The 576,716-nt window shown below is 43.4% G+C and overlaps 5 protein-coding genes across 8 annotated transcripts; 2 read left to right on the plus strand and 3 right to left on the minus strand.

The window, feature by feature from the left end:
• The first annotated feature begins 46,356 nt into the window (after positions 1-46,356).
• LOC121278154 (methyltransferase-like protein 24) lies at positions 46,357-153,136 on the plus strand. 2 transcript variants are annotated; one of them, XM_041188270.1, is made up of 4 exons: positions 46,357-46,428; positions 87,545-87,773; positions 132,697-132,825; positions 152,646-153,136. In XM_041188270.1, exons 2-4 carry the CDS (start codon positions 87,579-87,581, stop codon positions 152,892-152,894), a joined length of 573 nt encoding a protein of 190 aa, XP_041044204.1. In that variant the 5' UTR covers positions 46,357-46,428; positions 87,545-87,578; the 3' UTR covers positions 152,895-153,136. The 2 variants fall into 2 exon arrangements, with proteins under 2 accessions (XP_041044204.1, XP_041044205.1); XM_041188271.1 differs by lacking the exon at positions 152,646-153,136 and having other exon boundaries at positions 132,697-133,214.
• cdc40 (cell division cycle 40 homolog (S. cerevisiae)) lies at positions 146,570-293,659 on the minus strand. Its single transcript, XM_041188268.1, has 15 exons — positions 293,247-293,659; positions 289,882-289,968; positions 275,870-275,999; positions 249,428-249,517; positions 239,103-239,242; positions 237,106-237,202; positions 234,111-234,250; positions 227,590-227,664; positions 225,570-225,615; positions 222,502-222,603; positions 209,327-209,442; positions 200,524-200,657; positions 159,975-160,051; positions 152,276-152,420; positions 146,570-148,279 (listed from the first exon to the last, which is right to left on the minus strand). Exons 1-15 carry the CDS (start codon positions 293,433-293,435, stop codon positions 148,102-148,104), a joined length of 1,746 nt encoding a protein of 581 aa, XP_041044202.1. The 5' UTR covers positions 293,436-293,659; the 3' UTR covers positions 146,570-148,101.
• A 261-nt stretch (positions 293,660-293,920) lies between these two features.
• On the plus strand, positions 293,921-435,378 carry wasf1 (WASP family member 1). Of its 3 annotated transcripts, none has more exons than XM_041188939.1 (10): positions 293,921-294,267; positions 343,033-343,185; positions 377,888-378,048; positions 380,826-380,960; positions 383,370-383,523; positions 421,366-421,480; positions 422,082-422,251; positions 422,949-423,140; positions 428,811-429,439; positions 434,418-435,378. In XM_041188939.1, the coding sequence occupies exons 3-10, from the start codon at positions 377,916-377,918 to the stop codon at positions 434,573-434,575; spliced, it is 1,686 nt and encodes a 561-aa protein (XP_041044873.1). In that variant the 5' UTR covers positions 293,921-294,267; positions 343,033-343,185; positions 377,888-377,915; the 3' UTR covers positions 434,576-435,378. The 3 variants fall into 3 exon arrangements, with proteins under 3 accessions (XP_041044873.1, XP_041044874.1, XP_041044875.1); XM_041188940.1 differs by having other exon boundaries at positions 293,921-294,252; XM_041188941.1 differs by lacking the exon at positions 343,033-343,185 and having other exon boundaries at positions 293,921-294,252.
• Positions 435,379-474,114: 38,736 nt separating this feature from the next.
• On the minus strand, positions 474,115-475,110 carry LOC121277703 (involucrin-like). The gene has a single exon (XM_041187339.1). The coding sequence runs from the start codon at positions 475,108-475,110 to the stop codon at positions 474,115-474,117; it is 996 nt and encodes a 331-aa protein (XP_041043273.1).
• Positions 475,111-503,098: 27,988 nt separating this feature from the next.
• LOC121277704 (G-protein coupled receptor 12-like) lies at positions 503,099-533,739 on the minus strand. The gene is made up of 3 exons (XM_041187340.1): positions 533,468-533,739; positions 532,332-532,473; positions 503,099-504,103 (listed from the first exon to the last, which is right to left on the minus strand). Exons 1-3 carry the CDS (start codon positions 533,737-533,739, stop codon positions 503,099-503,101), a joined length of 1,419 nt encoding a protein of 472 aa, XP_041043274.1.
• Between the last annotated feature and the right edge of the window lie 42,977 nt (positions 533,740-576,716).

Below are 576,716 nucleotides of genomic sequence, written 5' to 3' on the forward strand. Positions count from 1 at the left end.
CTGGCCTGCCATCCTTTAATTGCTTAATTGACAGGTCGGCGGGCATGCAGCTGATTTTGCTGCGCTCCCGCCTTCCTGAAAATTTAAATGGGGCGGGATGACGTCGGGAGTTCCGCCTGACGTCATCCCGCATCATTTTACGTGTCAGTGAGCTGGGGCGGGGCCCGCTCGCCAATGGTAAAATCCTGCCCCTTATCTGTATGGAGTCATACTCCTTATGTGTATGAGGTCATGCTCTTTATGTGTATGAGGTCATGCGCTTTATGTGTATGAGGTCACACACCTTATATGTATGAGGTCATGCTCCTTATGTGTATGAGGTCATGCTCCTTATATGTATGAGGTCATGCTCCTTATGTGTATGAGGTCATGCTCTTTATGTGTATGAGGTCACACACCTTATATGTATGAGGTCATGCTCCTTATGTGTATGAGGTCATGCTCCTTATATGTATGAGGTCATACTCCTTATGTGTATGAGGTCATGCTCCTTATATTTATGAGGTCATGCTCCTTATGTGTATGAGGTCATACTCCTTATGTGTATGAGGTCATGCTCCTTATGTGTATGAGGTCATGCTCCTTATGTGTATGAGGTCATACTCCTTATGTGTATGAGGTCATATTCCTTATGTGTATGAGGTCATGCTCCTTATGTGTATGAGGTCATGCTCCTTATGTGTATGATGTCGTGATCTTTATGTGTATGAGGTCACACACATATGTATGAGATCATGCTCCTTATGTGTATGAGGTCATGCTCCTTATGTGTATGAGGTCATGCTCTTTATGTGTATGAGGTCATGCTCCTTATATGTAGGAGGCCATGCTCCTTATGTGTATGAGGTCGTGATCTTTATGTGTATGAGGTCACACACCTTATATGTATGAGATCATACTCCTTATGTGTATGAGGTCATGCTCCTTATGTGTAAGGTCATGCTCCTTATGTGTATGAGGTCATGCTCTTTATGTGTATGAGGTCATGCTCCTTATGTGTATGAGGTCATGCTCCTTACGTGTATGGGGGGATGGAGTTTTGCAGTATTTGATTTATGGAGACTTCGCTTTTGTGTAATTGTGTATTGCTGAGACATGTATCTCTACAACTTCCCAACCTCAACCCTTTCCCCCAGTCTTTCCTTAATTCCAAAAGAACATGAGAAATAGATGTAGGAGTAGACCATTCAGTCCCTTGAGCATGCTCTGCCTTTCAATAAGATCATGTTGATCTGCTGGTGGTCTCAACTCCACTTTCCTGTCTGTCCCCCATAACCCTTGATCCCTTGCAGATCAAAATCTATCTAAGTCAGCCTTGAGTATATGCAATGACCCAGGCTCCACTGCTCTGTGGGGAAGAGAATTCCACAGACTAATGACCCCCTGAAAGAAAACATGTCTCCTTAACTCAGTCTTAAATGGAGGACCCTTCATTTTTAAACTGTGTGCCTTTGTCCTAGACTTCCCCACAAGGGGAAACATCCTCTCAGCATCCATCTTTAACAAGTCCCCTCAGGATCTTATATGTTTTAATCAGATCACCTGTCATTCTTCTAAACTCCACTGGGTGTGAGTTGAACAGTTGGGCCTATTGAACCTGTTCAACCCTTCCCAGACTGGGCTCCATGCAGTCCTCGAGATCTGTCGCGAAAGAGAAACTCACTGTGGTAATCTGAGGGGTAATACACCTTTAAGAGATGTGAGCATATTGGCCATGTGTCTGTAAGACCCAATAGCTGTGTGGCACATGCTATCATGTTAATGTTAGTCTAGTGTAGGGCCTGGCTGGAGAAGTGCATATCATGTTAGTGCTCTGTTGTCTGCGTAAATAAATAGCATGTGATTCATTTCATATTGGTCTCTGCATCTGCAGTATATTGTAATCAACTCGCCTGCCAACAGATAAATGTGCAACCGGTTCGCAAACAAAGCCACCCCATAGTAGAACATAACAACTGGTGATGAGGCAAAACACGACCAGTTGACGACACCAAGGAAAGCTGCGAAAACTCAACTGTGGTGAATCAGCCGTGCCTTGCAGGCCAATTGTAAATACAGCCCTCACCATAGTCGTCGAAGTTATCTCCCTCCAGAATGCCACAATTTGGCCGCCTCGAACCATTTGATCAGACCACTGATGACTGGTCACATTATATTGAACACCTTGTGTTTTCTTTTTGGCCAATGACACATCAGGGGAGGAGAAGAGGCGAGCGATCCTCTTATCGACATGTGGCAGTAAAACATACGGCCTAATTCGTAGTCTAACAGAACCCAACGCCCCAGATTCCAAGAGCTTTGATGAGTTGGTGAAACTAGTGAAAGGCCACTTTCAACCAAAACCCTTGGTAACAACGCAGCATTTTAAATTCAATTCAAGGTGTCGCGCCCCTGGAGAGACAGTCGCTTGCTATGTAGCAACCTTAAAAAAACTGGCAGAGCACTGTGAGTTCAGGATATCAATTAACAACATGTTAACAGACCAATTAGTGTGTGGGATTAATGAAGATGCCATTCAAAAAAGGTTCAGAAACAAAGTTAGACTTCAGCAAGATGCTGGAGTTGGCGCTTGCAATGGAGAGCACAGTCAGGGACTCAGAAGAAATGAAGGGAGCACAAAATGATGCTGCTCTTCACATCAGGAGGGAGGCACTGGCTAGAAATGGCGCGGAAGTGCAGGGCTCCATGGAAAGGGAGGAAACAGCCGCCATTAACAGACCAGCAAAAAGCAATGGCTTAACTGATAAAAACTATGTTAATGATAGCGGGATTGGAACCAGACAGCCTGCAAATGACAATTTAAAAGAACCAAGTGTTTCTACAGCCATTGCAATGGGCACATTGTGCAATACTGTAAAGAGAGACTGAGGCAAAATTTCGAACAAAAAGGCAGAAGTCGTGAAATTCATACAATGGAGGAACTAGAAGAAACAGAGTCAGATATTTACCCACTACACAACTTAAAAATGGGTAAAACAGAGCCCATCTACGTGATAGTGAAAGTCAACGAGAAACCCATCTGAATGGAGGTGGATAGAGGGACATCCACAACAGTGATAGGAGAACACATGTTTAAGAATGGAGGAGGCCACCCACTAAAGCTGGAAGACTCAGATGCCAGACGAAAGACATACCTGATGAAGACATACGAGTAAAAGGTATATGCAAGGTTCCAGAACAATATGGAAGCCAGTCTGCTAACCTGTCCCTGATAGTGATAGCTGGGGAGGGTTCAACTCTGCTGGGTCGGAACTGGCTTAAGGAAATAAAGTTGGAGTGGGCTTAGATTTTTCAACTCCGAATGAAAGATCTGTAAGAATTATTACAGAAATATGCCTCTGTGTTCAGGGAAGAGCTCGGGAAGATTTAGGGGCTGCAAGCTAAAATCCACATGGATCCTGGAGCAACCCCCAGATATTTGAAGGCGAGGCCAGTCCCCTATGCATTATGAGAAAAAGTGGATATTGAATTGGACAAGCTGGAAAGGTTGGGAGTCTTACAACCTGTACAATTTTCCGATTGGGCAACATCCATAGTTCCAGTACTAAAGCCTGACCAGAGTGTGTGAATATGCAGGGACTACAAGTTGACCGTTAACAAAGTGGCCAGACTAGACAGGCATCCTATACCGAAATTGATGAATTGTACTCCAAGCTGGCAGGGGGAACCTCATATACAAAACTCGACATGCGTCACACTTACCAGCAAGTTGAGCTAGAAAAAGCCTCTCGGGATTTTGTGACTATCAACACAGGCAGGGTTATGCCAGTATGCCAGGTTACCCTTCGGAGTCTCATTGGCTAGTGCCATTTTTCAACGGACTATGGAAAATTTTCTCCAAGTTCTACCCCATGTTGTTGTATTGGTCTCCGTGCCTGCAGTATATTGTAATCGACTCACCTGCCGATAGATGAGTGTGCAATGGGTTCACGAGCAAAGCGACCCCATAGTGGAACATAACACTCACTGACTACAGAAAGAGAGCTGGGAGCACTCCCCAGATGACAGGAAGGGGTTAAGTCACTGAGAGTGGTTGGTGGTGGGGGAGAATGAAGGGTGTGTCCAATATCGGGAAGGGGTTGACAGCTCAGCCTAGGGGGCGGGCTGGGAGCTGGTTTGGGGCTGGGTCGAGGATGTGCCTGGGACTGGAGATGCGGGGGGTGGGGGAGTGGGGAACAAAAGTATGTGTCCCTGGCTCTCACTCATTGATCTGGCAGTCTGTGCCCACTCACTAGTGCAAGTGAGAGAGTCCCGGCTGGAGCCGGGCATAGAAAGCCCCCCTGACAATAACTGATCACATTCTGCTTCTCACTGAGAGTAGAAAGGAGAGTTGGTGCCAGCCATGTCCCGGAGGAGGCTGCTGCCCCCGGGCTCTGCTACTCCTCGCTGCCGCTGGCTGCTGCCCTTCTGCCTCTCCTCCCTTGTCCTCCTGCTGCTGGTGGCGGTGCTGCCCGGCTTTCGGGGCTCCCGGTCCCCCGGCTCGGGGCTCAGGAGCCGGGATCCAGAGGAGCAGGCGGCCGGGGAGCCGAGCTCCGCTGCCAGCAGGAGGCGAGTGACTTATGTCAGGAGTTTGAAACGGGACAGTCCGACAGCCCGGAGCCAGAGTGTGGAGAGGCGGGTAGGGGATTGCTGTCACAGCCCCTTCCTTCAGGGCAGACGGAAGGTGAGTGAGCTTGGAACTGCTGGATAAAGATGGTGGGGGTCACAGTGCAAACGTTACACCCATACAGAGGGGTTTGTGGATGCACAGCGACAGGCAGCAAGCAACAGTCTAACTCAGGAGGCTAAAGCAACCTTGAGATGGGGGAGACCCCTCTTACAGGAATCTGCCCCCTTCGAGTTCTTACAAACTGTATTCAACCTCCAATTTAAACCTGCTGCCCAGGCACCTTTCTTGGGCTTAACCCTTTGCATTTAGATTTTTTTTTAAGTTAAGGTTATTACGGAATATCATATCAAGGTGGGAAAACGAAGTTATCATTGTATAGCAACACAGAGGCTCAAAAGGGCTGAATGACCTCCTCTTGTCCTACTTTGAGGTCAGCGGGCAGCGGAACACCCCTTCGGCTGTATTTTTGGCTGCAGAAGAACGGGGATACGGAGTAAGGGGGTGGGGTTTGCACAGAGATTAGATGGGTGCCAGTGTGCCTTGTGCCTTTACGGTGTGCCGTTATATTAGAGTTCACTTTCCAAACTTTTAAAATTAAAGTTTAAAAAACGTAAGCTTATAACTGTTTAAAAAAACACACAGTGAGCAAAGTTCAGTGTAAATTATACTTGTGTACACTTAAACTGTCCCTCCCCTTGACCAGGGGAACCTTTATAACTGAGTACTGAGCATTTGCAGTGTTGTGAGAACAGACACTTGATCACACATTCCATGTTGGGATCTATGTGTTACTAACTGGTTAAGATTGGAGGAGGGGCAGTGGTGTAGTGGTAATATCAATAGGCTAGTAATGTAGAAGCCCAGGCTAATGTTGGGGCAAGAGTTCAAATCCCACCAGTAGCAGCTGTATTAATCTAGAAGGAAAAAACGAGTATCAGTCATGGTGACAATATCTATCTGGTTCACTAATGTCTGTTGGGAAAGGAAATTTGCTGTTGCTGGTCTGGCCTACATGTGACTCCACACCTATGGTTGACTCTTACACTACCCTCTGCAATGGTGTGGCAAGCCACTCAACTTCAAGGGCAATTAGGGATGGGTAACAAATGCTGATCTTGCCAGTGACCACGCTTACCTTTCTATATATGCTTTGTGCACTCTCACTTAGCCATGCAATTCCAAGTGTTTGCATAGACAGTGTTATAGATTACATTGTCCACAAGACAACAGCCTAATTTCCCCTCTGTTCACATGCACATGGAAAGGTTTGCTAATTGGTTAGGATGCCTCTTTAAATACAAATGCTTTCTTGGCACCTGATGTGGACAAAGGTTCAAAATTCAAATGAACTGAAATGAGAAAGCAAGTAATGAGATCTCTGAATGAGGCATTCTGAATTTCCCTGTGTACAGAAGACAAGAAATGCACCTGCCAATACTGCCACTAGGTTGGCTAGAACCACTGGTATGATTAATGTAGACTTATGTGTCAAGCCTATTTCATTACTGAGTAAGTCACCGGAGCATTAAACTATAGCAATGAGTGGAGATAGCCAAGGTGGTGTGGAATGTTAAGTTATGTAAGTCAGTGTTAGAAAATTGAAGCAAGCCAGAAAATTCTAAATCCTGTGCATATATATTGGCATTTCGTCAGCCTGGATATGTCCACTCTCCACTATAAACTGAATGGTTAAGAGAGCAGGCTTCTCATTAACAGTGTTCCAGATTGATGGTAGTAATATCTTATTTTTGGAGAAAAAGAATAATTTTCTATGGGTACTGCAAGGAAAAAGTGAAAGCTGGTTGCTCCAGGGATGTCGGGAACACCGTATCATTATTAACTCTTGCACTGCTTTGGGCATTTTAAAGTTGGAAGATTCAATGAAGCAGCATGCATGGACCTTCCATGGGGATGAGCCCAAGCTCCACAAAACAGGCAATTTGCAATGGGCAAATGGTGAGGGTGTGGATGACGGGTCTCCATATCAGCTGTAGCTATCAAAATAGTATTGCTCTTCAGTAAAATCTACCAAACTTTCATTGTCCCGTACTTTCTTCTCATGTGTTTTCACTGTACACTGAAGCCTGTTTCTCAATACATGGTTTCTGTTGTCACAGCATACCTCATACCAGTATTGTCCAATACATCACCCACTAGACACATGTGGCTGATTGGGAATCCAGATGTGGCAAATTCAGTTTCTGGTTAGTAAATAAAAAATGAGTAACAGACTCTATTGTTGGGCATGTGATCTCAATACTCATTTGCACAATCTTTTCATGTGGATTTTAACCATTTTGTGCATTTGTTGGTAAAATGACCAGACAAAAATTCGTGTGCAAGTAATTTTTTATTTATTGTGAGGGCTTTACTTTTTTGATTATTAATTTGTGGTAGGTTTTTGTTAAGGGAATTATTTACATTTTCCTGTATTCTGAGTGTATGTAAGATATTTTCTAGTAAAATTAGTGCATCTGACTAAAACCTATAGCCACACCTATGGCTTGTCAATGATTTCTATTGGACACCACTGCTTTATACTTAATCTTAGTAAGTGTATAAAGCCTGTGGATTATTAGTTACCTCCTAAGAGCAGTGAAAAGTAACACATATGGAAATATATAAAGAAAAGTTTCTTTAATTTCTGCCTCTTTACAACCTCTTGATTTTAAAATAACAGGGCTGAATAACATGCAGGCATATCATTTTATTTTGGAATCGGTTTGTACTACAGTACCTTGTAAAATCAGAAATGGCATTTCCTAGAAAGATCTAACTTAGTCAAAGCATTTCTGAAAAAAAGACATACAGTCAAAGCTTTTCATCTTGCATTCAGCAGGACAGATGCAAGAATACCAAATCTCAAAAGGAACAACAATTTCTACTGCATGGGAGAAGAGTGCTGATTGGTTGGCAAGTAGACTCTGATTGGTAGAGATGTTGCCATGGAGATTGCATCAGGGGGCAGTTAGCTGCCACACTTTTGTTTCAATTCAAATTAGACAAGCTGACTCTGGCCGAGGCATTGCCATGGGGAATGAACTGGGGAATGGTTGTCTCCCAAGCTTTTGTTTAGTTGAGAAAGGCACAAAGCATGGACATTTTCTTTTTGTTTGTCCTGTGTTTGAGTGTAAGTAGTTTCTAGCACGCTTAAGTGAGCCACACTATGAGCCCTACTGATAATCTTAAATTGGTTGTTAGTGTAATTCTTAGCACAATCAGGATTGTTTAGTAAGTGCTGTCCAATTATAGAATCATGTCTAATGTTGGATACTATGTTTTGAGTTTTGCATGCACAGGCTGGTTGAGTATGGTTAATACTTTGCCTGTTGTGAACAGCCAAAGGGACATCAGTTGTTGGGATGTATGGCCTACATACCTGGCATCACACCAGTCAAAGCACTATATACCCATCAATGCACTATGTAAGCGTAACCGGTGACAGGAATTATTGCTATTTCCCTGCTTGTTATGCATGTTAAAATGCCTTGCAATATGATATCTATCATTGGCAGGTGGTTCAGTAACCAGAGGACAGAATTGTAAGGTAATTGGGAAAAAAAAACCCAGCAGGGAGTTAAGGAGTAGTTTTTTTTTTAATGCAGCGAGACATTATGACCTAGAATACACTGTTTGAAAGGCAGGTGGAAACATATTCAGGGGTAGCTTTCAAAAGAGCATTAGATACTTTCTTGAAAAGCAAACATTTACAGGGCAATGGGGAAAGAGCAGAAAAGTGGGACTGATTGGATAGATCTTTGAAAAGCTGGCACAGGTATGATGTGCCGAATGGCCTCCTACAGTATTGTAAGGTTCTTGTGCTCTATGATGCCTGATACTGCACTGCAGCATTAAATTGTTTTTTAAGCTGTGTTTCATGACAGCTCCTTGGAAACATCTGGTCAACAATTTAAAAAAATAATTTTTCTTGGTTTGGTAAGATTGAAGTTGCACTTGTTCCCAATTTTCTTACTCAGAGCTAGGAGTTGTAAGATGAGTTTACACTATAGCTGCAGTGTCACCGTGAAATAGTTTAGCTTCACCCTGATGCTGCAGTTACAATGTAAGTACACTCTGAATCTGGTGACAGGCCAGGAAACCTGTGGGAAAAGAATGGATTTTTTTTAAAATTAACCGGATATTTCTAAGGAGCTGTTTTGCAATTATCTTTCTAACTACTTCATACAACAATGCAGCATTGGCTATCAAACATGAAGCAGGGATGAGAATTTGAAACTCATTTCAGATAGTGCACTCCCTCAGGCAGACAAAGGAGACATTCATCCTGCGATGAATCGAGGAACCATGGGTGTTTCCATGGCACTGATCGCAGTTGGTTAGAGGGTAGGCCATTTTATAAGTGCCATTTTATAAACCATTACGCCATGTAATACAATTGCCAGGAATTTCCTCAGGAATTGTCCTGCTCTGTTGCTGTAACTTCAGCAGAAGCCCTATTTACACTTGCGGTTTCTATGAAATTTCCACCAGTAGAGCAGGAGAGGCCCCAATATATATTTTATTTGTTCATGGGACATTGGCTTGCGCTGGCAAGCCAGCATTTATTGCTCATCCATAATTGCCCTTTGGAAGGTAGTGGTGACCCACCTTATTGGGCTGTTAAAGTGTAGCTACATATAACTTACTGTATTCCTTTTAGGCCACTACCTTGCTGGGTCTTTTTTTTTTGCAAAAATATACTTTATTTATAAATCTTCAAAAACATTTCGAACCATTTCAATATCACCATTACAAAAATACAATCAGGTTCAACTTTTACAACATGAATCACAAGGTGTATCAGCACAGACAATGAATATTACAGTCATCGGCAGACATTCATTTTAAGCTGTACAGCCTGAGGGGGTCTTTACAGTTCCCAGCCCCTCAGTGCGCTGTGGTAGAAAGGTCTTAGGCAGCGACCCTTCCCCATTGCACCTTTGTGGCGACTGCCCCAAGCTTAACTGTGTCCCTCAGCACGTAGTCCTGGACCTTGGAATGTGCCAGTCTGCAACACTCGGTCGGGGACAACTCTTTGCGCTGGAAAACCAACAAGTTTTGGGCAGACCAAAGAGCGTCTTTCACCGAGTTGATGATCCTCCAGCTGCAGTTGATGTTTGTTTCGGTGTGTGTGCCTGGGAACAGCCCGTAGAGCACAGAGTCCTCTGTCACAGAACTGCTCGGGTTGAACCTCGACAGAAACCACTGCATCTCTCTCCAGACCTTCTTCGCAAAGACACAATCTACAAGGAGGTGAACAACGGTCTCTTCCCCACCACAGCCACCTCGAGGGCAACGTGCAGATGGGTGTGACTCCTGGCATGTAGGAAGGATCTTACAGGGAGGGCCTTTCTCACCACCAGCCAAGCTACATCTTGGTGCTTGTTGGAAAGTTCTGGCGATGAGGCATTCTGCCAAATGACTTTGTCAGTCTGCTCAGGGAACCATCCCACAGGATCCACCCTCTCCTTTTCCCTCAGGGCCTTTAAGACGTTACGTGCCGACCACTGCCTAATGGACTTGTGGTCAAAGCTGTTTCTCTGCATAAATTTTCCCACGAGGGACAGGTGGTACGGCACAGTCCAACTACTTGGAGCGTTCCGCGGCATCGTGGCCAGACCCATCCTTCGTAACACTGGGGACAGGTAGAACCTCAGCATGTAGTGACACTTGGTGTTTGCATACTGAGGGTCTACGCACCGCTTGATGCAGCCGCACACAAAGGTGGCCATCAGTATGAGGGCAATGTTGGGCACGTTTTTCCCCCCTTTATCTAGAGGCTTGTACATCGTGTCCCTGTGGACACTATCCATTTTCAACCACCAGATAAAGTGGAAGATGGCTCGGGTGATCGCCACCACACAGGATTGTGGAATGGGCCAGACCTGCGCCATGTACAGCAACAGCGAGAGTGCCTCACACCTGATGACCAGGTTCTTACCCGCAATGGAGAGGGAGCGTCGCTCCCACATGCCCAGTTTCCTTTTCACCATAGACACTCGCTCGTTCCAGTTTCTAAAGCTTGCCCTGGTCCCTCCGAACCATATCCCCAGCACCTTCAGGCCGTCAGCCCTGATGGTGAAGGGGACAAAGGATCGGTCAACCCAGTTCCCAAAGAACATGGCCTCGCTCTTCCCACGATTTACCTTGGCTCCCGAGGCCAGTTCAAACTGGTCGCAGATGTGGATCAGTCTGCGCACCGACAGCGGATCCGAGCAGAAGACGGCAACATCGTCCATGTACAGGGAGGCTTTGACCTGAGTGCCTCCACTGCCTGGGATCGTCACTCCTCTTATGCCCGGATCCTTCCTGATGGACTGAGCAAAGGGTTCTATGCAACACACAAACAGGACAGGGGAGAGAGGGGGAGAGAGGGCAGCCCTGCCTGACTCCAGATTTAATAGGAAAGCTATCTGATTCCCACCCATTGATAGAGACTGCACTACTGATGCTAGTGTAGAGCAGTTGGATCCAATTGCGAATTCCCTCCCCAAACCCCATTTTGGAGAGCACATCCACCATGTAGGTGTGCGATATTCTGTCAAAGGCCTTCTCCTAATCCAGGCTGATGAGGCAGGTATCCACAACCCTGTCCTGTACATAGGCAATCGTATCCCTGAGCAGCACGAGGCTGTCAGAGATCTTCCTGCCTGGCACAGTGCAGGTCTGGTCAGGGTGAATCACCAATTCCAGAGCGGATTTGACCCGATTGGCGATGACCTTGGACAGAATCTTATAGTCCACATTCAACAGTGAAATGGGTCGCCAATTTCTAATTTCCTCCCTTTTCCCCTTGTGCTTGTAGATGAGGGTGATAATGCCTTTCCTCATGGATTCTGACATACTGCCGGCCAGGAGCATACTCTCGTACACTTCTAGCAGGTCCGGGCCGATCCAGTCCCACAGAGCCGAATACAACTCTGCCGGCAAGCCGTCGCTTCCGGGAGTCTTACTCTTCTCGAAGGACTCAAGGGCCTCAGTCAGTTCGTCAGGAGTTAGCGCTTTGTCCAGACTCTCCCGTGTACTGTCGTCTAAGACCTCCGTGATAGAGGACAGGAAGGACTGGGTGGCCATGCTGTCTGTGGGCTTCACGTCATACAATCCGGCATAAAAGGATTTGCTGATCCTCAAAATGTCGGACTGTGATGACTTTACTGAGCCATCTTCTTCCTTCAGGCTGCTGATCACAGGGCTCTCTCTGTGTACCTTTTGAAAGAAGAAACGTGAGCATGTCTTGTCCTGCTCCACGGAGCAGACTCTGGAACGGAAGATGATCTTGGAGGCCTCCGAGGCAAAGAGCAAGGCTTGCTGGCTCTTCACCTCTTGGAGTTCCTCCTTGACATCGATCCCCATCGACTGCAGCCGGAGCAGATTCTGCATGTTTTTCTGGAGTCGGGACATTTCCCTCTGTTCCTTTCTAGCTTTCTGGTTGCCTTTGAGGATGAGAAACCTCTTGATGTTTCCCTTGATCGCTTCCCACCAGGGTGTCAGTGACTCAAAGTGGGGTTTCATGGTTCTCCAACCTTTGTAATCCCGCTTGAGCTCCTCAATGTTCTCTGGGGTCAGCAGTTGCACGTTTAGCTTCCATGCCCCCCTGCCAACCCTCTGGTCTTCCTCTAAGTGACAGTCAGCCAGTAGGAGGCAGTGGTCAGAGAAGAACACAGGCTTGATGTCGGTGGATCTGACTGCGAATGCACGGGACACAAACAGGAAATCTATCCTGGAACAGACGGACCCGTCAGGCCGCGACCAGGTGTATCTACGCTGCGCTCCATCTGCAGGGTTGCTGAAGACATCGTGCAGCTTGGCATCCTTTACTGTTTCCATCAGGGATCAGAACGTAGCGTCCAATCTGCTGTCGGCCCTGCCGGATCGTCCAGCCGCATCGATGATGCAGTTGAAGTCACCGCCCAGAATGACCAGCCTGGAGGTTGCCAGCAACAGTGGGAGCTGCTGAAAAACCACCAGCCGCTCAGCCCCTTGTGACGAGGTGTACATGTTAATTAGCCGGAGTGGAGCATTCTTGTACATCACGTCTGCTACGAGGAGGCGCCTGCCCACCACCTCCTTAACCTGGGAGACGGTGAAGCTGCCTCCCCGCAGCAGAATACCCAGGCTGGAGGAACGAGAGTTGTTTCCTCCCGACCAGATCGACGCCCCGTGGGACCACCATCGTGACCATTGACTGTAGGAGCTGAGGTGCGGTAACGCACACTCCTGCAGAAACAACAGGTCAGCTTTGACCTTGGCAAGGTAATCCAAGGTTGCAACACATCGCGTGGTAGATTTAATGTTACGCACATTTATGGATACAATCTTTACACCCATTTTAAAGTAGTTAGTCGCTTACCAAACCTGTTGTCTCTGAGAGTGCCAGACCTTTGGTCTGCTCCTTCATGCCCGTAGTGTGCTCAAATTGCTTCACTTTGGATGAGCTGAGGAAAGCGTCCTGAACCTCCCCATTGGAGATGTTCTGCTCGGGTGGCATCTGGGGGACCGTGCAGAGAGCGGGGTTTGAAATGTTCTCTGTTGGAGAATCTTCTCCAATCCTCTCCCCCTCTGGGGCGTTGCTGCTCCTGGCTTCCCGGAGCTGGGGTGCGCTGAGCGCCTCACTGCTCCCAGATTCCTGGGGTTGTGGTGCACTGGCCTCTTCGGGTTGTGGGCAAAGTTGGGGTGCGCTGGTCTCTTCATTGTCTCCAATGTTCTGGAGCTCAGGTATCTCATCCTCCAACTCCCTAGCGTTTTGCCGCTTCTTCTGTTGGCGCCGCCCTGGCACTTCTTCGTCCGAATAGCTGCTGCTCTTGTTATCCGTGTCGGATAGGAGACGCCTCTTGCCTCTTGTCTGCGAAGTGGCTTGGTTCCTTCTTAGCCCCTTCTTCCTTTTGGCTCTCTTCACCAGCTGCCACTCCCCCTGCTGCTTTCCCACTGCTGCCTCCTCCTCCTCCATTGATTCGCTCTCCTGAGGAGTGGGAGGTTCAGGGGGCAGTGCTGTTGATTGGCCGTCTGTTGCCCCAATCTTTTCCTCCACCTTATCTCTCTCTGTGTCCTCCTTTGTCCCGTTGTTCTCCCTGGGGGCCTTGGTGGTTGGAGTGACACGAGGCATTTCTTCTGCTTCCTCCTCGTTGGCTTTGGCTGCCTGTGCATAAGTACGGCAACGTTTGGGGCAGGTCTTGTAGAAGTGACTTGTCTCGCCACACAGGTTGCAGCACTTAGCCTGTCTACAGTCTTTTGTCTAGTGCCCTTCCTGTTTGCAGTTCTTGCAGAGGACGGCGCTGCAGTTGGCCGCCACATGACCAGACTTGCCGCATGAGCGACAAAGTTTGGGTTGCCCAGCGTAGACCAGATAGCCACAGTTTCCCCCGATAGCGAATCTGGAAGGGGGGTGGAAGATGGCTCCCTTACCATTGGTCTTGAGCGTTACCTTAACCTGGCGTTTACATGTCCAGATCCCCAAATCATCTCTAACCTCAGTGCAGCTCCCAACCTTATCGAAGTACCTGGTAAGGAAGGTGAGCATGTCAGCGACAGGGACGAAGGGGTTGTACAGATGCACTGTCGCAACCCGTTCTCGTTCCAACGGCAGAGCAAAGAGCGGCTCCACCATCAGGATCTTCAGTTCTGGCAGGTCTTTCTTCTCCTCAAACACCTTCAGGAGTTTGACGCAAGCTGCCACTTGCTTGAAAGTCACATTAAAAAATCCAGCGCTGGGGAAATCCTGTAGGCAGTAGATCTCCGCAGCCTCGAAACCACACAGCTTGAATAGGATCCTCTTGGTGAAGAAGGTCCTATCCATTCCTGTTCCTTGCTCGCTGCCCTTTACCATGACTCGGATGGTGTTAGGGACCCCATAGTGAGAAGTTCGACTGGTTATAGCCATTGCTCTTTCCCTGGCAGAAACGCGATGAAGGTCTCTCCCCTGCCAGGTAAGTATCTACCTTGCTGGGTCATTTAGAGCTTAATTGTTCTTAGGCAGATCCTAATGTCAATAAGAGGTCAGAATGGACCTCTTCACATACATTATCATACATATTATCATAAATATGCCCTGTGGTGAGAATTATGTTGGGACTGACTGGCTTTCTTTTTTAATTAGTGGGGGATTTGAAGAGTCGGCAAGATGAGGATTGAGCAAAAACACAATAAGACACACAACTCACGGGGGTTGGGCATGTTTACAAGATTGAGTATCAAGTACACCAGGGCTGAAGCAGAGACCTGGATTTCCATTTGTCACATTTTCCTTGCCTGTTTGCCGTGCCCACCATCAGCCTGCCCTGCCCCTTCCCCCCCACCCCCCATTCATCTGGGTGGGCTTCCAGCAGTATTTTTGTTCTTTGTGGGGGTGGGTGGGGAACCTCCAATTCTGGGGAGGAAAATGTGGTGGTGGAGTACTCAGCGCAGAACCTGCACCAACGCATGGGGCAACTGGTAATGGGCACAGAGGGACCCCGAAGTGTGGCAGACTGGAGATTATTACATGTCTCTGAATTAAAAGCTGGTCGTTGGAGAGAATAGGAATGGAAGAGGTGACCAGATGGATATCCTCTCCTCCATTCCTGGCTTCCTCACTGCAGTGGCAACAGAGGAAAATCAGCCCTATTTACATCCAGCAATGGAAATTCAGCTAACCTCAGTGGTCATGGGGAGGAATTGTTGGTGGTTGATTTGAGAAGATGGCAGCTGGCCACCTGCATTATTATCCTTCCTGTGTCTCTCTGCATGGACATCGACCTAGGGGCCGGGGGAGAGCTGAGTTCACAGGGCACCAACAGCAGCCGTGGGGAGAAGCAGGCAGCAAAGGTGACCTCAGGATCACTTGGTGCAGACAGCTGCAGGCCCCAGGTTGTCGGATAGAGCATCCAAAAGAGGAGAACAGAGCCTTCTGAGAGCGGGCAGGCTAGACCAGCAGGAACACCACAAACTGGACATGGATGGCAGATGTAGGCCATGGGAGGGACCAGAGAGAAGAGAAGCCAGAAGGGGAGATCAGAGGCTGTGGTAAGCCCTAGGGATAATGGTCAGTGGCAGAGGGAAGAATATGGATGATGGCTGCAGGTCATGGCAGGAGGCATAGAGGAGGCTGAGGGCAGAGAGAATAAGCTAGAGGGAACAAGAGCTCATGGGAGTGAGAGAGGCACGGCAATACTGGGCCTGGTGGTGAGCAAAGAGGAGTTGGAAGAAGAATGCAGTCTAACAGGTTCTTGTGGGGAACATTGTGCTATTTTGCAAGGTGCAGATGGAGCTGAGGAGAGGCAGATCTGACAGGGGATGGGGTCACCTGATGATGCCATACTTATTAGTGAAGTTGTCATTAAGGCACCATTTATGGCAACCTGGGGAGGAAGACAATTGTACCAACTGAGTACTGACCTTTGACACTGAAATTGACTTTGAAAATGTTGCTATTGGAGGCTTTAATGCAGTTTCCACAATATTTTTAAATTATATATGGGCAATAGGTTAGATAGAAGGATCTGGATAGCCATGCTGATTCTTTTTAAAGGCTGATATTCTTTTATTATCATTGTGGGTGTTAGAAGGGGTTGTTCATGGTCTGCATTTACGGACTACTGAAGGCAAGGCTGTTGGTAAACCCTATCTTTGATTTGACATAACACTAACTATAAACAATAAGGACTCAGCACAAGGCTCTACATAGAACTATCTCTCACCAGGCTCTATTGTCATGTGATCTTACATCACTAATGATGTAGACTGTATATTTACATATTTCACTCTTTATCCTACATTTCCCCCTGAAGCCTCTGCCTTCATCCCATTCCCAGACATTTCCATGGCCTGGTTGGGAATAAGGATACCATCAGAAGTTCTTTTTGCTTTTGACGATGATTATAGTTTTTGGTCTGATTTTCACAATACTCACCCTTTTTATTGTCCACATTGTATCAGAGTTCAAGAATTTCATTGCCCATTTTATGATGAAGTTGCAGCAGTTCATCAGTCTTGGTTTTTAATTCAACATTTACCAACTGTTCCGATTCATCCTTTTCCTGTTCAAGGCATTTTTCACGATATCTAATGGAGACTTTTGTCTTTGAAGTTCATCAAGTTTTAATTGAAGATAGGTCTTTGTTGAATTTGCTTCTACAAGTTTATCATTTAGACGTTTCATGTCGTTATTCAAGTGTTTTACTTCCTGTGACTGACACTCCGGTGTTCTCATTGGTTTACATTTTTCATTAACAAACTCACCTCTTGTGCGTGAAAGTTGGTTCCCTCCATTTATCAGTTTTTCCTTAGCAGAGGCTAATTCCTCATGTAATCTTTGATGTTTGGGTGTTTCTGGTACTAATTTTTCTTGGCCCTGGGCGAGTTGTTTTCCTTGCTCATGTTTTCCCAGTTTCTTCACTTGCTGTTCATTGGAAATCTCCTGCCCAGTCTTCTCCAGGTTTTCATACAGTTCTATTAGACTTTGGTGCCCCCACTTCAGGGTACTGGTTTCAGTCTTTTGACCTGCAAATAGTTTTGGGAATTCTGTCCTGATTTCTGTTGACTTTTCTGGGCTTTTTAATTCCTCACCTTTGTCGAGTTGTAGTTCTGTGCAAGCTTTCCAACTTAACAGTGAACATTCTTGGTTATGGATCACATACAAAGTTCCTCCCACTGTGTAGTGGAGTTTAGCAGTTAACTGTCCCTTGACCTTCAGCCGACTGCCTCCTCGACTATGGAGTGTTATGGTCATTGGCTGGAGGAATTCTTGCTTCAGCCACTGTTGTGTGTCTGAAAGAATTGAAACTCCTGCTCCAGTGTCTAATTTGAAGTTTTTTTGTGTCTGCTGACCATACTGTCCGTGTTCCTGTAGTCCCCATTTGATCCGGTGATTTACTCCGAGAATGGCACTGCATTATTTTGTTCTTCAACTTTTTGGATCGTACCTGGTTTTAGTTGTTTCCTTTAATTTTGGTAGTAATAGCTTTTTTCTGTGACATTCCAATTTGAAATGGCCTATCTTCTTTCAGTAATGGCACTCTGCATTTATGGCGGGGCATTCTACACACCCATGCAACCTTTTCCCACCACAATGAGAACACTGAATAATGGCGGCTGCCATCTTCGCTTTTTCCTTGTTTTGGCTTAGGTGGGGCATTATTTCTATGTGCCACAAAGTATCAGCCATTTCTCTCCACAAGATTTCTTTCTTGCATGGAAAAAAAAATGTTATTTAGCTTTCTTCCTTCTGCCGGCCTTACTATCTGCAGATCCTTTGATAGGGTCAAATCTTCCTTTGACTGCAAAAAAATCAGATAAAGTCCATGCTAAGACTCCAACTATGAGATCATGAATTAATTCATTTTTCAGGGTTCCATGGGCAGAATTTTGCCCTAGGTGGGCAGGCGGGCCCCACCGGCTCAGCGGCAAGCAGGCAGCCAAACTCCACTGCCGAAGCGGGCCCTGCCGCCATTTTAAGTGGGCGGGCCAATTAAGGCCCACCCAGCGGCCTGCCTGATGGGAAGCGCTATGCGCTTCCTGTGTGGGGAGGCGGGGGAGGGATTCCCCAACTGTCAAAGTGTGCTCTTTTGTGCATGCATGCACATGAAAGAGCACACTGCTCCCTGAGAGTAAGTGCCGTCTCAGGGAGAGAACTGAAAGGTTTACAAACTTGAAAAATAGAAAAATTTAAAAATTGTTAACGTGTACCCCTCATGTGACAATGTCACACGAGATGGGGACATGTTAATAAATATGACATAAAATTTATTAATTATTTTTAAAGTGGACATGAAACCTCATCCCGCCAGTGGATGAGGTTTCATGTTTTTTCTATTGCCCACTGGGACTCTTGGCCTGCCAACCAGCCTTAAGGTTGGACGGGCAGGCCCTTTAACTACCTTAATTATCCTGTCAATGGCCTTAATTGGCCATTGACAGGTCAGCGGGCGGACAGCTGATTTCGCTGTCTGCCCACCTTCCTCAATGTTTAAATGGACTGGGATAATGTCGGGGGTTCCTCCTGACGTCATCCCGTGTCATTTTCCCGTCAGTGAGCAGGCTCGGCCCCCAAATCAACGACGGGAAATTTCAGGCCCATATCAGCCATTCTCAGCCAATCCTCATAAATCATTAATGAAGGAATCTTTGCTCTCTCCCGGTCCTCGGCTGTGCTTATTGAATTTTGCTTGCTCAATAGCAATAGGTGCTTCTTTGAAGCATAAGAAGTTTTTATAACTTCTTTATAAGTTGCTGCATCTTTGTTTATGCCCTGTATGACCATTTTTATTAGGTTTTTTCTTTATTTAAATTCACTCCTGAAAAATTGCCAAGCAAGGAAGAAAGAGGACCACAGGATTGGATACGTAAATGTCGGTTTTGCAGCGAACCATCAGTAGATTACATTTACACCTTATAGTGGTTTGAGCAGAAAATCCCAAGGTTTTTTATTGAGATGGTGTCTTCTGTTCTGGCAGTCAGTCAGTAAGTTCAGCTGCACTCTGCCAAGCTGTGAGCAGAGCAACATGAATGAGATACTGTCCTTCTAGGTGGTGGAGGTCATGGACTTGGAAAATGCTGACAAAGAAGCCTTGGTGAGTTGCCACAGTGCATCCTGTAGCTGGTCCACACTTGCTGCCGCTGTGCATCGGTGGTGGAAGGAATGGAAGTTGAAGGTGTTGGAAGGGGTACCAATCAAGTGGGCTGCTTTGTCCTGGATGGTGTTGAGTTTCTTGAGTGTTGTTGGAGCTGCACTCATCCAGACAAGTGGGGAGTTTTCCATCACACTCCTGACTTTTGCCTTTAGATGGTGGACAGGCTTTGGGGAGTCAGGAGGTGAGTTACTCACCACAGGACTCCCAGCCTCTGACATGCCCTGTAGACACAGTATTTATATGGCTAGTCCAGTTCAGGTTCTGGTCAATGGTAGCCCCCAGGATTTTGATGGTGGGAGATTCAGCAATGGTAATTCCATTGAACGTCAAGGGGAGATTCTTTCTTTAGATTTTTTCTTGTTGGATATGGTCACTACCTGGCAAGTGTGTGGCATGAACGTTACTTGCTACTTATCGGCATAAGCCTGAATGTTGTCCAGTGTTTTTGCTTGAGGGTTTCACTTGCGAATTCTTCAGGGTACTGTACCATGAGTGATGAGTCACGTGGGGAACACCAGATTTCACATGCTCACTCCAGGCATCTGATGTGTGAAGTGTGCAAGATGGAAGCACTGAATGAGCAGGCACTTGGAGGATATGAAATGTTTTAAATGATATCTTTGCACAGGTTTCATTAGAAGAGCAGCAGCTAATGTGAAAAATCTTTAAGATAAATCTAAGAAAGAGAACATTATCCTGGATTATTCCTTCAGCAACATTCTTTATATTGATGTATATTTTAATTAACATCTAATTCAACACAAGCCATAGTAAATCATGTTAAATCATCCCAGCTGGTATTGGGTCTTGGAATGTGTACATATTCTGGAATTAATCAGACTTCAATAATCTACACAGAAGACCAAAACGATAATGCAAATACTTCCATCCAAGCTGTGCTGTCAGGAATTTATTTTTGGCTGGTATATATGGGACAAACGGTAATTCTAAGTGCAGCTGCCTATTACATTTTATCCTGATAAGTGAAACCTCCTCTTCTTGAAATATGAATTCAGTTTACTTTGTCTTTATTGCCTCAATGGCTTCTTCCATTGACACCAACAAGAGAAAGCAAGATTTGCATTTATAAATTTCTTTTCATGGCCGCTGGACATCTCAGAGTGCTTTGTAGCAACATGGAGTTGTTTTCTGCAGCATAGCCACTGTTATAAGAAACACGGCAACCAATTTGCATGTGGTGTGACATTGGTCTCTGGACCAGGGCACCAGGGATAACTCCCCTGCTCTCCTTCAAAACAGCGACATGGGATCTTTTTATATCCACTTTGGTAGGAAAAACAGAAATGCAGAGTATTTTTTTAAATGGTGAGAGAATTGGAATTGTTGATGCCCAAAGGGTGTCCTTGTTCATGAGTCACTGAAAGCAAACATGCAGAAGCAATTAGGAAAGCAGATGTAATGTTGGCCTTTGTTGCAAGAGAATTTGAGTATGGAAGTAAAGGTGTCTTGTTTCCATTATGTAGAGCCTTTGTGAGACCACACCTGGAGTATTGTGTACAGTTTTAGTCTCCATGCCTAAGGAAGAGTATACTTGTCATGGAGGGTGTGCAACGAATGTTCAGTCTGATTCCTGGGATGGTGGGTTTGTCCTATGAGGAGAGATTGAAGAGATTGGGCCTCTATTGTCTAGAATTTGGAAGAAAGAGAGGTGATCTAATCGAAGTGTTCAACATTCTTACAGAGCTGGACAGCATAGATACAGAGGATGTTTCCGCTGGTTGGGGGATCTAGAACTAGGGGACACAGTCTCAGAATAGGCTATTTAGAACTGAGATGAGGAGGAATTTCTTCACTCAGAGGGTCATTAATCTTTGGAACCCTCTACCCCCAAGGGCTGTGGCGATTCAGTCATTGAATATATTCAAGACAGAGATCGATAGATTTCAAGATAATAAAGACATCAAGGGATATGGGGATGATGCCGGAAAATGACATTGAGGCAGAAGATCAGCCATGATCTTATTAAATAGTGGAGCAGGCTTAAGCCTACTCTTGTCCAATTTACAGCATCCACCTCGGCAGGCAAACAGGGCCTCAGTTTAACATCTCTTCTGAAATTACAGCCTCTCTAACAGGGCAGCACTCCCTCATCACTGCCCTGGAGTATCAGCCTTGATATTTGTGCTTAAACCCTCAGGTGGGACTTGAACCTGGAACCTTGTGGCTCAGAGGTAAGCATGCTGCTAACTAAGCCACAGCAGACACTGGGGCCAGTGTTTCAGGATAACCTGGTGACAATGCATGATGGATACATTACCCACGACTTTATATAAATAAGGGTATCACATTTTGCTGGACTGTAATCCATTATGAGGGCACAAACATAGTGAATGTTCGTCTGATCCCAATTTCAACATTAAATCCATGAGTGTGGCACCACATTCCGGCTGCTCACCTTGTGGGTAAGCTGCAGCCATGCCATGTTTCACCTGTAGGCTTGCTCCTCTTGTCAGAAGGGGAAGAGTATCTCACGGTTTAGGTTTTGAAAATGCAATGCTGTACTGACTAACTGACTTGCCATTGTCATGTGACTCTGCCTTGAGGCAGACATCTTAAGATCAGTTCAGTAAAAGCTCTCATCGAGTAAACGATGAAGTACAGCTGACCTTAAACATTCAACATGGTGTACAGAAGTGAAGAAAAAATAGATCTGTGAACCCTGAAAAAGGAGCAGAGAAGATACTGAGAACCCCGGAACGCAGAAAGGTTTAAATCTACAAAAAAGCTGCTGAAAGGACAAAAGAAACGCAGACAAAGGCTGCAAGTAAATTCCTGATTGAGTAAAAATGGCTGCAGTAAATTTTCTAATCCTACCCCCAATCCATTGGAAAATGCTGCATGGCAAAACTGGCAATTTTCCCACTCACAATGGCAAAGCTATGAGATTGCAACAGACTTAGTGAACAAACCTGAACCAGTAAGAGTAGCCACACTGTTAACACTGCTGGGGAAGAACTGCTACAAAGTGTATAACACTCTAAGTCTAACAGATGAGAAAAGAAAAGAGATGACAGCAATTTTGAAAGTCTTGAGTGCACATTTTGAACTTGAGTGAATGTTACATATGAATGTTATGTATCCAATACTAGAGTTCAGGGTGAAAACGAGACCATTGAATGATACATCATGGTAGCGACGCAGCCAACAGAATTGTGTGAATTCGGACAGCTGAAAGATTGTCTGATTAAAGGTAGATTGGCCTTGGGCATGAGAGACCTCTCAGTGAGAGCCAGTCTACTGAAAGATGAGAAACTGATGCAAAAGAAAGTGACAAACGTGTGACAAAATGTTGTGAAACATCAGCTAGAGCATATGTATAGCAGAGCAGACCAGGAGATACATTATGCTGAGAGACAGTCCAAGCCGAAAGAGCTGAGCAATCACAGACAAAGAGCAGGATGAAAATACTGCAGAGGACAGCATGCATTGTAAAAGAAGGATTGCCCAGCATGGGGAAAGCAGTGTTTTAACTGCAAGAAGCAACATCATCTCGCACACAAGTGCTTGGCCAGAAAAAAGCAAAACAAGCCTATTCAGATGGCCACTGCAGAGATTTTAGTAGATGAACCTGATGAAGAACTATACACATACAACAGGTTGGTTTAGTCAAGTCCATAGGTGACAAATGGCTTGTGACTGTTACAATGCTGACCCCAGAAGGAGAGTATCATTGAATAAGAAATGTCATATAGACTCTGGTGCTTCATCAAACATAATGACCTTCAGAGAACTTTGCGAAGTGTCTCAACATGGTGATCTGAAAGTGAAGCCCTCGAAAGTAAGATTGAGGCTAGATGATGACACAGGACTCCTACTGAGGGGACAAATTAGTCTGACAGCCCAGTGCAATGCCAAGAAGAAAGATCTGGAGTTCCAGATCATAGTTGGGATGCAACAACCACTCACCTCAGCTGGAACAAGCCTAATGCTTGGGCTGTAACCCTGAATGTGCCAAGAGAGAAAGGGCAACAAAAGACTCCAGAGTGAGGGACACAGAAGACCCCAGAAAGAGGGAGCAATATTCAAGTGAACCACAAAGTGGTTGCCGACCACGTCAGTGTAATGAAATGCATGAGCCGAAGGTAAATGAAGCAGTTCTACAGGAAAAAAAATCCTGTCCAGAGACCAATGTCACACCACATGCAAACTACTCTTCCAATAGCAAAATGACTACTGAAACCAGAAGTAGTAACAGGCGTGAGTGAAAGGTTTAAGGTGAAATGACAGCCAAATGTCATTTTGACCAGACTGCCAAACCATTGCCAGAGCAAAGCATTGGAGAACCAGTCAGGGTGCAAACCTTCAATGTCTCAACAGGAGTCAGCTCACATGGAAACTTGGGACATGCATTGAGAAATTGTCACCTCGATCGTATGCAGTGGAAGTGAACAACCAAATATACCGGTGCAACCATAGGCACATCTGAACATCTAGTGAAGCTGTTCCTTCACAGCAATCGGATGTTCAGGAAGATGGGATCTCACCAGCTGTACTGACTACAGAAGTAACATCAATCCCAGAGGACAATGAGTCCCCAACAACACCAGTGGAACACCAACAGTCACCAAGGCTATGGGAACAACACTCACCAAACAAAGAACATCACCCAGATGAACAGCCAATGTCAAAGTGCATGAGTGCCATTAAGAGACCCGCATAGTTTAAAGACTATGTGTGCAATGCATGTGCAGAGACTGTCTAGTAAAACAGACAGTTGTTAATGCAGGAGAGCAGGGGTATACAGTATGTAACTTGGGCAACTCAGTCCACAGAATTGTGCATGCAAATGTGTCTTCTCTTCACTGAACAAAAAAAGGGGGTGTTCTATCTTGAAAGGGGGGATGTTTGTATTTTTTTAATATGTGAAAGGGGATGTTTGTGTTTTGAAAATGCAATGGTGTACTGACTAACTGGCTTGCCATAATCATGTGACTCTGCCATGAGGCACTCTGCCTCTGGAGGCAGACATCCTAAGAACAGTTCAATAAAAGCTCTCACTGAGTACACACAGAAGTACAGCTGTGCTTAAATATGCAACACTCACTGTGAGGTCTTAGAGTCCCGGGCATCACCTCCAGGGAGGCAGCATTAGGAGGAGGTGCAGCTTTTGAATGTCTGGACTCCATTTTACCAGTTACTTCTGTCGTGCTCCTAGCTCCATCAAGCTACATGTTTGGAGTGTCCCTTTAAATCATTACCCATGATAATTGGTTTGGAAGCCCAGAATCAATATGGTAATCCATTGGATGGGTTAAAAATCTGCTGACAGACATGCTGCACTTACCTCAGGGCTTCTTACACATTACCGGAAATTGCCCCCATCCCCACCCACCCCCGCCCCCACTGTAATACACCTTTAAAGGATAGCAGCATGCCATCACTTTAAGGGAAGTGTGTTGTGTAATCCAGCCTCAGCTTCACTTCTGCCTAGAGCACAGCAGGCTCACAGCTCTGATGCCCTCACACTTTCTCTCCAGTTATGTATGTTCACATGTGCCTGTTCTCAATATGTTAACCCACACGAGTTCGCGCAATCCGTTCGGAGTGATTTAGATCATTATAACGCACACAACATGCTGTGCAGCAGTGGTTCCTTCTAAACGCTGTAGTGCTGGCAGCAAGATTAAATACAGGTACAACATGGTGAACAAGATTACATTGTGCTACATGGCATAAGATGATCCTCAACTTTCTGGTCAGACCACAGCAGAGTGACAGCATTGGAAAATGTTGAAATTGCAGCATAGTGACTGCACAGAAAAGATTCGAAGACAGTGTTGGGATAGTGCTCGAGTAAACGGCTGGAAAGTAGAAGGATCCCTCGTGGTGAGATTGCAGTGCGTAGCCTGTTAGTCCAGTGAATGGGACAGTGCGTCGAGAGGACTAGCACCAGGTTAGCTCGGTGGGGAAAGGCGAGTGACCGGATATGGGCTGGATCTAAAGGTCACAATTATAACGGGCGGAGCTTCAGAAAAGCATGAGAAAACAGCTACAGCATTGCTCATCTCAGGTACTATAGGAGAAAGAAGGTCAAAGGGATATTGTCAAAATTCCCCAGACCAAATTAGGATGCAGCTGACCCACTATCCGAATTCAAAATTTGAAACAGAGTTATGGTTTCTTGATTCAGATAAGCAGGGCAAAAAAACTTACCTAGCAATTGGGAATGAAGGCCTACGGAAGCTGAATACATCAGGATTAACAACAAAAGAGCTAAAGAATCCCCAAAAGGTATGGACCCCATTGGAAGACCAGCTCAGTATCAGGTTAAACTTCCGTTTTTCATCGAGTTTATGACATTTTGACAACAGTCTACAGAATCCGTTGACCACTTCGTCAGCAGATGCAGAGAAAAGGGTACGTACTCTGATTTTTCAAAGCAGAACTAGCAATCAGAATTGTTGAGTAGGTGATTGTACCTACTCCATAGAAGCATTCCAGAAAGATCTGCCAGACAAGGCCAAAACGTATAGCATTGAAGAGCTACCCAAGGACGGACTTAAGTATGAAGCGATCCTTGTAGGTCAATGAATCTTACATGTCCTAAGCACAATCCCAATTGTTGACGCACTTTCTAAAACATCCAAACCTAGCCATGTGAAAGGTGTGTGGCCTTCTGCATGCACCAAGGAAATACCCAGCTTTCCATCAATTCTACAAGGCATGTGGCAGAAAGCAGTGCACTAGAGCAAAGGTTGATGCAGCTACATACAGCCATGAACTGATCCAAACAGACCATATACAATGGGTACCTTCAAGCACTAAGCATCCAGTATCCTGTCAGAAACATATACGTAAGGGGCAGAATCTTCTGTTCGGTGTGCGGGGGCCCATCCCCGAACACTGACAAGTAAAATGGCACGCGGTGACATCAGGTGTGCGTTCCGATGTCACCAGGTGTCATTCTGATCTTTCGATCAGTGGGCACACACTACAGTCGGCTGCGCGCCTGCTGAACTGTCTGAGGCCTGTTCGGGTCATTAATAAACTAATTAAGCAATTTGACAGGGCTGCCCGTCCGACCTTAATGTTGGCGGGCAGGCGAAGTACCCAGGTGGCCTTAGCATTTTTCATGAAATCTCATCCACGGGTGAGATGAGGTTTCATGAAGGATTTATTAAATTAATAAATATTTTTTAAATATTTGATAAACTTGCCCCAGCTCATGTGATGCTGTCACATGAGGGAATGTATGTAAATGATTTTTACCTTTTTTATTTTGAATTTTGAAACTGAATTTAATCTCCCTGAGGCAGCTCAGCGCCTTGGGGGGTTTCTGCGCTCTTTCACGCAGGCCCCAACTCTCCCTTCTCACCCCACCCGCACAGGTAGTGCTGAGCACTACCAGGCATGAGTCACGCTGGGCGGACCTTAATTGGTCCACCCACATAAAATGGCGGTGCGCAGCCAATTGCAGGCAGCGATCAGCTCCGAGCCCGCTCCTGATTGGCCCGCCCGATGGGGAGAAAATGCTCCCCAAGGTGATTAACAAACCAGAACTTGACAATGATTTGCATGACGAGATGAAGAGCGGGGAACACATGATTCACACCATCAATCTCATGGAAAACAAAGATGCCATCACTTACGCATGGGCATTGATCAGATGAGAAGACTCGCAAGAGAGACAGGTATGAACAATGACATTGAAGTTGTTGCCAAGAGGTGCAAGGCATGTCAAGAGCATATGGCAAGTCAGCACAAAGAACTGTTGATTCTACCCATCCTTGTTCCAAACTTGCATCCGACCTCTTTCATTTCTATGGCACTGACTTCATCATCATCGCTGACTACTTCACCAAGTACCCCATTAGTCGACACTTGCACAATACATCAGGCATAACTACCGCACAGATTCTAAGTGCTATTCTCAGTATATTTGGTGTGCCTAGAGAAATCATTATGGATAATGGTCTGCAATTCATTGGTAAGCCATTTGAGGATATGTGTGGGAAGTGGAATATTGAACTACTTTTTCTCCTCACTATCCTAGATCTAACAGTCTAGCTGAATGAATGATTTGCACAGTGAAATCCTTAATTCTCAAATGTAGACAGACCAACAAGATCTACACAATGCAATGTTACATCTGAGAGCAATACCTTTAAGTACAACTATTCCATCACCGGCAGAGCTCATGTTTGGCAGACCAGTGCGTACCAATTTACTTACTCCTATCTACTCTACTCTCTCAGAAACTAGAGAGCAACCTTTAAAAATGCAAGAGAAGATGACCAATGTGCACAATACGAGTGTGGGTACAGAATTGCCAAGTTTACAGTTGGGACAATAGGTTCGCATCCAGGATCCCATAGTACGTGGCAAACAATCGAGGTGACAAGGAATTGTTCAGTACCAAGGTCCTATGAAGTCATTACACACAAAGGCACAATGCTGAGGTAAAACTGAGGACAAATCAGATATATTCCAGCTCCTTAACCACCATACAGTCCTATTGCATCTATGACAAGATCTCAAATGCAACCGGGAACAGCATCCAGGAATGACAATCCCATGGACCACTGTGATCCTCCTAATTTCGTTAAAGTCTGCCAACTTGGATATATAACTCTCCCTTCCTTGGTCCAAGTCATTTATAAATATGGTGTAAAGTTCAGATCCTAGAACTGATCCCTAGGTAAATACTGCTTGTCACATCCCACCAACCTGAGGATATCGCATTTATCCCACTCTCCTCCCATGCAACAAAATCCTAACCTTAACCCTAATTACAAAACCTTGTGTGGAACCTTACTGAAATCCATACAGACAACAATCGATAGTCACTCCTTTGTCTACCTTAAAGCCACTAACCTCCTCTGATTCTACACGTGTAAAAATACTTGTGCCAAATCTCATATTTAGCATCAACCAAATGAGAATTTTAAAGAAAAATTAGATTACATGTTTTTAGCAAGGAGGGGATTTCAACTGGCATCTGTGTGGCACTGAGGTGGTGCAGCATAGTTCAAGATGGCAGGGAGAATATGACTTACTTGGATAAAAGCGAAATACTGTGGATGCTGGAAATCTGAAATAAAAACAAAATGCTGGAAAAACTCAGCAGGTCTGGCAGCATCTGTGGAGAAAGAAACAGTTAACGTTTCAAGTCCGTATGACTCTTCTTCAGAGCTAAAGAGTAGAAATGTTTAAGGGGGATGGAGCAGGTAAAGCTGGATAGAAGGCCAGCGACAGGTGGGGGCTAAGGAGAGATTGACAAAGATGCCATGGACACAAGACAAAGGGAGTGTTAGTGGTAGTGGTAAAGAGTAAAGAAGGTGCTGATAGTGGCAGAAAGGTAAGATAGCAGAAGGTGTGAATAGCAGAACAAGGGTCAGCGTTCTGTGAAAGAACAACATAGAACAAATGACAGATAGCCCTGTGGGAGGGGTGGAGGGGGCAGTGGGGGAGGGGAGGGGGGGGTTTGGGAAAAGGATATTTAAAAAATGAATAAATGAATTAAAATAAATAAATATAAAAAAATACATTTAATAAAATTACTGATTTAGACTTAGTTCCTCCTTTTTGATGCAAGACTGTGGGCAGCAAGATTCTGCCACCAGCCTTGGACCATCGCAGTCTCTTTCACTGCAGCCCAGGTGATGTCCAGTTCTTGATAGTCCTCCCTAAATGTGCTTCACCAGGACTTCTTTGGCCGGCCCCATCATCTTCTTTCATTTGGTGGTGTCCATTCTACTGCTACTCTGGCGGGCGTCTGTCTGGGAGGCAAAATATGTATCCTGCCAGTCTCACTTGTCTCTCTGTCATGATACCCCGCAGGTACCTCTGATGGTCCTCTTTAGCACTTCTTCATTGGTGATGCTGTCTCTCCATGTGATGCCCAAGATCTTACATGGGCAACACTGGTGAAAAACGTCCAACGAATGTGTCACTTTTGCTGTTCTCCTTCATGTCTCGTTGGCATAGATTGCAGTTTGTACTACAGTGGGCATGTAGAGTCACAGCTTCATGGCTATGTGATAGTGTTGGCTGCCCAGACCATATGGACTGGCCAAAAGAGCAATGCTGCTTTGTTAATTCTTGTGTGGATATCAATTTGTACATCACCCTCCCTGGAGATGTTGCTTCCTAGGTAGGGGAAGTGGTTAACATCCTTGATGTTCTGTTGCCCCGTGCTGATGGGAGAGCCTTGTTGCTGTCTGGCCATCACTGTCTTGGTCTTCTTGCAACTGATGCATAGACCAACCTTGGTGCTGCTACTCTCAAGACTGGTGGCCATGTTTTGGAGCACGATTCCTCAGGCAACAAGGCAAAATCCAGGTCTGTCAACCAGTGGTGTTGCCATGGGATGGCCAAGTCTGCACTCACCATTTCCCTCTTCATGATGAAAACCAAGAGGAAAAGGAATGGGAAGAGTATTCAGCCTTGCTATATTCCTGTGATGATGTTGAAGGAGTCTGTGATGTCTGAGCTTGTCTTGACGCACCAGCTGGCGTTGCAGTATAAGCTTTGAAGATGTTAATATACTACTCCAGGATGCCATAATGTCTTGCAATGTACCAGAGTGATTGCTGATGGAAGTTGTCGAAAGCCTTCTTGAAATCAATGAATTTGATAACAAGCAGCTTCTGATACTCTAGACTCTGCTCTCGTGTAAAGATCTGCTTGCAGCATGATCTGCCACCCCTGAAACCTGCCTGTTTTTCATGAAGGGTACTGTCTACCTCTGCTTTCAATCTGTTAAGAGACCTTGCCAGGTATTGACAGCAGTGTTATGCCCCTCCAGTTGTTGCAGTCCCTGAGTTTCCCTTTCTTTGGCAGCTTGGCCATTACTCCTCACCCCCAGTCACCCGGGACATCCTCTGCAGCCCAGATCTTGTTGAGCTGGTCCGCGAGCTCTGCTGTGGCGGTGATAGCTCTGCTGGTATCTCATCGATCCCAGGTGCCTCGTTGCTCTTCAGGCTCCTGATGGCCCTTTGGTCCTCTGGCCTGGTGATTTCTCCCAGATTGACGTTCAGTTGCCGAGGTGCAGTGCTGTCGTTAATCTCGAGCATGGAGCTGGGGTTGGGCTGGTTGAGGATCTCCCAGAAGTGTTCCACCCAGCTTGCCTCATGCTCCTTGTCTGTCAATAGTGTCCTGCTGTCTTTGCTCTTGATTGGTACAGTGGTGGTGTTCTTGCACCAGTCAGTTCCCATACAAATCTGTACAGCGTCATTCAGGTTTGCTGCTTCTCGTGCCTCCCTGTCTTTTAACTCTATCCATCCTCACCTGTCCATCTGGCAGCTCTTCTTCACAGTTTTATCTGGTCTTCTGTACTTTTCATCATGTTGTCTTCACTCAATATTCTTTTCCCGGTCCCTCTTGCTCTTCACCAGCTTTCTTTCATCAATCAACTTCTGCGTTGGTTCCTTTCCTGTACCCCAATTGGTGTCTTCTGTACCCTCCTTAATCCCTCTTTTAAAGATTTCCTACTGTTCCTTTATATTGCCCAATATCAGCAGCACTTTGAATCTGTTGGAGAGAGCCGGCTGGAAACTGTCCGATGTGTCCTTGCTCTTCAGTTTCTCCTTTGCAAATGACTGTTGTGACTTTGTGCTTGTTGCCTTCTCCAGATTCAGGTGGATTTGCCAAACGCAGGGTGGTGGTCTGGTCCAGCATTGGCACTTCGACAAGATCACACAACTTGTAGGGATGTCCTCCATCTGCTGCTGATGCTTATATAGTCAATCTCATTCAGGGTGTTACAATCTGGAGACCTCCATGTCTTTTTGAGGATGTTCTTGTGTTTGAAGAAGGTATTCCCAATGCTGAGCCCATTGCTGTTGCAGAAGGCCAGCAGAGACTCACCCCTTCCATTGAGCAAATTTGGGATACCATGGGGCCTGGTCGTACTGTTCATTCCTCGCCAGCTTCCATCAAGCTTAGCATTGAGATCACCAGTCAGCAGCTTTATATCATAGCTGGGTAACTCCTCCAGCGTGCCCTGCAGTTGTGGTAGAATGCATCTTTCTCCTCCTCTATGTCTGTCTCTGTTGGAGCGTAAACGTGCGCGATAGTGACTCTTGCATGTTTGGAATCTGGCAGTGATCTTGTGTGTGGAATCTGGCAGTGACGATCTGGTGGTTTATTGGCTTCCACCCAACTAATGCTTGTGTCGAGCATTTGTTGAGTGTGGGGCCAGCTCCATGGATGTGGTGTGCTTCTTGTCCGGAGTACCGGATTGTTGCTCCCTCACTGCTAACTCGTCCTTGGTCTGTCCATCGTATCTCACTGATGCCTAAAAAGTCGTCACTGGGTTCTCATCTCTCACAGCACCTGGAACAGCTTCCCACACTGGAAGAGTGTTCGGATGCTCTGAGTGCTGATTCTGGTGACGCCTTTGGCGTTGAAGATTGGGCATGTCAAGGATCGACCTTCCTTTCGGCTTTCATCCAGCCCCATCGTATATGCATCGCCAGATGTGCCGTCCTTTATTTGCCAGGATTTACCAGCATGGCTACGCCTTGCTGTTTCTGTAGTGGTGATGGGTTTTTAGCTCCACACCCAAACTTCCTCCTTTTTCAACCAGGCTTGGGACTGGCTTTGGCAGAATTGGGAAAAGGTGACCGCAAGGATGATTAGAGAGACTAAAAGGGCAATGGTAAAACGTTCGAGCCTGTTATACAGGGAATGTTTCACCAACCTTTAGTAATAAGCTCAGTCTATTGCACTGTGCTAAAGGCAATCTTTTCCTGTGAAGACAGATGGTGGGTGGACTTGACATGCTGTTTGTGACCTTACCATTAATTCTCCAGATTTCTTTTCCGCGCGTTGGCTGTTCTGTGAAACAGCTCACTTATCTTCCTCTGGGCTTGATTGCAATAATTTCCATTGATACTTTGGAATCGAGGAAATATTGCAGATTCAGTCAGGAGAAACAATTGGACAGAACCAATGCACCTGCTTTGTTAGCACGGAGCAGAATAGAGCCACTGTTCGAGGGGCAGAGATAGCAGTTTTTTCTTTTATGATCACTTAAGATGGCTTTTATGAAAGTGCTCACATTCCTCCTTCCAACACTGATAAAACAGCTGCTAGTAACTTTTAAGATGGATGATCTGTAATCCCAGCACAGTGCAGTAAATGCTGGGAGCAGTTTAGTTAATTAGAACCACTGACATTTACACAGGGACAACAGGCTACAAAGTCCCCTGAACTCATTGTAGCGCAGTCCAGCTGCAGGAAATGATGAGTTTTTCTTCTCTCGTCCTTAGCCAAAGTTGCTGATTCATGCTGGGGAATCGTCCCTTGGAAGCAGGTAAACACCGGACACATGGGCACACACCCAGACATATAAAGGAAAGTAAAACTTGCATTTCTATAGCACCTTTCCCAACAACTGGACATCCCAAAGTGCTTTATAGTCAACAAAATATTTTTGAAGTGGATTCACTGTTTAATGTAGGAAATATGCACAGATTTGTAATATGCACACAGCAAACAGCCATGTGCTAATGAGCGAATAATCTGTTTATTAGTGCTAAATATTGGCCAGAATACAGGGTAGGGTTGCCAACCTTCCAGGATTGGCCTGGAGTCCCCAGGAATTGAAGATCAATCTTCAGGACACTGCTGTGTGCAACCCCGGAGAAAAATCACAGGGACATTAAAACATTTTTTTTTGTCATTTTCTTTGAACGTTTCTCTTTACCAGGTATAAAAGTATTGAAAATGGGAACAAAGAAGCTGCTCGGCTGACGGTCAAACATCATCCAGTTGGGTAGTGAGTCTTCATGTTTTCCAATTGGTGTAGGAAGGCAGTGTGTCACAAGGATGGATGTGTTCACCGACAAATGGCTAGAGCATGGGGACAAGTCATGTGATAAAGCCTTCAGGATTGCATTTAATCACAGTTGGCAACCCGAACACTAGGGGATAATTCCCCTGCTCTTCTTTGACATAATGGCATGAGGTCTTTTACGTTCACCTGAGAGACTTGGCCCCATGCCTGAAGGACAGCACCTCTGACAGTGCAGCACCCCCTCAGCACTGCACTGGAATAAGCCTAGAGTGTCGTGCTGAACTTTCAGAGTGGGACTTGAGCCCACAGGCTTCTGACAGAGGCGAGTCTTACCAGCTGAGCCTCAGCTGACCCACACGGGCACATAAATGCACACCCCCTCAGGCAAGGACACTGGATGCTTAGGGGATACACTTGGTTGATTTTTACTGCTTGCCAAATGCTAAGAATAGTAAGGCTGATGATACCATTCCTGCCTCCTCCCCCTCACAAAGTGGTTTAGACAAGGTAAAGCTGATCCAAGATAAAACCTGGAGTCTTTCCTAGTCTGTAGGGCTCACTGCCAGTTTAGATGGGGTCTTTTATCCAATGAGCTATTAAATAATAAATTATTCTTTGTACAGTACCCTTTCTCTGGATCAGGATGGATAGTGCTGAACCTTCCCAATACAGCCTTAAATCTGAAGGCTGCTGAACTTCAACCTGTTCTGACCTGTGGGTTTATGTGCAGCAACACAGGGCAACACAGTGTTACAGGAAAATGAAATTATTAAATTGTGTTTCATCCCAGGGTACGAATTGAGTGGAAGTGCAGCTGAATTTGGATCTGATTTAAAGCCAGTGGGGTTTCACAGGATCTGAGAACAGGAGAGACTGCAGGGGACAAAACTGAGTAAATGTATCATTGAGTTCGCTAACCTAAGATCTCCTGTCGGATGGGTGACCATGTCATTCTCTCGTATAGAGACTATTTGTATGAAATGCATTCTCCGCCTCCTTTTTAATAGACGCTTAATCAGACAAAGCTTAAAAAAAAAGACATGTGGGGCAGAATTTTCCGTTCTGTGTGCCCAACACGAGCTGGCGTAAAATCGCACAAGATGCCGTTGGGCGAGCGTCCCAACATCATTGCTCACTCGCGCAGAATTTTGCTCGGTGGGCACACGCAGCAATCAGAAGAGCGCCCACCGACAATTAGACAGGCAATTAAGCCCATTAATGGCGCAGTTGCAAGCGGTTTCTCACGGCCCGTCCACCATTACAGTTGGCAGACGAGCGAATCGGCCAGGCGGCCTTTACATTTTTGATGAAACCTCATCCAAGGGCGGGATGACACATCTCAGTCAGGATATAAAATCAAAAGAAATACCTGGGGCCAACGTTCTTACGGGGTGTGCTTACTGGTGCTTGACTGTCCTGCGTGGACATTTTCTGCTGCATTTTTGCGCTTTCTTTTATTATTTGGAGGTCTGCAGCTCCCCGAGACAGCTGTCTGCCTTCAGGGAGCTCAGGGGAAGCGCTCACCAGCACCCATGGAGACGTCGGAGCCCGGCCTCTTCCTGCCCTCTTCCTGCTCCTCCCCCCCCCACCCATCAGTGCTGAAGCCTTTCTCGGAGCGAGTTTCACACCGACTGGCTGTTAATTGGCCAGCCAGTGTGAATTCGCGTTCGGGGGCTGATCACAGTCAGGGGCCCGTTACCCATCCACTCCCAGTCCCTCGGATCGCACATGCCCGACAAGCGGAAAATTCAGACCCATGGTACATAGACCATCGACTTCCAAACTGGAGTCCCAGGACTCAAGATGGATCTTGAGGTCATCAGAAATTTGCCCTCCCTTCGTCATGCTATTTTGGTCACTGTATGTGAATAAAAAATATCTCCTGTGGTGACAGCCTGTTTTCCCGTGATTGTTTGGCAACTCTTTTGGAAGTTAAGGCAGTGGATACCCAAGCGCCGATCGATATTTGCAGGGAGTTCCCGGGAGAGAGTGGGAGAGAGAGTGTGTGTGTGTGTGTATTTTATTTTATTCATTCATAGGATGTGGGCGTCGCTGGCTAGGCCAGCATTTATTGCCCATCCCTAATTTCCCTTGTTCAGAGGGCATTTGTCAACCGCCTTGCCTGGGGTCTGGAGTCATATGTAGGCCAGACCAGGTAAAGACGGTAGATTTCCTTCCCTAAAGGGCATTCCTGAACCAGATGGGTTTTTACGACCATCGGCAATGGTTTCATGGTCATCATTAGACTTTTAGTTCCAGATTTTTAAAAATTGAATTCAAATTCCACCATCTGCCATGGTGGGATTTGAACCCAGTTACCCAGAGAATTACCCTGGAGTACTAGTCCAGCAACAATACCACTCTGGATGCAGGGGCTTCCCACTACATGTCTATAAACCTGGGAATTGCCTAGAAGCGGAAGCAGCTCTGAGGAAGCTCCTGACTACAAACACAGCAGCAGAAACCTCTCTGAATATTGATTCACTCCTCAGACTCATAGTCTTTGCTCCATATGACTCTGCCAGCATATCCTTCAGTTCCTTGCTCCTTCCTTATCCAGCTCCTCTTTAAATACATCAGTGGTATTTGCCTCAACCTCTCCGTTGCTAATGAGTTCCACATTCTCACCACTCTAAGCACAAAGCAACACAGATGCAGTCTCACTTATACTCCACTCTCCTTAGCTCCAGGCACTGAATGAAAATATATTTGACAACCGAGGCAAAATACTCTGATGCTGGAAATTTGAAGTATAAACTCAGCAACATTAAGCTGCATCTGTGGGGGAGAAACAGAGTTAACGTTTCAGGCTGGTGACCTTTCTACAGCGCAGCTTTTATAACAAACCAGGGCTTTAAGCTTCATGAGCCTATGGGAGGATTTTAAGGACATTGCAAGACCAGGGGCAGAATTTTCCAGTCGGCGTGAGGGGGGGGGAGTGGTGGTGGTTGGGCCTTGTGGGGGGGTGGTTTTGGGCCTGATCCACTGGCGCACAAAATGACGCGCGATGATGTCAGGCGTGCATTCCGATGTCATTGCGATATTTCGTTCGGCAGGTGCGAGCCGGAGTTGGCTGCGCGCCCGCCGAAATGTAAACAGCCAATTAAGGCCATTAAAAAATAAATTGAGGCACTTGCGAACGCTGCCCATTCAACCTTAAGGTTGTTGGGGAGGTGAAAAGCCCAAGAGGCCTTCGCATTTTTCAGGAAACCTCATCCACGAGCGGGATGAGGTTCCCTGAAGGTTTAATCAAATATAAAAATAAATTTTCATAAATTTCAAAACATGTCCCAACTCATGTGACACAGTCACATGAGAGGACATGTGTAAATAAATTTTTAAATCATTTATTTAATTGTTTTAATATCCATTCAATCTCCATGAAAGAGCGCTGGCCCCGACTCTCCCTCCGCCCGCACAGGTAGAGCTGAGCGCTACCGTTCACTTTCCACGTTGGGTGGGCCTTAATCGGCCTGCCCATGCAAAATGGCGGCACGGAGCTGATTTCAGGCAGTGATCGGCTCTGCGCCCGCCCCGCCCACTCCCGCCCAGCCTGCCCACCATCGGAAATACCCTGGCCTGGGAAACGTGGCAGGCACATTATTAATGACTAAAATTTTGCTTTCCCAATGGTGGGTTTAAATTTAGAGATTAACTCGGAGGGCATGTTTCTTGTGGATTGGGCCTCACATCTTCCTGTGGGGGTGGGGGGGGTTGCCTAATAATATATATTTGCATGCCATGAATACTCATCATACTAAAACTTTTTGTAATTATGTCCTACCTTCATGCAGTGTACACTTCAGCAGTGTGAAAGAATTTTGTCCCACCAGGTTCATGCTAAAGATGGCATGTACCAGTTGGCTTTGTGCAGTTTTGCATAAGGTCAGCAGTTTTCCTTGTTTAACCCTATGGCACAAGGGAGGGGAGCAGGAAAAGGTCAGCTTGCATGGAGGCTCCTCGGTACCGGCAAGGTTGGGTCAGTGCTAAGTTGTGGGGGCGGGGTTGGGTGGGGAGTGGAGTCAGGGACATGGAGGAGCTGTAGAAGGATCCAAGGAGGTGGGGCTGGGGGCAAGAAGAAGTGAAGTGGGAAGGGCCTGGGTGCGGAGGGGGTGGTGTGGGCAGTCGGTCAAGCTGAGAAAATGAGGGGCCTCAAGGGCTGTGTCAGTATACTGTTCAAATGTTGGTCCATCTCAGAATCCTGACGGCTTTGAGTTCACCTACAACATTTCAATTATCCCTGATGAGAGTGACCTCAGAAAATGTTCTTTACAATGCATAGAAGGGAGGGCCAGCAAAGCCTGCAAGTTCAGCCACATCCAACAGAGTGGTGAGTACAACACAGGACACTAATGTGAACATTCAATAAAGAGTGAACACAAAAACACAACATTGTTTCACGCACAATAACGGAAATGTCCCTAAGTCCCCTGTAACCACCGATGCGTGCCAACCATGAGTCGGAGCAGTACATTTAGCTCCCTGACTCAGTCTTGACAAATGATGATGATGCACATGAGCAAAGTGAAGCCCATGTAATGTGGAATATTTACAAGTGAAATTTGAATCTGAAAAAACACCTGTGCTACCCTTGTGCTCTCAGTAAGTCTTATGTTAACGGTGATGGAGTTGGACAGGAAAGTTGTGTTTGTGATGAAGAGCCTCCCTGTTGACCAGGAGGCTCTTTTGTAGCCCAAATGTACTTGAATGTGGGTTTCACCACTGAAAGGTTTCCCCTGCGCGGTGATCGCATGTCTCTCCTGTGCACATCGCCGGCACTTTAAATTTTAATAGAATCATGTGGGAACCAGCAAAAAGCAAGAGAGCAGGTGCCCATTTCCTGAGCCGCTGTTGGAAAGAGTGCGAATTGGTTAAAATTTGCCCTATATAAGTGCACATCCGTGTCAATACCACATAATTCTGGTAGGAAACCATTGGATGAAAGGCTTTGATTTCTTATTCGCTGTTCTTAACAGACGGGTCTTGCAAGAACACCAAGGCTAGGATTTTACAGCTCCCCCTCCCCCTCCCTGGCCTGGCGGGATTTTACGGTCCCGCTGAACTGAACGGAGATTTAAAAGGCTCACCACGTCCACTGGGGTGAGCCACACCGCAGCAGGTCTGTTAGATCCTGGCCCAAGTATATTTAAACCAAGATAAGCAAAGGGCATGCTGTTAAACAGGCCATCCATTTTTATTTCACAACTTTCATAAACAGGAAGAGTTAGATAAACTGCATTGAAAATCTGCTCTTTATTTCTCAACAGTAAGGACAGATTTTTGCAGCTGTGGAGAGCTTCTGTCCCACTCTGCCCTTCATAACTCTGCAGATATCCATTGAGGTTGGCTTAATTATTGTTTCCACTGGGGCGGAAGGGTGAGATAGGGTTTGCTAGCTGGCAGGATGCAGAGAACGATGAGTCGTGTCAGCAGTTGTACTCTACAGAAGATACCTTCTGCCAGCAAAGCTGTCAGTTGGGATTACTGAATAGCGACTGGGTGAAGTGTATGAGGGGACTGTTGCATTTCCCTGACCATTACTGAACTTCTAATGGTAACCCTGTATCAGATGAGACTCCCCATCTGCCCTCTCAGCCAGATGTAAAGACTCCCACGACGCTATTCAAAGAAAACTAAGGGAGTGCCCCCTGTTGTCCTGGCCAATATTCATCTCTCAACCAGCATCGAAAACAGACTGACTGGTCATTTATCGCGTTTCTATTTGTGGGAGCTTGCTGTGCACAAATTGGCTACTGTATTTCCTGAATCACAACAGGCAAGACCTCACCTGCGTCAGGCAGGCCAGACCGGAGTGGGCGGGGGTGGGCGTGGAACTGATCACCGCCTGCAATCAGCTGCACGCCGCCATTTTATGTGGGCGGGCCAGTTAAGGCGACCTGTGCGGGCAGGGGGAGGAGAGAGAGTCAGGGCCTGCGCTTTTTCGCGCATGCGCACGAAAGTGCGCAGGAATCTCCTTGAAGCACGGAGCTGCCCCAGGGAGATTAAATTGATAGTACAAATTTTTAATAAATGATCTGAAAAATTATTGAAACGTGTCCCCTCATGTGACAGTGTCACACGAGCTGGGACACGTTTGAGCATTTCGCAAATTTTATTTAATTGTTTTATTAAACCTTCAGGGAACCTCCTCCCGCCTGTGGATGGGGTTTCCTGAAAAACGCGAAGGCCGCTTGGGCTTTTTGCCTGCCCACCACCAACCTTAAGGTTGGACAGGCAGCGTTCGGAAGTGCCTCAAATAATTTCTCAATGGCTTTAATCAGCTGTTTACATTTCGGTGGGCACGCATCATCGTGCATCATTTTGCGCTTTGGCATGTTGGGCCCACCAGCCCACCTGCCCACCAGCATACCGACGGCAATATTTTGGCCAACAGTGATGACACTTAAAAGTGCTTGACTGGCTTTAAAGCACTTTGCAGTGTCCTGAGGGCATGCCTGCCGCTAGTCAAATGCAAACTCTTCCATTTCAAATGAACAACACCTTATTGTCATTCCCTGGCAATGGAGCCCCTGGATGATAGGTCAGATCGCTTCACAAACTGCAATAGAAATAATGCATTAGATCTTTATTGGTGAACTTTTGTGTGCTTATGGGCTGGTGAGCACAGCTTTATGCATTTCGACACACATGAAACAGATGCTAAACTAAACTGCAGTGCGTTGGAATCCATTGTGGATGTATAGATGGCACCACTCTCACCCCTGGGTTAGAAGATTGCGGGTTTAACTCCCACCCCAGAGACTAGAGCACAACTGCTTCCCAGTGCATTACTGAGGTAGAGCTGTATTGTCAGAGGTGCTGGCTTTCAAAGTGATGTTATACTGAGACCCAGGAGGGCAGACTCAGATAGCTGTAAACGTTTATGCAGTTGTTCTATTTTCCTTGCGGCGAGATTGTCCTTTGAGCCAAAATTTAGGCCAGGCCCATAGTCCTTAGACTTTAGAAACACATGGGCAGAATTTTAGGCCATTTTACGCGGGCAAGGGCAACGGGAGTGGGCGGGCGGGCGGCGGTGGGACTGCAATGACCACCGGGTCCAATGGCGACCCGGTGGCCTGTTTTAAAAAGTTGCTGCAGCCTTTCAGGCCGGGCAGGAGGGTAGGGCAGGAGGGGCCAATGTGCCCCTCATTTTTCTGACAATAGCCTTGCTACCCTCCTCGAGGAGGTGGCAGCGCGGCGGGAGGTCCTCGTACCCCAGGATGAGAGGTGGAGACCCCCCCCCCCAACATGACCAAAAGTGTCTGGGAGGAGGTGGCGGAGGTGGTGAGCTCCCGCGACATGGTGCAACGCACCTGGGTCCAGTGTTGCAAGCGCTTCAATGACCTGTGGCACTCAGGAAGGGTGAGTAACATGTCAGCATTGGTCACTTAACCAAGCAGGTAAGTTTTCCCCCCTGGTGCCCAGCCCCCCAAGTCTGAGTGTAATGACTGCATTGAATCATTGACGGCGTGTGTCCTTCGCTGGGTGGGCCAGCAGGTATTGCCCAAGCCGAGGTCACCCTGAGAGAGTGGTGAAGAGATGGGTTCTGCCCCCGCAGCATGTGGTACACTGAGAACCAGATGACTGGTGTGGGGGCAACCTGGAGGAGCTGCACCTGGGCGCAGTGCTGGAACTCTAGGACATGTCAAAGTCAGGGTGATGACATGCTGGGAGGTGAGCTTTAAGATGGTGTGGCACCGATCAATCTGCTGCCCTCTGCGCTCCACGTGCTTGCGCCTCCTTGCTATAGAAGGTTAGACTTTGTGGTGCCTAATGTGATGTAGGCAGCATGTGTCCAAGGGTGGGGGCGATGGACAAGCCAAGCATCTTTGTGTGAGTGTTCGGCAGCAATGGGGTGAGGAAGCACTGGAACCCTGCAATGTCCCACTCTGGTTGGGGTGGGCCGAGTGCGAAGAGAGTCCAGGTACAATTAGCGCTAATCAATGCTCTTCTCTCCTTTTCAGGAGGAGAATGCACATAATGCAGCCGTGCGGGTGAAGACTGGTGGTGGGCCGGCCCAGTTGGTGATTCTCAGCCGCTTTGAGCAGGAGGCCTTGGATTTGGAGAGGCGCCATGCCGGTGTCGGTGAGGCTTGGGTTCCACGGGCAGGTACGTTTGCCCAACGGTGAGGTCACCATTGTTCTCCCAACAGCCATGGCAGTGCTGAATGTTCAGTGATTGAAGTTTGCAACATAGCTTGACCATTGCTTATGGAAGGACGAGTGCATAATGATCCGGGGGACAGGGATGCACATTGACATTGTCTCCATGTTAACTGATCCAATGTCCTTGCTCTTCCTTTCAGCATCAGTGGAGCAGGGACGGAAGGAGGAGTAGCAGGGGCTCCCTCTCACACCTGAGGGCCCTGAAGTCATGGACTCATCAGTGTCACACCATCTCTGCCAGGCAGGCACCAGCGCAGATACTAGCACCTCGATGGGAATTAGAACATCGGCTAGTGTCCTGGGGCACAGCGGTGAGGGCACTTCACAGTCGCTGGAGGAGCTGGCAGAGACAGAGAGTGCCCATGGTACCAGCAGTTGGAGGACTGCAGAGGGCCAGGCACATGCTCAGTTGGTGCCTGATGATGTGCCTCTGGAGTCGTCCGTGATGCAGAAGCTGCAGGAAATGTGGCCGGGTATGCAGCAGCATCTGGGGGAGATACATGAGGCTATGCTTGGCTTGGTCTCCGTGGTGGGGGAGTCTACATGGACGCTCGCCGAAGCAATGAGCCTCAGGTCCAAGTGCCATGAGTCTTTCATGGAGAGAGTGGCGACTCTCATGGAGAGGCTCCTCCAGGAGACCCATCAGGGCTTCCTGGGGATGCGCTCTGACCAGCAAGCCCTCACATTGGCATTGACCTCAGCTGATCATTGCCAATGTGGGAGATGGTCTGGGCACCAAGTTTCCCAGCTCGGTGCCCATCCATCCACGGTGAGCAGGGAGGTCCAAAGCGACCTCACGTCAGCGCAGCAGCTGCCTGTCGTCTCTGCAGTCTCCTCTCAGGGCACTCCGGATGAGGGCAGCAGCTCCTCCGCCCCTCTGCCAGTGACCGTAGCATCTGGTGAGGCTGTGATGACTGGGGTGATGCCAGCTGTGGAACTGGCAGCTCCCTCCCAGGCGGGGCCAGCACAGGCTCCATGGGCCAGAGGACAACTGCCAAGGTCATTGAGGCCAAAAGAACAGCAGAGTCTGCAGGCTGGCTCAGATGCCACTCCCAGCGAGGGGGCAGCACCAAGATGTAGCACCCAGAAACGTAAACATAAAGCACCTTAGGCACACCACGGGTTTATCACTGGTGCTTTTGTGTGGACCCGCAATGAGATCTTTGAGTTGGTGTGATTTTTAACAGCTTTGACATTTTGTTTCCTTAAGTTCCTTTGGTTGTAATATTAAATTCAGACATGTCACCATGGCTGAGGGTGCTACTTCTCTTCTGCAGGTGGATGGTTTCCAAAAATGTTATGAGTGTTTTGTGGGACATTCAGCTTTTTTAACAAGGCCCTTAGTTAATGTTCCTAATGAGGCAGATTTTGCACTTGGGTATCAAGTATGGAGCCTACAGCCCAGGCTTGTCCTGGAGGTCCATCTGTGGTGTACTAGCTAAGGGTTCATTGGATTAAAGCCTCCCGGGTGTCCCTGCCTCCCTGGAGTATCCCCGGGTCAGCACCTACCCCCTCAGCATTTCCCTGTGCGTGCTCATCCTCAGACTCACTGCTGGACTCATCATGTGCAGCCGCAGCCACTGCATCAACATCTTCATCGTCCATAGTGTTCCCCCCTTTCCAGCACAGGATTGTGGAGAGTGCAGCATGCAACCACTATCACCGACACACGTATCTGGGGGGTACTGGAGTGCGCCCCCTGAGCAGTCCAGGCATCGGAAGCATATCTTGAGAAGGCCGATGGTTCTCTCCACCACAGCCCTTGAACATAATGTACCACTGCTCAGCTTCTGTTCTTGGATGGTGGAGAGGCGTCATGAGTCACCTTCTGAGGGGATAGCCCTTGTCACCCAGCAGCCATCCATCCAGTCAGGCTGGAGCACTGAAGAGCCCCGGCACCTGGGAGTGTCTGATGATGTATGCATCGTGGGAGCGCCTGGGTACCTTGCACAGACTTGTAGAATCTGCATCCTGTGATCACTATCTGCACGTTCATGGAGTGGAAGCCCTTCATGTTGACGAAGGCACCCGACTCACCTGCTGGCACCTTTATGGCCACATGTGTACAGTCTATAGCACCCTGGATGCGGGGGAAGCCAGCAATGGCCGCGAAGCCTCTGGCTCGCTGTGTCTGGCTGCCTGGTCCCAAGGGAAGTGGATGAAGGTCAATACAGCGTGTCTGTAACCTGCTTGACACAAGTGTGGTCAGCTCATTGGGAGACACCGCAAAGATCACCCACTGACCCCTGGAAGGGCCAGAGACATAGAAGTTGAGGGCAGCTGTGACCTTTACAGCCACTGGCATGGGGTATCCACCCACATAGTTAGGGGAGATCTCAGGCCCAATCATCTGACAGATATAATTGACTGTCTCCCTTGAGAGACGGAGTCTCCTTCGGCGCTGCACCTCAGACATATTGAGGTAGCTGCTTCACCGCCTGTATACCCTGGCAGCAGGATAGTGGCATCTTCTTCCACCTTGGACAACCTCTTGGCCCTGCACCCCTTGTGCCTGCGCATGTCCTCCCAAAGGTGGCTCCCCCGGAGGCTGAATCTGCGCTTCTGACCTCCCCCACCTCCTTCTAGCCCTCCCTTCCTCCTCAGAGGAGGTGCCTTCAGTGGAAAGCTCAGCTCCCATTCCCAAGCTAAGGGAAGGCTTCCTGAAACCCGCAGGCCCAAAAAAGATTCCTCACTGCAGAGTGCTGACCTGAAGTTTGTGAGTCCAGACCAAGCAGCTGGTATGAGTTTTGAAATATTGCAGATCACACAGGCAAGCATCAGTAACTTTGAAAAATCAATATTTGACAGAGCACACTCGCGACCCCACTGAGCCTTCTTATCCCGCCCGTTTAATCCAACAGGGGGAATGATTCCGGTGGGCTGGCCTTATAATGATAAGCTGATGTATTACAATGAGGTTCCCAATGTCCAATGGCAGGAAACGGGGCCGCCATCGACGGACTAGGCAGATGATCGCAAACTGGTTTCACACTGTCTTGGGATGCCCACATCCCATGAACAAATAATATTTTTTAAAAAGTCAACTTGTTTGATTCCTGGGATGAAGGAATTATCTTATGACGAAAGATTGGACAGGTTGGGCTCATATCCAGTGGAGTTTCGAAGAATGAGAGGTGATCTTATTGAAACATATAAGGTCCTGAAAGGACTTGACAGGATGGATGCTGAAAGGATGTTTCCCTTTGTGGGAGAAACTAGAACTAGGGGACAGAGTTTAAAAATAAGGGGTCTCTCATTAAAGACAGGCCTGAGGAGAAAGTGTTTTCTCTCTGAGCATCGTGAGTCTGTGGATCTCACTCCCCCAGAGCGGTGGAGGCCATGTCATTGAATATTTTTAAGGCAGAGGTAGATAGATTCTTGACTAACAAGGGAAACAAAGGATATTGGGGGGATGGGCAGGATATGGCGTTGAGGCCACAATCATATCAGCCATGATCTTATCGAATGGTGGAGCAGGCTCAAGGGGCCGAATGACCTACCCCTGCTCCTAATTCGTATGTTTGCATGACGTGAAGTAGATTAGAGTTTAATTGGCCACTTAAGGGCCTCAGAAGGCCCAAGGGCAGGCAGGTTGCCTGATGCCTCCCCCATGCCCCTGTAATATGGGAGACAGGTAAGGGTGAGCTGGAACATGGTGGGAAGGCCACGTGCTGCATATTACGAGCCCCCCGCCCCATGCTGGTGGGTGAGGTGAGGGGTCAGGTGGAGGGGCTAAAATCCAGTCCTACTTCTCTTTAATAAATGTTCCTATAAAGAGCAGGGATTCCCATAGAGACAGCGCACTGCCAGCCAACACTGATTATGACAGAAATGGGTGAACCATTATTGAGAAATCATCTTAGCTGAAGAGTGCCAACTGCTCATGTGGAGCTGGCCAGATGCAGGAGAGGTGCTGAAAACAGTGGGAGGTTCAAAGCAACGTCGATGACTGAATCCCGCCAATCTTGGTGCCAAACTTGGCAGGTTTTTTTATTGGTTTCATTGATTGTCAAAGCCGGAAAAGAATCTCCCCCGCGATGAGCTGGTAATCCTACCGAGAGAGAGAGGGAGAGAATGATGGAGCCCTCAAAATAACTCTGCTACAAACAAGGCCTTGCCAAATCAATCTCAATGACAGCACACGGTAGATCAATGTGAAATTTGAACCATGTCATCTGCCCAATCCACAGGGGAAGTCACATCTTTCAGCAGTGGCCATGTTGGTTTGGAAAACAAAGTAGAAGAAATTGGAGTCAACATAACTCAAACGGTGGAGAAGGAGGCCATTTGGTTGTGCCTCATCTTTGCGAGAGCTTTCTAATTAATTCCACCCCCCTGCTCTTTCCCCTGTAAAGATTTTCCTTTTGATTATTTATCCAACTCCAGTTCAAAAGTCATTACTGAATCCGTTTTCACCACCCTTTGAGGTAGTTCATTCCAGATCATAACAGCTTTCTCCGAGAAAATTGCTTTAACAAATGTATTTTCGCATATATTTCTGAATTGAGTGTTTTGCACTCCAGAACTGACATAAGGCGTCATCTTTACCAGACACAAGGGGCTTCAGTTCATCACGAGATGTTAATCATCTGCACAACTGGTGCTGCAGCCCTGTCAGTAAATCATGAGCAGTGGAAGGTTATGTGCTATGTCTAGACAATTCCATTTATAATATTGTCACAGCTCATCATAATAATTTACTGAGCTTTGACGATATAATCTTTGGCTTAGGAATTGTTTCATTTTGCTGGATTACCTCAATAGAGATATGGGAAGGAAAGTAAAGAAAATTGGTCATTTAAAAGGGAAATCCTCATGTAATCTGTCAGATATACAAGATCCCTGAATTTAGTGGCATGAGAAAGCAACTGTACTGGAGAGGTAAGCTAACCACTTAACAGTCATGAGAGCTAAGTTACAAACAACCATGTATTGAATTTTTTTTTCATTCATGGGACATGGGCATCAGACAGCTTTTATTGCCCAGAGGGCATTTTTATGCCAATCAAGAATGGTTTTCACCAGACTTCTATTAAACTCTAATTTCACCATTTGCTGTTGTGGGATTTGAACCCTGGTTACCTAGAATACTATTTCAGTGACAATACCACTACACCACCATCTCCCTTCAAATGATTGATGAGCTGAAAGTTTTGTACACACTAACTGCAGTCTGTCTTCCTTTGATAGTCACTTCGATGGCACATCGAACTCCAACCCTGGGTCAGTCCACATCATTCATTGGAGGAGGAGGCAGCCAGGTTCCTTACCTATATCAGCAGTTCTCAGGTGGGTCTGATAACAGGTAACTTGAACTATAATGAACATGACTGCAGGGGCATCCATCAGCAAAGGCAGTCAAGAAAGAAAGAAGCAGCTTGCATTTATATAGCATCTTTTGTGACCTCAAGACATCCTGAAGTTCTTCATAGCAAATAAAGAATAAAGCCTTGATGTGTTGTTATGTAAGAAAATGGGGCAACCGATTTGGGCCCAAACAGCTCACTGCTTCACCTGCTTTAGATGTTTGCTGTTTTCTGCCATTTCAGGGAGCAACACCCCAAACACTCTTAATTGTAGCACCTTTCCTGTGACTCCTAATTCAACCGTCCACCTCTAACACCACGCCTCCCACTACCTCCCCAAGTTCCTATAATCTGGAGAATTCTCAGCACCCCTACTTTCTGATGCTGCTTTGGGCTGGCTGCAGTGACAGTGGATGGCCCCATACTGACTGCTTGTGGCTGACTGGGGTGTGTGTGAAGACTAGCTGGCTACCCGCTGGTGGCTGGCAGCAGAGTAGATGCTGGGTGCCTATCTGCAGGGCTATGCGCTGCTGGCTTTTTTTTTGCAAAAATATACTTTATTCATAAATCTTCAAAAACATTTCGAACCATTTCAAATCACCATTACAAAAATACAAACTGGTTCAACTTTTACAACATGAATCACAAGGTGTATCAGAACAAACAATGAATATTTCAATCATTGGCAGACATTCATTTTAATCTGTACAGCCTGAGGGGCTCTTTACAGTTCCCAGCCCCCCAGTGCACTGTGGCAGAAAGGTCTTAGGCAGCGACCCTTCCCCATTGCGCCTTTGTGGCGGCTGCCCCAAGCTTAACTGTGTCCCTCAGCATGTAGTCCTGGACCTTGGAATGTGCCAGTCTGCGACACTCGGTCGGGGACAACTGTTTGCGCTAGAAAACCAACAAGTTTCGGGCAGACCAAAGAGCGTCTTTCACCGAGTTGATGATCCTCCAGCTGCAGTTGATGTTTGTTTCAGTGTGTGTCCCTGGGAACAGTCCGTAGAGCACAGAGTCCTCTGTCACAGAACTGCTCGGGATGAACCTCGACAGAAACCACTGCATCTCTCTCCAGACCTTCTTCGCAAAGACACAATCTACAAGGAGGTGAACAACGGTCTCTTCCCCACCACAGCTACCTCGAGGGCAACGTGCAGAGGGGGTGAGACTCCTGGCGTGTAGGAAGGATCTTACAGGGAGGGCCTTTCTCACCACCAGCCAAGCTACATCTTGGTGTTTGTTGGAAAGTTCTGGTGATGAGGCATTCTGCCAAATGACTTTGTCAGTCTGCTCAGGGAACCGTCCCACAGGATCCACCCTCTCCTTTTCCCTCAGGGCCTTTAAGACGTTACGTGCCGACCACTGCCTGACGGACTTGTGGTCAAAGCTGTTTCTCTGCATAAATTTTCCCAAGAGGGACAGGTGGTACGGCACGGTCCAACTACTTGGAGCGTTCCGCGGCATCGTGGCCAGACCCATCCTTCGCAACACCAGGGACAGGTAGAACCTCAGCATGTAGTGACACTTGGTGTTTGCATACTGAGGGTCTACGCACCGCTTGGTGCAGCCGCACACAAAGGTGACCATCAGTATGAGGGCGATGTTGGGCACATTTTTTACCCTTTTATCTAGAGGCTTGTACATCGTGTCCCTGCGGACACGATCCATTTTCGACCTCCAGATAAAGCGGAAGATGGCTCGGGTGATCGCCACCACACAGGAGTGTGGAATGGGCCAGACCTGCGCCACGTACAGCAACAGCAAGAGTGCCTCACACCTGATGACCAGGTTCTTACCCGCAATGGAGAGGGAGCGTCGCTCCCACATGCCCAGTTTCCTTTGCACCATAGACACTCGCTCCTTCCAGTTTGTAACGCGTGCCCTGGTCCCTCCGAACCATATCCCCAGCACCTTCAGGCCATCAGCCCTGACAGTGAAGGGGACAAAGGATCGGTCAGCCCAGTTCCCAAAGAACATGGCCTCGCACTTCCCACGATTTACCTTGGCTCCCGAGGCCAGTTCGAACTGGTCGCAGATGTGGATAAGTCTGTGCACCGACAGCGGATCCGAGCAGAACACGGCAACATCGTCCATGTACAGGGAGACTTTGATCTGAGTGCCTCCACTACCTGGGATTGTCACTCCTCTTATGCCCGGATCCTTCCTGATGGACTCAGCAAAGGGTTCTATGCAACACACGAAAAGAACCGGCGAGAGAGGGCAGCCCTGCCTGACTCCAGATTTAATAGGAAAGCTATCTGATTCCCACCCATTGATTGAGACTGCACTACTGATATTAGTGTAGAGCAGTTGGATCCAATTGCGAATTCCCTCCCCAAACCCCATTTTGGAGAGCACATCCACCATGTAGGTGTGCGATATTCTGTCAAAGGCCTTCTCCTGATCTAGGCTGATGAGGCAGGTGTCCACACCCCTGTCCTGTACGTAGGCAATCGTATCCCTGAGCAGCTCGAGGCTGTCAGAGATCTTCCTGCCCGGCACAGTGCAGGTCTGGTCAGGGTGGATCACCAGTTCCAGAGCGGATTTGACCCAATTGGCGATGACCTTGGACAGAATTTTATAGTCCACATTCAACAGTGAAATGGGTCGCCAATTTCTAATTTCCTCCCTTTCCCCCTTGTGCTTGTAGATGAGGGTGATAATGCCTTTCCTCATGGATTCTGACATACTGCCGGCCAGGAGCATACTCTCGTACACTTCTAGCAGGTCTGGGCCGATCCAGTCCCACAGAGCCGAATACAACTCCGCCGGCAAGCCGTCGCTTCCGTGAGTTTTACTCTTCTCGAAGGACTCAAGGGCCTCAGTCAGTTCGTCAGAAGTTAGCGTTTTGTCCAGACTCTCCCGTATACTGTCGTCTAAGACCTCCGTGATAGAGGACAGGAAGGACTGGGTGGCCGTGCTGTCTGTGGGCTTCACGTCATATAATCCAGCATAGAAGGATTTGCTGATCCTCAAAATGTCAGATTGCAATGACTTTACTGAGCCGTCTTCTTCCTTCAGGCTGCTGATCACAGAGCTCTCTCTGTGTTCCTTTTGGAAGAAGAAACGTGAGCACGTCTCATCCTGCTCCACGGAGCGGACCCTGGAACGGAAGATGATCTTGGAGGCCTCCGAGGCAAAGAGCGAGGCTTGCTGGCTCTTCACCTCTTGGAGTTCCTCCTTGACATCGACCCCTATCGACCGCAGCCAGAGCAGATTCTGCATGTTTTTCTGGAGTCGGGACATTTCCCTCTGTTCCTTTCTAGTTTTCTGGGTGCCTTTGAGAACGAAAAACCTTTTGATGTTTCCCTTGATTGCTTCCCACCAGTGTGTCAGTGACTCAAAGTGGGGTTTCATGGTTCTCCAACCTTTGTAATCCCTCTTGAGCTCCTCAACGTTCTCTGGGGTCAGCAGTTGCACGTTTAGATTCCATGCCCCCCTGCCAACCCTCTGGTCCTTCTCTAAGTGACAGTCAGCCAGTAGGAGGCAGTGGTCAGAGAAAAACATTGGCTTGACGTCGGTGGATCTGACTGTGAATGCACGGTACACAAACAGGAAATCTATCCTGGAACGGATGGACCCGTCAGGCCGCAACCAGGTGTATCTACGCTGCGCTCCGTCTGCAGGGTCGCTGAAGACGTCGTGCAGCTTGGCATCCTTTACTGTTTCCATCAGGGATCTGGATGTAGCGTCCAATCTGCTGTCGGCCCTGCCGGATTGTCCAGCCGCATTGATGATGCAGTTGAAGTCACCGCCCAGAATGACCGGCCTGGAGGTCGCCAGCAGCAGTGGGAGCTGCTGAAAAACCTCCAGCCGCTCAGCCCCTTGTGACGGGGCGTAGATGTTAATTACCCGGAGTGGAGCATTCTTATACATTACGTCTGCTACGAGGAGGCGCCCGCCCACCACCTCCTTAACCTGGGAGACAGTGAAGCTGCCTCCCCGCAGCAGAATCCCCAAGCCGGAGGAACGAGAGCCGTTTCCTCCCGACCAGATCGATGGCCCATGGGACCACCATCGTGACCATTGACTGTAGGAGCTGAGGTGCGGTATCGCACACTCCTGCAGAAACAACAGGTCAGCTTTGACCTTGGCAAGGTAATCCAAGGTCGCAACACATCGCGTAGTAGATTTAATGCTACGCACATTTATGGATACAATCTTTACACCCATTTTAAAGTAGTTAGTCGCTTACCAAACCTGTTGTCTCTGAGATTTCCAGACCATTGGTCTGCTCCTTCATGCCCGTGGTGTGCTCAAATTGCTTCACTTAGGATGGGCTGAGGAAAGCGTCCTGAACCTCCCCATTGGAGATGTTCTGCTCGGGTGGCATCTGGGGGTCCGTGCAGAGAGCGGGGTTTGAAATGTCCTCTGTTGGAGAAGCTTCTCCAAACTCTCCCCCTCTGGGGCGTTGCTGCTCCTGGCTTCCCGGAGCTGGGGTGCGCTGAGCGCCTCACTGTTCCCAGATTCCTGGGGTTGTGGTACACTGGCCTCTTCGGGTTGTGGGCAAAGTTGGGGTGTGCTGGTCTCCTCATTGTCTCCAATGTTCTGGAACTTGGTTGTCTCGTCCTCCAACTCCCTAGCATTTTGCCGCTTCTTCTGTTGGCGCCGCCCTGGCACTTCTTCGTCCGAAGAGCTGCTGCTCTTGTTATCCGTGTCGGATAGGAGATGCCTCTTGACTCTTGTCTGGGAAGTGGCTTGGTTTCTTTTTAGCCCCTTCTTCCTTTTGGCTTTCACCAGCTGCCACTCCCCCTGCTGCTTTCCCACTGCTGCCTCCTCCTCCTCCGTTGATTCGCTCTCCTGAGGAGTGGGAGGTTCAGGGGGCAGTGCTGTTGATTGGCTGTCTGTTGCCCCAATCTTTTCCTCCACCTTGTCTCTCTCAGTGTCCTCCTTTGTCCCGTTGTTCTCCCTGGGGGCCTTGGTGGTTGGAGTGACACGAGGCATTTCTTCTGCTTCCCCCTCGTTGGCTTTGGCTGCCTGTGCATAAGCACGGCAACGTTTGGGGCAGGTCTTTTAGAGGTGACTTGCCTCACCACACAGGTTGCAGCACTTAGCCTGTTTACAATCTTTTGTCTAGTGCCCTTCCTGTTTGCAGTTCTTGCAGAGGACGGCACTGCAGTTGGCCGCCACATGACCAGACTTGCCGCATGGGCGACAAAGTTTGGGTTGCCCAGCATAGACAAGGTACCCACGGCTTCCACCGATAGCGTATCTGGAAGGGGGTTGGAAAACTGTTCCCTTACCGTCGGTCTTGAGTGTTACCTTAACCTGGCGTTTACATGTCCAGATCCCCAAATTATCTTTAACCTCAGTGCAGCTCCCAACATTATCGAAGTACCTGGTAAGGAAGGTGAGCTCGTCAGCGACAGGGACGTAGGGGTTGTACAGATGCACCGTCGCAACCCGTTCTCGTTCCAATGGCAGAGCAAAGAGCGGCTCCGCCGTCAGGATCTTCATTTCTGGCAGGTCTTTCTTTTCCTCAAACACCTTCAGGAGTTTGACACAAGCTGCCACGTGCTTGAAGGTCACATCAAAGAAACCAGCGCTGGAGAAATCCTGTAGGCAGTAGATCTCCGCAGCCTCGAAACCACACAGCTTGAATAGGATCCTCTTAGTGAAGAAGGTCCTATCCATTCCTGTTCCTTGCTCGCTGCCCTTCACCATGACTCTGATGGTGTTAGGTACCCCATGGTAAGGGGTTTGACTGGTTATAGCCATTGCTCTTTCCCTGGCAGAAACGCGATGAAGGTCTCTCCCCTGCCAGGTAAGTGCTGCTGGCTGGCTGCTGATCAGTTAGTGTGAACTTGCTGGGATGCCTGTGAATGTTTGGCTCTATCACGTGTAACTACAATGGGTAGCTGCATCTTACTTCGGGTAACTGTACCATATCATCTCTGAATTAATGCAAAGTTACTGAAAACTGACAGATCAAGTCTGATTAGGATACCTGAATGTCCACTGAGGACTGAGTCCATGAGTAATTAATAATGTTCTTAAATTATGCATTTTAATTAGGAACTGATTGGCAATAGAATTTGAATATCAAGGATTCTGCTATGAACTGTGCTAAATTAAGACTGACAGCTCTATTAGTGCTTTCCAGCCATGTTATAATTCAGTTTGGCTAGGTGGCAGTTTGATATGTCTAGCTCGATTATTTATGTGTCAAACCTTTTAGTATGTTGCATGAATTTTCTCCAGATGGGCTAAATTACTGTACCAAATGTGATTGGATCTCGTGTGTCAGAATATCAGTCTGGCCTGGACTGTTTGGCCCTTTCCATGCTTCTTTCCATGTGCCTCTTCCAGCTGTACTTCTGTCTGAGACCAAATTCGATGAAGGCACATTTGGAATCTCAGTAAGAAGCTGAAATAGTTTTGCAAAAAGGCAGGGAAAAGATTTTGCAAAGAAACAGGTTCCAAACTGTCCTTTCACCCCGGGTTCAAATCCATGCGCCCAAGAATGAGGTGAAAGCTCCCCCTCCTCTCAAGCTTCATGAGACCCATTCAAAATGAGGTTGGTGCAATCTCAAACAATCCCTAGTGAATGTCCACAGCCTGAGGCAGGGTACACAAACAATCACTTGCTTCTCATCGTGTACCTTTGCTGATTTTTAAAAACCTACAGAATTTTTCCCTCATCTTTGCTCAGAACAGCCTATAACCTGGCAGCCGTTATATTCTTGCAGAGTCTATGCAAATAGATGACATGGTAAAGTAGTGTTGAATTCAAGAGTGACTAACTGTGACTTTGCGCTGCATCTGAGATTGTACCTAGCCTGGGAATGCCGGATGTTGGCAATGGCTGTCCACAGTGGAATGAGTTCCAAAACTTTGAGCAACAGAAATTCAACCCATAGGACATTCAGATATGTGCAGTAGAGGTTTCATGAGATGGAGCAAAACAATGGTAACTGGGCCATCAGCGTTAGCATATCATTCCTTCACCAACCAGCACCAGCAGGTATGGTGACAACCCACATGGCACAATTTCAACTCCAGGGTAGAATTTTACGGTTCCCCCACCGGCAGATTTGCAGGCGGATGGGGCCTAGCTGAGATTTTACAGGGAGTGGACGAGGCCTATGGCGGCCTGCCCTGGCCCCAGCTGAGGGCCTAAAATGACCAATTGAGGGCCCCTTTCTGCCTGGCCACAGTTTTAAGACCAGTGGGAGGAGGTCAGGGACAGGGTGGAGGCCCAGTAGGTTAGCCTGCTCGGGCCTCTGGTGGGAAGGATGGAAGGGGTCGCCTCCATCCTGTGTTCCCTCTCCTATTGTGGGGCTTCCCTGGAAAGGTGTGCTCTCCCTGGGTGTCCCCTCCCCACCAAAAAAGAAAAACCAGTAAAACTTGTCCGGACTGGTCTTGTATACCTTAAAGTGGAATTCCAATATTACTGGTGCCAGTATTGCTGACTTTCACCAGAAGTTGAAAATTTTTAACTGGTTTTTCTTTCTGCAGCCCAGCCCTGACCCCATCACCAGAACCGCCCCCCCCCCCCCAAACCCACCCACCCACAACCCCCACCAACCCCCGCCAACCTTCCCCACAACTGCTTCAGCCTCCTCTCCTGGCCTAGACAGACCTGTATCCTGGGCTCCCAGCACTTTGTTCTATGGGACCTGGTGTAGTCCCAGCCGCTGCCATCATTCCCGGTTTGTCTTAAGCATGAGTGACATGCTAGCCATATATATACTGTGGCTACAAGAGCAGGTCAGAGGCTGGGAATTCTGCGGTGAGGGCAAAGCAGCCGCTTGATTGGCACCCCATCCACAAACATTCACTCCCTCCACCATCAATGTACAGTGGCAGCAGTGTGTACCATCTACAAGATGCACCACAGCAACTTACCCAGGCTCATTCGACAGCATCTTCTAAACCCACGACTGCTACCATCTAAAAGGACAAGAGCAGCAGGTGCATGGGAACACCACTACCTGGAGGTTCCCCTCCAAGTCACTCACCATCCTGACTTGGAAATACTTTGCTGTTCCTTCCCTGTTGGTGGGTCAAAATCCTGGAACTCCCTTCCTAAGAGCACAGTGGGTGTACCTACACCACATGGACTGTAGCGGTTCAAGAAGGCAGCTCACCACCACCTTCTTGAGGCAATTAGGGATGGGCAATAAATACTGGCCTAGCCAGCAATGCACACATCGCATGAATGAATTTTTTAAAAATGATGTCACGGGTCTTTGCAATTCTGTCTTTGTACCTGGGGAGAGTGGCCACTATCATGGGCTCAGAAAGCAGAAATGGAAGGAGTACATGAAGGCCTTTACCAATGGCCTGCACACTCTTAATAACATCTTAAATAGGATGCATGATATACCAGCCTTGGCCCCATTGATTTTCAGCAAAGTATCCTCCAGCTCATTGCTACCAAGGGGTTATATGTGGGCCATGAGAGAGATGATTGTAAAAGGGGACATCAAAGTGGGGACTCAGCTCAGAGCACATCCACATTTCATCCATTTTCCCCACCTCAGTCAGTAGCACCATGCTGCATCCTGTCCCAATGGCTGAGTCTGTCCCTGCATAGGTTCAAGTGAAGCAAGGTTGGCAGAGCCCACATAGGCTGCAAAACCTAGAGGACATCGGTCAAGAGGATCCCAGCAACCAGAACATGGATCTGAACAGTCGGCCTCTCCCCTGGTGAAACCACCGGGGTTTCTGAGAGGTGTCATCAGTCATGTTTTATGTGGGTACCTCTTGTTTCTGAGCAGCCAGCTGCTAACTCTGCTTCAAGGTGTGATGAGATCAGGCAGAGTGGACTGTCAGAGAGGAAAGCATTGTGATGTCCAAAGTACAGATCAGACCTTTGAACCTCCAAGGTGTGTGAAGTAAGCCCTTAGCACAAAGTGTGTGAACTAAGCCTTTCACACAAGCAGGTAAGAAAGTAGCTATGAGTACTGAGTACTTATTGACATATTTCCTTGTCACGGCTTCAGCCCCCTCAATTGCCGCTTTCATTGGCAACTTCCAAGAGGCTCAGAAAGCCTGTGGATCTGCAGTTAAATTGCAAAACCCACGTTTATATCGCTGTAACTGTTGAAATTGACACCTTCCTCTCACAAGGGGTTTGCTCATGCACGGTCTAACGTGCTGTAGTCAAATGCGGATGTCGGTAGGTTACAGCCGGCTTCTTGACCTGCTCACATGTTCCAGGATGTTACCTGTACATTCCCATATCTGCACACAAGCTCATGTTCTCACCCATTTAAAAATTCCCCCTTTGTTTCTGGTGGTCAATGAGTGTCGTGTATGTTGTAGTATGTGTCTGCATGCCATTGTAATGTAAAGGTGCTTGGCAGAGCAAGGATTAATGTGGGACTGGAGAATAGCACTGCCCATGGTATGATGTATGGAGTCACATGGTAATAGACTGAGAGAACAGTCTAGCGAGAACACTCTGGAAGCAGCCTGCATTGAGGTAGCAGCACCATGCATGACAGTAACCCGGGACCTGTAAGTAATTAAAGATTAACAATAAATGGCTCATGTTGAAACATACAACTCTCAAGATCTTTTCATTGAGACACCACAACTGGAACAAACCCATTCCAGGTAATTCTGTTTTTGTTTTCCATAACACAACATGGTGATCAGTGGTGATAATACAACATTGTATAATCAGTTTAACTTGAGATTTGTGGGATAACCTCATAGTATTTGAATTTTCTCATCATGAACATATTTTCAGTTGAATTGTATGGCAGAAAAATACTTTCCAAGTACACCCTTATATAGGGTGCTTCACTTTATAGGTAACTAAAGTTAAAATGAGAGTTTTTTGCCAGGTTTGTTGTACTGTGGTGTTTTCCCCTTGTAGTTCTGAAGTCTCTCCTTAACCGCTCTAGAGGAGAAGATTGCATTCCTGGTGCATTATTTAGTTAGTTATTTGAACAGCTGGATACTGAAATTGTAGGGAGTGGATTCTGGCTACTGAAATAGGATTAGCAAGTGTCTTCACATCTGCATAATGTCAGCTTCATCTGCTGTGATGGATAACAGATATCACTGAAGGCAGATCACTGGGGTGAGTGCCATTGTATGATTCAGGCTTACTTCGTTGAGCCTTCATACATAGGCAGCAGCCAGCAAGTTGGCTGGAACAAGCTGCATGACACATAGAGACAAGAGTAGCCCATTCAGCCTCTCGAACTTGCTCCACCAATTTACTACATCATGCTTGAACTGTACCTCAGCTCCATTTACCTGCCCTTTCTCCCCATCATTTGTTAACCTGACAGCAAATCTCAGTCTGAAACATTTTAATTAACCCTGCAGCTAGAGACATCTGGGGGGAATGTTTATGTGAAAACATTGCTCCCTGTCTTCACTTCCAGCTGGCTTAGTTCTATTTGTTAAGATTATCCCCATTTGTTCTAGATTCTCCCACCAGAGGAAATATTTTCCCTGTATTTACCCTATCTAATCCCTTCACGATTATAAACACCTTGGGCTGGTTTCCTCTGAAGGAGGCTGGATGGTCGAACCAGGAAACTTCCCGACTCAGCAGACCTGTCTGTTATACAAAGGCCCCCGCCGGCCATATTTTTGTTCCTCGGGCGGGATGGCATCGAGATGAGGCAGGCTCAAGGTGGTAATGGAGGGGAGGGTGGCGAGGCCAGCAGGGTGGAATGTCCACCTCTGGGATATCAGCCCAGTTTTAATGATGAATGTCAGGTCCTGACACCCTCACCTCACCCCCACCCTCTTGAACCCCACAAGCACCCCCATGCCACCTCATACCCCCTCCATACTCCATGCCTCTCATACCCTCTATGTCCCCCATGCACCTCACAAGCTCCCCTAGCCACTCCATTTCCTCCATAGACTCCATGCCACCTCATTTAAAGGGCAGGCATTTAAAGGGATATTTCAGAACACAGAGTATATACATTCCAGTGAGAAAGAAAAATTCCAAGGGGAGGACCCACCATCTGTGGTTAGCTAAAAAATTTAAAGACAGTATCAAACTTAAAGAAAAAAAGCATATAATTATGCAAAGCTTTGTGGCAGGTCAGGAGACTGGAAAGAATATAAAGAACAGCAAAGAATGACAAAAAGATGAATAAGGAGGGAAAAGTTAGAGTATAAGGGGAAGCTAGCTAGTAATATAAAGAGGGATAATAAGGGTTTCTATAGATATTTAAATAAGAAAGGAGTTAACAAAGTGAGCATTGGCCCTATAGAAAGTGTGTCTGGGGAATTGATCATGGAAAGTAGTGAGATGGCGGATGAATTAAACAGCTATTTTGCTTCGGTTTTCACTGTTGAGGACACAAATAATGTCCCATAAATAGCTGTAAATCAGGAAATGGAAGGGAGGGAGAACTCAGGTAAATTACAAACACCAGGGAAGAGGCATTGAGCAAATTGTTGGGGCTGCGGGCTGACAAATCCCCAGGTCTGGAAGGACTTCACCCGAAGGTCTTGAAAGAAGAGACTAATGAAATAGTTGATGCACTGGTTTTAATTTTCCAAAATTCCCTAGATTCGGGGAAGGTTTCATTAGATTGGAAAATAGAAAATATAACTCCTTTATTCAAAAAGAGAGGGAGACAGAAAGCAGGAAACAATAGGCCAGTTAGCCTAACATCTGTCATAGGAAAAATGTTAGAAGCTTTTATTAAAGATTTTATCGCAGAGCACTTAGAAAAATTCAAGGCAATTTTCAAGGCAGAGTCATGTTAAACCAATTTATTGGAGCTCTTTGAAGGAATCATGTGCTGCAGATAAAGGGGAGCCGGTGGATGCCCTGTGCTTAGATTTCCAGAAGGCATTTGATAAGGTGCCACATCAAAGGTTATTGCGGAAAATAAAAGCTCATTGTGTAGGGGGTAACATATTGGCATGGATAGAAGATTGGCTAGCTAATAGGAAGCAGAGAGTTGGCATAAATGGGTCTTTTTCTGGTTGGCAGGATGTGATGAGTGGTGTGCCACACGGATCAGTACTGGAGCCTCAACTTTTTACAATTTATATAAATGACTTGGATGAAGCGACTGAAGGGATGGTGGCTAAATTTGCTGATGACACAAAGATAGGTAGGAAAGTAAATTATGAAGAGGACATAAGGAGACTACGAAGTGACATAGATAGGTTAAATGAGTGGACAAAGATCTGACAAATGGAGTATAATGTGGGCAAATGTGAAATCATTCATTTTGACAGGAAGAATAAAAAAGAAGCTTATTATCTAAATGATGAGAGATTGCAGAGTTCTAAGATTCAGAAGGAACTGGGTGTCCTAGTGCATGAATCATAAAAGGTTAGGATGCAGGTACAGCAGATAATTAGGAAAGCTAATAGAATGTCATCATTTATTATGAGGAGAATTAATTACAAAAGTAGGGAGGTTATGTTTCAGTTGTATAGGGCATTGCTGCGATCACATCTGGAGTATTGTGTACAGTACCGGTCTCCTTATTTAAAGAAAGATGTAAATGCGTTAGAAGCAGTTCAGAGAAGGTTTACTAGATTAACACCAGGAATAGGTGGGTTGTGTTATGAGGAAAGCTTGGACAGGTTAGGCTTGTATCCACTGGAATTTAGAAGAGCAAGAGGTGATTTCATTGAAAGCTTTAAGAACCTGAGGGGTCTTGACATGGTGGACGTGGAGGGGATGTTTCCTCTTGTGGGAGAATCTAGAACTAGGGGTCACTGTTTAAAAATAAGGGGTCTCTCATTTAAATTTAAATTAAATAGGAGAAATTTTTTCTCTCAGAGGGTTGTGAGTCATTGGAACTCTCTTACTAAAAAGGCAGTGGAAGCAGAGTCTTTGAATATTTTTAGGGCAGAGCTAGATAGATTCTTGATTAACAAGGAGATGAAAGGTTATCAGGGGTAGGCAGGACTGTGGGGTTAAGGTTACATTCAGATCAGCCATGATCTTATTGAATCATGGAGCAGGCTCTAAGGGCCGAATGGCCTTCTCCTGCTCCTAATTCATATATTCATATATTCATGCCCTATGCCCCCTCCATGGTCCCCAAGTATCCTCCACTGTCACTCACCCAGTATCTATTCTGGGCAGAGCTTAGGAGCTATGTCTTTGAAATGGAATAGAACTATCATTCAAACCCACTTCATAATAAAAAAAACTCTTATTCAAAAAAGCCATTCAAATATTTAAATTCCCTCAAGAGGTCAATCTGTTGTAAAAACAAACAAATAAAAAAAACCAAAACAAATAACCACATTTTAAAATAACCAAACCAGCATCATTTGTTTTTTCCCTCTGAGGGAACAATGCAGATCATTTTTTTCAATTTTAAAGGACTGTGAATATTGAAAATACTTCAGGTCGTGACACCTAAGAGTTCCCAAGCAGTGTTTATTCAGTTTTGAATGCATAACAGCACCTTTTCCTTATGCAAAAAGTACTCTAATGCATCTCAACATTTACGCAATGCTGATCAACCGTTGCAGGATGCAATCCTATAATTAATTACTGCAGTACAAACATATCTAACTTTACAATATAGCATCTAACCATTGAAACTGAAATAACAGTTCTTTTTTGTATTTCAAAGCCCAACAATGAAAGAATTCTAGGGGCAAGTGACTTGGGATTGGGGTTCCCCCATGGTTCACGACTCCCCTGGAGTGCTGTGAACTATGATTTCTTACAGAGTCTCCACAAAAATTGCAGGAGTGATTCGAAATGTCCAGGCTGCAATGGAGCTGGCAAGGATGGGAATGTTGAGCTACTATCACCTTTATCCTATGCCAGCAAAAATTGCCAGAAATGGAAATGGGGGCAGGAATCCTACCCGCCAGTCTGCACATCCCGGCAAAAATCCAGGCTCTTGTTTTGATCGCCTCTCAACTCAAAGGAACATGAATCAAGTCATTGTAACTTTTCATTATACACTAAGCCCTAGTGTCATTCTGGTGAACCTGGAGTGTACCTCCTGGCAATGCCAGTATATCCTTCCTGAGCTGCAATGCCCAATACTGAATGCAGTACTGCAGATGGGGCCTGACCAGGAACCATCCATTCAACTGAAGTAACACCTCCTCACCTTTTGTACCCAGCTCCCTTGCAATAAAGGCCAACATTCCATTAGCCTGCACAATTGCTTCTTCTACCTGTGCACTAGCTTTGAGTGATGTAACCTTAACCCCACAGTCCTGCCTACCCCTGATAACCTTTCATCTCCTTGTTAATCAAGAATCTATCTAGCTCTGCCCTAAAAATATTCAAAGACTCTGCTTCCACTGCCTTTTTAGTATGAGAGTGATGTATGTACATGGCATCACCCATCTTTCACAAATATTTCCTTCCAGCTGATTAGTATCAGTCTAATACCTGCCAGCTCTCTCCTCATAGCCAATTCAATGAGCTGGATTTTCCACTGCTACAATGGGGGAAGTGGTGGAAAAATGAGCCAGTGGACATATTGCCGTCTCACCACCTTGGTCAAGCCTTTTAAGTCCAGGAGACTACAGTAATTGGGAAAAGTTTGGATGCGACTCTACCTTCAGAATCTTTGCAAACGACTAAGGTGGTAAATTCTCTGTAAATATGTTCATCTTGGATTCTTTGAATTTGGACAAGTATTTGTTTGTAGGAACAAAGGAACAGGAGTAGGCCATTCAGCCCATCGATCCTGTTCCACCATTCTAATCATGGCTGATCATCTACCTCAATGCCATTTTCTCAATTATCCCCATATCCCTTGAATATATCTAGAAATTTATCAATTTCTGTCTTAGAGATGCTCAGTGATTGAGCTTCCACAGCCTACTGGGATAGAGAATTCCAAAGATTCACCACCCTCTGAGTGAAGAAATTCCTCCTCATCTCAGTCTTAAATGTCTTTCCCCTTATTCTGGAACTGTGTCCCCTGGTTCTAGACTCACCAGCTAGGGGAAACATCCTATCCACATCTACCTTGTCATGCCCTGTAAGAATTTTGTAAGTTTCAATGAGATCTTATTCTTCAAAACTCTAGATTATCTAGGCCCAGTTTCCTCAATCTCTCCTCATAAAACGATCCTGCCATCTCAGTATTTAGTCTGGTAAACGTTCAATGAACTTCCTCTATAATCTATAAATATATCCTTCCTTAGATAAGGAGATCAAAACTGTACACAATACTCCAGGTGTGGTCTCAGCAAAGCTCGATGTAATCACAGCCAGGGAGGTGGGGCATAGTGGTGTTGTCATGGGACTAGTATTCCAGGGACCCAGGGTAATGTTCTGGGGACCTGGGTTCAAATCATGCCACAGCAGATGGTGCAATTTGAATTCTGTAAAAATCTAGAATTAATAGTCTGATGGTGCATTGTTGTAAAAACCCATTTTATGCCCTTAAGGGGAGGAAATCTGCTGGCCTACCTGTGACTCCAGACCCATAAGCAATGTGGCTGCCTCTGAACAAGGGCAATTAGGGATGAGCAATGAATGCTGGCTGAGCCAGTGAAACCCAGACCCCATGAATGAATTAAAAAAAAACGCAAATCCCCTTGTGATGAAGGCCAACATACCATTTGCCTTCCTAATTGCTTGCTGTGCCTGCATGCTAGCTTTTAGTGAGCATAGTGTAGAACATTATTGTTAGAGTGTAGAACATTATTGTTAGAAAATGCAAGGTAAACTCATCAGAGTCTGCCCCACTGCAAAAGTCCCTGTGAACTTGCAGCAATGAGCTGCGGGACTTTTCCCTCCGTCACGTTTGGTAATACATTTTTGGTGTTCGGGTTCTCTACTGGTTCTAGTTCAGATTCCTCCATCTGAGGCAATTGGTTTTCATTTACTAGGCAACTTTAAATCTGTCTGCTTGTAAGACTAACCCTACTTGTGGCTTTATACCACTTGAGATTTCCATTCCCCCTTAGGAAATTTCCCATGTTAATAGCAGCCAGGACTTTCAGCCATTTTGCTGGGTTTTTTTGACATTTGAGGGATGACCAGATAATTCCCTGATGCTTTGCTGAATTGTCCAATGCAATGCAGAGGTGGATAACTAAACAATGCTGCAAGTGAGCACAGCTAAAGGGGCAAACACAAGACAAACACTGAAAAGTATGCAAACCCTCCAAGTGCTGCTGGTTTGGTGAAGAATGATAAAAATCCCTGGGAAACCTAAAATTATAGTCTGGGAGCTGGAACTTGTTTTGAAGTGCTTTTGGGACTGCGAACCACTCCCTAGGCAAGAAGGGAGGCATGGGAAGAGGGAATACAGTGGTTCAGCACAGCAATAGCAGAAAGAAGCTGGCAGGGTACCAGAACAAGATTAAGTGATATTAAAAAGGTTTGCAGATGAAGAGATTGTGTTTAAATATCAAGAGGGGTGTGGAACCTACAGAGGAAAGTCACAGAGCAGTTTGATTGCAGCACGGGAGAAACTCAGGGGCCTGTGTTCCTGAGCCTGTGGCCTGGGATTTTCCAATCGGACTTGGAAGTAGGAGGAGGTATGATTGGTGCTCACCCTCCAGTATGAGCACTGAACATGCTGTAATATTGATCATATTGGTAAATCCACTATACACAATAGAAATCGTTCTCTGCTTGCTGTCGATGTGGTGAGGAGCAGCCAGAAAGCCCACCACTCCCTGCCCTGCCAATCCTACACAGTCCCACTTGGATTTTGACATCAAAATTGCCGAAAGTCTTTTCAGTTAGATCCCTGGCAGACTCAGAAAACTTTCATCATGTCAGTTTGATCTGAATTCAAGCTTGGGTCCCAGAGGTGCAAGAACAGTGCAGTAGCCCACTTTGCTACTCAACCCCATGTTCAAAAATAAAGAAGCAATGGAATGGAGAGGTGGTTTGTAATTTCGAATCTAAAGCTCATTAGCAGTAAACTTCTAAGTGCTTTGGGATGCCAATATATAATTGACCCGAGTTCCTCCCTTCCTTTTCAAAGTAGGCCAATGTGTAGTATAATTAATCACTTCTTCCAGTTGGATCAAATTAATTACATGTGCATGTCAGAGCAGACAGCTGGCTGGCCATTGTGTAACCCTGTGTTTAAAAAAATATAGTTCGACAGAAAGGAAATGGCAGGAGATCAACAACAACAGGCAGGGGGGAAGCAATCTGACCTTCACATTGAAACAGTCTCTTGACAAAGACACAGCTCAGCTTCAGGGAATTTAACTGAATGAAACACAGAGACAGTAGGAAAGCAGGGCTAGGAGCCACTCAGAAACACACTGACCATCAATCTAAAGGTGTTTTTTTACCTGATGTTAACACTGTGAGTTACTGCTGCAGACTATCAGTTGCAGATCTTCACTGGTTGAGAATGCAGGTCACAGAGTTTGGTTTACAGTGCTGTAGCCCTCTCTGATCCAAGCTCAAAATTCATGCCAGCTGAGTGTGAATTGATGCTCACAAAGTGTGAAAGGTCTTCTTTTGCCAATTTCACTTTGAAGGAGTTATATGTCAGGAACGCATGCCTGATCTTAACTCCCTCCTTGCCTGGTGGAAACTGACTCAGAAGGGCAGTTACAATGAGCGCAACGACATAACCCCTTTGAGCTCACTCTCTCCCCACCGGATCCCCATGTAAGTTAGCTTTCTTTTGGTTCACTGAAAATGTTGCAGCAATTAAGGCCATTAATATATAAGCAGGCTGATGACTTGTTGCTATGTTGCAGTTTTTGAATAATTATACGGCCTCTAAACAGCAAAGTTCAGAGCTGGCACAATTGGACAAACAGGACTAGACTTTACTTGGCATCTGGCCTGAATTGTACCTGACTCTAGGTGCAAGATATTCCTTTCCCTTGAACCTTGAAGAGTGTGAAAATTCAGCTGAAAGAATTTTCAATAATAATCTTAACAGTATCACAGTAATGGTGTCACTCTTCCCTGAACTGCATATGCTATTATTCTCAAAACTGGTGAAGTCACCTGCTATATTTCAAGCTCAGCCTAGATAATTTCTCTTGTATAAACATACGGAACCCATAGGTAAGCCCTGCGATTGGAATTGCAAACTCACATGGGTGGTGCACAGGTGAACAATGAACCCTCTTATTATTAATGAGAAATAGGCAGGGATTTCACAACATCTCACATCGCCTCAGACGATAGTTAATATTGACTTTTTTGGATGCTTTTATAATAAGATAAGCTATCTATGAAAGAGGATTATTCATGATTAGAGCTAAATAAGGAAGCATATAGGAAAAGCAAAATATTGAAGCCAGCTAAAATCAGCAACCTGGAGACAGTTCACAGAGGGTTAAGTTGGCCAAACAACCAGATGAGATACTTTGAAGACTTGTTTTCTAAATGTTATAGAATCAACACTGGAAGAGACCATTTGGCCCATTGTATTTCTGCTAACTCTTCCACTGGAGTTGTCTAATCTAAATCAATTGTCCTGCTCTTTCTCCATATTCTTCTACATTCTTACTTTTAAAATACTTATCTAATTTCCTTTTGAGTTGTGTTTATAGTTTATAGTGACTTGTAAAAAATTGCATCATGGGATTCTTCTACTTACCCTCTTCACTCTTACAGGTGAATTAATGCTGTTCTTGGTCTCCCACTAAGTGGAATCAAACTTTCCCTACTTCTCAAAATCTTTAAGAATTTTGAAATCTCTATTAAATCCCCTCCCCCCCACCCCTTGTTAGTCCTCTACGTTCAAGTGAAGATAATCCTAATTTTTAAACCTTGCTTTCAGGTGTCATTCTAGTCAATCTTTTCTGTATCCTTCCCATGACTCTAATAACCTTATTAATAATAAAATGGCCAGAACTTCATATGATATTCCAGTTGTGGGAAACCAAGATCTTGCACAAATCCAATGTCTCTTTTGCTGATGTAAGGCTGAAATATTAACTGTTTTTCTTGCCGCAGACGCTGCCAGACCCAACAAGTGCTTTCCAGCATTTTCTGTTTTGATTTCATATTTCCAGCATCCATAGTATATTTCTTTAGTCAATTTTTTTCTCCTTCCATTCCTTTCATTTTCTATTTAATGCTTTCCAGAATTCCATTTACCTTCTCGTTTTCTTTCCCACTTGCATTTATGGGTGGGTCTTGTGGCATTGTGGGGGGGGGGGGGGGGGGGGGGGGTTGTGGTGGTGGTGGTGGTGGTACCCTGCCCTCCATGCCAGAAACATCTGTGTTCAAGCCCCAGCCTGGTTGTTATGACCAAGGAAAGTGTGTTCATAACATGGCCAAACACACTGAACAACAACCTGTAAATCCTTTCACCACATGCCAGTGGTGATTGTAGAAGCCAGGGAGACTCCTTGTCAGTTATGTGATGGAAAAACAATTGGAGCCTTGAGCATCACTACCCGTAGCTGCAGACTGCAACATGCAGGTTGCCAAGGCAACTCAGACTCCCCGAGTGAATCAGAACACACCACCATCACTGCTTGTATTTTCCACCTTTAAAGCATTTGGCTCTGCCACCATTTCAGGTACACTCTTTTCACTGTGCTTTCTCCAAAAATGAACTACTTGTCATTTATCTGCATTTTCTGTACTGGACATGGGCTGCCATATGGAAAGTAAGAGCAGTTAGGTACCCCAGCAGAGGGAGAGAGAGAGAGAGACAGCCTTGCAGCAGTTCACTTTACCTTCAGTTTGGCACTCAGTGACTTACCTACAAGGCTGCAGTTGCATCAGGTTTTGGGACTCCTTTACTGCTGTCCCCACCTTGTTGGTGCAGCAGCTTCTTCTTGGAAGCAGGAATCCCGCTAATGCATACATTGTGTGCCCTGTCCCAGGGAAATTGGTTGGGGTAGGGTCTGTATCTCAGGGGTAGGTGAATGTTCCACCTCACTGGATGTCCATCCCAAAGGGGTTAGCCCCAACCTGTGTCATTAAAATCAATATAATAAAAGCTCTGAAGAAAAGTCATATGGACTTGAAACATTAACTCGGTTTCTCTCTCCACAGATGCTGTCAGACCTGCTGAGTTTTTCCAGCATTTTCTGTTTATTTTTATTTCAGATTTCCAGCATCTGCAGTATTTTGCTTTTATCTTAGTGTTTTAATTAAAATTGGCTTTTTTAAAAGTGTTGGATTTTTTATTGAATGCATAGCTTTCATTACAATTCTGGCATTTTAACAAACTAAAAGAAACAGTACAAAAAAAAGGGAAAATGTGGGCAAATAATTCTATTTTTGTCACATTGAGACTATTTTGCAAGACAGTTCTTGGAATCATTCAGCACAGACAGAAGCCATTCAGCTCACCCTCTGAATATCTCTTTGGCAGGGCGATCCAATTAGTCCCAGTCTCCTGCTTCTTTCCCATAGCCCTGCAATTATTTCTTTCCCTTGAAGTATTTGTTGAATTTCTTTTTGAAAATTATTATGTAAACAAAGATCACCCCACCTCTACTCTGGTTTATTTTGCAAATTACCTTAAACTTATGCCCTCTGGTTACCGATCCTTCTGTTAATGGGAGCAGTTCCTCCCTATTTACTCCATCAAAATGCCTCATATGAAAGCCTTTATAAAATTTTCTCTGCTATAAGGAGACCAACCCCAACTTCTCACATCTCTGCATAGAACTGAAGTTCCCCATCCAAGGTCCCATTCTAGTGAATCGCCTCTGTATCCTCTCCAAGACCCTGTCAATTCACCAAGAGCAGTACTCCTGTAGTTGAGAATTCTCCAAAATACAAATTGTTTTCACTTCTTCATTTCCATACACCTTTGATGCTTTAAAGGGAGTGCAATTCATCATTCTTACTGTGAAATAAATGTTGCTATTCTCTTACCATGTGTGTCAAAGAAAAATAGCATTGTAGACTATAGAGGGTTAACTGGTCAAATGAGTGCCCATAGAGAATACTCACTGTCATTGATTCCTGCATGTTTGCAGGATTTTGTGAACGCTTGTGTATTGTTCTCTCACCGTAATCATCACATTATCATTATACCTAGCTTCCAGGCAACAAGGCAAACAAATGGACTTTGTATGTTCTGCTATGCTACTTCCCCAAGCAAACACAAAATTCCTTTTCTCCCGACCTGATTGAAATCTACTTTGTGCCCCATCAACGGCAGCATTCAGAACTCCCAATTCTCAAGGGAGGATTGCCAAAAAGAAAAGGATTTGCCCATGTGCTTTGAATTTAATATTTTTAATATCTTTGCACCGGACATAGAGCGGCATTCATTCAACAGTGAGTACCATTGTGATAACCTGGGGGATCTGTCTTCCCTGGTTCGTTACAGAGCAATGAGTCAGGAATGTGATGGAATACTCTCCACTTACCTGGATGAGTGCAGCTCTATCAACACTCAATAAGCTTGACACTGTCCTGGACAAAGTGGCCCATTTGATTGGCACCCCATCTACCACTCCAACAGCCACTCCCTCCACCACCGATGCTCAGTGACAGCAGTGTGTACCATATACAAGATGCACTGCAGCCACTCAACATGGCTTCTTTAACAGTATCTTCCAAACCCACGACCACTACCATCTAGAAGGACAAGGGCAGCAGATGAATGGGAACACCTTCACCTGGAAGTTCCCCTCCAAGCCATTCACCATCCTGACTTGGAAATATATCGCTGTTCCTTCATGGTTGCTGGGTCAAAATCCTGGAATTCCCTCCCTAACAGCACTGTGGGTGTACCTACACCACATGGACTGCAGTGGTTCAAGAAGGCAGCTCACCACCACCTTCTCAAGGGCAACTAAGGATGGGCAATAAATGGTGGTCTAGCCAGCGATGCCCACATCCAAAGAACCAATAAATAAATAAATAATGTGGGAAAGAATTGACTTGGCCTGAGACTCCCACCAACTCCCCCCACACCCCTTCCCCCTGCCTAAATAATCCACGCTTATCAATCCATTGCTTCTGGGATGGGATTGGTTTGGGATTAATGGGATGGTCCAGAAAACAGCATCTGTCATGAAGGAAGGAGACCAGAGGCCGAGCAAGTACTAAATTGATGTGAAGCTGCACTTGGGTTCAGGTTGTCATAGCTACACAAATAGGGCAGAAATTGCCCCCATTATTAATGTTGTCTCCAAAACTGGGAGATGGAAAATATCTCAACGGCATTGAATTCCCACCACTAAGACTGTTTCAGCTGGAAATCTTCAGGTGCAGCTGGAAGCTGGCCCATTGTCTCAAAAAACTGTGGACATCTGTGGAGAAAAAAAAGATGCAACTTTTCACAGAAAGGGCCACATGAGGCTGGAAGAGCCAGAGGCTGGACTGCAAGCACCTGGTGGGTTTAGGATTTCAGTAACTTACTGAGCGCAAAGCTTTGCGATGTGGGCTAGAGCCTCTCGGCCTGACAAATTCCTGATTTCATTGAGTGTGATAGGGAGGCATCAACGAATGACTGGGCATTTCTCGCTTGGCAGGAGCAAAAACTGGAGGATTCCCTAGGCAGCTCTCCTGGTCGATGGTCAAGAAAGACACTGGTTGAGGTGTGGCTGCAGGTCCCCTTCCACCCTCTAGTCCATGAGAAATGTGAAACAACTGAAGCAATTAGAGTACTGTACACCCTCAGAAAATAAAAGTGGCACCTTGTCATTGTATGTGGCTTGGAATTAAATGCTGGCAAACCTAAAATATTCCATCAGAATCTTCTTGAAAATTACTTGCAATAGTGATGTGTAACTTTAAGGAAAATAAATCAGGCACATAGTGTTTTGCTTGCTCTCCTTTCAGATAACATCAGGTCTTTTGGCAGGTTCTAGCCACCAGATTCCGCAAACATGGAAACCACACTGTAATGAGGATTAAGCGGAGAAGCAAGTAGCCCCTGAGCAACAGAGGACATCACTTCCCAGTCAAAATGCTTCCACATGAGTGAAATATGAGAAGCCAGCAGCAGGAAGAGAAGTAAACCACAGGAACCTCTGGAAGGGCACCTCACATGGTGATAGCATGGAAAAGTTTCAAAGGGAAAGAAACCTGTCCAAATGTTTCTTTAACTCCCAGCACAAGATTATTCCAAGAGAATATTGCACTGCTCTTCAGACTGGATGTTGCCCAGATGCAAAACTTCTGGCGAATGCTGGTTGCCTCAGTGGTCATCCTGCTGTCCTGACCTGTCTGCATCTGGAAACCTCTTCCACTAAGCTCGGGGAGGGGGGCGGTGGGGGTTGCAGATCAAACTGCAGAGGAGAAAGCAGATGGCTTAGAAATAAAACAGTCTTAAATGCTATTTTGTGGCTAAAGTATTCCATTGATTGGAGGAGATTCCAGATGAAGTCATTTCAAATGCTTCTGCAGGCCTTGTGTAATCCCACTGGAGGAGCAGCTGAAAATCTGTGGCTGTTCCAGTGAATCCCCATTGCAACTTCAACATGAGTGCACCGGAAGTGTCACAAGTTAGGCTGAATTATCCAGCTCTATGTCAGAGATTCTGCAAAAGCCTGTTGGAGTCAGAGTCCCTGCCCGCCCCAGACAAGCAATCAGCCATCAGCCATCACTATCAATATCCTGGGGGTTACTATTGACCAGAAACTGGACTAGCCATACAGTAACTCACCTCCTGACTCCCCAAAGCCTGTCCACCATCAACAAGGCACAAGTCAGGAGTGTGATGGAATACTCTCCGCTTGCCTGGATGAGTGCAGCTCCCACAACACTCAAGAAGCTCAACACCATCCAGGACAAAGCTTGATTAGCACCCCAGCCATCTTAAACATTCACTCCCTCCACCACCGATGCACATTGGCAGCAGTGTGTATCATCTACAAGGTGTAGTGCAGCAACTCGCCAAGCCTCTTTCAACAGCATCTTCCAAACCCACAACCAATACCACCTAGAAGGACAAGTGCAGCAGCTAGATGGGAATGCCACCACCTGCAAGTTCCCCTCCAACCCACACACAATCCTGACTTGGAAATATATCGCCGTTCCTTCACCGTCACTGAGTCAAAATCCTGGAAGTCCCTCCCTAACAGCAATGTGGATGTACCTACACCATGTGAACTGCAGCAGTTCAAGAAGGCAGCTCACCACCACCCTCTCAAGAGCAGTTGGGATGGGCAATAAATGCCCACTATGGATGGACAATAGATGCTGGCCCAGCCAGCAACACCCCAACCCATGAACAAATAATTTTTTTAAAAAAGAAGCATAAAGGACTCCCTACTTTGGGATTTCCCACTTTCTGGCTTCAGAGGGATGAGGCATAAATTCGGTGTGTATAATAGAGTCTAACAGCACAGAAGGAAATCATTCAGTTCATTAGAAGAGCGGGTATATATGGTCAGACCAAGCATATTTACCCACGAAATGCTGCCAGTAGTCTGGAACCCTGAGAGCTCTCCTGGGTGGGGAAGGATAGCCGAGTGAGTGAGAACTGTCACTCCACCTCCCCCCTGACCACAGCCCGTCACTGTTGAACTAGACTTTTTAGCCTTGGTTTCTGCAGAGGATAAATAGTTTAAAAAGCTTCCCTGTCACATGGAAATGCAAGAGCATGTATAATAAACATACTTGTTTCCATAGTGAACCTAAAGTAAATTACTTGTGCAATTTTATTTTTCTGTAACTCTTGCAAATTATTTTTAAAAAATCATCCTTTTTATCTTGGGGTGACTGTAGCATAGTGGCACTGTTGCCGTACTAGTAGAGGTCCAGCTGAATTCTCTGTGGACATGAGCTCAAGTCCTGCCACAATTAAATAAATCTGGAATTGAAAAGCTAGTCTCAGTAATGGTGACCATGAAGCTATCATGGGAAGGAAATCCGCTATCCTTACCCAGTCTGCCTAACACATGACTCCAGGCCCACAGCAATGGGGCTGACTCTTAACTACCCTCTGAAATGGTTGAGCAGGGCAGTTAGGGATGGGCAACAAAAGCTGGCTTTGCCAGTGATATCCATATCCTTTGAAAGAATAAAGAGAAACAAATTACTGCTGGCTCATAGCCCTTTGATCAGAACTACAAAATGTTGATGAATTTTCTATGGCTTCTTGCTTTGTCAACGTGTTTTCATGGTTACTTTTCTGATGCTAGCTGACAAGTGACCAGTTTTGTTGAATTCAATTTCACAACTTGCTCTGGTGCAATTATAAACCCATAAACTCTGGGTTGCTGATCCAGAACCATAGCTATAAGACTCACTGTTCCTTTAAAAAAAAATCCTCTGATCATAGAGATGAAAGGCCGGTTTATTTTGTTATTTTTAACCCGATGAAAGAACTCGTTTGATCATGCAAGCTTGAATATTCTCATTTTTATTTTCGCTTGGAAATTATTTGTTTGCAGATTGCTTGATAAATAAGAAACCAATACTGCAGCACAGATAATGTGGCACACTGTTAGGTTCCACCCAGCTATCTTATATTGTAGAATTTCCATTTAGGTTCTGTCGCCTCTGCTATCCCCAGTGTGCCTACTGAAAACTTAAAGTGTGACCTCATTACTCCCAGATAAGCTTAATAAATACCTTCTACTGTGTAGAAGGAATCTCTCAATTCCAATGACCTTCATACATTGCTCAAGCTTCACTTTCATGGTTTGCAATGTCATCAGAATTGTCTGATTGAATTACTGCTTTGTGACTCACTTGGAGCTATATATTGTGTTTGACATCGAAACACAGCAACCTTGCAACAAATATTGTTCAATTAAAAGTGACCGACCTTTTCAGTTTTATTTGATTTTTGCTAGCAGATAAAGTCTCATTTGAACTCGCATGGTTAACTTCCATTTGATCTCTTTAATTGTAATGGTAATCTCATCCAGCATCAGTAACAGCGCTGTGACTGCCCACATGTGTATAAGAAGAAAATAGGGGCCATGTTTCTCATCTCGCTCAGTTCCCAGGTGCAATGAAAAGAAGCTGGCTCCCAACTTGTGACACAATGAACTGGAGACCCATTATTTCGGGCCTTAGCCCTCGAAACGCTGTCCTGTGATCTACTAGACTTCCCAGGTGGATTCTAATAGGCCCAGGAATAACTGTTGGCTCGCTGTTCATGATGCAATAAAAGGAGACATTCCTGACCTCCTGCCTCAGTTTCCTTTCCATAGCACCTCCACTTCTCTATCTCCTTCTCCTTTTAAACATGCCTCTTACCAAACTTTTGGTATCTTTCCCAATCGCTTTTTCTTTGGCTTATTTTCTTGTGCCTCAATGATGCACTCTGGGATCTTTTTTATGTTACAGGTGCTATGTAAATGCAAGTTGCTCTTGGTTTCTTCAGTGCCTTTATTAGGACCAATTTAGTTTTCAAAGGTAGACGCACTGTGGCCAATTTTCTTCCTCCTTTAAACTTCACCTGGATGTTAGTCAGGTGCAGTGCAGCCTGACCCAACCTAACCTAACCTGACTTGACCTTAAATCCCACTGTACTTTCTGGTTAATTTGATTGGGACCACTGTCTCCTCAGCCCAGGCCTGCCTCTCAGTGGAAAGCTGCACTCAGTTGGGAGGCAGAATTCCAATCTCTACTCCTGGTATTTGGGATCTCTGCCTGCTGTCCAGAAGGCCTCCAGTCTCGAATACCCTCTAGGTCACCTGGTGGGTAATATATGTGGAGCATTTAACATGTTTTATGTAGTACATAGGACAAGATAAGAAATCAAAAGTATGTGTCATGGTGAGAAGTGTAACGCTTGATGGCAAGGCTGAGATTTATTGCCCATTTCCAGCTGCCCTTGGAAAACTGGCGATGCTTTACTGGGCCACTTCAGAGTTAACCACCTTGCTGTGAGACTGGAGTTGCATACAGGCCAGACTAATAGGTTTTCTTCCCTAAGGAACAGTGGCAAATGAGACAGGTTTTAGCAACAGTTCAATATATTAATGAGCACTTTTTTATTTACTGACACCAGCTCTCTATTTTTAGACTTCTTTAACTGAATTTAAACTGCTGTTGTGGGATTTGAACTTCTGCTCTCTGGGTTATTAGCCCAGGCATCTGAGACACTCGTCTAGTAAAGTAGCAGTTCACTATGCTGTGGTAAATAACTTTGGTCTTGAGGCTGGTGATAACCTACTTATACCTTTGTCCTGACTGAGTTGGCTGCTCAGTTTCAGATGATATAGATATGTGTGTCATCTCCCTGTGGGCCAAAAAATGCCCTCAATTTATTCAAGCTCCAGACATCGCAACAGTTATCTCAATGCCCATATTTAAAAGATACAAGCACCAATTCCCTTTTATCACTGTACAGATTTCCTGTAACAATGCGGATGAAAAGGGTTTGATTGGCAGCCTGGAGCCCACCCAGGAACCATGGCCTGTTTGCCTGGACAATACTTTTCACCTTGCTCAGCAGATCCACAGAAAACAGTGCCGGATTTATTCAGTCGGGTGAGTGTGATTTTGAACGGTTCAGACTTCTAATTTCAATTAGTCGGCGCTAAGGACTGCCAGCTCCTTATTCAGTAAGTAACAGGCCTGCAGGCAATGTTCACATTAGCTCTGAGGAATCACCCTCTGCCAAACATTGTTTTTGAGTAGACATGCCTAAAGTGTTAGACCCAAGAGAGAGGGACAGAGATTTGTAAATGAAGAAAATGCTTCAGGTGTTTGACTTTTCATGGTAGCACTCTCAACTCTTGAGACAGACAGTCATGAGTTCTACTCCAGAGATTTGAGCACATTATCCAGGTTGACACTTTAGTGCAATGCTGATGGAGTGCTATCCTGTCTTTTTGGATGAGGCATCAAACCATAGACCCTTAGTATGTCCCTTAAGGTGGATGTAAAAGATTCCATGGCACTATTTTGAAGAAGAGTGGGTGCCCTGACAGATATTTATACCTGAACCAACACCAGTTAAAAAAAAGTTTTGCTGTTCATAAACCCATTTCTGTTTGTGGGATCTCGCCTTGTACAAATTGGCTGCTGCGCTTCCTACATTACAACAGAGACTACATTTCAAAAGTACTTCATTTGCTATGAAGCAGCTCGTACAGTCTAAGGCCATGAAAGGCGCTACATAATTGAAATTAATTATTTCTTTCTCTCTGAACTGATTTCTACTTATTGAGACAGTGACGCACCTGAACAACTGGGGAAGCAGGCTCCCCTTGAGATTAGTGTGAGCCCTTCATGGAGTTTTCAAACCGAACTTTAATAGAGCACACTATGGCAAATACTCAGTTGGAGCCATTGGTTATTGAGAGAATTAGTGCTGCAGCGGATACTTTGGGGCTGCAGTTCTGCTTCTGGTGCATCAGTTATGCCAGTGCACGTTTTTGCCTTGGGCATTTCTGTGTTGCTGGGGCACAGAGGAGGCCTCCGTGCATTTCTGATGTCCCTTCATTCAGAAATGGCTGGCATGTTTGAGGTGAAGCATTTTCTGCTGTGCTTTTGCACATTGATGAGGCAGGAGATGGGACAAGTAGGACCACGCCCATACTGGGTAAGGCATTTTGAGTGGTGACATCAGCAACAGGATTGAAACTCAGCAAAATGGTGGAAAGAAATAATCTGACCCCTCAAAAAAAAATGGAAAAAGTCAAGAAAGCGAGGGCTGGATTTTTCTCTCTTAGGCGCCCTACAAAGATACCTCAGACCGCTCATGCCCTGGGCATTCTCCCTGACCCTGATTATTCCCAGGACCCCCCTCTCCTCATTTAACTGGGCCATTTCAATGGTCCCCGGTGATAACCTGACCCTGAAAATCCCTCCACTCTTCCACTCCGTCCCATTGGTCTCAATGCCATTAACTGGTTTCAGGTATTAACTGTTTCTTAATTGTGTTTAATTGTATGCAGGTAGTATTATTGCATTACCTGGGGATTCACTTGTGCTCCTATGAATTGAAACAGTAGTGTTTGGGTTAAGAGGTGCATGCTTGTAATGTGTAACTCTGTAAATAAATGCTTACAAAAATGTGTAAAGATTGGCTCCAGTTCTATCCTCCAGCACCTGACTTTCTGGATCAAAACATCTGGTGGGAGGATGTCCTGTAAAATGCTAACAAGACCTGGGAGTCTCTAAAATCTCACAATCCCAGAGCTGGTTGGATCAGCACTGGCCTTGCTGCCCAACCCCTTGCACCTCCTATTCCTGGGGGTTCCAGAGTTAAAATCAGCTCATGGGGCAAATATTCCAGTTATTCAATACCAAACAATCAAGAAGCAGATGCATTGAGTGAACAGACGGGAAGAGCTGTGAATCACAACAAGCAATCAAAATAAACCACCTGACCAAATTGCTCAGACGTCTTTTTCCAAACTACTTTCTCCTGCCTCCCTTCTATTTCCCTCTCCTCACTCCAATTCCCAAATACAGTTAAAATTAATACTTCCAACTTAACACACGCGTTAAAACAATTGCACAATTTTGAGAAAAAAAAGTCACCTTAGATCTGTGTCCTCTGATTACCAAATTTTCTGTCACTGGACAAGTATTTTAAGTATTTACACTACCAAGTGAGGGAGTGATGGTGGTACAGTGGTGATGTTACTGAGCTAGTGATCTAAAGATCCAGGCTAATGCTCTGGGAATATGGGTTGGGTTCAAATCCCATCATGGCAACTGATGGAATTTGAATTCAATTAATAAACCTGGAATTATAAAGTTAGTCTCAATAATGGTGACCAAACCATCATCAATTGTTGTAAAAACCCAGCTGGTTCACTCATGCCCTTCAGGAAAGGAAATCTGCTGTCTAGGCCTGCAAATGCTTGCAGACCCACAGCAATAGTGGTTGATTCTTAACCCTCTGAAAATGGCCAAGTAAGTCACTCAGTTAAAGGGCATTTAGGGATGGGCAACAAGTGCTGGCCTTGCCAGTGATTCCCATGTAAGAATAATTTTTTTAAAAGTTCATAATTTTTGAAAGCCTCTATCAAATCTCCTCAATCCCAGCTTAGACTCATAGACGTTTACAGCACAGAAGGAGGCCATTTGAGCTGAAATATCCACGCCGGTCAACAAAGACCTGACAGCACTAATCCCATTTTCCAGCGCTTGTCCCATAGCTTCTCTGGTCTCTCCACATTACTGAGGTTCCCTCATCTTTGGTGACTTTCTAATAACTCACTTCTGCACACTTGCCAAGGCCTTGACACCCTCCCTAAAGTGCAGCACCCGGAACTGAACCCAATACTCCAAATGAAACTGAAGCAGTGTTTTTATAAGCGTTTCGCACAACTTCCTTGCGTTTCTACTCTATGACCCTATGTATAAAGCTAAGACGTCTATAAGTATCTATACCCAGGTATGATTAAAAGAAAATAGCCCATCAGTGCTGCCCATAGGCAAGACTGGCTGAAGCTGCAGCATTGTGCTCTCTCTGTAGCTCTTCCACTTAGAAGCACAGTAGGACAGCATTCCAGGACATTTAAAATAAAGCCACCACTTGCCAGGGCAGCCATTAACTACAGCTAACATCAGTCTGTAAGTACTACTGGATGTAGAGTGACCTATTCCCGTTTGCTGTCAATTAAAGCAACCGCTGGGAGGTTGTTGAAAAATGGATCAGTAGGAAATCTAGTACCTTTGACACCAGTTATTGGCTTACTAGTGTGGCAGCTAAATTAACAGTGCAGCCTGCAATCTGATTATAAGCTTTATGATTCAGTCAGTCCTCCTACAACTGATTTCAGCTTTGCAACTGACTCACAGGTTAACACCGACCTTTAGGCTGCGAGCCAGATGTACATCCTCCGTACATTTCCCAGTCCCTTTCAGCTTGTCATTTTGTTTATGTTGGTATCGACAAGCTGCTGCAATGAATTTCAGCAAAACATCATGTAAACTTTGGACTTTGCCAGGTTGTGTGTTTGCAATGAAACAGCTCAACGGTGTGTGAGAAGGTCCAGAAAATTGCTAAGGCATTATCATACAACGCTGCTCAGGCCTCAGCTCAAGCATCAGGCAGCCACCTTAGGAAGGATGTCAAAGCCTTGAGACGGTGCCGAAGAGATTTACTAGAATGGTAGCAGGGCTGAGGGTTTCAGTTACATGGAGAGATTGGAGAACCTGAGGTTGTTTCCTTTAAAGCAGGAGAGGCTGAGGACAGATTTAATGGAGGTATGTAAAATCATGAATGATGTTGGTGGAGAAGGAGAAACCGTTTCCAGTCGAAAAAGAATCAGTAACCATAGGACACAAAATTAAAGCAGTTGTCAAAAGAACCTGAGGTGACACACACAAACGTTTTTTACACAGCAAGGGCTGGATTTTATAGGGTGCGCTGGTCCCTGCTGCATGTCTGCTGCGGTGGGAGATGCCCAACCGTGATCCCAATATCTGCCCGACAGCAACTTAACACTGGGAGCAGTGCTAATTGCTTTTAAGCAAGACTTCCACCCCCAATCTCGGGAAGGAGACCCCCCCCCGCCAACCTTAGAGAGCTGCTGGCCAATCCAGTTGCCACCAGGAGTGCTGGCCACTGCTGAGACTACAAGCAGTCCCTAATGCTGATGAGTCCAGGTAAGTCCAAGGCCAGGGATCTCAGTGAAGGAGGCGAATGGGAAGGGGAGGGTGGGGCCTTGGTTCAAAAGGCCAGGGCGGAGGGTTAAAAAGAGTGGGGGGAAATGACATTGTTGGGGGGAGGGTGAGTCCGATGGGCCCAGGAGGCTGAAAAGGACAATTCCCCTCCCCCTGCCCTACACCATCCAGGGTAGCTAAAGCTGCTGGGATTTCCATGGCCTGGACCTCCCTCTGTTGCTGGCAAAATACCAGTGGGAGTGAGATGAGACCCTTCAGTGGTCATTAATTGGTGGGAGAGTGTAAAATCCAGCCCTGGGTTGTTATGATCTGGAATGCGTTGCCAGCAAGGATGGTGGGAGTCAATTCAATAGTAACTTTCAAAAGGGAAGTGGATAAATACTTGAAGAGGAAAATACGTACAGGGCTTTAGGAAAAGAGCTGGGGAGTGAGACTAATTGGAGAGCTCTCTGAAAGGCACAAGCATGATGGGCCGAATGGTCTCCATCTGTGTTATCATTTGACATTCTAAAAACTGGCAATGCAGAACACTGATCAGAGTATACTCAATGTGAAATGGCAGAAGCCTTTTTTAAAATTCATTCACAGGATGTGGGCTTCGCTGGCTGGGCCAGCATTTATTGCCCATCCCTAGTTGCCCTTGAGAAGGTAGTGGTGAGCTGCCTTCTTGAACCGCTGCAGTCCATGTGGTGTAGGTACAGCTACAGTGCTGTTAGGGAGGGAGTTCCAGCATTTTTACCCAGTGACAGTGAAGGAATGGCGATATATTTCCAAGTCAGGATGGTGAGTGGAATGGATGGAGGGGAAGTTCCAGGTGATCGTGTTCCCATCTATCTGCTGCCCTTTTCCTTCTAGACGGTAGTGATTGTGGGTTTGGAAGGTGGTGTCGAAGGAGCCTTGGTGAATTCCTGCAGTGCATCTTGTACATGGTACACACTTCTGTTACTGTGTGTCAGTGTTGGAGGGAATGAATGTTTGTGGACGTGGTGCCAATCAAGTGGGCTGCTTTGTTCTGGATGGTGTCGAGCTTTTTGAGTGTTGTGGGATCTGCACTCATCCAGGCAAGTGGGGAGTATTCCATCACACTCCTTGTAGATGGTGGACAGGCTTTGGGGAGTTAGGAGGTGAGTTACTCATCACAGAATTCCTTGCCTCCGACCTGCTCTTGTAGCCACAGTGTTTATATGGCTAGTTCAATTCAATTTCTGGTCATGGTAACTCCCAGATATTGATAGTGGGGGATTCAGTGATGGTAATGCCATTGAATGTCATGGGCGATTGTTAGATTCCTCCTTGTTGGAGATGGTCATTGCCTGGCACTTGTGTGATGCAAATGTTACTTGCCACTTGCCAGCCCAAGCCTGGATATTGTCCAGGTCTTGCTGCATTTGGACATGGACTGATTCAGTATCTGAAGAGTTGGAAATGGTGCTGAGCATTGTGCAATCATCAGTGAACATCCCCACTTCTGACCTTATGATGGAAGGAAGGTCATTGATGAAGCAACTGAAAATGGTTGGGCTGAGGACACTACCCTGTGGAACTCCTGCAGTGATGTCCTGGAGCTGAGATGACTGACCTTCAACAGCCACAACCATCTTCCTCTGTGCTAGGTATGACTCCAACCAGGGGAGAATTTTCCCCCTGATTCCCATTGACTCCAGTTTTGCCGGGGCTCCTTGATGCCACACTCGATCAAATGCTGCCTTGATGTCAACAAAAGTCACTCTCACCTCACCTCGGGACTTCAGATCCTTTGTCCATGTTTGAACTAAGACTGTAGATTTTCCTATCAACCAGGCTCTGTACCTTTGGGCTTTTGACAGAGGATGACACCTAAAATGTTAACTTTCCTGCTCCCCACAGCCTGGCCTCCTGAGTGTTTGCAACATTTTCTGTTTCTGTTTCCCATGTTAAGCACCTGTGGTTCTTCCTCTTCGCTTTAATTTTCCAGGGATTTACTGCTGGAATCAAAAGATTTTTATCTGACCCCCTGTGCCCTCCACCACCACCTCCCACCACCCGGGCACACACACACACACACACACACACCCACACCCCCCCCTCCCACATTAGCCTTTTACCCTGGCCTCATAGAATAACTAGAGACTGGTCCTTGTAGAAGGATAACATTTCGCTTTTTGTGTTATGGATGGAAAACATTTGACCTACTTTGCAGAGTGAGATTGATGTGATATGTTGAGTTATTTCTTGAGGTTTAGGATAAACTAACTTGGCTGGAGTTGTATACTTGGTGTTCCAAAGGACAGAACACAATGGTAAACATAAATGCTTTAAACTTGCCAGAAAGAATTTTTGATCTGGTCTTAGATTTCAATGGGAGGAGGACCACTCCCATTATAACAACCTTTCTGATGTGAAAACTTTAAGTAGACTGGGGCTGAGGCCCAACAATGCTGGACACCAACAAGAGGAGGCGAGTCGATAGGGTGATTCATTGATGGCAAGCTTGGGTTTCAGCCATCTAGACCTTAAGCTCTGGAATTTAACCCCCTACACCTCTCCAACCCCTCCACCATTCTTGCCTAGAAGCTCTTTAAAACCTACCTCTTTGACCAAGCTTTTGGTCACCTCTTCTAATGTCTCCTTCTTTGAGTCAGTCCCAATTTTGCTTGATGAGATTTTTATGAAGCACCTGATGACACTTTACTGCATTAATATCAATTTTTCTAACTGTTTGAAACAACTGAGTGACTTGCTAAGCCATGTCAAAGGACAGTGAAGAGTCAATCTCACTGCTTTGGGTATCACAGACAAGGTAAGGATGGCAGATTTCCATCTCTAAAGAACATTAATGAACCAGAACCCCTTTGAAATGGCCTGGCAAGCCGCTAAGTGCAAGGGCAATTAGGGATGGGCAACAAATGCCAGCCTTGCCAATGACACAAACATCCCATGAAAGACTAAAGGAAAAAAGAGATTGATTCTTTTTTTTGACAATCTGGTGGTTTCATGGCGCTGAATTTTACATGTGGACATGTTTCCCGCGATTGGGGGGCATGTAAAATGGGGTCGGCGCCTATCTCGCCCATCCCCGAGCTCATCCCCATATTAAAATGACCAATTAAGGGCTAAGTAGGCTTGTTATCAAATCTATTGACCCTAATAGTACACTGCCCACTCCATAATGGATTTGGTGCAGGCAGTAGGGCAGGAGTGGGAAGCCCAAACTTTAAGCTCAAATGGTTAAAGGGTGGGAAGGAAGTGGGGGGTGGATCACTTTCCGGGCGCTTCCTCTTCAGAGGAATCCCATCCCCTAGGTCACCCTGCCCCCTGGACATTTCAAGCAGCAAATCCCTTTGACTGTTTGCAATAGCCATAATACTGACCATATACAACCAGCCCCTGCTTGTGAAGCTCATATTATAGTGTTTAACATTAGATGTGATGCCATGGGTGGTTCCCCCTTAGACTGAAATCCCCCTTCTTTCCTACTTGCTCTCTCTCTCTTAAACTCACCCTCTCGCCCACACTGTCCCTCTACGTAATGCTCCCAAACCCTCCCGGCTCAAGACTCAGGACTTACCTGCTCTGGGGGCCCTAGGCCTTAGGCTCTTCTCTTCAGCTGCGGTGCCAGCAGCCGTGACTGACGCCTCCCTGGCACTGCCAGGACTAATGGCAATTGGCCGGCAGCTCCAGAGGACATAACTTCTATTCTAATGAGAGGCGGTAGCCCCACATGGCCCTCGTTAATGGGCTCGCCGCACTTTATTGCTGCAGGGCTGCTCGGCCTGGAGCCAGTCAACTTATTATTCCACCCCATGGTCACTGTTACTGAAAGCAGCTTTTTATTCCAGATTTATTAGCTTATTGAATTTAAATTTCTCAGCTGCATCAGCGGAATTTAAAATTGTTGCCTGGGTTGCGTCTTTCTGTCACCTACTCACCCGCTCTCAACCTGTCTATTATAGGGGGTCGAGGGCGGGGGGGAGGCACCAGGCCCATCCTTGGCTACTTTAAGGGCCTCGTCCTGCCACCACCAGTATTTTAAACACGGAGGGGAAGCCCACACCATGCAGAAAGCCTGGCAGCTTTAACTGAGCAGGGTTGTGTGGGGGGCAGGGGTGGGGGGAGACTCCTTTGCCCCATGGGCTCTTCAGAGGAATCCCATCCCCCAGGTCACCCTGCCCCCTGGACATTTCAAGCAGCAAATCCCTTTGACTGTTTGCAATAGCCATAATACTGACCATATACAACCAGCCCCTGCTTGTGAAGCTCATATTATAGTGTTTAACATTAGATGTGATGCCACGGTTAGACAGCACTTGCTGAACAATCCTGAGTGTGCTAAGCATTACACTAACAATGACTTTATGATTATCAGTCAGGCTCGCAATGTAGCTCACCTATACATGCTAGAAGCTACATATATCCATACGCAGAAACTTGTCCTCTTCAGACAAAAGGAACATGTCCAGGCATTGCACCAACACCTCAACCAAGCAGAGTGGACTTGCCAACCAATCAACACCCTTTTCTCATGCGGTGTAAATTATTACTCCCTTTGAAATTGGGCATTCTCGCATCTGTCCTGATGAGTGCAAGACGAAAAGCTTCAACAGCATGCTTTTTTTTTCAGCAATACTCAAGTTCTGTACTGCCAAGCGACTATTAGTATTCTACCCAACTGATACATGTACAAACCAGCCATGCATTGCCTGCATTTCCTGCCAAGCAGGGAGTGGTTGATTGCCGTCTGTCCACAAACTATATCTGATATCTTAAATAGGTTCAATCTGAAGTTTGTTTTGTTTTTGCCGTCCTGTTGGAGAAAGGATTTGACAAACTGCCTCTTATGAGCTTCATGCAGGGAAAGTTTTACTTCCACCTTCTTCCATGGAGCCTCCGCCATGAGGTTCCCAATGACCATCCCCATACATGTCTTTCTATTGAAGGTGGAACAGGGTCTTTCACAGTAATCCTCAAATATATCAAGCAAATGTGACCCTCACAGGAACAGGGAAAGGCCATTCAGCCCCTTGAACCTGCTCTGCTATCTGTAAGTTACTAGCTAATCTGTACCTTAGCTCCATTTACCCGCCTTTGATTTATATCACTTAATACCCTTGCCTTATACAATTTATTAGGCTTATCTTTTAACTTATCAACTGATCCCCAATCCCAACAGCTTTTTGAGAAGGTGATTTCCATATTTCCAATGCCCTTTGTGTGAAGGAATGCTTCCTGAGCACCCCCTTGGTCCAACAGGACTCCTGAGATCTGAGTCCTGATGTTTTGACTTCTGTCAAGCTCCCCATGTGTTCTGTGCAACATCCAGTGACAACCCCGAATTGGCACAATGTAGAATCATCTGGGTTAGGGATGGGGGAAGCATGACAATGGATCCAAGGATTCTTAGACCATTGCTTACTCCAGTTCTCATCACATCTTTTCAAATCCATCTCAGGCATTAACATAGAGCGATGTTCCCCACGACTTGGCAGTTTCTCTGTTCTTCATATTTTTTTCCCCTTGGAGAATAGTTTGCAGTATTGACAGGATTCACAGGCTGATTAACAATCTGATAGGCTGCATCATGACTGCTCCTTCTGGGTCCCCCTGGAGTGGGACTTGAACTCACAGCCTTGTGGCTCAGAGGCAGGAGTGCTGCCAAATGAGTCACAAGGGCTCCCATGTGGCTCCGATCTTCTGATAATCCTCAGTGTCTGGGTGTAGGTGCGATGCTCATTCAACATCTCTATCACTATAACATGGACACCCCTGAGATTACATTCCCAAGGCTCTGAATCCAGGGACTGACTCCAGCAGCATCTGACTGTCAAACTGCACTGCCATTCCCGGCCACATCCCCCTTCCTGCTTTGACACTCCCACAATGTGTGGTTCACAAACTCTTGGCAGAACCTTGATTCCCCCAAATGAACCTCTCTGTGTAGGAAAATGAGCGAGAGAAAGGGTGAACCGTCAGCATGATGATGAGGGGGTTGATATTAGTGTGGTGGAAGCGCAATGTCAGAATTCCACCCACTCAAGGGAATGTGAGATGTTCATATTCTCCATCTGCAACAGCTCACTCTGGCTTTTCCAAGAGAGAGAAATAATGGAAAATATGCTAGAAGTACAGGCTGAATTTCAGGAAGCCTGGTCAGCTGCATTTGCATGGGCTTCCTGAGTGTTGTGGGAGCTGCACTCCTCCAGGCAAGTGGGAAGTGTTCCATCACACTCCTGACTTGTGCTTTGTAGATGGTGAACAGGCATTGAGGAGTCAGGGGGCGAGTTACTCTCTGAAGAATTCCCAGCCACTGACCTGCTCCTTCACTGTCACTGGGTCAAAACCCTGGAACTCCCTCCCTAACTGCACTGTGTGTGTACCTACACCACATGGACTGCAGCGGTTCAAGAAGGCAGCTCACCACTATCTTCTCAAGGGCAGTTAGGGATGGGCAATAAATGCTGAGCTACTCAGCAAAGCCCACATTCCGTAAAATGATTTTTAAAAAACTACAGGTAGCTGGGTGGTTCTGTGCTTGCAGTTTTACAGTGACTGACCTTCCCCTGTGATGGAGGATCAATGAAGCAGGATAATAGCCACCTGTCGACTGCATTTGTGGGGATATGCTGATACTTGCCATAGATTACACAGCCTGCATTAGCACCATTCCGTATTAAAGTAAGCGAAACCAGTGATTCTCAATGGGATGTGCATGCTTTGAAATGGGCTGCTGGAATTCCTACCACCATACCTCTGCCAGCATAACTGTCCCACCCCTCCGGCTGAACCTTTAGGCGTTCCTCTGGCAGGATACTGGATGATTATTTCTTTGCTTGTTGAAGCACATTTTAACATTCCAAGAGTTACCAGTCCCAATCCCATTTTAAAAAAAAATTCATTGATGGGACATGGTTGTTGCTGAATTGCCCTTGTTCAGGGTCAACCATATTACCGTGGGTCTGGTGTCACCACCAGGTCAGGTTGGCGGATTTCCTTCCTTAAAGGGAACAACATTAGTGAACCAGATGGGCTTTTATGACAATCAGCAATGGTTTAATGGTCATCATCAGACTTTTAATTCCAGATTTTTTATTGAATTCCAATTTCACCAGCTGGTGGAATTTGAACCCAGGTCTCTAGTCAGCAACAACAGCATGATGCCATAGCCTCCCCGGAGGAGAATTAGAGTAAATGGAATAAACTGTTGGATCCTGAGCAGGAGTAATGAAGTGATACTTTGGAAAGTCAATCTGAGGCCATACTAATCCATTTCTGGCAGATGCCTTCTAAATCCACTTCATTATACATTTCAGCAACACCATCTTTCCACAGTGAATTAATAATTCTAACCTGCTCTAGATCAACGTATGTAGAAGCTCACACATACTCATTGAAGTGTTTGTTTCATTGGATAGTGATTACTTATCTACTCTCTTGATATCCTGGCCAACATTTATTTCTCAGCCAGCATCACTGAACCAGGATATCCAGCCAATTATTTCACTGGCCAGGATTTTTCAGTTGGCAGGGCTTCACTTCCCACCACCTGAAGAGTACGTGGGGAACACATCCATGCCGACACTGCCTGCCCCACGGCCATTTTACACTCCAACAAGTGTTAATTGGCTGGAGACAGGACTCCTGCCTCTCATTCGGGAGGAAGGTCCGCTTCAGAGAGCTGCCGGCTAATCTGATTGGCCGGCAGCTCTCTAGCCCCTGCAGCGCCAGAAGCTGCAGTGGAAAGGACTGGAACTACAAGCAGTCCCCAGAGTCTAACTCCTGGGGGTCCAGGACCAGGTAAGTGTGGGGTTCTCAGAGTGGGGTGGGGAGGTGAGGCCCGCAGCAGGGTGGGCAGAGGGATGTGGGCGTGTTGTTGCAGAGGCCAAGGGGAGAATGAGCACCTGCAAGGGCCAGACATTTTGTAGGGCGGGGGCAGGCATCTGATGTTTAAAGGAGGCTACTGATGGAGGCCCCTCTACCACTCCCAACCTCCCCAACTTCCCGCCCGTGGCCCAAGCAGGGTTACTTTCCAGGCATTCCCCACACCACCCCTAAACTCATCCCATCAGCCTGAAAATTGAAGCTGGGTGGGTAACAGCCCTAAAGTGGTCAATAATTGGCCACTTAAGGGCCCCAATTAAGTCAAGGGTGGGCAATCCAACCCAGGCCTCGCCCGTCCCAGCGTAAAATTGCGGAGAGGTCGGGACCTGGTGAGAAGGCCATCCGAAAAATGTTCCGCCCACTGCCCCGCCTACAAACCTGCCAGTGGAGGAAGGTATAATTCTGCCCATTGTTATTTGTGGGAGCATGCTGTGTGCAATGTGGCTGCCATTCAAACAGTGCCTGCACTTCCAAAGTACTTCAATGGCTGTAAAGCACTGTGTGACCGCCCCCCCAGGATTGTGCAATGCATCACATCAATGCAACTTCTTTCTCTCTTACCATTTAGGCAAACATAGGGTCCAATTTTGTAAAGTTTCACAAATAGGAATGAGATAAATGGCTAGTGTATTTGCCATTGTCAGGGCATCAAAAGATGCCAACTATCCTTTGCCAACTAGTGCCATGGGACCTTTTACATCCACGTGAAAATGCAGATGAGGGTGTGGTTTATCTTCCAAGGATGAAAGGACAGCAGTTTCTGCAAGGCAGCAGTCATTTACTCTGAGTCTATAGGGCATCCAGTAACCTCGCTGAATTTATGAAAGGAGAATGGAAGAATGCCTGCAGAACTTAAGGAACAAATATTTGGCGCAAAAAGTAACTTTGAATTATTAGGAATAGAGTGTATCTATGTTCTGTGCAAGACTGAGCAAGCAACCCAGCTTTATAGGCCTCAAACAATGTCACTTTGCGATAAGCGTCTGGGAATCACACAGGAGAAAGGTCCTGAGGAGGCTGCTTATTTAAGTTTCCAGCTGCCATTTTTCTCATCTCCTGTCATGTCATGGGGGCGAGTTGGTGAGGAGCAGCCCAGCACTTTCTCTGTGTGGAAGGCAGGAGAACCTGTAGGCTGAGTCATTTCTTGTGACTGCAGAACTGCATTGGTAGAGTCTTTGAGACAAGGTACATTTCTGAACCATTGGACTGCAGTTGTCATAAAGAAAACAAAACTTGCATTTATAAAGCACCTTTCACGATCTCAGGATATCCCAAAGCACGTTACAACCTAAGTACTTTTGAAGTGTGGTTGCTGCTGTAATGGCAGAAAACATGGCAGCCAATTTGCTCACAGCAAACTCCCACAAACAGGAATGTGATAAATGACCAGATTTTTTTTGTTGTTTTAGCGATGTTGGTTGAGGGATAAGAATTGGCCAAGACATTGGAGAGAGCTAACCTGCTATTCTTCAATAGTGCCGTGACATCTTTCATGTCCGCCTGAGAGGGCCAATGGGGTCTCAGTCTGAATTTCATCCAAAAGACAGCACCTCCAACAGTGCAGTACTCCCTCGGTAACTGCCAACCTAGATGTTGTTCTCAAGTCTCTGCAGTGGGACTGGAACCCCACAACCTCCTGAGAGGGAGAGGAAAATATGTAATGAATATTAGAAATTATTTCTTTTATAAAACAATGTTATTTGTTAGTGTTGAGTAAAACCTATGGAGAATATAGTTGTGCCATTTGTGTGTCTGCAGCTAATGGTGTTCCACAGCAGCTGGAATACTTCAGTGGCGGGGAAGTGGTTCAGTAAAATGTTGGACACATATGTTTGCTCAGTATTTGGATTTGTGGTTCCCACACAGCCACATGACTTATTCAACTTTTCACCTTTCACCACAGACTGGGGAGTGAAGACAAACATTTTGAAGTCGAAATGGCCAAAGCTGGATGTGAGGTTCACTACTTTGATCCAAGCCTCAAAGAGGCCCACGTTCAGAAGAGCGACGGTTACTGGCACCATCGCATGGCAATCGACTGGAGAGACCCCAACCCAGCCATCATTGCCCAGAAACAACACAGAACTACCAAAAAGTTGGGCACAATAATGAATGAATTTGGTCACAGGAAGGTGAGTCATGCAGTGGCTGAACAGGACAGAGTTCCTTTCCTAAGATACTTCTTTCTTTTTTTTTATCATTTAGATCTTTAATTATTTTTAGTTTGCTAAATTGTGACTAAGATTAGGAGATCTTCTCCTATTAGTAGCTTCACAGCAGCATTACTCGTGCAGGTAGTTCCCCCTTTACCTCAAGCTGTGAATGCTGCATGGAATATAGTGAGAGATAATAAGAAAAGGTGGGGGTAAAAGTACTGGGAGTTTTCCCTTCAGCCAGAATGGGGAATGTTACTCTTACTAGCAATAGGCGCCAGGGGTAGAGGTATTTTAACATGGAGCCAATCTGGGCCAAGTGCATAATGTTCTCACTGGCTGGTTTCCAGGCCTGGGTTAGTTTAACATTGACTGAGGTTGAATACCCAGCATTCTGAGCTTCTCCAAGATGGAGAAGTTGACGCCTCGAGCGCTGTCAGCATTAGAGATTTCGAGGTGGGCCAAATAGATAGAGGCTTTCACACATCTCCCGATGAAACTCAGCAGCAAGGCAGTGGGGCAATGGGAGCACAGCAGGTGTTGCCTCTCTCTAGATGTTAGCTGGCCTGTTCTCTCACTGCCTTACCAGCCAATACCTGCCATGGTGCCAGAAAGCCAGCTGCAGGAGGCAGAGCAACAGGAAGAGTTTAACTTGGTGAGATTGTTGTCAGATGGAGCTTCTGAGCCGCCCCAGCCAAATCCTCACTGGGGTCCTAGAATCATAGAGCTCACTAGGAGAAGGAGGCCATTTGGCCTGTCATGTATGTGCTGGCTCTTTGACAGTGCTATCTAATTAGTCTCACCCCCTTGCACTTTGCCCATAGCCCCCACAATTTTTCCTTTTTAAGCACTTGTCCAATTCCCTTTAGAAAATTATTATTGACTCTGCCTCCCCCAGCCTTTCAGCCAGTGCATTCCAGCTCATACAGCTCATTGCGTAAAATGAAGCTCTCCTCATTTCCTGTCTGGGTGTTTTAGAAATTACCTTAAATCTGCATCCTCTGATTATCCACTTTCCCTGGCAACATCATACAGTTCTGATTTGCTTGCATTCAGAAGGTACCAGTGGGCACCTCAGCCACCTAAATGTGAGCAGTTAAAACAGTGGCCGGGACAGAGTCACCTGGCTGGATTTTAACAGTCTCCCTCTGCCACATTCCCATCGAGGTTCTCCAATCTGCCTACCCACCCCCACCCACGCCAAACTCTCTCTCTGCACCCCCCGGCACCCAAACCCTGACCCTCTTCCCCCTCCCATTCAGGAAAACTGTGATTTTTGGCAAGAAGAGGTTACACAATTTCTTAACACATGTTTCCCATTATATTTATTAATCATTTCTTCATTAAGGGATTTTTTGAAAGACTAGAGCATTTTGAGAGAAAATACCAGTGTTCTGGTATCACAGATTCAGTGCTCTGGACTGATTTCATTCAGATTCCACATTATTTTGATTAAAAGTCTCAGACCTGCTTTGGATGATGCACGTTCTTAGGCAGCAGATAATTGCCTATTGAAACATATATGAGCTTGGGTTCAGGGAAAATATTTGCTTGACATTGGTGGGAGTAAGCATCAGTTATCTGAGCTGGTGTTCTCCTAACTGCACACTGTAACTGTGGAGGAAGATGGACAGAAACTCTGAAGAAATGTTGTGGACACCATTTACTTCCTTTCTCCAGGCTCTCAGCAGGAGATTGGCTCCATGGCCAGAGCAGAGAGAGTTTTACACTGCACCTAGCTGTGCTATACCTGACCTGAGCTGTTGAGTGCCTGAAATAGTAAAAGTTCTATTCCCTTGCATTGTTGTCGATAAAATCAGGATGTCTCGCCTGACTCCCAGGAGTCAGCCTTCTGTACAGCACAATCTCCAGGAGATTGACATCCTGATTTTATCGACAACAGTTCAAGGGAATAGAACTTTTACTATTTCAGGCACTCAACAGCCCAGGTTAGGTATAGCACAGCTAGGTGCAGTGTAAAACTCTCTCTGCTCTGGCCATGGAGCCAATCTGGGCCGAGTGCATAATGTTCTCACTAACTTGACTTCTAAGCCTGGGTTATTTTAACTTTGACTGGGGTTGAATACCCAGCATCCTGAATTTCTCCAAGATGGAGAAGTTAACGCCTTGAGAACTGTCAGCATTAGAGATTTCGAGGTGGGCTAAATAGACAGAGGCTTTCACACATCTCCCGCAGAGATCAGTGAGACCAATAAAACTCAGCAGCAAGGCACAGGTCAGGTATAGCACAGCCAGGTGCAGTGTAAAGCTCTCTCTACTCTGGCCTAAACATAGAAAAGTGTCCCCTACTCTACCAGAACAACACTTTCTCCATTTCCTACACCAGCAATCTTGTGATTTCCAGTTCGTGCCGAATTAGGAACAGTTTTGTACTTTGGGTCTCTGGCTTAAACACAACATTGAGACCATCCAATCTCATTTGACATAGGACCCTTATAGTTAGCAGACAGGGCAGACTTTCATCTCATTAATCTGGGCTGAATTTGAAGCCTGACACCAGAGCTAAGTAAAGAATATTTAACTTATTCCAACACTTCATTCCCTAAATCATTTCATCACAAAAATATGTTTATGTTTTCGACAACAAAAAGCAGAATATTTTTTCTCATTAATGGCTGTGCAATGGAAGACAGCAGGACAGCAGAGATCATACATAACTTTAGAAGCTTCTTGCCTTTCCCAAGCTCGCTGTGTTTGTAATATTCTGTGAAGATGTCACTTGTTATTCAGTATGTTTTTTTTTCCAATGCTGAAGGTGTTTGGTAAACTCTTACAGAAAGATTTCCAAATACTGATTGCAATATAGCATAATGAGCTCAAGCCTGAAGTTCCTGCAGCTCATGTTCACGAAGGGTTAGCAAGTCCATTAAAGTAATGCAGTTAAAGAAATATTTTTTGTTTGTATAGCTCCTTTCACAACCTCAGGTTCTCCCAGTGTTTTGCAGCCACTGAATCAGTTACTGTTGCACAGAAACAGGGGCGGTCAATTTGCCCCACAGCAAGATCTCACAAACAGAAATAAAGTACGACAGTTCCCAAGAAACTCTACATGACAGTCCACTTCACACTCGAGGGAGCGTCATGGCCCATTGGCTGGCTCATTGGGCAGAGCAAAGAAGCACAGCGAGGAGAAGTAAGGGTAGAGAATGGGTTGTGAGGTAGGGCAGAAGTTCTGTCTCCAGTGGTTCACTTTCAGTTTAAAAGGCCTGATGTGTTCAGCTCCATTTTTGACTGTTGTTTGACCTTTAATGTGCCTTTGATGGACAAGTTTCTCTGGCAGTCATGAGCAATAGGAATCTGCTTAATGTCAAGGAGGACACCCACACAAGAAGTTGTCCTTGCAGAAAAGCATTTTCTGTCGGATTGAAAAACAAAGTCCCAAGCTGAAAAGTATTAGTAAATACATAATAAATGCAACTTTATAATGTGCTTTACACTGTGTCAGGATTGTTCCTGCAGCACATTGCTAAAAATAAAATCTTAAATCATCTTCATCAACTTTTCTTCCTAGCCTTTCCCTGTTTTTCCTCTGTTACTTTATCAAACACTCTCTCTTTGTCCTCACATATTCTGCCTATTTCTTTGTTTCTCCTGGTTCCTCTCAGGATACCTTAGCTACAGCTGAGGCAAACTCTTCAGACATTGGACTGTCCATTTCTCTCTGTTGCTGAGCTTATCTATAATATATTATGGATATAATATATATATTACATTATATTATGTCCATAATATATATATTATCCATAATATATTATGGATATGATATATGATATATAATCTATAATATTATGGATATAATATAATATAACGTATAAGATATATTACCTATAATATATTTTGCTGCCAAAACCAGGAAGGAAGCTTCAGTGTCACTGGAATGAAAAGATGAAAAATAGAAACTTGCACTTCAACAGTAACTTACACAATCTCACTTTGCCCCAAAGTGTTTTACAGGCAATTCAGTATTTTGGAAGTGCAGTCACTGTTGTATTGTAGGAAACTCAGCCACCAGTTTGTGCGCAGCAAGCCTCCACAAAAAGCCATGTGATAATAGCCAGATCCGTTTTTGTGACATGGATTGAGGGATCAGTATTGGTCAGGACACTGGGATGACTCTCCTGCTGTTCTTCAAAATAGATCCTTCAAATATAATCTTTCATATCCACCTCAGAGGGCAAACGAGATCCCGGTTTAATACTTCAAATAAAAATAACAGCGCCTCCAATAGTCACCTAAGTATTACACCAGAGTGTTAGTTTAGATTTTCTGGTACTGGACTTGTACCTGCAGCCTTCTGACTCTGAATAACCAACTGAGCCACGGCTGTTGCTGGACATCTTTGTGCCCACAAAGGTTGAGCGCTTTTCTCAAAGTTTCAAAGACCTGGGGCTGCATTTTACTTGCCTCCGCCGGATGTGTTTTTGGAGGGGGGTGGGGGCGGGGGTGCTGGGGGCGGCGGTGGAACGTAAAATAGGGTGGGTGGGTGCCGACCCCCACCACCTTCCCACCCACCCCCTGAGCTCACCCCCTTAATAAGGGCGCTGAAATCGGCAGCCCACCCTTCACACATGAATAGGTAATCAAAGGTCAATTAGGTTTGTTGTCAATTCACTTGACCCTGATAATACGCTGCCCATGCCATAGAGCATGGGTAGTCGGGCAGGAGTGGGTAGCCCGATTTTTTTAACAAAAAACTATTCAAAGCGCGAGAAGGAAGGGGGAGTTCTTTCTTCAGGGGCTGCCCTTTGTGGATCGAGGGTGGCCCTCCTGAGATAGAACCCCCCTCCCCCACCTTTCTTCCTACCCGCCTGCTGCCTTAAAGCCAAGACCCCCACCCATGATCCCCCTTCCCTAACCTGCCCAAACCCTCCCTGCTCAGGATCCTGTTACTTACCCGTTTCCGGGGCTCCACTGGGCCTTCTTCCTCCTTCTCTTGCAGCCCTGGCAACGCCCACTGACGCGCTCTCCGCGCTGCTGGGACTGATGGAGCTGCCAGCCAGTTGGATTGGCCAGCAGCGCCTGAGGGCGGGACACACTGGCCCTGTTTAGTCCACCCGTAGCACTTTGTGTCTGTGGGTCTGGCTGGCGTGGAGTGAGTCAGCTCCACACCGACTTTGCTTCAGGAGCTGGGGGGACGGGGTGGTGGTGGGAGCAAGCTATCGGCCCCTGCCAGACCCCTAATATTCAGCACAAAGACAGAATTACCTGGAAAAACTCAGCAGGTCTGGCAGCATCGGCGGAGAAGAAAAGAGTTGACGTTTCGAGTCCTCATGACCCTTCGACAGAACTTGAGTTCGAGTCCAAGAAAGAGTTGAAATATAAGCTGGTTTAAGGTGTGTGTGTGGGGGGCGGAGAGATAGAGAGAGAGAGAGGTGAAGGGGGGGTGGGGGGGTGGTTGTAGGGACAAACAAGCAGTGATAGAAGCAGATCATCAAAAGATGTCAACGACAATAGTACAATAGAACACATAGGTGTTAAAGTTAAAGTTGGTGATATTATCTAAACGAATGTGCTAATTAAGAATGGATGGTAGGGCACTCAAGGTATAGCTCTAGTGGGGGTGTTTTTTTTTAATTTTTTTTATATATAATGGAAATAGGTGGGAAAAGGAAAATCTTTATAATTTATTGGAAAAAAAAGGAAGGGGGAAACAGAAAGGGGGTGGGGATGGGGGAGGGAGCTCACGACCTAAAGTTGTTGAATTCAATATTCAGTCCGGAAGGCTGTAAAGTCCCTAGTCGGAAGATGAGGTGTTGTTCCTCCAGTTTGCGTTGGGCTTCACTGGAACAATGCAGCAAGCCAAGGACAGACATGTGGGCAAGAGAGCAGGGTGGAGTGTTAAAATGGCAAGCGACAGGGAGGTTTGGGTCATTCTTGCAGACAGACCGCAGGTGTTCTGCAAAGCGGTCGCCCAGTTTACGTTTGGTCTCTCCAATGTAGAGGAGACCATGTTTATTTTTTTATATATAATGGAAATAGGTGGGAAAAGGAAAATCTTTATAATTTATTGGAAAAAAAAGGAAGGGGGAAACAGAAAGGGGGTGGGGATGGGGGAGGGAGCTCACGACCTAAAGTTGTTGAATTCAATATTCAGTCCGGAAGGCTGTAAAGTGCCTAGTCGGAAGATGAGGTGTTGTTCCTCCAGTTTGCGTTGGGCTTCACTGGAACAATGCAGCAAGCCAAGGACAGACATGTGGGCAAGAGAGCAGGGTGGAGTGTTAAAATGGCAAGCAACAGGGAGGTTTGGGACAACACCACATCTTCCGACTAGGCACTTTACAGCCTTCCGGACTGAATATTGAATTCAACAACTTTAGGTCGTGAGCTCCCTCTCCCATCCGCACCCCCTTTCTGTTTCTCCCTTCCTTTTTTTTCCAATAAATTATAAAGATTTTCCTTTTCCCACCTATTTCCATTATATATAAAAAAATAAATTAAAAAAAAACACCCCCACTAGAGCTATACTTTGAGTGCCCTACCATCCATTCTTAATTAGCACATTCGTTTAGATAATATCACCAACTTTAACTTTAACACCTATGTGTTCTATTGTACTATTGTCGTTGACATCTTTTGATGATCTGCTTCTATCGCTGCTTGTTTGTCCCTACAACCACACCCCCCCCCCACCTCTCTCTCTCTCTCTATCTCTCCGCCCCCCCACACACACACCTTAAACCAGCTTATATTTCAACTCTTTCTTGGACTCGAACTCAAGTTCTGTCGAAGGGTCATGAGGACTCGAAACGTCAACTCTTTTCTTCTCCGCCGATGCTGCCAGACCTGCTGAGTTTTTCCAGGTAATTCTGTTTTTTTTTTGGATTTCCAGCATCCGCAGTTTTTTTGTCTTTAACCCTAATATTCAGCCCCTGATGTAATGAGCTCCATGAGCTTGTAATACCGACAGTGGAACAAGCGATTCCTCTAACAAGGTGCTGAACAGAAATACTTAGCGGTTTCTTTTTGCAAATTATCTGGTGGGAATTCTTTTCTATATAAGTGTGTCGTATAAATTAGCTCCCCTTTAACTCTGAGTCTGTTACTGAGTACTGAAGTGAGATTTCAGATTTGTGGTAGATTACAAGTTAATTGAATTGAAGTAAAAGGATTATTTTGGTGAAGAAATGCTTTGTAGAGGTACATATGTAAAAAGATCAATTGGATGTTTTATAATTAAACTTGAATATAATTGCAGTCTAGTGGAAACATTAGGCAACAGCTACAGCAAAGGAATAAATCAAGCTCTGTTGGATATACACTGGAAATGGAAAGATTTACAGGGCTATGAGAGACGAGTAGGAGAGTGTGACTAATTAGAGAACCTTTTCAAAGAACAGGCAAAAACACGATGGGCTGTGTAAGCTCCTTTGATGCTGTATGTTTATATGATTGTTGTATTAGTCTGTGCATTCATACGAATTGTTGAAAAGGCCAAAGGAGAGTCCAGTGTAGGGTGATGTCACCCTGGAGGAATTTGTCTGGTATGGTACAATACGTGGGTGCTACACTAAGAACGGGCTTGTTTTTATTGAAAGCCAATGATTTCACACACCATGCCACAAGAGTGACAGGAGCAAAAATCCATAGCTGCAGTTTTGCATCTTTTTGTTATTGGGTTGGTTGACTGCACCATTGTTACCATAGTAACAAGGTTACTACCACGGGAAAATGATGGATGGGAAAGACCATTGAGGCTGTCATCACGAGCATCACAATTCTCAATACTGTCTCATCCACTACCTCTCCTGGAAAAGGTTAAAAGAAAAGGGAACATGCCCTAGGACAATTCGGTTGGGGTGGTAAGGGTGAAATCTGTGAATTCCTCTCTAACCTTGAAGGTGATCAAAACAAGAAACCACAGTCCCCATGAGGCATAATGTCCATAACCTCGCCTACCCATTTGTATGCTGGGACATCATTGCCTTCGAGTCCCACTCCAGGGGCAGAATTTTACATTCGGTGTGAGGGGGCCGGCTCAACGTGCCGGAATGTAAAATAGTGCACGATGACGATGGGTGTGTCCCCTAACGTCATCGTGCTGTCTCGTGATATTTCATTCGGTGGGCCCGCAGCCAATTCCAGCACACGCCCGCCGATAATTGAAAGGGCTATTAAGGCCATTAATGACCTAATTAATTTCAGCATTATGCTGCCCGTCGAACCTTATGGCTGGTGGGCAGGTGAACAGGCCAAGTGGCCTTTACATTTTTTTAGGAAACCTCATCCATGAGCGGGATGAAGATTCCTAAAGCTTTTATAACTTGAATAAAAACTTTCTTTGAAAAATGAAAACATGCCCCATCTCATGTGACACTGTCACACGAGGGGACATGTTTCATTAGATTTTTACTGTATTTATTTACTTTTTTAAGAATTGCTTCAATCTCTTTGAGGCAGTTCAGTGCTGCAGACCTGACTCTCCCTCCTCCTCCTGCCCGCACAGGTAGCCCTCACGCCACCACTCACTTTTCACGCTGGGCGGGCCTTAATTGGCCCGCCCGCGTGAAATTGCGGTGCGGAGCCAATCGGGGGGTGGCAGTCGGCTTTGGACCAGCCCCGCCCGTTCCCGCCTGGCCAGTGAAAAATTCTGTCTCAAGACTTAATGTCCACTGAAGATGCTCTCATAATGAGGCTTGATTATCAAGCTGCAAATCTTTTCAATGGCAGGCGGTAAGAATGGGAGAATCTCCTGGTCAGTCAGAACCATGTGGTAGCTGCAGCTCAACAGCCTCTCCATGTTAAAATACTCCAGATGCAGGTTCCTGCCAGGGGCTGTACTCCATGGCAAGCGTCCTCTCTTTGAGGGACTGCTACAGAGAAAGAGGCAGACACAGAGAGCGAGAAAGAGAGAGAGAAAGAGCGACATCAGACAGGAACTTGTCTGGCACCCATTTGAAAGTTTCAGTGAACTGGGGCTCTCTGCACAAGCTGGCAAATTGTCCCTGGAGGTTGATGCCAATCTCTGTTTAGAGAGACATCCTGACACCAAACCTTGTTCTATGTTTACAAAATTAATACGCACGTCTGCTGGTTCTCCCTAACTTACCCACCCGGACTCAACCTAGCCCATTCATTATCCTAGCAGTCTGCTAAGAGCTGCCTATTCTTCAGAGAGGTTGATAGATTTTTATTAGGTAAGGATATCAAGGGGTATAGATTAAAGTTGGATTAATGGAGTTGAGGTACAGATCAACCATAATCTAACTGAATGGTGGAACAAACTGCATGGTCTTCCCCTGTTCCCATGTTCCACATCTGTAATTTTTCCAAACTTTATGAGAAGGGCAGGTTAAAGTGCAACACATGTAAGCTTTTGACCATAAACTGTCATAATCCCTCTGGGTGTGTTTTCCTGGAGGGTGGGTGGGGGGGGGGGGGGCATGTAAAATGGAGGTGCCAACCTCCAACACCTTCCCGTTCAGCCCCATATTGTGTGGGGTGGGTGGATGCTGAAACCGGCAGCCCGCCTGCCATGTTTAAGTAAATAATCAAGGGTCAATCGAGCTTGTCAACAAGCCAGTTGACCCTGATAATACGTTGCCCACGTCATAATAACGTTGGTGTGGGCAGTCAGGAGGGCATGGGCAGGCCATTAAAAAAACCCATTTCAAAGGACGGGAAGGAAAGCAGGGGCTACTATCTTAAGGGGCTGTCCTTTGGGCATTGGGGGGCAGTACCCCCTAAGATAGTACTTCCCCTTTCTTCCTACCCACCTGCTCCACAAACCCACCACCCCCTCTCCAAACTGCCCAAATCCCCCCCCCCCCACCCAAAACCCCGGACTTACCCTGTTCCGGGATCCATGGGCCTTCTTCTTGGGACTGCTTGCCGTCCCAGCAGCGCCCACTAATGTGCTCTTGTGCTGCCGGGACTTCTGATTGGCCGGCAGCTCCCAAGGGCGGGACATCTTCCCCAGCCAAGGAAGGAAGCCCCACTGGCAGCCTATTTAGCTATTTAGCACGTTATTGCAGGCATCCAGCGAGCAAAACTGCTCTTCCTTTGTCTTCCACGATCACTTTGTTTGACTCTACTTGTTCCATGTGTTTGAACTGGGGTTGCGATGGTGCATTCGGAAGTCACCCCTTCATCAGTATAGTATGTGTGGCCTGATGAATCAGGCTTGAGTGCACTCGCCGCTGAACTCCCAATTCCACATGCGGAAGAGTTTTGTAAGATTTGGAGGCAGCATTTCTCAGGCATGTTGGCTTCATTACACACTGCAAATAAATGCAAATCAGTCCTTCATTGATCCTAGGGCTTCTTGCAGAGCAGCTCCTGAGTTCCTGTTATGAAACAAGTGCTAGCAATTGGCTGAAGGGATTCATGATATAAAGCTGGTTTGCCACCTTATTAAGAATTGCATTCTGGCTGATGTTTTTGTTGCTATATGTAACTAAACTGTGAATGTCTTGCAGAGAAGTCAGGATTCGGACACATCAGATTCTCACCAAAACAGGATTTCTTTTCGGTCTTTTAAAGGAAACCCTTTTCACTCTTGTAAAGGATAGAGCCTCAGCCTGAGGTCACTGTGTGATTCCCATGTATCACTGAACCCACATATGCTGGAGGGCATACTGCAGTGATTGTGACCCTTGGATTTTAAGACACAGATTTTTTTTCTTTCCTGCTTCTTACTCTGATTTCCTTCAATTCCTTTGGTGTATGCCTTCCACAGCAGAACTTCAGCCCTTTAAGAGCTGCTGGATCCCTGCCTTCACACAGGTCCAAACACGCAGGTAGCAGGGAGGGATCCAGTTCCTGTGCTGGCGCTTTGAAAAACCTATCCAATTAGCCCCATTTCCCTGCCCTTTCCCCAGAGTCTTGCTATTTTTTTCCCTTTCAGGTAATTATCCAATTTCCTTTCGAAAGTCACTATTGAATCAGCTTCCATTAGCTTTACAGACAGAGCATTCCAGATCATAACAATTTGCAGCCAAAGGTAGAAACTCTGCTCCTCTCCCCTCTAGTTCCTTTGCCAGTTGGCATTATCCTGCGTCCCTTTGATTACTCATCTTTCTGCACTAGGAGCATATTTAAACCATTCAAATTAGCCCATCCCACAGAATCCCCTGGGACCTGTCTTCCGCTCAAGTAACGTGGATGTGCGGTGCTTTTTTTGGCCCCAGATGTTATTCATGTAAAATCTAAGTGTATCTATTTAGTCTGCTGCAGATACTGATCTCAAAGTGATAAAACTGAAAAGAAGCTTGCATTTCTAATAGGGCCCTTCATGACTTCAGAACATCCCAAAGCGCTTCACAACCAATGCGTTACTTTTAAAACATATTCATGGGTTACAATGTAGGCAATTTGTGCACCACAAGGTCCCATAAAAAGCAATGAGATAGAGGACCATCTGTTTTAGTGATGTTGATTGAAGGCTAATGTTGGCTAGGGGACTTGTAAAACTCCCTTGCTCTTCTTCAGTGAATGCCCTGGGCTGTTTTTTTTTATCCACTTTAATGGGCAGGGAGGGCCTCACTTTTACATCCCATCCAGAAGACAGCACCTGCAGCAGCGCAGCACTGAAGTATCATGTTGGAGCCCCAGAGGGAGGATTAAAACCATGACTTCCTGAGTCAGAGGCAAGAGTACGATCACTGAGCCAAGGTTGACGCTATATGCTATAGCTCAACAGGATCTCAATATACTGCCTCACTGGAACACCAATTCCACACCCAAGGGACAACTGTCTGTATGTGTAAAGCATGTAAAATTTAATTTTTTTCCCCCTACCACTGCCCCCTCCCCCCACAGGGCCATCTGTCACTTGTTCCTTGTTGTTCTTTCACACAATGCTATCCTTGTTCTGTTATACTCGATGGGCTGAAGGGCCTCTTCTGCACTCTGTGATTCCGTGATAATCACATTCTGCTTTCTTACCGTTATGCCACTATTAGCACCTTTTAGCACTAACCATTACCATTAACAACCCCTTTGTCCTTTAGTTCATGATGTCTTTTTAAATCCCTCCTTTGTCCCCACCTATCGCTGGTCTTCTTTCCAACTCCACCCCCCCGCCTTAAACAATACAAATTTCATCATATTTCCACTTCTCTTCAGAGCTCTGAAGAGGGGTCATGCGGACTCAAAATGTTGACACTTTTTTTCTTTCCACAGATGCTGTCAGACCTGCTGAGTTTTTCCAGCATTTTCTGTTTTCGTTTGATGTAAAATGTAATGTTTAGAGTGAACAAGCTGAGCCATCCCCACTTTCCAAATGTTTACATTTGACTACAATTAGATTTAAAAAGTGGACAATTGGGAGAACTTTTATGATGCAATTTTAAAATTTCACAGCACGGAGTTAGGGCAATCAGCCTGTTGAACCCGTGCTGGCTCTCTGAAGGAGCTGTCCAGTTAATCTCATTCTCCTGCTTATTCTCCCATCGCCACTCATTTTCCCTTTTTCAATTATTTATCTGCTTTCCTTTCAAAAGTAACGTCAGATCCTTTTCCCAACATTGTTTCTGGGAGGCCATTCTATTGTGCGTTTTTGAGGCCGTGTGTTTTTGCTGCTGTCTAACATGAATAGTTTTGGGTTGTAATTGACCCTATTCCTAAGAGTTTCTATGGTTCATACGTGTTATATGCCAGTTTAGCCATGGCTGAACGCTAGGCTATGCATCATTCAACATCATTGTCACCTACACCTTAGATATCACTGTATAGTGACCTAACTATACAGGGAAACTAGTCTCAACAAAATGACCTCAGTAAACAAGGGAAGATTCCCTTGTCGTCTGCAATGTGAAGCTGGACTTTGTCAGAGCCAGGGCTCACACGTTCCCCACACCACTGACCCTGGTCCATTTCTGGGGTCAGGATATCTGGCATGTAGAGAACTGATGCCAGTACCCGTCTCAGGTGCGGTGCAGGTAGGGAGTTGCTGGGGCATCTTGTTTACAATGCATGTTGGCCAACAGAACCAGCTAAAGAATTTTTATCCCCCCAATCCTAATTTCTTAAAATTTGACTAAAGCAGTTCATTGCCCCCTGGCAAGTTGCCCTAGGCAAAGTGGCCCTTTAAACGTTAAACCTTCCCATTCCTCCCACGGCCCATAGTAATGCTAGATACCAAGATGAGAACTTATTGGCGTTCTTTGTGCCCGGTGTTGCTGAGAGCTTAATGGAAAATGCATCATACAACTTCATTGTCTCTTACACCTTATATATCACTGTATAATGACCTAACTATACAGAGAAACTAGCCTCAACAAGATGACCTCAATAAGCAAGGCAACATGTGCTCCACTGACTTCTGAGCTGTATTCTGGTATACCGTTCCTGGATGGGTATATGTTTCATCCATGTTGCTTAATGGCACAGGTTATTGTGAGGCTGCACTGGAAAATGATTCATATTACTGATGCTTTAGCACTTTGACTGCACGCTCTGCGGGGTGGTAGGGTTAGGGTTGGTGGGAGGGGGAGGAGGAACGATGTGCAGTAAGGGAATTTTTTTGATGTTGTTGGTTTCAGTCTAGAATAATATCAGCATGGGAGTTTTGAAACCTGGACTGGATTTTCCTGAAACAAAAGTCCGCAGTGTGTAAATAGAGCTTTTGTTCTCTCAAGCTCTCAATCTTGTTAACCTGCTGAGACTGGCAGCTCTGGAATTTTACTGGAGACCCTTTCACAATCTGCCTCCATATGTTGGCTGCACGGTACCATCTGCCAGGAAGTGGCTGTGACAAATGTAACCCAGTGCAAGGTGAGGAGGTCACGACTGTGCATTTAAGAGGAAGCAATTTAGCTTTTCATGATTTCAAGGCACTTTTCTTCCTTTAGCCGATGTATCTGAGCAAATTATCTGCAGCCGGCAATCACTCAGCTCACCTGCTCTCCCCTATTGGAATGAATACTGTTCTATGGTGACAGGGAAAATGGAAACAAGGAGACTAGAGAGAGTGTTTTAGGTTTCTTCCCAGTGTTACTTGTCTGAGAAATTCTTTGGGAGTCTCTCAGCCTTTAATAGAAATAAAAATCAGGACAGATGTAAAACAGACTTCACCCATTTTTCACTATCGCACAATGTCAAGTTCCACCCCATGTTGCCTGTGTTGGCTCTTTGCCAGAGGAATCTAAAATGATTCCCATTGCCCTGCTCTCTCTCCACGCTCTTTATCGTCTTTCCATCCATTATTTAACCACATGTGCCTCAAAAGGTGCAAAGATCTTGCCTTGCCTGTGGAAAGGAATTCCACTCTCCAACAATCCTCTGTGTAAATAAATTTCATAAGAATTTAGAGGGGTTGTTGTTATAACCATTATGGTAGGAAGTTGATATAAAGAATGCTGAGTAAAAATGTTGAGCTTGCAGCTTGCATCGATGAGTTCCTACTAGTCGGGTAATATTGTTCCTTCAACAAGCCAAGGGTACTTTAATCCTTCAGTTGCACGCTTCATGGGTCTCAATGTGATTTCCTCCAAATTATTCTGTTCCTTCTTCAGTTATCAAGACCTTACTGCACAAGCCCAGCAATAACTCTGTTAGTAACTTACTGGGGTTACTGAGGTATATCTGCTCTTAAGATGGTTGTGGGCAACTTGCAAACCATGACTGCCCCTTCCAGCTGCAACATGTGGCAGACCTGCAGCACCTGGTTAAAGCTCCATTTCCTAACCAGCCAAGTGTAGCTTGTTACCACAGAGTGTTAGTACTTCTGTCTTTCTATCCTTCACTGTGCAGCCAGACAATGGCATTTCTCACATTTATATAGTGATTTTAACATTGAAGCGTGTCCCAAAGTGTTTCACCAAGGCTCAAGGACAACCAGATATTTGCCAAGGAGGCAGAATAACCAAAAAGCTTAGTTAAAAAGATAGATGTTAAGTATGGTCTTAAAGGAAGAGAGGGAAGCGGAGAAGCAGAGGTCTATTATTTTGTTCTTTAGACAGCCAAGGACATTGCATCTTCCTCACATCGCCCACTATTGGCTGCTCAGAAACCAGTGTCGATGAACGGAGATTTGGAGAGCTCAGGTTGGAAGGAGGAAGGAGGGATTAGGAGGATGAACTGGGGCAGGAAGGAGGAGCCAGGTGAGGGTGTGTTGGATCACTGAAAGATGTTATAGGTGTGGGCAGGAGTGAAGTCATGAAGGGATTTAAACACTTTACAGGCCCTGAGGATCAGATGGCAGGTGATGGGATGGGCCATAAAATTGGACACCGTGACAGTGATGCTGTTCCCACTGCCTACCTGCCCTCATCTGCACCCACTGCAATTTTACCAGCGGCGGGCGAAGCATTGAGCAGGGTTGATTGGCGCCAAATGTCCAGGGCAACTGGTGGCTGGGCAAGGGGAAGGGCACTTCCTTTTCTGGCCCCCTGTGCCCACTGGAGCCCCCCGCCCCGGCAATGTATTTCCCTCCCTGGGTTTCCCCTCCTCCTCCTGCCCTGTCCACCCTACCCCTCTAGGGCTGGCTGCAGTCCCAGCAGTGGCCACCGCTCCTGGTGGCGCTGCTGGGACCAGTGAGCTGCCGGCCATTTGATTTGGTGGCAGCTCTTGGAGGCGGGACTTCCTCCAAGATGGGTCCAGGAGGCCTGCCTCAAGTCAATTAAAGGGACCCATCCCCCAACGTAAAATTCAGCCCAAAAATGAGAATTTTAAATCTGAGGCATGGTGAGACAGTGTTGATGTAACTCAGGAAGGACAGGGGTGATGCGTGAGTATCTCTGCTAGCTGTCAGGTAATTCAAGCACACCACACACGTAAAGAATCACAGAATTGTTACAGTGCAAGAGGAGGCCATTTGGCCCATCATGTCTGCACCGGCTCTCCTAATGATCGTTATGACTCAGTGCGTACGCGAGTAATTGAAATTTTCAAGTGAGGTTGATAGATTTTTGTTCCAGTAAGGATATCAAAGGAATAAAGGAATGTGAATGGAACTGAAGTACAGATCAGCCATGATCAACAATGACAGGGCTGTTGAGGGACTCAATAACCTACTGCTCCCCCGCTATGTTCCAGCCTCGATGAAAGGTCATCGACCTGAAACGTTAACCCTAAGTTTCCCTCTCTTTGACCTGCAGAGTATTTCCAGCATTTTCTGGTTTTGTTTCAGATTTCCAGCACCTACAATATTTTACTTTCATTCCAACTCCTGGGACTTGGTACGGGATAGGGTAAAGGGAGCAGAGTTGCGTGAGCTGAAGTTCACAGAGAATGGAGGATGGGAGGGAGGCCAGTGGAACAATCAAGTCTGAAGATGACAGAGGCATGAATGAGGCTTTCAGTATCAGATCGGCTGAGGCAGGGATGGAGGCAGGAAATATAATCAGTGGCAATAGCACAAAGTTTGTGAGAGTAAGAATATAAACCCTGTGTTTATATTGGACCTTCCACATCCTCACAACTTCACAGCCTTTGATGTGCAGCTACTGTTGTTTTGTAGGTGAAAACGTCAGCTTATTTGTACTCATCAGAATCCTAGGCATAAAAAAAATGAACAAGTGATCTGTTTTAGTGATGCTGGTTGAGGAATGAATATTGTCCAGGGCATCCAAGGCCACCCACTACTTTTCTTCAAATAATGCTGCAGGACCTAAAACATGCACCTGAACATGCAAAACAGACCTTAGGTTTAACTTCACATCCGTAACAGCACCAGCAACAATGCAGCTCTTCCTCAGGACTGCACTGAAGTATCAGCCTCAATCATGTGCACAATCTTCTGACACGGAGCAAAAAGTGCTAATGCTGAGCAATACTACCTAGTGAGAAGGAGAAGCTGCAATAGCCGGACACACTGATGCTGGTCAGAGTTAACTTGATTATAGACTCAAAAGAAATCATAGAAACTTACAACACAGAAGGGAGCCATTCAGCCCATCCTGCCTGGGCTGCCTCTTTAAAAGAGCAGTCATGCTTAGTTCACATCCCTGCTTATTTACGGAATCAACTTCCATCACCTTTTCAGCTAAAGTTTTCCAGGTCCTGAAAAATCTGAGTAAAAATATTTCTCCTTATCTCCCTTTAGGATTTCATTCAATGATTCTGATTCCATGACCATTGGTTATTGATCCACTCACCAGAGAGAATAGTTTTTCTCTCTCTACTCTATCAAAACCTCTCATCATCTTGAAAACCTCTATTAGGTCACCCCTTAACCTTCCTTGCTCCAAGGAGAACAATCCTAACTTTTCCAATCTCTCTTCATAGCTGAAGTTCTCCCATTCCTGGTAACAGCCTGGTAAACCATCTCCGTACCCTTTGTTCATCTTTCCAGGAGCATGTTTCTTTTTTATATTCATTCATGGGATGTGGTCTTCACTGGCATTTATTGCCTTTCCCTAGTTGCCCTTGAGAAGGTGGTGGTTGTCTGTGTGGTGTAGGTACACCCACAGTGCTGTTAGGAAGGGAGTTTCAGGATTTTGACCTAGAATTGGTGCCGCAGAATTGTGTACAATACTCCAGTTGAGGCCTATCCAATGGCTGATAAAGCTTTAGCGTGACCTATTTGCTTTTATATACTCTGTGCCTTTATTTATAACCTCAAGTAACCCATATGCTTTTTTAACCACCTTATAAACTTGCCCTGCTACATTTAAGATTTTGTGTAAATGGACACCAAGGTTTCTCTGCTCATCTACATTTGTCAGAATGGTGCTATTTTCAGCATAGTACCTTTCCATATGAGTCTACCCAAAGTGCATCATTTTATATTTCTCCATATTGAATTCCATCTGCCATACTTCTGCTCATTTCACCATCCTGCCTATGTCATCCTGAAGTCTATAACCATCAGTTGCTTGATAGTATAGAACAAGAATATTGCTGAAAAGAGAGACATGTTGATGAAGTTTTTCATCTTGCACTCATCAAGACAAATGCAAGAATACCAAATTTCAAATGATCATAGTGTTTGTCTTTTCAACCAATCGACATCCTTTTCTCTTGTAATATAAATGGTTGTGACCCTTTGAAATTTGACATGTTTTGCATTTGTTCCTGATGAGTGCAAGATGAAAAGCTTCAACAACATGTCTCTTTTTTCAGCAATATTTTATAACTAGCCTATTCATGATTTACTGCTTTACCAAGTTTCGTTTCATCTGCGAACTTTAATATGCAGCTCCCTACATCAGAATGTAGGCCATTTATAAAAATTGTACAGAGTAATGAACCCAAAATTGACTCTTTGGAAAAACTACGGCAAACCACTAGTCTGATAAACATCCATCCACTACCACCCTTCACTTCCCGTCACTAAAGCAATTCTGAATTCATACCGACATTTTCCCCTTAATTCCATGGGCTTCCACCATCTGAATAAGCATGCTGTGTGGCATTTTATTGAATGCCTTCTTAACGCCTATACTATACTACTGCACTACTTTAATCGACCTTCTCTGTTACCTCATCAAAGAATTCAACCAGAATAGTCAGATGTGAATTTACCTTTAATAAATCCATGTTGGCTGTCCCTGATTAACCCATGTCTTTTCAAATGAAAGTTTATTTTGGTCCTGATAATAGTTTCCATAACTTGACCGACCACTGATATAGGCTGACTGGCCTATAGTTTCCTGGCTTATCCCTCTTCCCTTTCTTGAACAGTGGCATAACATTAGCAACCCTCCAGTCCTCTGGCATTACTCCTGTATCCATTAAGGATTGAAAGATTGTGACCAATGCCTCTGCTGTGCTGACTTTTGCTTCCATCATCAAACTAGGATGCCTTACACCTGGACCAAGTGACTTACCAACTTTCAGTAATGCTAAATGTTTTGGTGCACCTTCTCTATTACAATTCTTTCTATAAAATTTCCCTCCTCTTTTTAATGTAACCTTCACATCAACCATTCCCTTTGTGAAGACAGATGCAAAGTACTCATTTAATACTTTAGCCGTGTCCTTTAATTCTCCATGAAGATTTCCCTTGTGTCCCTAACAGGCTCAAATTTTTTCCCCAGCTAACTGCTTAGACCTTGTATGTTTACAAAATGCTTTAGGGTTCAACTTAATTTGCCTGCTATTTTTTTCTTGTAACCTCTCTTTACCTTCCATACTAACATTTTTCAATTCCCTTCTGTGCTTTCCATAATCTTAATTGAATTATAATTAATTTGACCTTTCCTGACGGAGCTGGCCATTCATAGCACCCAGTGAAATTGCTTTTTATAGAGCACATTTCATCGCATCGTAAAGTGAATGGAATCATGTGTCCTTTTAAAAATTAATTGCGAGTTGGAACAATTTTTGGGTCCTGACCCCACATTGGCTGTCAGGGAAACCTACCTGGGAGATCCTGCAGGAGACGGCCAATTAAGAGGCCATCTCCGGGTCCTCCAACAAATTAAGGAGAGCTGGTGCGTAGCCCCAGTGCCGCTGAAGGATGGGAAAGTCAAAATTTGGAAAGTCAAAATGCAATCCATCAGAGTCAGCACGGTTTTATGACGAGTAAATCGTGTTTGACTAATTTGCTAGAGTTCTTTGAAGATGCGACAAGCAAAGTGGATAATGAGGATCCTGTAGATGTAGTAAATCTGGACCTCCAAAAGGTCTTTGATAAGGTGCCACACAAAAGATTAATACACAAGATAAGATCACACGGAGTTTGGGGTAATATATTAGCTTGGATAGAGGATTGGCTAACCAACAGAAAGTAGAGAGTCGGGATAAATGGGTCTTTTTCTGGATGGCAAACTGTAACTTGTGGGGTGCCACAGGGTTCGGTCCTTGGGCCCCAACTATTTACAATCTGTATTAATGACTTGGATTCAGGGATAGAAGGTACTATAGCTAAATTTGCAGATGACACCAAAATAGGTGAGAAAGTAAGTTGCAATGAAGAAATAAGAAATTTACAAATGGATATGGACAGGTTAGGTGAATGGACCAAAATTTGGCAGACGGAGTTTAACGTGAGTAAGCGTGAGTTTATCCATTTTGGTCAGAAGAATAAAAAGGCAACTCATTATTTAAATGGAGAGAAGCTTCAGAATGGTTCAGTGCAGAGGGATCTGGGTGTCCTCGTGCATGAATCGCTGAAAGCTAGTGTGGAGGTACAGCAGGTAATAAGGAAGGCAAATGGAATTTTGGCATATATTGCTAAAGGAAGAGAGTATAAAAATGGGGCAGTGTTGTTGCAACTGTACAAGGCATTGGTGGGACCACACCTGGAGTACTGTGCAGAGTTTTGGTCCCCTTACTTGAGGAAGGATGTAGTTGCATTGGAGACGGTTCAAAGGACGTTCACTAGATTGATTCCAAAGATGTGAGGAGAGATTGAGCAGTTTAGGCCTATACTCGCTGGAGTTTAGAAGGATGAGAGGAGATCTAATTGAGGTATATAAGATGTTAAAGGGGATAGACAAAGTAGATGTGGAGCAGATGTTTCCCCTTGTGGGGCATTCTAGAATGAGGCCATAGTTATACTCCTGCTCCTAGTTCTTATGTTCTTCTTATGTTCTATGGAGACAGCAAGGGTGCCTCCATCTTGAGATCCTGTGAGGAGGTATTCAATTTAATAAAATAACTGGGGCCATGGTTGCCAGGCCAGCCCTGTGGAGGGAAACCCTCTGGCTGCGCATTTTGTTGGGGGGGGGGTGTGGTTTGGGGCGGTGTGAGCCCAGAGGCCTCGTGGGCCCTCAAGCCAGCTGCCAGCAAGCCATCTCCAAGTGGGGGCTTGCCTGCCAATCAGCACAAATGTTAATTATACAGATTGGTTACCCACAGGCAGATAGACTCTGCTCGTGATAGTCCCACACCTGGAAGATCACCCAGAGGCAGCATTGGTCCACTGACCCAATGCCAAATTTGATGGATTTCCTCCTGATTCTACTGAGGAAGATTCTGCCCATCGTGGGCTGACAATTGTGCACACGTCATTTTGCATTGGCAGAAGTTTTAGTGTGTAAAGTTTACAATTGTGCCAACGATTAGGAATAGATTAGAGCTCATATAGCGTCACAAATAAGCACTGATTGCAAGCTTCACACACTAAAACTTATGCCAATGCATGATGACACTTGAGCAATTGTCAGCCTATGCGCAGGATCCAATGACGTCAATTTCAGGAGAGACAATTCCAATTTTCAAAAACAGTGACAGCTTCTTTTTGACTATCTTCAAACTCATAATAGTAAATCTTATTCCATTGCCCATGTATCCCCAAAGCGATTTATATCACAAAATAACATCATGATGCAACCAGGTGGACCATCCCTCTGAACTAATTAAATGGCTCGTCTGAAATTTCAAGCAGTTCCCCGCTTCCTGAAGCCGGTGGTGAGTGGGCACTTGGGGCACTGCCACTTCCCTGTCCCTGTCTCCTGCTTCTTCTCTCTCTCCCCAGCCATTTCTTTCGCTATTTCATCTTTTAATAAATTTCCAAAAAGACACCAGTGCATCATTTTAGTTGGGGATTGGGGCTGAGGGTGGGCAGATGGAGCGGGTCCTATTTACCACTTGCTCTTTCCAGCCCTGTCTAAGAGGTTTGGGGTGAGCTATGGGTGGAAGGGGTTGTGAAAAGTGTTAACTTGATGCTGTCAGCGCTGGAATATTTCCAATTCCAGGGCCAGCCATGCTGCACCCCATAAAGAAAGCGGCCGTGCATATAACTGTACATGTGCGGCATTGGCAGCAAATGCAACCAACTTTATATTACAGCCATTTTGAAAATATTGTGCAGCCAGGATGATCAGTGACAAATGGTCCTTGAAGCCATTTTGATCATTGTATTCCTAAGTCTTTCAAAATATAGTTGGTAAATGTAATGAAAATCACATAGTTCAAAATTACTAGCCTGTTCTTTAACAAAGAATACTGTTTCTAATTTGTTGCATGTGGTGATGTTATCCCTCGAGATTTATCCCCCTCATCACTGTGTATATTATTGGTAATGTATGTTCTCCCTGTGGTGGTGCTGCTTATGTACGTAATCTGTTTCCATGGTAACTGATTGTAAACTGAGGGTAATGGTGAGCTCAGTGCTGCTGACTAGTGTCTCTGCTCCAGGAAGATAAAGTCCTTAGGATGAGTACCTTTTGTAGCTTCCAAATATATACCACTCACGTTTGGCACTACTGTAGATAATATGCTGAGCATGAAACTCTTGTCCTATCCCATATTGTTCTAAACTTAAATCTCTTGTAGTTTGCAGAGCCTTTGGGGCATAACAAGCCCTTTAAGCTGGGATTTGTGACAAACCCACATGAAGCAAATGGTCTTGGGTGATAGTTTAATCAACATGCAGAGCTGTTTCTATTGCAGGCGCCATACAACCACAGGGTAGACTCAAACCAGCTCTTCAGAAATCCACATGGGTAGCATTATCACTTTTTTGCTTCACTGCTAGCGTACATTCTTGTCCCCATAAGAAAACACTCCATTTAAGATGCAAGAACTGGGCTCTCCACACCTGGTTTGGAAGAGGAAAACCAGCTGGGTTTTCTACTCCTGATTTACTCACCCCTAGCCAATAATTATTCCTCGAACAACATCACTAAAACAGATTACCTGGTCTCATTGCTGCTTATGGGACCTTCTGGAAATTGGCTGTTGCATTTCCTATGTTAGAACAATGCTGCTTTACCTCATTAGCTGTAAAGTGCTGAGGGACATCCTGAGGTTGTGAAAGGTGCTGTATAAATGCAATTTCTTTCTTTTTATAATCCAAGCTGTAGTAACTGCAAAGTGGGCTGAATTCCTGTTAATTTAGAGTCCAGACACCATTTAATTATTGCACATTTGCTCTGTAAGCACGTAAGGCAGATTTAGTGACAATGTTGTCCAGGGTCATTTGCAGAAGGATATATATCCTTCACCTATGGCCTTTGATGGGCTGGCTAAACTTTGTGCCTCCAGATCTTTGTTTCTGGCTGGGATTTGGTTTGCTCCCCTATTTTTTAGCCACCTAGCAATAAAAGGCATAGTGGTGATGCTATGTGACATGAAACTTTCAGCTTCCATCCAGTGAAGGGCACTATTAAAAAACAGCTACTCAATAAAGAAAAAGAACTTGCAGAACACTTTACAGCCAATAAGTACTTTTTAAAGCCCAGTCACTGTTGGAAAATGTAGGAAAGGTAGCAGCCAATTTGTGAACAGCAAGATCCCACAAAGAGGAATGAAATAATGACCAGATATACTGCTTTAGTGATATAGGTCAGGGGATAAATATTGGTCAAGACATCAGGCAGAACTGTTAGTCCTATATTTTTATATTTCTTTCTCTCCCTGTAAAAAAAGGACCTGCCTCCACTTAGCAATAGCTCATAGTGTCCCTGTTGTGATCATGAGCTCAGTGTGTGAGGCATTGCAAATGCAGACCCACGTCTCATTGTTCCATGCTGAAGGTTTTGCCACTGCTTCAAGCTGAATGTCTGCCACTAAACTTGTGTTTCCAGTGAAAGGGCAGTTAACATTAGCAAACCTGCATACTTTATAACCAAAGACTTGTAGCATTATATATGGTGGGAATGTATTAGCCTAATTGGAACCAACAATTAAACTTGGCCGATGGGTCATAAGGAGACACCGCGGGGATACCTACCACATTCCCCTGTCCACTCGAAAGGTAGGAATTGAGTGTGACATTTAGGCTAAAATAATGCTTTTGCTGTCAAGTGATTGCACAAAAATCAAAACATGAATTAGGAAACTGGCAGTTGAATATTTGACTTACATGTTACAGAAACAATAAGGAATCCTGGATATTTAGTATTTTATTTCAATAAATTTTCAGTTAAGATTGTGATGAACCATTAGATGATGAATACTTGGCAGAGCCCCCTAGGCTGCCTCTACTAAGCTAAGCAGAGTGTGAAAGTGAATTAACTGCCCCGGGGCACTAGCCCTGCTTATATTCCTCTCTGAAATGAAAACAGAAAATGCTGGAAAAACTTCCTCCGAGGAACGGTCATACGGACTCAAAAAGTTAACTCTGTTTTACTCTCCACAGATGCTGTCAGACCTGCTGAGTTTTTCAAGCGTTTTCTGCTTTCATTTCAGATTTCCAGCATCTGCAGTATTTTGCTTTTATATTCCTCTCTGTTCTTTGAAGTCCAGGGAGAAGTGTCAAAACAGCTACTTGCATTTTTATCACAAAACAAAAACAGAATTACCTGGAAAAACTCAGCAGGTCTGGCAGCATCGGCGGAGAAGAAAAGAGTTGACGTTTCGAGTCCTCATGAACCTTCGACAGAACTTGCGTTCGAGTCCAAGAAAGAGTTGAAATATAAGCTGGTTTAAGGTGTGTGTGTGGGGGGCGGAGAGATAGAGAGACAAAGAGGTGGAGGGGGGGTGGGGGGGTGTGGTTGTAGGGACAAACAAGCAGTGATAGAAGCAGATCATCAAAAGATGTCAACGACAATAGTACAATAGAACACATAGGTGTTAAAATTAAAGTTGGTGATATTATCTAAATGAATGTGCTAATTAAGAATGGATGGTAGGGCACTCAAGGTATAGCTCTAGTGGGTTTTTTTATATATATATAATGGAAATAGGTAGGAAAAGGAAAATCTTTATAATTTATTGGAAAAAAAAGGGAAGGGGGAAACAGAAAGGGGGTGGGGATGGGGGAGGGAGCTTACGACCTAAAGTTGTTGAATTCAATATTCAGTCCAGAAGGCTGAAATGTCCCAGCCTGCTTCACATAAGAGTGTGTGGAGGTTGAGCGATGAAGAGTTAGGAAAGGTTTTAAATGCAGGGAGAAGGGCTCATGGAGGGGAGCCCAGAATGTGCAGCTGAATGAAGGCTCTGCCACAGAAGGCCCAACAGGCCACGGGTTGAGGGTCATTGGCCGAGACATGAAGAGGATGTAAAGGTAGGCTGAGGCTAAATCATGGCAGGATTGTAGATAAAAATAAGGATTTTTAATTCATTGCATTGGAATTCATGGAATCAGTAGAAAAGTAGAAGGGGTGATGGGTAAGTGGGATGGAATGAGATAGAAATTTGCACAAATTGGAATTTGTATAGAACTCAGTAAGCTGGGAAGGAGAATGCTAGAGGAATTGAATCTTGAGGTGATAATAATACATTTGAGTGTTTCAGCCATGTCAATGTTGCGGAGGTGGGTGTAAGGAGCCTTAGTGTTGGATATGATGTGGGATTTAAATTTAAGCCGGAGCAGATACATTTTAAGATCAAAGGGGCTCTTCTGAATAGTCAGATGTTCAAAATTTTAATCATTTCCATGACGTATATAGAAAAGATATTATGATCCCTATAGAGGTTGCTAACCTTGAAAAGAAATTTGAATTTCTAGTGACTGACTGGAAGGATCACATGAAAGATTTCACATTTTAAGGCTTTTACTGTAACAAGCAAACTAAAAGTAACACGATCTAAATACTATTCAGCTGGGAACTTATAATCTAAACTACAGAAGACTTTCCCCACTTAACTTTTAAAACAACTGAAAATCCCCCTCCACAGTTATACTTTACTCTGTCCCTTAAGTGGACATGTCATTCTCCAAGAACGAGTCCAAAGCTATTCTAAGCTCCTGATGATTTGCTTCCTTTATCTTTTTCCAGCCAGATAACTTCCAATTCCTGAACTGACTTCCACTGTGAGGGGTTACCCCGGAGGTTCCTACGTCTAACCAAAGCTATGCAAACATTCCAGTCTCGTTTAAATCTTCACAAACTTGGTCTCTTCCATCCGAGCCTGAGCTCCCACCCGCGTTCTGCATGGTAAACAATTGAGACTGGCTGCCTCCATTTCGCTGTTCTCTCTCTCTCTCTCTCTCTCTTTCTCTCTCTATCTCTCTCTTTTTCTCTCTCTCTCTCTCAGATTCTTGCAGACTGACCTGCTGTGAGGTTCAGGTATATCTTAAGAAAAACATAATCACATAAGTCTTGCATCCAAGTGGAAATGCCAGTTAACTATCATTTAGACTCCCAACTCTATTCTATCTTGAAACAGACATTTTAAAGTGTAACCGTTTACATAACCTGACATTCCTAACACTTCCTTGTGAGACATGGAAACTAACGGTCTAACCAGAGTTATCACAGATGCTCTTGACGTTGTCTGCAGGTATGGATATCTTGCATATTCTTCCCAGTAAAACAATATGGGCTCACTGTTCCCATAGGAACCAAGCCACCCAGCTGAATTCATGACCCCCTTCACTACTTTACCTTAAATCAGACAGTCCTAATTAACAAACTTGCAAATTTCATATTTGCAACAAAGGGACGAACAGGGAAGATAGGCTTTTTTTAGTTGTTCATGCTGGGCCAGCATTTATTGCCTATCCCTAATTGCCCTTGAGAACTGAATGGCTTGCTAGGCCATTTCAGAGGGCATTTAAGAGTCAACCACATTGCTGTGGATCTGGAGTCACATATAGGCCAGACTAGGTAAGGACGGCAGACTCCCTTCCCTAAAGGCCATTAGTGAACCAGATGGATTTTTACGACAATCAACATTCCAGATTTTTTATTGAATTCAAATTTCACCATCTGCCTTGGTGGGATTTGAATACCACTATGCCACTGCCTCCCCATAATGTCACTGGACTAGTAATCCAGATGTCCGGCTAATGCTCTGGGGGCAAGGGTTCAAATCCCACCATGGCTGCTGGTGGAATTTAAGTTCAGTTAATAAAACCTGGAATTAAAAAAGCTAGTCTCTCAGTTAGAGTGACAAAGAAACCATTTTCAATTGTTGTAAAAACTCATCTGGTTTACTAAAGCCCTTTAGGGAAGGAAATCTGCCATCCTTACCTGGTCTGGCCTACATGTGAAATGGCCCAGCAAGCCATTCAGTTGTATTGAATTGCCTCTAACCCTAACAAAAGGAATAAAACCAGACGGATTGACCTAGGCACCGGGAACAATAACAGCACACACAGCCCGGTCGACCCTGCAAAATCCTCCTTACTAACATCTGGGAGCTTGTGCCAAAATTGGGAGAGCTGTCCTACACACTAGTCAAACAACAGCCTGATATAATCATACTCACAGAATCTTACCTTTCAGACAATGTCCCAGACACCATCATCACCATTTCTGGATAAGTCCTGTCCCACCAACAGAAAAGACTCAGCAGAGACCAAAAGCCATAAGGGTTGACCTGGGAGTCCCCAACATCAATCCTGGATGGCCAGAAGTCTCATGCCATCAGGTCAAACATGGGCAAGGAAACCTCCTACTGATTTACCATGTACTGCCCTCCCTCAGCTGATGAATCAGTGCTCTTCCATGTTGAACACCGCTTGGAAGGAGTACTGAGGGTGACAAGGGCACAGAAAGTACTCTGGGTGGGGGACTTGAATGTCTATCATGAAGAATGTCTTGGTAGCAAGACCACAGACCCTGCTGGCCGAGTCTAAAGGGTGTAGCTGCTAGACTTGGTCTGCAGCAAGTGACGAGGGAGCCAACACAAGGGAAAAACCTACTTAACCTTGTCCTTTCCAAACTGCCTGCCGCAGATACATCTGTCCTTGACAGTATTGGTAGGAGTGACCACCACACAGTCCTAATGGAGACAAAGTTCTGCCCTCACATTGAAGATATCCTCCATCGTATTGTGTGGCACTACCACCGTGCTAAATGGGATAGATTTCAAATAGATCTAGCAGCTCAAGAATGAGCATCCTTGAGGTGCTGTGGACCATCAGCAGCAGCAGAATTGTACTCAATCAGAATCTGTAACCTCATGGCCCAGCATATCCCCCACTCTACCATTACCACCAAGCCAGGGAATCAACCCTGTTTCAATGAAGAGTGCAGGAGGGCATGTCAGGAACAACACCAGGCAAACCTAAAAGTGAGGTGTCAACCTGGTGAAGCCACAACAAAAGACTATTTGCATTCCAAACAGTGTAGCCAGCAAGTGATAGACAGAGCTAAGCGATCCCACAACCAAGGGATCAGACCTAAGCTCTGCAGTCCTGTCACATCCATTGGTGGGCAATTAAACAACTCACTGAAGGACTAGGCTCCATGAATATCCCCATCCTCAATGATGCGGGAGCCCAGCACATCAGTGCAAAAGGGAAGGCTGATGCGTTTGCAACTAGCTTCAGCTAGAAGTGCCGAGTGGATGATCCATCTCAGCCTCCCCCAAAGGTCCCCAGCATCGCAGATGCAGTTTTCAGCTAATTTGATTCACTCGACGTGATATCAAGAAACAGCTGAAGGCACTGGATACTCCAAAGGCTATGTGACCTGACGATATTCCGGCAATAGTACTGAAGACTTGTGCTCCAGAACTTGCCGTGCCCCTAGCCAAGCTGTTCCAATACAGCTACAACACCGGAATCTACCCAACAATGCGGAAAATTGCCCAGGTATGTCCTGTACACAAAAAGCAGGACAAATCCAACCCAGCCAATTACCACGCTATCAGTCTACTCTCGATTATCAGTAAAATAATGGAAGGGGTCATCAACAGTACTATTAAGTGGCACTTGCTTAGCAATAACCTGCTCACGGATGCTTAGTTTGGGTTACGCCAGGTACTCAGCTCCTAATCTTATTACAGCCTTGGTCCAAACATGGACAATAGAGCTGAACTCCCAAGGTATGGTGAGAGTGACTGCCCTTGTCATCAAGGCAGCATTTGACCAAAAGCGGCACCAAGGAGCCCCAGCAAAACTGGAATCAATGGGAATCAGAGGGACAACTCTCCACTGGTTGGAGTCATACCTAGCACAAAGGAAGATGGTTGTGGTTGTTGGAGGTCAATCATCTCAATCCCAGGACATCACTGAAGGAGTTCCTCAGCGTAGTGTCCAAGGCCCAGCCATCTTCAGCTACTTCATCAATGACCTTCCCGCCATCATAAGATTAGAATTGAGGATGTTCACAGATGATTGCACAATGTTCAGCACCATTCGCGACTCCTCAGATACTGAAGCATTCTGCGTCCATGTGCAACAAGACCTGGACAATATTCTGGCATGGAGTGATAAATGGCAACTAACATTCGTGCCACAGAAGTGCCAGGCAGTGACGATCTCCAACAAGAGAGAATCCAGTTTTGTCCCCTTGACATTCAATGGCATTACCATCACTGATCCCCCATGATCAACATCCTGAGAGTTTCCATTGACCAGAAACTGAACTGGACTAACCATATAAATACTGTGGCTGCAAAGCAGGCCAAACGCTGGGAATTCTGCGCTGACTAACTCACCTCCTGACTCCCCAAAGCCTGTCCACCATCTACCAGGCACAAGTCAGGAGTGTGATGGAATACTCTCACTTGGCTGGATGAATGCAGCTCCAACAGCATTCAAAAAGCTTGACACCATCCTAAGCAAAGCAGCCCTCTTGATTAGCATCCCATCCGCCATCTTCAACATTCACTCTCTCCATCATTGATGCAGAGTGGCAGCAGTGTGTACCATCTACAAGATGCACTGCAGCAACTTACCAAGGTTCCTTCGACAGCACCTTCCAAATCTGCAACCTCTACCATCCAGAGAATAAGTGCAGCTGACGCATGGGAATAGCCCCATCAACTGGAAGTTCCCCTCCAAGTAACTCACCATCCTGACTCAGAAATATATTGCCATTCCTTCACTGCCGCTTGGTCAAAATCCTGGAACTGCCTCCCAGCAGCACTGTGGGTGTACCTACACCACAAGGACTGCAGCAGTTCGAGAAGGCAGCTCACCACCACCTTCTCAAGGACAATAAATGCTGGCCTTGCCAGTGACACTTACATCCTGTGAAAGAACTTAAAAAACAGTGGGAGGTGGTGGTGTAGTGGTATTGTCACTGGACTAATCTAGAGACCCAGACAGATGGTGAAATTTGAATTCAATAAAAAAAATCTGGAATTAAAAGTCTAATGATAACCATGAAACCCTTATCAATTGTTGTAAGAACCCATCTGGTTCACTAATGTCCTTTAGGGAAGGAAATCTGCCGTCCTTACCTGGTCTGGCCTACTTGTGACTCCAGACCCACAGCAATGTGGTTGACTCCTCAATGTCTTCTGAAATGGCCCAGCTCACCACTCAGTTCTCTAGGGCAATTAGGGATGAGCAATAAATGCTGGCCTAGCCAGCGACACCCCTCCTATGAATGAAAAAAAAAGACATCTGGCTACAACAGAATCTCATCTTAACATCTGGTTACGAGTCTGCAGGTTTGCTTGTATTAACATTCCAAAACCAAGTCAGAAATCTGATTGGTTTTTGATTAGAAATCAACAGCAGCTAAGACTGTGGATCTCCCCATGAAACTAATTGCTTTCCCTAGACAGAATTCTTTTCCTCCTCAACATGAGACCAAACAATCCTTTGGAGCTGAAAATACTACATCAAGGTCACTGTGCATCTGGCATAATTCTAGAATCATACAAAACAGCAGGAGGTCATTTGGCCTGTTGTGCCTGTGCTGTCTCTTTGAAAGAACTATCCAATAATATCCACTCCCCTGTTCTTTTCTCATAACTAACCCAGCACATTTTTACTTATAAAACTTATATCTAATCCCTTATGAAAGTGAAGGGTAGCATCTTCAAGAAGCAGCTGAATATTGCACTAAGTGTTGGCCTGGCCTGTGCCTGTAGGTGTATAAACTAATCTATCACGTAGTGATAGAATGCTGAGAGAATACCAAGATCATTTTTGGTTTGGGTATTTTTTTAATGCCAGAGGCACAAATTGTGATGGTGCAGTATTTTCGGACCCACAACATTGTTTTGTTTCGTGTCAAGGGAGAAAAATAATTGCCTAGAGATAGCAATATCACAGGGAGACAGCAGTTGTTAAAGGGCTACTAGCTTCCCTTAAAGCTCTGTGTGTTTTTTAAAATGGTCTTTTGCCAGACTGGTCGATAGCCACATCAGGCATTGGAGGCCATTCACAATGAGGTTCTTGAATGAAAGGTGATCTTTAGCAAAAGAGAGGGCCACCAGCAATAAATACTCACCATTCTTATCAGCCTGCAATTAGTGGACTTGTAAAGTTGCTCCCTGGAATTCAAATGGAGGATATTTTATTACTTTGTTTGACTACCACAGAGATCTGGCCATTTCAGTTGTGTATATCAGAAACTCAGGCACGCATTGTGCTGGATTACCCAGACATTGAGAACGATAGTTGGGAAAATCATGTGTAGCTCATGCCCAGATTTCCAATATGTACAATGTAGCTACTGGCAGCACAAAGTTGGATAATTTCTCCGTTATCCTCTGAAGAACAAAGAAAGACTTGTATTTATATAGCACTTTTCACAACCTCAGGATGCCACAAAACACTTTACAACCAATGAATAATGGGCTTCAAGAACATGCAAGAAGCTCGACATTATCTAGGACAAAGCAGACCGCTTGATTGGCGGCTCATTCACCATCTGAAACATTAATTCCCTCCAGCAACGCCGCACAGTGGCAGCAGTGTGTACCATATACAAGGTGCACTGCAGCAATTTGCCAAGTCTACTTTGACATCACCTTCCAAACTCAGGGCCTTTACCACTTAGAAGTACAAGGGCAGCAGACGCATGGGAATACCAGCACCTGCAAGTTCTCCTCCAAGCCCTACATCACCCTGAACTGGAACTATGTCACCATTCCTTTTACTGTCAGTGGGTCAAAAAAACTGTAATGTCCTTCCTAACAGCACTATGGATATACCTACAGTGATTCAAGATGAAAGTTCACCATCACTTTCTCAAAGAGAATTAGGGAGGCACAACAAATGCTGGCCTAGCCAATGACATTTACATCTCATGCATGAATTTAAAAAAAAGAGTACTTTTGAAGTGTATTTATTATTGTAACATGGCAGCCAATTTGCACACAGCAAGCTCCTACGAGCAGCAATGTGATAATGAGCAGATAATCTGTTTTTATGTTGACTGAGGGATAAATATTGACCAAGACAGTGGGGATAACTTCCTTGCTCTTCTGCAAAATAGTCATGGGATCCTTTACATACACTTGACAGATGAGACAAGACATTGCTTTAACATCACATCCAAAATACAGCATCATTAGTAATGTAGCCCTCCCTCAGTACTGCTTTGGAGCATCAACCTTGATTTTTTTTTTGTAGTCAAGTCATGGAATGGGACTTGGAACTGACAACCTTCAGGTTCAGAGACAGGAGTGCTACCAATTGAGTCACAGTTGACACATGGCATCAATATTTTTGATGGTTGTGGAGATGAAATTGAACTTCTGTGATAGCAAATCAGCAACCTGTTTTTTTTACCTCACCTGACTGCAGCAAGAAGGAAACACGGGCAGAGTGAAAAGGGGCTGGTGATTTGCTAATGCCTGCATGTGCTGCTGTTGCAGTTGAATTTTACCCCCCCTGTCAATGCTTATCCTGCACCTCTTGACTTCAACACCTTTTAATTGATACCAATGTGGGGATAGTTAGGGCCAGGGAGAGAAATCCTGGGCCCTGGCACTTCTCCTGTTTCTGGTCCCTTATACCCTCTTCCCCACTTTAACCCTCCCCCCTCAATCATGCATGCTACTTTTTCCCCTTTCAAGATTCGCCACCAATCAATTCACCAAACTATTACAGAAAGGTACTAGTAAAATGATAACACCCATTGTTGGCATCTGGTTACAAATATTGTCCGAAATATTAATGACCCACGCTGCATATATAAAGAGTGGCAATGATATAATGCACTGTTAGTTTGTATGCACCCTTTAGGTGATCCCACCACAACCATTAAACAAACCAGAGAGTACTTGAATAGCATCGTGTAATATTGTTAATTTGACAGGAAAATATCCCAATAGTTATTTATAACGCTGTGCAGACAATAACACTGATTTCAGTGACTGTCTCAGCTATCATTAACATGTTCTACACATTGAACCATCTGCCAATTCATATTTGGGGAAAGATTCAATACTTGCAACCCAGATAAACTGCACAAGATCTTTTCCATTCTGTGGAAGTAGTCAAAGACTTTCTCTATCTGGATGCATGATATTACTCAATATAATCATTTCATACAATAGGTGCAATTGGATTCTATTTTATTAGTAATCTCTCAGGATAGAAAGATCAAATGACTCCTGAGCAACAAAGTGGTATAATTGAACAACATAGGTCTTCACTGCCCTTGAGAAGTTTTAGAACCCTCAGGTGTCTCTGTGTGACACAACTTTTAAGAGGCCAGAGGACAAAGACTGAATGGTTCATAATTAAATGTGTTTTCTTGATCAGCAAGTCTGAAGACTCTGCTGATTTTTGCTTCTCAGAACAATATATTTTCAGTATCTACTATGCAACACAACTTTATCACAATATTTCCATTTCTCAAAAGCTCGTAAAAAGCATCAAGATAGAGTGGGGTAAGTGGACCAAAGGACAAGATTGAAGTCAACGGAAAAGACTCTTGAGAATCATGTGCAGTGTAAAACTGGTTACTGTTTCATTATGAGCTCATTATGCACTCCTATCCTGGCAATTTCACCCCACAAAGCCCGCTCACAGTAAACTTTCATTAGCAACAAAATAAACAGAACTCCATCCATGATTCCAACCTCTGCTCGCAAGATAATTATGGATAACAAGGGCTTCCTAGTCCAGCTCATCTCAACCATTCAGAATGACATATGAACATATGGAAATATATTAGGAGCAGGAATAAGCCCTTTTGGCCCTTTGATCCTGCTCTGCCATTTGATAACATTGCCTACAATATACCAGTGACTACAACTCAAAATAAAATAATTGGCTGTAAAGCAATTTGGGACATCATGAAAGGTGCTGTATAAATGTTGGTTTGATCTTTCTTTCATTACACCTGCATGTAATAGGCAGAGTGACTGTAGCAATGGTGAAATTGGAGGTCTAATGCTATCCCCACCGCCACCCCCCCCCACCCCAACCAAACACACCAATTGTTCCTAAAATTGCGGGGATATCACTAACCATTTCTGAACGGAGAACACTCTTGACAGTTGCTGCACTGCTGTTCTGACCTTCAGGCAGTTTTGTGGTTTTCCGGTGGGCTTTTCAAAAAAACGATTGGAACCCCGAAGCTGCCCGAAGTTCAGAATTAGTGAAACTGACTTCACACTGACAGACCGGCTGATGTAAAAAACCTCGGAGCACGCAGCCTGATGCTTCCAAAATTTTTAAGCCAGTCTTTAATGTCTGAAGCTCTGGCAGGACAACTTGAGAACTTTATTTAAAACCCCAAGCCCAGGCCCAATCTAAATCAGTCTTTCTTTCCCTCTCTTTATTTCCCTTTCTGAATCAGCTTTGACTTCAATTTGTGCTATTTTCTGCACCGTTGCTCACTCTGTTTACTTCCCCTGTCCTTAAATTTCATTGGTTCAGGAGATAGACCATCGGAACCCAAGTTAAGAGGTCCCAGATGCTCCTTTGCCCTCCCCACACCATTGTCAATTCACACTTTTCCAGCAACTTGCAACACAAGAAATAATACAATCTTAAAGATGAAGAGGAAATCCACGAGATATCCCACCTTTGCAGTTTCTGGACCAACTTGTGCCCAACCTCGATTCTGGTGTGAAAACACTGTGGTGGCGCCACATGGGAAGGAGCCAGCAAAACTGTTTCTTGTCTGCTTTCTTCCTGTGCCTGCTAATTATGTTGGGGGACCAGTATAACTGGACAGGAAATCCTACCCAGGGGTTCCAGACTAGCACCATACTTTATCAGATGCCTGTAGGAAATCTCAAGTAATTTCTTATTTGTAATTAGTTTTTGGCTCTGGTGCTAGCTCTCTGAGTATAAGGTATTTATGGACTATCACAAAAAATCCTACCAGATCTGAGAGAGATAATACTACAAACCTTCTAGGAGGTTTACTATGTGAGATCTAATATCCTTCAGGAATGTTTAAAAAAATAGTGCTCAAGGCACTTAGCTGTTCCATTTAACTATTTCATCTATTTCGTATCTAGGCTTTTTGATAACATAGCTGAATGAAAACACTTGGGAAGCAAAGATTTCAGCATATGAATATTGTTCTGTTAAGGGATTACATCCAAATTGGATCTTGCCAGGAATTAAAGAGAAGTTCTCTAGTTGTTAATGGCCATTTGTTCAGGTTTCTGGATGGTCCAGTATTGAGGACACCAACTGATTTATTTCCCAGTAAATGCTACTCCCTGGCCTTTTTCAGATTCTATCTACACTAACACGAATGCACCACTGTGGCACTTTTCCACTGTAAGCTATTTAAGTCTGTAGTTTTCCTGAATCTGAATTCCTTGATTTCCTATGGCTGCTCTTTTCTATCTTTCCAAGTATGGCTGACATCAGTTCTTTGTGGCATTTGTGTCTCGTGTAGGCACATTAATTATAGTATTACTTCTCTCTGCAGTTTGAGGCTCTATGGCTCTGATTGGCTGCTTGGAATGCTGGTTATACATGGCTGGTATCAAGGATAAAAGATATCAGCCAGGGAGCTAGTTTGAGAGTTCTTTGGGGGTGTTTAATATTTTCAAAGTAGCAGTTGTTTGAGGGAAGGTTCAAAGCACAAGGTGGATTATCCACATTATTCATTAAGCAGAGGGATGTAGAACTGATACATACGAGAAATTGAAATTTCAGGGTCATGTTTGCCTGGATTTAGTATATAAACGAAGATTGCTAACTCTGGTAGGATGTCCTTACATAGAGTTACAGCAAAGAAACAGACTATTCAGCCCAAATGACCTACGTCGGCATCTATGCTCCTTCTATCCCCATTCATATAACCCTATCAGTATATCCTTCTATTGCTTTCTCCCTGATGTCTTCAGCTAGCTTTTCCTTAAATGTGTTAATGCTATTCACCTCAACTACTCCATGTTATGAATTCCACATTCTAACCACTCTATGGATAAAGATGTGGCTCCTGAATTCCCTAATGGATTCATTAGTGATTATGGGCAGAATTTTCCAGTCAGCATGCAGGGGTGGGCCCGACATGCCGATGCGTAAAATGGCACGTGATGACATTGGGCACGCGCCATCGCGGAGTCGGCTGTGTGCTGCCAAAATGTTAACGGCCTGTTAAGGCCATTAAGAAATCACTTGAGCCACTTGAGAACGTTGGCTGTCCAACCTTAAGGTTTGTGGGCAGGCAGAAAGCGTGAGTGGCCTTCACATTTTTCAGGAAACCTCATCCATAAATACATTTTCATAAATATAAAAACATTTCCCCACCCATGTGACACAGTCACATGAGGGGACATGTTTAAATAAATTTTAAAATCAATTCTTTAATTATTTTAACATCTATTCTCAGGGAGATTGCTGCGCTCTTTCGCACGCATGCACGATAGAGCACAGGCCCGACTCTCCCCCCTCCCACCACCCACACAGGTAGCACTGAGCGCTACTGGCCGCATATTACGCTGGGCGGGTCTTATTTGGCCCGTCCATGTAAAATGGCAGAGCAGAGCCGATCGTGGGCGGCGATCAGCTCCGCGCCTGCCCCTGCCCACTCCCAGCCAGCCCACCCGCCATAGGAAAAATGCTGGCCTATCTTACATTATGACCTCGAGTCTTAGACTCCCTCACAAGTGGAAATTTCTTCTTTACGTCTGATCTACTTTTTTACTCTGGATATTTTTGACTACTGTGTTTTAGGATCACTTTTTTCCCTACATTCTCAGGAGTGCTGCGCTTGCCCTGATACCTGGGAAAGTTTGATAACTTGCCCGAAATAAGGAACTGAAAACCTTTCTTCAGATTGCTTTAACTATTGATTGTAATCTACGCTTCACAGGATATCACATTGTAGATTGTGGGAGCTTGCTGTGTGAAAATTGGCTGCTATGTTTCCTACATTACAGCAGTGACAACATTTCAAAAATACCTCATTGGCTGTGAAGCACTTTGGAATTACCTGAGGATACGAAGGGTGCCATATAAATACAAGTCTTCCTTTTATAACCTTCAAAATGTGGCCATAATTACACGTCATTTAGACTTTGTTTTAGCCTTCAGCTGCAAAATGAATGTACTGAATAGTAAATGAATAAGTAACAGAAACAATAATATTATCATCCGTGGCAATTCCTCATGCAGTAGGGAATAATTAAGAGCTTACAACTCTGTGCTAAACTAATTGTAACCAATCTTACTTTGCAGTGAACTGTTTTGCCATTCTCTTATCGCAAGTGGAGAAATAATGGGGATAAATGTTGCTCTTTACTTTCTGGGCCATAATCTGGTAGAGCGGGTCATTGTAGAACCAGCTCACTTATCATTCCATTAAAACCGAGCATTTCTCATTTATTTCCACTTTTTAACCTTGCCAGTGCCCATCACTAATGTTTCCACTTTTGGAAACAGCAGTAGCATAAATGTTGCTTGTCCTCAATTTGTGGCAGAGTGCCCAGGGGCGATGTGTTGTTAACAGTTTTATGTTCTGTGTTTTCATACATTCTGTTCGCTGTCTCCAGCCCTCCCCACAGGCAGAGCAACAAGTGTGGTTGAAAATCTCAAGGAACTCTTTATTGCCGCAAAACTGACATGTTATTCATTGGTGCCAGTGGAAGTTTGCAACTTCCCACTTTTAACAGCCAGCTACCTGGGGCAGAATTTTGCAGAAGCAGTGGCTCAACATGTGGCAGGGGTGGGAGGGGAGAGATCCAATTAGGTGTCTGCCACTGGGGCTGCTGTCTTATTAAGGATGGCACCCACCCTGAAGTGTTCCCCATCCCAATTAGAGGACCGGCGGCCCACCTGACTCCTGGTGGCCGCTGCTGGGACTGCATCTGCAGGACAAGGGCACACTGATGGCTGTGTGTCCTCAGAGACAGGTAAGTGGAGTCTGGGCGCCAGGGTTCTGGCGAGGGGGAGGCTGAGGGCAGGCATAGGGTTGCCAACTGTGATTAAATGTATTCCTGGAGGGTTGCCCCCACGCTCCAGCCATTAGTCAGCCAAAACATCCGTCTTTGTGAATCAGTGGCCTCCTATATCAATTGGAAAGGAAGAAGACTGATTATCCAATTGGATGATGCTTGACTGGCAGCCAATCAGCCTTTTTTCCCAGTTTTCAATATGTTTATATCTGGTAAAGAAAAAAGCTCGAAGAAAATGACAAAAAAAACCCAATTTTTTAACGTCCCCATGATTTTCCTCCAGACCTAAGCAGACAGAAAACGTCATGGTGGTGGAAAGACATTGGGCATTCCCCTGGCACCTTCCCATACCATTTTGCTAGCCTTTCCACCTACCAGTCCATCACCAAAGGAGTCTAGTATCTTTTGTCATGATCATATTGTATGCCAGAGCAGGCTCAAGGGGCCCTATGTATGTTCAGATGTTCTTCCTCACCTGATATGTTTTTTTTTATATTTGTTCATGGGATGTGGGCATCAGGGGTTAGCATTTATTGCCCATCCCTGATTTCTCTTGAGAACCGAGTGGCTTGCTAGGGCATTTAAGAGCCAACCACATTCCTGTGGGTCTGGAGTCACATATAGGCCAGAAGGACAGCAGATCTCCTTCCCTAAAGGACATTAGTGAACCAGATGGATTTCATGGCCATCATTGGACTTTTAATTCTATATTTCTTATTGAATTTAACTTTCATCATCTGCTGTGGTAGAATTTGAACCCAGGTCCACAGAGCATTACCCTGGGTCTCTGGATTACTAGTCCAGTGACAATATCATTATGCCACCACCAAGATGTGTGGTGAGGAGCTTGATGTGCCTGCCTCTGACATCTTCACTCACCCACTGCCTGCCTCTGACATCATCACTCACCCACTGCCTGCCTCTGACATCATCACTCACCCACTGCCTGCCTCTGACATCATCACTCACCCACTGCCTGCCTCTGACATCATCACTCACCCACTGCCTGCCTCTGACATCATCACTCACCCACTGCCTGCCTCTGACTGTTTTGTGTTGAGTTTGCAGACCATCCCTCCACTTCCTCCCCTTTCCACCTCCTCCAAGTGAGGCTGCACTCATTAGGCATGTGGCTATATAACGATCCTGGTCTACGAAGCCGAAGTTTATCAATCTCCTGTCTGCAAAAGAAATAAAGTAAATAATAATTCCTATCTGTAGATGTAAATTTTTAAAAAACACGTACAGCTGATCTGATGTTTTGTAAAGGGAGAATAATCGTGTTCTGGGTCAGCTTTGCAACGCACTGTACTTAATAAGTCCATAAATTTTGAAGAACCAGGTCATTTAAAGACTCTGAATTTACTTGTGGATTCCAGCAGAAATCCAGTGGAACTTTCCAGAAAAGCCTCATTAAACTGAGCCCCTCCCTATCACCTGAATTTTCCGCTTGGCTTGTAAGTGACAAGTGTCTGCCTGTGACCTTGAAGGGATGGTGACTCCTTACACTGCCAGTTCCTACTTCCCCAGGTAGTGGGGATCCAGCACGTTACCAGAGGGCACCGCGGAGATGAGGTATACCAGCCTTTAGATGGGTGCAAGTGGGCCCTTCTGGAGGTGAGCCAAGTAATGATCTGGATCCCTTAAAGAAAAGGTAAATTTTTAAAAAATGGTTGTCCTCGTTTTACAGAAGATTGAGGTTGGGAGTGTGGGTCGTGGTTGTACAATTGATTCTTGGGGAGGGCACCCAAGCACCACCAGCAGTAAGGAGCGGGTGGATGGCGGAGACTATACTGGTGCAAACAGCCGTTAGCATCATGTAAATTGTGCGCCCTCTTACTGAACCTATAAATGTGGGCAGAATCAATGCCAGGCCACATCAGCAGACACAATTCCAGTGGAACCTCTGTGATGCCGGTCTGCAGATTTTTTTTATGGAACCTGAAGTATCAAAACATTCAAAACACATTTTAACACTGAATATACATTTCTGGTTGGTGTTAATAAATCACGTCCAAGATCACCAATTTTATTATGTCGCTTTGAAACACCCCATGCTTTACAATGAATTAGATTTGAAATACAGCAATTATTACAGCTAGTAAAAGTAGCAAGTCTATCGTTTCGCCATGGTGTGGGATCTTTAACATCTGCCTGAACAAGACCTTGGTTTAAAACAGGATCCAAAGGATGACAACTCAGGCAGAGTAGCACCTGATCAGTATAGCACTGAAGTATCAGCCTGGATTATATGCCCAGGTCCCAGAGTGGATTTGAATCCATAACCTTTGGAGGTAAGTGTACCACTGAGTGTGGCATCAAGGAGCCTGAACAAAATTGAAATCAATGGGAATCAGAGAGGAATATGTTCCACTGCTTGGAGTCATACCTAGTATGGTTGTGGTTGTCGGAGGTCAATCAACTCAGCCCAAGGACATCACTACAGGATTTCCTCAGGGTAATCTCCTAGGCCCAACCATCTTCAGCTGCTTCATCAATGACCTTCCTTCCATCACAAGGTCTGAAGTGGGGATGTTCGCTGATGATTACATCATGTTCAGCACCATTTGTGGCTCCTCAGATACTGAAGCAACCTGTACCTGCAAGACCTGGGCAACATTCAGGCTTGGGTTGGTGTGACAAATATTCATTTGTGCCTCTCAAGTGCCAGGCAATGACCATCTCCAACAAGAGAGAATCTAATCTATTTCCCCCCGATATTCAACAGCATTACCATCGCTGAATCCCACACTATCAACATCCTGGGGCTTACCCTTGACAAGAAATTTAACTGGATATAAATACTATGGCTACAAGAGGCTGAGAATGCTGTGGTGAGTAATGCACCTCTTGTCTCCCCAAGGCCTGTCCACCATTACAAGACACCAGTCAGGACTGTGATGGAATATTCTCCACTTACCTGAATGAGTGCAGCTCCAACACCTCTCAAGAAGCTCGACACCATCCAGGACAAAGCAGCCAGCTTGTTTGGCACCACCTTCAACATTCACTCCCTCCACCACCATTACACAGTGGCAGCAGTGTGTACCATCTACAAGATGCACTGCAGCAACTCATCAAGCCTCCTTCGACATCACCTTCCAAAACCACGACCTCTACCAAACAAGAAGGATAACAGCAGCAGACTCATGGGAACACCACCACCTGCAAGTTCCCCACCCAGCCCACACCATCCTGACTTGGGAATATATTGTCTTTCCTTCACTGTCACTGGGTCAAAACCCTGGGGTTTCCTGCCTAATGTGGGCGTACCTACACCACATGGACTGCAGCGGTTCAAGAATCACGACCTTCTCAAGGGTAATTAGGAATGGGCAATAAATGTCAGCCTTGCCAGTGATACTCACATCCCATGAATGAATGAAAAAAAGTTTAACTGACAGTTAAAACAAAATGACATTGCTTATGATTTTCTTTCGGGTTAAGACCAATTTCATTGTTGGAGCTTGGCTGAGCTCATCGTTTGTGCTTACTCGGTTGTTATGGGAAATGCAAATGTTCCTGTTTCCATGACAACACACTGTGCAGATGCAATGGACTTATCATTGTTTGTTACTGTAACCAACCCTCAGGGAGGATGGAGACTAGCAGGACTACCTTAATTGAATGTGCGTTTTCCCTCAGTCCATTTTAAAATTGGATCTAAAATCTTACATGAATTCAAGGGGGAATGATAATTCCACTGAAGATGGTTCAATAACATTTGCAACTCATAACCCTTTTTAATAGGTACGCTTATTCAAACTTGCAGCTCTTGTTAATTTAGAGGTTTCACGTCAGTCGGCTCTGCCTGGAGTGTTGTACAAGCTTTTGCTTTGGTGATGATTGAGAGCCATGTGTTATTGAGTAGAACAGCTAGTCCCAAATCAGCTCATGAAGTTCAGTCTTAATGCATTTAGGGCTTTTCCAGACATATCTTTGGATTGCACATGGGAAGAAGCATAAACAGTTTTTTTCTTTGGGAATGGACCTCAAATTTCATTTGCACATCATTGTATTACATTCAAATGTGTTCAGTGGTAGAGATTGGTACCCCTGAGGCAGTTACTGCCAATGACTTATCTATACAAATGCCACAAAGTAATAGAATGTGTGTACGTATTTGAATAAAAGGAACAAGTCTTTCTTTCATAGTAAACTCTCTTTCAAATTGACTTGCTGGCTTCAGCAACTATTGTTATTTTAAACCATACTACATGAGATGGCACTGCTATTTTAACCTTCTTTTACCTTGAGCTTGGCTTGGCTTCTATTCTCTTGAGTTTAGAAGGTTGAGGGGTGATCTAATTGTGTAAATGATAAAAGGATTTTCTCAGGTAGATAAAGAGAAACTACTTTCTCTGGTAGGAGAATCCAGAAGTAAGTGACAATCTTCAAATTAAAACTAGGCCGTTCAGAAGTGAAATCAGAAAGAACTTTTTCACACAAAAGACAGTGGAAATCTGGAATTCTCTCTCCCAAAAGGTTGTGGATGCTGGGTCAAGTGAAATTTTCAAAATTGATAGATTTTGGTAAGGTAAAAATATTGAGGTTTATGGGTAAAGATAGGTTAATGTACAGGTCAGACATGATTTAATTAAATGGTAGAACTGGCTTGAGCTACTGAATGGCCCACTCATCTCCACATGTTCCTATATACTGATTTGGTGGTTGTGAGGAGAATATTTGATGCATTTGCTCCCTTTGATTTTGGACTTTAAGGACTGAAGCAACTGGTTTGATCTTGGTTCTAAGAGTTCAGTTAGTGGGTTTGGATTAGCCTATCTAGTGGTCCTCTCTCACCACTGCGATCATTGTCCTTGCTAGATTTTGGGTGGGCCACTATTGCGGTCTTCCAGTTTTGATCTGCTTTCTCACCCTGCAAGGTTTCCAGAGCGTGTGAAGGAAGAGGGTGGCATGGGGACTTCTGATAACGGAAGCTCTTTATTTATAGAAAATTCCTTGTTCTCGGCTCACGGCAACATTTAGAGTAGACTAGTTTTCATGCATGGCTGGTGGCCTGGAACCCAATTTTGTTTCAGTGACAATGCAGGTTTAGCCTCTTCGTCTAGCTGCCTGGGCCTAGCTGAGCTGCTGCGGACAGAATCCCGTGGCTCCACTGTCCCTGCTGCAGACATAGGCAGGGAAAATTGGATAGTGTCCTGCTGCAGCACACCTCGGACGTTAACTCAAATTGGCATCGACAGTCGCCTGGAAGTGGGTCATCAGGCTGTATGTAAGACATGAATGACCTAGGAGGCCAAGGCAGAATAGAGGTAAAAAAGAGAAACTAATGTGCTCAAACAAAAAGTTGGGGTGGTGGGGCAGTGGAAAAGAGGGGGGAAATTTGTCATAGGTTTTACATGATCCCTAGTTTAATCTCTGTGAACCTACTACTTTCTGTCACGTTTTAGCAAAAGCAAAACAAAAATTAGTCAGCCAGAATTAGGTTGGTAAACAAGCTGAAACCATTGTCACAAATATTCAAGGAGCATCAGGAAAATTTCCCTGAGCCATCATAATCAACAGGGCTGCAATGTCTGGATGCGAGGCTGCATGTGGGGAAGCCCTCTAAATGATACGCTTTTCTAAAGAATACAAATAAATTAAGAAGAAATTACTGGATTACTGGGTCATGGTGTGTTACAACACTGCTGTTCCATGCCTGGGACCTGGATTTAAATCCAGTTCAGATGACATGATGGAAATCCTCTGCTCAGCACCCTCTGTCGCAACGGCTCTATGTGGAATGAGTTGAGAAGATTCAAACCAGCACAAAGCTACCCAGAATTTGGTGCACATTATTGCTGAATTTATACCGTTAATCAGAGAGACCAAAAGGTCGACTGGTACAGAGAATGGAAATACACTGGTGTGGGAGATGCTGCTAACTGGGGGAAAGCCAACTGCTGGGACAAAACAGAAGGAGATGGCATGGAGTACCAAATATAGAGAAGCATTCTATTTACCACCATTGATATCTGTCACTAGCAGACACAGACATAAAAAAAAAATAAATGTGAACTTTAAAAAATTATTTTGTCTAGGCTTAGTACTTATTATTACACTAAAGTGCCCATTAAAGCAACAAATTCTCTTCTGTGTGTTGAAGAATAATACTCTTAATATTTTTTAAACCCCCTTTTTCTTTTCTCTCATAAGATATCCCCTCATGGTTCCACAGAGCTAGCAACCCTCACCCCAATATCCATTTTCCAACCCTCATCAGATGTCCACACAGTTTCCAGCATGGGATGGATGGACAAAAACCAGGAGATTAATTTGACATTACCTTGCTGAGCTGCACTAAGGCCACTCGTAACACCCCATCTACTACTCTGGCTAATACTAAACACACTGGAGGCTGAGTCTAGTCTTTTCTGGTCTGTGTGGCTCAGCCCTACAATAAGCAATGTATTTTGTTACGAGTCCCAAGGGGAAACTGTAAACAAAAATAACCAAATTTACTGAATGACCCCCAAATAAAGAAATAATCAAGATTTCATTTTTTATAACTTTTTCTTTAAATGAATCAAAAACAACATAAATTAAACATGAATTAACAGGCAAATGATACTTCAAATAAAAAAGTAAAATTAAATAGTCAATGGTGGGGAGGCGATGCCATAGTGGTATTGTCGCTGGATTAGTACCCAGAGACCTAACATAATGCTCTGGAGACTGAGTTTCAAATCCTGCCATGGCAGTGGTGGAATTTCAATTCAATTAAAAAAAATCTGGAATTAAAAGTCTAATGATGACCATAAAACTGTTGTTGTAAAAATCAATTTGCACACAGAAAGGTTTCACAAACAGCAATGTGAGAATGGTCATATAATGTTGGTTGAGAGATAATTATTGACTGATGTATTAGGGAGAACCCCGTTGCTCTTCTTCAATATGGCCATGGGATCTTTTACATGAGAGGGAAGATCTGGCCTTGGTGTAACGTCTCATCTGAAAAACAGCACCTCTGACAGTGCAGCATTCACTCAGTACTGCATTGCAGTACCAACCTAGATGTTGTGCACAGGTTTCTGGCATGGGGTCATTTAGCAGTCGTGACACTGATTAGTTCGATATATTGCCGTTCAATCTGTTTGTGTATCAGTGATTTCCGAATGCATGTCCCATCAAATCTGTTTTCTCTTCCTAGATTGATGTTCTCAAGGCAGACTTGGAGAGTGCAGAGTGGAAGATCCTGGAAAACTTAATTCTAGAAAATGTCATTGAAGAAATTGGACAATTGATTTTTGCAATACATTTACACTGGCCTGGATTCGAGGTCAGTGGAAACGACAGTGATGTTGTTCGGTATTGGTACAGCCTTCTGAAGGAGCTAGAACTGAGGAGCTTTAAGCTTTTCCGCAGTTACAAGAACATAAATAAACCACAAATCTTCCTGCGAAAGCAAGCTTTCAATGCTAGCAGCAGCTACATTCTGAGCTGGATCAATACCCAGTGGAGATAGTGAATCAGGAGATACAGAACACAATGGTAACAAACTACACAGCTCTATGCATTTTAAGGGCGGAATTTTACTACTGTTTTGACTTTCTAAGTGCTCAAATTGGGCCACCAATGAGGCATCCATTCTTGCTTCAGAGAAAGCTATCAGAGATCAGCAGTGTCTTTTTTAATTCTTTCATGGGATGTGGGTGTCACTTGCAAGGCCAGCATTTGTTGCCCATCCCTAATTGCCCTTGAACTGAGTGGCTTGCTAGCCCATTTCAGAGGGCAGCTGGTCAACCACATTGGTGTGTGTGTGGAGTCACATGTAGGCCAGACCGGGTAAAGATGGCAGATTTCCTTCATTCAAGGGGCATTAGTGAATGGGTTTTTATGACAATTGATGATAGTTGTCATGGTCACCATTACTGAAACTAGCTTTACATTCCAGCTTTATTAACTGAATTTAAATTCCACCAGCTGCCGTGGCAGATCTGAATCCACCTCCCCAAACAATTAGCCTGGGCCTTTGGATTACTAGTCCAGACACATTACCACTACGTCACCATCTCCCCCAATGTGAACCTGCTTCAGGAAAATTAAAAAAAACAAAACCTTGAGTCACTTATGGAAGAACAGTTAAAGTTGTGACCAAGGCTACTTAATTAGCTCGATGCTATGGCTTTCTTCAAACTGTAAAGTGAAGAGGGCCAGTATCTGATATGAATGATACTGAAACAGAGACCTATTCACTAGTCATGATGAATGTATAATATGGACAAGCTTAGCTGTTACACACATTAAGGGTCAAAGGTGGTAATGATGCGATGTGGAATGTGTTTATGGGAGAGCCAATTCTCAGGGTGGACAGTTGTTAACATTGGTGACAAAATGACATACATGTTACAGAAGGAAATAGAAACGTTCAGGAAAATAAAGAACTTTCATTTTCTTTGGCTCTCATAAAACAAAATGTTCAATTTAAAATAAACTCTGTGGAGGTTGAAATCAGCTTTGTGCTTCTATGGGAGTGGGCTGAAGAGCTGGTGGCGCTTCCTCCAATGGAAATAATTCACATTTATACCCTATTACATCTCTTAGAAACAATTAACATACAATGAATTAATCTGTATTACATTCACTATTACAGAGGCAACAGGACCAATATTGTATTCAACATATAGGTGAATGACTGCTTAACCTTACTGAAAGTTTTTTTTTAAATAACAAAGCATTTTCTTAGGGTGAATAAGGAAAGAAAACTGCTTCCTGTGGTCACAGAATCAGTGATGGGGGTGTCATCGGTTTAAAATTGGTGTTGATAGTGAGAGAGATTGGGATAAATATTTTTATACAGTGATTGTTAGTGAATGGAGTGCTTTGTACAGGGAGCAATTGAATATATGATCTTAAGGCATGAGAAATAGGAGCAGGAGTAGCCATTTGGCTCTGCAAGCCTGCTCTGTCATTCAATAAGACCATGGTCAATCTGGATTGAAAGTTTCATGGTATCACAGTATCTTTAAGGAAAAAGTGGATAAATATTTGAAACAGAAGATACAGGGCTATAGGAGAATGCATGGACTGCACAATTGATTTTGGATTCCTCTGGCAAAGAGCTAGGAAACATAATGGGCTGAATGTTCTACTTTTGTGCTTCAAACATCTGTGGTTCAGTTTACTATGTCTTATGGGTGACTGAATGTTAGCCAGGACATCAAGAGAACCCTCTCCCCTTTAAACGTTACGATAGCATCTTTACCACCTGAAACTATAGACGGATTCAGCATAATGTTTCAACCAAATGCTGCTACCTCTGACAGTGAACAGCTCCATCAGTACTACACCAGCTTATATGCTCAAGTCCTGGGAAGGCGGGTATTTAGGGCTTGAACCCCTATCATTATGTTCAAAGACCAGAGTTTAGCCACTAAACCAAGCAGTCTTTTTGCTTACTGTAGGAAGATTGCTGATTCCATGTTTGGGTACACAGCAGGCACATTCCCACGAATAGGAAAGGAGGGACATCCAAAGCTCAAGCTCCCTGGATGACGAAATAGAGATTAAAATGAGAGAAAAAAAAATAGACCTATAGCAAATGTAAGATTCATAATACACCAAGCTGAATATATAAATACAGAGAAGATTTAAAACAAGAATAAGAGGGCAAAGAGATTGCATAAGAACAGATTAGTGGGTTAACATAAAATAATAAAAGAATTGTCAAAGGAAGGTTGGGCCAATTAGGAACCCCAAAAAGACCTGGATAAAAGCAAAATACTGCAGGTGCTGGAACCCTGAAATAAAAACAGAAAATGCTAGAAAAACTCAGCGGATCTGGCAGCATCTGTGGAGAGAGAAACAGAGTTAACGTTTCGAGTCTGTGTCACTTCTTCAGAGCTAAAGAGTAGAAACGTGATGTATATTATACTGTTAGAGGGGGGGCAGCATGGAACAGGTGGAGTAAAATAGAAGGTCAGGGATAGGTGGGAGCACAAGAGGGATTGTCAGGAATTGTCATGGACACAAGATGAAGGGAATGTTAATGCTGGTGTTAAAGACTAAAGAAAATGCTAATAGTGGCATAAAGATAAGATAGCAGAACAAAGATCAGCGCTTTTGACAGCACAACATAGAAACAAGTGACCGATGACCCAGTTGGGGGGGGGGGGGGAGAAATTGAAAAAAATTAAAAATGAATAATAAAAAAAAGGATTAAAAAAGTGGTAACATTGGAGGAGAGGATTCATGATCTCAGGTGTTGAACTCAATATTAAGTCCAGAAGGCTGTAAAGTGTCTAATTGGAAGATGAGGCGCTGTTCCTCCACTTTGCGTTGGATGTGTTGAAATTGCAACAGGAAGGTCTGGATCATGCTCGCGGACTGAGCAAAGGTGTTCCGCAAAGCAGTCACCCAGTCTGTGTTTAGTCTCCCCACTGTAGCGGAGACTGCATTGAGAGCAAGAATACAGTAGACCAAATTGAAGGATAAAAACAAAAAAACTGCGGATGCTGGAAATCCAAAACAAAAACAAAAACAGAATTACCTGGAAAAACTCAGCAGGTCTGGCAGCATCGGCGGAGAAGAAAAGAGTTGACGTTTCGAGTCCTCATGACCCTTCGACAGAACTTGAGTTCGAGTCCAAGAAAGAGTTGAAATATAAGCTGGTTTAAGGTGTGTGTGTGGGGGGCGGAGAGAGAGAGAGAGAGAGAGAGGTGGGGGGGGGGTGTGGTTGTAGGGACAAACAAGCAGTGATAGAAGCAGATCATCAAAAGATGTCAACCACAATGGTACAAAAGAACACATAGGTGTTAAAGTTAAAGTTGGTGATAAAAAAGAACACATAGGTGTTAAAGTTGGTGATATTATCTAAACGAATGTGCTAATTAAGAATGGATGGTAGGGCACTCAAGGTATAGCTCTAGTGGGGGTGGGGAGAGCATAAAAGATTTTAAGATATTTAAAAATAATGGAAATGGGTGGGAAAAGGAAAATCTTTATAATTTATTGGAAAAAAAGGAAGGGGGAAACAGAAAGGGTTGGGGATGGGGGAGGGAGCTCACGACCTAAAGTTGTTGAATTCAATATTCAGTCCAGAAGGCTGTAAAGTGCCTAGTCGGAAGATGAGGTGTTGTTCCTCCAGTTTGCGTTGGGCTTCACTGGAACAATGCAGCAAGCCAAGGCCAGACATGTGGGCAAGAGAGCAGGGTGGAGTGTTAAAATGGCAAGCAACAGGGAGGTTTGGGTCATTCTTGCAGACAGACCGCAGGTGTTCTGCAAAGCGGTCGCCCAGTTTACGTTTGGTCTCTCCAATGTAGAGGAGACCACATTGGGAGCAACGAATGCAGTAGACTAAGTTGGGGGAAATGCAAGTGAAATGCTGTTTCACTTGAAAGGAGTGTTTGGGTCCTTGGACGGTGAGGAGAGAGGAAGTGAAGGGGCAGGTATTGCATCTTTTGCGTGGGCATGGGGTGGTGCCATAGGAGGGGGTTGAGGAGTAGGGGGTGATGGAGGAGTGGACCAGGGTGTCCCGGAGGGAGCGATCCCTATGGAATGCTGATAGGGGGGGTGAAGGGAAGATGTGTTTGGTGGTGGCATCATGCTGGAGTTGGCGGAAATGGCGGAGGATGATCCTTTGAATGCGGAGGCTGGTGGGGTGATAAGTGAGGACAAGGGGGACCCTATCATGTTTCTGGGAGGGAGGAGAAGGCGTGAGGGCGGATGCGCGGGACATGGGCCGGACAAAATTGAAGGAGGTACAGCTTGAAGTGCTGCATTGGGGAGACTAAACTTAGTCTAGACTAAACGCAGACTGGGTGACCGCTTTGCGGAACACCTTTGCTCAGTCTGCAAGCATGACTCAGACCTTCCTGTCCCTTGCCATTTCAACACTCCATCCTGCTCTCATGCCCACATGTCCGTCCTTGGCCTCCTGCAATGTTGCAGTGAAGCTTGACACAAACGGGAGGAATAGCACCTCATTTTCTGATCGGGTACTTTACCGCCTTCTGGACTTAACATTGGCCTGAAATTTGCAGTCATCAGGCATCTCCAACAGCGATTGGCCACCACCCGCAATTTCACGCTGGCTGGCCAATTAATGGCCAGCCAGCGTGAAACGTGCCCTGAGAAAGGATCAGCACTGCCGGTGGGGGTAGGAAGAGGGTGGGCACCGGTGTCTCCGCAGGTGCTGGTGGGCGCTTCCCCTGAGCTCCCTGAAGGCAGACAGGTACCTCAGGGAGCTGCAGACCTCCAAATAATAAAAGAAAGCACAAAAATGTTTCAAAAACTGTCCATGCAGCACAATCAAGCACCAGAAGGGATATCTCATTTAAAAAAAGTCCCCAAATATTTCTTTTTATTTTAAATCCTAGCTCAGATTTTGTCCCGCCCTTGGATGAGGTTTCATCGAAAATGTAAAGCCCACCTGGTCGATTGGCCTGTCCGCCAACCGTATGGTTATTTTTTTTTCTCTAGATTTGTCGAGTTTTACTTGGAGCTGGTGCGCTTGGTCACCGCCTTCATGCCATCCGACACGGCGTGCTTGGCCAATTCCCCGGGCAGTAGCAGGCGCATGGCGTTCTGGATCTCCCGGGAGCTGATGGTGCTGCGCTTGTTGGAATGGGCCAGGCGGGAAGCCTCGCCCGCAATGCGCTCGAAAGTGTCATTGACAAACAAGTTCATGATTCTCATGGTCTTGGAAGAGTTGCCGGTGTCGGGGGTGAATCTGCTTCATCACTTTGTAGATGTAAATGGAGTAACTCTCCTTCCTGGCTTTCTTCCTCTTCTGGCTGCTCTACGGTGGGGCCTTCTTAATGATTTTCTTGGCACCTTTCTTGCCAGCCCCTGCCTGCTTGCCCTTTGCCATTTTGACTTTAACCTTCAGATCACAAAGGATGGGCCATGAAAAATTGTTTACAATTGGGCCGTTAATGAGCTGAATTGCCTGCTTAATTGTTGGCGGGTGATCTTCCAACTTTAGTACAGGCCCGCCGAGCAAAATATCGCGCGAGTGCCATGTGACGTCGGGACGCACACCTGACGTTATGTCGGGTTGGGCGTGCACCCACCACGGGGCCTAAGTTCTGGCCATTGAGTTCAACCACTTCAGACCATGAATTCCCTCCTCCATCTATACCCCCTTTTTAATGCAATTTAAAAAAATTTTTAAATCCTTTTTCCCCACACGCCCCCTACCCAACCACCGACAGGGCCATCTGTTACTTGTTTCTAAGCTGTGCTTTCACAGAGCTGATCCTTGTTTGGCTATTAACATTCTGCTATCTTACCTTTATACCACTAACAGCACTTTCCTTACACTACCATTAACACTCCCTTTGTCTTGTGTCCATGGCATCTTTGTCAATCTCTCCATCGCTCCCACCTATCCCTCACCTTCTATTTTGCTTCACCCGCTCTTAAACAGTATAATATCTATCACATTTCTACTTCTCTTTAGCTCTGAAGAAGTCATACAGACTTGAAACGTTAACTCTGTTTCTCGCTCCACAGATACTGCCAGATCCGCTGAGTTTTTCCAGCATTTTCTGTTTTTACCCCAGAAAAACTTTTTGTGGAGGAAGGGGGCATGGCTGAGTGAGTACTATACATCTGTCTTCTTTAGAGAAGAGGATGCTACCAAAGTAGCAGGAAAGGAGGAGTCAGTAGTGATATTGGATCTGATTTTGAAAAAAGACAAAGAGAGAGGTACAAAAGTGTCGTCCATTCTTCAGGTAGAAAAGCCAACTGATCCAGATGGGATCTATCGTATATTATTGAGGAAATTAGGGGTGGAAATTATGAACGTTCTTGTCACCTTTTTTTAATCTTCCTTGGATGTGGGAGTGATGCCAGAAGACTGGAGGATTTCAATGTGACACCCTTGTTTAAAAAGTGCACAGAGATAAACACAGCATGCCAGTCTGCCTAACATCAGTAGATTCAATAAACTGGGATAAAATTATTGGAAAAGTATGGGCTTAAGGATGAAAGTCAGCATGGATTTGTTAAAGGCAAATCATATTTGATTAAATTATTTCACAAAGTACCACAGAATAGACTTTTTAACAGAAGTTAAACCCATGAGATTAAAGGGGCTGTGGCAAGATGAATTCAAGGGCTAAGAGACAGAAAACAGAGCAGTGGTGAATGGTTGTTTTTCAGACTGTAGGGATATATACAGTAGTGTTCTCCTTGGCATGGTATTTGGATCATTGCTCTTTTTGATATATATTAATGACCTGAACTTGGGTATACAGAGCAAAATTTTAAAATTTGCAGATGACATGAAACTCAGAAATCCAGTAAACAATCTGAATCCAGTAATGGACTTCAGGAGGTTGCAGAAAGACTGGTAAAATGGGCAGACATGTTCAATTCAGGGCACCACATTTTAGAAAGGACTTCAAGGTCTTAGAAATGTGATGTAGCAGAGATTCACCAGAATGGTACTGGGAATGAGAGAGCTGAGTTATATGGAGGGACTGAAGAAGCTGGTGTTGTTTTCCTTAACACAAAGAAGCTTGAGGAGATTTGATAGAGATGTTCAAAATCATGAATGGTTTAGATGAAGGAGAAACTATTTCCAATGGCAGGAGGGTGACTATCGAACACAGACATACGATTGGCAAAAGAAAGAAAAAATGACAGGAGCAAGCATTTTTTTCACAGTGAATTGTGGTGATCTGAAAAGGGATTGCTGAAAAGTTGGTGGAAGCAGATTCAATGGTAACATTCAAAAGAATACTGAATAAAGTTGAAAGAAAAAAATAATTGAAGGACTATGGGGAAAAAGCAGTAGAGTGGGATTAATTAGATCGCTCCATCAAAGACCCAACACAAGTAAGATCAGCCAAATGGCCTCCTTCTGTGCTGTATCACTCTATGTAGATGTTTTCATGGTGAGGAGAAAAAATGAGGACTTAAAAATGTTTTGTTTATGAATTTAACATGTTTCTTTACTTTCAGAATTTTTAAAAATAATTATTCATTCACAGGATTTGGGCTGGCAAGCCTAGTATTTATTACCCATCCCTAGTTGTCCTTGAAAAAGTGGTGGTGAGCCTCCTTCTTGAACCGCTGCAGTCTTGGTGGTGAAGTTACTCACACGGTGCTCCTAGGGATGGAGTTCCAGGATTTTGATCTGGTGATAATGACAAACCTGGATTTATTTCGAAGTCAGGATGGTGTGTAACTTTGAGGGGAATTTGGATGTGGTGTTTCCATACAGCTGCTGTCCTTGTCTTTCTTGGTGGTAGAGATCACGGGTTTGGGGCGGTGGAGAGGGTGAGCTGTCACCCTGTTGCCTACCTCCAGAAGTCTTCCCTTTAGCCTTATCACCTTGTTTTCAAAAACCGACTTAAGCCCTTTCTTCACTCTGCTTCCTTGCACTCCACCCACCACCCCTGCTTCTGCTGTGTCCTCTTGTTTTCTACAATCCCATCAAATGCTGAGATCTTGCTGTACCTAATGAGTCCCTATGTATATTGCTGTTGTTGCAGAACATTTTGCTTTCTTATTCAGTGAGTTCTTCACCTGAAAATCTAGGTAAAGTCCTTTGCTTTGGAAGGTTGGCCTTGGAACAAAAAACTACATTATTACAACCTGCTGACTCAATCTTACTAGGTCATTCTGAAGCTAATGAAATCCAAACAGACCTCATGGGGAAAAGGGCCTGGATTCTCCACTTGGATATACTGTTTTTTCTTGGCGCATTTCACCCTAAATTGTTGTAACCTACACAAAAGATCAGAGCATTTTAAGTGCAGGTTATGTTCAGTTTCTGTAACCTTTTGCGCTGGTTGAAAGAATATTGTACTGGAAGCCAGCCCCATCCACAAAACCAGCCATGCCACCTCCCCCACCCATTGAATTAGTCACCTTCAGGAGTTTGTTAATTAAGCTCATTTGCAGACCACTGAGGATGCTTAAAAATTATGGAATGGTTATAACACAGATGGAGGCCATTTGACCCATCATGTCCATACCAGCTGTCTGTAAGAGCAACTCGACTAATTCCATTCCTCTGCCTTTTCCCCATAGCCCTGCAAATCCTCTTTCTTCGGATAATTATCAAATTTCCTTTCAAAAGCCACAATTGAATTTGCCTTCTCCAGATCCTAAATACTCATATTCTCTCTTGTTGCCTCTGGTTCTATTAAGCTGCTTCTTTTGGGTGCAGGGACACTAGTAGATATATTGTAAAAACTTTTGAATGTATGCTTTTAAAATTTATAAACTATTGTAATCCAACATAAAAAACTATACAGAACCATTTGCTAGTCAAGTAATTTGCAGTTATTTAAAATCAGGTTATTCAGTTGGTGGACCAGACACTGATTCAAATAAATCTGTTTTCAGTTCTATTAGTCAAACTCCTTCAAAGTTACCACTCTTAACTATATCAAGGAATATTTTCTTAAAGCAAGAATCATGTTCTAAAAGGGTAACTGATTGCACTGGTTCGTGCCAGTTTTTTGCATTTGGCAGTATGATTGCTTGGGTAGAAGCTTAGGGGGAGAAAACACTTGTTGAAACGAACCCAGTTTTGGGTGCAGGTATCATTTTTGCATGTATCCTATCATTGTTCTGAATGTCCCGTCCAATCAGATCTTTTTCCACCTGGAGTTAAATTGAATCAAGTCATAAATTTGAAGCAGCACCATAGCAACTGGAGAGATATAAACTGCAGGGAACTGAGGACTCCAATGGGATTTTTGGAATAAAAACTCAATTGTCAGGCAAAGGAATTTTGCTCAGGGGCATAAAGCAGGAGATTCAAATCAGGCTTGTATAAACAGCTGATGCAAATCTCTTGCTTATTTCAGGTGGAATTCACACCTTCAATGCTCAGTGGCTCATGGCAGCTGTCAGCTTAAACCTTCCTGGAAAAGTTCACAGAACTCTGGTCCCAGTGGAGTGGGGTTTTTGTGAAAGTACAGGCAGGGCTAGTTAGATAAAGCAAAGTTGTATAAGCTTTATAGCTTTCTTTCTGTATGCAACTAAAATAGCTTCATTCAGGTTGTAAGAATATGGACAATGACAGCTCCGTTACTGTTATCAGCATCCATTAGAATTTGAGCTGCTTTAGCTACTTGTCATTTCAAGCTGAGCACAGTATTTGTGAAGCTCTATTTAACAAGTTCTATGAATTGACAGTGCAATGTCAAATGCTGGGGTTGGGGTGGCATAAGTAGGACATTTTTATCTTTCAACTGATTTTTTTTCCAACTGTTCAACTTCTTACCTCACACACACCATGTTAAATGAGGATACTACTATTTGGACTTCCTGTGACAAAAAAAGGAGCATTCTGCACTTTGTCAGAAAGTTCAATCTGTACAAGGAGGAGTGTACATGCAGAGGTGTGCTCTGAGATGAGGGGCTGGAACACCCCAAGGGGGGTTTTATAAAGAAGGTTGTAATAGACTAAGATATGAGTGATGCTCAGAATGAGACCGGGTTAAAGGTAATGGATTTCTGGATGTTGAGGTTTGTGTGGTGAGAGCCTGGCAAAGCCTTTAGAGTCCTGCGTCTAATGCACTGGGGCAAGCTGTCTCCAGGATGCTGTCTGAGCCGTGCTTGACTACTGGAAGATGCACAAGACTATCCAGATGAACCCTTCCCCATTTTTATTTAGCCCTGTGGTGAAATGCCTGACCGTTGATTTGTACCTCCTTATAAGAATCATCTGCATGTTGACATGAACCATTTGTGATGTACATCTTTGCCTTAGAATTACATGGGGTATGGTCCCTCCAGGAGAATGTCAGTTGGGCAGGGATTAGGAGAAGTTGTAGTAAAAAGGAAGCTCATGGCAGAAACGTCCATGGTTTCCTTGTGGGGTTCAGCGGTAGCTCCTCCTGATGCACTAGGGTCAAGATTTTCATTTGTGGGGTGGTTCCTCAATCTCGCACACCAGCCATTGTGGCAGTTTGCCATCATGATCCCAACCCCGAGCCATTTTAAGAGAGATCAGTTTGGGGCTGGAACAGTTAGTCACCACTTGAAGTCAATTAAGGGGACTCCCATACCAACTGAGATTTCCAAACCATGGATAGCCCTTCAAGGCGGCCTCATGATAGGAAAGGTAGAGTGGAGGGGTGGGAGGGTTGTGAATAATCCTGCACGGGATCTCCCCACCCCATTCGCACCACTCATGGCTGCTGGGCTACAGCTGCGGCCTGTAGAGGGGTTGCCCCTCCATGATCATGGCCAGGTAGCTGTGGCCATTTTAAATATAAAAACAACTTTGACTACTTCAGAGATTCTTCACGAATTGGCAGCTCCCAGTTCGGCTGCTGATGCATCAGTGTTGAAGGGCCTCTCATTGGCCCTCCAGCTTCGGAAGCCTGCATCCTTAATTGGACGGTGAGCCCACGACCTGGCCAGGAATTGACTGACCCTTTAAAAATTGAAGTGGGTGTGTCAGAAACAAGCTGTGCAGGGTTGGGACCTGGAACTGGTCCCAAAGTCAGGTTCCTGACCCTGGAATGGAAACTAAGAGAAAATTAAAACTTGCTTTGCAGGCCTTATTCTGCTCTGGCTGTTATTTCTGGCCAGCTTCTCCACAATAAGCTTAAGCACATTATGACAGAGCTAATAGCTCACATCATATTTTTATGAAATATATATATATATCATCATGGCTCCTTCCTAAAATTCCAAAAACTGGACAAAAGCTTTAAAATGCCTGAGGCCACGAATGGCTATGGCTTCCAAACAAAAGGTACTTTCTGGCAGTATCAGAGAAGATGATACCTCATTACGTCTGAAGAGACGATAATGACCGTGGGAGCTGCAGAAACCAATTTCAAAGGAAATTATACAAAGGCCATCTATATTTCCTAAACCAGGCCTGGCCAATGGAGGCTAATAGTCTGCTAGACAAAGGACCTCCTTTCAAATTCTTAACGGTTGAAACATTAACAATCTCAAGAATCCAGACATCCTTTGTCAAAGCCATAGTGGAGAAGGAGTCATGTGACATTATCTCCCACCACCCCGCCAAATGGAGGAACCTGTAATATTGCCTTGTGGAGCTGCAAAGCAGTCTGCCATCTTCCATCTAGCTAGCAGCAGCAGCTCAGAACAAGGGCTCGGTCCAGGTGAATGCCTGCCTGGCCCCCATCTACACTGTTTCTACTAGGACCTCTGAACTCCTATACCATTGCCTACTAGACTAATTCACCTCTACGGGCCTATCCCATTGTGGAAGTCATCTCGACTGGAAAAGTGAATTATCCAGCATTAGTCTACAGCCTGCAGACCTCTGTGAAGGAATGCACCACTGGACTTTGATTCTGGACTCATGTGAAACAATAATTCTTTATTCTGTGGTCTCTGCCCTGTAAATCCTTTTTCTATCCCCCTCATTTATTGTATGAATGAAAAGGAGGCTCTGTTGCAACCCTCCTCTCGTGTTTGAGTGTGCACAAATAAACTACCCCTTTAAGTTTGTCCTATATTGAGTTTGTTGTGGGGTTATTAACAGAAATTGGATCACACCAAAACTGAGGAGTTGGGAAATACACTACCGCCCATAAAGAGGGAAATCAAAATCGAAACGCCTTTCTGTTTACGGATGGGTGGTGAGAGGAGAAATCAGCACTCTTTAAATTAAAGCCCCCTCCTGTCCGTAAAAACATAATCTAAGCTGCAGTACTGAGGGAGTGCTGCTTCTGCGCAGGTACAATGATTTGGTTGAGATGCCAAAGCAGGCCTAGTCCGCTTGATCAGATAGGTGTGGAAGAGCCCTTGGTACCATTTAAAGAACAGACAGTTCTCCAATACTGGCTGATACATGGCTTTCAATTACCAAAAAGAGATTATCTGGTCAATCATTACTCACTGTTCATTGAGTATTGTCATTGTCATGCACAATCTGGCTGCTGTATTTGTTTACAATAGTACTGGCACTCCAAAACTAATTCATTGGCTATGAACTGCTATGAGGTCCTCAGAGTGTGCAAGATGCTATATAAGGTCAGTTTCTTTCTTTCTAAATGTTAGGTTGGTTGTAATGGCACTTTATAAATAAAACACACTAGACTTTTAATAATCATTTCACCATTTCTCTGTAGTAACAGTCCAGACGATCACCCTATCATCAGCAATCATTGCATTACTTTGATATATTTTTATAAAATATAACTTTTAGAAAAAGCATTAAGTGAACTGGTGAACACTCCAAATATAGCCTTTTAAAAAGCATTTACTTTAGATGGGACAAAAGGAGAAATTGCCAAAAAAGCACATACCAGTGACCCTGCTGCTTTCTTTAGACTTGTGCTGGGTAAATATTTATACGGAAAACCTTGTGCTTTTGAATGCATTTGTTTCAACATTGGTTTTCTTTTCTTTCTTCTACCCACAAACCAGAGGAAATGGTTTGGTTTCTCAGTCTTTGTGCATTCTCTGCCTCAGCTCTGACATTGATCAACTTGACAAATCATCACAATACCAGCACATTTGTCTTATTTATGGCCTCTGCAAATGAAAGCCTATTACCCTTCACAAATGCGAACTTATTCGGTCCATCAGATGAGATCATACAAGATATCATGGAAGCCTGTATGCTGACTGACCTGTCAGGATATTAAAATCTGTATCAAATTACAAAGATTTGAACTTCCAATATACCATTCAAAGTGCACAATGATTAATAACTGTCCAGATCATAACCTCTTTTGCAACTGAGATTTATAAAAGTCAAATGGCTGTTTTCAGCAGATAAAGGTTCAAGTGCAATTTCCCTCCATAAAATGCTTTCTTTATGCCTGTCAAAATTGACTGCCTGGCATTTTATTGTGAACCCTGGCCTTTCATACTGTCAGCTTTAAACTGACACTGGAAACCTACATGCCTCTGAAACAAATGCATTCACACACATATACACACACAATAATATAGAAAATTATGTTTATTAGGGATGCACTGTACACCAAAGAAGCCACTGTAATTTCAAAAAAAGCTTCGAACTCAACTTACTGTCAAGTCTGCACGGTTCACCGATGTAAAAAAATACTCATTAATCATGCAGCACAAAAATAATTTAAAGACTTCTGTTGGAGACCTGCAAATGGCAGCAAGGATTGTTTTTATTTTCAATTCCACACTCACCTTGCAACTTTCTGTAAAAATCAAGATACTTGAAATTCTGCTCTCTGGTTCAACCAGCATTCAGTTTTACAGAAATATAAAGAGGAAATACTCTGCAGCTCAGGTAGCACCTGCGGAAAGAGAAACAATTAATGTTTCAGGTCAATGACTTTCTTCAGAACTGGAAAATGTTATGTAACATTTTCCAGGTGTGGTGAAAGGTCATTGACTTGAAGCATTTAACTCAGATTCTTCCTCCACAGATGCTGCTTGATTTGCTCAGTATTTTCAGCGGTTTCCATTTATTTTTCAGGTTTCCAATAATTTATTTTAACTTTGTTTCGGTTATACAAAAGTTTTTCACATTTCACTAAAACTCGTGAAGTTATGTAATGAGCTCTCTGTACAAATGGTCTCCATTGTATAAAGGGTCACCACTTCATTGGAAGTCAAATTCCTCTTGCAGGATTCATGTAACAGAATATACAGGTTTATGGCTAGGACCTGAATAATTCAGCAATAGGGATAAGCAGAAAAAAAATCCTTTAATACAAACATTTCTGGTCCATACAAGCAATAGTAGTTTTGAAATGGTCAATAATTTAATTTCTGAATGATATATGTAGCTCACTATTTCAACAGAAAGTTAAAGAATGGTCACTTTTGACAATGAGACACTATGGTGGTCAGTAGAATCAGTGTTTTTCGCTGTAATTGATGGTCTTCTAACAGAATTGCATCCTCAGAATTATTCATTTCAAAGTTTTATGTTCATATTTCATTAAAAGGCAATGAATTATGGAGAATGCAGGCATTATCCAGTTTTCATTAAAAATATATTGATTTTATAGAAGAAAACACCATAAAATTATCAAGAGAATGGTACCTCATTGCTCATTGAAGTCATACATTAGATGCAGTTACATCAAACAATGGTTCTACACTCCAAAGGCAGCAGGTTCTTTGAAAATACTGCAGTCCTCTGAGAATTCTTTTAACTGCTTTGGCCTAAGGGCATTGTATAATTGTACAGTCTTTGCGATGAGGGACTTTTCATCACCAATATTTGGACTTCTGATGTTATACATTGAGAATCTCTTTTATCTTGCATTTTCAGTTTGTGGCTACAGCTTCCTCAGAACTAAACGATAATATATGATTGGGAGTTGCAAGCAGCACTGAAGGATTTGAAATCTGTTCACAGATTCTGAAATGAACCTGTTAAAAACTGTTAACCTGGAAATTTCTTTTGGTTGTGATTGTTTTGCTGGAACTTTTCTTTTAAACATAACTTACAACAAAAAGATTATTCAAATTTATGGAAGTGTCAAAGGATACTCTTGTGTATTGAACCTTTCAGGTTAATATGCAGCCAACTCTCCCTGAGCCCATATCTTCAGCCAGCAAGGAGGGCAACAAGTAGCTGGTGAGAGAGCACTTCTCAAGGAACCCAAACACAATTTCTCTGAAGAGCCTTGATACCAAGTAAATCTAAAAATTCCAAGATCTCCCATCAGTCCCACAGTTTGATCTGCCCGTCCCAGCCACACGTGATGACTTTGGATGTTTCATGTGGATGCCAGATTGCACTAATGCAGACTTTATCATGTGCTTTGATTCGACTGTAAAGTTTGGTCGTCTTCCAGTCCCAGATATTGAGTTTTCCATCAGCATCCCCTGAGGCAACATAACTGTTTGTACAAAAAGAATTTTAGAATGCATGGAAAAACTTGTTTCAAAATAGATTCAAAATAGGCTACTAGATGTATTACAATGCACAGACACTAAAATAAATACTTGTACAAATTCTTCCAGTGACCAAGGTTTAGTTCTTGCTCTTTCTATAAAATGAATTCACGTGGACATACTGCATTTAAGTTTAGGCAACTGTATAATTCATCATTTAAATATGGATTTTAAGGAAGCTGTGAAACAAGAAGCTCTGTGGAAATAGATACCTAGCGATGCAAGACACAAGGGACCTCAAGAACAATGCGCTATTGTTGAGCATTTTCAAAATGACATGCTCCTAGTCAACACCTTCTGAAGTCAATTGCTGAACATTAACTATGTTTCATTTTCACATTTGTTCTAAACTGCAATAGCTTTAAACAGAATGTTCCGATAACTGTCATCAGTATTGGAACAGGAGGGATCTGTATCGTTGGGACGGTCTCCACCTGAACCGATCTAGGACCAATGTTCTAGCGAAAAGGGTAAATAGGGTGGTCAATAGGACTTTAAACTAGAGAGGGTGGGGGGGGGGGGGGGGGGGGGGGGGTAAAACTCCAAGAAGTATGACTAATGGGAAACGAAGCAGCAGGTTAGTGTTTGTGTGTGTGTGTGTGTGTGTGTGTGTGTGTGTGTGTGTGTGTGTGTGTGTGTGTGGGGGTGGTGGATTCAACTTCATGGAAAATTATGAAAAAACTGAAAAGAAAGGAGAGCCCAGGAGAGGCTATTAAAGTCCCCAGAACACAAAATAGGACAGAGTGTTTGGAAAGGGCTATGAATCTAACTTCAAGCACATCAGATAAAGGGACGACAATGAGAAAGGGGATTGGAAATACAGGACTAAAGGTGTTGTATCTGAATGCACACAGTATACAAAATAAGGTAAATGAGCTTCTGGTGCAGATTGAAATTGGCAGGTATGATGTGGTGGGCATCACAGAGACATGGCTGCAAGGATCAGGATTGGGAGCTAAATATCCAAGGATATACATCCTATCGAAAAGATAGGCAGGTTGGCAGAGGGGGAAGGGTTGCTTTGTTAGTAAGAAATGAAATTAAATCGATAGCAAGAAATGATGTAGGGTCAGATGATGTAGAATCTGGGGAGAGCTGAGGAAACGCAAAGGTAAAAAAACCATAATGGGAGTTATGTACAGGCCTCCGAACACTAGTCAGGATGTGGGGCACAAGATACACCAGGAGATAGAAAAGGCATGTAAGAAAGGCAAGGTTACAGTGATCATGGGGGATCTCAATATGCAGGTAGACTGGGAAAATCAGGTTGGTAGCGGATCCCAAGAAAAGGAATTTGTGGGATGTCTATGAGCTGGCTTTTTGGAACAGCTTGTGGTGGAGCCCACTAGGGAACAGGCAATTCTAGATTTAGTGATATGTAATGAGGCAGATTTGATAAGGGAGCTTAAGGTGAAGGAACCCATAGGAGGAAGTGACCATAAAATGATAGAATTTACCCTGCAATTTGAGAGGAAAAAGCTGGAATCAGATGTAATGGTATTACAGTTGAATAAAGGCAACTACGGAGGCATGAGGGAGGAGCTGGCCAGAATTGACTGGGAGATGAGCCTAGCAGGAAAGACAGTGGAACAGCAATGGCAGGAGTTTCTGGGAATAATTTGGGAGACACAGCAAAAATTCAACCCTAGGAAGAAGAAGCATACTAAAGGGAGGATGAGGCAACCATGGCTGACAAGGGAAGTCAGGGACAGCATAAAAGCTAAAGAGAAAGCATACAATACGGTGAAGAGCAGTGGGAAACCAGGGGATTGGGAAGCCTACAAAGACCAACAGAGGACAACTAAAAAAGAAATAAGGAGGGAGAAGATTAAATATGAGGGTAAACTAGCCAGTAATATAAAAGAAGATTGCAAGAGTTTTTTAGATATATAAAGGGTAAGAGAGAGGCAAAAGTGGACATTGGGCCGCTGGAAAATGACGCTGGAGAAGTAGTAGTGGGGAACAAAGAAATGGCGGAGGAACTGAATAGGTACTTTGCGTCAGTCTTCACAGTGGAAGACACGAATAACATCCCCAAAGTTCAAGAGAGTCAGAAGGCCTTTGACAAGGTGCTGCACAGGAGGCTGCTCAGTAAGATAAGATCCCATGGTATTAGAGGCAAGGTATTAGCATGGATAGAAGATTGACTGTCTGGCAGGAGGCAGAGAGTGGGGATAAGGGAGTCCTTCTTAGGATGGCAGCCGGTGACTAGTGGAGTTCCGCAGGGGTCAGTGTTGGAACCACAACTTTTCATTTTATACATTAATGATCTAGATGAAGGAACTAAGGGCATTCTGGCTATGTTTGCAGATGATACAAAGATAGGTGGAGGGACAGGTAGTATTGAGGAGGCGGGGAGGCTGCAGAAGCATTTGGACAGGTTAGGAGAATGGGCAAAGAAGTGACAGATGGAATACAACGTGGGGAAGTGTGAGGTCATGCACTTTGGTAGGAAGAATAGAGGCATAGATTATTTTCTAAATGGGGAGAGAATTCAGAAATCTGGAGTGCAAAGGGACTTGGGAGTCCTAGTCCAGAATTCTCTTAAGGTTAACTTGCAGGTTGAGTCGGTAGTTAGGAAGGCAAATCTAATGTTGGCATTTATTTCGAGAGGACTAGAATATAAAAGCAGGGATGTGCTGCTGAGGCTTTATAAGGCTCTGGTCAAACTACATTTAGAAAATTGTGAGCAAATTTGGGCCCCGTATCTCAGGAAGGATGTTCTGGCCCTGGAGAGGGTCCAGAGGAGGTTCACAAGAACGATCCCAGGAATGAAAGGCTTAACATATGAGGAATGTTTGAGGACTCGATGGAGTTTAGACGGATGAGGGGGGATCTGATTGAAACTTACAGAATACTGAAAGGCCTGGATAAAGTGGACGTGGGGAAGATGTTTCCATTAGTAGGAGAGACTAGGACCCGAGGGCACAGCCTCAGAGTAAAGGGAAGACCTTTTAGAACAGAGATGGGGAGAAACTTCTTTAGCCAGATAGTGGTGAATCTATGGAATTCATTGCCACAGAAGACTGTGGAGGCTAGGTCATTGAGCGTATTTAAACCGAGATAGATAGATTCTTGATTGGTAAGGGGATCAAGGTTACGGGGAGAAGGCGGGAGAATGGGGTTGAGAAACTTATCAGCCATGATTGAATGGTGGAGCAGACTCGATGGGCTGAATGGCCTAATTTCTGCTCCTATGTCTTATGGTTTTATTCACATGACACCATTTTCAATGCAAAATTGAATCCTTGTATGCCTGCTAATAAGTCAGGCTAAGGAACAGAAACGTATCATTGTGAGTGGCTGTAAAAAAGAGAGTGTGGTTTCACCCTTTACCAAAGGTCAACTTAGTTCAAGCTTTAACATCACAAACAGCCAAAGTTAAAAAAACAATTCATTGATGGGATATGGGCAATACTGGCATGGCCAGCATTTATTGCTCAACCTTAATTGCCATCAAGAAGGTGGTGTTGAGCCGACTTTTTGAACTGCTGCATTTTGTGCGTTGAAGCACAGAGCTGTTAGGTCGGAAATTCCAGGATTTTGATCCAACAATGAAGAAGGAATAGTGATATATTTCCAAGTCAGGATGGTATGTGTCTTGGAGGGGAATTTGGAGACAGTAGTGCTCCCATGAGCCAGCTGCCCTTGTCCTTATAAATGGTAGAGGTTGCAGATTCAGATTCAGCCATGGAAGAAGCCTTGACGAATTGCTGCAGCCACAGTGCAACGTTGGTGGAGGGAGTGGAACATTTAAGGTGGCAGATTGGGTGTTGATCAAGCAGGCTGCTTTGGCCTGAATGCTGTTGAGCTTCTTGAAGGTTGTTGAAGCTGTACTCATCCAGGCCAGCGGAGAGTCTTCCATCGCATGAAAAATTATATTAAAGTACAACAGTGAAATAGAAATGAATTAACTATGAAGTTACAACTGAAAAACTCACCTCATATCAGGTGAAAAATCTACCTGACAGGCATAACCTGCCACCATATGGCCCTTGAAGATTTTTTTCTTGTTCAGTCTGAATCGGTTTTGAGCTCCAAAGATTAGAATTTGGTTGTCCATTGATTGACACGCCAACCACTTGCCTAGACAGGAAACAAAGGGGATATTAATCGGAATCAGGTATTTTTTTTTTTACAGGCATATGTTGCGCCTATCTATACAGGCAGATCCAAAAAGTGATATGCACATCAGTTCTATTGTTAAGCGAGCTAACAGCCATGTGTACATACTTCGTAAACTGAAATACCATTTCCTTTCAAGCAATGATCTTGTAACCACTTTTATATTTGCCCTATATTGGAATACAGGCCGCCTGGGTGGTCAAGTGGAATCACAAAGCAGCAAACGCAAAGCCATTGAGAGTGTTCAGAAAAGAGCTTGCAAAGTCATTCTCGGCCCTAACTACCATAGTTAGTCAGATGGTTTACACAACTGCGGTCTGGAGATACTCGACAACAAACACAATCAACTCTGCCGTTCTTTTGTCAGAACACTGCCCATCTCCAAACTTCATTATTTGTAATCTACAGACAGATCCCACAGTGAGTACCAGCTGAATTAGGATGTAAAGCAACAAGATTAAAGAATAACCCAGTGCCATATCTCATCTACACAATGAACAAACTCTAATGACTTTGAATCTTGAGAACTTAATTTGATGATTGGTACATTACTCTACTCTGTTCTTTCTACTGCTTTTTGCATTTTGCTTGGAATGATTGATTGTAAAGCTTGTCTCAATTCCAGCCTTGGTCAGGACAGAAGTTGATGCTTAAATAAACAAACCTTTGAATTGAAATTGAAAACTGAAATTAGTAAAAGTGTAAGAATACATCTCACTCAACAACAATTACTATTTAACGCTCATTGTAATCTCCTGCAAACACCAACTTTATATTATTTTCAAAAATAATGTTTGAATTTCTTTACCTCCCTCTATCCATTTTTCATAAACTACTAGGATTAGTAAACCAGTAAGAGGTGGGGAACAGGGATATACAAGAAATGTAAGCAGCCTAAAATGTAAACAGAACAGGGCAAGAGAACATGGGAAAAAATAAAGTAAGGGAGGACACTGATGGCAAGGGAATAAATAGTTACAAAACAGGATCTAAAAACATGGTTAAACATAAAGTGAGAGGAACTCCTATTAAAAATGAGTGAACACGTCTGTACAGCATCCACACAGCGTCCATAATAAAATGAGAGCTGGAGGGGCCAGACTTGGAAAGGATTACTGAGACATGGCTGCAGATAAATCAGGATTTGAAATTAAAAATTGCAGTGTATAACATATTTAGAAAAGAGGGGGATGGCGTAGATGTACTTATTCAAGATAACATAATGTCAGTAAAAAAAGATGCAGCGATCCTCAAGACAAAAATAGCATTTCTGATGGGGACAGACTCTCCTCCGCCCTTTCGCCATTGGCATAGTCCACCTTGATTGTCGTGGCGACAGAAGGTCCTCCTGCCAGTCAGTAGGAATCTTTTAACGGGGCAGGGCCCTCAAGGCCTCAACTGCACAAAGGACACCCGCCAAAGTCATCTATGGTAAGGGGACAAGCAGATCAGCGGCCTCTTTCCAGCGCAGCAGCAAGGAGAGCACTACACTGCAGCACATGGAAGAGAATTAAGCAAACTCCACAGTCAAACCATGTCACATGGATGCATTCTGTAGATGTTCTCATTAGATGGGCCATTGCCCATTTGTTAATAAACCTTCTAGTATCATCCCTTGTACAGAGGTTGAGTTTATCTATAATTGACTTATGAAACGTCTGGAGAAAAGATTTATGCATTTTCAGTAGTGAACGTTGGTTAAGATGCAACAATGCCTAAGGTATCGAGATGGTGAGTGTGCAGACAGGACTTTTTCAGTAAGATCGCAGTGTAGATGGAACGACATTGTGACACAGTTAGCACATGCATCTCAGAGGCCAAGAGTGCCTGACTTACTGGAACCTCTGCCTTATTAAGGCCACCTGTGTGACATGGCCATCCATGTGCTCCCTTGCAGGCCCTTGCACTTCTCTGTCAGGACGTTCCCTCACCTACTCTTCAACCTCAAGAGCAGAGAAATGCCCGTTATCTTGCGCCTCCTCTTCCTCCAGGGCATCCCCTCTCTAAAATGCAAGGTTATGCAGAACACAAAGCACAACGACCATCAGTGAAAATGTGGATGGTGCATACTGCAGTGCTCCTCCTGATTTATCCAGACATCAGGGATCAGGGACCTCACCTTTAGCAGTCCAACTGTCTGCTTGACGATGGCCATGGTCATGCTGTGGCTGTCGTTATAGCTCCTCTCCACATCTGTCCTAAGGGCCCTCAGCAGCATCATGGGCCATCTCTTCAAAGGGTACCCCTTGTCACCCAGAAGCCAACCATCCAGAGCATCAGGTCCATTTAACATATCTGGCACCTGGTGAGTTCTGGAGAATGTAGGAGTCATGGCTGCGTAATTCTTAGATTGTGGTCACATACCAACTGGACATTTAAAGAGTGATAGCCCTTCCTGTGAATAAATGTACACGGCTGGCCTGCAGGAACCTTTTACGGGAACATGACTACAGTCTATTGCTCCACGAACCCTGGGGGAAACCTGTGATCGCTGCAAAGCCTCTGGCTTGTTCAAGTTGACTGTGGCTGGCAATGGAAAATGCAATGTATTGACCTGCCCTCCGGAACATCGCATCGGTAAAGACCCTAATGCAGTGGTGAACAGCAGGCTGCATAATGTCACTGAGGTTTCCACAGGCAGCCTGAAAGGATCCAGTGGCAAAGAAATTCAGCGCAATAGTAGCCTTGATGGCTACTGACATTGAGTGACCACCCACACAGTTGGAAGCCATGTTCCCTGCCAGCATCTCACAGAGAAAGGTCACTGTGGCTCTGGAGAGCCTGAGTCTCCTCTAGCACTATCTCTGACATTAGAAGGTAACTCATTCTCTGTCTATATACTTGAATGGCAACCTAAATCCTCGCTCTACATCTCCGTGATTGCAGCATCATGCCTTCGTCAGCTACTTGCTCAGGCACAGGTCTGCCACCCTCATGCACCACCTGTGCATCCTGCTCTGACCATCTGGCCTTCTCCCTTTCCCTCTCCATCTCTTCCTCTCCTCATTGGAAGATGTGTCTCCCACAGAGACCACTATCCCCATGTTTTTACAACCGAACAGGTTGAGATGCAAATGTGGCACTAACTGCACTTTTCTGCAGGCTCATTCAAGCCTTAAAACAGCAAAAGTGTCCCCTTGAAACACTGCTTCCAATAACAAATGATAGCAGCACTCACAGCAGCCTGAACTGCTGAGGTCAAATGTAGGACCCAGCTGATGACTTTCAACCTGCCCTTACAATCATTCAGTATAAAAAGCGAGATCCGCACCTGGCGTGCTTCACTCTCTAAACATTTTATTGCTCCCAGCATGTATTATTCCAGTCAATTGCAATTTTAATAAGCTTAACAATCCAATTCAAATCAATTTGAATAAGGTGGGCGGGCTCCCGATTTCTAGGACCATCCACCTAATGTATTGTTGCAGTGCAGCATGATGACGTCAAGAATGTGACCTGACATCATCGTGTCTAATAATACATTGGCCTGGACACGGTACAGACTTGTTTTCACCACGTATTATTCAGGCCTAAGTCTCACAGGGAGGTGTTAGGAATGTCAGGCTTTATAAATGGTTATAAATCTGACAGAAACAGGTCAATCTGGAAGAATCAGGCAGAAAGAAAGAGACAGAGAGCAGTAAGATAGAAGCAGCTTGTTCACCTTAAGCAGAGAACGTGCTGGCCGTGTTGGCTGCCACCTGAAATCCGGGTGGAAGCTCATGCTCAGATTGAAGAGACTGAACTTGAGGGTTTAAAGGAAACTAGGAGATTTGCCTTGCTTGGCTAGAGGGAAGAATCTCCAATTCATCCCTCATCATGAAGGTCAGTTCTAGGATTAGGAGTTAGCCAGCTGGGAAAGGAAAATAAAGGAAGAAAGCCTGTGGGAGCAAAGGATCACTTTGGATTGGTTCCTGGAGAAATAAGTATCTACTTACGAGTCAGTGTAAAGTACAACTGTAACCTGGGGTTTTTGGATGTGTGAATGGGGGAGGGTCTTTTCTGTGGATTAAAGTAAAAATTCCCTACAAAAGTAGCATTTAGTCAATATTGTTTTTAGTTACGGTAAAAGTCTTAAAACTTGAAATCTTGTGTGATCTTTCAGTCAGTCAAGCTCAAATTTCTGTTTAAAAGGTATCGGTCTCTATGAGGATCGTAACAAAGGGAATGGAGTTCCTACAATACGTACAGGATTCTTTCCTAATCTAATTGTAAAAAGCCCAACAGGGAAGATTCGCTATTCAATCTAGTTATGAGGAATAAAACAGTGCAGAAAAGAGATGTAAAAGTAGAGGAACATCTAGGTAATAGTGAACGTAATATAATATGCTTTAAAACAATGACAGAATGACATAAGCATGATGAAAACCAAGTTAGTAGATTGCAGAAAAGCTGATTTTGAGCTGCTGAGAAAAGAACTTGGAAAAATAAAATGGGCAACAATATTGGCAAAGAACAATAGAACAACAATGGAAAAGACTTAAAACACTTTTCAACAGAGTGCAGGAAAATATATTCAACTAAAAGCAAGGAATAAACTAAACACTGGTGGGTCTCCATGGGCAGGATTTTACGCATCGGTGAGCGGGGGCAGGGCGTCACTCCTGACGTCACTGCGCCCCATTTAAATTTTCAGGATGCTGGGGGCACAGCGAAATCAGCTGTGCGCCCGCCGACCTGTCAATGGCCAATTGAGGCCATTGACAGAGTCAAGTATGTAATTTAAGGACCTGCCCGTCCAACCTTAAGGCTGGTGGGCAGGCCAGGAGCCCCGGAGCGAACTAGAAAAAACATGAAACCTTATCCACGGGCAGGATGAGGTTTCATGTAGCTTTTAAAAAATTTTAATAAAGTTTTTTTTGAAAATTATGGACATGTCCCAACTCATGTGACATTGTCACATGAGGGGACATGTTAGGTAAATTCTACTTTTCTATTTTTATCTTTTTGACATTTACAGTCAATCTCCCTGAGACTGCACTTAGCCTCAGGGAGATGAGTGCACTCTTTCGTGTGCATGCGCGAAAGAGCGCACTCTCAATTTTGGGATTTCCCTCTGCTGCCCGCACAGGGAGTGCATAGCGTTTCCCTGTGGATGTCATGCTGGGCGAGCCTTAATTGGCCCGCCCATGTCAAATGGCGTCGTGCCTCCGATCGGGGGTGCCGATCAGAAGTGCACCTGTGCACGCCCACCATTCAACTTCCCCCCCAATGGGGGGAATATTCAGCCCCATGAATGAATGAAGGCAAAAGGGAACAATTGAGGGCTAGGAAAGAGGCATATATTAAGTACATAGACAGCAGAGAGATTAGTAAGAGATTAGGAGAGAAATCAACAAAGTGAACTATGAAATTAAATTATTAAGGCACAAAAAACAAAACAGTAAAATATTTTACAGGCACGTCAATAAAAAAAGGAAGGCTGTGATGGGAATAGGACCATTAAGGGGTGGAGAGGATAATAACACAGGTAATGATAGACAGACGGCAGAAATATTGAATAGTTCCTTCCTTTCCGTATTTACCAGGCAGATAGAACGGGTAGACATGACACTGAATGATGAGATAAGTGTATTTAAAAAAAAGAGGATATATTGAATAAATTAAACAAACTCAAAGCGGATAAAGCCCCTAATCCGGATGGATTGCATCCTCATATTTTAGAGGAATCTAGAGAAGAGGTGGCAGATGCATTACAACATATATTTAATCATTCGTGAGAAAAAAGAGTAATGCTACAGGACCAACAGATAGTTAAGGAGGAGGATAGATCATGGCCAGGGAATTATAAACCAGTCAACTTAATATCCGTGGTAAGAAAAATAATGGAATCTTCACTAAAGGGGAGAATGGAAGAACATCTATAAATGAGAAATACAATACCAAATAGTCAGCATGGATTTCAAAAGGGGAGATCTTGCTTGACCAACCTTATTGAATTTTTGAGGAGGTAACAAGAGAGAGTAGACAATGGTAATGCAGTGGATATAGATTAACTGAACTTTCAAAAGGCCTTTTGTTAAGATGCCCAATAATAGATTATTGGAGAATGTGGAGTCAGGGGACAAGTGGCAGAATGGATTGCTAGCTGGCTTCAAGACAGGAAGCAGAGAGTGGGAGTAAAGGGCAGTTATTCAGTGGCAGAAGGTGGGAAGTGATGTTCCACAGGGATAAGTGCTGGAACCACTGCAGTTCACAATTTACATTAACAGATTGGACTTTAGAATCAAAAACACAATTTCTAAATTTGCGAATGACACCAAATTTGGGGAATAGTCAATACTGAGGAGGGTTACAGGAGGACATTATTAAACTTGCAGAATGGGCAAGTAATTGGCAAATGAAATTCAACACAGATAAATGAGAGATAGTATATTTTGGTAACAAGCATAGGGAGGTCACTTATTCCTTGGAAGCTGCAAACCTAGGTCGGGTAGAAGAACAATGCGATCTCTGAGTACAAATTCATCAATCAAATTATGCCACAGATTAGCAAGGGCATTAAAAAAAACCAAACGAAGCACTCGGCTTTATTTCTAGAGTGATGGAATCGAAAAGTAGGGAAGTTATGCTAAACCCATACTGAACCTTGGTTAGATCATACTTAAGAGTACTGCGTGCAATTCTGGTGTCCATATTGTAAAAAAGAATACAACAGCACTGTAGAGGGTGCAGAGAAGATTTACAAGGGTGATCCTAGAAATGCGTGGTATACATTTGAGGAAAGGATTGACAGGTTGGATCTTCTCTTGAAAAAAGAAAGCTGAGGGGTGACCTAATAGCGGTCTTTTATAATTATAAAGGTTTTGATAAAGTGAATACAGAAATAATGTTTCCTCTTATGGGGAATAGCAAAATTAAAGGGAAACAATATAAGATAGTCACCAAGATATCCAATAGGAAATTCAGAAGAAACTTCTTTACCTAGAGTGGTAAGAATGTGGAACTTGCTACCACAAATGGTGGTTGAAGTGAATAGTATAGATACATTTAAAGGGAAGCTATACAAGCATTTGAGGGAGAAGGAAATAGATGGTACAATGGTAGATTTGGATGAGCCTCATCTTTCTCCCAACTTTGTAACCTCCTCCAGCCCTAAAAACCTTTGTGATCTCAGTGATCTTGCAATTCTGGCCTCTTGATTATCCTTGATTTTAACCATCTAGCAGCGGCGGTCATGCTGGCAACTGCCTAGGCCGTAAGCTCCAGAATTCTTTCCCTAAATCCCTCCGCCTTGCCACTTCACTTTCTGCCTTTAATGGCGCTCCTTAAAAGCTACCACTTTTGATCGTCTGTTCTTATACTTGCTTATGTGACCTCAATGTTAAATTTTGTTTGACTGCGCTTTTGTGAAATGCCTCAAGACATTTCACTATGTTAAAGGCACTATATAAATTAAGGTTATTGTTGTGATCAACTATATTGTTAAAAATATGACATGGTTTCTGATAGTATGTTTTAATGAAGTGGGGCTTAATGGTCAGGGTGATAAGTGCAGAGATTAGACAAACTCACCATTTGGCGACAAAGTTACTGCAGGCATGGAATGCATACTTGGCTCAGCAATGTACTTGAAGTCCACAGGAATGTCCCTGTAAGATAGCAAGAGAGACTGATAAGCAAATGGAAAAAAACCCTGTTTAAAGTTCTGCTAAAGTTCAGACTATTCAGTCTACAGGAGTCCCAGAGAATGCTGAGCAAAAAACTCTGAAACCACAAAGTGTTCTCACATAAAGGCTAAACTGTCAGTGATGAGTAAGTGGGATAAAATCTCCAAGAGAAAGTCTCAACTGCTTTATTGTTAAACACAGCAACTATTTTACACTGTATAGAGAAATAAAAAGAACAAAGTATATATCGTTCATTGCAGCATCACATTAGAGTGGTAAACAAGCCCATGAAAGCAAAGAAAAAGGGATGGTTGTTGAACAAGCAGATAATGCGAACTGATGAACAACTTAACATGGAACTACTGCAATTATTAGGCTACTTTAACAGACAAAGAGAATGGATATTCCTAAAGATTAGGCATTTATTTTTTTAGATAGACAAGGCTCATGAATCTAAACATAATTGCATGGAGAGGTAAAGTGATATTGTCACTGGATTGATAATTCGGAGACCTAGGGTAATGATCTGGGGACCTGGGTTCAAATCCCACCATGGCAGATGGTGAAATTAAAATTAAATACAAAATCTGGCCATGTAACTATTGTTGTAAAAACCCATCTGGTTCACTAATGTCCTTTAGGGAAGGAAATTTGCCACTCTTACCTGGTCTGGCCTACATGTGATTCTAGACCTACAGCAAAGTGGTTGACTCTTAAATGCCCTCTGAATGGCCTAGCAAGCCACTCAGTTCTCAAGGGCAAGGGCAATTAGGGATGAGCAATAAATGCTAACCTAGTAAACAACAATGTCCACATCCCATGAATGACAAAAATGAATGTCAAAAACCTCTCTCTGCAATTCAAAGCATTTAGATTGGAATTGCTTGATGGTCAGGAGAGAAGAGTACAAAAGTGCTTTCAATCAAAACTGATCATTTCCTTCAAAATACATATTAATAAAATGTATACAATTTCTCTCTGATTTTCAAAAAAAGAATACAGGACAGAATTTACTGATTTGGTGTATCCAACTGAAGCCAGAAGCAAATTGCAGTATTGTGGCACCATAAACATTTAGACAGTTTGAAAGTATTGGAATTAATTTCATCCTTCTATTGAATCTATTCATTAAATATTTGATCTGCTGGTTTCTACAAGTGCTGCTGTTACTTTAGGTGTGATCTCTCTCTCTCCCCTTTACCATTCAAGTATTTTAAATTAAAACAGAAAGTGCTGGAAATACTCAGTAACTCAGGCAGCATTAGTGGGTAAGAAACAAAGTTAATGTTTCAGGCTGACAGGCCTTTTGTCAGAATAGGAAAAATTTAGCGATGTAACAGGTTTGACACAAGTACAAAGTGAAAAGGGGAACAAAGCAAAGATCAAGAGGGAAGGTCTATGAAAGTGGAAAACAGAAAACGTTAATTGACAAAAGGGTGCATGGCAAAAGGGGTTGGTATTGGGACAAGTAAAGAAATAAATGATGGATCTAGAGGTGTAAATGGCAAGAGCAGAATTATTACCAACTGCTACTGTCTGAAAAATGGAGGTAATAGTTATAATCTCAAATAGTTGAACTCAATGTTGAGGTTGTAAAGTGCCTAACTGAAAGATGCAGTGCTCCTCTTCGATCATTTGTTGAGCTTCATTAGAACTGTGTAGGAGGCCAAGGACAAACAGGAAGTGGAGAATTAAAATGACAAATGACCTAAAGCTCAGGGTCACGCTTAAGGACTAAATGGAGATGTTCTGCAAAGTAATCACCCAAGCTGTGTTTGGCCTCCCCATTGTAAAGAAGACCACATCATCACCAGCGAATACAGTATACTAAATCGAAAGAAGTGCAAGTAAATCACTATTTTATCTGAAAGGCATTATTTGGGACTTTGTTCTGATTAAGCATAATCGACCTGAAATGTTAACTCTATCTCTCCATAAAACCCATCTGTAAAAACCCACCTGGTTCACTAATGTCCTTTAAGGAAGGAAGTCTGCTGTCTTTACCTGGTCTGGTCTACACGTGACTCCAGACCCACAGCAATGTGGCTGACTCTTAAAATACCCTCTGAAATGAGCTACTCAGTTATATCAAACTGCTACAAAGTCTCAAAAAAAGAATGAAACCGGATGGACTACCTGGCACCAACCTAGGCACTGGAAATGACAACGGCAAGCTCAGCCCTGTTGACCCTGCAAAATCCTCCTTACTAGCATATGCGTGCTAGTACCAAACTTGGGAGAGCTGTCTCACAGACTAGGCAAGCAACAGCCTGGCATAGTCATCCTTATGGAATCATATCTTACAGCAAATGTACCAGACTCCACCATCCCCATCCCTGGGTATGTCCTGTCCCACCAAAAGGACAGGCCCAGCAGAAGTGGCGGTACAGTGGTAAACAGTCAGGAGGGAGTTGCCCTGGGAGTCCTTAACATCGATCCGGACCCCATGAAGTCTCATGGCATCAGTTCAAACATGGGCAAGGAAACCTCCTGCTGATTACTACATACCGCCCTCCCTCAGCTGATGAATCAGTGCTCATCCATGTTGAACACCACTTGGAGGAAGCAGTGAGGGTGGCAAATGTACTCTGGGTGTGGGACATCAATGTCCATCACCAAGAGTGGCTCGGTAACACCACTACTAACCGAGCTGGGCAAGTCCTAAAGGACATGCTGCTAGACTGGGTCTGCAGCAGTTGGTGAGGGAACCAACAAGAGGGAAAAACATACTTGACCTCATCCTCACTAACCTGCCTGCCGCAGATGCATCTATCCATGACAGCATCAGTAGGAGGAGGCGAAGTCCCACCTTCACTTTGAGGATACCCTCCATCGTGTTGTGTGGCACTACCACCACTTTAGGTGGGATAGATTTCAAACAGATCTAGCAACTCAAGGCTGGGCATCCATGAGGCGCTGTGGACTATCAGCAGCAGCAGAATTGTACTCAAATACAATCTGTAACCTCATGGCCCGGCATATCCCAACTCTAACATTGTTATCAAGCCAGGGGATCAACCGTGGTTCAATGAAGAGTGCAGGAGGGCATGCCAGCAGCAGCACCAGGCATACCTAAAAATGAGGTGTCAGCCTGGTGAAGCTATAATATAGGACTACTTGCATGCCAAACAGCATAAGCAGCAAGTGATAGACAGAGCTAAGTGATTCCACAACCAACAGATCAGGTCTAAGCTCTGCAGTCCAGTCATGAACGGTGGTGGACAATTAAACAACTCACTGGAGGAGGAGCTCCACAAATATCTCCATCCTCAATGATGGGGGAGCCCAGCACATCAGTGCAAAAGATAAGGCTGAAGTATTTGCTACAATCTTCAGCCAGAAGTGCCAAGTGGATGATCCATCTCGGCCTCCTCCAGAGGTTCCCAGCATCACAGATGCCAGTCTTCAGCCAATTTGTTTCACTTCATGTGATATCATGAAACTGCTGAAGGTACTGGAAAATGCAAAGGCTATGGGCCCTGACATTATTCCGGCAATAGTACTGAAGACTTGTGCTCCAGAACTTGCCGTGCCCCTAGCCAAGCTGTTCCAGTACAGCTACAACACTGGCATTTACCCAGCTTTGTGGAAAATTGCTCAGGTATATCCTGTACTCTTGATCATAAGTAAAGTAATGGAAGGGGTCATCAACAGTGCTATCAAGCAGCAATTGCTTAGTAATAGCCTGCTCACTGATGCCCAGTTTGGGTTCCACCAGGTCCACTCAGCTCCTGACCTCATTACAGCCTTGGTTCAAACATGAACAAAGGAACTGCACTCCCAAGGTGAAGTGAGAGTGACTGCCCTTGATATCAAAGCAGCATTTGACTGAGTGTGGCATCAAGGTGCCCTAGCAAAGCCGGAGTCAATGGGAATCAGGGGGAAAACTCTCCACTGGTTGGAGTCATACCTAGCACAAAGGAAGATGGTTGTGGTTGTCGGAGGTCAATCATCTCAGTTCCAAGGCATCACTGCAGGAGTTCCTCAGGCTAGTGTCCTAGGCCCAACCATCTTCAGCTGCTTCATCAATGACCTTCCTTCCATCATAAGGTCAGAAGTGGGGATGTTCGCTGATGATTGCACAATGTTCACCATCATTCGCAGCTCCTCAGATACTGAAGCAGTCCATGTTCAAAAGCTCAAAAGCAGCAAGAGTTGGACAATATCCAGGCTTGAGTTGACAAATGGCAAGTAAGATTTGTGGCAGACAAGTGCCAGGCAATGACCATCTCCAACGAAAGAGAGTCTAACCATCGCCCTTGACGTTCAATGATACTACCATCACTGAATCCCCCACTATCAATATCCTGGAAGTTACCATTGACCAGAAACTGACCGGACTAACCATATAGATGCTGTGCCCACAAGAGCAGGTCAGAGACTAGGAATCCTGCAACAAGTATCTCACCTCCTGACTCCCCAAAGCTGTCTACCATCTACAAGGTACAAGTCAGGAGTTTGAAGGAATACTCCCCACTTGCCTGGATGAGTACAGCTCCCACAACACTCAAGAAGCTTGACAGCATCCAGGATAAAGCAGCCCACTTGATTGACACCACATCCACAAACATTCACTCCCTGCGGCACCGACACGCAGTAGCAGCAATGTGTACCATCTACAAGATGCACTGCAGGAATTTACCAAGGCTCCTTCGACAGCACATTCCAAACCCACAACCAGTAGGACAAGGGCAGTAGCTAGATGGGAACACCACCACCTGGAAGATCCCCTCCAAGTCACTCGCAATCTGCACTTGGAGATACATTGCTGTTCCTTCACTGTCGCTGGGTAAAAATCATGGAACTCCCTTCCTAACAGCACTGTAGCTATACCTACACCACATGGACTACCGCAGTTTAGGAAGGCAGCTCATCACCATCTTCTCAAGGGCAACTGATGATTGGCAATAAAGGCTGGCCCAGCCAGCGAAACCCACATCCCATGTATGAAAGAAAATATACTGCCAGACCTGCTGTGTATTTTCAGCATTTTCTGTTTTTATTTCCGATTTCTAGCATTGGCAGTGTTTTGCATTTGCTGGTTCTGGGAGGGAAGGGAAGGGCGGAGAGCAGAATGTGGGAAACGAAGTGGACCGTCGAGGGCCATGTGAACCGTGATAGAGGGAAATCCTCGCTGAGGAAAAAGGACAACATTGCAAAAGTACAGGTATGGAAGGTGGTGACATCGTCAGCAGAGATGCGAGATAGAAATCGGGAGAATGGAGAAGAGTCCTTAAGTATGCAGGTGTGAAGAAGTGAAGTCACTGTAGCTGATGGAGTCAGTGAGCTTATAGCAGATATTTGTTGACAGCCTACCCCCAGAAACAGTGATAAAGAAGACAAGGAAGCAAGGAGAAGAGTCAGATTTGGGATATGTGAAGGTTATGATAGGATAGAAATTGCAAGCAGAGTTGGCGAAATTTTTCATTTCTGAACGAGAGCAGGAAATGGCACTGATATAGTCATCAACATGATGGAAAAAGGGGTGAGGGAGGGAACCTGGTTAGGACTAGGACAAACAATGTTCCATGTATCCCAAAAAAGGCATGTATCTTCGTTTCTCTCTGCATAGGGTTCCCACAGAAACACCTTGCAATGGATCATTCTCCATCATTTCCACAACTTCAGCTTTCCAAATACATTTCCCCCTCACCTCCACTTCCAGCATTTTTCGGGGGCGGGGGGGGGGGGGAGAGAACAATTCTCTCCACAGCACCTCTTCAATCACCCTCAACACACTTCCCGATCTCATGGCACCTCCCATGTAAGCGCAGTGATGTAACATCTGACATTTCACTTCTTCCCTGCCCATAACTGAGTTCCCAAAACAATCCCTCCAAGTGAAAAAGGCATTTAAATGTACTTCTTTCAATTTGGTATACGGCATTGGGGTGCTCAACACAAATTTGGCGCAACATTGCAAGTGTGACCCTTAGCTTCTGGCCGCTTGTATTTTTCTGCCCCACTCCCTCTCTGTTTTGAGTTTCCTACAATGTTATAAATAAAGCTTAATGGAAGTTTCAGGAACATCACCCCAATTTATGATTAGACACTTCACAACCTCAACATTGAGTTTAACAATTGCAAATCATAATCACTGCTTCCATTTTTATCAGATAGGAGCTGTTGGTAATAATTCTGCTATTGTCATTTGTATCTCCTCTGGATCCACCTTTATTTCTTGTCCCATTACCATCCTCTTATGCCTTGTACTATCATCCCCTTTGTCATTTAATCTCTCCTCCCTTCCACTCAGTCACAGATCTTCCCTTTTGTCCTTTCCTCCTCCACCATGCCAGCATTAGGGTTAGGGTTAGGGTTAGGGTTAGGGCCAGTGCTGGAAATGGAGAGAGAGAGAGAGGGAGAGAGGAATGTTTCAAGTCGAATATGATTCTTTGTCAGTTAACTCCATTTCCATTTCTCTCTCCACAGGTGCTACCAAACTTGCTGAGTATTCTGGCACTTTATTTCAGGTTTCCAGCATCCCCAGTATTTTGCTGCCTCTGTATATGCTTAAAACCTGTTGCATCTCTGACTTTTTCTAGTTCTGGGATGAAAATTTCATCCACCTGAAATGATAATTTTATTTCTCTCTCCAGAGCTACTGTCCAATCTTCTGAGTAGTTTCAGCATTTTCTGTTTTTATTTCAGCATTTTATTTTGAACTTTATTTTATGCACAGGTTGCAAATTGCTCAGTAATGTCATCATCCAGAGTGGGAGGAATGAAACAAAAACTAACTTGCAATAGTTGAAGAGCTTGATGGAACGAGGAAGCTCACAAGCTATACATTCATAGAAGGACAGAACTATATAATGCAGGAGGCCATTCAGCCTATTGTGTCTGTGCCAGCACTTTGAACCTGTTCCTCTGCTCTTTCCCTATAGCACTGCAAACATTTCCTCTTCAAATATTTATCCTTTTCAAATTTCCTTTTCAAAGTTAATACTCAATCTGGATCTATCAACTACCCTTTCAAGCCGTGCTTTTCAAATCATTCAAACTTGCAGTGTATAATTTTTATTCTCTCACGTTTCCTCTGGTTCTTTTGCCAATTACCTTAAATGTGTGACTTCTAGTTACTGACGCTTCTGCCACAGCAAACAGTCTCTCCTTAATTATTTTATTGAAACCCTTCAAGATTTTGAACATGTCCATCAAAGCTCTCCTTAAATGTCTCTGCTTGAAGAAGAACAGGAGCTATAACCACATCAGGCATACATTTGGGATGTTGAAAAAACTATTCTCATGTTTAATATGTGCCAGAACATATTATAATATAGCATTAGAGTAATGTCAAAATGACAGTGCTGTGCTACACAATATAACCATGGAAACAGGCATACATCTGTCTGATTGATAAGGACATGTGATAAGTCATAGCGCATTAGGAAGATGATGATGATGTCAAAGAACTAGCAAAAGCAGGGAGTTCACATCAGGTTATGATTGAGGAGCTCTTTCCCAAGAATAAACTTTATTCATTTAATATTCTTTCCTGATTTTTGTAACAATTTTTTTATTACTGTTGCCAGCTTAGTGCCAGCTTGAGTTAGTGGGAGCACTCTTGCCTGAGAAAAAAGGGTACATAACCTCGTATATGCAGCCTTTGTAATGGCCTCGCATATGCAGCCCTATTAATGGCCTCCCATGACAGCCCGAACTTCTGATTATTTGTGGGTTGGCCTACTGCACACTACATAGAAAATCTCCTTGCCCTCTTACCAGTGACTATGACCTGGAGATCTTCATCTATAAATCTTTATTTCCTCTGTCTGCAGTTCTTTCACTTCTGCCCGAAACAGTGTACTCCAGGGAGTACTATTTACACTGCTTAGGTGGCCATTTGTAAGTGCTTTCAGATGGACTGCTACAGGTGCATTACTTTTAGTACACCTAACTACAATAGAACTTGCACAACAATTGTGTTTGTGAGATTGCACAACAGAGGGCAAAATAATTTAACTCCCGTTTAACATACTGTTGTCAAGGAAAATTTAATCCCAGGAGGCATATCAAAATGAAACACTTCATATATTTCTGACAAAAAGCAAAAGTAAGCTTTAAATCAGTCAATGTTCTCTGGAACAAAAATAAATCTTCATTATACATTTACCTGAATGTTCTCCAAAAGGGTATTTTGACATAGCTGGGCAACATAGTTTGCCATTCTGACTGGTTGTGATTTTGAGCCATGTGAATATTGTCAAATAGTAAGCAATATCTTGGTTACAAGATAATGTGTTACGTGTCAGACATCTTCCAGGCAGCATTTGCGTGCATTTCATTTAGCAGATAATATTAAAAGTTTCGTGTGGCAGAACTGCTTTGGCATATCTGAATCACAGAAGATAGCAACAAGAGAGGAAGGCATGTGAAAAATGGATTTGTAGAACAGCTTCAAGAGAAAAAATGTCCTCCAACTAGTTAAAGTTGCCACATAATTTAAGAAGACGCAATGAATCGCTATGAATCTTTTGTGCTCAAAAAATCTTGAGTTATCCATGATTTTCTGTAAACCATGTGACTCCTACCAACTCAACAGATACTGATCAATACCCAGGACTCTATATTTATACATAATTACTAAAAAAGGTAAACTATTCTCAGTGCAGTGCAAGTGCTCAATTGTTAATTCCATTTCTGTACACAATTTAAACACAATTTTCTTTTGAACATGACAAACACTTTCCCACTTTTGCTGCCATGTCTAAAGTACCATACACTGGTCTTGGGCCAAATTATTTTCTCACCATATGTTCAACAAACATTTATACAGTCAAAACAACATTTGTTATTATCTTGCTTATTTAATTCCTGTTACTGTAATTACTCAAAGAAAATGCATTTATTCTTCCCCATATCTCCATTAATAGAAACAAAATCTATTCTGAAGTTGGAACAGGCTTATACTGACATGTCCAGGCACACATCCAACCTTTTCTTATTAAGAATACAATCCAAAATACAGGAGTGCACCTAACTGACAGATTCTTTCCAGCTGTGGATACAGCCACTCGGTCAAGTCTATATAACTGCAGTCGGGTCCGCAAAATGGCATAAAGCAACATCCCCATTAGCTGCCAAAAAGATCAACTTAAATCTTTTGAGGTCAGACGATTTGAGTTTTAAATACAGTCAATGCAGGCTTTGAAAGATATGTTCTATTCTTGGTGCACTTATTACAAATTCATATGAACCACATTAAGAGAAAGATGTCTTTCCTATATGTTGAAGTTGTGGCCTACACAAGTCAAGGACAATAGTTCTAACATTATGAAGCTTTTCACCTAACTGTAATGGACTCAACTATAGATTTTGAAGAGGATCAGAGCTACAACAAGTGGCAACACATCTTGCGCTAATCTATGGTAAAAGCCACAGTTCAAATGTTTAAATGCTTTGCACTCCTTCTTTATAATACAGGGAACATGAAGGTCAAGATCAAAGGAACAAAGTCACCCCTAAGTTGCCAGGAACAAATTTTCCTCACATTCTGATAAAACTCTAATAGTATGCAACTTCAGAGGTTTTGTTTTACGCCAATCTCCACTAGAGCAAATGTTTTAAGCTCGTCCAAAACACACATGGTACAAGAAGGTTTATTGGGAATATAAATATATAATAATAAAGCTTATTGGGAGTTGTAGTGGTTATAAATTATAAATTAACTAATTAAAAGTAATTAATTGATTAACTTATTATTGTGTTTACTTAGCTTTCAATTTTGGTGCAGTAAATAAACCATTTGAGGCATGGCAGGGCTGCTCACACCTGTCGAATGCACATCCTGTCCCACGTATGACTCCAGGATGCTACACATGTCCTGGACAACTACATGTGCAGAAAATGCCACCACATGCAAAAACTTGAGCGCCATATCTTGGAACTCAAGGAGCAACTGGTGTCACTGAGATGCATTTGCAAGGGTGAGGGCTACGTGGATAGCACCTTTCAGGAGGTGGTCACCCCGCAGCTTAAGAAGGTGCAGGCAGAGAGGGACTGGGTGGCTGCCAGACAAACAAGAAAAACAAGGCAGGTAGTGCAGCAGTCCCCTGAGGACATCCCACTTTCTAACAGGTAATTAGTTCTGAGTACCAATGGGTGAGAAGGGTTCCTCTGGAGAGAGCAGCGAGAGTCATGACCAGAGCACCCTGGGTGGCTCAGCTCTGCAGGGAGGGAGGAGAAAAGACAGCAGAGCAATAGTGGTAGGGGATTCCATAGTTAGGGGAACAGATAGGTGCTTCTGTGGTCGCAGACATGATTCCAGGATGGTATGATGCCTCCCTGGTGCAAGGGTGATGGATATTACCGAGCGCCTACAGATCATTCTTGAGGGTGATGGTGCAGAGCCAGAGACTGTGGTCCACATTAGTACCAATGATATAGGTAGAAAAAAGGATGAGGTCCTGCAGGTTGAGTTTAGGGAGTTAGGAAAGAGATAAGTGAGCAGGACTTCAAAGGTAGTAATCTCCGGGTTACTCCCAAGGCCATGTACTATTGAGTACAGATACAGCAGAATGTGTGGCAGGAGAGATGGTGCAGGAGCGAGAGCTTCAGATTTCTGGGGCATTGGGACTAGGTTGGATCAGTGCAAGCTGGACGGTCTACACCTGAACAGAACCAGGGCAAATGTCCTTGCAGGGAGGTTTGTTAGTGGTGTTGGGGAGGGTTTAAACTAGATTGGCAAGGGGACAAGAACCTGAAGGGAGGTTCAATTAGGACAAATTCAGAGCAGGGAGTGGGAGACAGAAAATTAGCAAGTGACTCTGCAGGATAAAAGAAGCAAAGGTTAAAAGTGTACAGTACAGGAATTTGGCAGTTAAAAGGTATATATTTAAGTGCAAGAAGTAAAGTAAACAAAGACGATGAGCTGAGGGCACAGATAGACACATGGTAGCATGATATCAACGCTATAACGGAAACTTGTCTTAAAGGGCAAAAGTGGCAGCACGACATCTCTGGAAAAAGGGTTTTTCAGACAATCAAGAGAGGGCTAAAAAAGGTGGGGGTGTAGTATTATTGGTTAAAGAATCAATTGCAGCTGTGAGGAGGGATGATATACTAAACGAATCATCAAATGAGGTCATATGGGTTGAGCTCAAATAAATAAAAAGGGGCAGCCACACTACTAGGAGTATACTAGTGAGGGAGATAATAGAGCAAATATGTAGGCAAATTTCTCAGTGCAAAAACAATAGGGCAGTATTAATTGGGGACTTCAATTAGCTCTCAGGATTGGTTCTAATAATTTTCCCACCACCGAAGTCAGACTGACCGGCCTACAATTATTTGTCTTCAACTACCCTAATATCATCTGGGATACGAACAGTGTAATAGGCACAGACAGCACAAAATTCTTAAACTGCATTCAAGGGAACTTTTTTTAGCCAGCACATAACAAGCCCAACGAGAGGGAGTGCAGTTCAAGATTTAGTCTTAGGAAATGAAGCTGGGCAAGTGGATGAAGTAGCAGTGGGTGACAGTGACCATAATATGGTTAGATTTAGCATAATCGTGGAAAATGATAAAGATAGAACAGCAGTAAAAGTTCTAAATTGGGGAAAGATAAATTTTATAAAGCTGAGGGTGATCTGGCAAAAGTGGACTGGTCACAGCCACTTTAAGGGAAATCAGTGACAGACCAGTGGGAGCATTCAAAAGCCAAGATTCTAAGGGCACATTTTAGACATGTCCCCACAAAGAAAAAGGGCAGTACTGCCAAATCCAGAGCCCTCTGATTATCTAGAAGCATACAGGGTAAGAGAAATCAAAAAAAGAAAGCTGATGACAGTCACAAAAAAATTAATACGTTAGAATGCCTAGGGGAACATAGAAAATATAGGGATGAAGTAAAAATTAAAATCAGGAAAGCAAAGAGAGGATATGAAAAAGTATTGGCAGGTAAAATCAAGGAGAACCCGAACATGTTTTATCAGTACATTAAGAGCAAGAGGATAATTAAGGAAAGGGTAGGGACCATCAGGGACATACAAGGTAACTTCTGCATTAATGAAGATGTGGGCAGGGTTCTTAATGAGTACTTTGTCTCTGTCTTCACAAAGAAGAGGGATGATACAGACATTCTAGTTAATGAGGAGGAGTATGAAATATTAGGATATAATAAGCATAATGACAGTACTGGAGGGACTGACATCCTTGAAAGTGGATAAATCACCATGGCCAGATGGATTGTATCCCAGGCTGTTAAATGAAACCAGGCAGGAAATAGAGGATGATCTGAGGATCATTTTTCAATCCTCACGAGATATAGGCGAGGTACCAGAGGATTGGAGGTCTGCGAACGTTGTACCATTGTTTAAAAAGGGCGTGAGGGACAGGCCAAATAATTGTAGGCTGGTCAGTCTGACTTTGGTGGTGGGCAAATTATTAGAATCAATTCTGAGAGCCAGACTGGTAGACTGGTCAGAAAAGTAAAAGCTCATGCGGTACAGGGGAATGTGGCGGGTTGGATCCAAATTTGACTCAGTGACAGGAAACTAAGGGTTCACTGTTGGGTCCCTTGCTGTTTGTGGTATATATTAATAATTTGGGCTTAAATGTGGGCAGCATAATTGGGAAATTTGTAGATGACACAAAAAATCGACGATGTAGTTGATAGTGAAGAAGATAGCTGTGGACTCCAGAATGATATATCTGGTTTGATTGAGTGGGCAGAAAAGTGGCAAATGGAATTCAATCTGGAGAAGTGCGAGGTTATGCATTTTGGGAGGGCAAACAAAGCAGGGGAATACTCAATAAACGTCAGGGTGTTGCAAGGGGCAGAGGAAGTGGGAGACCTCGGAGTGCTTGCTCACAGGTCCCTGAAGGTGGTACCAACAGGTAGATAAGGTGATAAAAGAAGCCATATGGAATGCTTTCCTTTATTGCATGAGGTATAGAATACAAAAGCAGGTATGTAATGCTGGAACTGCATAAAACATTGGATAGGCCACAGCTGGAGTTTTGTGTACAGTTCTGGTCATCACATTACAGGAAGTACATAATTGCTCCGGAGAGACTACAGAAGAGATTTACAAGAATGTTGCCAGGGCTGGAAACTGCAGTTATGAGGAAAGATTAAGTAGACTATGTTTTTTCTTAGAACAGAGGAGGCTGAGGGGTGACTCGATTGAGCTGTACAAAATTATGAGGGGGGCCTAGACAGAGCAGGCAGGGAAGACCTGCTTCCCCTGGCAAAGAGGTCAATTACCAGGGGGCAATGATTGTGGTTGGTAGAAGGATTAGAGCGGATAGTAGGAAAAACCTTTTCAGCCAGAAGGTGATAGGTATCTGGAATTCACTGCCTCGATGGATGGTTGAGGCAGAAACGCTCTACTCATTCAAAAGGTACCTGGATCTGCACCTGAAGTGCTGTAACCTGCAAGGTTATGGGCTGGGTGCTGTAAAGTGGTATTAGAATGGGTGGCTAGTTTTTTCAGCCGGTGCAGACAAGACGGGCTGAATGGCCTCTTTCTATGCCATAACTTTTCTATGGTTTTAAGATTAAGTTATATTTGATAAAGATTAATTGCACTAGGAAAGAGACACTACAAATGTTAATATTTAACAATATACTTGTTACCAATACTGTGGCATCCCCAAATAAATAATGGGCTGGATTTTACTGCCCTTGGCTAGTGCTTTATCAGCAGGGGAGGAAGGGGGCACGTAAACTATGGCTAGCCCACTGCTTACCTACCCATCCCCAACCTGGTCCCCATAATATGGGGATGGGTAAAGTGCCCACTAGCCTGCCTGCCCTAAGGCCCATTGAGGGCCTCAAGCGGCTAATTATTGCCCAATTAAGGCCCTCAATTCACTGCCATAAAATGCAGGGTAGTGGCAGGCGGGCGAGAGTGGGAAGCTCATTTTTTAAACAACTTTGTTGGAAAGGCAGGAAGGAAGGAGTAGGCACATCATTTGCCGGGGTGGGGGGGGGGGGGGGGGGGGGGGCGCGGCGCAGGCAGTTCCTCCCCCGGAAGGAGATCTTCCTTCCACAGCTTCCAACCTGATAATCGCCCAACCTTGGACGGCCCGCTTCTACCTCCTACCCAAAATCCACAAACAGGACTGTCCCGGCACACCAATCGTGTCAGCCTGTTCCTGCCCCACGGAACTCATTTCTCGCTATCTTGACTCCCTTCTCTCTCCCCTTGTCCAGTCCCTTCCCACCTACATCCGTGATTCCTCTGACACCTTACGTCACATAAAGTTTCCAGTTCCCTGGCCCCAACCGCCTCCTCTTCGCCATGGATGTCCAATACCTCTAGTGCTCCATCCGCCACGGGGATGGTCTGGTGGCTCTACACTTCTTCCTCGAACAGAGGCCCGAACAAACCCATCCACCACTACTCTCCTCCGTCTGGCTGAACTTGTTCTCACACTAGACAATTTCTCCTTTAACTCCTCTCACTTCCTCCAAATAAAAGGTGTGGCTATGGGTACCCGCATGGGCCCCAGCTAAGCCTGTCTCTTTATGGGGTATGTGGAACATTCCTTGTTCCAGTCCTACTCCGGCCCCCTCCCACAACTCTTTCTCCGGTACATCGATGATTACTTCAGTGCTGCTTCATGCTCTCGTCGGGACCTGTAAAAATTTACTAATTTTGCTTCCAATTTCCACCCCTCCATCATTTTCACATGGTCCATCTCTGACATTTCCCTTCCCTTCCTTGACCTCTCTGTCTCAATTTCTGGTGATAGACTGTCCACCAATATCCACAGCTACCTCGACTACAGCTCCTCACACCCCTCTTCCTGTAAGGACTCCATCCCATTCTCTCAGTTTCTTCGACTCCGTCGCATCTGTTCTGATGATGCCACTTTCAAAAACAGTTCCTCTGACATGTCTTCCTTCTTCCTTAACCGAGGTTTTCCACCCACGGTGGTTGACAGGGCCCTCAACCGTGTCTGGCCCATCTCCTGCGCATCTGCCCTCACGCCTTCTCCTCCTTCCCAGAAACATGATAGGGTCTCCCTTGTCCTCAGTTATCACCCCACCAGCCTCTGCATTCAAAGGATCATCCTCCACCATTTCTGCCAACTCCAGCATGATGCCACCACCAAACACATCTTCCCTTCACCGCCCCCCCCCGGCGGCAATTTGTAGGGATTGTTCCCTCTGGGACACCCTGGTCCACTCCTCCATCACTCCCTACTCCTCAACCCCTTCCCATGGCACCTTCCCATGCAACTGCAGAAGAAGCAACACCTGCCCCTTCACTTCCCTTCTCCTCACCGTCCAAGGGCCCAAACACTCCTTTCAAGTGAAGCAGCATTTCACTTGCACTTCTCTCAATTTAGTCTACTGCATTCGTTGCTCCCAATGTGGTTTCCTCTACATTGGAGAGACCAAACGCAGACTGGGTGACCGCTTTGCAGAACACCTTCGGTCTGTCCGCAAGCATTACCCAGACCTCCCTTGCCATTTCAACACTCCACCCTGCTCTCATGCCCACATGTCTGTCCTTGGTCTGCTGCATTGTTCCAGTGAAGCTCAACGCAAACTGAAGGAACAGCACCTCATCTTCCGGCTGGGCACTTTACAGCCTTCCGGATTGAATATTGAGTTCAACAATTTTAGATCATGAACTCTCTCCTCCATCCCCACCCCCTTTCCATTCCTTCCCCCTCCTTTTTGATTTTTCCAATAATTTATATAGATTTTTCTTTTCCCACCTATTTCCATTATTTTTAAATGTACTTCCACCCATTGTTTTATCTCTACTTTTTAGTATTCCTTCACCCCACCCCCACTAGGGCTATCTGTACCTTGCTTGTCCTGCTTTCTACCCTTAATTAGCACATTCCTTAGATAATATCACCAATTCAACACCTCTTTGTCCTTTTGTCTGTGACATCTTTTGGTTACCTCCACCTATTACTGGCTTCTTGTCCCAACAACCACCGCACCCCCCCAACCCCTTAAACCAGCTTATATTTCACCCCTTTCCTATTTTTACTTAGTTCTGTTGAAAGGTCATGAAGACTCGAAACATCAACTGTGCTCTTCTCCATCGATGCTGCCAGACCTGCTGAGTTTTTCCAGGTATTTCTGTTTCTGTTTTTGTTTTGGATTTCCAGCATCCACAGTTCTTTGCTTTTATCCTCCTTGTCTGGCCTGCCCCAGCCCCCTCAATCCCCTCCCTAGGTTTCCCGATCCCTCCCCATCCAAAACTCCAGGCTTCCCTCTCTCTCCAGTGGCAACGTCCTCTTCACCCCAGGGTCTGCTTGCAGTCCCAGCAGCGACCACTACTGAGTTCTGGCGCCACTGGGACTGCTCGAGCTGCTGGCCATTCAGATTGGCCAGCAGCTCTCGAGGGTGGGACTTCCTCCCACTGAGGGGTGGAAGTCTGACCCTCAGCCTGTTTAGGCTGTCGGCAGCATGTTATCGCTGCAAGGCAGCCTCATTTAAAGTTGGCTGGTTTGGAAACAACTTTCCTTCTCGGGTGGAGGGGGGGAGGAGAGAAGGTGGTGGCGGTGTACCACTCACCCCCAACCCCCCTTAAAAACCAGCCCATTGCCTTAAATGGCGAGTTGACAATTTCAGGATTGTCAGGGAGGGAGAAAGGCATGGTGCTCCCATAGTGAGGGACATTTCCTTAAATGAGTACAACAGCAGAGGATTGAAAAAACATCACCTGGTTTTGGTCTCGATTATTGAACTTGCACGAGGAGAAGCTCAAAAAGAGAACAAAATGTAGTATATATTTTCATTCAATACATTTTTAAAAAACCATCACAAATGTGTGGAATAAAAACTTTCATGTCAAACTTGCTCCTTCCTTCCGCCATTAAGTTTTACACCTCATGTGCTTTTGACAAATAAAAATAAGATGCAGGAAGTATGTCATTTGTCAAGAGAAGATCCCAATTATGGATTTTCCAATACTGCCAGGCCTGTTGTGTTTCTCCATCAATTTCTATTTTTCTTTCAGATTTCTAGCAGTTGCAGATTTTTCTTTTATTATGCACTTTCTACAAATTATTTAATCTCCTGCAAGCACATTCAGCATCACCGGAGCAGGGCCGGGAGGAGGAGGCAGGGGGGCCACCTCTGACACCTGAGGGCCCAGAACAAATAGAGTCATCGGCGTCACACCATCTCTGCCAAGCAGGCACCAGCGCAGATACTAGCACCTCGATGGGAATTAGATCGTCGGCTAGTGTCCCAGGGCACAGCTCTGAGGGCACTTCATACTTGCTTGAGGTGCGGGCAGAGACAGAGAGTGCCCATGGCACCAGCAGTGGGAGGACTGCAGGGGACTAGGCATATGCTCAGTCGTGGCTGATAATGTGCCTCTGGAGTCATCCGTGAGGCAGCAGACGCTGGAAGTCCAGCAGGGTATGTGGGAGATACATGACGCTATGCGTGGCATGGTCTCTGTGCTGGAGGAGTCCACGCAGAGCATCACCAATGCAATGAACCTCATGGCCAAGTGCCATGCTTCCTCCATGGAGAGAGTGGCGACTCTTGTGGAGAGGCTCCTCCAGGAAAACAATCAGGGTCTCCTGGGGTTGCGCTCGGACCTGCAAGCCCTCACAGCAGCATTGGCCTCAGCTGGTCAGCGCCAGTGTGGGAGATGGATTGGGTACCAAGTATCCCAGGTTGGTGCCCATCTACCAATGCTGACCAGGGAGGTCTGAAACGACCTCATGTCGGTGCATGAGCTGCCTGTCGTCTCTGTGGGCTCCTCTCAGGATGCTCCGGATAAGGGTAGCAGCTCCTCCGCACCTCTGCCAGGGACCAGGGGATCCGATGAGGCGGCGACAACTGGGGAGATGCCAGCTGCTGAACTGGCCGCTCCCTCCCAGGCAGGGCCATCAAAGGCTCCATGGGCCAGAGGACACCCACCAAGGTCATCGAGGCCAACAGGATAGCATGGTGAGCAGACTCTCTAAGATGCCAGTGCCAGCAAGGGGGGAGCACCTAGATGTAGCACCCGGAAACATAAACTTAAGGCACCTTAGGCACACCATGGGCTTCTCACTGGAGGCTTTATGTTGTCCCACTATGAGTTGATGACAAGTTGGTGTGATGCTGAACACCTTTGCAGTTTCTTTTCTGCTTTATTTTGTTAATTCTTTAAATGTTTGTATGTAGACATGGCTCAGGGTGATTCCTTACTTCTGCAGGTGGACGGGAACCCATGATGTTATGAGTGACTTGTTTGTCATTGAGCTTTGTTGACAAGGCACATAGTTAATGATCCTAACCAGGCAGATGGATACAGAATTGGCTTGGTCATAGAAGATAGAGGGTAGCAGTGGAAGGGTGCTTTTCTGAATGGAGAGCTGTGACTAGTGGAGTTCCACAGGGATCAGTGCTGGGACCTTTGCTGTTTGTAGTATACATAAATGATTTGGAGGAAAATGTAACTGGGCTAATTAGTAAGTTTGCACACAACACTAAGGTTGGGGGAGTTCCTTCATTGGCAGGGGTATTGAGTATAAAAGCTGGGAAGTCATGCTGCAGCTGTATAGAACCTTGGTTAGGCCACATGTGGAATATTCCGTGCAATTCTGGTCGCCACATTACCAGAAGGATATGGAGGCGTTGGAGAGGGTGCAGAGGAGGTTTACCAGGGTGCTGCCTGGTCTGGAGGTTATTAGCTATGAGGAGAGGTTGGAGAAACTTGGATTGTTCTCACTAGAGCGACGGAGATTGAGGGGAGACTTGATAGAAGTTTACAAAATTATGAGTGGCATGGACAGAGTAGATAGTCAGAAGCTTTTTCCCAGGGTGGAAGAGTCAATTACTAGGAGACATAGGTTTAAGGTGAGAGGAGAAAACTATAGAGGAGATGTGCGGGGCAAGTTTTTTACGCAGAGGGTAGTGAGTGTCTGGAATTCGCTGCCAGAGAAGATGGTGAAAGCAGTGGTGTTTAAGAGGTAGCTTGACAAATACATGGATAGGATGGGAATAGAGGGATATGGACCCCGGAAGTGCAAAAGGTTTTAGTTGACAGGTTATATGATGGCGCAGGCTTGGAGGGCCGAAGGGCCTGTTCTTGTGATGTACTTTTCTTTCTTCTTTGTTTTGTTCTTTGTACAAGCTGATAAAACTGGGTAACTTCTCCTTGACTCTGAATGTGAATGAGAGCTCCAAGATATAAATTTAACATTATAATTAACATTAGTCAATCCTGACCAGCTGCACTACATTCCTTAGGTCCCTTTAGGATTAGAGGCAGTAATAATGTTACAATGACCATCTTGCCCCATTTATATGAGGAAAACACTGCTGCTGAATTTGCACCATTTCTATCGTAAGGGTAATTCGGGAACAATAGGAGAATTGCATGCAAACTTTGCACAGTTGTTCAGAAGTATCTTTTGACCACCAAACTTTATCGTGATATAAACTGGGCAAAATGCTAGGGGTAACATTATGGCTCCAATCCTGTTCGGGCCTTAGGAAAGTTGTGCAGCTGCTCAGGCTTAAGTAACGTTGATTATAAGGTTAAAATTATATCCGAGAGTTCTCATTCATGTTCAGCATTGGTGATAATTTACCCAGTTTTAACTGCTTGTTGTTCACTTTCTTCAGGAGATTAAACAATTTTAACATTCTGGTTGTGAGCATCCCTGATGTCAAGGGAAGGTTCATGTCAGACGGCAGTGGCAATAATGTAATAAAAACAAAAAACTGCGGACGCTGGAATGTTTTTGTGGCAATAATGTGTTGCTTCCAAGTATAAGTGGAATGAGATTCCAGTCGGAAAGAAGATGCTAGATTAGATGCACACAACAGAGGTGACAGCTTGCTATTGGAGAAATTCACCTCTCTCGAATGGGTCGCTTTAAAGGGCAGAAATTTTCACTCAGCGGGCAGGAGTGTGCCCGACCCACTCGAGTGTGAAATGTTTGTTGACGTCGGCCAAATGTGCCGATGTCAATGCACAGTTGTGCAATAGTTGTCGTTGGACACATGCTGGAGCTGGCAGTGCGTCCGCTGGCAATTAGAAGGCCTGTTAAGGCCATTAAGTATTCATTTGAATTAAATTTTCCGCTGTCTGTTAAACCTAACGGGTTGAAGGGCAGGCGAAAAGGTCAAGCGGCCTTTACATTTTTTTGGAAACCTCATCCACAGGCGGGATGAGATTTCTAAAAGCAAATAAAAACTGTAGTTTTTCGTTAATAACATGCCTCTGCTGATGTGACAGAGTCAAATGAGGGGACATGTTTCATTACATTTTTATTTTTTTTAATATCTCTTCATCTCCCTGAGGCACGGAGCTGCATTCACTCGTACACATGCGTGAAGGTTGTGCTCGCCTGGCTTGCACTCCTCTCTGCGCCCCCCAACCTAGCATAGGGGGCGCTGCCGCTCGTGTTTCACACTGGGTGGGTTGTAATTGTCCCGCCAGCGTGAAATCGTGGTGTAGTGCCGATCACGGGCAGCGGTCGGCTTCCTGACCGCCCCTGCCTACCTCCACTGAGCACCCCTGCCAAGGGCAAAATTCTGCCCAAAGGGCTTTCCACATGACACTTGTTGGTGGCAACTCTGCAAAGCAGCTGAAATGGAAATAGGTACATTTACTCTTAAACTACCAATTCTTTTCTCAAATAGGTACTTTCTAACAATATTTTTTAAAGAATTAAGCAGCACAATGGCAAAGAAAGCAGTGTATTCCATATGTCCTTTTCAATTTTTAGGCAACAATTCTTTAGCCTAAGGTCTTGCTTGAAGGATGCCAATTTTGAGCAGAGGTTCTCTCATTTGGTGATCAGTTCAAGTTACATAATTGCTGATTTATACATTACTCATTCATGACATGCAGAATTTCATTTTAAAGACTTGGACTATGTTCAAATTCAGCCAGAGGAAAGAAGTCCACTTCTGATCACCTCAGGAAATTTTAAGTCACTTAGTTATCCTTGCTGCTCTTTGAATATTCCTGAACACATTTATGTCCTTTTCATGATAGGTGCCAAAAATGCATAGTGTTATAAATCTGGCTTTACCAGTCAAAAAGACTTATTGGAGCCCGAAACAACTAAGCAAAGTTCACTGGTTGCAGCCCCATAATGACAACTACATGAAATTCATAACATATAATCTGGAGAATTTATCAATCATTAAATTACAATTATCAAGCTGTAACTTCAGAGCTCCAGGGCAGTGTAACTGGGGGATACCCTAAAGATGTGCTGGGGAACTGCCCCACAATCCAACTCTGATTGCCAATCCGCGGAAGTTCAGGGCCAATATATTTTCCTGCAGATATTAAAGGGATTTCAAAGGAAATATATTTATTACACCTAGTGGGCCCTCATATACTTTAATGCAATTACATTTCTAAAACATTATATTGCCCAAATATGTCCTGTACACAAAAAGCAGGACAAATCCAACACGGCCAATTACCGCCCATCAGTTTACTCTCCATCATCAGTAAAGTAATGGAAGGGGTCATCAACAGTGTTATCAAGTGGCACTTGTTTAGTAAAAACCTGCTCACTGACGCTCTGTTTGGATTCCGCCAGGGCCACTCAGCTCCTGGCCTCATTGCAGGCTTGGTTCAAACATGGACAAGAGCTGAACTCCATAGATTAGGTGAGAGTGACTGCCCTTGACATCAAGGCAGCATTTGATTGAGTGTGGCATCAAGGAGCCCTAGTAAAACTGGAGTCAATGGGAATCAGGGGGAAAACTCTCTGCTGGCTGGAGTCATACCTTGCACAAAATAAGATGGCTGTGGTTGTTGAACATCAGTCATCTCAGCTCCAGGACAACACTGCAGGGGTTCCTCAGGGTAGTGTCCTAGACCCAACCATTTTCAGTTGCTTCATCAGTGACCTTCCTTCCATCATAAGATCAGAAATGGGGATGTTCACTGATGATTGCACAATGTTTAGTACCATTCGCGACTCCTCATATACTGAAGCAGTCCATGTCCAAATGCACGAAGACCTGGACAATATCCAGGCTTGGACTGTCATGTGGCAAATAACATTCGTGCCACATAAGTGCCAGACAATGACCATCTCCAATAAGAGAGAATCTAAACATCGCTCCATGACATTCAATGGCATTACCATCGCTGAATTCCCCCAGATGAACACCCTTGGGGTTACCATTGACCCGAAACTGGACTGGACTCGCCATATAAATACTGTGGCTACAAGGGCAGGTCAGAGGCTAAGAATCCTGCGGCGAGTTACTCACCTCCTGACTTCACAAAGCCTGTCCACCATCTACAAGGCACAAGTCAGGAATGTAATAGAATACTCCCCACTTGCCCGGATGAGAGCAGCTCCAACAACATTCAAGAAGCTTGACAACATCCAGGACAAAGCAGCCCACTTGATTGGCATCCCATCCACAAACATTCACTTCCTCCACCACCGATGCACAGTGGCAGCTGTGTGTACCATCTACAGGCTGCACTTCAGAAGCTCACCAATGTTCCTTAGACATTGCAATGTCACTTTGACAGAGCCAGAATTTCATGTCAGCTGAATTTGACTCATTGTGATTTAATTGTAATTAGGGTACAAATCACTAAGTGTTTTTTTCCCAATCCAATCATTGGCTGGCTCAAAAAAAAGGTCCTCCAGCTCAAGGACCTTCCAGATATCTTTGTTCTTCCAGTTGGAGCCTCTTGTACATCCTCAATTTTAATTATATCACCAAAGGTGGCCATGCATTCATTTGCCTGGGCCCTGAATTCAGGACCTCTCTGCCTCACCCCTTTTAGGATACTTCTTAAAATCAACCTTTTGTCCAAATTTTTGGTCACCTATCCTAATATCTGCTTATGTGGCTTGGTGATAAATTTTGTTTGATAATGCTCCTGTAAAATACCTTAAGTTCTTTTACAATGTTAAAAGGTGCTATTTCAATGCAAGCTGCTGTTGTTGTAGGCAAAGACCTAGGAGAGGGTCACCTACCTTCCTATTGATTATAGAATGGTCTTTGGATATAAAGAGGATAAGAAAGAAAGTCTAATGTCTGGTCTCTGCAGTTGGGAAAACTGTTGACATTTTATCTCAACAGGGTGTTCAGCAGGGTTGTGGGGGGCGGAGAAAGAAATAAACTTCTGATTGTTACCTACTGACACCTTCTGTAAAATACATATATATGGATGTTTTGACAGGATGAGGCTCAGCTGTGCTAACTTGCATAAATAAATGGATAGCTCACACGTGAAGAATGATTGCTATGAATGAAGTACTGGATGGCCACTGCATTGTAGCTCTGTGCCTCAGTAACAATCATTGCCTTCAGGAGAATGAGGGAAAAAACTTGGAGAGGCTGTTTGGCTTGGGGGAGGGGGGGGGGGGGGGGGGGGGGGGGGGGGGAGAGGAGGAGAGACAAAAATAAAATCTGAAAAGCATGCTTTAAATTTTCTCAGACATTTTGTAAGTGGTAAGATGTAGGCTGAAAGGAGAAACTTTTAAAAAGACTACTGGCATACAAAAGTGGCTGTGACCTTTTTCTTTATTCATTTATGGGATGTGGGCATCACTGGCTAGGCCAGTATTTATTGCCCATCCCTAGTTGCCCTTGAGAAGGTGGTGCTGAGCTGTCTTCTTGAACCGCTGCAGTCCATGTGGTGTAGGTACACACACAGTGCTGTTAGGGAGGGAGTTCCAGGATTTTAACACAGTGACAGTAAAGAAAAGGCAATATATTTCCAAGTCAGGATGGTGAGTGGCTTGGAGGGGAACTTCCAGGTGGTGGTGTTCCCATGTATCTGTTGCCCTTGTCTTTCTAAGTGGTAGCGGTTGCGGGTTTGGAAAGTGCTGCCTAAGAAGTCTTGGCGAGTTTCTGCAGTGCAGCTTGTAGATGGTACACACTGCTGCTACTGTTAGTCAGTGGTGGAGGGAGTGAATGTTTGTAGAAGGGCTGGCAATCAAGCAGGATGCTTTGTCCTGGATGGTATCAAGCTTCTTGAGCGTTAGAGCTGCACTCTTCCAGGCAAGCAGGGAATATTCCATCACATTCCTGGCTTGTGACTTGTGGATGATGGACAGGCTTCAGGGAGTCAGAAGGTGAGTTACTTGCTACTGCATTCCCAGCCTCTGATCTGCTCTTGTAGCCACAATATTTATATGGCTAGTCCAGTTCAGTTTCTGGTCAACGGTAACTCCCGGTATGTTGATAGTGGGGGATTCAGCGGTGGTAATGGCACTGAATGTCAAGGGACAATGGTTAGATTCTCTTTTGTTGAAGATGGTCATTGCCTGGCAATTCTATGGTGCGAATATTATGTGCCACTTGTCAACCCAAGCCGGGATGTTGTCCAGGTCTTGCTGCATTTGGACATGGATTGCTTCAGTAACTGAGAGGTCACAATTGATGCTGAACATTGTGCAATCATCAGCAAACATCCCCACTTCTGACCATACAATAGAAGGAAGGTCATTGATGAAGCAGCTGAAGATGGTTGGGCCTTGGACTCTACCCTGAGAAACTCCTGCAGTGGAGTCCTGGAACTGAGACGACTGACCTCCATCAACCACAACCATCCTCCTTTGTGCTAGGTATGATTCCAACTAGTGGAGAGTTTTCCCCCTGATTCCCACTGAATTGAGATTTGCTAGGGCTACTTGATTCCACACGATCAATTCCTGCCTTGATGACAAAAGTAGTCACTCAGACCTCACCTCAGGAGTTCAGCTGCGCACTGTCCATGTTTGAGCCAAGGCTATAATGAAGTCAGAAGCTGCGTGACCCTTCAGGAACCCAAACTGAACGTCAGTGAGCAGGTTATTGCTAAGAAAGTGCCACTTGATAGCACTGTTGATGACCCCTTCCATCACTTTACTGATGTTCGTGGTAATCAGCAGGAGGCTTCCTTGCCCATGTTTGACCTCATGGGGGCTGGGGTCAATGTTGAGGACTCCCAGGGCAAATCCCTCCCGACTGTATACCACTCTGCTGGGTCAGGGCAGGACACACCCGGGGTGGTGATGGCGGTGTCTGGGGCATGATCTGTAAAGTATGATTCCGTGAGTATGACTATGTCAGGCTGTGCTTGCCAATCTGTGAGGCAGCCTTCCCAATTTTGGCACAAGCCCCCAGATGTTAGTAAGGAGGATTTTGCAGGGTCAACAGGGCTGGGTTTGCCGTTGTCGTTTCCGGTGCCTAGGTTGGTGTCGGGTGGTCCATCCGGTTTCACTCCTTTATATTGACTTTGTAGCGGTTAGATAATGCCTAGTGGCTTGCTAGACCATTTCAGAGGGTGTTTAAGAGTCAACCACATTACTGTGGATCTGGAGTTACATGTAGGCCAGACAAGGTGAGGACAACGGATTTCCTTCCCTGAAGGACACTAGTTAACCAGATGGTTTTTACAACAATCAATTCAATTTAATTCCTGATTTTTATTGAATTCAAATTCCACCATCTGCCGTGGTGGGATTCCAACCTGGAGACCCAGAGCATTACCTTGAATCTTTGGATTACCGGTCCAGTGACAATACCACGATGCCACCCTATTTTACAGCAATGGAAAACATCAGAGAGTTTAATTTAACAGTGAACTGCCTCCACCTTTTCCCCTTGGCCATGAAACATCCACAGTCAAAATAGGAAGCCAAAGTTGCTTGAACACAACTCAAGTATTTGAGCACATCATCTAGGCTGACACTTCAGTGCAGCATTGAGGGAGTGCAGCATGTTTTAAAGGTCTGACTGAGTACAAATTAGCTGCTGGGGTTGTCTGCATCATATTTACAAATAGATCATTGGGAAGTGTTTTGGGTCTTCCTGAGAATATGACAGGTGCTTTATTTATGCAAATTATTTATTTGTTTCAAATTTTCTTTACCCCCTCTTACCCCCCTTCTTTACCCCATCTGTTCAGGCGGGCAGATGTGAGGGACCATGCTACCACACAGAGTAGTTGAGGTGAACAGCATAGACACATTTAAGGGGAATCTAGACAAGTACATGAGAAAGGAATTGAAGGATATATTATAATAGGGTGGCATGAAGTAAGGTGGGTGGAGGACCTTGTGAAGCATGAACAGCTGCATAGACCTATTGGCCCCAGTAGTCTGGTTCTGTGCTATAACTTCTGAAAAAAAAATTTCTTATGGTCCCAATGTTGCTCCAGCATGCTGCATAAATGAAGTTGTTAAAAGACCACATCATACAGATACTTCAATAAAAATTACTGCCAGTCACAATTTAGTTTCAAAACACTCTAGTATTTTGCCTGCTCAACTCCAAACTGAGAATGTAAAATTATATTTATGGAAATTACTCACATAAATTGTCTTTGAAGATCAAGAACACGTGGCTACAGCTAAATTGTGTTTTTCATGTGGCAACATTTAAACTTCAAGGTGGCTGAAGAAAACTGCAGTGAAAAGGAGGGCGGGGACGACGACCATGCTTTGTAGGTGTGGCTATCGGTACCCGCATGGGCCCCAGCTATGCTTGTCTCTTTATGGGGTATGTGGAACATTCCTTGTTCCAGTCCTACTCCGGCCCCCTTCCACAACTCTTTCTCCGGTACATCGATGATTACTTCGGTGCTGCTTCATGCTCTCGTCGGGACTTGGAAAAATGTATTAGTTTTGCTTCCAATCTTCACCCCTCCATCATTTTCACGTGGTCCATCTCTGACACTTCCCTTCCCTTCCTTGACCTCTCTGTCTCAATCTCTGGTGATAGACTGTCCACCAATATCCATTACAAGCCTACCGACTCCCACAGCTACCTCGACTACAGCTCCTCACACCCCGCTTCCTGTAAGGACTCCATCTCATTCTCTCAGTGCCTTCGCCTCCATCGCATCTGTTCCGATGATGCTACCTTCAAAAACAGTTCCTCTGACATGTCCTCCTTCTTCCTTAACCGAGGTTTTCCACCCATGGTCGTTGACAGGGCCCTCAACCGTGTCCGGCCCATCTCCCGTGCATCCGCCCTCAAGCCTTCTCCTCCCTCCCAGAAACATGATAGGGTCCCCCTTGTCCTCACTTATCACCCCAACAGCCTCCGCATTCAAAAAATCATCCTCCGCCATTTCCGTCAATTCCAGCATGATGCCACCAACAAACACATCTTCCCTTCACCCCCCCCGGCGGCATTCCGTAGGGATCGTTCCATCCGGGACACCCTGGTCCACTCCTCCATCACCCCCTACTCCTCAACCCCCACCTATGGCACCTCCCCATGCCCACGCAAAAGATGTAACACCTGCCCCTTCACTTCCTCTCTCCTCACCGTCCAAGAGCCCAAACACTCCTTTCAAGTGAAACAGCATTTCACCTGCATTTCCCCCAACTTAGTCTACTGTATTCATTGCCCCCAATGCGGTCTCCTCTACATTGGAGAGACCAAACGTAAACTGGGCGACCGCTTTGCAGAACACCTGCGGTCTGTCTGCAAGAATGACCCAAACCTCCCTGTCGCTTGCCATTTTAACACTCCACCCTGCTCTCTTGCCCACATGTCTGTCCTTGGCCTGCTGCTTTGTTCCAGTGAAGCCCAACGCAAACTGGAGGAACAGCACCTCATCTTCCGACTAGGCACTTTACAGCCTTCCGGACTGAATAATGAATTCAACAACTTTAGGTCTTGAGCTCCCTCCTCCATCCCCACCCCCTTTCTGTTTCTTCCCCCTTCCTTTTTTTTCCAATAATTTATATAGATTTTTCTTTTCCCACCTATTTCCATTATTTTTAAATCTTTTATGCTCCCCCACCCCCACTAGAGCTATACCTTGAGTGCCCTACCATCCATTCTTAATTAGCACATTCGTTTAGATAATATCACCAATTTCAACACCTCCGTGTTCTTTTGTCTGTGACATCTGCTCCTATACTAACATCCGCCCCTCCACTTCTCCTCCCCACACCCAACCTTAAACCAGCTTATATTTCCCTCTCCTTGTAAAGAAAGATCAGTTCTGTTGAAGGGTCACGAGGACTCGAAACGTCAACTCTTTTCTTCTCCGCCGATGCTGACAGACCTGCTGAGTTTTTCCAGGTAATTCTGTTTTTGTTTTGGATTTCCAGCATCTGCAGTTTTTTGTTTTTATGCTTTGTAACGTGCAAGGGCAACAAATGCTATACCTGACTTAGCAAGTATGAGTGGGAATGTTAAGGTCTCATGTAACATTATTGTTAATGAGCATGTGGCATGGTGCAGCAGCCACTGGTTTATGATATTTAACCACCAATGACAGGTTACCCAGTTTTGAAAAACATAAACTTGTAGCAAAGCCAGTGTGATGGATTTTCAGTTCTGCAAGGAAAGCTGATCTCATAATTGTTCTAGGAACAGCTTTTTCCATTATTTCCTCTGTTATTTAAACACTCTTGCGGGGGGGGGGGGGGGGGGGGGGTGCATAGGGAAGGGGAGGGGAAAGAGTCTGATCATTTCATTGTTCACGTTTTAACAATTATCACTATGTACTGATCTAGCTCAGGAACAGCGCAGATAGCAGTTTAATCTCAGTGATGAATTGTTTAACTTTTAAGAAGTATTTTAATATTGTGCACTTCAAGCACTACTGAGCCACATAGTACTTGGCATTGCTGCTGTGATTTTATGGAACAGCTTACGTGTGTAGGAGAAACACAGACCTTCGTAAAATTACATCAATCATTGGTGCATATAGTTAGGGAAGTAAAAAAACTAAAGTCAAAAAATCTGGCATCAAGGCAGCAGTTTCTGGTGAAAGATGCTTCATGGAGGTGAAAGATAAATCAAGTGAAACAGTTGGCCTATGGCACATCATACCACTGTTATTAAATTAATTGATGATCTTACGAGATATTGCGTGGATAATCTGGGGTTTGGAGCACTGTTGAGAGTTAGCTTCCAAGATAAATCTGTGATTAACTAAGCCTGTCCCTTTAAGGTTGCTTGTGGGGAAGTAGTCTAAAATACTGGCATATTGACCTCAATTAGAGGCTAACAGCTGGATTTTTGTCTCCAGATGGAGGTGGAAATGGGGTAGGAAAACCTGAAATCTTGAAGTCCGACACTGCAAATATGAATTACCTCTCCCTTCCCGACCCTGCACTATTTTCATGTAGTCTTTTCGCAGGGAGGGAAGGTCTTGGGTCATGACCCTGCTTGCACCTCTTCTGAAGTTGGTGTTGCCATTGTGAACCCTAAGAAAATCTGAATTCCACCCCTCCACAATGCAATTTTCATGTGCTGGCACAGGTCTTGGAAGCCCGCCTCACTGGAGAGTTCATGACCATTGGGGAAAGCCCGAAGAGTTGGGACCTTTCTGAAAGGTAAGTATTAAATGTTTTGACAACTTCAAGTGTCACTATTAGATGCTGTACTGTAATGTAGACATGTTTTAACTGCAATGATTCATCCTAGGGCTCTGTCCTGAAAATGTAAGTTGACCATTACACTGACTAGCATTGTTTACGTGTTGAGGTGCATTGGAGTACTTTTCCCATTGAGAAAAGTGTCCTTATTATTCAAAACTGAAAAAAAAAACACTGTTTGGGATCTGTAGTATAATAATCTGAAGTAATTTAAATGTATAGAGCCCTTTAGATTGGTAAAAACCTATGGCAGTTTTTACTTAGAGAAAAAAAAAGCAGCCACCTGCTCCTAGACTGCTTTGATTAACGGGACCTCTTAGAAAAAAATGGCTATCTGGTTTTTCAGTTTCAATCGACTCTATTGTTTAGATTTACAAAAACAAAACACTGCAGGTGCTGGAAATTTGAAATAAAAACCAAAAATGCTGGAAATACTCAGCAGGTCAGGTAGCATTTGTGGAGGGAAACAGAGTTAATATTTCAGGTTGAGATGATGAAAGGCCCGCCACCACACCTACACTGCATTGCAGCTCACAAAAACCAACCCCTTCATGCCTACGTCTCTCAGGGGCAAAAGTATGACAGGAATGGGGTTTGAAGTCGAGGTCTCATTTTCGAAGCCGTAAAAAGGGCCCGATTCACGTTTTTGCTTTTCTAAAGACTGACAGCTTCTTGTAATGCTCCAGTTTCTGCCCTTAGGAAACTGCCGCTTTCTAAAGGCAAGAAAAACTATCAGGATCAAATGTATTTGTTTAAAAAAATGACACCAAAACAGCTGGACTAAAGCTAGAGATTGATCCAAGTCAATCTATAGATATATATATAGTATATCTATAGGTATTTTTGAAGTGTAGTCACTGATGTAACGTAAGAAACATGGCAATCAATTACACAAAGCAAGCTCTCACAAATAGCAATGTGTTAATGACCAGATAATCTGGTTTTTTTTGCAATATTGATCAAGGCATAATCATTGGCCAGGATACCGGGTATAACTTCCCCGCTCTTCTTCTTCAAAATGGTGCCATGGGATCTTCCATATCCACCTGATAGAGTAAACGGAGCTTTGGTTTAACATCTAATCATTACGGCGTTCATTGTGATGGTACCTCCGAATGTGCAGCCACTTCCTTAGTACTGTACTGGAAAGTCAGCCTGGATTTTTGTGCTCAATACAAAACCAAAGAATTATGCCTCCACTCTTGAAAACTTGTGCTATGTTCATGTATCACTTTACTACCTCAAGGAAAGCTACAAGAAGATGCACTTTGATTTCTAAGCAGAATTTTGGATCTCAGTTACACTGAAGGGAAAGCGCGAGTTTAGGGTTTGGTGCCTAAAGTAGGCAGGGCACTTTTAATGGGTGACGAACTTAGAAAGAAGGGTTAAAAAATAACCAGGGTGAAGTGAATTTTTGCCTATATGAATAGGTATAGCATTTCACTGTAGCATGCTAAATTACACTGGAAGCAATTTGAAAATGGCTCATATGCTTTCATAACAAAAATAAAAATACCTGGAAAAACTCCGCAGGTCTGGCAGCATCTGCGGAGAGGAACACAGTTAACGTTTCGAGTCCGTATGACTCTTCAACAGAATTGCTTTTATCATATGCTTTCATATTTGCTTTAGATTAGAGAAATGATGGAGGGGAAAGAAAAAAACATTTGTCCCTTGAAACATTGTGCATAGAAATGTGACCATAGGGAGGAAATAAAAAGGATAAGGAATTCAAAAATGAGAGAGGTCTACTGAGGAACTAAATAGTCAACAGGAAAGGTTAAGCAGAATTGTTGACTTTGTCCATCAGTTTAGAAACCTAATTCTGCATAATCTTCAGTTCAAAGTTTTCTTTGTAATTAATTATTCACAGGATCTAGGTGCCATTCCAGCATTTATTGTCCATCATTAATTACCCTTGAGAAGATGGTAGTGAGCCACCTTTTTGAATACAACTGAGTGGCTTGCTGGGCTATTTGTGAGGGAAGTTAAGTGTCAGCCATGTTGCTGTGGGTCCGTAATCACATTTGGCCACATACAGATCACAAATGGCCTTAAAGAGTAAGAACAGCAGATTTCCTTCCTAAAGGAAGTCAGTAAACCAGATGGGTTTTTATGTCAATCCAATAGTTTCATGGTCACTATTACAGATGCTCACTTTTTATTCCAGGTTCTGTGGTGGAATTTGAACTCCTACCTCTGGATTATTAGTCCAGTAATGTGACCACTATTCTACTATATCCCCATTAGATTAAAAAGTTGTACTGCTCTAAATATTATGACTTCCAAAAGTTTCCCACTCAGGTCCTGGTTACTTACTATAGTCGACATTATTCTTGTCTGGACAACTTACATCCTCACCTTTCAAACTGTCACAACCTGCGAAATGTTTCAAGTTGCATAACATCAATTCTAAATTAGGGATAAAATTCACTCTTAATTAAGACAAAGAATCACAGAGTGCAGAAGAGGGCTTTCAGCCCATCGAGTCTGCACCGACACGTGAGAAACACCTGACCTACCTACCTAATCCAGTTTACCAGCACTTGGCCCATAGCCTTGAATGTTATGACGTGCCAAGTGCTCATCCAGGTACTTTTTAAAGGATGTGAGGCAACTCGCCTCCACCACCCTCCCAGGCAGCGCATTCCAGACCGTCACCACCCTCTGAATAAAAAAGTTTTTCCTCCCATCCCCCCTAAACCTCCTGCCCCTCACCTTGAACTTATGTCCCCTTGTGACTGACCCTTCAACTAAAGGGAACAGCTGCTCCCTTTCCACTCTGTCCACGCCCCTCCATGCTTTCCAAAAATGTTGAGTTGTTACTAAAAGAATTGTTCAGTGAAGGTGTTCAATTTACAAATACATACAAAGGCAGCAGTTTCCATGATGTCAATCATTTATGAATTTAATCCAACCAATTGGCACTTAGCCACAGAGAAGTTTCTTTTCCATTAAAGGAATACTAGAGAAAGGAAAAAATGAACAACGCTGCATTTATATGGCATGTCTTCAGGACATTCCTAGCCACTCCAAAGCCAATAAAATACTTTTCAAGTGTATTCACCGCCAGTTTGTAGGTGCATACAGCAGCCTATTTGAATATGCAAAGTCCAATACACAGCATTTGAAATGACTGACTCATTGATCTGCTATGATGGTGTTAGCTGAGAAATATTGACAGGTACACTGTTAAACCTCCTGCCCTCTTTGGAATAGCACCATGGAATCATCCAGTAGAATGATTTAATGTCCTAACCAAAATATGGCACCACTGATAATCCAGCATTCCCTCATGTTATACGCACATATGAAGCAGAAGCAGGACTTCGTCACTCGGCCCCACTCTGCCATTCAATAAGATAATGGCTGATCTGATTGTAACCTCAGCTTCACATTGCTGCCAACCTCCGCTAGCTATTTACCTCCTTGCTTATCAAGAATCTATCCACTTCTGCCTTAAAGATTTTCAAAAACTCTGCCTCAACCACCTTTTGAGGGAGAGAATTCCAAACTCACAACCCTCTGAGAGAAGAAACTTTCCTCGTCTCTGTTTGAAATGGGCAACGCTTTATTTTTAAACAGTGGCCCTTTGTCCTAGATTCTCCCACAAGAGGAAGCAACCTTTCCATATTCACCATGTCAAGTTCCCTCAGGATCTAATATGTTTCAGCTTGCTACTCTTCTAAACTTCAGCAGATACAAGCCTAGCATGTCCAGCCTTTCATAAGATAACCTGCCCATTCCAGGTATTAATCTAGTAAACCTTCTCTAGACTGTTTCCAATGCATTTACATCTTCATTTAAAAAAGGAGACCAATATTGTACACAGTACTCCAGATGTGGTCTCACCATTGCCCTGTATAACTAAAGCGTAACCACTGTACTATTGTATTCAATTCCCCTCGCAATAAACAATAACATTCTATTAGCTTTGCTAATTACTTGCTGCACTTGCATACTAAACTTTTGCGATTCATGCACTAGGTCACCCATATCCTCTGCATCTCAGAGCTCTGCAATCATTCACTATTTAGGTAATATGCTTCTTTTTTATTCGTCCTGCCAAAATGGATGACCTTACATTTTCCCATGTTATACCCCATTTGTCAGATCTTTGCCCACTCACCTAACCTAGCTATATCCTTTCATAGCCTCCTAATATCCTCTTCACAATTTACTTTTCTACCTATCTAACTTAGTGTCATTTAAATTTCAGTTTAGATTATGCACTTAAATCTTGAAATGAGGATTTTGATCCACAACTCCTTGATTTAGAAATGATACTGCTACCAACTGAGCCAAACAGACTGCTGAAAAGAAACTAGGCTGGGAAAAATTGCCTCTAACCTACTGTTGTTAGCTGTTTCAAAGAAGCACTAGTGGAGATCTCGGGTAGTAGAGGGCATCTGTATATGCACATAGTCTGCAGTGTATAACATAAGACTGTACATACTGTACAACAAGACTTTTCATAGGAATGTACGAGATCCAAGAAAGGAATAGAGACGGGATTCTTTTCTCAAACCAACATCCATGTATTCCATAATATTCAGTACTAGAACCTAATGCTTTGACTGTGTAAAAAAAAAGTGGTAATCTCATTTTAATTTAACATTTTAATTATAAATCACATTATGTATCTGATAATAAAGATGAAGCGAAGGAAACGATACAGCATTTACTTTGCGAAAATCTGAGCGTTGAAATTAAAGTAGCTTGAGAAAAACATGATGCTCAAGAAATTTAATTAATGAACAAAGGATCCTTTCTGAAAGCACGTATATTTACTTTACAGAATATATTTATACAATTTGAAAGTTAAATCTTTTACTCTACAATTTTTCCACTCATTCCAAGCAGACATATTAGTCTATTTCATTGAATGGAATAAATCAGTTTAAAATTCAAACTGAGTTAATTTAATATTCAAGCGATGGTACCTACTAAGTGGCCAGTGCTGCCAAATCAACTAATTACTGTCAAGATATCAAGAGATTTTGTATTTAAACTGAATTAAACAAAAATAATGCTGAAAAATAGATTCTATAGGAGAGGTTTAAAAGTAGCTAGTGACATGGAATGAAAAAGCATTAGGACAAATCCAAGCAGCCAAGCAAAATTGCCCTTGAGAAGGTGGTTGTGAGCCACCTTCTTGTACTGCTGTAGTCCATGTGGTATAGGTACACCCACAGTGCTGTTAGGGAGGGAGTTCCAGACACTGACCCAGCAACAGCAAAGGAACAGCAATATAGTTGCAAGTCAGGATGGTGTATGGCTTGGAGAGGAATTTATAGGTTGTGGTTTTCCCATGCATCTGCTGTCCTTGTCCTTCTAGGTGGCAGAGGTTAGAGTTTAAAAGGTGCTGTTAAAGGAGCTTGGTGAATTGCTGTAGTGCATCTTGTAGATGGTACATACTAATGCCTCTGTACATCAGTGGTTGAGACAGTGAATGTTTAAGGTGGTGGATAGAGTGCCAATCAAGCAGGCTGCTTTGTCCTGGATGGTATTGAGCTTCTTGAATGTTGTTGGAGCTTTATAAGGTTGGTTCAGTTCAGTTTCTGGTCAATGGTAACCCCCATGATATTGATATCTATTATTTTCTGAAATGTAGATTTACTCCTAATTTCCATGTTTTAATTTTTCATCCAGTACTACCGTTTAGTTTTAGGGGCCACCAGTTGGATACAAATTTTCATTCTTCACTGCCAAATAGCACAATGGAGAATTGGATTAAAGGGGATGCATATCTGTGATAAAAAAAAACTGTATCACAGAAGTACTCTGGATGAACACAAGAAATAGGAGCAGGAGCAGAGCATACGGCCCAGTGAGCCTGCTCTGCCATTCAATATGATCATGGCTGATCTTGGGCTTCAGCTCCACTTCGCTGCCATTCTCCATACTCCTTGTTTCCCTGAGAGACCAAAAACCTGTCTATCCCAAACCTTGAATGTATTCAATGATGGAGCATCCACAACTCTCAGGGGCAGAGAATTCCAATGATTCACAACCCGTTGAGTTAAGTAGTTTCCCCTCATCTTAATCCTAAATGTTCAGTTCCTTATCCTGAGACCGTGCCCCCGTGTTTTAGATTCCTCGGCCAGCAGAAACAATCTCTCAGGGTCTACCCTATCAAGCCCCTTCAGAATCTTGAATGCCTCACTCAGTGAGGCTGCCTTCTCATTCTTCTAAACTCCAGTGAAAGTAGACCCAATTTGCTCAGCCTCTCATCATAGGACAACCCCCTCATCCCAGAGGCCAATTTAGTGAACCTTTGCTGTACCACCTCCAATGCAAATACATTTTTTCTTAAATGTGGAGACCAAAACTGCATACAGTACTCCAGATATGGCCTCACCAAAACCCTGTACAACTCTAGCAAGACTTCTTTATTCCTGTACTCCAATCCCCTTGCAATAAAGGCCAACGTGCCCTTTTACTTTCCTAATTGCTTTTCTTTACCTGTATGTTAATTTCTTGCAATCCTTGTATCAGCACACCCAAGTCTTTTCGAACATCAACAATTACAAATCTCTCACCTTGTTAAAAAATATTCAGCTCTTACATTTTTTCGACCAAAGTGAATAACTTCACACATCCCTATACCAAAATCCATCTGCCATCTTGTTGCCTACTCACTTAACCTGTCTATATCTCTTTGTAGCCTCTCTGTGTCCTCCCCAGAGCTTACTTTCCACCTGGTTTTGTATCATCAGCAAACTGAGATACATTACTCTCTGTCTCTTCATCTAAGTCATTAATATAGATTGTAGTTGTGGCCCCAACACTTACACTTATGGAACTCCACTATTCACTACCTACTAAATTGAAGAAGTCCCATTTATGCCCACTCTCTGCTTTCTATCTGTTAACCAGTCCTCTATCCATGCTAATATATTACCCCCAACTCCAGGCTCACTTATCTTGCCTATTATCTTTTTGAAACGCAGGTATACCACATTGACTGGTTCCCCTACATCTACCTTACTTGTTGCGCCCTCAGAAAAACTCCAATAAATTTGTTAAACATGATTTACCTTTAGTAAAACTATGTTGACTTGTTACTATTTTTGCAATATTGTATGCCTCTTCTTTTAATTTAATACTATCTCTAACTTCCTGAGTGAATCACAGGTGGATCTTTCTTGCTGAGTTTTTGTTTTTCCATGGAATGTACTTTTGTTGGACATTTTGAACTGTTTCTTTAAATGTTTCCTCATTGTTCATTTACAGCCATTTCTTTTTGTCTATCTATTCAACTTACTTTAACCTGTTATTCCCTCATACCTATGTAATTGGCTTTGTTTAAGTTCAAGATTCATGTTTATGATTGGAGTGTGTCACTTTCAAATTTAACCTGGAATTCAATATTATGATCACTATTTCCCAATGGATCTTTTACTACGACATTACTAATTAACCCTACTTCATTACACAATATTAGATCTAAGATTGCTTCATCCCTAGCTGGTTCCAAAATGTATTGGTCCAAGAAACTGTCACAAAAACATTCCACAAACTCATTTTCTAGACCTCTCTTGCCAATTTGATTGTTCTGGTCTATACGGAGATTAAAGTCCCCCACAATTATTACATTGCCTTGTAACTGTTACAAGCTCCAATGATTTCTTGCTAAATGCTCTGTCAATCAGCATAACTACTGTTAGGAGGCATATAAACTATTCCCATGGGTGTTTTTTGACTCTTACTGTTTCTAATTTCTATCCATACTGATTCTTCTTCATGATCTTGAGTCATTATGTCATCCTTTAGTATCTCCTTCTCCTTTGCCATTTTGTGCCTTTCCAAATTATTGTGTACCCTAGAATATTTATTTCCCAATCTTGATCACCATGTAACCATGTCGCTGTGATGGTGATTAGATCTTAATCATTTATCTTATTGCAGATGTTTCATGCATTCAGATAAAGAGCTTTTAATTTTAATTTTTTACTTCTATTCCCTATTCATTGATGTACAATTTTTCTGAACCTCTCTGCCCCTTCCTGTCACATTCTGCTCATCTTTACCCACATTGCTATACTCCTCCAATGCCTCAACCTCTCTCTTTGGATTTTTAAACCTCCCTTCACCCGAACCCTCTACCTGCACCACTTGCCCCCCACCAACCCCCTCTCCCTTGTTAGTTTAACACCCTGACCTCAGCCTTAGTTATACGACTGCTCAGGACACTGGTCCCAACCTGGTTCAAGTGGAGCCCATCCCAACGGAACAGCTCACTCTTCCCCGAGTACTGACGCCAGTGCCCCAAAAACTGAAACCCCTTCTTTCCACATCACTTTTTAAGCCACATGTTTATTTGTCTAATCTGCTTGACAATATGGCAATTGGCGTGTGGCTCAGGTAACAATCCAGAGATTATTACCTTTGATATTTAGTGTTTTAATTTGGATCCTAGCTGGACTGGACTAGCCATATAAATACTGAAGCTACAAGAGCAGGTCAGAGGCTAGGAATTGTGCGACAAGTAACTCACTTCCTGACTCCCCAAAGCCTGGCCAGAAGTCACAGTCAGAAGTGTGATGGAAAATCCCCACTTGACTGGATGAGTGCAGCTCCCACAACACTCAAGAAGCTTGATGCCGTCCAGAACAAAGCAGCCCGCTTAATTGGCACCACACCCAAAGACATTCACTCCCTCCACCACCGACGCACAGCAGCAGTATGTGTGCCATCAACAAGATGCACTGCAGCAATTCACCAAGGCTCCTTTGACAGCACTTTCCAAACCCACGAAAGATAACTAAATCACTATCGCTCCGTACAGTCGGTATTATTCCTCCCTCCCCCGATTTAAAAATAAACACAAGAAAAAAAAATGTCATCGTCTCCCTTAGTGTTTACGGAGGTTCTTCAGCCGTTTTTCTAGATTGGCATCTGTGTCTTCCAGGACCACTGGCTCTGCCTTTTTCTAGGACAAGGGCAGCAGGTAAATGGGAACACCACCACCTGGAAGTTCCCCTGCAAATCACTCACCATCCTGACTTTGAAATATATCACTGTTCTTTCACTGTTGCTAGGTCAAAATCCTGAAATTCCCTTCCTAACAGCACTTCGGTTGTACCTACACCACAAGGACTCCAGTGGTTGAAGAAGGCAGCTCACTATCACCTTCTCAAGGGCAACTAGGGATGGGCAATAAATGCTGGCCTAGCCAGCGAAGCCCACATCTCATGAATTAATAAAAAAAATGTTATTTGACAGCATGGAGCATCACATTGATCCTGTCCTTGCTCTATATGTGAGGTTATCCACTTCGGTTGAAGGAACAGATGTGCAGAATATTTCCTAAATGGTAAGAGATTAGGATGTGTAGATGTACAAAAGTATTTGGGTGTCCTTGTCCATAAGTCACTGAAGGCTAACATGCAGGTGCATCAAGCTATTAGGAAGGCTAATGGAATGTTTATCACAAGAGGATTTGAGTGCAGGAGTAGTGAAGTCTTGCTCCAATTCAATAGAAGCTTGGTTAGACCGCACCTGGGATACTGTGTGTAGTTTTGGTCCCCTTATCTCAGAAAGGATATTATTGTCATAGAGGGAGTGCAACGAAGGTTCACCAGACTTGTTCCTGGGGTGGCGGGACTGTCTTATGAAGAGAGATTGGGGAAACTGGGCCTGTATTCTCTAGAGTTTTGAAGAACGAGAGGTGATCTCATTGAAACCTACAAAATACTTAAAGGAATAGACAGGGTAGATGCAAGCAAGACATTTCCCCTGGTTGGAGAGTCTAGAGCCAAGGCACACAATTTCCAAATAAGGGAGAAGCCACTTAGGACTGAGATGAGGAGAAATTTCTTTACTGAGAAGGTTGTGAATCTTTGGAATTCTCTAACTCAGATGGCCGAGGAAGCTCAGACATTGAGTATGTTTAAGGTAGAGATTGATAGATTTCTGATTAACAATAACGCAAAGGGTTATGGGGATAGTGTGGGTAAAAGGCATTGAAGTTTGATCAGCCATGATCATATGATTGGCGTAGCAGGCTCAATGGACCGTGTGGCCTTATCCAGTTCCTCTGTTCCTGCATTTACATATGCATACGTTCATAGTGATCATCTGGCTGCGTTAATCCTTGATTGATTGTGGTTCCCATACCACTGTTCCTGCTGAGAATTACTCAGCAAAGAATTGATCTCCATCAGCTACTCATTGTTTTCATCACCTGAGCTATCAGTGGAGCTAGGAAAATTCCAATTAAGCACAATTGTTTTGTAGCTATTAGCAGACAAAACCCTAGTCAAAGTGGATGTAATACTAAATATAAGATTTTAATTTAGAGTGTACTGCAATGTATTTTTGTGGTTGGTTAAGAACACCTACTGATTTTGACTGCGGAAATGCTGGGTCCCTTCAACTAGCTTTAGCAACACTGACACTGAGGTGAGTCAGCTGTTCATCAAGATCTTGTGGCCCTTCTGGAAAGTGCATGCCTGCAGATATTGTGTGAAGACTGTAATGCCTTCCACATTCAATTAGCTTGAATGAGAAATGATTACATGCCTCTAAGAGCAGTGATAGAAAACTAGAAAAACAATCATCAAAAGGAATATAGTACAGGTGTCACAATTGTCGTTAGAATCTGGATTCATCTACTTTAATTTTCTGTAAATGCTTCAGTTTACTTTCAGCTTTGCTCTACTGCAGAACAATGAATGACCAGAAGTCTGATATGAACTTTTCAAGGGGTTTACATCACAATATTTTGTTGTACAAACAATCTGATCTAACTCTCAAGCCATTAGTAAGTCAACAGTTTTACCATGTCAGTTATCTGAAGTGAATTACTATAAACCACTATGTACCTTCACGCACATTATCAGTGGACTCCATACCTGGTTCACCATTCTGACCAGTAATAAAGACTATTTCAAAGTGTGAAATATTTACAACTACTTAAAGCTATTTTCCTTTAAGGTAAACTCAGAACAATAGCCTCTGCAGAATCTTTACCTTAGCAGGGCCCAAGTAAAAGTTAAAATTTTTTTAAAAATCGCAGTATTTACATGAATCATAGCATAATCTGAGTATAATGTCAGGAAAATTCCACCATGAGGCAAGTTGGGCACTTTCTTGGCGTATTTTTCTCATTCACCTATTTTCCCCATCTCTCTCACACACATACACAGAAAATGAAGATCAAACCTCATTTCCACAGTGGTTAAGAAACTTACCATTCCCAGACTCGGAGGCTTTTGTCATCAGAAGTGCTCACAAATCGCCTGTTTTCATCCACAAATGTGATGGTATTAACAGCTCCCAGATGTCTATCATACTCCTGAACAATCTCTCCAGATCGAATGTCCCACTGTAGAAAGAAAATTTGATTCTTCATGTTGACCATTTTAAGGCAAGAGAGAATATGAACAACTAATTGTTTTTACACAATAAATATATTAAAGCTCAGGAGCTCCACAGCAGGTTATTAAAAAAGTTCTTTCTCAAAGAAATTTGAATTTTTCCATCCAATTACTGTAATTAATTTTAGAAACTTGCTTTGATTAAAAGTGATGCAGATTTTTGAGATACCAGTACATGCTCTTTTTTAAAAAGCATTATTTACTTATTGCAAATATTTTACCAAATAGATGATTCAATGCTAGTGTTCTTGTGTCCTCTGCAATAGGATTATTCTCCTAGTTTGAATAACTTCATATTAATTACCCACTGAAGATGAACCCTGATGAGCTCAAAATTATTTCTTATAAAATCTTTAAATTGTGACAAATGAAAATAGGTAAAGATTAATTTAAAGTACAATAAAGGGTTATCTTTGCTAAATCTTGAAAGCTGGAAATAAAGGAAAATGTAATCATCAATTCACTGGCTTCCAGAAACTTTGGCTATTCCGTGAAAGCAGTGAACAAAGACGGTGAAGACAAGTGATACTTCTGCTTGCCCCCGCCTCCTCCCAATTCTGGCAATCTTCCCACCCACTCTCCTCAGCTGTGGCTTTGTGCTGCAGGATTCTCACCTGATAGGGCTCTAAGCCTGTCAATTGTGCTGTTTGTGGGCGGTAAACCAACAGAAAAAAATTTTGAGAAGCAGGAGTCCCAGTATTTTGGGTTTCCTGACCTTAGAATTGCAACCTCTTCATGGAATCCACTTCCAGGCTAAAATCCAGGCCAAAAACTCAATTTAAATTATTACAATTGAGGCATTTAATCAATTGAATACCATTCCAGAAACATTCCTCAACAATTTTAGCCTCTAAATGACTTTAGGAATTGACCAGTTGGACCACTTCCTGACAAGGAGCAGACCAGGTTAAGTATCGATCTATTTTGGTAACTAGTCATCGTCATTGTATTCCTGTCCTTAGACAATCCATGAACAATGACATTGGAATATGAGCTATTACAAAAACATCCACCTCATCAAGCAGAGTCTAAGCTTTAAGGCCCCTAGGCAGCACTGCGATAGTCTAACTTCTCTTGATCTTATGTAACATTTTCGCAAAAAGGAGTGGACTAATCTCAGCAGGTCTCTGGTACTGTTTTAAAATTATCCCATGGCTTTACAAACATCTGCGGCTACTTAAAGTTAAAAATCTGTGCGCAGAATAATTAATTAGTTAAGAATGTCTTTTCTTAAACACTGGGTGTTCTTCACTGTTTAAGGTCACTGACTGAATGGGAATCTAATACTGTTGTTACATTTTGCTAACATGTCGTTACAGTCACCCTGCACTACAGAAATGCACTAAATCATTTCAAAAATCAAAAATGCACACACAAACTGAGCCCCAATAAACCCATACTTTGTGACACTCATATGACTCTATTCACACCCATTTTCCAAAGTATAGGAATGCTAACTACAACTAGCTTCATTCTTACTCATGATCCTGATAATATCTTGTATTGTTGCCATGCCATCAAAGCAGAAACTTATTACATCATAATAACCAAGGAAATTTAACATATACTTTTAAACACGCGGTAGAACATTAAGCAAAAGAAAAACAGATTGGTTGACGAGAACTGCAAAATCTCCACATGCAGAGAGTCACCATTGCTCTGTGCTGTTAACTATTTTCAATTAATGAGCCAAAAATGCAAAATAGTCTGAATTGTGAAATGAAAAACTGCAGAACAAATTTTCAAAAGACAGATGGGAAAATGACTGGACCATCTACAAATACCTTTAGTGCAAGGCTGACACAGCATGAAGTGATGGCCTCCTTATCAGTGTGGAACCCATTCAATCATAGACTTAGTAACAATATCAGCTAAATAATAGAAGAATAGAACCAAACATTTCTGGAAGACTGCACTGCTGCAACACAGCTGTTACCGCCTATAGAAAAGGAGCAATGAATGTTACATATGTGCAGAAATATTGAGTGGTGGGTGAGAAATTGGGCTTGTTACTGCCCACTTTTTGGGCACTACGAGTGTCCTCAGAGCTCAAAAATGAAGTTTGTCACATTCTCGGGAATTTGTCAGGTGAATAGCATCTGATGTCAAATTAGTGTTGATGTTAGCACATGTGGAGTAAACGTCTGCTGGAAGTATGCAGGAAAGGCAGATCATGACTTCAATCAGCCTGCAATGCTGATTTGATGCCAGCGGTTTTGGAGCTCAATGCTCCAGCCAACACCCTCTCTTAAGTTCAAACAGCTGAGTACATGGAAGCAGCAGGAAGGACATCCCCCACCCCATGAGTAATATTTACTTTTGGGTTAGTTGTTGATTGATTTCTTCTGTTTTTTTCTACAATTCTACAAGCTTTTGTTGCTTTCTATACTTGTTTCAAGCTGCAGAAGTCTAAAAGAGGTGATGTGGTGGGTGCTGAACAGCTTTTTCCTGACTTCAAGGCTTCTGCGCAATCCAGTTGCTTTCACATGGTGTACATGTTTGTCACGGTTTCCCTTGAAATACAGCATGACTTGGGAGAACGAATAGAAGCCATGAAGAGCGAGACAAGCTGATGGAAAGGGGATTAGGAGGGGGGGGGCGGAAAAGGCTTTTACAAGAGACCAGGGTGTTCAATTCTTCTACACTAGCCTCAGCAAGGAACAATGTATACAACATCTGCCCTATAGTAAGGATGAAATTAGCCACCTCCTGCAGCTACAATGGCAACCTCAAAGCAAGGCAAAGAACACACAAGGCGACAGTGGCAATAACCGTTGATATGTCTGACTTTCCCAGGCTGGAGCTAGAATCATTTGCAACATCCTACAGCTTTGTGTTCAAGGCCCACTTCAGGACCCGATGGCCAGAGAAGCTGCATTCATAACGTGGCCAAACAGGTTGATTATTAGCCTGTGAATCCTCCCAATATACCTGATGGCAGATGGTAAGAGTGAGAGTGTTTCCTGGTCAGCCATGCTGCTGAAAGCAGCAGCAAACCACTGCAGTACTTTGTCAAGCATAATCATGGACCAATCCAATGGAAGTCCATGGTCACCAACACCCTCTTATGGATGGCACCTGAAGGAGGAGGAGCTACTGGGTGACGAGGGCTATTTGTTGACCACATGGATGATGACTGGTGTGTAACCCATGCACATGTGTGCAATAAGCGTACAATGAAAGCCATGTTGTCATGCAAAACATTTGGAGCACATCACTGCTGGATTGAAACAATGTGCGGAATTGTCCCAGATTTGCACTAAGTACGGTAGTGGGCGGAAAAAATGACATTTTACCCGCTGCCCCAACAGTGGCTTTTCACACTGTATCATCCCAATTCTGTCTCATTAATTGTGCTTTCCTAGGAAACACAACTTTTCCATGGTGGGCAGGCTCTCTGTTATGACACAGCAGTTGGTAAAGGCTGATTTGTTTAAATCCCAGAGGGAAACTTGAACAACTGTCATAACCTATATTTTCACTTGATATGTTTGAGATGCAGCACTGAATTCGGGAGTAAAACTGCCAAGCCTCAAGAGGCTTTTATATAAAACTAAATTATACATTTATTAATTTAACAACCAATTAAACACATACATGTCTACAAATTAATACCAAAATAACTTTTAAACAAATCCCCAAATTAATCGCTCCCAGGTAAATCTTCACCAAGGCAACAATAACCCATAGACTTTAAACAGACACAGGCAAAGCACATTTGATCTTATAAATTCAAAATGAGGTCCCTTGCAATTTGGTTCCTTCACAAATAATTGTAGGCTTACAGGCTGGTTATATGTGAAATGCCTCTGAGCCACACACACAAACACCTCTCGGTCTATCCCTAGCTTTCCCTTTGAATATAAATCCAAACAATAAAAACCCCTTTCATAGCACCAGTTTTATTAGTAATATAAACACATTGCTTGGTGTCCCCTAGCTAGGTGCATGAAGGGAGGAGATCGCAGGGGACCTGACCCGAATTTTTAATTTCTCTCTGGCCACGGGGGAAGTGCCAGAGGCCTGGAGAACAGCCAACGTGGTTCCACTATTTAAGAAGGGTTGTAGAGATATGCCAGGGAACTACAGACCAGTGAGTCTCGCGTCAGTGTTAGGGAAACTATTGGAGAAAGTTCTGAAGGAGAGTATCTATCTCCACTTGGAGAGTCGAGGTTTGATCAGGGATAGTCAGCATAGCTTTGTCAGAGGGAGGTCATGCCTAACAAATTTGATTGAATTTTTTGAGGAGGTGACCAGGTGTGTAGATGAGGGTAGTGCAGTTGAAGTAGTTTATATGGATTTCAGCAAAGCCTTTGACAAGGTCCCACATGGGAGACTTTTAAAGAAGGCAAAGGCACATGAGATACAGGCTAATTTGATAAGGTGGATTCAAAATTGGCTTAGTTGTAGGAGGCAGAGGGTGATGACAGAAGGATGCTTTAGTGACTGGAAGCCAGTGTCCAGTGGCGTACCACAGGGATCTGTGCTCGGTTCCCTATTATTTGTCATTTATAAAAACGACATAGATGACTATGTGGGGGTAGGATTAGCTGAATGTCCTGAGCATTTTGAATGCTGCCTGCTGGCATTCGTTTTCAGTTGTCCATCTGAGCTGACCTGCATGTTCGCCCACCCAATGGTCACAATCCAATGCAGCACTGACACATATCTGCAGCAGCACCTGATCTCGCCACCACGACTGTCATTTCACTTCCGATTTGGACAGCATTGGTCTGGATTCGGTTTTTTGTGTGTGCCCCTGTCTTTTCCCCTCGCCCAGTCACCCATTTCCTTTCCCACATCACGGTTAACCCCCCTGGCATCACCTTCCACCTCCTCTCCGTGACCTACCAACCACAACGCTTTTCCTTCGTGGATGTCCAGGTGAACGAGCACATTTCCTTCCTTCCCAAAAATCCCACCCCCATCCATATTCACCTCCCTGACCTCCTCCTTCCCACCCCCAGAGTCTGTGTCTGCCTGCCTCTGAGTCTCCACCAACCAACCTTACCGTCCCTTCTACCGCTACCGTCGAACACTCATCTTTCCACCCTATCACCTCACTCTGCCCTTAGTCATTCTCACCATTCCCTCATACCACGCCCAACCTCAGTTCGTTCCCCAGGAGGCAGTCATGGGCCTATCAGAACCCTCCCTCACATGTTCACCTGGATATTCCCTCCTCGGAAACCCATTCCCCCTACCCCCATGCCACCGACCCCCCCCCGCCAGACACCCTCAGCCACCCTTACTTCTTCGGCCACCCTTATTCCTTCCCCTCTCCTGACTCCTTCCTCCAGCCTTGCTTCTTCCTCCATCCTGACTCCCCCAGACACTCTCACTTCATCCCCCAGCTTTACTCCTTCGCAAATCTTTCCTCCACCTTTTCTTCATCCCAGCTCCCGGATTCCCTCTCCTCTCCTCACTCCTTCCTTCCCACAGACTCCCTCTCCTCTCTGCTCTGCTTCCAGCCCACCCCCGACTCCTTCCCCTCTCTGCCCTCCTTCCCTTACACCTTCCACCGCCATTACACCAACTTCCCAGTTGCCATCTTCTCCCCCGTTACCTCTTCCTCTCCCGTACTCCCTCCCCACTCCCAACCTCAACCCCCTGACAACTTCATTACCCCTCCATAACCTCAGCCCGACATCTTCATTTCCCCCTTCCCAAACTCACCCCTCCCCCCCGACACCTTCATTCCCCCTCACCCGCCTGACACCTCCATTCACCCCCTCCCAACCTCACACCACCCTCCCCGACATGTCCTAGACCTTCCTCTCTCACCTCCTCAACCATCATCCATTGTGAGCATCAACGGTGACTTTCCAACATCTGTGAGCTTCTTAGCTGCAGAGCCACGTCCATGAGAATCCACCCAGCATGCCATGGACATTCCTCCAGGATCTCATTGCTGTCGGGCTCCAACATCTGCTCCTCGGATGTCCACGATGTGAACAAGGCCCTGGCAGTAAGTCCCAAACTTTGCAAGTCCAGTTGTCAAGATGTGTTCTACACTGGCATGTTTTCCTGCTGATGTGGACAGATGATCCAGTGGGTGGGGGGGGTGAGTCCAGCAGGCTGGCCTGAGAATGCTGGTGTATTACATTGAGGCTCCTGAAGTCCAATGGTGGGGAACGCAGCCCACCATCGGTGGGCGGAGCAGATGATTGCAAACTGGTGAAACCGATTTTTGGCCTTCTTGTCATATTGCCTGCTCATGCCACCATACACGCCCGATACCAGTGGGCACAGGAAATCCTGGCTAATGCTTCTGTTGCTGGTACTGCTCTGGAGGAGCTTGACTGTACTTGGCAGATGAAGCATCAAGATTCGTGGTGGTCTGTTGCATGCTGCACAGCCTCACCATCATGAGAGGACTGACTAATCGGCCAGCTATATGGTGAGCAGCTGAGAAACAGGAGGAGGAGCAAGAAGAGGAAGCCTAGACAGCCATTTTCTGTTCAGGCTGTTGGTGAAAATGTGATTACCAGTAACTGCAGCCCCACTTTCCCATTCACCAAAAGTTAATTTTACCTTCCCTCTGTCACTGACCATCAGTATCCACTTGACCAGCATGAAAAAATAAACAATCCAAATCAAATTTATAAATGTAGTCATGCCATATTGCATACTAAAGTCAGCTAACCACCCTTGTGCATTCCCTTCTTATCTGTTTTCAGAGTGCTTTTACCAGTCCTAGTGTACCGACACTGTGCACCCCAGTGGCTGCAGCAAGGCTAATAGAACGAAACTGCAGATGGCCTTGGAGGATGACCTTGAGGAGCTCTGGGCCTAGAAAGCCCAGCTTTGGGCTGCTCCATCTGCAGCACAGTCTGAGCTGGCTGATTGTGGCAATAACAAGGGTGTTGGTGGAATGGCAGTGGTAGGGGAACAAATACTATCACCATGGTCACCTCCTCAGTCTTCAGTCTTCCATTTCAACACTCAGATGTTGCCTAGCTTTTTCTTGTGCTGTAATAAAAGCGGAGAAATCTGCCATCAGGTGCTGCATCATGGTGGGGTCTAAGTGCACTAATGTAGTTGGCCACCATTTCCATGCTGCAGAGAATGGGCTCCAAGCTCTGTACAATTCCCCATTGCCGTGTTGGTCCTGGACTTCTCCTCTACAGTGACCACAGGATTTTTGGCAGGCTTCCTAATGCATTAAGCATTCTGTTTTACGTACCCATCAGCAGGCTGATGTAGGCTGCCCTATCAAAGTGCTCATTTGAGTCCTCTGCAGCAGAAACAGTGCGTGACCTCACCCTCCAGCAAGCTGGCACCAGCACTATCCTTGCCCTGGCTGCAGCCTACTCATACATAGTTTTTAAAATCAAAAGAGAGTGTGGTATCAGTGAAGTGGGATGTGAGCGGGAGGATTAGATATGCAGATATCATCACCTCTGATGGTTTTAGCCCTGATGCTGGCCACAGTCATGACTGTCTCAATAATGGCCAGCACAGTTTCCTCCTTGGGGGTTGGAATATGCATGCATATCTTTCCCCTCCTCTTTGGTGTGTGTCAGCTTGTCTTGCAAGAGAGGGAAATATGTACATAAGTGTGGTACAATCTGTTTGGCTGATGGAGCTGACATGCTTGATTAGCTGACAGTGCGTACAATTTTTGAGATGTGGATACGAGGCTTGAAGCAGTGTTAAGTGTGATAAGGGCAAAGTGAAGCATATGAATGTTAGGTTTGATGACTGATTGATAGAGATTGTTGGTTTCTGGGTGATGGAAATGTGATGATTTAAGCAGTGGCTGAGGCTGTTGATAGGACATGATATTTGAAGATACATTCACTGACCTTAACCACTTCTATGAGGTCAATGAATTTCTTGCAGCATTGCATCCAGGTCCCCAGGTTTTAACTCCTGGTACTGAGCTACATGCCCACTACTCCACCTGTACTTTGACCATGTGCTGGAAGGCCTTCTTCTCCCGCTGTGGATATGGGGCATCTCTGTTCTTCTCCAACCTCCTCCATCAAGATCTTCAGTGCACCATCTGTAAATCTTGGAGACCACTGGCTTCCCTGTGGTGTTATTCCTCACTTTTTCCCAGATTAGATTTTCTTCAACCACAAACCCAGCAACTGTTTCAGCTACAATACACCCCACCCACCACCGCTGCGTGCCCTGGCCTTTAAGAGGTGCAGGATAGCTTTTAAGTTGTTCATGTTAACAATATTGGCCCCCAGCTGATGCATCCAGCCAATGAACAGCGCTGACTTGGATGCAGAGAACATTAAAATGAGCAAAGTTGGCACGCTGCTTGCAATGCAATCAATGGGTACTGGTTGACCTCACATGCCAATCCACACAGATGGAAAAATGTAAAAACCAGTTACTCAAAATTGTTTTTATTGTTTTGTGAAGCTGTTGTTCAGCAGCACTGCCAGTTTCAGCAGGTCATTTGACCACCCACTCACTGTATTGAAAACTTATGAAAATGAAAGTCCTAACCAAATACAAATATAGAAAAATATGTAATTATAACTACATTATTTCCCACCCTGTTGTGATTGCCTCTGGAACTTTGAGAGTACATCAAGAAGCCATTAATACAATACAACAGAACTTAAAACAGGAATGGGGCACAAAAGGCAATTCTCACCTGGACAATTTTCTTATCTGACATTCCAGCCACAAACAGATGCTGCTTGTCTTCATCAGGATTGAACTTGACACAGTATGGAACTTTGCGATTAGAAAACTTGGCTGTACATTTCCCTAATGGCAAAGAAACAATATAAAAGAGGTAAGCCAATGGCGTAAGAAATCATGCAGCATTGCAAACTAAAGAACAAAACCTTCAGAGAGACTGCTATACAATTAATCACACAATGGGAAATATATGCATGAGTGAAATCTTTTACTGAGCTGTCACTGCAGTTGCACTGGGGATAATAATTTGACCTGGGTTGATGGGTTGGAAGGAGATAGCATTGGATGGTTCACTTTATGTAAGCAGTTACATGTATGGGAGAAGCAAGAGCAGTAAATGAAAAACAAAAAAGATTAATATTCCTCTATTTTTCACAAAATTCTTAAAAAATTAAAAATTTGTAAGCAATCTTCTAAGCACCACCAAGGAGATTATTTCACTGTAAAACTGTAGTGCATAGGTAGCCTATCTAAAAAAGTGGCGGAAGCAGATTCAATTGCAATTTTCATAAGGGAATTAGATAAATACTTGAAAAGCAGAAATTTGTAGGGCTGTGGGCAGATAGTTGGGAGTAGAACTAAATGGACAGCAATTTCAAAGAACATGATTTCATGAAGGGCTGAACAGTCTCTTGTTCTTTATGATTCCAAAATCCAATAATTTCCTCTAAGAAGGGATATCGATTGTGCTAACAGGGTCTGGCCGAGTTGGAACTCAAGTCTCACATCAACATGTTTTTACAGTCCGGTCATATTTCAATTTGCACAGTGAGCTACAAGTGCTGAACCATTGATGGCTGTCAGCTCATTTGTCTTTATGGAGCTGACACAACTGTAACAGGTTGGTAGGTTGGGAGGGGTGCAATCACAAGGGATGAGAAGATTTTTCTGTGGCCTGGAGGTGCATGGTTAGAACCTATTTAACAAAACTTACTGTAATTATAAATTTTGGATCAGCATTCAAATCTGCATCAACTACAGAGCTGTAGGCATCATAGCTACATTATGATCAGTAGAAGTGTGCAGCAGGTCAGGATCATTGTGAAGCAGACCGGGAGGAGGATGTAGCAGGTCAGGGTCACTGTGAAGCAGACTGGGAGGGGGTATGTAGCAGGTCAGGATCATGGTGAAGCAGGTCAGGATCACTGAAATGAGGGGGAGAAAAAAAATTCAAGCTGTGACATCATAGGAAAGCTGAGTTAATTGGCTGGTGAGTACTTTAGCTTTATTTTCCTTTCTCCAAAGTTAGCTTAACGAGCTACGAAATTTAAAAAAAGCTTTTTTAAAATAATGGTTAAGAAAAGCATTTTAAATAACTTCCCTATATTTATGTGACAACAGAAGAAGGCAGTGAGTAGCTGGTGCGTCTGTTTTGAGGAGTGGTAATTAGCTAATAGATAGAGGAACGGCAGAACCCTGGAGTGCACATCCTGTTCCATGTGGGAACGCCAGGACATTTCCTATGTGCAGAAAGTGTCGTCAGCTGCAGCAGCTCAAGCTCTGGGTTTCAGAACTTGAGCAGCAGCTGACATCACTACAGCATATCTGTGAGGTTGAGAACTATGTGGATAGCATGTTTATAGATGCAGTCACCCGGCAGTTTAAGAGTATGTAGGAAGAGATAGATGCCAAGAACTGAAAGTCCTCCCTTCTGCACCATTTCTCCAGCCATGCATTCTTCTGCCCTATCCGCCTAGTTCTATACTTACTCACGCATGGTACCAGGAGTATTCTGGAGATTACTACTTTTGAGGTCCTGCTGGCTAACTTTTTACCTAGCTCCCTAAATTCTGACTGCAGGACCACATCCTTCTTTCTACTTATGTCGTCGGTAACAATGTGCGCCACAACCTCTGGATGTTCACTCTCCTACCTCACGATGCTCTGCAGATATTCATTGACAATCTTTCCCCAGCACCTTGCAATATACCATCCTGGATACACGTCTGTGCCGTGAACATACTGAAGAAAGTGAGAGTGGAAATGTGGAGGCACTGGCCAAAACTTTCCAATCTTCCTTCAACTCAAGAGGTGGTGCCAGAGAACTGGACAATTGAAAATGCCATGCCTGTGTTCAAAGGTGTGTGTAAAGATAAACCCAGCAACTACAGATTAACCTTGGTGGTGGGAAACCTTTTAGAAATGATAATTTAGGACAAAATTAATTTTCACTTGGGCAAATAGGGGTTAATTAAATAAAGCCAGCATAGATTTCTTAAGGGAAAATTGTGTTTAACTAACTGGCTTGTGTTTTTTGATGAGGCAAAAGAGAGGGTTGATGAGGATAATGCTGATGTGGTGTACATGGACTTCCAAATGGCATTTGATAAAGTGCCACACAACAAACTTGTAATCAAAGTTTGATTCCCATGGAATAAAAGGCACAGGAGCAGTATAGATACATTAGCTGAGTGACAGGAAACAAAACATAGTGGCACACTGTTGTTGTTTAGACTGGAGGAAGGTCAGGATACAAAGCTTGGGAGTATTGTGAATCATGAGGAGCATAGTGTAGAACTTCAAAAGGACATAGACAGGTTGGTGGAATGGGCGGACAAGTGTTAGATGAAAATTAATGCAGACACGTGTGAAGTAATTCATTTTAGTAGGAAGAACACAAAGATGCACTATAAAATAAAAACAATTCCAATGGCGGTGTGGGAGCAGAAGGAGCTCAGTGTATACGTGCATAGAACATTGAAGGCGACAGGGATGGTTGACAGAGCGGTTAATAAAGCATGCAACTTCATGGGCGTTAGCAATAGGGGTACAGAGCATAAAAGCAAGGAAGTTATGTTAAACCTGTATAAAACACTGGTTTGGCCTCAACTGGAGTATTGCGCCCATTTTGGGGCACCACAATTTAGGAAGGATGTGAAGGTATCAGAGAGGATGCTGAAAATATTCATAAGAATAGTTCAAGAGATAAGGAACTTCAGTTGCACAGAAAAATTAGAGAAATTTGGGACTCTTTTCCTCGGAGAAGAGAAGATTGAGAGGAGATTTGATAGAGGTATTCAAAATTATGACGGGTCTGGACAGAGTAGAAAGGGAGAAACTGTTGTGGGCAATAATCTACTCTTTGACACTCAGTTTGGATTCTGACAGGGCCCTCAGCTCCTGGCCTCATTATAGCCCTGGTCCAAACATGGATAAAAGAGCTGAGCTCAAGAGGTGAGGTGAGAATGACAGCCCTTAATTTCAAGGCCACATTTGACCGAGCGTGGCATCAAGGAGCTCTAGCAAAATTGGAGTCAATGGGAATAAGGGAGAAAACTCTCCACTGGTTGGAGTCATACCTAGCACAAAGGAAGATAGTTGTGGTTGTTGGAGGTCAATCATCTCAGTTCCAGGACATCACTGCAAGAATTCCTCAGGGTAGTGTCCTAGGCCCAACCATCTTCAACTGCATCAATGACCTTCCCTCCATCATAAGGTCAGAATTAGGGATGTTTGCTCATGATTGCACAATGTTCAGCACCATTCACGACTCCTCAGATACTGAAGTAGTCCGTGCCCATATGTAGCAAAACCAGGACTACATTCAGGATTCAGCTGATAAATGGCAAATAACATTTACACCACACAAGTGCCAGGCAATGGCCATCTCCAACAAGAGAGAATCCAACCATCGCCCCATGATATTCAATGGCATTGCCATCACTAAATCGCCTACTATTAACATCCTGGGGGGCTACCATTGACCAGAAACTGAACTTGACCAGCCATATAAATACTGTGGCTACAAGAGCAGGTCAGAGGCTGGGAATCCTGCAGTGAGTAACTCTCCTGACTCCCCAAAACCTGTCCACCATCTACAAAGTACGAGTCAGGAGTATGATGGAATACTTACACTTGCCTGGAAGAGTGCAGCTCCAACAATATTCAAGAAACTCGACAACATCCAGGACAAAGCAGCCACTTGATTGACACCCCATCCACCACTTTCAACATCCACTCACTCCACCAACACAACAAATTGGCTGCAGTGTGTACCATCTACAAGATGCACTGGTGCAACTCACCAAGGCTTCTTCGCCATCACCTTCCAAACCCATGACCTCCACCACCCAGAAGGACAAGGGCAGGAGATGCATGGGAACACCAAAACCTGCAAGTTCCCTTCCAAGCCACACACCAACCCAACTTCGCGCCATTCCTGCAGTATCGCTGGGTCAAAATTTTCGAACTCCCTTCTTAGCACTGTGGATTTACCTATGGCATATGGACTGCAGTAGTTCAAGAAGGTTGCTTACCACTATCTTCACAAGGCCAATTAGGGATGGGCAATAGAAACTCTGGCCTAACCAACGACCCCCAAATCCCATGAAAGAACAAAAAAATCAAAAAACCAGAAGGTACAGATTTAAGGTAATTGGCAAAAGAAGCAATGGCAACATGAGGAAAAACCTTTTCATCCAGCAAGTGGTTAGGATCTAGGATGCACTGCCTGAGATTGTGGTGGAGGCAGGGTCTACTGAGGCTTTCAAAGAAGAATTGGATCATTGTACAAAAAGGAAATATTTACAGGACCAAGGGGAAAAGGGCAGGGGAACAGGTGAACTGCACTTCAAAGAGCCAACACAGACCTGAGTGGCCTCCTTCTGTGCTGTAACCAATCTATGATTGTTTTTAAAAGCTTAATTTGAACTAGGTGAGAGACACAGGGCTGGATTTTCACGAGAGTCAAGGAGACTCTGTGGAGGGGTGAAAATGGCAGCCGTGGCCTGATTCCAGGATCCTCAACCTCATTTCCGGGGTTTCTGATTTTCACTGCTGTTCAAGGGTGCTGGCTGGTTTGGGTCACGAGCTTGCACCCTGCACTCCTGACCTGCCGGCTCCATTGTGGGGATAGGCATACCCTCATCCTCAGCAATTTTCATGGAGTCGGGCCGGCTTTTCAGAGTCATGGTTCACTTCAGGTGTGTTGTGAACCAGTCTGCATGAAGGGAACTTTTGAAAGGCAAGTTCAAAATGTCTTACCCATGTCCCCATGCCAAGTTATGCTCCTCCACACACCCCCATGGCCCTCACACCATCCAAGCCAGCTATGGTCATTCACTCTGTGTAGAACCAATGAACATTATAATGACAAGAGGATATGTTAAAAAAGCTTTAAAAAAAGTAATTCAATTGTAAAGAAATGATTTTACTACTGCCCAATAAAAGTATCATCCAGGCCCTTTACAGTATCAATAGCAGAAACTGCAAGCACTTGGAACCTCTATCTTGTGTAAATAAAATTGTGAAATTGACAGAAGAGATCAGAGAGTCAGAGCCGTCAGTTAAGCAATGTTTTCCCTGGGGCTCAGCTGTTTCAGCACTTTAATGGAGGTCTTGGTTCCCAACCAAGAATGTATAATGAGGGCTCGAGGGCACAACTGTTTTGACTATAACCGGGTTCAAAGCCCAAAGCAGGGCCTTTTAAATAGCCCGCCTCCACACCTGGCAACCCCTGTGGCTGTCTCTGAACTGTATCTGGAGGCAGCGGCCTGACTCCATCAGCATCCGCTTCAGGGGGAGGTGATGGCGTAGTGGTATTGTCGCTGGACTTATAATCCAGTGACTGTGGGGGTCTGGGAATAGTGTCCTGCAGTCAGCATCGCTGTGAAGTAGTCTGGGAAGAGTGTCCTGCAGTCAGCATCATGGTGAAGCAGTCTGGGAAGAGTGTCCTGCAGTCAGCATTGTGGTGAAGCAGTCTGGGAAGAGTGTCCTGCAGTCAGCATTGTGGTGAAGCAGTCTGGGAAGAGTGTCCTGCAGTCAGCATTGTGGTGAAGCAGTCTGGGAAGAGTGTCCTGCAGTCAGCATTGTGGTGAAGCAGTCTGGGAAGAGTGTCCTGCAGTCAGCATTGTGGTGAAGCAGTCTGGGAAGAGTGTCCTGCAGTCAGCATTGTGGTGAAGCAGTCTGGGAAGAGTGTCCTGCAGTCAGCATTGTGGTGAAGCAGTCTGGGAAGAGTGTCCTGCAGTGAGTTCTTGTTGAAAATAACAAGACAGCGCGAGAGTGTGGCGGAGAGATCAGAACTAGCGTGAGTGGGGGCAAGATTCAAAAAGTGACGTCAGCACAAAGGTGAGAGCTGATTAGTGAGTAGTGGGTAAGTGTTTTTCTCCAGTTTAAAATAGATTAAGCTAAGGAAAGGTAAGGGTTCTGGTTTTTTGTTAAAGTACGTAAATAATTTAATTTTTTTACTGTATTTAACTTAAATTGAGGATTTTTTTCAACTAGAGGCATGGCAGGGCAGCTCAGTCCCATGTTATGTACTGCCTGCAACATGTGGGAAGTCCTAGATGCTGCTTGCGCTTTGACCAACCACATGTGCAGGAAATGCCACCAGGTTCAGCTAGTTGAGCTCCGGGTTTTGGAGCTTGAGTGACAGCTGGAGGCGCTGAGGTGCATCGGCGAGGCAGAGAGTTTCGTGGATAGCACATTTTTAGACATGGTCACCCCACAGCTTACGGAAGTGCAGACGGAGAGGGAACGGCTGACCATCAGTCAGAAGAAAGGAGTCAGGCAGGTAGTCAGGAAATCCCCAGGGTGCATCTCGCTCGAGAAACGTTTTTGTGTGTTGGAAAACGGTTCCTCTGGGGAATGCAGCCATGCTCATGGCACTGTGAGTAGCTCAGCTGCACAGGGCGGGGAGGAAAAAAAGGGGAAGAGCAATAGTGGTAGGAGACTCGATAGTATGGGGAACAAAGATGTTTCTGTGGCCGAAGACGTGACTCCAGGATGGTATGACTCCAGAGTGGCAGAATCGGACAGGGTCAGCATGGATTTATGCAAGGGAAATCATGCTTGACAAATCTATTGGAATTTTTCGAGGATGTAACTAGTAGAGTTGATGAGGGGGAGCCAGTGGATGTGGTTTATTTGGACTTTCAGAAGGCTTTCGACAATGTCCCACATAAGAGATTGGCGTATAAAATTAAAGTGCATGGGATTGGGGGTAGTGTATTGAGATGGATAGAAAATTGGTTGACAGACAGGAAACAAAGAGTAGGAATAAACTGGTCTTTTTCCAAATGGCAGGCAGTGACTAGTGGGGTACCGCAGGGATTGGTGCTGGGACCCAGTTATTCACAATATATATTAATGATTTAGATGAGGGAATTAAATGTATATCTCCAAATTTGCAGGTGACGCAAAGCTGGGTGGGAGGGTGAGCTGTGAAGAGGATGCAGAGATGCTTCAGTGTGATTTGGACAAGCTGAGTGAGTGGGCAAATGCATGGCAGATGCAGTATAATGTGGATAAATGTGAGGTTATCCACTTTGGTAGCAAAAACAGGAAGGCAGATTATTATCTGAATGGCTATAAATTGAGAGAGGGGAATGTGCAACGAAACCTGGTGTCCTTGTACAGGGCTTTGGTGAGACCACACCTGAAATAGTGTGTGCAGTTTTGGTCTCCTAATCTGAGGAAGGATGTACTTGCTATAGAGGATGTGCAGCGAAGGTTTACCTGACTGAATCCTGGGATGGCAGGACTGACATATGAGGAAAGATTGAGTCGATTAGGATTATATTCGCTGGAGTTCAGAAAAATGAGGGGGATCTCATAGAAACGTATAAAATTCTAACAGGACTAGACAGGGTAGATGCAGGAAGGATGTTCCTGATGGTGGGGGAGTCCAGAACCAGGGGTCACAGTCTGAGGATATGGGGTAGACCATTTAGGACTGAGATGAGGAGAAATTTCTTCACCCAGAGAGTGGTGAGCCTGTGGAATTCGTTACCACAGAAAATAGTTGAGACCAAAACAGTGTGTTTTCAAGAAGCAGTTAGATGTGACTCTTGGGGCGAAAGGGATCAAAGGATATGGGGAGAAAGCGAGAGCAGGTGATATGTTGCCTCCCTGGTGTCAGATTCAAGGATGTCACTGAACGGCTGCAGGGCATTCTAAAGGGGGAGGGCAAACAGACAGAGATCGTGGTACATATTGGTGCCAACGACTTAGGTGGAAAGAGGGATGAGGTCCTGCAAGCAGAATTTAGTCAGCTAGGAAACAGATTAAAGAACAGGACCTCAAAAGGCAGTAACCTCTGGATTACTTCCAGTGCCACGCACTACTGAGTATAGAAATAGGAGGTTAGTCCAGATGAATGCGTGGCTGGAGAGATGTTGCAGGAGGGAGGGCTTTCGATTTCTGGGGGCAGTGGAACTTGTACAAGGCGGACGGGTTGCACCTGAACCTGAATGGGACCAACATTCTTATGGGGAGGTTTGCTAGTGCTGTTGAGGAGGGTTTAAATTAACTTGGCAGGGGGATGGGATCCTGAGAGGAGGTTCAGCAGGGGGAGATGTACAGCCAAAATTAGAAGACAGAGCAAATGTGTCTGGAAGGCACAGAACTTATAGTCCAGTTAAGGCAGAAAGGAGTTTGGCAAGGTTGGATGGTATTTATTTTAATGCAAGGAGTCTGCCGAATAAGGCAGATGAGTTGAGGGCACAAATTAACACACGGAAGTATGATGTCATTGTTGTTGCAGAGACTTGGTTGACAGAGGGGCAGGATTTGCAGCTCAATATTCCAGGATATAGGGTCTTCAGGCGAGACAGGGAAGGAGGTAAAAGAGGAGGGGGTATCGCAATATTGATCAAGGAATCAATTACAACAGTAACGAGGGATGACATCTTAAAAGGCTCCTCAAATGAAGCCACATGGGTAGAACTGAGAAACAAAAAAGGAGCAATTGCATTGCTGGGAGTGTACAATAGGCCCCCAAACAGTCAGAAAGAAATAGAAGAGCAGATATCTAGGCAAATTTCAGAGAAGCGTAAAAATAATAGGGTAGTAATAGTGGGGGATTTCAACTTCCCCAACATTAACTAGGGTTAGTCATAGTGTGATAGGTTTAGAGGGAGCGGAATTCTTAAACGCATCCAGGAGAGCTTTTTAAGCCAGTACGTAGAAGGTCCTACAAGAGAGGGAGCGGTCCTGGACTTAATTTTAGGGAATGAAGCCAGGCAAGTGGTCGAGTTATCAGTGGGGAAGCGTTTTGCAGATACTGATCATAACTCCATTAGAATCAAAGTTGTTATGGAAAAGGACAAGGATGGCCCAGAAATCAGAGTTCTAAATTGGGGGAAGGCCGATTTTAATAAGGTCAGATATGATTTGGCCAGAGCGGACTGGGAGCAGCTACTTTTAGGTAAATCAGCATTAGAGCAGTGGGACTCATTCAAGAAGGAAATAGGGAGAGGACAGGGCCAACATATTCCAGTAAAGACAAATGGTGGGACCAACAAATCCAGGGAATCCTGGATATTGAGGAATACACAGGATTGGATAAAGAGAAAAAGGGAGGCTTCTGGCAGATACTGAAGACTTAAAACAGCGGAAGCCCTAGAGGAGTATAAAACGTGTAGGGGGGAAACTTAAAAAGGAAATTAGGAGAGCAAAAATGGGGCATGAAAAAACATTGGCAGGGAAAATAAAGGAAAATCCAAAGTTATTTTACAAGTATATTAAGAGTAAGAGGATAGCTAGGGAAAGAGTAGGGCCCATTAAGGACTATAATGGTGATTTGTGTGTGGAGCCGGAAGACGTAGGTAGAGTTCTAAATGAATACTTTGTGTCGGTGTTCACAAGTGAGGGGGACAACGTGGGTATGGAAATCAGGCAGAAGAACTGTGATATAATTAAAGAAATTAGCATAGAAAGGGAGGAAGTTCTAAGTGGTCTGGCAGGCTTAAAAGTAGACAAATCTCCAGGCCTGGATGAAATGTATCCCAGGCTGTTGAGTGAGGCAAAGGAGGAGATAGCAGGGGTGCTGACAATAACTTTCAATACCTCTCTGGCCACAGGAGAGGTGCCAGAGGACTGGAGGACAGCCAATGTGGTACCATTATTCAAGAAGGGAAGAAGGGATAAACCAGGGAACTACAGGCTAGTCACTCCAACCTCAGTGGTGGGGAAACTATTGGAAGCAATTCTGAGGGACAGAATTAATCTACACTTAGAGAGGCAGGGATTAATCAAGGACAGTCAGCATGGTTTTGTTAAGGGGAGGTCATGTCTGACCAATTAGATTGAATTTTTCAAAGAGGTGACCAGGTGTGTAGATGAGGGCAATGCATTTGACGTAGTCTACTTGGACTTCAGCAAGGCTTTTGATAAGGTCCCGCATGGGAGATTGATAATGAAGCTAGAGTCCATGGGATCCAAGGCAATTTGGCAAATTGGATCCAGAATTGGCTAAGTGGCAGGAAGCAGAGGGTGATGGCCGAGGGGTGTTTTTGTGACTGGATGCCTGTGTCCAGTGGGGTTCCACAGGGATCCGTGTAGGGTTCCTTGCTGTTTGTGGTCTATATAAATGATTTAGACTTGAATGTAGGAGGGTTGATCAGGAAGTTCACGGATGACACGAAAATTGGTGGAGTGGTAAATAGTGAGGAGGATAGCCTTAGATTACAAGAGGATATAAATGGGCTGGTTAGATGGGCTGATCAGTGGCAAATGGAATTTAATCCGGATAAGCGTGAGGTGATGCACTTGGGCAGGACAAACAAGGCATGGGAATATACGATGAATGGTAGGACCCTGGGAAGTACCGAGGATCAGAGGGACCTTGGTGTACATGTACCCTTAAGGTAGTGGGACAGGTAGATAAGGTGGTTAAGAAGGCATATGGGATACTTGCCTTTATGAGCTGAGGCATAGAATATAAGTGCAGCGAGGTTATGCTGGAACTGAATAAAGTGCTAGCTAGGCCACAGCTAAAGTATTGCGTGCAGTTCTGGAATCCTCATTATAGGAAGGATGTGATTGCACTAGAGAGAGTGCAGAGGAGATTTACCAGGATGTTGCCTGAGCTGGAGAGTTTTAGTTATGAGGGGAGATTGGATAGACGGGTTATTTTCCCTGGAGCAGAGGAAATTGAGGGGGACATGATTGAGGTGTATAAAATGATGAGGGACATAGAAGTAGTAGTGGTGGTAGACAAGAAGGAACTTTTCCCCTTGGTGGAGGGATCAATAACCAGGGGGCATAGATTTAAGGTAATGGGCAGGAGGTTTAGAGGGGATGTGAGGAAGAATTTTTTCACCCAGAGGGTGGTGGGAATCTGGAACTCATTGCCTGAAAGGGTGGTAAAGGCAGAAGCCCTCATAACGTTTAAGAAGTATTTGGATGGGCACTTGCAATGCAATGGCATACAAGGCTGTGCCTACTGCTGGGAAATGGGATTAGAATAGTTAGGTACTTGTTTGACTGACACAGACTCGATGGGCTGAAGGGCCTTTTTCTGTGCTGTAGACCTCTATGACTCTATGACTCAGGGTAATGCTCTGTGGGCCCGCGTTCAAGCCCCGCCATGGCAGATGGTGGAATTTGAATACAATGAAAATCTAGAAGTAGAAGTCTAATGATGATCATGAAATTATTGTCCATTGGTATAAAAGCCCATCTGGTTCACTAATGTCTTTTAGGGAAGTAAATCTGTCGTCCTGACCTGGTCTGGCCTACATGTGACTCCAGACCCACAGCAATGTGGCTGACTCTTAAATGCCCTCTGAACTAGGGAAACTAGGGATGGGTAATAAATGCTGGCCTGGCCAGTGATGCCTACATCCCATGAAAGAATTTTAAAAAAGGAACAAAAATGCTGCCTTTGCAGGCGCTTTCACCCAAGGCAGGTATGCTGACCTGGGAAATTTTCTGATTCCTGCAACCCACCTTAAAGATGAAAATCCAGCCCATAATGGGGGCTATTTTACCATGCCCTTGGAGGCAGATTTGGTGATGGGGGGCACAAGGAAAACTGGAAAATATGTTGTTGGACAAAAATGCCGACATGCTCTGAAGAAGTCATATGGACTTGAAACGTTAAAACTCTGTTTCTCTCTCCTCAGATGCTACCAGACCTGCTGAGTTTTTCCAGCATTTTCTGTTTTCATGCTGACATGCTCCCACTTTTCCTGGAAGCGATTTCTGTGTGCTGATGGCAAGCTGCCCAGCAGTGGTGGGAAACTGATTAATGTAGTTAACAAAGCGTTTTGCAGGCATTTTCTGAGGGCAATGGAATTTTATCAACAGTGCAGGAGCAATGCAATTTCTGCTCACAGGAGGCAAGAGCATAATGGGAGATCGATTGCCATGAAAATAATATGCAATCTGCATGTAAATTGGCAAGCCTGAGGTCATCGGCAGGCAGAGTCTTGAAAGAATATGTTTATATCCTGGAGACTTACGTCATGGATAGTGCTGGTGGTGAAGAAATGGCTGCAGTTTCCTCCATTTTGTCCTGCCCTCTCTTGGCCAATTTGCCTCAGCAACACTCACAGAAAACACAGTGAAGGCTGTTGCCTGCCTTTTCATTTGTATGCTCTGAATAGCCTTTCAGTCTCCTAAACCAGCCTAGCATCCCTAATTGTATGGTGATCCCTGAGGTGCACTCTTAATTGGACACCTCCTAAAAGATTGTACTGGCAGTCCCACTGCTGCGGTGATTGGGTTCATGACCTGAGAATGGTCCCACCAAACAGAAAAAACCTCAGATGAGAAAATTATAGATTTATAGAGAAAAAAAAATCAGTTGATGATATTTATTATGAATTTGCCACACTAAAATAGGAATTAGTTGAAGTGTGACAGTTTACTGAGCTGTTAAAAAAAAAGAACTTGCATTTATATAGTGCCTTTCATGATCACCAGCTATCTCAAAGTGTTTTCGAGCCAACCAAGTACTTATGAAATGTTGTCACTGTTGTAATGTAGAAAACGCGGCTGCTAATCTGAGCGCAACAAAACTTGCTCAAATGGCAATGTGATAAGGATCAGATAATCTGTTCTTGTGGTGTTGATTGAGGGATAATTATTGACCAGGAGACTGGGGATAACTCCCCTCAAGTGACTCTTCTTCAAATTACAGCCACCTAAGTGGTCAGACAGGATCTCGGTTTAATGTTGCATCAAAATATGACAGCTTTGATAGCATTGCATTCCTTCAGCACTCCCCTGAAGTGCCAGCCTTGTTTTTTTTGTGGGAAATGAACCCGGAAACTTCTGACTCAGAAGCAAGAGTGTGACCAACTGAACCATGGCTGAAACTCATACAGTTAACCCACACTGTACATATCATTCAAGATGCTTAGAGAATTTCAAACACCAAAACAGAGTATTTTTACGTACCTGTCTCGGTGTCCCAGAGTTTAAGGTACCGGTCATAAGCAGCACTAAGGAACTGGGTGCCATCATTGTTAAAGCATATGTCTCGCACAGCTTTACTATGACCTTAAAGAGGAAAAAAATGTATATTAACACTGATGACATCAGTGGCTATAAATGTTTCTTGGCTAACTTCACAGAACATAATCTTTGTTGACTGTGTCTGTAAAACAACACAAAGTCTATCTCTTACACTGAAAACAACTGCATTAATGTTGACTTCTAATCTCTTTGAAAAGGACATCTTTTAAAAAATGTTTTAATAAGAATTTTAAATATACATTCTATACAATCAGATTTATCTAATGCAATACACATTTAATGTTTCATTCACTGGAAAATGATTTGCATTTTAAAGTATCTTTTAGATAAATCAGTACACAAGCAGTCGCTTGGTAATACAAGACCATTGCTGAAAAGAGACATGTTACCAAAGCTTTACATCTTGCACTCATCAATCAAAGATGGGACCCTTCGTACAGTTTGGAATGTTTATTCATTTAAAAACTACAAACCTTGCATGAAGTGCACCTTTGAATCTATTAAAATGTAAAGGTTGTGGAATGCTTGAATGCTGAGACTCTTAAAGATTTGATTGCTTTTACACATGAATTTTAATTTTGCATAACAAATTGATGATAATGCTCCTTTTAAACTTGGCTGTTGTATAATCAGCTTTCTGTTGTTTGTAGACTTTCTCCTGACAATATTCAATATGATTGACTTTGCAATTGGTTAAAAAATGGTAAACAAAATTATTTTAAAAAAGCAACTTAACACATATTAAGTTTGGAACAGCTGTGCAGCATCACTACTTTAGTTAGTTATTGTTAAAGTATGCTTTTGGCCTCCAAATTCATTGTTTTGTTGTGTGGTCTCCTATGTGGAATTTGGGGGATTTTTTTCAGGTGGTTAATGCTGTTTAATATAGCTTTTTAAAAATCACACTGCTCTGCATCATTAGCATGAGAAGGCAACAGGCCACGTTAACAGGCACAGCAAAGTCATTTTAACCATATTAAATTGTAGCTTTGTCCATTATCTTGTCCCCATGATTTGATTTACCAATTTTCTTTTTTAAATGAAGACTAATTGGTATCAAGCATTAGCCAAATTGCGTGAGGAGTACTGAAAAAACAAATACAAGCATACGTGTAGTGTATTTTGAAAACGGAATGAAGAAAAGTGAATGGCAGGCCATTCATTACATTTTGATACATTTTGAAGAGATAAGGAACGATGAGATTCTGGAACCATTTTACAGGGGGAGCATGATTATTACTGATGGTGAGCAGAAGTAATGTTATCACCCCTGTAAGTCTGTTTGTCTGTAAATAATATATTTCAAAAACTAATGGATGGAGTTCAACAAAAGTTGACACACAGCTAGGTGGTGGCCCAAAGAAGAACTGATTAGATTTTGGTAAAGATGTGGATCAGGATCCTGGAATTTTTTTAAAGGATCCATTAACATTGGAGATAGGGCAAATTGACTTTTTTTAAGCATGTTGAGAGTTGTTTTACTTAGAATGTTGTTGATTGTTTTAAAATGTTATGGATTGTCTCAGGTGCTGTGATGCAATTTGTTACAGCTGTAAAAATGTGAGCAGAGTTTTCAGAGCAGGTTGTTGCATGTGGATTCTTCAGTGAGATGGAAGCTCTTAATAAAAGTATTTCTTTTTTCAGTTTTGCCATTACAAAGCATCAACCAAAGCAGGGAAAAACTTCAAGGAAGAGCTGCCTAATTGTAATAATGTTGAATTAATGGCAGAAGTATACACACTGTTGAATGCCCTCTTCATCTAGTGTTATCACATCCATTTGACCCTTTGAATTTTGCAGGCCTGGTGGTCTGTTGGCCCATTGATGGATACGTCCCTGCAGGAGGGTGATGTACTAGGGCAAAAATTTATTTGGTAAAGCTTAAAATTTTGGTAGGACAAAGTTTAACAAATTGGGGTTACCTGTGGAATTACTGAATTTCCACCTTACTGAATAGTTCTTGGTCTGCACTGCTTTAGCTTCAGGGGGAGATGGTGGTGTAGCGGTGATGTCATTGGTAGTAATTCAGAAGCCCAAGCTAATGCTCTGGGGACATGGGTTCAGTTGCCACCATAGAATTTGAATTCAGTTATTAAATTTGGAACATAAAACTAGTCTCAGTAATGGTGACCAAGACAACCATCATCAATTGTTATAAAAACTCATCTGGTTCACTAATGTCCTTTAGGGAAGGAAATCTGTTATCCTTACCACCAAGCCCCTAGTTGCATTTGAGACAGCAGCTCATCATCACCTCCTCGAGGACAATTAAGGTTGGGTAACAATGCTGGCCTTACAACAGACATCCATATCCCACGATTGAATAAAAATTTACTTTTACATTTAAATTGTTAAGTGAAGTCTACAGTGCAGCCCATTTGGGTGGTGCACACTGAAAACAAGTTCATATGCTCAGAAATGTTACGGTTTTAACCTGGTATAGCTCAGATTGCAATTGTTGAAATACAATCTAGTAAATTGATAATTCAGGATACGTGCTTTCTTTAAGCAGTAGGGTAGTAGGCATAGTGGTATTGTCACTGGACTGGTAATCAGAGACCCAGGATAATGCTCTGGGGACTCGGGTTCGAATCCCACCACATCAGAAGGTGGAATTTGAATTCAATAAAATTCTGGAATTAAATCATGAAACCATTGTCAATTTTCATAAAAACCCATCTGGTTCACTAATGTCCTTTAGGGAAGGAAATTTGCTGTCCTTACCTGGTCTGGCCTACACGTGACTCCAGATCCACAATAATGTGGTTGACTCTTAAATGCCCTCTGAACAAGGGCAATTAGGGATGAATAAAAAATGCTGGCCTAGCCAGCAACGCCTGCATCTTGTGAACGAATAAAAAAATAAATTACAACTTTTAAATGAGTAATTGAAATTACCTGTCCTCCTCTCTGCCCAGGCAATTTAGGATGACCAATTTTGCTTGCATATCTGACCATTCCCACTGCATTCAGAACAGAATTGTACTTACCAATAAACGTTCTGATGCATCTGCGGTCGTTGTAAACTTCCCAAAGCTGCAAACAAAACATTTGTTATAGGGTGAAAAACGTATATTGCTTTCCAATTCTCCTTCTTGTCTCTCCAGGTTACAAATCCATTGCAGCTATGAGGTGGACAAGCATTCACCTCCAAGCTTGAACTAATGTAAATATTTAGTTCTCTGTTGGAAATCATGGAGTGAATAGCCTTGTGATAACTCTTCTGAGACAATGCCTCCCTGCTGTGGCTTTGGAAGTGTTCTCACCAACATGGCCAAGATCAGATACTCTTGTACACTAAGGATTCAAAAATTAGGCTGTACAACAACAGCTTACATTTATGTTGCATCTTTAACATAGAAAACCTGGGTGTTCACTGTCAACAATAAACTGTTCCTTTACAATAACACAATCTTGTACTGGGAGCCCAGCTCTACTTCTCCATCACTTCCATTGATCCCATGACCTGCTCTGTGCTGTCAGGATGCCTGTTTGAAGTTAAGTGACAATGAGCCAGATTTTCCTCCCACTGAACATCAAGAGATTGAAGACATTGTTTTGAGTTCCTGCTAAACTCTGCTCCCTTGTAACTGACACCATCCGTCCCTGACTGCTCGCTCAGTCTGAACCACATTATGTGCAAGCTGGAACATTGTGTTTTATCTAGAGAGAAACTTCAAACCCCTTTTCAACTATATATCTACCACTGCAATATCGTTTGCTTCTGCCCTTCCCAGCCCCATTGTGGCTGAGGTCTTAGTGCAACTTAGTAACCGCCAGACTGGATTTCTTCAATGTACTCTATGCCAGCCCCTATCACCTCCAAACACACTGAATAATTCAGAAGTCTGTTATATTCACCTGGATCTGAACTATCTCATGTGCATCCTTCAACTGTGTTTCTTTGTGGACATACATTGTTGCTTCTTCCCAAGACACTGAACTTAAAATCGTCATTCTGATTTACATATGTCCTCATGGCCTTACCCCAAGATGTATTGGCATCCTCTATAGCCCTACATCTCTACCCACAGCCCAAGTATGGCTTTCCATTCTGTTAACCAACTCATCCCTACTCTCTGTAATTCTTTCACTAAACTTCATCAATCTCTTGCTCTACATCTTCACAACCTGCCATCCCAAGCAAGCTTTAGTCAGCTTTCCCAAGTTTATCATAACAGCTTGTTATGTATTCCTTCTTCCTCTGTGAGCCAGCTTGGCACACTATTATGTTAAAAATATATACTTGTAAATGCAAGATGTGGTTTGGGATAAAGAAAAAAATCATCAAACTCTGCATGTTCAATTTTGCAGCCAATTTTAGGTGATTTTTTTGAAATCCCTGTTAATTAAACATAGACTACTTTTCAATAAACCTACATTAATATCCTAAGTGCATGACCAAGTGACACCTATCTTGACAGCTGCAGAAAATCTAAATGAAACCAGGATAACTCATGCACTCACGCAAAATTTAAAGAGTTGACATTAACAGAAGCAGTCACGAGGGAGCTATTGCAAGGCTGTAATCTAATCTTGATTCTAAAATTCAAAGGAGTAGCTCTCATGGCTTAGGATGTCATCTAAATTTCTCAGTTATGCAACTACCTTATAGTATACAGTATTATTCCCAGTAATCAAATTCATATTAAATTCCTACAGAAACTTAACCCTTCAACGAGGTTACCATAGTGAGGCATGTCATGGTATGTCAATGCTGGCCAAAATATGCATTGGCATAGAAGTACTAATATGAGTCACATGGGTCAGATTTTAACAGTCAAAATTATAAACAGCACAGAAATAAGTGGGCAGATGAAGCATTTATACTGAAAATATTCTTTATTTGGTTTTCAGGTGACAAAATAAATGTTCAAGGCTCATATTCATGGTTCAAGGATGGTATCTGAATCCATTAATTAGGTTATTTTGCTGTAATCACCCACTAACCTTTATGTCTAACCTACTGCACCCTGGATAAATACCATTAGGAATGAAGCAAACCTTTACCTTGATTTTACAGTCCATGGAACAGGACAAAAGCAAGTGACCAGATGTTGGAAACAATCGAATAGCACTGACGCCCTGAAACATAAAGGATTGAAAATTACTTTTATAGCAATCATCAAGCACAACTAAAATTAAAATTAGTCAGGATTAGATTCTTCCTGTTTTTGCAGATATAACATAATTGGGAAATTTTCCAGATTGTCAAGTAGATGCCAGTGTTTAGCCATGCTGGAATAGTCTGGCTGAGGGGCAGACTAGTTCTGGTATGTGAGTCTTCAGCATAATATCTGGGATGTTGTCATGACCCATACAATTGCTGTATCTAATAAGCTTCTTGATGTCACTTGGAGTGAACAGAATTGACTGCATATCTGTACTTATGATGGTGTAGACATCAGGAGGAGGATTATTACTAATTTGTGTCCACCCCTGAAACCTTCTCAGATTCAGTGGCATGTGTCACTTCTGTAAGCAGATTCCCCAACCTTTCGTGTTGATCCACACTATTTGTGGGAACAGAACTCAGGAGGGTAACAATATCCACTTATTATCCAAACCAGATATTTGCTTCTTTGATACTTGCTCATATGCCTTTCCAATCTTTCTAAAAGAGTACCAAGACAAAACTGGCTAATACAAGTGATGAAAACTTTTGTACAATCACTAAATTGCGCAGAGCACCAGGTTAGGTAATCATTGCAGTATCTTGTTTCTAAAATATAAGCATCAAGAAAAATGTAGTCATGGGCAAGGTGTTGCATCTGCGCCCCAATCACACTGAAAAATATCCCGCTGGAAGTGGTTCACAAATTTTGCTACCTTGAGTCAACGATGACAATCTGTCCCTTGATGCAGAGTTTGACACATGCATCGACAAAATAGCTATCACCTTTGACCAACTTGTAAAACCCACATGTAATAATACCAAGCTGACCCTTAGGACCAAGCTGATGGTTTATAAGGCCGGTGCTCTCAGCACCTTGTTGTATTGCTATGAAACATGGGCGACTTACAGCTACAAGGAAAAGCAGCTCAATAAATTTCCATCTTTGTTGTCTGTAGCACTTTATGGGTATATTCTGGCAGGACAAAATCACAAATGCAGCAGTCCTCTCAAAGGCAGAGCTCCCAAGTTGTTGGCACTTATCAAACAGAAGTGGCTTTGGTGGACCAGGCATGTCTGCAAGATGGAAGATGGTTACATATCCAAGAACATACTGTATGGTGAGGGAACTGGAGCCAGATGATCAGTGGGGCGTCCAAGGCTCCGCTTCAAGGATGCTTCTAAGCGTGACATGAAGGCCCTAAACATCGACCTGGGAGTCACTAGCTGGCGAAAGAGGGAAATGGCGACACCTACTGGCATGCACTGCCATAACAACCAGTGGCTGAGCAACAGGTGCCAAAGCCAAAAACAACAACTGACACCTAGCAACTTCACACCTAGTGCTTGTGGCAGATCCTGCCTCTCAAGGATTGGGCTTCACAGTCATCAGCAAAGATGCACCAAATAAAGATACCCCACCGAAATGAATTGTTTGCTCCATGTCCATCATCCCTTGTAGATGGAAAAATCCCAATACTTGTTTCTAAGATAAACCTCTTGCTGTTCACACTCATGAAGCAAAGAAAAAAGATATTTAAAACACTAAATACACTAGAGCTATGATTCAACAATATTGACCATTTTGAACTTGAATAGAACATAACCTTGATAAGATGCGAGCATGCTCCAGATTCAAGATATGGCATTTGGCAGGCATAATAATAATGAGTGCTCATTCAAACATATAAAATTCTTACAGGGCTTGACAGGATAGATGCAGGAAGGATGTTTCCTCTGGCTGGGGTGCCTAGAACCAGGGGACACAGTCTCAGAATAAGGGGCAAGCCATATAGGACTAAGGTGAGGGGGAATTTCTTCACTCAGAGGGGGGTGAATCTGAAATTCTCTGAAGGTTGTTGAGTATGTTCAAGACTGAGGTCGATTGATTTCTACATATTAAAAACGCCAAGTGATATGGGGATAGTGCAGGAAATGATGTTGAAGTAGAAGATCAGCCGTGATCTCACTGAATGGTGGAGTGGGCTGAAGGGCTGAATGGTCTACTCCTGCTCCTATTTCTTATGCTCTTCTCACATTGCCTGTAAACCTTCTTCTTTCTTTCCATTCCCCTCAGCTTAACCCTTAAATCACCAACCCCAAGAGAAGTAAAGTACAGTAAAGTAATGAGGTCATTTACCGGCTAGGGAGATCGGTAATGAATATTAGTTTTGATTTGGCAAGAATTGTACTTTATTCATAACACTGCACAATGAACTTGGTACCAATCTTATATAGACTAGGTTATAGTCCCTGGAATTTAGAAGATTAAAGGGTGATTTGATTGAAGTCTTCAAGATATTAAGGGGATCAACGAGGAAAGACAGAGAAAAAATATTTCCGCTGGCTGGGAAACCTCAGACTAGGGGGCATAGTATAAAAATTACAGCCAGACCTTTCAGGGGTTAAATTGGGAAACACTTATAGACACAGAGTGGCAGAAGTTTGGAACTCTCTTCAGTAAAAGGCAATTGATGTTAGATCAATAAATTTTAAATCTGAGATTGATAGATTTTTCTTAACCAAAGATATTAAGAAATATGGAGCAAAGGTGGGTTTATGGAGTTGAGTCACAGATCAGCCATGATCTCACTGAATGGCAGAACAGGTTGAAGGAGTTCAATGGCCTAGTCGTACGTGCTTTGTTATTTCATTCCAGGTTGAATTTTTAAAAACTAAACTCTTTTGCTCAATATTCAACATAACTCTATCCAGCACATGCATTTTCACTTATTTTAATTTTAAAAGTGCTGTTCTAGTTATGACTGGTGCAGGATTATTATCTGATGCACTTCACTTTCGCACTTTAATTACAAGAGACACATCAGTAAATAAATCAATAAATACTGAAAAAGCATCATCTATGTAATATGGCCCACTGAGACAGGCCATGTTTAAATTCAGGGTTTCAGAAAAATTAGACAGAGTTACATGAGGGGACATGTTTTATGATGTTTTATAAACCTTCATTTTTTATTTTGAAAACTGTTCATCTTCCTGAGGCAACTCTGTGCCTCAGGGAGATTTTCAAGTGTGCATCCACGTGCATGCGCGAAGTCCGCGCTTCCCCCCCAACTTCCACCCCCCACCCCACCGCCCCCAACACAGGCAGTGCTGAGTGTTGTCACTTGCATTTCACGCTGGATGGGCCTTAATTGGCCCGCCAGTGTGAAATCACAGTCTGGCCCTGATTGCAGGCGTCTTCCCGACTGCCACCGCCGAGCCCGCCTGACAAGGGGAAAATCCTCCTCCTAGTTTATTCACAACAAAACAGCACAGGTTTGCTATATCAAAGCAACTGAATATCAAACATCACAGGATAAGGTAACCAAAGAAGTGAAAATGAGTAAAAATCCACCTGTTGTCCAGTCTAATATTTTTCAGGCTAGGCGTTCCTTCCTTATGTTTCTTTTATTAATATTCAATGCACACAACAGCCAGAAAATACAGATTAAAAGCAGGGTTTTGAAACACTAGCCTATCAACATCCTGAGGGCTACCACTGACAGAAACTGAACTAGACTAGCCATATAAATATTGTGGCTACAAGCGCAGGTTAGAGGCTAGGAATCCTGCGATGAGTAACTCACCTCCTGACTCCCCAAAGCCGGTCCACCATCTACAAGGCACAAGTTAGGAGTGCGATGGAATACTCTCCCTTTGCCTGGATGAGTGCAGCTCCAACAACAATCAAGAAGCTTAACACCATCCAGGACAAAGCAGCCCACTTGATTGGCACCACATCCACAAACATTCACTTCTTCCATCATCGACGCACAGTAGTAGCAGTGTGTACCATCAGTGATGCATTGCAGGAACTCACCAAGCCTCCTTAGGCAGCACCTTCCAAACCCAAGGCTACTACCATCTAGAAGGACAAGGGCAGCAGACACATGAGAACACCACCACCTACAAGTTCCCCTCCAAATAACTCATCATCCTGACTTGGAAATATATTACTGTTCCTTCATTGTCGCCGAGTCAAAATCCTAGAACTTCCTAACAGCACTGTGGGTGTACCTACACCACATGGACTGCAGTGGTTCAAGAAGGCAGCTCACCACCACCTTCTCAAGGGCAAGGGCAATTATGGATGGGCTATAAATGCTGGCCCAGCCAGCGACACCCACATCCCACAAATGAATAAAAACAAATACTTGCTTTTTTGGAAGTTATTCAACAGAGTTGGACATGCAAACACTCAAATATATAATTATTTAAGGTTAAGGGGATCTTGTTCTTTGGCTGGAGAGCCAGTGAGAGGTCCATGTCACCTCTTTTGGGGAAGGCCCGCCAAATTATGTGTCCCATTCAGGTACTTAATTGGACAGCGGATGCCCTTCCCCAGTATCAAGGACACTGGAGGTGGAACTCCTGCCCGCTGAGAGCTGCTGGCCAGAGATGCGACACCCACTAGAGGCCTAGAATTGTTGATGGATCCCAGGCCACAGGTGAGTGATGGTCAGAGGGAGGTTGCGAGCAGAGGCAGGTGGGTGGTGTGCTCTCAGCAGGCCCACCCTTCCTGATGTTGGATCCCTCGTTCGGGACTGGGTGCCTTTGAATAAGGGACTCTCCCCAGGAGCCTGTGCGCATGGGTTTGCTTATTGGGCTCCCTGCATGGCAAGACCCCTGCTCGCCACTGGATTGATATCAACGGCACTGAAATAAGGGCTTCAATTTGTAGTGGGGCGGGAAGGCTGTAACAGGCCTCCCTGTCACAGACTTAATCCGAGAGGAAACTGGAGCGCAACAGGGTTCCCACTAGCTACCTCCCGTCTGATTATGGCAATGCTCTTCAATACTCTCTCTCTCACTCTCCAACCCTGGGAAAGTACTTGCCCTCTGCCACATTTCTCACCCTTGCACTAGTTCACCTACACTCAGGAAAGAGGAGAATCCATGGCATCTCATGCATTTTATTTTTCCTTGCTTGCTCTCAATAATGTCAGGTTGCTGAACAGTAGCACATCATTGCTCAGCACAAATGGCAAATATCAACTTAGAAAGACTTATGATTTCTAAAGAAAAAGTTCAGAATTATATCAAAAATGATCACACTAAAGGCATTCTGTACAACAAAACAAATAATAAAGCTGTGCACTGTCATAAATATATCCAAAGCTCCTATCGATTCAAAGGTGCCAAAATGAATTTTCTAGCTAATCAGAATGCTGAAGTCTAATGTTTGAGCTGCAATGTGCTGCCATAAAGGGCGAGGATTTGACTAATTATCCAGTTGGCAGCAAAGGTGAACAACTACAGCCAAAATCAGTTACTTTGTTATTGGCAGTAACCTGTGGGTATTTGATAGACCCTGTTTCTGCTTTTGGAGGGAGCTGGCTTAATAAGAAGGACAGTCCCTTTTCATTCTCCTCTTCAGCAATCCCACTGCACTGTAAATGGAGGAGTTGGCTCAGATCAGAACATTTGTTTGACGTTCCTACGTGGATACCAATATATAAATTGCACTTGTGTTCACTGATGTATTTTGGAAGAAATTCAAAAAGCAGTTTAAAGGGAGGGCAAATTAAGAGAGAAAGAGAGAGAGAGAGAGAGAAAAGAAAGACAGAATGTAGTTTCATTATATAAAGATAACAATGCCATGTTCAGATTAGGATCACTTTGGCAGCCTGCCTGACTGGGGATTATAGTCTATAGCTACAGGCTGAGAGAATGGGTGAGGTCAAAACAATATTACCAAAAATACAGCGGACTGTTCAAATTGCATAAGTGCCTCAAATAATTTAGTATAGTGACATATTAAACTGGTGAATAAAATCAGACTGAGATGTACATTTTACAATATTTAATTTAATAGGCAACATAAAAAAACCTTCAATTATCACTCAGTAAATACACTATTATGATTTGCTGAACTACATGGGCACAGATAGCCCCAGGTTTTATTGCTATTCGGTGCTAAATTAAGTTATCTCAGCCGCATCATTGGTGAGGACACACAATAGCCCACAGGCAAGGGAGACCAACCAAATGTATAATTTTTAACTGCTATCAAATGAGCTCTGTTGGAAGTCCATAACAAACAGTGAGTCAAGGATAGACCAGGCTTAGTGATGGTGTCCTACAGTTGAACAGATCAACATTTGTGCACAGGCTCATTTTGGTAAAAAGTCTGCATAGTGCTAGAAGAATGCACTACTGAAACACAAAAAATGAGTTGCTGTCTTCAGAACAGCAACTACAACAACAACAAAAAAAATCAGAAAAAATAAAGCTGGAAAAACAAAATGAATCTTCTTAAAATTGTCTCCTACATATCAGTGGGCAGTCACAATTGCTTCACTAGATTTTTCTTTAAACATTCTTCCAAAATAAATAAATAATTATAAATTGTCAGCCTTGATTTAACAGTGGCACTTAGCTAAAAGATACATAACACAGAAATTTGAAATGGTACCTTTGTATGTCCAGTCCATACATGCATCTGCTTCTTGGGAAGATAACACTTCTCAGGGGGTTGATTAGATCGTAAATTGATTCCAAGATCCTGAGGAATGTGAAGGTATGACCTTCCTTGGTAGTCATACATATCTTTGACTATAAAAAGATGGCACAAACCTTTTCAATGTCTTATTCATTGATCAATCACAAGTTTATCAGAGAGTTAAAATAATTTTTTTTCAAATACAGGTCATCACAAAATTCTCTTACTAGGTAAAATGTGCACAATAAATGGACAATGCTGAATAAAACATTAGATGGGTAGCTTTTCAAATTAAGATGTCTTAATTCTTATTAATATGACTTTCTAAAAACTGGAATTTCAATATCTGAGAAAGAAACCCAAAGGCACTGGCAAAGATTTGCTCTCTGTTAATTTAAAATGTGGAACTCAAGCATGATTCAGCTCATGAATACAAAGCTGATGCGGTGCCATTGTTTATTCTATGCTCGGGTATATTCCATCTTTCCTGTGTTGACTTTTTAAAAAGATGTTTCTCCTCTATAGTACAGCAATTCTCTAGATTATCTTATATTCAAGTCTGCAGTTTTTCATAACATAACTGTATTCTCACCAAATGTAAATATAATTCTTAGTTTCTCTACAGCAATTATAGTTCAGAACCTCAGATACCAATGGTTACAGAATTATTTAAAAATGGATAATAAGGCATCAAAGTAAAAATAACAAAGTCTGCTGACTGTAGGGGGCCCTGTGTGAAATGAGAAGGGGCAGACTCCATACAATCTGCAGCATGGCAAGTGCCTACGGTACAAAATTGTTCCTAATCTCACTGACAGAGAGAGGCCACAGGGCAGCTGGTGTAGAAATAGGAAAAAAAATCACACAGGTGCAGCAGGAAATGTTCTTTCAAAGTTAGGGGATGATGGATGTTGTTGAAACAGAACAGAAAGCGCTAGTCTATACCTGATGTGGTATAGCTGACCTGCGAGTGATTAATGCTGAAACTTGGTCCTGAAATGAAAGAGTTTCATTCCCTAGTACTAAAATCCCTCACCTAATAAATACAATTTCTCAATGCTCTCTAGGCAATGTTTTCAGAAGCATCAAAAGAATCTACCAGGGTTAGTTGTTAAACATCAGCAAGTGCAGAGATGTTAAAAAACAGCAGCTGGTATTTATAAATTGTCAGAAGTCCCCAAAGATCTTCCTCAGTAATTCTGATCTCAAACCAGGTGTCACAAGGTATGTAACAAGTTAACTAAAATCCCTTATGCCCTTGTCTCGCTAACTTCAACGGCAGACAGCCAGATGTTATTCCGTCTTTGGAATTAATAACTACATTGTTTCTGGTTTCTCATCATTTACAATTTTAATTACATTTTTATGGTTTCTCATCATTTTGACTATATACAAATAAAGGTGATTGTGTGATTTGAATTTCCAGGCTATGAGAAGACACTTTATTTTTTTAATCATATTTATGTTCAGTATGCCAATGGTCACTCTCACCAGAGTAGCCTTTCCCTCACTTGCAAATGCAGCAAAGTGACGCAGTGTACAGAAATATCTAAATGCCATACCCTCCCCATCCAGAATAGAATGACATAAGGGACCAGCAGTAGAAAGCACAAAAGGAAGAGAAAAAAAATTAAAATAATGATAAAGGAGTAAATAAATTAAAAAGAAAGGTCATTAGTTAATAGGAGGGACTTCACTTCTGTGTTTACATTAATCAGTATCCTTTCCATTATATCATCCTGACTTTGAAATATATTGCCATTCCTTCATTTCTGCTGGATCAAAATCACGGAACTCCCTCCCCAACAGCAATGTGGGTACACCACATGGATTGCTGGGGTTCAAGAAAGCAGCTCACCACCATCTTCTCAAAAGGTAATTAGGGATGGGCAATAGATGTTGGCTTTGCCATAGACAACCACATCCCATGAACAAATAAACTGATTTTTTTGCTGCATCTTTATTCTTTGATTTTGCCTCCTCATATGGCCTTTCTATGCTCATTGTCTCAATCACAGGTAAGGCCATCTCTGATCACTTCCTCACTTCCTTCTGCACTCAATCCTCCTTTCCAGCCCATTTCCTTCTATGTCTGCTCCCAGAACAAAATCTCTCCCCCAAGTAACTTACAACGGCATTTTCAAATTCCCAACTGCCTAGCATTTGGCCCTCCATTTCCTACAATATTTCTGCAGCTCTGCTACAAACCCCATCTCCAGTCCTGTGTTTAAGTTGCAAATGACATCCTATGTGACTGTTACCACGATCCCACTTCAACTTTCTAAACTTGTCTGCAGCCTTGACTGAGTGACACTGTCTTTGCTTGCTTCCATTCTTACCCATCCATTTGTAGCCAGGGTATCTCTTGCAATTATTTCTCTTTCCATCCCACACTGTTACCTCTAAATTCCACAAAATAATTCTTGCCCCTTTCCCATTTCATATCTACCTCTTTGAGCAAGATTTTGGTTCAGTGTTAAATTTTGTCTGAAGCACCTTGGGATATTTCAATATATTAAAGGTCCACAATCTTATCGAATGGCAGAACAGGCTTGAAGGGATAAATGGCATACTCTTGTTCCTAAGTCCTATGATCCTATGTGATATATAAATGCAAGTTGCTGTTGAGGAATTCCACTAGCCTATTTTTTCAATGAAAAAGACTCACTGCATGTGTAAATTACAATACTAACTGGTGAACTTTAGACATGAAAAATGAGACAAGGGGAGGTCTGGGAGCAGGAATGAAAGGATGAGAAAGAAAGAGGAAAGTAAAGGATATTGGTTATGAAATAGTTATTTAAAAGAATTTTATTCCAGAGAAAAACAAAACACTTTAGACTACACTACAATCAACTCATTGATGGTGTGAAATAATGTGAAACATCAGGCAATTCCTCCAACCCAAAGGTGATAGTTACCACCACCTCCTCTGTGGAAATGCAAACAAATATAATATATGCATTACGGTGAAGGATTGTTTTCTCTTCTGCAGGTTTCTCATCTTCTTGTTTGCCTTTCTTCTGTCTTTTTGCTATAATCTCATCGAGTTCTTTCTGTTCTTCCTGCAGAAATAACCAAGTTTCCCATATTACAAGTGGTCTACAGTAAAAGATGGGATTGTGAACTGTACTGACAATCCACTCAGTTACACTGGTTAGATGCTCTGTAGAGAATGAAGAATAACCAGGAGCATTTACAAGGCAACAATCTAATTAAGGATGTCAAATGACATACAAACTGCTAGAACAAAGCTGAAATGATTTAGAATTGGGAGCTGAATCCCATGAGCAAGTAATTGTTTTTAACTTATTTGTGTAATTTTTAAGTATACTGTGAACTTTCTGTAGTGGCTCTGTAATGCCTTTGGTCCATTTATTATGGACCAAATCAGTGAGAATACTGATTAACACTGCACTTTATGTTGTTTATATTGAAGGTCAAGTGAATATTTCCTTGGGTCCTTATCAGAGTATGCGGGAAAAATACCATTACATACTTTTTGCATGTTTTTTTAAAGCAAACATATCATTTGTCTCCTAATTATGTTCAAATTAGACACTAACTTGTTACTGAAAAGAGACTTCTATTCCTTAGACCCAGCTACTATAAGGTTCCAGCAGAAATGAAGCAATGTTACATTTCAGACAAGTGGGGAAGGGTACTTCTGTCATGAATATGTGGATCAAGCCATTAAAAGAGCCACATTTTGAAGTATTCATTTCCCAACTGATGTCACTACTGCATGCTTATTGAGGTTTATTTTAAGAAAATTATAGAGCAAAAATCAAAGAAAATACCTAGAAAGCACATTAATGAGTGTTATTGTGCACAGGTAATAGTTATTAGCCCATTATGCCACACCTGTAACCAAATGCTACACATCACCTTCAGTAATAAGTCTTATATTCAAATGCATAACACAGCAATAATGTAAGAAATTACATATAACAATAGAATACTTGACATTATAACTTGCTGTAACTAGAAGTTGCACAAATTCAAGTTTAGAAAGAGGGCCTAATAATCTATTACATCTATGTCAATCAGGCTCTTATTTTAATAAAGCAATGTTATAGTTATATGTAAAATATTTAGCAAGTCAACATTCACGCTCTTGTGTCAAAATAAAATTTCACATGCTATTTTACTAGAAATATTCACAATTCTTTTGGCAGGCCAGCTATTTTTGAGCACAATAGGGACAACGTGTGCATTTAAACCAACTTGCCGTAGACTGTGCAAAGTTTTCTGACAGAACCTCTGCAGCAATTCAAAGTGAAGCTTCAAATGCCCATTAGTAAACAGTAGGTACTTAAATTTTTAGCAGAACATTTGTCTTCAGAGAAACCAATTTGCACACTTAAAAAAAAATTACTGCTGCATGATGACATAACTGAGATTGGTGCCCAGGATTCTTTCCCCACATATTAAGTGTTCGATCAGTGATTGTGTATTTCACGGCAGATAGGGGAAAACTGCCGGAGGAAGATGATCTGAGACAGACACTGTCCAAAGCCCCCACTTAATGGTCAAATCAAGAGCAGCAAAGCACATGTCTACTCCTTCCAGCAGTAAAGCGATATATAGGTTTCAATAACAGTAAATTTTCCCTTAAAAGAGAATTTTAAAATTAATTGCCTGGTTAAATTAATTCCAGGTCATGAAGTGTAGTATGCCATAAATACTCTATTCATAGTGCAGACCTAGCTCAGTTTTATACGTGGAGTTGCCAGTTAATGTTATTTGGCAAGATATTATTCCAAAATGTGCACTTAAGTTGGTAAAAAATGTACATTTATAACTCTCCAAAGGCAGTTATTATCAAGTATCATCACTGATAGATAACAAAAAACAACTACAGTTTTTCAGACTGTTCAGTTTTTGTTCACTTTACTGAACTGCATGTTAAATTCATCCAACTTTTGCTTCTTTGCAAAGACTAAAATAAGTAGACCAACTGACCTCAGAAGGTTTGGCCACATCCTTTTCATCCACATATTTTGCCCAGGGCCCCTGAAAACCATCAATATTTGCTGGGTCGGGTTCTTTTAATTTCTTTCGTTTTTCAGTTTTCTTTTTACCAGACTCAAACACTGTAAGCCCTGCATAAGTTTAAATATAAAAGACAAGTTAGCACATACCAAACTAGGCACAGAAAATCCATATCAACTGACATGGACTTTTCCAAAATGGCACATGACATTCAGCAATGTTTCAAATTCATTGTTGTGCAAGTACAAAGTAAGGATTAAAGCAGAATTACACATCATCAGCAAATCAAAGCAAATAAAACGGCAATCATTTCATCACATGCCAATTCCCATTGAAATAAATGGTATCAATTATAAGAGAGACACGTCCAGGTCCATTGCCAGAACAACATTAGGATTCTGAAAGTTTTTCTAAAGGATGCTTTAGAAGTAAAGTACTTCTTTCCCTGTGACAGTGATTCCCCTTTAAAGCAGTACTAAAGAGCACAAATTATTTTGAAGTGTTTGTAACATTATGAGTTTGCAGCACAGTACTGGGTGCCCCCTGCCTGACAGCAAATAAATTACAATTAAAAATTAAAGCATCAACGTTTAATTTAAACAAGTCACATAATTGAACAATTTCCTGTCACGTACCTATACAGTGGGCAGGATTTTCCCCTGATTGCACTAAGTGTGGCAGCGGGCATGAAAAACGGCATTCTACCCACTGGCCACAACGGTGGGTTTTTGCATTGTATCGTCTGCTTCCTGCTGCATTAATTATGCACGCATGGGAAACACGCTGGACTGTGGGAGGGAGGCCTCTGATTTGCCTGTCCTGCCACGAGCTCACTGTTTTCTCACTCTGGATGCCGTAGTTAAACAGCACCCGTGCAGAGCTTTGTCAAAGTCGGCAGCCTAGGACTGCCACAGATGAGAGAGATGGCCCAAAAAGGAAGACAACAGCAGTGCCCAAGTTTAGTGACGCCTCACTGAAGCGCCTGCTGGATGCCTTGGAGGCCCACCACAATGTCCCCTACCTCTGTGATGGCCGGAAGAGGTCCACCAACCTCACCACTCTGGCTTGAGAGGCAGTAGCAGCAATCATTAGTGCTAAAGCTGCACAGAGGAGGTCAGCCATCCAGTGCAGAAAGAAGATGAATGATTTCATCGGTTCCACCAGGGTAAGTCAACTATCTCATCATGCTCAATTCACAAGCCCATCACACATTCACAGGGATATCATACACTGCCAGCTCAAGGGACATCACTACTCACTCTCACACAGACCTTCACAATTCCATCTGGAGCTTGTGTCCTCATCCCGTCCATGGCTCCACTGACCACCCACATATGCCAGGCATCCTTATTCATCTGCCCTGGCATGCGTCCTGCTCACACTCCATCTGTCTTTATGCAGGACAAACTCGCACACAATTGCAGGAAGAGGTCCTAGACCGGGGGTGGAATAGCAGAACTCAAGGTCCTCACTGCCTTTGAGAACAGAGCCACTGAGCTGGCCAGAGAGGACGTGGACCGTGCCTGCAGTGACTGTCAGGTTGGTGGCAATCGATCACATGAGGATCCTGCACCAGTTCATGCTTCAGACAATGGTACTGAGTGCATTGTCCTGTTTTATTGCTGCCTGCAATAACTAATTATCCTTATTTTCTTTCGTAGGCACCTCTGCAAAGTGCCCGAGGTCCTCAACTAGCCAGGCCCGTAGCTCGAGCCCAAGTGACACCTCAGATGAGGAACCGGAGAACAGCACTGCTGAAGACCCGTCACAGTGCGCACCTACACCTCGGTGGGACCTAGTTCTAAAGCAGCCTCAGGATCACAATCTGGTGAGCACAGCACAGAATCTGGAACAAAGCAAGTGGAGGCACAGACATCTGAGGTCATCGGCACTGGGAGGATCACTGGAGGCCAAGATTTTGCTGAGTCCGAGTCAGGTGACGCACCTCTGGACTCGGTCCTAAATCAGTTGGAGAAGCAGCAATGACAATCAAAGGAACATCAGGAAGGGATGTCAACTGCATCCCTCTGATTGTAACAGACGATGGAAGAGTCTGTCTGTGTCTGAGATAATAGCACCAGCATGCCAACACACCGAGGTCAACATCTGGAGGATGGCAGCCGCCACGGCACAGGAAATCGGTCCTGTACTACTGCAGGAACGGCACCCCATCACTGTAGCCATTGGTAGTACCCATCAGTGGCAGTGCGAAAGGGGGTGGGCGGGCAAGCCACCTTGATCTCACTCCAGCTACCCTTCTCCTCAAGGAATCAGCCAGGGGCCCTCAGACACCCAAAGGGAGGAGGACCAGCAGCTGGACACCCCAGGGCCATCCACCCAGGTGACTCCGGGACGGTCTGCCCGATCTCAATCTTCCTGTGACCCCATCACCTCCAGCTCCACAGGCCGAGGAGGGTGCATCTGCCCTACACTAAGAGACCCAATGCAGGCTGGGGCCCTCCAGGTCTCGGACTTCCAGACGACGCCCGCTAAAGTCATCACAGTCAACAGGATGCTGCAATCAGCAGGCTGCCTCCACTTTCGCTGTGGATGTTGTGGAAGCACCCAGATGTAGCGACAGGGTTAGGAAGATCAAGAAAATTTAGGAGCACAACAATGGCGTGGGTGTTCACAACATATATATAATGTTCACAAATGTAAATAGAATTGCACCCATTTCACGTTTCCTCTTGTCTATGCCTCCTTTTTATAATGAACTGTGTTGCTGTCAATCAGGTGTGAAACCATGGTCCCTCCTCTCACTTACTGCAAATGTCGCAATCTCGTGGCCTCTCGTCTATATAGGGTGCTTCCATATCACCACAGTGTGTGCCCCCTTTTCAGATTGTTCTCGACATCAGTGATGCCTCGACCTTAAAGTTAAGTGTGTTTCTGAAAGGAACCTTGTTCGCATGTTTTGCAGGGTCAGTTCATGTTTATTCTTGGCTGTGTAAGATTGAGGCAGAGGTGTTCTCCTATCTTGTCTGCATTCCTGAAAGGTGAAGGTGTAGCGTACAAGCAGAGAAGTGTCCATGCATGGAAAAGGGTCATAAATCGTGCAACTCCATATGCTCTCTGCCATCCAGCAGGGTTTTCATACAATGGGCCCATACTCAGGGCTTGAGTGCGCTCCTGTCTGCCAACCGCGTTTCCAACTTTCCGAGTGTACATCTGCTGAACTCACCATTAAGTGGTAGCACCTTGCCACCCAAAGGTGCTGAAGCCCTGCCCCTCTCAGCCTCATTATTGCCTTAGCGCTCGTTCCAACAACCTTGAGCGTTTCTCAGTTGTCTGTATTGTGGCCACAAGGCTCTCGTCACAGTGTTGGGATGCAGCACTGTGTGCCCCATCACCTAAACACTCACCAAGATGAGTGATGCTAATTGCAAATGGTGATTTCTGACAGTCAATAGAGACTTTGAGCATGCTCAAGAAGCTCACAGCGTAGCTTCAGACAATGTTGAGGGGTGCAATGGGATAAGAATGGGATAAGTACTGAAGCGCACTCTTTATTAGCAATGATTAGTGACCTTGAGGGCTTCATGGTGTCTGAGCAGTTTGGAGTTTGCAAGGGTCAGGGCTGACCATGAGGGCACAATGCTTGTCTTAAACAGGAGGTATTTTAACGCCTAGTACGCAAGTAGTTGAACATCGTCATCTTCAGGTGGTCCACATGCATAGTAGGATAAGGATAAAAGCGGGCCACATTCCTAACTAATAGTGCCGGATGTTAATGTGATAGAGAAGAAGGTGACACAAAAGATGGCATTATCTCTGCTTAGGTGCACACCTGCGGAATGTCCTCGAATGCTTTGGCCCAAACGTTACCTTTCAGCTTCACCATCGAGGTTACACAGATTGCGTTGTGCCATTGCTGGAGATGGAGCTCCTTGAGGAGCTTTGTCAGATTTAAGACATACAGCCACGAGCCCACTGTGGATAGTGGAACAGCTTCTGGCTATTGTAGGTTGACTTTGCAACTGGGATGCTGGAGAGGCGCTTGAAGAGGCAGCACCTTCTGATATCTAATGCTGGGAATCTCCTCCAGTTAGCAACTTATTTCAGCAAGGACACATGCTCCTGAGGCTTCATCGTCCTTCAAAGGACAAGGACGATGTGAGCTTGCTGTGAATGAGCGACATTCATTCTCATGTTGAAATGCATGGTTGAAATAAGAGGAATAGCAATGCTGGTGCTCATGTTGGCTCATGGTGGAGGACACTTGTCCAAGGGGGTACTCACTGCAACTTATCATCCTCCTTGTGGAATCAGGTGGCTATAAGGGCCTCATGCATACGCCTGCCTCATCTGGCCCATGCGATGGCCTCTTCCCCTGCAGCCTCAGCTTCCTTGCACTCAACGCCCTCATCCCCTTCAATGTTCTCTTCATTGGAGGAGATGTGCAGCTCTTCCATGTCAGCACCTGCCAAGTTCTCCCTCCTATGCAGTGTCAGGGTTATGCAGCGCGCAGCAAGCCACAATGATCTGTGAATGTGGAAATGCGGCCCACCATTTGAAGGCTGCAGCACATAATTGTAGACTGGTTTTGCATCCCGTAAAACCAATTTTTGGCTTTTTCGCGATATTTTCCGCTCCCACCTGACATGACACCCGCCACGACGCCCACGCGAATGGGAACAGAACGTCCTGGCCAAGGTTGTGAGTCCAGATATAACTTCGGTGAATATGCCACGAAAAGTACGTTGCCCAATACAGAGCATTCAGTGGTGCACTACTGGATATGATACCATACCTCCTGAAAAATGCACTCAACATGATCAAATCAGTAGCAGCCAAGCCAATGTGTACACAGGGCTATAAGTTAGTATTGTAATAGGAAATTAATTAAGTACTTTTCTTGCAACATCTGTGGCACAAGAAACAAAACATTTTAACATTACACTTAAAGAAAGAAATCAGAACTGAGTAACCGCTAATGGGTGTTGCATTTTCTGAGTTTCACCAGTCTTCTCTAGATCTAATGTTCACTCATTTGCCTCTAAGTAAGCTAGCTCATGCTCCTAAATAGCTTTGTTTTGATTTTAATTTCTGTCACTTATGGACTAATTATGCTGCCATTTGCAAACTGGAATACTTCCCACTTCCACAGCAATCTGGTTTGTTAATGACAACATGAACACCCTGGGTTCTTTGCAAAGTCAAGGTCGTTCTAATAGCGATCATCGGGTGCCTTCTAGAATCCTATTCAAGTAGAGCTAGGAACTTTTCCAGATAAAATATAAATATTAGCCATTTTTCATGTTCATTTTATAAACAGTTGTTTGGTATGGGAGGGCCTTTAAGTTCTGTGAACAAGCTGCAGATGGCCATTTACGAGTGTACGTTAATTTTAAAAATTGCTTGCTTCCTCCAAGGAATGTTTTAAAGAGACTAAATAATGCTCATCAGTTTAAGGGTCTGGAATGCTTTCCATGTCAGACCCTCAATACTATCACTCCCAGGTCAGGTTTAGCATTTCCCTGGTCCAACAAAGTGTCACAGTTGCAACCTCAGACGGGCATCCCTTACCGTATCAATGTAACATTTATTTTTCCATTTCCCACAGTCGCAACAGTTAAGACTGCCCAATTCATACATACGTTCAATCTAGGCTGAATTTGACCCAAGTTTCAGAATTTAAATGCCTGTGTCCACCCACTGCATCACCCTGTTCTTTCCTTGTGCTGGCTTTTTATTAAACTGTTCAAGCTGGTTCTGGTGATTACCCCATGCCTGTTCAATGCAATGCAGGCCAACTTCGTGCTGACTACTCATTACCATGATGCAGTTTGCAGCCAGTGCTAACTGCACTACTGAGTAGCTGCATGAGTCAGCAGGAGGCTCAAAATTGTGACAGGCTAGCACCAGTTAACACCAGCTTGTGCCTCTTAAAATGGTGGGAGAGGGGGGTTGGATTGTAGGTGGAGTAGATACTGGAAGTCCCTGCACAAGTCACTCAGATGTAGAGGCGAGGTGAGAATTACTGCCCTTCACATCAAGGTAGCATTTGACCGAGTTTGGCATCAAGGAGCCCCAGCAAAACTGGAGTCAATAGGAGCCAGGGGGAAAACTCTCCACTGGTTGGAGTCAAACCCAGCACAAAAGAAGGTGATTGTGGTTGTTGGAGGTCAATCATCTCAGTTCCAGGACATCACTGCAGGAGCTCCTCAGGGTAGTGTCCTCAGCCCAACCACCTTCAGCTGCTTCACCAATGACCTTCCTTCCATCATAAGGTCAGAAATGGGGATGTTCACTGATGATTGCACAATGTTCAGCACAATTTGCGACTCCTCAGATGCTGAAGCAGTCCATGTCCAAATGCAGCAAGACCTGAACAATATCCAGGCTTGGGCTGACGAGTGGCAAATAACATTCGCATCACACAAGTGCCTGGCAATGACCATCTCGAACAAGAGAGAAACCAACCATTGCTCCTTGATGTTCAATGGCATTACCATCACTGAATCCCCACTATCAACATCCTGGGGGTTACTATTGACCAGAAACCGAACTGGACTAGCCATATAAATACTGTGGCTACAAGAGCAGGTCAGAGGCTAGGAATCCTGCAATGAGTAACCCACCTCCTGACTCCCCAAAGCCTGTCCACCATCTACAAGGCACAAGTCAGGAGTGTGATGGAATACTCTCCGCTTGCCTGGATGAGTGCAGCTCCCACAACACTCAAGAAGCTTGACACTGTCCAGGTCAAAGCAGCCTGTTTGATTGGCACCGCATCCACAAACATTCACTCCCTCCACCACCAACGCACAGTAGTAGCAGTGTGTACCATCTACAAGATGCACTGCAGGGATTCACCAAGGCTCCAGAGACAACACCTACCAAACCCATGACCACTGCCATCTGGAATGGCGAGGGCAGCAGATAGATGGGAACACCACCACCACCTGAAAGTTCCCCTCTAAGTCACTCACGATCCTGACTTGGAAATATATCACCATTCCATCAGTGTCGCTGGGTCAAAATCTGGGAACTCTTTTCCTTACAGCACTGTGGGTGTTCCTACACCACATGGATTGCAGCGGTTCAAGAAGGCAGCTCATCACCACCTTCTCAAGGGCAACTAGGGATGGGCAATAAATGCTGGCCCAGTCAGCAAAGCCCACATCCTGTGAATGAATTAAAAAAAATCAACATCTGGGGGGGTTTCCATTGACCAGAAACCGAATTAGACTAGCCATGTAAATATTGTGGCTACAATAGCAGGCCAGAGGCTAGGAATCCTACAGCAAGTAACTCACCTCTCAGGACTCCACAAAGCCTGTCCACCATCTACAAGGCACAAATCGGAAGTGTAACAGAATGCCCTCCACTTGCCTGGATGAGTGCAGCTTCAACAACACTCAAGAAGCTTGACACCATCCAGGACAAAGTAGCCCGCTTGATTGGCACCCCATCCAGAAACATTCACTCCCTCCACCACCGATGAACAGTGGCAGCAGTGTGTACCATCTACAAGATGCACTGCAGGAACTTACCAAGGCTCATTAGACAGCATCTTCCAACCCATGGCCACTGCCATCTAGAAGGACAAGAACAGCAGATAGATGGAACACCACCACCTGGAAGTTCCTCTCGAATCCACTCACCATCCTGACTTGGAAATATATCACCGTTCCTTCATTGTCATCGGGTCAAAATCCTGGAACTCCCTACCTAACAGCACTGTGGGGTACCTGCACTACGTGGATCACAGTGGTTCAAGAAGGCAGCTCACCATCACCTTAGCAAGGGCAATTAGGGATGGGCAATAAATGCTGGTCTTGCCAGCGATACCTACATCCCATGAATGAATAGAAAAAAAACATGGAATAATGGTGCAACATGTGAAAGAATCTTCTCCAGGCTTGTCAGACACTGCACTGGAGGTCTTGGTTGAGGAGTGCAAAGAAGAGAAGTGCTATATCTACAGGCCTCCAGACAAAATGCTCTGAAGACTGTGAGACTAGATAGCTGCAGTGGTCAATGCCAGGAGTCAATCCCGGAGTGGCTGGATGCACCAGCTCAGAAAAATTTAATTACCTCAATGAATGGTCAAGCTCAGTGAATTCATCTTCAAATGCTATATCCCACCAAATACACTGCTAGTCTCACCGACAGCTGCTCACTGCACCACACCCCAATCACTCAACTACCAACAACCTCTATCAATCACAACTCATACCTAAAATTCATAACTTCACCTCACCCTCACATACTTAGCATTGCTGCAAGTCTCACACTAATATCTCTCAGTTCGCAAGCACTGGTATTCAACCGCATCAACCAAACATATTACACGAAATTCATCAAGATATTTCCCTCTCTCTTGCAGGACAAGGTGGCACCCAAATGGAGGCAGTAGGAATAAACCAGTGTGGGATAGGTGTGCCTGCATGTCCTTACCCCCATTGAGAAGACAGTGATTGCCATCATTTGAGAAGCATTGTTAAGGCAGGGTTGAAACCACAAGATGACAGTGGCCTCAAACCCCATCTTCCTTCTCGTATCACATTGTCCCTCATCCCACAATCTCCTCTGATTTGTCACTGTAAGGCTTTTTCCAGTGGGGTTCCACAGAGCCCAGTTCTAGGTCCCTTGCTATTTGTGGTATATATATTTGATTTGAACTTGAATATAGGGTGTATGATTAAGATTGCAGATGATACAAAAATCAGCTATGTAGTTGGCAATGAGGAATAAAGCTGTAGGCTACAGAAAGATATCAATGGGCTAGTCAGGTGGGCAGAGCAGTGGCAAACTGAGTTCAATCTGGAGAAATGTGAGGCAATGCATAGCCAAAGCATAATCTGGGCTGGAACTGTATAAAACATTAAACCTATGCCCTGGTTTATGGACCCCTCAACCATTGGGAACAGGGCCATCCTATTCATTCTATCTAAACCCCTTTAATCAGGTCTCCCCTCAGCCTCCTCTGTTCCAAAGAAAACAATCCTAGCCTCAGCTAATAAAGGCAGGTATCTTATATGCCTTCTTGACAACCTTATCTACCTGTCCAGCTAACTTCAGGGGTTTGTAGACATACACTCCAAGGTGCCTCTGTTTCTCTGCACTTTTCCTACCATTTATTGTGTATTCCCTTGCCTTGTTAGCCCTCTCCAAATGCACTGCCTCACATTTCTCCAGATTGAACTCCATTTGCCATTGTTCTGCTCACATGACTAGTCCATTGATATTGTTCTATAGTTTACAGCTTTATTCTTCATTGACAACAATACTGTCAATTTTAATATAATATGCAATCTTAATCATACCCTCTACATTCAAGCCCAAATCAATATATATTCCACAAAGGTCAAGGGGCCTAGTACTGAGCTCTGCGGAACCTCACTGAAAACGGCCTCAGTGACAAAAACACCTATTGACCATTACCCTTTGCTTCCTGCCTCTGAACTAATTTTGGATCCACCTTGCCACAGATCCCATGGGCTTTTTCTTTCGTTACCAGTTTGCCATGCAGGACCTTAGCAAAAGCCTTGTTGAAATCCATGTAGACTTCATCAAATGCACTAGCCTCATCGACCCTCCTTGTTACCACCTCAAAAGATTCAATTGTGTTAGTCAGGCATGACCTTCCCAGAAGTGTATGCAGGCGTTTACACGACATTTTGGGTATCCAAGGGCATTTGCAGAGCACAAATAATGGCCGCCACGTATCCAAATTTGATGCCAAAAGTAACCAGTTTGGAACTGTAGAGGCAAAGAAGGTCCAAGGTTCAATTTACAATTTATGCTGAGCTCTCTGTCTTCACCAAACTGGTTCCCAGCAGTTGTGGATTAGGCAAAAAGAGCGGCAAAGGGGTTAAAAATGTGCTTGTGCATGAATGCCAGCTAAGGATAGGGCTGGGTTGACTGTGATGCTTTTCACATTTGGGCAACCTGCTGGCACTCACTACAATGGCAAATACATGGATGATGGCCATTTAAGTACCAGAAAGTAATTGCCACCTGTGGAACAATACTCTGGCAAGAGAGTCAACGCCTGCAGGAGAGGAGGTAAGAGAAGAAACCTAGGGTGGGAGAGGAGATGGGGGTGGGCAAGAACTATAAATACTAGTAAATCATTAATTAATCAATATATAGGACCATCATCTCTCAGTATTATTCATTTTTCCATACAATTAAAAGTTCTGTGAACATATTTTGGAATGAAGATGTTCCCATTACATATTTAGGGCATCAACATGATGCATTGGTAACCAAACCCTTTGACTAAACAAAATATCTGGTATCAAAGTATATTTTTTAAAGCACTTTTGAACAAAGATATTTACCTTGATTCTTCTCAGCATCTTCCACGCTACCAATATACATACCCGCTCCTGATCCTTCACTGTGGTCTACAGTCGGATCCAAAGCGTAACCTAAAAGTGGAATAAAAGTTTCCAAATGATTATTTTTAAAAAGGTGGTGATTTACAGAGTAAGGAAAATGAATTGAAATCCATTAAATAACATTCATGCATCTTCAGAGTTCACTGAAAAATATTTATAGAAAAACAAATGAAGTAAGGAACCAGTCAGACAAGATTTGAGCCAAAAATTGCTTCAAAAAGTTACTGCTCATCACCACACCATATTTGCCATAAAGGAAGTCCTAGGAAACAAGCTTCAATATAATTAGAGGAAAAAATCATTTTGAAGTTAGAGAAGATAAAATTAGCCCGAATAGTGCCGTGAACAATTTTTATTGACCATTGAATTGTTGCAAAAAAAAATTTTTACAATTACATATGGGAACACAACATTATCCATAATCATTGCAGGAGGACATTACAATGTTATCTGAAGGGGGAAACAGTGGCGTAATGATCATGTCACTGGACTAGTAATCCAAAACCTCAGACTAATCTGGGGGCACAGATTCAAATCCCACTATGGCAGCTGGTGAAATTTGAATTGAATTAATTTTAAAGAAATCTGGAACTATTAACTGTTGTTAAAAACCCATCTGATTTGCTTCCCCTTTGGGAAAGGAAATCTGCCAACCTTACCCAGTCGAGCCTACATGTGACTCCAAACCCACAGCAATGTGGTTGACTCTTAACTGCCCTCTGAAATTGCTTAGCATGCCACTCAGTTCAAGGACAACAAATGCTGAGATATTAGGGCAGACGACCAAAAGCTTGAGTTTTAAGGAGTGTCTTAAAGTAGGATAGGGAGAGAGGGGCAGAGGTTTAGAGAGGGAATTCCTGTGCTTAGAACCTTCGCAGTTGAAGGCACAGATATCAATGGTGGAGTGTTTAAAATTGGGATGCTCAAGAGAACAGAATTACAGGAGTGCGAATATCTCAGAGCCTGCATTGATGTTCAGCTCAACCCTGTGACAAAGGATTCTTTACCCTGATAGCCCTCCAGATAAAGGAATTTTTTTCAACCTTTCTGCTAACTCTTGGGACAAATTTTAAGCATTGATGTGTTGTCACATGAAACAGCCTATCCTGCACATTACCAAAACCCTCCATTATTTAGAAATGCTCTATCAAAACTTCCTCATTCTTCCTTGCTCTGGTGGAAACAATTTCAGTTCTCAAGTCTCATATTATTACTACTGTACTGAAATTAATGTGGACCAAAGGAAAAACTTTCCACTGGTTGCAGTCAAATCTTACATGAAAGAAGACAGTTATGGCTGTTGTCAGTCCCAATACATCATTGCAGGAGTTCTCCAATGAAGGAACCTCAACCCAACCATCTGCAGCTGCTTCTTGACCATTCCTCTGTCATAAGGTCAGGAGTGGGGCTGTTTGTTGATGATTTCACAAAGTTCAGCTCCATTCACAAGTCCAATAATGAAGCAGCACATCCCAGTTTACAACCAAATTTGATTAACATCTAGCCTTGGGTTGGCAAGTGGCATGTGATATTAGCCCCATGTAAGTGCCAAGTAATGTCCATCTCCAACAAGACAAAACCTATTTAACTCCTATGACTTTCAGTGGCACCATCACCAATTCTGCGACCATCAACATCCTGGGATCACCTCTGACCAGAAGCTTAACAGGGAAAACCACACTAACACCATGGTGACAAAAGCAGGACAAAGGCTGGATACTCTGCAACTGGCTCACCCCCTCATACCTCAAAGCCTCTCTTCCATCTAAGAGCTTCAAGTCTCCAGTATGATAGAATAGTCACTACACGCTTAGATGAGTATAATCACAATTGTCAGGAAGCTGACACCACACAGGACAATTTTGTTCATATTTGGTGCCCTCGCCACTGGGCCCAATATCCACCTCTTCTACCACCGACATACTGTGGCTGTTGTGTACAATCTACAGGGTGCACAGCGGAGACTCATCGTTCTCTTCAACTTCCCTCCCCTCTGACCTCTGCTACCAAGAGCAAAAGCAGTGATCTTGTAGGAGACAATCACCTTCAATTAATACCATCCTGACAGACATACAGAAACTTTCTTTCATCGTTGTTGGGTCAGAGTGCTGGAATTCCCTACAAGCTCATCAATTGTCCTCTATCACCACCTCGGGACAACTAAAGGTGAGCAATAAATGCTCCAACTCTCTTTGCATTGCTCAAGAGCAAATAAAGTAGTAAAAACCAAAATGCTGTTGACTTTTTTTTAAATGATTTAATCTATCTACATACACTCTTTGAAAGATTTCTTTCTTTGACCGCTAGATCTCTGTTCATCCACCCCTTCGGTATCTTACATCTTGGTGCTTACTTCCATTCCTTGCTTTTCCTTCCAAACTGCATTACATCACACTGCACCACATTAAATTGTAACTACCATCTTTCTGCTCATTCTGCTACCCTGTATTCTTCTTGACATGTCCATTAAGTCCTCCTCACTGTTTATCAAATCCCAACAACTTCAATTTATAGATCACCTTTAACATAGTAAAACATCCCAAGGTGCTTCACAGGAGTGTTATGGAACAAAATGAAATTTGATACCAAGGCAAGTAGGGAGATATCAAGGCAGGCAAATAAAAAACTTGGGCAAAGAGGTAGGTTTTAAAGAGCACCATAAAGGTGGAGAAAGAGGTAGAGTCTGAAATGTTTAGGGAGGAAGTTCTAGGCAACTGAAAACGTGGTCGCTAATGGTTTGTGATTAAATTAAGAATGCACAAAGGGAGTAAAATTGGAGGAGTGTGGATATCTCAGAATGTTGTGGAGCTGAAGGAGGTGAGGGATAGGGAAGGGCAAGGCAATGGAGAAACTTGAAAACAAGAATGAAAATTTTAATATAGAGGCAAAATTCTGCAGATGCTGAAAATCTGAAATAAAAACAGAAAACAGGCTCACTAGGCTTACATTTCTACCTTTTCTCAGTACTGATGAAAGGTCACAGACCTGAAACATTAACTCTATTTCTCGCTCCACAGATGCTGCCTGACCTGCTGAGTATTTCCAGCATTTTGTTTTTATTATGGAATTTTAACTCACTATGATAATCCTGTCAGCAAATTTGAAGATCCCCATGTCCAACTTCAAATCATCCACATTTAGATAAGTGGGGAATCTTGTCGAGGTGTCGGGGGTCTCGCCTGCTGGCTGGAGTGCCAGCGAGAGATCCACGCTGCCTCTTTTCAGGAAGGCCCATCAAACCACATGCCAATTAGGCAGGGGTGAGGCTAGTAGCGGGCCTTCCTCTGAATCAAGACCCCGGGGCGGAAGTCTCGCCTACCAGGAACTACCAGTTCTTGGCTGCAGCTCTTGTGCTCCGCAGCACCACAGGGGAGGTGCTGGCTGCTGCTGGGGGGACAGGCACCAGAGTCACAGGATCAGTGACCGACCCAGGGCATGGGAAAGTAATGCGAGGGGCAAGCTTTCAGAGGGTGGACGTCAGGGGATTGACAGCAAGGAGATTGGTTCTCAGCAGGCCCCACCCTTCCCGATGGTCAGTTCCTCAAACAGGCATCGAGTGCCTTTGGTTGAGGGAACAACACCTGAGAGCTGACAAGGTGGCTACACAGTTTTACCTGTCGTGCACGCCACATAGCAACAGGCCTGCCTACAACTCGGTTAATACTGGCGGCAGTCATTAAATGGCTATTTAAGGGCCTCAACCGACAGTGGAATGGGATCGCGGGCCTTCCTGCCCAGAACTTAATTCTGGAGGAGACAGGAAGGCATTGGGGTTCTATTATGCTACCAACCCACCTAAGAAATAATTAATGCAGTGGGTTTGGGACGATATGGCGTCAGTGCGCAAATCTGGGACGATTCCACCCTTGGGTTCAAATGGAGCTCAGGAAAATAAGTTGAAGGTCTCCTCTCTCCAGGTATAAGGCTCTGACTGAAACAGGTTTGAACATTCTCAGCCCAATTCCCAGCAGGTACACGTTTACAACACACTGCCCATAATTTGAAATAGATCAATACTTAAAGAATGATCTAATTCAGGGAGATTACCAGCTGAAGAGAGAAAAATTGAAACATTCTGAAAGCAGTTATGACAGGTTGGGTTCAATGAAAATTGCTGGAGCTAAGTAAAGAGAATCAGGCAAAGGATAAGCCTGCAATAAAAACAGAAAATGCTGGAAATACTCAGGAAGTCTTGCAGCATCTGTGGAGAGAGAAACAGTATTAACGTTTCAGGTCATGACCTTTCATCAGAACTTTGTACAGAAATAAGCGTTGTGAAGCACTCAAAATATCAAGGACCCAGGCAGGGAAATTAATTTGAACCACATGATTTTTAACAGATGTGTAAAATTGCAAAGCAGAAAGCAGACAGTTTTGCTTTGCAGATTGCTAAGATATGGGGATAGAAATTACTGTAGTGAATCAAGTACATTTGATATGTCAAAACTGGAAAAAAAAATCAATACTTTAATTTGTCTTGATGTGCATCATACTTTCTGTACCAGTCTGTTCCAATGAACTAGACAAGAAATCAGCTGAGCTTCAGTGCCCTATTTACAAGAGAACTGCACAATCTAGCTAGTGTGTAACAACCAGCCTTTTAACATGTCAAGGGCGACATCGGAGCTCTAGGCTACAGCTGCAGCCCTGGCAAGGAAAATGGCAAAGAGGAACTGTACGAAAGTTCAGGTGTTTGTATTTGACTAAAGAATGAAGATAGACTAAAGCTGTAATGGAAAGCTGAGGTTAGCACATGGGTTAAAGGATTTCAGTTTCAATATTGCCTCTTTTCTTTATTGCAATGTCTCATTATTAAATGCTGTACAATGTTGCTTTGACAAAATTAGTTGCAAGAAAATTTTAAATGTTGGATGCCAGAAAACTTCGAAGGCATGCTGTTACTTATTCAGTTTATAACTGAGGCATAGAAACCAGAAAGGTCCTGTCGAAACTTCATTCAGAGTCAAGTTAACTAAGCTCAGCAGGAGTGGTGGCAAAAACACTGTGATGCTCCTGCAGTCAAATTGCCTACTATTATTCATTATCTAGACTCGCACATGAATTAAGGCCTATTGGGAAAAATGTTATATGGGGTACTTGGTACCCAATGAAAAACTCAACACTTATCAGGAAAGGAGAAACAGGGGAAAAAGACACAAATGTCAAGGCATTACAGCATCATCAACACAATGCACAAGTGCTTGTTTGTGCAATGTGAACTTCAGAGTTTCATTATGGTTAAAAAAAAAACCAGTAAATGTACTCTGAACAGGAGAGGAAATTGGGAGTACATAATCATTAAAGGCAGTGCCTCAGGTTGATAAGCCTTTAAATAAGTTAAGGGATTTCAATGCTATCCGAAGAAACACAGAATATAAACCTTAAGAGATAATGATGAACCTCAATAAACCTTAATAAAACTGCAATTAGAATGTTGTATGCGGTATTGGGCTCAAAGGTTAAAAGGCAGGGCTCAGATTCATTGCTGTGAGGAAATACAAAAGAAGAAAAACTTAAAACATTGGGTCTTTCTTCATTAGAACAACACGATAAACCGGAAATGTTTAAAACTATGAAAGCATGGCGGGGGCAGGGTGAAGAGCAGAGGGGGTGCAGCAGTATGGATTAGGATGCTTTACAGTTCTAGTTGTAGAAGAGAGCCAGTTATTGGGAATTTTTTTTTAATAGTGCTCCAAACAATGAGGAAATTTATCAGCATATTTCAAAGGCATGTAACAAAAATAAAGTAGTAATATTCAGAGACTTTAATTCCCTAATATAGTCCTAAGCGTAGAGAAGGAGGGGAATTTCTGATATGTGTACATGAGAACTTCCTCAATCAATGTTCCTTTCCTTGTTGGACTGGAGGTGTGTTGGATCTGGCTGTGAGAAATGAATTAGGAGAAGTGGCGTATGTAACAGTAGGAGGTCATTTAGCTAATGACAACCCAGAACATAATTCAGTTTAGAGTAATTATGAAAAAAGATAAGAAAATATCAAAGATAAAAACGTTCTGCTGGAGAAGAGCTAATTTCAGTAATTTAAGGTGGGACACCACACAGTAGTTCAGAAAAGGTGATTGCAGGGTAAAACAGCAACAGAGCAATGGAAGTATTCAGGCACAACTAGACAGATTCCTTCGGGAGGAAGGGGCAAAGTATTCCAAGCTAAAACTGGGAGGTGGTTTGCAGTGGTGGTCCCTAAGTGTCAGTTTTGGGTCCATTACTCTTTATAATTTTTATAAATGACCCAGACTTGAGCGTATGGAGCAGCATTATTGCAAATGATATAAACTTGGCAAGGTGGTAGATAGTGATAAGGATAGTAATAGACCTCAAAATGACAGGAGATATATTAAGTCAGAAGTAGGGACAGAATTGGAGGTATGTGGGCTAGTCAGAACTCAAAGCCTGGAATAATAGGTTTCCCCGAAGGTTCTGCTGAATTTAATAGCAGGACCTGATTAGCAATTTTTGTCTCTCTTTGAGAGGTTGGCTGGTTGTTGAATGGACAGGCGTAGCGCAGAACATCGGGAAGGAATTTCAAAATCCTGCGTCAGGGAGTGCAAAGGAGGCAGGAGGGAGGTCGGCGCAGGATGGTAATTGGGGTAAAAGTTGGGCAACACTGGGAGCTTGGGGTCAGGGAAGATTGGAGGCCAGAGGTAGATCAGAGGCCTTTTGGAACAAATTGGAGAGATTGGAGAAGTGGGAGGGGTGGAGGCACTGTCTGTTTGCAGGTGATGGGTGAGGAAAGTACACTGGCTCCAGCAGGCAAGTGAAATGCCACTTACATTCTGGATCCTGCAGTCTTCATCTTCCTTTCACTGGCAGGTTTTGAGATCCAGAAAATTTGCCTAGCCAGAGTTAAATTTAAAATGGTGGGTAAATATGAGGTACTCAGTCTCATTATAATTTTTAAATTGGTAACCTGCCTGATTTGGGAAGGTTGGTTGTCTGCCCTCTGTTCTGGCTCTGTTAAAACCAGAATTGGGTGGGTTGGATCAGGGTTCAAATGTTTAGCATCCCACCCAACACAAACCTGCTCATTTTTGGGGGCTGCTAATAGATAGAGATAAACTATTCTCTCTCACGAGTGGCTCAATAACCAGAGATTAAAGATTTAAAATCAATGGCAAAACATCTAGAAGGGAGATGAAGAGTTGGCAGGATCTGGAAAGCTCTATTTGAAAAGATGATGAAAGCTGATTCCAAAAAACAATTTGAACAAGGGAGTTGGGCAGGTGCATGAGGATGAAAAACTAACAGGGTTACAGTCAAAAAGCAACGATGTACAGCTTAGCATGTCTGCTCTTTCAAAGAGCCAGCACAGGCACGATGAGCCAAATGGTCTCCTTCTGTGCTCTAAGTTTCCATGATTTCTATGAAAGTTGTTGAAATCAAGTTCATGCTGAGGTCAATGTACCCTCTAATTCTTTTTGTACTGCGTGGGTGTTTTAAGCATGCGCCCTTTAATTTTTTTTTTTGCGGCTGCACAATTGCAGTACCTTAAAGGGACTAATTTGTGTGCGGTCTGGATAGGAACTTTTAGATTGAGGCGCAGCTGTGCAGCTTAGAGGGAATACTGGTTCAGATCTAGTTTTGGGATTGTAGACTGTGCTAACTTAAAAAGAAAGTAATAAGTACCACTTTCTTTTCAAAACATACAACAGGAGCTTTCTTAAAAAGGAAAAAGAAGCAGATATGTTCTTTTATTTTCACTGTCCATCACATTGGTACTTAATTCTTGCTAAATCCAATGTAGCACTCAAAGTTGCAATTTTTAATTTGTCCCACTTGGTGGTGCTGAGTAGGTCCAAATTATGACAGCATTTATCTTGACAGAGGAAATCAAAAGGGGTGAGAAAGAAAGTCAACACAGGTCTTGGTGGGATGAAGTGTGGGGGGTGAGGGAGTGGTAATTTATGCCAAGAAAAGACCTCTGTTGATCATATTCTGAGCTATAGAATATCAAATTCTGATGATCCAAGACAAATAGCCAAAAAAAGTCATATTTATATTTAATAATATTTTATGGATATGGTCACCAATCGGCAAAAATTAAACTTTTACAGAATTCCAAAATGGTACAAGGTATGAAAAACACATAAAAGGTAAAATGAATATTGAAAAGGGGAGGAGGAAGCAGAAGATATGAATATTAAAACAAAATATATACAGAATATGGTGTTTAGGTCAGAGTAAAGGACAAGGTCACACAGAACAGAGCAGATATTAAACCACAATCTTAGCTAAAGCTGAGAGCAGTTTTAAATGGTCATTACACTTGTGCACATACATAAGTAGGGTCACTGGTTTGCAGTGACTTAGGCAGCCAGGTGCCTTGAGGATCTCACATTTCCCTCCATTTTCCCCATGGAAACCATAAACGGTTGTTTATAAGGAATTCAACACCTGTCACTACTCATCGGGTGGGAATGCTTGCTAATATGTCCAATACAAAAACGTTCTGTAAGAAATTGGGGCTTAGATAAACTGATTGCCTCTCTTTCTAAACACTGTTGACATTCCTGAGTTGTTAGGTGGCATTCTGTGCACCCCCTTATCTCCCAAGTGTTTAGAAAAGACCAAGATATGAAGCTCAGCATGATGTAAACTAAAAATTGACCTAGAGTAGGATGACGAACTGGGAAGGTGGTAACCACCCTGACATTTGGAATACCTGTCCTGTATCCATTGGTCAGAATAGTTTGAATAGATGATTGACACTGGGTAAGCTACCAGCTCCCCAAAAATGGTATATAAATATAATGGTGTTATACTGGTTGTAGGGGGCGGAGGTGTTGGAGAGGTCCTGCTGAGGGATTGTATACTGCTGAGGTGCCGGCAAGGTGGCAGTGCTCGTTGGACAGCTGCCTTCCTCAGATAGAAGAGGGACCAGAGGAGGAGGAAGATCAAGAGATCGAGGGAAGCGTTTCCTAACACTTCAACTAGAGAACTTAATGTATATATTTCATCCCCTAGTTCATGTGCAAATCTTACATTTAATTTTTGTGCAAGCAGTACTGAATTACACAGACTGTTCTTTATTTCTAATTTGAGAATAAATGTTGAATGCCTGTAAGAGCAGCCTCTTTTGGAATATCCAATAACAGTATTGTCTAAACAGAAAACATGGTGCGTAAATAACTGATGATAAATGGTGCAGACAAAGCCTGACAATCATAACATAATTGGTTACTATGTCCATTGTTAGAAGATCCATAAGCATACATCAATTGATGGCCAGCTAGGGAGGGTAATGTAATTAAGAATAAATAAACTGATTTGAGATGGTACACACCAGAAATACATTAGTCAACAACTTGATATATTTATTCCATAATGTAATTTTGGCTTCACTAGACTTATGGACACTTAATTTCTGAAGGTTCACGCCTTTCGCTAACCACTGCGCAAGGCAGAAGATCAACAATGCCTCAGATGAGAACCTGCAGTACACCGATAATAAATCACAGAAAGCTTTGAAATAGGACTTTTAATTTCACAAGTGAAGTCATCTGTGAGTGACAGGCAAATAAAAATAAAACATCCACAGCTGATAGAAACACACACTCTTAAGACATTTTTTCACAATGGGAATATTACCCCCAGCCCAGCTTAGGTGTTGGAGCTAACCTTATTTGCCCCAGGAAGTACATCAATAGATGCTGACATGAAATATGGGTAGGAGTGACCTGATCTTACTGTAAGAAGTCAGCGCTTCTGGTCAAGTGGTACCTTGTCCCTTCAGCCAGGAAAGTAATATCGCAGACGGTGTGGGACACAATAGAAGAGCTCTATTTTGGGACATGCTTTGTAAAATTATTGTTGCTTTCGTTTCATTTCATGGGAACCGTGGCACAGTGGTAATGCTACTAGGCTAATAGCCGGGGACATGAGCTCAAATCCCACCACAGCAACTGCAAGAATTCAAATTCAATTAATTAATAAATCTTGAATAAAAAGCAAGTTTCAATAATGATCATGAAACTACTGGGTTGCTGTAAAAACCCACCTGGTTCACTGATGTTCTTCATGGAAGGATATTTGCCGCCCTTACTTGGTCTGGCCCGACATATGACTCCAATGTGGTGCCTCTTAACAGCCAACTGAAATAGCCCAGCAAGCCACTCAGTTGTATCCAACCGCCAGAGAAAAACTGAATAAGAATAAAACTGGAAGGAACACCTGCCATCGACCTAAGCACCAAGAATGATAAAGGTACAGTTGACCTTGCAAAGTCCTCCTCACTAACATCTGGGAATTTGTGCCAAAATTGGGAAAGCTATTCCACACACTAGTCAAGCAGTCGCCTGATATAGTCATACTCACCAAGTGATGCCTTACAGCTAATATCCCAGACCTATTATCACCATCTCTGGATATGTCCTGTCCCACGGTCAGGACATACCCACCAGAGGCATACAGCCAAGAGGGAATGATCCTGGAAGTCCTCAATATTGACTCCAGACTGCATTGAGTTTCATGTCATCAGGCCAAACATGGGCAAGGAAACCTCCTGCTGATTATCATCTATCACCCTCCCTGAATCAGTGTTCCTCCATGTTGAACACCACTTGGAAGAAGCGCTGAGGGTAGCAAGACCACTAAACGTACTCTAGATGGGGAATTTGTGGCTCGGTAGCATCACTACTGACTGAGACGGCTGATCCCTGAAGGACATACCTGCAGCAGGTGGTGAGAGAACTAATAAAAGAGAAAAACCTACTTGATTTCATCCATACCAAGCTACCTGTTGCACATGTATCTATCCATAACGGAGATGAAGTCCAGTCTTCACATTGATGATACCCTCCAATGTGTTGTGAGGGGCTACGACCATGCTAAATGGGACAGATTCAGACAGATCTAGCAACTTAAAACTGGGCATCCATGGAGCACTGTAGATATTTGGCAGCCACTGAATCGTATTCAACCAAAATCTGTAGCCTCATGGCCCGATATATCCCTCACTCTGCCATTACAAGCAAGCCAGGGGACCAACTTTGGTTCAATAAGAAGTGTAGGAGAGCCATGCCTGGAGCAGTACAAGGCATATCTGAAAATGAAGTGCCAGTCTGGTGATGCTACAACTCAGGAGTGAGTCATGCTAAATAACAGAAGCAGCACGCTAAAGAAGTAAATGATCCCATAACCAATGGATCATATCAAAGCTCTGCCATACTGCCACAACCAATCATGGATAGTGAACAGCCTGAGAAGGCAGCTCCACAAAAATCATCATACTCAATGATGGCAGAGCCTAGCACATCTGTGCAAAAGACAAGTTTGAAGTACTGGCAACCATTTTCAGCCAGAACTGTTGAGTGGATGATCCATCTTGGCCTTCTCCTTATGTCTTCAGCATCAAAGATACCAGTCTTCAGGCAATTCAATTCACTCTATGTGATAGCAAGGAACACAAGAACACAAGAAATAGGAGCAGGAGTCAAGCCTGCTCTGCCATTCAATATGTTCATGGATGATCTTGGGCTTCAACTCCAGTTCCCTGTCCATTTCCCATATCCCTAGATTCCCTGAGAGGCCAAAAATCTATCTAACGCAGCCTTAAATGTATTCAATGATGGTGAATCACAACCCTCTAGGGCAGAGAATTCCAAAGATTCACAGCTCTTTGAGGGAAGTAATTTCCCCTCATCTCAGTCCTAAATGATTGGCCCCTTATCCTGAGACTGTGCCCCATGTTTTAGATTCCCCGAGCAGGGGAAACAATCTCTGAGCACCTACCCGAACAAGCCCCTTGAGAATCTTCTAAGTTTCAGTGAGATCGCCTCTAATTCTTCTAAACTCCAGAGTAAATAGACCCAATTTTCTCAGTCTCTCATCATCGGACAATCCTCATCCCATAGGCCAATGTAGTGAACTTTTGCCTCCAATACAAGTATATATTTTCTTAAATGTGGAGACCAAAACTGCACACTGTACTCCAGACGTGGTCTCACCAAAACCCTGTACAATCCCCTTGCAATAAAAGCCAACATGCCTTCTGCCTCCCTAATTGCTTTCTGTGCCTGTATGTTAACTTCTTGCATTCCTTGTATGATGAGCACATGCAAATCTCTTTGAACAACACTTACAAGTTGTGCACCATTTAAAAAATATTCAGCTCCATTTAAAAAATATTCGACCAAAATGAATAACATCACACTTCCCTATATTATACTCCATCTGCCATCTTGTTGCCCACTCACTTAACCTGTTTATATCTATTTGCAGCTTCTCTGTGTCCTCCCCATAGCTTATCTTTCTACCTAGCTTTGTGTCATCAGCAAACTTAAGATACATTGCTCTCTGTCTCTTCATCTAAGTCATTAATATAGATTGTAAATAGCTGAGGCTCCAGCACTGACCCTTGTTGAACTCTACTATTCACTACCTGCCAACTAGAAGAAGTCCCATTTATGCCCACTCTCTGTTTTCTATCTGTTAACCAATCCTCTATCCATGCTAATAATTACCTACAACTCCATGCGCACTTATCTTGCCTATTAACCTTTTATGTGACACCTTATCAAAAGCTTTTTTGAAATCCAGGTATATTGAATGCAGTGGATACAGCAAAGACCTGGAGCCCTAACAACGTTCTGGCTGCAGTTCTGAAGACCAGCTGCTCCCTTAATAAAGTTGTTCCAGTACAGCTACAACACTGGCATCTACTCGATCATGCAGAAAATTGCCCAGGTATGTCCTGTCCACAAGAGCAGGGCAAATCCAATCTGGCCAATTACCATCCAATGAGTCTACTCTCAATCATTAGCAAAATGAATAAAGGTGTCACAAAAATGCTATCAAGTGGCACTTACTCAGCAATAGCCTGCTAACTGATAAAAGCAAAAAACTGCGGATGCTGGAAATCCAAAACAAAAACAAAAATACCTGGAAAAACTCAGCAGGTCTGACAGCATCTGCAGAGAGGAACACAGTTAATGTTTCGAGTCCGTATGACTCTTCAACAGAACTAAGGAAAAATAGAAAAGAGGTGAAATATAAGCTGGTTTGGCGGGGGTGGGGGGGGGGGGGAAACAGGTAGAGCTGGATAGAGGGCCAGTGATAGGTGGAAATAACCAGGAGATGTCATAGACAAAAACAAAGAGGTGTTGAAGGTGGTGATATTATCTAAGGAATGTGATAATGGGGGGAAGGGATCGAAATAGGCTAAAAGGTAGAGATAAAACAATGGATGGAAATAAATTTAAAATTAATGGAAATAGGTGGGAAAAGAAAAATCTATATAAATTATTGGGAAAAGGGGGGGGATCGGAAAGGGGGTGGGGATGGATCTAAAATTGTTGAACTCAATATTCAGGCCGAAAGGCTGTAAGGTGCTTAGTCGGAAGATAAGGTGCTGTTCCTCCAATTTGCGTTGAGCTTCACTGGAACATTGCAGGCTAAGGACGGACAAATGGGCGAGAGAGCAGGGTGGAATGTTGAAATGGCAAGCAACAGAGAGGTCTGGGTCATGCTTGCGGACAGACCGAAGGTGTTCCGCAAAGCAGTCATCCAGTCTGCGTTTGATCTCTTCAATGTAGAGGAAACCACATTGGGAGCAGCGAATGCAATAGACTAAATTGAGGGAAGTGCAAGTGAAATGCTGTTTCACTTGAAAGAAGTGTTTGGGCCCTTGGACAGCGAGGAGAGGGGAAGTAAAGGGGCAGGTGTTGGACCTTCTGCAGTTGCATGGGGAAGTGCCGTGGGAGGGGTTGAGGTGTAGGGGGTGACGGAGGAGTGGACCAGGGTGTCCCGGAGGGAACGATCCCTGCGGAATGTCGCCGGGGGGGGTGAAGGGAAGATGTGTTTGGTGGTGGCACCATGCTGGAGTTGGCAGAAATGGTGGAGGATGATCCTTTGAATGCGGAGGCTGGTGGGGTGATAAGTGAGGACAAGGGGGACCCTATCATGGTTCAGGGAGGGAGAGGAAGGTGTGAGGGTCAACTAACCGATGCTCAGTTTGGGTTCTGCCAGGGGCACTCCACTTCAGACCTCACTGCAGCCTGGTCCAAACATTGACTTAAAGAGCTGAATAGCAGTGGTGAGGTGAGAGTGACTGCACTTGACATCAAGCAGCATTTGACCGAGTGGTGCATCAAGGAGCCACATCAAAATCAAATTCTATGGCAGTCGGGGAAAACTTTTCACTAGCACAAAGGAAGATAGCTGTGGTTGTGTTGGCTGCCAATCATCCGAGTCCCAGGACATCACTGCAGGAGTTCCCTACATGGGAACACCACCATCTGCAAGTTCCCCTCCAAGTCTCACACCATCTTGACTTGGAAATGTGTCACTGCTCCTTCACCGTCTTTGGGTCAAAACCTGGAATTCTCTCCCTAACAGCTCTCTCGGTGTACCTACACTGCAAAGACTGCAGCGGTTCAAGAAGGTGGCTCACCACCACCTTCTGAAGGGCAATTTAGGTATTGGCAATAAATGCTGACCTTACCAGTGATGTTCATATCCCATGAATGAATTAAAAAAAAAGTTCTCCCCCTCTTCCCTTAACTCAGTATCTGGGTGTGTTTGAATCGTGCCTCAACAATTCAATACGTAATTTATTATTTATGGTCCTGCTAGGTCCAGGTGGTCTCAGTTATGGAAACGGCCACCCCTAATTCACTTCTCTTAGAGAAAGTGGCAGGAAGAGTGCCTGATGTCATGGCAAATGAGAAATCGTGCCCCCACTTCACCACAGCTCAAATCAGGGAAAGAGGAAACACCAATTTTGTTGGGAGAAATATCCTGAAACTCTAGAGAAAAAAAAATGGGAGCAGCTTTTCTATAAAAGATCTTGCTTTATGTTCAACTCACGTGACTTGTCCATTTTGGCCAAATGATCAAAACATTATCTTGTTGCAACCAGCAGTTATATCCTTAGCATATATCTGTGGCTGTGCTTTTGAATGTGTGAACTTAGTAATAAAGTTAACGTAACGTACAAAAAAATGCACTGCAGCTTATCCTTATTTATATATTCATATTTGAACAACTGATATTATTAATCCAAACCCGTAAGGTCATGCATCTCATTTATTGCACGATCCAAGTTGTAATGTAATACACCACAATGACATTCTCTCTCTGTGTGCATACATGATTAGAATTCACTTGAGGAAGGAATCAAAGCTCAATGCTTATTATTGATTGTTTGTGTATGGAGAACATACAGAGTTCTGATAACATCACTCACGGTCAGGTACCAGACTCCGGCCCCCAAACACTTATATATTGACACTAACCTAATTTGTTATAAATGGCTACTTCCTCCATCTGACATCACTGAATGACTAAAGGCACCGAATATTTAATATACACTTTCTCTGCCTATAGGAAGATTATTAATTAGTAACACCTCATCACAAAGCATTATATCTTTGCATTCCATTAGAAATGGCTCATCTATATCTCCAGAGAGATATGTTTCCCAGAATCATTTTCACCTGCACTATTGTCACACTGTTCAAAAATGTGTTTTTCTGGTTTACATTACTGATTTTTTAAAAATTCATTTATGGGCTGTGGGCATTGCTGGCTGGCCAGCATTTACTGCACATCCCTAATTGCCCTTGAGAAGGTGGTGGTGAGCTGCCTTCTTGAACTGCTGCAGTCCGTGGTGTAGGTACACCTACAGTGCTGTTAGGGAGGGAGTTCCAGGATTTTGACCCAGTGACAGTGAACGAACGGAGATATATTTCCAAGTCAGGATGGTGAATGACTTGGAGAGGAGCTTCCAGGTGGTGGTGTTCACATGTATCTGCTGCCCTTGTCCCTCTAGATGGTTGTGGATTTGGAAGGTGTTGCATAAGCAGCCTGGTGACTTTCTGCAGTGTATCTTGTAGATGGTACACACTGCTGCCACTGTTTGTCGGTGGTGGAGGAAGTGAACTTTTCTGGAGTGCCAATCAAGCGGGCTGCTTTGTCCTGGATGGTGTCAAGCTTCTTGAGTGTTGTCAGAGCTACACTCATCCAGCCAAGTGGGGACTGTTCCATCACACTCCTGACTTGCACCTTGTAGATGGTGGACAGGCTTTGAAGAGTCATGAGATGAGTTACTCGCCGCAGGATTCTAGATAGCCTCTGACCTGCTCATGTAGTCGCATTATTTACTTGGCTCGTCCAGTTCAGTTTCTGGTCAATGGTAACCCCCAGGATGTTGATGGTGGGGGATTCAGTGATGTTAACGCCATTGAATGTCAAGGGACGATGGTCACATTCTCTCTTGCTGGAGATGGTCATTGCCTGGCATTTGTGTGGTGTGAATATTGCTTGCACTTGTCAGCCCAAGTCTGGATAGTGTACAGGTCTTGCTGCATTTAGACATGGACTACTTCAGTATTATGGAGTTGTGAATGGTGCTGAACATTGTGCAATCATCAGCGAACATCCCCACTTCTGATGTTATGATAGAAGGAATGTCATTGGTGAAGCAGCTGAAGATGTTTGAGCCTAGGACACTACCCTGAGGAGCTCGTGCAGTGATGTTCTGGAACTGAGATGATTGACCTCTAACAACCGCGACCATCTTCCTTTGTGCTAGGTATGACTCCAACCAGCAGAGAGTTTCCCCACTGATTTCCATTGACTTGAATTTTGCTAGGGCTCCTTGATTCCACACTCAGTCAAATGCTGCCTTGATGTCAAGGGCAGTCATGCTTACCTCACCTCAGGAGTTCAGCTCTTTTGTCCATGTTTGAACCAATGCTGTAATGAGGTCAGAAGTTGACTGACCCTGGCAGAACCCAAACTGACCGTCAGTGAGCAAGTTATTGCTAAGCAAGTGCCGCTTGATAGCACTGTTGATGACCCCTTCCATTACTTTACTGATGATCAAGAGTGGACTGATGGACACTAACTGGCCAGGTTGGATTTGTCCTGCTTTTTGTGTGCAGGACATAGCTGGACAATTTTCCACATTGCCGGATAGATGCCAGTGTTGTCGCTGTACTAGAACTGCTTGACTGGGGGTGTAGCAAGTTCTGGAGCACAAGTCTTCAGTACTATTGCTGGAATAATATCAGGGCCTATAGCCTTTGCAGTATCCAGTGCCTTCAGTCATTTCTTGATATCACGTGGATTGAATTGAATTGGCTGAAAGCTGGCACCAATAACGCTGGGGACCTCCAGAGGAGGCCAAGATGGGTCATCCACTTGGCAATTCTGGCTGAACATTGTTGTGAATGCTTCAGCCTTATCTTTTGCACTAACGTGCTGGGCTCCTCCATCATTGAGGATGGGGATATTTGTGGAGCCTCCTTCTCCAGTGAATAGTTTAATTGTCCACCACCATTCACAAGTGGATCTCACAAAACTGCAGAGCTTAAATCTGATCCATTGGTTGTGGAATCACTTAGCTCTGTCTCATACTTGCTGCTTATGCTGTTTGGCATGCAAGTAGTCCTGTGTTATAGCTTCACCAGGTTGACACCTCATTTTTAGGTGTCATTTTTTGCCCACATGTCCGTCCTTGGTCTGCTGCAATGTTACAGTGAAGCTCAATGCAAACTGGAGGAACAGCACCTCATCTTCCGACTAGGCACTTTACAGCCTTCCGGACTGAGTATTCAGTTCAACAATTTTAGATCATGAACTCTCTCCTCCATCCCCACCCCCTTTCCAATTCCCCTTTTTCCAATAATTTATATATATTTTTCTTTTCCCACCTATTTCCATTATTTTTAAATATATTTCCATCCATTGTTTTACCTCTACTTTTTACCCTATTTCGATCCCTTTCCCCTACCCCACCCCCACTAGGGCTATCTTTACCTTGCTCGTCCTGCTTTGTACCCTTAATGTCACCATTAGCACATTTCTTAGCTAATATCACCACCATCAACACCTCTTTGTCCTTTTGTCAATGACATCTTTTGGCAATCTCCACATATCACTGGCCCTCTATCCAGTTCTACCTGTCTCACCCCCACTTAAACCAGCTTATATTTCACCTCTTTTCTATTTTTCCTTAGTTCTGGTGAAGAGTCATACAGACTCGAAACGTTAACTGTATTCCTCTCCGCAGATGCTGTCTGACCTGAGTTTTTCCACGTATTTTTGTTTTTGTTTCATTTTTAGGTGTGGCTGGTGCTACTCCTTGAATGCCTTCCTGCACTCTTCATTAAACCAAGGCTGATCCCTGGCTTGGTGGTAATGATAGAGTGGGGGATATGCCGGGCCATGATGTTACAGATTGTGGTTGGTGAAGATGAGGTCAAGTATGATTTTCCCTCTTGTTGGTCCCCTCACCACCTGCCACAGGCTCAGTCTAGCAGCTATGTTCTTTAGGACTCAGCCAGCTCAGTCTGTGGTCATGGTCATGTTGATGGACATTGAAGTCCCCCATCCAGAGTACATTCTGCGCTACTGCCATCCTCAGTGCTTCCTCCAAGTGTGTTCAACATGGAGTATTGATTCATCAGCTGAGGGGGTGGGGGACGACGACGGGAATGTGGTAATCAGCAGGAGGTTTCCTTGCTCATGTTTGGCCTGATGCATTGAGACTTCATGGGGGCTGGAGTCAATGTTGAGGACTCCCAGGGCAACTCCCTCCCGACTGTATACCACAGTGCTGCCACCTCTGCTGGTCTGTCCTGCCAGTGGGACAGGACATACCCAGGGATGGTGATGGTGGTGTCTGGGACATGATCTGTAAGGTATGATTCCATGAGTATGAGTACGTCAGGCAGCTCTCCCAATTTTGGCACAACATGCTAGTAAGGAGGACTTTGCAGGGTCGACAGGGCTGAGTTTGCCATTGTCGTTTCCGGTACCTTGGTCGATGCTGTGTTGTCCGTCTGTTTGCTACAACTGAGTGGCTTGCTGGGCCATTTCAGAGGACAGTTACGAGTCAGCCACATTGCTATGTGGTCTAGAGTCACATGTAGGGCAGCAGAAGGATATTACATTTTTTTATTGAATTCAAATTCTACCACCTGCCGTGGTGGAATTCAAACCTGGGTTCCCAGAACATTTCCCTGGGTCTCTGGATTACCAGTCCCGTGACAATACCACAATGCCACCGACTCCCCTTCCTTAAGATAGGAATCTGTTGCATCATTATCTCTCCATTTTCCCTGAACTTACTTGCACCATCGTTCTATCTAGAAATTTGTTCTCAGCACACATGTAGAATCTGTTGACTAAGCTCAGTTTCAAATATTATTACATCACTATCTCTTCCCCTCTTTATTTACATAATCTTTCTTCATCACCATCTCTACAAACTTGTTTTACTTCAATATCATGCCTGGAACCATCATTCCAGCCCCATGGAGGCAGCTCTGCAGACAGGGTGGGGGTCAGGAAAGTAGCAAAAACATTCTTTGGGAAGGCTATCCGAAATGGTCTCGCCTCTAGGCAAGCATCTCGGGGTGGGCTGCCTTTGGAATCGGCAAACTCCTCAATGGAGGTGGGCAATGCATGCAAGTAATCAAGGTCTCAATCAAGGACCATTTTCTGACATCATTGGGATTTTTCCAGAGTTGCATGGGCAACTGTGTCAAGAACTTTGAAGGCAGGCCCTTGGTGGGAGGTTATAAGGCCGTCGGAGGCTAAATTAAATGCTTGTATCAGGTAGCCACAAGGGGCAAAGTGGTCCAATCGCAGCCGCAGGTAATTTTGTGGAAGGATGTCCCCTCCACTGAGGCTCCTCACAGTTCTGGGTCTTTTTCTTTTAAGCTGACTTTGGAGCTTTTTATAAGATCTCCATTTGAGACAGCCCTTCTTCTTTAGCAGGGCTCACTGCTCCCAGTGGGGCTGTTGGTACACCTTCCCACACTCCATTCGGCTTGCTATCCTTAATTGGTTGGCGAATGCGGAGGTGGCCTGCTAAATGGCTACTGCACTGAGGATCTCCACCACTGGCGCACTTCTGACCTAAGCAGGGTTGGGGGCCAGAAATGATCCTAGTGGCCAAAACTTTTACATGCTGAAGATTTCACCCTCTCTGTGCACCTAAACCAATCAACATCTCCTCTCTTCTGCAACAGTAGTATCCTTTTTCTTGCATCATGGCCAGTTTAAGACCTCTAATTAAGAATTATTGTCTCAAGGGCAATTAGGGATGGGCAATAAATGCCAGTCTTGCCAGCAAAATCCGCATCCCATGAATGATTTAAAAAATACCGAGCATGTTTATATGGCTACTTTTCACACGCAGAATCACAGAATCGTTACAGTGCAGAAGGAGGCCATTCAGCCCATCATGTTGATTTCACCCCTCCTGCAAGCAGCACTGGTTCTGGGGGAGGTGGGACCTGTACAAATTGGGCCATTTGCTCCTCAGTGGGGCTGGGACCAATATCCTTGTTGGGAGGTTTGCTACTGCTTTTGGGGAGTATTTAAACTAGTTTGGCAGGGGTCTAGGAACCTGAGAGTAGATTCAAATTGAGCAAAATCAGAAATGGGAATGGAGGGCAGGAAATCAGTGAGTCAGTCTGGGAGACAGAGGAAACAAAAGATAGAAAATAAAAGAAGAGTTTGCCAGTGCTCAAGGGTATATACTTCAATGCAAGGAATACAGCAAATAAAGCAGATGCGCTAAGGGCATGGATAGAAATGTGGCAGTATGATTTCACAGCTATTACAGAAACATGGCTTAAAGAGGGACAGGAATGGCAGCTCAACATTCCAGGTTACAGGGTTTTCAAATGAGATCAAGAGGGGGATAAAAAGGGAAGCGGAGTGGCAATTTTGATTAGAGAAGCAATTACAGCCGTGGTGTTATGTTAGAATGATCACCAATTGAAGCCATATGGATTGAGCTTAGGAACAAAAAAAGGGGCAGTCACACTACTGTGCACTGGGAATGTATTTTAGCCCCCCAAACAGTCAGAAGGAGATAGAAGAGCAAACATGTAGGCAAATCTCTGAGAAGTGCAAAACAGTAATAATAGGGGATTTTAAATACCACAATATTAACTGGGATAGTTTTAGTGTGAAAGGAATGTACCAAGTCCAATAAGAGGGGGTGCGGTTTCTTTTATTTGTACATGGGATGTGGGCACCCATCCTTAATTGCCCTCGTTTAGAGGGCATTTAAGAGTTAACCCCATTACTGTGGGTCTGCAGTCACATGTAGGACCAGGTAAGGATGGCAGATTTCCTTCTCTAAAGCACATTAATGAACCAGATGGGTCTTTACGGTTTCATGGTCATCATCAGACTTTTTTAAATTCCAGATTTAATTCTGCTGTGGCGGGATTCGAACCCAGGTCCCCAGAACATTACCCTGGGTCTCTGGAATACGAGTCCAGTGAGAATGCCACTATGCCTCTGTCTTGCCCAACTTAGGTTTTAGGAAATGAAGTAGGACAGGCGGAAGGAGTGACAGTGGGAGAGCACTTTGGTGATTGGGGCAAGTTCTAAATTGGGGCAAGGCCAATTTTACTAAGGAGCGATTTAGCAGAAGTAACCTGGAAACAGCTACTTGAAGATAAATCAGTGTCAGAGAAGTGGGAGGCATTCAAAGGAGAGATTAAAGGAGTTCAGAGTAAAGATATTCCCACAAAGGAAAAGGGCCAGTTCCAGACTCCCTGGATGTCAAGGAGCCGACATAGTAAGACAGGGCAGAAAAGGAAAGCTGTCTCAGACATGAAAAACTCAATGCTACAGAAAGCCAAGAGCGCTATAGGAAGTGAAGGGGTGAAATCAAAAAGGAAATTGGGAAAGCCAAAAGAGGGCATGAAAGAATATTGGCAAGCAAAATCAAGGAGAATACAAAAATGTTTTATCAATATTTCAAGAGTTAGAGGATAACTAAGGAAAGGGTGGGGTCCTTAAAAAGCCAAAAAGGTAACCTGTGTGTGGAGGCAGAAGATGTGGACATGGTTCTCAATGAATACTTTTTATCTGTCTTCACAAAAGAGGGGGACAATGCAGACATTGTAGTTAAGGACTTCTGAAGTATTCAACGTGATAAACATTGGGAGAGGGGAAGTATTAATGAGATGAGCATCCTTGAAAGTGGATAAACCACCAGGGTCAGATGAAATGTTCAGCAAGTTATCTTATGAGGAAAGGTTGGAGAAACTGGAGTTTAGAAGGGTGAGGGGTGATTTGATTGAAGTATACAAGATCCTGCTTGCTGATGCCCAGTTTGGGTGCTGCCAGGGTCACTCAGCTCCTGACCTCATTACAGCCTGGTCCAAACATGGACAAAAGAAGCTGAACTCCTGAGCTGAGGTAAGAGTGACTGTCCTTGATATCAAAGCCACGTTTGACTGAATGTGGCATCAAGGAGCTCTAGCAAAACTGGAATCAATGGGAATCAGGACGAAAACTCTCCACTGGTTGGAGTCATACCCAGCACAAAGGAAGACGGTTGTGGTTGTTGGAGGTCAGTCATCTCAGCTCCAGGATATCATTGCAAGAGTTCCTCAGGGTAGTGTCCTCAGCCCAACCATCTTCAGCTGCTTCATCAATGACCTTCCTTCCATTATAAGGTCAGAAGTGGGGATGTTCGCTGATGACTGCACAATGTTCAGCACCATTCACGACTCCTCACATAAGGAAGCAGTCCATGTCCAACTGCAGCAAGACCTGGACAATATCCAGGCTTGGGCTGACAAATGGCGAGTAATACTGGCACAACACAAGTGTCAGGCAATGACCATCTCCAACAAGAAAGAACCCAACCATCGCCCCATGATGTTCAATGGCATTACCATCACTGAATCCCCCACCATCAATATCCTGGGGGTTATCATTGACCAGAAACTGAACTGCACTAGTCATATAAATAATGTGGCTACAAGAGTAGGTCAGAGGCTAGGATGAGTAGTTCACCTCCTGACTCCCCAAAGTCGGTCCGCCATCGAAAAGGCACAAGTCAGGAGTCTGATGGAATACTCCCCACTTGCCCGGATGAGAGCGGCTCCCACAACACTCAAGAAGCTTGACACCATCCAGGACAAAGCAGCCCATTTGATTGGCACCCCATCCACAAGCATTCACTCCCTCTACCACTGACGCACAGTAGCACCAGTGCGTACCATCAACAAGATGCACTGCAGGAATTCACCAAGGCTCATTATACAGCACCTTCCAAACCCATGACCACTACCATTTAGAAGGAGAAGGGCAGTAGATAAATGGGAACACCACCACCTGGAAATTCCCTTCCAAGTCACTCACCATCCTGACTTGGAAATAAATCACCATTCCTTCACTGTCGCTGGGTCAAAATCCTGGAACTCCCTTCCTAACAGCACTGGCTGGGTGTACCTACACCACATACACTGCAAGAAGGCAGCTCACCACCACCTCCTCAAGGGCAATTAGAGATGGTAATAAATGTTGGTCCAGCCAGCGAAGCCCACATCCTGTGAATGAATTAAAAAAAGAATGGCAATTTGGACATCGAAAGGGCATTTCTTCTTGTGGGTGAGTCCAGAACTAGGGAACACTGTTTTAAAATTAGGGGTCACCCCTTTAGGACAGAAATTAGGAGAATTTTTTTCTCTCAGAGGGCTGTGCGACTTTGGAACTCTGCCTCAGGTGGTGAAGGCGGGGTCATTGAATAATTTTAAGGCAGAGGTAGACAGATTCTTGTTAGGCAAGGGAATCAAAGGTTATCAGGGTTAGATGGGAATGTGGAAATTGAAACACAAGATGATCAGCCATGATCTTATTGAATGGTGGAGCAGGCCCGAGAGGCTGAATGATCTACTCCTGTTCCTATATCTTATACTCTTATGTTAGACACATTAAAGCTAAATCTAACACCTAGGTAACTAGATAACCAGCTCCCCAATCAGACCCCAACCACCCTCCTGACCCTCCCAACAACCCTCCAATCTGATCCAACTGGCCCCCTGACCCAACTAACCCCTCCAATCCACTTGATTGCCTTCTTGACTTGATTGACCTAACTAAGCCCTTGACTTGACCTGACTATCCCCCAGACCACCCAACTACCCTCCCAACCAGGCCCGTCTATCCTCCCAAACAGACCTGAGTAAGCCCACAACCTGGCTACCCCTCCCAACCAGACTTGACCATCCAATCTACCACTCCTCCCAATCTGATCCGACTAACCCCCAACCCAACTAACCTCCCTGATCTGGCCACCACCAACTCCCGACCAGAAATGACAACCCCCGCAACTCCGACCACCCAACTACCCTCCAGGTAAGACCCGATTACAACCACCGATGACCTGACCAATCCTCCCGACCGCCCAACTACTCTCTCGACCCAACTAACCCCCTCAGCCTGACCTGACCACACACTCATGCACCCACTCGCTGAACCACTTACCCATCTTATCCATCCACCCAACTAACCATTCACCCACTCACCCATTCAATCATCCATTCACTAACATTCATGGACCTGTAAATTTACAATATGGCAGCTAGTGCCGTAAAAAGGGGATGTATCCTGTCTTCCCCTGATTCTACTCCGCTCTGATGGAGTTCGCTGTGTAGCACATTTTTGTGAAAGTCAGGATCGGAAGACCCCAGAAGAAATGCACTAAAAGCCAACAATAATTAATCAAAAGACACTTAGAATTTTATTTTATTTCCTCTCAGCATGGATCCTGAGGTCTGCCCATGGTGGATATTGAGTGAGTTAGCATGGAGAATGTAAGAGCAATGGGTGGTGTGTGGGGGAGGGGGCATGGGTTGGCATGGAGGCTATAAAGGGCCATGGGAGTGGATGAAGGGGCATACAATGGCACAGAGGATATGATGGGCTATGGGGGTGGGGGGGCATGAGGTGGCATTGATGGGGCATGGGAGTGTGTGGGGGTGAGGGGAAGTGAGGGGATGAGGGCTAGAGAGTTGTCTCGTGTTTTTTTCTGTTCAGATTCATGTTTAGAATTGAACAAAAGTGCTAACTAAAAATGACACTTACTAAATTAGGTGTAATAAACTGTTGTTCCTATGTGTTGCCCACGGATCACAGAAGACTTCTAGTGAGCTGGCAGACCTGACTATTGGCTCTCTGCCCCAATCTTAACTCATCTGCTGCTTAAACCCTCATCTGTACTTTTCTTACTTCTAGATTGACTATTCCAATGCACTGCTGGTCAGGCTCCTATATTTCACCTTCTGCAAACTTAAGCTGATCCAAAATTCTGTTGCCCATGTATTTACTTGGAATAAGTTCTGCTTGCTTATCACCCGCACTTGCAGATTTTTACTGGGTTCCAGTTAAGCAAAGCTTCAATTTCAAAATTCTCATCCATGCCTTCAAATTCCTTCAAGGCCTCACCCCTCCCTATCTGTGTAAACTATTCCCACCACAGCATTCTGAGATATGTGACAAAGTGCCAAGGACCAATTTCTATATCTCACTTTCTCTCTTTTCTCCTGATTCTTTGACCAGCCATTTGGTCATCTTTCCCAACATCTCCTTATGTGGCTTGGCATCAACTTTTGTTTGATAATGTTCCTTTGAAGTACCATGGGATGTTTTACTTCATTAAAGGCATTATATAAATGCAATCTGTTGTTGTTGCTAACAGAGCATATATCTTTAAAGTGTAATTTACGGCATGCAGGCAGTGGTACTCCATCAGTCTACCTAAACCCAATCCATTTCATACAAGGGACTAGATTCATTTAAAGTTATCTTTACTCTCATGTGCAATAAATCAACAATAAAGATTCCAAGTTTTAAATTGTGTTGCTATATTTTTAAACACTATGTAAATAAAAGCAGAAAAATACATTCAGATATTTTTTTAAGCATTTGGGTTCAAAATCCTTGCCCTGGTCTTTAAACCTCTCCATGGGCCTGTCTTCCCAGCTGCTGCAAACGTTGTCAGCCCTACTTCTAGCTGCATTCTCCACTCTATCCATGTTAGTCTTCAGTATATTCTCTCCTCCAACCTCCACCAGCATCAGGCCAAAACTCTGAGCTGTACATTGCAGCACTCTTGAAACTTCTTCCTAAAATTTTCAGCCTTTCTACATTACTCTGCAAGGGACCTTTGAAAGTGGGAAGATAAGAACTGCTCCAAATCATTTAATGTTTTCTGTGCAGAATTGGGATCCACATACTGATGTGTGAACCACAGCCAATAATCTAAAACCACAATATAGGCCACAATATCCTCTTCTCCATCAAAATCATTTCCCCCTCCCACCACCCCAACATTTAATGCCACTGTAGCCAACAAGCCATATATTCCTGCACTCCATAACAGAAGCAAAAAGAAGCGTAATTAAGCAGAATATTTATCTAAATTAGCTGGATAAGAGATCACTAAAACAGCCACTGTTTTTACTCATGGGTCAACTTTATATACATGCAGTGCAAACAAGATTGCACAACAAACAAGTGTACATGTTACAGACAGCCTGTTCTAAAATGTATCACTGAATACAGCTTGAAGAGATTTTTTTTCAATACATTGAAGCTTACCATAGGTATGAAAGGTTCTTCTCTGCTGCTCAAACATGAAGTCGTTGATATGGGCAGGCTCAGTATACCCAGACAGCATATTTCTAGGGGCAGCCATCTGCTGTGTTCTGAAAGGGTTCACTGGACCAAACTGAAAAAAAAATATCCATTTGGTTAATTTTTCTGACTCAAATTCAGTGTTATGGAATTTCAGTCTCAAAGCACAATACAATGGTCAATTTGAAAATACACAGCAGAATCACTGATCTAATAATGACACTAAAATATTTATGCTGAAATATAAAATGAGCAAGGATTATTAAATTAAGTCAGGACAACCAATTGGGTAAAAATTGTCCTTTTTATTAGGAAAAAAGTCAGAGACTGATTTAAAAGAAATTAAATTTGAAAAATATGTCCCATTAGGGATTTTCCAGCATGGTATCATTTAAGTGAACTAATCATCTATCTGTAAGCTGCAGAAATACTTTGGAAACTTTGGTGTCAATGGTTTGTAGTCTAGTTACAAAGCTAACTAAATAACACAGCACTAAGGTAAAAAGAACATTGGCAATGACTTGATAAGTAGAATTTTATTCTGAGCTGTCGTTAGATAAAAATAGCATGGCTACAGAAAATAAATTCCCTAGGAAAGCAAATGATAAGTTAGACTTTATTGTAAAAGAATTGAAGTACAAGAGTAAGAAGGTCTTGTTACATTTTTCAGGGTTTTGATGATACTACACTTGGAGTACTGTGTATCTTTGGGCTCTGTACCTAAGGAAATATACGAGGGTGCAACAAATGTTCACTAGATTCTTGGGATCAGAGGGCTGTTCTACGAAGACAGACTGAGTAGAATGAGGCTATACTCTCTGGAGTTTAGAAGAACATGAGGAGATATCATTGAAACATGAAAGATTCAAGAGGGCTTGACAAGGTAGGTGCTAAGAGGCTGTTTCTCCTGGCTAGAGAGCCAAGAACTAGGGGGGCATAGTCTCAGGGTAAGGCAACAGCCATTTTGAGATGAAAAGACAATTCTTCAGTCAGAGGGTTGTGAATCTTTAGAAATCTCTAACTCTGTGAGCTGTGGATGCTCAGTTGTTGAATATATTCAATGCTGAGATTGATAGTTTTCTGGATTCTAAGGGAATCTAAGGATATAGGATTTGTGCGCAAAAGTGGAAGTTGAGGGTCAGCCATGAAATTAAATGACAGGGCAAGATCAAGGGGCAATATGGCATACTTCTGTTCCTCTTCCTTGAGTTCTTATGAGGGAAGAAATAAGTTTGTCAAAATTAAATATCATGGTAAATAGTCCAAAAATATAACACTTTGATATTGTAAATTGATGGGAAAGAACTTTTCCTCTTTATTATTTCACATTGATTATTTATTATTTTACATTAAGATCCTCATGTATCTCTGAAAGTACATATGGAAATTAATCTTGTACATCATGATGACCTGAGCAACAGCTCAGGACAAGGTTTTCAGCTAATCCTTCTGAGGTTCTAATACAATGCAGGAGGCAGAGGGAAATAAGTGATAAATCATAATATTAACTGTACATGTGGGATTGGATTCAGCATTAACGTTCGCCTCTTATTTAGCTTGTCCAAATGCCCACTTTATTTACCCAGCAAAGTACTGCAGCAAAATTATAGCAGAAAATAGACAATGTGCCATTCATCTTTACAGTCTTGCACATATAATATGTTTCCTCCATATCTAAATTATTTAAACTGCTTAACAAAAGCATTTGACAACTGGGAAGCACTATTAATGGGATGTTCTCGGCTACTGAGGAGGTAGAAAGAATTAAAACCGAATAAATTATGTAAGATTTGTTGAGCACAGTAAAACCATGTAATGGACTTAAGATAAACATATGTTACAAGCAAGAATTGAAATATAACTCATTAGTTTCCTCGGCACACAATATTCTGGGGACTGGAGCATGGTTGTGATGTTTAACATAGTCCTGTTCTTAACTCAGGAAGGGGAAACAGTGGAGGGAGAAAAGTAGAACAGTGGGTGGGAACAAAGGAAGCATAGATCAGAATTTTTAAATTTTAAGAATCTGAAGATCTGGATAGAAGCAGATGCTTACCAATTTAGTTGCACGGAGATGCAGTGAACTGTGATGGCAGGGGTCCATGCACTGTGGGAGAAACTATCCTAGATTACTAGTCACAGCTCAGAGGTAACACTCTCACCTCTGGAGTCAGAAGGTTAGGGGTTCAAATTTCACTCCAGAGAATTGAGCAAATAAGCAGGCTGACACAATCCCTCGCAATATTGGTAGAATGCTATACTGTCTAAGGTGCCATCTTTCAAATGAGACATTAAATCGACGTCATGTCTGCCCCCTCAGGTGGGCATAAAACATCCCATGGCACTATTCAAAGAATAGGAGAGTCCTCTACGGTGTCTTCATCAATTTATGTTCCTCAACTGATACCACAAAAGTAGACAATCTAGTCATTATTGCATCACTGATTGTGAGATCTTGCTACATATAAAATGGCTGCCATGTTTCCTACATTAGAATAGTCACAGGGTCTCCTTTCCTAAGCAATTTTGTGAGTATCTTGACTGGACAAACTGTAGCAGTTCAAGAAGGTGCTCACCATCACTTTCTCAAGGGCGATTAGGGATGCACAATGTGCTGGTCTTGCCAGCAAAATCCACATCCCATGATGAATAACAAGAAAAAAAACAGTGGCTACACTTTAAAAACAAGTTATTGGCTAATAAGTACTTTGGGACATCCCAAGGCCATGAAAGATGCTGTATAAATGCAAGTCTTTGAGAAGATATGTATGTATTTTGGATCTAATTCCCAATCAGAAAGCTGTATCTGAGAGAACAAAATAGATTCAATATAGCTCACTACCCCACGACAATGGGCAAGAGTGGGTTGGGGGAATGGAATAAAATTGGGAAATACACACTCCCAAGCACATTTAACATCTTAAAACATTCCAAGGCACTTCATTGGAGTGTTTATTGACAAAATTTGACACTGAACCACATAGGGAGATATTTGGTCTGATGACTAAAAGCTTGTTCAAAGAGGTAGGTTTTGAGATCATCTCAAAATAGGAGAGAGAGGTTGAGAAGTGGAGCGATTTATGGAGAAATGCCAGAATTTATGGCCTAGCCAGCTGAAAGCATGGCTGCAAATGGTAGAGCAACTAAAAGAGGGGATGCGCAAGGGGATATCGTGGAAGATTATAGGGCTGGACGAGATTATAGGCAAGAAGACGAGAGGCTAGGGAGAGATTTGAAAATAAGGATCAGAAGATTAAAATTGAGGCACTGCCGGTACAGGAGCCAATATAGGTCAGCAACCACGGGGTGATGGATGAACAGGGTTTGGTACAAATGCAGATACAGAAGCAGAGTTTTGATAGGAAAATGGAGGCAAGAGCGGTCAACTCCAAAATGTTGGTGTCCATGCAGCCCAGGAGCAGCGGCAATGCCTTCAGCCTCCCTTCTTCCTATTGCAGTTTATGAAGGGCAATTTTTACAATAGCAGGTAGCGCATATTATAGAGTAACAGGACACTTCATTATTATATTTAAATCAAGCTCCGACAGTCCAATTAGGAGTCTGATTTAAATTTAACAGCTTCTAGCAGGGTTCCCTGCTAGAGAAATATGGTAGGAAAATGGAGGCAAGAGCGGTCAACTCCAAAATGTTGGTGTCCATGCAGCCCAGGAGCAGTGGCAATGCCTTCAGCCTCCCTTCTTCCTATTGCAGCTTCTTCTTGTTGCCGCAACTAGCAACTTCCCTGATAACCCCTCCTGTCTCAATCTCTCCCTCACTGTTGCTGAACTCCTCCTGGCACCCCACCATGCCCTGATCGTTCCCTCCTGATTATTGGGGACAGTAGCTGTAGCCTCCTGACCAATTTGGCCTACTACCAGGAGAGAAATCAAAGAACAAAATTATAACAAGGTCCTGCCATTAAATTTGACAAGATACCCATGACGCGGCCTCTCGGCCCCCAATAATGTGCTTCTACCATGACCTAGTTGTGCAAGAAACATCGGCCATGACATTTACAATCAGAAAAATAAATGCCTCTTCAAATCAGTGGATTTTCTTTTCAAAAATTCCCAGCGAAGCCATTAAAAGAACATACCACAATTTACGTTTTTGTAAGCTCTGCTTACCCTGTCCAGTACTGTGCTTCATTCAGTTAAAGGTGGTAAGATAACAACAAATAGCATTTGAAAAGGGCCATTAACAAAGTAAAATATGTTTTATTTCAGAAAGTCAATTGGTGAAGGATAGAACTGAAGCCAATCTTTACATGCTTTTATGTGTCTGGTTACAGGGTTACAAATTATGCATATACCTGACAACCACATTTTTAGACACTAACACAAAAGCAAAATACTTTGGATCCTGAAACCACAGTTTTAGTCTGTGTCTATTTATAGTGGGTTCAAGTGAATACTCAACTAATGCCCTCTGCCTGCACACAATTAATGTACAATTAACAAAATGTCCTGACACCTAGTCAGCATCCTGGAAGATAGTACACTGAAGTGATAAACAGGTTGACACTACCACAATTCTGGAGATCTGCTAAAAGCTTCTTCATTTAGGGCTTTGGCATATAAAAAGAACCTGAAGCACTGGAAGCCAGTGTCCAGTGGCGTACCACAGGGATCTGTGCTCAGTCCCCTAATATTTGTCATTTATATAAACGACATAGATGACTATGTGGGAGGTAGGATTAGTAAGTCTGCAGATGACACAAAGATTGGCTGGGTGGTTAACAGTGAGGTTGAGTGTCTTGGGCTATAGGAAGATATAGACGGGATGGTCAAAGGAGCAGATAAGTGGCAGATGGAATTTAACCCTAAAAAGTGTGAGGTGATACACTTTGGAAGGAGTAATTTGACAAGAAAGTATTCAATGAACGGCATGGCACTAGGAAGTTCTGAGGAACAAAGGGACCTTGGCATGTGTGTCCATAGATCTCTGAAGGCAGAGGGGCATGTTAGTGGGGTGGTGAAAAAGGCATATGGGACACTTGCCTTTATCAATCGAGGCATAGATTACAAAAGTGGGGAGGTCATGATGGAGTTGTACAGAACCTTGGTGAGGCCACAGCTGGAGTACTGTGTGCAGTTCTGGTCACCACATTATAGGAAGGATGTGATTGCACTGGAGGGGGTGCAGAGGAGATTCACCAGGATGTTGCCTGGGATGAAACATTTAAGTGATGAAGAGAGGTTGAATAGACTTGGGTTGTTTTTGTTGGAGTAGAGAAGACATGGGGGCGACCTGATCGAGGTGTACAAGATTATGAGGGGCATGGACAGGGTGGATAGGGAGCAGCTGTTCCCCTTAGATGAAGGGTCAGTCACAAGACAGCATAAGTTCAAGATGAGGGGCAGGAGGTTTAGGGAGGATGTGAGGAAAAACATTTTTACCCAGAGGGTGGTGACGGTCTGGAATGCACTGCCTGGGAGGGTGGTGGAGGCGGGTTGCCTCATATCCTTTAAACAGTACCTGGATGAGCACTTGGCATGTCATAACATTCAAGGCTATGGACCAAGTGCTGGTAAATGGGTTTGGGTAGGTAGGTCAGGTGTTTCTCACATGTCGGTGCAGACTCGATGGGCCGAAGGGCCTCTTCTGCACTGTGATTCTGTGAGGAATCAGATTTCAGACCATAGAAAGAAGAGAAACTTAATGGAGCATTTCCAGCATATACTTACTGACTTTAGGGGGAAGTTCAGCATTTCCTCCTCAAAATTTGATTATAGTTTATTATAAAACTATTGTATACATAATGATGGGGCATCAATTAAGGCTAGGATGAAAATACTGAAATTGTTATTTAAGACTCCAATGTCCAGAGTTAACATTTTTCAAAAGTGTGCTTTAAGAATTTTAATACAATTTGAATCAAATGTCCTAGGTGTAGAGATTACAAGAGTTATTTCAGAAGGTAATGCAAATGTTTAGAATATAAAGTGAAAATAAATACTAAAAATAACTATGGCAATGATAATTGCAGAGTAAGATGACCCTACACAAAAATGAACAATATGGAAATATGATAAAATAGATTTTCCTGGGTAATCTAAACCAAAGCAAGAGGTAAATGGAGAATAACAACAGCAAAATCAGTATTTAATGGAGTTTCTATGCTTGTGTTTCTGTTCAGTGCTAAGAATTAGATTGTTATATTGAAATGTGATTAAGGGCATTTTATAGATGTGAACACTGGACCCTGGGATAAATATGACGACTCAGGGATTTTCAGTTCTGTGCCAGACATATGTTGAAAATTACCTTAATGAGAAGAATGATGAATGAGAGGGTTACTGAAATAGTACAAGGAGAGAGAAGCAATGAGGCAAACCACGATGAGACAAAACAAAATAGTCTGGGTATATTATTCAGGAAACGTAAAGATTGGTAGAGAGAACTTGATAAAAAAGTAAAAAGATGCTGAAAGCAGCAGCCTAATTAGCGAACAGCAGGGCAAAACCACTGTACTTCTTTGTATTTATATTCAATTCCCCAATTTATAAAACCCAAAATGCTGGCCTGTTTTTAATAAAGTCTTTTATGTTGCACTTCACTTAGTGCTTTCTGAAAGTCCATGTACAAAACATCAACTGCACGACCTTCATCACCTTTTCAATTATTTCAACTAAGAACTCAAACAAATTTGTTAGGCACATTTTACTTTTAACAGATCTGTGCTGGTTGTAATTTATTAACCTATGTTGTTCCAAATGAAAATGAATTTTATTCCAGATTATAATTTATCAGCTTTAGTTACCAGGTTTATTCCTGTTCCATTTTCTGAACAGTGATGCATCACTCCAGCTCTCTGGCACCATCCAAGTCCAAGGAGGATTGAAAGATTGTGGCCAAAGCCTCTGCTATTTCCACCCTCAGCAACTTAGGATCCCTTCCATCCAGACTGGGTGACTTATCTACAGTGAGCATTGCCAACTTTTTATGTACTTCCTCTTTAGCTTTTCTTATACTATACAGTTTCTCTACCCCCTCTTATTTTACTAACAGTGCCCTCCTCCCTCGTGAAGATAGATGCAAAGTACCGTTCTGTTGAAGGGTCATGAGGACTTGAAACGTCAACTGTGCTCTTCTCTACCGATGCTGCCAGACCTGCTTAGTTTTTCCAGGTATTTGTGTTTTGTTTTTGTTTTGGATTTCCAGCATCCGCAGTTCTTTGCTTTTATATCTGCAAAGTACTTACTTTTGGTTCAGTCTTGCCCTCTGTCCACAAGATTCCCTTTTGGTACTGAACTGGCCCCACCCTTCCTTTAACAATCCGTTTGCTCTTTGTATATTTATAAAATAGTATTTCATGCACGAACCTTTTCTCATTGACTCTCTTTGCTCACCTTATTTTTTCAGTTCTGCTCTGTACTTTCTGTATTCTGCTTGGTCTTCTACTGTATTATAAACCTGACATTTATCACATGCCTCTTTTTTCCTGTTTATTTTCCCATTCTGCATTAGGATAACTGATGTCTTCCATTATCACTATTCTACTGTTTCTACATTTTTCTGAAATTTGTTTGCAGATTTGTTCCTCCAACTGCTATCTCCTATCAAGTGGTCTATAGTAAACACCCAGCAGTGTAACAGCTTCTCTTCGGCTTCTTAATTCAAACCTAATAGATGATGTCTTTAAATCTTCAAGCATACCTTCCCTTTCTAGGGCTACAACAGTATCTTTGATCAAAACTGCCACATGTCACCTTTCCTCTCATTTTTTTTTTACCTCCTGAATACATTGTAACCAGGAATGTCAGTTTCCTATTTTTGCCCTTGTTTGATTAAGTTTCCCGTTAGTGCCATTACTTTATAACACCATGTGGCAATTTGTGCCTGCAGCTCAGCAACCTTATTTATTATGTTCAATGCATTTATATATATGCACTCCAACAACCACCCACACCCCTAGTTTGCTTTGCATTCTACCCTGTCTGATCCCTGCTCTTTCTAGACTACTTTTTACAGTAATGCTGTTTGTTTTGCCTCATTCTCTATGTGCCTTGCTTCTCCTATCTGATGCTTCATGCTGTTTTCCCTAACCCTTGCGAAATAAGTTAAAATCCTCCTCTACAGCATTAGATATACCTATATTATATTTAAACCACTAACACTAATTCAATATCAATTAATTTTGAGCAATCTTTTTTTAAGGCAAATTTTTTCAGCGTCAGTTATACAAACACATAATAATCAGGAATGTCATTAAATTGAAATTCACACCAATGCATATCAGTTAGGTAAATTTCTTTAAAAATTGAGGCTTTTATGATTGAAAAGAAAAAATATTCGTCAAGATATTTCCATTGCCTCAGCCAGACAGCCCTCCTTGTACACAACACACCTACTCTTACATGATTCAATCACAAAACACAAAATCCATTTCAAAGAGCACAGAACAGTTTTCCATTGTTGCCGCACTACAAAGAATAAAATCATTATACTGTACCATTCTTCATTTTAAAACTGCATGATGGAAACATAAATTAAATCAATCATACCTCATAAACAATACACAAAATCAAAATGCTGTAAATGCAGGAATGTTTTTCTTTCTTTTTTTGCTGTACAAACCAGGTACATTGAGCAGGTTTGTGAACAAAATAAATCACCAATTGAATTGGACCATCGTAAGTCAAAAACCCAACATCATGTTTTGCTTTTATTCTGTACACTCCAATTGTGTATTCTAAACATGGGCAAGCGCAAGCTCAATACAAAATATATTTCCATTGATCGGGTGAACTCCTCGGAAACCAAGATATCTTTCATGATTGCCATTACTACTAGGGGTATCATACTGAGCAAGCTTACAACATGTAGAGCAGAGATAGCTATGCTACTAAAAAAGCATAAACAAAGCAGCTGAAGACGCTGAAGGAAACAAGTAAGCAGAAGCTAGACTTTGGAACTGACGAACTGAACCTGGTTAATTCTTAGATGTCTGTTGTATAAGGCGATTTCAGTTATAAGGAGTTGACAGCAATGCCATGGAGTGATTTAAAACCAAACACAAGAATTTTAAATTTAAGACAGTGGGCAACAGGAAGCTAATCCATGTCAGCAAGGAGAGGGATGGTAATTGGGTGGACAGGGTGTGGAATAGGATTTGGAGTGCAGAATTTAGGAAATGCTGAAGTTTACAGAGAAAAAAGAACAGCAGCCTGACCATGAAAGAACTGAAATAGTCGAGGCATTGGTGACAAAGGCATGGATGAGGGTCTCAGCATTGAATGGGCTGAAGTAAAGGCAAAGACAAGCAATGCTGAGGAGCCTGAACGAAGTACTCTTCATGATGGACTTAGAATTAGACTTCATACGGATTTAGAAGATCAACTCATTGTCAACTAGGATGACGAGGTTGCAAACAAGCCAAAGCAGAGGCCAGGGAGGGGGAATGGAATCAATGGCACGGGTACAGAGTTTGTGGGCAATGGCTTTAATTTTCTTAACATTTAAATGTAGAAATTGTGGCTCAAACATTGGATATCAGATAAGCAGTTTGGCAACACAGAAAAGATGGAGGGATCAAGGGGGATCATGGGGAGTTAGTTGGGTGACATCACCATGCATGTGAAACCTGGCATGTCTGTGGATGATGTTGCCATAGGGCAACATGCAGGCAAAATCACAGAACAGTACAGCACACGAGGAAGCCATTTGGTCCACCAAGTCTGCAATGGCTCTGTCAAAGAGCAATCCACTTTGTCCTGCTTCTATGCTCTTTCCCCATATCCCCACCTTGAGTATTTATTTAATTGCCTCCTGAAAACTTCTGCTGAATCTGTATCTCCCATCACATCAGGCAGCACATTTCAAATCCTAACTAGTTGTTGCCTGAGGAGGTTGTTCCTCAAGCCGCCTCTTTGTCAATCACCTTTAATATGTGCCCTCTGATATCGACCCTTTAGCCACTGGAAACAGTTTCTCCTTATTTACTCTACCTAAACCCATCATCATAACATGGCCAAACAGGTTGATTATCAACCATCCAAATCCATCCAATACACCTATGGCAGGCAGTAAGAGCGGGAAAGCCTCCTGGTCAGCCATGCTTGATACGGAGTTGCGCCTCTCATGCTATAATCTCTGGCAACAGACTAACGACCTGTTCCAAGAAAAACTGGAAATGGAAATGGACGTAGGCATGTGCTTTGTCTGCCTCGTATGCCATTAGGTGCGGGAAGAGAAATAAAAAAGAAGAAACCCATCTCCTCTTTCCTTTAAGAAGGACCTCAGCTTTCCATAAGACCACAAGATATAGGAGCAGAAATTAGGCCATTCAGCCCATCGAGTCTGCTCCGCCATTCAATCATGGCTGATAAGTTTCTCAACCCCATTCTCCCACCTTCTCCCTGTAAGCTTTGATCCCCTTACCAATCAAGAATCTATCTATCTCGGTCTTAAATACATTCAATGACCTGGCCTCCACAGTCTTCTGTGGCAATGAATTCCATAGTTTCACCACTCTCTGGCTAAAGAAGTTTCTCCTCATCTCTGTTCTAAAAGGTCTTTCCTTCACTCTGAGGCTGTGTCCTCGGGTCCTAGTCTCTCCTATTAATGGAAACATCTTCCCCACGTCCACTCTATCCAGGCCTTTCAGTATTCTGTAAGTTTCAGATCCTCCCTCATTCTTCTAAACTCCATCGAGTATAGACCAGAGTCCTCAAACGTTCCTCATATGTTAAGCCTTTCATTCCTGGGATCGTTCATGTGAACATCCTCTGGACCCTCTCCGGGGCCAGAACATCCTTCCTGAGATACGGGGCCCAAATTTGCTCACAATATTCTAAACGTGGTCTGACCAGAGCCTTATAAAGCCTCAGCAGCACATCCCTGCTTTTATATTCTAGTCCTCTCGAAATAAATGCCAACATTGCATTTGCCTTCCTAACTACCAACTCAACCTGCAAGTTAACCTTAAGAGAATTCTGGACTAGGATTCCCAAGTCCCTTTGCACTCCAGATTTCTGAATTCTCTCCCCATTTAGAAAATAGTCTATGCCTCTATTCTTCCTACCAAAGTGCATGACCTCAAACTTCCCCACGTTGTATTCCATCTGCCACTTCTTTGCCCATCCTCCTAACCTGTCCAAATCCTTCTGCAGCCTCCCCGCCTCCTCAATAATACCTGTCCCTCCACCTATCCTTATATCATCTGCAAACTTAGCCAGAATGCCCTCAGTTCCTTCATCTCGATCATTAATGTATAAAGTGAAAAGTTGTGATCCCAACACTAACCCTTGCGGAACTCCAATAGTCACCAGCCGCCATCCTGAGAAGGACCCCCTTATCCCCACTCTTTGTCATCTGCCAGACAGCCAATCTTCTATCCATGCTAGTACCTTGCCTCCAACACCATGGGCTCTTATCTTACTGAGCAGCCTCCTGTGTGGCACCTTGTCAAAGACCTTCTGGAAGTCCAAGTAGATAATATCCATTGGCTCTCCTTTGTCTAACCTGCTTGTTACCTCCTCAAAGAATTCTAACAGATTTGTCAGACATGACCTCCCCTTGATGAAACCATGCTGACTTTGCCCGATTTTACCATGCACTTCCAAGTATTCTAAAATCTCATCCTTAATAATGGAATCTAAAATCTTACCAATGATCGAGGTCAGGCTAATCGGCCTGTAATTTCCCGTCTTTTGCCTCACTCCCTTCTTAAACAGGGGGGTTACATTAGTGATTTTCCAGTCCTCTAGGATCCTCCCTGACTCCAGTGATTCCTGAAAGGTCACCATTAACGCCCCCAATAGCTCTTCAGCTATCTCCTTCAGAACTCTGGGGTGTAATCCATCTGGTCCAGGTGATTTATCCACCTTCAGACCTTTCAGTTTTCCTAGCATCTTCTCCTTGGTAATGGCCACCATACTCACCTCTGCTCCCCGACTCTCTTGAACTTTGGGGATGTTACTTGTGTCTTCCACTGTGAAGACTGATGCAAAGTACCTATTCAGTTCCTCCGCCATTTCTTTGTTCCCCACTACTACTTCTCCAGTGTCATTTTCCAGCGGCCCAATGTCCACTTTTGCCTCTCTCTTACCCTTTATATATCTAAAAAAAACTCTTGCAATATTCTTTTATATTACTGGCTAGTTTACCCTCATATTTAATCTTCTCCCTCCTTATTTCTTTTTTAGTTGTCCTCTGTTGGTCTTTGTAGGCTTCCCAATCCCCTGGTTTCCCACTGCTCTTTGCTGCGTTGTATGCTTTCTCTTTAGCTTTTATGCTGTCCCCAACTTCCCTTGTCAGCCATGGTTGCCTCGTCCTCCCTTTAGTATGCTTCTTCTTCCTAGGGATGAATTTTTGCTGTGTCTCCCAAATTACTCCCAGAAACTCCTGCCATTGCTGTTCCACTACCTTTCCTGCTAGGCTCATCTCCCTTCATGTCTATCCACGCAACTGTAATTCCACATTGGAACCATTCTCATAAATCTCCTCTACACATTCTCCAAAGCTTTCTTGTTCGAAAAAAGTATGGTACCCAGGATTGGACACAATGTTCCAGCTGGGGCTGAACCAGTATTTTACATAGGTTTAACATAACCTCCTAGCTCTGATACTCTAAGTCTCGACTTACAAAGCCCACAAGCCCATATGATTTAGTGTTTGTTTTGTTAACCTGTACACCTTCATTTTCATCGTGGTTGGCATCATCTCATTCCTTCTCTGGCTTTCTTCAAGCCTCCCGCAATTCAAGTCCCAATGTTATCTACCTACCTGATTTTAATTCTTCTTCATCTGTTTTTACCCTCAATTTCACCTTCAATTGTTGCCAGGACAAGGCTGTATTGTCTTTGTTTTCAATGTCCACACTTTGCTATCTCTGTTCCTTTCCCCCTCTCTAACTGTACTTAGCAACCGTTTTGATTTCTGAACTTCTACTCTTGATCTAACTCACTCATTTATCTTTCTGTTTATCCAACTGTACTACCATCCTCAAAAGGTTTGTGTACCAACACCCTCTCATCTTGCTCTTCTTGCACTCCCTACAGGTGCCATTTAGCATGTATTGTCTCTCCTCATTCCTCTTTCCAAAATTTACCACTTCACACTTTCTGCGTTGAATTCATCAGCTATGTTTCTGCCCATTCCATCAGCTTGTCTCTATTCCCTTGACATCTAATACATCTAATGCTATTTTCCACGTTCATGTTATTTCTGAACTTCAAAGCTGTTCCTTATGCACCCCCCCCCCCCCCCCGCACCCCCCCCCCCCCCCCCCCCCCCCCCCCCCAACCGCGCGCGCGCAAGTCCAAGACATTAGTGTATATCAAAAACAGCAGTGGTTTTAGAACTGAATCTTGGGGAACTCCACTGTAAATGTCCTTCCAGTCCAAGAAACAACCATTCTCCATAACTCTTCTGTTTTCTACCCCTTGACCAGTTTTATATCCATGCTGCTATTGTTCTTTCACCCCATGAACTTCAACTTTGTGAACAATCCTAATATGCAGTACTTTATAAAACACCGTTTGAAAGTCCATAGACACATCAACTGCAATGTCCTCATTCACCCTCTCTGTTACCTCATGGAAAGGAAAAGCAGGGTCCCAAAGATAGACGGTTCTGGGACTTTGGAGGCAATGGTGCAGGATCAAGAAAATTCATAAGTCATAGATGGAGATGCTCTAGCTATGATCAGATATTTAAGAGTGGAATCAGCCAAGAAGGTGCCAAATGAATGGGACAATGGAGGAAGTTGTTGCTGTGCTAGGCCGGGGGGGTGGGGGGGGAAGCACAGCTCACAGAAACTACTGTATACCACAATATTTTGCAAGTCATGTCAATGCACAACTTTCTTATGCATTGTTAGCAATCTAACTTTGCTAAATGAAAAAATTGATATGGATGTTTCATTTATAGCAATACCTCACTGAGTTATACTCACAGGCTCAACGCTGAACTTGCGAGTATGTACAGATAGAATTGGAGAAGCTTCAAAATAAGTATCGAAGAATTCTTACCTCTGGTGCAAACATAGTTTCATATGATGGATTGAACGTAACTTCCTTCAGCAACGGATCAAGGTGAATCCCTGTCTCCACATCTTCCTAGAATTAAAGAAGCACAGGATTCAGAATGGCTCTGCATGATTGCAGTAGAAAAATGCAATCATCTTTATCACATCAAGATTCAATTTTAAAACCAGAGATAGAAGGCTTTTGGCATACATTTTGAATTGGGTGTAGGAAAGCTAGGTAAGATGGGAAATTAGAATACTGCACAATCTGAAGCTTGCCTCAATTTCTCTGACGATGCTTCCATTGAAAACACATTCCACTACATTGGACATTTACCAAACATCAGCACCAAGCATAAGCCTGTGCAATATATTAATGGAGAAATGAAAATTAAATTCATAGAATGTTACAGCATTGAAACAGGTCATTCATCCCCTCAAGAATGCACCGATGCTTTTTGCCATCTTAGAATGAGAGCCTAATCCAAAACCATAATACTTTTCACACGTATGTTCCATTACCTTTTAAAAGAATTTATCGACTCTGCTTAAACTGCAGTTTGCAACAGAAAATGCCATATTCTAATATTCCAAACTAAGTTATGGTTCAGTTGGTAGCATTCTCGCTTCTAAGTCAGAAGGTTATAACTTCAAGAGACTTGAAACAAAAATCTAGAGCAACACACAGTGTACTACTGAGGGAGCACCACTTTTCAATGAGACATTAACTAATGGTCTGTCTTCCCTCTCAGGTGGGTGTAAGAGAGCCCATGGCACTATTTTGAAGAAGATCAAGAGAGTTCTCCCCAGTGCCTTGGCTAATATTTATCCCTTAACCAACATCACTGAAACATATTATGATATTACTGTTTGTGAGACCTTGCTGTGTATAAATTGTCTGTTGTGTTTCCTACAATGCAACAGTGAATACATTTCAAAACTGCTTCATTGGCAATAAAGAGATTTAGGACAGCTCTGAAGACATGAAAGGCACTGTAAGATGCAAGTTCTTATTTTCAGCATAAGTAATTTTTTATAACGTCTCTTTTAAAAATATTTTGTGATTGTGTACACACATTGCTCCTGTTTCAGCTAAACAAGATGAGTGACAGTCATTCACTGGTTCATTCCCTCGGGCAATGTCTTGACCAATCAGAATCAAGCTCTTCAATAGGCTCCCTTTTTTCATTACTGAATGATGCTTAATCTTTACCAATCCAGCTCACTTTTGAAGATTTCTCATTGCTGATCCACAGCTGTATTTGCCAATATTTTCTTCCATTTAATCTAACCACTTCCTCTTTTCCCCACCAGCCTTGGCCTTGACGTTTTCATTTTTCCATTATACTGTACCTAATTATATTGTCCGGTTTAAATTTGAAACAATGCTTGGCAAATAACTATCAGTCACCATCAACTGGCACATTCTCCTCCACTAATCAGAGTCCATTTGCCAACCAATCAGCACTCTTATAATGTATAAGTTTGTTGTTTACCCCGACATTGGCATCTTCCTGCAAATTGTGCTGATTGATGAATGCAGGACAAAAAGCTTCCCAGCTTTCCCTGTTGTTTTCACCATGGCAAAGCCTTGGCCAATCAGAGTCGACATGCCAACCAATCTGCACCCTTTCTTCCTGTGGTATAAATTGTTGTGATTGCTTGAAATTTGGCATTCTTGCATTTATCCTGATAAGTGCAAGGTGAAAAGCTTCAGCAACATTTCTCTTTTCAGCAATGTTTGAGTTCTGTTCTACCAAGCATCTTATTTACGCTACATGTTTTTTGTTAATTTTTTCTCATAATCGATCTTAGTTTATCTAATCAGCCCTTTGTAGCTTTCATATTACAAATATTCTTTATAGTTACGCTGGCCTTTATACTCTGTAAATATATTTTGAAAAAAATTGGTCTAACTCAACTATTCTGATATAAAGCTCATTCTTTAATAGACTCCCTTTTTTCATTACTGAATGATGCTTAATCTTTACCAATCCAGCTCACATTTAAAGATTTCCCATTGCTGTACCACAGCTGTATTTGCCAATATTTTCTTCCATTTAATCTGACCACTTCCTCTTTTCCCCACCAGCCTTGGCCTTGACTTTTTCATTTTTCCATTATACCATACCTAATTATATTGTGGTCACTGCTTCCCAAATGTGCCCTACTTTTAGGCCACCTATTTCTTTGGCCTAATTAGCCAAAAGCAGGTCAAGTACTGCTTCCAACTTCAGTGATTGAATGGTGAACCTTAAAGCACAAGAGAGTTGAATGAAGACAGTTTCAGATTCAACATACATATTTTAAATGTACATCTTTTAAATCAATCATAAACACGTCAATTGGTTCCTGATAATTGTGACTAACAGTATACTAGTGACCAATTCCTGTGCTCCTGTTCCCAGCCGTTACCTCCCCCCACACCCTCTATAGTCATCTTAACGTCTTTCTTCAAACATCCATCCGTTCCTTTACTGGATCAGGGGCACAGATGATGGATAATTCTACCACATTTGAAATGTCAATACTGCCAATCCAGCTTCTAACAGGACAGTGAAGTTGTCCCACGATCCTAACTCACGTTCACTGAGCAATTTCACTACCAGTCACTCAACCAAGACCCATTTCATTATTCCCAAACAGTTGTGAAGATTTAGTTAAAATACGGAAATCTGACATTAAAGTAAAGTAATCGACAGTTGATAGAGAAGCAGAGATTAATTCGAACACCAAAACGCAGCGATTCCATTAAACTTTTCCAAAAACCATGCCTTACTATTGAGCTATCAAAATGAATGTCAGTGTGTTGGGTTGGGTTGGGGGGGTGGTGCGTCGGAAAGAGCCCCAAACAAATTTCCTTTCTTAAATATCACAGATTTTCAAGGGTCAATTAAAATCTAGTAACAGCATCAACTGTCGTTTTACTAATTTTCAAAGTAGGCTAAATGCTCCACCTTTATATGGACATAAGGAAACTGATGTTAAGGTTTTGCTGCTGGTGGAGCAAAACAAGTGAGCAGCATCAGTCCGTAGACTGCTTAAAATATCCCCTGAAGAGATGTCACCTTTATCAATTGCTCCCCAACAGTACATCAGCACATGTTTGCCGAATGGTCTCCATCTGTACTGGACTGTATGACACTTAGTTATGTTTTGTTCAGTGATACAACGACATTTTTAAAAACCGGTCAGACACCAGCACATCACGAGTTACATCAGTGCTTTTTCTCCCCCCACTCCCACTCCCAATCCCAAAAAGTCCATTCAGACCGGTCAGAAAGAGAGAGAGAGCCCTGTTTTTGCGAGATTGCGTACAAACGAACCCATGTGCACCGCTGCGCCAGGCCAAGGCCTCCCGTCACCCACCTTCACAGCAACCTCGGGCGCGGAGTTTAAAGCGAGGGATCCGTGCAGGCGCGACATGGATTTTCCAGGATTTACAGGGTGCAGATGAGCCACAGCGTCCTGGCTGGGAACCTCTCCACATTCCCCATCCGAGTCGCTGCCGCTTTCGCTGCCGCTGCCGTAAGAAGCCAGAGCCGCGATCGCCGACATTTTGGAGGCGGCTCACTCGGTAAAATAATAACGCGTCCTTGCAGATCTACAACTTCACCAACCCTCCGGTTAAAGTCAAAACGTTCACAGATATCGGCGTCTTCACTTTGAAATTTACAGCATTTCTATCGGCTCATTCTTACAATATCGCCCTCGCGGGTTTCAGTGAAACGCCTTTAATCATTACTATTTACTACATGGCTGGAAGGTCCAAACTTCCGCCCCCGACAATCTGATTGGCGGGCCGGCGAGAATGTGGGCGTTCCCACCGGGACTGTTCTCTGTTTTCTATCGGTCGGCTGGCTCGTCGGTCAAACAACGTCACAATGCTTCTACACTCCCTCCCCCACATTCCAATCGGGAGAGTGTCGGCCCTCGGTCTGTGCCATTGGGATACTCCGCGGAGGGATGCCCTGTGCATTTTGTCGGAGAAGCCCGGCTGAAATGTAAAGGTTGGGAACAGATGCTGTGGGGATTTTCAACTTTGATGGGCTTTAGTTATTTGGAAGCCGAAAAGGCAGCGGTTTGTGATCGCGGGAGCGAACGGATTGCCCTGCTGCGGGTGTAATGTTCCCTGTGCGTGCCCCCGACGTGCGCCATTCCGGCTGAAGCGGCGGTGTTGTTATCGAGACCGGCGAAAACTTGGGGCGTCAGTGAAAGCGGACCGCTTAGAGCAAACCTCTGAGACGGCGGCTCGCGGACAATGAAGGCGTTATTCTCCAACTGAAAAGCGTTCCGAATTTTAAAAATTAAATATATATCTATTTCCCTTGGAAGATTATTTTTTTAAAGAACACAATAAAAGCCGCTCGAGCTGGTAAGAGTTTACGGGGTACGTAATTTTAATCTCAGTGAATGAAATGTCGGGCTGTTGGGATTTTATTTATTGTTGCAGTGTGTTCTTATGTGTAAAACAATTGTCTCGTAGCAAAGAGGGTGCGGGGGGGGGGGGCGGGTGCTTGGACGCATTTTGCCACCTTTTTTTTTCCAGCCTGCACCTTTTCCTTTTTATTTTTCAGAATCTCTTCTTCTCACCACCACCACCCCCGCCCCCCTTGTTTTTCTGTTGTTACCGAGGCCCCCCGGGCAGGTAGTGATGGGTGGCTGACTGGATGAGCTGCTCGGATGTACCTGAGCTTCAGTCCCGATTGTCTCTCGCACACCTACCCAGCCCCCCTTGAGCTACAACCGCACCGGCCACATCCCGAGTTATCCTGCAGGAGTCTGAGCTTTCTGCAACTACTAACTCACTCTCTTACACGCTCGCTCACTCACTCGAGATCGTGCACTTGGAAGCCAGAGGCTCTTCCCACCCCCATTTTTCTCACTAACACGGATTGTAAAGTTGTCGAATATTTCCAGCGTTTGCTGTTTTGTACCTTGTGCTTTTCGGTTTTGTGAAGCCGACTGGACCCTATCCAATCAATTTCCACACTAGAGTAAGGGGTGGGGGATTTGTTTTATGAGCCAGAGGTTACAATGACTGAGGTGTTTCTCCCGCACCCCCATTCCAGTCAGCAGAGTTGTGTATTTTATAAACCGTGCGCAATGCACGGTGTCTTTTTATTTTCTCTTCCCTGCATTTGTAAAGTTTTTTAAATGCTGCCCTTTCACGGACAGGACTTCATGTGCGCAGAAGTGGTGCGCTCGTATCGCAGAATACAAACGGTCGCTAATTTATTGTGCATCAAACACATTTGATTGCGGGGTATGAGAAGCGTCCTGCTTATCTGACAATGTTGTGTATCGAGCAACTTTACTCGGCTGTCTTCCTTCCCGCCCCCTTGACCTAATGCACAAAACATCGTCTTTTGGGCTTGGAAAGGCTGAACCATGTTTTCTGCTTTAAACTCTGCCGCCCGCAGTACTTGATTCCCACGCCAGAGGTTGATCGCAGACCTGAGCTCCTGAGTATTTTGTCTCAATTTTACACCTTCCCACACGCGTCCTGCCTCCTGAAGTGTCTCAATAATTTTGAAGGGAGCGCAAAATAAAGCAAGGATCCGCTATAAGCGAGTGGAGCAGAGAGCTGCCTCGATTTAAGAGATAACTTATAAAAGCCCAGTTTATTGCGGATGGGTCTTTGTTTTACTGTACTGCATTTACATGCGGACGGAATTACTGCTTTTCAAAGCAGAGCTGGATTTACAAACGACTTTTAAATCTGCAGCAGTGATTATTTTAAGCGATTTCCAGATCCAGCGAAAGGACAAAATAATAGTGGATGTTCTCGACTTTTTTTTAAATTAAAGGCATTTCTGAGATGGGCATTTTTTTCCAGGTTTACATGTTCAAAGAAAGGATAATTATCAGATTGCGTTCAATCCTGTTTCCTAACGACTTTCACAACAAAATCAGCATGATTTCTCTTGCTGGTGTTTTTATTTTTTTTTGTGTGCGTATTCCTGAGATTGAAACACATCTCTCTTCTAATGTAGAACTTTTTAAAGCACCTTTGTCAATGGGAACACCACCACCTGTAAGTCCCTCCAAGCCACTCACCATCCTGACTTGGAAAAATATCGCTGTTCCTTCATTGTCGCTGGGTCAAAATTCTGGAACTCCCTCCCTAACAGCACTGTGTGTGTACCTATGGACTGCAGCGGTTCAAGAAGGCAGCTTACCACCACCGTCTCAAGGGCATTTGGGGATGGGCACTAAATGCTGACCTAGCCAGTGATGCCCACATCCCAGAAATGAATTCGTTTTAAAAAGTCCCAAGGTGCTTCACAATTATTATACAAAAGTGGGCAATGGACCATATTACAACATGTAACCAAAGGTAGTGTTTAAGGAGCATCTTGTAGGACATTAGCAATGGAGACATTTAAAGGAAAGAATTCCAGAATTTAGTCCCAAGACGGTTGAAGGCATGGCAGAAATGGGGATATGCACATATGGCCAGGAATGGAGAGTTCTTGGAGGTCTGTAGGGCTGACATGCATGACCATGGAGGGACTTGAACACCAGAATGATCATTTTAAGTTTGAGATACTGTTGAACACAAGCACATGGATAATAAGTGAATGGGACTTAATGTGAGTTAGGTATTGGCAGCAGTGTTTCATATGAGCTCAAGGATGGCAGGTGGAAGGCCAACCAGGAAAGCATATCTTGGGTGGCCAAATTGGACAGTCTTGCCTAAAATTGCCCCCATTCAAGTGTCCATTTTGCTGCTATCAGTTTATCCTTCAATATTAATAAACAAATAGAAATCAGCACGAACGTCAGAACCTGAGGAAAATGTGGACCTTTCACCACTTATTCCTTTTCAGTATAAAAATTAAATGTTTCAAGTGATCTAACCATTTATCTATAAAAGGCATCGCATTTTTAAGAATGTGCAATTGTGGAAGTTTTAAAATTTTTACATGACTCTTGCTGAAGCCATAAAAATGTCATTAAATTAAAACAAAAATAACTTCCCTGCAGCACCTAAATTCTGTGTCTAATTTTACATCCGTTTTGATCCAGCATAATTTAAGGAAATTTGCATATAAGACTTGCATGGTCAAAGGTTTTATCTTGAACCGAAATATGTTTGGGTCAAGGATTAATAGACAGATATAAAAGATTGAGGTAATTGTGTTGTATATTGTTGCTTGATCTTTTTAAAGTTGGTATTTGCTTTGTGTCTTGATTGTGTACCTTGGGCGCAAATGCACAGGAAATTCCACCCAATATTTTAACTCTTATTTTGATTAATCATTATTGTCTTAGTTTCAATGCAGCTGCATATTTGTTACTTTGTTACTATTTGAAAATTGAAGCTAGCCATCAATGTTTTCATAAATTTGTAAAATGGTTTAAACAATTCGAAACATTATTTTGTGCTTGAGTAGGCAGAGAATATCAAGGTATAAAAAGAAACGTTGACTTCAATAAAATTTAAAATTTTGGAAAATAGTGTAAATGAATTTCTCTTTCAAAATCTAACAGGTTTTTAAAAAATTTATGGAGAAATGTTTGAATATTTCTGTATTATCTCATTAAATGCCTTGCATCTTGGTATAAACCTTATATACAGAAAATATGATTCATGGCGAATCCTTAATCTTTTACATAAACAAAGATTTTGCTCTACCGGTCTACTTATTTTGCTACATCAAATAATACTGCCAAACAATCTTTCTTGCAAAGCAGTTGTTTCAATATTATGCATTTCATTATCTTGCTTTATGACCTGGAAAAATACAAATTGGGAGAAGTTGTTAAGAAATAGAATAATGAAAGGTATTTGACATTTATATTGAATTGAGGCTGTCTATTTGATGTTGACAAATGTACGTAAAATTAGTTATGGCTTTTCTAAATTTGAGCAGATCATTATTTATCATGAAAGGGCAATGCATATCCCTTATCAGTTCATTTGCAATTCAGATGTAGTATTGTAAATAAATATTTCATCTGGCATCTTTGAGTGTATGTAGCTAGTTCACTGGAAGTGCCAAATATGAAAAGGTGCAATTCTTGCTATTTAATGTATTAGTTTATTTAAACTAAAGACTGCTTATTGTAATATTGAATAGTTGGTATGTTATCAATTATGACAGTTATTAATTTAAAAGATATGAACAGTACTTTTAAGTTGTCATAAGTCACATGAGTATAGTACTAGCATGACAAGGCTGTATATTGTACTTTACATAAAGCAATGCCATGGGCAGTAATGGCTTTGCTTGTCATAGAAAGTTAAATCATTGACAGATGATAAATGAAAATGACACAAATTCCATAACAATGAATTAGTGTTGTGACTTCTATTCAGAACAAAGTTCTCTAGTTTTTTTTTTCACCCTTTTCTCACTGAGACAACAGTTCCAAGCAAGGTTTGCTGTAAATCCATTCTTGGGCTTGGCAGTGTAAGGTACTCCCATAAGCAAATCCCACAGTTCCACTTTCCAAAGTTGACCCATGCTAGCTAATTTTGATTTGGATGTTTGAGTAACCAAGGGAGTTCTAACCATGTTAAAAGCAAAATACTACTGATGCTGAAAATCTGAAATAAACATAAAAATGCTGGAAAAATTCCACAAGTCTGGCAGCATTTGTGGCGAGAGAAAGAGTTAATGTTTCAAGTCCATATGACATAGAGCTAAAGAGAAGTAGAAATTTGATGGTATTTAAACTGTTTGAGAGGGTGGAGCAAAATAGATCAGGGATAGTTGGGGGCTAAGGAGAAATTTGACAAATATATCATGGTGTTGATAGTGGCATAAAGGTAAGGTAGCAGAATGTGTTAATAGCAGAACAAGAGTCAGTGCTGTTTTGGGGGAGAAAAGGATTTTAAAAATAATTGAATGAATAAATATAATTGGATTAAAAAAGGGGCCAAGAGGGAGGAGCGAGTTCATAGTCTGAAGTTGTTGAACTCAATGTTAAGTCCAGAAGGCTGTAAAGTGCCTAATTGGAAGATGAGTTGTTATTTTTCTAGTTTGCATTGGGCTTCACTGGAACATTGCAGCAGGTCAAGGACAGGCATGGGAGCAGGATGGTGTGTTGAAATGGCAAGCAACAGAAAGGTCTGGGTCATGCCTGCGAACTGAGCGAAGATGTTCCGCAAAGTGGTCACCCAGTCTGCGTTTAATCTCCCCAATGTAGTAGAGGAAGGTCGCATTCGGAGCAGCAAACAATAGACTAAATTGAAGGAGGTGCAAGTGAAGCGCTGTTTCACCTGAAAGGAGTGTTTGGGGCCTTGGATGGTGAGGAGGGAGGAGTCAAGGGACAGGTGTTGCATCTTCTGTGTTTGCATGGGAAGGTGTCGTGGGAAAGATTTGAGGAGTTGGGGGTGACGGGGGATTGGATCAGGGTGCCACAGAGGTAATGGCCCCTGCGGAATGCAGATGGGGTGGGGGGGACCTGAGGGGAAGATGTGTTTGGCGGCGTCATGCTGGAGTTGGCGGAGGATGACACTTTGAATACAGAGGCTGGTGGGGTGAAAAGTGAGGGCAACGGGGACTCTATCATGATTCTGGGAGGGAGGGAGGGGAAAGGATGAGGGTAGAGGTGGGGGAGATGGGTATGACATAGTTGACGGCCTGTCAACCACAATGGGAGGGAACCCTCGGTTAGGGAAAAAGGAACTGATGTCAGAAGTGCTGTTTTGGAACGTGGCATCATTGGAAATGATGTGACGGAGGCGGAAGAACTGGGAGAATAGCATGGGGTCCTTACAAGAAGCAGGGTGTGAGGAGCTGTAGTCGAGGTAGCTATAGGAGTTAGGGAGAAGTCGAGGAAAGGAAATGTCAAAGATGGACTATGTGAAGATGGGAGTGGTGGAAATTGAAAGCAAAATCGATAAATCTTTCCAAGTCCAGACGAGAGCATGAAGCAACATCGATACAGTCATCGATGTGCCAAAAAGAGAGTTGTGGAAGGGGGTCTGAGTAGGACTGGAACAAGGAATGTTCTTACCCCACAAAAAGGCAGGCATTATAACTGGGGCCCATGGGAGTACTGATAGCCACACCTTTTATTTGGAGGAAGTGAGACACATTAGAGAAGTTTTTCTGAGATAAAAGTTCAGCCAGGCAGAGGAGAGTGGTGGTGGATGGAGGGTTGTTTGGGCCCCTGTTCTAGGAAGAATCTGAGAGAACCCTCAATGCCCTGATGGGGGTATAGAGACTGGACATCATTGCGAAAAGGAAGCAGTTACGACCAGGAAGCTGGAAATTGTTGATATGTTGTCATGGTCCGGAGGATGTAGCAAGAAGTGTTTGAGAGTTGGTGCTCAGCCTCTGCGAGGTAGAGGTCAGTATATCAGACAACAACAGCACCACCAGCAGGTTTGATAACAAAGTCAGAGTTGGACTTGAGAGAACGGAGTTGAGCAAGTTCAGAAGGAGACAGGTGATAGGAACAGAGAAATTAAGACGGCCGATGTCATGCCAACATTTCGCGATGAAAAGATCGAGAGCAGGTAAGAGGCCGGAGGGAGGGGTCCAGGTAGAGGGAGAATACTGGAGGCGGGTGAAAGGATCCATTGAACTGGAGGAGGGCTCCTGCCCAGAGAAATGAGCATGGAAACAAAGGCGACCAAAGAAGAGTTCAACATCGGGCCGAGCCTGCAATTAATTGAGATAGGGTGTAATGGGATGAAACTGAGTCATTTGGGTAGAGAATGTTCAGCATCAGACAGGAAGGTCAGAGTTGTAACCATGTGTCCCTTTTTACACAAAAACTGGGTATCTTAAACTTACAAATGCTTTCATGTGCACTTCTCCAATCTTTCCTTCAGCCAAAATAATGAATACCCAGGTAAGATGAGGTCGGTGACAAATCCGTAAACTGATTTATTTTTGATGGATCAACATGTATGATTTGCTAAGAGTAGCAACTCTGCACATTTTAAAACTACTCCACAACATGCACTGCAACCAAAAAGCACTCTTCTATCCTAAATAGCTGAAAGGATTTTTTTTTTTGTTTTACTTTGGGTTAGCTTCTAACTCAGAAAATTTGTTGTGCTATATCTTTTTTTCCATAACTCTATATTTTATTCATACCATTTATAAAGGTACATGACATAACAGTTCAAATTTAACATTACATAAAGTCCAAACTCAATCAGCTTCTTTCCATGTAGTGTGTGGCCTCGCTATACTTGCAATTGCAGGTTATAGTTACGATATTTATTTCATGTCAAACACACAGCCCGAGTGGTTTTTACACTGTTTCCATCCCCTCGGCATGCTTTGGGAGGACCTTAAACTGTGGCCTTTGCCCACTGAATCTCAAAGCTTGAGGAATCCACTGCACAGTGACCCTCAGCCTGTAGTCCTGGACCTTGGAATGCGCCATCTGCAACCCTTGTCATTGACAGCTCTTTGTATTGCAAGACCAGCAAGTTTTGGGCAGACCAAAGAGATTTGATAGCAGATGCAGTTTATCTTCATGTGCCTACCTGGAAACAACCTGTATGGCAGAGATGTGCGTTATTGAGCTGCTTGGGATGAACCACAACAAACAGCACTGTCATGCAATATCGTAATTCCTACCCCGGGTCAAGAACTGCCTTCATGCAGCATCTGTTAGACTGGTCTGACCCTGGACGCGGGTTCTGCTCTCCCCTCCGTTAATTCTGACTCTCAAAAGTGTTATCTCACCAAACCACAATTACTCCTGTTAAACTCAAATAATCAAGTTAATTAGAGTAGTAGTGAATGAACAATCAGTAATGTTCAAACTAACATTCATTGTCTGAAGTACACTGATTCAAACATCCTGCCTGAATACTAATCTGGGATTCTCACCTGCCCATCCTGCAGTTGTGAATTTACCCCATCGAGGACTGTTTTTTAATGAATGTTATAACAAGGTTCACCTGTGGCACTATTGTCAGAAGATTAGCATCAATTATATTTTTTAAAGCTGGTTTTCGGCTAGTATTTTGTTTCAATTTGTCCTTTTGAGTTCTGTGCCATTGCCTTACCAATTAAAACGATCTCGTCCTTTACCTGTTACTGTCTGTTGAATTATTTATGGGTTCAACAGTGTAATAACCATTTGTCACAGCATATAATTTTTTTGTATAATGGCCTATCTTGTCGCTGAAATAAGCCTATTGAGTTTTTGTCCTGGGGAAAAAAGTAACTAAGTTTTTTAAAAAAGCCTTTATGGTCTTTCCTCGTTTCTTGGTGAAACTGGAATTGAAATGGAAATCAATTCTATATTTTTTGAGTTCAAAAATTTTGTGCATCATCTACTAAACTGTAATATTCATATCTCCAAAGATGACTGACCACGAACTGAATGTAGAACTGAAGTTTCCCCTTTTTCTTTACTTTATTCTCCTGGACATAGCAGTTGACAATTTCAAGGATGCCATTTTAAATCCCAGCTCCACTCCCAGTAATATAAATCCATGAAATAATAGTTTTTCTGCTACATCAACAGTATCTTGTAATTGTATTGCACATTTATCCTTTTGAAAAAAACATCTGTAGGCATTTGGCATGTGTATTATAAAGCAATATTTGACATAGGCTGCATAATAAGATATTAGGGCAGATAACCGAAAGCATGATAAGAGGTGAGTTTCAAGGAGCCTCTTAAAGGAGGAAAGCAAGGTGGAGAAGCAGAGGTTTAAGCGGGGAGCTTTGGAGCTTATGGCCTTGACAGCTGAATGCACAGCACCAATGATAAAAATTGGGAAAACTCGAGGCAGAATTAGAGGAGCTCAGATATCTCATAAAGCCGGAGGAAATTGAAGGTATAGGGCTTGGGAAGGGTGCAGGTCGGCAAGCACAGGTGATGCATGGACAGGATATGAGTTAGGACACAGGCAGCAGAGTTTTGAATGAATTGAAATTTGTAGAGGATAAAATATCAGACTGCTGAGTTCACTAGGATAGTCAAGTCTAGAGGTAACAAAGGAAGTGCAGTTGATGAGGATTTTGTTAATTGTACAATAGCTTGGTTTGCTTTTGCTATAAAGCAATGAAATGTACATTCATCATTCTTCACATTCTACTATTAGAATTGTCAGCTCATCTTGGTTCACACTCTTGCATTGGAATCAGTAAGTTATGAGTTAAAGACCTGCTCCAGAACTTTGTAAATTATCTATATTGTTGCTCCAATGCAATACTCAATGTGCTTGTGTCAAAATCGTCATCTTTTGAGGTGAAGCATTAATCCTTTCTGCTTGCCCTTTTGGGGAGAATCTGACTGTGTGGAAGAGCACAGGGAGAGCAAAAAGTAAGGGAGACCATGGACTACCTTGAAGAAAAGCAGCAAGTATGCCTGGTGCTGTTTGAGTTGCAAATATTGACCGATGTGTTTTCCATAACAATGAATTAATTACTAAATTACTAAAGAGCTCCTGGCCATCCAAAATATGAAAGGTACAATGCCAATGTAAGTCTATTTCATTCTAGAAAAATAAAGATTTGTGGCACAGGAAACTATTTGAGCCATTGCCTCCACACCAGCCAAAAGGAGCTATCCCACCTTTCGGCTCTTGACCTGTAATCCTTTAAGTGCATATCTGTGTTTTTTTTTTTAAATGTGCAGAGGGTTTCTGACTCCAGGCAATGAATTCCAGATATCCACCACCCTCTGGGTGGAAACATTCTGACTTCACTATTCTCTAAGCCTTAAATCAGTTACTGTAAATCTATATCCCCTGGTTATTGACCTCACTGCTAACAGAAATAGGTCCTTCTTATCCAGCCTTCCTATCCAGGCTCCTCAACTTTATACATCTCAATGAAATTTCCTCTTAGTCTCTTCTATTCCAAGGAAAAAAGACAGCCTATCCAATCTTCCTCATAGCTTTGTAGCTAAATTCTCCATTCCTGGCAATATCTTTTCTATGAATTGCCCCTGTACCGTCTCTAAGTGTGATCACTTTTTTTTCCCCTTGCAATGAGGTGACCAGAACGGTGTGCAGTACTGTAGCTGTGGTCTAACTGTTTTATACAGCTCTAGCCCTCATATTTTCCTTTATTGGCCGAAGCCTAGAATATCACATATGCTTCTTGACTACCTTATCTACCTGTCCTAAATTCAATGATCTGTATACATTCATTTCAAGGTCCTTCTTCTTTTCTCTACAATTTTCCAAATCCTGCTGTTTAATGTATGTTCCCTTGCCTGGTGCCACTTTGCTTTTGATTCCTTGAGCTTTTAGTTTTTTTGATCAGTTAATATTTTTATCACATGCAATATTTCAGCCTCCCCCTCAACTCCAATGTCCACTTTATCCCTTTTCTGACTAGGCACTTCACAGCCTTCCGGACTGAATATTGAATTCAATAATTTTAGATCATGAACTCTCTCCTCCATCCCCACCCCCTTTCCATTTTTTCCCCCTCCTTCTTGTTTTTTCCAATAATTTATATAGATTTTTCTTTTCCCACCTATATCCATTATTTTTAAATGTATTTCCATCCATTGTTTTATCTCTACCTTTTAGCCGTTTTAGATTCCTTCACCCCACCCCCACTAGAGCTATCTGTACCTTGCTTGTCCTGCTTTCTACCCTTAATTAGCAAATTCCTTTAGATAATATCACCTTCAACACCTCTTTGTCCTTTTGTCTGTGACATCTTTTGGTTGTTTCCACCTATCACTGACCCTCTACCTAGCTTTTCTTGTCCCAAACCCCCCCCACTTAAACCAGTTTATATTTCACCTCTTTTCTATTTCTACTTAGTACTGTTGAAGGGTCATGAGGAGTCGAAACGTCAACTGTGCTCTTCTCCACCGATGCTGCCAGACCTGCTGAGTATTTCCAGGTGTTTTTGTTTTTGTTTTGGATTTCCAGCATCTGCAGTTCTTTGCTTTCATCCTTTTTGAGCCTGTTGTGCATTTCAATTCAATAAGGTCATGACTGATCTGATTGTGGATCTTGACTCCACTTTCCTGCTCCCCCCTCAAGCACCCAAAAAACCTTGACTCCCTTGTAGATCAAAGATCAGTCTAATGAAGCCTTGAATGTTGTTGCATCCCCATTGAGACCGATTACTTTTTAAAAGGATATTTGATTCCCAGTGACCAACTTTAAGGAATTGCATGACAAGGTTTAAGTTTTGAGGTATAACAGACTAAATTAAAGCAACATCAAACAATATCTAGTAGGTAGCTAATGCACTAAACTGCAGAAAAGATACTGCCCCCCCCCCGGTAACTTTTTAACACAACCAAAAACTCCATGCCACAGTCATACTTCACTAACTGCTTTACACAGAATTGCAGTTTTTACAGGAACCAGTCCAACATCATTCCTAGTCTCTCCATTTTGCCAAGTCATAACATTGTGTGACTGTCAACAGCAGGATTTGGAAAATTGTAGAGAAAAGAAGAAGGACCTTGAAATGAACGGCAAGTCATAACATTGTGTGACTGTCAAAAGGCTCTTCTGTTTTTGAGATATCCTGAACAAATATCAGCAATAAGACCCACACTGGCAATTCATCTTTCAGATTCCTTAGATTGCCACGGGATGCGGCTCTTTGACCAGAGATAGTCTTCCTTCCCGCATCCTGCTTTGTAGTTCACAGGTGTCAGGGTTCTCTGTTGACCACACAAGCTGCAGTCCTTTGTCTTTGTGTGAGACCTCTCTTTCTCTGTCTCAGATTTCAGACAGAGAGAGAAACAAATCTGCCCAGCTGCTCCTACCTTTGTTTTCAGGTTTTTTAAAAAGTTCTTTCACAGGATGTGGTTGTTGCTGGCTAGGCCTACGTTTATTACCCATCCCTAATTGCCCTTGAGGTGGTGGTGAGCCATCTGCTTGAACTGCTGCAGTTCTTGTGATGTAGGTACACCCACAGTACTGCTAGGAAGTTGTAGGATTTTGACCCAGCGACAGTGAAGGAACAGCAATATAGTTCCAAGTCAGGATGGTGCGTGGGTTGGAGAGGAACTTGCAGGTGGTGATGGTCCCATGCATCTGCTGCCCTTGTCTTTCCAGGCAGTAGAGGCTGTGAATTTGGAAGCAGCTGTCAAAGGAACCTTGGTGAGTTGCTGCAGTGTATCTTATTGTGCTGACTGTGTGTTGGCGGTGAAGTGAGTGAATAGTGGTGGTGGATGGGGTGCCAATCAAGTGGGCTGCTTTGTTCTGGATGGTGTCAAGCTTCTTGAATGTTTTTGGAGTCACCCATCCTAGCAAGTGGAGAGTATTCCATCACACTCCTGACTTGTGCCTTTATAGATGGTGGACAGGCTTTGGGGAGTCAGGAGGTGAGTTACTCGCCGAAGAATTCCCAATCTCTGACCTGCTCTTGCAGTCTCAGTATTTATATGGCTGACCTAGATCAGTTTCTAGTCAATGGTGACCCCCAGGTTGTTGATAGTGGGGGATTTGGCGACCTTAGTGTCATTGAATGTCAAAGGGAGATCATTGGATTCTGTCTTGTTGGAGATGGTCATTGCCCAGCATTTCTGTGGCTTGAATGTTACTTGCCAGTTGTAATCCAAATTTGAACGTTGTCCAGATCTTGCTGCAAATGGCCACGGACTGCTTCAGTATCTGAGGAGACGGGAATGGTGTTTAACATTGTGCTATCATCATCGAACATCCCCACTTCTGACCTTTTATGAAGTATGTCGTATGAGAACTTTGCACTTGTTCAGCATGTCTCAACTTGACCCCCACCCCTTCCCATCAATCCCCATAGTAACCAAGTCACCTAAGCTGCTTATTGGGCAGATTTCAAAATAGATTGTGTGATCCTCTTTGTTCCTTCATTTACCTTGAATTAAAGAGACAGTCCTAAAACATGACCATCTTATAAAACCTTGCATTCAAAACAATATATCTAATGAGCCAGCCTCCACTGCTCTCTGGGGCAGAGAATTCTGATTCTGCCTAGCCATTTGGTGCTGCCTGTGCGCACGCGTTCTTCTCTTTCCCACTCATGCCCCATTCACTCACTCACTCTCCTTTCCTGCTTCTCCATATATGTTCCATAATCTTACCACTTATAGCTCCTGACCTAAAAAAATTCTATTAGCACGTAACTATCCGTGTCCAAATTCCCATCAAATCAACTAATTTCTGTAACATATTTTGTCTGCCAGTTTTATTATATGCAATTCATTTATGCCCCAACTAATAAGACTTGTGTAGTGACAGTGACATTTCACTTTTAATTTAGTGGTGGGTGGGTGGGTGAATGGGACTACAGGGGCCGTGAAAGAAGATAGTATACTAAGTATCTTAATTTCTTTTTGAATACTGAGTGTTTGAGGATTTTGCAGTACTCGCAGCTTATTTATTGCAATAAATCTCATTAATGGCTCTACATTTCTCTTTGTTAAGGCTGATAAATGTGCAAGCTAGTATTAGAAAAATAAATATCTTTTTATGGGGTTGAAATTATGATGTGAAGATTTTACAGTCCAGTAGTTATGCCTTGATTGATTCAAGTAAACTAATATTCTGTGCAGGGTGTGATCTGTCATTTGCTCACCCTTGTTCCATCCACCAGCTCTGCATTGTCGTCTTTTTCACCACCCCTTGTGTCCTTTTCTTCTCTCTTCCACCCCCATCCTCACCAGTCAACCTTATCTAATTTCCTTCTCTGCCCCTCTTTCTGCTCCTCCACTAATTATGTATGCTAACTGCATGTTAACGTGCTGGTAAGACGAATCAAAACTAATACAGATTTATTTAATTAAAAACAATTTAGCTATCTTTTTTAAAATGGTTTGAATATTGGGAAAAGGTAGCAAGATGTTTTTAAGCAGGAAGCAGATGCTACTGAGGCCATGGTGGCAGAGAGGAAACTCTTGTCACTAGAAGGATTCAGGATTGATGGTGAGGAAGTGTTGAATAAACTGTCGGTAATTAAAGTTGACAAGGCACAGGGATGGGATGCATCCAAAGATATTGAAACAAGTAAGAGTGGAAATTTTGGGGGCACTGGCCATAATCTTTCAGTCTTCCCTAGACACTGGGGAGCTGCCAGAGGAGTGGAGAATTGCAAGCATTATACCCTTGTTCAGAAAAAGGTTTTAAGGATAAGCCCAGCAATTACAGACCAATTGGTTTAACTTTAGTGGTGGGGAAGCTTCTAGAAACAGTTATTCAGGATAGAATTAGCAGTCACATGGAAAAATATGTGTTGATTAGGAAGAGCCAGCATGGATTTCTAAAGGGGAAGTCATGTTTAACTAACTTGCTGGAGTTTTTTGAAGGGGTAACAGAGGGTGGATGAGGATAATGCTGTTGATGTGGTGTACATGGACTTTCAAAAGACATTCTATACAGTGCCACACAACAGACTTGAGAAAAGTTATAGCTCATGAAATGAAAGGGACAGTAGCGACATGGATACAAAATTTACTGAGTAATTGGAAACATCGAGTATTGGTTAATGATATTCTTCAGGCTGGAGGAAGGTTTGTGTTGGGCCGTTATTGAGACCCTTGCGTTTATTGATATATATTAATGATCTAGATCTTGGTGTGCAAGGGACAATTTCAAAGTTTGCAGATGATAAACTTGGAAGCATTGTAAACTGTGTGAGGGGGACAATGTAGAACTTCAAAGGGACATAGACAAATTGGTGGATTGGACACAAGTGGCAGATGAAGTTTAATGCGGAGAAGTGAGAGGTGATGCATTTTGGTAGGAAGAACATGGAGAGACAATATAAAATAAGGGCTACAAATCTTCAGGGGGTGTAGAAGCAGAGGAACCTGTGTATATGTGCATAGATTATTGAAGGTGGCAGGATAGGCGGAGAGCAGTTAATAAAGCACACAGTGTCTTGGACTTTATTAATAGAGGCATAGATTACAAGAGTAAGAAGATTATGTTGAGCTTATATACAGCACTACTTAGACCTCAGCTGGAGTATTGTGTACAGTTCTGGGCGCCACAATATAGGAAGAATGTGAATGCATTGGAGAGGGAGTGCAGAAGAGGTTTAGAAGAATGGTTCCAGGGATAAGAGACTTCAGTTGCGAAGATAGATTGGAGAGAATGGGACTGTTTTCCTTGGAGAGAAGATTAAGAGGAGATTTGATAGAGGTGTCCAAAATCATGAGGGGGCTGGACAGTGCAGATGGGGAGAAACTGTTCTCGCTTGTAAAAGGATCAAGAATGAGAAGGCACAGAATTAAGGTGATTTGCAAAAGAAGCAAATGTGATGAGAGAAAACATTTTCTCACAGCGAATGGTTCGCATCTGGAATGCACTGTCTGGAAGTGTGGTAGAGGCAGGCTCAATCGAGGCATTCAAGAGGGCATTAGATGATTATTTGAATAGAAACAATGTGGAATGGTACAGGTAAAAGGCAGGAGAATGGCACTACTAAGTCATATGCTCATTTGGAGAACTGGTGCAGGCACGCAATGGGCCTAATGGCTGCCTCATGTGCTGTAACAATTCTTTGATTTAGTTTTAAGTATTATGCCATTGGGAACAGGCCATATGAGTTGGATGTATGATTGTAGACAATCATTTATTCTCAGTCTCCTTATACAATGAGTTAACATTAATCTTGGAAAGTTCTATTTTAATTAAATTTGGGCCAGTATTACTTGGATTTGCTTGTACCTGTTGGGTTCTTCAGGGAGTATGTTTAATACGATAGCCTGTGTGTTTGTTTCATTTTAAGAGTGGGAGTCGAAAAACTGAGTTGAATGTACAATGGGCTCATTTAATTTTTTGGTTTAATAAATTTATTTTCTCTTGCTAGCTTGACTCATTTGGCTATGCTTGTCACTTTTTGGCTGTACGTTTGTGTGTTTTGAGTTTCGTTATGTTATGATCCTGGACCAGATCCCCAAATGTTTGGTATGATCCAGTTCGGAACCAATAACATTTTTTTGGTTAGACAAAATTTGGTTTAATATTCAAGATGCTTGCTAAGTGAATAAAACCACAAGATTCCACTGGTGTTGAATAAACAAAAATAAATTTTACTAAGGCAACTAAGATAAAACTATTCATAATATCTATCTTGTACCACTCAAGGTTAATATGAGATACATGTGAATTAACAGACAACTTGTGGTTGAACACACCGCAAGCACCATGCCACAATAAATGGCAGATGCGACCAAAACAGATTTCACGGATTTCTGAATAAACCACCCAGATGTCAGTAAACATTGGTTGACTCAATCTTGTTGAAGCTCTGTTGCTCTCACGAGGATCCAATCTTCACCTTCGAAGATCTCACCTTGGAATTCTCTCCAAAAGTCACTACAATCATACAGCCACAATGATGGCCCACCTCGGTGGGTTTCAATCTAGTCTCCTGACACTCTGTGCCGACCTAAACAATGGAATTTTTTGAGGATATCAAACTAAAAATGTGTACACATCCGGAAGTACCTAACGAGTATTTGAATGATTTCTAGCTTCTATTCATTTGCCAGTTCTAGAACATTGCAGTGTCCAATATTAACTGCCATGTTTGCCTATAGAACAATTAAAACACTTGGCGAAATAATTATTTGTTGTAAAACACTTCAGGGTATTCTCCAAATAGAAAGAAAAGGAAGATTTGTATATATCTAGTGCCTTTCGCAACCTCATGATATACCAAAGCATTTTATAGCCAATTAAGCACCTTTCAAGTGTGGTTGCTGTTGTAACGTGGGAAACACAGCAGTTGATTTGTGGATTTTCAAGATCCCATAAATAGCAATGTGATGATGATTAGACAATCTATTTTTAGTGATTTCAATTGAGGGATGCATATTGGCCAGGACACCGGGGATAACTCCCCTGTTCTTTGAAATAGTGCCATGTGATCTTTGACAATATGGTATGCAATTTAAATGCAAGTTTTCTGACTCTAGAGGTTGAAGTATAGCAAAAGCTATGTTTATCTATTATTTTAGCTATTGCTGCTTTGCTCGTGATTTCTTAATTGAATTCTAGTGACCTTTGTCTCAAAGTTAAAATATCTCAAGTTGGAAACAAAATTACTATTGTAACTTGAAGAGGTTTACTATCCAGTTGACTTATCACAGGTGACATTCTTAATTGGTTACAATGCAATGATATGCAACAAGTGGCCAAGCAAGCCATGGGAAACTAGGGTTGGGCAATAAATGCTGGCCTTGTCCACAACACCCAGATCCCATGAAAGAATAAAGAAAAAATGTGTTTGTATGTTCTGTTTGGGCTATCACAAAGTAGGAATGATGAGTAAAGTTGTCTTGGATTAAGGGTATTGAATATTATGCAAGAAAAACTAAACCACTTAATTGCTACATTTGGATATGTGATTTTCCCGTTGTTTAACCTCACTGCAATAAAAGTAGGCATTTTGGACAGAGGCTTTTTGTGAAATGTTCTATAAAACTTAAATATTTGTTATCACTAGACGTTGCATATTTAACTTGGGCATTGGTTGTTCATCTTTTACATATGTCCTCATTAGAAGTAGAATGTAATGGATATAGGAGAAGTGAACTTCAATTGTAAACTGGTAGGTGGGTGTTTTCTAAGGGCCAGTTTCTTTGTGCATACTACAAGCAGCATTATAGTTTGGCAAATTTAGTTTACTTTCAGTTGAGTGATACAGAGTTAGACACTGGCACAGTTTAGATGTCATGTTTGATATTAATGTGTTAACAAAAATGCAGTTATCCTTATTATAAAAAATATCTACATATTTGCATGTTTTTGCATATTTGATCAAATTAATGTTTCTTTAGTGACATGTTTAGTGCAGTACAAAACTTGAGGTATTTAGGAAGTTGGGAATCATCTCTTTCTGGGGTCAAAATAACTACTAGCCCCTCAAGTTTGTTTCCCCTCCTTCATGAAAATATAAAATACAGTACGTTGCGTTGCCACGACCAATCCTCGGTCTATGTTTGAGTTGATCTCCAGCCCAGTCACTCTATGGGGTGGTCAAGTTGACGAGGGTTGCTGCCACTGCTGTTCTGTGACCCATGCTCAAATATCTGCATATGGATATCAGTTGAAGCAAGATCAGGGTTGACTGTACTTTCCCATTTCCCTTTTCTTCCCTCCATCCCTTCCATCATTGACTGAACTTTACCCATCGTTCCAATATGTCTTTGCAACTTTACTTTTTCCATAATATAAATCTTTCACAGTGCTCAAATTATCAGTAATCTTTGGGAAAAATAAACTCACGGTTTGGCTTAGCCTCTGTTGGCTAGGTGTAACACCTTACTCCCTCTTTGAAATTCACGCTTCTGGTTTATCTAAAAATGCAAATGTTCTTCACACTTCACATTCTAAAACTTCAGCCATGTTTACGTATTTTGCATTTGAAACCTAGTTTCCTTTTGAATACATCAAAGCACCCAAACCAACTATCTGTAATTCAATTAAAGCCCCCCCACACACACAGCTACATACAGAGAAACTAACTCTAACCCCACTATTAACCTACCTTTAAATTACAATAGTATTATGGAAATTATTATTTTTCATGACTGTTGTCATACCATTCCTGTAACAAGACAACAATCTTGTAATTTTTTTTAAAAAAATAATCTAAATAGCATCTTTAGTAAGGACAGATAACGTTAAGTCTGTTATCCTGATGCCAACATAGTCTACCAATTAATCATTTTTGTAGTGCTCAACGCTGTCTGTATATTTCACAATATAACTTTCAAATGGTATTTTTGGAACAAATGATGCTATGTTCTTTGAACCATGATTTTAGTTGCAAAAATATATTTTGTGAAATTGCAAATGCTGACATTCTATAAATAAGGAACTCTTGATTCACCAGCAATTACTTTCTCTGTGCAGCAAAGGCCACCCTTGCTTAAGATCATTGCAATCTTGTATTGGCATATTTAACAGGAGTATAGAGGACCAGCACCTCTGTGATGGCTCTCTGCCAGATCTTGCCATTGGCCAGTCTACTGAGATTAAACGGAAAGTGGCAGCATGGATACAAAATTGTCCAAGAGACAGAAGCAGAAGGCAGAGAGTAGTGGTGAATGTCATTTTCAAACTAAAGGGAAATATATTCCCCAGTGGTCAATATTAGGGACCACCACTCTTTGATATGTATTATTGACTTGAACTTCAGTATACAAGGTACAATTTCAAAGTGTGCGGATGATACAAAGGCTAGAAATGCAATGAACAATGAGGATGATAATAATTGACTTTAGGAGAACAGCCAGAATGCTGAAATGGGTAAGCATGTAGAAATGAAATTTAGTGCAGAAAAGTATGAAGTAATACATATTAGCAGGAAAAATGAGGCAATATTGTTGGAGTAATTTATAGGCCCCTTAAATGTAGTTATTCTGTTAGAGCATTAAACAGTGAATAATTGGAGCTGTAACAAAGGCAATGTAATAATTGTGGGGACTCCAATCATCTTATAGACTGGGAAAATCAAATTGACAAAGATGGTTTGGGAGATGAGTTTGTAGAATGCTTTTGTGACAGTTTCCTGGAACAATACATTGTGAACAACTAGGTATAAGGCTATTTTAGATATAGCATTGTGCAATGAGTTAGGGTTAATTAGTTACCTCAAAGTAAAAGATCCTTTAGGAAAAAGTCGTCATAATACAACTAAATTCCATATTAAGCTTGAATGCAACACTCCAGTCACAAACAAAAACCTTAAGCTTAAACAAAGCTAATTACATAGTTATGAGATGAGAGTTGGTTAAGGTTGATTGGGTAAATAGACTAAAGGTTATGATGGTAAATACAGTGGGAAACATTTTTTTAAATTCAAAATATTAATCTAAAATGTATTCTATTAAAAACACACGCAGCAAGAAAGATCCATGCGTGGCTTAACTGGGGAAGTTAAAGATAGTATTCGATTAAAGATTAATGTTGCAGAGAATATAGTAAGCTTGAGGATTAGGAGTGTTTTAGAAACCAGCAAAGGGCCACCAAAAAGTTGATAAAAAGGAAAAAAAAATTGAGTAAATAAGCCAGGAATATAAAAATGGATGGTAATGTACCAGGGAGGAGCAAATCTTAGTCCCTTAGAGGCAGGCATAGAAGAAATTATGGAGAATGAAGAAATGGCAGACACTGAGCAACTATGTTGTATCAGTCTTCACAGTAGAAAATACAACTTGCAGACCAGAAATAGAGGGTTTCTAAGGGGATAGTAAGAGTGTGGAACTTAAGGTCACTTTATCGACAGAGAAAAAGTATTGAAATAATGTAAGGGACTAAAATCTGACAAATCGCCAGAACTTGATGGGCTACACACTAAGGTTATAAAAGGGATAGCTACAGAGATATGGTTAGGATTTCCCAAAATTCCCTAGAATGTACAACGGTCCCAGCGGATAAGACCAAAAGACGTAGGAGCAGAATTAGGCCATTCAGCCCATCGAGCCTGCTCCACCATTCAATGAGATCATGGCTGATCTGATAACCCTCAACTCCACTTTCCTGCCTTTTCCCCATAACCCTGATTCCCTTGCTGATTAAAAATCTGTCTTTCTCAGCCTTGAATGTGCTGAACGACCCAACCTCTACAGCCCTCTGGGGTAAAGAATTCCACGGATTCCCTACCCTCAGAAGAAATTTCTCCTCATCTGTCTTAAATGGGCAACCCCTTGCTTTGAGATTGTGCCCTCTGGTCCTAGACTGTCCCACCAGAGGAAACAACCTCTCAGCACCTACCCTGTCAAGCCCCTTAAGAATTTTATAAGTTTCATTAAGGTTGCCTCTCATTCTTCTAAGCTCCAATGAGCCCAGGCCCAACCTACTCAACCTCTCCTCATAAGAAAATCCCTCCATGCCCAAGATCAACCCAGTGAACCTTCTCTGTTCTGCCTCCAATGCCAGTATATCTTTCCTTAAATAAGGGGATCAAAACTGTTCCCAGTATCCTAGGTGTGACCTAACTGGTGCCATGTATAGTTTTAGCAAGACTTCACTAGTTTTATACGCCATTCCCTTTGAAATAAAAGCCAACATTACATTTGCCTTCCCTATTAACTGCTGAACTTGTATGTTAGCTTTTTGGGATTCGTGCATGAGGACCCCCAAATCCTGCTGCAGCTTTCTGCAGTCTTACCATTTAAATAATATTTAGCTCTTCTATTCTTCCTGCCAAATTGCAAAACCTTGACATTTTCTCACATTATATTCCATCTGCCTTGTTTTTGCCCACTCACTTAACCTGTCTCTATCCCTCTGTAGACTCCTTGTGTCATCCTCACCACATGCCTTCCCACTTATTTTTGTCATCCACAAACTTGGCAATTGTACATTCACTTCCCTCATCTAAATCATTAATATATATTATAAATAATTGTGGCCCCAGCACTGATCCCTATGGTACTCCACTAGTTACAGGTTGCAATCCTGAAAATGCCCCTCTTGTCCCAACTCTGTTTCCTATTAGTTAGCCAATCCTCTATCCATGCTAATATTTTACCCCCAACACCTTGAGCTCTTACCTTATTAAGTAACCTTAGGTGCGGTACCTTATCGAATGCCATTTGGAAATGCAAATATATTACAGCTACGGGTTCCCCTTTTATCTATCCTGCTAGTTACCTCAAAGAATTCTAATACGTTTTGCAGGCATGATTTCCCCTTAATGATGCCATGTTAATTCTGCTTGATTATTTTATGCATTTCTACATGCTTTGTTATTGCATCCTTTATAATAGATTCTAACATTATCCCAGTAACAGATGTTAAACTAACTGGCCAATAGTTACCTGTTTTTTGTCTCCCTCCCTTTTTGAATATGGGTGTTACATTGGCAGTTCTCCAATCCTCTGGAACTTTTCCAGAATCTAAGGATTCTTGGAAGTTAGCAAATGTAACAGCGCTCTTCAAGAAAGAAGGGAGAGATAAAATAGAGAACTACCAGCAATTTAGCCTGATTGGGAAAACACTGGAATTTATTGTTAAGGAAGTCTTAACAATGCACTTAGAAAATTATAGTATGACCAGGCAAAATCAGCATGGTTTTATGAAAGGGAAATTGTGTTTACAAACTTTTTGCGGTTGTAACTAGGGTAGATAAAAGTGAATCAGTAAACTCGGATTTCCAAAAAGTATTAAATAAGATGCTGCGCAAAAGATTAAAATGCAAGAAAAGGACTCATGGAATTAGGAATAATATATTAGCATGGATAGAGGATTGGTTAACGTGCAGTAAGCAAAGAGTATGGATAAACTGAGCACTTTCACGTTCAAGGGTGCGACTATTGGAGTGCTGCATGGTTCAATTCAGTGCCGGTGCCAATGCTATTTACAATCCATTTCTTTGTCTAAGTAATGTAGCAAAATTTGCTGGAGATGTAAAGCTAGGTGGGAATGTAAGCTGAGAGGAGGACACAGGCTGCAAAAAGCTGTGTGGCAGGTTAAGCAAGTGGACAACAAGAAGGCAGATGGAATATAATGTAGGGAATTGTCAGGGTATCGTTACGACTGGGATGGGAGGAGTGCACGAATTACCAGGCCCCACTACTTTGCAGGCCGTACCATTAATTTAAATGTTTAATTTTCTCATCAAAATGGTCAATTGTTCTGGGTACTTAGAGTACCCAGAAGAAAAGAGATTTGGACTAGGCTCCTTTTTTTAAAAAAAAAACTCAATGATTAATTTATTATAAAACAAAACGCCTTTAAATCAAGTTTCAGGATCTAGTTAACACATAATTGTAATCAGGGACTATAACTATCTCTTCCTAAAGAATTCCCCCAGTACGTGCATAGACACTCATACAGACAAGCTAAAGGACAGAGTTTCTCTGCAGAGATGGGCTTTAGAGGATGGGTCCTTTTTTTAAAAAAAAAGGATAAAGTCTGTAGGGTCTCAGCACTGTCGACCCGGAGTCTTCTCATGTGAAGATGAGCTTCTGGTCCCAGTGGACATCTGGAAGTTCTCACCAACTGGCCTTGGCTTTGGAGGTCCAAATGCAGACCAGTTACCCTCAGATGAGGGTTCTCTGGCTACAGGTTGATGTCTGCAACTGTGTGTGGCTAAGGTAGAGAGAGGGAGCAAATTAGGGTAGCCTTCCTTCCCCAGCTTGTTCCCCAACAAGACTGCCTTCAAAACAAGCAGGTTCACAACTTAAATCTTTTACCATCTCTCCAAAATGATTTCCAGCAAGTTACCAACCTTCCTTTAAAGATTTTTTTCTCTCTCCATCAATTAAGTTTCAAAACAGGCAACCAGATCTTTCTCAAGCATTATAAAGGTCAGGTTTTTTTCTTGGAAGAGGGCTGCTTGCTGACAGTTCCAAGGTGAATTTATGACCTTTTGGATGCTAACCTGGGATTTTTTTAAAAAGTCCAGATCATGCCATGTCCTATGATTTTGTAAAAGAAAAATACAGTTTTGAGAGATATGATTCTAACGGTATTCATTTTAGTAAAAATAGAAAAGCAGAATTTTTTTTAAAGGGCATGAGACTTGTAAATACTGATGTTCAGAGGGACTTGGATGTACTCATACAAGGAACACAAAGTTAGCATGCAGGGAGAGTAATCAATTAAGATGGCAAATGGCATCTTGGCCTTTATTGAAAGGGCACCAGAGTACAAGAATAAGAAAGTCTTGCTACAATTATAAAGGGTTTTGATGAGAACAAACCTAAAGTGCTGTGCACAGGTTTGGTCTCATATTTCAGGAAAAATGTATTTACTTACGTTGGAGATGATACACTGAAGCTTCTCTAGATTGGTTCCAGGGAGAAGTAGTTGCTGGGGTGAGAATGTTAACCTATGATGAGGCAGAGTACATTGGACGTATGAACTTAATGAGAAGTGATCTTATTGAAACAAGATTCTGAAGGGGTTTGACAGAGTAGACACTGAAGTTGTTTCTTCTGCCTGGGGAATCTAAACCACTGGGGCACAGTCTCAGGATAAGGGGCAGATCACTTAGGACTGAGATGAGGAGAAATTCTTTCGCTCAAAGAGTTGTGAATCTTCGGAATTCTCTACCTTGGAGGGTGTGGACGCTTTATGGGATATATGGAGAGTGGATGGAGTTGAGGCAGAAGATCGGCCGTGATCGTTTTGAATGGTGGAGCAAGCTCGGAGGACCATTTGCTCTACTTCTATTTTTTATGTTGTGCACTTAGGTAGTGCAATTTTCGAAAGGGTTGCAGCACTAGAGATGCTTAGGGATGTAAGTACACATTTTTGATGGTTAACATAGTAGAAGAGACTGTAACTAAAGGAGAAGCTCGTGGAATTCATGCAACATTAACCTGGTTAGGAAATTAGCTGAGTGGCAGAAGACAGAGTTTGCATAGCGGCAAGTTCTCTAATTGACAGAATTAGTCCTGCAAGTGACCTCAACTATTTGCCATATTTGTTAACAATTTCGATGGTAGGATAGAAAGCCATATATCCAAGTTGCAGATGGCACAAAGATGGGTGGCATTGTAAGCAGTTTAGATGGAAATGCAACATTTTAAAGCAAAATCATTGATTAAATGAATGGGCAAAACTGAAATGCATTTCAGTGTATGAGGTAATTCACTTTGGATCTAAAAGGGATAGAACAGAGAACCTTCTAGATGTACCAAAGCAAGAAACATTGGAGGTTCAATGAGCCATTTAGGGGGTGTGGTCCAGATAAATCGCTCACTAAAATGTTGTGTGTGAACAGGTACAGAAAACAATCAAACGCTAATGGAATGTTTGCCTTTATATCTAGAGGATCAGCGTACTAGGGCATAGAAGTCATGCTTCAGCTGTACAATGTCTATCGCTACAGGAACCCTGCACTGTTGCAGATCTTGCTGAGTTCAACAACAAGGCGCAAAAAATGTGTCCAGTTCTGGCTAGGCCATGTATAGACTGTCCATGGACACAATAAGAAGAAGCTATATAAAGGTTAGATCACAGCTGGTATACTGCAAGCAGATCTGGACACTGCACCTTAGGAAGGATATATTGACCTTGGAGGAACCACAGCTTAGATTTATCAGAATGATACTTGGAATCCAAAGGTTAAATTACGTGGAGAGATTCCACAAATCGGGGATCAGGGTTGTATTCCCTGGAATTTAGAAGGTTAAGGAGTGACTTGATCAAAGTTTCAAGATGATATGGGGAATTGCTAGGGTAAACAGGACTTTGGGGGGGGGGCGGGGGGGTGCAGTCTAAAACTTAGAAAAAATTTAGTGAAATTAGCAAATCTACACATGACAATTAACGTTTGATCAATTCTTCATTTTGAAGCTAAGATTGATAGGATTTTGTTAATCAAACATAGTAAGGAATATGGAGCAAAGGCCTGATATGGAGTTGGGTTACATGTCAACCATGACCTCGTTGAATGTCAAAACAGGCAAGAAGGGTCAAATTACCTATGTCTGTTCCTGTGTTCGGTGGAGAGACTGGAGAAGCTGGTCTTGACGTTTTTAGTGCAGAAATGTTGAGATGTTTTGATAGGGGTACTCAGTTATGAATGGTTTTGATAAGAGTAAATAGGGAGAAACTGTTTCCAGTGACAAAAGAGTTAGCAACCAGATGTCAATAAGATATAATAATTCTCATAATGTTATTGGAATTCATTGTAAAATAGAGTAATAGTGGGATGTGTGTGAGGTTTAATCAAATTAGAGGTAGGTAGTCTGGGTGCTTTAATCTAAGAAGAGAGAGTAGGTTTGAAATGTTAATTAGATAAACATGGCGAAGTTATGAAACATAGGTGTCAAGGGAACATTTGCATTTCAAAATAAACCAGACTAGATTGTTTTCAAAGGAGGGGTGAAATGTGTCACCTCGCCAGGTGAAGTTTAGAAACAGTGTGTTTATTTTTCCCAAGGCTTACTGGTAAAACTTAGTGCTATGAAAGGGTTTTATTATCAAGGAGATAAAGTCCAAAGACATGGTGAAACAATGAGTGTTTGCATTTAAAGAGGAAGATATGTTTAAAGGAGGAGCAAGGGCTGTGTGTAAGGGCAGGCATTAAGATCTTACAAGTATGAAAAGCCTTCAGCCCTATGTCTCGAGCTGCTGTCTTCAGAGGACTGAAGTTAAGAAAACTCAGTTTGATATCAACTTGTTCAGGGTATCATGTTTCTTTGCCTGGGTCTTTTAAAATCTGCCTTACTGTTGCCTTAACAAAAGTGTAATTGGGAGTTAATTAAGTTGGGGATTTTGAAGTCGTCATAGTAGTATTTTATGTATGTATTTAAAATTTCTCTTAATAAATGCTCAATCTAGTTTTATAAAAACCTATAAAACTTGGGTCTTATTACTACTTAATTCAAGGCATTCATCTTGAAATTTATCCAAATTGAAAATTAGTTGTGGCAGTTGTTTCACGTTTCCCTCTGGGATTTGAACAGCTTGGTATTTACCATCTGCTGTCATAACATAGTGGACATCCAACAGAGGGTGGTAGTGAGAAGTGACTGAGAAGTCTTCTGGGAGAAGTCAGCACAGTCACCGCAACTCAGAAGGGGATCGAGGAGGACCCACTGTCAAAGAACGGAATAGCCCCAAACATTACATTGCTGTAGTGTTTACATCCCTCCCTCCCTCCCTCAAACCAAAAAAAAAGAGAGGGAGAGGCAGTGCCTTCAGGAGTGCACCAGATCTGCGAGCGACACTCTTCTGAAAGTGGACTTTAAAAAAAGCAGCTGATTGGTGAGTAAATCCTGGTGAGCTTTTTTTTTCAATCTATTAAAGTAATTCATTGCTTAACATTGAGGTAGGAGCTAAAAAAAAGTATAGAGTAGTACTGTACAAGTATAATTAGTCAAGAAACAGGTTCCTAGCTAACATAAATAAGGCCCCAAGCTAGTGTATTTTTTAAAAGAGTAACTAGCTTAATCGAGAGGGACATCATAGCAGGAGAACTCAGACCAGTGAGATGCTCCTCCTGCAGGATGTGGGAAATGAGGGACGCTGGTGGCCATGTGTGCGGAAGGTGTGTCCAAATGCAGCTTCTAGCTAACCGGATTTCAGAGCTGGAGCTGCGGGTGGACTCAGCATCCACGATGCTGAGCAAGTTGTGGAAAGTACATTTAGCGAGGTGGTCACATCGCAGGTGAAGATTTCACAGGCAGAATGGGAATGGGTGACTATCAGGAACAGTAAAAGACTCAGGAAGGTAGTGCAGGAGTCCCCTGTGGTTATTCCCCCCTCTAACAGATATACCACTTTGGATACTGTTTGGGGGGGTGGGGGGGGATGGCCTCCAGGGGAAAGCAGCAACAGCCAAGTTCACGGCACCGTGGGTTGCCCTGTTCAGAGGGGTGGGAGGAAAACAAGTGGCAGGGCTATAGTGATAGGGGATTTAATAGTTAGGGGCACAGACAGATGCTTCTGTGGCCGCAAACGTGAATCAAGAATGGTATGTTGCCTCCCTGGTGCCAGGGTCCAGGATGTCATGGAGTAGCTGCAGGACATTCTGGGGAGGGAAGATAAACAGCTAGTGGTCATGGTACACATTGGTACCAGTGACATAGGTAAACTAAGGGATGAGGACCTGCACGCTCAGTACAGGAAGTTAGGAGATAAATTAAAATGCAGGACCTCAAATGTAGTAATCTCAGGATTACCCCCAGTTCCACGTGCTAGCCAGAGCAGGAATAAGAGGATAGACCAAATGAACACGTGGCTGGATAGATGGTGTAGCTGGGAGGGATTCAGATTCTTGAGGCACTGGGACCGGTTCTGGGGAAGGTGGGACCTGTACAAACCGGACGGGCTGCACCCAGGCAGAGCTGGGACCAGTGCCCTTGCAGGGTCTTTTGCTAGTTCTGTTGGGGCGTATTTAAACTAGTGTGGCAGGGGGATGAGATCCCAGGAGTAGGATCAGATAGGTCAGATTCAGATCAGAAAAATGGAGGTAGAACATTAGCTAGGGACGTTGTGACAGACACGGAGTTACAGGAGAAGCAAAGTTTAAAAAGTGTCCAGCAAGGGAACTTGACGGGGTTAAACTGTTTATACTTCAATGCAAGGAGAATTACAAACAAGGTAGATGAGTTAAGGGCACAGATAGACACATGGCAGCAGGATGTCATTGCTATAACGGAGACCTGGCTAAAGGAGGGACAAAACTAGCAACTTAATATCCCTGGTTATAGAGTCTTCCTACACGATAGAGTAGGAGATAAAAAAGGAGGGGGGCGTAGCACTAATGCTTAAAGATTCAATTCCAGTTGTGAGAAGGGATGATATACTAAATGGGTCAACAAATGAGGCTTTATGGATTGAGCTTAGAAATAAAAAAGGGGCAGTCACACTACTGGGAGTATACTATAGACCCCCAAATAATGAAAGGGAGATAAGAACAAATATGTAGGCAAATTTCTGCTTGTAAGAACAAGAGGGCAATAATAGTAGGAGACTTCAACTACCCTAATATCAACTGGGATTCAAACAATATAAGGGGCATTGAGGGAGAAAAATTCATGCAGTGTGTCCAGGAAATTATTTTCAACCAATTAGTGACAAACCCAATGAGAGGAGATGCAATTCTAAACCTAGGCTTGGGGAACGAAGAAGGGCAAGTGGGTGAAGTGACAGTTGGAGACCATGTCTAGGACAGTGATCGCAGTTCAGTTAAATTTAGCATTACCATGGAAAAGGACAGAGATAAGGCAGGAGTAAAAGTCTTGAACTGGGGGAAGGCAAATTTTACAGAAATGCGAAGGGTCTTGACAGAGGTGGACTGGACAGCACTGCTGGAGGTTAAAACAGTGGAAAACCAAAGGGAAGCACTAAGCATTGCAGATAGCCTGGACAAATATAGGAAGTGCAGGGACGAAGGAAATCAAAGAGAGGACATGAAAAAAGATTAGCAAGTAATGTTAAAGATAACCTAAAGATGTTTTACCAATACATTAATGCTGAAAGGTTAGTTGAGGAAAAAGTGGGACCTATCCGAGATGAAGATGGAAACTTGTGTGTAGATGCAGAGGCTGTGGGAAGGGTTTTGAATGAATATTTTGTCTCTGTGTTTACAAAGGAATGGGAGGATGTAGATATAGTAGTCCAGGAGGAACACTGTGAGATATTGGATGGGATAGTCATTGAAAGGAAGTACTCGAAGGGTTGAAATCCTTGAAGGTTGATAAGTCACTAGGGCCAGATGGATTGTTTTTGAGGCTGCTGAAGGAAGTCAGGGAAGAGATAACAGATGCTCTGAGAATGATTTTCCAATCTGCACTAGGTACAGGGGAGGTACTAGAGGACTGGAGAAATGCAAATGTTGTTCCATTGTTTAAAAAGGATTCAAAGGAAATGCCAAACAATTTATAGGCCAGTTAGTCTTACATAAGTGGTGAGCAAATTAGTAGAATCAATCCTGAGAGATAGGATTAACTTTCATGTGGAAAGGCGTGGACTAGTCAGGGATGGTCAGCATGGATTTGTTAAAGGAAGATCTTGCCTCACAAATTTGATTGAATTCTTTGAGGAAGTGACAAGCAGGGTTGATGAAGGTAATGCAGTGGATGTTGTGTACATGGATTTTAGCAAGGCATTTGACAAGGTTCCACATGGCAGATTGGTCAGGAAAGTAAAAGCCCCTGGGATTCAGGGTAATGTGGCAAACTGGATAAAAGGTTGGCTTTGTAACAGGGAACAAGGGTAATCATCGATGGATGCCCTTGCGAATGGAAAGTTGTCTCAAGTGGTGTTTCACAGGGCTTGGTGTTGGAACCCTTGCTGTTTGTGTTATATATTAACGATTTGGACGTGAAAGTGGTTGCACGATTGGGAAATTTGCAGATGACAAAGATTGACCGAGTAGTGGATAGTGTAGAAGATAGCCAAAACGATATAGATGGGTTGGTGGAGTGGGCGGTAAAGTGGCAGATGGATTTTAACATAGAGAAGTGTGAGGTTATACATTTAGGGAAGTCAAACAGTTACAGGGATTACACAATAAATGGGAATATACTAAGAGGGGTAGATGAAGTGAGAGATCTTGGCGTACAAGTACACAGGTCCCTGAAGGCAGCAGTTCAAGTTGTAAATAAGGCAAATGGAATGCTCTCCTTCATTGGCAGAGGTATAGAATATAAAAGTAAGGATATAATGTTGGAATTGTATAAAACACTGGTAAGGCCACAACTGGAGTATTGTGTGCAGTTCTGGTCACCACATTACAGGAAGGACGTAATAGCTCTGGAGAGAGTGCAGAGGAGGTTTACAAGAATGTTGCCAGGGTTAGAAAAGTGTAGCTACGAGGAGAGATTGGATAGGTTGGGGTTATTTTCCTTAGAACAAAGAAGGCTGAGAGGTGACTTGATTGAGGTGTACAAAATTGAGGGGAATAGATAGAGTGGACAGGGTAAAATTGTTTCCCTTGGTGGAGAATTCTAGAACCAGGGGACATAGGTTCAAGATAAGTGGCAGAAGGTATAGGGGGGACATGAAGAACTTTTTACGCAGAGGGTAGTGGGTGTCTGGAATTCATTGCCCATGTTGGTGGTAGAGGCAAAAACTCTAAACTGTTTTAAAAAGTACCTGGATCTGCACCTAAAGTGCTGTAAGCTGCAGGGCTATGGGCCAGGTGCAGGAAGGTGGGACTAGAAAGGGCACCAGGGTGTCCTCAGGCTGGCAAGGGCAAGATGGGCCGAATGGCCCCCTTCTGTGCTGTAACTTTTCTATGGACACAGATTTAAGATGATAGGTTTCCACATGTGCCAATGTTTACATAGTTAATTGTATGCACTGGAATGCACTGCCTGACAGTTTGATGGACCCAGCTTCAGTAGTAACATTCAAAAGAGATTTGGATAAATAACTTAAAAAAAAAAGACGATGGGGAAAGAGTAGGAGCGAGGGATAACTGTAAGAGGAATGGAGTACAAAAGTGAAATCCTGCTACGACTGTACAGGGCATTGGTGAGACTGCATCTGGTGTACTGTGTACACTTTTGATCTCAATTAAGGAACGATATATGTGCATTGGAAGCAGTTCAGAGAAGTTTCACTAGGCTGATTCCTGGGATGAAGGGATTGTTTTAAGAGGAAAGGTTGAGCAAGTTAGGCCTATAGTCATTGGAGTTTAGAATGAGAGGTGAACTTATTGAAACATTGTAGTAATTGCAAGTTAAGCCTTTCATGCTGTTAAAGGGATCATTCATTCTCTTATGGGGATCATGTGACTATAGACGCATCGGCCTTAAGCGTGGGTAATCTTAGGGGTGGAGCTTTCTAGCCTTGGTCTTGGAACATGCATGTTGCTTCGGCAGGAGCTCTGTAATTAAAGTTTACTGTTTCTTACAAGAAGCCTGCCCAGTACTCCAAGGTTATACAATTGGCGACGAGGATCAATAGCTCCAAAGTTGCACCTCGCCTCTTGAATGCGAGTATTGCGATTTTTTAAGGGAAGAAAAAAAGTAAATATACTCAGCAGCAATGCCCCTCTTTAGCAGAATTGACCCGTATGACTCATCCATCGAGGACTGGAGTCAGCACATAGAGCACCTGGGTTTCTACTTCATGGTGAATGAAATAACGGCAGAGGAGAAATAGAAGACAGTTCTAAGTGTCCCTTGGCTTGCTGCATTGTTCCAGTGAAGCCCAACGCAAACTGGAGGAACAACACCTCATCTTCCGACTAGACACTTTACAGCCTTCCGGACTGAATATTGAATTCAACAACTTTAGGTCGTGAGCTCCCTCCCCCATCCCCACCCCCTTTCTGTTTTCCCCTTCCTTTTTTTTTCCAATAAATTATATAGATTTTCCTTTTCCCACCTATTTCCATTATTTTTTAAAAAAAAATTTTAAATCTTTTATGCTCTCCCCACCCCCACTAGAGCTATACCTTGAGTGCCCTACCATCCATTCTTAATTAGCACATTCGTTTAGATAATATCACCAACTTTAACTTTAACACCTATGTGTTCTTTTGTACCATTGTTGTTGACATCTTTTGATGATCTGCTTCTATCACTGCTTGTTTGTCCCTACAACCACACCCCCCCCACCTCTCTCTCTCTCTCTCTCTCTCCGCCCCCCACACACACACCTTAAACCAGCTTATATTTCAACTCTTTCTTGGACTCGAACTCAAGTTCTGTCGAAGGGTCATGAGGACTCGAAACGTCAACTCTTTTCTTCTCCGCCGATGCTGCCAGACCTGCTGAGTTTTTCCAGGTAATTCTGTTTTTGTTTTTGTTTTGGATTTCCAGCATCCGCAGTTTTTTTGTTTTTAGTTCTAAGTGTCTGTGGGAGCAAAACGTATAACCTAATACGTAATCTGACAGCTCTGAACGTGCCAAATTTCAGATCCTTCACCGAGCTAATAGACATAATGAAGGCCCACTTTCACCCTAAACCATTGGTGATCATGCAAAGATTCAAGTTCAACTCTAGAGTAAGGGCCCCCAGTGAGTAGATCGCAGCGTACATTGTGAGGTTAAAACAGTTAACGGAGCACTGACTTTGGTGATACTCTAAACGACATTGCTAGATTGTTTGGCTTGCGGCATACACGACGACGCCATTCAGCACCATTTACTTGCAGAAGTTGATATAAACCTAAAGCGCACCATGGAGATAGCGCTAGCAATGGCGAGTGCTGAGAGGGACTCACAGGCTTTGCATAGTGTGCAACATGGTGCTGTTCTGCAGTTAGGGTGGGAACCTGCTACCAGGTGTGACGCAGAGACTGGGGAGGCTGGCGCAGAGACCGGTAGGCTGGCGCGGAGACCAGGGAGTGCTCTACTGTCAGAAAAACAAAAAGAAATACTGGAAGCAGCTCGTTAGTAATTCAGAAATTAGTGTTACTGATGTAGGGGTAATCATGTACCCGAAACCTGCAGATTTAAAGAGGCAGGGTGCCACTACTGTCGTAAAAAAGGGCATGTTATAAAATGGTTAAAGGCAAGATCAAGACAGCCATCTAGACAGCAAGCAAAGTTGAACGAAGTGCACAATACAGATGAACAAGAAGCCTCTTATACTAATATCTATTCCCTATACAATCTGAAGGCCAGGAAAACCGAACCAATCAACCAAACCCTTCAAGTAAATGGAAAGCCTCTAGTCATGGAGGTTGACACAGGAGCATCAGTGGTGGGAGGACACATCTTTAAATACCTCAGAGAAGGTACCCAGCCATTGAGTTTGGAACAAACCACCGCTCAGCTAAAAACATATACTGGAGAGGCAATACAGGTGAAAGGCATCACCTTACCTGTATCCTACAGGCAGCAGACAGCCCAGCTGCCAATAATTGTTGTAACAGAAGAAGGTCCCAGCCTTGGTTGAAAGAAATTAAACTCAACTGGTCAGAAATTTTTTGAGTCAGAACAGGTGGAGTTCCTGAGTGTTAAAATGTGAAGGAGCATTGCAAGATGACTTGGGGGAAAGTAAAAGGTCTACAAGCTAAAATATATGTGGACTCTGAAGCAACACCCTGGTTTTTTAAGGCAAGACCTGTGCCTTACGCCCTATGGAGAAGGCAGATGCAGAATCGTTGTTTGGAGAAGTTAGGAATATTCCAGCCAGTCCAATTTTCAGAATGGGTAGAACCCATAGTCCCTGTGCTGAAACCAGATCAAACCATTCGCATCTGTGGAGATTATAAATTAACTGAACAAGGCTGTGAAATTAGACAATTACCCAGCCCCAAGGATTGAAGATCCGAATGCTAAACTTGCAGGAGGAAGATCCTATGTAAACTGGACATGAGCCATACATATCAACAGCCACAGCTGGGCAACACATCAAGAGGGCATGTCACTGTAAACACGCACAAGAGCCTGTACCAACACACATGCCTACTCTTTGGTGTGTCACCTGCCTGTGCAATTTTCCAAATAATCATGGAAAGCATACTACAAGGACTTCCCTGAGTTATAGTGTACCTGGATGATGTTCTGATCACAGGACCCACAGAAACAGAACATTTGGCCAACCTAAAAGAGGTTCTGAAGAGATTTTTGGAGGCTGGCATTTGTTTGAAAAAAGAGAAGTGCACTTTTCAAGCAACTGAAGAACCAGTTGATTGAGACAAAAGGGGCATTAGAAGGAAGAGTCATGGAACTTTGCAAGATGTGAATGGGTAGCTCAACCCCAGAATTGCTCCAAGTTAAGATTTCGCCAGAGAGAAATTTGGCTGACTGTGAAATCAAAATGATGAAACAAACCCTGTGGCAAATGCAAAAAGAAAAAAACAGAAATCAAATCTGAAAAATCAATAGGATATGTATCCAGAACCTTTTCTGCAGCCAAGAAAGTTTACCCAAATTGAAAAAGAAGGCTTATCTGTCGTATTGAGAGTGAAGAAGTTCCATCAATATTTGCATGGTCAACACTTCATCGTAGTGTCAGATCACAAGCCACCGTTGGGTTTGTTTAGTGAAGATAAAGCAATCCCACTGATAGCATCTGCTAGAATTCAAAGATGGCTTTAATTTTGTCGGCATGTGAATACATTTTTATGCACTATCCGGGTGTGCATATAGCAAATGCAGGTGCCCTCTGCCAGATAGCATCTTGCATGCTCCAGTACCTCGGGAGATGGTTCTTTGTTTTGAACTTCCTGGACTCCTCACCAGTCTGTGCAAAACAGATAAAGTTGGATCCCGATTTGTCCAATTCTTTATCAAAAGCCTGTGAACAGGTATTGCAAGGATGGTCAAAAACGCAAGTCTCTGAAGAATTAAAACCATTCCATGCTTGTAAATCTGAACTGAGTTATCAACATGGTACCTTGTTATGGATGTGTATGAAGTGAGATCGCCTGCACTGTGTACAACTCCTGAAAAGCTGCGCCAATGTTTTAGTGTACATGGTCTACCAGAAGTTATCATGTCTGATTTATGATACTGCTTTCACCAGTACTGAATTCCAAAGATTAGTGAACCTAAATGGGATTAAACATGTCAAAACAGTGCTGTATCATCCCTCGTCCAATGGGTTAGCAGAAAGAGCAGTACAAACCTTTAAAACGGGCATGAAGATGCTATCTGAGGGAACATTAGAAACATGAATTTAAAGATTTCTGTTCGACTATTGCACAACCCCTCATGTAACCGCAGGTTCAATACCTTCTGAATTGCTAATGAAACGTCGACTTGGTGCAAGATTTGAGTCTAGTATTCCCTAACTTAGAGGGGAAGGTGGAGAAAAACCAGAGTAGTCAAAGTGAGTCATGATGTTCACAGCAAAGGTCAAGAATTTACTGTGGAAGAGTGTTTTAGTGCGATTTGTAACTGGACCAAGATGGGTACCTGGTACAATCGTCTCTGAAACCGGACCATCATCCTATCAAGTAGAAAACGGGATTGTTAGGAAACACGGATCATCTCGGGTGTTGAGACACACAAACAACCAATTAATCCACTTGAAATTAAAGTCAAACCTTTGATCCCTGAGGTGCCAGATTGACAAAGAATACACATACCTGATGTCTTTTGTTGAAGTAAATAATTCTGAACTGCCATTGTCGAAGGATGTGCCAGATACTGCAGTTCCTGGTCAAACTGATCCCATGAAAGAATCTCAAGTTGTAGAGTTGCATTGCTCTACCCAAATCAGGAAACCGCCTCAAAGACTAAATGTATAATTGCATGAAATGTATATATTTGTATATGATTTGGGTTAAGATACTTTTGTAAATAAGTGATAAAACAAAATTAAAGGGAGGAATGTAGTAATTGTAAATTAAACCTTTCATATTAAGGAGATCATGTGACTGTATAGACGAATCAGCCCTAAGCGTGGGTAATCTTGGGATCTGGAACAAGTATGTTGCTTCATCAGGAGCTCTAAGGTTCCTTATAAGAAACCCGTCCTACACTCCAAGTTTATTACAAACATAAGATTCTGAGGGGGCATGACAGGATAGATGCTGAGAGGATGTTTCTTATGGGGCAATCTAGAACTAGGGGGCACAGTTTAATAATAAGGGGTCTCCCATTTAAGGTGGAGATGAGGAGGAATTTCTTCTCAGGGTTGTTAGTCTTTGGAATTCTCTTCCCCAGAGGCTGGGTTATTGGATTTATTCAAGTCTGAGTTGGACAGAATTTTGATCTACAAGGGAGACAGTGGAGGGGGTGGTGGTAGAAAGGGTGCAGGCAGGAAAGTGGAGCTCAGGCCACAATCAGATCAGTCACAATCATCTTCAATAGCAGAGCAGGCTCAATGGGCCAAATGGCCGTCGCCTCATTTCTTAAGATCTACCAAAGTGCCAGCACAGGCACAATTGGCTGATTGGTCATCTATTCTATATCATTCTATGGTTCAATATTTTAATTAAATTGAAGCTTGTCATGTAGCACAGCGCAGATGTTAAACAGTAAACTAGAAGACAAGGTGAATCATGAAGAAATAGAGGTGATGCTAAAAGTCTGAATATTGTAAGAAGAAAGATTGCTGGTAAGGAGTTACAATGTTTGGAGTCCCTGGGGAAAGTGTGGCTTAGAGTAGGAGCCTCTAGTCTGAATCTTGATTGTTGATTAAATTAAAACATAGGAAACACAGCTTGTAGGGCAGTGTATTTGGAATTCAAAAGGCAGATCAAAAAATTGAAAAGTGCTAAATTATTATAATAGTTTTAAAATAGGAGGAGAGAAGAAACATTTGATGACAGGAGAAGTTGAGACTTGTAGTGGGAGAGCGATAACTGAGGAAAAGAACAGTCAAGAAGGATAAAAATAGGACACATCCTTGTCCATTTTTGACTCTAGACCCCATGAAGACTCATGGCATCAGGTCAAACATGGGCAAGGAAACCTGCTGATTACCATGTATCGCCGCCTCCTCAGCTGTTGAATCAGTACTCCTCCATCTTGAACACCGCTTGGAAGAAGCACTGAGGGTGGCAAGGGCACAGAATGTACTCTGGGTGGGGGACTCAATTGTCCATCGCCAAGAGTGCTATCAAGCCAGGGGATCAACTGTGTTTCAATGAAGAGTGCAGGAGGGCATGCCAGGAGCAGCACCAGGCAAACCTAAAAATGAGTTGTTGACCTGGTGAAGCTACAACACAGGACAACTAGCAAGCCAAACAGCATAAGTAGCAGGTGATAGAGCTAACAGATTCCAAAACCAATGGGTAAGACCTAAGTTGTATAGTCCTGCCACACCCTGTCATGAATGGTGGTGGGCAATTGAACAACTCACTGGAGGAGGCGGCTCTGCAAATATCCCCTATCGCTCAATAATGGAGGAGCCCAGCACATCAGTGCAAAAGATAAGGCTGAAGCATTCACAACAATTTTCATCCAGAAATGTTGAGTGGATGATCCGTTTCAGCCTCCTCTGGAGGTCCCCAGCATCACAGATGCCAGTCTCCAGCCAATTTGATTCACTCCACAATATCAAGAAATGGCTGAAGGCACTGGATACTGCAAAGGCTATGGGCTGTGACTGTATTCTGGCAATAGTACTGAAGACTTGTGCTCCAGAACTTACTGCACCCCTAGCCAAGCTGTTCCAGTACAGCTACAACACAGGCCCCTACCCAGCTATGTGGAAAATGACCCAGGTATGTCCTGTGTACACATAGGTCAAATCCAACCTGGCCAATTACCGCCCCATCAGTCTTCTCTCCATCATTAATAAAGTGATGGAAGGAATCATCAGTGCTATCAAGCGGCACTTGCTTAGCAATAACCTGCTCACTGGTGCTCAGTTTGGGTTCTGCCAGGGTCACACAGCTTCTGATCTCATAGCCTTAATCCAAACATGGGCAAAAGAGGTGAGGTGAGAATGACTGCCGTTGACATCAAAGCAGCATTTGACCGAGTGTGGCATCAAAGTGCCCTAGCAAAGCTGGAGTCGATGAGAATCAGGGGGAAAACTCTCCACTGGTTGGGCATCACTGCAGGAGTTCCTCAGGGTAGTGTCATAGGCCCAACTATCTTCAGCTGCTTCATCAATGACCTTCCTTCCATCCTCTGGTCAGAAGTAGGGATGTTAGCTGATTGCACGATATTCAGCACCATCACGACACCTCAGTCCATGTGCAAATGCAGCAAGATCTAGACAATATCCAGGCTGACGAGTGGCAAATAACATTTGTACCACACAAGTGCCAGGCAATGACCATCTCCAACCGGAGAGATTCCAACCATCGCCCCTTGATATTCGCTGAATCCCTCACTATCAACATCCTGGGGGCTACCATTGGCCAGAAAATGAGCTGGACTGGCCACATAAATTCTAGGCTACTAGGAATCATGCGGTGAGTAACTCACCTCCTGACTCCCCAAAGCCTATCTACAGGGGTCAAGTCAACAGTGTGATGGAATACACTCCACTTACCTGGATAGTGCAGTCCAACAACACTCGAAGCTTGACACCATCCAGGACAAAGCAGCCCACTTGATTGGCACCACATCCACAAACATTCACTCCCTCCACCACCGATGCACAGTAGCAGCAGTGTGTGCCATCTACAAGATGCCCTGCAGAAACTCACCAAGGCTCCTTAGACAGCACCTTTCAAACCCATGACCACTACCATCTAGAAGGCCAGGGTAGCAGATGCATGGGAACATCACCATCTGGAAGCTCCTTTCCAAGCACACATCATCCTGACTTGGAAATATATTGCCATTGCTTTAATGTCGTTGGGTCAAAATCCTGTAACTCCCTCCCTAACAACAGCACTGTGGATGTACCTACACCACATGGACTGCAGTTGTTCAAGAAGGCAGCTCACCACCGCCCTCTCAGGGCAATAAATGCTGGCCTAGCCAGTGAAGCCCAAGTCCCATGAATGAATAAAAAAGTCAAAGCTGAATGTGATACTGGCCTTCACCACATAAGATATACAATATGAGAGTAAAGAAGTGTTACTGAAATTGAGGGCATTGTTTAGAACTCTGGGCTATTGTTTACAATTTTGACGCACAATATATTGTGTGCCCAGGAACAATCAACCAGAAACATAATTGAAAGAACTGGGCTATAATCACTGGGTAAACTTGAATTATATTTTCTAGGATGAGGAGGTTAGGGGTTCTTTGATCAAGTTGCTTCAAAATGAAAGTAATAGTGATGAGAAAGGAATCTTTATTGAGAGAATCCAAAACAAAGGGTTTAATTGTATAATTTGAGCTAAACCAGTTTTTAAAAAAAAATCAAAAATAATCTTCAAACCAAGGGTTGAGAGAATGTGGAACACACTGCAAAGAGGCAGAAACGATTGCGGTGTTTAAAATGTGAGATTTTGTAGAAAAATGAGTTTTATGCAATATAGGGTAAGGTAGGGAATTGGGATTAAATATAAAGAGTTGCCATAGCTAAACAAAAGGGTGAAGGCAGGATGATGAGTCAAAATTGTACTTGTGTTTCTCTAAATTTCTGTATGTGGTAGTGTTGGTGCTGTGCATTTGCTCAACATGATAGCCTGCCTGATGATGAGTGGATGAAATTACACAGGCTCTACAAACCGGATCAAATTCCACACCCCAGAAAAAGTGTTGGGTAAATATTGTCCTCCCAATATCTGTTGGTGAAAACAAGAAATTTCTATTTTTTTAACTGTTAATATTTGCAGCCGCAGTCTGAATCCAGCTATGTGAACATAACTCTACAATGTACAAATGCCTAATTTGGGACTAAATTTAGCAATCTTCCACAATAGATCATGAGGATGGCTGGTGTGGGAAATGAAACTATCACAATAGTACAGTGAACGCATTCTTCTGAGATTGAGGAAGAATTAAAAGCATTATTGCTTTTTGTGCTGTACCCAAAGCTTTATTCTTTGGAAATTGCTGCAAGGGATGTCTTCTACCATGTTTCACCATGATCAAAAGCACAAGAAATACAAGACCTGAGAGCAAGAAAAACACAACTTTTATAGTAAGCCATTTATTTAATAAAGTCTTGGGCTGTCTTTGAAACTTGAGAGGGCTGCACTGTTTCCCTTATTTTGGATTATCATGGATCCCCTGCTTTTGATAGCTCTCTTCTTGGATTGGCTGATTCTTCTCCTGTTCTACTGTTCCTGGTAATAATCTCCCCATTTTCATGTCTAGCGGAAACAACTTCATACATTTGGTGTTGACTGATTAGAGTGGGTTGGCTGACTGACTGGATAAAAGAACTTGAGCATTCTACTACCATCTGTTAGAGCCTGTGCTGCATTTTCCATCTGCTAATTTCTGTTGTCTCTACTTGTCAGGTACTGTAAGCTCAATACCCTTGTCTAAACTTGAGATACCGTTAGGTGGAAGAATTTAGGAAGAAAGTTTGAATGCGCCAAGTCCTGATAGTGGGCACCAATGGTGGGAAGTATATACCTTGATATTTTGAATTGGGAATTGAAGCTGTTTGCAAAGCCAAATAAGACGTGGCAATTGCACACTATTGGTTTGTCAGAGTGAGCAGCAGAGAAAGTGAGTGGAAAAAGGGCTTTGAGATATACAGCAGTTGGTGGGATCAAAAAAGTGGAGAGGTAATACTAGGTGTTGCCAGCATTTTTGTGGTATCTCACTCAGGAGCTACACATAGTAGAGAGATCTTGGGTAAAATCTTTGCCATTATATTCTATTTAAGCTAGTGTTAAAAGTTGAAGCCTGCTGTGTTTTCAGCCTGCATTTATATGTTGAATATCAGATGTTTAATTATAGGTTAAGTTGAATAGAAATGGAGGTTTGGCACGCAAGGAGACTTTTAGCAATTGTAAACATACACATTTGCAAATTTGCTACAGTTGGGACATGGAAAAATTTCCCCAATGGAGAATGTTTACCAGGAAGTAACAAACTAGTTAAAATATGAAGCATAGGAGACTTTGTTTCCATAAATTGTAGATACCTTCCTCATATTTTTTACTTATTCCTGCATAAACTTGCTAGAGATAGTGGACAAAGCAAAGTAAATGAGTCGCATAATATAATCAGTGGTTTATTTTCCACAATCTGTACATTTTTCCCTCATCTATTCTTCTTTCTCCTAAAGTTTCACTATGCTCTTTTTCTGGTTTTGTTATTCATTTTCTAATGTTTCCATTTTGAACAATTAGTTGATCAATTGAGGTTGCAATTCCCATTGAAGTTTGGTCTGTAATTACAGTGTACATGGTCCATATAGGAATATGGGATGGGAAGATTGCGCGGATTATTTAGCCTCACCACTCTGCAGGTCATACCATTAGTTTAAAAGTTTAATTTACTAACTAAAATGGCCAGTTGTTTACCTTCACTACTGGTACCAAGAGTTAAAGAGACTTTAACCAGGTTTCTTCAATAAACTCAATGATTGGTTTGATCATGAAACAAAACTTTTTAATAGGTTGCAAGAACTGGTTAACATAATTATAATCTGGAAGTATAACTATCGCTTCTTAAAAATTCCCCATTGTGCGCGTGCGTTCACGTGCCCAGCCAACCAAAGGACACACAAGTAGCCTCTGTAGAGGAGAACGGTTGGAACAAACGTTATAAGAAAAGGATAAAGTTCGCAGAGGTTCTACGCTGTCAATCTGGAGCTCCCTCATGTTGGTCCCAGTAAATGCCTGGTGATTCTCACCAATGGGGTTTCAGCATGGAGGCGAATGTAGAGCTGGACTAATTCTTGTCAGTTTTGCAGGTCCAAAATGCAGGCAAGTTATGCTCAGGTGAGGATTCTCTGGCTACAAGTTTATAACTGCACACAATTTCAGCCAAGGCAGAGAAAGAATCAGCTAGGGCAGCTTTCCTGCTCAGCTTATTCTCCACAAAACTGAATTCACAAAACAACAGGTTCAAAATTAAAAGCTTGTTGCTGGCATATGATTTCCAGTAAATCATTTGTGTGTGCTTTTATCTGTTTACTTCCTTCCCATCAATTAAAGTGATTGCCACTCAAAAACAAATAAACAGTTCTTCCTCAAGCACCTGACCAGCATGGTTTTTTTTTTTTAGCGATGTATTTCTAAGTCAGAATGGTGAGTTACCTGGAAGTTCCCCTCCAAGTCACTCACTGTCCTGACTTGGAATTATATCGTCATTCCTTCGCTGTCGCTGGGTCAAAATCCTGGAACTCCCTTTCTAACAGCACTGTGGGTGTACCCACACCACATGGACTGCAGCGGTTCAAGAAGGCAGCTCACCACCATCTTCTCAAAGGCAACTAGGAATGGGCAATAAATGCTGGCCCAGCAAGCAAAACCTACATCCCATGAATGAATAATAAAAAAAACATGCTGGCCAGGTGATTTCTTGGAAAAGGCATGCTTGTTCAAAGTTCTAAGGTGAACTTATGACCCTTTTTTAAAAAAAAAACTCCAGATCAGCATCCAAATGTCCAGATAATGCCTTTTCATATTTTAAATGAAAAATCCAGTTTGTGAAGACATGGCTTCCCCAACAAAAACTAAACCAAAGTAGGAACCCTTAGAAGCTGTTTCAAGAAATGAACAGATTAACAATGTACATTTATGTAGCATCTTTGAATGTAGAAAAATATTCCAGTGCCTTTAGGATGTGTGATCAGACAAAATGATCAGACAAAACCAAACCTTGTGACTATACTGATGTTAGCAAGGGTGGCCAAATAAGAATGGGAAAGAGCCACATTTTGACGAAGCACATAAAAGCTTTCAAGAGAAATAGAGTAATTGTCATTCCATGTGAGGAGTAGCATTTGGTGATATCCCTTACGCTGCCATGTAAAACTGGTAAACACCAGATGTAAATTGTGTGTAACATAGAAACATAGAAAATAGGAGCAGGAGTAGGTCATTTGGCCCTTCGAGCCTGCTTTGCCATTCAGTATGACCATGGCTGATCCTCTATCTCAACGCTGTACTCCCACACTCTCCCCAAACCCATTGATGCCTTTAGAGTCCAGAAATCTATCTATTTCCTCAAATATATTTAGTGATTTGGATTCCACAGCCCTCTGTATGGCACATAGAACTTGACACAGAATACGCTTGCACTTCTGTGAAAGTGTGAATGTGCCACTTGTGAAATTGAATTTATAATTTCCTTGCATTGCCTCTTTTTGAGTAATAAATCAAAATATGAAAAACTTGAAGTCTACCTTCTAATTAAAGTTCTACGGCATAGAACAGGTATAGTGTGATTTCCCCAAAAGCACATCATCATGTTTTCATTTATTTCAACAAAGTGAATCAGTTGATTTTTTTTTTGAAAATGGCTAGTGCCAGCTCCAGGAGTTTAAATGTTACCTGGGCTTTTGACAGCAAATATCTTATTTTAACCCAGTATACCTCTTAAGGCCATAATTGAAATATTGTTTACAGTTTTAAACCTCTTGTGTAGAGTTTCTACTTTGAGTGCAGTTGGCAATCCAGGAGAAAATTACACCTTTTGTAAAGATTTTTTTCCAAATTTTCACAGGTGTCGAACACACAATTTGCTATGAGCCAGTGTGATTGGACAGTGTTTTAAAATGTAATTTTTTTTTGAAGAAATGCTTGTGCTTTTGCATTGCGGAATTGGCTGATTTTCATTACCTTGGCGAGGAATCGCTTGATCCTGAAGGTTTTGTGGGATAGCACGGCCGAACCTCCATTCTGGCTGCTTCAACGGTGAAAAGATAGGTTTTTTATGCCAATAGGGTAGTTTCAAGATCATTATTGATGAGACTAGTATTTTATCCTGATTGATTGATTAATTGAATTTAAATTTCCCCAGGTGCCATGGTACGATTTGAGCTCATGTCTCCAGCGCACTAGTCTGGGCCTATTCATGTCCTTATGACCAAAAGAAGCTCCTCGAAGACCTGCAAACTTGCATAATTAGCAGAATTTGGCTAATTCATCGTGTGGGCAAGGCAATGTTCTTGTAAAAGTCACAACTCAATTTATGTTTAAACTTCTGTGATCTTTTACCCTGCTTATACTAATTTCAGGCAAATTGTGCTGAAAACAGCAGTGTAACTGATTGGAAACTTTATTTTGCCCTCCCCTCCACCTTTCTATATTGAGGCACTGATGTATTCAAGAGAAGACTTACTGGAATGATTCCAGGCCCTGTTGCACTGTTGTCAGGAGAGATATTTAGAACTAAATATCCATCGGAAAAAAATTGCTGACATTCAGTAGATGGAAGTAGAAAGTATATGTATGGAAAAGCTAGGAAAAGGAAAGACATGCTTTTACAATGTACTTTTCACAACCACCATGTGTGTTAGAGCGCTTTACAATGTTGTTCTTTTGAAGTGTAGCCACTGTTGTAATGTAGGCGTATGGCAGCCAATTTGTGCACAGCAACCTCCCATAAACAGCAATGTGACAACTGCATAATCTGTTTTTGTGGTACGGAATATATATTGGCCAGAACACTAAGGATAACACCAGGGAAAGCTCTTCTTCAAAACGGTGCCACAGGATCTTTTAATCCACCTGAGGGGGCAGACGGGGGCCCGGTTAACTTAATGTCTCATCTGAAAGATGTCACCATCTGATAACGCAGCACTCGGAATGGAAAATAAACCCGAAACCTTGTGACTTGGAGCCGAGAGTACTACTATCTGAGCTACAGCTGACACTGATTACAATCCCTTTTCTCCCCCAAGCCCAAACACACACATGTAATACTAGGGATAAGTGGAATATAGTCAACAAAATAAGTTTATGCTGCTGTTTCACTGTTTGAAATGGAGGTGAATAAACATCATTGTGAATTGTTTGAAGACTTTAAAGGATAAGCATATTTCCAAGATGAAGAAACCACTGTGGTCCAAGTCACATTCAGAACATGAAAATCAGCTGTGGAAAACGAGCATGGAACAACAATAACTTGTATTTATAAAGTATTTTAATATAAAGCAGCTTGAGGCTCTTTGAAGGAGCAACAAAAGGAGATATCAGGATAAATGATGAAAAGCTTTCAGAGATATGGGTCTAAAGGTGCATATTAAAGGGGGAAAGAGGGAGCAAGGGATTTAGGGAGGGAATTACAGAGCTTCAAGCCAAGGCATGAAGGCATGGCTACCAACGGTGATGTGATTATATCCTGGATACTTGAGGCCTCAATTGGAAAAGCACAGATATCTTTGGACTGTGGGGCTAGATGAAGGGGGAAGGTTTGTAGTGGAATTCCTCTGGTCAGTGTTTGGGAGCCTTGCCCGTCCTGATATTTATTAATTACCTAGACTGTAGTGTGCAGGGCATGATTTCAAACTTTGCAGATGATATGAAGATTGGAAATGTTGCCAACTGTTATGGGGATAGACTTGAACTGCAAAAGGACATAGACATGTTGGTGGATTGGGCAGACAAGTGGCAGATGAATTTCAATGCGGAGAATTGTGAGGTGACTCATTTTGGCAGGAAAGATATGGCGAGACAGTATAAAATAAAGGGGGAGCCTCTTTCAAAAAAAAAAAGGTGCTGGAACTGAGGGACCTCATTGTGTTCATACGTAGGTCATTAGTTAATTAGTTAACATATAGTATCTTGGCCTTTATTAATAGTGGCATTGTGTACAGGAGTAAGGAGGTCATGTTGACCTTGTATAAAGGCACTAGTTAGGCCTCATCTGGAGTACAGCGTCCAGTTCTGGGCCCCATAGTTGAAGGATGTGAAGGCATTGGAGCGTGTACAGAGGAGATTCGCAAGAATGACTCCTGGGATAAAGAACTATAAAAGTTATATGAATATAACTATAAGGATAGATTGGAGAGGTTGGGACTGTTTTCCTTGGAGAAAAGAAGGCTGAGAGGAGACTTGATAGAGGTATTCAAGATCCTGAGGGGTATGGACAGGGTAAATTAGTGAGAAACTGTTCCCACTCAAGAGAACATCAAGAACTAGAGGGCACAGGTTCAAAATAATTAGCAAAATGAGTAAGTGTGACATGAGGAATTTTTTTTTCATCCAGGGGTTTGTTGGAGTCTGGAACAAACTTCCTGAAAGGGTGGTGGAGTAAGGTTTGATCAGACATTCAAAAGGGAATTGGATTGCTACCTGAAAAAGAGAACATGCAAGGTTATGGGGATGAGGCAAGGGAGTGGGACTAGATGGAATGCTCTTTCAGAGAGCCAGTGCAGACCCAGTAGGCCGAATGGCCTCCTTCACTGTAAAGATACTGTCATACTATGATGTAACAATGCCATATGTATCTCTGTCCTACAGAAATAGGGAGGGTGGAGGCCACGGAGGAATTTGAAAACAATTTAAAAATTTTAATATTGAGGCATTGCTTAACCAGGAGCCAATGCAGGCCTATAAAAACAGGGATGATGGATAAACAGGGCTTGATACCATTTATGATATGAGCAGCAGAGTTTTGGATGAACTCGAGTTGACGGTGCGTAGAACGGGCAAGGCCAGCCAGGGTTGCATTGCAATAGTCATGTCTAGAGTAACAAAGGCAAGAATGAGGGTTTCAGCAGCAGGTGAGCTGACAGTGGTGGTGGTATGGTTTATATTAAGATGGTGGAAAAAGACAATTGTATTGATGACATGGTTATATGATTGCAAGTTCATTTCAGGGTCAAATATAAGGCCGATTTTGAACAGTCTGACGCGGCTTTAGACATTTGCTAGGAAGAATGATGGGGAATGGAGTTTGTAGCGGGGACCGAAGGAAATGGCTTTGGTCTGCCCAGTATTTAGTTGGAGGAAATTCCAGCTCATCCAGTACTGAATATTGGACAAGCAGTCTGAAAATTTAGAGAAAGTGGAGGGATCAAGAGATGGTAGTGAGGTCCTGCTGAGTCTTTCCATTGAAGGTTGATTGGTTTAATTTGTCATATAGTTAGGAAGTTAAGTGAAAATTAAGGAAAAGTATTCATCATCCTCTAACACTCACCAGCTGTTGTTTAATTTATTGAGACTTACAAGAAAGCTATTTTATATGAATGACATGAAAATTATGCATGGCCTGTTGGAAAGAGTTGCTTTGGTGGACCACTGACCTTTATCATTCACCTAAACCCCAACTATGTCACTTTTTTTAAGCAAATAAAATCTGTTGTATTTTCCTGTTGTGACCTGTATGTGCCTCAAGTCCCACACATATGCAGTTGCATTTTAAATGCCCTCTGAAGGGGACTAGTAAATAACCCAATTGTGTCAAACTTCAAGCACACAAGGGATGGGCTCTTCCCAACAATGCTCACATCCTAAGAATGAATAATTAGAAAGAAAGTTGTGCAGATGTTTTGTTGCAGTAAATGTGATTTATAAATGCTAATGGTGCTCTTCGCCCATTAATACAACCAGCATGATTTCTGTTTGCATATCAAAAATTGTTCCAGATCTTCTGAATAAAAGGAACTTATTTACTCCAAAAAACGGCTAACGTATATTGTGTGGTTTTTTTTGAAAACAAGAAGGCCTGATTGAAGAAATTTACCTGCATTAAAATATTATTGTTGTGACTTTGAAAATAAGAGCTGTAGACTCTTTTGTCTAAAAGAATGGAATCAATCACCAAAAATAAACTATTATCTGTACAATAATAACCAGTTAAACAATGATTCAGAAGGGGCAGATTTGACCTTAGAAGTATTTGATGCTGCTGTTTTGGCAGCCTTCCAACTCTTAAGATGGATGTGGTTGTCAACTCTGTTAAGCATCGCCTAGTGTGACTCGGGAACCCCACTCTGCCATGGCAGTTTCTGCCGCATTTGCAGCAGCGGAAGATGATCGGCTGAGAAGGTTCACTATTGGTGAGTCTCTGTTTTCTCTGGGCCACCTTCCCGGTCAGGTCAGCTTTTCGTTTCTCCTCACCTCTTCCAACGCCCTTCCAAACAGCCTCCAGAAATCATGTCTGTCAGCGACTGTTTCCCAGTTGTCAGTGTCAATGTCCGCCATCTACATATCTCACTTATAGGTCCCCTTGTACAGAAGTATAGGTGTCCAGGCAATCATGACCTGGTGGCCTGTTCGCTGCACAGAAGGTCTTTGGGTATACAGCCATCATCCATCTGATGAAAGTTGCCAAGCTAACATAGACATTGTTGGCTTAGCAGTAAGTGTATGCAGATGGAATTAGCATAGCTCAGGACCTCTGAGTTGGTGACCTTATCCTGCCAAGAAATGCCAAGGACTCATCTGAGGCAGCAAAGATGAAAATTGTTCGGCCTTATCTCCTGCTTAGCATATGTTGTTCAGGGCTCACCACTGTACGAGGATGCCCTGAGGATGCAGGCTTTTTAGACTAGCATTTTGGTGTTCTCAATCAGGTTACTGTTGCTCTCTCTCTCTCTCACTCAGCATGGACATAACAGCTGCATCTTTTGTGATGCTTGTTGATTTCAGCATCAAATGACAGATTGCTGGTGATTGTGGAGTCCATATATGTGAACCTTCAACGTCGCATTATCAATGCTGATAGATGCTCCAACACAGGCAGAAAAAAAACATATTTGAGGAGCTTGGCATGCTATCAGCAAAATCCCTAAGACACAACTTCTTTACCTACTGGAGAATTTCAAAAAGAGTGGACGTGGACCATGAGGCAAGGCCCTCCTGCCTTGGGCATTATGGCCTGGGAAAGATAAGTGAGAATGGACAGAGACCACTTGAGCTTTGCTGCTACCATGAGTTTTGTGTAACTGACACCGTTTCAGAGCAAACCATGCCACAAGGGGTCCTAGAGAAATCCAAGATCGGGGCATTGGACCAGCTGGATCTGATGTGACCAGATGTAACAGTCTGAACAGCAATCTCAGCACATTAAGCTACCACATTGCTGCCTGTGATGTAGATCATTCCTTGGTGTGAACCAAGGTTAGGATGCAACCCTGAAGTTTTTCGTTTAAAGCAGGAATGTTGCCCTCATGCCAATGTCAGCGATACTGCCTACCCAGATGAAAACCAGCAGTTCCTTGATTTGATTGCGCAGGTGCTCTCAAGCATTCCCACACAAAGCAAAATGGAATGTACTTCATGACACCATCTACAATACTGGACTCAACATAAAAGCAAGAGCCAATTTTTTTTTCATTCACGGGATGTGGGCGTCACTGGTTAGGCCAGCATTTATTGCCCATCCTTAATTGCCCTTGAGAAGGTGGTGGTGAGCTCCCTCCCTTGAACTGCTGCCTGGTTTAAGGCTAACATCACTGATGGAACCTTTCACTGAAGCCAAGCAGTCCACTCTCATTAATTACACGCTTCACACCACTACATCAATAAGGCCAAGATGCACTACCAGAGCTGAAATTGAGGAAACTGTAACAATCTTTTAAGGATACTTTAGATAGATGGTTGATGAAAAGACAGGTAGGGTGGACACATTGGATTAAGATTACTGACGTTGAGGAGGATAAACACCAGCTGATCGGTTGAACTGATTATTCTGTTTCTGTGTTGTGGCTTTTACGTAGGAAGAAAATTAAGTTTCCATCTCAAGTTGCTGTGATCCAAGAGGAGTTTTTGCCTTCAAGGGAAAGAGTCCAGTCAGCTACTGTCGTCTTCACATAGATGTCACCGAGAATCATGCTGTCTTCTCTCGTCCAAACCGTTGCAAAGGAAATTGCGTAAGTAGGGTAATATTGGATGTGTGGCTCAACCAAACCATGCTGGCATTTATGTTCCACTCAAGCCTCCTTTTTTTTCTCAGCTAAGTCACCCATTGTAACACCTATTCCGTTCTCCCTCTATAAATGTCTAATTTCCCCTTAAATGATATTTGCTTCAATCACTCTGATAGTGAGTTCCACATTCTAGCCACTTTTTGGGTAAAGAAGTTTCTTCTGAATTCCCTATTGGATTTCTTGGTGAGTATTTTAAGTTGTTTGCCTCTAGTTATTCTCTTTCCCACCAAGAGGAAATATTCTCTTGTATTTCTTCTTATTCTTTCACACGATGAGTGCGTCGCTAGCTAGGCCAGCATTTCTTGCCTATCCATAATTTTTTTGAAGACGTCCACAGCATTTCTTTTGTTCCAGGTACACCTACGTGCTGTTAGGGAATTCCATGATTTTAACCCAGTGACAGGGAAGTAATGGCCGTCTAGTTCCAAGCTATGATGGTGCGTATCTTGGAGGAGAACTTGCAGGTGTTGCCCATGCCCCCGCATCTGCTGCCCTTGTCCTCCTAGGTGGTAGAGGTCACTGGTTTGGAAGGTGCTGCCTAAGGAGCCTTGGTGAGTTGCTGTAGTGCATCTTGTAAATGGTACACACTGCTGCTACTGTGTGTTGGTGGTGGAAGGAGTGAATGTTTAAGGTGGTGGATGGGATTGGCAATCAAACGGGCTGCTTTGTCCTGCATGGTGTTGAGCTCTTGAATGTTATTGGAGCTGCATTCATCCAGGCAAGTGGGGAATATTCCATCACGCCCCTGACTTGTGCCGTGTAGATGGCAGACAGGCTCTGGGGAGTCAGAATCGCCAGTCTCTGACGTTCTTGGAGAAACAGCATTTATATGGCTGCTCAAGTTCAGTTTCTGGTCAATGGTAAACCCCCCCCCCCCCCATCCCAGGGCAATGATAGGGGATTCACTGGTGGTAATGCCATTGAACAAGTGGCAAGTAACATTCATGCCATACATCAGCCCAAGCCTGAATGTTTACCAGGTCTTGCTGCATATGGGCATGGACTGCTTCAGTATCTGAGGAGTTGTGAATGATGCTGAACATTGCGCAATCATCAGTGAGCATCCCCACTTCTGGCCTTATGACGTAGAGAAGATCATTGATAAAGCAGCTGAAGATGATTGGGCCTCAGGCACTACCCTGAGGAACTTCTGCAGCGATGTCCCGGGACTGGGAAGTGACTTCCAATAACTGCAGCCATCTTTCTGCTAGGTATGACTCCAAGCAGAGAGTTTTCCCCTGATTCCCATTGGCTGACTCCAGTTTGGCTAGGGCTCCTTGATTTCACACTTGGTCAAATGCTGCCTTGATATCAAGGGCAGTAACTCTCATTTCACATTAGCTGTTTTGTTTGAGCCAAGGTTGTAATGAGGTCAGAAGTTGTGACCCTAGCAAAACACAAACTGAGCATCAATGAGCAGATTATTGCTAAATGCCATTTGATAGTATTGCTGACAAGCATGCTCATCACTTTGCTGATGATTGAGAGTAGATTGATGGGGTAATTGTGGACAGGACATAGTTGGGCAATTTTCCACATTGCCAAGTAGATGCCAGTGTTGTAGCTGTACTGGAACAGCTTGGCTAAGGGTGCAGCTAGTTCAGGACACAAGCTTTCAGCACTATTGCTGGACTGTTGTCAGGCCCCATAACCTTTGTAGTATCCAGTGCTTTCAGCCATTTCCTGATAGGCCATGGAGTCAATCAAATTGGCTGAAGACTGGCATCTGTGATGCTGGGGACCTCAGGAGGAGGCCGAGTTGGATTATCCACTTAGCACTTCTGGCTGAAGGTTGTTGCAAATTCTTGCCGGAGGTCACCGGTAATGGTTGTTGGCTTAGTACAAAGAGGAGAAGAGTCAATTCTCTCTCTTAACTCTAAATTCGCTTTATTCATGTTGTTAGATCATCTACATATAGCTTATATGTCTGGTTAAATATAGACATGCAGTTTACAGCAGGTTATACAGTTTTATACCCAAAACTAGGATCTAAACGCACACCCACTAGGTTTCTCTGACATTTCCTGAGTGATAACAGAATATAAAAGCTAATACCCGAAAAGGAGAGCTGATGCTGGCCAGGCATTTCGTTCTCTCTCTCTTGCGTCTCTACGTTGCTGATATAGGTTCTTCTGCTTCTCGATGGTTGGTCTCCGGAGTTCTCGCTGGCTCCACACCCGAAATTCTTCATTCTTATTCCGAAATCTTATCTCTCCAAGCTGTGTCTCTCCCATTGGTTTAGGCCTGCTTGCCTTGTCTGTGGCAGCTTCTCATTGGCTTTGTCCCAAGGACTTAGGTAGCATTACCTCGTTACTCCTTTTCTAAAAAAGGACTTGTAACTTTTCACGTTCCCTTTGTTTTCCAAGAAACTCAGCTACTTCAAACTGGTTCCAGCCAGCTCAGGCCAGTGACTGGAATCAGGTTACTTCAGGTCAAAAGTTGTTTTTGTCTGTGTCAGCAGTTCGGTTGCAGCCCCTGGCCAATAGAATGCTTCAGCCTTATCTTTTGCACTGATGTTGAGGACTGCCAGGGCAGCTCCCTCCCAACCATAAACCACTGTGCCACCATCTCAGCTGGTCCTGTCCTACTGATGGGACAGAACATAGCTGGAGATTGTGATGGGGCTTCTGGGACATAGTCACACTCACCCAATCATACCTTACAATGTCAGGCTGTTGCTCGACTAGTCTGTGGGACAGCTTTCCCAAACTTGGCAGAACCCTCCAGATGTCAGTAAGGAAGATTTTGCAGGGTCATCAGGGCTGGGTGTGCCTTTGTCAATTCCAGTGACTAGGTCAATGCTTGGTGGTCGGTCTGGTTTCAATCCTTATTGACTTTTCTGCAGCAGTTTGATGTAACAGTGGCCTTGCTAGTCCATTGCAGAGGGCATTTAAGAGTCAACCACATTGCTGTGGATCACATATCAGCCAGATCAGGTAAGGAATACAGATTGACTTCCCTAAAGGACATTAGTGAACCAGATGGGTTTTTATGACAATTGACAATGGTTTCATCCTTGCCTTTACTGAGACTAGCTGGTACTTCTTGATTTACTAATTGAATTTAAATTAATGGTGCGATTTGAACCCGTGTCCCCAGAGCATTAGCCTGGTCTTCTGGATTGCTAGTCCAGTGATATTACCGTTTCGCCACCATCCCTCCCACTTGTGCACTTTGTGCTTGTAATTACAATTTTATACAAATGAACTTAAGTACAGTTACATTTTACAAACACCTTCAAATTGGTGACCTTTAGTTAAACCTGTCACGACATTGTGAATGGTATTGTTTGTATACTTTAGAATGGTGATTTCCTGCAGCTCCTGTTTCTAATTTTAGCAAGAATTGGCATTTGCGAGCAGAGGGGAACACCTTTCATACAGAAAGTATTTCTCAGCTTCACTTTGATGAGGAAACTGCATCTATTTGTTTTTATTGTACACAAGCTTCTGTTCATGCAGCTTGTATCTCTGAAAAATCATAAGGCTTCAGAATGAGTTATTATAAGCTTATTATCTCTCAGATATATTTCTTCCACTTCTTGGGGGTCAGCTGTCATTTAGTGGAAGTACTCTTGCCTTCATGTCAGAAGATTGTGGGTTCAAACCCCACTCCAAAGTCTAAAGTGCATAGTCCTGATTGACACTTCAGAGCAGTGCTGATGCTGAGGGAGCACTCCATTGTCTGAGGGGTGGTCCTTCAGATGAACTGCTAAACTGAGGCCATGTCTGTCTTCAGATGGATATGAAAGATCCCATAACTAAGAAGAGCAGAGGTGTTCTCTTCAGTGCCCTAATATTTATCCCTCACCCAACATCACTAAAAACACACATTATCTGGGTTCTTGCTGTGTGCAAGTTGGCTGCTGTGTTTCTCACATAACAGTGACTGCCTTTCAAAAGTACTTAATTAGCTGCAGAGTGCTTTGGGACATTGAGTTGTGAAATATAAATGCGAGAGTCTTTTTGTTTTATTCCTGTAAATTGTATCTCATGCAAACGGAGTTAGTTTCATTTAAGATTGAATTATGTATTTTCTGTGCTGTCGGCCCTTTTCTATATAGTGGATCTTTTCTTTACACTTAGACTATTTTTGTCTAATTAAATTAGAATTTAATCGTGGTGATTCTTTTATTGTATGCTTTATAATGAAGTATATAGAATTTCTCCACATACAGCTATGTGTAAAATTCTCTGGAGTATAATTAATTGAAGTTTATTTATTCCATCTCCAATATAAATATAATTTACTGTTTAGTTCTTTTGTTGTGGCACTGAATGCTTGATTATTTCTTGATCCACTCCCCCTTATGAAGTACTCAGTGGCTGTCTTCTCTTTCCTTGAACAGAAGTGAAAGGTCTGGTCACAAGGGAATATTGGTTCTATGTTCTTTTACAAAAGGCCAGCTTCTGCAATGATAGCAGTCTGTGCTCTGAATCATAATACTGTGTGGGAATGTAGAAGATGCTTCTGAGCTATCCAATGACTTCAAGTGCCCAGTGTCATTAATAATTAGAGTTGCAGTCACTCGAAGGCCCATATGAATGTATATGTGTTTCATTTGTTCCTTGTGAATTTTTAAGGTAATACAAAGCAATGCCATTGTTGCATTGCATTACACAAATTGTTTTCAAAAATTATTTTGCTAATTGCATCCTACAATTCAACAAATTGTGTTCATTTTAGATTAGGGCAGGAGTAAAAATATGTCTTAAAATCTATTATGACTGCAAACAAAATAAATTGTTGCAGCAAAGCTCAAAGTTACTTAACTTTTCCTGCAAGTGTTTAAACTTGCAGCCAGGTGGAGAGGCTACTGGGGGGAGGGAAGAGTTATTGATATGGCAGCATATTGTATTGTGATATTAGTTTTCATTATAATGTCATTGTTTTACTGTGAACAGCATCATGGTAGAAGATGGAAATCAAATTTCTTTTGTATATCTCGCTCTGTACACACTTGGAACTAAGCCACATTCTTACTGGGAAAAGCATATAAAGGGTGACCTCCTTGTCAGATGTTTTGTGAAATCACAATGTTTATGATATTTGTATGCCCAACCCTGCCCTGTACAGTGCACAATGGCATGCCCCATCTGGTGCATCATTTCATTTTCCCAGTTTCGGATTCACAGCAAGCACTTGTAGCAACTTCAAATTTCAAAGTTTTGTTATTTTTGTGAAGGTTGAGATCACAATATTTGTTATGCTGTCAAATCAATGTTTCTTCTTGCTAAATATTGAAAGCTACCTCTCTCATTGGTTTTAGACACAGTATACAATGTTCACAGACCTTCATTGTTATAAAGGTAATGACTGGAACATATCCACGAAGTATGATGCCTGCTCTGTACAGTACTTTGGTCTTGTCAGCCTGCATCAGGTGTAAGGAATATATCTTTTTATTTCTGTTGGACTGTGGATTGGGATTGCAATGGCTGCAGTTTGAAAGACATGTCCACTGGGACAGGATGAGATGTATACAATGTTGCAGTCATGTGTGCCATGAAAGACAGGATGGTACCAGAAAGGAGTCCTGGACCAAGGGAGCTGCCTGACAACAGCATTTTAATTGGCTCCTGACCAGGTGACCAGAGTTTTGCATGGTAGCAACGCAGCAGAAAGCTCCTGGCCTGCAGAGAGAAAACATCTAAGAATATCTCTTCCTCATTTCTCTATAAACCAGCTCTCTCTCAGGAAACCCCTGTAAAAAGGAAAAGGAGAGAACCATTGTTAGAGACATTGAAAAACAAGTTCTCAACCAGTGAACTAAACACTGAAAGTGCTGGAAGACCACCTCATGTTATCAACAAGAATTGAAAGGAATTTGGAAGACATCGATCAAAACCAACCCATCAAATCCTGTACTCCGGATCGGTGCTATTGAACTGTTTTATCCCATCCTTAAAATCCATGTTATGTGTCCTGAGTGTGTGTGTATATAGGGATTTAAGAAGGGGGTAGAGTTTAAGTTATAGTGTCAGAAGTTGGCAGTTAATATTTCTTTTGCCACTTGTTAAAGACAGTTTGTTCCATAAACAGTTATTTACTTATTAAGTTTACAAACCTGGTGCTCGTATTCTGTTAACCTAAATTAAACAGGTAGAATTAGGACAAACTGGTGGTTTGATCAAACTCTTTCACATTTGTCGTGTCTTGGGAAACAGTGGGGCTTGATATTACAGTGCACTACCCCCAGTGAGTCATGACACAGGTGGGACCTGCTCCACAGATTGCAGGAGGTGATAAGTCAGGAATAAAATCTACAATCACTTAAGGCTGCAACCAGCACCCACTGAGTTCATCATGCTGTGTTATATGTTTTTAACCAACCTGCTAAAGCATCACTCAAGACTAATCCTGTACAACCTTATTGTCAGCAAAAGCAGTAACTTGCATTTATTTGGAGTCTTGGTGTCAGAACTCCTAGGGCAGATAGATGTTTGCTGAAGGTGTGTCAACATTAGATTGTTTCTAGAAATCTAAATTCATCCTAACCAACTCTAGTACTATACTAGGCTTTCACTTGGGTCTTGCACAGATTAATGTACTTTTTGAATCCTTTTGTACTTATAATCTCAAATCTATATGATGGAAGATTTCCCTTTTGATGACTCAAGTTTCAGATTGTATGCTTTTTGGGAGCCCTGAAATCAGCCAACCTTGATTGATTGATTGTATTTCACCTACATCAGAAAACTGTGATGCCTTTCAACTGTTTGGCTGTAATACCTATAATAAGGCACCTAATTTGTCAGATCTGTATTGAAGAATGCAGTCTATTCTTTCTTCTCTGATCATAATTCATTGAGAGAATACAAGGAGCCTGTCTTCCACTGATGTACATTATCTTATGGGAGAAGGCTTGATATCCCAACTATTGGATAAACAAAATGAATAACTACTGAATAGTGCAGGGGAATAGAACCAGATAGCTGCTTCAGAGAGCAAGTCCATATGGTTGTGTGGCCTCCTTTTGTGCTGTAAAATCATAGGATTCTAATATTGTAATTTCAGTGGAATGCTCCTAATTCAGACCGGGTCTAGTCTCCAGGCACAGCATTCTGAAGTTGGGTGGATTGAAATGGCAACCTGATTACGGTGCATGTTAATTTGTGTGTTCGGTACATGCTTTTCCCATTTGTCCCTGCACTACACTCTACTATCCAAAGTTAATATCGATCATACCACGCTTAATGTAGTATTCCACCAGTGGGGCCATCGCGTATAAAATTGCAGTGAAACAAAAATTAGATCGCAACACTGATCAACACCCCCCCCCCCCACCTCCCCCAACAATGCACATGCCAAAGTATACAAACTACCAGATTTATTTTCAAGCCTGTACAGGAATATTTGGAATAACAATGCAAATGTGATGAGGCTTTAATGAAAATCTTTCTGGCTAGCTGAAGATATCTTGACTTGCATTTAAAGAAACTGAATCTCATTTCATGCATGGTTATACCCATGTTTTGAATGATAAATATGTTTATGCAGAGGAAAAGATAGATGGAGCAGGCTTTGGCTTCTGCACATTTCTTTATGGTGGAAAAAAGTAACAATAGCCTCTAATTTTATATTTTATTTGTGATAGCTGCATATATTGCAATAGCTTTGAGCATTCTCCGAAGATGCGGATGGGGGTGGGTGGTGGAAAATATAATCATTCTAGTTCCTGGACATGTAGATAAATTAGTATATTCTGTCAACAAAACAATTTGCAGCTGTTATGACTTTTAAATGTAGAATTATTCTAATATATAATAGGCCATTGGCATTCTGGTGCTTGTAAACACAAATCCATGCTCCAGACTGATGTGTGGTTCTAGAGCCATAATTATGGCTATTCTCCATACTTAGTACAAAAGCTCAATCTTTTTAATCTATTTAAGTTTATAATGTACATAGCTGGGCTTTCCAGTAATCCAGAGCTGAAGGAGGAGCTAGCTGATTTTAAAAAATATGTATTCTGTTATAATTATTAATATATGCATTCGGCACTTTTATTATTCGTTCATGGGATGTGGGCATCGCTGGCTAGGCCAGCATTTATTACCCATCCCAAATTGCCCTTATTCAAAGGGCATTTAAAAGTCAACCACGTTGCTGTGCGTCTGGAGTCACATGTAGGCCAGACCAGGTAAGGACAGCAGACTTCCTTCCCCAAAGGACATTAGTGAACCAGATGGGTTTTTACAACAATTGACAATTGTTTCATGGTCATCATTAGACTTTTAATTCCAGATTTTTATTGAACTCAAATTCCACTATCTGTCGTGGCATGATTCAAACCCAGGTCCCCAGAGCGTTACCCTGGGTCTCTGGATTACTCATCCAGCGACAATACTTGAGCCTATTCCACAATCAGTAGTCTGCTATATAACATTACTTATTTTTAAATGAAACTGAATAAGTTCCTGTTGAGTTTCAGATCACCCAAAGCTGTGCTGAAACTGGCAACGTGTAGATGTACAAGAGATGACTTTCCTCCTCCTTTGGAGAAGTACACTCCATCACATCAGGGCTCCAGTGCTGCTATGTAAATATTTTCCAAAATTCTCATAAGCCACTTATAATTTCTGATCGACTCCTCCATTGTTGCTGAATTATCATACTGCTTATCCTGCATCCAATACTGAATAGGCAGAAATTTCCTCCAATCAAACATTAGGAAGACTGAAACCATTGTTTTCAGTCCCTGCTCCAAACTCCATTTCCTAGCTACCAACTCCATCCCTCTCCCTGGCAAAAGTTTGAGATTAAGCCAGCCTGTTTGCAACCTTGGTGTCATATTTGACTCCAAGATGTGCTTCTGACCTCATGTTCATGCCATTACTCACAACCTATTTCCACCTCTGCATAGCAGCAGCTGAAATCCTTTTTCATGCATTCATTACCTCGAGACTTGACTCTTCCAATGCACTCTTGGCTGGTCTCCTCCACTCTACCTCCATAAACTTGAGGTCATCCAATGCTCCCATGCCCTAACTTACATCCAAGTCCTGTTCCCTATCACCCCTATGCTCGTTGACCTACAAAGCTTCCCGGTCAAGCAATGCCTTGTTTAAAATTCTCATCCTTTGTTTTCAAATACTTCCATGGCCTCACCCTTCCTATCTCAGTAATCTCTTCCAGCCTCACAGCCCACTAACATATCTGCACTCCTCAAATTCTAGCCACTTGTGCACCTCAAATTTTAATTGGTGACTGTGCCTTGATTTAGGCCCAAGCTCTGGAATTGCCTCCTTACATGTCTCTACCTCATTTTCCTGCTTTAAGACAGTCCTTTAAAACCTTCCTCTTGATCTAATACCTCCTTAATGTGTTAGTGTCATACTTAGTTTTGTAATGCTCCTTTGAAGCACATTAGAATATTATATTTATATAGCACCTTTAACATAATAAAAGTTGCATTTGAATGCAATGATTAATTTGTACCTATAGCATAAAATGTCAATATAAATCTGCCTCAATTGGAAGGGTATTTTGTGATGCTGACTTTTCAGTTGCAGCAAAATAGTACTGCAGTGCATTGAGTCATCCAACTGAGAAATAAATTATTCACTCCTACCCACACCCACAATGATTGAATAATTGTTTGATTTTGCCATGTGTTTTTTTAAAAAAAAAATTAAGGTGTTTGACATAATTATCACAGACGCTTTCAAAGGTGTTTCCCCTAAGTTGCCCGTGAACAATGTATCTTTGTGTGTATAATTTTACCCTTGGAGTGAGTAATGCAGTTTAAAAATAAACCAACAATGCCTTTTTACTTGAAGAGAAAAGTTAGTTCGTTTCACACTTTCTATTGAAGTTACCTAAGAAGCACAGATTAGTTAAAAACAAGGATAAAACGATACCTATAAACTTAAATCAAGATTAGTCCATACTCTGTGCAGGCCTGATGTATGTTGAAGGCAAGGTGTAGCTCTACAACTGTGATGGCTTCCACCTTTGAATTGCCAGAGATTGCAGGTTTACAGGGAGGAGAGAAGGTCCCTTGCTTTTAGTTCTGCAGGCTTAGTTGCCCAGTTGCTTACAGCAGATCATTAGTTGTTTCTGGATGTGTCTCCCTCTCTCCCTGGGTTGAAACTCTTATTTGCTTCTCTGGATCAAGGTGGACCTGTGCATCCGCAGTTTTTTTGTTTTTATCTCTGTCTTTAAACTGTTTGCTGCCCTTTTCAATGTTTTTTGCAGGTAAGCTAAGGTGGCTGCTATTATCATGTGACCTGTACAAAATCCAAAGCCTTCTCCCAAATAAGGTGCCAACACTGGAAACAGCCCTTCTCCCACCCTTCTTAGCTTTTGTCCTGACCAAAGCACAATTTAAATTCTTACAATGAGGAATCAACAAAACTTTGTTATATCCTGGATGAGACTACAGTAAACTGTAACTAAATTAAGGATCCTCTTTCCTCTTCACCAAAGAGGAGACCCAGTCTGAAATCCACAATTCTGCCTGGTAGCTTGGAGCTATTTTGAAACCATCTTTTTAAACTCAATACAAGTTTTTTTTTAAGAAAGTAACCTTTTGAAGCAGTTTCTAAAAATTTGTAGTAAACTACGCCATGTAATATAATGAATGGCTATGAAAGCTTGCATCTGTTGTTCAACAAGTAGTATTTGCAATCAAGAGTGTTTGTTTTCTTTTTTTTTCTTCCCCCGGATACTTGATACAGTTGTGTTGTTGCACGTTGAAGCTGGAGTCAAGGAATTTGACCCAATCAAATAATTAGCACTGGTGGTATGTTGCTACATAAAGACCAGTAAGAGATGAAGACTATTTGATTTTCCATAACAGATGTTTGGCAACTCGTTGCTTTAAACCCAAATGATCCTGACTTTTTACTCATGGTACTTTTCAATATTTTTCATAAAATGTTTGAAAAAATAGAAGCAGTTATACATGAGTGTCCATCTTTCATTTTCTATGAAATGATTATAAATATGGGTGCACATTTCCATTTTTTAGTTAAGTGTGCAATCTCTCTCATTTCATAAAGCATGCACCCACCTTAATTTTCCCTAACTTTGGGAACTATACATGTTGCATGGTGCCTGTGGGAGGAATGTATTGCCACAATGACTTCATGAAGGGGAAATCATGCCTGACAAATTTATTAGAATTCTTTGAAGAGGTAACTAGCAGGGTAGATAAAGAGGAGCCAGTAGATGTAATATATTTGGATTTCCAAAAGGCATTAGATAAGGTACTTCATGCAAAGCTACTCAAGGTAAGAGCCCATGGTGTTGGGACTAGTATATTAGCAGGGATAGAGGATTGGCTAACTAATAGACAAAGTTGGGGTAAAGGGGGCATTTTCAGGGTGGCAACCTGTAACCAGTGGAGTGCCACAGGGATCAGTGCTGGGGCCTCAATTATTTACCATATATATTTATGACTTAGATGAGGGAAGTGAATGTAATATCGTCAAATTTGCAGATGATACAAAAATAGGTGGGAAGGCAAGGGGTGAGGATGATGCCAGGAGTCTACAAAGGGATAGAGACAGGTTAAGTGAGTGGGCAAAAAAGTGGCAGATGGAATATAATGTGGGAAAATGTCAGGTTATGCACTTGGCAGGAAGAATAAGAGGAGCAGAATATTATTTAAGTGGAGAAAAATTGCAGAAGGTTACAACACATATCAATTTAGGACTCCTTGTGTATGAACCCCAAGAAGCTAACATACAAGTTCATCAGGTAATTAGGAAGGCAAATGGAATGTTGGCCTTTATTTCAAAGGGAATGGAGTATAAAACTAGGTAAGTCTTGTTCGAACTATACAAGGCACTAAATAGACCACACCTAGAATACTATGAACAGTTTTGGTCCCCTTAACAAGAAAAGATACACTGGCATTAGAGGCAGTCCAGAGAAGATTCATGAGGTTGACCCTGGGTATGGAGGGATTTTCTTATGAGGAGAAGTTGAGTAGGTTGGGCCTGTACTCATTGGAGTTTAAAAGAATGAGAAGTGACCTTATTGAAACATATAAGATTCTTAGGGGGTTTGACAGGGTAGATACTGAGAGATTGTTTCCTCTTGTGGGAGAGTCTGGGACCAGAGGGCATAATCTCAGTAAGGGGTTGCCATTGACAGTTGAGGTGGAATTTCTTCTCTGAGAGTAGTTAATCTGTGGAATTCTTTACTGCAAAGGGCTGTAGAGGCTGGGTTGTTAATTCCAGGGAGCAGAGTTGGAGGACGGGGTTCCAGGGAGGTGAGGATAAAAAACCTTACCTCGGGGATTTGTGGCCTGGTTCCAGGGAGCAGATCAGAGGGCGGCGTTCCAGAGAGGTGAGGATAAAAACCTTACCTCGGGGATTCGCGGACCTTGGGGATTTTTAAATTAATCACTTAAGTAATAAGTAGAGGGTATCTAGGCCAGAATCAGGTGATTACTGTTTTTAGAATTTGGCATTTATAGTAGAAATCTAGCCCTAGGGAACGTATAGCTAATAAGGAGTCATTAAGCAGTTATTAGATTTAGGTTAATTTAATAAATAGTTCTAGAAATGGCAGTTGCTGGGCTGAAGTGCTTCACCTGTGGGATGTGGGAAATCTGTGACGCTTCAAGTGTTCCGGACAACTACACCTGCAGGAAGTGCACCCAATTGCAGCTCCTCACAGACCACGTGGATTGGTTGGAGCAGCAGTTGGATGCACTTAGGAGCATTCAGGTGGCCGAGAGTGTCATTGACAGGAGTTTTATAGAAGTGGTCACACCAAGGTGCAGACAGATAGATGGGTGACCGCTAGAAGGGGCAGGCAGTCAATGCAGAAATCCCCTGTGGCTGTCCCCCTCTTTTAACAAATGAACCATTTTGGATACTGTTGGGGGGGGTTGGCCTATCAGGGGAAATCAACAGCAGTAGTCAGGGTAGTGGCAACATGGCTGTCTCTGTTGTTCAGGGGGGTCAAAGCACAGAAGAGCAATTGTCATAGGGGACCCTATAGTCAGGGGCTCCGATGGGCGCTTCTGTTGTCGTGAAAAAGACACCAGGATGGTATGTTGCCTCCCTGGTGCCAGGGTCCAGGATGTCTCTGATAGGATATGGGACATTCTGAAGGGGGAGGGAGAACAGCCAAAGGTCGTGGTACACATTGGTACTAACGACATAGGTAAGAAGAGTGACGAGGTCCTGCAGCGGGATTTCAGGGAGTTAGGCAGAAAGTTAAAAAGCAGGACCTCTAGGGTTGTAATCTCAGGATTACTCCCTGTGCCACGTGACAGTGAGGCTAGAAATAGGAAGATAGTGCAGCTGAACATGTGGCTGAACAGATGGTGTAGGAGGGAGGGTTTCCGATATCTGGATCATTGGGATCTCTTCCGGGGCTGGTGGGATCTGTACAAGAAGGACAGGTTGCATCTAAACTGGAGGGGCACTAAAATCCTGGCTGCGAGGTTTGCCAGTGTCACTCAGGAGGGTTTAAACTTGTATGGCAAGGGGGTGGGAACCAGAGCAATAGGTCAGCAGGTGGAATAAAGGACTGTGAACCAGTGAATATGGACTAAGAGGAAGGGCAGGCAGGGAGAAATTACTGAACACAGTGGGACTGGGGGTCTGAAATGCATTTGTTTCAATGCGAGAAGTATAACAGGCAAGGCAGATGAGTTTAAAGCTAGGATTAGTACTTGGGACTATGATATTGCTATTACAGAGACTTGGTTGAAGGATGGACAGGATTGGCAGATAAACGTTCCAGGATTTAGATGTTTCAGGCAGGATAGCGAGGAATATAGAAGACGGGGGGGAGTTGCGCTGCTGGTTAAGGGGAATATCACAGCTGTACAACAGGAGGATACCTTGTTGGGCTCTTGCAGCGAGGCAATATAGGTAGAGCTCCTGAATAGGAAGGGTGCAGTCACAATGTTGGGGGTTTACTATAGGCCTCCCAATTGCTGGCAGGAGATTGAGGAACCGTTATGTAGGCAGATTTTGGAAATACGTAAAAGCAGTAGGGTTGTTGTGGTGGGTGATTTTAACTTTCCCTATATTGACTGGGAATCACTTAGTGCTGGGGGTTTGGATGATGCAGAATTTGTAAGGTGCATCCAGGACGGCTTCCTGAGACAATATGTGGATAGTCCAACTAGGGAAGGGGCAATACTGGACCTGGTATTAGGGAATGAACCCGGCCAGGTGGTTGAAGTTTCAGTAGGAGAGCATTTCGGGAAAAGTGACCATATTTCAGTAAGTTTCAAGGTACTGGTGGATAAGGATAATAGGAGTCCTCGGGTTAAGGTGCTTAATTGGGGGAAGGCTAATTATAACAATATTAGGCAGGAACTGAGGAATCTAGACTGGAGGCAGATGTTTGAGGGCAAATCAACAACTGACATGTGGGGTGGGGGGGCGCTTTCAAACGTCAGCTGATAAAATTCAGGACCAGCATGTTCCTGCTAGGATGAAGGATAAGCATGGCAAGTTTCAGGAACCTTGTATAATGAAGGATATTGTGAGATTAGTCAAAAAGAAAAGGGAAGCATTCGTAAGGGCTAGAAGGTTGGGAACAGATGAAGTCTGTGGAGAATATATAGAAAGTAGGAAGAAACTTAAGCAAGGAGTCAGGTGGGCTAAAAGGGGTCATGAAAAGTCACTGGCAACCAGGATTAAGGAAAATCCCAAGGCCTTTTATACATATGTAAAGGGCAAGAGGGTAGCCAGGGAAAGGGTGGGCCCACTCAGGGACAGAGGTGAGAATCTGTGTGTGGAGCCAGAAGAAATGGGAGAGATAATGAATACTTCTTATCAGTATTCACCAAAGAGAAAGACTTAGCGGTTGATTTGTCTAGGGAAGAGTGTGTAGATAGCCTGGATCATGTTGAGATCAAAAAAGAGGTGTTAAGCGTCTCGAAGAATATTAAGATGGATAAGACTCCAGGGCCAGATGGGATCTACCCTAGAGTACTGAGGGAGGCAAGGGAGGAGATTGCTGGGGCCTTGACAGAAATCTTTGTATCCTCACTGGCTATGGGTGAGGTCCCAGAGGACTGGAGAATGGCCAGTGTTGTTCCATTGTTTAAGAAGGGTAGCAGGGATAATCCAGGAAATTACAGGCCGGTGAGCCTTACATCAGTGGTAGGGAAATAATTGGAGAAGTTTCTTCGTGCCAGGACTTACTACCATTTGGAAGCAAATGGGCGTATTAGTGAGAGGCAGCATGGTTTTGTGAAGGGGAGGTCATGTCTCTCTAACTTGATCGAGTTTTTCGAGGAAGTGACAAAGATGATCGACGATGGAAGGGCAGTGGATGTTATATACATGGATTTCAGTAAGGCCTTTGACAAGGTCCCTCATGGCAGACTGGTACAGAAGGTAAAGTCGCACGGGATCTAAGGTGAGCTGGCAGGATGGATACAGAATTAGCTTGGTCATAGAAGACAGAGGGTAGCAGTGGAAGTGTGCTTTTCTGATTGGAGAGCTGTGACTAGTGGAGTTCCGCAGGGATCAGTGCTGGGACTTTTGCTGTTTGTGGTATACATAAATGATTTAGAGAAAAATGTAACTGGGCTAATTAGCAAGTTTGCAGACGACACCAAGGTTGGAGGAGTTGCAGATAGTGAAGAGGATTGTCAAAGGATACAACGGGATATAGATCGGTTGGAGACTTGGGTGGAGAAATGGCAGATGGAAGTTTAATCCGGACAAGTGCAAGGTAATGCATTTTGGAAGGTGCAATACAGACAGGAATTACTCAGTAAATGGCAGAACCCTTAAGTGCATCGACGGGCAGAGGGATCTCGGTGTATAGGTCCACAGGTCGCTGAAAATGGCAACGCAGGTGGATAAGGTAGTCAGGAAGGCACATGGCATGCTTGCCTTCATTGGCAGGGGAATTGAGTATAAAAGCTGGGAAGTCATACTGCAGCTGTATAGAACCTTGGTTAGGCCACACTTGGAGTATTGCGTGCAATTCTGGTCACCACGTTACCAGAAGGATATGGAGGCATTGGAGAGGGTGCAGAGGAGGTTTACCAGGATGCTGCCTGGTCTGGAGGTTATTAGCTATGAGGGGACTTGGAGAAACCCTGATTGTTCTCACTAGAGTGACAGAGATTGAGGGGCAACTTGATAGAAGTTTACAAAATTGAGTGTCATGGACAGCGTAGATAGAAGCTTTTTCCCAGGGTGGCAGAATCAATTACTAGGAGACATGGATTTAAGGTAAGAGGAGAAAACTATAGAGGAGATGTGCGGGGCAAGTTTTATACGCAGAGGGTAGAGAGTGTCTGGAATTAGCTGCCAGAGGAGGTGGTGGAAGCAGGTACGATAGTGGTGTTTAAGAGGCAGCTTGACAAATACATGAAAAGGATGGGAATAGAGGGATATGGACCCCCGGAGGTGCAAAATGTTTTAGTCGACGGGCAATATGATCGGCGCAGGCTTGGAGGGCCAAAGGGCCTGTTCCTGTGCTGTACTTTTCTTTGTTCTTTGTTAAGTATATTCAAGGCAGAGGTAGACATTTTTAATTAATAAGAAAATTAAGGGTTATGGGGGAAAAGGCAGGAAAGTGGAGTTGAGGATTATCAGATCAGCCATGATCTCATTGAAGAGCGGAGCAGACTCAATGGACCGAACGGCCTCCCTGTGTCTTATGGTCTTATCAGGCTGCTTGTACTGGAAAAAGTGCTGGTTAAGTGGCAAGGGAGCTTGTTTGGCTGGGGTTTTGTTGGGCTTTTGACTGGTAGGGATGGACCCTGAATACAGGTGCAGGCAGTGCTCTTGGCTGAGGTCGGTGCTCCTCATAGCCTGTGAAAGGGTTGCTGCACTATGGGAGTAGTTTGTAATGAATGGGTCTCCAAGCATGGACTCCAGACTGCATGTTATTTTCTCAGCTACAGGGGTCAAATGTCACTTGTTTTGCTCGGCAAATGCCTCCCCTGTTATGAGTGGGGCTGTACTCTACCACTGAGAGAAGACATATCTTTTTGCTACTAATTATCAAGTTATTCTAGTGTGCTGTTTGCAGAGTTTTTTGTTTTGTCCATAGATGGGCAGATCCAGCAAGCACTAAGCTGAATCATTCAAGGATCATGAAATTGATGATCTCCTTAGACTATTGTGAAGTATGGTTGGCTGCAAGTTAAAATCAGAATAAATGAGTAGTGTGACCCTCTGGCTTCAGCATCTACTGCAGCTTCCTGATATGGGCAGACTGAATTTGTAGAATGTGTGCGATGAAATGAAAGAATAAGGGGGAAAGTGGGTTTAATATCGTCTGTTTTTTGGATGTTGTAAGGTCCCATAAGGTTCCAAAATGGCATTTGCAGGGTACACATGTACTTCTGATGTGAAGTGCGCCGAATGCCATATCAGTAAAGGGATTAGCAATTACACCTAATATCTGCTGACAGTATGGAAAGCAAGCAGATCAGGATGTCAATAAGCATGCAATGCTGATTTGATGCCAGTGCTGACCTTTTGGAGCTCCACGTTCCAGGCTACATCGTGTCTTAACTTACTACAGCTGAACAAGGGATGTAGCTACCCCCACCAGCACTAAAAAAGAGCTTATTAACTAAGTTTCTGGACTGTCTTGTCAGGTAGTTGACTAAGTATTTGGGTGTTTTCCATACTTAAAAAGTTTCAGTAGTCCACTGAGAGTGGCTGGTGTTAAAGTACTTTTTTTGCTAACCTGAAGCCTTGTGTGCAAACCATTTCCTTCCAGTCATGGATGGCCTAGCAAGGCTTCCTCTTGGCATTGAGCATTAATGAGCAGAGGTTGTGCGGAGCAGGGCAACCAGCTAGGAGAAGGAGGGAGAAGAAGTGTTCTCACAGGAGTCCATACCCCCAGAGGGTCTTTAGGGACAGATCTGTTCTCAGAACCGATTGCAGGAGAGTTGTGACCCCACTGAAGCCCCTTTGTACACAGGTATCCAAAGCCATAATGACAGCAATCTGAGATTCCATACCAACACTCTGATATTGGATGAATGCTACTTATGCTACAGTAGAAGCCAAGATGTCGGACATCACATGCTGCATCGTGATTGATTCCACAGGTATGATCTACCAATGGTGTTAGCCACCTGTTCTAGATGTTCCAGTGCGCCAACTATTTGAGTGTGTTCACCCATTAGCCGCTATCTGTAACGTGGACAATTTGAAGTCATCATCTGAATCCTCTGCAGCAGAATCGGTGTATGACCTTGTATGTCAGAAAGCTGGTGCCTGTGCTATTCTTGCTCCTTGCCCTGGTGGGGCATGTGCATGACTTCCCATCACAGTGTCAGTATCTGAGCAGGTGATTACAACTGTGAAATTGAGGAACCATGCATCTTCATTTGTACTGTCTTCTTTTTCTTCCTCCACTGCCTGGGTAGGTTGCAGTGGCATTGGTAAGGAAAAAGGGACAACAGAGTTCTTTGAGGGGGAGAAGAGAAATTAAAAAGCTCACGTTTAAACAGCAGCAGCTTTTCAGTAAGAAGAGACTGAGAGATGAGAGAATGAGGAATAATAATGCAGACATACTCATTATTTAGTCATTGTTAGTTTTAGTCCTGCCGTTAATCATGGCTTTAGCAATGGCCCTTTCCACATTGTCAGGCGGTTAGAACATGCAATTGCAGTTTTTGCTGCCTCTAGTTATACGCCACCTTATCCTGCAAGTGAGGGGGAAGTGTGTCAGGTGAGTGTCATGCAATCTGTTTGGGTGATGTGTCTGCTATGGTTGAATCGTTGGCAGTGTGCACAAGCTGTGAAGTGTGGGTTTGAGGCATGCAACAGTGCTAAGTGTATGAGGGTGAGGTGAAGCATATGAATGTTAGATATAAGGCCCAGTAGAAATTGTGATGTGGTGCTTGGAATGGTGGCTGGGACTCGTGATGCAATTGTTAGGATATGGCACTGTATCGAAGCCCTTGGGGCTATATTCCTGGTATTGACTTACTTACAAATATATGAATTAGAAGCAGGAGTAGGCCAATTGGCCATTTGAGTCTGCTGCATCATTCAATAACATTGCTGATCTGATAATATTCTCAACTCCACCAGCAGCCCCACCCCCGCCCCACCCCATCCTGGTAACTGTAGGTTCTTGACGACCTACCTCTGCCTTAAAAATAGTCAATGACTGTCTCCGCTATTCTCTGGGGAAGAGTTCCAAAGATACTACCCTTGGAGAAAAAAATTCTTATCAACTTTGTCTTAAATGGGAGACCCTTTATTTCTAAACTGTCCCCTAGTCCTAGTCTCTCTCTCAAGTGGAACATCCCTTCATTATTCTCCCTGGCATTTCCCCTCAGGATCTTATAAGTTCAAATAAGATCACCTCTCACTCTTCTGAGCTCCAATGGGTGCAGGCGCAGCCTGTCCAACATTTCCTCATAAGATAACACCCTGTCCCTGGTATCAGTTGAGTGAGCTTTCTCTGAACTGTTTTCTAATGCATTTCTGATTTTCTTAAATAAGGAGACCAAAACTGTACTCCAGATAAGGTCTTACCAATGCCCTGTACAATTGTACCAAAACATCCCTACTTGTATTTTCCATTCCCCTTGCAAGAAGCACCAACATTCGATTTGCCTTCCCAATCACTTGCTGTACCTGCAAATTAACTTTTCCTGACTCATGTACCAGGACATCAAGATCCCCCGGTACTGCAGAGTTCACATTTTCCCACATTATAATCCATATGCCAAATTTTTGCCCACTCACTTAACCTATCCGCTGTATCCCTTTGTAGGTTCTTTCTACCCTCTCACAACTTGCTTTCCTATCTTTCTTTGTATCAGCAGCAAATTTAGCAAACATACATTCGGTGCTTTCATCTAAGTCATTGATATAGATCGTAAATAGTTGAGGCCCCAGCACTAATCCATGACACTCCACTCATTACAACTTGCCAACCCAATTTAGTTTGTTGAAGGGTCATGAGGACTCGAAATGTCAACTTTTTTCTTCTCCGCCGATGCTGCCAGACCTGCTGAGTTTTTCCAGGTAATTCTGTTTTTGTTTTAGTTTCTCCTGTTGTATCTACACAGTTCAAACAATCTTGAAAGTGAGTGGTTATATTAAATACAGAGGGCAGTCATTGTTCTTATCCTTAACGTCTTTGTCACCAGAACATGTTGCTTGGTGAAATATGAGCTCTTGTCCTGTTTATAGCAGCAAACAGGAATCCAATTTGCTAAAAATTTGAGAGTCAAATCAGCTACATGTTAAACATCATGTGCTGCTGCAGACAGCAATTTTCACTTTTCAGTGATGCAGATGTAACAGTATGACTTCAAAACTGAGTCCCAATCTGAATCTAAAGCATGTAGTTGTGCCACCTACCTATTTTTCTGCTTCTCAACTAATAAAATTAAAGTAGAAGCTTTTCAAAGTAGTATAAAATGACACCTCGTGGGGTAAACTCTTTACCTTTAAGTTTGCATCGTCAAACATGAAGCAGCAGGATAGATGGGTAGAGGAATACAATTATGTAGTAGGTTGAACAACACTGAAGACTTGTTTTTACCAATTTTTGGTTTACAGAAGTGCTCCACAATATAAAGGCGGCTTTTTGAGTCATGTGGTTGCTGGGACTGGAAAATAGCATTGGATTTCAGTGTAAAATATTTCCATTCTAAAGTTGTTTGGAAAAGAGGCAAAAGCCTATGTCAACTGTCTTATTTTATTCATCTATTTAGCCACCAGTTAAGCATTGTTACTGATCTCTGCATGGCAGAGGACCTTTATTTAGTAACTTCTTTATCTGTGTAGGTAGAATGATATGATCTATGAGCTTTTTTTAATATTTGTTCCTGGGATGTGAGCATCACTGGCTAGGCCAGCATTTGTTGTCCATCCCTAATTGCCCTTGAGAAGGTGGTGGTGATGAACCACTGTAGTCCGTGTGGTGTAGGTACACCTACAATGCTGCTTGGAAGGAGTTCCAAGTTTTTGACGCAGCAAAGGTGAAGGAACAGTGACAATTTCAAGTCATGGTGTGGTGTCACTTAGAGGGGAGAGGGGAACTTGTCGATAGTGTTCTTGTGCATCTGCCCTTGTCCTTCTAGATGGTAAAGGCCAAAAGAGACTTGGCAAGTTGCTTGTAGGTGCTGTACACTGCTGCCACCACATCAGTGGTGAAGGGAGTGAATGTTTATTGTGGTGGGTGGGATGTTGATCAAGCAGGCTGCGTTGTCCTGGCTGGTGTTGAGTTTCTTGAGTGTTATTGGAGCTATAATCTTTCAGGCCAAGTAGAGAGCATTCCATCCCACTCCTGACTTGTAGACGGTGGACAGGTTTTGGGGTTTCAGATGAGTTACCACAGTGTTCTCAGCCTCTGATCTGCTGATGTAGCCACAATATTTATATGGCTGGTCCAGTGAAGTTACTGATCAATTGTGATCCCCAGGATGGCAACCCCCTACTGGCATCTTGTGATGGTGGGGACCTTGGGAGTAGGCAGAGATGGATGCATGTTGAAGGACTCTTTTCAGGTAATCACAGAAATTGTTTGGAGTTGTCCTTTAGGTATTGTCAAGTTTGAATAATTTACCTGCAGGTCCATGCTTGGGGGTGGTGGTGGAATGAAGGTGAGTAGCATGAATGGATAGGAATAATTATCTCAACAGGAAGACACGTTTCTGTGGAATTCTGCTGGTTGGTGTGTAAAACCTGGTTTTGAAGATATATTTATGAATTTTGGCATTGGGAAGTATTTATTTTCATGGAGGTCGACTAATGGCTGCAGCAAGTTGCCATGAAAACTGATACCAGAACATTGGATTCAGTAAAGAAGCACTAGATGCTCTGATGGAATAATATTACTATTGAGATGCTTAAAGGATGAGATCAAATAGCTTTAAAGGGCTCCAAACCAATCCTTTGACATCTGTCTTCCAAAATTACTCTTCCTGGCTGAAAATTCTTTAGCAATCAAGATGCAGTATGGACCTATCATTTGAAACATGTATCACACAATAAAAGTGACAACATTTTCAAAAATAACCCATTTTGTCTTGGAAGCAGTTTGGGACACCTTGAAAGTTTGCAGTGTAAAGGCTTTCTTTGTCATCTTCCACCATCCTGGAAATTAACTGTAAATTTACAAGTCTATATATATTTTACTATATTTAGAGGGGGCTGGAGAGAGTAGATGGGGAGAAGTTTCCGCTCATAAAAGGATCAAGAATGAGAGGGCACAGATTTAAAGTGATTTGCAAAAGAAGCAAATATGAGGTGCGAAAAAAGTTTTTCACGCAACAAATGGTTCGGGTCTGGAATGCATTGCCTGGAAATGTGGTGGAGGCAGGTTCAGTTGAGGCATTCGAGAGGGCATTAGATGATTATTTGAATAGAAACAATGTGCAGGGGTACGGGGAAAAGGCAGGACAATGACACTAGTTTAACATACTCATTTGGAGAGCCTGTGCAGACACGATGGGGCAAATGGTGGCCTCCTGTGCTGCTAAAATCCTGTTATTCTGTGATAGTTTTATAAGAACATGAGAAATTATGGAATCGGAAAAAGCTGTATCGTCCATTACGTGATTTCCTTATGTAGTTTACCACCTTATTCATTTTACGGGATATGGGCGTCACTGGCTAGGCCAGCATTCATTGCCCATCCCTAATTGCCATTGAGAAGGTGGTAGCGAGCTCCCTTCTTGAACTCGTGCCTGTGGTGTAGGTGCACCCACAGTGCTGTTAAGGAGGGAGTTCCAGGATTTTGACCTAGTGACGGTGAAGGAACGGTGATATATTTCCAAGTCAGGTTGAGAGTGGCTTGGAGGGCAACTTCCAGGCGGTGGTGTTCCCATGTATCTGGTAGTGGCCGTGGGTTTGGAAGGTGCTGTCTAAGGAGCCTTGATGGTGGAGGGAGTGAATGTTTGTGGATGGGGTGCCAATCAAGTGAGCTGCTTTGTCCTGGATGGTGTCAAGTTTCTTGGGTGTTGTTGGAGCTGCACTATCCAGGCAAGTAAAGTGTATTCCATCACACTGCTGACTTGACCCTTGTAGATGGTGGACAAGCTTTGGGGAATTGGGAGGTGAGTTACTCTCCACACAATTCCTAGTATCCACAGTATTTATGTGACTAATCCAGTTCAGTTTCTGGCCAATGGTAACACCCAGGATGATAGTGAGGGATTCAGCGAATATCAAGGGGCGATGGTTAGATTCTCTTTAGCTGGAGCTGGTTATTGCCTGGCACTTGTGTGGCACAAATGTTACTTGCCACTTGTCAGCTCAAGCCTGGATATTGTCCAGGACTTGCTGCATTTGGACATGGACTGTTTCATTATCTGAGGAGTCGTGAATGCTGCTGGAGCACAAGTCTTCAGTACTATTGTCAGAATATTGTCAGGACCCATAGTCTTTGCACTATCCAGTGCCTTGAGCTTTTCTTAACATTGCATGGAGTGAATCGATGAAGGGTGTGACACTATCATCACCTGATGCCTTTTCTACACTGTTTTATCTTCTGACAAAGGTGATAACCATAGGAGGAAAAGATCTGCATTTTTTAACCTAGTCCCAATGTCATTGAGCAAACTTCTGACCAGTATTATGTTACCTGATTAGTTGCATTCAGCTGAAGATCCTTCTGCCCTCTAGCAGAAGAGGAGATGGCTGAATCAAGTTGGGTAAAACCTGTTATAGGTAATAAAAGTGAAATTCTAATAGATCCCAGTTGAAGCTGTTTTATCCAACTAGAGGCTATGTGAATTTGTACTTTGGAAAAGACCATAATCCATCTGGTTGATTGATGCTCGCTTTTTTTGTAAACTTCTGCCCTCCCTGCAAGAATCCTTTCATTTGTTCACCAACCTCTGTGTAAAGTAATTAAATCTAGCCTGCACTTTGTCTTTCTAAACTTTAAGACAGTATTTTCAAATTCCATTCAGGGAATTGAGCATGTAATCTAGACTCTAACCTCTAGGGTGCTGCATTGTTTTTTGGATGAATTGTTAAACTGAGGCTTCGTATGACTAATTGAGTGACTGAATAGCATGGATTTCTCCCGATGTCCCAAGACAATGTTTGTCCCTCAACCTTTGGCCAAGAAGCAGATTAGCTAGTCATGGATCTAATTTACTCTTCATGAACCCTTGTATGCAGAAATCAGTTTCCACTTTTATAATCACAACAACAGTGACCATGTTTCAAATATATTTCATTTGGCTGTGAATCATTCTAGGATATCCAAAGGTGCTTAATTCATCCATTCTGAAGGACGCACCGTCATTGCAGTAGCTGAACGCTTCGAGGATTTTTACCTGTACCAATACCGCATGGACTGCAGCGGTTCAAGAAAGCAGCTCACCACCACCTTCTCAAGGGCAACTGGGGATGGGCAACTAGCCCAGTCAACAAAGCCCACATCTCATGAATGAATTTTAAAAAGTAACAAAAATCATCTATCTGTATCTGGAAGCCCTTTCCACATGTTTTCACTCATAAGAATTTGTTCAGCCTATGTTATTTTGCCCAATGCTTGGAAGTTAAAGTGTCATTGAAGATTTAACCTTTCCTTGATTCATCTTTGCTGTTCCTGTTGGTGCTGGCAGCCTCCTGTCTAGTAAGAGACAATTTGCGCTGTGGTAGTCAATTCTGTGTTAAGCATCACCTGGCATGGCCGTTACAGCTGCATTTGCCGGAGAGGAAGACAGTGGGTTGAGTAGGTGCACCACATGTTGGCTTCTGTTTTCTCTGGGCTCTTTTCTCAACCAGCTGAGCTTTTCATTTCTGCTTGTCCCTTTCAAACAGTCAGCCTCCAGAGGCCATGGCTGTCAGCAACTGCTTCCCAATTATCCATGTCCGCTATCTTATCCCACAAGGAGGTGCCCTTGTAGCAGAGGCATGGACACTCGAGAGGTCATGACTTAATGGCCGATTGACTGTACTGAAGGTCTTTGGGTATATGGTTGTCATCCATCTGATGAACGTGGCCTAGCCAGCGCAGATGTCGTTGGCTCAGCAATGAGTGTATGCTGATGGAATTAGCATGCTCCAGGACCTTTTGAGTTTGTATTTTGTCTGCTCAGAGATACAAAGGATGCATCTGAGACAGCGAAGGTGGAATCTGTTCAGCTTTTCATCTGGCCTAGCATTTGTTGTCCAGTTCTGTCTACTGCAGAGGTGTGCACTGAGGACATAGGCTTGGTAGACTTGCAATTTGGTATTTTCAGTCAGTTTGTTGTTGTTCCATACTCTTAGCTTGGACATCCCATGCAACATACGAACAAGGAGCAGGAGTAGGCCATTCGGCCCTTCAAGCCTGCTCCATCATTTAATAAGATCATGGCTGATCTGATAGTAATCTCGAACCTGCCTGCCGCCTGATAACCTATCACCCCCCCTTGCTTATCAAGAATCTATCCACCTCTGCCTTAAAAATGTTCAAAAACTCTGCTTCCACTACCTTTTCAGGAAGAGTTCCAAAGACTCATGACTCTCTGAGAATAAATTTCTCCTCATCCCTGTTTTAAATGGGCAACCCCTTATTTTTAAACAGTGACCCCTAGTTCTAGATTCATGCATTGCAAAAACTGCAGCTGTTTTGATTTCAGCATTGTGACAAATTACTGTTGATTGTGGAGCCTTAGATATGTATAACTATCAACAACCTCCAGCATCACATTGCCAATGCTGAGAGATCAGAGTATGGGAACATCCTTGACCATGACAGTTGCCTTCCTGATGGTGATGGTCAAACTGAATTCTTTCCCGGTGTGAGAGAGTCTGTCCATTGCCATTGAAAGTGTTCTTCTGTATGGAATGTTAGTGCGGCATCGTCAATGAAGGTCAACTCTGAAGACTTGGCACACCTTTGTCTTGAATCTCAGGCAAGCAAAGTTGAACAGCTTTCTATCACTTCTGAATGTAAGTGGACACCCTCTGTCCATGACCTGAAGGCATTTCACAACAGCAATGGGAAGAATATGCCAGACAGTGTCGGCACCCCGTTTGACCCCCATTGCAGATTTCAAAAGATTCTGATGTTGCCCAATTGTCGCTGACCTTACCCATCATGTTGTCATGGATAGAAGAGATGACATTGAGCAGCTTTTCTTCAGCTTAAATCAACTACCTCTGCTCATGTGGTTGAAAGTTTTGGTGAGCCCAATGAAGGGAATGTAGTAGTGCTCTCCTTTGATCACGCCATTATTCTTGCAGCTGCCAGACTGAGAAGTTCAGGTCAAATGTAGATCATCTAGTTCTGAAACCACATTGGGATTCGGGGTAGATGCATTCAGCCAGGACCTGCAGCGTGACCAGGGCAACATGGCAAATACCTTTCCCACAGTTCTCAGCAGGAAGATGCCTTGATACTTGTTGCAATTGCTGTGGTCACCCTTGCTCTTGTAGGGTCACTATTTTTGCATCTCACAAATGCTGGGGTACTGCCTTCCCACCAGCAGAGACAGAAATTCATGCAGGTGCTCCAAGAGTGCCAGCTGCTTGTGCTTGCTGAGTTCAGGCAGTATAGTATCAGCACCTGGTGCTCTGCCCATGGTAAGCAAGTCAATAGATTTGCTAAGCTGCTCTGCTACAGGTTCGATATCCAGCTCTTCCATGACAGACTAGCTTTCTGTTGTGTCTAGAGCTCCCTTGGTGACGATGTCCTGCCCAGAGTACAACTAGAGGTGGTGTTCCACCCATCTCTCCAACTGTTTATTGCAGTTGATGACCTCCCTCCCTTTGTTTTTCAAAGCAGCTGTTTTCTTTGCTGTGGACCGTTGCCTTTTTGATCCTTTTGTACATGCCTCTAGCATTCCCTGTGTCAAAGGACATCTGGATATTCTGACAAAGTTGTAAGTTGGCATACTACCTAGCAGTCTGTTGGACTTAACTTTGAGCAGCTTTTAGACTTTTCGTTCTGACCGCTCTTGTAATTAATGAGAGCAGACCACTAGGCTTAAATGACAGGTTGCGCCGCAATGATGTTAGCTTCGAGCCAATCAGCCTTTTTTCTCTCTTGCTTCCCATAGGTTGTGTGTGGTATTGTAGATGGTATCTCAAGGTTTGTCCCTTTTTAAGGATGGGTCTGGCCACCGTGCCGCGGAATGCTCCAAGCAGTTGGGCAATGACGTACCGTCTATCTCTTGAGTACTGAAGACTTGTGCTCCAGAACTTGCTGCACCACTAGCCAAGCACCACTAGCCAAGCTGTTCCAGTACAGCTACAACACTGGCATCTGCCCGGCTATGTGGAAAATTGCCCAGATATGTCCGGTGCACAAAAGGCAGGACAAATCCAACATGGCCAATTACCAAGTATCCGTCTACTCTCAATCATCAGTAAAGTAATGGAAGGGGTCATCAACAGTGCTATCAGGTTGGGTTCCAACAGGGCCACTCAGCTCCTGACCTCATTACAGCCTTGGTTCAAACATGAATGAAAGAGCTGAACTCCTGAGGTGAGGTGAGACTGACTACCCTTGACATCAAGGCAGCATTTTACAGAGTGTGGCATCAAGGAGCCCTAGCAAAACTGGAGTTAATGGGAACCAATGGGAAAGCTCCCTGCTAGTTGGAGTCATCTAGTACAAAGAAGATGGTTGTAGTTGTTGGAGGTCAGTCATCTCAGCTCCAGGACACCACTGCAGGAGTTCCTCAGGGTGGTGTCCTCGGCCCAACCATCTTCAGCTGCTTCATCAATAACCATCCTTCCATCATAAAGTCAGCAGTTGGGATGTTTGCTGCTGATTACACTATGTTCAGCACCATTCGTGACTCCTCAGATACTGAAGCAGTCCATGTCCAAATGCAGCAAGACCTGAAAAATGTCTAGGCTTGTGCTGACAAGTGGCAAATAACATTTGCGCCACACAAGTGCCTGGCAATGACCATCTCCAACAAGGGAGAATCCAATCATGGCCCCTTGATGTGCAATGGCATTACCATCACTGAATCCCCCACTATCAACATCTTGGGGGTTACCATTGACCAGAAACTGAACTGGACTAGCCATATAAATACTATGGCTACAAGAACAAGTCAGAGGCTAGGAATTGTGCGACGAGTAACTCGCCTCCTGACTCCCCAAAGCCTGTCCACCACCTACAAGGCACAAGTCAGGAGTGTGATGGAATACTCTCCACTTGCCTGGATGAGTGCTGCTCCCATAACATTCAAGAAGCTTGACACCGTCCAGGACAAAGCAGCCTGCTTGATTGGCACCACATCCACATTCACTCCCTCCACTACCGATACACAGTAGCAGCAGTGTGTACCATCTGCAAGTGCACTGCAGGAATTCACCAAGGCTCCTTAGAAAGCACCTACTAAGCTACCATCTACAAGGAGAAGAGCAGCAGGTGGAGGGGAGCTTTCAGGTGGTGGTGTTCCCTTCTAAGTCACTCACCATCCTGACTTGGCAGTATATCACCATTCCTTCACTGTCACTGGGTCGAATTCCTGGAACTCATTTCCTAACAGCACTGTGAATGTACCTATAACACATGCACTGCAGCAGTTCAAGAAGGCAGCTAGGGATGGGCAATAAATGCTGGCCAGGCCAGCGACGCCCACATCCCACAAATGAATAAAAAAGATGAAGATACTAATAGAAATATCAAGAGCGAGGAGTGATGGGCATAGCATGAATATTGATTGCCTTCACATACAATATTTCTCAGGGGGAGCTCAAATGTACTATTTGAAGGCAATCAATATTCATGCTATGGCCATCACCTTTCGCTCTTGATATTTCTATTAGTATCTTTTTTATTCATTTGTGGGATGTGGGCGTCGCTGGCCTGGCCAGCACTTATTGCCCATTCCTAATTGCTCTTGTACAGAGGGCATTTTTAAGAATTATTATGACCGATGCAGTTGGTAAAGCTGAGTTATTTAAAAATTCCAGAGGGAAACTTTACACAACTATCATAACCTATAATTTTAAGTATTATATTTGAGATGCGACTAAATTCAGGAATCAGACCACCAGTTCTCGAGGCTTTACATTAAACTAAATGAAACATTTTATTAATTTACACAGGTTAAAATAGATATATGCATGGCTACAAATTACTACTTTAATAATTTTTAACAAATTCCCAAACTAATCTCCATTAAGGCAGCAGCAACCTATAAACTTAGCCAAAACTACCAGGCAAAGCATTTTCACCTTACAAATTCAAAATGAGGTTCTTTCACTTGGATCCTGTGGAGCCAGTTGGAGGCTTGCAGCTGCCTTTTGATCTCACATTGCCTCTGCTCTGCACACCCGAAAACTACTGAAGTTATACCTTCCAGCCGCATTGGATGTTAATTCTCATTGTCTCAACAACCTCTGAACTAAATCTCTCTAACAATAAAACCTTTCTCATAGTACCAACTTTGTAATATAAACATATTGCTTGGTAGCTGCTAGAAAGGGATCAGTTTTCACCCCACTTCTTGTATACTCAATTCAAAAAATGCAAATGCACGCTATCTCTCTTACATAACAAAACTAGCACTCATCAAAGAACCCAGGCTAGCTGGCTTTTTCCAATTAAGACACACCCACAGACCAAACCTCTATTTTAAAAGAAAAATATTTTCCCAAAATATTATATGCATTTAATAGCTTCATGACAGAGTCAACCACATTGCTGTGGAGTAACATGTAGGCCAGATCTGGTAAGGATGGCAGATTTCCTTGCCTAAAGGACATTAGTAAACCAGTTGGGTTTTTACAACAATTGACAATGGTTTCGTGGTCATCATCATTAGATTTTTAATTCCAGATTTTTTTAATTGAATACAAATTCCACCATCTGCTGTGGTGGGATTCGAACCTGCATCCCCATTGCATTATCCTGGGTTTCTGGATTACTAGTCCAGTGACAATAGCACTACGCCACTAACCTCCCCTTTGTCACCCTTGACTTAGAACTGAGTTTCACTCACCAGCCTAGTCTTTCAGATTTAGACCCTCTTTGTCTCTATCCTGGATTCCTGTTCTGTTGAACTCGCTTCTTTATCTTCTGCTGGGAAATGCGCATTGACAGCATCTTATTCATGGCATTTCACAGTTCTAATCAGTTAGATAAGGGTCAGTAAGGGCCCTTACAAAATGCAATAGAGTGATTGGCAAATTTTTCACCCATAAGAAAGCTGGAAAGCTGGGAGGGCATTATGTGCGCTGCTCTTGCAATCCATTGTTAACCATAGAGTGGAAACAGTTGGAAGTCTGGGAGCAGCCTGCAGTTACCTTAAGAATTTTTCTTGATGCATTAAATAAGTGTTGTAAATGCAGATATTGGGCAACATGAATTGCTACGATTTATATTCACAAGTGGGTGATCATCTTATTAAGCTATGTTAAAACTAGAATTGTAGATTGGTTGCAGCACAGATGGGGGCCGACCAGCCCATGTTAGCTCTGTGCAAGAGAATTTCAGCTAGTCCTACTCGCCAACCCATTTCCCTGTAGCCCTGCAAATTTCTTTTCTCCAGATGCTTATCCAATTCCATTTTGAAAGCCATGATTGAATCTTCCTCCATCACACCCTCATCCCAGATGTTAACCACCCACTGTGTTTTTAATAAAAATGTTTTTCCTCATGTCATTGGCTCTTTTGTTGACCACCTTAAATCTGCTCTGGTTCTTGACCTTTTCTGCCAATTGGAACAGTTTCTCTGTATCTACAAGTCTAGACCCCTCCATTTTGAATACCTCCCCTCAAATCCCCCCTCAGCTTTTTCTTCTCTAAAAGAGAACAATCCCAGCTTCTCCAGTTTATCCATATTTCTGAAATCCTTCATCCCTGCAATGTGTTAGGAACTGGAATAGTTTTAAGTAAGTAATATGTGTATTTGTGTGTTAGGAATAAGGTATATCTTTAATTTGTATTTCTGTATGTGTGTTAAACTTGAGTTTTGGTTTCACTTTAAAAGATGCCTGCATTCTAATAAGGTTTTATAACCCTTGAAGGGAAGTTAAAACAAACACGAGGTCAGAAACTGCTGCTGCCTAGCAACAGGGGCCCAGAGAGAAGGACCCATAGAGACAAGAAAACAGAAAAGTTGTTTCAGTTCAGTTGAAAGGTGGTGCCAGCAGAAGCAGCATAGCAGAGGGACAGATAGCAAGTCCAAAACTAAAGTTGGAGCCAGGAGAAGCTGGACACAGCAGAGGGAACTGCAGAGAGAGCAGATTTCCCAAAAGAACCGAAGGGTCACAAAGCCAAGGAGCGAGACAAAAAGGAGGTGCCCAAGAAGACTTTCTAGTCAAAGGAAGGACAGGAGCTTGAAAAAGATCCTGTTCAGTGGAAGTGAAAGTAAGGAGTAGAGAGGAAGGCTACAAGCTTAAAGGGAGGAAGCTGCAGGACCAAGATTTAAAGCAAAATAGGCGTGCAGGAAGCCTGTAGATCCAAGGAGACAGCCGAAGGTCTGTAACTCTTTGCTATGGACATGTGAAGCAGTGGAGTTCTGTTGGCATGGCTGAGTATGTTGGAGAGAGTGTGTGGAAGGTGAAGCTTGAAAGCATGTGATGGTCCAGGGGAGAAGAATATCAGTAGGAGGGTTCGAAACCCTGGAGGTGAACACTTGTGGAAGGCACCCGAGAGAGAGTGTCGTTTGAGAGAAGATTCCAAAGCAAGGTCTTCGAGAGTGGAGATTGGAAACCCCCATGTAAGATGGAGTTCAGTGAGACCAGCTTGCTCATGGTGTGACAAACATCTGGGGGTTTGGTGTAGAGGGGGTTGATGAGAGATCCATAGCATCTGTTTGCAGTGGCATCTGTCACATGGTTTCAGAATGTTGTGTGCTTAACCACAGGTCGCCTATTGGTTTACATGGACTATGTAAACTAATCTGTGAAGATGAGATTATAAGATCACTTGTGTAACTTGTTATCCTTGTGTATGTCTGCAAAGGTATAGTTGTGGGTGGAGGGGTATTGTAATATAGCTCTTCCTTTCTTGTTTAATAAATGTTTTATGCTTTTGAAAAGTTCGTCAATAGACTCTGCAGGCTCTGGTGTCTCTGTTCAGTAGCCACTCTCCACTCTAAACAAAAAATAAAAGTTAGGATCTATCAAGCTGGATTCCATCCAGGATCTGGCTTGACCAGTCGTAACATCCACTGGGATCATAACAAACCATTCTAATAAATCTTTAATCCACGCTCTTTACACCTTTCCCAAAGTGAATTAAAAAGATACTGAACCAACGTTTTGTAAGGTTCTTCATTACCTCATTGTTTTTAACCCCTGTGCCTCCATTTATAAAGTCCAGAATGCCATATAACTTTTTAACCATTTTCTCACATGCTCCACCACCTTCCATGAGCTGTGCAAAAATACCCCCAGGTCCTCTGCCCTTTCATCTCCTTTTAGTTTATGTTGCCTCTCCTCATTGTTCCAAAATGTACACTTCACACTTCCCTGCATTAAATTTTATCTGGCACATACCTGCCCATTCCACCAGCCTTTCTACGTCCTTTTGAAGTCTATCACTATTCTCTGCTACAATTCATAATGCTTCAAAGTTTTGTCATTTTCAAATTTTGAAATTGTGCCCTAAGCTCCAAATCCAGGGCATTAATAAATGTAAAGAAAAGCAGTGGTCTGAGTCCTAATATTTGGGGAACCCCAATGTAAAATTTTCCTCCAGTTCAAAAAAACAGTGTACCTCGCCACTTTGCTTCCTGTCACTCAGCCAACTTCTTAACCATGCTGTCACTTTCCCTTTTATTCCATAGGCTTCAATTTTGATGGTAAGCCTATTATATTGCACTTTATCAAATGTCATTTAAAGTTCATATATACCCCAGTAACTGCATTTTCCTCATTAACCCTCTATTACCTCATCAAAAGCTTCAAGTTAGTAGAACACAATTTGTCTCTCAAATCTGTGCTAGCTTTCCGTAATTCACGTTTATTCAAGTGACTGTTTAACTTTTATGAACAATAGTCCGGGGCAAAGTTTCCCCCACCAAGATTAAACTGACTGGCCTGTAGTTGCTGCCTATATCCTTAAACCTTTTTCTGAATAAGGGTATAATATTGGCAATTATCCAGTCCACTGGCCACCCATGTATCTAAGGAGGTCCATGTTAGCTCTGTGCAAGAGCTCGAAGGAAAGTTGGAAGATTATGGCCAGTACCTTTGCAATTTCCACTCTTATTTGCTTCAGTATCTTCAGATGCTGCTTTTTTGGCCCTAATGACTTATCAACTTGAGTATCGCCAATCTCTTCTTTTTAGTCCTCTGAACTTTCCATGTTCAGCCTGACCCTCGCTTGTATTATCAACCTGACATTCTGTCATATGCTATCCTGTTTTATCCTTTTCTCCTGCTCTCTCTGCTCCTCCTCCCTCTTGCATTATTCAGGGAGCTCTGGTTTTGGTTACCCTACCTTTGCTCGTCATATGCTCGATGACCTACATGGGGAATGTTCTGGCTAAGCTGTGCGGTTGCATGGCTGTGCAGCAGCCTGGAAGATAATGAGCAGGCCTTGTTTTATGTTAAATACTGTATGAGAATGGCTGCAAAACATTTAATGGTACTGCATGTTGGGATAACAGCACAACAACAACATTTTAAAGGGAGCATTGGTGAGAAGCCAATAGGACTTGGTGCGAGTCAAGTTTCAGAGTAAAGCTTCTGGTAATATCTAAATGAGATGGCTTTAGAATTGCCACTGATAAGCTGGAGAAAATGCATCCACAACTTTTTAGGCAGTACATAAACATGGTGGAGATCATCCAAATGTTATGCCAGTGGGAAACATTAAATGGTTACTGTCCGTATGAAGATCAAAGACTGCGCAATTAAATTGAGGGATCAGATACAAAAAGGAAGTAGAAGAGAGAATGCTTGTGGACAGAAGAAAACAAGTTCCCATTTCTCTCAACCTTAATTCCACTGCAGTCAAATGAGATAGATGGTAAATTGAAATTTTCAGCTGTGGATAATCAGATAAAATATGGTAGTTACTTCAAAAGTTTTATTTAAATACATTTATAAATGTCTCTATTCTGGTCATGCATTTACGTTAAAGGCAGAACTAATTAGTTCAGGATCCTGATAATTAAAAGCATTGTCAATTTCTTGTACAAATTTGAGGCACTGGATTTAATGTTCCAGTCTCTAAGGGGGTAAATTTAACCCAACCATTGGGATCAGGTGCAGCACTGCTTTTACATCTCAAACAATTTACTCTTCACTGAAGTCAAAAGGTAACATTATTTGACAAGATGTAAAACCGGTGACCCACTCAGTTCTGAGTTTCCCGCATAGTGATAGGTGAAAATAATGCACTCAGGGTCAAGGCCAGCAAGAATTATTTGACGTGTTCTAAGGAAATCAAATATGTCCAGGTAGAATTGTAATTTTTTTTAAACATTGCTAGAAATTTCTTCTACCACAGAAATTCTCATTAATGGAACCTTAGTTTCAATATCACACTCTCTTTTATTAAAGGGACTTAAACCCTCGTGGTAAGGCCATCCATTCACTAAATTATGATGCTGCTTTAACTTTTTTACATTCAGAAATTATTTTGCCTTTCTGGGATTAAAAGCAGTTCTGCTGTGGTTTTAGTGTCCTCACTCTCTCTTGTGTGCCTCTCCCTGGAGAAATCAAGTTTCTGTGAAAATAATTGGGTATAGGTTCCTAAAAAGTAAAAGTTATGTGTAACATATTTGCGTATAGCAGTGATTCCAACCACTCCTAAACAACACTGACAGATATGTTGTTTTTCTCTGTTCCAGGTTTCTCACTCTTTAACTTTAATTCAGAATGCCATTAGTGAAAAGGAACATAGAGCCCAGATATTTGTGCCATACAGTACTGCCAGGAAGTATCCGGAATGAACTGGAATGCGTGACAAACATTTCTTTAGCAAATGTAATCCGACAGCTGAGCAGCCTTAGTAAGTAACTGGAATTGCACTTTGAAAGTATTTTTCCATAAGATTTGACACTGCAACAATAAATCAGATGCTTAAACTAACACATTCTATCACAACATTTGCACCATAATATGGAAACAAATTAATAGAAACATTAAGCACATGGTGTAGATAATATAGAAATTAGCTGTGTGGTTTATTGAATAACTTGCAAAATTCTTTAACATATCTTTTAAAAGAGCAGTTCCATGTTTTTAATTTTTTTATCCTTTTGGATACTGCCATGTTTCTTTTAAAATATGTCAAAATAATTACATAATTTCCATCTTTGAGTTTATAGCTGCAGTTGAAAAAAATTATGCATGACTTTACCTTAAAATACAATGATGTATGTGACACCTGTTAAATGGCTGATGCACTAACAAAAGGTTAATGCACACTTGCTTACAAAAAGATGCCTACCAGCTATCAATCCAGGTAAGTGGGTTCAGACTAACCTCAGTGGCAAATTATTCACTTTACTTTTGGGCCAATACCTCTTTACAGTCCTCCACTGACACAAATTTTATATGATTTATTCTTAGCAGATTGACTTCAGCTGGTGATCTATCTATAATTTCCTCCCCCTCACCCCCTTCTTGATGTAACTAATTACACGGCAAAGGCACAGGATTCTCTGCATTAATTTAGTCAGATCCTATTAAATGATTGTGATTTGACCTTTGCAAAAATCTGCTAGCGCTGTGCTTGTTTCGGTGCTTTCAATTGCCTGAACCATGTGATTCGCAAGTTTCTGTTAAGTGAAGATTTTATACTCTCATTTGATATATTTACAATCCAGTTATTTAATACTTTCTTCTAACCTATTGTGTAACTTTTTAATTTTTGTTCACCAGGGTTTTGCCCTCTGTATGCAGTTGACTGAACATGCCCCACTTGAAACTGACTTGTGATTTTCTAAATACAATCTAGGTGGATTTTTTTTTTGCATTTAAAAAACAGTTGTATACTTTTGTGTCGACATTTTTCCTCCCCACTCCCCTTTCTCATTTTCTTTCTTCACTTGAATTTTTACTCCTTTCAGCTCAATATAGCTCTTGTGGAGATTGGAACAATTTTGCCGCCAGTGATGCTCTTGGTTGGCTGCTCAGAAGTGTATGAGAACAAACCAATAGAGACTTTAGGGCTCGCCTGTAAAATGGAGAGGGTAGGCAATTAAAATGACTGGTGCAACTTAAGCCACACCAATCTTGGTGCGTTCCCTGGTGTTGCAGTCTTAACCTGCTCTTTTGAGAGGCATGACGGACACTCACTGGAAGCCAGTAGGGTTTTTTTTTATTCAAATATGTTGATTGAGCATCCGTGATAAAATCTCATGGACTTCACACTTAGGAAGTTTTCCAATTGCCTTGAATTTATGCTCACTAATTAAATTTCCTCCGGTTGTGAATTAATATAGGCCCTTTACATCTGTTTCTTCCCACTGATTCCCTCAATACATCCTTGCTCAGTTCCACCATGAAGAACAACTGCAGCCCTGGTGCTTTGGTACAGCTAAGTTTGGCAGAATAAAGCAATCTTTTATTCATCCTACTACTCAGCAACATCACCTATTTAATTGAGTGAATACACTGAATCATGAAGAGAAATACAAGGCTGCATTCAACAGTGCTTCATTATGCTGTAGACATATATTGCATTGTGCCTGTTGAGCATTTAAAGGTGTTAATTTCAGAGCTTATTGGTAAAATGGTAAAATTTTAGGTGCTTCATACTGAAATGGACTATTGCAACAAAGATAAGTTGACTAAATAGTAGAAAACAGAATAGTGAATAATGTTTTAAATGGAGGGGTGTTAACAGTGGGGTCCAACACTTATGAAAAGAATTGTAAGCAACTTCATAAGGACATAGGTTAGTGGATTGCAGAGGTAGAGAAAATTTTTAAGTGGATAAATGATAAACATTTTTGAAGTAAGAATAAGAAACATATTCTCAATGATAAAATGTTAAAAGGAAAAAAGAGCAAATCAGCTTTGGGGTTCAGATACATCTTTGAAATGTTGAAGGACAATTCATAAAGTTGTACAGAAAAAAAAACAATTGGATCCAAGGTGCATAGCATAAGAAAGTGAAGAGGCAATGTAATATGAATCATTACTGAGTCCACAGTTAGGATGATGTGTCCAATTTGGGTGCCCTACTTTAGAAACATTAAGACCATGGGGAGGGAGCTGAAGCGATCTACTAATATGAGGAATATTCATCTGTAAGAAACTAGTAAAACTGGCTATTTCAAATGGAACTGAGAAGGCCAGCAGAAGATCTATTAGAAGTGCTCAAAATTGAGAAGTTTTGGTGAGATAAATAGAGGAAAATCTCCCATTGGTTAATGAGTCAGTAATTAGGGGGCGTAAATTCAAGATCATTAATAAGATTTTTCTTGAGTTGCTGGAATATTCTATCAGACAGTGGTAGAAGCAGAATCCACAATAACTTTTAAATAAGTATTTTAAAAGAAAAATTTAAAAGGGTATGGGGTAGAAAATCACAGAAATCGAACTAAGTGGACAGCTCACAGCTGCAATGTTCTTTGAAACTTTAAATTCTGAGTAAAAGATTTTTCGTTAACTAATTTCCGCTTAAGTTCTGTAGCTGATAACACAAATAGGAGTTTTTAGGGCTGGTGGATTGAAGTCTAAGCTCAATTGTTTCCCCCAGTTTTATCATTGATACAATCTTGGTACCCTTTTCCAAACTTGAATCTGTGCTAAGATTTTTTCCAAACTCCTCTTTAGGTAAATATGCAGAAGATATATTTGGGGAACTCTTCAATGAAGCTCATAGTTTCTCCTTCAGGGTTAACTCTCTACAGGAACGTGTTGACCGTCTTTCTGTTAGTGTGACACAACTGGATCCAAAAGAGGAAGAACGTAAGTTTTTTTTAAATATAAAAAATTTGAACTGTCTGAGAAAACTGCATTAGTGTTAATGAACTTCATGCACAAGCTATGGATAAAGGTGCATTTAGTAAGTTGTCTTTAGGCCCTTTTTGAAATTGCTGCTCCTCTTTCATGGAGTAGCAAAAAGCAAATCAAATATCATTATCTAAGTCAGATATCCAAGCCAAAGCTTCCAGTTTAATAGTGTGATTATCTTAGGGCAACATTTGATGATGTGCTCCAAGGTCTGATTAGGAGCTCCATAGTCATGTGACAGGGATGCTTTAATCTTTCATTTATGGAGAATCTGCTGTGACTGGCTGTGAGGCAGTTGATGGTTGTCCAGTGTTTGCAAGGAATGTTTGATGATTGTCTTGTGGGCTCCTCCATAAGGAATCCATTTGGTACGTTCACAATACTTCCAAGCATTACACCATCCATCATCAAGGCTGAGGGAATCGCTGAAGGGCTTTGGTGACTGTCCAAAATGGTTGTCTAGTCAGGTTGTTTCAGGTTGATCGTTGGTCTGGATCAGCATGTCTTAGCGAATGCACTGGTTGTATTCTCTGGAGATTTCATATTCCCAGTATAGGCATGGTGATGCAATGTTCGCAAGTATAGCCAGCCAGGATGGTGGTGGTGTTAAAAGTGCACTGGTGATAATTTTCAGAGTAGAATTCAGCTGGACATCAAATTTGACATGGATTTGAAAGCCATGCAGTGCAATATGCTGCTATGGTGTACACTATAGAGTGAAATTACTATTCTGCATGTATGGTCATCTCATCCAAGCCCAGTTGCGTTTGTTTGGCTCTCAAAATCCAAATTGTATTTTCACAACCTGAAATTTATAATTTAGTTTAATCATTGCCCCTTTCTTTCTGGAGTTTGTGTGACCCTGTTAAGACTACTTCCATTTCGAAGATCATAGCGTTTACTTACCAAATTGTTGAATACTTTCTATAGACCATTTTTACTTTTGAGAAAAACCAAGTGCATCATGTGAAATTAAGTACGTCAGTGGTTTATGCAGCCATCTTTGCAATGTAGTACAATGTGCTTTCTACAAACCTTCTGCTACACATACAAAAAGTCTCAGATCACCACAGTGAGCATTCTGGGTTAATCCAATTACTCATTCCCAGTACAGTATCATGTCATTTAGCATGGGTCAAATCTTCTGACATTTTGTACAGGATGACTAATGATCATGGTTGTGACTCCTTCAGTTATTGAGACTGACCTAGCAGATGCAATTTCATTCCAGTGTTTTTTACTAGCATAGTTATTTGAAGTATACTTTATGCAATATTGAGGTTTCTACTCCACCCCAGTCAAAAATCCTGAGCTATTCAAACATGGTTTAACAAAATGCCTGAGCATTCTAAAGTCATCCAGAAAAGTACCAAAAGTCAGTTTGCTTAAATCAGTCTTCCAGTTGAAATACTCTTGTGTTTCTACATAAAATAGTAGATCTTTTGCTATGCTTTCATTGTAGTTACTGCAACCAACATTACTGAAACATCAAAGCAATAGCAACTTAATTAAAAAGGCTCGGTTTCTTTTCTTGAAGCTGGTCAGGGCCTAGTATTGATAAAATGTAGTAATTGGGTAATTTTCTGTTTAAGTTGGGGCTAAAAGGACCTACTCCTATGTGCTATAAAATGTGCATAACTGTTTAGTTCATGTATTCTTTCTAGTATTTTTGTTACTTTGATTATTTTAAGCTAGTATTTTACTTTTAATAAATTTGTCCATTGCTTAACTTGATTAATGCATCTTCAGATCATTATGAACTCCTATTACCCATTATTTTGGAAGCCACCTGGGCAATAGGAGTGCATTCCTACAAATCAGATTGGAACTTATGCATTAAGCGTTGCAGAGTATCCTCAGGAGGATTTTGAGAGTTGAGTTAGATTTGCTCTAGAAGAAACTACAGCCTGTGTATGCCTATTGTTAGAAATGGAAAATGCTAGAAATGGAGAATGCTTGACAAGATGTCAGATCTTATTTAAATGGCACCCATAACCTGAGTCATAATCAGTGCCAGGAGTGGGGAATATTATTCTATTCCATTCTTTCTTATTCAGTGTTCTATTTAAACTACATGCTGTTTACTTTGGTAACTAATTTAAGTTGGCTGTTATTTAGGAACTAAACTGATGCACAGGTTGTGAAGTGGTTCTGGCAATATTACAAAAAATTTTAAATGTTTTACAGTTGTGTGTGTAATTCTGGAACTGTTTTAACATTTAAGAGAATGTCAGTGGCTATTAAAAGGTTATAGAGAGCAACGTTACACTGTTTTTGTGAACATAAGATGCAATTAATCTAAAATGTATAGAAGGCACTCATGCAGAAGTTTTAAACTGCTTACACATTTGTTTTCTTTTTCAGTCTCACTTCAAGATATAACTATGAGGAAAGCCTTTCGAAGCTCCACAGTTCAGGATCAGCAACTGTTTGACCGCAAATCATTGCCCATTCCATTGCTGGAAACATATAGCACGTGTGAGAAACCCCCACCTCTTAACATCCTTTCTGCATACAGGTTAGGAAACTTTAGGATGTTTGAAAAATTGGTTTTTACAATATTAATGTCATCAGTTTTTGGAAAAAGCTAAATTTTTTCCACAATGAGTTATGAATAAGCAGGATCTCAAACTTCAAATACAAAAACACAAGAAAAAGGAGCAGGAATAGACGAAAAACAAAAATACCTGGAAAAACCCAGCAGGTCTGACAGCATCTGCGGAGAGGAATACAGTTGACGTTTCAAGTCCCTTCAACAGGAATAGACTATATGGCCTGTCGAGCCTGCTCCACCATTCAGTACAATCATTGGTGATCTTGGGCTTCAACTCCACTTTCCTGCCTGCTTCTCATATCCCTTGATTCCCTCAGACCTAGAATCTGTCTATCCCAGCTTTAAATGATGGAACATCCACAACTCTCTGGGGTAGAAAATTCCAAAGATTCATGGCCATTTGAATGAAGTAATTTCTCCTCATCTCAGTCCCAAATAGTTAGTCCCTTATCCTGGGATTGTGCCTCAATGCTTTAGATTCCCCGACCAACAGAAACGATCCCTCAGCATCTAGCTTATCAATCCCATTCAGAATCTTGTTTGTTTCAATGAAATCACCTATCAATCTTCTAAATTCCAGAGAATATAGATTCAATTTACTCAACCTCTCATCATTGAACAACTGCCTAATCCCAGAGACTAATTTAGTAAACCTTTGCTGTACCACCTCCAATGCAAATATATCTTTAAATACGGAGACAAAAACTGCACACAGTATTCCAGATGCGGTCTCGTCAAAGCCCTGTACAATTGTAGCAAGACTTTATTTCTGTACTCAAATCTCCTTGCAATAAAGGCCAACAAGCTATTTGCCTTCCTAATTGCTTGATGTACCTGCATGCTAACTTTGTGTTCCTTGTATGAGCACACCCAAGTCTATTTGAACATTGATATTTACAAGTTTTTACACCTTATTACAAAGAAACCTGCTTTTCTATTCTTACAGCAGAAGTGAAAAACTTTACACTTGCCCACATTATGTTCTATCTGCCATCTCATTGCCCACTCACTTCACCTGTCTATATCTTTCTGCAGCCTCTCTCCTCTCGCAGCTTACCTTTCCACCTGGCTTTGGATCATCAGCAAACTTAGATACATTATTCTCTGTCTCTTCATCTAAGTCATTAATATCGATTGTAAATAGCTGAGGCCGTAGCACTAATCCTTGCAGCACCCTGCTAGTCAGCCTGCCTACTTGAAAATGTCCTGTTTATACCCACTACCTACTTTCTCTCTATTAACCAATCCTCTATCCATGCTAATATATTACTCCCAACTCTGAACTTGTATCTTGCCTTTAACCTTTTGTGTGACATTTATTGGATGTCTTTTGGAAATCCAGATTACTAAATCTACATGTACCCCTTTATCTAACCTGCCAGTTACATCCTCAAAAACTCTAAATTTGTCAAACAGGTTTTTCTTTTTGTTAAACCATGTTGACTTGTTCTAATCATACTGTACTTTTCTATGTGTTTTATTAAGTCTTCCTTAATAATTGATTCTAGTATTTTCCCAATGATTGATGTTCGGCTAACTGGCCAATAATTCCTTTTTTTTGTTTTCTCTTCCTCCTTTCTTGAAAAGCGGTGTTACATTTGCCAACTTCCATTCTGATAAGACTATTCCTGAATCTAAGGAATTTTGGAAAATCTTTGCAAATGCATCCACTATCTCTGCAGTTATCTCTTTTGGAACCTGGGGGTGTAAGTAATCAGGTCCCCAGGATTTGTTGGATTTTAGTCCCTTAATTTTCTCTAATACTTTTCCTTTGTTGATATTAATTATCTTTAATTTTCTCACTTTTTAACCCCATTGTTACCCTCTATTTCTGGTATGCAATTTGGGTCTTCTACTCTGAAGACAAACACAAAATATTTGTTCACTGCCTCTACCATGATAATTTCTCCTGTCTCTGCTTCTAAGGGACTGACGTTTGCTTTAGCTACTCTCTTACTTTTTGTATACATAAAAAAAAACTCTTGCAATCTGTTTTTATATTTCTGGCTAGTTTACTCTCATTCCATTTATTTCCTTTTTATTAACTTTTTGGTGGCCCTTTGCTGGTTTCTAAAACACACCAATCTTCACTCTTGCTAATGTTCTTTGCAACATTATTAGCCTCTTCTTTTAATCTAATAGTATCTTTAACTTGCTGATTGAGCCTGGGGATGGGTTGGTCTTGCTGAACATTTGTTTTTCAATGGAGTGTACTTTGGCTGAACATTTGAATTGTTTCTTTAAATGTTTATCACTATGCATTTACCACCAAACCTTTTAGCCTACTTACCCAATTAATCTTAGCCAGTTCTCCCTCATACCTATGAACTGAAGTTTAAGATTTTTCTTTGTGGCTGGAGCATGTCACTTTCAGACTTAACATGGAATTCAATGGTATTATGATCATTTTTTCCCATGGATCTGTTAAACCTTATTAATTGAGCCTGTGTCAATACACAATACTAGATGTAAAATAGCTTTTCTGCCTGGTTAGTTCCACAAAGTATTACTCCAAGGAACTGTCATGAAAACATTCTACAAAATCTTCTACTCTGATTCTAGACCACTGTAATCTTCGTATAGATTGGGACAATCAAATTGGCAAAAGTCCCCCACAATTATTACATTGCCTTTGTTACAAGCTCCAATAATTTCTTGCTTAATGCTCTGTCCAATGGTATAACTATTGTTATGGGACCTGTAAATGACTCCCACCAGCATTTTATGACTCTTTCCATTCCTAATTTCTACCCATACTGATTCAACTTAATGATCTTCTGAGGCCAGATCCTTTCTCACTAATGTCATTATGTCATCCTTATATCGTTACCTTCCTCGCTTGCCATTCTGTCTTTCTTTCCAAAATATTCTGTACCCTGCAATATTTATCTCCCAATCTTGCTCACCTTGCAACCCTGCCTCTTTAATGCCAATTAAATCTGAATCACTTACCTCTATTTGTGCCACTATTTCATCTATTTTATTGCATATGCATTGTGCATTCAGATAAGGAGCCTTTAATTTCATTTTTTTACTTCTTTTCTCTGCAATGAACTTATTCACTGAAGCACAATTTGTTAAACTCTATCCCACTTGGCTTGTCTTTACCCCTACTGCTACACTGTTCCATTGCCTTGACCTTTTTTTATTCATTCGTGGGATGTGGGCTTCGCTGGCTGGGCCAGCATTTATTGCCCATCCCTAGCTGCCCTTGAGAAGATGATGGTGAGCTGCCTTCTTGAACCACTGCAGTCCATGTGGTGTAGGTGCATCCACGGTGCTGTCAGGAAAGGAGTTCTAGGATTTTGACGCAGTGACAGTGAAGGAATGGATTTGGATTTCTAAGTCTTCCACCACCTGAACCGCCTTCCCTGCCACTGTTATTTTAAAGCTAATAAAAGAAGTTCAGGTGAGCAGACTTATGATTAGCCAGCTACAGTACATTGCATGGACTGGAAAGAGAGAAAACTGTTTTCTCTTTTAAAGATTTTCAGTTGCTTTCTGAAAACATTTTTCACAGATTGATCAAAATACTGAAGAATAGCAGAGAAAAAATAGAATGAATTGTTTTTCAAAACGGCAAACTAATTGACAGTACTTACTGCTGTTTGCCTGCTTTTTGAATGAAGTCATTGATCTGACGCAGCAGTAAGGGACAGCGTTAAAGTAGTCTGACATTTAAGCCATTTTTCTCATTCGTTTATCTACACTGAACTTCGTATTGGCAATTCATCCCACTGAGGAAAAAATCACTGAGCAAGTGTGAAATCCAGGGGTTCTATTATACTCATGTGAGAATCTTATTTCCTCCAGTTCCACACTGCACAAAAGCGCTACCACAAGACCAGCCTCTGTTCTTTTTCTTCTATTATTTGACAGCAGGGCTGCAGTGTTGATCTCCCACTGACATCTTGCTTCAGTTAGCACCTAGCTTTTAAGTCAGAAGGTTCAAAATCTAATTCACAGTTTAGTTGAGTGCTAACACTCCTGTATAGTACTAAGGGGTGCTACATTGTCTGATGTGCTGGCCTTTTGATTAAATGGGTTTCTTTTGCTTTAATTCACTATTCAAAGAGGAACAGTGTGTTGTTTCAGTACCACAAAAATTACACAGCTGAGACGTGAAATAATTTACTATTTCTTTCCTTTCACCCAATACAGGTACTTTCAAAGATATGTTTTGAGCAAATTAAGTTTTCAGATAGTTCCTTCTGTGGGATATTCATCCTGGAGGATTGATTTTACTCCCTCAGATCAGTGTGGCTAAAAAAATAAACCGTTGAAAACACAGGTTGTGGGCACAGGCACCCATTCCCTCATGGTGCTGCTATTGAGCACATCTCTTGATTTTTTTGATATCCTAACACAATCAGCTTTTAGTATATACTTGTCTAGAATTTCAGAATTCTACTGCAACCGCTCATAGATTATTGTATGGTGTTCCTTTCCCACACCCTTTTTGAAGTTTATTGAAGATTCAGTTTGAAAGATATAAAATATAATTTCTAATGGGCAATAAGGCCCCTGTGTTATAAATACTTCACATTTTATGAAGCATGCAAAGTCTCTCGGAATGTGTTCTCCTGTATTTCCTAAAAGATTCTAAGAAATGGGTTGCTTGGAGCAAGAGGGATATAGAATAGTTGATTGTTGAATAAAGTTTATCCTCAACTATATGGCTTGAATTTAATCTTTTGACAGCATAATTTGAATCCCTGTGTGGGATAGTGTATTTTCACTAGTAGATAAAATTTATACAGACTATAATAATTAAAATTAAAATAATGTTTAAAATACTTTTGCTAATTAGGTGAGAGATCATGCTCTGTTGACCTGTTTGCTTGTGATCTCTAGTCCGCAGGATCTTCAGCCGAACTTAAGACTGATTCTTTGGGAATAAATTGAGAATACTTACACAGAAATAAATAGAAGTTACAATGTAGAAACGAGACATTCAGTCCAACTCTCCACAGGAGCAAATATCTGATTATGTTGACACATTCTGATCTCATCCCTTTATCTCCCTTTTCTTCATCCACCTATCAAATTTGAATCGTGACTTAGTTTTTGCCCCAAACATTAGCCTTCTAAGTGAATTACAAAAATTCATAAAGCTCTGGAGAAGGGTTTCTTCTGTTAAATTTATTCATGTCTATGGATCCTATTTCTGGACCTCTCAACTACTCTTTCCCATGATTATCTCATGATTTTAAGCACATAATGATTCATAACCTGCAATGTTCTACTGAAAAATGCTTTTTCAAGTCTCTATTCATATTTGTATTCCCTAAAGCCAGACAGCTTTCTAGTGAATTTACATTGGTCATTCTTGAAAGCCTCAACACCTTCCTATACTGTTAAAATCAACTGGCCTTCCTAATTTATCACCTGCAAATGTCAACAATACTCCCTTAGCCAATATCTAAATGATTGATCAATATGGTAAATAGAACTGAACCTCATGGCTTCCACCACCAACCAACCATTCTGGAAAAACTTCCTTTAACTCCTGCTCTCCTTTATCTCCCTTCTAACCATTTTTAATTGTTTGCTACCCTTCCCTTAACTTCATACCCCTTTTTTTCTTTTTATTCATTCACAAGATGTGGGCATCTCTGGCAGGACCAGCCATTACTGCTTATCACTAATTCCCCTTAAGAATGTAGTAGTGAGCTGCTGCCTTGAATGCAACCAAGTGGCTTGCTTGGCCAATTCAGAGGGCTGTTAAGAGCCATGTTGCTGTTGGCCTGGAGTTACGTATTAGCTAGACTGGGTAAGGGTGGCAGATTCCTTCCCTAAAGGACATTTTACAAAAGAACATTGAACATGATGTTTTTGACAGTAATTTGGTATTTTCATGGTCGCCATAATGGATACTAGCTTTTATTCCATATAACTGAATTTAAAATTCCCAGCTGTTGTAATGGGATTTGAATTTATATTTACAGATCATTAGTCTGGTAACATAACTACTATGTTACAGTACCTTTAACTTCTCTAGTAATCTCCCATCTGGTGCCTTGTCAAAGGCTTTGCTAAGGTCCCTGTATGCTTCAGCCACTGCATTTTCCCCTTTAGTCATCTCTTCTCAAATAATTCCATGAGGCTTGTCAAATATGATCATCCCTTTTGAAATTGGTACTGTCAGCTTCTAGCTATTTTTGTCTCTTTTGATGTGTAGCTATTTCATCCTTAATTAAAGATACTAAAATTTTGCAGATATTAAACTAACGGGTAATTATACAAATTGATTCTATATGTTTTTTTTTAAAAAAAGGTACTGCTTTGATCATTTTCCAGTCCTCTGGCACAGATTCCCATGCTGCCTCCTTAATTTAAATGTCACACCTTTTCACTATTTTTAATTTTAATAATTTTATTTTTCAAACATTAGTAGCCTCCCACCTATCCTAGAACTGGCGCCATTGAACTACAAAGTGAAATCAAGCTTTCTGACATCACACCTGAAGCATGTATTCATTTCCCTAATCTTTCTGTACTTCCCTGTGAGTGGGGAAGGAATCATGAGCATGCCACCTATAAAGTCCTGTGTCTAATCTTGTTTCCAAATTTTCTCTTCCTTTTTAAAGTTGTAGAGGATTAGAAACAAATATTTTTGATTAGTTATTGAATTTATTGAAACTGAATGTGTGTGAATTAGAAATTTGATGCTAATGACCTGTTTTTTTTTAATCTTATTCCCCAACTGAAACCAATGCCAATGATAGATTGGTAGATGTGCTGGTGTGTTATGTATCTGGTAACTCTAAGTCACTAACAACTCTGAAATAAATATCAAGGTCTTAACTTCAATCGCCTCTGAATGGTATTATCTTTAAGTGTGATAGGCAATTCAATCCCAACAAAATACAAACTACTTTATGCTTTAAATCAGTGACTATACTTCTAAAGTTTGTCATTGTTTGAAAGCACTTTGGTGATTGCAGTGATCGTGAAAGGCATCATCTACACATTTCTGGCTGAAACAGCATGCTTAGCATTCTAAGTGGTGACTTGGTATTTGATGATAATGATAATAGCAAGTACTTTGTGCTATTTGCCCACTTTAAACATTGATGGTTAGGATACAGGCATCCAATGTAGATCACCAACAATAAAGCTGATGCACTAGCGGTACTTGTTGTAGGTCAGGATGTGAGTATTAAAGTTATTCTGGCGCAGGGGTTCATAGAGGCTGAAGGACTGATGATTACAAGAGTGTTGCTGCAAGAGTCTGGAGGTAATTGGCATGTCTTTTTTCTTTCATGGGATGTGAGCATAAATTGCAAGGCCTGCACTTGTTGCCCATCCCTAACTGCCTTTGGGAAGCTGGTGGTGAGCCTTGAACTGCTTGCAGTCCATCTGGTGTAGGTACCCCCCCCCCCTCCCCCCCAACCCAACCCAACCCAACTAAGCTATTAGGAAGGGAATTCTAGGATTTTGATCCAGTGAGAGTGAAGGAGTGGCAATATAGTTCCAAGTGAGTATGGTGAGTGGCTTAGAGGGGAACTTGCAGATGGTGTGTTCCCATGCATCTGCTGCCCTTCTTCTAGATGGTAGAGGTTGCAGGTTTGAAAAGTGCTGTCAAAGGAGGGTTGATGATTTGCTGCAGTGCATCTTGTGTTTGCTGCACACTGCTGCTACTGTGTCAGCGCTGGAGGGACTGAATGTTTAAGATGGTGGATAGGGTGCCAATCCAGCAAGCTGATTTGCCCTGGATAATGTCAAGCTTCTCGAGTGTTGATGGAGCTGCATTCATCCAGGCAAGTAGAGAGTATTCCATCGCACTCTTGATATGCCTTGTAGATAGTGGACAGACTTTGGGGAGATGGAAAGCAAGTTACTCACCACAGAATTCCCAGCCTCTGACCTGTTATAGCTACAATATTTTTATGGTTGGTCCAGTTCAATTTCAGGTTATTGACAGCCCCCAGGATGTTGATTGTGGGGTTTCGGCATAGTAATGCCATTGAATCTCCAGGGGAGATGGTTAGCCTGGTACTCATGTAGATTGGATGTTACTTGCAACTTATCAGCTCAAGCCTGAGTGTTCTCAAAGTCTTCCTGCATCTGCACACTGACTGTTTTAGTATCTGAGGACTTGTGAATGGTGTTGAACATGGTGCAATCATCAATGAATATCTGCGCTTCTGACCTTATGGTGGAGGGGAAGGTCATTGATGAAACAGCTGAAGGTAATTGAGCTTCAAACACTATCCTGTGGAACTCCTGCTGAGATGATTGACCTCCAGCAACCGCGACCATCTTCCTTAGTGCTCAGCATGACTCCAACCAGTGGAGAGTTTTCCCCCTGATTCCCACTGACTTCAGTTTTGCTAGGGCACCTTGATGCCACACTCAGTCAAATGCTGCTTTTTGTAAAGGGCAGTCACTCTTACCTCACCTCTGGAGTTCAGCTGTTTTATCCAGTTTGAACCAAGGCTATAATGAGGTCAAGAGCAGAGTGGCCTTGGTGAACCCAAACTGAGCACCGGTGAGCAGGTCATAGCTGTGTAAATGTCAGTTGACAGCACTACTGACGACACCTTCCATCGCTTTGCTGATGATTGAGAGACTAGACAGATGGGCGGTAATTGACCAGATTGGATTTGTCCTGCTTTTTATGGATAGGGCATATCTAGGCAATTTTTCACGTTAGGTGGATGCCAGTGTTGTAGCTGTAGTGGAACAGTTTGGCTAGAGCCGCAGCTTGTCTGGATTCAGGATGTTGTCAGGGCCATAGCCTTTGCAGTATCCAGTCTCATCAACCGCTTCTTGATATCAAGTAGAGTGAATTGAATTAGCTGAAGACTGGCATCTGTGATGCTGGGGGCAACCTCAGGAGGTGGACTAGATGGATCATCCACTCGGCACTTCTAGCTGAAGATGATTTCAAATACTTCAGCCTTGTCTTTTGCATTTATGTGGAATCTGACCCTATGTCTAAAGATGATGCCAAAGGATATCAGGGTCACATGTGGATGAGAAAGAAGAGGGAGTTAAGAATTGGATCCTTGGGGAATTTCAAAGATAATAGAACAGAGGTATTAGCTATTACTAGAAATGTTGTGGTATGGTCTGGCTATGAAAAGGACCAAGCAAGGACAATCCCAGGGAGCTGAACAATACAGGAGGGGTGCTGGAGGAGGATAGTGTGGTTGACTCTGTCATAGGTTCCAGATAAGAAGAGGAGGAATAATGAACTATGGTCACAGCCACCGAATGTGTCATTTGATTTGGGCCATTTTGGTATCTAGAGGATTAGAAGCCTCTCTTTGGAGAGATTCAAACAGGGTGCTCCAGGAGAAATGGAGATGAATCTCAAAAGGCAACATCTTTATTATTCTCTAAAAGGCAACTTGTTCATACAACTGAAAGTAAAGACAGGAAACCAGCAAGGTAGCAGGCAAAATTAACTGATTCAGATCCTGGTTGCCTAATTAAATACTTTGTCACATTTCACTCCCTGGTTTTGGGAACTTTCTTTAGTTTTTGGAACCTGCTCTTTGCAGTTCCCTCCCCCATGTTGTCGTCCTATCAGCTGGCTTCAGCTTTAGTTTGGAACTTGCTATCTGTCCCTCTTCTATGCTGCTACTGCTGGTAACTCCTTTCAACTTTAGAGCACACTGACCAACTGAACTCAAACTGCTTTTGGTTTGTATGTGTGCATGGCCTCTATCTGTGGACCCATGTTGCTAGGCAACAATAGTTTTCTTTCTCTACCTTGTTTGTTTTAACTCGCCGAGTCATAAAATCTCACTAAAATGCAGGCTTTTAAAGTGGAAGTAAAACTCAGGATTCATCCTCTTAACCCACAAAATACAGAAATACAAATTAAACTTGAGCTTAAAGATATACATTATTCCTAACATGCCCAAATACTTACTTTCTCTATTTCCTAACGGGTCTGTGGAACATTCCTTGTTCCAATCATACTCAGGCCCCCTTCCACAACTCTTTTCGGTACATGGATGACTGTATTGGTGCCACTCTGTGCTCTCATCTGGAATTCGAAAAACTCCATCAATTTTGCTTCCAATTTCCATATCTCTCTCCCTCTCTCCCTCCCTCATTCACATGGTCCATCTCCAACATTACCTTCCACTTCTTGATGTCCCTGTCTCTGTTTCTGGTGATAGACTGTCTAGCAATATTTATTACAATCCCAATGACTCCCACAGCTATCACAACTATACCTCCTCAAACCCTGCTTCCTGTAAGGACTGCATTCATTCTGCTGGTTTTTCCGTCTCTGTCGCACCTGTTCCAATGATGCCACCTTCCACAATGACGTTTCAGACATGTCTTCCTTTTTCTTCAGCCGAGAACTCCCCCCATGACTGTGGTTGACAGGGCTTTCAACCGTGTCCCACCCATTTCCAACACTTCTGTCCTCCTCTTCCTTTCCTTCACAGAACCACGATAGGGTTCCCATTTTCCTCACTTCCACTCCTTCAGCATCTGTATTCAAAGGATCATCCTCCACCATTTCTGCACCTCCAACACGATGCCACCACCAGACGCACCTTCCCCTCGCCTGTCAGCATTCCGAAGGGACCATTCCTTCAGTGACACCTGGTCCACTCTTCCAACACCCGCAACACCTCATCCCCTTCCCACAGCACCTTCCCATGCAATCGCAGGAAGTGTAATACCTGCCCCTTTATCTTGTCTCTCCTTACAGTCCAACAACCTAAAACACTTCTTCCAGGTGAAGCAGCAATTTACTTGCACTTCTTTCAATTTAATCTACTGTATTTGCTGCTGACAATGTGGCCTCCTCTACACTGGGGAGACCAAATGCACACTGGGTAACCACTTTGAGGAATGCCTGTGCCCAGTCTGCAAGCGTGACCCCTACCTTCCAGTTGCTTGCCATTTCAATTCACCATCTGACTCTTGTGCTCACATTTCTGTCCTCTGCCTCCTACATTGTTCCACTGAAGCCCAACATAAGCTGGAGGAACAGCACCTCATCTTCCAATTAGACACTTTACAGCCTTCTGAACTCAACATTTGAGTTCAACAACTTCTTACTATGAACTCTGTCCTCCATTTTGAGATTTTTTTTTCCCAAGTGCCAATCTATATCTTTTATGCTTTTGCTTTCACACATTGCTGACCCTTTTTCTGCTATCAATGCATTTTTCTATATTGCTTTGAGAATGCTGACATTTATTCTGCTATTAACATCTTCTTTTGACCAATGCTTTAGTCTTTAATCCCATCATTACTCCTCCCTTTGTTCTGTGTTCCATGACATCTTTGTCATTTACTGTCTCCTATCCTCTAACCCATCCCTAACCACCTATTTTGCTCCATCTTCCCCACCCCCTGACTTTGTCAACAACATAAAATCCATCACATTCCTACCTTTCTCCAGTTCTGAAGACAAGTCATATTGGATTCAAAATATCAACTGTTTCTTTCTCCATAAATGCTACCAGACCCACTGAGTTTTTCAACACTTTTTATTTGCGACCTAATAGCTATTGGGATGCTGTTTTGAAATTCTTCCAGTATCATTAGCTGTCTCACATTCTCAAAATCTTGCTCTAGTTTCAGCGCCCGAAACCACCAGCCCCACAATATTTCTTTGGCCTGAGGAAATTCTATAAACATTTCATTCGGTCTTTTCCTTTAAAGTCTGAAATTTCAACTCCTATGCTTCAGGGACAAGTTTGAATGCATTAAGTACCACAGTTTTAATTACATCATTATCAGAGGATTGTTCTTCTGATAGGCTTGAATATACATTGTTACGATCCTTGTTTGGATCCCCTCCCACCTCAGTTTTTGGTAGAATCCAGTTGGCGACCAATAACTTTTTGTCTAAAGTAGTCCAGATTTGAGAGTCAAGACACCTTTTTAGAATAAAGCCACAAAATTCCATTGATTTTTGAATAAAAACAAACTATTCTACAAATTCAAAAAGATAAAATAGTTTACAAGAACTGTATGAGGTATCTGTGAATTAACAGACAAACTGGGGGGTCGGACACACACCACGCTACAGAGTAAATGACAGATGCAATCAAAACAGATTCCATAGATTTCTCAACAACCAACCTCACTGAAACTTCATCTTTCCTATGAAGATTTCCAATCTCCAGATTTGAATATCTCTCATTGGAATTCTTTCTTAAAATCGTTCCCATTTGGCTGGCTTCAACAATGGCCCACCTCCTAGGGTTTCAGTCTCGCCTTCCAAGATTCCTTTCCCCTGGATCTCTCGAGTGCCCTCGAGCTTCATCTTCCAAGCACGCTTTCAGATCTTAAGCCGTGCCAAGCAGAACACAACAGTCCTAAAAGGGTACCTTTGTCCCAACGGCTTGCATTACTTAAAGTCTGCTCGCTCTTGAACTTAACTGGGATCTCTGCCTGACCCTGTCTCTGTCAGCTTGTTGGCTGACTCCCCTAAACTAACTGCCTCCGACAGTTAGCACACGGGAACACCAAGGTAAAAATGGATTTCATGACAATATCTACAGCCTTCCCAATTAAAATGCTTTGCAGAGCGAGGCCGTGTGTGCTTTGGCCACTTGAACATTGTAACCACCCATCTCTCAACTCGGTGAATTTAGGCAATAAGTGAAGAGTCTTTATGTCAGAGCTCAGAGTGGGACTCTCTTTCACCCCATAACCTAAGCTATTCTCTTTCACTTTTTGAAACTTTCTTTCCCTTTCCTTATCTCTGCCCACTGCCCACCCCCCACCCCCCACCCCCCCCACCTTGCTAACCTCTATCACTGGATTTGAAGTTCAAACTTTCATGTTTCTTTCTTTTTCCTATTTGCACTTTTTCATTTCTCTGTCTCTTTCTATCTCAAGCTGCCTCATCTGCAACTGAATTCTAGCTAACTCAAGCTGTGTCATACCTCTGTGAGGTTCTCCTCTTCTGGTTCCAATTGCTGTGCTATCACCTCAATTATGTCTGCTTTCTTGGTCCCTGCTTTTAACTCTAACTTCAACTTTTCTGCTAATCTAGCTAACCTAACCTTGATTAATTGTTGCAAATCACTCTGGGATAAACTTCCCTGCCTAGAAAAGTCAAAGCGATTGACAAGGCAATTCTGCTTTTCAGTCAGTATAGTAAAATTTGCTGTGAAATCTTATCAACCCTAACCTTAGCAAGCAGCAGCACTTGTATATATCAATGGATTTATCTATGAAATCCTAGATAAGCCCCCAATTTATGATCCTAGACCAGACCCCCAGGTTTTTGGTAAGATCTGGTTATTTAAATTAGACAAAATTTGAGATTCAAGACAGTTGTTAAGAGAATAAAGCCACAATATTCCGCTGGTTACGAACAAACAGAAATAAGCTTTACTACACAAAGTCAAAAAGATAAAACAATTTACAATATCCAATATCCAGCTTATCCTCTCTAGCATTCAGGGTTAACATGAGGTGCATGTGAATTAACAGGCAAAGTATGGTCAAACAAATATTGTGGGCTGGTTGTTTCAGGCACTGAAACTGGAACAGAATTTTGAGAATGAGGGAAGCTAATGATCCTGGAAGACTCTACAATAAATAGCAAAAGTGACTAAAACAGTTGACTAAGGCAGCATTTGACCAAGTGGCATCGAGGAGCCCGAGCAAAACGGGAGTCAGTGGGAATTGGGGAAAACTCTCCACTGGTTGGAGTCAAACCTAGCACAAAGGAAGATGGTTGTGGTTGTTGAATGTAAACCAAGTTCCAAAACATCACTCAGGGTAGTGTCCTCGGCCCAACCTCCTTCAGCTGTTTCATCAATGACCTTTCTTCCATCGTAAGGTTAGAAGTGGGGATGTTTGATTGCACAATGTTCACCATTTGCAACTCCTCAGATACTGACCATGTCTAAATGCAGCAAGACCTGGACAATATCCAGGTTTGGGCTGATAGGTGGCAAGTAACATTCGGGCCACATAAGTGCCCATCAATGACCATCTCCAACAAGAGAGAATCTAACCATCACCCCTTGACATTCAATGGCATTACCGTCACTGAATCCCCCATTATCAACATCCTGGGGGTTACCATTGGCCAGAAACTGAACTGGACTCATCATATAAATACTGTGGCTACAAGAGCAGGTCAGGGGCTGGGAATCCTGCAGCAAGTAACTCACCTCCTGGCTCCCCAAAGCCTGTCCACCATCTACAAGGCACAAGTCAGGAGTGTGATGGAATACTCTCCACTTGCCTGGATGAGTGCAGCTCCAACAACACTCAAGAAGCTTGACACCATCCAGGCCAAAGCAGCCCACTTGATTGGCACCCCATCCACAAACATTCACTCCCTCCACTACTGATACACAGTAGCAGTGGTGTGTACCATCTACAAGTTGCATTGTAGGAACTCACCAAGGCTCCTTAGGCAGCATCTGCCAAGCCCACAAACACTATCATCTAGAAGGTCAAGGGCAGCAGACACATGGGAACACCATCACCTGGAAGCTCCTCTCCAAGCCACCCACCACCCTGACTTGGAAATATATTGCCATTCCTTCACTGAAGCTGGGTCAAAATCTTGGAACCCCCTAACAGCACTGTGGGTGTACCTACACCACAATAAACTCTCCACCACCTCGAGGGCAATTAGGGATGGGCAATAAATGCTGACCTAGCCAGTGATGTCCACATCTCATGAATGAATAAAAAAACCCCATAGATTTCCTAGCAAACCAGCTAGATGTCAGTCAGCACTGAGTCACCCAATCATGTTGAAACTCTGTCTGGCTGGCTCATGAGTGACTCCAAACTTTTTACTTTCAAAGACCAAGCCTCTGAATTTGCTCAAAGCCACTCCAATTTGGACTTCCTCGATGACTGAACACCTCCCAGTGTTTTAATCGCACCTCCTGAGACGCTGTTCCACTGGATTTCTGAGTCTGGGCTGTGGCCTCTAGTTGTGCAATTTCAGCTCTTTACTGGCTGGCCAGCTTTACTGGGCTGGCACTGCCCCTGGATTTCACCAAGCTTCAATCTCCCCAGCTACTCAAAGCTAAAAATGGCTCCCAGGGCTGTTTGAGTCCTAACCCATTCCAACATGGAGTCAGTGATCTTATGCCATCTTCAAAGCTCCCCAGGACTACTACTTAACCCTAACTGCACAGACCTATCAAGTGATTCCTGGGACTTCTCCTGAGTCCCAAATACACAGAACCAGCTAACAGCAGCATCTTTTCCAAATGGCTGCAGAACGCTCACTTCCCCCAGCAAACATACACAAATTGAAATCCTAGAACTTTCTTAAGCTCCACCCAACTCCACGACGATACAGCCTTCCAGGGCTTACTGAATATTTTTAAATTAATTGTAGCTCTAACTCCCAAAGCAAAACAACTCTTCAGACTGTATTTCTTTGCAAGGAGTGTAGAAACTTCATTTCTAATTCTCTAAGCAAGCCCACCTGCTGTTTTATGATCTTGTCAACATTATCCTTAGTCTTCAAGCTGCATTAGTTGCATGTATCCCATTTTCTACAGTTAATTCTTAATCCTCCCAGATCTAAAAATTACCTCAAATATTACTATAAACAATGAATTAGGTATTTATAACAATGTGACATGTTCCTTCAAGGGAGAGAAGAATAAATAGAGTAACTATAAAGCAATGAGTCTGTTAGTCATGGGGAAACTCTTAAAATCCATCGTTTGAGGTAAAATGGTTGAGCATTTTGAAATGGGTTAACTAAGGAGAACAACACATATTTGTTTAAAATGAGCCTTATTTGGCAAATTTAAAATATTTTCTGAATAAATAACAGTTGTAAAGGTAAAGAGAATGCAGTATTTTCATGAAATAATTTTCAGGAAGTTTTTGATACCATGCTAACAAGGCATATGAGAAAAACTCAAGGGTGTAAAGTAAGAGTAAATGTTGAAAATTGGATGACAGGAAAGAAAGAGTTAAGCCATTACTCAGATTTGAGAATAATTGGAAATAATGTATCCCATGGGTCTCTGTTTGAACCACTTTTGTTCAGTGTGGATTTGGACACAGGAGCATGATCACAAAATTTGTGATAACACGGCTGGGATTTTGGGATTTTCAGGCAGGACTGGTAATTCCTGCTGTAAGTAAATGGGCTTTTTGCTGGATCGCCAAATTCCACCACCACCACCAAGGAGGGCAGTAAAAGGCTTTGGGAAGACATAGACAAGTCAGTGTAATGAGCATGAATAAGTATGAAATTATCAGTAAATAAATATGAAATAATGAAAGAAAATGATTAGCATTTATATATAGTTTCAGACATCCCGAAGTGCTTTGCAACCAATGATGGTTTTTTTGAGGTGGTGTCACTGTGGAAGGAAAACACTGCCAATTTTATTTTCAATAATGTTGGTTGAACGAAAAGCTTAATATCTCATCTGAAGGAGGGCACCATCGACAGTGTATACTTACTTAGTACTGCACTGAAGTGTTGGTGTCTACCATTGGTGTCAGCTATGACTCAATGGTAGCACCCAACACCCTGAGTAAGAAGCCCCACTTCAGAGAATTGAACATGATATCTATTCTTGGCACTCCAGTGCAGGGCTAAGTACTTGTTGAACTGTCAGCGGTGCCGTCCTTCCTTGAGATGTTAAACCAAGGCTCTGTTTGCCCTCAGATGTTTGCAAAGGACCCTATGGCACTACTTAAAGAGCAGCAGTGGACTTCACCCTGGCCAATATTTACCCCTTAACCAAATCATCCACTAAAACAGCTAATCTGGAATTTATCAATGTTTTTGGGGCTTATTATGTGTAAGTTGGGGTGTTGTGTACAGTTTTGGGTGTTGCATTTTAGAAAGGACATTAAAGCCCACTAAGATCATATAGAGTAGATTCAAAAGAATGCTGGCAGGAATAGGAAATTATAGTTGAGGAGAGAAGACGTACTGGCATGATGGGAACAAGGTGAAGAAGATATTTGAGATTTTTTAATTATGAAAAGTTTCATTGTCGAATAGGGAAAGACTCTGAGGCATCAATGCCAAAACATCATAAATTAGCACTGAGAATAAGGAATGTGTTTTAGGAAAAGTTAGTTGATGCAGAGTTTGTGGAGCATAGTATGTTTTACCACTGATTGCTTGAGGCAAAGCCCATTGCACCTTTGTAATGGAAAATTGGATCGCTAGCTGCTTATGAGAGGGCTATGGCAAGAGCAAGGCAGTGGAATTAGTTTTGGATGGCTCTGATAGAGACATGATGGACCAAATAATCACTTGTGCTATAAATCTGCTTCTAAATTAAAAGTTTGCTTTATGATGCCAGCCATATTTTACAACCATTAATTATGAAATGCTGGTGATAAAGCTTTATTTTTTTATTAACTGGAGGCTCAGATCTAACTTATACAGGAATTACTTTAGCTGTTCCATCTTTCAAAACCATTATAGATAGAAAGTTTGTGTTTTAGTATACCTGGCATCTAGTTTATTTAAGGGGGCTTGGAAGATTTTGGATTTTGTGCTGTGTAATACGAATATATGAAATAGGAACAGAAGTAGACCATTTGGCCCCTCGAACCTGCTCTGCCATTCAATGAGATCATGGCTGAGCTGCTTGTGTTTTGAATTCCACATTCCCATCTACCCCCTGACAACCTTTGATTCCCTTGCCTAACAATTTATGACCCCACCTCCACTGCCTTCTGAGGCAGTGTTCCAAAGCTGCACAACCCTCTAAGAAAAAATGTCTTCTCTGTGTCCTAAAAGGGCAAACCTTAATTTTAAAACAGTGCCCCCTAGTTCTTGACTCACCCACAAGAGGGAACATCCTTTCCATGTCCAAGAAATAGCTGGAAAAACTCAGCAGGTCTGGCAGCATCGGCGGAGAAAAGTAGTCAACGATGCTTCTCCACCGATGCTGCCAGACCTGCTGAGTTTTACCAGCTATTTCTGTTTCTGTTTTTGTTTTGGATTTCCAGCATCCGCAGTTTTTTGTTTTTATCCTTTCCATGTCCACCTTGTCAATACCATTTAGGATCTTATATATTTCAGTCAAGTCACCCTTCATTCTTCTGAACTCCAGTGGGACAAACTCAGTCTGTCTAACCTTTCCTCATAAGACAACCCATTCATTCCAGGTATCAATCTGGTAAACCTCCTCTGAACTGCCTCCAGCACATTTACATCCTTCATTGAATAAGGGGACCAAAACTGCGCACAGTATTTGAGATGTGGTCTCACCAATGTCCTGTATAACTGAAGCATAACATCCTTACTTTTATGTTCAATGCCTCTTGTAATAAAGGATAGCATTCCATTAGCTTTCTTAATTACTTGCTGTACCTGCATTCTAACTTTTTGAGACTCATGCACTAGAATACCTGAATCCCTCTACACCTTAGAATCCTGCAGCTGTTCCCTATTTAACTAATACTCTGCTTTTTTATTCTTCCTGTTAAAGTGAACAGTTCACCTTTTCCCACTTTACTCCTTCTGCCATATTTTTACCCACTGACTCAACCCGTCTATATCCATCTGCAACCTCCTTATGTCCTCTTCGCAACATACTTTCCGACCTATCTTTGTGCCATCTGCAAATTTAACTATCGTGCCTTCACTCCCCTCCTCTAAGTCATTGATATAAATTGTAAAAAGCTGAGGCCCCAGCACAGAACCCTGCGGGACTCCACTCGTCACACCCTGCCAATCAGAAAAAGACCCATTTATGCATACTCTGTTGGCTGGCTGGCAGAAAATCTTCTAATCAGGTTAAAAGAATTACCCCCTACACCGTAAGCTTTTATTTTCCACAATAATCTTTGATGTGGCACCTTATCAAATGTCTTCTGAAAATCCAAGTACAGCATACCTGCAGGCTCCACTTTATCCACAGTGCATGTTATTATTCCAAAGAACTCCAATAAATTGGTTAAATATGATGTAAGTCATATTTGTATTTGTGGATGTTAGGAATGAAGTTTTAATATGTTTAAAAAAAGGGGAAGCTGAATTTTAGTTTCGCTTTTAAGTGATGCCTGCACTTTTAATTAGATTTTCCGACTCTTGAAGGGAAGATTAAACAAACACAAGGTAGAAAAAACTGTGCTGTTGCCTAGCAACAGGGGCCACACACACACGAACTGAAAGCTGTTTGAGGGCAGTTGGTCATTGTGCTGCAAGGTGAAGGGAGCAGTAAGACTCACTCTAGCTGACATATAGCAGACTGCTGAGGAAAATAAGTCTTAAGAATCTTAGATGGGTTGCTCTATAGTTAAAGTAATAGTGAATGCCAAGCGAGTTCTGGATCCCAAGGGAGATACCAAATTGTTAGCAGCCTGCTGGCAGAGGGAACTGCAGAGGAAGCAGGTTTCCCCAAAGAACAGAAGAAGGAAGGCCCCACGAAGACCATCGAGTCAAAGGAAGAACAGGAGTCTAGAAAAGGTCCTTAAGTGAAGTTAAGAGTGAGGAGCAGAGAAAGACTCCAAGCTTAAAGGGAGAAGCTGCAGGATGCAAATTTAAAGCAATATCAGCTTGTGAGTAGCCAGAAGGTCCAAGGAGACAGCTGAAGATCTATGGCTCTTTACTATGGGCATGTGAAGCAGTGGTGTTCTGTTGACGTGGCTGAGTCAGTGAAAGTATGTGCGAAAGGAAGCTTGAATGCACGTGGCGATCCAAGAGAACTTATGAAAGGCGCCTTTTGGGAGAAAATTCCAAAGCGAGCCTTCGAGTCAAGATTGGAAACCCTTGTGTGAAAGATGGATTTCAGTGAGACTGGTTGGCAGTCTGCATCTAGTCTGCCTAGCGTCTGGGCAGTGGTGGCGGGTGTGCAGAGTAGATCAGAAATCCATAGCGTGTATTTGAGGTGGCATCTGTCACTTGGCTTCAGAGTGTGATGGTGCCTGATTGTAGGTTGCCTATTGGTTTACATGGACTGTGTACTTACTGTGATCATTAGAGTATAAAATAGCTTTTGTAACTTGTATTATCCTTACTTAAGAACATTAACGGGATTAGACAAAGTCAGCACGGGTTTATGAAAGGGCAATCATGCTTAACTAATCTACTGGAGTTTTTTGAGAAGGTGTAACTAGTAGAATAGAAAAGGGAGAACCAGTGGGTGTGGTGTATTTGGATTTCAAGAAGGCTTTTGATAAGGTCCCACATAAGAGGCTAGTGGGCAAAATTAAAGCACATGGGATTGGGAGTAAAATACTGGCACAGATTGAGGATCGGTTGACAGACCGGAAATAGAGAGTGGGAATACATGGGTCTTTTTCCAGGTGGCAGGTGGTGACTCGTGGTGTACCGAAGGGATCAGTGCTTGGGCCCTAGCGATTCACGATATATATAAATGACTTGGATGAGGGAACCAACTGCAATATTTCAAAACAAAAACAGAATTACCTGGAAAAACTCAGCAGGTCTGGCAGCATCGGCGGAGAAGAAAAGAGTTGACGTTTCGAGTCCTCATGACCCTTCAACAGATCTGATCTTTCTTCACAAGGAGAGGGAAATATAAGGTTTAAGGGGGCAGTGGTGGGGGGGGGGGTGATGTGTTAGAATAGGAGCAGATCTTCAAAAGATGTCATAGACAAAAGAACACAGAGGTGTTGAAGTTGGTGATATTATCTAAACGAATGTGCTAATTAAGAATAGATGGTAGGGCACTCAAAGTATAGCTCTAGTGGGGGTGGAGGAGCATAAAGGATTTAAAAGTAATGGAAATAGGTGGGAAAAGAAAAATCCATATAAATTATTGGGGAAAAAAACAAAAGGAAGGGGGAACAAACAGAAAGGGGGTGGGGATGGAGGAGGGAGCTCAGACCTAAAGTTGTTGAATTCATTATTCAGTCCGGAAGGCTGTAAAGTGCCTAGTCGGAAGATGAGGTGCTGTTCCTCCCGTTTGCGTTGGGCTTCACTGGAACAATGCAGCAAGCCAAGGACAGACATGTGGGCAAGAGAGCAGGGTGGAATGTTAAAATGGCAAGCGACAGGGAGGTTTGGGTCATTCTTGCAGACAGACCGCAGGTGTTCTGCAAAGCGGTCGCCCAGTTTACGTTTGGTCTCTCCAATGTAGAGGAGACCACATTGGGAGCAACGAATACAGTAGACTAAGTTGGGGGAAATGCAAGTGAAATGCTGCTTCACTTGAAAGGAGTGTTTGGGTCCTTGGACGGTGAGGAGAGAGGAAGTGAAGGGGCAGGTGTTACATCTTTTGCGTGGGCATGGGGAGGTGCCATAGGAGGGGGTTGAGGAGTAGGGGGTGATGGAGGAGTGGACCAGGGTGTCCCGGAGGGAAAGATCCCTATGGAATGCCGACAGGGGGAGGTGAAAGGAAGATGTGTTTGGTGGTGGCATCATGCTGGAGTTGGCGGAAATGGCGGAGGATGATCCTTTGAATGCGGAGGCTGGTGGGGTGATAAGTGAGGACAAGGGGCACCCTATCATGTTTCTGGGAGGGAGGAGAAGGCGTGAGGGTGGATGCGCGGGAGATGGGCCGGACACGGTTGAGGGCCCTGTCAACGACCGTGGGTGGAAAACCTCGATTAAGGAAGAAGGAGGACATGTCAGAGGAACTGTTTTTGAATGTAGCATCATCGGAACAGATGCGACGGAGGCGAAGGAACTGAGAGAGTGGGATGGAGTCCTTACAGGAAGCGGGGTGTGAGGAGCTGTAGTCGAGGTAGCTGTGGGAGTCGGTAGGCTTGTAATGGATATTGGTTGCCAGTCTATTACCAGAGATTGAGACAGAGAGGTCAAGGAAGGGAAGGGAAGTGTCAGAGATGGACCATGTGAAAATGATGGAGGGGTGGAGATTGGAAGCAAAAGTAATAAATTTTTCCAAGTCCCGACGAGAGCATGAAGCAGCACCGAAGTAATCATCGATGTACCGGAGAAAGAGTTGTGGAAGGGGGCCGGAGTAGGACTGGAACAAGGAATGTTCCACATACCCCATAAAGAGACAGGAATAGCTGGGGCCCATGCGGGTACCCATAGCCACACCTTTTATTTGGAGAAAGTGAGAGGAGTTGAAGGAGAAATTGTTCAGTGTGAGAACAAGTTCAACCAGACGGAGGAGAGTAGTGGTGGATGGGGATTGTTCGGGCCTCTGTTCGAGGCCCTCAGACCATCCTGGTGGGAGATGGAGGTGTAGAGGGATTGGACGTCCATGGTGAAGAGGAAGCAATATTTCAAGTTTGCTGATGACACAAAACTGGGCGAGGTTGTGAGGAGGGTGCAAGGAGACTTCGGGGTGATTTAGATAAGTTGTGTGTATGGGCAAACACATGGCAGATGCAGTATAACGTGGATAAATGTGGAACTTATATACCTCGGTGTGATAAACAGAAAGGCAGAGTTATTATTTAAATGGTGATGTATTGGGAAATACGGATGTACAAAGGGATCTGGATGTCCTTGTACACCAGTCAATGAAAATAAGTAGGCAGGTGCAGCAAGCAACTAGGAAGGCAAATGGTATTTTGGCCTTCAGTGTAAGAGGATTTGAGTTCGGAAGTAGGGATGTCTTACTGCAGTTACACAGGGCCTTGGTGAGACCACACCTGAAGTATTGCATGCAGTTTTGGTCTCCCTACCTAGGAAAGGATATACTTGCCATAGAGGGAGTGCAATGGAGGTTCACTAGGCTGATACCGGGGATGGCAGGACTTTTGTATGAGGGGAGAGATTGGTTCAACTGGGCCTGTATTCAATAGAGTTTAGAAGACTGAGGGGGGATCTGATTGAAACATATAAAACTCTAACAGGGCTAGGCAGACTGGATGCAGGGAGGATGTTTCCCCTGGTTGGGGAAGAACAGTCTCAGGATATGGAGCAGGCCATTTAGGACTGAGATGAGAAAAACTTTCTTCACTAAGGGTGGTCAGCCTGTGGAATTCTCTACCACAGAAGACTGGACGCTGGGTCACTGAGTATATTCAAGAAAGAAATTGATAAACCTTTGAATATTAGGGGCATCAAGGGATATGGCGAGAAAGCGCGAATATGGCGTTGAGATAGAGGATCAGCCATGATCATATTGAATGGCAGAGCTGGCTCGAAGGGCCGAATGGCCTACTCCTGCTCCTAGCTTCTATGTTTCTATGAAATAGGAACAGAAATAGACCATTTGGCTCCTCAAGCTTGCTCCGCCATTCAATAAAATCATGACTGATCTTGTGTCATAATCTCGATAACCTTTGATTCCCTTACCTAACAAGAATCTATCTACCCTGCCTTAAAAATATTCAATGACCCCACCTCCTCCACCCTCTGAGGCAGAGAATTCCAAAGTCACACAACCCTCAGAGAAAAAAAATTTTCCTCATCTGTCCTAAAAGGGTGACCCCTAATTGTAAAACAGTGCCCCTTAGTTCTGGACTCACCCACAAGAGGAAGCATCCTTCCAAAGTCCACTTTGTTGAGGCCGTTCAGGATCTTGTATACTACAATCAAATCACCCCTCACTCTTCTAAACTCCAGTGGAAACAAGCTCAGTCTGTCCAACCTTTCCTCATAAGACAGCTCACTCATTCCAGGTATCAATCTAGTAAACCTTCTTTGAATTGCCTGCAATGCATTTACATCCTTCCTTAAATAAGGAGACCAAACTGCACAGTGTTTAAGGTGTGGTCTCACCAATTCCCTGTATAACTGAAGCATAACATCCTTACTTTTATGTTCAGTCCCTCCTGAAATAAAGGATAGCATTCCATTAGCCTTCTTAATTACTTGCTGTGCCTGCATACTAACTTTTTGTGACTCATGTACTAGAACACCTCGTTCTGCACCTCAGAATTATGCAGCCATTCTCCATTTAAGTAGCACTCTGCTTTTTTTTGTTCATCCTGCCAAAGTGAGCGACTTTACATTTTCCCACATTAAACTGCATTTGCCAGATCTTTGCCCACTCACTCAACCTATCTATATCCATCTGCAACCTCGTCATGTCCTCTTCACAACATACTTTTCTACATATCTCTGTCATCTGCAAATTTAACTACCATTTCTTCACTCCCCTCATCTAAGTCATTGATGTACATTGTAAAAAGTTGAGGCCCCAGTACTGTGGGAAGCCACTCGTCACATCCCGCCAATCAGAAAAAGAATTATATATGCATACTCTCTGCTTTCTGCCAGTCAGCCAATCTTCTACGAATCTGTGTATAAACTCAAAGATATAGTTGTGGGTGAAGGAATATTATAATATAATTCACCTTATTTAAGGAAGGATGTAAATGTGTTGGAAGCAGTTCAGAGAAGTTTTACCAGACTAATACCTGGAAAGGGCGGGTTGTCTTATGAGGAAACGTTGGACAGGCTAGGCTTGTATCCACTGGAGTTTAGAAGAGTAAGAGGCGACTTGATTGAAACAAATAAGATCCTGAAGAGTCTTAACAAGGTGGATGTGGAGAGGATGTTTCCTCTTGTGGAAGAATCTAGAACTAGGGGTTCTGTTTAAAAGCTATTTAAAAACAAGGGATAGCCCATTTAAAATGGAGATGAGGCGAAATTTTTTTGAGGGTCATGAGTCTTTGGAGCTCTGCTTGTACTTTCTTTTCAGGAAGAGAGCCTTTGAATATTTTTAAGGCAGAGGTGGATAGATTCTTGGTAAGCAAGGGGGTGATAGGTTATTTGGAGTAGGCAGGTTGCAGATTTAAGGCTATCAGATCAGCCATGATATTAAATGGCAGAGCAAGCTCGAGAGGCCGAATGGCCTACTCCTCCTTGTTCGTATATATGTTCGTATATTTAATAACTCTTTTATTCTTTTGTTAAAAATTAATCAGCTGACTCCGGGGACTCTGTAGCCACTCTCCACGTATCTAAACAAAAAAAAAAGCTAGGATCTATCAAGCCAGGTTCCATCTTGGGATCTGGCTTGTCCAATAGTAGCATCAGCTAAGATCATAACACCTTCCCCATAACAGACAATAAGCTAACTGGCCTATATTTTCCTCTTCTCTTTCATCCCTCCCTTCTTGAATAGAGGGGTTTTATTTGCTACTTTCCAATCTGATGGAATCATTCCAGATTCTAGGGAATTCTGGAAAATTAACACCAATGCATCTACCACCTCATTAATCACCACTTTTTAAGACCCTTGGATGAAGTCTGTCTGGACCTAGAAACTTGTCAGCCCGCAGCTCCATCAGTTTGCCCAGTACTTAATTAACTTAGAATAATTCTTATGTACACCACACCTCTTTCCCCCGTGCACCGAATTCCCACATGAACCTAATTCGCTACTCAATTAACAAGCTAGCATAACTTAATTGAAGGTTAGTACATTGTTAGATCTTGATTCTTAATATATAGCCAAACCTGTAAAGGACTTACTGGCACTTACCACGTGAACCTAACTTGCTACTCACTCAGTCTCTATATCACTCCGGTGTAGTCGCCTGTCTCCTCGTGCGCTCCTTACTGATGAGAAAGAGCTAATTAATTATTTTGCTGTTAAGGAGCCTTTGGGAAATAGTGACCATAATATGATAGAATTTTGCAATAAGTTTGAATGCGATGTAGTTCTTTCTGAAACTAGGGTCCTAAATCTGATGAAAGGAAATTATGAAGGTATGAGGGGCATGTTTGCTATGGTGGATTTGGAAAATACACTAAAAGATTTGACAGTAAACAGGTATTTAAAGAAATACTACACAGTCCATAACAGATATTCCTCTAAGGCGCAAACACCCAAAGGGTAAGATAAATCAACTGTGGTTAAAGAAATAAGTTAAAGATTCCATTGCATTAAAGGAAATGGCTTATAAGGATGCCAGAAAAAGTGGTTAGCCTCAGGATTGGGAGCAATTTCGAACCTAGCGCAGGAGGGTCAAGAAACTGATTAAGAAAGGGGAAATAGAATATGAGTGCATACTAGTAAGCAACATGAAAACAGACTAAAAGCTTCTTTAGGTGCGTGAAAAGGAAAATATTAGCTAGGACAAGTGCAGGCCCATTACAGGTGGGCACAGGAGCATTTATAATGGAGAAAAGGGAAATGGTGGATAAACTAAACAGTTACTTTACACCTATCTTCACAGAAGAAGATGCAGAAAACCTCCCAGAAATGCTAGACAACCAAGGGACTTGTGAAACTGAGGAACTAAAAGAAATTAGTATTAGTAAATAGGTAGTACTTGAAAAGTAACTGGAATGAAGGTTGATTAAAAACCCCTAGACCAGATGAGCTTTATCCTAGAGGGTTGAAGGAGGTGGTTTGAGAGGTAGTGAATGGTGTTTATCTTCCAAAATTCTTTAGATTCTGGAAAGATTCCTGCGGACTAGAAAGTAGCAAATGTAACCCCACTATCTAATAAGGGAGGAAGAGGGAGAATGGAGAACTACAGGCCTGTTAGCTTAAAGTCAGTAATAGGGAAAATATTGCAATCTATTAAAATGTACATTTAGAAAGGAGTGGTAAATTGAACAGTGTCAGCATGGCTTTATCCAACAGAATCCATGTTTGACGAGCTTGTTGGAATTTTTAAAGGAGAACCAGTGGATGTGGTGTATTTGGTTTTTCAGAAGGCTTTTGATAAGGTCCCACACAGGAGGCTAGTAAATATAATTAGGGTGCATGGAATTGGGGGAAACATACTAGTATGGATTGAGAATTGGTTAACAGATAACGCAGAGAGTAGGAGTAAACGGATCATTCGCAGAGTGGTAGGGTGTTACTAGTGGGGTACTGCAAGGACCTGCGCTCCACGGCTGTTCAGAATCTATATAAATGATCTGAATGTGGGGACCAATTGTAATATTCCAAATTTGCTGATGTCACAAAACTGGTTGGGATTGGAAGTTGTGCGGAGGATGCAAGAAGGCCTCAAGAGGATTTGGGCAGGCTAAGTGAATGGGCTAGAACATGGGAGATGGCATATAATATTTTTAATTCACTCAAGGGATGTGGGCTTTGCTGGCTAGGCCAGCATTCATTGCCCATCCCTTATTGACCTTGAGAAGGTTGTGGTGAGCTCCCTCCTTGAACCACTGTAGTCCATGTGGTGTAGGTACACCCACAGTGCTGTTAGGGAGGGAGTTCCAGGATTTTGACCCAGCGACAGTGAAGGAACAGTGATATATTTCCAGGTCAGGCTGAGAGTGGGTTGGAGGGGAACTTGTGCTTGGTGGTGTTCCCTTTCTGCTGCCCTTGTCCTTCTAGATGGTAATGGTTGTGAGTTTGGAAGGTGCTGTTTAAGGAGCCTTGGTGAATTCCTGCAGTGCATCTTGTAGATGGTACACACTGCTGCTACTATGCATCAGTGGTAGAGGGAATGAATGTCAATGGGGCGTCAATCCAGCAGGCTGCTTTGTCCTGAATGGTGTCAAGCTTCTTGAGCGTTGTTGGAGCTGCACTCATCCGGGCAAGGGGAGGTTATTCCATCACACTCCTGACTTGAGCCTTTTAGATGGTGGACAGGCTTTGGGGAGTCAGGAGGTGAGCTACTCATATTATGACACAGCTGATGGTAAAGGCTGAGTTCAAATCCGAGAGGGAAACTTGAAACAACTGTCATAACCCTTTTTTGCAATTTGTATGTTTCGAGATGCAGGCTTTGAATTCAGTAGTGATAAGACCACCAAGTCTTGAGAGGTTTTTTATAAAACTAAATTAAACATTTATTAATACAAGAAAGATTGTAAGCGCATATATATGTCTACAAAATTACTACCATAATAACTACAAAAATCCCCTAATTAATCTGACTCTAGTTAGACCCCGGGTAAGGCAACAGTTAAACACATGGATTTAAACAGACCCCTGGCAAAGCACAACTGGGACAGTCGCATTCAAAATGAATTTCTTTCAGCTCTGGTCCTAGCAGACAGACTTGAGGCTTACAGGGTGGAGGCTTTAGATCATAGAATTACTCCTCCTTTTCCCAACAGCCTTCTCTTCCTTTATATATATTTTCCTCTTTAAATACAAATACTCATTGTCACTAGGTTTCTTTTTTAACTTTAAATCTTCTAACAATAAAACTGTTTCATAATGCCCACTTTACAAGTAAGCTTTGAAAAAATAAACATATTGTTTGAGTTTCACCTGGCTAGGTGTAATATTTCACCCGCTCTTTTGAATGGTATCTTTTAAAAATGCAAATTGCCCCCTTTACACCTGACTTTTTATTTCCCTGTGTTTATCTAATTACCGTTTCAGACCACCTACTCTTCTATACATCAAGGCCTCTAGGCCAGCTGGCTGTAATCCACTTAACGCATGCGCACGCTCACATGCACGCTCACACGGATGCTCACAACCCCCCAAATCGCCAATAGCCCACTCTCGTAGCCGTAGTATTTATATGGCTCGTCCGGTTCAGTTTACGGCCAATGGTAATGCCCCAGGACGATGTTAATGGGAGACCCAATAGTGGTATGCCATTGAATGTCAAGGGGCAATGGTTAGGGCAATGTTCTCTTGTTGGAGATGGTCATTGCCTGGCATTTGTATGGCATGAATGTTACTTGTCAGCCGAAGTCTGGATATTGTCCAGGCCTTGCTACATTTGGACATGACTCCTCAGATACTGAAGCAGTCCATGAATGGTACTGGACATTGTGCAATCATCAGCGTGCATCCCTACTTCTGACCTTATGATGGAAGGAGCTGAAGATGATTGGGCATAGCACACTACCCTGAGGAACTTATTCAGTAATGTCCTGGAGCTGAGATGATTGACCTCCAACAACCACAACCATCTTCCTTTCTGCTAGGTATGACACCAACCAATGGAGAGTTTTCCCCCTTATTCCCATTGACTCCAGTTTTGCTAGGGCTCCTTGATGCCAAACTCAGTCAAATACGGCCTTGATGTCAAGGACAGTCATGCTCACCTCACCTCGGGAGTTCAGTTCTTTTGTCCATGTTTGAACCATCGCTGTAATGAGGTCAGGAGCTGAGTGACCCTGGTGGAACACAAACTGAGCATCAGTAAGCAGGTTATTGCTAAGCAAGTGCCGCTTGACAGCACTTTTGATGACCCATTCCATCACTTTACTGATGGAGAGCAGATTGATGGGGCGGTAATTGGCCAGGTTAAATTTGTCCTGCTTTTTGTGTACAGCACATACCTGGACAATTTTCCACATAGCCAGGTAAATGCCAGTGTTGTAGCTGCATTGGAACAGCTTGGCTAGGGGCATGGCAAGTTCTGGAGGACCAGTATTATTACCGGAATATTGTCAGGGTCCATAGCCTTTGCAGTATTCAGTGCCTTCAGCTATTTCTTGATATCATGTGGAGTGAATAGAATTGGCTGAAGACTGGCATCTGTGATGCTGGGAACCTCTGGAGGAGGCCGAGATCAATCATCCGCCTGGCATTTCTAGTTGAAGATTGTTGCAAATGCTTCAGCCTTATCTCTTGTACTGATGTGCTAGGCTGCCCCATCATTGAGGATGGGGATATTTGTGGAGCCATCTCCTCCAGGGCATTGTTTCATTGTCCAGCACCATTCACGGCTGAATGTGGCAGTCTACCCAGCTTAGATCTGATCCATTGGTTGTGGAGTCGCTTGGCTCTGTTTATCACTTGCATGCCAAACAGCATAAGCAATACGTAGTCTTGTGTTGTAGCTTCACCAGGTTGATGCTTCATTTTTAGGTATGCCTGGTGCTGCTCCTGGTATGCCCTCCTGCAGTCTGCATTGAACCAGGGCTGATCCTCTGGCTTGGTGGTAATGGTAGATGGGAGATATGCTAAGCCATGAGGTTACAGATTGTGTTTGAGTACAATTCTACTGCTGCTGATGGCCCATAGCACCTCATGGTTGCCTAGTCTTGAGTTGCTATATCTGTTCGAAGCACGGTGGTCTTGCCACATAACATGACGGAGGGTATTCTCAATATGAAGATGGGAGTTGGTCTCCACAAGGACTGTGCGGTGGTCGACCCTACCAATACTGTCATGGGCAGATGCATCTGCAGCAGGCAGGTTGGTGAGGATGAGGTCAGTATGTTTTTTATTCTTGTTGGTTCCCTCAACATCTGCTGCAGATCCAGTCTAACAGGTATGTCCTTTAGGGCTCGAACAGCTCAGTCAGTAGTGGTGCTGGGTGATGGACATTGAAGGACATGGAGTACATTCTGTGCCCTTTCCACCTTCAGTGCTTCCTCCATGTTGAACACCAAGCAGGAAGAGCGCTGTGGGCAGGCCATACATAGTAATCAGCACTTGTTTGACTTGGTGCCATGAGACTTCATAGGGCCTGGAGTCAATGTTGAGGACTCCCAGGGCCTTTTTCCACCACTACGTCACCACCTCTGCTGGATCTGTCCTGCCCTGGGGTGGTGTTTGGGACATAGTCATACTCTCAGGATCATACCTTACAGACAATGTCAGGCTGTTGCTTGACTGGTCTGTGAGACAGATGTAAGTAGGAAGGACTTTGCAGGGTGGCGTGTGGCCTGCCTAGTTTCATTCCTTTAAGACTTTTTAGTAGTTTCATAGAACTGAGTGGCCTGCTAGACCATTTCAGAGGGCATTTAAGAGTCAACTATATGTAGGCCAGATGGAGGTGAGGACAGCAGATTAGTGACATTAGTGAACCAGGTGGGTTTTACTTTTAATTCCAGATTTTTATTGAATTCAGATTCCACCATCTGCCATTGTAGGATTCGAAGAGAGCATTATTTTGGGTCTCTGGGTTAATAGTCCAACGGCAATACTACTACGCCACCGCCTCCCCATGTGAATAAGTGTGAAGTTATTCACTTTGGTAGAAAAAAGAAGGCGGCAGAATATTTCATAAATGGTGAGAGTTTAGGATGTGCAGGTGTGGTGTCCAAAGGGACCTGGGTGCCCCTGTTCATGAGTCACTAAAAGCTGACTTGCAGGTGCAGCAAGCAATTAGGAAGGCAAATGGCATGCTGGCCTTCATCGCGAGGGGATTTGAGTAGGGGAGTAAGGATGTATTGCAGCAGTTATACAAAACCTTGGTAAGACCTCACCTAGAGTATTGTGCACAGTTTTGGTCCCCTTATCTAATGAAGAATATACTTGCCATGGAAGGAGTGTAACCGAGGTTCACCAGATTAACCCCTGGTACGGTGGGATAGCAGATTATTTTGAGGAGCAATTGAGGAGACTGAGCCTGTATTCCCTAGAGTTGAGGGCTGAGCTCATTGAAACTTACAAAATTCTTACAGGGCGTGTCTGGTTGGATGTAAGTAAGATGTTTCCCCTGGCTGGTGAGCCTTAAACCAGGGGATATAATCTCAGGGTAAGGGGTAGGCCATTTAAGACTCAGATGATGAAGAATTTTTTCACTCGGAGGATGGTTAATCTTTGGAATTCTCTGTTTCAGAGGGCTGTAGAAGTTTAATCATTGAGCATGTTCAAGACAGAAATCAGTTGATTTTTGGAGACCAGTGACATCAGGGGATGTGGTGATATTGTGGGAAAGTGGCATTGAGGTAGATGAGGCTTCAGTTATACAGGGCATTGATGGCACCCCATCTGGAATACTGTATACAATATTGGTCTCCTTATTTAAGGAAAGATGTAAATGCGTTGGAAGCAATTCAGAGAAGGTTTACTAGACTAATACCTGAAACAGGCGGGTTGTCTTATGAGGAAATGCTGGACAGGCTAGGCTTTTATCCATTGGATTTTAGAAGAATAAGCAGTAACTTGATTGAAACATATAAGATCCTGAGGGGCCTTGACAGAGTAGGTGTGGAAAGGATGTTCCCTCCAGTTTAAAAATAAGGGGTCCTTCATTTAAGACCGAGATGAGGAGAAATCTTTTCTGAGGGGATCATGAGCCTTTGGAATTCTTTTCCTCAAAAGGTGGTTGAAGCAGAACCCTTGAATATCTTAAGGCAGAAGTAGATAGATTCTTGATGAACAAGGAGGTGAACAGGTTTGTTGGGGGTAGGCAGGAAGTTGAGGTTAAAATTTGATCAGCCATGATCAAATTGAATGGTGGAGCAGGCTTAATGGGTTGAATAGCCTACTCCTGTTCCTGTGTTCCTAAGATTGGACCCATTCGATTTCCAACACCATTGTGAAACATTGATCTCATTTTCCTTAAACCTTTACGTATTTTTATTTACCCCATGTTAATCTGGTAACCTTAAATCTTTTGTGCTTAAAACAATTATAATGCCTGGTCTTAACTTCAGTGTATTGACTTAGTGACCTTTCGGTTCTCTTCATATTTGGTATTTCCAGTGTTTTTTTTATAAACATTCAGCCGTGTTCAAACTTCTTGAAGTAATTACAGTGCTGCTGTTCTTGCTGTCACAACATTCCTTTGAGATTAAATGGATGGTTCACCTCACATATTTTTCAAAGTTTTTTGACATACTATTGAAGTTTTGTGTGTAAAGCTAGGGTGAATGATGGAATGAGTTGGCACCCTTTTTACCTCCAACACCTGGGTCAGATCTAACTCTGGGCTGGAGTGAAGTCTCCTTTGCTGACTGGAAGAGTCCAGCATTGGCACTCTTATGAAGAGGTCAGGCTCACAGTACAAAGCTGCTCTTAACTGGGCTCTAAATTGGCAACTGGACTTGTAAAATACCACAAAGGAGGTTTTATGTGGGAAGCTGAGCTACTGTACTGCTGTACTAGAAAGTGCTTTTTTCATGATTTAACTTAAGTTTTGTTAGGGTAGCACAGAGGGAGCCTTACTCTGCATTTATTCCATACTATACCTAATATGATAGTGCTTGAAACCTACACTGGACAGTGTTAAAATTCCCATTTCCAGAAAAAGCCAGAGCAAAATCACTGATCTATCACTGATCTGCAGCAAGTTCAGCAGTTGTGAAAAAAAAATCTAGAGTTTTATATATTGAGGTTTTTTTTATTAACTTTGTGGAATAAATGGTTATAATTGATGGATTTCAGAAACTAGAAATTATTTGACTTAAATGAAAGCCATTCACTGAACAGCATTAACAGAAGCTTCAAAAGCAATTTGTTGATCATCTGGATTGATCCTTACAACTTTACTAAACACTGGTATTTGGATTTTGCTGTTTGTTCCACAAAATACTTTATTGATTGGATCCTCTTTATTTCCTACACTTATAAAGGAGAACTTTTAGTGTTTTTTTTTTTCTTCTTTTGGATGTGGGCAGTGCTGGCTAAGCCAGCATTTATTGCCCATCCCAAATTGCCCTTGAGCGGGTGTGGTGGTATTGAGCTGCCGCCTTGAACTGCTGCAGTCCACGTTGTATAAGTACAGTGATGTTAGGAAGGGAATTCCAGGATTTTGACATGGCAAAAGTGAAGGAATGACAATATAGTTTCAAGTCAGGATGGTGTGTGGCTTGGAGGGGAACTTGCAATTGGTGGTGTTCCCATTCACCTGCAGCCCTTGAACTTTGAGGTGGTAGAGGTTGCAGGTTTGGAAGGTGCTGTCGAAGGAGTTTGGTGAGTTGCTGCAGTGCAGCAGTGGATGGTACACAAAACTGCCACTGTGTCAGTGGCGGAGGGAGTGAATGTTTGTTGGAGGTGATGGATGGGATGCCAGTCAAGTGGGCTACTTTGTCTTGGATGGTGTGAAGCTTCTTGAGTGTTGTTGAAGCTATGTTCACCCGGGCAATTGGCAAGTATTCCATTGCACTCCTGACTTGTGACTTGTGGATGGTCAACAAACTTTGAAGAGTCAGAAGACGAGTTGCTGTCTGCAGAATTCCCAGTTTCTGACCTCTTGTAGCCATAGCCACAATATTTATATGGCTGCTTCAGTTCAGTTTCTGGTCAATGGTAACCCCCAAGATGCTGATAGTGGGAGCTTCAGTGATGGTGATGCCATTGAATGTCAAGGGAACATGGTTGGAATCTCTCTTATTGGAGATGGTCACTGCCTGCTGCTTGTGTGGCGCGAATGTTACTTATCAGCCCAAGCCTGGATATTGTCGAGGTCTTACTGTATATCGACACGGACTGCTTCAGTATCTGAGGAGTCATGAATGGTGCTGAACGTTGTGCAACCATCAGCCAACATCCCCACCCCTGACCTTATGGTGAAAGGAAGGTCATTGATAAAAAGCAGCTGAAAATGGCTGGGCCTAGGACAGTACCCTGAGGAACCCCTGCAATGAGATCATGGGACTTTGAGATGATTGACCTCCAACCAAACCATCTTCCTTTGTTAAAAACAAAAAAACTGCAGATGCTGGAAATCCAAAACAAAAACAGAATTACCTGGAAAGACTCAGCAGGTCTGGCAGCATCGGCTCAGTCGAAGGGTCATGAGGACTCAAAACGTCAACTCTTTTCTTCTCCGCTGATGCTGCCAGACCTGCTGAGTTTTTCCATCTTCCTTTGTGCTAGGTATGACTCCATCTAATGGGTAGTTTACCCCCTGATTCCCATTGACTTCAGTTTTGCTTGGGTCCCTAGATGCCACACACTGTCAAATGCTGCCTACCTTACCTCCTGATTTCAGCTCTTTTTTCCCATGTTTGGACCAAGGCTGTAATGAAGTCAGGAGCTGAGTGGCCCTAGCGGAACCAGAACAGAGCATCAGTGAGCAGGTTATGGAGCCTTGACTGCTAATTTTCATGGTTTCTTTTTGGATTAAACACATACTACATCTTAGATCTAGATCTAGGGGATTTGTAAAATCGTCTGATTTCTGCTAACCAGGGACAGCATGCTGCCCACTGTGAGTAGAATATCTCGAGGAATCTGTATGCTATATTTTTCCTATCTCTTGTTAAGTTACTAAAACAATGAGCTTAAATGTTCAGGCTGTAGTCCTGGAAATTAACCTCTAAAGCTCACCTTTTTGGAATATATGGCAGGTCACCTAAATAGGGATGCAGGAGCCTGTGATCTACAGGTGCAGACTTGTCGCCTGCGATGCTGCAAGGTGAAGTCAAGTCACTCAACCTACCCTCATCCCAGCAACTGTTACTTTTGACCCCATTTATAAGCCACTTCCCAGGCCTGGAAAACAAAGGTGGACCCACATCTGCCATGGAGGAAGCCATTATGCTTCCTCACTGGGTGTACAGTCTTCGAACAAAGAGTTCCTTCTAAGTTAAGATCGCAGGGCTTCTCAAAACAGGTCTTCTTATCCCTTTCAAACCAAATGGAAAGCCCTAAGCTAGGGGAGCTTTCAGCTGTTTTGACACAAGTCCCCCAGGTCAGCCAAGCCATTTTGGGACCTGTTTCTATACACTGAAGAAGGTAATTCTGCCCTTCTTGCTTGTGCCAGCTCCAAAATTGATCCGCTTATCAATCGTTTCCCTGTACTTGTTTAATTTTTCTTTTTCAAATATTTGTCTATTTTTATTTTAAAAGCTGTAAGGATTCTGCTTTTGTTTTCAAATGTCTCCATGGCCCTGCCCCTCCCTATCTTGACATTACCCTCCAGTCCACAACCCTCTGATAGCTGCGCTGCTCTAATTTTGGTGTGTTGAGCAACCCCAATTTTTAATCACTCCACCTCTATGGAGGTGCTTTCAGTTACCTAGGCCCCAACTCTGGAATACCCTCCATAAACTTCTCCATGTCTCTACCTTGCATTCCTCCTTTTGGACACTCCTTAAAATCAACCTCTTGGATCAAGCTTTTGGTCATCTGACCTAATATCTCCTTGGGTAGCTCAATACTAAATATTATTTCATCATGCTCCTGTGAAGCACCTTAAGATATTTTATGTTCAAGTTGCTATATGAATACAAGTTATCTTAGGTAGGTTATTCCATTTCATAACTTGCACGTAAAGGATTTTTCTTCCAACTCTCCTTGTTGTTCTGATGAAGACCTTGAATTTGTCCTTCAGTTGCTGATTCAGAATAAAACGTTTCCTGTAATTATAACATTTTTTTCCCCCCCATCTTTCAGATGTTAAAACAGTGGTCTCCGGAAGTGTATTGATATTTGCATGGGGTCCAATAACGACACAGAGTTGTGGAAACCACTGCCCTAAACTGCAGGCACCCTATTGAAAATTAATTTAGCCTATGGAGGCTTTTATGTTACATAGATCACATAGTTTAAAACCCCTAAAGTTTGCTAATGATGATTATCTCCCTCACTCGCACACCAAATAGATGAGAATCCTATGAAGGTAGCTATATATGCTTAATGAGGAAGATTAGGCAGAATGTTTGGGAGTTTTTTGTATAAGTGTCGCAAACTGATACGACTGTATATTAGCACTAGGTGAATTGCTCATTCATAGAGCCAGTGTAGACATAATGGGCCAAATGGCTGCCTCCTGTGCTGTAACAATTCTGTGATTATGTAAACAAATTCCAGCATGCTAAAATTTTGATGTGTGGAATGCAGTATTGTTTTGTTAGAGTTGCATGTGGTATCTATTTCAACCACTAGATGGCAGAAACTGACTAAAGAAGCAGATAACCACAATTGCATTAAGTTTGGTTCCGTCTTGGCCAGGTGGCCCAGCCAGGGAGACATTTGCTCATCTTTTACTTTATAATTTTCTTCAGCCATCTTGGTTTAGAAAAGGCCTTGTTTCACCATTTGTTTTAATCTTGTGGTGCATTGGTCTAAGAGGGTTTTTCCCCAGAAAATATTCTTTAACTAGCTTTTTTCTCTCTCAATTTTCTTTGATTTCCTTCCCTCCTTATTGGATACAGTTCTGCAGATACTGCAGATTCTAGCGCCTCGGTCAAATAATCATATAGGAATATTGATGTTATTAGAACACCAAAGACATCACAGCCAAGCCTAATCTATTCCATATTAGTACTCCAGTTGTTTGGGTTGAAAGATGTAGCGCCAGGGACCAGATAATGGAGCAACTGAACCACAATAATTGATCTGACCAATGCTAAATGTGTCATTTATCATAACAAATGTGAGCGATTATGAATACATGAATAGGCCATTCAGTCCCTCAAGCCTATTCCACCATTCAGTTAGATCATAGCTAATTACCATTCCATTTACACACCTTTGCTCCATAACCCTTGATACTCTTATCTAACAGAATCCATCAATCAGTCTTAAATATTTCATTTTATCCAGCATGTACAGCGTTTTGGGAGAGGGATCTAAATGTCAGTATCCTTTGTGTGGTAAATTACTTAATTTCACTCCTAAATGGCCTGTTTCTAATTTAAGATGACAAACCATTGATCTGACTTCCCGCCAGAGAAAATAGTTTACATGTACTGACGATCACCTCATCATTTTGAATACCTCCATTAGATCACCTTTTCGTCTTCAAAATTTAAAGTAATCTAAATCAAGCTTATGCAGGCTATCGTCTTAATTTAACCTTTTAAGCTCTGGTAACATTCTGGTGAATCTGCTGTACCTCCCCAAAAAAAAATGTAGTGGTAAAGTGCCCAAAACTGCACTCAATATTCCACATGGGGTCTGACCAATACACTGCACAATTGAAACATCTTTTTTTTGTATCCCATTCCCCTTGAGAGGCCTAATTAAAGGGCTTAAAGTTGAAGGGTCTAGATAGTGGATAAAAAAGCCCTATTCCCCTTATTTGAGGGGCCCATAATCAGGGGGCAATGATCTAAAGTAAGAGTTTAGATTGGGTTTGAGGGGAGATTTTTTTCACCCAGAGGGTAGTGGGGTATCTGGAACTTTGCCTGAAAAGGTGGTAGAGGCAGAAACTTACAACAGTTAAAAGTACTTGGATATGCACTTGAAGTGCTGTTATGGACCAAGGGCTAGAAAGTGGGGCAAGGCTAGATGGCTCCTTAACAGCCAGCATGTATACAATGAGACGAATGGTCTCCTTAAGTGCTGTAAATTCCTATGATTCCATGAGATAAAGCATACTTTGAGCTATAAAATTCTAATTGTCTATCCTGAATGGCTGTTTGTCTGGCTTAAATGTGCCACATTTTTTCTATGATGTTAAATAAACTATTCTAATGTTAACTGTGAATATGTTTTGCTGCAGAGACGATGGTAAAGATGGCTTAAAATTCTACACAAATCCATCATATTTCTTTGATTTGTGGAAAGAGAAAATGCTTCAGGACACTGAAGATAAGAGGAAAGAACGGAAGCAAAAGGTTCTTTTCACTGAATTTATATTTTCTAAAATAGAACTTGCATTAGTTTAAATGTACTGAAAGAATGAATGCAGGCATATATTGTTCAATCATCAAGGTTTGCATGAAATGTGAACACAGTTTGAATGTTTGCCAGAATTGGACAAGTTGAAGAAAGTCACACTTGCCCACCTCACAGTTGCTTAGTTTAAGAACCTCATTGCTCACCTTTTCCTTTATAATACGCATCTGTAAAACTTGGGTTTTACTGAAATCGTATTCTATCCGCACAGTCACTTCACATTCCAGTATTTCGCAATCTTGTATTAACAATAGATATGTACTTTGTCTTTAAACAAATGGATCACTTTCCAAAAATAAAATACAGTGGATGCTGGAAATCTGAAATAAAAACAGAAAATGCTGGAAATGCTCAGGTCAGGCAACATCTGTGGGGAGAGAAACAAAGTTAGTGTTTCAGGTCCATGACCTTTTATCAGAGCTGGATTGCTTTGCAACCATTTTTGAATAAAATATTATCTGACGCCTTTCTCTACTCTTACGCTGATGTGGGCTTAATTCCATAAGTATCTCACTTACATTCACCAAATTTCATTTGTAGCAGAAACCAATAGATCGTCCTCGAGAACCAGACAAAATGCCTAGAGCACCTCAGGACAGGCGAAAGGTATGGGAGAAACAGGCACCAGGTCTAGAGCTTGCAGTTGATGGAGACTTTCCACAGAAGCACAGAGATAATATCAATGGACCACCAGTGTACCCTGAACCAAGGTTTGTTTCAATATTATTTTGAATATTTGGAATCCATGCATAAAGTTTGCATATTCTTGTGTAAGTCAAAATGTAGGATAAAATAGGATATTGTACTGTAGGATTTATTGACACATTGTTAGACAAAATAGCATGCCTGATAAAGTACTGAAAGCTATTGGTAATGTTATGGCAATGCCATTCCTGAATGAAAACCAAATTCTTATGTTTTGTGATGTGTACAGTTACATTCTTTGAATAATTATATGTAATGCACTGCCTTAAAGTGTGGTTGATCCAGATTCAATAGTAAGTTTCCAATGGGAATGGGATATATGTTTGAAAAGGAAATAATTGCAGGACTATGGAAAAAGATTTGTGGGGTGGGATTAACTGGATAACTCCTTCAAAAGAGCCAACATAAGCACAATGGGATGAATGACCCTGTTTTGTGCTACATGATTCTGTGAATGTGTAGTTATTTCCTGTCTGCTCCAGTAGGTTGAGATGCTACGTTTGTAACTCTCAAGGCTCATTTGTTTTTATAAAGTCATTGACTGATCAGAGAATGAACTAGACTTGCATTCTGTTAATTTTAGTCCAATGATTCTTGTGGCTCATCCATTGGTCAATCTGTGCACAATGAACTGCTTGTAGGTGATGCATAATATGTAAGGAGAAAATAATTCTGTAGTGATAATCTTGCTTTCTCTTTAAGGATGGAAACATGTGTTGATCATCCAGATGACCACCTTGACCATCTTGTACAGTCCACAGTACCTTTTAGACATATTAGCGAACATACCAGTGGAATGAGTGACAAACTCTTTGTTTCAAGACCACATGAGCCACCCCCACCTCCTCCAGTACAGACAGCAGTTGACGTGAAGCCAGTGCTACCAGCTTTTAGGTAATTAAAAGTTCATTGCTGTCCTATTTATCGTCGAGTATTGACTGATTTCAGAATCAAACCTGATTGTAGTAGCCCCCATGGTGATGCCAAATGCAAGTTAAGGACTGCTTTGCATTGTTTTAATCAGCACCTGATTCCATTTTTATCTATCTAATCATAGTCAGAGTATTACTTGCAATAGCTTCTCTTCCTGTTCCTGCACTATGACCTCTTTGTATCCCCCAAGGATCTATCTTTGGCCCATGCTATCCCTCAGTAACATCACCTGAAAGCACAGTGTTAATTTTTCACATTACATTGAAGACCTCCAGCTCAATGCCAACTCTCTCAACTCCTCTACTGTTGATAAAGTTTCAGGCTGCTTACCTGACAGCTGGTTCTGGATGAGCAGTAATTACCTCCAATTAAACATAGGGAAGGTTGAACATTGTCTTCAATTCCTGCTCCAAACTCTGTTTTGTAATTACTGACTCCATCCCCCTCCCTGGCAACAGGCTGAGATTAAATCTGAGTGCCCCCAGTTCCAGGACTTGTAATGAATTAGTGCACCTCGTGAAAACACGCTTCCAGCCAAAGCCATCCATAATAATGCAGTGTTTTAAATTTAATTCAAAGATTAGGGCCCCAGGGGAGTCCATCTTGATCTATCTCTCAAACATTAAGCAGTTAAGCACTGCGACTTCAGTGACGTATTAAACTACATACGGCGGGACCAATTAATTAGTGGAGTTATGGATGATGCCATATAGCGCCATTTACTCACTGAGGTCGACATCGACTTTAAGTGCACCCTAGAAATCTACCTTGCCATGGAAAGTGCTGTGGGACTCACAGGCTTTGCACCGCTTGGAAAATGGCGCTGTACTTCACGTTGGGCAGGAACCTGCCACCAAGCGTGGCGCAAAAGCCAGACCTGCAGAATTGAAGCACAATTCATTGTCCACTATGAAAAACATTATAAAGCCTAACAGAAATGGTTCAGCAGTGACTTCAAGACAAAGTTGCTATAGATGTGGTGACCATGAGCAGATACCTGTAAATTCAAAGAGGCAGAATGCCATTGCCATCATAAGAAGGGTCATGTGGTTATGTAATGCCGGACAAAGCTAAAGCAGTCTGCAAAACAGCAAACAAACATGATAGAAGTAATGGGTACAACAATGGCTAAGGCTGCTACTCCTGACGTTCACTCCTTATATAATGTGACTGCTGTGAAGACCAAATTACTGTAACATTACAAGTTAATGGAAAGCAATGAAAATGGAAGTGGACACACATGGGTGCATCGACTGCAGTGGTGGGAGAGCACACTTTCAGGCACCTTACTGAAAGAAGACAGTCAGTAACAGTCTCAGTCCCAGTCCCTTACAAGCAACAGACAATCCAGCTGCCTGTAATAATTGTGAAAGGAGAAGAACCAGTTTTTTAGGCCAAGACTATCTACAGAAGATCAAACTCAACTGGCCTGAGATATTTCATCTAAAATCAGATGGAGTTCCAGAACTTCTAATAAAATACAACATGGTTTTTCGGGGTGAACTAGGGATGTTAAAAGGCATGCAGACCAAAATACATGTAAAACTACAGGTGACACTTTGCTTCTTATACATTGAAAGAAAAGTTTGACATGGAGCTGTGCCAGCTAGGAAAGCAGGGCATTATCCAACCTGTTCAATTCTCGGAATGGGCTGCACCCATAGTTATAGTGGTTAAGCCTGACTGCACCATACAGACCTGTGGAGACTATAAGTTGACCGTAAATAAGGCAACCAAACTAGACAAGTACCCTCTCCCAAGGATTGACGACTTGTATGCCAAACTGGCTGGAGGCAAGTCCTATACAAAATTGGATATGAGCCACACTTAGCAGCAAGTAGAGCTGGATAGTACATAGAGCACATAGTAATGTACTAGAACACCTAGATCCCTCTGCACCTCAGAATTCAGTCACAAAAAGTTAGTATGCAGGTACAGCAAGTAATTAAGAAGACTAATGGAATGCTATCTTTTATTACCAGAGGGACTGAACATAAAAGTAAGGATGTTATGCTTCAGTTATACAGGACATTGGTGAGACCGCATCTCGAATAGTGTGTGCAGTTTTGGTCTCCTTATTTAAGGAAGGATGTAAATGCATTAGAGGTGGTTCAAAGGAGGTTTACTAGATTGATATCTGGAATGAATGGGTTGCCTTATGAGGAAAGGTTGGACAGACTGGGCTTGTTTCACTCTGGAGTTTAGAAGAGTGAGGGATGACTTGATTGAAGTACGCAAGATCCTGAACGGCTTTGACAAGGTTGAAAGGATGTTTCCTCTTGTGGGTGAGTCCAGAACTAAGGGGCACTGTTTTAAAATTTGGGGTTGCCCTTTTAGGACAGAGATGAGGAGAATTTTTTTCTGAAGGTGGTGGAAGCGGGGTCATTGAATATTTTTAAGACAGAGGTAGATGGATTCTTGTTAGGCAAGGGAATCAAAGGTGGGAATGTGGAAATCGAAACACAAGATGATCAGACATGATCTTTTGAATGGTGGAGCAGGCTCGAGGTGCCGAATGGCCATCTCCTATTCCTATTTCTTATGTTCTTATTAACAGACACAAGGGTCTCTATCAGTACACCTGCCCACCCTTGGGGGCCTCATTGACATGTGTAATCTTCCAGAGAACAATGGAGAGCCTTTTGCAAGGACCCCACAAGTAATTGTATATCAAGATGATGTCCCCATCATGGGATTAACCGAGACAGAACAGTTAACCAACCTGAAGGAGATGCTAAGGAGGTTCATGGAAGCTGGCATATGGTTAAAGAAGGAAAAGTGTGCATTTAGGGCACCAGAAGTAACTTATATAGGCCACAGGGTGGATTGCACCCGGTAGAAGATAAAGTGCAGGCAATAAAAGATGCTCCATCATCATCCAATGTAACAGAACTCTAGTCCTTCCTGGGCATAATCAACTACTAAAGCTGCTTCTTACCAAACCTACCAACTGTGTACTCATTACTAAAAAAAAAAGAACCACCATAGATCTTGGGGGTCACAGCAGCAAGTAGCCTCCATGAAAGCACTACGGTGCACTATGATCCGTCGAAAGAGCTGGTGTTAGCGTGATGCCTCTCCCTACAAGGTGGGAGCTGTGCTATTCCATAAAATGGAAAATGGTCCTGAAAGGCCCACTGGCTATGTCTCAAGAACCCTCGCCACAGCCGAGAATGGCTATTCCCAGCTAGAAAAGGAAAGTTTATCAGTAGCATTTGAGGTGAAAAAATGCCATCAGAACCTGCATGGTCGCCATTTCATCATTGTGTTGGGACATAAACCATTAATTGGTTTATTCAGCGAGGACAAGCCATCCCACCAGTAGCATCAGCAAGGATACAACATGGGCCCTGACATTATCTGCGTATGAGTATACTTTTATGTACCTTCCTGGCCTACACACTGCGAATGCAGATGCACTCAGTTATCTCCTGTTGCCAGACAATATTGTGCATATTCCTGTTCCACAGGCATTATTGCTGTTAATGAATTTCTTAGATTCTTTGCTTGTGTGCATGAAACAAATTAGAATTAGGACAAGCCGAGATCCACAATTATCAAAAGTGTTGTGGGGATCAAGAATGGTGGCCCCACCACAAGACAGAGAGCCGCTCTTGACAGAACTCCATAATGCCCATCCAGGCATATAAAAAATGAAAATGCTTGCACAAAGCTATGTATGGTGGCCAGCATTAATGGAGATATTGAAAACTTAGTCAAGCACTGTCTCCATTGTCAGCATCAACAAAAGTTGCCAGTTCTGGCTCCCCTGCATCCATGGGGGTGGCCTGGTCGACCCTGGGTTCGATTACATATCGATTATGTAGGTCCATTCTTAGGTACCATATTCTTGTTAATTGTAGATGCACATTCCAAATGGATGGATGCAAATGAAATCAAGTTGCCAATGTCAAATGCAACGATCGAGAAGCTACGTCACAGTTTCAGCATATGTAGCTTGCCTCAAATTATCCTTTCAGATAATGGCATTGATTTTACCAGCACAGTTTCAGAAATTTATGGATCTGAATGGAATCCGACATATTAAAATAGCCCCTTGCAGTCCCTCATTGAATGGTCTAGTCGAGGGAGCAGTACAAACTTTTAAGCCTGGTAAGAAAAAGCTATTGGAAGGCACTCTGGAATTTCAACTTTCCCGGTTTCTTTTCCGTTATCGTTCAACTACGGGTTCAACACTGTTGCAATTATTAATGAAATGCTACCTACATACACGTCAACTTCTCGTGTATCCAAACTTGGAGGGGAATGTGGCGCAGAACCAGAATAGTCAGAAGTTTAATCATGACATATACTGTAAAGCTTGCGCTGTCAGCATCAGTGACATGGATTATGTACAGAATTTTGGCAATGGACTTGTTGGGCTCCTGGAGCCATTGTCTCAGAGACTGGTCCACTGTCTTGCCAAGTACAAGTGGGAGATAAAATACTCCAAAAGCACATAGATCATATTTGTGCCAGAGAGGCATTCCAACAATCAACTGATCCACCTGTGATTAATGTCAAACTGTCAATTCCTGAAGGGTCTGATTGACCTGGAATCAAATGTCTCTGAAGAGTTTTCAGATCCTGAATTGTCACGTTCCAGTGTCTCATACTGCAGTTCCAGACCCTGTCAATCCCATGCAGGAACCTCCAGTGGTAGAGCTACGCTGCCCTAGCCATATAAGAAGAGCACCTCAGAGCCTTGATTTATAATCACCTGAAATTGTATATGTTTGTTGAATTGTTCAAATGTTTTCCTGCATAGAGATTGTAAAAAGACTAAAGGAGAGGAAATGTGTAACTGGGGATATAGTCCCTTCCTTCTATCAATCAGGCGCCATGTGATGTACTGTGGGGGCTCCGACCAGTGAGCTGGTAGTGCAGCCAATCCTGACGAGTCCTGGTCGAGCATGAAAGCATCTATAATATATACTGTTTCTTGATGAAACCTGCCTGCTCCGGCTAGTTATCACAGACCTGTAATGTCAATTAATCTATATTGTGGGAAATCACACTACTTATTTTTATAATATCCTCTTATAACATCCAACAGGACCTTCTAAGTCCACGCTGGCTGTTAATTTGTAAGCTAATGCTATTCAGGTGCTCCTTCAATCTACTCCGTTTACTTACCCTCTATTGATGCAACATTCAACCTATATTATGTGATTTGAGTTGGGTGAGGGGGAGAGATGAGGGTCATTCTAAACTCAAATCTTAAGGTTATTTTTAAAACCAGGATAGTCTTTCTAATGTTTTCTCAACTAGTTTACAATTTGGTTCATTAGCAGTCCATCTGGTAGAAATTGGCGTTTGCCAACCTCTTTTAACTGGAATTTTGCTTGAAAACATAAGGTCATTTCCCAGTGAATGGCAGGTACATGGAAATTTTCATTAATTCCATGTGCATAAGTTGAGATAGAACCTTATTCTTTACAAGCTCATGTGTTGATGCTAGGGATCAACTTTATTGTTTTACATATGCCTGGGTTCCTCATGTTGATTTTATGTTCCATTTGACAAATGAAAACAATTTATAAGTTGAGTAAATTACATTTTGCCTTATTTATATTTGGTTAAAGTGTCATGGATATTTCTGCTAAAGATATATTTGGGTTTTCTTTTCAGTTCCAACTCTGATTTAATGGATCATCGACTTAGGTCGCCAGCAACAAGCAAGGCGTCAGTTTTTGTGAGCCCTGCTGTTCCACCTCCACCTCCCCCATTACCACCACCACCACCACCTCTTCCTGTTACTGTGTCAGGAGCATCAGTCAAAGCTCCCATCAACTCGACACCTCCACTTGCCCCTCCGCTGCCACAGCCAATGGTATCTGTGCCACCAGCGACGCCTCTTCAGATTGCCCCTGGAGTACTCCATCCTGCTGCTCCTCCCGTAGCTCCTCCATTAATAAAACCATCCCTTCCCGTTTCTGTCACAGCACCTGGGGTTGATATGACAACCTTTCCAACTCAGACAAGTGAAGGACAGGGGCTTCCTCCACCACCGCCACCACCTCCTCCACCACCACCACCTCCCCCATCTGGACCACGATCCTTTTCTCCACTTGGAGGACCTGTCCCACCACCACCTGGACCCCCTCCTCCACCATCCTTTGGATCTAGACCTCCTGTGCCCTTGGTCCCACCATCATCTCCTTCCCAAGCACATCCAGGATCTGAAGCCAAACGGCATCCATCTTCTCTGCCAGTGATCAGTGATGCTAGGAGTGTTTTGCTTGAAGCAATACGCAAGGGTAAGTCCATGTACTCATATGTATAGAGAATAAAAGGCAATAAAAACAATGTTTTAATAAATATTAGGATGTCCTGTTTAACAAAATAAGAAATATATGTTAGTTACACTTGCCCTTAAGACTCTCCAGCAGAATGTGATGGGCTTTGGGGTGAAGTTGGTAGAAGTTTACTTGAAGGTGGAGAGAGTGGGTGAGGTAGCTGATGTTGATGTGGCCGTAGATTTAAAAAGAGAGTTATTTTTGACTGCTTCGTATTTTGCTTTTCAATCTTGTACAGTTCTCTAAGGACCAGTATTAGTTCAATCACCCTATAAAAGGCATGCTTTTTTCCCTGTTTGTGTCATAGCATGTCATCTGTTTTTTTATTCAGCTGATCTGATCCTCTGAGGTCTGCCACAATCTTAGGTGCAAATTGAGCTGCCTTAGGCTTTTCTTTGCATTAACTTGATTTTGTCAGTTCCACCAATTCTTATGTAGAGAGTTCCACTTGATGAGACTGAAGCAACTCCTCTACTTTATCTGTAGCCAGGCCTTCAAATCCTGCCCCTCCAACTTGTTTTGCCAGCTCAACAATCTTGGTCACTTCAGCATCCACATTGGAGAACATGTGAAATCATTCCTCAGCCTCAGGCCAAATTTTCTTCTATCAGGCATTTATGTATGATTCTTTAACCTCTTCCTATGCGTTCTTAATTATCCCTATTGATATAAGGATGTTAAATTCCTTCCAGAAATCATGGGCAGTGGCTAAAGGGTTTGCTTCCATAATGTTGAGAATATGTCTGAAAGTTCCTAAGGGTGTAGTAAGCTTTGAAGGTTGCAATGACCCCCTAGTCCATTGGCTGGATGAGTGAGCCCATATTTCGGGGTTAAATACAACATTTCTCGGCAGGTGGATGTCCAAGAACAGTATCAAGGATAAGTAGGACCTTGAAGGACAAATTCTTTTTCCTCAAATAAGCCTTGACCTTATGCAGAAAGCAATTTTCAAACCAGTCTTCAAACAATGTTGTTGTAACCCAGACGCTACTTTTAGCCTTCCAAAGAAACTGGTAGGTGAGATTTATTTTTCCCTTTTAAGAACTTGTGGGTTTTCTGACCTATAAGCCTTTATTAGTTTACACTTAAAACCAGCCATATTGGAACATAGCGTTACCCTTTCCTTTGTGACTTTAAAACCTTTCCTCTTTGGAATTTCTATTTGGTTTTTTCTTCCGGAACAGGCCAGTTTCATCTCCGTTAAAGACCTGTTCTGGCTGACAACCCCTCCCCTCAATGCATTCGTGCAGTACCTTGGGATATGGTCAGCCGATGCAACTTCACCAACTTCACATTACAAAGACTAAAACACTTTTTAAAGCGATCAAACCATCCTGTGCTGGCTGAGAATCCCCTGGAAGGCAAAGGAGAGTCCCCTTCTTCATCATCACCAGTGGCACCAGCGCTACTCTCTTTGCTACTTTTCATGTGCTGGTACAATTCAAGCATTTTATTTCTAATAACTGGGCCATGAACTGGGATTTTTATTTTTGGATGCTGGTGCTCTACCCACACATTAAGTAACTGCTCCATTTCTTCCTACTTATAAAAGTTAACTTGGCAGTATGACTACCAGAAACACTAACACTGGCCCTTATTTTACCTTGAGACTGCCTAATGCACCTAATCATAGAATCATTAACACAGTATTCCCTAGCCAGCGTTTTTTTCTTTATTCTTTCATGGGATGTGGGCATTGCTGGCAAAGCCCGCATTTGTTGCCGATCCCTAATTGTCCTTGAACATTTCAGAGGGCAGTTAAGAGTCAACCACATTGCTGTGGATCTGGAGTCACACATAGGCCAGACCAAGTAACAAGTGCACATTTCTTTTCCTAAAGGACATTAGTGAACCATCAAAAATGATTTCATGGTCACCATCACTGAAACTAGTTTTATATTCCAGGTGTGTTATTTGAATTTAAATTCCCTCAGTGGTGGGATTTGAATCCATGTCCCCAGAGTATTAGCCTGGGCCTCTGGATTATTAGCCCAGTGACATCACCACTATACCACAATCGTCCCCCTTGTGGTTTTTCAGCCTATCTGATATTGTCACTTTCTCGGCAAGTGTCATAATTTTTGGAGGACATTTCCTGCTTGGTTCATATTCACTCATATTTTTCAATATTGGTGATTTAAAGATCGCCCAGATACTATATTGTAGACACAAATGAAATCATAACAATTATGAACACCCACATGCAAACAATCCAACAAGCAACGTGGTAGACAACACATGTGCAATGCACACCTTCCAGTCTAAGAAATACGTCATGGGTACCTTCCATATCATTTTCTTGTATTCATTTATTTTATCACAATTTCTCCAACTTTTCTAATAGTTTTTTTCCTCTGAAAACCGCAGCGAAGCAAACATTGGACCTGCAATCGGCAAGATGGTGCTGAGTATTTCCAGCATTTTCTGTTCTTATTTCTATTCCGTTATCTTCATTCAGTTATCTTCATTTACCGTTTTCCAACAACACTAAAGAAGCTTGACACCATCCAGGACAAAGCAGCCTGCTTGATTGGCACTCCATCTGCAAACATTCACTCCCTCCAACACTGACGAACGGTGGCAGCAGTGTGTACCGTCTACAAGATGCACTGCAGAAATTCATCAAGGCTCCTTAGACAGCACCTTCCAAACCCACGACTACTACCATCTAGAAGGACGAGGGCAGCAAATACATGGGAACGCCATCACCTGGAAGTTCCCCTCCAAGCCACTCACCATCCTGATTTGAAAATATATCACTGTTCCTATACTGTCGCTGGGTCAAAATCCTGGAACTCTCTCCCTAACAGCACTGTGGGTGTACCTACATCTCAGAGGCTGCAGTGGTTCAAGAAGACAGCTCACCACCACCTTCTCAAGGACAATTAGGGATGGGCAATAAATGCTGGCTGAGCCAGCGATGCCCACATCCCATGAATGAATACAAAAATTCACCAAGCACATCCGTGCTTGCCTACGCTGGTCCCCTAAATTTATTTTGATGTATTTAATGTTACATATGCCCCCTTTGATCCTTAAATCCTGTACCCAACAGAACTTTTCTGGATCTCTCTTCATACATTTGAAAATCTTGATGTCCTTTATGGCCCTCTCAATTCCTCCTCGTATGACAGCCTCTCTAAATGCAGGAATCAAACTTATTGCCCTCCTCTGGACTTAAGTGTCCTTTCTGTATTATAGAGACCAAAACTGAACAAGTTTTCAAAACATGTAATAAACAGCTCTATAAAATTGCTGTATATGTTTTGATAATTGTAAATATTTGTTGTTCAAAAATTTGGTTCAGCAAGCCGTTTCACACTGCTCCTATACAGTGGCAATCTGAGTGGTATTTTCCACTAACAATGCTGCTGTCAGTCCAAGTGATGTTCTGCCTACCACATGATTGAGCACTGTTGTGTATGAATTTCAGTGCCAGTGCAATGTCACGTAACTAGGTCATATGTCCCAATAACTCATTAATCGTATTAAACAACCTGTTCCTCTGGTTATTCATAATAGGCAGGGTACATACTGCACTCAATCAGCCCATGCTTGCAAAACCCAAAACAAAACATCTACTCTTATGATTCTGTGACTGGGCAGTTCTTGCTGAACAATCCTGAGTGTGCTAATAGCTACACTAACAACCAATTTACGCTTAATCAGTCAAGCTCATAACGTGACTCATTTACATTTGCTAGAAGTGACATACATTCACATGCAAGGGCCTGTTCTTCATAAACAAAAGGAATATGCTCAGGCCTTGCACCTTTTTTGAAAAACCTGGAAGCATGGAGAGCCGATTGTTCCTTGTTGGTTTCTCCATGGCAACACCTTGACTAGAGTTGACTTGCCAACCAATCATACCACTTTTGTCCTGTAGTATATGTTGATTGAAATTTGGCTTTGTTACATTTGTCATCATGAGTGCAAGACCGAAAGCTTCAGCAACATGTATCTCTTCAATATTAAATATTTGTTCCTCTTTAAATGAAGGTCAGGTTACAGAATAGTACACAATGCTAATTTGCTGTAATGGCTGGGAATGACAAAATGCAGGAAGCAAAAGAGTTTACCTTTCAAGGTATTATTTTGTGGTTTTGGCTGTTGTTGGAATTCACATTGTGGGCTCTGATTGGAAATCTTAACTGTTGTTTTGGTTCCTAATTTGAGCGCAACCATGTTTTGGCTTGATTTAATTAACTCTGATTTCCTTGGTCCAAGAAGTTCAAGAAGTTATTACTCATTAACGTGCACATGTGTCTGGGGTGTTCCCTTTAAATTTTAGGCGCTTTGCACAGCCAGTTTTTCAGTGCTCAGCCCATTTAATTTTATCAGAAAATAAAGCTTGCGTGATACATTCCAGGCTGCTTCACAATTGCGCCCCTGTGCAGCTTAGTCAAAAGTCAACTTGATGGATTGCATGTGAAGTGAGCCAGCTGGCAGTTTGTGCCCTCATTGGTACCCTAACTCAGTGGCCACTGGGAGTTGTGATGTTTTTAGAAAATATGGGAAATGTCATTGCAGTCAGGTTTATGTGTACTTTTTGTGGGTTTTCTTGATACCTTATATTTAAGGATATATATTGGTGTGAGTGTAGCCTGGTATGGTGGTTGTACCTTGAAGACGATGGAATTATTACCTCAATTTGCACAAATATATGCAACAGACTTAATGCAGATGGCAAACACTAAAATTTTACTCTGATAATATTCTGTCAAATTTTGGTTTCTGAAATTCTAATGCTATAAATGCTCTGAGGCAGGTTTATGATGCCCTATTTTGCATCACAGAGGAGATCATTGTTGAAGATTAAGGCTTTCTTCAGTATTGTCAGAATGTACAGCATACGCATCTAATAAAAGCTTTCCTTTTAAGAATGAATTCTTAGCAAAATTAAGTATTTGAAAATCTCCTGTTTCTTATTCCTTGGTAGGCATTCAACTTCGCAAGGTAGAAGAACAACGTGAACAGGAGGCAAAACATGAACAAGTTGGAAATGATGTGGCAACCATTCTGTCCCGACGTATTGCAGTGGAGTACAGTGACTCTGAGGATGATTCTGAATTTGATGAAGTGGACTGGCTGGAATAATGTGACTGACTAACTTGTACAGTGTGGAGTTTGGTATTGGCATTCATTGTGGCACTCCATGGGAATGTATCCACATTTCATAGTTGGGGGATGTTTTTGTATTTGTAACACTATAACATTAACTAGGTCACTTGATAGCAGTTTCCTGAGATGGAGCATCATGCATAATTTTTGGTTCATTTCACCTTGCATCATTTTTTAAATACGAGCTAGGTGTTTTTGTCTAGGTTACAGTCCTGTGGAGAGATTTGTTTTGTATGTTTATAGAACAAAAACAAACCGCGAAGTATTAAAAATGGGACACTGTACAATCCTGCAGACCCTATTTTGAAAATCTTGTGCTTTGTCTGAGTGCACTGGACTTTGAGAGAAGAAATTTGTACCCAAAGTTGAAGGGCAGCTCTGATTTATCCTATAAAGCACATTAGAAATGCTATTTGTAAGCTAGGTCTTGCACTATAGTTGTTTCAGATGTGAAGAGACAACATACCCTTTTAGAAAACATTGCCTAAGTTAATACTGTTTAAACAAACCATATGCACTAATATTCCATCCTGAGTAAATGGACTGCCTGTAATAAATAGAAGTCATTGATACATTGTGGTGACTTGCCTTATTCCAATATTAATAATTTAAATAAGACTTCTTTTTGGTTGAATGTACTATTTTGCCTGCACATTAAGTGTTCATCTGTGAAAACTACTGATTAGAAGACACTGCATTACCTATTTAACTGCAAGTGATACAAAAATAACAGTTTTCCTGGCATTAACTGTACTTAATAAATCAAAATCTGTTTGAAATCTGCTTTAAGTGACTGCATTCATCTTAAATCCAGACACCATTCTGGTACTTTTTGTCATGTACTCATGGTTCTTGTTTTGTTAACCTCCCCATGTAATGATTCAGAAACTTCACTTCAAGTATAGTGGGTTGTTTTATTTTAGTGTGTTTTGCAGCAGCCCATATGAGCAGGGTCAACCAAAGTAAGGGGAGGCATCTCAATTTATTAAATCTGAAATTGAACCAGCTGCCTTTCTTGATGTCTGGAAGTAGCATTAAAGGAAGGAAAGTCTTTAATCTAAATAACTGCAACTTGTAAAATAAAATCAAATATGTACTCATTATATTTCAGTATTGCATCCAGTCATTACTGGATTTTCCAAAAAAGATTGCTGCTGAATTTTATTGACTTTTTAAAATTATTGTCATTTATAAAGTTCTTGCTGGGGCAGTCTGGGGGTTGGAATCCCAGGAAATTCCACTTGACCTTGCCTCTGCCTGGTTGCAAGACTGGCTACCAATTTGATTTGACTTTTATCTTCTCTATATTTATAATTCTTTTTATCTTCTACATAACTTCTGACAAGTTTGAAGAACGAGAAAAGTGCTGCATCTTTTCTAGCACAGTCCTCACTTGCTTTTTGATCAAATTCTTTAGTATTGTGTCCAAGTCTCATCTTAGGAGGGTAGTGACAGGATGGAACACATTATAAAAGCATATGAAGTTGACAGACAAAACTATGTGAACAAGAGCTGTATTCATCATGAAATTTTGTGCATAAATGTGCATCTTTCAGCTATTCCTGTTATTTTAGTCCTTTTATTTCTTCCAGGCAGTTTGCAGGGATTAAGAGCACCTTAGTGGAATTGTAAATTACGGTGAAAAAGTTCCAGTGAGGGAAAATTGTGTTTTTTAAGATGGGTTTTTGCCTTCCTCTGCCCCACCCCCACCCCTTAATTTTTCCTTAATCATTTCTGCCTCTTTTATTTGGCCTCCACATAATTGGCAGGCCAGTTGGGTTAGCATTGACCAGAAACTGAACCAGACCAGCATATAAATACTGTGACAAGCAAAGCAGATCAGAGGCTGGGAATTCTGCAGAGAATAACTGATTCCCCAAAGCCTGTCCACCTTCTGCAAGGGTCAAGTCAGGAGTCTCATGGAATACTCTCCACTTGCCTGGATCAGTGCAGCTCCAACAACACTCAAGAGCTCAACACCAACCAGGTCAAAGCAGCCAGCTTGATTGGCACCCTGTCCACTACCTTCAACATTCACTCCCTCCATCACCAATGCACAATGGCAAAACTATGTACAATCTACAAGATGCATTGCAGTAACTGACCAATGTTCTTTCGACAGCACTTTCCAAACTCGCAACCTCTACAACCAAAGAGGATAAGGGCAGCAGAAGCATGGGAACACCACCACCTGCAAGTCCTCCTCCAAGCCATATATCATCCTGACTTAGAACTATATCCACTGCTATATCCACTATTCCTTCACTGTTGCTGGGTCAAAATCCTGGAACTCCATTTCTAACAGCACTGTGGGTGTTGCTACACCCCAAGGAGTTCAGCAGTTCAAGAAGGTGGCTCATCACCACCTCAAGGGCAATTGGAGATGAGCAGTAAATGCTAATGGTGCTCACATTATATGAAAGATTTTTTTTAAAAATTCAACAAATTGCAGCCCTCTTGCTTTGGGCATGTACTGCCTCTGAAAATTTGCCCAGAACAAAGGCATAAATACAAGAGCCATCAACCAATAAGATAAAGCTTTTAGGAGAAGTTTCCTTACAAAAAGTGATGAGCATGGAACTTGTTGGAATTCTTGAAGCAGATAATGTTTGGTATATCAAATTTGTCGGGGGAGGATGTGCATGACAAGGAAGAAGAGATTAATCAGTGGGGGGAAGACACATGGAGTATAAACAGTGACAACCAGTTGGGCTGAATGACCAGTGACCAAGCTGTAGATTCTCTAATTTAATGGATAAAGATGCAGATACAGGTAAAAGCCACTTGTTTGCAGTCTTCACAATAATGGAACAACTTTTAGAATTCCATTCCCAAAGTACTGGTAAAAATTAAAGAATACTATTTAATAAAAGCTTTGATTTCAGTCACTGTAACTTAAAATCCTGTTTACGTGACATAATGAGTCTAATGTTTTAAAACTCTGTACCCTTGGACTCGTTCAACAGCACCACTAGTAAATATATAGCCAGTAAGTAATGCTATGCCTGTTAACTAGAACTCTGTAATATACTTAAGTGATTATAATTTGTTTCTGAAGCTCAGGTGTTGACTACAAATTCATAATCTCCTCTAATTGTCTGTGATTGTTAATGGATCCCAACTTGGCTGAAAATTACATTTTATGTAGAAATAATTGCATGGCGCAGCTGTGATTCAGTACTTGTACAAAGGGGAACTATCTAACGCTTTCAAATGCTCAGTATATAAAAAAAGTCTTAAATTGTTCTGGACTTAATTTAGCATGCTCAGCCAACAGTTATTGGTTTGTGTAATGACTTAGTACTTGTAATGGATGTGATTAATACAAAGAACGCAATTCAATAACCGGGAAAATGCAAAATACGTTTCAATGTTTCAAATAATTTGGCAGTCAGCTAATAGTCACATCAGCACAGGCAATCCTTATTTCCACATGTATGAAGTCATCAGAGAAATACTAGTGCTCTTCTGGGTTAGGAGAAGGGCAATTATACTTGGTAATTTTGTTTCTAGTGATGGTATAGTGGTATTGTCACTGGACAAGTAATTCAGAGACCCAGCGTAATGTCCTGGGGGCCTGGGTTCGAATCCCGCTACAGCAGATGGTGGAATTTTAATTCAATAAAAATCTGGAATTAAAAGTTGGCCATGAAGCGATTGCTGATTGTTGTAAAAACCCATCTGGTTCACAGTTCATTAATGTCCCTTTAGGGAAGAAACTCTGCTCTCCTTACCTGGCTTACATGTGACTCCAGGCCCACAGCAATGTGCTTGACTCTGAAATGCCCTCTGAAATGGCCAAGCAAGCTACTCAGATATATCAAACGGCTGCAATGTCTCAAAGGAATGAAACTGGACGGACCACTTGGCATCGACCTAGGCACCAGAAGCAACAACAGTAAACTCAGCCCTGTCAACCCTGCAAAGTCCTCCTTACTAACATATGGGGACTAGTGCCAAAACTGGGAGAGCTGTTTCACAGGCTAGTCAGGCAACAACCTGACATAGTCATCCTAACGGAATCATGTCCCAGACACCACCGTCACCATCTCTGCAGAGGTAGCAGCACAGTGGTATATAGCCAGGAGGGATTTGCCTGGGAGTCCAGACCCCATGAAATCTCATGGCATCAGGTCAAACTTGGGCAAAGAAACCTCCTGCTGATTACCATGTACTGCCCTCCCTCAGCTGATGAATCAATGCTCCTCCATGTTGAACACAACATGGAGGAAGCACTGAGGGTGGCAGGGACGTAGTATTTACTCTGGGCAGGGGACTTCAATGTCCATCACCAAGAGTGGCTCAGTAGCACCACTACTGACTCAGCTGGTCAAATCCTAAATGACATAGCTGCGAAACTGGGTCTGCAGCAGGTGGTGAGGGAACCAATATGAGGGGAAAACATACTTGACCTCATCCTCACCAACCTGCCTGCCACAGATGCATCTGTCCATGACAGTATCAGTAGAAGTGACCTGCGCACAGTCCTTGTGGAGACGAGGTCCCGCCTTCTCATTGAGGATACCTTCCATTGTGTTGTGTGGCAGTACCACCATGCTAAATGGCATAGATTTTGAACAGCAACAGCAGAATTGTACTCGAACACAATCTTAAATCTCATGGCCTGGCATTTCCCCTACTCTACCATTGCCATCAAGACAGGGGATCAACACTGGTTCAATGAAGAGTGCAGGAGGATATGCCAGGAGCAGCACCAGGCAAACCTAAAAATGAGATGTCAACCTGGTGAAGCTATAACACAGGACTACTTGCATGCTAAACAGCATAGAGTTAAGTGATCCTGCAACCAGCAGATCATATCTAAGCTCTGAAGTCCTGCCACATCCAGTCGTGAATGGTGGTGGGCAATTAAACAACTCACTGGGGGAGGAGGCTGCACAAATATTCCCATCTTCAATGATGTGGGAGCCCCCAGTGCTGAAGCATTTGCTACGATTGTGAGCCAGAAGTGCCAAGTGGATCATTCTCCAGAGGTCCCCAGCATCACAGATGCCAGTCTTCAGCCAATTCGATTCACTCCACATGATACCAAGAAACAGCTGAAGGCACTGGATATTTCAAAGGCTATGGGCCCTGACAATATTCCGGCAATAGTTCTGAAGACTTGCGGCCCAGAACTTGCTACGCCCCTAGCCAAGCTGTTCCAGTGCAGCTACAACACTGGCATTTACCAGGCTATGTGGAAAATAGTCCAGGTGTGCCCTATACAGGAAAGGTGGGACAAACCCAACCTGGCCAATCAATCTACTCTCAATCATCAATAAAGTAATAATGGAAGGAGTCATCAACAGTGCTATCAAGAGGCACTGGCTTAGCAATAACTGCTCACCGACACCCAGTTTGGGTTCTGCCAGGGCCACTCAGCTCCTGACCTCATTGGTTTAAACATGGACAAAAGAGCTGAACTCCTGAGGTGAGGTGAGGTGAGAGTAACTGCCCTTGACATCAAGGCAGCATTTGACTGAGTGCGGCATCAAGGAGTCCAAGCAAAACTGGAGGCAATGATAATCAGGGGGTAAACTCTCCGCTGGTTGGAGTCATACCTAGTACAAAGGAAGATGGTTGTGGTTGTTGGAGGTCAGTCATCTCAGCTCCAGGACATCACTGTAGGAGTTCCTCAGGGTGATGTCCTGGGCCTAACCATCTTCAGATGTTTCATCAATGACTTTTCTTCCAATATAAGGTCAGAAGTGGGGATATTCACTGATAATTACACAATGTTCAGCACCATTCGTGACTCCTCAGTTACTGAAGCAGTCCATGTCCAAATGCTGCTGGACAATACCTAGGCTTTGGCTGACAAGTGGCAAGTAACATTCGTGCCACACAAGTGCCAGGCTATGACCATCTCCAACAAGAGAGAATTTAACCATCACCCCTTGATGTTCAATGACATTACCATCACTGAATCCCCTTCTATCAACATTCTGGGAATTACCATTGGCCAGAAACTGAACTGGACTAGCCATATAAATACTATGGTTACAAGAACAGGTCAGAGGCTAGGAATCCTGTGATGAGTAACTCACCTCCTGACTCCCCAAAGTGTGTCTACCATCTACAAGCACAAGATGGTTAGGCCCAGGACACTGCTTTGAGGAACTCCTACAGTGATGTCCTGGAATACTCCCCACTTGCCTGGATAAGTGTAGCTCCCACAACACTCAAGAAGCTTGACACCACCCAGGAAAAAGCAGCCCGTTTGATTGGGACCACATCTACAAACATTCACTCCCTACACTACCAACGCACAGTAGCAGCAGTGTGTACTATCTACAAGATGCACTGCAGGAATTCACCAAAGCTCCTTACACAGCACCTTCCAAACCCACAACCACTACCATCCAGAAGGACAAGGCAGCAGATAGATGGGAACACCACCACCTGGAATTTTCCCTCCAAGTCGATCACCAACCTGACTTGGAAATATATCACCCACCGTTCCTTCACTGTTGCTGGGTCAAAATCCTGGAATCCCTTCCTAAATGCTCTGTGAGTGTACCTATACCACAGGGACTGCAGCAGTTCAAGAAGGCAGCTCAGCACCACCCTCTCTAGGGCAATTAGGGATAGGCAATAAATGCTGGCCTAGCCAGTGATGCCCAAATCCCATGAATGAATACCAAGATGATTTTTTTTAGTCAGTTCATTGCTGAAGCTGAACATGTGTTGTATTATTCATACATAGGCAATGTCCTCAATCTGGCATGGTGTTAGCATTACTTGTACCAACATCAGAATGTTGGGGGTTCAAACAATAGTTAAGAACTTGAGCACATCATATCGGCTGATGCCAAACACACTGCATTGTTGGAGATATTTCAGACTGAAGTTATGTCAGAGAAAAGACCCTGTCACTTTATTCAAATGAAGACAAGGATTCTCTCCAGTTGTCCTGGGCAGCATTTATTCCTCGAGCAACTCCATCAAAATATTAACCTCTTATTTATCTAATTTGACGTTTAATATAGACATTTACCTACATAACTGTATCAACAAGACTTCCAAAGTAATTCATTGAATGTGAAACATTGAGTATCCTAAAGGTGGAAATGGCACCATGTAAAAGCCAGTTCTCTCATTTTTTTCTTTAGCCATCTTTACTGCTTTTGCATCTAAAAAAGGTCTGTGTACCTAAAGCATGTAAATATAATGCGAATATTACATTTGAACAAATCCAAAATTACATATTCACAAAAAAGTCCTTCCATAGCTATGTTTTTAAGCGTGCCAAGCGGAGAACTTGCTCCACTTTGTTCGTCATAAAGTTTATTTGTAAGTGTGCAAAGATATATAGAAACTGGGGCGGGGGAAAAGTAAAAAGCTTGCAGATAAATGTACACCACCTTCATCAGAACTTTTCCCTAAGGGTTTCTCTAACTGAGCCTCAGATTTGTCTATTGTTTTATTTGTTTTCAAGTGGGCTTGTGAATATCTACAGGCCTCTGTGCATCCATGATCTCCTAATGATATTAAACTTCCCCAGTGCCCGGTCTTGCTTTTGATTTCTGTCCCCCTAACACTCCTTCAAATAGCAATGGTTTTACAAATGAAGATATAAGTAGAAACCTTTCTCTAATTGTTCAGTCATTGCACTGCACTTCATTTTCCAGTGGTTGTGTAATCAATGTCAATCATCAATCCTGTTGCAATGCTCTCATTTATAGTGAAGTGATAGGCACATCATGTATTGTGGACTTCGTTCATTCCAGGTTTCAAACTCCTTTATTATTTTCAATTTTCTCCCCCATGGGCCTCCTTTTCTCTGTTTAGTATTCACTATTATCCCAAGGAGCCTTTTATTTTTTTAATCATTCCCCAATCCATGTTTTCCATCTAATTTGTTCAGCACGAATGGATAAACATCATCTCCCCAGCTTGTGCATTGTTTATGCTTGACATCAATTATATTCCTTTACTGACCATCTAATGTCAAAAGCATTTGCAGCAGGTCTCTGTTTCTAAGCCCAGCTATAGAAAAATTGATGAGCAAATACTCAAAAACATACCATGGAGTTCCATATCCAGAGAAGAAAGAAACACAAACTCACAGAAAAAGCTTTCAAGGGCTTCAATCTGAATGATTTTATCTCAAAGATCATAACTGAACATATATCACAGTATTCCATCAGAAACCTCAAGTTAATTTCTCATTGTAGTAATATTTTGTTGCTAAATATTCCTGAAGCATTTGCATTTTTCTCATGAGCACTCTTTTAGTTTAGAAATGCAATCACCAATACATGTCCTACCTGGCTTGCTATAGTCATGTGACCTCTACCATGAGGTATCCCATGCAGGCAGCCATGGTATATTCAGTTCAATAAAGACACTGCACTAGAAAGACTGTAATCTTTAAGCTTGTGACATGATGTCAGGAATGGAGCTGCGATTGAGTTTTGAAAACCTGGAAAAGCTTCAGAGAAACCACAATGATTGAAAAAGGAACATAGAAATGTTCAAACCTGCTAAAAGCTGCTGAAAAAGCCACTGATGAGGAAAAGCAAACACAAACCAAAGGCTACAAGTAAGATACTGGGTGAGTCAAAATGGCAGTAAATTTTCCTTTCCCTACTCCTGCCGAAATGAAAGATGATATGTGATAGAACTGGCAGTTTTTCCACTCGGAATGGCAAAACTACAAGATTGCAACAGATTTAACTAACAAGCTGGAACTGGTATGAGAAGCAACACTTTTAACGTTGCTGGGGAGAAACTGCTACAAATTGTATTTCACTGAAATCTACCTGACGAACAAAGGAAACAGACAACAGAGATTTTAAAAGCCTTGAAGGCACACTTTAGACCCCAAGTGAACGTAACTTATGAAGGGTATGTATTTAACATTAGGGCGCAAGGTATAAATGAGTCCATTGATCAGTATGTAACTGCAGTAACACAGCTCACAGAATCATGTGAATTTGGGCAACCAAAAGATGATCTCATTAAAGCTAAAATTGCCTTAGGCATAAGACATCCTAAAATGAGAGCACGTCTACTGAGAGAGGAGAAACTTACTTTCAAGAAAGTGACAGATGTGTGCAGAATCATGGAGGTTGTAAAATGTCAGCTAGAACACATGAATGGCAGAACAGACAAGGAGATACATAATGCTGAGAGATATTCCAGGCTGAAAGAGCAGAACAGTCATGAAGGGAAGGATACTGTTACTGCGGAGGACATCATGCAAAGGAAAAGAAGGTCTGTCCAGTGTGGGGAAAGCAGTGTTTTAACTGCAAGAAGCCGAGTCATTTTTGGCTAGAAAGAAGCAAAACAAATCTGCACGGATGACTACTGGAGAGATATCAGCAGAAGAGTCTGATGGAAACATTATACACAATACAACAGGTTGGTTCCATCAAGTCTCTTTGTAAGAAATATTTTGTGACTGTTACAATGATGACTGCGGCATTACGTAAACAAGATGTGTCAGGTAGACACCAGTACATCGTGCAACATCATGACCCTCACAGACTTGTGCAAAGTGGCTCAACATGATGATCCAAAAATGAAGCCCTTGAAAGTAAGTTTGAGGCTCTATGACGGCACGATATTCAAACCCAGAGGACAAATTAGTCTCAGAGCCCAATGCAAAGGCAAGAATGAAGATCTGGAGTTCCAGATCATAGATGGTAAGCAAAAGCCACTCGTGTCAGCTGGAGCAAATCTGAAGCTTGGACTGGTAACCCTAAACATGCCAACAGAGAGTCACAACGTGCCATGGCACACACAATCATTAACTGCTGAACAGATCTTAGAGAAGTACAAAGATCTCTTTACAGGGTTGGGATGTCTACCAGGAGAATATCATTTCAAAGTAGATGAGAGTGTAAGCCCAATTCGGCATCAGCCGAGAAGAGTTCCAACTGCCCTCAACTCGAGCCTAAAGGACAAGATAGAAGAATTGGAAAAGAAGGAAATAATCAAGAAAGTGACAACTTCCACAGACCGGATTAGCAGCATGGTAGCAGTGAAACAACCTGGAAAGCACAATTATGCTTAGGCCCAAAGGATCTAAATAAAACGCTGAAAGGATCTCACTACCCCATGCCAACGATCAAAGGAATTTTGCCAGAACTTGCCAAGGCAAAGATCTTGATTTCTCTAGATGCAAAGGATGGTTACTGGCAAGTGAAGCTGGATGAAAGCAGTAGCTTTCTAACTACATTCTGGGCCCCGTTCAGGAAATACAGATGGTTGCGCATGCTGTTTGGCATTTCCACAGCTCCAGAAGAGTATCAACACAGACAGAGTGAGATGGTCAGTGATCTTCCTGGAGTGAAAGCCATAGTGGATGATTTACTAGTCTATGGATATGGGGACACAATGGAAGAAGCCAGAGCTGACCATGATCAGAATTTAATACAACTGCTAGAGAGAGCTCGCCAGATGAACCTGAAGCTCAGCAAGAAAAAAATTGCAATTGAAGATGCCTGAAGTCAAGTACACCGGTCATGTATTGATAGCAAAAGGTCTTTGCCCGGAACCTGACAAGGTGAGAGCTGTAGCAGCAATGCAGAAGTAAATGATATCAATAATGAAGTCACCTTGCAGTGTGACACCGGTGAGATGGGTCTTGGAGCATCCCTAATGCAGCAAGGACAACCAGTCACATTTGCTTTCAGGGTGTTAACGCAAACTGAACGACACTACGCTCAGATCAAGAAGGAGTGCTCGACTATTGTTTTTGCCTGTGAGCATTTTCATCAACACCTGCTTGGGACAGACAAAGTAACAATGGAGTCTGACCACAAGCCACTTCAAAGCACTTTTTTAAAACCGCTACTATCTGCTCCAAAACGTCTGCAAAGAACGTTACTTCATTTACAGAGATATCATCCGGACATGACAGACAATCAAGGGAAACACATGTATGTCGCTGACATGCTGTCAAGAGCAGCAATCCCCATGAAGAAAGTTGAAGCCGTTACAACAGAATGAACCTTCCAGATTCAACATGAAGCAGCAGCTCGACATGCTCCAGAAGTCATCAACCCAGTAGAGGCATTGAATCTAACAGACAAGCACCTTGCTTCAAATCAAGTGAACTACCAACAAGACGCAACACTCTACGTGCTGCAAGAAGTAATGATGCAAGGATAGTGTGAGAGCATCAAGGAAACACCTGTAGTCACAAGCGCACTTTGGACATACCGAGATGAATTGACAGCTCATGGTGGCTTCTTGTATAAAGGAAACTGAGCCATCATCCCTAAGGAGACAAGAGGATAGTCAGGGGGGGAGGCAGAAATGTGAAGTTGAGGTTAAAATTAGATCAGCCATGATCTTATTGAAGGGTGGAGCAGGCTCAAGGGGCCGAGTGGCCTACTCCTGCTTCTAATTTGTATGTTCATTTGTATGCATAAAGCACATCCATGCAAGCCATCAAGGAATTGAAGTCTGAGAAAGGCAAGAGAAGTGCTCTACTGGCCAAACATGAGCAATGAAATTAAAGACCACATAGCAGCGTGGTGCTTGTGACGAGAACCAAGCTAAACAAGCCTGGGCTGGAGAGTTTTAGTTATGAGGAGATATTGGATAGACTGGGGTTATTTTCCCTGGAGCAGAGGAGATTCAGGGAGGACATGATTGAGGTGTATAAAATCATGAGGGGCATAGATAAGAGAGACAGGAAGGAACTTTTCCCCTTGGTGGAGGGATCAATAACCAGGGGGCATAGATTGAAGGTAAGGGGCTGGAGGTTTAGAGGGGATGTGAGGAAGAATTTTTTAACACAGAGGGTGGTGGGAACCTGGAACTCACTGCCTGAAAGGGTGGTAGAGGCAGAAACCCTCAAAACATTTAAGAAGTATTTGGATGTGCACTTGTGATGCCATGGCATACAAGGCTGTGGGCCTAGTGCTGGAAAATAGGATTAGAATAGTTAGGTACTTGTTTGACTGGCGTGGACTATGACTGTAAAAGCTAGAGAGCCGTTGATGATGCATGACATGCCTGACAAACCATGGATGAAACTGGGTGTAGATCTCTCCTCTTAGGCAGGAATGGATTATCTTGACACTATAGGTTATTATTCTGAATACCGGGAGGTGGACCAGCCAACTTCAACAGGAGAGATAGTAGAATGATTGAAAGCACACTTTAGTCATTATGGCATTCCAGACATTGTGATGATTGACAATGGCCCTCAGTTCACAAGTGAAGAATTTAGCCACTTCACAAAGGATTGTGAAATTCAATGCCACACATCATCTCCGCACTATCCCCAGTCAAATGGAAAGGCTCAGGCGGCAGTGAAAATCGCCAAATGAATCATCAAGAAATCAAGTAAACCTAGCACAAACATATAAAAGGCAATCCTCGAGTGGAGAAACATACCGACTGAAGGCATGGAAGTATTCAAGTCCAAAGACATCCAAGCTGCTCTTCCAATAGCAAAAAAGTTACCAAAACCAGAAGTAACAAGTGTGAGTGAAAAAATAAAGGTGAAAGCCAAATTTCATTTTGACAAGACTGCCAAACCATTGCCAGAGCTGAGCATTAGAGACCCAATCAGGGTACAAATCTTCAATGCTCCCACCAGGAGTCAGCCCACATGGCAATTGGGGACAAGCGGAGAGAAGTTGTCACCTCGATCGTACGTGGTGGAAGTGAATGACCAAAGATACTGGCACAACCGCACGCATATATGAACACATAGAGAAGCTATTCCTTCACTGTAGTCGGCCAGTCAAGAAGACGGGATCTCACCAGCTACACAGAATACAGAACGACAATCATTCCCAGAGGTCTTCCAGCCAACAACAACAGAAATGAAACAACAACAATAGTTGCCACAGCAACAAGTGCCATGGGAACGACGCTCTCCAGAGAAGGAACATCACCCAGATGAGCAGCCAATGACAATGCACACACATACCATTCAGAGATCTGTACAATTTAACAACTGTGTGTGCAATGCATGTGCAGTGACTAACAAGAATAATGAATAGTTTGGCCCAAAATTTGCTGCACCCCTAGCCAAGCTGTTCCAATACAGCTACAATACTGGTATGTCCTGTAAATAAAAAGCAGGACAAATCCAACCCGGCCAATTACCACCCCATTAGTCTACTCTCCATCATCAGTAAAGTGATGGAAGGGGTTATCAACAGTGCTATCAAATGGCACTTGCTTAGCGTTGACCTGCTCACTGATGCCCAGTTTGGGTTCTGCCGGAGCCACTTGACTTCTGACCTCATTACAGCCTTAGTTTAAACATGGACAAAAAAGACGAAGTCCAGAGGTGAGCGATGATTAGATTCTCTCTTGTTGGAGATAGTCATTGCCTTGCACCTGTGTGGCACAAATGTTACTTGCCACTTATCAGGCCAAGAACGAATGTTGTCCAGATCTTGCTGCATTTGGACATGGACTGCTTCAGTATCTGAGGAGACATGAGTGGTGCTGCACATTGTGCAATCATCAGTGAACATCTCCACTTCTGATGTTATAATGGAGGAAAGGTCATTGATGAAGCAGTTGAAGATGCCTAGGACATTACCCTGAAGAACTCCAGCAGTGATGTCCTGGGAATGAGAAGATTGATTTCCAATAACCACAACCATCTTCATTTGTTGTAGGCCTGACTCCAACCATTGGAGATTTTCCCCCTACCGATTCCCATTGACTACAGTTTTGTTGGGGCTCCTTGACGCCACATTCAATCAAATGCTGCCTTGATGTCAAGGGCAGTCACTCTCACCTCACCTCTGAAGCTCAGCTCTTCTGTCCATGTTTGTGTTCCAGGGGAACCCAAACTGAGTGTCAGTGAGCAGGTTATTGTTGAGTCAGTGCCGCTTTATAGCACTATTGATGACACTTTCCATCACTTTGCAATCCACCTGTTGCAGATGCATCTGTCCATGACAGTATCGGTAGGAGTGAGCACCACACAGTCCTTACAGAGACAAAGTCCCATCTTCACATTGGAGATACCCTCCATCAGGCTTTGTGGTACTACCACCTTGGGGTTTTAATCTACATGTAGACTGCAAAAATCAGATGGGCAAAGGTAGCCTGGGTCAACCGTTCATAGAATGTTTTCAGGATAATTTCTTAGAACAGCATGTCCTGGAGTCAACCAGAGAGCAGGCTGTATTAGACCTGGTATTGAGCAACGAGATAGGATTAGTTGATAACCTCATAGTAAAGACATTCCTAGGTAGCAGCGATCATAATATGATTGAATGTTATATCCATTTTTAGGGAGAAACAAGTGTGTCCTAGACTAGTATTTTAAACTTAAATAAGGGCAATTATGAGGGCATGAAAGCAGAGCTAGCTAAAGCGAACTGGCAAATGAGGTTAAGAAATAGGTCAATAGAGGTTCAGTGGCAGACATTTAAAGGGATTTTTCGGAATACACAGAATATAAACATTCCAATGAGAGTTAAAAATTCCAAGGGGAGGGCCCACCATCTGTGGTTAAATAAAAAAGTTAAAGACAGTATCAAACTTAAAGGAAAAGCATATAATTATGCAAAGACGAGTGGCAGGTCAGAAGATTGGAAAGAATATAAAGAATGGCAAAAAATGACAAAAATATTAATAAGGAGGGAAAAATTAGAGTATGGGAGAAAACTAGCAAGTAATATAAAGACAGGTAGTAAGAGTTTCTATAAATATTTAAATAAGAAAAGAGTTAACAAAGTGAGCGTTGGTCCTATAGAGAGTGAATCTGGGGAATGGATAATGGAAAGTAGGGAGATGTCAGATGAATTAAATAAGCATTTTGCTTCGGTCTTCACAATGGAGGACACAAGTAACATCCTGGAAGTAGCTGTAAATCAGGAAATGGAAGGGAGGGAGGAACTTGCGAAAATTACAATCACCAGGGAAGTGATATTGAGCAAATTGTTGGGCTGTGGGCTGACAAATCCCCAGGTCCAGATGGACTTCACCCTAAGGTCTTGAAAGAAGTGGCTAATGAGATAGTTGATGCTTTGGTTTTAATTTTCCAAAATTCCCTAGATTTGGGGAAAGTTCCATTCGATGGAAAATAGCAAATATAACTCCTTTATTCAAAAAGAGAGGGAGACAGAAAGCAGGAAACTATAGGCCAGCTAGACTAACATCTGTCATAGGGAAACTGTTAGAAGCTATTGTTAAAGATGTTACAGCAGGGCATTTAGAAAAATTCAAGGCCATCAGGCAGAGTCAATGTGGTTTTGTGAAAAGGAAATAATGTTTAACCAATTTATTGGTGTCCTTTGAAGGAGTCACATGTGCTGTGGATAAATGGGAACCAGTGGATGCATTGTACTTAGATTTCCAGAAGGCATTTGATGAAGTGTCACATCAAAGATTATTGCAGAAAATAAAAGCTCATGGTGTAGGAGGTAACATACTGGCATGGTTAGAAGATTGGCCGGCTAACAGGAAGCAGATAGTTGGCATAAATGGGCTCTTCCCTCTCCCCACAGACGCTAACAGACCTGCTGAGTTTTTCCAGTATTTTCAATTTTTTGTTTGTTGTAATATAAATGAGTCTTTTTCTGGTTGGCAGGATGTGACGAGTGGTGTGCCACAGGGATCAGTGTTGGGGCTTCAACTTTTTACAATTTATATAAATGAATTGGATGAAGGGACCGAAGGGATGGTGGCTAAATTTGCTACAGACACAAAGATAAGAAAGTAAATTGTGAAGAGGACATAAGGAGACTACAAAGTGACATAGATAGTTTAAGAGAGTGGGCAAAGATCTGACAAATGGAGAATAATCTTGGGCAAATGTGAAATTGTTCATTTTGGCAGGAAGGATAAAAAGAAGCTTATTATCTAAATGGTGAGAGATTGCAAAGCTCTGAGATTCAGAGGGATCTGGGTGTTCTGGTGCATGAATCACAAAAGGCGAATGTGCAGATTAATTAGGAAAGCTAATAGGTTGTCTCGTTTATTGTGAGGGGAATTGATTACAAAAGTAGAGAGGTTATGCTTCAGTTGTACAGGGCATTGCTGAGACCACATGACCACATCTGGAGTATTGTGTACAGTACTGGTCTCCTTATTTAAGGAAAGATGTAAATGCATTAGAGCAGTTCAGAGAAGGTTTACCAGATTAATACCAGGAATGGACAGGTTGTCTTATGAGGAAAGGTGGGACCTAACCCTTGTATCCACTGGAATTTAGAAGAGTAAGAGGCGACTTGATTGAAACCTTTAAGATCCTGAGGGGTCTTGACAGGGTAGATGTGGAGATGTTTCCTGTTGTGGGAGAATCTACAACTAGGGCTCACTGCTGAAAAATTACGGGTCACTCAGTTAAGACAGAGATGAAGAGAATATTTTTTTCTCTGAGGGTTGGGAGTTTTTGGAACTCTCTTCCTCAAAAGGCAGTGGAAGCAGAGTCTTCGAATATTTTTAAGGCAGAGCTGGATAGATTCTTGGTTAACAAGGCGGTGAAAGGTTATTGGGGGTAGGCAGGAATGTGGGGTTGTGTTTGCAGTAAGATCAGTCATAATCTTATTGGTTTCGGAGCAGGCTCGAGGGGCTGAGCGGCCTATTCCTGCTCCTAAATCGTACATTCGTATGTGTTAAATGGGGTGGATTTTGAATAGACCTGGCAACTCAAGACAGTGCAACTATGAGGCGCTGTGGATCATCAACAGCAGCAGTACTGTATTCAACTACAATCTGTAACCTCATGGCCTGACATATTCCCCACTCTTGGTTCAACAAAGAGTGCAAGGGGGCATGCCGGGAGCAGCACTGGCTTACCAACAAATGAGGTGTCAACCTCGTGAAATTACAGCACAGGACTTCTTGCAAGACAAACAGCATAGAGTAGTGTCTTTGGCCCAACCATCTTCAGCTGTTTCATCAGTGACCTTCCCTCCATCATAAGGTCAGAAGTGGGGATGTTCATGGATGATTGTACAATGTTCAGCACCATTCACGACTGCTCAGATACATTCAGATCAGCTATGATCTTACTGAATGGCAGAGCAGGCTCGAGGGGCTGAGTGCCTACTCCTGCTCCTAATTCGTATGCCTGTAAGGTATGATTCAGTGAGTAGGGTTATGTCAGGCTGTTGCTTGACCAGTCAGTGGGACAGCTTTCCCAATTGTGGCACAAACTCCCAGTTGTTAGTCATGAGATAATGGAGGATGGAGGAATTATGGGCCACCTGCCTTGCAATATTAGACCTCAAGTAAGTCGCTCGAAGTGAGGGGGAATGGAAGGTTGGGGGGGGTGGGGGGGGGGGTGTTTGCCGTGGGGAGGTGTTGATCACAGGGTAGCAATGAGTAACAGGAAGGCTGTGATGCTGGGACAAGCACATCTGCACCTCCCAAATTCACATTGCCTTTCAGTAGCAGGGCTACAACAGCTGCTCAAAATCCTGAAAAGGGTAGTTCTAGCACCTTCCTTGCTTTCACAGACCAATTTTTGCAAGTGGATCCAAAATAAATATTCTACCCCTCATTTACTTGAGTTTAATGCCTATTTTAGGCAGTCACCAGCGACACCTGAAAATTGACGTGACCAAATTTCAGGTAGAAAGATTTCAAGGCATCCTTAGGGTTGTTGCTCCCTGAGATTTCTAAAAAGGTTCATTTCTCCCCACCAAAATTGATATCAATGGGAATCAGGGGGAAAGTTCTCCATTGGTTGGAGTCAGACCCAGCACAAAGGAAGATGGTTGTGGTTGTTGGAGGTTAATCATCTCAGCCCCAGAGCATCACCACAGGAGTTCCTCAGGTAGTGTCCAAGGCCCAACTGTCCTCGGCTGTTTCATCAATTGTCCTTCCCTTCAAAAGAAGTGGGGATGTTCACTGATGATTGCACAATATTGAGTACGATTTGGGACTCCTCAGATATTGAAGCAGTCCACGTCCATATGCAGCAAGACCTGGACAACATTCAGACTTGGACTGATAAGTGGCAAGTAACATACGCACCACACAATTTCCAGGCAATGGCCATCTCCAATAGAAGAGAATCTAACTATCTCCCCTTGACGTTCAGTGGCATTGCCATTGTTGAAAACTCCACCATTACCATTGACCAGAAATTGAACTGGACTAGCCATATTATTTATTACTGTGGCTACAAGAGCAGTTCAGAGGCTGGGAATTCTGCAGCATTTAGCTTACTCCTGACTCCCCAAAGCCTGTCCACCATCTATGAGGCACAAGTCAGGAGTGTGTTGCAACAGTCTACTTGTTTGAATGAATGCAGTGACAACAACACAAGAAGTTTGACACCATCCAGGTTAAAGCAGCCCACTTGATCAGCACCCTGTCCACCAGCTGAAGCACAGTGGAAGCAGTGTCTTCCATCTACAAAATGCAATGCAGCAACTTGCCAAGTCTCCTTTGGCAGCATCTTCCAAACCAGTGGCTTCCACCACCTAGGAGAATGAGGACAGCTGATGCACCCCCTCCAATTCTAACACCATCCTAACTTGGAAATATATCACCGTTCCTTCTCAGAATTCTGGAACCCCCTTCCTAACAGCACTGTGGGTGTACCTACACCACATGGGCTGTGGCAGTTCAAGAAGGCAGCTCACCACCACCTTCTCAAGGGCAATTTGGGATGGGCAATCAATGATGGTTTTACCAGTGATGCTCATATCATGAATAAATTTTTAAAAAGCTTTATTTTTTACGCATTTAATTCTCAAATTAAAACTTCTCTTTTGCACTAATTCCTGTAGCAAGCAATCTGTGATACACCTGCTGGCCAGAATGTTGGTGACCGTATCCTAGACAGGCATTTATCAAAACTTATAATGAACTAACGTTGAAATACTTAAGAAAGAAAAACAGATCTGCCCATTAGTTGCAAAACCTTTTTACGTAGTCTGGCTTTAAATAATAGCAGCAAGACAACTCAGGTGAGTATTATGTCACCCCTAGGTTTAGTAGCAATGACTCCTTTCACTTTGTCTAACAAACAATGGTACGTGGTGTGAATGGTTCTCTTTTGGGTTATCCTAAGCATTTCTTAGCTTGATCAGATAACATATGAACATACAAAGTAGAAGCAGAAGTAGGCCATTCAGCCCCTCGATCCTACTCCGCCATTCAATAAGATCATGGCTGATCTGTTTGTGTTTCAAGTTCCACATTCCCATCTACCCCCAATAACCTTTGATTCCCTTGCCTATTAAGAATCTATCTACGTCCATGTTAAAAATATTCAGTGACTCCGCCTTCACCGTCTTCTGAGGCAGAGAGTTCCAAAGTTGCACAACCCTCTGAGAGAAAAAAATTTCTCCTCATCTCTGTCCAAAAGGGGCAACCCCTAACTTTAAAACAGTTCTCCCTAGTTCTGGACTCACCCACAAGAGGAAACATCCTTTCCATTTCCACCTTGTCAATACCATTCAGGATTTTATATACTTCAATCAAATCATGCCTCGCTCTTCTAAACACCAGTGGAAGCAAATCCAATCTATTCAACCTTTTCTCATAAGACAACCCACTTGTTCTGGGTATCAATCTAGTAAACCTCCTCTGAACCGTCTCCAACACATTTACACCCTTCTTTAAATAATGAGAGTATATCTGGACTTCCAGAAGGCCTTTGATAAGGGGCCGCACAAAAGATTAATACACAAGATAAGATCACACGAAGTTAGAGGTAATATATTAGCTTGGATAGAGGATTGGCTAACCAACAGAAAGCAGAGAGTCTGGATAAATGGGTCTTTTTCTGGATGGCAAGCTGTAACTAGTGGGGTGCCACAGGGTTCATTCCTTGAGCCCTACTATTTACAATCTATATTAATGACTTGGATTCAGGGATAGAAGGTACTTTAGCTAAATTTGCAGATGACACCAAAATAGGTGGGAAAGTAAGTTGCAATGAAGAAATAAGAAATTTACAAGTGGATATGGACAGGTTAGGTGAATGGGCCAAAATTTGGCAGGTGGAGTTTAACATGGATAAGTGTGAGGTTATCCATTTTGGTCGGAAGAATAAAAAGGCGACTTATTATTTAAATGGAGAGAAACTTCAGGCTGCTTCAGTGCAGAGGGATCTGGGTGTCCTCGTGCATGAATTGCTGAAAGCTAGAATACAGGTACAGCAGGTAATAAGGAAGGCAAATGGAATTTTGGCATTTATTGCTGAAGGAATAGAGTATAAAAATAGGGAAGTGTTGTTGCAACTGTACAAGGCATTGGTGAGACCGCACCTGGAGTACTGTGCGCAGTTTTGGTCCCCTTACTTGAGGAAGGATGTAGTTGCACTGGAGGCGGTTCAGAGGAGGTTCATTAGATTGATTCCAGAGATGCAGGGCTTGTCTTATGAGGAGAGATTGAGCAGTTTAGGCCTATACTCCTAGAGTTTAGAAGAATGAGAGGAGATCTAATTGAGATATATAAGATGCTAAAGGGGATAGACAAAGTAAACATGGAGCAGATGTTTCCCTTTGTGGTGCATTCTAGAACGAGAGGCCATAGTTTTAGGCTAAGGGGTGGTAGATTTAAATCAGAGATGAGAGGGAATTACTTTTCTCAAAGGGTCGTGAATCTGTGGAATTCACTACTTCAGAGTGAAGTGGATGCTGGGATGCTGAATAAATTTAAGGATGAGATAGACAGATTTTTAAGTAGTAACGGGTTGAAAGGTTATGGGGACAGGGCAGGAAATTGGAGTTGAGGCCAAAATGAGATCAGCCATGATTGTAATGAATGGCAGGGCAGGCTCGAGGGGCTGAATTGCCTACTCCTGCTCCTAGTTCTTATATTCTTATGAGACCAAAACTGCACATAGTATTCAAGATATGGTCTCACCAATGCCCTGTATAACTGAAACTTAATTAAATCTGGAAAAAAACCTCTATGTAAGAACAGAAAATTCTGGGAATACTCTGCAAGTCAGGCAGCATCTGTGGAGAGAAACAGAGTTAATGTTTCAGCTTGAAGACTGGAGAAAAGCCTGTATGTAACTAGTTCTGACCACTGATGGGATCATAGATGTGAATTGTGAAAGATCCTTTATCCTTACGATGCTGGCTTGAAGGATCCATGGTTCTCAGTGTGAGAATGGATGCTCTGTTAATATTTTGAGTGAATATTGTGTTATTCTGTAAAGAAGGCTGGGTGTCTGTGTGTGTGATTTAATTAAGTTGGGCAAGAGGTTGATAGGAGTCAGGTTGTCATGGGTAAGCAGAGGATAAAGGCATTAAGTTTGAGGTACAAGTAAATAAGTTATGTCTAACATTTGCATTTTTAGATAAGTTGAGAGCTTGTTTGAATATCAAAGGGCAGTCAGTGGTGACAAGAAATATATTTGCATCTCGCAGGAGTTCCATAGGTAAATAATAGTGCGAGTGTTATATTTGATTGACCTAACAAGGTAGAGACATAGAAGATTTTATGTTTGGAAGGATTTGAGTTTCAAAGAGGTGTGAGAATAATTGAACCAGAGAAGAAAGGGAATAAATGCTATATTAGAGTTAATGTGGATAGCTGGAGCAGATGCCATTTGAACCAGCCATCTATTCAGACCAGAAAAGTCTTTGCCTGCAGCAAGCAGTTTTACTCTGAAGTGGATTCCACCACAGAATGGATGAGAGTATAGGTCATGTGGTATGCCTTTATTGGAGCTACAGCAGTTTGCCTTGTGTAATATTACTGGATTTATTTCATTATTAATTTCTATAGGGAATGTTGCCTGGAGGTGTTTACTTGTGGGCCAAGTAAAGAGTCTTTTGGGGGGAATGTTTTGTGAGTTTAACTGTGCAACTTTGTCTTATTTGATCATGGGGTGTGGGCATCACTAGGCCAGCAGTTATTGTCCATCCCTAATTGCAAGGGCACTTAAGAATCAACCACATTGCTGTGGGTCTGGAGTCAACTAGACTATGCCAGGTAAGGGCAGCAGATTTCCTTCCCTAAAGGGCATTAGTAAACCAGATGATCATCATCGGGACTTATAATTTCAAACACCATCTGCTGTGTGGGCTTCAAACCCAGGTCCCCAGAGCATTACCCTGGGTCTCTGGAATACTAGTCCAGTGACAATACCATTATACCACCGCCTCTTCATAATTGAACCGTAATCTTGTGTGCTTAAGTTTTCTTTTATTCTTGTTTATAAACTTTTACTTTTAATTTTAAAATCCCAAAAGTGTTACTGGAGCTCCTCTTCCCGTTTTCAGAATACTAAAGAAAGGTTAATGGCCCGTAAGCCAAGTTTTCCTCTGGGATTTGATTTGCGCAACAAGTAACACCAGCTGCAGACATAACATTCAGCAACAACTCTCTGTTTTGCCAAAAGTCAAACAGTTTTATGGACATCTCTGGACATTTTTCGGTCAGTTTTACAACAGGGCAGTTAACCTCTAATTGACCTAAGAATCTTGCAACAATTCAACTTTGTGGCTTAAAAGGTCTAGGCCACTTGTGCATTCAAGCAACAGAATAAAACGTGGTGTGTCATAGCCGTACTGTTCCCATTCCTATAAAATCAAGCGCATTCCTTTCTCACTGGCTAAAATGAGCAAGTTGGTTAAAATTATTTGTGAATGGTAGATGCTATAGAAGTAAAAACAGAAAGTGCTGGGAACAAACTCAGCAGGATGAAGCAGCAACTGTGCAGAGGGTGAAAAACAGAGGCCAGAATTTTTCGCTCGGCACGCGGGTGCACGCCTGACACGATCGAGCGTAAAATAGCGCACGATGATTTTGGGTGAGCATCCTGATGTCATTGCACACTAGCGCAGTATTTCGCTCGGCAGCTGTGAGGGGAGTCACAGCCACACCTGCCCTCAATTATAAAGCCAGTTAAGGCCATTAAAAAGGCAACTAAGCTGTATTTTTCATCGCCTGAGTGATTTTGCACTCGTTGCACAGGCAAAATTGGCAGGCGGGCAGCCAACAATTTCAAGAACATCATCCAAGGGTGGGATAAAAGGGTCAGCAGCATTGCTGGAGTGAGGAGTTTTGGAGATAGTTTGCTGCTGGTTACTTATTGGTACTTGGCCACAACTTCTCTGTTCAGGGCTTCATTCTTAGCACTTCCAGGCCTCGTTTCAGGACTTATTGGTGTCTGCGAGGCCCCCAGAGGATTCAGACTGTGTGGACCCTTCCAGGTATCAGGCAGCCTTCCTTTACCCTGGTAATGGGGATTGTGGTCTTTGCTAGTGGCACCTTTTTTTTAATTCATTTATGGGATGTGGGCATCGCTGGATAATTGCCCTGGTTCAGAGAGCTTTTGAGAGTCAGCCACATTGCTGTGGGTCTGGACTCACATGTAGGCCAGACCGGGTAAGGACAGCAGATTTCCTTCCCTAAAGGACATCAGTGAACCAGATGGGTTTTTACGACAATTGACAATGGAGATCATCAGACTTTTAATTCCAGATTTTTATTGAATTCAAATTCCACCATCTCCTGTGGTGGGATTCGAACACAGGTCCCCAGAGGACTAAAATTTATCTCTTTGTTTCAAGTGCTGAGGAACGCAAACTCCAACAACTCATTGATACTAACACTCATCCAGGATCCTCCACCCTGCCCATCCCTCTGACCCCATCCCATCTTCTAATCCCAGCCCCGGCCATGTATTCACCATACCCCTTGACCTTCCCCTCGCTGATGTTGAACGTGCAGTACTCAGCAAAGGACCCAGTTTCATCCCTTACGCCCTCACCTCAATGAATTCCGGGCTCGGCAGGATGCTGAACTCTTCTTCCGCCGCCTTCATCTCCATGCTCACTTCTTTGGGCAGGAGTCCTCCCCCAGTCAACGGATCCTTTCACCCACCTCCAGTATTCTCCCTCCACCTGGACCCCTCCCCCGGCTTCTTATCTGCTCTTGATCTTTTCATTGAAAACTGTCGGCATGACATCGGCCGTCTCAATTTCTCTGCTCCTCTCACCCACTCTAACCTGTCTCCTTCCGAACTTGCTGCATTCCGTTCTTCCAGGTCCAACCCTGACTTTGTTATCAAACCTGCTGACAAGGGCGGTGCTGTTGTTGTCTGGTGTACTGACCTCTACCTCACAGAGGCTGTGCGCCAACTCTCTGACACTTCCTTCTACCTCCCCCTGGACCATGACCCCACCACTGAACATAAAGCCATTGTTTCCAGGACTGTTACTGACCTCATCTCCTCTGGAGATCTTCCCTCCACAGCTTCTAACCTCATAGTCTCCCAATCTCAGACAGCACGTTTCTACCTCCTCCCCAAAATCCACAAACAGGACTGTCCCAGTAAACCAATCGTGTCAGCCTGTTCCTGCCCCACGGAACTCAATTCTTCCACCTAGACTCCATTCCCTCTTGCCTTGTCCAGTCCCTTCCCACCTACATCCATGATTCCTCTGATGCCCTACATCATATCAACAATTTCCAGTTCCCTGGCCCTAACCACCTCCTCTTCACCATGGACGTCCAATCCCTCTACACCTCCATTCCCCACCAGGATGGTCTGATGGCTCTCCACTTCTTCCTCGAACAGAAGCCCGAACAATCCCCGTCCACCACTACTCTCCTCCATCTGGCTGAACTTGTTCTCACACTGAACAATTTCTCCTTAAACTCCTCTCACTTCCTCTTTATGGGATATGTGGACCATTCCTTGTTCCAGTCCTACTCAGACACCCTCCCACAACTCTTTCTCCGATACACCAATGATTGTTTCGGTGCTGCTTCATGATCTCGTCTGGACCTGGAAAAATTTATCAATTTTGCTTCCAATTTCCATCCCTCCATCATTTTCACATGGTCCATCTCTGACACTTCCCTTCCCTTCCTTGACCTCCCTGTCTCAATTTCTGGTGATAGACTGTCCACCAATATTCATTACAAGCTCACTGACTCCCACAGCTAGTTCGACTACAGCTCCTCACGCCCCGTTTCCTGTAAAGACTCCATCCCATTCTCCCAGTTCCTTCACCTCCGTTTCATCTGTCATGATGATGCCACTTTCCAAAACAGTCCTTCTGACATGTCTTCCTTCTTCCTTAACCAAGGTTTCCCACCCACAGTGGTTGACAGGGCCCTCAACCGTGTCTGACCCATCTCCCGCGCCTCTGCCCTCACACCTTCCTCTCCCTCCCAGAACCATGAAAGGGTCCCCCTTGTCCTCACTTATCACCCCAACAGCCTCCGCATTCAAAGGATCATCCTCTGCCATTTCCAACAACTCCAGCATGATGCCACCACCAAACACATCTTCCCTTCAACCCCCCCATCGGCATTCCATAGGGACTGTTCCCTCAGGGACACCCTGGTCCACTCCTCCATCACCCCCAACACCTCAACCCCCTCTCACGACACCTTCCCGTGCAACCACAGAAGGTGCAACTCCTGCCCCTTTACTTCCCCTCTCCTCACTGTCCAAGGGCCCAAATACTCCTTTCAAGTGAAGCAGCATTTCACTTGTAGTTCCCTCAATTTTGTCTATAGCATTCGTTGCTCCCAATGCAGTTTCCTCTACATTGGAGAGACCAAACACATACTGTGTGACTGCTTTGCGGAACACCTTTGGTCTGTCCGCAAGCATTACCCAGATCTCCCTGTCGCTTGCCATTTCAACACTCCACCCTGCTCTCATGACCACATGTCCGTCTTAGCTTGCTGCAATGTTTCAGTGAAGCCCAACGCAAACTGGAGGAACAGCACCTCATCTTCCACTTAGGCACTTTACAGCCTTCCGGACTGAATATTGAGTTCAACAATTTCAGACCATGAACTCTCTCCTCCATCCTCATCCTGTTTTGATCCCCTTTTTACAATATTCATTTTTATTTTTTAATTTTGTATTTATTTCTTTTTCCACTTATTTCATTATTTTTTTAAATTTATTTCCATTCATATTCGTTGTTTTATCCCCAGCTTTTAGCCTATTTTTGACCTTTTCCCTCACCGTCCCCTCCCCCCACCCCCCCCCCTACTAGGGTCATCTGTCACTTGCTCATGTTGTTCTTTTCAGAGTGCTTACCCTGGTCCAGCCATTATCACATCCTGCTTTCCACTCTTAATGTCACCATTAGCACCTCCTTTACCCAGCACCACCACCATTAACAGCCCTTCGACCTTTTGTTTATGACATCTTTCGCAATCTCTCCTTTGCCTCCACCTATCACTGGCCTTCTACCCAGCTTCACCTGTCCCATCCCCCTTAAACAGTATATATTTCAGCACATTTTTTACTTCTCTTTAGCTCTGAAGAGGAGTCATACGGACTCGAAATGTTAACTCAATCTTTCTCTCCGCAGATGCTGTCAGGCCTGCTGAGTTTTTCCAGCATTTTTTGTTTTTGCCCCAGAGGCTTACCTCTGAGGAGGAAGAGAGGGGTAGAAGGGAGAGGAGGCCAGGTGTCCCAGTGCAGCTTCCAGGGGAGGGACCTGCTGGAGGAGAGGCGCAGGCACCAGGGGCACAGGGCCAGCAGGAAGTCCAAGGCGGAAGGGACCGCAGAAGATGCCGCTATCCTGCTGCCAGGGCTTACAGGCGGTGACGCAGCTACCTCAATATGACTGAGGTGCATTGCCGAAGGAGGCCGTGACCTCCATTTGTCAGATGATTGGGCCTGAGATCAGCTCCAACTGTGCAGGCGGACACCCCATGCCAGTGGCTCTGAAGGTCACAGCGGCCCTCAACTTCTATGCCTCCAGCTCTTTCCAGGGGTCCACACCAGCAGACATATAAATCAAACATAAATGAACAGAAAATCACTCGTGAACTGTCGCTCTTGTCCTCACGGTGCCTTGAACGTAAATTTGCGAGTGCTGCGTCTTGGTACTCCCCCCTCGCTGGCACCAGCGTTGGAGACAGCCTGCTGACTCTGCTGCCCTGTTGGCCTTGATGACCTTGGCAGTCGTCCTCTGGCCAGTGGATCCTGTGCTGGCCCTGCCTGGGAGGGAGTGGCCAGTGAAATGTCTGGCATCTCCCTAGTCATTGCAGCCTCATCAGATGCCATGGTCACTGGCAGAGGGGTGGAGGAGCTGCTGCCATCATCCAGAGCACCTTGAGAGGAGCCCCAGAGACGACAAGCATGTTTTGCATCAATGTGAGGTTTCTCTAGACCTCCCTGCTTTCTACTGATGGATGGACACCTAGATGGAATACAGGGTGCCTCACCGACCTCCCAAACCGATACTGACCACCTGAGGGCTTGCAGGTATAAACGTAACCCCAGGAACCCCTCATTCTGTCCCTGGAGCTGTCTCTCTATGAGAGCCGCTATTCTCTCAATGGAGGAGGCAGTGCACCCGGCCATGAGGGTCAACATAGTGCTCTTGCTCTGCATGGACCCTTCCACAACAGAGACCATGGTATACATACCCTCCTGGATCTCTGCCAGATCCTCCCACACATCCAGCATCTGCCGCCTAATGGACAACTCCTGAGGCTCATCATCAGCCTTCGACTGAGCATTGTCCTGGTCCCCAGCAGTCCTCCCACCGCTGGCACCCTGGGCACTCTTTGCCTCCGCCTGAACCTCAAGCGAATGTGAAGTGCCCTCACCAATGTGCATCAACATTCTAACCCCCGATCTAATGCCCACCAAGGTGCTGGTATCTGCACTGGTGCCTGGTTCAGAGAGCGGGTGTCACTCAGGTGCAAATGAAACCCGGTGGCACTCTGGCATCTGGGGTGGCCCTTTGGGGCCCAGAGAGTGGGTGCGTGCTGGAGAATGTAAAAGGGAGAACAAGGACATGTCATTAGTTAAAGTCACCACACTGTCACTGTGCAAGCCAGGTATCCTGGTCAGACAGTGGAGATCTGCATCACGGTGCCTCGTCTTTCAATGACCAATGAGGATTCCGGGTTTGAGGCTGCCACTAATGAAGAGACTACACTCTTGGCCCCTAGCCAAGCTGTTCCTGTACAGCTACAACACTGGCATCTACTCAGCCATGTGGAAAATTGCTCAGGTATGTCCTGTACACAAAAAGCAGGACAAATCCAACCCAGCCAATTACTGCCCTATCAGTCTATTCTCCATCAACAGTGAGGTAATGAAAGGGTCATCAACAGTGCTATCAAGCAGCACTTGCTTAGCAATAACCTGCTAAGTTTGGGTTCTGCCAGGGTCACTCAGCTCCTGAATTCATTACAGCCTTGGTTCAAACATGAACAAAAAAACTGAACTCCCGAGGTGAGGTGAGAGCAACTGCCCTTGACATCAAGGCAGCATTTGACTGATTATGGCATCAAGGAGCCCCAGCAAAACTGGAGTCAATGGGAATCAGGGGGAAAACTCTCTGCTGGTTGGATTCATACCTAGCACAAAGGAAGATGGTTGTGGTTGTTGGAGGTCAGTCATCTCAGCTCCAGGACATCACTGCAGGAGTTCCTCAGGGTAGTGTCCTCATCAAAACATCTTCAGCTGCTTCAACAATGATCTTCCTTCTATCATAAGGTCAGAAGTGGGGATGTTCACTGATGATCGCACAATTTTCAGCACCATTCGCGACTCCTCAGATACTGAAGCAGTCCATGTCCAAATGCAGCAAGACCTGGACAATATACAGGCTTTGGCTGACAAATGGCAAGTAACACTCACACTACACAAGTGCCAGGCAATGACCATCTCCAACAAGAGAGAATCTAACCTTTGCTCCTTGACATTCAATGGCATTACCATCACTGAAACCCCCACTACCAACATCCTGGGGGTTACCATTGACCAGAAACTGAACTTGACTAGCCATATAAAGAGCAGGTCAGAGGCTAGGAATCCTGTGGTGAGTAACTCGCTTCCTGACTCCCCAAAACCTGTCCACCGTCCCAGGGCACAAGTCAGGAGAGTGATGGAATACTCCCCACTTGCATGGATGAGTGCAGCTCCCACAACACTCAAGAAACTTGAGACTGTCCAGGAAACAGCAGCCCTCTTAATTGGCATCACATCCACAAACATTCACTCCCTCCAGCACCAATGGATAGTAGCAGTAGTGTGTACCATATACAGGATGCACTGTAGGAATTCACCAAGGCTCCTTACACAGCACCTTCCAAATCCACGACCACTACCCTCTAGAAGGACAAGGGCAGCAGATAGATGGGAACACCATCACCTGGAGATTCCCCTCTAATTCACTCAACGTCCTGACTTGGAAATATATCGCTGTTCCTTCACTGTCACTGGGTCAAAATCCTGGAATTCCCTTCCTAACAGCACTGTGGGTGTACCTACATCACAGGGACTGCAGCGGTTCGAGAAGGCAGCTCACTACCACCTTCTCAAGGGCAACTAGGGATGGGCAATAAATGCTGGCCCAGCCAGCGAAGCCCACATCCCGTGAATGAATTAAAAAACAAAAGCAATCACCAAATAATCTGATTTTCGTAATGCTGATTGAAAGTTAATATTGCCCAGGACACTGGGAAGAACTCCCCTGCTCTTCTACAGGGAAGTTTGGAATCTTTTGCTAGCTATTATGAGAAGGTCCGATGGAGCTTTGATTTAACAATGTCACTTGAAAGGTCCTCTGGTATTGCGGCACTCCCTCAGTACTGCACTGGAATGTCAACCTAGATTCTGTGCTAGAGCCTCTGGAGTGGGATTTAAACCCACACCCTCTGACTCAGAGGTATGAATGCTACCAACTGAGCCACAGCTTAACAGCTGCACATTGACTGGCATGATGCAGACCATGACATACTCTCTTGTCAGAAAATATATGTCCTCTGACTCATTATGAGCAGCATCAACACTAGCACAGTTTACAGATAAGGATTTATGGCTTGGTGAAGGAAGATTTTCCCCTTTGCTTTTAACTGTTTGTTGAAGTTACCTCCAGTGGATAGTGTGCTGCAGTCAGGGTTACACTTCAGACAGATAAATATCTGTCAGAACAAAATTTAGCGACAGATTTCCTCAATTGGGTGAGACTGTGTGAATCGAATTGTCTGATTTCTTTGTCAACAAATTTTAATAAGCTTCTCCACACGTCACCAAATTCCTATATCTTACAAGGTACTTAGCAAATAAGTCTCCAATCTCCCATTACACCAACTTACTCACAGAATTAACTGTTAAGATCAAACCAAAACCAGTTACAGATTTGTCCCTGGAAATCCATGGTTTCTCAATCACCTCATGCAAACTGACTAAAATTTACTGTGGCTCCATGTGCCCGCTGTATTCTTAAAGATCACACCAGTTAATTTAGGCACTAGAGCTAAATTTCTATTGAATGAAAATTAAAAGTTTAATTGAGGGAATGACATTTAAATTTGTAAAAACAAATAGGAAGATGGAATCCTTTGTAAAATGAGGCTTGACTCTTCTGAATTAACCCAAGCAGATGGCTATAGTCAGTACATCAATTATCTCACTGCCAACTCGCAATTATATTACAAACTTGGTAAAAGCAAGATGATGGAGGGAACCCGGGCACATTGCTGGCTGCATCCAATATCAACCTTGAGTTCAGAAATTTTATTTTTAAATGCTGTGTCAGAGATGCCGGGTGAAATCTTGTGCCCTCCCCCTGTGACTAGTTTAGTGGCGGGGTATGGGGGGGGGTGCATTTAATCAGGCCTGTGGGGACCCTGGCACTTTCCCACCTCCACCCCAATTAAGTTTAATGCAGTAGGGCGGCCTGTGGACGGCCTTCCTGCCCCACTGCTAATTGAGGCCCTTAAGTGGACAATTAAAGCCCCCTTAAGCCTCGTCCCACTGGTATTAGACCAGCGGTAGACTGGGGGTGGGGGGCTCGCCATGCAGGGAACATGACAAGCAAACCCATGCAGGATGCCTGCAGGCTGCCAAGGGTGGGGGGGTGATGGGATGGGGGATGCTCCCTCATTCAAAGGCACAGTGCCTAATTGAGAGAAGGGAGGGTGTGGGGGTGGACTCACTGAGAGCAACACCCCTGCCCTTCCTGCTACCTCCCCCTTCCCTGTGACCCCACCCCACCCCAACCCATCATCACCTCACCCGTGGCCTGGGATCCAGCGACAATCCTGGGCCTCTGGTGGGTGTAGTACTGGTAGCAGCCACCACCTCCCCAGGCTTTCCTGAAAAGAGACAGCCCGGGGTTCGCGCCGGCTCCCTAGCCAGAGGCTGCGACCCCTGTTACCTCCACACAATTCTGCCCACGGAGCTGGGTTCAGTAGTTGCTGAGGTGATTGCTAAATGGCAGGGGAAGGAGAGACCAGTCCTTGTTGTTATCAGGCAGTGCAAGCGAATTGAGAGTGCTCTCCTACCACAGTCAGAAACATTTAGAATAACCATTGAGTTTGTTTGGGTCATGTTTCTTTGATGGTGTTTGGTCAGAAGCAACGCCCACTTTATAATCTCTATCATGTGTGTAACTGAGAAAGGGCTCGATTTTAAGGTAAATATTTAAGTTGGTATTAAATTTTATTGTTCCACATTATATCTATTCTTTCATTTGTTCCAAATTGAGTGACTAAACCGAGGCTAACAGATTTGTAACCACAAGCACTCAAACACTTGACTTGCTTGATTGTTACCAATTGGCATGAGTGAATTCAACAAGTTTGTTGTAGGATAACAAGCCCAGGCTCAGCTTTCTTGCCACCTGAGGTTCTCAGCAACAAGGACATCATGTGAATTATGGCCAGTTTGGCTGGTCCCACGAGCGACTGGCACTTGTGCCACCTCCGTCAATGACAAGTGAACCACTGTTATGTGATGAAGGAGAGATGGTGAAAAATAGGAGAGAATTAAAGTTTTATTGGAAAATAAATGCTGAGGGAGATCAGAGAGGCACTGCTGGTAGAGCCAGTAGTGGCACCAACAAAGGATGTAAGATGTTTAGGAGCCTAGCAGGACAGCTGAGAAAACATCATTAGACCAATGGGACAACAGACTTTGAAAATCAAAGGTGCTTGACTTCCATCTCCAACTAGCAGGACAGAGCAGAAGCAGATTATTAACATGGCTTCATTTCAGGTACTGTTAAATATTGGTACAACCTCCCCCAATGGCCTTGCATTATGTGCTGTCCTCCATTACAGGAAATTGTGTGGTGTTACTTGGCAGCTGGAGTCTCCATATTCTGAAGTCACAATCAACCATGATTCATGGAACAGTGGCAGTAAGTGTAGATGCACGGAAGCAAGGACCATGCTGCTACATGCGATACCTTCTTCCCACATACTCCAGTAGCTGTATGTCTCCCTTCCTTAGTGCATCAGCCTGAGAGAAGTGAGACGTCCTTCTCTAGCACCAACCACTTCAGTCCCTCTTCAAATTATACATTTCTATGGTCTATCTTCACCAGCATTTAAGTTCTCGTTGGCAGTATTTATTAAGTTTCCAGTGTTCTACCTCTCTTAATCTGCCTAAGTGTGAAGGAAGTTTCCAGTTGATTGTTAATCAGCCTCTGCCTCTGGATCGCTCCATTTCTCATTGGATTGTTTCCTCTGCTTACACATGTCTCTCTGCCTTTGGCTCCCTCTCCCTCTCTCTGTTTCTCTTTCCCTCAGTATTTCTGTATTTTTTCTCTCTCCCCCATTTCTATCTTTATTTTCACGTGTTTCCTTACGAAAAATCACCAACATAAGCCAATGCCTCAGGCGCCCCCTAGTGTGCCCATTAATAAATGACCCTGTAAGTTAAAAACACATTGATGGTCCAGAACATCCGGCCTCCAGACCGTCGGAGTTAACTCTGAGTTAGAGTTGGAGACATTGGACTTACCTGGATAGTTACCCAGGAAATGTTAGACAGAAAAATCATAGTTAACTCCTGGGTAACAATAAAAATGGTCCCCCAGACATTCACACTGAACCCCGATTCCCCCCTTGAACCCCCAACTACTTCCCTGACCCCCGACTCCCCCGGTCCGACCTCACCACTTGGCTCCACCCCCACCTCCCGGACATCCTGACTCCCCGCTGAGCACCCCCCACGACCCGACTTGACCTGACCCCCAGAACCCGCCTCCATCCCTGACCCTCTGACTCCTTTCTGACCTGACCCAAACTCACTACTCTACCCACCTGCCACCCTAGCCACCTACCACCCTACCCACACACCTCACCCACCCGACCCACTTATCCACCTTCATATTCACTCATGCACTCATGCACTAACACACTGAAGAGCTGTTTCAATGTCCCAGCTTTTCAGCCTGTTAGTGAATACACTTACCAGGCAGTTAGTCCTGGAAAAAGACTTGTCTTTTCCTGACGCTCCATTGCAAGGAAGCAGTTGGGTTGAAGGTACATTCCACATTTCTGAAGAAGCGGGGACCAATCTGACGCTGGTTGCAGCTCCTTGGAAGATTCAAGCCATTAAAGTCATTCGTCAATATACAGGACATGTTAAAGGGCTTTGGAGACTCTGGCAGACTTGCCACCGTTATTTATATCGCATAGTACACAATCAAAAACTGAACTTATAATGTGTTGTGTTGACATATTGCTTTACCTTGGAAAATCTAAAATCTATGGGCAGGATTTTTAGGTTGCCGGGTGGGCGCGATTGGCAGGCCTGGGATTGGCTGGAAAATAGACCACCGCCCACGATCGGGCCCTTGACCGCGATTTCACGCTGGCTGACCAGCGTAAAGCAGGCGCTGAAATATTCAGCGCTGCCGGGGTGGGGGGCGGGAGGAGGGCGAGCGCTGAATGAAAGCACCCTGAAGGCAGAGAGCTGCCTCAGAGAGCTGAAGACTTTAAAACCAATAAATAAAGTTTGTAAAATCAAGAAAAAAATGTCCACGCATCTCAATCAGTCTCCTGAACGTATACATGACGACTGATTGTGATGCGTGGACATTTTTTTTCTTGATTTTACAAACTTTATCCACTGATTTTAAAGTCTTCAGTTCTCTGAGACAGCTCTCTGCCTTCAGGGCGCTTTCATCCAGTGCATGCCCACGCCCGCGCTTATGTCAGCGCCTACCCTCCTCCCGCCCCCCCCCCAACTCCGGCAGCACTGAGCATGTCAGCGTGCGCTTCACGCTGGCGTGAAATCACGGTCGGGGGCCAATCGTGGGCAGCGGTCCATTCCTGGCTGACCCTGGGCCTGCCGATCACGCCCGCTCACCAACCTAAAGGTCCTGCCCCATGAAAAATACGAAGTCCACCTGGCCGATTGGCCCGACCGCCAACCGCCAAGTTGTTCAGACTCACGAAAAATCGGAGCCAATTACAACTTTAATGACCTTAACGGGCACCTGAATTGTCGGCAGGCGCGCTTCCGGCTTTTGCGCGCACCCGTTCCGACCGAAATATCTTGTGAGCGCGGGATAACGTCGGGATGCTCGCTCCTATGGTCCAATCGGTTTGGGCGTACACCCGCATGCCGACTGAAAAATTCTGCCCTAAAAATTTATTTCACAGGGTATAGAATCATACAACAACAGCTAATATTTATACACTGCCAAAGTGCTTCACAGGAGCATTGCGGAACAAAATATGACACCAAGATACATAAGGAGATATGAGTCATATTGCCAAAGGTTTGCTCAGAGAATTAGGTTAAAAGGGATGTCTTAAAGGAGGAGAGCGAGGTATGAAGGTAGAGAGGTTTAGGGAGGGAAATCCAGAGCTTAAGGCCTGGGCAGCTGCAGGCACAGCCACCCATGATGGAGCAATTAAAATTGGAGGTGTTCAAGAGTCAGAATTAGTTAAACCCAGATATCTTAGCATGTTGTGGGGCTGGAGGCGATTACAGGGATAGGGAAGGGTGAAGCCACAGAGGGACTTGAAAACAAGGATGAGTATTTTAAAATCAAGCTGTTGCTTTGACTGGGAGCCATTGTAGGTTAGTGAGCACAGGGGTGATGGATGAACGGGACTTGGTGCAAGTTCACAGGATTGTTACAGCACAGAAGGAGACCAATCGCCTCATCATGTCTGCACCGCCTCAATTGAGCAATTCACCGAATCCCATTCCCTCATCTTCTCCCCTTAACCCTCCACATTCTTCCTTTTCAGATAACTATCTATTTCCCTTTTGAATGTCTCCATTGATCCTGCCTCAACCATACTCTCAGGCAGTGTATTCCAAACCTTAGCCGCTCGCTGCATGAGGAAGTTTTTCCTCATGTTGTCATTTGCTTCTTTTGCCAATTACCATAACTCTGTTCCTTCTTGTTCTCGATCCTTTCACGAGTGGGAACAGTTTCTCCCTATCCACTGTTGAGACCCCTCATGATTTTGAATACCTCTACAAATCTCCTCTCAGCCTTCTCTTCTCCAAGGAAAACAATACCAACTTCTCCAATCCATCTTTATAACTGAAGTTCCTCATCCCCGGAACCATTCTCGTGAATCTTTTCTGCACTCTCTCTGATGCCTTCACATCTTTCCTAAAATCTTTCCAGCTGAGACAGAACTAGTGTCTTATACACTTTTAGTATAAGATCCTGCTCTTGCCCCTCCCTGAAGGAAAACCAGTAAAACTTGGGAACTGACCGGTATTAGTCCAAACTGGTCTTGGATACCATAAAATGGAACTCTATAGTTCAGACCAGTAGAGTGATTTCCGAGTTATACTGGTTTTCCGAGTTATTAATAAAGCCTAGGATATGATATGCTTCATTAACCGCGCTCTCAACCAGTCCAGCCATCTTCAATGAAATATGCACATATACACTCAGGTCCCTCTGCTCCTGCACCCTCTTTGGAATTGTACCCTTTATGTTATTTTATTTCTCTGCATTTTTCCTACCAGCATGAATCACTTCACACTTCTCTGCATTGAACTTCATCTGCACCATGCCTGCCATTCCACCAACTTGTCTATATCCTTTTGAAATTCTACACTATTCTCCTCACAGTTCGCAATGCTTCCAAGTTCTGTATCATCCACAGATTTTGAAATTGTGCCCTATAAACAGCTTTGGTTTAAAAATGGTCAGAAAAGTTTAAACATGGACAGAAGAGCTGAACTCCTGAGGTGAGGTTACAGTGACTGCCCTTGACCTCAAGGCAGCATTTGACTGATTATAGCATCAAGGAGCCCTAGCAAAACTGGAGTCAATGGGAATAGGGGGAAAACTCTCTGCTGTTTGGAGTCGTACCCAGCACAAAGGAAAATGACTATAGTTGTTGGAGGTTAATCATCTCAGTTCCAGGGCTGACTGCAGGAGTTCCTCAGGGAAGTGTCTTAGGCCCAACGATCTTTAGCTGCTTCAGAAATGACCTTCCTTCCATCATAAGGTAGAACTGGGGTTATTCACTGGTGATTGCACAATATTCAGCACCATTTGCGAATCCTCAGATACTGAAGGAGTCTATGTCCAAATGCCGAAAGACCTGAACTACATCCAGGCTTGGGCTGCCAAGTGGCAAGTAATATTCATGCCTCACAAGTGCCAGGCTATGACCATCTCCAACAAGAGAAAAGCTAACCATCACCCCTGGATATTCAATGACGTTGCCATTGCTGAATCCCCCACTATCAATATCCTGGGGGGTTACCATTGACCAGAAACTGAACTGGACTAGCCATATAAATACTATGGCTACAAGGTCAGGTCAGTGGAATTCTGTGCCAAGTGACTCACCACCTGACTCCCCAAAGCCTGTCCAGAAGATACAAATCAGGAGTGTGATGAAATACTCTCCACTTGCCTGGATTGCTGCAGCTCCAAATGCACTCAAAAAGCTTGACACCGTTCAGGACAAAGCAGCCCGTTTGATTGGCACCCATCTACCATCTTAAAAACTCACTCCCTCCATCATTGATGTGCAGTAGCAGTAGTGTGCACCGTCTACAAAATGCACTGCAGAAACTCACCAAGGTTCCTTTGACAGCACTTTCCAAATGCATGACCTTTACCATCTAGAAGGACAAGGACAGCAGACACATGGGAACCCCACCACCTGGAAGTTCCCCTCTAAGCCACTCACCATCCTGACTTGGAAATATTTCGCCGTTCCTTCACCGTCGCTGGGTCAAAATCCTGGAACTCCCTCCCTAACAGCACTGTGGGTGTACCTACACCACACGGACTGCAGCGGTTCAAGAAGATGACTCACCACCATCTTCTCAAGGGCAACTAGGGATGGACAATAAATGCTGACCCAGCCAGTGAAGCCCACATCCCATGAAATAACATATATTTTTAAAAAGCATTGTTATCAGATCTCGAAGTGAAAACAGATCACAGATCAATGGGCTTAGGGTCTTCCAAGGTGAAGGCACAGGGGACGGAAACAAAGCCATGGCTAGAGATGTTCAGGCTATGATTAAACAGGAAAGGGCGGAGCCAAACAAGGGCAGTCCCACTAAGCTTGGCAACAGAGAGGCTTGGCTGACCATTTTACAATTGTGGCAAAGAGAAGAAAAATAAACATGGTCATTAATAATTGCATTAAAACAGTAGATGAAAGAATTTCATACCAACATGCAAATACATTCAATACTAATATTTCTCAATTTCAAGCTCCTAGCCTATGTTATTTTGATTATAATATAAATGCACACTATTGCACTGAATGAATATGTCAATTTTTCCAGCCGCATTAAATCTGGCTTTTCTCCCCTGTTCTCTGGCCTTACAGGGCTATCAATTGACACAAGTTTAGGCTGCAGGAGACTTTTTAGAGGGACTCTATTCATTACTAAGAGGTGACTGGGAATGATAATATTTTTCCCTCCTCCCTGTGAAGATGCAAGGTCTTTATATTATCACCAGAGGATAGCTGAGATTGGGAACTCACCAATGTGTGGAAATCAAAACTGCATCCCACCACTCTGGCATTACGGCTGTGACAAGTCTCTGTGACATTCCTGCTGTGACATTGCTGCTGAAGCATTATTGCTGCTAAAGCATTGTTGCTGCGACATTGCTGAGGAGATATCATTGCTGTGACATTCCTGCAGAGATATCATTGCTTTGACAATGCTGCTGTGACATTATTGCTGAAACATTGCTGAGGTGATATTATTGCTGAAACATTGCTGCTGTGACATTGTTACTGAAACATTGCTTCGGTGATATTATTGCTGAAACATTGCTGCAGTGACATTGTTGCTGAAACATTGCTGAGGTGACATTATTGCTGAAACATTGCTGCAGTGACATTGTTACTGAAACATTGCTTTGGTGATATTATTGCTGAAACATTGCTGCAGTGATATTGTTGCTGAAACATTGCTTCGGTGATATTATTGCTGAAACATTGCTGCAGTGATATTGTTGCTGAAACATTGCTTTGGTGATATTATTGCTGAAATATTGCTGCAGTGACATTGTTGCTGAAACATTGCTGCGATTACATTGCTGTTGTGACATTATTGTTGTTACATTGTTGCTGTGACATTGCTGCTGTGACATTGTTGCTGAAACATTGCTTCGGTGATATTATTGCTGAAACATTGCTGCAGTTATATTGTTGCTGAAACATTGCTTTGGTGATATTATTGCTGAAACATTGCTGCAGTGACATTGTTGCTGAAACATTGCTTCGGTGATATTATTGCTGAAACATTGCTGCAGTGACATTGTTGCTGAAACATTGCTTTGGTGATATTATTGCTGAAACATTGCTGCAGTGACATTATTGCTGAAACATTGCTGCGATTACATTGCTGTTGTGACATTATTGCTGAAACATTGCTGCTGTGACTTTGCTGCTGTGACATTGTTGCTGAAACATTGCTGCTGTGACATTACTACTGTGACATTGTTGTTTCGACATTGCTGTGGTGACATTGCTGCGGTGAAATTGCTGAGGTGATACTGTTTCTGTGATATTGTTGCTGTGACATCGTTGCTGTGACATCGTTGCTGAAACATTGCTGAGATGACATTGCTGAGGTGACATTGTTGCTGTGACATTGTTGTTGCTGTGACATTGTTGCTGTGACATTGTTGTTGCTGTGACATTGCTGCTGTGTCATTGCCGAGGTGACATTGTTGCTGTGAAATTGCTGTGGTGACATTGTTGCTATGACACGGTTGCTGAGATATTGCTGCAGTGACATTGTTGCTCTGACTTTGCTGCAGTGACATTGTTGCTGAAACATTGTTGTGGTGACAATACTGCTGTGACATTTCTGCTGTGACATTGCTGAGGTGACATTGTTGCTGTGACATCGTTGCTGAAACATTGCTGAGATGACATTGCTGTGGTGACATTGTTGCTGTGACATTGTTGTTGCTCTGACATTGCTGCTGTGACATTGCTGTGGTGACATTGTTGCTGTCACATTGTTGTTGCTGTGACATTGCTGCTGTGACATTGCTGTGACATTGTTGCTGTGACATTGTTGTTGCTGTGACATTGCTGCTGTGTCATTGCCGAGGTGACATTGTTGCTGTGAAATTGCTGTGGTGACATTGTTGCTATGACATTGTTGCTGAGATATTGCTGCAGTGACATTGTTGCTCTGACTTTGCTGCAGTGACATTGTTGCTGAAACATTGTTGTGGTGACAATGCTGCTGTGACATTTTTGCTGTGACATTGCTGTGGTGACGTTGTTGCTGTGATATCGTTGCTGAAACATTGCTGAGATGACATTGCTGTGGTGACATTGTTGCTGTGACATTGTTGTTGCTCTGACATTGCTGCTGTGACATTGCTGAGGTGACGTTGTTGCTGAAACATTGTTGCTGTGACATTGTTGCTGTGCCTTTGCTGTAGTTACATTGTTGTTTTGACATTGCTGTGGTGACATTGCTGTGGTGACATTGTTGCTGTCACATTGTTGTTGCTCTGACATTGCTGCTGTGACATTGCTGTGGTGACATTGTTGCTGTCACATTGTTGTTGCTGTGACATTGCTGCTGTGTCATTGCCGAGGTGACATTGTTGCTGTGAAATTGCTGTGGTGACATTGTTGCTATGACATTGTTGCTGAGATATTGCTGCAGTGACATTGTTGCTCTGACTTTGCTGCAGTGACATTGCTGCCGAAACATTGTTGTGGTGACAATGCTGCTGTGACATTTTTGCCGTGACATTGCTGTGGTGACGTTGTTGCTGTGATATCGTTGCTGAAACATTGCTGAGATGACATTGCTGTGGTGACATTGTTGCTGTGACATTGTTGTTGCTCTGACATTGCTGCTGTGACATTGCTGAGGTGACTTTGTTGCTGAAACATTGTTGCTGTGACATTGTTGCTGTGCCTTTGCTGTAGTTACATTGTTGTTTTGACTTTGCTGTGGTGACATTGCTGTGGTGACATTGATGCTGTGACATTGTTGATTTAACACTGCTCTGATGACATTGTTGCTGTGACATTGCTGAGGTGACATTGTTGCTGTGACATTGATGCTGAAACATTGCTGAGATGACATTGCTGTTTTGACATTGTTGCTTTGACATTGCTGCTGTGACATTGCTGCTGTGACATGGGTTGCCGTGACATTGCTGCAGTGACATTGTTGCTGAAACATTGCTGCTGTGACGTTGTTGCTGTGCCTTTGCTGCTGCTACATTGTTGTTTTGGCATTGCTGTAGTGACATTGTTGCTGTGACATTGCTGAGGTGATATTGTTGCTGTGACTTTGCTACTGTGGCATTGTTGCTGTAACTTTGCTGGGGTGACATTGTTGCTGTGACATTGCTGAGGTGACATTGTTGCTGTGACTTTGCTGATGTAACATTGTTGCTGTAACTTTGCTGGGGTGACATTGTTATTCTGACTTTACTGTGGTGACATTGTTGCTGTGACTTTGCTGCTGTGACATTGTTACTGTGACATTGTTGCTCTGATGAGCTTGTTGCTGTGACTTTGCTGCCGTGACATTGCTAAGGTGACATTGCTGCGGTTACATTGATGAGGTGACATTGTTGTGGTGACATTGTTGCTGTGACATTGTTGCTGTGACATTGCTGTGGTGACATTGTTGCTGTGATATTGCTGCTGTGACATTACTGTGGTGACTTTGTTGCTGAAACTTTGCTGTGATGACATTGTTGCTTAAACATTGCAGTGGTGACATTGTTGCTGTGATATTGCTGCTGTGACATCACTGTGGTGACTTTGTTGCTGAAACATTGCTGTGATGACATTGTTGCTTAAACATTGCAGTGGTGACATTGCTGCTGTGACATTGTTGCTTTGACACTGCTCTGATGACATTGTTGCTGTGACATTGCTGAGGTGACATTGTTGCTGTGACATTGATGCTGAAACATTGCTGAGATGACATTGCTGTTTTGACATTGTTGCTTTGACATTGCTGTGGTGACATTGCTGCTGTGACATTGTTGCTGCAACATTGCTGCAGTGACATTGTTACTGAAACATTGCTTCGGTGATATCATTGCTGAAACATTGCTGCAGTGACATTGTTACTGAAACATTGCTTCGGTGATATTATTGCTGAAACATTGCTGCAGTGACATTGTTGCTGAAACATTGCTTCAGTGATATTATTGCTGAAACATTGCTGCAGTGATATTGTTGCTGAAACATTGCTTTGGTGATATTATTGCTGAAACATTGCTGCAGTGACATTGTTGCTGAAACATTGCTTCAGTGATATTATTGCTGAAACATTGCTGCAGTGATATTGTTGATGAAACATTGCTTTGGTGATATTATTGCTGAAACATTGCTGCAGTGACATTATTGCTGAAACATTGCTGCAATTACATTGCTGTTGTGACATTATTGCTGAAACATTGCTGCTGTGACTTTGCTGCTGTGACATTGTTGCTGAAACATTGCTGCTGTGACATTTCTACTGTGACATTGTTGTTTCGACATTGCTGTGGTGACATTGCTGCGGTGACATTGCTGAGGTGATACTGTTTCTGTGATATTGTTGCTGTGACATTGTTGCTGTGACATTGTTGCTGTGACATCGTTGCTGAAACATTGCTGAGATGACATTGCTGTGGTGACATTGTTGCTGTGACATTGTTGTTGCTGTGACATTGCTGAGGTGACATTGTTGTTGCTGTGACATTGCTGCTGTGTCATTGCCGAGGTGACATTGTTGCTGTGAAATTGCTGTGGTGACATTGTTGCTATGACACTGTTGCTGAGATATTGCTGCAGTGACATTGTTGCTCTGACTTTGCTGCAGTGACATTGTTGCTGAAACATTGTTGTGGTGACAATGCTGCTGTGACATTTCTGCTGTGACATTGCTGAGGTGACATTGTTGCTGTGACATCGTTGCTGAAACATTGCTGAGATGACATTGCTGTGGTGACATTGTTGCTGTGACATTGTTGTTGCTCTGACATTGCTGCTGTGACATTGCTGAGGTGACGTTGTTGCTGAAACATTGTTGCTGTGACATTGTTGCTGTGACATTGCTGCTGTGACATTGCTGAGGTGACATTGTTGCTGTGAAATCGCTGTGGTGACCTTGATGCTGTGACTTTGCTGCTGTGACATTGCTAAGGTGACATTGCTGTAGTTACATTGTTGCTGTGACATTGCTGTGGTGACAGTGTTGCCGTGACATTGCTGCTGTGACATGGCCGAGGTGATATTGTTGCTGTGAAATTGCTGTGGTGACATTGTTGCTCTGTGACATTGTTGCCGTGACATTGTTGCTGTGACATTGCTGTGGTGACATTGTTGCCCTGACATTGTTGCTGTGACATTGCTGTGGCGATACTGCTGAGGTGACATTGTTGCTGTAACATTGCTGCTGGAACATTGTGGTCTGCCATCATTCCATGGTACTCCTGCCCTGCCACCATTCAACGATTGTTGTGACATCACTGTGATATTGTTGTTATTTATTGCTTATCTGCTATTTAAATGTTCTGAGGTCAAATTTGTGCAATGTTGCCCCAGTCTCTTGTTACTTTGGTGAAAAATTGTCACAAACCTTGAAAAAATGCCATTTCTTGCTGTTGACCTTTCGAAGTTAGGATATCAGGTGAATCGCAATGGATATTCCTAGCATTTAGCAGTAGGGATCTGAAGTCACTTTTCACGAATTTACATTGATTCAAATGTATTTATCCTACCATTATATCTTATTTAAAGTTTATTTTCCAACATGCACATTCACTATGCTCTTTCATACTTAGTACTTAGTTAATTGATGCTGATACACACATCCAAACATGCACATTGCTAGAATATAGCTCACAAGAATCCACCAGAATGTAACATTTTGATCAGCACACAAGTCCACATTGCTGCTGAAAAGTATAATACACAAGTAATCATGTTTAAGAACATAATAAGCTTGTACATTGCTGCTCAGGAAATGTCCGTGATTATTACTTGTGTGTACGTAAGTTATTACTGATTATATATCAAACCTACACATTTTGCTACCCATGAATAAAATGCACTCATGCATATCTGAGACTGCACATGGCCATAAACACACAGAAGTATGTTCCCTACATTTCTACAAACTGAAGTGCCTTTCTTATAACAAACGTTAATGCATTTGTCATTGAGTATTTCAGCATAATCGTTCACAAACTAAGTCATTAATGTCAGGATGGAGGCTCAGATGAACTTGTTCTGTTACTAGATGAGGCAAAGTGCCATGTGAGCCTAACAGTGCTGTGATGTGGGAGCGTGCACAGTTTGCTGATCAGCAGGACACTTCCACTGAAGTGTAAGTACGTGGGCTCACAGCTCTCAAGTCTCAAGCCTTGTAGTGTGATTCATACATTTCAGGCGCTTGTGCCTGTTGTGCACAAATTTCTTGAACTGCCAATCCACAAATCTCTGAAAGTTGTGCTTACAAATTCATCACCACCTGGACTGAAAATGCTTGGTCTATTGTCTTCACCCTGTCTCCTGCCTTGCTTGTCACATTTGCATTCAAAGTTACTGGTATCCCTCACCACTGCTCAGGTCCTGAATTACAGCAGTGAATGTCATGGGGATCCATGGTGGCTTTGAGCAATTAATGACTGCGGTGTGGTCACTGAAAATATATTAGCACATCATTTTCTGTCACAATAGGTGTGAGGGTAATGGCACTCATGGTCCCCCGAGAGGGAATGCCGCAGAAACATCAAGCGATACACTGTTAAATGTGGAAATCCAAAAGTTGCTGTCCGTAATGTACCGCTCCACCATTAGCATCACAAAAACCACATCATGCTGTCTCAACATTGAAATGCATTGTGTGGCGTGAAGGTGCTGTGCTTGTGTGGTCGATACAAATTAAACGAATCATAAGAAAGTGAAGTTTTTTCCATTTTCTCCTAAGCACCCTTTTACCAATTTGAAAGATGTTAGAATTACCACCAAACATCCTGCATGGCATTGAAAAATTAACTATTACATGCTTGGAGTCCAATTCCTTTTGGTTTTATAAATGAAGTGAAATTTGAGATTAAAAAAATTGCGTTTCCTTTCTGTCTTTCTCTCTTTATCCAATCTTTTTACCCAGCTCTTTGGGCAGAATTCCCCCATCTGGGACCAAGCCCGGTGGTGGTGGAGAGTATGTCCCGCTGTGTTGGCTGATGGGAAACTACGCTATACCTACCGGCCCCGACGTGGTTAATTATGCATCTGTGGGTTTTGCGCCGTCTTCCGTTGTGGGATGGGCATCGTATTTAAAAGGCACCCGGGCATCCACAATGTCAGACCAAAAAACAGAGAGATGTCTGCAAGGTCATCCACCAGCCCAGCTCCAAACTTTAGTGACGCCTCCTTGCTCGCCCTCCTGGATCATGCCAGGGTGCGCAGGAATGTGCTGTACACACCTGACGGGAAGAGGAGGCCAAGCAGGGATACCAACGCTTCATGGGCTCAGGTGGCTGGTGCTGTCAGTGCCCAGGTGGAGGCAGAAGAGGTCAGCAACACAGTGCTGGAAGAGGATGAACGACCTTATTTGCTCCGCCAGGTAAGTCTCATCAGAAGGTCCCATAACCCACAAAGACTCCAGTGGGTCAGGGTCCAAGGCCCAGTGGCAATGGCATGTCCTGCCTCATACTGAAGCCCCACTTCTGTGCATCTACACTGGGGTACAGTGCCCACTGTGCCTCCCTCACCCTTCAGCAGACATGGAACACTGCATGGAGGGGTGGTGGGGGGCGGGGTGGAAGCAGAGGGAACCACCTTAGGTGCAGAGGGAACCAGCAACCTCTGCAAATCCACATGCCTGTCTGAGCCTTCCCCTTGCATGTTTTGCTCAGTGCTCCGGAGGGAACTGGTCCACAACCCTTCTGCCACTAAAGTGGGCCAACTTACGAGGGGAGGTGATAAATGAACCAATTTCTACTGCTCCAATCCATGCAACTTGCAATTTCTCTCAAACGTGTTCCCTTCTTTGAGCAGGAGAAGATTCATCACAATCGCAGAGAATGTGAGAAGACAGGGTGGCGGTGGGGTTTGGGGCGGGGCGGGGGGTGGCGGGGTTCGGGGCGGGGGGTGGGGGTGACAACCATTTCTCAGGTCTCTGACAGAATTGGAGGAGAGGGCATCTGAGCTCACAGGAGTGGAGGAGGGCAGAGTCATTAGTGATGGGGAGCTTGGCCTTGGGCATCCACCTAGTAAGGATTCATCTATTCAATGCAAACCTGAGGGTCAATGATGCCTCCATGTTGAAGGCAGCTGATGTTGTCACTTGCACTCTTCTATCTCACTTACAGGTGTCTGCAGGAAGAGACCATGACCTGAAGAGGAGGAGGAGGAGGAGGACTCCCCATCAGGCCTCAGCCCCAGCCCCAGCCCAGAGATATGCCAGGAGGGAGCAGAAGAGTGGGGTTCCACACCTGTAGAGGCATCGCAGCAGTCACTTACACCGTCCACCAGCTCAGGCACACACACCTAGGTGGGCATTAGTCCTGGTTTAGAAAGGGTCTCACAATCTGGTGGTCACCACACGAGCATGTGTCCACAGCAGGTGGAGGCAGCTTCAGACAAGCTCCTCGACACTCGGAGGACTGCTGGAGAAGAGGCATCTGTGAGGTCCGAGTCAGATGACCAGCCTCTGGAATCGGCCACCCAGCTCATGGTGGAGAGTCAGCGAGAGGCGGGGGAACATCACGCACAGCTGTTGGAAGCCCTCAACAGGATGACAGGTGACCCAACGACAGTGAAGGAACGGCGATATATTTCCAAGTCAGGATGGCGAATGACTTGGAGGGGAACTTCCAGGTGGTGGTGTTCCCATCTATCTGCTGCCCTTGTCCTTCTAGATGGTAGTGGTCGTGTGTTTGGAAGGTGCTGTGTAAGGAGCCTTGGTAAGTTCCTGCAGTGCATCTTGTAGATGGTACACACTGCTGCTACTGTGCGTCAGTGATGGAGAGAGTGAATGTTTGTGGAAGGAATGCCAATCAAACAGGCTGCTTTATCTTGGATGGTGTCCAGCTTCTTGAGGGGTGTTGGATCTGCACTCATCCAGGCAAGTGGGGAGTATTCCCCCACACTCCTGACTTGTGCCTTGTAGATGGTGGACAGGCTTTGGGGAGTCAGGTACCGACTGAAGGAGGAATTTCCAAAATACTGACAAATCATGCCAGTCATCCTGTTTGGAAAAAAAAAACTGACGATTTTACTGACTATCCAGTAGTTTGTGGGGTTTCACAGATTTCCTTGTTAAAAATTACCAAGTGATCAATTAATATGCAACTCTCAGGCTGAAATAAATATATAAGAAAAAGAATAAGGTGCATCTAGTTTATCTTCTCCCATTCTGTAATATTGCAATAATGGATTGTTGACTATGATTGCAATTAATCTCAATGGTGGAAAGTTTCTTGGAAACTATAGGTTCAACTGCACCTGTTCTCCCAAGCATGCTATGCTTACCTATCATGTCCCAAATTATTCATATATTCTATCCTAACAGTATTGTTTTCTGAAAGAAATCTATCTGATTTGCATTTGAATAAACCAATGCAGCCTGCTTCTACCGTCTCTCTAGGAAGCCTGTTCTATTTACTGAAATAGTGTTTCTGCAGATTAGTTTCAAACTTCGCCCACTTCTAGTGCAGGTTCCACTGTTCTGGATAAGGTGACACAGTTTGTTATGATTTACATTGTTTAGCCTTTATCAAGTCCTATAAAACAGCAATCATTTCACTTCTTGTCCTTCTATTTTCCAGGGAGAACGTGCCCAATTTGAATATTGCCAGAAATGGAGACATGTTGCCAAAGCTTTTCATTTTGCCCTCATCAGGGCAAATGTGAGAATGCCAAATTTCAAACAATCACAACAATTTATATTACAAGGAAAAAATGTTGCTGATTGGTTGGCATGTTGACTCTGATTGGTCACGGTGTTGCCACGGTGAAAGCAAGGAGAAAGCTTCCCCAAGCTCCCAGGTAATTCAAAAAAGACGCAAGGCTTGAACATATTCCTTTTGTTTGTAGAGAACAGGTTCCTGTGTTTGAATGTATGTCGCTTCTAGCAAGTAAAAATGAGCCACTCTATGAGCTTGACTGATAACCCCAAAGCTCAATATATTTAACCACTCATCAAAATACAATCACTCTGTCCTCTCAATCATTCTGCTTGCTTTCCTCTGTTTCTATTTTGTACAGAGGCAACCAACACTGTACTCAATATTCATAATGATTCGTAATCTCATTAATTTTGCTAAAGATTGAGCTTTTAGTACATCTTAAATGATTTACTTTACTCACTGTCACTGGGCATTGTCACAATAGCTTCAAGTTACTGTTGATCAAGACCCCGAGTTCTTCATTTTACAGACACATTATTTTTTATCCATTTGAGAAATAGTCTCTTCCTGGACGTTTTTGCCCCCATGTGAAGTATTTCTCTGCATTGAATTTCATGTGCCACCTATCTGCTCAATTTCCTCATAAATCCAAATTCCCCTATTCATTTTGGATATTTTTCTTCTTTTGAAAATAAAGGCTTGAAAGAAATTGGCATTTGTTGAAAGCTGTGAAAGTTGGAACCTGTTCATGTTCTAACAGTACTGCACTGGGAGGACATGCTTTACCCATTCCAAACAAGATCAACAGCTTTGGAGGGGGAATAAGGGTGGACTAAGCTATCACTTAAATGTAACTTGACATTTTCCTTCAGAAAGTTCAGAATTACAGTCAAATAGTGATGTAGCACTAACACAGAAGATTGTCTTTTGGTGATGCATCTATATAGCTTCTCCTTCATCACATGGGTCGAATCGGGCTTACCCTGCTTGGCAATGAAAGGCAGTCTCCCCTCTAGAGAGCAGTCTGTCCTGCTTGGAAGGAGCTGGCAGTAAGCGTAAGTACATGTGCTCATTAAGGGGATGTTCCAGCTCAGAAAATCTGCCAAGATAACACCACCCAGCAGAGTATGGATTCCCAATTGTGTTTCCTCTCAATCTTGAATGAGGCTGCATGCAAAGCATTCAACCGTACAGCTCTTTACACCTGGTAACAAATATAGCAACGCTCCCTTTTCCCATTCCTCTACCTTTCAAAGCTGTCGCCATTGCCCCGTTTACAAATAACCCACCTCGAGCCATTTATCCACTCTATCTCCAAGTTCCCTTTCCTCTCTAAGAGCTCTACTGCCTCATGCCCGTGTCTCCTGTCTGAATCCTTCATGAATACTTTCTACCCTAGTCATAGCACCATAGCCCTACTGGACAGAGTCATACATTTACAGAGTCGGTGACTGTGACTAAAGTAATTTATTCTTCCACAGTCTCTTTGACCTGTCTGCAGTGTATGGTATGGTTAACCATGCCATCCTCCTCTATCCCTTCTCCTTCTTTATTAAGGTCCATTTTACATACCTTGCATGGTTCTACTCCTGTCTGTCAGTACACCTTCAGCAATGGATTCAAATCCTGTCCACATGTGACCATTTCTGGAGCCCTTAAGGATTTATTATTATTCCCAGACTCCTCTCTTTCTTGTCTACATGCTGCCTTTCAGTAATATCCCAGGCTTTTTCTCTACATGTTTTTCCTTGATCACTTGACCACCTTTGCACTGTTAGACTGTCCATCTGACCTTGTAAATAAGTCAAAATTTCCTTCATAAGACTTCCTTCAGGAAGACTGTTGTAGGGTGGCCGAGTTGTACTATTGATGATAGAGTTGATCTGCAGACACTTCTTGGGTGGAGACATTAAGTTTATTTACAATATACTCAGCAACAACTACACATGTGCTTTCAACTCCAACTCTATCTCTACACTGACTGCTGAGGTAGCCAATGCTGCTCTCCTATTGGTTACTATAGATCATGTGATCTCTCCTTAACAAGTATTATTCTTAAAGGTACATTGCACACTAAACAAAACTATAATTACTACATTCCTCCCCCCTTTAACTTGGCTAACCAGATTATATTTACAAGTACATATTTTTCAAGACAACATAATATTTACACTGTGTAAGGAATTTCCAATACAGTCTTTCAGGTGGTTTCCTGGTACATGTGGGACATCGCAGCTCCACAACTTCAGATTCTTTGTCAGGAACCTCCTTTTCCAAAGTTGCCTGAACATCAGGTGCTTCGGTGGGCACTTGCAGTTCTGTATGCTCAACTCTTACAGGAACACCAGACATGTCAGTCCTGGGTTGAGTATCCTCAGGAGGAAACACAGACCTGGTCATGATCGCTGGTGGAACCGAATCTTGGTGATTTGTCTCTCTCTTCCTTAAGTGGCCCACATGTTTATGGATGATCTGGCCTTCCACTTCCTCACGTTAAGATAGAGGTCCAGTCACCACACTTATTTCACCCGGTAACCACTTTGGTCCTGCCCTGTATTTCTTCACATATACCGGCTCTCCGATGGTAAATTGCCTCTTACGACTAAACCAGTTGTGTCTAGTTTTCAGTCCTCCCTGGCTCCTTTTCACCTTCCCTTCTAAATTTGGCATTATTAAGATCAATCTCATCCTGAGATAGTGTTTCAACAATAACTCTGCAGGTGTGACACCTTGTTGTGTGATGGGTAGTCCTATAATGAAAAAGAAAGCGTGCTAGCTTGGTTGCCAAGGAATCACCAGTTAGCTTTATCATGCCTGCCTTGAAGGTTGGAACTGCCCTTTCAGCCAGTACATTTGAGGAAGGGTGGTACAGTGCAGTTTTCACATGTGATACTGTTGAGGCTGATAAACCATTGAAACTCAGCACTCGTGAATGCCGTGCCATTATTGGAAACGTCTACTTCTGGCAGCCCGTGAATAGCAAAACTCTGACTTAGTTTCTTTATCATAGCAGCTGACATTGGAGACTTCACCTCACATACATCCAAACATTTTGAATGGGCCTCGACAATGAGCAGAAACATTGACTACGTTGGATCTTTCCTGGAAACAATGTGTAACCGCACCCAGGGTCTACCTGACCACTTCCATGGGCATAATGGTGCTGTCGCTGGCAACTTTTGCAGTTGTTGACATTGCACACAATGCTTTACTAAACTCCCTATTTCACCATCCATCTCAGGCCATCATTAATAACTGCATGTTATGGTCTTCATTCGGGAAACTCCTGGATGGGCAATGTGAAGTTCGATTAAAAGTGGTTCCCTTCCCTTTGGAGGAACTATCACTCATATTCCCCACAGTAAGATGTCATCCCGACTGGTTATTTCATATCTTCCGCTGAAGTACGGTTTCATTTAATCAGATACAGGCCCCTGTGACCAACCATGTAACACTTGTTCTCGTACTTGAGATAGAACTGGATCCTGACTTGCCCAGCCTCTGATCTGTCCAGCACATACTGGTGAGGAATCTAAGAAATTTAGCAGTAAAACAAGTTCCTGTGGAACTGGGACGTGTTCATCATTTTTATGTAAAGTCAGACGACTAAGGTCACAGCATTTGTGATTTGATTGCCAGGCCTATATACAAAAGTGTATTCGTATGTTGCCAGAATTAAAGTCCTATTAGTATTTCTGTTTCTTCTTTCTAGTGCAGACTTTAATCTCGGCCTTCATTTTGACTTCACTATTGGCCAGACTTCCCCCAGATGCAAGCGCAACTTATCTGAGCTCAGTGGCTGAGTCTCGCAAAATGTCATTAACTGTCTGCTTCTTGGATGATTCTGTGACTTTTGCTTCCAAAACCTCTTTGGCTTCATTTAGCTGATTCTTCAGCTCTTCCATTTCTTTTTTGTATTTGTTTGCTGCCTCCTGGAAAATTGAGCATTGTGGTGTCTTCTTTTTCAACTCATTCTTCAGTTTGTTCAGAGAAGTGCTGAATTCTTTCTGTTTCTATTCATACTTTTCCAGAGGTACAAACTCTGACTTGAGGGCATCTTCTAGTGTGTGAAGATCTTTCAACAAGTTTTCTTTTTCCCTGCGAAGGTTGTTCACCTCGTCTTGAACTCCATCATCAAGCAGGGTCTCTTTGAGCTTCTTCTGCTGTTCTGCCAGGTTTTGGCTTAAGGCAGCCGGCATTTCTTCAGCTTGTTGAGTCCTTACACATGCCTTTTTCAGAACAGGAACACTTCCAGCTTCCCTTAGGAATCCCAGTGACCAACCAAGCCAGATTTCCCTTAGCCAATTTCACCCTAGAAGGCTTGGTCCTCTGCTGATCAATACCAACACTCGTAGCTTTGCTGATTGGACAGTTACTCTGCTTAAGCCTTTTACTTGAATGTCTTCATCGATATACGTTTTTAGCTTGGCGGCTGTTTCTTCTAAACTTAATTTATGTTCACTATTATTCAAATATTTGAAGGTATGTTCCCCAATTACTGTAGTGGAAGCTCCCGTGTCCACTTCCATTCTAACAGGTTTGCCGTTTACTTTCACTGTGACAAATATTGATTCTGTCTTTCCAACTTTCAGATTAAACAATGAATAAATGTCTAAATTTGTTGTTTCAGGCTCTTCTATGTTGTAGATTTCATTGGGCTTCTTCTTTTGTTTACAAGTCTGTTTGAATCTTTCCTTGCACCGCCTCATCTTATGTCCATTTCTGTGACAATTGTAGCATTCAATTTTTTTAAACTGCCAATCACTAAAAGACTACTCATTTCCACTTCTATTACATTCGAGCTCCTTGCCCACCTTCATAATTGCTTTTGGAATAGTTCTATCTAAAATAAATAATTTTTATCCTGCCCAATGTGTGGTAATACTGAATGAATGTACTTTCAATCTGCAATTCCTCTGTACAAATATAATAACTGAGGCTGTTTAAGGGCTATCCTAATACACAATTATTGATATTGTACTTATTAGCTGTTGCAACAAGAATAGGTAACAGAAAAAGCCCTTTTTGGTACATAACAGAGAGTGAACAAGGTATGTTGGAAAAGAGAACAGTCAGGGTATTGGAGTATGAATCATATTCTATTTATTCTGTTTGGTGATTTCCCTTAATCCTACAAACCAATCCCTGTTACATGTCTTATGCAGTAACTTGATTAGTTAAGGTACTTTTTACAAAACGTATTAAAGTAAATAAATGGTCTCCTATATTAAAAATAGGCTACGCTCAAATATTAGCTGAATGGTTATAAAAAAGCATCCAGTTACATTGCTAATCTTCATGTTTCTCAGTTGCTAAGTTGTTCTTCTGTGCAGTCTGTTACAATGCTTTTCATAACAGAAACACGATGGCAGCACATGGACAGTGAAAGAAACCAATGACTGTACATATTCTTTATTCAAAATTGACCATTTATCATTTTTGATTATGGGCCGGGACTGATTGGTCAGCTCCACAACCTGCATTCAGCAATCACCCTGCTACCCACACTGCTCATTGAGATCTGGATTTAACACTATACGTTTGACACAGGTTTTTGCGGTCGGATTGTTCAGATGATCACAAAGTCTGAAATAGAGATGGCTGTACATAACAACCATTTCTGAACCTGGCCTTTCTAAACAAATGTGAGGTTGTTCTACTCTTTGATCTTGCCCAAAACCAGGCAGGATCACGACTGAGAAGGTCAAAATATTTTGGAGGTGAGGCCTACTACCACCTCCAAGCTCCTTCCTAAACTGTCACAATACCTTCTTTGTCCACCACATGTAAATAGCATCAGGGCAGGTCCTTCCGCCTTGACAGATTTCCTTGCTTCCCTTCATACTTACTGATGCTTCCTGTGAAAGTGGTGGTAGGCTTTAAGAAGCAACAAATATAGTGTCCACCATTTATAGTGTGCTCATTGATATCAATATGATTTGCCCACCAAATATGTTGGCTGGTGTATCTGAAATATTTTAAAAGAGTACTTTTTATTGCCGGAATGGGAGACATGTTGCCAAAGCTTTTTGTCTTGTACTCATCAGGACAAATGCAAGAATGTCAAATTTCAAACAATCACAACAATTTAGACTACAGGAGAAAAGGGTATTGAGCAGTTGCCAAGTCAACTCTGATTGGCCGAGGCATCGCCATGGAAAAAGGAACAGGGAACTACATGCTCCCCAAGTCTCTGGGTAATTCCAAAAAGGTGCCATGATTCAAAACATTCCTTTTATTTGCAGAGAACGGGTGCCTGTGTATGAATGTATGTCGCTTCTAGAAAGCATAAGTGAACCATGTTATGTGCTCAACTGATTATCTTAAATTGGTTGTTATTGTTGCTATTAACACACTCAGGATTGTTCAGCAAGTGCTGACCAATCATAGAATCCCATCTAACAGGTTCTTGTGTTTCTCCTGATGAGTGCAAGGCAAAAAACTTCAGCAAAATTTTTCTCTTTCCAACAATATTCAAGAGTACTTTTTTACATTTATTGTCAGAATAATTATTTTGCTATTGACTAATGGGTTGTAGAGTAATATTGCTGGCCTAGTAACCCAGAGGCCCAGGCTAATGTTCTGGGGACATAGGTTCAAATCCTATTATGGCAGCTGGTGAAATTTGAATTCAGTTAATAAATCTGGAATAGAAAGCTGGTCTCAGTAATAGTGACCATGAAACTATCACCAATTGTTGCAAAAACCCATCTGGTTCACTAATGTCCTTTTGGGAAAGGAAATCTGCTGTCGTCACCTGGTCACAGCAGTGTGGTTGACTCTTAACTGCCTTCTGAAATGACTTAGCAATGCCAGCCCAAGGGCAGTTAGGGATGGGCAACAAATGCTGGCCTTGCCAGTGATGCCCACATCTCATGAAAGAATTTTAAAAAATTGGTAAAATGTTTGTAGTTGGGGCAGACCGATTTGGTTACTTTCCTTGAGCATGTTAAATGTGATATTGTAGCTGGCGAGCAGCACAATGCCAGACTACAAGATTTCACACCATCCCCCGTATCCTGCAACTTGGAGATAACTTAATGCTAAGCAATTCAAAAACTGGCAATTATGGTTCACAGTAGTCACAAGCCTCCTGGGACCCTGTTGGGGGAATGGGTGCAGTGGAAGTGCCTGATCAAAAATGAAGTGATCCAAGAATGACAGGCATTTCACCAAAGGACTTCATGCTGATTGATTGAATCGTGCTCCTCCGTGTCTATTCCAACTTTAACCCATTTCCCTGGTTCAGTGCTCAATAGAGATGTGCAGCATGTTCCCTGCAGGACTCCTGCCATTGTGAGAGGGTGGGTTGGCAGATATACAGCCCTGTGGAAGCTCTGCCTTGAAGAGTTAAAATAAAGGCTGTAAATCTTAGATCCAAGGATTCAGGACAAAACTGAAATGGATACTCCCCACGAGTATCTCTCAATAGATAAAGATGTGCACCTGTGCTGACACATACAGGAAAACTATTTCCTGAATGTGCCTTAAGGTTTTATGTTACTCTAAAGTGTACTCTTTGCATTGTTATACAATATTGGGGCCATTCTTTGTCCACATGCTCTGGAGACATGACTAGTGAGAGATGTGGAGGAGTTGAGATTTTCTTTAACATTTCAGTTTTATGAACTGTACTGCTAGTGTTGCCCTCAACCTTGATGGATACTTATTACAGAAATGCAATGTTCAAGGTAGTGATTTTTGCTGTAATTGTACAAATAAATTTTTCTAAATGGAGATGTGGGGCAGATGATAACTCAGCCCAGAGGAAGAATATTTCGCATAAGTTAGCTTAAATAAATGTCACTCTGCCCCTAACTCAGGTCTAGGATGTATGTAACCTCAGCAGAAAGTCATGATGGTAAATAATTCACATCCTCCTTCTCAACTAGTGATAAGAAAATCTAAATCAAAGCCCATCAACTCCAAATCCACATCAGCATAAACTTGGCAAATATACTCCATCCCTTTTAAAGATTTTTAAAGATATTAATTGATGCGATCTAACTAGCGATTAATTAATATCAATTTGCAATTTAAAGATAGACTCATAGACATTTACAGCACAAAAGGAGGCCATTCGGCCCATCGTGTCTGCGCCAGTCAACAAAGACCTGACTACACTAATCCCATTTTCCAGCGCTTGCCCCATAGCCCTGGAGGCTATGGAAACGCAAGTAAATATCTAAATACTTCTTAAATGTTATGAGAGTTTCTGACTCCCACCACCCTTTGGGTAAAAAACTTTCTGCTCAACTCCCCTCTTAGCCTTCTACCTCTTACCTTAAATCTATGCCCCTGGTTATTGACCCCTCAACTAATGGAAAAAGTACCTTCCTATCCACCCTATCTATGCCCCTCATAATCTTATACACCTCTACCAGGTCCCCTCTCAACCTTTGTTGCTCCAAGGAAAACAACCCCAGCCTATCCAATCTTTCCTTGTAGCTCAGGCCCTCCAGCCCAGGCAGCATCTGGTAAATCTCCTCTGCACCCTCTCCAGTGCTATCACATCTTTTAAATTTGATACATTTGGAGAGAGGGAGCTAGGGCTAGGGCTAGGATGATGGTTGAGAGAGTGAGGAATAGTTTGTGAGGGTTGCAGTCAGTGCCATTTTGATCGAGTTGAAGTTTGTATGGCAAGGAGAGCATTCATTAAGTCAATTTTTTAAGTTAGAAAAGCATAGATAATTGTTTCAGTGGGGGAGTGATTGATGTGGAGTCTGCTGGGAGGGATAACATTAAGAGCATTAGCTTTCAGGATTAAGTACGAAACTTTAGGTAGAAATCAAATATTATGAAAGGAAGAAAGAGCTGCATTTATATGGGGTCTTTCACAACTACTGGTAGCCCCAAAGCAGTCAAGTCCTAGAGTGGGTCTTGAACCCCAAACCTTATGATTCAGAGGCAAAAGCGCTGCCAACTGAGCAAAGGCTGATGCTGCATGAGTTATGTGTTTCCATATAAATGGTATTAATAGCTAAGGATTTTAGATATTAAAAAAGAAAGATTTGCACTTATATAGTATATTTCATGACCACAGGAAGTCCCAAATGCTTTCTAGCCAATGAGGTACTTTTGGAGGGGAGCCCCTGTTGCATTGTAGGAAACATGGCAGCTAACTTTGTTCAAAGCAAGCTTCCACAAATAGCATTGAGATAACGACCACATAATCTGTCTTTTTGTGATGTTGATTGGGAGATAAATATTGGGCAAGACACTGGGGAGAATGCCCCTGCCCTTCTTCAAAATAGTACCATCATCTGCCTGAGAATCTAAGAGAAGGGAATAATAAAGTAGCAAATGGGATCATCAAAAACAGGTTTTGTTATGACCCACCTAGCCCTCCCTGACCCCTATGGAACTCCCTGACCACACTCCATCCGATTGCATCCCCGACTGACACCACCCACCCCTCACTACACCCCAAAGACTGCACCTTCCCGACTGTACCCCATTCCTGACTATGCCGCCAGCTGTAACCCCCAACTGGTCCTCCACCCGAATGCACCCCCAAACTGCACCCACTGAATTCACACTCAACTATACCCCCCAAAATACACCGCAACAACTGCACCTCAACAACTGCACACCCCAACAACAAACCTCTGACTACATCCCCCACTACTGCATCCCACCCCAACTGCGCCCCTCCTGACTGTGCCCCCCACCACCAAATACAGCTCTCCTGACTCCAGCCCCCTGACTGCAGTCCCCACAACTGCACCACCCACCGACTGCAACCCCTGTTCCAGTCTGCATCCTCCTGACTGCACCCCCAACGAATGCAACACCGCCAACTGCACCCTCCCAGACTGCACCCTCCCAGACTGCACCCCACACACCGACTGCACCCACGACTGCGCCCTCCCAGACTGTTCCCTCCCCAACTGCAAGTCCCGGCCAACTACGATCCCTCTGACTTCAACCCCACCCCACCCCCCACAACACCCCCAAATACACCCTCCAGACTGCACTCCCAATGACTGCACCCCTTCCTGTCTGTACCCTCCTGCCTGCACCCCCAACAGCTGCACCCCCCAACTAACCACCCCAAATGCATCCCGCACTGCTCCCTCCAAGACTGCACCGCCACCGCCTCTACCCCCCTCCCCAATTACACACTCCCCAACTACACCCTCCCCAACTGCACCCCCTTGACTGCATCCTCCTGACTGCAACCCACACACTGACTGCACCCCCAACTGTACCCTCCCTGACTGCACCCCCTGCCCGACTGCACCCCCCACCCGACTGCACCCCCTGCCCGACAGTACCCCCCATAACTACACCACCCCAAATGGACCCCCCTGACTGCACACATCTGCTGATTGCATTCCCCCTTGACAGCACCCTCCCGGACTGCATCCCTGACTGTACCCCAACCACTGACTGCCCCCCACCCCACCCCCCCACCCCACCGATTGCACCCTCCCTGACTGCACACACTCTCGACAGCAGCCCCCTGACTGCATCCCCACCGAAACTGCACATTCCCCACTTCTACTCTTGACTACCCGAACACCCCAATCCCCAGCCCCAGAAGGACCACCCGAACAAACCACAACCCTGGACTACCGCATCTGCCTCTTACCCACCAGCCACTGCCCCACTGGACTTCCCAACTCCCCAATCTCCCCATCCCCCACCCCAGAGCACCCAAATATTTTTAAACAGTGAAAGAAAAGCTAAGGAACATAAGAACAGGAGTAGACCATTCAGACCATCAAGACTGCGCCACCATTCAAACACATATTGGCTGATCATCTACCTCTATGCTATTTTACCTCCACTACCCCCATGTCCCTTGATGTCACTAGCCTCTAGACTATCAGTTTCTGTTTTGATTGAGCTTCCACAGTCTCTGGGGGAGTGAATTCCGAAGATTCATCACCCTCTGAGTGAAGAAATTCTCCCTCATCTCAGTCTTAAATGGCCTACCTCTTATTCTGAGACTGTCCCCTGGTTCCAGACTCACCAGCCAGGGAAAAAATCCTATCAACATCCATCCTGTCACACCCTGTAAGAATTTGGAAGTTTTAATGAGATCACCCCTCATTCTTCCAAGTTCTAGAGAATACAGGCTCAATTTCCTCAAGCTCTCCTCATGAAACAATTCCACAATCCTAGGGATTAGTCTGATGAACCTCTGTTGCACTCCCTCTATGGCAAGTATATCCTTCCATTAGATAAGGGACCAAAAACTATACACAGTACTCCAGGTGAGGTCTACCCAAAGGCTCTATGCAATTGCAACAAGACATCTTTACTTCTGTCCTCAAATCCCTTTTCAATGAAGGCCAAAGCTGATTCATTGAGCTCCCTTTAGATTTCTTGTGTCAAGAATGAAATGCCTATTCAATCATCTAACTAGAAGAAGAGGACATTGATGTACCATTAAATATATTAAGGACACAGAGTTTGATGGTGTTACGGGGATATACAATTTGATGGCCTAATGGGGATACACAGTTTGATGGAGAAATGGGGATATACAGTTTGATGGAGTAATGGGGATATACAGTTTGATGGAGTAATGGGGATACACATTTCGATGGATTGATGGGGGATACACAATTTGATGGAGTAATTGGAATATACAGTTTGATGCCACGGACACATTTTTATCTAAAATTCTTGATGATTTTGAGGGGTGCCAATACTAAGGAACTCTATACCTTCACTTCAGACACTCACCCCCTAGAGAGTGCAGTTGATGATGCTAATGTGTGAATGTTTAACATATGTATATGACATTCCTCTATGATCTATGGCTGACCTATCTTAAGCAGGCTAATACTGCCATTAACATAATCATCAAACTAACATTGCCCACTGTAATTTCCAATCTCCTTCTCAGATTATGTTTCTAATGACAGGTCAGATGCAAAGTATGCAGTCAGCTTCAACAAAGCACCAGTGTTGTCATTTTCATTTCTGGCACTAGCCATTTTTGTGACCACTTTGAATGGTGCATGAAGGAATACCTTTGATTATAATTTGAAGAGAGTCGGCTCAACTAAAGGAATGTTAGAATAATAGAACTTCCCACCTCAGAAGGAGGCCATTAGGCCCATCATGTTGGCACCAATATGATCCCATGTTCCAGCTTTTCCACATAACCCTGCAAATGATTTCTTTTTGAATTTAAGTCCAATTGCCTTTTGAAAGTTTCTATCAAATCCGTTGCCCCCACCCTTTCAGGCAGTGCATTCCAGATCACTTCTGTGAAAAATATCTCATCTCCCCACCTTCTTTTACCAATTATTTTAAATCAGTGACCTCTTGTTCCCAACCCACTTGCCAAGAGAAACTGATTTTTCCCTATTAAATGCTCTATTAAAACCCCTTCATTTTAAAAAAACCTCCATTAGGCCTCTCTTTAATCTTCTCTGCTTCAAGGAGAACAACCCTCTCTTCTCCCATCTCCCCATAGCTGAAGTCCCTCAATTCTGGTATTATCCTGTACCCTTCTTTGACATCCTCCCTAAAGTGGGGTGCCAAATTGTGCACAATACTCCAGCTGAAGCAAACCTGAGATGCGTAACAGGGTAACATGACTTCCCTGCTTTTGTATTCACTGTTCCAGATGTTTGCTCTATTGTTCATGCAGTAGTTTCTCACTTGGTCTTTTATTATTTAGACTGTAATAGTTGTAAATGTTTACTGTCTCCTACTCCAATGACCCTACTTATTTGGCTACCATCCACATCATAGCATTTGCATTCTCTTTTTATGATGCTGAAATTGGCTGAATTGCGTCTGCTTTTAAATAAAGAAACTGTGGTGTATTGAAGTTTCTCTACTGCAGAGATTGCATTATGCAATATCACCGATTTAAAGGAATCCACACCACTGTGGAATTAACCAGACAGGGATCTGACTGCATCGGTTCCTATGGGTTCCTCCTATCTGACTTTCCTCAGCTGGACCGAGTGGTCGGTTTCTGTGCGGTAGATTCTGTCGAATTTAGTTTGCAGTTTTGTGATGCTCGATTCCAGTCGCAACAGCCGCATCTTTATGACATTTTATCACAGGCTGTATCCTGGAAAGGCTCTTTCCAATCCCTCAATCTGAAAGGGGCCAGGGGCTTTGCTACCACCGGATCAGACTCAGTTTTAACAACAAAAAAAATCGCGACTGCACAGGGCTTTATTTGGCCGCATATCTCTCTCTCTCGCTCTCTAAACGGCAGCTCTGGCGGGTCCCACCAGATTGCATTGCCAACTGTGTGATGATACATTCGCCTTCCCCATTAATTGAGACCGAGGGAAGATCCATCTCCCCGGCGAGACTGACTGTCGAGGTGGTGACAGGAGCGGTACTGCCCCCTCGCACCCCACCCCCCCAACCACCCACCCCCACCCTCGCCACCTCCCCCCCCCCCCCCCCCCCAACCCCCACCTCCCCCCACCATCCCCGCCCGCCCCCATCTCCCCCAACCTCTGCATAAAAAGCCGGGGTTGAAACTGGGAAAACGAGCGGATTTTCCCTGAATCATTGACATCAGTGATGTTTGACCTCGAGCGGACGGCAACTTCGTCCACGGAAGCCACTGCGGGACAGATCATTCATTCTTTGAACAAAAGCCACTGACAGAGCAGCTCCGCTTATATAACAGGGGTTCACTCCAGGGCACCGCTGGGCTGTCTGCTTCCATCACTTGCAGCGGTCCTGCTTGAAAACAGGGGACTGACTGGCTCTGATGTACTCCGCTCTCTTACCGAGTGACAGAGTTTCACCTACTTTAATTGGATTAGTGGACCTTTTTTTTTTCTCTCTTCTCTCCCTATCGTGTTGCTGAATGTCACACCTAAGCCCACAGTCCCTGAGACTGATTCCGGCTCCAGCCGAAATGATGCCCACCGCCTCTGGCTCTTTAAAACCCACCGGGCCAGCTTTTGTCGGGGCTTTGATGGGGAGGTGGGTGCACAGGCTTCTGATGGTGGGTGTAGACAGCCGGAGGTAACTGAAGGCTCACTGCTGCCCCCGGGGGTGGGGAGGGGGCGGGGGGTAGGGGTGCTTCGCTGTTAATATTATTCCGCTCAGGTTTACTTGCGACTCGAAACTGTCCACCTTGAAATCGAGAAGTGGCGGCGACAGTTCTAACATTAGGGGGGTGGAGGGAGTGGGGGTTGGGGGGGGGGGGAGGTGGGGGTTAAAAGGGTGGTGGGTGGGATCGTAAAGAACAAAGTATCTCTTCATCACGTCTGGCCACGCATTCAGGGCTGGTTTACAATATACCCACTATCCCATCCATAAATAGCCGATAAACCACGGTGCAATACACATGGCTCACATAGCTGCTTCTGGACATTGACTCTGGAAAGAGCAGCAGAGGAACTCATAGTCATAGGGTTTACAGCACGGAATCAGGCCGTTCGGCCCAGTGTGTCCATGCCGGTCTTCAAGCACTTATCTATTCTAATCCCATTTTCTAGCACTTGGCCCGTAGCCCTGTATGCTAAGGCATTTCGAGTGCACATCTAAATACTTCTTAAATGTTGTGAGGATTCCTGCCTCTACCACCCCCTCAGGCAGTGAGTTCCAGATTCCAACCATCCTCTGGGTGAAAAAAAATTCCTCAAATCCTCTCTAAACCTCCTGTCCCTTACCTTAAATCTATGCCTCCTGTTTATTGACACCTCCGTTAAGGGGGAAAGTTTGTTCCTATCTACCCTAGCTATGCCCCTAATTTTGTACACCTATAGCAAGTCCCCCCTCAGCCTTCTCTGCTCTAAGGAAAATAACCTTAGTCTATCCAGTCTCCCTTCATAGCTGAAACCCTCCAGCCCAGGCAGCATCCTGGTGAATCTCCTCTGCACCTTCTCCAGTGCAATCACATCCTTCCTATTTTGTACACCTATAGCAAGTCCCCCCTCAGCCTTCTCTGCTCTAAGGAAAATAACCTTAGCCTATCCAGTCTCCCTTCATAGCTGAAACCCTCCAGCCCAGGCAGCATCCTGGTGAATCTCCTCTGCACCTTCTCCAGTGCAATCACATCCTTCCTATTTTGTGGCAACCAGAACTGCACACAATAATCCAGCCGTGGCCTAACCAGCGTTTTATACAGCATCAACATGACCTCCCTGCTCTTGTATTCTGTGCCTCAACTAGTAAAGGCATGTATCCCAATTGCCTTCTTAGCCACCTTATCTGCCTGTCCTGCTGCCTTCTAGGATCTATGGACATACAGACCAAGGTCCCTCTGATCCTCTGTATTTCCTTGTGCCTACCATTCATCATGTACTCCCTTGCCTTGTTAGTGCTGTCAAAATGCAGCACTTCACACATTTCAGGATTAAATACCATTTGCCACTGTTCTGCCCATCTGACCAGCCCATCTATATCATCCTGTACTTCTAAGACTTTCCTCCTCACTATTTACTACAGCACCAATTTTCATGTCATATGCAAACTTATTGATCATGCCTCCTATATTAGTACCTAAATCATTAATGTACGCTACAAACAGCACCGAACCCTGTGGTACACCACTGGACACAGGCTTCCGGTTGCAAAAACAACCTTTGGCCATCACTCTCTGCCTCCTGCCACTAAGCTAATTTTGGATCCAATTTGCCAAATTGCCCTGGATTCCATGCAATTATTCTCCCATATGAGACCTTGTCAAAAGCCTTACTGAAGTCCATATACACTACATCAACTGCACTACCCTCATCCACATACCTTGTCACCTCCTCAAAAAATTCAATCAAATTTGTTAGACATGATCCCCCCTGACAAAGCCATGCTGACTATCTCTGATTAATCCCTGCCTCTCCAAATGGGATTAATTCTGTCCCTCAGAATTTTTTCTAAAAGTTTTCCTACCACTGATGTTAGACTCACGGGCCTGTAATTATCTGGTTTATCCTACTACCCGTCTTGACTAATGGTACCACATTAGCTGACCTCCAGTTCTCTGGCATCTCTCCTGTGGCCAGAGAGGATTTGAAAATTAATGTCAGAGTCCCTGCAATCTCCTCCCTTGCCTTCCTCAGCAGCCTGGGATACATCTCAACTGGGCCTGGGGATTATTCCAAGTTTAAGCCTGCTAAAACCATTAATTACTCCTCCCTCTCAATGCTAACTCGTTCAAATATATCACAGTCCCCTCCCTGATTTCTATACCTACATCATCCTTCTCTATAGTGAACACACAAGCAAAGTAGTCATTTAAAACCTCACCTACATCATCCAGCTCCTTACACAGACTGCCACATTGATCCCTAATGGGCCCTACTCTTTCCCTGGTTATCCTCTTGCCCCCAATATACTTATAAAATGCCTTTGGATTTTCCTTTATTTTATCCACCAGTGTTTTTTAATGCTCCCTCTTTGCTCTCCTAATTTCTCTTTTAAGTAAGCCACTGCACTTTCTATGCTCCTCTATGGCTTCTACTGTTTTGAGCCCTCGGTATCTACCATAAGCTTCCTTTTTTTCCCTTATTCAATCCTCTACATTCCTCGACATCCAGGGTTCTCTGGGCTTGTTGGTCTTACCCTTCACCTTTATGGGGACATGTTGGCCCTGCATTCTCACTATTTCCTTTTTGAATGACTCCCACTGCTCTGATGTAGGTTTTCTTACAAGTAACTGCTCCCAGTCCACTTTGGCCAGATCTTGCCTTATCATATTAAAATCGGCCTTCCCCCAATTCAGAGCCTTTATTTCTGGTATTTGTCCTTCTCCATAGCTACCTTAAATCTTACTGAGTTATGGCCACTATCACCAAAATGCTCCCCCACAGACACTTCTACCACTTGCCTGGCTTTGTTCCCTAAAACTAGATCCAGCACGACCCCCTCTCTTGTTGGGCTTTCTATGTGCTGGCTTAAAAATCTCTCCTAGATATATTTTAAGAATTCTGCCCCCTCTAAGCCTTTCACACTTTGTGTATCCCAGTTAATATTGGGGAAGTTGAAACCCCCATACTATTATTACCCTGTTATTTTTACACTTCTCTGAGATCTGCCTACATATCTGCCATTCTATCTCCCTCTGACTGTTTGGGGGTCTAAAGTACAATCCCAGCAATGTGATTGCCCCCTTTTTGTTTTTAAGTTCTATCCATATGGCCTCATTTGAGGAACCTTCTAAGACATCATCTCTCCTTAATTGACTCCTTAATCAATATTGTGACACCACCTCTTCTTTTACAACACGCCGCCCCCCCCATTTCACCTGAAGATTCTATATCCTGGAATATTGAGCTGCCAGTCCTGCTCCTCCCTCAACCACGTCTCCGTGATAGCAATGATATCACACTGGCTGCTTAAAGGAAAAGGAACTGGCTGTTCTTTATTCATTGCTGTTTCTCAGGACTTGCTGTGGGCATATTGACTGTCACAGCTCCCTACATGTGGCCACAAAAGCAATTCATTTCCTGTAACTAGTACTTGCTTCAACCGTATAGGTTTTTCAAAATATTCTTTTGTGGGAAGTGAGCATCATGTGTAGGCCAGCATTTATTGCCCAATGCTAATTGCCCTTGAGAATATGGTGCTGAGCCATCTATTGAACCCCGACAGTCCATTTGGTGTAGGTACACCCACAGTGCTGTTAGGAAGGGACTTCCAGGTTTGTGACCCAGCGAGAGTGAAGGAACAGCGAAGAAGTTCCAAGTCATTTCCTCATCTATAAGTGGAAATTATACTTTCCACATCACAGGAAGGACTAGTCCTAAGTAAACCTGGAATCAGAATCCTAATTCAGATTCATACCAATGTTTGATCGTATTAGCCAAGGATACATGGAGAGGGGATATTGGATTGGAGGAAAGATTTACATGATTGATAAAATAGTTTGGAATGTTGTTTGTGAAAGATGTGTCCAGGCAATGAAGTATGTCCCTCATAAACAAAGAAATTGGTACACACAAGCTGGATAGTTACATGAGACAAACCCTTGTATGTATTTGCATGAATTTTCCCTTCATGGCTATCTGGAGAAGAGTTTGAAATATTTGATGGCTGTGGCGCTTTTAATTGAAAAACATATTTTCCTTCAAAGTGTGTCACTGGTTCTCATAACAGCCCTCCTGGTTCTTTACTACCATCAGTTCTTTTCTATTGGTGAAATGGGAAGGTATGCAAACAAGATGGCTTTCCAGACACTGCAAAAGGGCAAAGGGGAAAGGCCATCGTCTAATGCCATGGTGCACTGAGGAGCTGGAAACTGGGTAAAACCCCTCGGATTGTAGATTTGACATGAAATGAGTCTTATAAATATTAACTGTAATTGTAAAGTAGTGAGTAACATACAGCATTAGAATAAACTGAGAGATAAAAACAAAAAAACTGTGGATGCTGGAAATCCAAAACAAAAACAGAATTACCTGGAAAAACTCAGCAGGTCTGGCAGCATCAGCAGAGAAGAAGAGTTGACATTTCGAGTCCTCATGACCCTTCAACAGAACTAGGTGAATCCAAGGAAGGGGTGAAATATTAGCTGGTTTAAGGTGTGTGTGTGTGTGTGTGTGTGTGTGTGGGAGGGTGGGGGGGGGGTGGAGTTGGGCGGGGGGAGAGAAGTGGAGGGGGGTGGTGTGGTTGTAGGAACAAACAAGCAGTGATAGAAGCAGATCATCAAAAGATGTTGTCTGTGACATCTGTTGATGATCTGCTTCTATCACTGCTTGTTTGTCCCTACAACCACACCACCCCCCCTCCACTTCTCTCCCCCCACCCAACTCCCACCTCCCCCCACCCCCGCCCCCCCCAGACACACATACACACACACACACACACACACACCTTAAACCAGCTTATATTTCACCCCTTCCTTGGATTCACCTAGTTCTGTTGAAGGGTCATGAGGACTCGAAACATCAACTCTTTTCTTCTCCGCTGATGCTGCCAGACCTGCTGAGTTTTTCCAGGTAATTCTGTTTTTGTATTGGAATAAACTGATCTGGTTTGCACCTTATGTAATGTATTTTTATAAATTTTATGAATAACATATATTTTTATGTCCAGGACTATGTGCTGAGGGATGCGCTAAAGCTTGGGGCAGCCACCGCAAAGGTGCAATGGGGAAAGGACGCTGTCTAAGACCTTGCTGTCATTGTGCACTGAGGGGCTGGGAACTGTTGAGAGCCCCTCGGGCTGTACCGCTCACAATGAATGTATGCATTGAATACTAATTGTATTATAATTGTATTGAAGCACCTCAGAGTGCAACATGATGTATGTTGATAACTCCAATACCATTGTCTGACTGTCTGTAATGACCATATTGAAATGATTATAATATTCATTGATTGTATTGAAGCACCTCCTGATCCATGCGTAAAAGTTGAATCTGATTGTACTTTTTGTGATGGCCATTTAGAAATGTTTTGTAATGTTCTTCCAGATATTTTATAAATAAAGTATTTTTAATTTTTTTTTATGGAAACAAAACAATAGGATGGCATTCTCGGTGAATGACCAGTTCTGATGTCAGTGATGAAAACATTCCAGTTACAGACTTTGTTCCAAAATGTGGCAGCGTTCATAATATTTGCGAAGGGGGCCAGTTCTGCAACCCTTTGCAGGAGTCTGTCTGCTTACTCACGTTTACAATGATCATCCTGGTAGTTGTAGCTGGTCCTATTCATCCATATTATGTGGCTGGTCCTATTCATTCAAGAAAGCTGCGCTAATTCAAAATTTCAGGCCTCTGAAGGGGGAGCAGGTCTTACTGGAAAGATTTCAACCACAGAATGTATTTCAATTATAATCTTAGCATTTTTACCGATTGTATATTTTTACGTGTTTCAGGTTTTAGGAACAAGATGGCAGTCAAAATGATTTAAAGCACAAAGTACAGCTGCCTGGGTTTCAGCCCCCACATCAACGTACCTGATATTTTATTGCTAAAGGTTAACTTCTGATTCTTGATTGGAAGGCTTATACCTCTTTGAGACTTCCTGATTGGCGGGTTTTTGTTTCCTTGCTACTTGTTCATTGGTTAAGTCCCCACCAGCTCAGTTGTGATTCGCTGTTGTTTTCTAACTAACATTTGACTTATTCAGAATGAGACGTTCCACCCCAGCGACTATTGAATGTAACACAACCAGCCTCGTCGCTGTTACTGAACACTCCATCTGTCTGAATTGCCTGTTATAAAATATTCCCTTGGTCTGCACTGACTTCAAGATTTCGATGGCGTTTTTGTCTTGACTGACATCTGCTTAAAAGTTGCGCAAGATTCCGAAATGTGGGGATGAATCGCCCGTCACACAACAGATCAGTCGTTATGTATGGTTCATGTACAAAAAGACCTTTATTTTCACAGTAAACAAAATATGCACTCGGATTCACGACATTAATGCAATTAATACACAAAAATAGAATATGTTGCAGGCTACCATCAATATTTACAGTACAGTTCACCCAAAGGGGCGGAGCAGATCGCTACAAATAAAGTGCCTGTTCAGTTCAATACTTGTCATGTTGTTCATCAGACTGTAACTTTGGAGATACTGGAACTTTTCGAACAAGTTCCATCAAGTAAATGTTTTCCTCATATCTTTATTGTCGGGAGTCAATTAAAGTGGCTCCACAGAGCCCGTGGGTCGACATTTAACCCGCTGAAGCTGGGGTTAACGGGGCAGGAATGGGATTGGGAAATGGGATGGGGAAACTCCTCACTGCGCTAACCTTGGCACTTCCAGACATCGCCATTTAGAAGGGGCGGGGGGTGGGTGGGTAGATCACCATCTGAAACAGGCGGGAAGTTCTAACATAGTTTAATATTCCGATTGCAATTTTAAGGACCGCATGGGCGGAGTGTGCGCCCACCGTACACTGGCCTTGAGTGGGGACGAGGAGTAAGCATCCTGGAACGGCAACTCCACAGATTCTGCAAGGCTTGTTGAGTTTTTATTTCTGTTTTCAGTCTCGGAGAGGATCTGCCCGCGCAGTAAACAGCCAGAGAAATATTGACACGTGTATTTTAGTGGATATTTAGGGAGGCAGCAGCTTTTCTTCCAGCTCCACAAAGTACAGCTGCCTGGGTTTAACCAGCCCCCACTCCCGCCAACCTCGGGCACAGCTGCCAGTTTATTTAAAAAGAAATCCCGTCTAACTTTCTCTCAAATCAATGTAAAGGAAAATTGGGTGGATTGCCCTATTGAACAGCCGTTTTAGGCGGCCGAACTTGATCTTTAGGAGCAGGCTGTCTGATTCCCACCAGGCCAATGAACTGAGGGGTGCCAAAGGGGTCCCACGACTCCCGACACAGCTAGCTAGCTTGAAGTTTCCAGCACTGGGCCGGTCCCAACCCCCCCGCGAGGTAAGCGTGGGTTGCGATGGCAGAGAGTGGAGGCTTGTTTGGAAAACAACTCTAAATGACTTGGATGGGCTTCTTTGGCTCCAACACCCGTGGAACTTAAACACACGCTCGTGGAAACTAAAATGGCAATTGGAGCCAGCCGGTGGGAATCCAGCAAGAAAGCCCTTTCAAAATGCCATTGGCCTCTTTACTGGTGTTAACAGGGCAGTTAAAAAGGCAACCACCCTGATAATGCCAGGTGCCCAGACACAGCAAGGGGATAGACACCTAGACGTCACTTGGTGACCTTGATTGGAAAGAGGAGTTGGACTGGAAGCAGCCACAAAACAGAACCCAAGTAGCTTTCTGGATTTGCTGATTCTTGAAAGCATAAATGATGGGGTTGATCATGGAGTTGTAGGTAGCAGGGAGGAGGGTGGCATACGTATATACGGTCGGGTAGGCATGGTCCCCAACCAGGCAGTAAATGGCGAAAGGCAGCCAGCTTGTCCCGAAGGTGCCAACAATGATGGCAAGAGTGGAGACACTTTTCTTTGTGGTCACGTAGTAAGATGTGGCAAAGAAGTGTTGTTGTAGGGCAATCTGGTGGGCGTGTCGACACACAATTTTGCATATTTTAATGTAAAGGTGTAACATAATGACAAAGATCAGAAAGAAAGAAATTGACAGAAGAGTCAAGTTACTCCTTGTCAGAGGCTTCACGATGCTGCAGGTAGATGCGTCTTTTAGACAGTTCCAGCCCAGGATAGGAAGCAATCCCAGGCACACAGAAACGCCCCAAGCAACGGCCAGCATGCTGTGAATATAGGCTACGGTCCTTTCGGAATAGTAAGTTAATGCGTTAGACAGTGAAAGGTAGCGGTCGATCGTTATGGCCAACAGACTGTTCACAGAGGCGGAGAAGGAGCCGACTAAAAAACCCACGGTGATGAGGTTGATCGTCTCCGAGTGAATCAGATAATGGAAAAAGAAATTCAGGATCAAGCCAAGTCCGGCCAGGAGATCCGCCATCGCCAGGCTCCCGATCAATAAAAACATTGGTGTTCGTAATGTCGGAGTATAGAATATAATAGCCACCACCAGGGCATTTTCACAAGCGATGACAGTCCCTGAAATACACAGCATCACATCCCAAGGATCCACCGAGAGCCGCGGCACCTGCGATTGCAGCTCTAGGGAAGAGTTGATGTCCAGGGCTTCCAACCAGCTGGACAGGTTAACAGTTTCATTCGCAGAGGAGATTTCCCCCATCTCTTTCCCGTTACTGTGTTCCTGAAATCAAAACGGCCAGATTAAACAGCAGACCTGAGCAAAGTGCAAATACATCTGTAGCCGGTGCGGGGGGTGGTGGTGGGTGGGGGATTGGGGAGCAGCTAGGTGAGAATGGACGTGACTGTGATTTCTAAACAGGCGGACTGGGCGATCCAGACTGGATAGTAAACAGACAAGTTCTAAAATCGGCCCTTTTGGCATCGCGATATAAGCTGACAGATTTCAAGCAAGACGTTTAAACAATTTAAAAATGAAGCGTGAAAAGGAGCGGATTGGGTGCGAAAGGGAACAGCAGAGGCTAAAGGTAAAGACAATGCGCTGACCATGGTGCTGAAATATCCTTTAAGGGGTTTGACAAGGCGACAGCACAGCGGTCTGAATCTGATTGCAAATCTGTTAGTCTCTCATCCCGTGCACATTCTTCCCTGGGCTTCAGGCATGAGGACGATTCAACACTACACACATATGCTTTGTATTCATACACTCTCAGTTCCCCAGAAAGAAACCAGCCCTGTACTTTTCCACTTACCGCTCACAGCTGGGCAACAAGCTGGGGCATCCGTGATGTTCCTTCCTCCTGGCTGGTCGGATCGTTTTGATGGAGATGAAGGAACACAGCGTTTCTCCCCCCACCCCTCACCCCCCCTCCCCTCCCCTCCCTGTGGGCTCCAGTTAGAGACGTGTAAAGGCCGAGAGCCGGCTTGAGAGATGCAGCCGGCGGCCTGGGAGGTGTGGGCTGGAGTTTATGACGGAGGAGAGAGGTGCAGGTTGTTGCTGTTCGAATTGATGGCAGCTTCACTCCTACCCTGACGTCAGCCTGTGCTTGGTAGTCACGGGGCTCACACTGCCAATATCAAAGCATCCTCAATGGGGCCACCAAATCACACAGCAAGGAACAGGCGTTCATACTGCAAAGGAGGGCGCAGAACAGCCACGTCTCCTATCATTGCCTGCAATTATATCACCCATTATTCTACACGTGATAAAATACCCTCCAGTTCAGAAGAGATTTCAACTCGATTACGTTTCCCTCGAGGTTTTTACATAGAATAATCCCCGATGGCTGTGAGAGTTTAAATGCCGGAGTCTCCCTATGCTATTTGAATTTCAATACCCGTACCTAATAAACAATCACAGCCCGGAATTAGGTCGCATTGTCTTACTGGCTATCTTTAAATGTCCCAATGTAAATTGGTAACACCATCCCAGCGCTGATATTGCCGAATTGCTGTGTCTTTTATGGTCTGGCTGATGCAATCACAATTATTCCACAGAGTCACTATTTATGCTCATCCATTTTATCCCAGGGGATCAATGCTTATTTGCACGTCCCTTATCTTTCTCAGACGGAACCAGTCACACATTGGTAATAATATGCAAAGCGAAAGCAAATACAAATGTAAGCACCACGCTTGGCGCTGTTGAGATGTCCCCATAATAACACCAACCAGGGGGAACGTTAGTTAAACTTAACCTAGACATGTAGGAATGACAGCGATCAGATCAGGAAAGCGCCACATCTTGTTACATTGCAATGCGAAATTGTACCTCGCCAAGGCAGCTTCATTCATCTGAAACAAGTGGAAATAGTTTAGTGAACTGGGGCGTGGCCAGAAGAAATGCAAATTTATCGTCAATCTAAAGGAGGCGATTTAAGACGTAAACAGAAAAGTGCGCTCACACTACAGCCGCGAGTCCGACACCAAGATTCCACCAGTCCTCATATTGCCAGCTCTGACCATTGCTCTGACCATTAACTTACTGCGGTGTTGATTGTGTGTGTCCTAAATAAATGGAGGATCGTCCCTGTTTCAGTGTCGATTTTTTTTTATTGTTTCAAGGGATGTGAGCGTCACTGACAAGACCAACATATATTGCCTGTGATAAAAACAAAAAAACTGCGGATGCTGGAAATTCAAAACAAAAACAGAATTACCTGGAAAAACTCAGCAGGTCTGGCAGCATCGGCGGAGAAGAAAAGAGTTGACGTTTCAAAACTGTTGAAGGGTCATGAGGACTCGAAACGTCAACTCTTTTCTTCTCCGCCTATGCTGCCAGACCTGCTGAGTTTTTCCAGGTGATTCTGTTTATATATTGCCTGTGCCCAATTACCCATGGGAAGGTGGTGGTGAGCTGCTTTCTTGAGCCGCTGCAGTCCATGTGGTGTAGGTACACCCACCGAGCTGTTAAGGAGGGAGTTCCAGGATTTTGACCCAACGACAGTGAAGGAATGGGGATATATTTCCAAGTCAGGATAGTGACTGACTTTGAGGGGGACTTCCAGGTGGTGGTGTTCCCATCTGTCTGTTGCCCTTTACCTTCTAGGTGGTGGAGGTCACAGGTTTGGAAGGTGGCATTGAAGAGGGCTTGGCGAGTTGCTACAGCGCATCTTGTAGATGGTACACTCTGTTGCCACTGTGTGGAGGGAGTAAATGTTTAAGATGGTGTGTGGGGTGCCAATCGAGCGGGCTGCTTTGTCTTGGATGGTATTGAGTTTCTTGAGTGTTGTTGGAACTGCAGTCTTTCAGGCAAGTGGAAAGTATTCCATCATGCTCCTGACTTGTGCCTTCCAGATGGTGGACAGATTTTAGAGTCAGGAACTGAGTTACTTGTGACAGAATTCCCAGGCTCTGACCTGCCCATTTAGCCACAGTATTTATATGGCTAGTTCAATTGTGTTTCTTGTCAATGGTATCCCCCAGGATGTTGATGGCGGGGGTTCAGAGATGGTAATGTTATTGAATGTCAAGGAGAGATGGTCATTGCCTGACATTTTTGTGGTGTGAATGTTAGTCACCACTTATCAGCACTAGCCTGAATATTATCAGGTCTTGCTGCATATGGACATGTACTGCTTCAGTATCTAAGGAGCCACGAATCCATGAAAATCCCCACTTCTGACATTATGATGGAAGGAAGGTCATTGATGAAGCAGCTGAAGGTGTTTGGGGCTAGGCCCTACCCTGAGAATTCCTGCAGTGATGTCCTGGGGCTTAGATGATTGATTTCCAACAACCATACCTCCATCTTCCTTTGGGCAAAATATGACTCTAACCAGTAGGCAGTTTCCCCTTAATTCCCACTGACTTCAATTTTGCTAGGGTTCTTTGAAGCCACACTCAGCCAAATGCAGCCTTGATATCAAGGGCAGCCATTCTCACCCCATCTCTTTAGTTCACCTCTTTTGTCCATGCTTTGACCAGAAATGTAATGAGGTCAGGAACTGAGTGACCCTGGCAAAATCTAAACTGAGCATCAGTGAGCAGGTTCTTGTTGTGTAAGTGGTGCTTGATAGCACTGTTGATGACACCATGCTGAGGATAAACTATAGACTGATAGGCTGATACCTGTCCAGGCTGGATTTGTGCTGCTTTTTGTCATTGGGATATACCTGGACAATTTTCCACATTGTCAGGCAAATGCTAGTATTGTGGCTGTACTGGAACAGATTGTACAAGTGTGCAGCCCTCTCTAGTCTCATGGTTTTGCTGCATGCAGTACCCTCAAGCATTTCTTGATATGAAGCATAGTGAATTGAAACTGGCAACTGTGACATTGGGGACCTAAGGAGGAGGCCAAGATGGATCATCCACCCGGCTGAAGATGGTTGCAAATGCTTCATCTTGGTGGTTTGCATTGACATGCTGGGCTCTGGCATAATTGAGGATGGGGATATTTATGGAGCCTCCTCCTCAGTTTGTTGTATAATTGTCCACCACCAATCATAGCTGGATGTGGCAGAGCATTGATCTAATCTGATTTGTTGAGAAATCATGTAAATCTGTCTATCACTTGCTGTTTAAGCTGTTTGGCATGCATGCCATCCTGTGTTGTAGCTTCACTGGATTGACACCTCATTTTTAGGTATGCCTAGTGCTGCTCCTGCACTCTGCATTGAACCAGGCTGTCACATGGGTTGATGGTAATGGTAGAGTGGGGAATATGCTGGTCCATGAAGTTATAGATTATGGTTGAATACAATTTCAATGGCCCTCAGTGCCTCATAGATGCCCAGTTTTGAGCTGCTGGGTCTGTTCTGAATCTATCCACTTAGCATGGTGGTAGTGTCACACAATGAACTGTATTGTTAATGTGAAGATTGGTGAGGGCGAGGCCAAGTAGACTTTTCCCTCTTCTTAGTTCCCTCAGTACCTGCCACAGGTCCAGATTGGTAGATATGCAAGCATCATTATATAAAGAACCTGATTTGGGGGAGGGCAGGATGGCAGGTACAGTACTGTACACAATTATTTCTTGGACCAGTCTGTTTCTCCAGTGCCTCAAGGCCCAGTTGGGAGTTTCCTCCTTCAGCATTCAGAGGCTATTCAACACCATGGACACCGTGCAGTAGCCATGAACATATTGCATGAAACTCACATCATGAAAGCATCTGTCAAACATGGCTGAAGGGGTCTGAAAAGGTTCCAATAGCTTTCAGGAAAGTAATGGGGAAATGTCACAGGAAAATCATTGTGTGCTGTTCCTCATACATTACAGCACAAGCCATAAACACCTCAAACCATTTCTCTGCAGCATTGTGTTGAAGGAGAACACAATTCTACTTTTCCACTTTACTGGTGTCAGTTGCATCACAAGTTTTCAGAATCCACTATGTGATAATTTGCAGAGTTTTGTCGCCCCAATTTTCCAATCTTCATTAGGTCTTAGCTGTGGATAAATGGTAGCACCCATGCTGTCTTTAATTTATAAGCTTGTGGGTTCACAACCCCAGAGGCTTAAGCACAAAACATAGGGTAGAATTATCCCCCCCAATGTGGTGGGGGGGGGGTTGTGTGGGGGCGGGCGTGGACCCGATTGGCGCCCCGATCAGGTCCGCGCTGCCATTTTACGTGGGCGTGCCAATTCAGGCCCGCCCAGTGTAATGCGCACCCGGAAGCGCTGTGCCCTCCCTGTGCGGGCGGCGGGGTTGCCTGAGTCGTGAGTGCGAGAAAGAGCGCAGAAATCTCCCTGAGGCACCTCTGTGCCTCAGGGAGATAAGTTTTAAGTTTTAAAAGGTTAATAATATGGAGAAATAATTTTTATGACGTCTTCTCATTTGAAATTTGGCACATGAGCTGGGATATGTGCATTAATTTTAATAAAAATTTGTGTGAAAATTTTAAATCATTGATGAAACCTCATCCCGCCTGTGGATGAGGTTCCATGAAAAATGCAAAGGCCACCTGGGCTCTTCGCCTGCCCGCCAACATTAAGGTTGGACAAGCACCTCAGGTAATTGCTTAATTGCCTTTTTAAATGGCCTTAATAGGCCTTTGACACTTTAATGTGCATGCAGCCGACTCGGCTGCGTGCCTGTCAAACTAAAAATCTAAATGACGCACGCCCGACATCACCCCGTGTCATTTTACGCCTGGCAAGTGGGTCCCGCCCACACTCGCCAAGCCAAAGATTCAGGCCATAGACTGACACTCCAATACAGTGCAGAGGGAGAACTGCACTGTTGGAAGTGCTGTCTTCTGGATGAGACATTACACTGAAGCCTGGTTGTGAAATATCCCAAAGCACTATGTTGAGGAAGAGCATGGAAGTTTTCCCTGGTATCCTGCTTAATATTTTTCCCTCACGCAACATCACCCTGCTACAGGCCAAGAGTCTCACGTCAGTGGTAGGGAAACTATTGGAGAAAATTCTGAAGGAGAGTATCTATCGCCACTTGGAGAGGCAAGGTTTGATCAGGGATAGTGAAAATGGCTTTGTCAGGGGGAGGTCATGTCTAACAAATTTGATTGAATTTTTTGAGGCATTGACAGGTGTGTCGATGAGGGTAGTGTAGTTGATGTAGTTTATATGGATTTCAGCAAAGCCTTTGACAAGGTCCCACATGGGAGACTTATAAAGAAGGCAAATGCACATGGGATACAGGATAATTTAATAAGGTGGATTCAAAATGGCTTAGTTGTAGGGGGCAGAGGGTGATGACAGAAGGATGCTTTAGTAACTGGAAGCCATTGTCCAGTGGTGTACCACAAGGATCTGTGCTGGGTCCCCTATTATCCGTCATTTATATAAACGACATAGATGACTATGTAGGGGGTAGGATTAGTAAGTTTGCGGATGACACAAAGATTGGCCGGGTGGTTAACAATGATGATGAGTGTCTTGGGCTACAGGAAGATATAGACAGGATGGTCAAATAGGCAGATAAGTGGCAGATGAAATTTAACCCTGAAAAGTGTGAGGTGATACACTTTGGAAGGAGTAATTTGACAAGGAAGTATTCAATGAACAATATGGCACTGGGAAGTTTTGAGGAACAAAGGTACCTTGGCGTGTGTGTCCACAGATCTCTGAAGGCAGAGGGGCATGTTAGTGGGGCGGTGAAAAAGGCATATGGGACACTTGCCTTTATCAATCGAGGCATAGATTACTAAAGTAGGGAGGTCATGTTGAAGTTGTATAGAACCTTGGTGAGGCCACAGCTGTAGTACTGTGTACAGTTCTGGTCACCGCATTATAGGAAGGATGTGATGGCACTGGAGGGGGTGCAGAGAAGATTCACCAGGATGTTGCCTGGGATGAAACATTTAAGCTGTGAAGAGAGGTTGGATAGACTTGGGTTGTTTTTGTTGGAGCAGAGGAGACTGAGGGGCGACCTGATCGAGGTTTACAAGATTATGAGGGGCATGGACAGGGTGGATAGGGAGCAGCTGTTCCCCTTAGGTGAAGGGTCAGTCACAAGGGAGCATCAGTTGAAGGTGAGGGGCAGGAGGTTTAGGGGGGATGAGAGGAAAAACCTTTTTACCCAGAGGGTGGTGATGGTCTAGAATGCACAGCCTGGGAGGGTGGTGGAGGCGGGTTGCCTCACATCCTTTAAAAAGCACCTGGATGAGAACTTGGCACATCATAACATTCAAGGCTATGGGCCAAGTGCTGGTAAACTGGATTAGGTAGGTAGGTCAGGTGTTTCTCACGTGTCAGTGCAGACTTGATGGGCCAAATGGTCTCTTCTGCACTGTGATTCTGTGTTCACAAAAACTGTTTATCTCATCATTGTCACTTTGCTATTTCTGAGAGCTTGCTGTGTACCAGGTGGCTCCTGAGTTTCCTACAGTACAATGATGGCCACACTTCAAATGTACACTGACTGTCAAGCACTTGGGACATCTTGAGATTCTGAAAGGCACTATATAAATTTAAGTCGTTCTATCTTTTCTTTCAATTTCCATCACATATAAACAGGACTGGAATGAGCAGAGCTGCCATATTTGAAGACACAAAAAAAAATAAACACACCATCCAGTTTCTGTTTTAGTTAGGTTGCTTGATTAAACCAAATAACTTTGACTCAGGCCAGTTATATGACAACCCCCCTACCAGAGTGCAAAGTGGGGCCACAGATTGGATTATATTACCAACTTCTATGTCACTCTCTGCCCGGTTACAGCAGGTCCATACATGGACATACTGAGCCATGCTCACTGACTTTGGAATGTCCATTAAATTTTTATTAAGACAGTGGCAGATGAGACTCTTCACTATGGCACCCACCCACACCCCCTCCTCAAAAGAAAGAGACATGATTCAGTCAAGAAACTATAAGCCAGTTAGATTTCAGTTGTTGGTAAACTACATGAATTTATACTATAGAATAGCATTAATTAGAATGGAAAAATGAGTCAAATAAGACCTCTCAGCGCTGTTTTCTGAAAGTCAGCAATAAAATCAGAAAACCCCTGGAAATACACAGCAGGTAAAGAGAATTGACAGGTTATAGCAGCTATGTAACTCATCAAAACAAAAGATTGAAAAATAAACAGCCATTTAGTAAGATTGGAAAGAACAAAGGTGACAAATGGTGAAAAATCAACACACATCAAACACAGAAAAGGAGCAATTGCTCCTTATTCTCTTCAGTTTTCAGGGGTAGATGAATCTTGCTGTGCAAATATACAGACTATTAATGGTGGCAGCAGAAATAGATAAGGCCCTGAAAAAGGCAAACACAAACCCCGATAAGTATCCAGAGGCATTGAATACAAAACCAAAGAGATAATTTTGAGCTTGTCCACCATCTTAATAAGGCCACTATTAGGATATTGCGTACAGTGTTGTGCACACTATTATTTGAAAGGTATACAAGTAATTTAAAAGTTACAGCAGAGATGCACTATGATATTGCTGGAGATGAGTTTTTACAGCTCTTAAGCAAAGCTTGAGATTTTGGTGTTTTTTCAAATGGTAGCTGAGAATGTTAAGGGGTTAAGTATCGTATATTGATGACTCCAATATCCATTCGAGAAGAGAAGATTGAGGGATTTGTTAGAGGTGTTCAAAATAATGAGGGGCCCACTCAGAGTAGATAAGGTAAAATGGTTCGCGAACCAGAGAGCACCAACTTAAGGTGAATAGTAAAAGAACCAAAGGCAACAGGAGGAATGACTACCTTTTACACAGTGATTGGTTAAGATATGGAATGCACTGCCTGAGACTGGAGGCAGATTTAATCATGGCTTTCAAATGGAACAGAAAAAATCTGTAGGTGTTTGGGGAAAAGGTAGGGAAATAAGACAAGTTGAGTTGCTCTTCTCGAGTCGGCATGGACAGGATGAGCCAAATGGCTCCTTTCTGTACTTGTAAGCGTTCTATGATAACTCTGGTCTTGATTGTAAGTAGAAATATCTTCTCTATGTCCACCCTATTAAACTCTTTCATAATCTTAATGACCTCTATCAGGTCACTGCTCAGTCTCTTTTTCCTTAACCCTCTTATTACACACGGATGATGCAATCCATCTAGTCTGGGGGTTTTATCATTTCTAAATTTGATTAGTTTATCAATTATCTCCATCTTCCTGTCTTAAGTGTCTTTATATCTCTTTTGATCTCTTTTTCTAATGTCATGTCCACCATGTTAGTCTCCCTGGTAAATGCAGGGCAAAGTAATTATCTAATATTTCTCCAATTTTGCTGTGATTACCTGTGTGTTTATTGTGTTCCTTTCCTGATTTTTATTTTTTTATATATTATGTCTATTACTTTTGTTTCAATTTTGTCCTTATTTCTTTATCATTTCAATTTGTGCTCAGTTACCCCTGAAATCCCATAAAGGCTTATGATAAAAGCAAAATACTGCAGATGCTGGAAATCTGAAACAAAAACAGAAAATGCTGGAAAAACTCAGCAAGTCTAACAGCATCTGTGGAGAGAAAAACAGAGTTAATGTTTCAAGTCGATATGGCTCTTCTTCAGAGTCAGGCTCCACATGTACATTAAGGTCACCAAACTTTTCCTCCTGCCACCTCTCTCAATCTCTCACTCTCTTTAAATTGTCAGTCTGCTTGTACTGACATCTTGCACTGGTTGAGCAGATATGTCGTCCAATCTCCCCAAATATTGAGAAGACTGAAGCCATTGTATTTGATCCCCACCACAAACTCTGTTCCTTAGCCACTGACTCCATACTTCTTCTTAGCTTTTCTTCCCCATTTGTTACTTTGATCTTGGTCTTACTTAAGTCCTCCTTATCCTTTATCTTAAGCCTTATTTTGTTGTGATCAGTATTGTTTAGATTTTCCCTGTTTCTCTGATCTATTCCGATTCATTTTCCATTATTAGACCCAGACTGGGAATGGAGTTTTTACAATGTGCGCAGGACTTCTCTCTTACCTTGTATGTAAGAAAAAAATACTGGGTAAGAAAGAAGTCCTGCACACATTGAGCAGAATCATCCCAGAAATCAGCAAAGTCTGAAAACAGGCAGGGGAATGGGCATTTGACCTGCCAACGGCAAAGGTGGCTTTTCTGCCATATCACGTGGCACTTTTAAAAAATTGCAGCGGCACTGGTTTCATGTCGGATCGCTGGCTGGGTGGCCTCTGATTCACCCACCTCGCTGTTACCTCAGGCCTTCAGTAATCCAGGCGCCATATTTAAAGGGCACCCCTGCACAGACCTAGCACTCTCTAAGGGATCGGAAGCTGCTGGAAAGTCATGGCTGCCAAAGGGAGGAAGCATGCTGCTCCCAAATTTAGCAAGGCCTCCCTCAAGCACCTGCTGGACACAGTGGAGACCTGCCATGAAGTCCTCTACCCCCACTCTGGGCGAAGACCAGCAAACAAGGTCACCAATCCAGCTTGGCTGGCAGTGGCAGTGGTGGTCAGTGCCAATGCCCTGCAAAAAGAAGGCAGCCACCCAATGCCAAAAGAGGATGAATGATCTCTTCCATTCTGTCAGAGTAAGTCACTCTTCTCATTGCCTTCAATTCACACACTCACAAACCCATCTCACATCCACAGGGATCTTACTCACTGCCAGTTCAAGGGACATCACCATTCACTCTCTCACCCACACCTTCATCTGCCCTGCGGATCATGTCCTCACCCCATCCATGGTACCACTCAGCACCCACACATGCCACACTTCCTTTTCATCTGGCCTGGCAGGCACCCTGCTTATACTCTCTCTATCTGCATTCAAGCAGGACAAGCTGGCATACAACAAAAGGGAGAGGTCACACACTGATGGAGGAATGCCTAACATTAACGTCCTCACAGGCTTTGAAAATAGAGTCATTCAGTTGGCCGGTGAGGATCTGGACTGCTGCTGTGCTGACGGTGAGGTCGGTGGTTCTCTACCAAGTGAGGATCCAGCAGTGCAACATCCATCAGACAACCAAGCTGTGAGTGGGTTACCCTGTTCCACAATCCTCTGCCATGCACTAATTATCTCTCCTTGCTTTCACAGGCACATCTGGGAATCTGCCATAGAGGTCCACAAGCCAGATCCTCGACTCAAACCCCAAGGACACCACAGAAGAGGAATCCGCAGACACCGACATTCAAGACCCATCACAGTGCTCACCCACAGCCTCCACCAGCACTGAGACACACACTTCGTTGGGACCTAATTCTAGAGTAGCCTCGGGGTCACAATCTAGTGAGCACTTTGCATTGTCTGATGGTGGAGGCAGGGACTTCTCAGGTTTACGGCACTCGGAGGACTGCTGGAGGCCAGAAGTCTGCTGAGCCTGAGTCAGATAATGACCCTCTGGACTCAGTCATACCTCAATTGCCGGAGCTACAAAGGCAAGCTCAGGAACATCAGGAAGCGATGTCTGCTGCACTCCTCAGATTGCAAGGCAAGATGGAGGAGTCTGTCTGCCTTCAGTGTGAGGTGATAGCACCAGCATGCCGACACACCGAGGTCAATGGTAGGATGGCGGCTGCCATGGAGACCTTGGTCCAGGACATTGTTTCTGCACTGATGAAGGAGCTGTGGGACTTGCAGGCCCTTGCGCTGAGGCACTTGCAGGCATTCATCAGTGTTAACACGAGAAGGGGCAGGCATCTTGACCTCACTCCAGCTGCCCCTTCTTTTTAAGGAGTAAGCCAGGGGACCTCAGGCACCCATAGGGAGGAGGGTCAGCAGGTGCACATCCTGGGGCCATCCACCCAGGTGACTCCAGGATTGTCCAGCCCATGCGAATTGCCTCTTCCTGAGACCCCAGCAGAGTGCCACTGCCACACAGCAGGACCCCAAAAGCAGGCCAGGGCCCTCCAGATCTCGGCCCTCCATAGGACGCCCATCAAGGTCATCACAAACAATAGGGTATAGCAGTCAGCAGGCCACCTCCACCTCTGCTGTGGATGTTGGGGAGTACCAAGACGTTGCTGCAGGGTTAGAAAGGTCAAGAAGATGTTGTTGCACAATGTGGGCACGGATGTTAATTACTATTACTTAATGTTGACCATTGTAAATACATTCCCAAGAATGTCTCCTTGTCTATGACTCCTTGTTATGTTGAGCAGTGTTCGTGTCAATCAGATTGAAACTTTGTTTCCTGCACAAAACAAAGGCTATGGTTGCAGTCCAGGGCCTCTCCCCTGTGCAGTGTGTAACCTTTTGGGCACAGTGATTGTTCAGCTTCAAAGTCGCTGTCCAGATTAGTGATGTGTGGACCTCCATGTGGCTTGCATTTGCTGCAAGAACCTTGTACCCAAGCGTCACTGAGCTCCGTGATGTTCTCTGTGTGCTCTCAGTACCTTTAAGGCGGGGCTGCCCCCCATCTCAACACCATTCCTGACAGGTGAAGGTGTGGTGCTGAAGTCTGCCAAAGGATCAAGTTGTCTTAAAATCCATGCAACTGCTGTATCTCAGCAGCGTCTCCATGATATGAGCCTCGTCGCAGAGCGCATTTGTGCTGCCTTCAGCCAGACAGGTGTCAGACATTCCCAGATGCAATGTGAAAATCTCAGGAGTGTCCTCACTGCATCTCGTCATCGTCCTCCTGGAGTCTTGTGGCAATGAGGGCCTCACCAGAATTCCAGCCTTATCTGGCCAATGCGATGGCCTCATCGCTAGCACCCTCACCTTCCAGGATCTTACCACCCTCATCCCCTTCAACTTCTTCCTCATTGGAGGAGATGTGCAGCTCTTGCTTCTCCTCATCATCCAGGCCCTCCCCACTTTGCATCACCAGATTGTGTAGCATGCAGCAAGCCACTATGACATGCAACACCCTATGGGGAATGTACTGCAGTTCTCCACCAGGTCTGTCAAGGCACCGGAACCTCATTTTCAGGATGTCAATGGTGTGCTCAACCAAACTCCCGTTTGCAGCATCAGCTTTGTTGTACCTTCTCTCACCGGGCGTCTGAGGCAACCGCATGGGCGTCATTAGTCACATCCTTTTTGGGTTGCCCTTGTCCCCGAGGAGCCAACCCTGCAATCTGTGTTGTCTCTGGAAGGTGTCAGGGATCTGAGACCTGCTGAGGATGTACGAGTTATGGATGCTTCCAGGGTACCTTGCACATACCTGCATGATCCGTTTGTTATGATCACAGACCAGCTGAACATTGAGAGAGTGGAAGCTTTGCGGTCCACATACTGGACTGCTTGTTGCCAGGGAGATTTAAGAATCACGTGGGTGCAGTCGCTGCACCCTGCACCTGTGGGAATCCAGAAATCTGATTTGCTTGCATGATCCCTGTCAAAATTGATAAAGGTGTGTGCCTTGCCAAAATGGGTGTCCATGACCTCCTGAATACACTCGTGAGTGGAAGCTTGTGAGATCCCACAAAGGTCCCCAGTGGAGACCTGGAAGGAGTCACTAACATAGAAATTGACCGCAGCTGTAACTTAAACTGCTAATGCAGTGGATGCCCTCCGTGTCTTGTGGTACCAAATCCTGCAGAAGGTGACATATGTGAATGACAAGTTCCCTTGACATGCACAGGCGTCAGAGACACTAGTTCTTGCTCATCTGTAGGTAGCGCCATCTATAGACCCTGGGTCTAGCGATGCGCCTACGAACAATGGATCTGTGGGGTTCATCCTCTGTGTGTGGAGGAGGCCACTCTTTGATCTTCAAATTTCTGCTCCTCTCTTTGGTGAGCCAGGCATCCCCATCACATTCTTCTCCTTCTTCTCTCCTGCCTATAAGCAATCAGGCAGACAGGGAGACCACCAGGCTCTATGTTCTTGATGGTCTCCTCACTGCAGTATCAAAGAGAGAGACGCAAGATCAGCAATTGTCTCCTAAGGACTACTCTTGGTCAAGTCATCCAAATGTGGCTGTGCCTCAAGCCTCCTTAATGCATACTGGAGAGTCCAGGCCATGACATGGGTGCCCAGTGTTTAGTGCATATGATGGCTCACCATTCCCCCCCCCAGCACTGCCCCACATCACACAACTGTGTGGCCACAGCTTCGGCCACTAGACTGCATCCTGAACTCTTATCTCAGGCGCAGGCATTGTCCTAATTTACACTCCAAGGCTTCGTGATTTGCTTGGACCATGAGGATGACTTTAAATGTCAGCTGAAACATAGGAGTGCATGCCTCTGTCAGTGTTCGAAAGCCACCTTTCCCAACAGGATCCTCAGGCTCGCCCAGAAGTACAATGGTTCTGCAGCACCATAGCACTCATTCGAGTTTGAAACATACATGCAGTAGAGGAGCATTCATTGGCACTTTAAGGAATACGTGCAGCTTGACTGGGCACAATTGCTTGACTAGGCTGTCTTCAAGCATGTCAGTTGAACTCAGGCTGAACACTCTCAGCTGCAGTGAAGCGCTCATCTTTGAGATGTTTTGCCATTAGACTGGCCGTTTTCTTCCCCCGCCCTCCAGCATGTGTTTGTGCTCAAACTTCAGTTGGTGCTGCCAAGACCACCCCCATCACACTGTCACCCTTGCCCCGAGGTTGCCTTTTCATCCTTCCCCCTTTGCAATGTTGCCCTTGCCTTGGCACCACAAGCCAGTCATGAAAAAGCTGCTGTGGAAACTTGCCTGTGCCCCCTCTGAATCCGTGGAGCTGCTGGGATCATTGAAAGCGCTGTGCAAAGTTGCGTACACTCACCTCTGAGTTCCCCTTGAAGTTGAGACTCACGACTTTTAAAGGCAGTTGTAAATCACACCGTCGTGAAATCTGCCGACATGTGATTTAAATTTGGCACGGGGGGATGATTCCGGTATGTGTTCATAATAATTAGATATAAATTTATTACAATTAGTATCCCGATGGTCGATGGTGTTTTGGATTTACATCATCAGGAAATGCAACTAGGGTCTTCTCATGAGTTTCTCCAATCTCGCCACCGAGCACACCCACCGCAAACGGGGGCACAAAATCCTGGCCATTGTAAAAACTCCATTCCCCATCTGTGAGCATATTCCTGTATAAGGAGAATACTATGATGTTGCTGTGTATCTGGGATTCAGTTACATTTTTGCTACATCATGCATATGTCTAACTGCTGTTTTAGGGCCCTTGTGCTGAAATTTTCAAAGCCTGGATGTAGTCCAATTAACCAATTAATTTAACCAAGTAAGTATCAAAACAATAAGCTAAATTAATCTTCCACCCAGGAGTGGGATTTCTCCTCCCTGTCTCCAAGAAATCCTGAAGGTTGCTGCCATCCCATGAACATTCTTTCCCCACAACACCCTGTTGTCCTTCCCACCCTCCCCCAGGCCTTACCTGAGGGTTGCTGCTAGAGAGGGAAGCACCCAAAATTTCTCCCTCTGAAATGGGAGATGGACATCGGAAGCTTGCAGAAGTTATTAAAATACAGATTGAGGCCCAATTTTTGGCTCAGGCTCCCTGGTCAGAAGGGCTATGTGCCTGTTGGTAATTGGCCCAAGTGCGAGTGATAGTCAATTTTTATCTCAGGCATGTGTCATTTCCTACTTATAGTTTTTATGTTCCTTATTGACCTCTATTGACTTCATTCAAATTTCTAAGCAGAGTCCTCAATGGAATTTTGAAATAGAGTCTGAAAGAGCACAATTTCAGATTTAAACGGCAAAGGGATATTACAATTGGAACTTGTAATATAAATAATGAAAACTTGGAACTTTCATCAATCATTTAGTATTAAGTGTTAATTTAGAATAAATTAAAGAGAATTTATGTGTCGCAATTATTGTGGCAAATACTCAGGAAATCATTGCTTTAATAGTTGAATATATTGCAACATTACTTATGTTTCCTGAAGGGACATTTAAAGAGTGAACTGAGTGAATTAAATGCATTTATAGAAGTTAGTAACTCATTATTATAATTACAGAATGAATACATTTGCTTTATACTGGGGATCTTGTTTATTAAACAGGAAATGGTGTCAATTAGAAAAGATTCCGAATTATTGAAATGTTGTTTATCTTTAGTTTTGATGGATGATCCTTATAAAATAAATTAATGAAAAAATGAATAATCAGTCAGTGGGGTGTGTGAGGAAGATGGCTATTGGTAGAGGGAGAATTATTAAAAAGCTAGAGGTGTTTAAAGTCAATGTAGACCCCAAAAACATGTACTCACGAATGTCAAAATTTCTAAGCTGGGAGATGATGGGTCTGAAATAAAAACAGAAAATGTTGGAAATATTCAGCAGGTCAGGCAGCATCTGTGGCGAGAAATAATTAATGTTTCATTGAAACTGGGTTGGGTTGCCCACATGAGTCCAGGAACTTGGGCTAGACCCCTGTTCTACTTAAATTATTTAACTTTGAATTTCAAGGAGTAGATGTACTTTTGAGTTTGGCACCATTTCCACATCACAAAGGTTATTCTGTTCCTTTTGCAATGTGGTAGGTAGTCTCAGACAGTGGAAGTAACAGGGTGGATGCTGAAATAATATTTCCCTGTCTGGGAGAGACTAAAACTAGGGGACACAGTTTAAAAACAAGGTGTCTCTCAATTAAGACAGAGAAGAGAAGAGTTTTTTTCTCTCTGGGGGTTGTGAACCTTTGGAACTCTCTTACCCAGAGACCAGTGGAGGCAGGGTCAATTAATATTTTTAAGGTAGAGGTAGATAGATTCTTGACTAACAAGAGTCAAAGGCTCTCCGGGATAGGCAGAATGTGGAGTTGAGGCCACATGATCGCATTGAATGGCTGACCAGGCTCAAAGGGCCAAATGGCCTACTCCTGCTCCTAATTTGTTTGTTTGTGTGAGGTGTTATGGCTATGGGGGTGCAGTTTATAGTGTGGAATTAATTCTTGTATAGTCCTTACGACTCTCTGCTTGCAGGCAAAGGCTGTGCATTACCATTGGTTGAGACCTATAACAAGGAGCCACCTAAAGACCCTGTTGAATTGATGAGAGTAAGTGTGGGATCTGTTCTCATCAACTGGCAAGCATAGTCTACTCCTTTTAATTGAAGGGTGCTTTGAGAGTCTGTTGATATCAATAATAAAGTTCTAGTTAGGCTGCTGATAAATAAGTTATTTTAATCTTACATGAATAACATGGCACAATTGGGAGATTACAGTATAAAAACCCATCTGTTTCACTAATATCCTTTAGGGAAGGAAATATGCCATCTTTACCTGGTCTGGCCTACATGTGACTCCAGACGCACAGCAATGTGGTTGACTCTTAACTGCCCTCTGAAATGCCCCACCAGCCATTCAGTTCAAGGGCAGTTAGGGATGGACAACAAATGTTGGCCTTGCCAGCGACATCAACATTTCATGAAAGAATACATTTTTAAAAAAGGATATACAATTGAAGTTTACAGCACAGGATGATGCCATTAGGTCATTTGTAAAAATCCAAAATCAACCTATTTGCTCTCTTCCCAGAGCAATGTATCATCCTGTTTAAAATATACATCCATTTTTCCCTTAGGAGTTGTCATGTTCTCTGTCTCACCTGTGTGTGCTGATTCATCTTGCCTTTCCAAAGGGAAATGGTATGTTGGCCTTCATTGCTGCAATTGAACAATTTACAAAATTCTTAAAGGACATGACAGGGTATTTTTTTTATTCATTCATGGGATGTGGGCTTCGTTGGCTGGGCCAGCATTTATTGCCCATCCCTAGTTGCCCTTGAGAAGGTGGTGGTGAGCAACCTTCTTGAACCGCTGGAGTCCATGTGGTGTAGGTACACCCATAGTGCTGTTAGGAAGGGAGTTCCAGGATTTTGACCCAGCGACAGTGAAGGAACGGCGATTTATTTCTAAGTCAGGATGGTGAGTGGCTTGGAGAGGAACTTCCAGGTGGTGGTGTTCCCATCTATCTGCTGTCCTTGTCCATTTAGATGGTCATGGTTATGGGTTTGGAAGGTGCTGTCTAAGGAGCCTTGGTGAATTCCTGCATCTTGTAGATGGTACACACTGCTGCGACTGTGCACTGGTGGTGGAGGGAGTGAATGTTTGTGGATGTGGTGCCAATTAAGCGGACTGCTTTGTCCTGGACAGTGTCCAACTTAATCATTGTTGTAGGAGCAGATGGTAGGAGGGTAGATGTAGATAAGATGTTTCCCATAACGGGCAGGCCACTTAAGACTGAAATGAGAAAGAATTTCTTTACTCAAAGGGTGGTGAATCTTTGGAATTCTCTACCCCAGAGGGCTGTGGAAGCTCAACCATTGAGCATGTTCACAACAGAAATAGGTAGATTTCTGGATACTAATGACATCAAGGGATATGGGGATAGTGGGGAAAAATGGTTTAGAGGTAGATGATCAGCAATGATCTGTTTGAATGGCAGAGCAGGCTCAATGGGCAGAATGGCCTACACCTGCTCCTATGTTCCTAACCAAACCATCTTCCTTTACATCAGGTATGACTTTAGCCACTTTCCCTTTGACCTCAGTTTTTCTAGGGCTCCCAAAGTGGTACTCAGTCAAATACTGACTTGATGTTGAAGGCAGCTATTCTCATCCATCCTCTGGCATCCAACTTTTGCATCAATGTATGGACCAGGACCATAATGAGGTTCAGAACCCAATGATTCTGACATAATTCAAGCCAAGGTCCAGTCGACTCTCTCAGGTGGAGATGAAAGATCCCACTGCACTATTTTGAGAAAGAGCAGGATAGTTATTTATTTATTGCTCATTCAAATCACTAAAGATAGATTATCTGATCATTATAACATTGCTGTTTGTGAGAGCTTGCTGTGCACTTATTGGCTACCTTATTTCCCATATTACAACAGGGATTATCAAAAGTATTTCACTGTTCAATGCACTTTGGGCATCCTGAGATTGTGAAAGGCATGATATAAATGCAAAACTTATTTTCTTTATTGGTGAGTAGTCACTAAGGGTGACTCAGCCTGATAGAACTATTACTGACTCATTCCACCACTTCACTTATGACTCAAGGGAGACCAGTGCCCAATGTACCTTTATGACCGTGAAGTGAATTGAATAAGCCAGAATCAGCCAGTTGGTGGGGGCTTTGGGAGGAGCTTGTTGTCTCATCTCAGCCCTTTTGGCTGAAGACCTTGCAAGTGCTTCAGCATTGTTTCTTGACACTCATGTGCTTGGTTCCATTATGGTTGATGACTGGAATGTTCCTGGAGCTTCCCCTATTAAGTGCCTGGCTGCCTGCCACAATTCTTAATTAATGGCTATAGAGATTTGCTCTAATCCATTAATTATCAGACCTGTAACTATTGACCACTTCTTTTGTTGTTCAACATACAGGTAGCCTGTTTGTAGTTTCACTGGAATGTGACCTCATGGTACTATTACTGGCACACCTTTCTCTGTTCCCAACTGAACCAGGGGTCCCTCAGGCTGATGGTTGTCAAGGAGTGGTGCATCCCCCATGATGATACGAGTTTCTGAAAAAATACAATTCTGCTGTTGCTGGTAGTTCACAATGCCTCATGGATGTTAGTTTTAGGCTGCCGTCTTTAGTCTGTCCACTTAGTATAGTGGTCATGTTGCAGTACATGTGAAAGTGGAACTTTGTCTTGTTAAATTCTTTGATAAGTTACTATATGATAACAAGGAAGGATAACAATTTTGTACTCTAAGACTCTCGTATTTGAAGATTCCCCACTTCTGACACACTTTCCCATTTGTTAAATTTATTGCTCAGGTAATTTGGACCAGATTCATTCTTAACAATGTGAAATGATTCAGGCTGTTTAATTATATTATGGTGAACACTGACGTGGAAATTGGTCAATATAAAAATATTAGGGTGGTCAGGAGATGTCAATAAAAAATTAACCCAGGGAAAAATTATTGTTTGAAGTATGTTGACATAGATGGGACTTAGAGCTACGAGGGCACAAATTAGAAGGAAAGGAGGAAAAACAATTCTAGCTTTACATAAAATAACAGTAATAAGTATATTACGTTGTAAGTAAGTTTATGGTATAAGGCAGCTCATTCAGAGAAGTGAACATATGAAGCAGTGGAAGATACAGAGCCTGAGGAGAACATGGCACAATGGGCTCAGATTTGAATCACAGAGGACACACATCACAAAGTTAGCATGCAGGTACAGCAAGTAGTTAGAAAGGCGAATGGAGTGTTGGTCTTTAATACAGGGAGGATGGAGTATAAAAGTAGGGAAGTCTTGCTATAACTGTACAGGGCATTGGTGAAACTGAATCTGGAGTATTGTACCGTTTTGGTTTCCTTACTTAAGGAAGGATATATTTGCATTGGAAGCAGTTCAGAGAAGTTTCACTAGACTGATTTCTGAGGTGGATGAATTGTCTTATGAAGAAAGGTTGAGCAGGTTGGCCCTATACTCACTGGAGTTTAGAAGAATGAGAGATGATCTTATTGAACCATACAAGATTCTAAGGGGGTTTGACAGGTTAGGTGCTGAGATAATGTTTCTTCTCAAGGTGAGATCTAGAACTGGGAGCACAGCTTAAGAAATTTAGGATAGGGATGAGGTGGAATTTCATCTCTGAGGGTCGTTAGTCTTTGGAATTCTCTTCCCAGAGAGTAGTGAAGGTTGGATCACTAAATATATTCAAGGCTGAGTTAGACAGATTTTTGGATCTACAAGGAAGTCAAGGGAAATGGAGGACAGGCAGGAAAGTGGAGTTAAGGCAACAATCAGATCAGCCATGATCTTATTGAATGGCGGGGCAGGGTCGATGGGCCAAAAGTCCTCCTCCTGCTCCGATTCTTTATGATCTAATGAACAAAGAGTTTGCTTAGACAGAATGGGTTGAATGGCTTCTTTGTGCATGGTAAATTTCAGAGTTCTATGGAAACTGTTTTGGAGTAGCAAAAAATAGATGAAAATTGTGGACAATTGTGATGGAAATGGCAAAAACCATGAGCAGTCGGGGAGGGGGAATATTTTCTTATAGGTATGGGTGGTCAGCATTTTAAAACATACCACTAGTTAAAATTAAAATATTGGTGTTTGGTCTTTCTTAGCTCATCCAAGAGTAAAGGTAGTTTCCATCTTGTTACTGTAACACCTGGTCTCACTGTCACCAGATGCTAAGCTAATAAACAATGTTTAAAATTAGAATCGGAATTAAGGTGCTGCTGAGCTGACTGCTTACAAACTGTTATAGGAACCAGCTGAGCTTAGAGACTCAACAGGGTAAATTTTCACTTTTACTTCGGGTGGAAAATGGATGCCTGTGGACTGACCAGCTTTTTCACACTGAGCTGGATTTTCATTTCTATTCAACGGAAATAGAAACTGGGTTGGGTGTAAATTTAACAGCAGATTCACTAATTCCCATTTTCCTCTCGACTGTCAAAGAGAAAGTTCACCCCATATGGTCTTTCTAACTGTTCATTGGCTCCTTGGGTACTAAAGTCCAGACATATACCTGATTACAGACAGATATTGGGCTGTAACTTCTGAACTCCCCGGCATTGTATTGGGGTGTGGTACCCCAAAGATGTGCTGGGGAATCCCCTTTGAAGGTTCCCAGGTAAGGTTTGCATGGCAATTGTCCAGAAATACAAACTTCCCCTGGGCAATTGCCCTGCACTGAGAACCATTTGAAAATACGATCTAAATCGCAAACATCAGATGGTTCTGACTTGGTTACCCCAATAGTTACCCAGAAAAAGTTGGAAGGATTTTAAAGTCATGTCTAACTTCTGCGTAACTATTGTACAGGCCCGGACTGACCCCCCACAGGACACAACCTACACCCCCAACCCCCCAGGGGACCCAGCCCCCCTCCCCAACTACCCCACCCAGGGGTCTCCTCCCAAACCCCCAATCCCCAGGGGATTGTCCCAAACCTGACCCCCCCCGACTAAACCATCCCATGGGACTCCCCCACCCCCAACTACCCCACCCATGGGACTCCCCCCAACCCCCAGGGTACTTCGTCCGCTCCCTGACTATCCCACCACACGGAATTCCCTCACTCCCCAACCCCTCAGGACACTCCCCCCACCCTCAACTACCCCCCAAGTGATTCCCCCTATCCGCTTGGGACTCCTCCCTCCACTCGTCCCAGGCCTGACTGGACCAACCCAAGGCCGATCCTCCCCCACCCCGAGGCTTGAAACCCACAACCCCAACCCCCACAGAGGCCCGACACCCTTCTCCCCAACCCCCTCTGCCCAAACCGACCTCCCCTCAACCTCCAACTCCTCGACTGGACCCTCCAACTTCTGACTGCTCCAACCTCTGACCCTCCCAGCATCCTCCAGCCCCCTGATCTCCGACTCCCCACCCCGGCCTCCAATTCTCCCTGAACTACGATCCCCCCTTGCCAACCGCTGAAACCCCCCACTTCCCAAATCCTATCCCCAAACCTTAGACTGGCCTGGCCTGTAAGGTCCTTTAAATTTCGAAGGACTTTAAACTTAACCTGGTTTAAGGCAGCTAGTACCGTAAAAAAGGGGCATGGCCTAATTCACTTCGAATTAGTTGCACTTCGATGCTGGGGACGTGCTGCACTACCTGGATCTCGCCCAGCCTGGGTCGGAAGGTTGAGTGAGATGGGACCGAGAAAAGGTTAAGGTAAAAAATTGGGTATGGAGTGGCAATCCGACGCCTCATGGCAGTTTTGAAAGTTTTCTCAACATTCAGGAGATTGTCCTGGTGAAAGCATACATATCGTCTAGAAGAGTAGCAGTTGCTGTAACTGGGCAAATATTTACTGTTAGGTGGGCTGATAGAAACTGAACACCATGCTGCTAATTAATACTTAAACTGGTAGGGAAAGTTGAGCTTTAAAGGGGCTATAAATTATAACATTTATTTGGGATGATATAAATAACAAATCACTTGCCATTAAGTTGGATACATATATATACACCAATATAAAAAATAATTTATCTGGTATTCCTAGCTTAACTGCTTAATTGGTGTAGATAGCTTTAAATGCTATTTATTTTGCTTGTGTTTTCAGTCCAAGGACCTAACTTGATACAGTGCTGTCAGCAAATTTTGTAACAAGCACTCTTCTCAAGTCATTCGTGAATAATAAAAACAGGAATGGGCCCAAACCAAATCTTGTCTAAAATCTAGTCGCCACCCACAGGCAGAGCTTCTTTTTCATTTATGCCTCTTATTGTCAAGCCAATTTTCCATTCACACCCTGCTTCCTGTATGGACTCTATTCCATTTTCCAAGCTTTTCCTTCCACATATCATCTATTCGGAGGATGCAATCTTCCATACTGCTTCCTTTTTCCTCAATTGAGGGTTCTCTCCCACTATGGTTGACAGTACCATCAACTGTGTGAACCCCATTTCCCACGCTTCTGCTCTCACCCCTTCCCCACCCTTCCAGCGTCATGATAAATTTCCATTTGCTCTCACCTTCCATCCAACAGATCAATCTCTACCATTTCCACCATCTCCAACAGGATGCCACTGCCAAACACATCGTCCCTTCCCCTCCCTTATTAGCATGCCAAAGGCACCATTCCCTCTGCGACACCCTGGTCTGCTCCTCATTCACCCTGAGCACACCCTTCCTTTTCTATGACATCTTCCCATGCAAGCGTATGAGATGCAAAACCTGCCCTTTTACCTCCACCCTTGTAACAATCCAAAGCCTCAAATAATCCTTCCAAAGGAACAATAATTTAATTGTACTTCTTTCCATTTATATACTGTATTCCCTGCTCAGAATGTTGTCTCCTCTACACTGGGGACACCAATTACAGATTGGGTGGCCGCTTTATGGAACAACTCCATTCAGTCCACAGACAAGACCTGGAGCTTCCTGTTGCTTGTCATTTCAATTCTCTACTTTGTTTCCACTCTGACATTTCTGTTTTTGGCCTGTTAAAGTATTTGAATGAAGCTCAACGCAAGCTTGAGGAACACACCGTATCTTTCAAATGGGCAATTTCCAGCCTTCTGGACTCAATGTAGAATTCAACAATCTTAAATCATAACATCTGCTTCCATGTTTATCATTTTTTTGGCTGATTTGTTTATTTCTCTTGTTTCGTTCTTAATGCCTTTGTGTTTGCGTGGCTGCTATTTTGCCATTTGCACCTTCTCTAGAGACTTGTTTAGTCTTGTGTCCTATTATCACTTCCTTTGGTTTTGTACCATGAAACATGTGTTATTTAATTTCTCCTGCCCTCCACGCTATCACACACCTTCCCTTTTATTCTCTTCCTCTTTCACTTCCTGAAAAATGATTACATGCCTAACTTTTCTTAAGGGAGGATCTTCCGGTTGGTGAGCGGGGGGCAGGGCCTGCTTGCCGACACGTAAAATGATGTGGGATGACGTCGGGTGGAACTCCTGACGTCACCCCGCGTCATTTCCATTTTCAGGTCGGCGGGGGCGCAGCCGAATCAGCTGTGCGGCCACCGACATGTCAATGGCCTATTGAGGCCATTTAAAAAGTAATTAACATAATTAATGGACCTGCCTGGTTGGTGGGCAGGCTGGGAGCCCTTCAGGAAAAGCATGGGGCGGGATGAGGTTTCATGAGGGTATTTAAATATTTAATAAAGGTTTCAATAAAAGTTATGGACAAGTCCCAACTTATGTGACAGTGTTACATCGGGGGACATGTCAGGGAAATCTTTCTATCATTTGTTTAACACACTCTCAGCTGAGGGAATCTGTTCCCCCGTCCGCACAGGGAGCGGATGTCACACTGTGCGGGCCTTAAGTGGCCCGCCCACGTAAAATGGTGGCACGCATCCAACTGGGGGCACTGATTGGAGGTGTGCCTGCCCATGCCCACTCCTGCACTTCCCTCCCAAATGTGGGGATAATTTTTCCCTTAGTTCTGATGAAGGGTCATCAAACTGAAATGTTAACTCTGTTTTCCTCTCCACAGATGCTGCTTAACCTGCTGAGTATTTCCAGAATTTTCTGTTTATATTTCCATTCAGTTGTCTTTTTGTTACGTTCCTACTATTAGGTCACATTGCTCAACAAACACAGTTATTTGCCTATCTACTAATGAGTGAATTGGTAATCGAGACAAAGTAGATGAAGAGTATCGTAAAATGAAGCACATGATGTTTGTTCACATAAGCAACAGACCACCGACACGTGTGCTTCTCAAACCAAAATCCATTCTAAACTACTGATTAACAATGTAGCCCATGCTACACAGCAACTGGGAAATACAATCACGTGGTCAATCTGCTCACATTCTCTTAAAGGTGTATCGCACCTCAGATTACCACATCCCTCCTCCTTTACTCAAAGGTAGAAATTACTATCTTTACAATATATTAATTATTTACATAAATAAACTATTTACAAATTCAGACTCTCTGGAGGCTTTTTCAAACGTGTCGAACGCTGTAGTTCTATGATTTCAGATGGTTTATCCGCGGTCTCCCTCTCAGGAGTCATCTTTCCACTAGGCTCTCCAGTAGGAACCTGTAAGTTTGTTTCTTTGCCCCTCGGAGGCTCAATGGGCCCTGCCAGTACTTTCAAAAGGGAGCTCCTTCTACATGTGGTGTAGACTCAAACGGGAATGCTTGGCACATCCTTTGTTATAGATCTGCTTCCCTTTCCCTGAGGTGATCTACATGACTCCTAATTATCCGACGTTCGACCGATATGTGATAGGAAAAGGGCCCTGTCACTGCATTAACTTCATCTAATAGCCATTTGGGCCCAGCTCCAAAATTCTTTGCAAAAATTGTGTCTCCAACAATGACATTTTTTTCACAACTGTGGTAATCATGTCCATTTTTCCGGGTCTCCTGACTTCTCTCTACCCTCCCACCTAAATTCGGCCTTATGAGACTCAAACCTGTACGGAGGAGCCTTTTCATCAATAACTCTGCGGGGGTAATACCGGTGGTCATGTGTGGTCTATTCTTTTTGGTGAATAGGAAGTGTGATAATCTAGTTTCAGTAGAGTCTCTATCCAGCTTTCTCATTCCGGACTTGAAGTTCTGGACTGACCTCTCGGCCAACCCATTGGATGCAGGGTGGTATGGCGAGGTCTTAACTCATGTTATGCCATTGAGACTTGCAAATCTTGGGAATTCCCCACTGGTAAATGCCGTTCCATTGTCAGACACCATCATTTCCGGTAATCCGTAGATCGCAAAACTCTGATGCAATTTGTCTATGGTGGTAGAGTTATATATGATCTTACTTCATATACATCCATCCACTTCGAGTGAGCATTTATGATCATGAGGAACATTATGTCCAAAAAAGGCCCCACGTAGTCAACGTGGAGGCGGACCCATAGCCTTCCTGGTCATTCTATAGGCTCATAGATGCATACAGCACAGAAGAAGGCCATTTGGCTCATCGTCTTCACACCAATCAACAAAGATCTGACTACACTAATACCATTTTCCAGCAATTGGCCCATAGCTCTGGAGGCTATTGCAATGCAAGTGAATATTTAAATTCTTCTTAAATGTTATGAGAGTTTCTGATCAACCACCCTGTCAGGCAGTGAGTTCCAGACTCACACTACCCTCTGGGTGAAAACAATTTCTCCTCAACTCCCCTCTTAGCCTTCTATCTCTTACCTTAAATCTACGGCCCCTGGTTATTGACCCCTCTTCTAATGGAAAAAGTGTCTTCCTATTCGCCCTATCTATGCCCCTCATAATCCTATATATATCTATCAGGACCCCTCTCAAGCTTTGCTGCTGCAAGGAACACAACCCCAGCCTTTCCAATCTTTCCTCAAAGCTCAGACCCTCCAGGCCAGGCAGCATCTAGTAAATCTCCTCTGCACCATCTCCAGTGCAATCACATCCTTCCTATGATGTAGTGACCAGAACTGCACACAGTACTCTAGCTGTGGCCTAACCAGCATTTTATACAGTTCCAGCATAACCTCCCTGCTCTTGTATTCCATGCCTTGGTTAATAAAGGCAAGTATCCCATATGCCTTCTTAACCACTTTATCTACCTGCCCTGCTACCTTCAGGGATCTGTGGATATGCACACCAAAGTCCCTCTGATCTTCAGTACTTTCCAGGGTCCTACCATTCATAGTGTAATCCCTTGCCTTACAGGGATGCAATGGAGCCGAAGGAGGAAACTTCTGTACTTGTTGGCACTGTATGCAGCTCTTGACTAAGTTTTCGATTTCTGTATCCATCCTGGGCCACCATAAGTAGCTGTGCACCAACATTTTCATTCTTGAGATGCACTATGCAATTTGGCCAATAATGGCTTTCTTCCTCTCAGAGGCACAATGACTCTTACTCCCCATAGCAAGATGCCATCCTGGCAAGTGAGCTTGTATCTCCTATTAAAATAGGGCTTCATTTCGTCAGACTTTGGCTCGTTAGATCAAACCTGTGAGACTTGTTCCCTTACGTGAGACAAAACTGGATCACGGTCTGTCCACTCTCTAATTTGTTTGGCACGTACCGGTGAGGAACCCAGAAAATTTAATAACAAGACAAGTTCTTGGGGAATTGGGACATTCACGGTGCTGTCCTTTAGAGATAATCGGCTCAGTGCATCGGCATTTGCAATCTGGCTTCCCGGCAAGTGGATAAAAGTATATTCATAAGTAGCTAGAATCAGTGGCCACCTTTGAATGCGTGCGGAGGCAACTGGGGGTATTGCCTTGTCTTTGCCGACAAACCAAGTAGTGGCTTGGGTCGAATACAATGGTAAAGTGGTGACCATGGATATATTGGTGGAACTTCTTAATGCCAAATATAATGGATAAACTTCTTTCTCTATTTGTGAGTATCTTCATTCTGCAACACTGAGTGTTATTGAGACGTAACCAATGGGCCATTTGGAGCCATCCGCCGTCTGGTGGGAGAGTCCTGCCCCTACTCCATAAGGGGATGCAGTGCAAGTCAAAATTAATTCTTTCTTGGAGTCGAAATGTACCAACAAGGCCGCTGAATGTATCAACAGCTTTACCGTTGTAAAAGCCTCTTGTTGTGAAGCTAGCCAAGACCACCTGTGGTTTTTCTTGAACAATCTGTATAATGGAGCCAGTACTGTTAACAAATTTGGGAGAAAACAGCCATAATAGTTAATCATTCCCAAGAAGGACTTGAGTCTTGTGGCGTTTTTCGGTGCTGGCACCTCACAAAGAGCTCTCACCTTTTCTTCTACTGGGTGAAGGCCAAGCGAGTCAACCCTATGACCCAGGTAAGCCACTTTTGCTTGGAAGATACATTTTTCAAATGTACTCTGGCTTGTGAGAAACGCTTAAAAACTCTTCCAGGTTAGCCAGGTGTCCGTCATCAGTTAGTCCTGTTACTAGGGCATCATTGAGATAAACTACAACATGGGGCAGTCCATGAAGTTAATTTTCCATGGTCCATTGGAAAATGGCTCTAGCCAAAGAGACTCAGAATGGGAACCTGGTATATTGGTATATGGTATAACCCCCTATGTGTGTTGATCGTCTCAAAATCCCGAGGGGCCTTTTCTAGTCCAAGTTGCTGGTAAGCATGGCTCATGCCGAGCTTCATATATGAGGTTCCACCTGCCAGCCTGGAGTGCAATTCATCAATTTTGGTATAGGATGCCTGTCTAGTCTGGCCACTTTGTTAACAGTCAACTTGTAATCCCCGCATATTCACACACTCTGGCTAGGCTTTAGTATTGGAACAATGGGTGCTGCCTATTTGGAAAATTGTACAGGTTGCAAGACTCCCAACTTTTCCAGCCTGTCTAATTCGACATCAATTTTTAGGGTACTGGCTTCACCTTCTTGAATCTGGGGTTGCCTCAGGATCCAGATGGATTTTAGCTTGCAGCCCTGAATCTTTCCAAGCTCCTCCCTGAAAACAGACACATATTTCTGTAATAATTCTTGTAGATCTTTCATTCAGAGTTGAAAAATCTTGGTCCACTCCAATTTTATTTCCTTAAGCCAATTCTGACTAAGTGGACTTGGACCCTTCCCTGCTACCACTATTAGGGATAGATTAACAGATTGATTTCCATACTGTACTGGAACCTTGCATATACCTCTCACTCATATGTCTTCACAGGTGTACGTCTTTAATTTAGCATCTGAATTTTCCAGATTTAATAGGTGGTCTCCTCCATTCAGATATTTGAACATATGTTCCCCTATTACTGTCGTGGATGTCCCTGTATCCCCCTCCATTCGGATGGGTTTCTCATTGACCTTCATTGTCACGTAGATGGGCTCTGTTTTGCCCAGTTTTAAGCTGTATAGTGAGCAAATATCTGACCCTGTTTCTTCTGGTTCCTCTATTATGTGAAATTCATGATTTCTACCTTTTTGTTTAAAATTTTGTCTTAACCTGTCTTTACAATGTCGCATAAGATGTCCATTTCCATGGCAGAGGAAACATGCGATTCTTTTAAATTGTTGTTCGTTTGCAGGCTGTCTGGTTCCATTTTGGCCGTTATTATTGTAGGTTTTATCTGTTAAACCATTGCTCTTTGCTGGTCTGTTAAAGATGGCTGTTTCCCGCCTTTCCATGGAGCCCAGCATTTCCGCGTCATTTCTAACTGGAGCCTCCCTTCTGACGTGAAGAATGGCGCCATTTTGTGCTCCCTTGATTGCTTCTGAATCCCTGACTGCGCTCTCCATTGTGAATGCCAACTCCAGCGCCTTGCTGAAGTCTAAATTTCTTTTTAACAGCAACCTTTTTTGAATGGTGTCTTTATTAATCTCATATACTAATCGGTCTCTTGACATGTCGTCAGTCGACATCCCATACTCACAGTGCTCTGTCAATTGTTTTAAGGCTGCTACATAGCAAGCAACTGTCTCTCCAAGGGTGAAACACCTCGAATTACTGTACTGGAATTGTGACCGAGGGTTTCGGCTGAAAGTGGCTTTTCACAAGGTTTACCCACTCACCAAAGCTCTTAGAATCTAGAGCGTTGGGTGCCATTAGACTATGGATTAGGCCATATGTTTTACTGTCATATGTCAATAAGGGGATCGTCTGCCTCTTCTCCTCCCCTGATGTGCCGTTGGCCAAAAAGAAGAACTCAAAGCGTTCAATGTACTGTGAGCAGTCATCGGTGGTCTGAACAAACGGCTCGATACGGCCGAACTGTGGCATAATGGAAGGAGATAACTCTGATGAATATGATGAAGGCTGTACTTACAAGCACCTACAAGGTACGGCTGATTTTCTTCAGTGTCATTCCTGCGGCTTTTTGTGGTGTTGTTGACTGGTTGCATTTTGCCTCGTCACCAGTTGTTATGTTCCTACTATCGGGTCACTTTGCTCAGTGAACACGGTTGCATGCCTAACTACTGATGAGTGAGTATTAATCGAGACAAAGTAGATGAAGAGACCGTTGTAAAATGAAGCACATGCTGTTTATTCACATAAACAATGGAGCACCAACATGTGTGCTTCTCAAACCAAAATCCATTCTAAACTACTGATTAATGATGTAGCCGACTCTACACAGCAATTGGATAATACAATCATGTGGTCAATCTGCTCACATTCTCTTAAAAGTGTATTGTACCTCAGATTACCACACATTTACATTTTTACATTTACCATTTTCCAACAACACCCAAGAAGCTTGACACCATCCAGGACAGAGTAGCCGCTTGATTGGCACCCCATCCACAAACATTCACTCCCTCCACCACCAGTGAATGGTGGCAGCAGTGTGTACCATCCACAAGATGCACTGCGGCAACTCACCAAGACAGTACCTTCCAAACCCATGACTGCTACCATCTAGAAGGACAAGGGCAGCAGACATATGGGAATACCACCACCTACAAGTTCCCCTCCAAGCCACTCATCATCTTGACTTGGAAATATATCGCCATTCCTTCATTGTTGCTGGGTCAAAATTCTGAAACTCCATCCCTAACAGCACTGTGGTGTACCTAAACCACAGGGACTTCAGCAGTTTAAGAAGGCAGCTTACCACCAGCTTCTCAAGGGCAATTAGGGATGGGCAGTAAATGCTAGCCAGGGACACCCACATCCCATGCTTCAACTGCCTTATGAGAAAGACTCACTCCCATCTGAGAGAAAATATCTCCCTTCATCTCTGTTTTAAATGGGTAACACTTATTTTTAAACAGTGATCCCTGGTTCTAAATTCTCCCACAAGAGGAAACATTGTCTTCAGATCCACCCTGTCAAGACCCCTCAGGAAATTAAAGGTTTCAATCAAGTCACATCTTACTGTTCTAAACTCCAGTGGATACAAGCCTAGCACGTCCAACCTTTCTTCATAAGACAACCCACCCATTTCTGGTATTAGTCTAGTAAACTTTCTCTGAACTGCTTCTAACACATTTACATCCTTCCTTAAGCAAGTAGACCAAAACTGTACACAGCACTCCCGGTGTGGTCTCACCAGTGTCCTCCCCAACTGAAGCATAACTTCCATACTTTTATATTCTATTCCCCTTGTAATAAATGATAACATTCTATTAGCTTCCCTAACATTCCAGATTCTAACCACTCGCAGCATAAAGAAGTTTATCCTCAAGTCACCATTCATTAACTTGCCAATCACCTTAAATATGTTCCTCTGGTTTCTATCTACTCTGTTAAGACCCCTCATGATTTTGAACACTTCTATCAAATCTTCCCCCAACCTTCTCTTCTCTCAGGAGAACAACTCCAGCCTCTGCCATCTAACCACATAACTGAAATTCCTCATACCTGAAACCATTCTCGTGAATCTTTTCTACTCTTTCTCTAATAGCTTCACACCCTTCCTAAAGTATGGTGCCCATAATTGAATCAATACGTCACTTGAGGACAGAACAGTATTTTTTATAAAGGTTCATCATAACTTGTTTGCTTTTGTACTCTATGCCTCTATTTATAAAACCCAGGATTCTATATGCCTTCTTTACCACTTTCTTCACCTGTTCTGTCATCTTCAATGATATGTGCACATTTACTCCCAGTCTCTCTGTTCTTGCATTCCATTAAAATTGTATCCTTTATTATATATTGCTTCTCCTTGCTTTATCTCCCAATATCACTTCACACTTCTCTGCATTAAATCTAATCTGCCACATGTCTGCCCATTCCACCAGCCTGTCTATGACTTCTTGAAGTCTATTATTATCATCCTCACAGTTCAACTTATCCAAGTTTTGTGTCATCTGCAAATTTTGAAATTGTGCTCTGTACACCACAGTCTAGGTAATTAATCCAAATCAAGAAAAGCAGTGAGTGGTACTAGTACCAACTCCTGGGAAACTCCACTGCATACCTTCTTCCAGTCCAAAAAACAACCACTCACTACTACTCTCTATTTCCTGGCACTCAGCCAACACTTTATCCATGCTGCGTTTTATTCTATAGGATTCAACTTACCTGGAAAGACTATTATATGGCACTTAATTAAATACCTTTTGGAAGTCCATGTACACCACATTAAATGCATTAGGCTCGTCACCCTGTCTGCTACCTCATCAAAAATCTCAATCAAGTTAGTTAAGCACAATTTGCCCTTAACAACTCCATGCTGGCTTTCCTTAATTAAGCACCGGGCCTGGGAGAAAGAGGAGTACAAGCTGCAGGGGACCAGGGTCTAGCAGGGGAGCCTGGGCTTGTTGTCTTAAATAGGGTTCCCGTCATTGTCCAGACTGAGCAACAAGAGCTTCAGATCTGAAAAAGTGGCTTAAAAAAAAAATTGGAACTGTCAGGTCAATTTCACTGCTGCTTTTTTTATTAGGTATTATTTCATGGTGCGACTGATCTTTGGGCAACTTCGTGGTTCTGATTTTTTTTAAAAGCCTGCGAGAAAACCACAAAGCTGCCCAAAAGATCAGTATCAGCCTGAAGTAATACCTAATAAATGTTCAAAGCTGGCCCTGGACATCAGGAAGTTCAATTACAGAGGTAAATAACTTCATTGGTAAGTAAATTCAGCAGGGGTGAAAAATGAACATTCAACCCAAGCTGTCCATCCTGGGTGAGTTAGGATAAAATCAAGTCCTTCAGTTCTCTTAGCTTGAAGTTCATAGATAGCTTATAATTGAAATATAAACAAAAATTACAACTGTAGTTTATAAAATATAAGCTGTACAACTATAAGCCTGTCCCCGTTCAAAGGATCCTTTTACCTGCCTCCAATATTCTCCCTCCACCTGGACCCCTCCCTCTGGATTCTTACCTTCTCTTCATCTTTTCATTGAGAACATCAGTCGTCTCAATTTCCCTGCTCCTCTCACCCACTCTAACCTGTCTCTCTCTGAACTTGCTGCACTCCGTTCTCTCAGGTCCAACCCTGACATTGTCATCAAACCTGCTGGCAAGGGTGGTGCTGTTGTTGTCTGGCGCACTGACCTCTACCTCGCAGAGGCTTAGCGTCAACTCACAGGCACTTCCTCCTACCTCCCCCTGGACCATGACCCCACCACTGAACATCAAGCCATTGTTTCCAGGACTGTTACTGACCTCATCTCCTCTGGAGATCTTCCTTCCACAGCTTCCAACCTGATAGTATCCCAACTTCGGACGGCCCGCTTCTACCTCCTACCCAAAATCCACAAACAGGACTGTCCCGGCAGATCGATTGTGTCAGCCTGTTTCTGCCCCACGGAACTCATTTCTTGCTATCTTGATTCCATTCTCTCTCCCCTTGTCCAGTCCCTTCCCACCTACATCTGTGATTCCTCTGACACCCTACATCATATCAACAATTTCCAGTTCCCTGGCCCCAACCGTCTCCTCTTCACCATGGATGTCCAATCCCTCTACACCCCCATTCCCCACCAGGATGGTCTGATGGCTCACTCCCTGTTCCTCGAACAGAGGCCCGGACAATCCCCATCCACCACTACTCTCCTCCGTCTGGCTGAACTTGTTCTCTCACTGAACAATTTCTCCTTAAACTCCTCTCACTTCCTCCAAATAAAAGGTGTGGCTATGGGTACCCGCATGGGTCCCAGTTATGCCTGTCTCTTTATGGGGTATGTGGAACATTCCTTGTTCCAGTCCTACTCCGGCTCCCTCCCACAAATCTTTCTCCGATACATCGATGATTGCTTCAGTGCTGCTTCATGCTCTTGTCTGGACCTGGAAAAATTTATTAATGTTGCTTCCAATTTCCACCCCTCCATCATTTTCACATGGTCCATCTCTGACACTTCCCTTCCCTTCCTTGACCTCTCTGTCTCAATTTCTGGTGATAGGCTGTCCACCAATATTCATTACAAGCCTACCGACTCCCACAGCTACCTCGACTACAGCTCCTCAAACCCTGCTTCCTGTAAGGACTCGTTCCCATTCTCTCAGTTCCTTTGCCTCCGTCACATCTGTCCTGATGATGCCACTTTCAAAAATAGTTCCTCTGACATGTCTTCCTTCTTCCTTAACCAAGGTTTTCCTCCCACAGTGGTTGACATGGCCCTCAACCATGTCCGGCCCATCTCCCGCGCATCCGCCCTCACACCTTCCTCTCCCTCCCAGAACCTTGATAGGGTCCCCCTTGTCCTCACTTATCACTCCACCAGCCTCTGCATTCAAAGGATCATCCTCTGCCATTTCCGCCAACTCCAGTAGGATGCCACCACCAAACGCATCTTCCCTCCACCCCCATGGTGGCATTCCACAGGGATCATTCCCTCCGGGACACCCTGGTCCACTCCTCCATCACCCCCTATACCTCAACCCCCTCCCACGGCACCTCCCCATGCAACTGCAGAAGGTGCAACACCTACCCCTTTACTTACCCTCTCCTCACTGTCCAAGGGCCCAAACACTCCTTTCAGTGAAGCAGCATTTCACTTGCACTTCCCTCAATTTAGTCTATTGCATTTGCTGCTCCCAATGAGGTTTCCTCTACATTGGAGAGACCAAACGCAGACTGGGTGACCGCTTTGCAGAACACCTTCGGTCTGTCCCCAAGCATGACCCAGACATCCCTGTCGCTTGCCATTTCAACACTCCACCCTGCTCTCATGCCCACATGTCCGTCCTTGGCCTGCTGCATTGTTCCAGTGAAGCTCAATGCAAACTGGAGGAACAGCACCTCATCTTCTGACTAGGCACTTTACAGCCTTCCAGACTGAATATTGAGTTCAACAATTTTAGATCATGAACTCTCTCCTCCATCCCCACCCCCTTTCCAATCCCCCTTTTCCCGATAATTTATATAGATTTTTCTTTTCCCACCTATTTCCATTATTTTTAAATGTATTTCCATCCATTGTTTTATCTCTACCTTTCAGCTATTTCGATCCCTTCCCCCCAACCCACCCCCACTAGTGCTATCTGTACCTTGCTTGTCCTGCTTTCTACCATTAATGTCACCTATTAGCACATTCCTTAGATAATATCACCACCTTCAACACCTCTTTGTCCTTTTGTCTGTGACATCTTTTGGTTATTTCCACCTATCATTGGCCCTCTATCCAGCTCTACCTGTCCCACCCCCTTAAACCAGCTTATATTTCAAATCTTTTCTATTTTTTCTTAGTTCTGTTGAAGAGTCATACAGAGTCGAAATGTTAACTGTGTTCCTCTCCGCAGATGCTGTCAGACCTGCTGAGTTTTCCAGGTATTTTTGTTTTTGTTTTGGATTTCCAGCATCCGCAGTTTTTTATTTAAGCCTGTCATGCCTGGAATGGATTTTTTCTTATTCATTCATGGGATGTGGCTAGGCCAGCATTTAATACCCATCTCTAATTGTCTTTCAGAAGGTGGTGGTGAGCTGCCTTCTTGAACCACTGCGGTCCCTGTGGTTAAAGTACACCCACAGTGCTGGTAGGGAGGGAGTTCCAGGATATTGACCCAGCAACAGTGAAGGAACTGTGATATATTTCCAAGTCAGGATGGTGCTTGGAGGGGAAATTCCAGGTGGTGGTGCTCCCATGTGTCTGCTGCCCTTGTCCTTCTAGATGGTAGCAGTTGTGGGTTTGGAAGGTGCTGTCTAAGGAAGCTTGGTGACTTCCTGCATTGCATCTCGTAGGTAGAACACATCGCTGTCACTGTGCGTCAGTGGTAGAGGGAGTGAATGTTTGTGGATGGGGTGCCAATCAAATGGGCTGCTTTGTCCTGGATGGTGTCAAGCTTCTTGTATTGTTGGAACTGCACTCATCCACGCAAGTGGAGAGTACTCCATCACGCTCCTGACTTGTGCCTTGTAGATGGTGGACAGGCTTTGGGGAGTCAGGAGGTGAGTTACTTGCCTCAGGATTCCTAGCCTCTGACCTGCCCTTGTAGCCACAGTATTCATATGGCTAGCCAAGTTCAGTTTCTGGTCAATGGTAACCCCCAGGAAATTGACAGTGGGGGATTCAGCAATGGCAACGTCATTGAATATCAAGGGGTGATGATTAGATTTTCTCTTGTTGGAGATGGTCATAGCCTGGCACTTGTGTGGCGTGAATATTACTTGCCACTTGTCAGCCCAAGCCTGGATATAGTTCAGGTCTTTCGGCATTTGGACATAGACTCTTTCAGTATCTGAGGATTCGCAAATGGTGCTGTATATTGTGCAATCACCAGTGAATAACCCCAGTTCTACATTATGATGGAAGGAAGGTCATTTATGAAGAAGCTAAAGGCGTAAGACACTTCCCTGAGGAACTCCTGCAGTGAGTCCTGGAACTGAGATGATTGACCTCCAACAACTATAGCCATTTTCCTTTGTGCTAGGTATGGCTCCAACCAGCAGAGAGTTTTCCCCCTGATTCCCATTGACTTCAGTTTTGCTAGGGCTCCTTGATGCCATAAGCAGTCAAATGCTGCCTCGAGTTCAAGGGCCGTCACTGTAACCTCGCCTCAGGTGTTCAACTCTTCTGTCCATGTTTAAACTTTTTCTGTCCATGTTTAATCTAAGATTGTAATGAAATCAGGAGCTGAGTGACCCTGCTGAACCCAAGCTGAGGGTCAATGACCAGTTATTTCTAGCAAGTTCCATTTGATAGCAATGATGATGACCCCTTCCATTACTGTACTGATGATGGAGAGTAGACTGATGGGGTGGTAATTGGCTGGACTGGATTTGTCCTGTTTTTTGTGTGCAGGACATACCTGGGCAATTTTCCACATAGCTGGATGGATGCGAGTATTGTAGCTGTACTGGAACAGCTTGGTTGGGGCGCGGCAAGTCTTCACTACTGTTGCCGGAATGTTGTCAGGGCCCATAGCCTTTCCAGTATCTAGTGCCTTCAGCCGTTTCTTGATATTGCGTTGAGTGAATCGAATAGGCTGAAGACTGGTTAGGGTCCTCCGGAGGAGGCCAAGTTGGAATCCCCACTTGCCGCATTCACTCACTCACAGAAACAGCCTGTTTATTTTTAATATAAACTTAATACAAACATTACCCGAATAAAGTTTTTGCGGAGGCTGTGACATTGTGGTATTATTACTCAACTAATATCCCAGAGATGCAGGGTAAAGCACTGGGGACCTGGATCGAATTCCGCCATAGCAGATGGTTAAATTTGAATTTAATAAAAACCTGGAATTAAAAACCTGAGCATAACCACAAAGCTATTGCCGATTGTTGTAAAAACCCATCTGGTTCACTAATGTTCTTTAGGGATGGAAATCGGCCATCCTTACCTGATCTGGCCTACATGTGACTTCAGACCCACAGCAGTGTGGTTGACTCTTAAATGTCCCCTGAACAAAGGTAATTGGGAATGGGAAATAAATGCTGGTCTAGCCAGTGACGCCCACATCTCATGAACAAATTTTTAAAAATTGCAGTACAGATTTTCTTCAAATAATTTGAAAAATAACCAAAAATATATGAAGAAACTGAAGAGGAGCATCTCTTGAGCTCACTAATTGCTATTGACCCATCCTAGGCAATTATAAGCTCTATTGCTCAGACTGACGAACTTGCCTTCTGCTAGCAGAATTACAGCTCTAGGTAAAATATAGCTTGTTAAGGCCAGGGCTTTGGGTGAGACTGAGGTCTTCAGGAGAAGTGTAAAGAAAAATATTAAAATAATTTGTGTTTATATAGAACAAACGAATGGACGAAACTTTCATGATATCCCAAAATGCTTTATAACTAGCGAATTACTTTTGAAGTGGTCCCTGTCGTTAGGTAGGCTTGTAAATTGCAGAAATAGGAAATAAATGATTGATCCAAAGATCTGCTTTCAGTCGTTCTGGTAGAGTGAGAAATATTATGCAGAACACTAGAAACAGTATAGTGGAATCATTTATGTCAACACTGGGTTGCGTATTATGGGGATGGTGGGTGCGATGGTGCGGGGGGAGCAGAGTCAGTGAGAGGCCGGCTTACTCCACATCAGCCCACCCGCTCCACGTCTGCCCACCCTGCAGCCATAACGTGGAACTGTGCTTCTAGTGATATTATTCTAATTATCTTGAGCAAGATGAGTGCTGTGTCGGTGATGTCCAGGATGGAGGTGGGAACTTTGGCGGCAGCAAGTGAATAGAACTGTCCTCTCTCCTCCTCCCCTCCATCTCTCCCTCTACCCCTTCTACAACCCTCCAACAATTAAACAATTTGAGCTGCAGCATGGAGATGGTCTTTCTTTTCTATACAGAACAGGTAGTCAAAATGTATAAAACAAAACCTGAAAGGTTTTCTTGTAATCTGGGTTGCAAGTGTTGAATCTTTCCCCCAAATATGAGTTTTGTCACCACGCACATATTATGCAATGTGCAGAACATGTTAATGAGGCAGTCACCAAAATCAGTGTCATCGTTTGCACACTTGTAATTAACTAAAGGGATATTTTCCTGTCAAACTAACAATATTGCACAATGCTGTTAAAACAAAATTTGTACTTTCTGGCTTGTTTAATCGTTGTGGTGGGATCACCTATACAGTAACTAATACTGTATTATTTTGTTGCTACTCTTAATATTAATGCCCCATGCTATTTATATATCAGACAATATTTGTAACCAGATGCCAACAATGCTTGTTGTCATTTTATGAGGACCTTTCTGTGATTGTTTGGTGAATTGATTGATGAATCTTGAAAGAGGAAAAAAAAACATACATGACTGGGGTTGGGGGGGGGAGGGGGGGGTGGGGGGGGGGGTGGTGGTGGTGTGGGGGTGGTGGATGAGTGCCAAATGCACCTGAACCATCTTGCCTTTAAAGGCAATCCATTGTCCCATCATATTTCTGCCAGTCAAGCTTTGATTGATAGATAGATCCATTTTTGCTGCACTGAAATTAGCCCTTCTAGAATGGAATAGCTTTACTTTAGATTGCACTTTGGCCTTTTCCACACTTAACCTAAAACTTATGATACTAGGATCACTGTTCTCTAAATGTTCACTTGCTGTCTTGGCTAACTTCATCCCCCAGAATTCCATTCTGTGATGCCTCCTTCCTAATTGTTAGGCTGGAAGCATACTGATCAAGAAAATTCCCCTGAACCCACTTCAAAAACTCTCCCCCCTTCCTGTTCTTTACATTACTACTATTCCAATTTATATTAGGATAATTAAAGCTCCCATTATCAGTACTCTGTGTGTTTTTGCATGCCTCTGCATTTTCCCTGCAAATTTGCTCCTCCACATCTTTCTGATTAGTGCTGAACTATAGAATACACAAGGAAGTGCGATGGTACCTCTATCGTTAAACTCTAATCTAATAGGCCCTATGCCTGACCCTTCCAGGACATTGTCTCTTTCCAGCACTGCAATATTCTCCTTAATCAATGCTGCCAACCATTCTCCTTTCTTTCACTCCCTATCTTTCCTGAACACCTCGTGTACAGGAATAGTTAATATCTACTCCTGTCCTTTTTTGAGCCGAATCTCAGTTATCACCACATCAGTATAATCATACATGGCTTTCTGCATCTGATGCTTACCATCCTTATTTACCATGCTTCATGTATTTACATACATGCACTGTAAACCTAATTTAGACATTATTGCATCTCCTCTCAGTCTGACCCCTCCTAATATCCTCCTATTTCATATTCTAGTGTTATCTGACTCCCCAAATCATTTGTGCATTTTTTTTCTCCTTTCTAATGCCACATCCTGGTTCCCATCCATCTCCCAAGTTGGTTTGAACACCCGCTCTTCAGCACCAGCAAACCGCCACATGAGAACCTTGGTTCTGGTCCTGTTGAGGCATAACCTGTCTGGCATGTGTATCGCCCATTTCCCCCAGAGCTGGGCTCAATATCGCAGAAATCTAAAGTCCTCTCTCCTGCACCATAACTCGTGACTCCTCAGATACCAAAGCAATCCAAACCTGGACAATATCCAGGCTTGGGTTGACAAGTGGCAAGTAACATTCGTGCCACATGAGTGCCAGGCAATGGTCATCTCCAACAAGAGAGAATCTAACCATTTCCCCTTGACATTCAATTGGCATTACCATCGCTGGATCCCCACTATCAACATCCTGGGGGTTGCCATTAACCAGAAACTGAACTGGACTAGCCATATAAATACTGTGGCTACAAGGGCAGGTCAGAGACTAGGAATCCTGCGGTGAGTAACTCACCTCCTGACTCCCCAAAGCCTGTCCATCATCTACAAGGCACATGTCAGGAGTGTGATGGAATACTCTCCACTTGCCTGGATGAGTGCAGCTCCAACACTCAGCTTGACACCATCCAGGACAAAGCAGCCCGCTTGATTGGCATCCCATCCACAAACATTCACTCCCTCCACCACCACCACACAGTAGCACCAGTGTGTACCATCTACAGGATGCACTCCAGGAATTCACCAAGGCTCCTTAGACAGCACCTTCCAAACCCACGGCCCATACCATCTAGAAGGACAAGGGCAGAAGATAGATGGGAACACCATCACTACAAGTTCCCCTCCAAGCCACTCACCATCCTGACTTGGAAATATATTGTTGTTCCTTCATTGTCGCTGGGTCAAAATCCTGGAACTCCCTCCCCAATAGCACTGTGGGTGTACCTACACCACATGGACTGCAGTGGTTCAAGAAGGCAGTTCACTACCGCCTTCTCAAGGTCAACTAGGGAGGGCAATAATGGCTGGCCTAGTCAGCAATGTCCATATCCCCATGAACAAATAAAAAAAATCTCTCCAGCCATGCATTCACCTGCTGTATCCTATTTTTATGCTCGCACATAATATTGGAGTAATTCAGAGATTACTATCTTTGAGGTCCTATTTTCCAGCACTCCTTCCTAGTTCTCTAAACTCTCCTTGCAGGGCCTCATCCCTCTTTCTACCTATGTCATTGGTACCAATATGGACCATGACTTCTGGCTGTTTGCCTTCCCCACTCAATGTACTAGATCCAAACTGGAAACAGTCTGTTTCTGTCCACTCTTACTACTTAACACTTACAACCAATTGTCAACTCATGTCTTCAAATGAAAACAACCCCAAGTTTTCAAGCCTTTCTTCATATTTGTATTTCCTTACTCCAGACAGTATTCTAGTGAATCTGTCTAGCGCTGAACTTTGTTTGCTTCCTCAGTTGCCTTCCTGTAGTGTGCAGCCTAAATCTGTGTACTGAGCTTGAAATGTGGACTTATCAAGATTTAAAAAGGTTCATCAATACATCTCCCTTTTTATTTTTATGCCTATTGCCATAAGCTCATTTTCTCATTAGTATTTTTCTAGCCTTATTCACTTGAGATGCTATTTTTAATGTCACACGAACTTGAATTATTGAATCCCCCTCCTCTTACACATCAACAAAATTTCTTCCATTCAAAGTACAGATGTTATTTATGTTAACCATATGTGCAGGTGAGGAATTAAAATTGTCTCTACTTAAGTGTAGTTTTGCACTCCATGTCTTCTTTTAATCAGCTGCTATTCTCATCTTTGCAAAAGTTTATTTAATAATTATTCATTTAAATAGTTTAGTTTGCCATTTCATTATTCACCAACCCCAGAATACCAAAGAGTGACATGTTAAGTTTTTCACCTCTTTTTTGGATACTCTATTTTTCCAAGGAAATATAATTTAGCAGATAAAATATTGAGTATACATTTAGTCCAATGAGAAGGAAAAATGAAATAACTAACGCTAGATTTGTAATTATAGCACTTATGTGTGCAATGTATTGTTCAATGGCTTGTCATTTAAAATTAGTACCAAGTATAAGAAAACAAAACATTTCTTTTCCATTAGAGCCTGTTCTCTATTTTATGACCAATGTGGGTCTCAGTTTTTTTCATTCTCATTGTCAAAGGATTTGCTTGTTCTTCATTTTTCTTCCTATTTTCCAATGGTCCATTGGTTAATAATGGAAGTAGAAAATAGCCAACAACGTTATATAAAGTCTTGCCAAAATCATTTCCAATTGCTTTCCTAACCTAAAAAAAACTATACAATGAGACAAAGCCACCATATGGTTTCTCACTCACCTCACTATTTATCTCTAAAATTAAAGTTTATCTCACAGCAGAAAGAACAAATAAATCACAACCTTACTTATAAATATGATTCCAACAATGCTCTTTTTCCTTTACAAACTGCATGACACATCCCCCAGCCATCTGAACATCCTGGACTCTGTGTCCCCTTACATTTAGTGATTCCCATCTAACCAGCTGAGTCCCCATGTTCTGAGAACCAATGTAGGGTGACCCTGATGAAACAAAGTTCAAAGGTGCAGGACGCTGATTTCAAACTGTACAATTTCCAGGAGTCATGGTATGGCCAAGCTCTAATAAACGTGCAAAAAACATGCTTCCTTCAACATATAATAACTTCTGTGGACCTGAGGCCCCACTTCAGCTCTCCTCAAACCCCTGGGGCTCATCTGGCAGCAAGTTTGTTGCAAAGTCAGAAAGAAATAAAAGTTGCAGAGACAAATATGAATGAAGCGGAGATGGAAAAACACGGATGCAATAAATTAGAAAGAAAGAATTACACAAGGATGGGGGCTGGAGCAAAAGGAACACCAAGATAAGGGAAAAATAGAAGTGGATAAGATGGATGTAGATAGATAGGAATGAGAAAGTAAAAGAGAGAAACAAATGATAAGAAAGAGAAACAGGTGAAAGGAAGAGGGAGATGTAAGAAGATTAAAAAAAGACTTGGGCCAGAATCTTTGGGTCGGCGAGTAGGGGCGGGCCCCGCTCGCCAACGCGTAAAACGACATGGGTCCTGATGTCACTGCGCATCATTCTGATCCTCAGTTTGGTGGGCACACTGTGGAGTCAGCTGCGCACCCACCGAACGGTCAAAGGTCTATTAAGGCCATTTAAAAACTAATTAAAGTGATTAACTGAGCTGCCTGTCCAACCTTAATGTTGGCGGGCAGGCAAAGAGCCCAGGCGGCCTTTGCATTTATCATGAAACCTCATCCACAGGTGGGATGAGGTTTCAAGAAGTATTAATAAATTGAATGAAAGTTTTTATTAAAGTTCATTGACATGTCCCAGCTCACATAACACTGTCACTTGAGGGGGCATTGTCCATCTTAAAATTTTTATTTTTCTTTATTAAAATTTTTACAAATCAAACTAATCTCCCTGAGGCAGTCCTGTTTCTCAGGGAGATTTCTGCGCTCTTTTGTGCACATGCTGGGCAGGCCAACATAAAACGGCGCCGTGCAGCTGATCGTGGGGGGCAATCGGCTGCGCGCCCGTCTGTGCCCGCTCCTGCCCAACCCCTCCGATGGGGAGAAAATTCTCCCTTTGCCTTCATATAGCACTTTTCATAATCACTGGACATCTTAAGGCGTTTTACAGCCAACGAAGCACTTGTTGAAGTGTAGTCACTATTGTAATGTAGGGAATACAGCAGACAATATACATATCGCAAATTCCCACAATGTGATAATGGCCAGCTATTTTTTTTTTGTGATGCTGTTTGAGGGATAAATATTGGCCAGGGGTAACTCCTCTTCAAAATGCCATGGCATTTTGATATCCACCCATGCAGACAAATGGGGTCTGGATTTAACATCTCATCTAAAAGATGACACCTCTGACAATGCTGCTGTCCCTCAGCTTTGGTTGTTGTATTCAAGCCCTGGAGTGGGACTTCAACTGGGAACCTTGTGACTCAGAGGTAAGTTTTTCCAACTGAGCCACAACTGACACTAAAGCAAGAATGAAGTTGAGGCACACTGAAACGAAAGTGAAGGGGGAAGAAACAAAGTACACTGTGCAAAGTTGTATGTTCATAGATTTTAAGTGGGAGAAGGTCATAGGGGTTATAACATGAGTCAATGAAGGTTTCTTGAAAGTTTATGAAGGGTTCGACTGCAGAACGTGGGAGCTCATGGAGCGCCAGTGTGATCCAGGGCAAACACATCTGCAGTAAATGTCTGCAGCTTGAGGAGATTTGGTTCAGAGACATTGAGGTGGAGGTCAAGCTGCAGACACTGCGACACAACAGGAAGGGGTAAAGTTATCTAGACACTTTGTGTCAGTAGGCAGTCACACCCCTTAGCATGGGGTCATCTGATTTAGTCCGTGATCAGGGACTGCAGGGTGTGACTACAAGTGAGGCAGGTATGGAAACTAAAGGTAAAAGTGGAGGAGCCTCAGCCTTTACAATTGTCCAACAGGTTCAAGGTGCTTGCAACCTGTATGGATGAAAATGGAGCTCCAGGGGGGAAGAGTGAACTGACTATGGCACCATGGTAAAAGAGGCCATTCAAGTGGGGGGAATAAATAGGAATGAAATGGTAGTAGAGGACAGTAAAGCAAGAAGATAGACATAGTTTTCTACAGTGGAAAGAGAGAGTCCAGAAAGCTGTGTTGCCTGCCTGGTGCCTGAGTTCTAGACATCTGCTTTGGGCTGGAGAGAAACCTGCAGTGGGGGTGGATCTAGTGGTTGTGGTTCACGTAGGTACCAATGACTTAAGTTGGACTAGGAATGAGGTTCTGCTGAGGGAGTATGAGCAGCTAGGTGCTAAATTAAAAAGCAGAATCTCATAGGCAATAACCTCTGATTATTACCTGAGCCATGAGCAAATTGGCATAGGGTAAATAAGATTACAGATTTGAATGCATGGTTTAAAGATTGGTGTGGGAGAAATGATTTTTGATTCATGGGATCCTGCCACCAATACTGGGGAAAGTGGAGCTGTACCATTGGGCTGGGACCAGTGTTCTGACGAGTCATAAAACTAGAGCAGTAGAGAGCGCTTTAAACTAAATATTGGGGCAAGGGATCAAGTTTGGGAAAAAATGATCAATTAAAGAGAGAAGACAAGGCTAAAGAGCAAGGTAGCAATAAAAGAAGTGATAATCAGAGCAGGAACAGAGTGCATAAACCTATGGGTGCACCTAAGGGTGCTGCATTTGGACATGGACTGCTTCAGTATCTGAGGAGTCACAAATGGTGCTGAACATTGTGTGATCATCAGCGAACATCCCCACTTCTGACCTTATGATGGAAGGAAAGTCATTCATGAAGCAGCTTAAGATGGTTGGGCTTAGGATACTACCCTGAGGAACTCCTGCAGTGATGATTGACCTCCAACAACCACAACCATCTTCTCTCGTGCTAGGTATGACTCCAACCAACAGAGAGTTTTTCCCCTGATTCCCATTGACTCCAGTTTTGCTGGAGCTCCTTGATGCCACACTTGGTCAAATGCTGCCTTGATATCAAGGTCAGTTACTCTCACCTTATCTTGGAGATCAGCTCTTTTGTCCATGTTTGGACAAAGGTTGTATTGAGGTCAGCAGTTGGCTGAACCCAAATTGAGAGTCAGTGAGCAGGTTATTGCTAAGCAAGTGTGGATAGTACAAGATAGCACTGTTGATGAGCCCTTCCATCACTTTACTGATGACTGAGAATAGACTGATGGGGCAGTAACTGGCCAGGTTGGATTTGTCCTGCTTTTTGTGTACAGGACATATCTGGGAAATGTTCCACATTGCTGGGTAGATGCCAGTGTTGCAGCTGTAATAGAACAGCTTGGCTAGGGACACGGCAAGTTCTGGAGCACAAGTCTATGGTACTATTGCCAGAACATTGTCAGGGCCCAAAGCCTTTGCAGTATCCAGTGCCTTCAGCCATTTCTTGATATCACAGGGAGTGAATTTAATTGGTTGAAGACTGGCATCTGTGATCTGTGATGCTGGGTAACTCTGGAGAAGGCTGAGATGGATCATTCACTCTGCACTTCTAACTGAAGATTGTTGCAAATGTTTCAGCCTTATGTTTTGCATTTATGTGCTGGCTTCCTCCAGCATTGAGGATGGGGATATTTGTGGAGCTTCCTCCTCCACTGAGTTGTTTAATTGCCCACCGCCGTTCACGACTGGATGTGGCAGGTTTCATTCCTTTTGTTGGCTTTTTACTGGTTGGATACAACTGAGTGGCTTGCTAGGCCATTTTAGAGGGCATTTCAGAGTTAGCCACGTTCTGCGGATCTGAAGTCACAAGTAGGCCAGACCAGGTGAGGATGACAGATTTCCTTCCCTAAAGGATATCAGTGCACGAGATGGGTTTTTACGACAATTGTTAATGGTTTCATGGTCATCATTAGACTTTTAATTCTGGATTTTTATGAGGGCACGAAGACAGAGTTGGCTAATGTGAATTGGGAAATTAGGTTAAGGGATAAGAGAGTCGAGATACGGTGGCAGGCATTTCAGGAGGTATTTTGTAACACACAGCAAAGATACATTCCAGTGAGAAAGAAAGGCTGTAGGGGAAGGATATACCATCTGTGGCTCGGTTAAAAATATCAACTTGAAAGAAAAAGTGTACAATTCCTTGAGGATTGGTGGCATGTGAGAAGATTGTAAAGAATATAAAGAATGCAAAGAAATGCTTAAAAAGGAGGGTAAAATTAGAGTATGAGAGAAAGTTAGCTAGAAATCTAAAATCAGATAGTAAGAGTTTGGTATTCAAAAAGGAAAAGAGTAAGTAAAGTGAACATTGATCCTCTCTACAGAGTGAGTCTGGGGAATTAATAATGGGAAATAAGGAAATGGCAGATGAATTGAACAGATATTTTGCATCTTTCTTCACTGTAGTGGGTACAAATAACATCCCAAAAGTAAGTGTGCATCAAGAGGTGAAGGGGAGGGAGGAACTTTAAACAATTACAATCACCAGGGAAAAAGCATTGAAAAGATTATTAGAACCAAAAGCTGACAAACTTCCTTGTCCTGATGGGCTTCACCTTAGGGTCTTAAAAGAAATTGCTGCTGAGATAGCATATGTATTGGTTTTAATTTTCCAAAATTCCCTAGATTCTGGAAAGGTTCCATCAGATTGGAAAATAGCAAATGTAAGTCCTCTATTCAAGGTAGGAGGGAGCTAGACAGAAAGTGGGAAACGACAGGCCAGTTAGCTTAACATCTGTCATAGGAAAATTGCCAGAATCTATTATGAACAAGGTTATTGCAGGATACTTAGGAAACCTCAATCCAATTAGGCAAAGTCATCATGGTTTTGTGAAAGGGAAATCATGTTTGACTAATTTATTAGAGTTTTTTGAGGAAGTAACAAGCAAAGTTGATAAAGGGGAATCTGTGGTAATGGTGTACTTAGATTTCCAGAAGGCATTTGACAAGGTGCCACATCAAAGTTACTGCACAAAATAAGAACTCATGGTGCATGGGATAATATGTTCGCATGGATAGAGGATTACTTAGCTAACAGGAAACATAGGGTAGGCATAAATGGGTCATGGGGTGCCACAGGGATCAATGTTGGGACCTCAACTATTTATAATCTATATTAAGGACTTGGAAGACAGGACGAAGTGTATGGTTGCTAAATTTACTGATGACCCAAAGATAGATAGGAGAGTAAGCTGCGAAGAGGACATAAGGAGTCTGCAAAAAGATACAGATAAGTTAATTGAGCGGGCAAAAATTTGGCAGATGGAATATAAGGTGGCAAAATGTGAACTTGTCCACTTTGGCAGGAAGAATAAAAAAAGCAGCATATTATTTAAATGGGGGTAGATTGCAGAATTCTGAGGTACAGAGGGATTGGGGTGTCCTGGTACATGAATCACAAAAAGTTAGTATGCAGGTACAGCAAGTCATTAGGAAGGCAAATGGAATGTTGTTGTTTATTGCAAGGGAAATGGAATATACAAGGGGTGTTTACAGTTGTATAGGGCATTGGCGAGACCACATCTGGAGCACTGTGAACAGTTTAGGTTTCTTTATTTAAGGTAGGACATAATTACATTAGAAGCAGTTCAGAGAAGGTTCACTGGACTGACTCCTTTGATGAGGGGGTTATCCTATGAGGAAAGATTAGACAGATTGGGTCTTTATACATTGGAGTTTAGAAGAACGAGCGGTGATCTTATTGAAACACATAGGACCCTGAGGAGACTTGACAGGGTCGATGCTGAGCAGATGTTTCCCCTTGTAGGAGAGACTAGAACTAGGGAACACTGTTTAAAGTAAGGGGGTCTCCCAGTTAAGGCAGATATGAGGAGAATTTCTTTTCTTTCAGAGGAATGTGAATCATTGCAATTCTTCCCCAGAGAGTGGAGGAGGCAGGTTAATTGAATATTTTTTGAGGCTGAGTTAGACAGATTCTTGATTGACAAGGGTGTCAAAGGCTTTAGGGATAGGAAGAAAAGTGGAGTTGAGGCCACAATCGGATCAGCCATGATGTTATTGAATGGCAAAACAGGCTCAAGGGGCCAAATGGCCTATTGCTGTTCCTAATTTGTACGTTTGTATGTTTATGACCAGTGTGATAATGTTAATATGAAAACAAATATGGTGCAGTGAAGTTTTGGCAAAGCAATTAAATATAAAATCAAGAATATTCTGGCAATAACTGCATTTACGCATTGTCACAATGATATCACAGAATCACAGAGCAAAAGAGGCCCAATGAGTCTGCACCGACACAAGAGAAACACCTGACCTACCTACCTAATCCCAATTACCAGCACTTGGCCCATAGCCTTGAATGTTATGACATACCAAGTGCTCATCCAAGTACTTTAAAGGACGGGAGGCAATCCGCCTCCACCACCCTCCCAGGCTGTGCATTCCAGACTATCACCACCCTCTAGGTAAAAATGTTTTTCCTCACATCCCCCCTAAACCTCCTGCCCTTCACCTTGAACTTATGCCCCCTTGTGACTGACCCTTCAACTAAGGGGAACAGCTGCTCCCTATCCACCCTGTCCATGCCCCTCATAATCTTGTACACCTCGATCAGGTCGCCCCTCAGTCTTCTCTGCTCCAACAAAAACAACCCAAGTCTATCCAACCTCTCTTAATAACATAAATGTTTCATCCCAGGCAACATCCTGGTGAATCTCCTCTGCACCTCCTCCAGTGCAATCACATCCTTCCTATAATGTGGCGACCAGAACTGCACACAATACTCCAGCTGTGGCCTCACCAAGGTTCTATACAACTCCAACATGACCTCCCTGCTTTAGTAATCTATGCCTCGATTGATAAAGGCAAGTGTCCCATATGCCTTTTTCACGGCCCCACTAACATACCCCTCTGCCTTCAGAGATCTGTGGACACACACGCCAAGGTACCTTTGTTTCTCAGAATTTCCTAGTGCCATGCCATTCATTGAATACTTCCTTGTCAAATTACTCCTTCCAAAGTGTATCACCTCACACTTTTCAGGCTTAAATTTCATCTGCCACTTACCTGCCCATTTGACCATCCCGTCTATATCTTCCTGTAGCCCAAGACACTCATCATCATTGTTAAACACCCGGCCAATCTTTGTGTCATCCGCAAACTTACTAATCCTACCCCCCACACAGTCACCTGTGTCGTTTATATAAATGACAAATAATAGGGGACCGAGCACAGATCCTTGTGTTACGCCACTGGACACTTGTTTCCAGTCACTAAAGCATCCTCCTGTCATCACTCTCTGCCTCCTACAACTAAGCCAATTTTGAATCCACCTTATCAAATTACCCTGTATCCCATGTGTACATATTTGAAGGATGTCATGCAAGTTGTGCCGGTAACGCCTCTCAGTGATGCCTGGCCCCAGGAGTCGAAATAAGTCTGTAAAATATTGACGAGTGAATTTCTCCCCACCTTTCATTTGAAAAGGCTCATGATAGAGGATATAGAGATCCTAGAATGGGCTTAGAGGAAAATCATCAAAAGGATGCCTAGTTTGTGACCTCAGTTACAAAGACTAGCTCAGCGAGCTGGCCTGACATAGCAGGGAACATCCTGTCATGGATCCTTCTGAGCTGCCTACTTTCTGTGGCTGAGGAAATTCTCCTAGTGCCCCAGTGTGGCTTTAGGTCTTCCAGAGAAAAATCTGACCTGGTCTTTGCTGCTAGAAGATTCCAAGAAAAATGTCAACAACAAGAACTCTTCATTGCATTCATCAACCATCCCAAAGAATTTCACCCAGTAAATTGGGAGACTGTGGATTGTGCTCCAATGAATAAAATTACCAAGAAACTTCATCACAATCCTGCAATTGCTTCATGGTAATATGATCACAACTGCATTGAGTGGGAGATCTGAAACAGAAACCTTCAAAATTTCATCTGGGGTCAAGCAAGGCTGTTTGATAGCCCCCATACCATTGACAATCTCCTAATGGTGGCTATTCGCTTCAAAGATCAACTGCCCTCGTGTCAGTATTAAATACTACCTAGATAGAAAATTCTTTAACCTCAGTCGCTTCTGCGCCAAAACAAAACTGACCATCATAGATACACATGGGGATAATTTCACTGTCATTGCCCATGCTGCACCAGATTTGCAAGCCACTTTGCAATATTTTCAAGTCTGCATACAAGAAACTTGTCCTTAAATGTTGCCAAATCAAAACTCATGTACAGACCCACAATTGGTCAGCTAAATATTCCACCTCCCATGTTGAAGGAGAGAGTCTGAAATATATTTTAAGCACATCCCATACCTCAGCAGCTGCCTCCCTCAAAGGCCACCATTAACAAGGAGATCAAACAACAAATCAGCTGCCTTGTACAAACTATGGTGAATGCTTCAGAACGACAGACAACAAATAACAATAAGTCAACGAAAATGTCATCTCCATGCCGCTTTTAAAAATTTGTTTACCTGGGTGTCATTGCAAGGCCAGCATTTATTACCCATCCCTAATTGCCCTTGTTCAGAGCATTTGAGAGCCATGTGAGCTTAAGAGACTTGTGACTCTAGACCCACAACAATGTGATCAGACCAGGTAAAGATAGCAGATTTCCTTCCAGATAGGTTTTACAATAATGGTTTTGTGGTTATCATCAGACTTTTAATTTCAGATTTTTATACTGAATTTAAAGTTCACCATTTGCCCTGTTGGGATTTGAACCCAGGTCCCCAGAGGATTATCCTGGATCTCTGGGATACTAGTCTAGTGACAATACCACTATGCCACTGCCTCCTTACTATTGCAAGGTCTAGACTGTGTATCTGCAACACATAAGAGCACCTGGGAATTTCCATTAGCAATGCATTTGCTGCATCCTCTGGAATCAATGGGAAAATCATCAAACAAATGCTAATGTTCTTCTTGAAGCCAGTTCCACAAGCTTTAAGGCAAAACTCCTGCAAAATCAACTTTGACAGACTGGCCACTTTGTCCACATGGCTAATAATTTTTTCCCCCACCAGGTCCTGTTCTCTCTACTCTCAAAGGGACAACATTTGAAGGGAGGACAAAGAAAATGCTTCAAAGACACTCAAGCTCTCCTTGAAGAGAGACAGCATTGAACTCAATGACTGCAAGGAGCTTGCTACCTGTCACACAGAGAGGTGACAAGTTGCCCATTAAGCTGCATCATTCTTCAAATCCCAAAGACTTAACGATGAAGCAGAACGATGGCAGAGGAGAAAAAAAAACAAATCCTATACTCTAGATCCCACTGCCTCTGTAATGTCCTGCCTCACATGCTCAAAGGTCGAAAATCGTCCTGTTCAGTCACATGAAGACCGATGGCAGACATTCAAAACTAAGTGGATGTCATCTTCAAGTCGATGACAAGAGGCCCAGGTAGCTAAAGCACTCCTGTCAATGGCAAGACTGCTGACCATTCAACTTCCCTTCATGCCACCCCGCCATTTGTTAGTTCTGCGAACAATCATCAACTTGAAATATTAATTGTGTTTCTCTCTTCACAGATGTTACATGATCCTAGTATTTCCAGCATTTTCTGGCTTTAATTCAGATATCGAGCATCCGCAGTATGTTGCTTTTGGAAAACATTTAGGCAACTTTTCTCACTCATAAGCAACTGAACTTCTTATGGATTTCCTTACAAAATATTTTCCATGCCAAGATCCTATAGAATTTGGTTATAGGAAACACTCTCAAGTTCAGCATGCAAATACATCTCTTGAATGAATTAGTTTTTTTTAAATGCAGCAGCTGTCAACCCTTTGTTTCTGCATAATCATTGCACTGGGTTCTAAATCTGAAGACAGAGGCTATCAGCTTGTACTTTGTACGTTTCCTAGGCAACAAGTTGTTTGTTAATAAGCTGACAGTCATAGTAGATCTGTGTTGCCCTTTTGTATTCATTATAGTAATGACTTTCCTGGATACTCTTGGGACATGTTGTTCATATGCCTTACATCAGACTCCCGAAGCAACTGCTCGACTCGGAACCCAGTCGCGCAGGAGGCTCCCAGGAGGACAGCAGAAATGCTTTAGGGATGTCCTCACAGCATCCTTGAAGAGGTCAAACATACCTGTCGACTCATTGGAGGTCCTGGTTTGTGACTGACCAAAATGGAGAAGGCTTATTCAGGTAGGCACCAAACATATCGAGAGACATCTTCGGGAATGGGATGAGTTGCAGGGAGTGCATAAACCTCCAAACACCCCGTCTACCCAACCCTCCAAGCAACACCTGCCCCGTACGTGGCAGAGTCTGTAGATCACACACTGGACTTATCAGCCACCTCAGAACCCATCAAACCGGAACGGAAGCAAGTCAGCCTTGATCCCAACAGACTGTCTATGAAGGAAACTCTTAGGCTGCCTAATGTTTTTTAAATGATTCTCTGAGAGGCTATCAGTAAAACTCCACAGGAACAATCTGCTTCACTTTCAGGTTTAGAATCTAATTAAATTAATTAATTAAATTCAGATTACACCCCGATACATGTTTGGATTTCTTCCAACACCTCCGTGGGTTAGGGGCAGTTTCTGTACGTAGACTGAGTCAGCCAGGAACTGAAACCTGTGCTTTTCTATATACTGTGTTAGAGATAGCAACAGCATTTAACATAGGAAAAACCGTCCCAAATTACTTCAGACAGTGCTGGTCAAAACAAATAGACAGTAAATCAAAGAGAGATATTAGATGAGTAAAAGCACTGTCAAAAGGTTAAATTGTAAGATAACCTTGGAGAAGCAGAGAGAATTAGAGTGGGAATTACAGAATGTAAAGTCTAGAAGGCTGAAGAAGGGGGGAAAAGATTGGATTCAGGATGGAAGACATTGTAGGTTATAGAGGTAGGGAGGGGTAGAGCCACACAGCATTTAAACATGAGAGTAATCATTTTAGATAGAAATTTTGGAGGCCTGGAAGCCAAAGTGGATAAGAAAGAACAGGAGCGATGGTCAAGCAGGTCTTAGTGCAGGACAGGATACAGGCAATAGAGTTTTGGATGAGCTGAATTTGGATGGGAGACCAGTAAAGAGAACACTAGAGGTGTTGGGCTGAATTTTACTAGCTCTCTGCAATGCTGGCCTGATGTCTCCCCACAGCCACAGGGTCTTCCCACTGCCACAAGATATTCCCAATGACGTGAACAGCAGCAGCACGGGCACCTGCCAACTGGAGTTAAGTGGCCAATTGGACCAATTAAGTGGCTGTTCCCATCCTCGCCAGCATTTTACCAGCCTCTGGACAGGCCCCCTGTTGAGTGATGGGACTGCCAGCTAAACCTTGACAGCCTCCCAGCAGGTTACTGAGGAGGGCCTCCTTAATGGCTGATCCAGGGCCTGGGAAGGGGCTCCCAGTGGCAATAGCAGCTCCTGCAGCTCTGTGCCACTGGAAGGTTCACCCTTGCACATTAAAATAATAAACCTTATCTGACCTTAAGGGTGCCTCAACATGGAGAGGCCCTCTTCCTCCTGCAGCCTCAGCAGTGGTCACCTCTATCAGTGGCCGCTGATTGAGCCAGCAGCTCTGAGAGAATCCTAGCAAAATTGAAGTCAATGGGAATCAGGGGGCAAGCTCTCCACTAGCTGGAATCATACCTGGCACAAAGGAAAACAACTGCAGCTGTTGGAGACCAAGGACTAGGGGATACAAATTTAAGGATATGTGCAAGAGATGCAAGGGGCATATAAGGAAGAACTTTTTTACATGACGAATGATAATGACCTGGACCTCGCTGCCTACAAGGGTGGTGGAAGCAGAGATGAATAATTTCAAAAGGATATTGGATGGACCCTTGAGGGAAATAAAGGTTTTAGGACTGTGGGGAAAGAGTGGGAGAGTAGGACTGGCTGGGTTGCTTGACTGAGAGCTGGCATGGACTCGGTGTGCCTTATGACTCTATGAGGCATAACTTTCATGGAATCACAGTCAGATTACCACTCTGTTCCTAGTTACTTATCCTGAAATTCAGCCACAACATTTCTTGCCCGACCTTCCGAATCGGGCCAGGTGAGAATAGTGCAGTGCAGGGGGTTTCCGAGGCCTTCAGTCGAATGCAGGGAAATTGAGGGTAAGGAAGCCATGCTCCATTTTTACCGCACCAGGTAGGTCAAAAGATCCAGCCACTTTGAGAAGCCAGGAGAAGATAAGTGTGTCAGGTAAGTGGGTAGGATGGCGGTGGAGGAGGGGGTTGACGTGGAGGGGATTGGGTGGTCTGTGTGGTGTTTGATTAATGGAAGAGTCAGTGGGGGTCAGGTGGTCATTGTGGGGGGCGGGGGGATGGTTGGTGAGGGTAGTAGGGTGGTCACCGGGTGAGGAGGCGGAGGGGGTGGTCAGTTGGGGGGAATCAGTACTATAGTTACCCAGGAGTTAGAAGTGCTTTTAATTCTTTTAACTTTTCCTACATAACTGTTTCTGAAAGACAGTTAGAACTATCCAAAAACTGTGATTTAACTCAGAGTATCTGATGGTTCCCAGTGCAGGGTCATTGCCCAATGGAAGTTTGAACTTTCCAGGCAATTGCCATGCAATCCTTATGTGGGGACTTTTGGGGGAGGTTCACAGCTCATCTTTGAGGTACCTCGCAGTTATGATGTCCCAGAGATCAGAAGTTATGGGCCTATGTCTCTAAGAAGATTACAATATTGCTAAGAATAGTTATCAGATGTCCCTCGATTTGAGGATGATAAGGGCTGCAGGTTTTGCCATGTGACTGAACTGGCCGATTCGTGACCCACAGATCTTTGGGCACAAGGAGCAGGATGTCCCACGAGGTATAGTGGGAACTGGAGTGCAGGATTTGCTTCCTTTTCTCTGCCGCTGCTCTGCCTCACTATTAAGGCATTTGGACTCAAAGCATGATGCAGCCTGATGGACAAGTTGTTGCCATTTTGAATGATTGGCTGTCATTAATGTCAATGCTTTAAGGAGAGTTTCAGAGTGTCTTTGAAACATTTTCTCTGCCCTCCCTTGGACCGCTGGCCATTTGAGAGTTGAGAAAACAGGGCCTGGCAGGGGAGATGACTTTTGGCCATCCAGACAGTGTCCAGTCCAGCGTAATTGATCTTACAGGAGTTTTGTCTGAATGTTTGTGGAGCTTGCTTCAAGAAGGACGCTAGCAATCATTCTATCATCCTCTAATTGAATGTGGAGGTTGCTTTGCTGATGGAATTTCTTTAGTGCTCTTATGTGACACTGATACACAGTCCAGGGCTCAGTGCAATACAGGTGTGCAGTGAAGACAACTGCTCTGTACACTAGGACTTCTGTTGACTCACGAAGTCTTTGTCGTCAAACACCCACTGTTGTAGTTTGTGGAAGACTAAGCTGGCACAGCTGATCTGGTGTTGGATCTCATCAATGGTAGCTTTTTGAGAGAGGCGGCTGCCAAGGAATGGGAGGTGCTCAACATATTTCAGGGTCTTTCTTTCAACATATATGGGAGATGGAATATTTGGTTGACTAGATCTATCCATTTTGTTTTGGCAACATTGAAGGACAGACCGGGTCTCTTGTATGCAGAACTGAGGAGATCAAAGTAGCTTGCAAATCTGGTACAGAGTGGGCAACAACATTGCAGTCATCCGCAAACTGTAGATCTGTGGTGGTCTGTAAAGAGTTTTCCATCTGGGCAGTATTTAATACTCACACCTGATCTTTGATGAGGTGAATAGTCACTGTCAGCTAGATTGTAAATAGCCTTGCTTGACCCTGGTCCAGATTTTGAAGGCATCTGTTTCAGGTCTCCCACTCAAGACAATTGCAGTCATATCATCATGAAACAATTACAGGATTGTGACAATGTTGCTCTGACATCTAAATATTTGAAACACAATCCACATAGCCTAGCAATTTTTAAAAATTCATTCACGGGATGTGGGCTTCATTGGCTGGGTCAGCATTTATTGCCCATCCCTAGTAGCCCTTGAGAAGGTGGTGGTGAGCTGCCTTCTTGAACCGCTGCAGTCCTTGTGGTGTAGGTACATTTAGTGCTGTTAGGGAGGGAGTTCCAGGATTTTGGCCCAGTAACTGTGAAGGAACAGTGATATATTTCTTTTCCCTCCCAAATCAGGAGGATGAGCACATGGATTCTCGATGTGAGCAAAAGTCCACCAGCTTTGAAGGCCTTGGCTGGATTACCTTTGGGGCCACAGGCTTTGTTGTTTTTATTCCATTTGATTGCTTGTTGCAGCTCTCCATCAATGACGGGTCACCCTTGAATTCTACCACAGGGATTCTGGGGGATAGCCTGGAGAGTATCAACTACCATGGTGCATTCAGGGTTGAGCAGTTGTTGAACATGTTCTTTCTAGCATTGATAGAAGGCATTGTCATTCTTAAGAAGACAGGCACCATTCCTTGAGCAAAGGGGATTATGTCTATTTGATCTTGGTCTATAGATGGCCTTGGTGGCTTCAAAAAGGCTTTGCATGTCGTGATGGTCTGCATATTGTTGGATCTCTCAGGATTTTCTATTCTGACTTGTCCTTTATGTTTTGTATTTGTCTTTGGGTGTCAGCTTTGAGTTGTTGGAATACTGCCTTCTTGACTTATGACCTTGGGTTGTTCTGCCAGGCAATGGAAGCTGCTTGTTTTTGTTCCAATAGGTCACGCATTTCAGCATTTTTGTCAAACTCGTCCTAGTAATGATGATGCTCGAACCCAATGGTCTGGACACAGGAGTATATTACAGATGTCATTATTTGATCTCACTGTTCTGAAAATAAGTTGGATGTGTGAAAATTTTCCAGATCAGTTGTGAGCTGCACTTGGGTCTGGCTGCTTTAGGGCTGAGACATTGATCTTCTTCCTCTTGGACTTTTGGGCCTCGTGATGTCTTGCTGCTAGGTGGATGTTCATCACTGATTGAACAAGTCGATGATCTGTCCAGCAGGCATCAGTCCCCTGCATGGATCGAGTGATATAGACATCACATAGATCTTTGGCTCAAACAATGTCATGATCCAGGAAGTGCCACTGCTTTGGATGTCGCCATGTGGTTTTGTATTTGTCCTTTTGATGGAAGAGGTTGTTTGTTGTAATGATGCTATGTTGTCAACAGGAGGACACTGTTTGCATTGACTTTTCTCACCCAATTTTTCCCAATGGTTTCACCCCAGACATCAGAGGCATAGCCAACCCTGGCTTTAAAATCCTCCAGAAGCTGGATCTTTTCTAGCCCCTTCCCCATTTGTGGTGAGTAGAGGGCATCCTGAAGAGGACTGCTCAGTCACAGATATACAGGTGTCCAACAACCTTCGTACATCTATCACCCGATTACAGATTCTTTACTAAGGACTCCCAGGTTCAACAGCTCTGTCCCCGTTGCTAATCTACCCAGCAGTGTGGAAAATTACCCAGGTACGTCCTGTACACAAAAAGCAAGGACAAATCCAACATAGCCAATTACTGCTCTATTAGTTCACTTTCCATCATCAGTAAAGTGATGCAAGGGGTCAGTAATAGTGCTATCAAACACCACTTACTTAGGTATAGCTTGCTCACTGATGCTTAGTTTGGGTTCCAGCAGATCCACTCAGCTCCTGACCTCATTACAAACCTGGACAAACGGGCTGGACTCCAAAGGTGAGGTGATTGTGCCTTTGACATCAAGGCAGCATTTGACTGTGTGTGGCATCAAGGAGACCTAGCAAAACTGGAATCAAAGGGAATCGGGGGAAAACTCTATTGTTTGGAGTCATACCTACCACAAAGGAAGATGGCTGTGGTTGTTGGAGGTCAATCATCACAGTTCCAGGGTGTCACTGCAGGAATTCCTCAGGGTAGTGTCCTAGGCCCAACCACCTTTAGCTGCTTCATCAATAACCTTCCCTCCATCATAAGGTCAGAAGTGGGGAAGTTTGCTGATTACTGCACAATGTTCACTATTTGCAACTGCTCAGATGCTGAAGCTGTCTGTGTCCATATACACTAAACCTGGACAATATCCAGGCTTGGGCTGACAAGCAGCAAGTAATATTCACACCACACAAGTGCCAGCCAATGACAAACTGCAACAACAGAATCTAACCATTGCCCCTTGACATTTAATGGCATTAGAATCACTGAATCCTATCAACATCCTAGGGGTTACTATTGACCAGAAACTCAACTGGACTAGCCATATAAATACTGTGGCTACAAGAGCAGGTCAGTGGCTAGGAATCCTGTGGTGAGTAACTCACCTCCTGACTCCCAAAGCCTGTCCACCATTTACAAGTCAGGAGTGTGATGAAATACTCTCCACTTGCCTGGATGAGTGCAGCTCCAACAACATTCAAAAAGCTTGACACCATTTAGAACAAAGCAGCTCGCTTGATTGGCACCTTATCCACAAACATTCACTCCCACCACTGACACACAGTGGCAGCAGTGTGTACCATCAACAAGGTGCACTCACCATGTCTCGTTAGGCAGCACCGTTCAAACCCATGAAGGCTGCCATCTAGAAGGCCAGGGCAGCACTCGCATGGGAACACCACCATCTGGAAGCTCCCCTCCAAACCACTCACCATCCTTGGAAATATATCGCTGTTCCTTCGCTGCTGCTGGGTCAAAACCCTGGAACTCCCTCCCTAACAGCATGCTTGGTGTACCTACATCACATGGATTGCAGCAGTTCAAGAAGGCAGTTCACCACCACTTTCGCAAGAGCAATTAGGAATGAGCAATAAATGCTGGCCTAGCCAGTGATGCCAACATCCTATGAATAGATAAAAAAAATTCTCCATCACTACAGGACTTGGCAAAAGGACCTGCTAATGATTATGATAAATGTAGGGGCCCTGGGGTGCTGTCATTGTCCACACGATCTTGATGGCTTGGTGATCAGGTTTCAGTGACATGTTGAATCTTGATAACTGGAACCATCTTGCCACTGCAGCCTTCTTCTGCCTTCTCAGCTGGTGAGACGCATAGTCTTCCAACACCTGTTCTGACGTTGAGGACATTTTGGACCTCACTTTGGCTGGTACCTCCCTGACCTTGCTACCACGAGTGGCCCTACCAGGAGCAAGGAGCTCCCAACGGCATTACTATAGGGAGCATCTGAATGCACAAGTCTCTCAACCATATCAAGATGGCAATCCATGGTGGTAAGCCTGAGGATTGGGAGAAATTTATTTACCAGCAAAGGATGGCCAAACCAATACTTAGAGGGAGAAAATAGAAAAAGAGTAAACTAACCAGAAACTTACTGTCCTAGTTTTTTTTCTCAGATATCAAGACCATTTTCAGGTTGCAAACTGATCGCTGGAGAAGTGGGCCTTCTGTTGCTTTTTTCCAGAGCAAACCAATTAAGATCCCACCTTCGAGCTTCTCGACCAATTAGGGAGGATGTAGCCATTTTATCAGAGGATGAATTTCTGCTTAAAGGGACCACAGAATATTTCAGAGAATCTCACCTGGGCTTGGACTTTTCAGGCTGCAGCCAACACTCACCATGATCCTCACCCTATTGCACTCTCCCATCTATGCCTCATAGTCACCATATACAAACCTTGCCCTTCAATCCTTTGAACACAAGCTATTTGTAATAAACACTCCCACCTCCCTTCTTTCTCTCCTTTCAGGTGAAGTGATCACACAACTTGGCAAGGATCAGAGATGTGGGATTGTGGAAGGCAGGGAGGGATGGGCCAGTGATTTTTATCTTGTTGTAACTGCCTGGTCCATAGAAGGAGTGCTTTGCAAAGCAGCCTCTCAGCCTGGTCATGCCTGAAGCTCTTCAGTGTAAAGTGGGGAAATGAGGTTATTCATTTTATGCATGGTTCAGAGATGAGGAACTTCAGTTATGAAGGTAGATTAGAGAAGTTCGAACTGATCCCTTAAAGGCTGAGACAAGATTTGATAATGCTTTTCAAAACCATGAGGAGTCTGGACAGAGTACATATGGAGAAAGGATTCCTGGAAGGAAAGGATCAAGAATGAGAGGCCACAGTTTTAAAGTGATTAGTAGGAACATAAGGTTTAAGAAGCAGGAGTAGGCCATTCAATAAGATCTGGTAGTTGTCTCACCTCAGTTTAGAAGAATGAGAGCGCTTGACAGGGTAGATTCTGGGAGGCTGTCTCCCTTGGCTAAAGTCTAGAACTAGGAGACATAGGGCAGAATCATTGCAAATTTGCACTAGGGCAGGAAAAAGAACGTTTTACCCACCAGCTGCAACGGCAGGTTTTCACACCGTACCGTCCCAATCCCGCCTCATTAATTATGCATCCCCAGGAAACATGCCGTTTCACGTATTTACTATACTCCGTGTATTCATATGTATGCATAGTAACCATGATTTAGATTTTATTTTCTCCCTCACCTCTTACTATTAACTTACTATTGCCACACCCCTGCCAAGTTAGTTTAAAGCCCTTCCAACAGCACTAGCAAAATGCCCCTCAGGGAACTCAGTCCTAGCTCTGTTCAGATGCAACCTGTCTGGCTTCCACAGGTGCCATATCCCCCAGAGCCAGTTCTAATGTTCCAGGAATCTAAAGCCCTCCCTCCTGCTCCATTTTTCCAGCCATGCATTCATATGCCTTATCCTCCTATTTCTGTACTCACTGGCACATGGCACTGGGAGTAATCTGGAGATTCCTACATTTGAGGTTCTCTTTGCTAATTTTCTATCTAGCTCCCTGAATTCTTATTGCAGAACCAGATCCCACTTCCTACCTAAGTCATCGGCACCAATGCGGACCACCACCTCTGGCTGTTCACCCTCCTCCAGAATAATGTCCTTGACCCTGGCACCAGGGAGGCAACATATCATCCTGGAGTCATGTCTATGGCCACAGAAACACCTGTCTGTTCCCCTAACCAATGAATCCCCTATCACTATTGCTCTTTCTTTGTTCCTCCCCTCCAGTACAGCCCAGCCATTCATGGTGCCACAAACTCCTCTGAAGAACCAGTGCTCTCACCAGCTTCCAAAATGGAGAACCGATTTGTGAGCAGGGCTTCAGGGGGCTCCTGCACTGCCTCCTACTTTTCTTGGACTGCCTGGTGGTCACCCATTCACTCTCTACCTCCAGGTCCTTAAGCTGGGTGCGACTACCTCTCTGAACGTGCTATCCACTTAGCTCTCAGCCTTGCAGATGCACCACAGTGACTCCAGCTGTCGCTCGAGCTCTGAAACCCGGGGCTGCACGTGGTTGTGTAGGACACCTGTAGAGTCCATGACTTTGCACATATTACAGGACACGCATTCCAATTGACCGAGCTGCCCTGCCACGTCTTAACTCTACTTCCCTTACATGAACTTTATTCTATTTTGGATTATTTATATTACTTTATTATGTTGACCCTAAATTTTCCTTATTCCTGACGTTTCTTAGTTAAATCAAAGTATAGCTACTTGCTTAAAAATGTTACACTTTCCTAATTTACTCACCAGGTCCTACTTACGATGTTGTGAAACCGATTTTTGGCGCTCTCGCCATATTTTCCACTCACACCACCAAACACGCCTGCTGCCAATGGGTACAGAACATTCCACCCATAGTCTAAAGTTAAGAGGATGTCCATTTTTGACTAAGATGGGAAGAAATTTCTTCACTTAGAAGTCTGTGAATCTTTGGAATTCTCAACCCCAGAAGGCTGTTGATGCTCAATTGAGTATATTCAAGGTTGAGATTGATACATTTTTGGACTTCTTAAGGGATTTTAAGAGAATCAAGGGATACATCGATCAGCCCTGTTCTTATTAAATGGCAGAGATTGAAGGGCCATATAGTTACTGCTATTTATTATGCTCATTCAAGATCCTGCGGGGTCTTGACAGGGTGGATGTGGAGAGGGTGTTTCCTCTTGTGAAAGAATCTAGAACTAGGGGGTCACTGTTTAAAAATAAGGGGTTGTCCAATTAAAACAGAGATGAGGCAAAATTTTTTCATTCAGAGGATCGTGAGCCTTTGGAACTCTGTTCCTGAAAAGGTAGCGGAAGCAGATTCTGAATATTTTTTAAGGCAGAGGTGGATAGATTCTTGGTTGTCAAGGGGGTGATAGGTTATCAGCGGTAGGCGGATGCAGATCTTATTAAATTCCTTATGAAGTGTTTGATTGTAGAAAATATTTCATTCCTAAAATACCTAGCAACTTTGGGGTGTAGTTGTCTTCTGATACTTCCAAAGCGTTGAATGCATACAAGTGATATTAACATTTTCCCAGCTCTAATTGTTTCTTTCCCTCTTCCTTCTGAAGGCATCAACTTTACATCTGCACGCATGTGCTTTTCAGCAACGGCCAGAAGACAGTATGTAGCTATAATTGCAACTTTCAGGCATTTTTTTTCATTCTGTGCCATACAATATTTCCTTGACAACAGGCATAGAAAGCAATGACCAAGTTATGAACTCAACTTCTTAAATAATTGTGCACTTTAATTGCTCATTGAGTAAAAGCACTACCTGGATACCAACCTGCCAGTTCGTGATTTGGGTGAGGATATGCTTTGCATCTACTTGTACACCCATCCACCACCACTGCACTTTTAAAAAAAAATCACCTGAACAAATGTTAAGATGGCCTGAATTTTCCGATATGGGGAGCGGCAAACAACTCAAGTCACTGCTGCACCACGGGACGTTAAGAAAGTCTCGCTGGATTGTCAATGCACTCCGGCACTCAAGGCAACCCCAACAATGTTTACCCCCTCCCCATTGATATTTGTTTTGATGAAGTTTTGCTTACTCGAAGAGTGACTTGAAGATAGGCGGTATGTAGTTTTTATTGAAACTATTTAAGAGCTATAACACATTGGTGGAGTGGGATAGCAGCTTCTCATGACTGCTAGCTCCTGGACTGTGACTCTTATGATGACCTGAAGGTAAAGGCAGTGAAAACCAATCAAGAAAAAACTGATTCAACAGAGAAACTTTCACAATTCGAATGATCACAACCCTTTTAAAAGGAAGACAACAAACTGACATTTGCTCTGTGATCTTCTACATTGCACACTGGAGAAAGGTGAAAGTGCCGAGGTGAGAAAATGAAACACTTTAATCTCCTATGAAGAACTGCACAGCTGTATCATTCACTGCTGCTGTGACAAGAGAAGCATTCAATACCTGAAATATGAATGAATCTGATGGACAAAAAGAAACCAAGAACATCCTGAAGACACTGCAGAATACAATGAAAGGAAGACTTCCCAATTCTCTTCGGATAGGATTTTCACTTTCTGTAGGTAGTGGTATAATTTCTAAGCTTGCTACAGCGTAAGGCTGCTTCACTGCAGACAATGGGATCATGGGTTTATAAGTAGGGTTGCACCATCAACAATAGAATAAACCTCCGGACCTAGATCTATACGAAGTTCCTGTGTAGTACTCTTCAGCTGTAGAAGCTCTGTAGTTTGGGCCTCTGCTTTTTTACTGAAAGAAGATTTGAGTGCACCCTTGATTTGCTGGTAAGAACCAAGTGTGAGCTGCTGCTCACACTCATACAAATTAATACGCTGTGAACTTTGTTTATTGGTTTGATCCAACTTGGAGTTGAGCATCTCACTCTCCCTGAATAGCATTCTGCTGGCTGCAAGCAATTGTTGATCCGTATCATTAGTGGGCTCAATGGAATAAGTAGACAAATTCGCCTCATTGTTACCTCCTTCAATGAAAGGGTGATTCTACTCAAAAGAGACAACAAAGACTTCACAGGCATTGGCAGTGGAGTCAGATTGTCGTAAGATCTAGGACCTCTTCTTCCAATAGATTCTCTGCTTCTGCGACTGCTTCATTTCCTTGAATTCTGTCCCAAAAGAGCCAAACAATGTCTAAAAGCTCTGAGCATATGGTCACAGTCTTGTTTAGTGCATCTTGTTTCTGCTTCTTCTCGCCAGTCTTCAAAGAGAAGTGAGATCTGAAATCTCCTTCTGTGGTCCAGTGGATGGTGTTTATGCAATGAAGACTGGCTCACTGTGTAATGAGTCGACTTCCATTTCTGCTGCAGTGTTGAGTTTTCCCAATCCTCAGGGCAATCAGGGTATTGTTCCACTGTCTTCTATTGTTACCTCATTGACCTTTCATAGAAGACCAAGTCCTAAACACGCTGACCTGCTAGGTAGAGAAATTTGGTGGTTCTGTAAGTTATAAAGAGAGGTTTGCTAATCTCTTTATCTTCATGCCTGAGGATTGTAGTGAACTGGCCCTTCACTTTGAGGTCTGCTTGGATATTCTAGTTTTAGTGCAGATGGTTGGATTTCTCCTTCCTTAAACCAGACCTGAAGCCAGTCTAATTTGTCCGGTTAAGATTTTGACCCCTGCCCTAGAGTTCACTTTAAATTCTGTTCTGTATCCTTGGGCTTCCAACACTACAGACCAGATCTGCTTATTGGGATATTTGATTTCTCTCTCCTAGGAGACCGTCAGATTGAAATGCTGTATTTCCAATTTTCTGGACTTCGAAACAGTTGGAAACTTGGTCCAGCTTTCTTCCCTTAATTTGAACTTTAGATCTGCAGAATTGTTTGAAATGTCTGGGCTTGCTGCAGAGAAAGCATTCAGTTCCCCCTGCTGGGCATTTTTTGTGGTGATGCTGCTTTTTGGTGCTGCATCTGTAACATTTTAACATAGGTGGAAGGATTCTTCCCACCTCTTTGGCAGGCATTACAGTGGATGGAGCCCCAATTTTAGGGCTACATACTGGATAAACCCTTCTGGAGCCTCGGCATCTCCCTGAAGTACGCCCCGATTCTTTTGTAGTTTGCCTGCCTTGCAAAACAGTCGGCCTTTTCGTAATGTCAAATCCTCTTTGATTTGCAAAATGTCTGACAGTATGTCATTGAGCACGCCGACTATAATGCAGCTACAAATTAACATGCTTTAAAACTCTGTCACCGCAACATCTGGCTAGTCAATACAAGTCATTAATAAATTAATCAATGGATTTACCAGGTCTTTGGCCCCTCTGGTTGAATCTGGCCCCTCACCTGTTCAATGACTAGATTCTTCTTAGAGTTGAAGTAATTATCAAAGGCCCTCATAACCTCTTCGTAGAATGCAGAGATCTCCTTGACTCTTTGCCAAGCCAGGACATCAGCTATCGCCCCAATTGATGCAAAAGGGTACATACTTGGTGTTTTTGTGCCATTCGGTACCTTTCAAACTGTCTTCTCCAAAGGTCCCATCATTACTCTTGCTGCATGCCCTCGATGTGTTGGAAAGGCTGTAAAACAGGTAGTGGCTGTGCAATGGCTGCCGACAAAGTGGGTGGCTCACTGCTCCTTACCAATGTGTGTTTCAGTTTTGTTGTTCTTCGTTCCAAGGTTGAGCTGTTCCAAGGTACTTCAGCTGTGGGTTCCAAGCTGTGGTCTCAGTTTCTTCAAGTGCAGCCTCCAGCATTGCCACTATATTTTGATAAGGTTTTGTTTACTCTGAGTGACTTGAGATAATTGGTATAGTTTTTTCTCAAAACAATTTACAAAGACTTCATGGTACACATGGTTCTGTGGACAGACTATTGTGTGTCTTGCCCTCTTGGAGTCACTTGGTCATCTTACCCAATGTCATGTTTCCATCATCATTAACATCATTGTCTCATTAATACAACCATTAATCCTTCACTGTACAATGCTCATCCTCCCACCCACTTTCCTGAGTCCCTGGCTCCTATCCAGCTGATGTCCAGGGAGAGTCATCATTGGCGGAGGGTGCATGGGTGGAGGAAGGGGGAATGAACATTGTTTGGGATGAGAGGCAGGAGGAGGAGGATGAGTTGGAGGTTGGGATGAGCTTTGTCAGGGGGGTGAGCATTATTGGGGTGGGTGGGTGAGGCTGTACAATTTTAGAGGTTGATATGTCCATTTCAAAACAGTATATGTCAATGAACTGAAGACAGACCTTAAGGGGTGCATCTTCAGTTCATGATGAAGGGGGTGTGGCTTTGCTGGAATTACACTGACCACTTGACCTCCTCACTCTGTTCGCCTATGGATTCAAACTGGAGCTGGGGCTGGAAGCTACAAAAGGGGCTCCAGTTTAAAGTGGTAAGTGGGCAGTTTAAAATCACAATCAGCAGCTACTGACCAGCAGATCTGAGCCCATATCTCTAGCAAAAGATTTGCTGCAGACATTTTCCAAAAATGATAGAAGGGAAGAATTAAAAACTCCAATGTTTTCTAAATGGTTCTTCAGCTTTACAGAGTTGAAAATGTACACTTAAGTGTACAACTTAGGATAATATTACAATTACCTTCAACTCCACACATTCTTTGTTGATAGCTACCCTACCTGCTCAATAAACTAAGTTTGCTCTCAGAAAATTAGGTTGCCAACAAGGCAAATTCCCAAAACATACTGTTACCTAATTGAGCAAAATTGTAACTTTGAGAGTACAAGTAATTAAGTGTTACTAGTTATTCATAATGAGTATCTATTAGACACAATAAACAAGTACAAATAGTTCTGTTTAATTTCCACAGGCTGTGTTTTTATACAAATGCTCGAGACAATGTTGGTGTAACTGTGGAACAAAACAGCAACATTTCCCAAATGAACAAGTGTTACTTTTATTCCCATTACCTTTATATTATTCTGTGGCACACAACAGCCTTGAAAAGTGTGGTGGACAATTTTCTCTGAAACCCCTGGGCAATGTTGTGCTGATGCAAATGTTCCCAGAGAAAAGTGTTGGTTGTGAATTTCACTTCTCTCATTGAAGAAAAGTAGCACCTTCCTCCAGATGGCTTGGCAACAATCAGGACCTCTCTCTGCTGGAAATTGTAGGTGAAAGTTGAAGTGCTTCATTGAATGGCACAGACACATCATAACATGAACATGCTGCACTACTACCATGTGAATTGTCATCAGATCAGGCAAGATGCCCAGTTATAGAAGGATAGAAAGTTGTGTCATGTGTTTAATCTTCTGCATGTTTGCACTACCAATTTCAACTGGAGCAGTATGTGATCTGACAGAATATGCATCTTCACAAGGAGGAAGAAAATCATTTTAGGGGTGAATTATCAATGGCTACCCTTGTACAGCTCCACTACCTAGCACAAAGGAAGATGGTTGTTGTTGTTGGAGATCAATCATCTCAGTTCCAGGACATCACTGCAGGAGTTCCTCAGGGTAGTGTCCTATGCCCAACCATCTTCAACTGCTTCATCAAAGACCTTGAAGGTCCTTCCCATCATAAGATCTGAAGTGGGAATGTTTGCGCAATTATCAGCGATGTTCAACACCATTCACGACTCCTCAAATACTGAAGCAGTCCATGCCCAAGCACAGCAAGACCGTAACAATATCCAGGCTTCGGCTGACAAGTGGCAAGTAACACTCGTGCCACACAAGTGCGAGGCAATGACCATCTCCAACAAGAGAGAATCTAACCATCGCCCCATGACATTCAATGGCATTACCATCGCTAAATCCCCTACTAACAACATCTTGGGGATTACCATTGATCAGCATCTGAACTGGACTAGCCATATAAATACTATGGCTACAAGAGCAGGTCAGAAGCTAGGAATCCTGTGGCGAGTAACTCACCTCCTGACTCCCAAAAGCCTGTCCACCATCTGCAAGGCATAAATCAGGAGTGTGATGATGTATATCACCTACAAGATACACTGCAGAAACTCACCAAGGCTCCTTAGGCAACATCTTCCAAACCCACAACTGCTACCTTCAAGGAGGACAAGGGCAGTCGATACGTGGGAACACCACCACTTGGAGGTTCCCCTCCAAGCCACTCACCACCCTGACTTTGAAATATATCTCCGCTTCTTCACTGTTGCGGGGACAAAATCCTGGAACGCCCTTCCTAACATCACTGTGGTGTACCCACACCACAAGGACTGCAGCAGTTCAAGGAGGCAGCTCACCACCACCCTTTTTTTTATTCATTCACGGGATGTGGGCTTCGCTGGCCGGGCCAGCATTTATTGCCATCCCTAATTGCAATTAGGGATGGGCAATAAATGTTGGTGTAGCCAGTGACTCCCATATCTCGTGAATGAATAAAAATTTATAAACTGTCAGCTCACAGCAGCGTTGAAGGAGGAAATCTTCCTACCTTCACTGAAGAGTATGGTCATTAGCTCAAAGACATCCAAGAGTGTGATACAGAGAAAATACTACTTTAAAAACCAAAGTCCTGTATCACAACTAAACAGGAATTATATAGAAATTATATGGTAAAAACTTCTCTCAAGCCCTTTTTGTTGTATACTTAAAAAATTCTGTACCTTCAGATTTTTTGGATAGCGCTGTTATTTTGGAATAACAATCCTATTTATTGTAATGCAGGTGAGGATTTCCTAAGAGAATGACGGTGTATAATACTCAGGAGCAGGTGGCAGCAGAGTCAACCTACAGCACCTGGGAATAGATTATGCTGAAGGCAGCACACTTTAATTCTCAATTTGCCAGATTATTTAATCACCAGGTAGATAGCACACAATTCCAAAACACACAGTATTTTCTGACAACACATTTACTTCTGGGCTATGTTGCAACAGTAGCATTCTTTATTTCATCCAATATGCATCTTAGCAGAGTACACAACCAAGATCCAACTGAAAGCCTTGCCACATACAATAAATTGTGTGAAACATATGGAAGGTGTAACAGGAACATCTATTTAATAATCCAGGTCAGACACATGGCAACTGGCAATGACCCCATCTAAAACAACTACCAACAGTACATTTTAGCACCTTTAACATAGTGAAACATCCCAAGGTGCTCCATAGGAGCATTATCAAAAAAGGTTTGACACCAAGCCACATGAGGGCAGATGAATAAAAGCTTAGTCAAAAGTGTTCAGAGACTTGAGTGTACTCATACAAGGAACAGAAAGTTAGCGTGCAGGTATAGCAAGCAATTAGGAATGCAAATGGTATGTTGGCCTTTATTGCAAGGGGATCAGACTTCAAGAATAAGAAAATCTTGTTACTGTTGTATAAGGTTGTAGTGAGATAATACCTGTAACACTTGTGGTTTTGGTCTCCATATTTAAGGAAGGATATACTGGCATTGGAGGCAGAACAGTGAAGGTTCACTAGAATGGTTCCAGAGATAAGAGGATTGTCCTATGATAAAAAGCTGAGTAAGAGGAGGTGGCGTAGTGGTATTGTCACTGGGCTGGAAATCTAGAGATCCAGGTTAATGGGAACCCCGGGTTTGAATCCCACCATGGCAGATGGTCGAATTTGAATTCAATAATTAAAAGTCTAATGATGACCATGAAACCATCGACGATGGTCATAAAAACCCATCTGGTTCACGAATGTGCTTTAGGGAAGGAAAACTCCCATCCATGCCTGGTCTGGCCTACGTGTGACTCCAGATCCACAGTAATGTGGCTGACTCTTAAATGCCCTATGAAATGGCCCATCAAGCTGCTAAAAAGTCAATAAAAAGGAATGAAAGCTGATGGACCACCCCAACATTGACCTAGGAAATGGAAACGACAACAGCAAACGCATCCCTGTTCTCCTAACATCGGAAGGTTTGTGCCAAAATTGGGAGAGCTGTCTCAAAGACAAGTCAAGCAACAGCCTGACAGTCATACTCGTGGAATCACAGATACTTCACAGATCATGTTCGACTCACCACCATCACTACTGTCACACCGGCAGGCCAGACCTAACAGAGGTGGTGGCAGTGGTATGCAGTTGGGAGGGACTTGCCCTGGGGGTCTTCAACATTGACTTCATGGAGGCCAGAGTCTGACATGGGCAAGAAAACCTCCTGCTGATTCCCACATACCGTTTCCACGCCCCCACCCATTGCCTCAGCTGATGGATCAGTACACCATGTTGAACACCACTTGGAGGAAGCACTGAGGGTGGCAAGGGCGCAGAATGTACTCTAGGTAAGGATTTCAATGTCCAAGACTGGCTCTGTAGCACTACCACAGGCCAAGCTGGCCGAGTCCTAAAGGACATAGCTGCTAGACTAGAACCAACAAGAGGGAAAAACATACTTGACCTCATCCTCACCAACCTGCCTCCCGCAAATGCATCTTTCCATGACAGTTTCAGGAGTGACAGCCGCACAGTCCTTGTGGAAATGAAGTCCTGTCTTCACATTGAGGATATCCTCCATCGTATTGTGTAGCACCACCACTGTGCTAAATGTGATAGATTTCAGACAGATCGAGCAACTCAAGACTAGGCAACCTTGAGACGCTGTGCACTATCAACAGCAGCAGCATTGTACTCAACCACAATCTGTAACCTCATGGCCCAGCATACCCCCCACTCAGGCATCACCACCATGTCAGGGGATCAATCCTGGTTCAATGAAAAGTGCAGGAGGGTTTGCCAAGAACAGCACTAGGCATATCTAAAAACGAGGTGTCAACCTGGTGAAGCTACACACAGGACTACTTGCGTGCCAAACAGCATATGCAGCAAGTGATTGACAGAGCTAAGTGATTTCACAACCAACGGGTCAGTCCTGCCACATCCAGTCACGAATGGTGCTGGACAATTAAAGAACTCACTGGGAGGAGGAGGGTCCACAAACATCCTCATCCTCAATGATGGAGGAGCCCAGCACATCAGTGCAAAAGATAAGGCTGAAGTATTCACAACAATCTTCAGCCAGAAGTGCCAAGTCAACGATCCATCTTGGCCCTCTCCAGAGGTCCCCAGCGTCACAGATGCCAGTCTTCAGCCACTTCGATTCACTCCATGTGATATCAAGAAACAGCTGAAGGCACTGGATTCTGCAAAGGCTGTGAGCCCTGACAATAGTCTGGCAATAGGACTTCTGCTCCAGAACTTACCACGCCCCTAGCCAAGCTGTTCCAGTACAGCTACACAGGCATTTGCCCAGCAATGTGGAAAATTGCCCAGGTATATCCTGTACACAAAAAGCAGGACAAATCCAACCTGGCCAATTACATCCCCATCAGCTTTATCAGTAAAGTGATGGAAGGGGTCATCAACAGTGTTATCAAGTGGCACTTACTTAGCAATAACCTGCTCACTAACACAAATTGGTATCTGCAAGGGTCACTCAGCTTTGGTCCAAACATGGACAAAAGAGCTGAACCCTAGAGGTGAAGTGAGAGTGACTGCCCTTGACATCGAGGCAGCATTTGACTAGGTATGGCATCATGGAGCCCTAACAAAACCGGAATCAATGGGAATCGGGGGGAAACTCTCTGCTGGCTGGAATCATACCTAGCACAAAGGAAAATGGTTGTGGTTGTTGGAGGTCAATCATCTCAGTTCCAGGGCATCACTGCAGGAGTTCCTCAGGGAAGTGTCCTAGGCCCAATCATCTTCAGCTGCTTCATCAATGACCTTTATTCCATCATAAGGTCAGAAGTGGGGATGTTCACTGATAATTGCATAAGTGTTCAGCAGCATTCACAACTCTTCAGATACTGAGATGAGTTCATGTCCAAATGCATTAAGACCTGGAAAATATCTAAGATAAAGGCAAAATACTGCGGATGCTGGAAATCTGAAACAAAAACAAAAAGTACTGGAAAAACACAGCAGGTCTGATAGCATCTGTGGAGAGAAAGACAGAGTCAACGTTTCAAGTCTGTATGATTCTTCAGAACTTAGAAAATATGTAGGTTTGGGCAGACAAGTGGCAAGTAACATTCCTGCCACACAAGTACCAGGCAATGACCATCACCAACAAGAGAGAACCTAACCACTGTCCCTTGACATTCAATGGCATTACCATCACTGAATCCCCCACTAACATTATCTTGTGGGGTTTACCATTGACCAGAGACTGAACTGGACTAGCCATATAAATACTATGGCTACAAGAGGTCAGAGGCTCAGAATCCTGCAGCAAGTTACTCACTTCTTGACTTCCCAAAGCCAGTCCACCATCGAAAAGGCACAAATCAGGAGTGCGATGGAAAACTCTCCACATGCCTGGATGAACGCAGCTCCAACAAATATTCAAGAAGTTTTATACCATCCAAGACAAAACAGCCTGCTTGATTGGCACTCCTTCCACAAACATTGACTCCCTCCACTACAAACAAACAGTGGCAGCAGTGTGTACCATTTACAAGATGCACTGCAGAAACTCACCAAGGCTCCTTAGGGAGCACCTTCCAAACCCGGACCACTACCATCTAGAAGGACAAGGGCAGGAGACAAATGGGAACGCCGCCACCTACAAGTTCCCCTCCAAGTCACTCACCATCCTGATTTGGAAATATATCACCGTTCCTTCACTGTTGCTGGGTCAGAATCCTGGAACTTCCCTCCCTAGTAGCACTATGATGTGCCTACACCACAGGGTCTCCAGTGCTTCAAGAAAGCAGCTCACCACCACCCTTCTCAAGGGCAATGAGGGATGGGCAATACATGCTGGTCTAGCCAGCAAACCCTACATCTTGTAAATGAATTAAAAAAAATTGGGCCTATACTCTCTGGAGTTTAGAAGAACAGAAGCTAATCTCATTGAAACATACAAGGTTCTGAAGGTGCTTAACAGGGTAGACAGGGATTGTTTAACCTGGCTGGGAAATCTAGAACACAGGGACACAGTCTCAGGATAAGGGGGCAATCATTTAGGACTGAGATGAGGAGAAGTTTCTTCACCCAATGGGTTGTAAATCTTTGAAATTGCCCATCCCAGAGGTCTGTCGATGCTTCATCATTGAGTATATTTAAGAATGCAATTGAA

Source organism: Carcharodon carcharias, chromosome 5 (assembly GCF_017639515.1).
Source record: "Carcharodon carcharias isolate sCarCar2 chromosome 5, sCarCar2.pri, whole genome shotgun sequence".
Classification (NCBI taxonomy): Eukaryota; Metazoa; Chordata; class Chondrichthyes; order Lamniformes; family Lamnidae; genus Carcharodon; species Carcharodon carcharias.

Coding starts and splice junctions, on each gene's coding strand:
- wasf1 (XM_041188939.1), top strand. CDS start 377,916: ATGCCATTAGTGAAAAGGAACATAGAGCCCAGATATTTGTGCCATACA. Junction 383,524..421,365: donor AACATCCTTTCTGCATACAG/GTTAGGAAACTT, acceptor GTTTTGCTGCAG/AGACGATGGTAAAGATGGCT. Junction 422,252..422,948: donor CCAGTGTACCCTGAACCAAG/GTTTGTTTCAAT, acceptor TTTCTCTTTAAG/GATGGAAACATGTGTTGATC.
- LOC121277704 (XM_041187340.1), bottom strand. CDS start 533,739: ATGCCACAGTTCGGCCGTATCGAGCCGTTTGTTCAGACCACCGATGAC. Junction 532,474..533,467: donor TCGGTCACAATTCCAGTACA/GTAATTCGAGGT, acceptor GTCTGTTTTCAG/GGAGGAGCTTGGAAAGATTC. Junction 504,104..532,331: donor AGTTGGGAGTCTTGCAACCT/GTACAATTTTCC, acceptor TTTTGATTTCAG/GAACACAGTAACGGGAAAGA.
- LOC121277703 (XM_041187339.1), bottom strand. CDS start 475,110: ATGTCACCCCAGCAAAGTTACAGCAACAATGTTACATCAGCAAAGTCA.
- cdc40 (XM_041188268.1), bottom strand. CDS start 293,435: ATGTCGGCGATCGCGGCTCTGGCTTCTTACGGCAGCGGCAGCGAAAGC. Junction 239,243..249,427: donor AGATGCTGAGAAGAATCAAG/GTAAATATCTTT, acceptor AAACTTATGCAG/GGCTTACAGTGTTTGAGTCT. Junction 148,280..152,275: donor GATTTTTCACCTGATATGAG/GTGAGTTTTTCA, acceptor TTGTACAAACAG/TTATGTTGCCTCAGGGGATG.
- LOC121278154 (XM_041188270.1), top strand. CDS start 87,579: ATGGCCAAAGCTGGATGTGAGGTTCACTACTTTGATCCAAGCCTCAAA. Junction 87,774..132,696: donor ATGAATTTGGTCACAGGAAG/GTGAGTCATGCA, acceptor TTCTCTTCCTAG/ATTGATGTTCTCAAGGCAGA. Junction 132,826..152,645: donor TACACTGGCCTGGATTCGAG/GTCAGTGGAAAC, acceptor ATTGGAATACAG/GCCGCCTGGGTGGTCAAGTG.